Source organism: Brachypodium distachyon, chromosome 2 (genome assembly GCF_000005505.3).
Source record: "Brachypodium distachyon strain Bd21 chromosome 2, Brachypodium_distachyon_v3.0, whole genome shotgun sequence".
NCBI lineage: Eukaryota > Viridiplantae > Streptophyta > Magnoliopsida > Poales > Poaceae > Brachypodium > Brachypodium distachyon.
In genome coordinates, this window is record NC_016132.3 from 55,954,147 (window position 1) to 56,494,935 (window position 540,789).

The window sequence follows — 540,789 nt, forward strand, 5'->3', positions numbered from 1 at the left end:
AGGCCACCATGCACACTGCAGTGCATGCTCAAATCACGATAGCGAAACGAACCCGTAAATACGTACCGGCCGTCCGCACACTACAACAACACATACGTGTAGGGACGTTTTAGTACTGACGTTTTTATTTTCGTCTGTTCGTGATAGGCCATACGGTGCGTTGGGACGCTTCTTGAGACGTCTACGTAGTCGTCCCACGTCCACCCTGCTGCACCCACCTTTGCATTATCTCTATTGTTTAATACGTACTAAGAAAAAATCCATCTCTAATTTGGCAACTACCCGACCATCTTTCTCCTTGGGCAAAACCTAGCCGCGGCGCCGCCGTCTCTGGTATTCTGGTGGCCTCCCATGCCTTCAGATCTCCCCTGCTCCATCTCCTCATGCCGGCGCACCTCCCTTCCCGGCCGGCGCACCTCCTCGTTCCCTCTCCCATCCCATCCCCCACGGCGGCCTCTGCCCTGCCTCCGAGAACTATGACGGCCTACAACACTGATGCCACCACCTGCCTCCTCTCTCCCCCTGCGGGGATGGCTTCTCGTCTATGAGACCAACTTCGTGCTGGCCCTCTACAACGGCGAGCTTGCGTGCTTCCTACTGGAAGAAGAAAGACCTCGCCCCCACGCCCCCATCCGACCTTCAGCAGTACCTGGACAGATTCATGCGTGCAAGGTAATATGCTCTTTGTTTTTGTTTTGTTGTTTCAGTCACCCAAATAAATTACATCCGAGAACAGATATAACTTGCTCGCTTGATGTATAGCTAGTTGGATGGAATATCGAGATTCTCTCTGTTAACATAATAGTTGTCAATTACGCAACTTGTTAATTAGTACTGTACTAAGAAACACTTCTATGTAGTTTTCTGAACTCCCATCGCTCAATTGACCACTATGGACTCAATTTTAAATTGATCTTACAGGTTACTTTATCTGTTAATTTCTCCTAAATTATCAATCCTCTACAATTTGTTTGACAATATGCCCCGCGAGATTATCCTCATGAATCGAGATGGCAAGTGTTCTCCACCAACACTTCCTTTTTTTTTCATGAAGTGAACAATCTTGTGATGGTAATGTTACCTTGGTGAAGTGAACAATCTTGTGAAGGTACCTTGGTTTTTTCCCCTGTAATTAAAATTTAAAATAACTATGTTCACGTGTTCTTATAGGAAGTAAATTAGCAGATGTATTATCTCACCTACTGAAACTCTGCTCTTGTGGTGATATTTTTGCCAGCCGACTCTGATCAGTTATGTACAGCAATTGTATTGTACTGAAACTATGCTCTTGTGGCTTCTAGTTCTGTACTGGCAAAAGGTTACTCTGAGAGGTAAATACATCCTAAATTGTCTTGAATGATGTATCTTTGTCAACTGTTATTTACTTGCAATATTTTTATATGCCCAATGAATTTACTTATCATTCATTTGGTTTCCTTTCCAGAATTTTTTTCTGTGACGATTTTTCCAAGAATCACACTACAAGGCTACAAGGATATCAAGAGATGCGTAGAAGACAGGGGAGCTGATGTGGAGCTGATGTACTGTCATCTGTAGAAACTATGAAGTTTCAACTAGTTAGAATTTGTTTTTGAGTGACATATATGCAATTTTTTACATGGATGTTGTACAACTCAGCTAAAATTCTATCATGGCTATTCATAATATAATGTTATAGGCCTTGCAGTGTGATGCATTTTTTCTGCTCTTTTGTCATTTGTTTGGGCATACTGCTCCTTACATATCGACGATATTTTAATTACAACACTTGTATAATTAATCATTTTTGTATGAAAGAAACAAGACGTATCTCCGGCAGGCAATAAAGCAACTCAAGATAGATAGAGACGACATGCAAGTGCACCTACCATGAATCTACCAATGCGTTTCTATTGCCGTAGACACGCTTTAAAAACGTCTCATTTTAAAGTAGACATGCTATTGTAGACACATTTTTAAAACGTCTCATTTTTAATTAGACACGCTTCCAATGTGTCTCTATGGAGTTTGACACGGTGCGCAAGGAGACGCTTTACAAAATCGACTCTACAGTGCCATAGAGATGATTTATTGTGTCTTTAGCCCTTACATTGGACGTCTCTACATGGCTTTTTTGTTGTAGTGGCAAGGGCAAAATCGGTGTGCTAGCTGAACGGTCAAACCGCTCGAAAACTCGCAATCACCAAATTGAGAAAGCCGCGTTCATTTGGTTGCTCAATGGAACCGATCGATCAATCTTTCCGTGGCACTGACTTATCTATCTCAAGCGCCAGTGCCTTGACCGATAAGTCAAATCTTTCCCGAGGCTAGCTATGGTTTGGAATTGGAAGGCAACGGCTCTTGACCGACGTGAAGACGTACCTGGTGAACCATGCATTCTCACGCACTCGATCTGGCAAAAGTCTTATGGCTCGAGTAAAATGCGCACGGGAGAAAAGTATTAGCAGCAGGCGGCAGCAGCAGCAGCATAGAAAGCTGATCTTCTGAGACTTCGAAAGGACACCCAAAAAGAAAAGTGTTCAGAATCTTCGTCCCGAAAGCGCGCAAAAGTGCTGTTAACTACAGTTCGTGGCGTCCCTATCTCTTTGAGAAAAACTCGCAGTAAATTGCTTACAAAATCGACACACTTGACGCCAGTCGCACGGAGAGCAACAAAAATGCATGTTAACTATGGCACAGGTCAATTCGATGGCTGTATAAAACCGGCACACTTGAGGCTGCATCAAGTTGATGCTACTATATACGTAGGTACTCCTAGCGAGTGGTGCAAAGATTAAATTAAACAACGATTAAGAGATAACCCTGACCCTACGCGCCACGTCCTCCTCCGCCCATGCATGCATGCATGTGTGGCTCACTCAACACCCTCCCTAGCTAGCTAGGCCCCAACAACTAACAACTACTTAACCACTTGCTAATTAATTACTCCCTCCGTTTCATAATTCTTGTCTCAAATGTGCCTAAAACTGGATGTATGGAGTACTTACTACGTCTACAATCAACCCGACATGGTCCTTTAATCACTAAACTAATCGCGGCCACGTCGGACGGATTACGGTCCGGCCTGCTCCGGATAGCAACGAAAGAGTGCGGCGAAGACTCGGCTACGGCAGCTGGGCGACGGGAACTCCTAAATCCTTTGATGCATCAACAAAAAAACCCTTAATTTTGCATGATACTTACGTAGTAGGTACGTGCATGCATGCTTTGGGAACGAGAACGACAACGTCAACCAAGAACGCAGATAGTATTAATTTTCCTGATGTGTACCTATATATTGCTTAATAATGTATCTTACCTTTCAAAATAAGTACGTGAATTTGCATAAAAATATATACAAATCCAAGTCACTTATTTTGAGATGGGAGTAACAATTTTTCCTGATGATCGCGTACAATCTTTGTGAAAGTCACAAGCTTGAGTATGGATAAGAACGACTTGCAAGGACACGGAAAAGATTTAAAAAAATACGTGTATATGACCAACGTCTCTGGTGATCATGTGTACACGCGTAATTCAGGAGGACAGATGTTTCAGAGAGACCAAGCAATGATTTTTTAACTATATAACCATGAGGAGGTCGTGTGTCCATTCTTAAATAACAAGAGGGAAGAGCGCTTGTACTGCTCGTGTCCTCATCAAGCACCGGAGAGTAGGAATACAATTGTGTGATCCGGCATATGTCCCGCTTTTAGATCAAAACTTTCAAACCTTCAATTTAAGTTTGAGTGTTTTTTTAACTAACAACATATTTCTAATGGTCTAGAAGCGGGGCATAAGCTGGATCCCATTTGCATCGATCCTTACTGGTGATATGGTGATATATTGGAACACGACGGACCTAGAGCATTTTCACTCGTGTCCAAAATCCCATATGAGTTGCGAATTTCCCATGTGACAATTATGGATAGAACTAATTAGCACCAAAGATATATAAACATTTGTTCAGTTACTGTGTTACATCCATTATCAAGTCTCAAGAGGTGAGAACATTTGTCGTGCCATGTAATTCTCAAGTCTCAAGAGGTGAGAACACATCCAATCGCTTAGTTTGCGGTTATTGACGTGTATTTGGTCCAAACATAATTTACAACCAAGTTAAGTGTACGTTTTGTCTTTCAACTATTGCAAAAAGTTAACTCGTCTGTCAACTTGTTTTGTGCGAACTTGCTCACTCAACTATCGATACCTGGTAATTTTTTAGGCGGTCAAACACGGATCTTACTTGATAAATGGACCGTTGTTGGTTTTTTTTTTTTGCTATATCGATCGGCACATGATTTGATGATTCTTCATGATGTGAGACAGTAAGGTCCATGAAATGGGACGGTGGAGCACAGTGAGAGGCAGAGAGCTATGAGAAATGGGAATCACGTTGGCTCTCGTTCGTTGCCATGCATGCATGCTGCATGCTTAATCGCTCGACAGACCCTCATAAATATGCCGTCACGATTAAGCCGCGCCCTCTGGTGTCTGGTGCCAACCCGGCCGTACGTCAACGTCCTGAATTAGCAGCCACTAGCTGCAGCGTCTGCAATTAAGTAGGTAAGCTGGACTACTATTCTGGAAACGGTGCTCGCGTGCGTCAAGGGCCAGGATAGCTATTCAGAGGGGCAAATTTGGCGTGTTTGAAAGGAGTAGCTAGCTAAGCGTTACTAGTACTTAGTTTTAGCAAGTGGAGCTAGGAAGCCATCCCCATCTATCGGCTACGGTTTGGAGGCAACAGGCGAGACTCTTCAGCAGATCAACTAACGTGAGAACCCCACCGCCGTGAACCGGCACATGCTTCCTCCGTTTCATAATTCTTGTCGAAATCTTACGTGTATGTAGACATTTTTTAGAAATAGATACATCTATTTTTGAGCAAATTTGAAATAAAAATTATGAGACGGATAGAGTATATGCGATTTTGGATACTCGAGTAAAGTATGCAGTAATGCAGATCGATGAGATAAATGTAGTTAAAACTTATCTGCAGCTAGCTTAACACTCATCTGATACTACCAAAGGGCGGCAGAAAAAGGCGCTCAAAAGTGCTTGTTAACTATAGTTCATGTCGCTCTCTCCCGGAAATAGTTTTACTGTAAATGCTAATCCTATTGAAGTATAAAATTAACAAACCCCCCTCTCCCCCCCTAGTTTTTTTTTCCACACTAGATGATCGGCACTAGTGGCGCAACAAAATAAAAATCGTTACGTACTACTGTACAGCATTCGACGAGAACCCTGACCCCACAAACACGCCACGTCCTCCTCTGTCCTCATGCATGCATGTGGCTCGACCATCACCCCCAGGCCCCAACAACAAAACCATTTTCACTCACCACTGCCACGTCACCCTAATCAACTTGGTCACCAGTACAGTCTGGAGGCAACGATCGAGCGAGACTCTTCAGCGCGCAGTTGAACTCATGTGCCGAACCACTGTCCTGAACCGGCACGGCGGCACATATATATATATATATATATATGTATGCCGATCTTGGATAGTCGACTAAAGTATGCAGATGAGATAAATGCAGTTAGTCAGCAGCATAACACTCCTCTGATGCTACCAAAGGGCACCAGAAAAAGCACTATGTATACAGATTAATCCCGGACACAAGAAAAAGCGCTCAAAAAGTGCTCGTTAACAATAGTTCATGTCCCTCTCTCTCGGAAATACTGTAGTTTTTACTGTAAAAGTATAAAATTAATCTCCCCACCAGGCACTAGCTAGATCGATGCCAGTGGTGCAACAAATAAAAATCGTTAGAACATACGACGACAACCCTGACGTCCTCACATGTGGCTCAACCATTCCCCCCCCCCCCCCCCCCCAGGCCCCAACAACAACAAAGCCATTCACTGACCGCTGCCACGTCAGCCAAATCAACCAGGCTAACAGCGGCCACGTCGGACGGACGGAAGGATTAAGCTCCCCAGCCTGCCCCAGATAGCAACGCCGCCGCGTGAAGCGAAGACTCGGCCACGACAAGACCGAGCAGAGCAGCAGTGTAGCTGAGCTGTGACACGCACGGCTGTCGCGTTCCAAGCTTCCAAATACGGCGGGGCAGGCCACAGGCAGGCGGGGCCCATCCGTTGCGGATGAGGCCGAGGCGGCCGAGCCGGAGGCCACGTAGGCCGCTGCGGGGAAGGCCCATGTGGCGCTTCCTCCTCCCAAGGGCCGGTTTTGGCCTCGGCCTCTTGGTCGGCACGTACTGTGCGACCCCGGCCTCCCACGACCCCGCGTGATCGCGTCTGCTAATGCTCGCTTTGCGCCTTGCCCCCTGAAATATTCCTAGGAAGGTTTCTTTTGATTCCGATAGTATTTTTTTTCTTTCTCTTTCTGTGTCACTCAGCGGCCAAATTAAGGTTTCTTAGCCCCTTTTGGCGCGTGTCGGCCACTGAACCACTTCTATATCGTCACCGGATCTGCCGCTAATCATACTATCTACCTGCGCGTGATGATTATTTTCGGTTGGTATGTATGCGCCGAAGAGCTTTGATTTGTTTTTTTTGTCGTATCTTCCTTTCCATCTAATCCATCCTTCAGGACGGGAAAGAAACACGCACGCACTCGTTCGATTATTCTTATCCTCATATCGAGGTCCATGCGCTCGTATACTATGTTCGGTCAATTTTAATAGTAAGTTTGGGAAGAAATTGCGTTACCTGTAGTGGTTTCCATGTCAGTAGGGTCTCGTATACTGATGAGTTACGGTACAAAGAGATAAGTAAGAAAGAAATCCGATCAAATCCCTGACACGTGTAAACCCGATTGCATGCCCAAGACGTGGTAAAATATCACCGGATATCAGAGAGATATTCAGTTGCATACTTGCATAACATATTAAATTAACATGGGAACATAACACTAATACACAATCTATTTTTGCGAAAAATAAAACTGTGACACAATAATACACCTTGCATGCCATTTACTGGTTCTCCACAAACTAGTGATCAACACATGGTATTTTTAAGCAGACCGAAGATGCTTCTGAGAAACAAGCAACCCAACCCAAGACATGAGAATAAGATTTCTCTCGGGGGCAAATCACCGAAAACGTTATCAGTACTCGGCTACTCGCTGGCTGGCTGGCTGGCTTCTTCTATATAAAGCGATTTGCCTCCTTCGAAGCCCACCACACGAACACACGCAGCCAGCGGCGCCCCTCATCATAATTCCCAGATATTTCCCGTGCGCTTTTCTCCTCCTCCTCCTCCTTCTTCTAGCTTCCCTTTCTCTCCCGTGATTCAATTATCCCCCACACGCTCGAGATGCCCGAGGCACCACGAGCCGACGGCGCCGCCGCCGTCCCCGACGTCGATGTCGTCACCGCCGGCGGCCGCCGCAGGATCCCCGCGCATTCCTCTGTTCTTGTAAGCCCACATCGACCGAATGAATGCATTCTTGTTTGCTGATTTCAAACCCCTTTCTGAAGCTGAATTTCTCTCTTGTTGATTTTGGAAACAAATTAATCAGGGGTCGGCGTCGCCGGTGCTGGAGAGGATCCTGCAGCGGCGTATGCAGAAGATTAGGGACAGCGGCAAGCCCGGCAGAGCCGTCGTCCGGATCCGCGGCGTCACCGATGACGTCGCGGCGGCCTTCGTCCGCCTCCTCTACGCCGGCAGGTATTATACCTACCTTCCCTTGTGTGTCTGTCTTTCCTTCTCCCTGCTGTTACTTTTTACCAAGTCTTGCTAGTATTAATTTCCGTTTTTTATTTTGCCCAAGATTACTACTAGTCTCATACACATACGTTTCTTGCAAGCTGGGGTAAGCGCGAAAGTCATATGTTTTGCGGAGACAACTCATTAGTACCAGTAATGCTATTATTAAGTATTAACGCACGCGACTGTCAGAAAGCACGAGCAAGGACAAAGAAAGATAAACGAGGAAGGTCATTAGTAGCGCTATTAAATGTATTGACACACGAGGTAAGAACAAAGAGCATGTCACATGGACATGGGGTACCCACGTTGAACATTGACAGGCTGGACGATCTCGCTGGCCTGAAACATCAAACCTGCTCTGTTTTCTTGCAAAACCATGGTAGTATTAACCGCCAGCTAAATTTTGCACAGATAAAAACAGCAAACTTTCTGTCACAATCGTAGGTTTTAATTGGTGCATTCCTGCCTTCCTGGAATTTAGGGACCAATAAGTTTGACTCCACTTTACCGCTACGAGGATCAATAGGCCAAAAACCCACGAGCCATATAAACACCCCCGGCAATTTGCTTTGCGAGAGCCGTCAAATCGATCGAGCTCGAGCACCCACCGAAGACTTGCTTGCCCCTCGTGCAGTCCATTGGAGGAGAACTTACCCGGTTCCGGGAAAAAAAAAACAAAGGAAAACGAGTCAGTTTCCTCTCTTCTTCCCGAGTCGTTTGGTCTGGCTGGCTTGGTTGGTGCGGGAGTAGTACAGTAGCGCCTGCCCAGTTAGAACCTCCCTGCGCGGGTACGTCACGCATCTTCATCGTGTGACTGGCCCGGCTCCAGCCGACCAGATGCTGTCGCTGTCGCAGATGCAGACACAGCCTAAACGGCAATTTGCAAAGCTTCTTCAACAACAAGTCAAGAACAAAACAATAATAATCCAACCAGCACTTGTCCGTGTTGAAGAAGAAGCATTGGGGAGTATATATTGATCTGATCGATCGACTGAACAACAATGGCAGGGACGGCGGCAACGAGGAGTCGGAGATGGAGGAGGAACTGGAGAGTCACGCGGAGCAGGCGCTGGTGCTGGCGCACGCGTACGGCGTGCCGTGGCTGAAGCGGCGTTGCCAGGAAGCCATCGGGTCGAGGCTGACCCCGGCCACCGTGGTGGACGCGCTGCAGCTGGCGGCGCTCTGCGACGCTCCGGAGCTGCACCTCCGCTGCATGCGGCTGCTGGCCAAGGAGTTCCGCGCCGTGGAGCGCACCGAGGCATGGCGGTTCCTCCGCGACAACGATCCCTGGCAGGAGCTTGAAATCCTCCGCCACCTCCACGACGCCGACATGGTACGCCCATCAATCAATCAGCCGTCTTCGCATGTTTACTGCCAAGTCGGCCAGATATGTAGTAGTAAGATCGAATTTGTTTTAGTCAATTTGAGAGTAGAAATAGGCGCTCCTTGATTGGAATTTTTGCATTCATGTGGCTCGACCGGTGTGGGACACTCGTGTTGGCGCTTGTGGGCGGTGAGGCTGCCAAAGTGTAACGAGAGATCGATGGTCTGCCTCGACCCCGTAGTACGTCCTGCAGTAGCTGTTGGGGGACAATCATGGTGACTGGTGAGCATGCATGCCGGCCGGTCTGTCTTTTAGCTTTGGGTCTGGTAGATGCTGGGCATGTCCGGGCCGGCATGTCGTGTTCGTGCGCACTGAGAACTGAGAAATGACGCCAATGTTTGATCTTCTTGGCTGGCCTGCCGGTACATGAAGAGGTTTTTCTATCATGTTGTGTCCACGGGTCGTTTCTGTCGGTTCCGTCCACGGCCGTCCTAAGAGGCACGTCGATCGACTGGCCGGTGTGGTCGGCGGACGTTAACATCTCTGAAACAGCCTTTGCCAAACCGTTTCCAAATAGTATATGTAGAAACCAATCCCGGCCCGGTCACAGTTAATTACCCGTACATTGGCCGACCAAACTTTGCAATCAAAACAATTTAATCACCCTGCCTAAAGCACTAACTGGACTGTTAATTTCTACCAGCATGGACTGACATGCCGATGGTTTCTCCCGTGTTTGGTGCAGCGGCGGCGCAGGTGGCGGCGGAAGCGTGCGGAGCAAGGGACGTACATGGAGCTGAGCGACGCCATGGACTGCCTGCAGCACATCTGCACGGAGGGCTGCACGGAGGTGGGCCCCGTGGGCCAGGCCCCGGCCAAGTCGCCGTGCCCGGGCTACGCGACGACGTGCCGGGGCATCCAGCTGCTCATCCGCCACTTCTCCCGGTGCCACGCCCGCGCCACGTGCCCCAGGTGCCAGCGCATGTGGCAGCTGCTCCGCCTCCACGCCGCTCTCTGCGGCAGCCTCCCCGACGGCCACTGCAACACCCCCCTCTGCACGTAAGTGTGTATATACAGTCCGTATGTACCTGCCTGAATGTTTTAGTTAGTTCGTCAGTTGTGATATGGAGCTCGTTTCTGATGGTTCTTCGTGTGATCGATCGTGCAGGCAGTTCAAGCGGAAGGAGCAGCAGAAGGAGGCGGAGAAGGCCGGCGACGGCGATGGCGATGGCAGGTGGGGCTTGCTGGTGAAGAAGGTGAAGGCTGTCAGGGTCATGGCTTCTCTCGGCAAGAGGAGGAGCCCCACTCAGTGCTGATCGAGTGCTGTGCAATCGCAGCACCTTAGCCTGGCTCCTGAGGCCCTGAGGCAAGTTAGGGATAGCTAGATGTAGCGTATGATTGTACCGAAGTGGGCTGTTTCGTTGGCCTGTCGTTGAGGTGGTTTCATTTCATCTCTCTGTTGAGTAGTGTACATCAGTTCTATATCCCTGTAGTATTCTTTTGTGAGGTGAGAGGAAAAAGGAGGGAAATTTGATGTAAAAATCTGCCTGTGCTGTAATAGCAAAATACAGTATGTGATTAATCACCTTAGCAGGAAAGGCATGCATTCTTTTGTCAAAACGAACATCCATTCTTGTTTTCGTCAGAAATGACTAATGACAACAGCAAGATCATCTCACTGAATGGCTATCACCATGAATCAAGGGATGAAGTAATGGTCGTGCTTGCTACTAATAAACTTTTAAAATCAGGTTAGTGCTCAGATTTAATAATCAAGGAAAATGTCTATTTTAGCCATGCCATCGATGGTGGGAGGCGTACCATGTGCTCCGGCGGCATACGATACAAGCCTGCAGGCATCCGATAGAGGCGAGCTGGTGAAACCGGTGTGACCGTGTGAGCAGCAGCGGTGCAGCACCCAGAGGCCAGAGAGGACAAAACGGAGAAGGGAAGGCCGAAAGGGCGAAAGGGGCATCATCGCACAGAGGCGAACGGGCTGTGGGCGTGGAACAAAGAAAGAGCAGAATCCATGATAGGTTGCCAAAGGGGCAGCTCACAGCAATCAAACAAATGTCCGTGAGCTAGCGAACTTGCAAAATGATATGCTGCTTTGAATAGAAGAAAAGCTGCAGTTAGGCAATGTGCAGAATTGAACACACGAAGCCGAAATGCTTATCTGAAAAACAACCACTGTATGGAAATATCACTGTCTCGAAACACCATCAAGCATTTGCTTTTTCATAGAAGAAAAGCAACTTTGTTACAAAAATATTTATAAGCAGTAGAAAACAACACCTCAGAACCAGGCAATGGAGATGAGTTGTGCTGATTTACAAACTGAAGATGATTCAACATCAACATAGCCTCTTGCATTCAACAAAGTTATAGCATCTCTTAGTTTATTGGAGGCGTCACATACATCAACCAAGCATTATCACTTGGAAAGTGAAAAATAAGACCAAGCAACTATAGTTGAAACCATTGGCCAAATGATAATCACGATTCACTCTCTTTTGCTTGGGCCATTAGCTCTGCTTGCATTTTCTTTATCTCCAGCTCCCTTTCCATCCGTTCTTGCTGAAAGAGCAATACAACTTTTAGCCCCTTACAGAAAATAGTATTGTACATTTCTACAAACATTAATAATGCATGAATTTGTAGTTTTGGTGGTGTATATGTGAGTGGATACCAAAGAGGTGGTGACAGCATACAGAACACTCCTACTTGTTTGTGTTCGTCTAGCAGTAACAAGTATCTACCCAGCACCCAGGAAAACATTACTGCGACAAGTTTCAATCCCTTTAGTATTAACAATCCCATTTGTCCAAATATGACCTGGAGGTTGATATTGATACATTACCAGAACAGCAGATGGGAAATTATAGAAAATAACCATGTTTGATGTGTTCGCAAATAGATTAACTTCCCCTAAGAATTTATGCTTAACATAATCCCGGTAAAGTATAGCGACATAACCAAATGGGATGTGTTTAGATGTGCAACACTTAATATGAGCTACATGTAACAGACGAGCAAACCGTCAGCCAGTAAGCGAATAATAACGCACATGGTACCGAAATGCTTCGAGGCTACATCAATTCATTACCAAAGAACTCCAACAACAATCATGCAAATTTGTTGAGTCACTGCTCGGTACTAGGATATGTAATAACAAAGTAGAAACATGCTAGCTGGATAAAATTCAAGATGTACTCCTAGTCTCACCGAGGTTAGCAGTTGAATGATTAACAGCAGCAAGAAAAAGTCCAACACATGCTTCTAATTGTTTTTGGACGGACTGAATGGACACTCACAGTCATCTAACATTCCATGTGAAGAGTCAATGCAGTTCAATTGTATGACTAATTTTCAAAAGATTATTCTTGCATCTGCAAAAGGCTAGAAGGAACTATTGTGGCCGGATGGTGGAGGCTGCAAGGCGAATGACACTTGCACAGTTTCCAAGTTATGTGCCACAATTTCCGGTTCCTAAAGTGAACACCCAGAAGGTGATGGGCGTTGTCCCCTTCCTATTTTGCTGGCCTTTTAATTATAATGGAATACCTTGAAATGCCTATTGTGTACAGAGGTTCACGGCTCCTACTACAATGTGAATTTCCTAGTGCTTACATTGTCTTTGTGCTGGTTGTGATCATCATGCAGCAACTTCCATGACCCTTAGGTAATACCCAGCTGGTGATGAATGTTGTTTCCTTAGGTAATGTGCAGCTTGCCTTTTGTTTGGAATGGGATACCTTGAGAACGTTTTCTTTACATGTCTACAGCTTCTTCTCCATAGTGAATTTCCTAGTTCTTACATTGCCTCTGTGTGATGAGATGCAAGTCCAATGACCCATAAATTCCTTGTTGGTTTTAACTCTATTAAGAATCATTTCTCTCATTTTAGAATCCGGGCCTGTGTGCTATTCCAAAGACTAATCCCTAAACAAGTCAGCGATAACGTAGCAAAACCACCGACTGGAGAAACCCCCCGGCTTCAAATCTCGACATCATACCTGGACGAGCGAGCAATAGCCTATTCCCAGAATCTACAGTTCACCCGGTCAGGTCGGATCCAGCAACCCCTTTAACCCAATCCACGATTCGCGTGCATAGGATACAGATCCAGCGCGCCGAACTAACGAATTCAGAGGTGGACGGAGGGGAAACATTAGGACGAGCAAATTATTAGGTTACCTTCTCGTCCTGGTGGAGGGCGATCCAGACGTGGACCTTGTCCATGGATTCCCAGAAGAGGAACGCGCCGAAGGTCATCGCGAAGTAGGTCGCCACGCGCACCATCTTCTTCTCCCTCTCCGATCTCTCTCTCGCTTTCTCTCTCCCCGGCGGATTGGCGATTTGGCGACGGCTGCGTGTTTGGGTGGACCGGATACCTCCAGTGGACGGCCGGGGGATCTCAGCTTGTGGGCCGAGCGGACCGGTGTAGGAACAAGTTGATCTGGGCCTCGTTTCTTTTGGAGCGGGCCTAACATGGCCTGCCTTGTGAAACCTGTCAGAGGAGCTCAGTTCTCTTGCGAGTACAATTTTTCCATTTGTACGTATTTTAACCCCCCCTCAAAAAAAAATGTACGTATTTTTCGGAGCATGTGCCAATTTGCATTGGAGTATGTATTGCTCTACTAAAAAAAAATACAAGCATATGCATCAGTTCTATAGCGATGACCAACAAACCATCCGAGTAAAGTCAACAGCTGCACTCACACTGTCAGGCTGTCAGCTATAACATACAGAAGAATTCTCCCTCTGGAAGACAGGCTAGTGACATTATGTCGTCAATTATTTAACTCATTCACAACAGTTTACATTACATATACTCCCTCAGTCTCATATTAATTGAATCAAATTTATCCAAATATGGATTTATTCATGCCTAAATAGCGTCTTAATAGAAAGTCACTTAATATGGTACGGAGGGAGTACAACAACAGCAAAAACTTTTACAACAAGTGTACCAGCGATCTCCACCAAGTGGGATCAACGATTGCGCATCCAAGTGTAATAGCAAAGACTTGAGTTGCTATGACAGTATTGTTGGCAACACATTATGCAGCAATTGTCTTCCAGTAAAACTACCTATTTTCATACATAAAAAGAACTTACATCTTTCCCTTTTAATATTTTCCTGGGATAGGAACAGGTATGCATTTTCAGGCAGCAATATAGAATCGGGCTAGAAACTGCCGTCTGTTACAGAACTTTGTCCGGCAAGTCTTTTGTGGGAGCAGTTACCATGGGTTGCGCCATCACTGCAGTAGCCCACTTCTTTTCCCCAAAACCATGGCTACTATGTACAGAATCGCGCAGCTGGCAATGGTTCCACAGGCGGTTTCCCAAAACATCACATTTGCTGCTTGTTTCTCTTCTGGGGTTTCAGGATTGTAAAGCGATATACCAATGTTCATCCCAAAAAGACCAACGACGGCCACTCCAGCAGTAATGACAACTGTCGCAGTTGAGAGCATTACCCCCATCTGTAGAAGCTGATTTTGCTTGTCATCCAACATTATATTGATATAATCCTCAGTATCATCAACATACTCCCTCAGCTTCAAGCAAAGAAACAACAAGTATAAGCTTAAGAATTTGATTTACAATCCTTCTATATAGAAATCACTACACTAATGTCTAATGGTTAGAAAGAATATTGCTAACAGCAAATGGCACATCAGATAAATCATTCTAAAGAACATCCAATAAACATCAAATAAAGAATAAATGAACTCAACCAAAAACAAAACATTGTCTTCTGATATAACCATAAACTTCTAGAGTGCCCTACATCCAAAACAAATCTATCATGTTTAAAGGTATAACTTCAATGAGCCGACCAAAATGATTTCGGGGCTGTTTGGTTGGTGACCTGAGAGATATGCCTGAGAAAAATACTTGCCTGAGAGGAAACCGTGAATCTAGAGTTCTATGCCTGGCTAGGCTTGCCTGATGTTGTTTGGTTGGAGCCTGAGCTTTGGAGTGCATAAGAAAACTACCGATGGGACTAGTCTGAACCAGTTTTGATTTATTATTGTGCTTTAGTTGTCCGGCTTGAGTCAGGCGGCCGATTTTGGAGGCCTGAGCTCCGGCTAGTTACACGCTAGATTCTCAGGCCAGGCTAGCTTGTTCAGTTCACAGGCAGCAACCAAACAAGATTCGCACGGTACCCTGGCATCGCTCCAGCCAGGCGACTCAGCATCAGGATGCCAACCAAACAGCTACTTCTTCTGTTATAAAAAATTCAGGCATAACATTTTAAAACTTTTACGACAAATTTGTTTTCTGACATACGGTAACAGCACTTTATGTTTTCAACATACAACCTATAGCATTATAAAATTTGCATTCCTGATAAAATACTTCCTGTTAACAATAATAAGTGGGCAGGAGCTCAACAATAATACCAGAAACAGAAAAACTCTTACATGAGAAAGTTTATTAAGCGTGCCATCAATTTGCACAAAGTAAGCCTCTAAAAGCATCTCCAATTCTTCAATGTTCGGCTTGTAACCAATAAAGCTACCATTGCTTTCATCTAGCTCGCTTTTATAATCTTCATCCCTGCACATAAGTGAAATGATTTCATAGATTGAGCGTATCGATACATACATATAGTTGCATACAAACTAGTCAGGCAATTTATGGTCCATGGAAAAAACAGATAGGATTACATCTAAAAGAAGAGTAGAAATATCTCGCTTTGGTGACTTGCCTATCCTCCAACTTATCCTCCTCCAAATGAGCTGGACTATCAACCTCAACTCTAGAGGAAGCCTCACTGATATCTTGTCGAGTAAGTTTTTCTGTCAGGTACATTTCAGCCATATCCATTTCGTCATCCAGTAGATGCTCAAGCTCGTCCCTCACCTGAAAAAAAAATATCAACGTGGAATATGCTGTACAGAAGAGTGAAGTGAATAAGCATTTGCAAGGATAGAATAGATATAGAAGGAGCCGGTGAGATGTGTGTATGGTGAAGGTGGAGTGCAGGTTTGGGTGGTTTGGGGAAATTCACATAGTTATGGAGCTCAACCAAATATTGACATCAAAAGTAGCCAACAGAACGAAACAACAAATTATGTCTAACGACACCTTCCTATGATACAGAGGCAGAAGAAATTGACATGAAATAGATCGAATCCTCAAACAAGTTAAATTGCCTACCTTCTGCACGCGACCAGAGATTGCCACCAGCCGGCTCTTAATTTGCCTGACTCGCTCAAGATTTAGTGTACTGATCTTGGAAGTTAGCTCATCCAATGCTGGATATGCCTCTTTCTCCAGAGTCACGGTCTGAAAAAAGGAGGACAGTCACTGTCTACAACTACAAGTAGATCACTTTCTGTTTATTGTGAGAACTACTGATATCTCAAAAGGCAATTTGTAAACTACTGTATACTAGTATCTTAAATGCAATAATATTAAAGAAAACAGAGAACAGTCAAAAGACTATTCAGATAGATAGCTTAAGTTTAGTTTAAAACAAAAACAGATAGATAGCTTAAGGGCAGCTTCTACAAGAAGCACGGCTCCATCTATCTACAAGTACAATTTAAACCAGCACTTTCCCAGATTTTTTGAGAAGCCAGGATTTACAAGTAAAAATTGCTCCAACAAGGCCTCAAGTTCCTCTAATGAGCCCATGTCAAGAAATTATCCAACAACCTATGTGACAACAATGATTCAGGTATCAAACAAGCCATAATGTGAACCATAACAGGCTAGAACATGCTATCCTAAGATGGCAGATAAATTAATCCAGTTATATTCAAATATCTTGAACCAAAATTTACAGATATAAGATGAAACACGTACTTCTTCTTCCAGAGATCTACAGGATGACTCAAGGCAAACTTCAAGAGCACGGAATTCAAAAGGTAAAACCTTGGTGCTTCCATCTTTCACTGCAGCCAATGTGGGTACACTGCTGCTGTGAGTCATTTCAATTTCACCCAATGAAATAGGAGTCTTCTTAGTCATGTCCAGTTCATGATCTTTAGATGAATTAGGGGCAGGAAGTGGTGAAGCAACTGCAGACGAGCCAACCTCCATATCAGTAAACTCCGCAGCCTATTAAAAGAAGAAGAAGAAAAGTCACATATCAATACAACCCTTCTATCACAATTAAGTGAATTCACAATATTGCCTTTGCTAACATGCACATAAGCGTCTCATAAGCATCGGTGCCTAATCAAGCACTCATGCTTCAAAATAAGCACCAATGCCATCTTACGTGGCAAGAAAAATCTTTTCATTTTGGCAAGCACCTCTCTAAGCACTTCTAAAATGGGGTATATTTTTTAAAATTCTATTAAATGGGAGAAATTGTGTCAAAAAATATATTAAAAGGGGCTAAAAAAAGAAAATCACTCTTTAGATAAACAATGCCCAGCACAGTTCACTTGTCTAATCCACCCACAATTCAGATATTGTACCATGGTTACTGCTAAATCATGCTCCTAGAAGCAAGCAAATGATGATTCGACTGCAAGACAGCGTTGACCTGGTCCGAAGTGGCAGTGAGCACGCGGGCCTGGAGGTCGCGTACGAAGCGCGCGAAGTCGGGATCCTTGGAGTTGGGGAGCAGCACCTCGGCGGCGGTGATGACGGCCTTGATGCGCTCCAGGTTGACGACGATGGCGCGCTCGCGGCCCAGGATCGTGGACGGGTAGGACAGCAGCGGGTCGAGCACCCTCAGGTCGCGCGCCGGCAGCCCCGTCCGCGCCATCACCGCGTGCTTCCCGGCCTCTTCCACCCGCGCCCGCCCCGTCGCCGGCACCACCAGCCACTCCCGGCTCGCCGCCGCCGCCGCCGCGGCAGCCCCGGCCTTCCTCCTCCCCCCTCCGCCGCCGCCGCCGCCCGGCCCCGTCGCCGAGGGCCTCATCCTTTGTTGTTCCTCGAGTTACGGTTTCGACAGCGACCGTCGACGAGCGCGTGCAAGGTGGATTGGTCGAGTGGAGGTATGTCCGGTCGGCTGCGAGGGCAGCCAATTTCTGCAGCACTCGGAAAGAGAAGTGTCCACGGCCGCGTGCAATGCGCGGTTAGCTGCGGTCTTGGGACATGTACCTCACCAGGTTCAGCCCGGGCCGGGTATGTACCTCACCGGGTTCACCCTTGCAGCTTGTTTGGCTGGGGATAATTATTTACAGAGAATAGGAACTAAAAAAAATACTGGAAGACTTTAAATCTATTACTCCCTACTTGTCAAATTAACCGACATGGATTTGGATAAGAACCTATACAAATCTGTGTCAGTTAATTCGGAATGAAGGGAGTATATTTAGTTGCGGGTATTGGGAGTTTAGAAAGGAAGGAGAAATGGAATTAGACTACAAAACTTCCACACTTCTGTTATGTGGGGGACGTGGTAATTCATGGGTGGAAGGGGGATTGAAATTAAATTTCCATTCCCCTTATCTAAACTTGCCAAAACGCGCAGGCCAACGGTTAGGAACATGTTTTTACCGATTTACTCCCTTCATTTCAAAATATATCTCATATAGATTTGTGCATTTCGATCAACACAACTCTTGTTTCTAATGGCTGATCAATCCTATTTGATTAATATTTAATATTAAATGAATGTGAATAATTATTGTTCGGTGCGGATAACAAGAGAAAAAATAGAGCATTGTAAAACAAATGAAAAAAATCTACGGACTTTCTAAGCGGGGCACGTGCCCAGCCAGATCTTATGCAGCGGCGCGTGCCCACACCATCCGATCACTCTGATCTCTCCCTCGTATCTTTTTCCTCGCCACAACATTCTCCCTTCTTCGCGATCTCTCCCTCCCTCGATCTCCCAATCATTTGCGCCACCGTCTCTCTCGCCCTGTCCCTCTCCATCTTTCCTGCAGCCGCCGGCGACCGGCGTACCATCTGCCGCCTCCCGCAACCGCCGCCTCTCTCCATCCCTGAGTGGTTCACAGCGAGACACCGCAAAGCAGTCTTGTGGGAATCCAAATCGGGCTGGCGGTTAATCAAGGATTCGTGGTCACCGCATGCCCCATGGTCGTATTGGTCGTCTTCCTGGCCGTCGGGGACGTTCCCGGCCAGCCGCCTGCGGCGGTGCAGCAGGTCGCGGAGGCGGAGCAACATCAGGCGTGGCGGCGCAGAGAAACAACAGATCATGGCGGAGCAGCAGCAGGCGCGGTGGAGCGGGTGCGGGGAAGCGGCAGCAGCAGGCGGCAGAGGAGCAGCAAGGTACGGCGGCAGAGCACCAGCAGGCGCTACGGTGGTGGCAGAGCAGGAGCAAGTCGAAGCGGCGGGGGATTGATGTTGATTGGGCTCTGTCGATCAGCGTGCATCAGACGATGCTAAATGGTGATCATTGCTTCTTGCCATCGATTAATTTTGCTGCAAGTATGAAGCCTCCTGTTGCTATCTATCTTGAACAATGCTATGGACGTTGTGTCGTTGACGGAATGAATTTTGGTGAGTTTAGTAATGAACCATGTCTTCTATAAGAATCATGTCTCATTTCGTAATTGGTCGATGTCAGCAATCAAGCATATATGTTTGATGCACGGTATATCGTGATGCATTCAATACGCTGCTTTAACATACGCTTTAATATATGCATTGTATAAGATGGAACGATTTCATAATGTTGTCGCTGTCTGCATAGATAGTGAAATGTGTGTATTTTGTTTTGTTAGCATGCGTATAACCAACCATAATTTTAACTAAAAATCTCCAACTATTGCTAATTGATAAGTTTGTTTTCAACCGGAAAGCAAGCCACTTAACCTGGCAAGCAGCTAGGAATAAGCCCGGTAACTAGACGTGAATAATCTGACAACTAGGCGTAGTTAACCTGGCAAGTAACCTTAAGGACGTGTACAATGGAGTGATGTCAGCCTTCTCTTAGCGATACCACATAGGATAAAATCTGACGTGGAAGAGAGAGAAATGAAGAAAAGACACAAGCCTTCTCTTAATTAAGAGATGATCTCTTCACAAAAATGATAAGGCAAAGATAAGGCAAATTTCCCATTGTACTAGATTTTGCCTTTTCTTAGCATTTATTTAGTTAATTTTATTCATCTAAGAATTAATTTTAAGATATAACAATAAGAGATAACCCATTGTACAACATGTTTTGTTGTCTTTTCTAATTGACGTGTCACATCTAAGATAAGACAGTCTTATCAACCATTGTACATGCCCTTGTTAACCTGGCAAGTAGACATACTTAATCTGGCAAGCAGGTATGGATAAGTCCGATAAGTGGCATGCATAATCTGACAACTGACACTGTTAAACTGGCAAGTAGGATGAGTATACCTGGCAAGTAGGCACAGTTAACCCAGCAAGTGTGTGCGGATAATCCGGCAAGTACGCAGGCCTAACCTAGCAAGTATGCATGGCTAACTTGGCAATCAGTTACAGTTAACCCGGCAAGTATGTAGGCTAACCTGGCAAGTAGGCACCGATAACCTGGCAAACATGCATGCCTAACCTGGCAAGTATGCACTGCTAACCTGGCAATTTGGTATCATTAACCCGGCAAATGTGTGTTGATAATCTGACATGTAGGTCTAACCTGACAAGTAGGCACCCATAACATGGCAAGTATGCATGTCTAACCTGGTAATTAGGTACAGTTAACCCAGCAAGTGTGTGGATAATCGGACAAATATGTGGGGCTAACCTGGCAAGTAGAGACTGGAACCTGGCAAGTATATGCACGGCTAACCTGGCAATTATATACAGTTAACCTGGCAAGTGTGTGTGGATAATCCGACAAGTGTGTAGGGCTGACCTGACAAGTAGGCACCATAAACCTGGCAAGTATGCACCGCTAACCTGGAAATTAGGTACAGTTAACCCGGCAAGTGTGTGTGGAAAATCTGGCAAATATGTAGGACTAACCTGGCAAGTATGCAGCTCTAGCCTAGCAAGTAGGCGGCCCGGGTAACCTTTCAAGTATGGAGCACTAACCTCGCAAGTAGTTCCGGGTAACCTGTCAAGTATGCATCACTAACCTAACAAGTAGGCCCGGGTAACCTATCAAGTATGCGGCACTAACCTCGCAAGTAGTTCCAAGTAACCTATCAAGGATACAACACTAACCTGACAATTAGGTACTGTTAACCTGGCAAGTCGGTATGGATAAGCCGATAAGTAGGCGTCGATAAATGGACAAGCATACACAGTTAAATTTGCAGGTAGATATAATTAACTTTGCAAGTAGACGCAGTCCAACTGCAATTAGGTGTGGATAAGTCGAGAAGCAGGTGATTTTTGTGATACATTGCAAATAACTATGGATATGACGATAAATAGACATTGATAAACTTGCATGTAGCCAAGTGTAAGTGGGTATAGGTAAACCAGCTAACAATCACAATTAAACTGGCAAATGTGAGTTTGTGATACTCCTTCCGTCGCATAATTCTCGTTGAAATATTACATGTATCTAGACGTTTTTTAGAAATAAATACATTCATTTTTGGACAAATTTGAGACAAGAATTATGGGACGGAGGGAGTACATGTCATTTTGTGATTTTCCTCAGGTTCAAATTTGTACAAAATAGGCTTCTTCTATGATGTTATGACCTGCCATGATTAGTACTAAAGCTTAAAGCGTATTAATGCTTAGTTCATTCACGGCACAAGTGCTCAACCCAAAGGCCAAAGAGAAGGGCAACGGGGCTGGGCTGGCTGCTTGGCCGGACGAGAACATCCTCCCTGCCGCTTGCCATCGGACCTGCGGAAAGGCCCAACGTCTCTGGGCCAAGCTGTTTCCGCGTTTGGGCTGTGCTGTGGCGTTGCGGGGGGTTTGCTCGCGGGCGTACGCAGGGCCAGGCGAGCGGAGCATACGTACGCGGGCGCCGTTGCGGTGGGTTACGTGGGGAACTCCGTCGTGGAGTCCAGTCCAAAAATCTATACGATGTGTATATTTTGAAATGGAAGGACTCAAGCAAAAGTACATGATCGTGACGATGTCTGTAAGAACGGCCAGTAAACCACGTCTTTCCGGAGACCAACAAATCCTTCCACATTCCCAGTTTTCCCCCCTTCGCCGCCGCTGTCCCTGGACAATAATGCCGGCGCGGACGCGCGGTCCTGGCTGCGCACTTGCGCCCGAAGCCGAACTCCGTCGCCCTCCGGCCCAGGAATATAAGCAGCTTCCAGAGATCGAAGGTCCTCAGCCTGGTAGTGTAAACTCGCGTCGGCCTCTCGCGAGTCGTGGGAAATCGTCAACCATGGAGTAGGCCTGAGGCAGTTCCTAAGGTATGGTAGGAGTAGTATCAGCAAAGGTTTGTGCCAAGCTTAGTTCCATTTGGGTCATCCCTGAAAAAAAAGTTTCCCTTTGGCGCCTGAATTTTCGTTTAATAAGCTGTATTTTTTCTTCTCTTCAACAGGAGAGATGCAATTGTCTGTATAAACTTTTCGTCTACTCAGTATTGACGCAAACTCTCTCTCAGTTCAGAATAAGTAGCCATAAAAATACAAGCATTCGCAACTGTTCAATAGCGCTGACCAACTAAGTACAAACCAACAAATGCATTCACACTGTCAGCTGTAATAACATTGAGAAGAACTCTCCCTCTGGCAAGACATGCTAGTAACATTACGTCAATTATTTAACTCATTTACAACAGTTTACATATACAATAACAGTAAAAACTTTTACAACACATGCACCAGCGGTCTCCACCTAGTGGGGATCAACAATTGTGCACCCAAGTGTAATTGCAAAGACTGGGTTGCTATGACAGTATTGTGGCAACAAGTTATGCAGCGATTGTCTTCCAGTAAAACTACCTATTTTCTTACATAAAAAAACTTTCATCTTCCCCTTTTAATATTTTCCTGGATAGGCAACAGGTATGAATTTTCAGGCAGCGATACAGAATCAGGCTAGAAACTGCAGTCTGTTACAGAACTTTGTACAGCAAGATTTCTGCAGGAGCAGTTTACCATGGGTTGCGCCATCACTGCAGTAGCCCACTTCTCTTCCCCCAACCCATGGCTACTATGTACAGAATTGCACAGCCGACAACGGTTCCCCAAGTGGTTTCCCAAAACATCACATTTGCTGCTGCTTTCTCTTCTGGGGTTTCAGGATTGTAAAGCGATATACCAATGTTCATCCCGAAAAGACCAACAACGGCCACTCCAGCAGTAATGACAACTGTCGCAGTTGAGAGCATTACTCCCATCTGTAGAAGCTGATTTTGCTTGTCATCCAACATTATGTTAATATAATCCTCGGTATCATCAACATACTCCCTCAGCTTCAAGCAAAGATACAACAAGTATAAGCTTAAGAATTTGATTTACAATCCTTCTAGATACTTTACAGCAATGTCTAATGGTTAGAAAGAATATTGCTAACAGCAAAAGTCACATCAGATATATCATTCTAAAGAACATCCAATAAAAGAAAATAAGGAAAAAAATGAACTCAACCAAAACAAAACATTGTCTTATGATATAACCATAAACTTCTAGGGTGCCCTACATACAAAGAATATCATGTTTAAAGGCGTAACTTCAGTAAGCCGACCAAAATGATTTCTTCTGTTATTGAGAATTTAGGCATAACATTTTAAAACTTTTACCACAGATTTATTTTATGACATACGGTAACAGCACTTTATGCTCTCAACATACAACCTATATCATCACAAAATTTGCAATCCTGATCAAATACTTCCTGTTAACAATAATAAGTAGGCAGGAGCTCGACAATATTTGGAATGATGCAAGTAACACCAGAAACAGAAAAACTCTTACATGAGAAAGTTTATTAAGTGTGCCATCAATTTGCACAAAGTAGGCCTCTAAAAGCATCTCCAACTCTTCAATGTCCGGCTTGTAACCATTAAAGCTACCATTGCTTCCATCTGCCTCACTTTTATAATCTCCATCCCTGCACATAAATGAAATGATTGCATAGAATGAGCATACCGATACATACATATAGTTGCATACAAACTAGTCGGGGCTATTTATGGTCCATGGAAAACCCCGATTGGATTACATCTAAAAGAAGAGTAGAAATATCTTGCTTTGATGACTTGCCTATCCTCCTTCAACTTATCCTCCTCCAACTGAGATGGACTATCAACCTCAACTCTGGGTTCAACTCTGGGTGAAGCATCACTGATATCTTGTCCAGTAAGTTTTTCTGTCAGGTACATTTCAGCCATATCCATTTCGTCATCCAGTAGATGCTCAAGCTCATCCCTTACCTATCAAAAAGATTGTTTTTATCAAGGTCAAATATGTGAGAAGATAGTGCACAAAGTCTAGAGAGGAAATGTGTGCAGAAGGGTGAAGTGAAGGATAGAATAGATATAGAAGAGTGAAGCTGGGGTGAAGGTTTGGGTGGTTTGGGGAAATTCACATAGTTATGGAGCTCAACAAAACATTGATATCAAATGTAGCCAACAGAATGAAACAACAAATTATGTCTGACGGCACCTACCTATGATACAGAGGCAGACGAATTTGACAGCAAGATTGACATGAAATAGATTGAATCATCAAACAAGTTAAATTGCCTACCTTCTGCACACGACCAGAGATTGCCACCAGCCGGCTCTTAATTTGCCTGACTCGCTCAAGATTCAGTGTACTGATCTTTGAAGTTAGCTCATCCAATGCTGGATATGCCTCTTTTTCCAGAGTCACGGTCTGAAAAGAGGGGGCCAGTCACTGTCTACAAGTAGATCACTTTCTGTTTATTTGTGAGAACTACTGATATCTCAAAAGGTAATTCGTAAACTTTACTACTCAGATAGATCAGCTTAAGGGCAGCTTCTACAAGAAGCACGGCTCCATCTATCTATAAGTACAATTGAAACCAACAAGGTCAGTGACTCAAGTTCCTCTAATAAGGCCAGGATTATCGAACTTCTAAAAATTGCTCCAACAAGGCCTCAAGTTCCTCTAATAAGCCATGTGAAGAAATTACCCAACATCCTATGTGACAAGAATGATTTAGGTAGCAAACAAGCCATAATGTGAACCATAACTGGCTAGAACATGCTATCCTTTGATGGCAGATACATCAATCCAGTTGTATTCAAATATGTTGAACCAAAATTTCCAGATATAAGATGAGACACGTACTTCTTCTTCCAGAGATCTACAGGCTGACTCAAGGCACACTTCAAGCGCACGGAACTCAAAAGGTAAAACCTTGGTGCTTCCATCTTTCGCTGAAGCCAATGTTGGCACTCTGCTGCTGTGAGTCATTTCATTTTCACCCGATGAAATAGGAGTCTTCTTACTCATATCCAGTTCATATTCTTTAGATGAACTAGGAGCAGGAAGTGGTGAAGCAATTGCGGATGAGTCACCCTCCATATCAGTGAACTCCGAAGCCTATAAAAAGAAGAAGAAAAATCACATAGTAATACAGCCCTTTATCACAATTCAGTGAATTCACAATATTGCTTTAGCTAGAAAGCAGGAAATCCAAGTGGGATAGCCTAGAGTCAAAATTAACAGTTGACACAGAGAGAGGAACCCTCAGAAAAGAAAACTATTTGGCCAATCATATCCTCTTAGGGCATGTATAACGTGAGGAGCTTATATGTGAGTTCTTAAAGAGAGAGAATACAGCCACATCATCAAGCACCTATGTAGAATTTATGTACTCCAATGCAAATCTTTTTTTATAGGTGCTTAGTTAGCTTTTTATACGTCATAAATCCGCACTAGCTTTTTAGAAAAGACAGCTCGTTTATTCAAGTGAATGATTCACTGGATACAGGCATCCTGAATACATCCAGGAACACAACATCGGTAAACCAAACGAGCTGAAAACTCACTTGATCTAGCCAACAAGTGAGCTGCTTCATTTGCACTACGGCTAACATGAACACATACTCCCTCCGTTTTTCTATGTAAGGCGTGTAAAATTTTCACTCAAATTTCGAAATGTAAGGCGTGTGCTAACCCACGTGAGCCCACCACGGGTCGCATGCCAAGAGAACAGGCAGTTTCCTTCCGCGGTAGTTAATTGCATGCTCTCAGTTTCGCTAATTGCACGGAGCAGTATCTATCCATACGGTCCATTTTCTCTCTGATGGTTGCATGCACAGAGAAGCCAGCTTTGCCATGCGCGGCAGTTGAGATGCGGGTGATTATATACGTGCGCCTGATTGTTTTGCGTTAATATTCGTGCAAAATTATACACGCCTTACATTAAAAAACGGAGGGAGTAAGTGCCTCATAAGCATTGGTGCCTAATCAAGCATTCATGCTTCAAAATAAGCACCAATGCCATCTTACATGGCAAGAAAAATCTTTTCATTTTGGCAAGCGCCTCTCTAAGCACTTGCATGGCACATGCTCTTACATGCCTCCAATCACTAGAGTGCATTCACCCAGACATAAGAATTATTATGCGACCGTGTGAAGTTCTGATGTTATTTGGTAAAATGTGCAGTTCAGTTCACCATAAGCCACAATAGAATACAACAGAAAGTAACTTGTATCCTTGGAACCATTTGGCGTTTGGACATGTTTGAAAGCATAGATGCTCTAACAAATGTACTCGACGTCAAGAACAGCACCAGCGAAATTGGCCAGCTGCAATTGCGAGAAACCATGAAATATATCTGATCCCGCGTGATACAACACACCAAAGTATAATTCTTCCTAGCACAGGCAAAATTCAGGCACTAAACCAGTAATGTTATGTTTTCACATTTCCATGTCTTGTTTCAGATTTGGATAAACAATGCCAAGCATTGACACTACATATGAACTCGAATATAAAATAAAAGGGTTTCCACACACTTTTCTTATCCACCCACAATTCAGATATCTTGCCATGGTTACTACGAAATCATAAGCCTAGAAGCAAGCAAATGATGAATCGACAGCAAGACTGTTGTAAAGAAAAAAGACCTGGTCCGAAGAGGAAGTGAGCACGCGGGCCTGGAGGTCGCGGACGAAGCGCGCGAAGTCGGGGTCCTTGGAGTTGGGGAGGAGCACCTCGGCGGCGGTGATCACGGCCTTGACGCGCTCCAGGTTGACGACGATGGCGCGCTCGCGGCCCAGGATCGTGGACGGGTAGGACAGCAGCGGGTCGAGCACCCTCAGGTCGCGCGCCGGCAGCCCCGTCCGCGCCATCACCGCGTGCTTCCCGGCCTCTTCCACCCGCGCCCGCCCCGTCGCCGGCACCACCAGCCACTCCCGGCTCGCCGCCGCCGCGGCGGCAGCCCCGGCCTTCCGCCTCCCCCCTCCGCCGCCGCCGCCCGGCGGCGTCGTCGAGGGCCTCATCCTTTGTTCCTCGTGTTAGGGTTTCGACGGCGAACGTCGACGAGCGCGTGCAAGGATCCGTAGGTATGTGCGGTCGGCTGCGAGGGTATGTCGATCCCGAGCTAAAATTGGGGGTATTGCCCGCAAATGTTACAAGAACAAATTCGATTGGGTTACCATCAAACTCTCCCAATGCATTGTGTTTTTTAGAGTAATCCTATTGGGCTTGCATGCAGCTGTCCGCTCGAACGACCCAGCCTAATTTCTACGAAGACCGGAAGATGGCCAGGCCATGCAAACTACTCCATCAGCAGTATCAAAAGGCTCCAATGAAAGGCCCAATGGAGCTGGGCTAGTCAATTTCCTCTCATGTCTAAATACATCTAAATTTTGACAAACTTTGACAAACTTGTCTTTAGAGGCAGAAAGACGCGGCGAATAACAAATTTAGATAGGAGTACGAATCTGGGAGTCATGGATGAAGGAGTATCCACGATTGTACATGTTGCAGCGGGAACTGAAAATGTGGAATCTAATTATCCAAATGACGGAGGTAAAGTTACTACACTTCAATGGAAATAAAAAAAGAAAGGAAATATTATTTTCGATCATTTGAAAACTGCGGATTTGTACAAGCGCATCAAACAACAAAACAAATCTCGGGTGAAAAGAATTCTCTAAACCTGATGTCAAGTATCCTGATGAAAACAAATAGCCATATGTACACACCATGCAAGTACCACGCCGAGGCATACCGCATACACAATCTCGATCCATCAGCAGCTTTTTTCGCTTTTCGTTTTTTTTTCATCTTTTTTTTGGCATGGCAGAAGTCACTGAAGACTCCTGGAATCCATCTATTGCACTGCAGTTCGGAACATTCTTGGTTGGGCACAAATACTCGAGACATCCCTGCTCCACCTTGGAGCGGTGGACCACCAGACCTGCAAACCTCAACAGGGCGCAAGCCAATTCTCCTGCTCCATCTTGGAGCAGTGGATCACCGGACCTGCAAACCTCGATGACGCAAATCGATGCCTAGTGCAGCCTCTACAACCCGGTCAAAACTTCCAGGGATTACGCTTGGAGCTTGCTATCCATCATCCAGGGTGAAGCAGGGTGGTCTCCATTGTGCCATCCATTTGCGATGATCCAGACCACCACCTGCTAATAAAGCTTTATTCTTGTAGAGATGGGAGTGCGACAGATTGGGCATGACTGGAGGGTCTGTCCACAATCACAGCAGGTCTGCAAAGTAAATACTTTGTTAGAAAGGATGTTGATGCTGACGTTTCAACACACACCCAAAACAGAAAATGATTTCCAAGAAAGCAACGGCAATGTGCTGATCTATGGAGGAAGAGTGTGATGTGCGTCACCTGGTGTCCACAGCCAAAAGCCATGTCTTTCGGGTTCACCAGACAGATAGGGCAAACCTGTAGATGAATAACGTTAGTACAACATTCAAGGCTGTACATTCTGCTTACACAAATAGGAAATTAAGAGATCGAGCAACGTGCATTCATGACACATGCAAGTTTACCTGATTGTCATAAGCAGAAGACGGTGCAGCAGGGGTCGCAGTTTGTGCAGTTTCATAGGGAGGATACGAGGATGATGATGTACTACTCTGCGGGTAACTTGGTTTACTAAAGCTCTTAGATCCATAAGAATAAGCATCATGGCTTCCAGTAGGGGGAGGCAGAGGAACCCTTTCCGGAGCCTTCAAAGAGCGGCGACTGTTCGACACGTTAATAAAAGTCAGCACACACTTCTGAATGAATGAACAATTAATAGAGCAAGCATTTACTGTTCTTGAAGAGGGAGGGGGAACATACCCTAAAATTCCTAATTCCACAGTTGCTTTGTACTGTTGTGGTATCTCCATCAAGGCTGACAGAGCAAATGCAGCCTCTTTCCTTGATTGTGGCATGTTTTTGGACATTATCTCCGAAAAATTCACAAACTAGACAAGTATAATAGATCCAGTGTTACAATGGTATCAATCAGTTCATTCAAAGAAAATTATGACATCAATCATCTCGGTTCTTTATCACTATGTTCCTTAGTAACTTACTTGGAAATTGTCAAAAGCTCGGGCAGGAATGTTGTCATCGAATTCCTTCATCATGTCCCAGGGGCCATCACCAACTCCAACTAACACAATAGATAACGGCAACTCACTGCATATAAAACAAAAACTGATGCAATGAGCAACATCCAAGACACAGGGAAGCAGGTGAATTCTGCGGACATAATAATGCAAAGTAGGCAAGGTGCACATTAGTATGAACCTAACACTGTAACAACTAACAAGGAATTATGAATGACAAACCTGGCCCTCACAATGGCATCAACGGTCTTCTGCTCTTGGGAACTCAGCTGCCCGGATGCAGTATCTACACTCCTTGTAACCTATGTTTATGTATGAGGAGTTAATAGGAGAACATAAAAAATATCCAGTTGTGAGGTTTGTATTGCAGGTAGAAACTGAAAATAACACATCTGCAAATATGAATTGTTTGACCAAAAGTGAAGAGACCCCTTCAGACTACAGGGTCCGGATTTCTGACTGATTAAGTAAGGATACATATCCTGTGAAAAAGGTCTAGATGTTGCGAACGCATAAAAATCAAGTGTGTTCTTCAGAAGTTATATAACAACAGGGAATGATATTGATCTTGACATTATGCATCCTTCCATATATCTCATATTTTTAGAATCTTTGGAAAAGTTCAGCCGTTTTTCATAAAAATTTGAAGCATGTAAACCATTACCGATTTATAAGATGTTTGCCACAAAAGAAAGACAGAAAGTAAGGCATGCCACGAGTCATCGGTTGAATTCAACCATGTATGAACCATGGTCATAGGAAAAAATAATATAATTCTGTATCTCCATTTAAGCAGTATAAAGCTCCATCTAAGCACAGATTTATCTTGCTGCTCTATATACGAACACTCCAGATATGCATACCAAGTACCATCAAACAGTCATGCAGATTCTAATGAAAAGGGGAAAAGTTCTTGCAGAGAGAATTCAATAATCTACGTCAACCCTGTCTCACATACCCACTGCTCAGAATTACAAACTGCACAATTGCACTCCTCATAGAATTAAGTTAAAGTGCTAAATAGTACCTGCCCATCAGCAATTATCAACAGAACATGGTATTGCCCACCACTTTGCTCCACGATGGTCATAGCCATCTCAATAATTGGTGCAAAAGACGTCGGCCCTGTTGAGAATCAACATTAATAGTCATACTTAACACATGTACTGAACCTACTTGAAAGACAGAGGAGTAACTTAAGCTTACCAGCTAACCGCAAATGTGGAACAAGTTCCCGATATCGCTCTAGAGCTTCTGAGAAACCATTGCAAGGTCTCTCGTCAGGATAAAAACAGAAGACATCTTGGTCATGTGTTGATGCTAAAAAAAGGAAATAGTTGTGTTAGAATTTAGAAAATTAGAAGAGTGCAAGAAGTCATCAACTATTACACAATCATTACCATCTCCAAACCCAAAGCAGGGAATCAAGTTATCTTCATCAAATTTTGACATTGTTTGTCCAATAATCGAGATGGCTTGTTCATAAGGATTCGGTACACTGCTAATGTGATGTAGACTACGTCCATGGTACGAGAATTTGCCTGATTGAGGAAAAACAAGTCATAAGCATCAGGAGCCAATGCAGTGGAACAGATATGAATAAAGCTAAAGACTGGTGCATAAGCACTAACCTGTCCACTCATTACTCTTGGTGAAATCAATGCCAACAATAAGATTGGAAGACTCGAGTCCAGCTTGAGCTAGAGCATCAGTAACCTAAAAAAAATACCAATCTTAAATAAACCAGTTCAGGGGAATATCAGTAAATACTTCCTCCGTCCCATATTAAGACTCAAATTTGCCCTAATATGGATGAATCTATACCCAAAAGTGTCTAGATACATTTAATATTTCGTCACTTAATATGGCACGGAGGGAGTACCAATTACTGATGTTATCGAAGCCAGTATACAGAAAGAACGCCAGAACCTAAGGAAGTCAAGTCAACAATATGTTCATTGATAAACAACTATGCCATATAAGCAACCAGTCGTAGGCTCGTAGCAAGAAACTTACTAGGACTTGCTTAGAGAAACAGGTAAGAAAGTTTGGCATAAATATATTCATTTATTAATCAGACAAGGGAACAGTCAAAAACAGTGCCACTTTCTCCAATATAGGGGCATCAACTTGACACGTTTAGTGAGGAACATTCAGAATTTGAGACTCGTGGATTATTTCCACGCATAGCCATATCCAGATACCCTTTTTTGAGAGGACCAAGCAACACATACCAACTACAACCGAACATACGAGTACCAAGTTGCAACCACAATAAACCTTTCTAATTCTTCTAATGAGCTGTGAACACCAAGCCATTTATTTTTGTGTATGCGAATCTGTATCAACAGTAATCGACAGTTGACCATCAAATCAACTTGTGATCTCGTGCTGATTGAGCGTAACCTCCTCAAACTGGTTGACCAATTATACAGCATCCTGAACCCCCTAGAAATTTCGAGCGGCTGCAGGTTGACCGAATATGGAGCACAAATCGGTGATGCCATCAGATTCCCAGCAATCCTAGGATGAGCATATTCGAATGTAAAGGTGTATTCGAATCCGAATCCACCCAGTTCAATGCTTTGAAGCATAAGATCTAACATCCAAAGTAACACCGAAAAGCCGCAACAAATATTCCCATCTCGACTCGAAATTAAAGCAATCGCGGGGGTACCTGATCCACCGACTGGAAGTCGTCGGCGATGCGCGAGTAGCGCCTGTCCAGGCGCGGCTTGGAGGCGGCTCCTCCAGCCCGCGCCGGCGTGTGGGTCGCGGCGGGGGGCGGGTACGCCGGGTACGGCGCCGCGTACCCTCCCTGCTGTGGCGCGCCGTAGTAGCCCCCCTGCTGCGGGTCGCCGCCGTAGGGGTACCCTCCCGCTCCCCACTGCTGCTGCGGCGCAGGCTGCTGGAACGACCCGGAGTGGGCGTACCTCCCGTGGCTGCTCCCGTCCCGCGAGCTATTCCTCGATTGGCTCCCTCCCATGGCGACTCTCTCCCTCTTCCTCTCTCGGACCAGGCGATTCAGCGGGAGGAGAGAAGGGTATTTCTGCGGAACCAGAAGGACGGCAGTGGTGTGGCCGCGGCTTCCTGTAGAAACGGCGGCGGTTGCGGCGACGAGGACGACCGGGTGGGGATGAAGCAAGCGCGCGCCGCCTTGGAAATCTGTGGAGGTTCGAGGATGCTTCCGGTGGGCTTCCTTCGTCTCCTCGGTTGGCGTCGCGTGTCCTGTTGGAGTCTGCCGCTGCTACGGCGTGGCTGAGTTGGAAAGTGGCTAGAGTTTTGATTCAGGTTCTGACTTTTTGCGAGAGGGGTCTCTCAGTAGTGGTCAAGGGGGCAATCGAAGGCTGGATAGCGGGCCGATGCAAGTATATGTAGCAGAATATATATCCACCCACCGGCTCGCTCGGTCACGCGGTTCCCATCAAACTCCTCCTTCCACGTGCAGGAAATAGCGAAAACTTACCACAGGAGGAAATCACCCGGGGGCCGCGTCTTGACTGCGTGGAATCTTCATGGTTCCCTCCTTTTTTAACTTGGTCTTCAAAAGCAAGCAAGCTTTTTAACTCTAGACAAAAAAAACGGAAGGAAGGCTTCTATTTTTTGAGAAAAGGTACGGAGTACTCCATGTACCATTCTCACACCTAGAGGCAGTTTTTCCCTAAAATTGTTGGAAAGCCAAGGGAAAAGCAAATGAGCTTTTGGGACAACAGGCGTCAGGGCGCATGTGTACATGTGTGTTCCTTTTTGTTGCGCAGCCACTCAGCCAGCATGTTTTGTTCGTATTACATGCCGTGATGCCGATACTCCATCTAATCCTCCAAAAAAGGGGCACAATTAGCACGAAGTGAGTAGGACTAGTAAAATTGCCTTTCTCGTGTTATTTATTGGCGCATGTGCCGTGCCTTGTTGAAGGACAAAAGTTTGTTCACCTACGCGCGAGCGACATTCCCAGCAATTTCATGCACCCTCTTGTGATTCACAACCAAACCGTGCACGGTGCACCAGCGTGTCCGTTCTCCGTTGGGCGTAGTTATTTTTCCGTTAAATATATCCACGGTGGGTGCTACCGACTTTCGTTAAGGTTTGTTAATTTATTTTTCCCGGAAACAATTCGTGGAACAACCTCCAAATCGGTTGGTTTTCTCGTTTGATTTATCGGACCGGCCGTGTGTAGTTTGGTGGACCGCATCCAGACGCGCCCTCCTGGAGGTTTCTTTGGCACCACTTCCAACGCTCCCTCTTGACACACTCTCAGGTCATTCTCAGGCATTTTGTGAGTTGTGACAATTAGATCGGTCTTGTTTAACATCGTCATTCTGTTTGGTTAAATGTGTTCGCTGTCCTAGCTACCACTGTTGACCAGGTTAAATGCTCAGGTTTTCGGGTCGCCGCTATTTCCTCCTGAATTGACCCACCGTGTTCAAATAAAACACATAGTATCTCGGATGAACCAGTGACCGTGGTTTACTGTTATTCTTATAAGGATTGTTAGGCTGTTTCGCATAGTAATTACCCCGACAGTTACTGGCGTATGAATACATTCGGATTGACGGTACTAGTAGTAGTTAGTTGTACAACCTATACGACTACATGGCCTGCTGTCGTTCTTCTTTTTAAATTTGTGGTCGCTCATTGACGTCACGAAGCCTGTACGTGTTTGCATCATTGTGTGCATAAGCAATGCACACTAATAATATAAAAATTTCAATCAAAGAGAGAACCGTATAATTAAGACGACGTCGACTCACGACCCAAGGTGCAGTGGTCAGCGACGTGCTAGCCACATTGTCTCGAAAGAACACTACTGGTATTAGTATAGTTAGAGTAATATCTTAGTTTTAATTTGTATTCCAAGGTCCAAAAATACTAGAATTGATATACTATACATGTAGTGGATAAAGTATATCGGAGTATTTTTCAAGAAAAAAAGGTATAGAACGGGCAATGTCTACGCCACGCTGAATATGACAACGACGTGTATACTTAACTCAGAAGAAACCAAAGGGTGTGGTTTACCTGTTCCATATGGATTTAGGAAGGATATAGCATAGCAGCCAGGAAATGATCCACGACATGCATCCTTTTTTCCGAATCCGATCACCGGCCGGTCCTCATCTGCACCGTTCATCGTCGATCGGACCATCAGACTGGTGCAGCCGTCGCCCTGTCACAGATATTCCCCATCTTTTGTTGACGTCGAACCTTGGGTTACGTGGTGAAGCGGGTTAACATCCTATTAGCCCCTTCCAACGCCATTTTCTTAATCTGATCCATGCTTTCGGTAATAATCAAGGGTCCCGGTGATAATGATAATGCTCGGTTCTAGGAAGCTTAGAAGAAAGGCGATCGATCCGGCCAGTTTTGTTTATTCTTAGTCGAGTAAACCATTTGCTTGCTAAATCCATTGCATGGAGAGAAGAAAAAAAGGTGAGCAAGTAGCCGATTATCAAGCTAAAAGTCTCTCCTAATGTATCTAGTACCACCCATTGCTTTTGTATTCAAACATTCAAGTCTCTTCTCTCGGCTCCATGACAAAATCTTTGACTCCGCTCCTGCCGACTGATGAATGTCTCCTCTAGCTAAGAAGTACAGAGAAATCGACAGGCATGCATTCGCCTATTGCATGCCAGGAAAAAAAAAAAGGCTTTTGTAATTTGCCACTACGTTATGGATCCCTTACCCGATCGAGGTTGGCCACGGTAGCAAGTCACTCTGACGCGCGAAAGGCTTGATTACGTGCGGCCACTGCAGTGCAATTGTGCAGGAACACGCGCGCGCTCACTCGCATTCGATTTCGATCCAAAGTTATCGTCGCGCCTCCGTGTTGACCCAAGGAAATTCAAACACGCGCAGCGGCGCGCGCCACGGTCTGAAACCAGATGCCGGTTTTGCTGGCACAGCAGAGTAGCACATGAAGACGTTCTGGACGAAAATGCTTGTCTTGTATCTGTCCTTCTTCTGAAGTTCTGACCAGTAAGTTGCCGAGAAACTCTTCTCGAAATGTTTGGTTTTGTCCTTTTCTTTATCTTGGATGAATCAGTATGCGTTGACTCTGTTTCTCCCATCGTTCTATATTAAGTGACTCAAATTTGTTCAAAAATGGACGTATCTATGTTTAAAAAGCGTCTAGATACATGTATAAAAAGTCACTTGATATGAGACGGAGGGAGTATTTTTGAAAGTTCAAATTGTTCTTAGTCTTCATTTTTTGTACTCCTTCTGTCCAACAAAAGATGTCTCAATTTTGACTAAATTTAAATGCATCTATACATTAAGTCATGTCCAGATACATCCAAATTTCGACAAAGTTAAAACATTTTTTTTATTGGACGGAGAGAGTATTATACTACTGTACTGTTTTTTTCTTGGAGGATCTAATACTCCTGGGGTTTGCCGAAGACTGGCGAAGGAACGCGTAGACAGAGGGAGAACCGTGAGTACGTGAGGCGCAGGCGATGCGGCTGCGAGATCACTTGGATAGTTGGATGGGGGTGGGACTGGCTCTGTCTTATTTTATTTTATTTTGAGGGAGGGAATGGCTGAAACGCCAATACAGCCTGCTTTATTATGGGCCTTCTATCTGTTTGTCTGTCCAATGAGCCTATTTCCATCAAAATGCGTGTGCAGCGGCGGCCCATTGGAACTTCCGAACTAAACCGATCCCAGCGGGTTCGCGACGGCCCTCGGAGCGAGGAGGAGAACCTCCGGTTTCCGCGCCGCCGCTGCGCGTGGTCTCGCCGAGAGCAGAGCGCGGGGAGAAGGAAGGAGGTGCAGGAGCGTTGGGGACTTGGGGTTCCTCCATGCTCCAGCCACGATAGGCCAGCGAGGGAGGATAACACGAACACCCGGAGACCGCCCTCGGGGAGCCGCAGCCCCGTGGCGAGGGCGTGTGCTCCTCCTGCTTCGCCTCCCCTTCCTGCGCCCCAATCCGCCATGAAACTTGTAACCGCAAAGCTTTCTCTTTCGTCAAACCCTAAGCTAAGCTCCTGATGCTAACACTGTCGTATCCTAACAGACCTGTTTGGCCGCCGCCGGCAGGGGCGGAGGCTACCACTCGCCGGCGAGCTACTTACTGGAGCTGGAGGGACTCCGCTTCCTGCTCGATTGCCCCGTCGATCTATCGGTTCTCGCAGCATTCGCCCCGGTGCCCCTCGGCGTGCACAACGGTGATGTGGGAGACCTCATATCCGCGGTGCCCTACTACTGGTCGCCGGCGGCGGCGGCCGCCGCCAAAACTGGCGGCGTGGACGCTGTGCTCGTGTCGTCTGCCACGGGAATGCTTGGGCTCCCCTTCCTCACCCGATTGCCCTGCTTCGCAAACACCAAGGTGCGTTCTCTCATCCCCACTACTCTTAGCGCATAGCATCCTAGGTTGCTTGTTTAGGCTGCAGCTCGAGTTATGAATTTGAAGGATTATTGCGTTTCCATATTGAAGAGATGTCGCATGTTCGAAGTGTCAGTACATCATTTAACCAATAGCTATCTAATCAGGTCATCTGAAAGGAGAAGCCTGCTGTATGCAAAATAAAATAATATGGATGATAGAGGAGCTAGCTCATTGTTTATTCCTTCAGTTTGTTGATAGTTAACCTCTGCAAGTTGGCACTGAGGTGTAGAAAATTGGGGGAACAGATGCATAACAATTAGACTTGATGTTCTGTTTTGAAAAAGAGAACGGAAATAAATCAATGCTCATTAGTTTTTATTCCTGACTGCGTATCATCCTTAGGTCCCTTCAAAATGGAATTTAGCGTCCGTAATGTTTGGGCTTATGTGTTTTTTCTTAAAATAGTAATGGGAAAAGATTGTTCATATACTAATACCAAGGCATTGAAATATATGACGTTGGCAGTAAAATCTTCCATGAGATGAAACTTCACCTTCACAGGTAGACACTAATGCATTAAATGATAAAAAGCGCAGTTGTTGACTGTTCTCTATGGATAGGTTTATGTTACAGAGTTAGCAGCAAGGATTGGAAAGCTAATGATGAGGGAGCTGGTGGAAATGCACTCTGAGTTTGTACGGTACTATGGGCCAGATATCGATGGGCCACCCAAGTGGATGGAAGGGGAGAAACTTGATAAACTCATGTCCGTTTTGCAGAAGGTAGTAAATGAAGATGAGGTAAAGGATTTAGCTCCTTTCATGCCTCTCTACAGGTACATTCATTAATAAATCACATACCTGCCTGATTGCATCATATGTTGCCCTTTTACCGTGGAGAATATCTGAAACTGAAAGTTTAAAATGTGCGCAGTTTTCCACACTTATCGTTGACCTGATGACCATATAAATTGTTCACATTGATTAGTTAAAACTGGATGTGTGATAGCAGCGAATAGTGTCAAACCATCCAATCAGCTGAACAATATTTCCTGCATATTGTTCATATGAGAATTTGACTGTATTGAAACTAGGCCAATAAATAGAGAAATTACGTGAAACTGTTATATGTAAAATATTCAAAAGCAAACTTATAGTTTGTCTTAGTTTGTGATCTACACTCGCTATAATCAAATCCATGAGTAGACAATATAAGACTTGAAATGTAATTCCCATTGGTTTGGAACGTGGAACTTCTATTATTTTGCTAGGCAGGTAGCATTTGGCAAATTTAATCCATGACACCGAAGTTTATTGACTCTGAAATTTCAAGGACACATCTGTTAGACAATTTTTTAACTGATATATTTTATATCCTTATCAACTTAATCTCAGTGGTTTTGGTGACGACTAACATTGTCATTTGATTAAAAGAAGATCTACATGCTTCCATATGCTTAGTATCTCATTTACATGTCCTTGCAAGCAAATTTGTGACGTTAGAACATAAGGTTGCCATTAAATTATATGACTGGATACAAGATTCACTACTTGATAATGACATCAATACTTTAATGTCACTGCTCTGTCATCCTGGTTATCTTATCTAATTTGGATTACACCTCTTTGGCAGTGCGACAAGCATAGATGAATGCATGCAGAAAACGCAGCCTGTCAAATATAGTGAGGAGGTTTGCTTCAATGGCATGTTAATGCTGAAAGCCTCTAGCTCTGGCCTGGAACTTGGCAATTGTGTGTGGTCAATAAAAGGTCCGAGAGCAAGTATTACCTGCTTGTCAAGCACTGTGTTTGTGTCAGCCCATGCTTTAGATTTTGACTATAACTCTCTGAAGGAAAATGATATTATTTTGTTTTCCGATTTCTCATCATTGAATGCCATGGATGAGGATAATGAGAATCTGAATGTGAACGGAACGGATGAAAATGGCACTTTGCTTTGTGATGACTCCGTGTTGAGGTATGCTAGTGTGCTGGACCTGCACTTCTGTTTTGCTTGACTTGCATATATGTTGGTAACCTTCAACGCCTTTATTTTTTTGCATGAAATGTTACTTCAAATCTTCCAGGGAAAATGGTGTCAATGAGGATAAAAATTTCCAATGCCTGTCCATCAATGATGATATTGCAGACGAGATTGAGAGAATCGGCTTCATATGCTCATGTATAATGGATGCAATAAAATCTGGAGGCTCTGTTTTAATACCAATAGGACGACTTGGTGTTATTCTTTTAATTTTGGAGTATATATCAGAAACACTACATTTTTCCAACATGAAGGTAATTGTAGTCCTTGACACCTTATAATCATAGTGGAACCCGTTGTTTAAAACAATGTTAAAATGTGTTTGTATTGTATTTAATGTGCTTTGTGCATGTGGACCTCAACTCTAGAGGTTCTTGTAGTAATCGTTTGAAGACCAGCATACATTTTTTACTTAGATATGCATGGTTTGCCTAATGTTGAAATGTCAAGCTGACAATTCCCGGCTCACAGTCAAGTTTCAACTGACTGTAAGATGATTAGATTTAAAGAGGGTTTTAAGATGCATGTGCTACCAAGTGTATTTTAGTTGTACACTGTATTCATATTAAATATTAAGTTCCTTCTTTTGTTCTAAACTATGAAATATTAAGCTCATTCCAATTCGCTATATTATCTCTGTATCACTCATTTGTTTTCTCACAGGTTTTGCATCTGTTGTTTTTGGCTGACCATTAGTTCCTGTTTGAGCCAGGTACCCATATTTATGATTTCTGGAGCGGCAGAAAAAACAATTGCCTTTACCAATGCTGTGCCAGAATGGTTATGCAAGCCACGTCAAGAAAAGGTGATTCCCTTCTCACTATGGTAATTTTTTAAATATGAAATTAACATGATCTTACTGCAACGCTGTTTATCTGCAGTTATTCTCTGGCGAGGCATTATTTGGCCATGTGGAACTTTTGAAGGAAGGCAGATTATTTCTGTTTCCTCATCTATACTCAAAGGGCCTACTGTAAGAAGTTTAACAAATTATACTTGTTAGTTATTACTTCTAGAGTAAATTCCATTTTTTAATCCCTATTCCCTAGTTTGACTTTCGTGACACAATTTACTACTTTTAAGAGAATTTCTACAAAATTACCTCATTTAAGCAAACTTGTGACACAATCTACCCCATTTATTTTTTTCCCTTTTTCCATAGCTTATAAAGGGTCGGACCCATTTGTCAGCCTATGTTTTCTGCACCCTTCTTCCCACACTTGCTGACGGTACATTCATATGGCTAGCTGGCTGCATCTGCAATCCCGTACTAAGCTAACTGATGTTGATCAATCTATGTATATGTATGCAATTATGTACTACTTAAACTAACTGATGTTGATCGATCTACGTATATATGTGTATGACTGTATGTATCATGTATGTTGCCCGGCCCTGCCGTGCCTCCTCACGCTCCTCTAGGCAGAGGCCACCGGCGGCTTCATTCTCCTACTCAGAACCCAGCTCCATGCATAGGAAGACCACCCACAGTATAATCCAGCTCTGCGTCCAGTCGGACGATGCCTGCCGCCTCCTACTGGAGGATTGCTTCAGGCCGGTGGCCGTTTGCTCGTCCTCTGCCAGCATGTCGAGGCTGTCGAGCTGAGCGTCTGCGACATCTTCACCCCTCGTGATACCCGGCCTTCTCCCACCCATCACCATCCGCTAAGTGCACGCACACGTCTTGCTCAGTGTCTGCGCCGCCGCCGGGGCTCCTCCGAGCTGCTCGTCGCGGATGTCCGCATGTGGTTCCAGCAGGTGGTTATTTGCGGGTAGACATAGGCTGACGAGTGGATTTGATTGTCATAATTGTGGAAAACGGAAAAACTATTAAATGGGGTAATTTGTGTCACAAGTTTGCTTAAATGGGGCAATTTTGTAGAAATTCTGTTAAATGGGATAGATTGTGTCACGAAAGTGGAATTAGGGGGTAAAAAGTGGAATTTACTCTTACTTCTGTTTACAAGATAGCTAACCTTAACATCATTGAATTCGGGATTTTATCTTCTTTGTCACTCTCCTTATAGAAGCACATACTGGCTGTTTATTATATTAGTTTTGGTTGGTGTTAAGTTATGCAGATCCAACAATATTTGGTTGCTACCTTTATAGAACATGTTGTGTTTCGTATTCATATGAGCGCACTTGAACAGTCGGACTTCAGTTAATCTGATGTTTCTTCATATTCTGCTTTGTAACAACACTTGAATCCTGTCAGGTCAGCATGGAAGGAGCCTTGCATTGTATTTTGTCCACACTGGAGCCTTAGGCATGGCACAGCAGTCCATTTGCTTCGTCGGTGGCATGCAGATAAACGAAATCTTCTTGTTTTGGAGGTAAACATCCAATCTGTTTATCGGACCTCACATAATCTTCAATGATGTTAAATACATAGTTATTTTACATGCAGCAAGGATTTGATGCTGAGTTGGCTCTGAAGCCTTTTATGCCTGTGGCCATGCAAGTTCTTGAGTGTTCTTTCCTTTCTGGAATAAAGTATGTCGAAAATTCGAAACCTTATGTTTTACTATTTCAAAGCAGAATATGTTGAATAAAAATCTGACTTCCATGTTGATAGGGCGAGGAAAGTTAATCCATTACTGAGAATTCTCAAACCAAAGCTCATTCTGGTATGCTATCAATTATTTTTCTCGCACCATCAGGTGGACCTACTTTCCTTGTTATCATTTTTTTACCGCCTACTTCGCCGTGCAGTTTCCTGAATGTATGAAGTCGACATGCCCATTAAAGGAGGACTCTCCATGGTCATTCCTGCATTACTCCAAGGGAAAAACCATCGGGATCCCAAATATACGAGAAGAATTCAAGTTGCGACTTTCAACTGATGCCGCCTTTGGGTTGGACGAGAACATCACTATTGCGAGGCTGAGAGGAAAGCTTCATCTCAGCAACGGACAGTATGTGCTGGTTGCTCCAAAGGATCAATCTGATCGACCAAAGCAGCAGTTGATGCATTGGGGAGCTGTTGATTCAGATCGTGCGTTGTCGGCGTTGCAAGATAGGGGGATTGTTTGCTCTTTTAGTGCAGATTGTTATAGTTCCGTAGGCTGTGAACGCTCGATTTTAGTTACTAGTCCAGGAGAAGCTCTGGTTAAGGTGACATCTGAAAGGACTGTGATTTACTGTGATGATGAAAAAACAACCAAGCGCATTTACGATGCTTTTAGTAGTATTTGTAATGGAATATAAATATGCTACACGTGTAATGTTCCTGAAGAAAATGCTGGATGCCATGTGAATGAAAGAAAATGAGAAGATGGAAGTAGAATGATGCGAGTTCATTTTTGCTGGTTTCAGTTTGGTGGGATCTACATTTGGGAATCCACCGTTGAAATTTGGAATTTTCATTGTGAAATTCAAAATAAACTAAAGTTGAGAAATAAATAGTTAAACCTGAAATCTTCAAAGATAAATTGTACGGAGTAGTAAGATGGGAAAAAAGAACCCAATACTAAATTTGTGGGCTTCACCAGTGAGCGCCCGTAGCTTCAATTCCATTTCTGCTACTGGGCTAGCCCATCTCCACCACACTGACTCCGGTCACACACTCCTCCGGACTCCGTCGCCCTTCCCTTCCGCGGCCGGCGGATGGCCGCCTCCCGCCACCTTGCGCGGAAGCTCCCGTCCATCATCTCCAGGCACCAGCGCCTCATCTCGCCGGAGATCGAAACCCTGGACACCCTTGAAGATTCCACCTCACCCGCCTCCATCCCCCTCGACCCGACCCTGCCGCTCCTCCCGCTCGCCGTCTCCCACCTCTCGCCGCCGAGCCCCCTCCCGGCGCTCCCCTCCGCACACGCCTCCTCCCCGGCATCGCTCCTCCGCCTCCTCCACCGCGCGCGGCACCATCCGCGCCTGGCCGCGCTCGACCTCCACCTCCTCCTCGCGGCCGCCTCCGCGTCGTCAGCCTTCCGCCCCGACCACCGTCTGACGAGCCTCCTTGCCGCGCGCCTCGCGGCCTCCCGCCGCCTCCCCTCGCTGCAACGCCTCCTGCAGCTCGTCCTCTCTCGCCCCTGCCCCTGCGCCGACGACTCCATCTTCGCCTGCCCCGAGCTCCTCCCCACCTTCCGCAAGGCCATCCTCGCCTTCGCCACCTCCGGCGATATCCCTTTGGCGTCCGACGCCCTCGCGTCCCTCCGGCGCGCCGCGGACTCGCCCCTCCCAGCCGAGTTCTACAACATCCTCCTCCAAGCCCTCGCCCGTCTCCACCGCCACGACGACGCCATCCGCTTCTACGGCGAGATGACCAACACCCACCGCGTCGCGCCGGATGCCTACACCTTCAACATACTCATCAACACCTCGTGCCGTGTGGAAGGCGTTGATGCTGCCATGAGGTGGTTTGAGGAGATGCGGCGCCGGAGCTGTGCACCCAATGGTGTGAGCTTTAATACTCTTATGCGCGGGTTCTTCAGAGAAGTAAGGTACAGGGAGGGTATCAAGGTTGCTCACGAGATGCTGCAACTCGGGGTCGGCCTGTCGGTTGCTTCTATGGAGATTTTAATCGGTGGGTTGTGCCGTGGTGGTGAGGCTTTGAAGGCTGCAGAGGTGTTTGCCGAGTTTCTAGTGGATGTGGTGGTACCCGAAGGGTTTGATTGCTTAGGTCTGGTTGAGTCTCTGTGCCATGTTGGAAGGGTGGACAAAGCAGGGGAAGTGGTGGAGCTGGTATTGGAGAGGAACATGGCATATTGCTTAAGTGTACCTGCTGGCGTAACGGTTTTGGACTGCTTGCTGAAGGCAGGGAAACTGGATGAGGTATGTCGATTGATGGACAGGATGGTCGGGCAGGGGATTGTCCCGGATACCATTTCTTGTAACTGTATCTTTGAGGCACTTTGTGAAGATGGAAGGTCTTCTGATGCAAACAGGCTAAGGATGCTTGCTAAGGAGAAGGGTTTTCAGGCTGACAGTGTGACATATAGCATGCTGGTGCAGGGGCTCGGTAGGCAGGGGAGGATGAATGAAGGCAAGGCTGTTTTGGATGAAATGCTCGATTTAGGGTTTATACCAAACATAATGTCTTACAATAGGCTTCTTGATAGAGTTCATACCCGGAGATCTTTGCGATGACAAGCAAACTTTTCAAGGTACCTGTGTGCTCCAAGCTTTTCTGAGCCATGTGGAAGCATGTCACAGGGTTGGTGCTTAGAATTCATGTCTACTGATTTTGGAGAAACATACAACAAAACATGGCAGATGAGACCAGCGGTGTTCATAATTGCACTGACAGAAGTTGCATGGTCCCAAGGTGTCAAATGAGGTATTGTTTTGATTATGCCCTTTAATTCCAAGTTTAACTTTGATTATGTTGTCTTCATTTTGTTTAGGCTTTAATTTATTCATATATTGTTTAGCAGGTTTGAAGGCCTTGCTGTTTGAACGAAAGTTTTTACAACACTCAAAATCATATTGTTGTTACTAAGGTTTGTTGGATTGAGAATGCCTCATCCCATCTGGTGATTTAACATGCACATTTCGTGATCATAATTTCTGTATTAGTATTTCCAACATTCTAGACAAGGCATCTTGACATCTTTTCATAATTCCACTGGACTGATGAAAAATTGCAAATCTTTGATAAAAAAATTAACTATATGAAAATGCATGAATCGTTCAATTAAGCAATTGGTCAGCGACAATCCAGAGAAAACGATCGATCAGCAGTTCAGCAGTGCACCCGGAGCAACCTGTGGCCAGTTTGTGCACGAGTAGACCCAGTATCTGAATGGAAGCTGCCGTCCGAAGTTAAGCTGCGTGATGAACCGCCCAGCAAGCTGCAGCGTCATGGGGCCTCATTTCTTCATCGTGTTCCGCCACATCGCAGCATTCTCCTGCAACAACCTCGCCTCACTGACCCAATGAGCATGCTTCGAAGTACGTAACCTCCAGGACCCTGGCACGTCAGGGCTGGCCACACCGCCTGCGTCCCTATTGTTGCCCTCGAAGTAGAGGTCCAGCGACACCGAAGTTGCAAGGTTCCAAGGTGTCAAATGAGGTGCAGTGATCGATGCCCTTTAATTCCAACATTAGCTTTAATTATGTTGTCTTTACCGTGATATGTTCATCCTCGTAGAGGGATATACATCTGCATTGGTTATGACTTATTACTTTGGACTCCTAGTAAGCAAGATACAATAAGGTTAGGGCCTTCAAGGGTGTTTCTCCTATCTTAATCCTTGTAAACTAGGAATTGATGCCCTATTGGAGGAATGATATTACCATTTTAGTAACATCCATATGGAGTGACAGTACCGGCAAATTGTTTTTTTTTTTGGTTTCTTAAATGATAGTACTCACAGTCGCCCACTGTAGTGATTTTATTTGCTCTCTAGATTGGCTAATTAGAGAAAATCTATGGAGTAATATATAAACATGATAAAGTTCTTTTGGTGGAATACTGAGTAAAATTTGCTAGGCTGTACCTGACTATCTGTTGCTTCTGTCTTATTGCCACGATATAGTGCTTATTCATGTCAAGCCTGCACAACTTGTTTTCCCATGGGCGGCTGGCCTGGTGTCTGTATGCAGTTGGTGTGCTTGTTTGAATGGTAGCTTATTGTCTAGCATATTAAATATCGACAAATATGAGTGATATGTTCCAGTGTCAGGGTTGAACAGTTATTTAAAGTTTTTAGTAAAGTAAACATAGGTGTCCAGGGTCACCCTGATAATGACACATGCATACATCGTACCATCATAATTTCCAATTCTTATATGACCCCTCCATAAAAGAACTAGCATTTAAATTTTTTAAGAACAATCAGACAAGCTTAATTTATTGATCAATATTCAAAGGGATACAAACGAAATCTGGAGAGGGTGGACTTCTTCTCGGCGTTCATGGTAGAAAGAAACATCCAGGAGCACCTTCCTTTTCTCAACTATCTCCTTCAGAATCAGACCATAGGCACATGGAGTCTCTTCCTTCAAGTTATTCAGGACCTGCCTGCAGTCGGAAGCAACCTATATCATGCTCAGATTCAAAACGAAAGCCAGAGAAAGCACTTTGCTACAGGCCAATGCTTCCAAAGTTTGTGCCCAGGCGATCACGGCAGCACAAGCCTGGGGTATGTCCAGAGTCCATGTCGAGACATATGTGCAGCTGTTGGGGCATGCACTCACAAGTCATGATCAAGACCTCTGTTGTCTAATTCCAACAATCATCCTGTAACCAGAACAGACAGAAAAACGTCCGGATTCCTCATAATGCCATGCCCAACCATCTCTTTGTGTAATCCTGCTCGGTGGGTCCTTAATCTAATTAACAGTACCTCATTTACTAATGGGTCATTTGTAAACATGCGCTGATCCACCCGACCAGCACTGTGATGGCTGGCCGGCCGGCGGCTCATCCAGAGGTTTTATGCTCTCTGCAGCCAGGAAGGACCTCTGAAGTCATCATGAAGCCACCCCATCATGTAGCCCTCCTCCTATTCTTTTGCACTTCTCTTCTACTATGTGCCCTCACGCCGGTGAAGGCCATCATCTGGCGTGAAGCTGAAGCACTTGTGAATTGGAAGGCTAGTTTGGCCGATGCCGATGAGTCCCTTGGATCATGGTCGATCGCCAACTCCACCAGCCTTTGCAGGTGGACACACATCACTTGCAACTCGGCCAGGCACATCAGAGAGCTTGACCTTACTGATGCAACTCTGAACGGCACACTTGACGACTTCGACTTCTCGGCCTTCCCCCACCTGGACAAACTCACCCTGTGCAATAACAGTCTATATGGTACAATTCCAGCAGGGATTGGCAACCTGACGAGCTTAGTTGTGCTGCAGATCGTCAGCAACCCGTCTTTGAGGGGTGCCATTCCACGCAGCATTTGGCAGCTGAAGCACCTTACTGTACTAGAGCTGGTACACTTGGGGCTCGATGACACACTACCTGAAGAGGTCGGTAACTTGACGATCTTGGAGGAGCTCGATCTTGGCTCAGTTACTTTGACTGGATCAATCCCACTAACAATGGGGATGCTCATGAAGCTCCGCTTTCTGAGTCTGGAAGGCAACAATCTGACAGGAAGCATCCCACTAGAGATTGGAAACATGACAGAACTGCAGGAAATGCACTTCTCGGATAACTACTTAGAAGGTCAGCTACCAGGTACGACCACTCATTTGAGAAAACTCCAGGATTTGTTTCTGTCGGACAATCAGCTTGGAGGTCACATCGTCCCCAAACTTGGTAATAGCAGCCATCTGGATACAGTCGCCATTGCACATAACAACTTCACCGGGCCATTCCCGTCCTCCATTTGCATAGGAGGAGCATTGCGTATTATCATTGCTGGATACAATGGATTTACGAGCCTTCATCGCCACATCTTTCAAAACTGCACAGCCCTGCAGTCTGTTGACTTCACGGCAAACAACATTGTTGCGGACCTAAAGGACTGTTTTGGTGAGCATCTAGGATTGCCTCGGACAATGGTTTTCAGTCAAAACCATTTGTATGGCACACTTCTGACTGATCGAGGTGAGGCATTCTTTTGTAACTATACTAACTTAAACATCCTGGACCTATCAAACAATGCCTTATATGGAGGTCTCTCCAAGTGTTTCTGGGACTTGAAACGTTTGGCGTTGGTGGATCTGTCCAGCAACTCTTTCAGTGGTGTAGTTCCCTTCTCGAGGACATGTGAAGATAGGCTTTACTATCTACACCTAGCCAATAACCATTTCGAAGGAACCTTTCCTCTGGGTCTTGAGAAATGCAAAAACCTTATCACTCTAGATCTTGGAGGCAACAATTTCTCAGGTACAATACCTTCTTGGGTTAGCAAGAGCTTTCCTAGACTCAAATTCCTTCGATTGTCATCAAACATGTTTGACGGTACCATACCCCACCAGATATTACAGTTCCGTCATCTCCAGTTATTAGATTTGTCAAAAAACAAGTTCATCGGATCCATTCCAGATGATTTTACAAATTTTACTGGTATGGTACATGAACAGACAAACATCGACTTTATAGATGCTGACCACTACATGCATATAGAGCAGATTCAAATAGTTTGGAAGAATGCGGATCATGTTTACATTATAATGAGAGCAGGCATGGCGGGTATCGACTTATCTGGCAACTCTCTTTCGCAAGAGATCCCAAATGGTCTCACAACCCTTCTTGGACTCAGGTACCTGAACTTATCAGGAAATCACTTATCAGGTTCTGTTCCGAGGGACATTGGCAATCTGGTACTGCTGGAAGCCTTGGACCTTTCTCAGAACCAACTCTCAGGGGAAATTCCTCCAAGCTTTGTAGATTTGAAGAGCATGAGCACTCTGAACCTCTCCAGCAACGGGCTATCAGGGAGGATACCTATGGGCAGTCAGCTGCAGACGCTCGTGGATCCATCGATATATAGCAATAATCCAGGGCTATGCGGTTTTCCTTTGAAGGACTGTGAACTCATCAACGTCGATAGAAAATGGAACAACCCATGCCGAAGATAGAGAGGCATTTTGGTTGTGTTGCTTTGTGGCTGCTGGGTTCGTCTTTGGGTTGTGGCTGTACTGGGGCATCGAGTTCTTGTTTTGCAGCGAGACATGGAGATGCACATTCAATCGGTATGTGGACAACATGCAAGAGAAGGTAACCAAGAAGATATATGGCTGCATGTCGTGCTTCCAGGCCAAAGACCCCCCTCGGGAAAAAAATTAAGAACCCCTCGAAAAAAAGGAAGTGTGTCACGCCGTGCTAAAGGACGTGAGTGTGCACCCCAACATCGAGCATGTCTGTAATATTTTACTTCTTTATTGTAAAAGAATATGAGGATGTTCAGTGTATTCACTATTGCTTTGACATGAATGGGTTCGTTTAAGTTATCCTCCGCTGAAACCTACGGATTACAGATGAATTGTGCAACATTTTCTGTTTCGATTCTGTGGTAGCTAAGGCTTGGAAGAAAGTAAATGAGTTCTTTGGAACTAATTGTCATTTTTTCGAATCTATAGCTAGGTTCTGGGTTGGTTGTAAACTTGTAATAAACTTGCTGTTTGAATTCTGGTTGACTGCCTGTAAAGCAGTTTTGTGGGGGTTTCTATAGAATCATCATGATCTCGGTTAAGAAAACTGGTGATTAGGGAACTTGCAAGGTCTGAAGATGTCCAAAGGCCCTTAACTGGACAGAAACTGAGGTGGCCACCTCAGCTGAGAAGCTGGTTGTACGGTGGGGGTTGTTGAGTTGCTGACAAGCGAACTCGTCCTTGAGCTCGGCCTATCTGAAAGTCTGAAGAGTGGAAACGAGTCGAGGTCTCGAGGAAGGAAGGCATTTTTCTGGACAAGGACATGCAAGCCAGTCGTTGGGTGGCTAGTTTGGCTACTTTTTCCAACATGTATTCGTGATTCATGAGATCACATGTATGGTCACAATTGCTAGTTTTTACAGTGACAGCTCGGTTGGCAGTTATTTGGAGCTAGAATTGGCACGGAATTGGCTAGATGACTTCAATTTGCAATTTCATGAAATCACACTGCAAGTCTACAACTAACCTCAATTCCTCTCTAATAGCTCGTTTGGCACCCATTATTTGGGTATAGAATTGTAGAATTCATTTTGAATTCAAAAAACAACTTGTTTGGTTGGCACGGAATTAGCCACAGGAATTCAATCTCAAATTTCATGAAATCACACTATAATTAGGCTCAATTCCTCTCTAAAAATCATCATTTCTCTAGAATTGTCTCTCACTCTTCAATTCCATGTGATAGACAAACATGATTTTTCAACCCGGAATTCAAATTGAACCGAATGAAATCCTATCAAAAATAGGATTTCATTTCATTTTTGATCAAATGAAATGAATTCTTGGTAGCCAAACGATCTGTAAAAGTCATCAATTTTTTAAAATTGTCCCATACTCTTCAAATCCATGTGGTAGACAAACATGATTTTTGAACCCGGAACTCAAATTCAAGTATTCAACCAGATAAAATACTAACAAAAATTAGATTTCATTTCATTTCTACCAAATGAAAAATGAAAGGAGGGGTGCCAAACGAGCTGGAGTGATTATTATCTTGGGCTTCTCGTCGATATTTTGCCTTGTGGCTAGTATTGAACTGCATGTGCTAGCCATCTGAACCAAAAGCCTGGACTGATGAAAAGAGGCTAGACAATTTACTTCAACACTCTCCCTACGTCTTTGCTTTCTTTGGCTATTTTGACGTTTGTTTGAAGAGCCGCAAATATTTGTTTAAAATACTGCGTTGGCCAGGAGTCGAACCCGAGACTCATGCTCTGATCCCATGCTAATCGGGAATAGATAGATTGTCTGTTGTTCATTCAATAGAAGTTGGGTTACAGAGTATTTATAGATACATAACTATAACTGCATCACTTCACACGATTACAAGGAAACATGGAGGACGTCGACAGAGTGGACGACGGAGTCATTGGAGTCGTCTAACAGCCAGACTCTTCTTCTGTGACTGTACGTTGTGTAGACGACTTTGGACACATTCCCTTTGTGAAGAACAATTTCATGGCCGTGCGTATTTCGAGTGCTGTCAAAAAAAATGTGTATTTCGAGCGACCAGGTAGAGGTACCAAGTTGACGAGGATAGTAAAGTACTCTACCTGGTACAGAGTACTTGTAATTTTATTCCCCTCATCGATTTCTCCTTGCTCAAGTACAGTGCGGCGATGGCCTGGCAAGCCCAGCCGCCCCCCTGCAACTCTCGGCGAGCCCGTCGGTGCATTCCTGGTCGAATCGGCTCTCCGTTGCTTCTGCTGCTCGCGCCGTCGCACGAGGCTTGCTCCAACGAGGCAACGACGGTGAGCTCAAGTATGCCTCCCTCCGCTCCAACCCGCAGCAGCCCCTTTCTCCCCCTCCCCTCCATCCCGCAACGGCGCAGCGGACCCTCCCTCTCCTCTCCTCCATCCTGCAACGACCCCTCTGGCCCTCTCACTCTCTCCCTTTGTCTATCCTAGGGCTCGGGGCTCTCTGTGCCACCGGCTGCTAGTCCTTCTACAGTACGTCCTACAACAGGTACAATTTGTGTATACCCGTTTTGATTTGATTCACTTTAGTTCCTGCAGCGTGGAGGCACCGTGGCTTGCGTGGCAGGGAGCAAGGGACGGCAAGCAGATGGCCGGCTTGCGCCGGTGGAAGGAATCAGAGGTGTTGCCATCGCAGAGGGAACCCCAAGAGTCGTTTCATATTTTCAGGATGGATCTGAGGATAGGGCTGGATCCGGGAGAATAATGGCGAGGCTGAAATCTGTGGTACGTAAATGATCATCCTACCCCTACGCAGATCAACTATGGATACCACCGAGGTACCCGGTACCTTGTAGTTGTGGTAGTAGTAGTCTCGGTAGAATTGCTCATTCTATTTCTTATACGAGTATATCCAAATAGCTCTGATGTCAACTAATTAATCGGAGAATTACGATGTTTTGATACTAGACAAGGAAAGGATAACAAGATGAATAGCCTCGTTAGGGAGCTATCTTACCTGTGTGCATGAGGGTTATAATACCTGGAGTCCTGGACTTTCAAGTTTTTTTTTCTTCAAAAAGGGGAACCGGTCCTGGACTTCCAAATGCCACCCTGATAATGACAAATGCACACATCATACTATTTGTAATTTATAATTCTTATGGCGACCCCTCTATAAAGACAAATTAGCATGTAGCTTGTCCTTAACAGTAGGACATTGACTAGGAATTTGTAGTCCACCAGACGATGCTGTAATGAACAACCGGCCGGCGGCTCACCCAGACTCCAGAGGTTTTTATCTTCCCTGGTGCAATAAGCCTCCAACCATACCGAAGCCATCATGAAGGACCTCCATCCTGTAAGTCTCCTCATGCTCTCTTGCACTTGTCTCCTGCTATGTTCGGTCTCTCCGGCGATGGCGAGAGCCGGGATCCGGCCTGAAGCTGAAGCACTTGTGAACTGGAAGGCTAGCTTTGCCAGTACCGATGGGTCCCTTGGATCATGGTCGTTGGCCAACTCCACCGGCCTTTGCAACTGGGAGTACATCAACTGCAACTCGGCCAGGCACATCACAGAGCTTGACCTTTCTGCCGCAAGTTTGAATGGCACGCTTCACCAGTTGGACTTCTCAGCCTTTCCCCACCTGAAGAGACTCACCCTGTTCGAGGAAGGTCTATATGGTACAATTCCAGCAGGGATTGGCAACCTTACGAGCTTAGTCGTGTTGCAAATCACGTACAGCGAGTATTTGAGTGGCTCCATTCCACGCAGCATTGGGCAGCTGAAGCACCTCGTTGAACTGCGCCTCAAACATTTGGGGCTCGATAGCACGCTACCTGAAGAGATTGGTAACCTGACGAGCTTGGAGGAGCTCTTTCTCGACTCCCTTACTTTGACTGGATCAATCCCACCAACAATTGAGCGTGCCAAACAACAGGTTTTGCCTGAAAGCCAACATCTGAAGCTGTTGTGGATGCCACTCACCAAAACCAAGGTCAGATATCTGGATCTTGAAAACAACAACCTGACAGGGAGCATACCACTTGAAATCGGGAACATGACGGAACTACGGGGCATGTACTTTGATGTAACTATTTGGAAGGGCAGCTACAGGTACCATCTCCCGTTTGATAAACCTCCAATATTTGCTTCTGTCAGCAAATCAGCTGGAAGGCCCCATCATCCCAGAGTTTGGGAATAGCAGCCTCCTGGAAAGGGTCCAGATTCCAAACAACAACTTCTCTGGGTTGTTCCCATCATCCATTTGCGTAGGAGGAGCACTTGTTAGTGTCTACACAATGGATTTACGGGCATTCACCACCAGACGTTTCAAAAAACTGCACAACCCTGGAGTTTGTTGATTTCACAGCAAACAACATCGTTGCAGACCTAAAGGAATGTTTTGGTGAGCGGCATCCACGACAGCTTCAGATGTTGGCTTTCAGGCAAAACCTGTTGTTTGGCACGCTTCTCACAGATCAGCGCGAGGTATTTTTCTGCAATTATACTCGTTTATACTTCTTAGACCTATCAAACAATGCCTTCCATGGAGGTCTCTCCAAGTGTTTCTGGGACATGCCACATTTGAGTTTCGTGGATCTGACCAGCAACTCTTTCAGTGGGACAGTTCCGTTCTCGAGGATGTGTAGTCTTAGCTATCTACACCTAGCCAATAACCATTTCAAAGGAACATTTCCTTTGGTTCTTAAGGAATGCAAAGACCTAATCACTCTAGATCTTGGAGGCAATAGTTTCTCAGGTGCAATACCTTCTTGGGTAAGCAAGAGCTTGCCTGAACTCAAATTTCTTCGATTGTCATCAAACATGTTTGACGGCGCCATACCCCACGAGATAGTACAATTCCGGTTTCTCCAGCTATTGGACTTGTCAAAAAACAAGCTCGCTGGACCCCTTCCAAATGATTTTGCAAATTTTACTGCCATGACACGTGAACAGAAAACCACTGACTATGTGTATGCTAGCTACTACATGCATCCACAGCAGATTCAAATCGTTTGGAAGAATGTGGATCATGTATACACAATCATGATGATAGCTGAAGGCATGTAGGGTATTGACTTATCTGGCAACTCTCTTTCACAAGAGATACCAAATGGGCTCACGACCCTTCTTGGGCTCATGTACCTGAACTTGTCAGGAAATCATCTATCAGGTTGTATCCCCAAAGATATTGGCAATCTGGTACTGCTAGAAGCCTTGGACCTTTCCGAGAACCAACTCTCGGGGGAAATTCCTCTGAGCTTTGCAGATTTGAAAGGCATGAGTGCTCTGAACCTGTCCAGCAATGGATTATCAGGGAGGATACCAACAGGCAGTCAACTGCAGACGCTCGTAGACCCATCAATATACAGCAACAATCCAGGGCTATGTGGTTTCCCGTTGAAGGACTGTGTGAACTCATCGACATCAACGCAGAATGAAATGGGACAGGCTGAAGACAGAGAGACATTGTGGGTGTATTGCTTTGCGGCTGCTGGGTTCATCTCCGGGTTCTGGTTGTACTGGGGCGTGTTCTGTTTCCGCAGCGAGACATGGAGATGTGCATTCTACCAGTATGTGGACAACATGCAAGAGAAGGTAACCAAGAAGATTGCGGCATATCGTCTTTCCAGGTCAAGTCCCTGAACGAGGTTTGCATCGCGTGGTGCTGAAGTAATCAAGTAAAGTGTGAGCGTGTCTCTAATATTTCTATTCTCCCTGGGTTGTAAAAGAATTTCTATGTGGAAGTTCTGTGTATTCATTTGCTAGTACTTTGACATGTATGGGGTTTACTCAAAGTTTTCTGGCGCTGAAACCTACAGGTTACAAATGAATCTTTATTTTGATTGTGTGGCAGCAAAGGCTATTCAGAGGGAAGTAAATGAGTTTTTCTTGTCATATTTTTTGTATGTGTAGATAGGTTCTGGGTTGGTAATAAAGTAACATACATTCTGCTTTGAACTCTGCTTCTGCAGCAGTTCTGAAATGTGGCAGTAGTATTGTTTGTAACCCTACAACGGTTCAATATTAAACAGGTCTCTGACGGTCATCCTAAATTCGGCAAGAGGAAACTAGAGCCTGTAGTTCAAAGAGACACAGCTGCCTTCAGCAGATGGTTGAGTATGCTTTGGTCCTTCCCTGAAAGCCTCTGATGATTGTAATGGCTTGAGCGTGAGGTCGTCAGAGAACTAGAGAAGTTACAAATTATAGGCCCTGATCACTCTGGATAAACAAACAGTGGTGGAGTAGATTACTTGGGAGGACCGGCCGGAAAGGCATCTTTCTGCTCCTTGACAAGGACACGCAATCCAGACCAAGCTGGCTTTGGCCTTTGGGTGACTGCCCTCTTTGCCCCTCACCCAAATTCTTTTGGTCACATAAAACAACCATCCAAAAACTACATGTTATTCTTTCCTTGCACATTTTCTCGATATGTTCGATCAAAAAGGAAAAAAGGCTAGCAGACGAAGAAAAAAAAATGGACATACTAATCAAAGCAAATCGGTCATCAGGATCAACAGCAAACAATTCTTCATCAGCATCGCGCCCGTAGCAAGGCGCCGCTGGGCGGCGGGTCGAACCAGAGCGAGCACCGGGGGTAAATCCAGTACCGAAACGGCAGCCACTTCCCAAAATCCATCTCCGTGCGCAACCTTCCGGCAAGCTGCAACGCCACGGGCCCGCCCTTCAACGTGGCGTTCCTCCACGACAACGCATCCCCTCTGGACAGCCTCACCTCGCTGACCTCAATATGCACGCTCCGGAGCACGAACCCCTTGGGCGCCTGCCGCATGGGCGCCGGCCACACGGCCTGCGTCCCGACCAGGTTCCCCTCGAAGTAGAGGTCCAGCTGCATGTACCGCAGCACGATGTCGATCTTGGTGTTTGGGTTGTAGAAGGAGGCTAGCACGCTCACGTCGGCGTTCAGGGTGAGCGTCTGCCGGCCGGTCCGGGTCCGGAGCTCGTCGATGTAGCCGGAGTTTAGTGTCGCGTCGTTTACGCGGAGCTTCGGGGGTTGTGGGTGGTAGATGAGGTAGATGGCCAGGACGGCGCCCCCGATGCCGATGACGAGCAGCCAGAAGAAGATGCAGCAGAAGGTGAAGATGTATGCCGCCGGCCGCCGCTTCCCGCGCCTTGGGGGCAGGATGAGCGGCGACTTGCCGTGCTGGTTTTGGTGTTGTTGGTGCCCCGGCTGTGGGGGCGAGTAGTGAGGCTGGTATTGTTGTTGGCCTTGAGGAAAGTGTGGCTGCGTTGTCGTGGGCGAGTAATGCTGCCCCTGCGGCGGTGACCTGCCGTTGTGATCCGGCGGGATCGTGCTCACGCGCTCGATGGTCTTGGTGCTGCCCAAGCGCGCGCCGCCGCCTCGCCGGGCCCCGTTATTGTCGTCCGGCTCCGGCGGGATCGTGCTCACGCGCTCGATGGTCTTGGTGCTGCTGAAGCCGCGCGCGCCTCGCCGCGGCGGCGGCGGCGCACCGACGTGCCCCGGCATTGGCTCCCGCCTCCACTGCGACGGCGGCACGTACTTGGGCTGCCCACGCGGCGCCGGCGGTACGGCGTCGCCCGGCGGGTACTGCTGCTGCCCTTCGCCGGGATGATGCCACGGCGCGTCTTCTTCGGCGCCCCTTCCTGTTCCCGGCGGTTCCCGGAACGTGACGTATTCACGAGTGTCGCGCTTCGTGCGGGCCGCCATGGCGGCGCTGCTCTCCGGGCGCGACGGTGGGCTTTCTCTCTGCGGCTGCGCGCTCGCGCTGGGATGGCGGCCCGCCCGCGACGGCGGCGCACGGCCGCGGCTCGGCGGACGCTCCCCGCCAGCTGCGGCCGCTGCCGCTGCCGCTGCCGCCGCTTGTAATAATTTGCTCATGGATAGATCGGAAATGTTGTAATGTACCGAACGGTCGGCTATGTGCGAGGCGGGGATGGATAGCGGGGGAGCTGCAGTTGGAAGAAGAAGAAGCAGAAGATGATGAAGGGGTGAGCGAGAATTTTGGAGGGAACGGGAGGCAAGGAAGGTATCGTTTGGTTTGTGACCGGGGCAAGCAAACTTCCGGCGCCATGGACATTTATCCCAACACTTGTACTGCTACGTTACAGTACTTGTCTTGGAATTTCTCGTTGCCGTGCCACGACGGCTTCCTCGCCAGTTGCCACCCAGTATGTATGATGATGAGACTCCCTCCGGTCGTCTCGTAGCAGTTGTACAAGAAAGATGGCGTCGGAAATCTTTCTGAAAAAGTGTCTTCTGTCGATACTCACGTCTGCTGATGCTGGACATGGAGGAAAGCAAAACTTCTGCTGCACATGAATGCTTTCGTAGAATCTGCTGAGAAGTACGTACGTGCAAGCCATGGCAATGGAGATACCGTTTGATCAGATTAACATCAAGGCCGTGACTGACTGTGCGCTTTGGCCCGGATTCCATCAGGTTCTGCGATGCGACGATGAGTCTTGTGTCTGTTTTGGTGCCCCAAAGCCAACGCAAGGTATGGATGGGCCTGGAGATCTTCGGTCTTGGGATCCCTCTCCACGGCCGCGGCGTCCGTGTGACGATTTGCGTGCAGCTGCGATTGTACGGCGATATCTCAGGTTTCAGATCACTGTTTTCGGGCGCACTCCGTCAGTTTCGTAATTCGTGTCTCAAATTTGACCAAAATGAATGTATCTATTTCTAAAATGTGTCTAGATACATGTAATATGTCGACAAAAATTATGAAACAGAAGGAGTAGACACTTACGTACGAGCAACACATGTCTAAAAAAAACGCTAGAAGTTTTTGGTCATTTGAGAAATCATGCCTCGAGAGTCGTAGTTCTGCGGAAAAAAATTGAATGGTAACCGCGATTCGTATTTTTTTTTTAAAAAAAGAGGGGCTCTCCCATACAAGGTTTGAACATATGTTCAAAAACGGGCAAAAGGAGGCAGAAATTTAAAGCAGGAGTCTACACAAAACTCATGGAACCAATTAACACACAAGCAAAAGAACGCTAGCTAAAAGCACAGAGAGCCTCTAATCAGTGTGTTCGCCAACTGATGCCTGAGCCACACAACGGATAGCTCCTTGAAGCCACCTCTTTTTCCATCTCCTTCGTTGAAGCCACAGACAGTCTTCAGCCGTGTCCATCCCCAAGCCTTCCTACCCAGGACCTTCGAAATAGTAAGACGGTACAGAAAAGTATTCCATCCAGTCGCTGCATCAAAAACTTCCTTTGCAACTTGTTCGACCAGTCTTATTCCCCACAACAACAGATTTCGTAGTGTAGCATATTTATGTTGCTTCAATTCTTAAATTGAGCACCCATGTATCACACCTCTACGCGCTCATGCTTTTATTGGGAAAACGTGTGTACCAATGTTCATATGGTGTAGCTAAGCCTGAATTATGAGAAAATAATTGAAGCAAAAATGCCATTTGCCATGAAAAGAAACGAAAAGAAAACCGTGGGATCCAAGGATGGATTCATCGAGAGCTCATTTGCACGAGTTACATGCCCTTAGTATAAAGCATCGGATTTAGTTATTTCTGAATGGAACATGATGTATGTGGTGAACATTCAAATACACCAAAAAAAATGAGAACTCCACGAAAATTCAAAAATATGTTAAGATTTATTTCTGTTGGATACAGAAACGACTTAGAAATAAGATGATTTTTTAAACGTGCAACTGCTCAATTCTAAACCGTGCAGTATGCGCTCGCCTTGAAAATACCGACTAGGAAAAAAATCACGGTAACACGTGGACCCACCGTCATACACAGAAAATACGATACGGTCATGGGCCGCGGAGTTGAAACCAAACCCTTCGCTTCCTTGTTTTCCATCCCATAAACCCAAAGGAACCGACGGCTCTTCCTCTCCTCGCTTCCCCCATTCCTTCCGCCCCACTGCGCTCCTCCAAAACCCTAAGGAAATCGGCGGAGGAGAGAGCCGCATCGAAGGCCTGCCCCTCACCAGAGATGATGCAGGGTCTCCGCTTCTGGGGTGCGTATCGTCTTCCCGAACCCCCAATTTGTTCGCGATTTTACGGCATTCTCCTTTGGCACTCCGCGCTCTTTGTGCATCCGCGTCAAACCGCAAGGAGTGATTTCGGTAGGAAGAGAGTAGTGGTGATGGATTGTATGTACCTCAGTCCCGATCAACCTAGGGTTCATCGGTTGTTCCTGAATTTTTTTACGGTTAAAAGTAGCGGAATTCTGTGATTTCTGTTTGTTCTGTCCTTATTGGGGATGTGGGCAGACGAACCATAATTATTTCCTTACTTTGTTGGAGCGTCTTGATATAGAGAGAGTAACGTGGTGGTCTCCTGCCTCTGTTTGGTGATGTTCCTGGTTTTGGTTTGTGTGAACTACTACAGTATAATTTCAACAACTTAGGATTTGGTTAGCAGTGATTGATGGCAACACGGCCACCTTGTAACTTGTAAAGCTTTCCAGAAACACTAGGAAGTTTCTCTTAGGCGAAAGATGATTGGCTGTTATCTCTCGGTGTATGTGTTATTAAATTTGTCTTTGCAATGTATGCTGTCCTCAACTTCAATCTATGTTCTGTCGTGGTCTGTATTTATTTTCAAGATAAGCATGATGTGGTAATTGGCAGCTGGCGCTGCCAATAGCTTTTAGGCCATTTTCAATGGAAGAGGTGCTTATATATACGCTTGAAGATACCATGTCAAGAAGCGTCTACGTAAACGGCTCGATCTCCAGCACAGCCAATTATTTTACAGGAGGTTAGGTAAAATTTTAATACTCCCTCCGACCCATATTACTTGTCGTGGATTTAGTACAAAGTTGCACTAAATCAACGACAAGTAATATGGATCGGACGAAGTAGCAAAATTCTGTGTAAGTGCCTATTAGCTTCAACGCAAACTATACCATCTCAGAACATCAGCAAATCAGCTTCTGTTGTCTTGCTGGTTTAGCCGAAGTCTCCAGAGCTTTCATGCTCTTCCAGCTGTGTCATCGCCATCGCCATCCAGCAGTGCAAGGGACCAGCTGTTCTCCCCTCTACCACCTCGTTCCCTTCCATCAGCTCCTCATCCTGCAACTCCGAGTTGTTCGACTCCCTCTTCAACATCAAATCAGAGAGTGAGGTCATTGCCAATCGCCATGATGGCCGCGCACAAGCATGAGTGGAGCTGCTGCATCAATGCCTCCTTGCTGTTGCTGCGATGCCTCCTCTGGAGGCCCTTGCTGTGGCTCGCAACAAACAGTAAATAGGTTAACTTCTATATTGGTTGCTTTCTACTCCCTCCGTCTCATATTAAATGACTTTCTATTACATGTATCTAGACGCTTTTTAGGCATGGATACATCCATATTTGAGCAAATTTGAGTCACTTAATATGGGACGGAAGGAGTAGAAGATTTGCGCTCTTTGTTGGATGCTTCCTGGAAGATTTGCGCTCTATGTTTGATGCTGTTGAATCCTTTGCTTGCATGCAGCTGTATGGCACAAATTTAATGCAGCTGGCATGCAGGTGCACTCCTAGCAAGTTGTACTCGATCTGGTGCACGCGTAATCAATGAGCCATAACGATTAACCAAATTCGTTTAGTTTGAGATGGCACGTGGAAGTGCCTGTCGCTTGACTCTGGCATGCAGGTGTACTCCCAGCAAGTAGTACTCGATCTGGTGAATGCGTAATCAATGAGCCATAACGATGAACCAAATTCGTTTAGTTTGAGATGGCACGTGGAAGTGCCTGTCGCTTGACGGGAAAACAAATCTCTCCAAGAACCAGTGAGATGTGACTCTAATTAAATCAGTGATGCCATTCCTGAAGCTGGGAATAACGTCCACTCTGGTTTGGCTAGCATTATTTGCCCTAGCGTCTCTATTAGCGCCTGCATTGGACATGGCCTTATTCTGCAGAAGCTTTGCGTTTTCTCGAAAATATAATATAGCTTGATGTGTGTTGCTTGGGATGGCTTAAGAAAGCAACAAATATCTTTGTTTTCCAGTTTCTTGCATTTATTAAATGACTAATGATTACTCTGCATGAATACTAATATTTGCAGGAGTTGTTGTCAAACCTGGAGAGACAGTGAAATGTGACCCAGGAGAGTCACATTATCATATTTCACAGGTGCGATTCAAAGGTTTACTAATTAAGTAATTATTCATCTTTCAGCCCATTTAGATGTCGATCAAGTTTGTCTATTGTTCAGTTTTTGCTTTTTTGTTTACAATAGATAGCACTGGAGGCTGACAATATGAAAGAGAATGTGGAAGTTTTTGTCAACGTTGGTGGTAAAAGGATTATGCTTGGCACACTTTCAGTTGATAAGCATCCTCAGGTTGTAACTGATCAGGTGTTTGACAAGGAGTTTGAGCTGGTTCACTCCTCAATGACCAGCAACATCTGCTTTACTGGCTACCAATTCAAGATCGTGAAAAGATATCCTTCCATATTTCTTTCTTCAATGTTTGCTGAGTGGCTTGAATATGGATTTGTATTCTTTAACATCTTGCTTGTCTTTTTTCACTTCTAACTCGTCTTCTAAAGAAGGTAAACATGGTTGTTACTCTAGTTTTGAGTATATACGATGCATTTTTTGTACAGTAGCAACTTGGCATAACTTCCGTAGCATCTGATGTTTCAGGTGATGATTCTGACGAGGAGGTTCCATTGGCTATTCCACTAGACTCCAATACAGATGGTATATTCATTGATATGCATACCAATTGTTGTTTAAGAGGCTAGACTGATTCTTTTGACTTGAGGATATTAGGCAGATTTACATGTGTAGTTCTAAGATGTGTTTTGTCATGTATCCCCTTTGTGCTACGTTGACCTTTGAAGCATACATTTCTTTGACATTATTTACTTTCAGATTACAAAAACAATCAAGCTACACATGGTGTCAATAAGCTTACTGCATCAAGGCCTGCTGATGCTCCATGCTCTATATCAAAGGCTGCAGTTCAGGAAACAGATAGTCTTGAAGGGCCAGAGGGTGACCATAAGGTTTGCAACTTTGCTAACCTTATCAACCATGAGTTGTGATGAAACCGTTGTTTGCTGGATAATTTTTTTTCTCGCTCTAATGCTGAATTATGCATTGAAGATATTGATAATAAGTTCAGTGATCACCATCTTAACATAAGTCAGTTATCTTTTTGCTAAAAAATAGTTAATGTTGACCGAGCATGCATTTTGACAGTTTTTTATGTACTAGCTAAACGCACATGCGTTGCTACATATTTTAAATATTTATGCACTCATATTTTTCAATTTTACTTTAAATAAGAGAATTTTCTTAAAATATTTATTTGGGAAAAGAATCATCTGAATTCTCAAAAGTGTACGTCAAACCAATCAACTATAGTTAGACGATTACGATACATATATGTACCACATTGAATAGGTGGCAATCAAGTGATTGTGTAACAAGCTAGGGAGTGGTCTCGGGTGAACAGACAACCACTGACTCGAATCTTTAAAGTGTATATAAAGATATTAAAATATTCTCGGTGTTTTCCATCTGCACTCAATCCCTACTTTCATGCAACCTGCCATTTTATTCAATAGTTGGAATTGGATAACAGATCCGCAAATAGTAGTGCCAGTAGCCCAATTAGTGATCTAGGAAATTGATACTTTGCTGAGGGTGAAACCTGAGATGGATTTGTAGGTGTGCTAGCTAAGTTTCCTGATACTGAAAATGCAGGATAAGACTGCTGCACAGGATCCCAGTGATGACAATGATAGTAAGGGTTCTGATCAAGATATGGACCATACTCCAAAGGTGTGAGATTTCTGAAACAGACTGTTATTTTATGCTTTATTTCTGTAAAATTCTGAAACTTTTTACGTTCTCCTTTTTTGTTATTAATTAACATATGCAGAAAATGAAGGGCAACAAGAGGCCAGTGGAAACACCCCTGAAGACACCTTCAGCGAAGAAGACAAATATAGCATCACCAACTGTGGGCAAGAAAACTGGTGTGAAGTCTTCTTTTGATTTGAATCTGCAGAATGTCCTTCAAAATTTTAATCTGCAGAACTCATGTTTTCTGCATAACCCAGGAATCTCACTACTTGATGAACTCGCATGCAGGCAGCTGTGTTGGTAAGAAAAGTGCGCATGTCCACGTTGCGACCCCTTACCCAGCAAAACAGGCTCATAAGATAAGTGAGCATGTTCATGTTGCGACCCCTCATCCAGCAAAACATGCAAGGAAGACACCTGAAAACAGTGACAAGTCTAAGCAATCGGCCAGCTACTTCTGCAATTCATGCAACAGGCAAATCCTCGTTCCATTTGTTTGAATCTCTTGCCATCTAAATAAATGCTGGCATGCTGTTCTATTCTCATGCACACACTTCTCTTCTTCAGGACATTCAACTCCTCAATGGGTCTCGAAGATCATTCCAGGATGAAGCATGGTGCCGCCAAATGACCTCAATGATATTCATTTTGGCAAGACTGAGTGAGGTTCCAGCTATGGGTCAATGCTTGTTAGCTGAATTTTAATATCGCAGAGACAGAAATGATCTGTAAAGATGTCACCATTTCTAGCTCGGGTCAACAAGCACCATCAGGATGTTTAATCTTTGACACCCTTGTGCTACGTTGTTTTTTTCAGTTATATGTGCCAAGATTCTGAAATCCGTTGTAATTATGCTGGTTGGGTTCAGTTTGTCGGTTTCCTTGAGGATGAATTTTGCACTCATCTGTATTCTTGAGTTCACACTCGTAGCAAGTGGCATTTTGCTTTCTGATCGCTGTTCTGCCCGTGCAAAGATGATAAATATAAAGTTTGTTCAGTGCTAGTGAGCTATGGTTTGTCTTCTTGGGGAACGAACGTTCTATTCATGCTAGTTGGGTTATCACGCTAATCAGGCGTGTAACACTGTTTCGAAGTACTTTTAGCATCAATATCTGATTACCCGGCTCATCAGTTAAAATCCATGTGAGCTGCCATTCTATTTTTCTTGAAGAAGTGTTATTTGCTCAACGAGTACATAATAAAAATCACAGGTCAACAAGCACAGGTGGCTTCTTTGCAACTATTTCAGTAATTTGTAAGAAAATCTGTGAAATATTTTTATCCAAGCACCGCGTGCCCATGAGCGGTTTTTACAGGTAATAGGAACTGCAGAGTCTTCCACATAGTAATATCAGAATAGTCACAGACCGAACTAAAAATCTATATGAACAGTACGAAGTCAAATATGAACATAGCAATGCCCCAAAATTGTCTGCCTGCCATTTCAGTGATTTCACCCAAACCAACAAATCTCAAATATGAACAGTAGGAACTCTCAAATATGAACGATAGTAAAGAGCCAACCGCAGAGACGACTTTTCAGATGTTCCAGGTTAAAGGTCAAAAACACTATTCTAATGCTGATTGAATGATAGAAGTTGGAGACGTAGCACCAGGCAGCAGCAGCACAACTCATAATCCAGCTACATGTTGCCGCCACTAGCAGCTCACTCGTGCTTTGCCTTTTCATGAGATTTGAGTGCCGCATCACTGCCAAATGTCCTGAAAGAATCGGACAAGAATAACAGGTCAACATTTAAATAAACAGGGCAGTAGTTTGGAACACCAGAACACTAAATTGCCAAGCTGTATACATACTTGCTGCATGACTTGCAGGCAACGGTTCCGCCAGTGGATTTGGGGGACTTCTTGGGTTTGCTGTTTGCCGGCGTCTTGGCCTGCTTTGCTGGATGGGGAGTTGTCACATGGGTAGCCTTCTTGTCATCTGAAGCTAATATATATTTAGTAAAAGCCACTCATGGGTGCCGTGATAAGGTTGACGCAGGACCTCAGTGAGGCATCAAATCACCTGTTTTCTGGCCAGATGGTGTTGCAATCTTTGCCTTCTTGTCAGAAGCAGGAGCCTTCAAGGCAGTTGCTGCCACTCTCTTCTTGCTAATCTCAGGCTGTAGTGCACAGAAAAGTCAGATGAGGCTGTAGAAGCAAATGGAAAAGAGAATTAGATGCACACCTCCTTAAGAGTTTCTTCATCTTCCTCGTCACTTGAAGACTCTTCACTACTGATATCATCCTCTTCACTACTGGTATCATCCTCTTCACTAGTGGTATCATCCTCTTCACTACTGGAATCATCATCAGTCATTTCCTGGGGAAAAAAGAACATTTAAATAGAGGATATTAAGAGTGTAAATATTTCACAAAACTGTGAGGACTAATGCACTTGCATAATCATCAGAGAATGCACTTACATCATCACCAGAAGATAATAAGTCTAATAAATCATCATCAGAATCATCATCGCTGCCATTGCCATCTGTTCCCTTTTTGCCATCCTTTGCAGGAGCCGTTACCTCATGTATGCCTTAAAGATGGAACACAGAGAGGCACATGTGATCCGTTAGTTTAGACAGCTTAAAGAGAGAACACAAATTGTCATCAAGATTCAAGTAATAAAAGAAAAATTGCATACCACCAACATTATTGATGACTTGATTGTTTACAGCTTCCACTTCGTCTGAAATAATGATATATTTGTTAGTATCTGTTATGGCAGAGAAATATGAAATACTGCTGCAACATGTAACCAGGAAGGTACCTTCATCTTCGCTAGAATCAGGAGTGAAGAAAGCAACAAGCAGGTCAAGGAAACAATGGCTAAGAAGATAGATTTTAAATATCTCTGATCAAATTGAAAATAATGTAGAGCAGTAGCTCCAATGTTAAGGATATTCAAACTCATCAGGCATGAAAGACTGGTAACCGCACACAAAGACACTGGCAGTCTCTGAATTGTGTGATAGCTCAAATTTTTTCTGAAAGTTCAAATCACAGAGAATCTGAGGATGATTTTCAGCCGACAAAGTTCCTATGATCACCTTCTGATCATCGATTTTAGTAGATACAACTACATTCCCACTTCCTTTCTTTGTTTCAACAAGGGCAGCCTAAAAACAATAACCAGAACATGGGAGTAAATCCAATAGATTAAGAAGGGGCTGATGATAAAGCTTAAGAGAATACTGGGAAGCAAATAGGCACAAGATGGGTAAACCTGCGAGACGTGAATAATATGGTCATGACCGCCATCACAAGAAACAGTCTGTCCAGGCTTCACTTCCACGCCTGTACCAAGATAACAATAAGGCCATAACCACTTAATAAACATCCACAAGATTGTTATTTTACTCTTAAGATGGATAATTAATTTGGCATTAACAAAGGCTACATAAACTATATGACCAAATGAAAATTGCCCCTTCACAAAAATAGAGTTTATTTTTTACGAACACCAAAATAGAGATTCTAATGTTAGTGAAATAGACAAAGTTGTACAAAAAGACTACAGAGCCGCAATGCCATCCCACTGCACCATAAACCGTAATGTCTGATGACCAAAGAAAGCAGATGGTATCATCAGTGCATCACTATTAAATGGAAAAACAGCTTACCATTAAATAGCTGCCGTGAAGTACAAAGGTACCACCAGAGTATCGAATGAGTACATACAGCTATCAAATAACTAGCGCCGAAAAGGAGCACATTTCAACAGCAGTCGACACGGGCAAGACCAATATCCTAGCACAAATCTAGCCATCATGATAAGAGCACCCGACCCAATGGATTGCTTCTTTTCTCTCCAGTGAAGCATAAAACAGATAAGCCCCAAACTAACTTTCCATCCTTCATTAGGAATTCCCAACATCCAGATGAACTAATCTAGGCAACCTCAACTGATCAAATCCTCAACTCTAAACCAACATGTATTCCGTCAAAAAACAAACCAACATGTAACATGGCCAGTTGGCCACCATCCGGACGAAATACTTAAAATCGCGTACCAGCACAGTACCACCAGCATATACTACAGGTACAGGAAACGCAACAATTGATGACACGGTTGATTGCCAGGCACCAAAATTCGAACCGGAAGCTCTAAAAAACAAATCCGCAAATCGAATCGTGGAGCAGGAACAACCCCGCCATCTGAAAAAACGCAAATCGAATCCTGGAGTACGATGTAGGGGAAGGGATGGTTTACCCCAGAACTTGATCATGGTCATGCTGACTCGAGGAAGCGAAGGCGCGGCCGTGCAAAATCCAAGGGGATTGGAGAGGCGAGGGTTTAGGGTTTTGTTTGTGGAGGCGAATAAAAGGAGCGAAGGTAATCGTCCCCCAAATTTAAAGGGAGGCAGACGCTCCTGGGCCGTTTGTTTCTCACGGTGAGATCTGGCCGTTCGTTCTTTTGCTTTCCACGATTTCTGATTTTGGAATTGGGAAAGGGCAACCGTAAAACCTCAGGCTTTCCCTAGCATGCATCTGAAACCAGAAATTCGCAGCCAGTTTGCCTTGAAGGACATGATATACGCGGCACAAAATTACAGTTTTGCCATGAAGGGCATGGTATATATCTGGTTATCTGGTACGTTTGCAAATTGCAATCTGAAATTTTAGGATATACTAGCAAAAGAACCCGTGCGATGCTACGGAACAACGGAAAGTGTATCAAGCACGAGCCGGTGGAGGCGAAGTCTGGACATTGATTTTTCGATTGGATTGATTTTCATACTGAGATTGATACCGAGATTTTTTGTTTGGGTTCGGATTGATTTCCATACTGAGATGGATACGAAATTTTTTGGATTTCATGCTAAGGAGATTGATTTATTTTACGACTGTTCGTATTATGTTGTGACAAATTTGGACCGTACGATAACTTTCGGTAAATCTAAACCGTAAAATTTCTGCTACTGAAATCGTGAATAAGACGGGAGGGAAAGAAAATAAGGAGCAGTGACATATTGATTGTAATTTTAACGAAATTGACCGACCAACACCGACCAACGACGCCCACTCATCACCACCGATTCCAATTTAACATATTGTAATAGATAATAGATATATTGTAATAGATATGCGCATTGCAATCTGAATCTTTAGGATATGCGCGCTGCAAACTGGTGGAGAAGTTCGTATGCCTTCCCTTAATTCAGATTGCAAAAGTACTCGGAAACTTCCTTGGCTGGGGAACGAACTCTGCACCAGTTTGCAGTACAGTGCGCATATCCTAAAAATTCAGGCTGCACTTGGACCAGCCACACGTGCTTCGATGCCAATGAACTTCTGCATCCTCCCACTCACAAGTATCGTCACAAGCTGACATCCAGTTATTCCGATCATGCGACATATTTACGAGAAGCCAACGTAACTCTACAAACATGCCCAACACAATGGGGAATAATATTTACTACTAGTATCCCCGGTAAAAAAGAATGAACAATCACTACATCAGTGCTTTCACGGTGCTACTTCGATCATATCTCCTGGACTTGCAATCTACCTCGCCGCTGAAGCTCGTGGAGCATGAGCAGTGCAGCAGAGTCCTGCGAGCTCTTTTTATCCGCAAACCCGTCTCCTGTCAGGCTGATCACATCACTATTTGGCATATGCAATGTTATGGTTGAAGCGAAGAACTCTTGTGTCGGAGTAGCTTTCACCGAGGAACCACCGGATGGGGGACACGCACTGCTGTTGCAGAAAAATGAAGCGAAAGATCATCTGGTTAGTTTACACAAGCAAGCTACTTCAAGGGACACTCAGTTACCACATCCAGATCAGTTTGAGGCAAAAGTACCTTGGTAGTACTTTAACAGAATCAAACTTAGGCGCTGGCCATTGTAACTTTTTGCAGAACTCATACAGCGCTACGCGAGGTCCTCCTTTACTCGTCTTCACCGCCACGTGCACTGCAAAAATGAGATAAAATACTCATTTTCTGTTCAGGTGATACAATCGGTGTATAGATTGAGGTCCAGATATGAATGAAGAACTGGCACTCAGGAAAACGAACAAAACAAACTGCTGAGAAATGAGAACATACCTGGTTTATCAAGCACAGGACCAGCTGATTCGTTTCCCCAGAATGGTGTTAGAACCTGTGTATCCATGGCATCAAACATGTTGTAGCAACTGTTTTCACTACCACATTGCTTCTGAAATTGTTCCGTTCTGATGGCGTTCTTTGATATTATAAACCCTTTTTCCTGCAGAAAAGAAATTGAACATCGAGGCGTTGAACTAATGTACCTTAAAGGCTTAAACGATCATTATAACAATGCGATGTCAAAACAGTGAAGCATACAAAAGAAAAAGATACCTCGAGGTCCTTGAGTAACATGGAAGCTGCGTGGGCTTTAGCATCTTTTTTATTCTTGCCAAAACCTCGTCTGATAACGAGCACGTCCTCGAGTTGTACATCCAGAATAGCCTGTATTTTGTCTCCATCTGTACATTTAATTCCTAGAAAGTACCCATTTTTGTTGCACCATTCGAGAAGCTCTCTAAATGGAGGCAACTCCAGGTTCTCAGGTGTGACGATAGGGGAAAGAAGAGGTTTAAAAACACCCCGAACTACATCCAAATCAAGTTTGGTATCTATAAGAATTGCACCTGCAATACTTTCTACAATATCACCTAGAACCTGCATGACAAAGACAAGCAAACTATGACATATTCGTATAGATAGGAGGAAAAACATACTAGTTCAAAATAATATAATGGATGACTTATGGCAATTCATAAAAATAGCAATAAATCTATTTAAGCTATCTTGAGTAAATCACACAGATAAAAAACAAAGGAGCATAAACATACTTTAGGCCCCCTTAATGGAGCATCCGATGAAAGGTTGATTTCGTCCATGGATGAATTTTCCAGACTATTTGCATATTCAGTAATTTGGTCCAGTAAAATCCCAGAAGACTGCTGGAGAAAGTGATGGAGTTTGTGCTTTACTGCAACTTTTGCAAAGTTTTCATTGTTTACTGATGCAGACCTTAAATCTGTCAACTCCCCCTCATCGGTGTCTTTATGACTACTGAAGAGATGCCATGTTAAGAGAATATCCAAGGCAGCATCGCCAAGGAACTCCAGACGCTGGAATAGAAAAAATAGTGTAAGTTTTCCAATACAGTCATTGCATAAAGAATTAATTAAAGATAATCAATACGAATAAGCAGCTAAATGTTCAACATCAACCAATACCTCGTAGGAGTATCTTTCTTCTGATTCCTGATGTGATGGGTGGGTAAGAGCCTCTAACAGAAGACCTTTCACTGAAAATGCATAGCCTAGTTTTGCCTCGAGCGCTTCTACTAGATCAATTTTCGGAACATAAGTCTTCATAGATGCACTCAAGATGGTCTGCATAATCAATTCTTCCTCAATTTCAGCATCAACACCCAACCACCTGAGAACAGCCACAGCTGCTCTTAATCCACCTCCTACATAATATGCACCAATTATAGCTTCTACACAATCAGAAATTGTTTTGGAACACATCCATCTGTGTCCCTTATCACACGCCTGGCCTATTTTAATAGTAGGTTTTTCATCAATGACATGAATATCCTTAGTTACAACCTCATAATCTACTGGGCATTTGCAATGAAAAGGACGATTAGTGCGCTGTCCTGGTGCAAGCCATCGGCGAGGATCAAATGCAGCATCACGTATGTAACCCTACGGATCACATGCCACCAATTATGGGATTAGTCCATGGTAACAAATACAAATGTGTACAGATTGCCTACAATCAGATACATCTTACCTGTATTTTGTGTTTAATTCCAAGCCTATGAAGCGCCGCATTAGATATTATATCAATCCTACTGGATGACAATTGACCTTCATGCTTATCAGGAAATTTCAGGAAAAGATGACAACTCACTGCATACTTCAGCACAGAATCTCCCAATAGTTCTAGCCGCTCCATAGAGAAGTCCTCAGAGCATCGCAGTGTTGTAATAGCTTCCAGAATCTGAAGAACATGTGCAAATTGATTATGTCCATTTTAATAAAATAACAAATGCATGTATAGAAGTCAGCAAAAATACTAATCTCAATTTCTCACCAGAAAGCTCGATATATTAGAATCGTATGCAATTTCACTTCTTAGTTGACTGGCTAGCATTAGTGTCTCCATACGATACATCAAAGATGGGAACAAATAAAATGCTCTCAAAATGTCCTCAGGCAAATTAAGGGGAATTAGCAACTCCGGGGGCATGTGAACACGGTTGTTCACCTTAATTACATCTGTTGTGCCATCATTTTTGTTCTCACCATAACCTAGAAAAAAAACAAGAAAAGATGAATAATAGAAATAGGCTCCTAAAAAATAATCAATTAGACATGAACAATGAGAACACAATACATAAAGAATATACCCATATAATCAAATGAGCTTATTTTCAATCACGATTGGTGTATGAAAAATGAAGAAGCTTCAAGTAATAATGCTTCAAAGAACTACGAAGTTACTGAAATTAAAACTACCTACAAAGGGGAGGACAAGGACCTTCATCTCGGATCTTTGAGGAAAGAAGGTTGTGAGGATTATGACTGGGTTTCAGCACTAATAATGGCTGTGAGGGATGACGAAGAACTATGTCATACCTGCACATGAGATATATCAGCCCAAACTGACTCAAATATATTAACACTTAAGAAAGTACATGAATCTGCACAAAAATAAACATAAGAGAGTACATGAATATGCACAAAGATAAACATACTTCTTTTCAAAATATTCTGTAAATGTCTTGAACCCTGATTCTTTCTTACTGGATACACCATCAAATGTGCTATTGGCAGATAAATCAGTAACATGAAGAGCAGTATATATCTTCCCGGTGTGCACTGCCAGCACTGCTACATTTCGAAGGGTATGGACCTCACATGACGTGTTAGCAAGATGAATTAGATCTCCATAAATTTGATCGAAATCAAGTATTGCAAGTAAGTTCATTTTGCCATCAGAATGAATCTTTCTCATTAGTCTAACAGCTGTAGCAGCTTCATCAATCACTCTCCAGTTAATGCAAAAACTGTCATGAGACTCTAGGGTAGGATCCATAGGTAAAAGCAAATACATATTTGCATTATTCCAGATCAGGTTGTCGTCTTTGTTGAGAATAAACTCCCTCGAAGAGTTAGATGATTTTGATCCAGTGAACAACTTTCCAAACAAACCATTAAAGATAAGTGCTTGAAATAGCTTTACCTGCTCCATCTAAGAAGAAGAAGAAACAAAAAGTATCTTTCATATTAAACCGAAAGCAAAGAAGGAGCAACAAAGGTAGCAAAAGGAAAACACAAACTTGAGCAGACCTGTTGAACATCTAACTCAAGTAGGCCACATGGAGAGACTGAAGCTTTTACCATCTTGTCATGCAGATATAGATTAATATCCAGATTAGCAGCTTCATTTGCTATAGTTGTATCAATTAACAGAACAAACTCAGAGTATTTCTGACCAACTTGATCACAAGAAAAATTCAACTTGTAGCCTTGAAGCTTAATAACAGTTCTCTTGGATGCCCAGGTACCAGAGAAGGCACAGGCTCGGGTTGTACCATGTAGCTCCTTCCGTTTTTGTACCTTTGAGAAGCCAATAAAAGATTGCCATCAGACAGATAGGTTACTTTTTTTATCAAGATTATCTCAGGAATCAATATTGCAAAAAATGGGCTCTAATGTACATGACATGTTTTTAGAACTTAGCAATCACGTACCAACACCAGCATTAGATGTGAGAACACTTGCTTTGTTCACAATTTCCACCGGTGGCTCTTTAAGAGATGGACAAAGGCAGTCATCATGCACTCCTAGCAGGTCCAGCTGCTTACAGGCATCAAGACAAACGAGTTGTTTTGCTTTCTGCTTGCTTCTTGCTTTTGGACCCTCCAAAGGCGGTAGCACATCACTAGACGGTAATGTTAATGTACACACAAAACCATCATCGTGATGAGTAAACTCAAATGATGGTCTTGTGGTGTGATACCTGTGACATGAGCAGAAATTTAAGAAGATGAAATTTTGTGTGATGCCTGTACACACAAAACCATCACTAGACTGGTATTGCAGATTTCAAGTTATAATATGTGTTGCCAAGAAGAAACAAAATTGAGAATGTGATAACCATACTTGTCCTTCGGAAGCTTGTCACAGTACTCGGAGATAATACTAATGCTAGAATCAACAGTTGCTCCAGCTGTGCCTATATGACATCCATTTCTGTCTTTAACGGGAGACAAATGAGGGAGTAGATCCTTGGAATCTCTGTTGAAAGCAGTCTCCACCATTGACGTCTTGCTTCTCGAAATGGCAGATGCCAAATTATTTTGTTCCGCGTCCACCCTGTAAAAACATTGAAATTGTGGCGATTATGGCGCCTTGTTTTCCTTTTCGCAATCCCTTTCTGCAACCATTTTAATATCAGAAAGCACCATCACACGGACAGTACTCTGTTTTCCAGATCATACGAATACAGTAAATATGAAAACAAACAAAAAACAAAATGTGCCGAACCCTCTCGGAGTGAAGTCTTGACACTCTGTATTCTGCCGCTTCTGCCTGTCTGCTTCATCTTCTTCAACAGATGGCTCCGGTGACCTTTTCAAGGGATTCATGTTAACTGCCAATCCAACAACAGTTTATCAATAGGGGTCAATGGCCATACACCATTAGGAATTCCCACACCAAGTCGAATGTAATCAATAACTCATCAAGGGGGGAATCGAAATGAAGTGGCAGAGTTCTGACAAATGACAGGCTAATTCGGGTCACTTAAACCCCCCAAAACCCTCCCAACAAAACAGAGACCCGGAGCAGCAGAGATAACCGGAAACAAGGGGCCGGCATGTTCTGGGAGCTGATGGAGACTCCTATATCGCCCGATTGAGCGGCATAGCTTCGAAAAACAAATCGCAGCGCGCTCCAATCCGCCCACATTAACGCCAGCGAGTCAGAAATCAATCGGATCAAGCATGCATTGCCGAACACCGAGCCAACGACTCTCTAATCGGCGCAAAAACCGCAGCCCCTAAACCCGGGAACGAGAGAAACACAAAACCCCAGTGTGAGAAGAAAACCACACGCAATACGGCTGTTGGTTACCTTCGGAGACAACAGGAGCAGCCTCCGCCGCCGCGGAATCGGCAACGCCCATCACCGCCGCCTCTCCGCCCACCGGTTCCGCTTCCGCTCCGGCCATCAGCCAAACCACCTGCTTGGACTTGGCGGAGTATGGAGGTGAACGGCGGTCGGCTCGACTGTGGACGGCGGTCGGGTGGGAGGAGGGGGATCGCTGACACGGCCTGGCCTACCAACAGTCCTCGGAACCCTCGTGACGGCAGCAAGTATAGAAAAACCCGGGGTGGTTTCCGTATCAGGATACGGGACGCGGACGTGGGCGCGGAACCTGTTGCTTTTCTTGCCCAGGGAAGGGTAAACTCCCGCAGAGGAAACTGGCCCGCACGTCATTGGAAGTGCTGCTGCGACGAAAGCAAGCCCGTGGCGATACTGGCTCCTGGGGCCAACGTGGGCGGGTGGACCGTGGGACCTGATGCTCGGTGGGGTTGGGTGGGGCGGGTTGATTCTCCTTGATGGATGGATTTTCCCGATTTGGGCTAGGACTTGATGGATCAATGGGTTTGGAGCAAAAGACCCAAGTTCGACCAATTTTATTAAACGCTAGCTAACTCGTTCGTTAAGGCGATTTGTTAACTAGAGATCTTTTTCAGATCTTCACGCTTAATGATCTTAACGAGCAAGCTCGGCGAGTGCTCGTTAAGCTCGTTAGCGAGCTCGTCACTTGTGAGTGGCTACTAAAACTTATTTTGCTGTTGGAATTGTGCTATTATTTCTTTTTTGCTGTGTTATTTTCAATCTTTATAGTGTTGTTCGGCTTTTGATATATTTTATTTGCTACAAAAGTTCATCCCAAGAAAATAGGTAATGCCAGAAAATTTAGATCACCATATACCATCTATTTATCTTAACGAGTTTTTAACGAGCGCTCGCGAGCTCTTAACGAACCGAGCCTAACAATGGTCTCAGATCGTTAACGATAACGATCTCAACGATCCGAGCTCTTAACGAATCGAACTTAACGAACCGAGCTCTTAACAAACCGAACGTGCTCGTTAGGCAGCCCTGCTCACTAGCATTTAGGCCCACAGGACCAATGGCGGATTGCTAGCACCCGTCCGTGTCCTCGTGTCATGCACCATCTCGTCCCTGGCCTCGGCGCTACTTTATTTTGCCGGCCTCGTCGTGTTTACCTATACCCGAAGGCAGTGGCGGATGTAGGGTTAAGGTTGCGCATTGCGGTGGATTCTCATAATCCCTTTTTTTTCGCCCGCTTTTTACTATTTTCGTTTTTAGCTAACCAACTTTTCCCTACTTTTGTGTGTATATTTCCACAACAGATTATAAAATAAGTTCAGCGCATCATATTTCAGCAATGGCAAATTGAGCCTAAGCCACAGGGAAGCCAAACTAGATATTCATAATTTAAATTCCATGTACATGTATTTTTAACACATGTAATACATGTAGAATTAGATTAATTGTTACTCCCTTCGATCATAAATTCTTATCGTTGTTTTAGTTCAAATGTGCACTAAAACAACGACAAGAATTTAGAATCGTAGGTAGTACAAGGTTAAAAATCGGCATCTTTTAGGGGCTGCCATGGCACCCTACTGGATCCGCCCGGGCAACAAAGGTTTGATGGCTTAATTGACAAAATGACATGTGGTCACCATGTATTGGTGCAAATTTTAGTGGCATATTTGGAAGATGGCAATTTAAGTGTTGTACGAGTGTCCGAGCAAGTTTTAAGTGCATATGTGAAATTTTCTCATAAATTCATATAAGTATGATTTTTTTTAAGTGCATGTGAGATGAGTTTCACTGTATCCCACTACCAGCATTATCCTGACTTGATGGGAGTTGTTCGTGAGCACTCCGTTGATAACTTGTATTGTGCCGACCTGATGTTATTCAATCCGCCCTCAAAGAGTTCCGACTCGTCAAGCAAGTTGCATGCTAGATGGTCATATCCACGAATGTTTCCCTTTGAATTTGAGGTTGGCCAGCTGGCTCCCCAAACTGTAGAAATGTTACGATTTTGGCTGTAAAGGTCCATAATGTCCTATGTATAGTTTGAATTTGCATATATATTCAAGAACATAACTAAAATACGAACACACAAGTTATGTTGTAAATTACGATGTCTCAACTATTTAAATGTACTTACAGTTCATTGAGCCCTGCTTTGCTACTTGACTGAAGTTTCAGCAACATATCTACCTTGCTAGCTTCCAGTATTTTCTGAACTTTGTCAATCGAGTGTGTTTTTGCTTTATTCTGTATTTGTAGATTAACTTTGGAGTACAATTTTTGGGAGGTACAAACAATGCTTGTAAGGGAGAAACATATCCATGGACCGAAAGCTAATTTTGGGAGGTACAAACAATGCTTGTCAGAGAAAAACATATCCATGGATCCAAAGCTAAAAAAGAAAAAAATGCAAAAAGATTGGGGAGTCTGTCAGACAACCTCTGGGCCACCCTGCGTCAGCCGGAGATGGGCAGGAACGATCCTCTACAGCCGTCGGATGTACCCCTAGGGATTATCCTGGCCGTTAATCACGCTCTGGCCCAGAGGGCCGAATGCATCAACCAGACTTAAGTTCTTGCCTCCTTTTTGGTAAAGGATGTAGCGGTACGATCCTATAGAACAGATCCTGTTCAAGTAAGGTCGTGCTTATAACGGCAAGGAGCTGCGTTATAAGCTGGTCGACTGTCCACTAAATAGTCGAGGTGGGACTAAAACCCAGTTCGCAGAGCAGCTCAGCGCAGCGCGTCTGAAGGAGAACTCGTTGGTGATGGCCCATGAAATACCAAGCCCAGCAGCCCACCGCGGTCAGGTGCCTACCCGGGAGTGTCAACTGGGATAATCTGGGCCGCTCAACAAAAAGAAAAAAAAGCTGGGAAATCTGGGACCCCTAAAAAAAACTGGGATATCTGATAGGCTGACTTCTCAGGGGCCCAACAAATGTGATCTGACTTTGGTGATAAATCGATCCTCCTATAATTCCAAACGTGAGAAAATTGCCGGGAAACAGAAAGTTGGATGTTGTCTTGTTCGTTTTTCTTCTGATAAAATCGTGGTGCCTATCGTGAGTTTGGTGACACAAGCCATCACATTCCACCATGCATCGTATACATTTCGAAAGCTCGGGTCATGTACCATTTAATCAATCACGAGGCAATTTCGTTGTGCTTATATAAGCATCCTAACTTGCAAAAAGAACAGCCAAGGCAGGCAGGGCCAAGTGTCGCAGACCGTTTGTCTGTTCAGGAAGCTCCATCTGCAGCCAGCATATCACAGGCACAGCCAGCCGTGTGGCCCAAATAATAAAAAGCCCTCGGAATGATCACTCGCCGCTACGATACAAGCTGCCAGACACACCGGCCGGCCGGCCGGCGCCGGCCATTGATCGCTTCACGCGCTCTCAGCGCCAGTGCAAATCAAGCCGTTACTAGTCACAAATCAGATAATTAACCCCGCGAGCAAAAGAAGCAAGAACACAAATCAGATAATTCCCTGGTGAGTGGTGGCGAGTGCAAGGGAGGAAAGAAAAGGCAGCTGCCATGGAGGTGGACGGGGCGCCGGACCTGACGGACTTCATGAACGACTGGTTCTTCGGCACCGTCGGCGCGAAGCACAGCGGAGGCGGCAGTGGCGGCGGCGGCGGCGCGTACGACCTGACCGGCGAGAGCGGCGGCGGCAGCAGCAGCAAGAAGAAGCAAGCTGCCGCCTCGAAAGAGAAGAAGCAGCAGCAGCAGGGGAGAAGTAGCGGCGGGGGCAGCAGCAGCAGCGCGAGCAAGCAGACGCAGGAGTGGCTGGAGGAGGCGAAGAGGATGATGGTCGGGTCCGGGTCACCCGGCAGGATGGGGTCGCCGTCCAGGCAGGTGCCCAAGTTCGCCGGCGGCAACGGGACCGAGCCCTCGCCGATGCTCGACCGCCGCGACCCCATGTCGCGTTCCGCCAGAAGGTAAATTCAGATCTCGCTCCGTTCGTGCATACGTGTCATCTTTTCTCGTTTCGAGTACGCATCTCTTTATCAAACTTTTGAATTCTGTACTCTTCTTCGATCAATTCACGAATCACGACTCTGTTTGTTTTGTCATTTCTGTGAAAGAGAATTTGCACACAAAAAAGGAAGAAAAAAAGCTGAGCACCTTCAATGGGCCAAGCTCAGCACCTTCAGTAGGCTTTCAGCCTGCACTTATAAGGCCCATACGGCAATACAGTGCGGCATTAGTGGCCTAGTTACAATGAAATTACTGGCCCGGTTTCGTAACCACGTCGTCAAAGTTTCGCCGCCCACTGACGCCGTCGGCAGCAATACCGCCGCGCCCCGCGCCGCCAGTTCCACCGGAGACCGGACTAAGCTAACACTCTTCCTCCTGCGTGCGTGCAGGCACCGGCAGCTGAGCGGCATCGGGGACGAGATCCTGCAGCGCGCGTCCATCATCTCCTCGCCTCCGCGCTCCGAACCAGCCGCCCCCTCCGCTCCCCCGTCTCCTTCCCCGTCGCTGCCCCCGAACCCGCAGTCGTCCCGCCGCAAGTCCCGATTCCACGGCAACACCGACCCGGACTCCTTCTCCTCCTCTCTCCGCCGCACCAACTCATCCGCCTCCAACTCCCCCACCTCGGCCGCCCAATCCCGCCTCCTCAACCACCGCCGCCATGCGTCCGCCACCAGCTCCCCCGCCGCCGACGGGTTCGACGACGGTGTCGCCCGCCTCAACGCCTTCCTCGCCCGCCAGCGCGACGCCGTCTCCAGCCTAGACTCCGGGGGGCGCACCGGCTCGAGGTCGACGAAGATCGTGCTCTCCGACGCCTCGAAAAGTAAGATTAGTCTTCCGGTTTTTCATCGGTAAAGCCTTTTAATCCGCTGTTCTAATTGAACCTGACCAATGTGCTCGCTCACTTGCCATTTTGAGTAGGTGTGAGCTCGATTGTTGCGGCGATATGCTACGCATGGGTGCTTTCGAGCAAGGCGGATGGCCAGGCGGCGCCGGCGGTGCCTGTGGTGAACATGCGTCGGAGCAGGATGGGGAGGTGCAGGCAGGCGGCCTGGCTCCTCTACCACGTCGGGGTCGACGCATCGGCTCTGCTTTTCGCCGACGAGGTATATAATGTGATCTAATGTGGATAAAGAACAGGCTATGCTGGGAGAAGAGGGTGCTTGATGTAGACGGTTAGTTTCGGTTGGGGAGGCTTGGTTTCCGACAAATTGCACAACTGTCTAGGTCCGGTGTTACTGGGCGTTTATTTTGGGCATAGGTGATAAGGATGGGGCTATACAGCATCTCATTGCAGCTGTGTCATGTGGGTATTCTTAATTTTGATTGGCACCATGTGGCTTCCATTCGAGTGAGTATGACTGATAAATGCTTTGTGCAATTGTGAATTTGAGCTTGCTTGTACCATAATCCGCTGCCTTTGATATGGAGAGGGCTCCAGCAACATTTAAGGGACGACATAGATCTGACACATTTATCTCTGCATAAGCTATCAAGGATAACAGTGTGCATCAGCCGCTAATTCTTATCAACGGCTTGTTGCTACACATCCTGGACAAAGCAAATGAGTATGATGCTGACTTTTGAGAAGCTTAATTAGGTTGATATGGAAGGACTAATAATGGATCAGCGAGCCAGCTTGGTAGTGGTGGGGCAAGATGTTTTGAAATCAAATCGTGAGGTAATATCGTGCACTTGCATACTCTTAAGTGTCTTCTGAGGAATGTTTAAGATTCCAGCTTTTACTTAGTAATCATGCTCGATTTTGTTTGCTAGCTGGGCTCAGTTTGCACAATCCTCGCCAATGACCACCGTGAAGAAACTTCTGGCCTACTTCAGAGCCTGGACATAAAGAAACTTCTGGTCGGTACATTTGCTACCTGTAGTAGTGACCATCATGCGTAAATTACTGGCATTCCTGATTCTGTTCTGTGGGTTTGCCCTCAGCTTGCAGGTATCCTGTTAGATACAAACAACCTTTCCAAGATGTGCTCAGACAGAGATTCAGAGGCAGTTCAATTGCTCATGTTCGGCACCTCTGAGCATAAGAGGCATGAATTATTTCAACAATGTAACGTACAAATCTTCATATGACATTGATTTGTGAAAATATATAAGAAACAGTAAAAATCATATAGTAATAGCTATTGAAAACTTTTGCCTTGCTTTGGACCAGTGATGCTTGATCACAATGATCATTCATTCGTCGAATTCTTGAAGAACACCTACAGAAAGTCGTCCACGGATGGTGAGTTCTTTTTAATAATATCATTTTTCTCAAACACTTTTCAGAATATCTTCAAATGGATATTCTCCTTTTAGGTTTCGTTGACTTACTGTACTTATCTATGTCTAGTCAAAACAGCATTGGTGTGTTATTGCTGATGCTATTAGTGTATTGCTTATTGTTTGTAACTTCAGTTGAGCAAACATTTCATCTCTCGCAACATCTGTGACTGAGATGAAACTTCTGTAACGTTACTTTTCTCTGAAATGGTCTAACCCCATTTTATTCTCATGTTCAAATTAACAGGTGATGGGGACAGTCCTCCGGAGCAAAAGCATTCAATTTCAGGGCCATCCCAAGATGCTAAAAAGTCAAATTCAAGTAATTTTTCCAGTGCCTCCTTTATGATTACATACGGAGGGTGCCCGTAAATAGTTTCAAAATTCAACATCAGCAAGATCACCAAATTTTCCTGGTTTTACCTTCATTTAGAAAGGAAATCTAGCGATGCATCCAGAAGTTTGCTCAAAACAACACTCCTTTTGGATTGCATTTTTATAGCCATGCCAAGTTTATACTTTGAACACCATGATAACTGCTCTTCCACATCTACCATGCTACCAGCTAATAAGTAAAACTCTGAATTCAGTTCATATGCCAATGCAATTTTTTGTGTAGAGTAGTATAATTATGATTTGGTTGTTTTTGTTTCTATCACAGCTAACCAGAAGCCAGCACGTGCAAATGGCGGAAAGACTTCAGATGAAGCTCCTCGTGGGAAAAATAAATTTTCGTTGGCAAAATGGTTTGGTTTTGGCCCAAAATAAACTTTGTATAATTTTATTTTTCCATTCAACTGTGTGTCTTGAATTCGATAAGTATCATGTGTATGAAGTTTGAAATCTTTCTGCTCATAGTGTGTTCATGTGAAATTGAAATGACTAGAATTTATTTGATTCTATTGAGATTGACTTGTTTGGTCCAATAAACTTATTTTTCCATGTTTACATGTCTGACTGTGTGCTAATTAAGCACTTTCCCTGTTATTCTATTCAAGATTGGAATTGTGACAAGAGTGTACGATGCTTTTGATTACAAGCACTGACATAAAAATGATGCATACCAATTCTCTTGGTCTAGATTCTAGCATTCCTTGTTCAAACATTGGCTATCAACTAACAGGAAATGCATGGGCATTAAAAAAATATAAAACTTTGTCAACTTTTCAGTTGATGACAGGTATCTCCATGGTTGACCGGTCCTCCACGGCTCTACCTTCTTTTTCCTGCATCCTGTATAACTAATATCAGTTGTCCTACTAGTAGCCTTTTCCCAGCCATTTGTTAATGATTCATAAAATAACTCAACGGACATCCCTGAGATACCAACTTGGACTTGGGAATTACCGTAGCTACATGGTCCAAATGTGACCATTAGTCCATTACTGAAAACTTGGGCGAAAAACAGTGCAGTCCTTGACTACTTGCCATTAACAACAGTACAGTGTACATCTGAGTTAACTACAAGTATTAGCCAAACCTCTCGGTACCACCCCACCTATCTACACTCACCGTGTTGTCCACACACGTGTCCACTTTCACTTCTTAATCTCTCTACACTTTTGGTTAATCCCTGTCACCCACGTTCTTCCTCTCCCGTTTCTCTCTCGTCTCTCTCTGTTCTCAATTCTCTTTCCTCCCCTTCTTTCTTCATCCAGCAAGAGCCCAAGTGCCAAGGCAGGGGAGACCGACTCCGTTGCTGCGGCGCTCGCGGCCCCTCCTCCTCCTCCTCCATCCCGTCCCCGTCCGGCATAGGATGGGCTCCCGCCGAGCTGCTGCTCCGCGTAATGCTGCTTTATGTGTCGCGAGGTGCTGGTCCGCGAGCTTCTGCTCCCCATGCTGCGAGCTGCTGCTCCGCATGCCGGGACGCCGCAGCCGCTGCTACTCCCGGTGCTTGGCCACCACTTCGTGCTCTCCCTCGCCAGGCCCCGCGTCCTCCTCATCCCTTTTGGATTTTCTGGTGTGAATTTGATGTATGTGCTACTATTTGGGATGAGTACATGGGATGAGTACATGATGTACATAGCTGGTACTTGCATTTTTCTTGTTCACGTCTATTTGGTACATGGGATGAGTATTTGGTACTTGCTTTTGCCTGCTAGCTAGCTGAAAAGTTCGTAGTTTGCTGCGTATTTCTTTTTTTCTATGTATTTCTGTTGTGGATCGATGTACTCGCATCATAAATTGATAAGGTATTTATCATATTTGTGATGTAATTTTTGAGTACCATCGTGTATCCACGGATACATGACGAGGTACTAATTTTTTATGAATTTTGAGCTGTGATATTTTTCTGGTCCATGATGTACAATTATGAGTTGATGTACACACTATTTACACATGAGGTACTAAATTTTGATGAATCGTACATGACGAGATACTATGATTTGATGAATGTTTGTGTTTTTATTTCCCAATACATGACGTACAATTATGAGTTGATGTATTTTGATTTGAGTACCATCACGTACAACTAAGTATTGAAAAGGTGCTCGTCTTCTTTTGGTAGATGTTCATTGTGTGATTTGAGTACTGTCATGTACTCTCGTTAGTACCGATGGGTACATTAAGAAACGATCAATGTACCGTCATTTGTTGTACATGTACCGTGACTCACTAAAATATGTCACATGAGTAAAATATTTTGACTTTCAAAATTTGAGCAACAAAAGAAGAGAGGAGAAAGAGAAGCAAAGAAAATACAAAAAATTGGTAGTGGTCAAGTCTAAAAGGGAAAGAAAAGTCTGCCACAAAAGCATTAACAAGCCTGCCACAAATATTACCTTTTTGTTAATCATCTTTCTCTAATATTCTCTCTCCCCGAAATGTGTGGTTCCTACGGTGGGGATAGATGTCGTGGGTGGCACAACCACGGCTTTGCAAGTATTATGCTACCTGGGATTTGTGCCCCTATCTGCTCTCCCTGTTTTTGAACAGAGAAAATTAAGCAGAGGACAGTAAGGCCAGTCAAAATAAATGAGTAGAAGAAGATAAGAAGCAGAAGCTGTGTACTGGTACTGGATAGGAGTTAGGAGGGACCAGCTCTTAGCTGGAGTTTCCCTGTATATAAATCAGCATGAATGCATGATTGGGAAAGGCAATGGCATTCTGAATAATCCTACCTGTCATGTCATCTCACTCCATGTTTCTCTATCAGGACCAGGCTGTCCCTAATCCCCAGGACTATCCTGTGCCCCTCCACTCCGATCTTCCATGTGCCCAGCACGCCCCAATGCCTCAATGGGAATGAAACAGAAGATGGCCTCACTCAATCACTCACTCCTTTGATCACACTCTCATCTTGCAATCCATTACATGGTATGAATTATCACTTCATAACATGGTGAAATGTCCACTGTAATGTAGTAGCAGCAGCAGTAACAAATGTAGGATACCAATCTAGCTAGCTCACTCAACCTTCCACGCGTAGAGAAACAGGCAGAAATCGGAGAATTCGTCGCCGTCCCCCTTGCAGTCGGAGATCGACGGCGCCTCGGGCTTGAAGATGAAGAGCGCCTGCCTCATCCCGGTGCCGAAGAGCCAGTCGTGGGCGTCCCAGTAGACCTGCACCTTGAGCTTGTTGATGGAGATGCAGTCGTTGCCCCTGAACTTCCACTGCAGGTGCTTGACGAGGACGTTGACGCAGCCGTCAATCTTGATGACCATGTCGACGTCGGCTGCGCCCCCGGCCAAGTTGCCGCTGCTGCACTCGATGCTGATGTCGTGCAGCTTGCCCTTGTCGTGGAACTTGGCCCTGGTGAGGAACCGCTTCTTGCTGAAGACGTGCTCCTTCTTGCACACCAGCCTGGCCGCGTCCTGGAGCGACAGCGAGGGCCGGGACCCCGTGCGCCGGAACGCCTCCTTCTTCTGGTTCCCCAGCAGCAGCACCACTTCCTGGTCCGACACCACGGCCACGTAGTAGTCGGACACCGGCTCCGGCTCGTCCGAGGAGAACCGGGCCGACCGGAGGTCCCAGACCACGTCCACCACGGCGTTCGCCTTGCCGTCCACGTGGAACTGCTTGGCGCCGTACTTGCGCCAGAAGTGCCACGGCTGCATCTCCACCTTGCAGGCCGAGGCGCCGCTGCTGCAGCTCTTGCCGCCCGCCACGTCGCCGTTGCCGCCGCCGCTGCTCTTGTCCTTGCCGCCGCCGGCCGAGCCTTCGATGGAGACCTGCATGCCGTGGGCGAGAAGGTTGCGGCACCACGTCACGGTCACCAGGCGGCTGTGCCCGGCGATCTCGGCACGGTACACCAGCGTCACCGCGCTTTGCCCGGACCTTGTCGCCGGTGCCGCAGACGCCGGGTTGTCCGCCGGGAGCTTCTCGCCCGACGAGAAGCAGGAAGGGACCGAGAACAAGTCCTGCATCCTGCGGAAGTACTACGCTTTGATCAAGTTATCTGCTTTGAGGACTGAGATATGAAGAGGGCTGGACTAACGAAGGCTACTACTAGTATACATAGGCGCCATGGACCGCCATGGAGGAGGATCCATGCATGCAGAGGCTCGGGAGTTTGGCGAGGAGGAGGAGACCACTGGTTAGCGAACCGAGCTGGAAAGGAGGAGGGGGAGCTTAGGGGAGGCCAAGAAAGTGAGCTGTACAAGAAAGTGAGTTGGGGGGATACCTAGCCTAGCTGAGCTGAGCTCCGTGTTTAAAACCAACTAGGAACCTTCTCCTCCTCTTGCTCGGAATAAATGCCCCAGCCCCCAGCCCCAGGGACCAAATCTTGATTTCTCCGCAGCCCATTTCGCTATGTGGAGTATTTCCCTTTTCTTCTGCTGCCAACTTTCACCACGAGGGGTGTGTGTGTGTGTGTGTCGAGTGTTGCACTGTGAGCTCTGAGGTCTCGGTGATGGCGAGCAGGAGCATGTGGGTAACATGCTGCAGATCATGGCACCGCATGTGGAGACGCGGCACAGGATTTCTGGCCTCTGGGGCCACCTGGGAGAGTGTTATGAAGGACATTCAGTATCTGCGCCAAACAATTTGCAGGCAGGGGGATCAGTGCCTCTGCTGCCTTGTTGACCGGTTGAGCTGGAACTGTGCCAGCACAAGCACTACCGACCTCGCAAGCTCATCAAATTATGTGGCACATGACACCAGAGGTATACTCCAAGTCATCCGGCCGGCGACAAGAGAAGAATCTTCCTGTTTAGTTACCGGATTAGATGCCGTCAGGTTGGATTAGAGGCTCATTGCACAGGGCCCTGCAATCTGAATGCCGTAGTACAACGCTATTGATGTGCAGTTTATATATGAAACGTTCACTTCTACTAACTGCAGAGCCTGGCCGTTTCCACGATCTTGGGGGGCAGAAGGAAAGGAACACTTGGTCTAGAGACAAAAGAGTGGTCAATGGACACAAAAGGGGCTTTTGGACAGTAGCTCTGATTTCCTTTCGAGTGATCGATCGATGCCTCCTCTGCCCGCATAAAAACCTTAGAAAGAAGAGGTGACGCCTCCTGAAATTCACAGGGCGGATAAACCCTCTGGACTGCATGTCCTTCTCCTCGTGCTCGTCAGAAGGCATCTGATTGGATTGTTCAGCAAAAAGCAGGCAGTAGGCCTTGTCGTGCAAAGCTTCTGTCCTTTTGGGAACAGTGTACTGAACGGGTGATGGATGCATCAAGCCAGGTGATCGGTGAAGGCGACGCGTGGAATAGAGACGGCAGCACCAGTAGCTTCTAGGCGGGGAAAAGGAGGTTTCAGCCTGTGCTGGAGTTATAAGGTGGAAAAATGATGCAACTACTTGGTCAAGAAATTGGTAAACGCATGCTAAGCTACACTAGGTCCAACGTAAAGATCAGAGAAGGTCTCGTCATAATTGGCCTCCTTGACTATGCATGGCAGAGACCGGCCGTGCACTCGTAAGGCCGGCCGGCGGGCAACTACCGAATTCCCAATCAAGCTTTATCGAGATCTCTCCAGAGATTGATCGGTCGGCACGACGGAGGGATCGAGAGCCGAACTGCCGCGCGGGAACGCACATGCCGATCATGTTTTCATATGTGCCATCGCACAAACGCATGGCTATAGCTGCACGTACGTGCAAAGTGCGTCGGGCCTGCGACATGCATAACCGGACCCCTCTGGTACAGCATGCATTGCACGCAGTGCCAGCCCCCTGGCCGTCCGAGCGTGTGGCCGGCCGGATTGGGGTTTTGATTGTCCTGCCTGGAAGCTCGTAGTACGCAGATACACACGCACCCAGCCAGCGCCCCGGGTTGCAGGCTGCACGAGAACGAACAGCCACAAAATACTATTTCAATTTCATAATTCTTTGAAATCTTACGTGTATCTAGATATATTTTTTTAAATAGATACATTTATTTTTGAGCAAATTTGAGACAAGAACTATGAAAAGGAGTGAGCAATAAAAGCCGCGTACGTGTACAATCGTGTGGGACGTTGCTTTCAAGGTAAGGAGTGCTAAAAGTCGCGTTAGTGTACGATCCAACAACGGACCTTTCAAAGTATTGAAACGCGCGTACGTGTACAATCCAAAACGTTAGTTCCTGGACTCTCGCACCGCACGTGTACTCCGAACTCCTGCACTCTAAATTCTTGGATTGTCCTTCGATGAGGTTGTACGTACGCCGCCGACCATAGCGTTTAAACATTTTGGAATTTGGAGAGGAGACCACTAAAAACACAAGCAAACACAGAAATGGAAAAGGCATGATTCTGGTCAACCAATTACGTAACGTGTGGTCGCAGCGAATGATCATCTTTTATTAATGACGAAAATACAGCAAGTGGTTGGTAGTATCAATTTGGTGTAAATTAGCACAAAGACGATCGCACGCCGACCACGTACAAGTTCCATGGTTCGGCGGCACGACGCCACCTAAGGCCCTATGAAACACGCATTTTTTAAATGCAAGAAGAGAACAAAAATTTCTCTTGGAGTTGTACCATGAATTTGTACACATATAGCAAGAGAATTTCATGTACTCGTAACATTTTAAAAGAAAGAAGCTAAATACAAGATAGCATAATTTGTTTACTCTAATCTTGTATAAAAAATAATGATGTATATTAAATTACTACTAGTATGAAAATTCTTCAACCCTTTTACTCTTAATCCTGGATTAGTTTAAGGTCGTCCTAAATGATTGCCATGTGTAAGACAACCAGATACAGCTACAAGTATTCTATCACTGTCATGTCCCGCGAGAGCTTACAATACAAACCCAATTCCACCCCTGTCGTTGTAATATTCCACTGCTCTACTACGACTACAAGGGAGGGGGGGACTTGGTCACAGCGAAGAAGGGTTTGTCGGTCTTGCTGCGCCTCCTCGGCCACCGCGTCCACGACGGCCTGCCATCTCCTCCGCGGTTCGGCTCCTTCGCCGGCGTGTCTCACTCGCAACCCGCCCGCCGGCGAACCCGTGGTCGGCGACGCCCTTGCCGCACCCCGCGGAAGTGAACTCGCTCCGGGCCTGGTGAGCCCTGCTGGGCTGCTGCTGCTGCCGCCGCCGCCGGCACGGTCGTCCCGATCCGCGAATCGGCGTCCGCGAACTTGGTAAGCAACAGCCATGCGGCTGCACCCACACGCGCACACCGGGAAGAGACGAGAAAATTTCAAACTGGCCGTTCCCCAATTTGGGATCTGGTTGCCCCGAATTACCTTCGATTCATACTTCTCTGATTCTCCTTTGCCTCTGTTGATTTGTTTTGCGTCTGTTGTGATGTTGTAGTGATCTGTATGTATACCGGTGTTTGCTCCTCATGTAGATCTTGCTTCCAGGGTTCCACTCTAAGATTTCTCCAACCCCTGCCCAAATTTTGAGTTAGTATGTATAGCATCTGTATGTACTTATATGTATGTATGCTTGTCAGTAGTGTTCCTATCTTAGAATTCACTTGTGACACAGTAGGAAGCAATGCTAACTTCCCAGTGGTGAATTTGCTTGTGTTGGTTGTAGTTGAGTATTTGCTTTAATTTCATTCATTCATTACGAAATTCGTTCAAATTGGAATTGGGGATTGAGCACTTGAGACGTACCTAATGTTACGGAACCTACAGATTATTCATGCCACTTCTGATACATTATGGTGATTTCTGGCGGTGCAGTAGCACGCATGCAGTAGCTGTGTGCCACCCTTGAAACTCCCAAGAGAAAACACTCTTGCTGCTAGCTCTGTATACTAGTGTCAGCCACTTGTGTTGGTATTGGGTTTTCCGACATTATACTTCTACATTTCTTCGAAGCTGGAAGAGATTGGCCAACTGATAGATTAACTTACATATAGGGTACAAATGGAGTTATGGCGATATAGTAATAATTGCACAATAGTGGATTGGCAGCATTAATTCTATTAGGTGAAAGCCACCTGATATTTGCTGGTTAGCATCTTGTAATTCTGATGTGGGCATGGCTTTTTGATAACTCTTATCAAACACATGACTTTTAAGGAAGTTAGGAATCAGAACTATTATCATCTGCGAGTTTTTCGTGCTTGAATTTTTAAGAATGTCCAAATGAGGTATATATTCAATATACAATGTATAGTAAGTTAGTAACCATGTAGGCTAGTTTCCCCATGATGCGCTGATAAAAAGTATGTTAGGGTTCATGTGTTCATGTTTATGCAACAGAACCAGCTTAATCAGTACCCATTTTCTCTTCTCAATGAATTCTCCTTTCTCATGTTTACATCATTTCACCTTTTACAAAAAAACTGTAATTTGTCATTCTTTTCCCCTTCTTGTTGAGCAGCTACAAGTTCTTCCACATCCATTGCCACCAATAGATAACCCTTGCAGCTCCAATGGCAAAGCCTGGCATTCTAGGCCGGAGGTATGCTTGTTGCTTATAGTTTATGGGCTATACTAATGCCTAGTGACAATTTTTACGTGGTCCTCAATTGCTCATTTGCGTGCGTAATAGTTCTATTGTCAATCTTCATCAGCAGCAGTATGCCAAGATCAAATGAGGGCATGAGGCTCATATTCTCAGCAGTTATCGGCGTTATGCTAGGTTACTTGTTTGGGATTTCCTTTCCTACAGTTAATATAACCAAGGTAATCATTTGCATCTCTTATTTTCTTATGCCGCATACTCTGCTCAGAAAAATCTTGACTGTCTGAATTTCGCAGCTTCATTTCCCTTCCAGTATTGTGTCCTATATTGAAGATAGAAACTCTGGAATCACAACCCAAACATTGTTGAACCATGCATGGACATCTGCAAATAGTCACAAGAAGAACAATTCTGATTCGAAGTCTGATGAAATTCCTAAGGTATTTTGCCCAGTTATTGTGGTTGGTTATGTTAGCTTTGTGATTCATGTCCTGTATGTGTTAGACCCTGCATTTTTATTTTGTTGGTCAATGCAATCTGTGTTATCTTTCTTCTAACCTGTATAATTTTTTTGTAAGATTCTGCATCGTTATTTTGCGGTCAATGTATTCTGTGTCTTTTATATACTTGTGTTGCCCCTGTATTTATCATGTATGTCAAATTCTGAGATTACATGTGAGATATAGAACTGTATATCTAGGGAGGTTCTCCCTAATTCTTTGTGGAAATGTGGACGTTGTTGTCAAATTCTGGGTCATCAGTTATCAGTGGGATTCGATTGAAGTCACTCTCTTTATAAAAATTAGATCGGTAGTTCCTCCTACATATTCTCATCTTTTACTGGAATTTGATTAACCTCCTTTATCGAAGTATAAGGCACAGCTAACTGAATAGATGGCTGCTGCTCATTGATAAAGCTCGTTTTATTTCCACTTTATCATTTGTTTTATGCTAATGTTTCTTTTGTCAGATTTATGTTACCTCAAACCCTAAAGGTGCTGAAAGGCTTCCACCAGGCATTGTCGTGTCTGAAACAGACCTTTATCCGCGAAGATTATGGGGTGAACCTAGTGAGGTTAGCTGTTGTTTTGCTTTCTCTGTTGTCAAGTGATGCCTTTAAATCTCTAACTGACTTTTTTAAAATCTCTTTCTTTTGTGATCTACGATCTGAAACATACAATCAGGATCTTACTATCCAGCCAAGGTACCTTGTTACATTTACAGTTGGATATGCGCAAAAGGCAAATATTGATGCAGCAGTTAAAAAGGTGATTAATTAGACTTAGCGTGCATAACTGAATGCACTGGTTAAAATATATTCTTCAACTGATCTGGTAAAACTGATCATGCATCCCAGTGGTTTAGTCACTTTTTTTACATATGAAATGGTAATGATTGCTTTCATATTCATGCATGTCTTCTAATCTTCTATATAGTTCTCGGAGAATTTCACAATTATGTTGTTCCACTATGATGGCCGGACTACTGAATGGGATGAATTTGAGTGGTCAAAAAGGGCTATCCATGTCAGTGTTAGCAAGCAGACTAAATGGTAAGTTAGTACACTTGTTATAGCATGTATTTTGAATGTTTCTAATCTGTTATTTGTTTGTCTGGAAGTTTAATGAGTTACCTATTATTTACCCAAGGTGGTATGCCAAGCGATTTTTACATCCTGATGTTGTTGCGCGGTATGACTACATATTTATCTGGGATGAGGATCTAGGTGTTCAACATTTCAATGCAGAGGCGTAAGCTCTATACCCTTGTTTCCTTTGCCTGCCACCCTGGTGTTCCCTCCGAGTGAGTCTAAGGAAGATAATTTCAACACATATTTTTAGGTACATTGAGCTAGTTAAAAAGCATGGCCTAGAGATCTCTCAACCTGGCTTGGAACCTGATAGAGGTCTGACATGGCAAATGACCAAGCGACGAGGTGACCGAGAAGTTCACAAGTGAGTTACTGAACCTATATTGCTTTTGTTGATGCTTAACTATCACTTGCCTATATTAGTTCCGTCAGTGATATTTGCTTTATACAGAGTAACCGAAGAGAGGCCAGGCTGGTGTACCGATCCCCATCTGCCACCATGTGCAGCGTAGGGACCCACTCATTTGTTATAAATTATTTCATCCATCCAATATGTATTCACATTTTAATATTTAATTGAAATGCAGATTCGTCGAAATTATGGCGACTGTGTTCTCTAGGGATGCGTGGCGCTGCGTATGGCATATGATTCAGGTGGAGGTGTCATTTAGATTACTTAGCTACTTATGTTTGTTCGGAATTGTTTTCTTACACACTGGTTTCTGCAGAACGACTTGATCCATGGATGGGGTCTCGATTTTGCTCTTAGGAAATGTGTGGAGGTATTATTTTCACCATTATCATTTAGACATAATGACCTATTACTCTCTTGAAAGCGATCACTACACATGTGAATTTGCACTGGTAGTATCAACAGTTTAGGGGGTTGAATTTTTGTTGTTTAGGGGGTTGAATTTTTTGTTGTTTAGGGGATTAAGTATACACGCCATGAAAATTCCGCGGTATCATTGATTGCCATTTGAATTTTACAAGACACGAAACAAAATTCTTGCTAGGAATCTTATAGAATTGGGGCGTAGAGAATACATGATTTTTTTGTGGTCGCATTCCTTTTGATCCAAAGGGATCGGGTGGCAGTAGCACAGAATCAGGATGAGCTGATGCATAAACATTTGTTGGATTTTAGTTTTTGTATGCAGTGGGAAACTAAGTTTTGTGAACCTTAAGCGCATAGAAAACAAATCCTTAGCCCGATTTTAGGATATGCATGATTAACTATTTGATCAAGTTTTCATGGAAAGCCGGCAGCATCCACAATTATAACTTCTACAGCTATTTGTTTCATCACTTGTGTTTTTTTTTCCAAATATTCATGTTTTACTGAGCTTGAACTGTTCTACTTGATCTTAAAAACACAGCCAGCTCATGAGAAAATTGGAGTGGTTGATGCTCAGTGGATCGTTCACCAGGGTGTCCCGTCACTTGGTAACCAGGTATACTCACCGTTCATCTTACCTATCACTGTACACCGCCGCTTGTTTCCTGATTCGGCAGCATTCTTCCTTGCAGGGCAAGTCAGAGAATGGAAAGGCACCATGGGAAGGGGTAAGCAAATACGCAGTGATTCAATTTACTCTACTACACATTTCACAGGGCAAACTTTTCCAAACTCTGAATTCTAAACTCCACACCACGACAGCACCCATATGCATATGGATTTGCACTTACTGTTAGTTGTATTCTGCCACGCCGCAGGTAAGAGGACGTTGCAGAAAAGAATGGGGCATATTCCAGTCAAGGTTGGCCGACGCGGAGAAGAAATATTACTTGGATCAAGGGATCACGCTGCCGAATTCAACATCATCTTAGGCGAATTCGTGCGGCGGCACAAGGAGTAGCCGCGGTAAGGTTTCTGTTCTGGGAACCTGGCCCTTTTACGTGCTCAGTATGTTCACCAAAGCAGCTGCCGCAATATTAAGCTGAAGCTCCAGGGCCAGATCTGTACATTGGGATGTCGCGGGGGATCAAGAGCATATGTTGCACCAGAGGGGTGGCACGTGCGAATAACCAAACTTCTGTATCATATTATTGTACCGACGCGTTGCAGAGCATCAGTTTATTTAGTCACTTAGATTAACTTCCAAGGTTCTCCGAGTATTAGCATACATGGCTTATGTATCTATATGAGTATGCATACATAGGCACACGAGCATATCATCCTCGTAGTCGTAGGTGGGCAGGGCTGCAGTTCAGGAGCATCTATCCATATTATGCAGCTCAGAAGAGGCTGTGGTTCTTGCGCTGGGTCCAGCCGCCGTAGCCGCCACCTGAGTAACCTCCAGTGGTGGTAGAGCTGTGGTAGGATTCATACTGGCGCGTGGTGCTGCCAGCGAGCTTCCCCTGCTGCTTATACGCCTGGAAGCCATAAGCTCCACCGGCGCCCCCGTGCCCAGCATGAGCCAGGGCCAGCTCCTCATCGCAGTCGCTCTCTTCCTCGCTGCAGTCGCTCTCGTCCTCGCTCTCGCACTCCTGCTTGTACTGTGTCAGGGCGCCAGCACCGGCGACCTGGTGCTTGTATGCCTTCCCGTATGACTGCTGCACGCCACCGTGCTGGTACGACTGGCCCTTCTGTCCATAGGCGGCGCCGTGCTGCTTCTGCATCTCCCTGCTCTGGACGAGGGCGTCGTACCCCGCGATGCCGTCGTCGCAGACTTGCGGCTGCCGGTACGCCGCCTTGTGCGCGCCGCTGTAGCCGCGCTTCTGCTGCGCCTTCATGTCGAAGGCGTCGTACTCGTACCCTGCGATGCCGTCGGCATCGAACCCTTGCTGCTGCTGGTAGCAAGCATTCTGCCCGTCGGCGTAGCCGTACCCCTTGTGCCCGCCGCCGTGCCGCTTCTGCGTGCCGCCGTAGCCGTAGCCGTGCTGCTTCTGGACACCCGTGCTGCCGTGGAGCAGGCCAGCATCGACGTCGTACCCAGCGGCATCGTACGATTCGTACCCTCCAAAGCCCCCATGCTGCTGCTGCTGCTGGCCGTACGCCTTCTGCTCGTAGCCGCCGTGGTGCTTCTTCACCGTGTAGTTCTTGGCGGCGTCGTGCTGGACAGCAGCGTCGTCGACGTACCCAGCTCCGGCGAAGTTATCGCTGCTCCCGTGATGCTGGTACGACGACGTCTTGTGCCCGTCCACGAAGCCCCCGCCGTGCTTCTGCTCGTGCTGCTGCAGAGTGCTGTCGTACTCGTACCCTGATCCCACCACCTCGCTCCCGTGCTGCTGCCCGTAAGCCGCCTTCTGCTCGTAGCCGTGCTTCTGCACCGCGCTACCACCGTGGGAGTACACTCCGGCGCCGGCGTCCTCCTCACACACCTCCTCCAAGAAGGCGCCGTGCTTCAGCGCAGCGCCACCGCCGGCGCCGTAGCCCGGCTTCTCGGTGACGGTCATGCGGGTCATCTCCTTCACGACGGTGGTCACGGAGTCGCCGTTCTGGCTTGTGTGGTAGTTCACCAGGGGCTTCTTCTGGCCGTAGCCGTAGCCGCCGAAGCCATAGCTGCGCTTGGGCATCGACATTCTTGGTTCTTGCCTAGTTTTTTCTGGCCCTTCTTTTTTACGGTACTCTGCTTACTCTTACTACGTCTTGCCTTGTGTGCTCGTATCGATGGCCTTGCGAGGCAGGGTTATATAGGCGCCCGGGAGCCGTGGGCGCCATGGCATTTGTGCTCGATCGGTAGATAATGGAATGGGCCGGATTATATGCTCGGTGACTTTATATTGGGTCAAGAATCTAGTTAGTTACATATTCGAACCCAAGGTCTGTGTATATCTTACAATTCTATGTGGCCGGCCAAGGCATCTCGGAACGTGATGCATGTACTCTGATTTATTGGAGGATAAAGCCAATATCATATTCGCGGTGCCATGTTTCATGTTTGATGCCCTATATGCTTTCTTACTGCGCCTAGCGCTAATATGCTTATTTGGTTTATCGTATCTTACAGTGAAATTAGTTGCTAGCTCAAGCTCTTGCGTTGCGTCAACGTGATACCATCAAGGCGCGCGCATGATACTTGCATAGTTTTATGGGGTTTTTTTTCTTTTCGGAAAAAAGAGTGTTATCTTATTCCTTCTTGATCGCTGATTCACTGGTCCTTTCTCTGATTTTAAAAACATAAAGAAAGAAGCTCACCAGGGTATACATAAAAAGGGTGTGGTTTAAAGCCTGATTCTTAAGGCATCCATTGTTACGAGTCTTAAAACACAAATTAGATCCGATGGCTGAGCAATCGATTTATCTCTAACTAAAAATCAGACGACATAGATATAGCAAAGCCCATATAGAAATCAGACGACATAGATATAGCAAAGCCCATATAGAAAATATAAAATCACGAATCTATCTTTTTTTTTTAGAACAACGATCTGTTCAACGAAAGGATCCATGCAAGTCTGAGCCGAGCATAAACTTGAGTACTTTGGCTAAACATAAGTCGTAGAGCGGATGAAATTTAAGCAGGCCTGTTTGAGCCCGGCGCAGTTGTGCTGCTCGGCTAAAGCGAGGATGGTCACCGCATTGCTGCTGTCAATGCACTCGCAGAGCGTCTCTTCACAAATCAGCTTCAGCTTGTCCAAATCATATCTATCTGCCGCCACAAGCAAATGTTGAGTCATCGTCACGTCCTGCTCCTGCGGCGTCTTCTCCGACTCCGGCGACGTTAAGCACTCCGTGTACAGGAAGTAGAGCAGAGCCTCGAACACCTGCGGCGCCATGTCCTCGATACGCACGGCATCATCTCTGGCACCGGTGCTCTCCTTCATAGCACCGAAGAGCTGCGCCTTGAAGACCGGCGACCGAGCGGCGAGGATGCACCGGTGCGCCGCGAACGCCTCGTCGCCGACCATGAACGTCACGTCGGCGCCCTCTTTGCTCGAGAGGAGATCGCCGAGGTGCCGCTGAAGGCTGGCCGTGCAGGCCGCTGGCGGCACAAAAAGCGCAGACGGCGCCGTCAGTTTGGGGGGGGGCAATAAAGCTTGGGCGACGGCGATTTGCTCCATGCGTACTGGGAACTCGCCCTGGACGGCGATGTCGACCTTGATGGTGAAGCAGTCGTCCACGAGCAGCCTGGATTGTTCGAGGTCTTTGTTCTTGAAGAATCTCTCGTGACCGTTGCTGCTGCTCCAGAAGGAACTGTAGGTGCCCCTTGTAGAAACTCGTGACGTCCCGCTGCTGTCAACGATGCTGATGCCGTACTGCGCCTTCAGGTCGGAAGTATTCGAGCGGAGGAAGACGGACATGTAGCCGGCGTTGTCACGCCCTCTGCCGTTGGGGTACAAGTCGATAGACCAGCTTCTATGGCCGCCTAGGCTGAAATTGCGAGATGTGATGCAGTGGTTGTTGGGCATCCCTTTGGTGCGCGAGTAGCCGTCGATCTTGAGCAGGTGGAAGCCGCTGGTCGGGCAGAAGACGATGCTCGACGCGGAGGTGTCCTCGCTGGCGGCGGCGGATGCCGGAGTTGCCGCTTCCATGATGGCGCGCAAGTCGACGAACCTTGGTCGGTGTGATCGAGGAGATCGATGGGCGTAATTCCGTAGTTACAGTTCCAGCGACATTATATTAATCTAGACGATGTTTGCGGTTTGGTTCATGTCGAATGAACTGTTGGCGGCTACGGGAACGGACCGGCGGCGATGGGGAGGGACTCGGAGGAGACGGCGGGGATGGGAGAGGGGGCGGCGGATCTAGAACGGGATGGAAGGCGGAGGCGACGAGACGAGGTCGTGGATATAGAAACAGCTTACGGTTTGGTCCATGTTGGACGAGCCCACGCACTGGGCCTAAACACCACGTCTGCTGGGCCATTTAATCCTTGGGTTGGCTAAATACAAGTTTCAATACGGAATGGGCTCCTTGAAAAAAACAAGGTTGGTGGGCCTGATCGAGCGCACATGGTAACCTTTATTATGACTTGGGTTGGCTAAATTGACATCAAGAAAATAAAAAAAATGACATCAAGAAAATTGACATAGTGGCTCCCGCCACCGCCGTCGCCATGGACATGGTGCTCGATCGCGGTGCCCGAGGTGGCAAATATCAGAGCATGCAACGCAAGATGCTTAATCAGGTGCTTAAAAAATTAACCAGATGCTTAACCTAACTTGGCACATCTTCTATACAGATAAGTGTTAGTGTTTAAGAAGATTATTTTTTTTACCGAAAATTGTATGAAAGATTCCCGACAGTATTAGTGTTCAAGAAGATAATTGGTTTATTTTCGCCGTGGACGACTGCTTCACCGTCAAGGTCCCGTCCAAGGCGAGTTCCCTTCGCAAGGAGAATATCTTCGTCGCCCAAGCTTTGGCCCCCAAACCGACACCACCACCAGCAGCAGTTGTGCCGCCCGCGGCTGCCAGCCTTCAGCGGCACCTCGGCGATCTCCTCTCGAGCAAAGAGGGCGCCGACGTGACGTTCATGGTAGGCGACGAGGTGTTCGCGGCGCACCGTTACATTCTCGCCGCGCGGTCGCCGGTCCTCAAGGCGCAGCTCTTCGGTGCTATGAAGGAGAGCACCGGTACTACTAAAGATGATGCCGTGCGTGTCGAGGACATGGCGCCGCAGGTGTTCGAGGCTCTGCTCTACTTCTTGTACACGGACTGCTTACCGTCGACGGAATCGGAGACGCCGGCGCCGGAGCTGGACGTGATGACTCAATATTTACTTGTGGCGGCAGATAGATATGATCTGGAGAAGCTGAAGCTGATCTGCGAAGAGAGGCTTTGCGAGTGCATTGACGCCAGCAATGCGCGGTGACCATCCTCGCTTTAGCCGAGCAACTCAGCTGCACCGGCTCAAACAAGCGTCTTAGATTTCATCCGCTCTCCGAATTATGTTCAGCCAAATTAATTATTACTCTCTCCGTTTTTAAATACTTGTCGCTGTTTTAATGCGAAGGAAATACTCAAGTTTATGCTCTGCATATAGCACTGTTTCTCATAGTAATTCATCTGCTCCGGCCCCTTTGTTTGGGCCGCGTCACCTTGTTCATTCAAGAAAAATATCTTCTTTTTTACGAGGTTTGATTTTGTACTCGATCAGTCACCTTGATTTAATTTGTCTGTGGACGTACGTGCATCATCGATCGGAAGCAGCATGACCAGCATGTACGTAGTACAAGAAGATTTTATTCAGGTCACATATCACGTACATACACTAATAGCTGCGCATGCACATGCACATACTACCATGCATGTGCCATGACCGGGTGCATGCTGCATGCACTCCGTGTGGTCGGGGGCGTCCAGGGACGGGCAGGGGCGAGGTCGGGGCGGCCACAGGGACAAGGAAGGCGGGCAGGGGCGAGGTCGGGGGCGTCCAGGGACGAGGGAGGCAGGCAGGGGCGAGGTCGGAGGCGGCAACCAGGGGCAAGGGACCGATCGTTGGCGGCCAGGGTCGGGGACGGGCCGACTGCGGTGGCTCCAGCGGGCGGCGGCAGGAGAGGAGGAAGACGATGCGGGAAGGAATAACTGTCACCACCAACCGTTTTTTTTTTTGGAGTTCGGGTGGCTTCTTCGGGTTGTGTGGGACACCGATGATATCCAGGCTGGGGGGAGTGTTATTCGGTTGATACGATCTTTTTTTTATTCGGTTCATACGATCTTTTTTTAGATTCCGGAAATCTTCAGTATTTATTCGGGTCTTTTTTGACACCCAAACCTGAAAATTGGCGGTTATTTTTCGGATCGGAACTCTTTTCGGTATCTTCTAGAGTGGCTCTAAAGGGCGCTGCAGAGTTCTATGGTGTGTTTGGTTTGCTACCAAAACATACCAAACCAATTTTTTGGTCATTGACCAAAATTTGGTGTTTGTTTGAATGGTTACTAAATATTTGGCTAGCTGGCAACTTTGGACTCAAATCAAACATCCTCTTATATCCACGTTCTCAGTAAAAAAGACATCTGCGCGTTCGCGTGCTCGCACACATAGGATAGTTCTCTTTGCGTGACAAGTCCTAAATGCGAACATGGCTTTGCTGTACTCGATCGACACAACCAAAATCTAGCATAAAGGTGCATGGGTGATGATGATTCCGCACGGAACGTATAGAATTTCGTCCTGAAAAGTTTGAGCAACCCAAATCAAGAATAGATCCTTTCTTGAAGTTTGAGCAACCCAACATATAAATACGTAACTGGAGCCATCGCAATATACAACAACTTCAAATTACTGTAAACACCAGCAGTGAAGATGGCTTCCAGAAATACAGAGCAGTCCGCCGGCAGCATCTCTGCCTCGCCAAACGCAACCAGCAGCCAATGTCCACCCGCCATGCATCCCGAGCTGCTCATGGCGGCATGCCAAGGATACTACGGGCAACTGGACCTCCTTCTGAATAGGGAAGATACAGAGGTTAATTTGTTAATTATCCTCCTATTTTTTGGAAGAACAATTTTATTAGGGGCATTTGGAAGAATGATCACACTGACAATATTGCAGGTGATCGTCAATGTTGACGGTTCTACTGAGTACGCAGCATCATTGCTGCTGCAAGGGGCCACTCCAGACGGGGACTCTGCACTCCATATAGTAGCTTCCTCTGGAGATGGTGACAGGTACGTGAAGAGCGCCGAGGTAATCTACAGCAGGGCAAAACACTTGCTGGCTGCACGTAACGGCAGGGGCAGCACGCCATTGCACTGTGCCGCCAGGGCTGGTAACTTCGCCGTGCTCTCTCTTTTCATTGATCTGGCTAGAAGAGAGGAGGAAGCAGGTGCTGTGGACAGCCGGATCAGGACCAGGACACTCCTGAGAATGCAGAATAAGCCTGCAGGGGAGACGGCGTTGCACGAGGCGATCCGTGCCGCCCATATGCCCATGGTAGGCGAGCTCATGACAGCGGACGACTGCTTGGCCCGTGTCCCGTCGCACGACGGCACCTCGCCATTGTTCCTGGCTGTCTCGCTGCGCCACCACGCCATTGCGCGGGAGCTCTACAAAAGGGATAGTCAGTTGTCCTACTCTGGACCTCATGGACAAAATGCTTTGCACGCCGCAGTTCTTCGAAGCCAAGGTACCTAATTATTCTTTTAGAAACTCCCTTATTTGAACCGATCGACTTTTTTGTGTGTGTGTGTGTTGTTAACATGGAAGGGGCCTAATTGCAGTCATGAACGAATTACTGTTGGGGTGGAACAAAGATCTTATCAAACAACAAGACCAACAAGGAAATACACCTCTACACTTCGCGGTGTCAACCGAAAGTGATTATACTGGGTTTTTTCCTCGGTATATTATGCCAGTGGATAGTGGAACAAGTATCACACCATTTCTGAGTGTAAAGGAACAACCATTGGACCTTACCAAGCAATTGTTGGAAGCTGATGCACATTGCGCATATCAAGCAGACAAACAAGGTTCGTACCCCGTACATATCGCTGCATCCGCAGGTATGCTATCAGCCATCATCTTCTTAGTCACAAGATGTTCCGGCTGCGCTGGTTTGCGCGACAATCATGGTAGAACTTTTCTTCATATTGCCGTCAAGAAGAGGAGATATCATGTAGTTGCTTATGCCTGCCGGACACCATTGTTGGGGTCAATATTGAACTTACAAGACAATGAAGGGAACACTGCGTTACATCTAGCTGTGGAGGCTGGGGATTGGTGGACTTTTGCTTATCTATATGCGAACAAACATGTGGACTTAAATCTACCGAATATCAGTCGACATACCCCACGAGAACTTTCAGTTAGAACCATCCCCACAGGAGTGTACTGTATGCTGGTAACATACTTAATTCCAGCCTGTTTTGTTTTTAACCTGTTTCTTGAATTTAGATCAAGATTAGGAGATATATGTGTGTGTAATATTGTGCGCTCTGTCATTTGCAGAATTCACGGATTTTGATTCAGCAAGCACTGATATCTGCAAATGCTACTCGAGATATTTGTCGGCTAGATGGCATGGAAGTGGACCATAATCCCGAGCCAGATGCTGGTGTTGATGCGCAATTAACAAACTCGACGCAAGTTACTGGCATCGGCTTAGCGCTAGTTACAACGATGGCATTTGGTGCCACTTTCTCCCTGCCTGGGGGTTACAGGGCTGATGATCACCCCAATGGAGGAACACCTACTCTAGGTACATCAAATTTTTTTCAGGGCTTCCTGATGGCGAACTCGTTAGCAGTTGCGTGCTCATCGCTGGCCGTCCTAAGCATATGTTTTTATGGAATGCCTGGATATGATTATTCCATGCGCTGCCTGCACTTCAATTTGTCCTTGTGGCTAGGTGGGAATGCAGTAATATGCTTTAGCATATCCCTCGTACTTGCTGTATACATCATCCTCGCTTCGGTTTCTCTTGGAACTGCTATTGCCATCATTCTGGCGCTGGCTTCAGTAGCAATCTTCTATGCAAACTCACTATTAGAAAGATACATTATATTACTAATAGGGATACTGAATAGAGTAGGAATAGTGCCAATACTAAGATCTAATATCTTCAAGGCATTATTTCTTCTGGGTTGGCCAGTCTTAGTGATATTTTTCTGTCAAGAAATCTATGCATGGCGACACCATACATGGATTTGAAGAGTGGCATAACGAAATCAATAGGGTTTCTTGCCAACATTTTGTTACATTTTTTTGTTTAACAGTTGTTTTAAGCTTGTAACAATTTGAGCATTTGTTTACATATTGCCTAATTTTTGGGTTCATATACTAGCACTGTTTGGCTAATTTGAGCATCATTTCCGCAAGGAATGATGGAGAAACAGAGGGTGGATATGGACTTAGATATTAATCTGATGGTTATGATACGTCGACTGAGATTTTTAACCTTTCTTTATAAAAAATCAGGCAAATAAAATATAGCCGTACCTTTTTTTTCTAGAATACACGGGAAGATTTTATTCAGGTCACGGTCGTCTTATTCTCGTGCATACATATACATACAGCTGCATGCACATGCATAGATACCATGTAAAGGGCATCTCCAAGGGAACATGCCAAATCAATGCCATCCGTCCGTTTTTGTCTGCGGACAAGAAAAACCAATTCAATGAGCCATGCCAAACTATTGCTATCCGTCCGTTTGTCCGCGGACATGTCAAATGCTAGCCAAATTTGACATCAACTTGGCAGTCCGCGGACAAAGTCCACCTCAGCGTTTTCCCTATTCTCGCACCGATCGCGCCAACTCCCTGCCTCGCCCTGCCGACGCGCTGCATACTCCCTGCCTCGCCCCGCTCCCTCCCCGCCCCCAGCCTCGTCGCACCGACATCTCCCTGCGGCGTTGCCCTGCCGTCGCCCTGCCGCCGCACCATGGATGAGGTCTTCACCGCGCCTACTGGCCGCCAGCCGCCGACCGCAGCGAGCGTCCAACGGGCGCAACGACGCAGAGCCGCAGCCGCCCGGGCATCCCAGCAAGGCTCCGTGGCCAGAGCTACCGCCGCCGGAGCCTCCTCGGGCCAGGCCGCACCGCCCCGCCACCCTCCACCTCCGGCTGCTGCCAACGCGCGCCGTCCGTTGATGAGGAGATGGGGTACGACGGCATGGACGACTCTCCGGCCTTGCGTCGGCAGCCCAGTGCCATGTCGGAAGGCAGAGACCGTGGCGCCCGCAACCTGTTTGATGAAATGTCTGAACAGACACAGGTATTATTTTCCTCTATTTGTTGCTGTTTTCAGTTGTTGTGAGTGGCGGTTTTGAGTATATGGTGCTGTTAGGGAAGGTTTAGTTGGGAACATGTAAGAAATTTTTGGTTTTGTATTCCTAGGAGTATCAAGAGGAGTGTATGATGGATTTGATCAATGATGGGCAACAACCTCAAATATTTGATGTTGATGATCCAAACTCTCCAATTCCCAACCAACCCTTCCACCAAAAGAGAGGTCCGACAAAGAGAGGAAGCTCATATACAATCAAAGAAGATGAGTTGTTAGTGACGGCATGGTTGGAAGTGAGCCAAGACCAATCCAAGGTGCGGAGCAAAGGGGTTCAGCATATTGGAAGAGAATTCATGAGTACTTTCATGAATGGAAAAATTATCCACCATGGAAATTTGTAAGTGATCGCAATGAGTGTTCACTTCAATCACGTTGGGATGTCATTCAAGATTCTTGCAACAAGTTTTGTGGAGCATATGATCAAATTACCAATAGGAAGATAAGTGGCATGGGAATCAAAGAACATGTAAGAAATACATTCTTGCAATACCATTCACCCTTTTGCTATGTTGCTACATTTTGACATGTCTCTTGATTGCTAGATGGGAATGGCTATCACATTGTATAGCACAATGCATGAAGGGAAGCACTTTAGGTTGGTTCATTGTTGGACCATACTCAACAAGGCCCCAAAGTGGATGAATTTTGTAGCATCACTCAAGAATCCCAATGGAGCACACAAGAGGCCGGCAAGCCAAATGGATGAGAATGGGGAGGGTTTTGGGCCGACGTCAACCGCAACTAGGCTGAAGGGAAGGAAGTGGGAAAAGGAGAAGGCAAAGCGTGCTAATGCGAGTACGTTGAAAGATACTTGGACGGAGATTATGGCCAACAAAGGTAAACTAATTGAGAAGAGGGATGAAAAGAAGGAAGAAAAGAAGGATGAACACCACAAGTGGTTCATGGAGATGACAAATGAGAAGGTTGCGATTGAGAAGGACAAGGTTGCACTTGAGGCGAAGAGGCTTGAAATTGATGCAACGAGGTAGACCAAGAGGCTTGACATTGAAGCAAAGAGGGAGGAGAAGAGACTTGAAATTGAAGCAATGAGGGCGGCGACCGAGGCCGAACAAGTTGGGCTCACTAGATTCACCGAGGAGTCGAGGATCATGTTGGCCGACAAAAGCTTGATGGATGCCAAGACAAAATTGTGGCATGAAAATCTTCGTGACAAAATCTTGGCACGAAATGGCATTTGATCTTGTGATGGTGCATCGTATGATTTGTGCTTATTTTGGTACTATGTCATTGAGATATTTGAACATGGTCATTTGAGATATTTGAACTTTATCATTTGAGATATTTGGACCATGTCATTTTAATTAATTTGCACTCTACAATTGCATTGATATTGTTGAATACATAGTTGTATGGTAATAGAACTCATTGAAAAATAGGTGTGAACAATTTGAAAGGCGGACATTTTAGCTTGTATCCATTGGATGATGTGTTAAATGGACATGCCAAATTATCCGGACGGTGGACAAACGGACGGATGGCACGTCGTAGTCACCCTTGGAGATGCCCTGCTCACATGGTCGCGACATCACACACTCACATACATACATAGCTAGATAGCGGGCCGTCCTGTGAGCCGGGCAGCCCAAACATGACCGTGACGTCGTTCGATCTCCTCGTAGGTAGGCTCGATCGTACTGCGGACACGCGTGCTCAGCCGTAGTACTGGCCGGTGCACGACGAGTCGTACCTGCTCTCGCACGGGTCTACACAGTGGTGGCTCCCGCCGTGGCCGTGGCCATGGACATGGTGCTCGCGGTGCCCCAGGTGGCTGCCGCTGTGGCCAAGGTGCCCTCCACGGTGGCTGCCGCTGTGTCCAAGGTGGCCGCCGCGGGCACCGTGGTGGTGCAGGCTATCTCCATGGCCCAGGTGGCCGTGGCCGTGGCCCCTGCGGGCGAGCTCCACCTCGTCGATCTCCTCGTACGCCTCCTTCCTCACCACGTAGCTCTCGCCGCCGCCGTGGTGGCAGTGGCCGCGCACCGGCCTGCTCATCTCCTCCTCCGCGCAGTAGTCCGCCTCCGAGTAGTAGCGCGCCATGGCCGGCCGCCGGCAGGGTGTCAGATGGTTTCCTCTGAACGTACGCTTTGTTACTGTACTTAATTTGTGTTTGCAATGCTGCGAGACCTGATGCAGGATGCAATGTCAGCTGCCCTCCCTGCGGCTTTTATAGGGTGCCCAGCGCCTGCATGGGTGTGCTACTTGTCAGCTAACAATGCGCTACACGGGCTGTGCATGCATTATGGTCGTTGTTAGTGGAGTAGGGAATTTGTTCTGAAAGATGTCTGGGTGCGCGGTGCGTTGTGCTGAGAGCCGGAGACGTGACAGCTGCCCGTTTGGATCGAAGATAGGAGAGGCATCGCGAAAAAACATTTCTTCCCTTCGATCGATTGGTGCCCACGAATTTGTGATAACTAAAAGGTTTCTACCTCGGTAGACATATGTACCGACCGGCCGAATGTAAATGGAATGAGACAACAAAGAGTCTATTTCCTAATTAAACTCCTATTTCTATATATATCGACTTGTCACACATCGAAAATTTGTGTGCTTGTCCATACTATATGAGGCTTGATCAACTTATAAATAACTATTTTTAAGATAAAGATAAATTATGTTTTTTTTGGCTGGCCAAAAACGGCACGAAAACGTATATCCGAGGGTCACATCATCAGAAAATTGCCCGAAACAAAAAGTAAATTGCTTAGAACGGTGATTGTTTTACAAGCCGAAAACGACTCGAAATTGTGTTACCGGAAACGTATATCTGAGAAGCACGATATCGGAAAGTCGGTCAAAGACTAAAAAAACGTGGGGTATAAGGCATGTAAACTGTCTGAGCTGTGATTTTTCGACAGCCCGAAAACGTGTTACCCAGGGTCATTATATCGGAAAATGCCCCGAAAACCCTAAAACTACCTTAATGAATTTCCAGAGATAGTCAGCCAGATCTTCGCAACAACCAAGCCATATGGAACTTTCTTAAATTTTGTTGTGTGTACACTGTACGGTCGCATGGCTTCTCGTTATACCCTCTGAAATAGTAATACTGTATTGACTATATAATTACGGTTTTGCTATATCTAACTCCAGTGGCGGATCTACCTGGGCTATAGCCCTCACCCAAGGAGTATTGGTAACCCCATTAGTAAATTTCTATAAACAACTTGGATCAAGCCCCTCAGGGTCCTAGGCACATCAGGCGGGGTCTTTTTGTCCAATCGGCAGGGGCCAGTACTAACAGCCTGACCATCTACGTACTTCTGAGGCCATGCCAAAATTTTAATTTTGCTATTTTTCAGTGTGTTCAAGCACCAAATATACTTTCATATCAAAACAGACCTCATGTATTTGGGTATATACGGAGTATTGATTATGCCTTTTGGCCACTAAAATTTAGCCCTGGTTGTGTTCAAATCCTGGGTCCGCAACTGCATAATTCGTCTGATTTTTACATAGGAATAAGTTGATTCCTCAGCCGTTGAATGTGGATTGTTTGCTTTAATATTCAAGACGAACGATGAAGAGGTGGGAGTAGCCGAGTAGAAATGACGTCGAAATATTAATCTGATGATTTTTATAAGACTAAGATTTAAATCTTTTTCCTTAAAAATCAGGGGCTCGAAGCTACCGACCGGGCGCACACACGAATACACTGGAACTAGTGATCGATGATACACGCATGAAACAATACACGAATCAGACTGTATCAGAGTACTAAGAAAGCAGCTTTAATTTTATTAAGGTCACGACCTTATTTAACCGCTGCACGCGCAAAGTATACGCACGTAGTACGTACAACACACTTGCGCGGTACTGGGTGTGACCGTGGGTTTCATACAGCGATACACACATCTATTTGTACGGAGTACTTCCATGCATGTCCGAGTCCGTGTGTGACTTATTGCTAGCACAGGTTAATTAGTCGTCGGCCCTGACCACGAAGTTCTCCTTGCGCTCGTGGAACTCGCCGGTGCGGGTGTTGACGTCCTCCTCGACCTTGCTCTCGCGCACCTCGAAGTGTCCCGAGCCGCGCCCGTGGTGCCCGTGCCCGTGGTGTCCGCCGGTAGCCTCCTGCACGAACGTCTCCTTCGCCACGTGCTGCTGAATGCCGCCGCCGGAGCCGTGGCCGTGGCGGAAGCCGCCGGCCGGGTTGCCCATGGCCCTCACCTCCTCCGAGCAGTAGTCCACCTCCTGGAAGTGTGCCATGGCAATCGGTAGATTTGGTGTAAGTTGGCTCTGTGTATATATGTGTGTTGTGGAATGCGAAACCTGAGTGTAGTGCGGCAGGAGGGGACGAAACGTATGCCGTTTTATAGTGTGGGAGTGTGTTATGTATGAGTGGCCGAGTGGGGTAGGGAATTTCGGCGTGGAAGACACGAGTGCGCGCTGCTTGCTTTCTGCCTTCCCCCTTTCGCTTTTTAGCATTCCTACCAGAATTTCTTGCCAGGATTTGATACCCTGGGCCGGCGGTTTTGGCGCCTTTAAAGGTTCAAAATGGGCATTGCAAGAGGAACGACGTACCAGTACTACTCTATTCTTCTTTTTGCAAGAGGAGTAGCTATTAATTTGTTTCCCCTTGTGATGAGGATATTTGATGAAAGAGATTAATTTCATCTAAAAACGAGAGCTAATTTAAGAATAGCTGATCTCTACCTTCAGTGTTGGTTTCCGGTTGACTATCGAAGCATCGATCCATCTTATACACAGACCATTAAACATTAATTTGCCATCGATCTCTTTTCCTACCTAGGATTGTTCTAACTAGTATGCAGACTCTGTAAATCTAATCTCATTTAAAAAAAAAGATACGCCCATGATGATTAGTAACATGCAGAGGTGCCGATAGACGTACTCATCCCAATTAATGCCAAGTCGTGTAGATCACATTCGACTCTTCGAGAGAGGTTACCAGTCAGGGAAGAATAAACTTATCTCTTGTAAGTGGGAATATATACTTGCGTTTCTCCCTGCTCTACGTACGTTACCATTTCAATTGTTTATAGCTGGGAAAAAGAGGAATCAAAATTTGTACATTATGAACACATCCAAGGAAGAAAGTGGTAAACGATCACGTCATTCAAATTCAATCCCCTTCCGGGCCGCGCCGCCGTTGGTTTTACACCAATGCATATTCTGGAATCTGGTAAAAGAATGAAGTGGTTTTCATAACGTTAATTGGCAGTCAGAACTCACGATCGTGTTCCTTGTATACACCGATCACTCAATTGATCTGGTTGATCTGTTAGCATCAGAATTCGCGTTATGCATGAACGTACTGTTCCGCAGTATGCTACAATCCGAGAGCTCAACGCGTAGTAATTTCCACAACTGATTTTCTATGTCTAGAAAGAACGCTACATATCAGAATTAGAGGACAGTTTTGCCTGTAAAGTGTAAAACTTTTGGTCACTGGATAATCTACAGACCGATCTACATATTTTAACCTTGCAGAACACTCACAAATCTATGATGTTTTGCTACAAGAATGATTAATGTGACATAAAAAAGGAATTGGCCGGATTACATCATAGCTGTAAACGTTAAGGCAGGCAAACCATTTTTCCAAAGGTAAACTTACTCAAATACATATGATGAGTTGCTGATAAATGTTTGTCATTCATATGACATGGCTTCATAGCTCTGGTACAAGGTATTAAGAACAGACTTGGTTTCAATCTAGCAGTAGTGGGGATTTCAAAGGAACTCCCACCAAAAATGCATTTAATGCCTAATTGTATACAGATAAAACTTTGTCTCGTCTTTTGCACCATCAGGATGGTGTCATTCTCCTTTGCATCAGAATCTTCTCCGCACTGGGATAGAATTTGATCCAGAACGGTTACCAAACCCACCTCGCCCCCTTGACCGGAAATTGCTTCCTGGATAGAAAACAAACACAGATTAACAAGGGAGGTCAAAATAAGGACACGACATCTTTCCAAGATGAAATTTGCAAAGTACAGGCAGGTACCTCCTCCCATAGAATTAGCAGACTTGGACATAGCTTCAAGCGCTGGGTTCACAACCTGGCCAGCTTCACGCAAGATCTTCACAAGATTCCTTGAATATTTTGAATTGGAGTGTGTGAAGAAAGTAAATGCCATCCCAGTAGCACCAGCACGGCCAGTACGACCTATCCTGTGAATATAATCCTCGATAGTTGTTGGGAAATCAAAATTAATCACACATTTTATATCCTTCACATCTGCAAAATTCAGAAGAACATGATCAGTATTTAAGCAAACATATATGTGCCATCCTGATTCCTGAATACCACAGCAAACCACACTGAGGCATCAACATTGTCGATCTCCACAGAAGGCAGCGCATGGCTTAGACAAGATCCAAAGAACACTGCGCATGACTGGACTTTCAACTTCTACAGCTAACACAAGTCGAAGGGGCTGCAGAACTGAACTGGGTATCAATCACTGCTGGATGTGGAATTGATGGTGCTTAAATTCTCAGCCTTTTTTTTCCAAGTGCTGTCCATGTGCACCTGGCATGACAGAGCATGAACTTGTCCAATAATTCAGTGTCCATGTGAACCAGAACAAAATCTGTCATACATACCAATCCAACACAGGCTGCAATGCTTAAGGTGCTTCATCAGAGGTCAACATGAGGCTTTCACTGGTAACACTACAGACCATCTTTGGACCAATTGGCAGTGATACCCATAGATAAGGCACATATAAAATAGCAGCATATTGAACTCTTAAAGAACCATGCAAAGCAAGGGAAAGGGCGGAAGATCCATAAAATTATAACATATTCAGCAAATTTATCCTGCAGTGTGAACTATGTTATTGCTCTATACCAATAATTATTACTAGACATTTTGTTATATGTGCAGGCCAAACTTTATTACACAAGATCTCCAATGTTTCTCATTTAAAGGTAAATCAAAATTTAAAATATATAAAGGAAGGTACTTGCCAAAGAAGACAGATATGTTAGTAAACTTCCAAAGGAACTTGGCAACTAAGCAACTATGAGACTTAAATGCAGGGAGAGTTAGCAGGCAATAATGATGCATCATGCACAGTAAATGCTCAAAGATAAATGAAAATGCAAACAAAACAATTAAAAGGAGCAAAATATATCCTATTGCTCCCTCTTTAACCGAAGCTAAGGATCTGCATGAAAGGCAGAACAGACTCTACCAACTCCCGAAATTGTTGACATCCATGAAAAGGGATAGTCATCATGATAAATGAAAACAGAAGTGCCTGGTAACACTGCCAATTGCTTACGCTCAAGTGACGTAAACGGAGGGAAAAGATGATCTACCTCTGACATGATAGCACCTTGCATACACCACCAATCCACAAGTTCAGTTCAGTTCACTCTACCAAAAACAGCTGAACAGCCCTCCGACTTATCATCCCTGAGCACTTACTAACATAATCCTAATATTCAAACAAAGTCACCATACCAAGACCACGTGCCGCTACGTCAGTGGCAGCCATTATAGGACTCTTCCCACTCTTAAACTCTGACAGAACATAGTCCCTTTCAGACTGAGCTTTATCACCATGTATAGATAATGCTGGCCATCCATCCATTCTAAGTTGCCGAGTGACCTTATCACATTCCTTTTTTGTTTGAAAAAATATCAAGATTCGGCTCCCATCCATTAGATCAGATAAAAGCTTACTTAGCCTGTGAGGAATAAGTGGAAATGAATCCACACCATGTCAAGTTTTGTAAATAATAGAGTGAATTAGTAATAGTGAATAGAATTTGAGTATTACATACCTGGGATACTTTTCATGATCTGAGATAACTTCGACAATTTGTTGTATGGAATGGTTAGCTTTAAGTTCAGCTGTTCCAATCATTACCTGTATAGCATTGTAAGTGAAATGTTAAGACAGTCGGAACAATACGAACATAACTAAAGAGACACAAAAAGAATGAAACAAAATGACAACAGCAAAAATCATGTGCACCTTGTACGGGTTTTGCAGAAATTGTCTAGCCAAGGATTCAACTTCTCTCGGCCACGTGGCACTCCAGTACAAGGTTTGCCTGTCTGGACGGATCTATTGACGGCAAAAGTATGCAATACCATAAACAAACATGGAAACAAAGACTAAAATAAAGGATCTGTTTAAACAGATTCTAAAATATCATACTTGTGCCACTATCTTCCGAATCTGAGGCTCAAAACCCATATCTAGCATTCGGTCTGCCTCATCCAAGACAAGGTATGTAACCCTACGTAAGTTAGTGTGACCAGCTTCCAGCATATCGATCAACCGACCCGGTGTTGCAATGACAATTTCAACTCCTAAAAGTACAGAGTTAGCTTTGTGAAACATGATCCTAAAAAGGAAGTAGATGAAAGTACTAAATACCTCTCCTAAGGTCACGTATCTGTGGTCCCTTAGGTGCTCCACCATAGATACATGTGCTTCTAGTTCTTGAGTATGATCCGAACTTTGTAGACTCTTCCTGGATTTGAACAGCAAGTTCTCTTGTGGGAGCAAGGATCAAGACAATTGGGCCATCACCTTGTTCTACATCCATCAAGATGGTTATTAATCAATAGGATGGATCGCAATCATTTTGAATTTAACATACACAATAGAAGCGCAGGAACGAACCTAGGCGAGGCTGTGCACCAACATGAACCAACCCAGGGAGTATGTAAGATAGTGTTTTCCCTGAGCCTGTTTCCGCAATTCCTATCACGTCCCTGCCCTTCAAAGCCATTGGCCAACCCTGAGACTGAATAGGAGTGGGCTCCACAAATCCGGACTTCAGTATTGCTTGCATGCAGTAATCTGTTCAAACAGAGGAGAATGAGGCATATAAGTATGGACAACTTTCCAAAGCATGATGTAGAACTCATAAGTTTCAAGCAGCCGCGCGCACACAACTAGACTAAGACTGCTTCGTTCTTAACAAGCCAAACCTGGAAAGTTGGCTTCCTGGAAGTAGCGGATAGGCTTAGGGACCTCCCTGCCCTCGACTGTGATATCCCGGAGTTGACGGTACTGCGCCACTTCCATGTCCGACATAGCCTGCACGGCCGGGCACTCAACGTAGAAGCTCTTCTCAAACGGTATAAGATCCCTGAAGTCCGGCTTGGGCAGGGAGAGCGAGTCCAGGCCATCCCTCCCGTTGCTGCCTCCTCTGCCACCGCCTCGGAAGCCACCGGGTCCACCGCCAAAGCCGCCTCTGCCTCTACCCCCATAGGACATGCCTCCACCATACCCTCTGCCGCCGCCTTGCCCAAAACGCGAGAAGTCGCCGCCAGCAGGAGCGGGCATGGGCATGGGCGTGTAGGCGGCGTAGGGGTTCGCGGCCACGGGGACCGGCGGGGCGAGTATAGGGGCCGCAGCCAGGTCGCTGCACGGAACCAATTCACCAACCGTGTGAGCTCAGATCGGATCGCGGAGCTAGGCGTGAGAAGCACGCGAGCTAGGGTTAGGGTTAGTAGTACGTACCTGCGCCTGTCGCGGTAGGAGGAAGGGTCGGCGTAGCGGTTGTCCGCGTAGGGATTCATGGCGGCGGCCGGGCGTGAAGCTTGGCTTGGCCGGAGAGCGAGGGGTGGGTCTCCGGGTGGAGGAGGAGGACGCCGCGGCCGCGCGGAAGGATAGGTTTGGTGAGTGGATCTGTCGGGGTCGAGGCGGCGGGTGGAGGCGTGAGCGGGGAGCCTTTGATGAAGGATTGAAGGGTGCGGGGGAAGCGCGTGGGGACGGCAGGGGTCGTGCTAGGTTTTCGTGGCCGACGCACGAAAAAGATCGCGGGTTCGAGCACAATTTCTCTACGCAACTACGCACGTTGCGTGGACTGTGCCAAAGCTGTACATGGAAACGTTTTGGACTGCACGTACGGAGTATATAAGAGCAACAATTGCACTCGGACAAATTTTTGTACTCTCCGTGTGCAAAGAGCAACAAGCTCAGGGGATCGGTTCATCTCAAATCAACCCCGTGCGGGAGCCTGCTCAAAAACAAAACCGTGTGGGAGTGTAGTGTGTAAAGTGAAGATTAAATCTCAGTTCAAGACTTTTTTTTTCAGAGCATGGACGTGCGATTGTTTTCTCACTAATCGGCACGTTAAAGTAACCGCCTATGCTCGAGCGGGGGCTGCGGAGGACACCAAGCACATGATGTTCATGTGTGAAAGGCTAAGCAAGTATGAAAATCATTTACATTGGAGATGTTATTTTAGTGCTCTTTCAAAAGAGTTGAAGCGTCACGGGTGGAGGTCTTTCAAGCTCGATCTCGACAAGGACGTTGGTTTTAACTACGTCAAACTTTCTTCGGAACGATAAATGGGGTTCATAGTGGTTGCGAAAAAAATCTCTCGATCGTGTCGTTGATGCCTCGGCCGGAGCCTCTTGCAGTAGATCATGGTTTGCAACTTGCCTTTTTAAGCACGGTGCAAGCATCTCACAGTCTACTCGTATTGCATGGATGTCGTTGCGGCGATTGTAGTGATTCCCCTAACACGGTGACTGAATTCTCCAACGTGATATTTGAGCATTATCTGAGTGACAGATCTAGTTGCTCATTTCCAGGTAACTTATCAAAGCATGCCCTTTAGTGGTGCCTAGTTAGATGATGCTTATACCCCCCCCCCCCCCCCCCCGCTTTTGTTGATCAACAAAGCTTATGTTCCTGCAAGGCTGCAAAAAAAAACCTTGTAAAAAATACAGATGCAACATTGATGTATAAGGAAATTGATTTCAGAGTCATAAATGTAAATTAAGCATGAAAGTTCATAGGTAAAAGAACATACCATCCCCCTCCTATAACAAAGAAAAAGCTCATGTGGTTTAAAACACATGGTCGATGTACAATTTTTTGTCTAAAAACTTTGTATATGTCCTTTGATGGAAAAATTATCCACGTGGATTATTTTATTATCATCTCTAAATGTTACGAAGTCCTAAGATAAGACACCATTCTCAACCACATTCTTGCCATTGTTGGCTTTAGATGATGGCTCGGCGGTTCGTAGAAAAAGTGGGAGGGGGGTCCTATGAGATCTGGTCTAATTTCGCCTCGTTTGACCGGTATATGAACATCACACATGTCTCGTAAGGGTTTCTTTCATAGAACCTATCTTTTCCTCATCTAGTTAGAGTTCTTGAGCATTTAGAAACTATAAAAGCAAAATTAAATCGAGAATCTGAAAGGGCATTTCGAACCCTAATGAGTTTTAGTGTTAATGACAGCATGACATGTTGACTAACCGTGCACTAAGTGTTTTTGGAGTTTATATCAAATGGTGTGACACGGTTCGTAGCACTCAAAAAGGAAAGAAGCGTAGAAGGATTGACACCTTCTTATTTTATTGAGTCGTAAGAAAATCCGTACTATAAAGAAGGAGTCCACATGGGAAGGCTATGGTGATGTGGTTATGACTAACCACGTACTCGACTTGAGGATACCCGCCATGGCCCAGCTAGGGGCCTATGTAGAAGCCTATTACAAACTCCAGGAGTCCAAATGCATGCCTCATCTTGCGACTTAAGATAAGGAAGCTTAATTACAATATTTTGTTTTATGTAACCGGCTTGGATTCTATCCGAGACCTAGCCTCCTGAATATATAAAGGACTAGGAGGGGGAACCAAGGAGGACAAGCCGCCCTAGATGCACTCGCCAGATACAATCTGAGCCTTTACACCTCGACGGCAACTTTGTAATCTCTTCATCAATACAGATAAGAAAAGCAGCACGCAGGGTATTACCTTTCGAGGGCCCTGCACTTGAGTAAATCTTCGCTTCCCTTTGTTTGTCAACCGACGAATTCGCCAACACACAAAAGTTGCTTTCCTAGATACAAGTCCATCGTTATGGACATTGTCGAAGTTACAACTTTGTCATATGGTGCATCAACTTCATGTATACAAAACTCATTGGTGAATATTAGCGAAAACCGAATTTGAGCCGGGGTCTTTATCACTGCAATCTTCCAGGGTCGCAGTGCCGCTCTGTCCAGGATGGCAGTACCTGGGCCGGTCGTACCGCCTCGGGGCAGCAAAACGCTACCAACCTAGTGCGGCACCGGTGCGGTACCGCTCAGGCCAGGGCGGTAGTACGTACCGCCCGTGTTGAACCTGCACATGACGGACAAAAATCGGGGATCCCTGTAAAAGGGGGTCTTTGTCCCCGACGGCTCGTCCCCAACGAATCCCACTATTATTCACCTCCATAAGCTTCAAATCTTTGAGATCTCTCTCCCTAGTGCATCCCCCAAGTCAATACTTTGAGGAAGGGTTGAGAAGAGTTCGACCTAGCATTTCACCAAAGTAAAAAAGTTGATTCCCTTGTTTCTTTTGTGGATTTTGTTACTCTTAGGATTTTGGTATCCCTAGCCGCGCATAGTCTCCTCAAGGCCACTAGATTGGTGTGGTGGTGCTTGTGGATTCGAGAAGGAGCCTCCAGTTGAGTTGTGGAGACCTGCCCTTCTCCTTGTTTGTAAGCGTTGGCGTTCGCCCACAAGGAAGCCACTTAGTGGAGCTCAACTTACCTTTCTGATGTTGTGAGAGGAGAATAGAGTGAGTTTTTGTGGTGTTGTGAAAGGAGAATAGAGTGAGTCTTTGTGGCGTCTCTACTTTTGTGGTAGAGCACTTCTCCAAACAGAGACGTACACCTTCCCAAAAGGTGGAACTCGGGAGTCAAATCTTCATCTCTCGTGTGGTATCATTCTTGTCACTTTACTTACTTGATTAGTTAAATTGATTACCTTGTGCGTCGGCTATTGCACTTCATACTAGGGTTGCATTCACTTTAGAGAATTTGTCACTTTAGAAAATTTACTAAGACCTAGGATTAAGTGTTTGTATCTTTCAAGAAAAGAAAAGAAAAAAGTTAAATTGTTAGTTGCCTATTCACCCACGCCCCTTCTAGTCGACCATATCGATCTTTCAGAGTACCAAGGTTCGTGAACCTTGAATTGCCGCCAAACCACCACAAGAGCCTTGTCAACATCACCTTGTATTCCTCCGATCCGTACACTGTCTGAGGCATCACAAGAGGCATAGAAAAGAGGTAGAACATGGGATTGTTCTAATCCTAGTTTTGAAAACCAGAACCTGAGGCCTCACCGGTCTGTTAAGCACACTGGACCGGACAAGGAAGCGAACCGGATTTTTTCCGGTCGGACCGGCGGTTTTCGTTTAAACCAGTGAAAACCGGGGTCGGTCCGACTGCTCGGACTGCCGAATGAGCCTTTTTTAATGGGCTTCTTTAGGATTTGTAATGGGCCTCCTTATTTAATCCCAGGATCTCAGAGGAAGGGTCACACGGACCAGCGCGCTAGTCAGCCGAGCAATCAGCACATTGTGATTAGTAACGGAAGTTCTATTTCTTATAGTTTCAACCGCCGGTTGAACCGGCGAACCGCCGGTCGGACCAGTGGACTGGAGGCCTCGCTGGTTCGATGACCAGTCCGGTTTTCAAAACTAGGGTTTTAATGGGACCGGGTTCTATTGACATGTAGACTTTATTCGGTTGGGATGCAATCTGGAGTAATCATGCGACCTATTCCAATCTTCTGATGATGTCATGTTCCTTAATCATCTCTGGCTGGCTTCTAACGTCCTGCTTGGGCAGTGGTAGGGAGGGGGAATGGATGGAATGGAAACTGATCCGAACCTAGAGGTTTGTCCTTCCCCTGGTCACCACGACAGGATATGGTCCCTCTGATGGAGTCCGAATCCATGCAATTGGGCGAATCATACGTTAGCCTCGTGTGGTGACAATGTTATCGTTTGTCACTGCTAGAATTCAGTGTGGAGCCAAATGGTAATATAAAATAAAACAAATTTATTGCTATTTTATAGCTTATATCGTTTATTTTTTAGGAAAAAGTCTAGATTACTAGCTCAAAGTTTTGGCAACGAGCATACTTGGACATAAAAAAAAATTGCATCCTTTTCACTAGTGTTGAAACCTCTAGACACCCCCATCTGTTCGACTCTACCCCAAATTTAAATTTCATTTACCTTCATGTGTATAACAATTGAATACAACAAGAAAGGGCTAAATCTTGCGCCGATTGGATGGAGTAATACTTGCAGCAAGTGGTTGTGATCAAAATCACTTTATGAAAATACAATGAAAAATGTCTAAATTCTTTTGAATGGATCATCGAATTACCTCTAAGTTCATAATGATGAAATATAGAGAAAATAATGCACAATAGTGCACAATTCTTCTTGAATCTGTTTTGTTTTAAAGTATAGGCTATTTTCAGCACACCACGTACTTGCATCATAAACATCGCAGTAGTTCTACACATATTTGACAGTGTTACGAATTTGGACTTCAAGGGTATTTTTAGTTAAGTGAAATCTTATTTAAACAAAATATGCATGCATGACATTTTTCAGACCACCGCTACTTTTTTCTATCGGGTTAATCATCTCCCGACTAAAGAACAATTAAATAACTTATGTGACACGGTCCTTATGCTATGGAATGGATCATCATATGTATTGTATGCTTATCCCCAAGACTAATGTTGTTGGCCCATGTGATCCCTGCCCGGTTAAGTACCATCTTATCAGCGCACACACAAACTCACTATGTCTAGAGGGAGAAGAAGAGACAGCACACCACACTAGACAACTGAACTTCTTTTTCATTGCATTGGATGTAGTATATAACTGCATACAACTCTCGTATCAATCATAAGGTATAGAAGAGCATGGCTGAGTACAGCCCCAACTATATATAGGAAAAAAATCTTAAGGATTAGAATCTTCCAAAATACTATTTTAATGGCTATATGTATTACTAAACAACTATACTGATCAAGCATGACATCCACTTGTATTCTCATGGTGGTACTTTACACTCATTGGTGTGATGGTACACTTATGGCAGATAAGATTATACATATTTCTATGATTATACTCCCTCCGATCTAAATTAGTTGTCACAAATTTGTTAGATATGCAGGTATCTGCACATTGGTCTAGATACATACATATCTAGACAAATCTGTGACCATTATTTTGGATCGCATGGAGTAACATCGTTGGATTATTGCAAAATGACAACCACCAAAATCCCGAACCTATAAATATCTGTACTCTAGAATACTCCACACAAATATCTTAGTTTTAGATTTTTCCTAATTTACCATGAACAAATTGTTCTAGTGTCTTCCGTGGTAAATGTCTTACTCTTCGAGCACACTCCCAAGCATTCTAGAATGTTCCAATTTTCTTATCACAGAATACTTCAATTCTCTTAGAAGGTTCACGCCAAATATATTCTCTCGTATTCTCCAAAGTATTCTACTCTACTTGTCGAAATATTACTTGTCTCAAATATTTATTTTGTTAGAATTCTAACCCTTGTTTTTTTTCTTCTATAGAGGCTCTTTGGTTAAAAGGAATACTGGCTCAAAAATGTCATGGAAAGCTTTTATACACTCTAATCCTACAGGAATTCTAGCGAGATGTTAGATCTGTTGGAAATATTTTGCATACCCTAGTGTCAACGTGGAAAATCTTGCATTTTCCCCTTGGTGTAAGTGCAACCAATATGTTCTGACTTTCTATAAGATTCAACATGTTAGGGCATCTCCAAGAAAAACTCCCAAATCCTCCACATTTGTCCAAATCTGTCCATATGAGGGTCTAAGAGCAAAATATACAACCCAATGGGAACCCCCATTTGTCCAAAAGTGGTCCACACTCCTCATTTCTTCACCAAATTTGGGGAGAGTATGGGGACTTCCCATTTGTGCAAAACTCATCCAAATCTTGTCCAATTGTCTTTTTAGCCCACATGTCAAATACTCATGAAGAGATAAATGAGGGATTACCATTAAACAACTTGATATTTTCTACACTCCCATTTGTCCAAAGACACCTCAAATGGACAAATGGGGAGAACAAATGAGGGCTTCACCCTTGAAGATGCCCTTAGGACATCAAAAACATTCACTTTGACACGTTTCTTCGAGAAGTAATTCACACCGGATACATGTCGTGGGTTTAGAAGGGGCTAACAAGATAAACAAAAATTGATGAGGTCTCGTGGTATTTTTTTAAAAGAACAAGACCGTAAAAGAAATTTATTCCTTTCGATCCATAGTGTCTCAAATTTCGTACTGCCTTCCGTCCACATTTAAGTGTAGATCTAGTTTTGTCACGAATGGCTGAATTCTGGCTTGAAAGTTAAAAAGCAGCAACACGAATCTCAAAGCAGCTCACTCTCCGGAGTCCAGACGTCGAGGCGCCCTAGTCCCTGACCCCAGACCGGGTGAAATATTTCTAGTCGTCCCCTTCCCTCAACCTCAGGCAGATCTGGCCACTCCCACCCGCCCAGTCTCCTAAACCCTTCTCCTCTCCCCTCCCATCTCCGGCCGGCGCCACCCGCCGTCTCGGCCATGGCCCGGAGGCTTCCGCCCCTGGGCGCCCTCCTCATCTTCCTCGCCGCTGTCGTCGCTCCACTCTCATACGCCGTCCGCCCGGTCTCCGACGCGCACAGATCCGCCGCCGCCGAGCTCTTCGCCGCTTCCACCGACGGATCCCTCGGCGAGTAAGTTCCCCTCACCTGTCTCCAGCGTCACTTTATCTCCTGATCCCAGGGTTCGTCCCCTGGGGACGCAATTAAGGACCTAGCCTGGTCCAGATCGATCCGAGACGGAACCACCTGACTGTGTGTCTAAGTGTTGGATTTTCCTGTGCGCGCTGTGCAGTTTGGAGAGCACTTACGAGGCGGTCAGCACGTTCAAGATACTAGGGGTACAGAAGGATAAGAAACTTGCTGGTAAGGCCTGCAAGCTCGCTACCGATACGCTGTCTGCCTCCTCGTCACCAGCGAAGGATCTGTTCCACGCGGGTCGGATCGCGGCTGTCCTCGGATGCAGTGTTGATGCCGGCGTTTATGATGTGGGTTTTAGCTTTGGAGATCTTGCTGTTGCTACTTGGATTTGCTTGTTTGATTGTGTCCTGAGATCGTAATCTGTGGCAGGATGTCGCGTCGAGACTTAAGGCGGTTATCAAGGACACCAATTCGCTGCTGGAGTTCTACTATTCTGTAGGAGGGCTGCTCAGTCTCAAGGTTGCTTCCTCTTATGCACTTTCTGTTGGATACTTGTTTGCTTGTTTTGTTTAGTTTCTTCTTAGGCGGTCTTCTTAATTTAAATCGTTTTTTTTTCGCTTGTAGGAACAAGGCCACAGTGTCGTTTTATCTGATGCGGACAGCACATTTCATGCAATTAAGGTGACAGCAGAGCGCCATGCTATACAAATTTTACCATGTGTAGTTTGTGCAACCTCCAACCTGTTATGCTGTTCAAATTAGAGTTGTCTTATGTGTATGTTTCTTTGTGCAGGCACTTAGCCAAAGTGATGGGAGATGGCGTTATGACACCAACAGTGCTGAATCTAGCACATTTGCTGCTGGTAACATTCTGTTCTGTTGGACTACTACAATATAAGTTGTCAATCACACTATCACAGCCTTTCGATAAAATTCACGTTGAACCACACCTGCGCTTGGGATTTGCTGGTTGCTAATTTATCTTCTGTGTTTCTCTCTGGCTTGAGACACTCTTATTGCGATTTATGAGGGCTATATATTATGAACTAGTAGTAGACAGTGTCTGTGTCTTTGTGAAGCTTTTTTCCGCAAAAAAAAGTGAAGCTTGTTTGATTCAGCAAGGTGTTCTTTAGTCTTTACTGCAAATCAAATGCATAACCCCGGTGCTGATGTTTAGTGATAATGTACTGCAACAGGTATCGCACTAGAAGCATTGGCAGGAGTTGTTTCACTGTCAGATGCGGAGGTTGATCCATCCATGGTGAGCATATGCTCTCTCCTTGTGCTTTGAGTAACTTTGTTAACATGCTGTAGCTTTTATGTGATTATCTTCCTTGAACCTAAGTGATGAAGAAGTATGGAAAACTGCATACGGCACTTGCCAGATCACAAAGCCTTGGAATTGGGAAAGGCCCAGCTGGATGAAAGTGAAAAAAGTTATACATGAGCCTTTACTGTTTTCTTGTTATCTTCCACTAGTGCAAGTAATAAGGGCGTACCGGTAACAATACACTTAAGTACTATGTTATGAAATCTAGGAAAGAGTAGAATGCCCCAGCTTATGCAATTCAAATGTACGCACCACAGCTTACATTCATCTGAATTATAAATGCGCATTACATGATCGATGATCTTAAAAGAGATGCTCCCATGTTACTGTATGCACCACATCCTTCCTTGTAATGACCAGTATTTAAGGTGCTATCATTTCATGCTCGTGTCTCTGTATGGTATTTTGCTTTTCTGTGTGGTGCACACTATCTGCCGGTGAATGGTTTCCAAGTTTTAGTCCTGTGTGTTTGTTCTGGATTTTGGTATATGTGTCATTATTCATCAGTACATAATTTGACGACCATCACTAACGCCGCTCTTTATCCTTAATACAACCTATCAGATCGGAGTTGTCAAAAATGACATCGCGAAATTATTTGGCTCAATCAAGAGCTATGGTATGTTCTCCAACCCTCTTCGTTTAGCCTGCTAGAGATGCAAAAAATGGTAAATCAGCTTTAAGACAGATTGATTATGAATCAGATATAATAATTTTTATCAACTCAAACTTGGTGAGAATTCTCCAGGATTCTGGGTGACTGATTGACAACTCACAGGAACTTAGTTGCCAAATTACCAAATCTAAGGCATATTGTGAATTGCAGATTTATATAGTTACTAGTACATAAGTCATTTTCATTTCCAGATTGTGAGGTTATATGTAGGCGGAACTGAGACAATTTACTTGTTGCACTTTGATACTTCTGATTACGATTAATTTTATAATTGTATGTATATCCCAGATGATGGAACCTTCTACTTCGATGAGAAGCATGTTGATGCATCCGAATACAAGGGCCCTATAACAACTTCTGCTTCAGTAGTGCGGGGTGTCACCTCTTTTGCAAATGTTGTTTCTGGGAAATTGAATGTGAGTTTTCATTTCAGTATGGTGTTTGTTCATTAATTTTTTTGTGCAAGCACCTTCCTTGACCAGCAAACTTACAGGTCCCTGGTGAGAAAATACTGGGCTTGGCAAAGTTCTTTCTTGGTATAGGGCTCCCAGGCAGTGGAAAGGATTGTTTTAATCAAATTGAGTCCCTGTCACTCCTGGAGAACAATAGGCAAGTCTTCCTTTTTCTTGGCATTTCTGAAGAACTCGCATTCCCCAATATTTTTAGTCAGCGTCTCTGTTGCCCCGCGATGCTTATCTTTACTGCACTCTGCAGGGTCTTTGTTCCTTTGATCCTTTCACTTCCTTCCAATGTACTTTCGCTGACCTCCAAAGACCAGCTTAAGGTGATTCTCACATGCCAATCGCTTTGATTTTGCATAATGTAAAACTTTAATGTCGCTTTGTTTGTGCGTTAAATTATTCTTTGTTGTATTGCAAACTGTCATTTGGGTGTAACATTACACGTGTGACTGTTACTGTGAGGAATTCCTTATCTCTCTTGCAACCACTATATTCATTGAACTTTAGAAATCATGAATTTACAGGCACAATATTATCTCTAACCTTCATGCATCGTTTATGGTACTTCTGCAGTTGCAATTTAAAACAGTAACTGGTTGCTAGAAACTGTTCGCAGTGAGAATGAAATGTATCTACTTACCTGCAATATTGTAACTTATTGTTTTGAACTTCTGTTCAGTGTAGCTCATTGTAAGTTAACTCCAACTTGTGTTCTGCCAATATACTTCTCAGGTGGAAGTCACTACAGTGTTTGGATCTGCTGCACCTCCGCTCAGAGTGAATCTTGTGCAAGTATTGGGCTCTGACTCCAAGGTCGTCACCACTGACAGCAAGGTACAGAGTTAGGTTATTGTACCTTGTGAAGCTTCGTTTTCATAATAATAATTTATGATCCTCTTGTCTGTGTTTGAGCTCCATTCCCTAACACCTTCTCCTCATGGTATCAGGAACTTCAGTTTGATCTTCAGAACAGTTTGCATTACTTGGACATTGCTCCATTGAAAATAGATGTTGGCAAGTACTCGCTATTTTTTGAGGTACATGGAAACTCTTATTTATTTCTTTTTGTATGAAATAGTAATTGACATTCTTCTTGATGTTCGTGCAATTCTGTCTTCTAGATTTCGCTTCAGGATCAAGAACATGAGACTGTTTACACTACTGGGGGGAGAAATGCTGAGACTATCGTTGTCACAGGGCTGATCAAAGTCGACAAGGCAGAAATTGGAATTGCTGAAAATGATGCTGGGACTGTGGAGTCCGTCGAAAAGTAAACTTTTGAGTCACTTACTACATGATATTTTTATAGCAACATTAAATGATATGCTAATGCTGACACCAACATTGAAGTAATCACAACCACTACAATCATGGTCATTCTGAAAGAGTTCATTGTCATCTCATCTCAAATAGTACTTCCAAACTTGTTACTCCCTCCGATCCATATTAATTGTCGAAATATTACATGTATCTCCATATTTGGGCAAAGTTGAGACAATTAATATGGATCGGAGGGAGTACTATTTGGGTTTCTTCACATCTGATATTTGTGTGAACATATCCTTAAACGTTTAAGTATCGTTGCGATGTTGTGATGGTGGGTCATGTATAGTTAAGTTATATGAAACTTTTTGTGGAGTTTTATATGCTTATATTTCTTACAGCAAAACAGCTTATTTCGCTTGTGTCACTTTCAAACTGCTTCCTTGCAGGTTAGATCTACTGAAAGGTACACAAGTTTCTCTCTCTGCGAACCATCTGCAGAAGTTGCGTTTATCTTTTCAACTGGCTACACCACTTGGGCGCACATTCAAACCTCACCAGGTCGCTACGAACCTTTATTTTCTTTTCTGATGGTGCAATACTTGGTCTCTTCCTGACTTGATTTAGCAAATTTGTCAGGTGTTCTTGAAGTTAAAGCATGAAAGCAAGGTTGAACACCTATTTGTGGTGCCAGGTTCTGCGAGGCAATTCAAAATTGTTCTAGTTGAGTAACCCTATCCAGAGTTTGTTTTACCTAACATTCTGCTCTTGCTCTTCGTCCCTTCTGACATGTGTCCTTTGGTTTTTATGCTGCACATTATGTTATCCAGAAAATGCTTATGCAAGAACTGAAAAAAAAGTTCAGGACCTCCTCGATATGTTGGATCCCAAAATGCATGAATTGAAACAAAAGGGAGTGCAGTTGCATCCTTATGAAATCCTTCATGATTGGGAACCATAGGAATTGACACCAAAATGCTTTCGATTGCACCGTAGGAAAAGTATAGGATTTTCTCCTTTCGAATTTAGTATCAAGTGGTCCATAAGAAAAAATATCTAGGTTTTCAATCCTACCAATGGAACATCTATAGGAACTTTAGGAAGGAACCTTCTTGGCATCTTTACAACACAGTGAGGTTTGAAGAAAAGATCATCCAGTTGCAATAACATTTGAAATAAACTGACTCTAATATAGTAAAATAAAGATGGCCAATGCATCTGCCTGTTGTGCTTGAATTTGGGCATTCCTAGGATACCATGTAAAATGGTGCTAGTACCTATGATGTTACTGTGGTCAAATGTTGAGATGAAATACCCTCTACATATCTTAAATTTGCATGTTTCAATTTGCCTTGAGCTCTTGAGGTTCTGGAATAATTGTAAATTCTTGGAATTGCTTTACTAACAAGATTTCTTATGTTTATTTAATCTTTTGTAGGATTTTCTTGGTTTGGTGGAGAAATTTTACTACCTTTCTGGAAGATACGACCTCGAGCTTGCTGTTGGTGATGCTGCAATGGTATGTCATCACATTTGTAATCCTACAGTCTTGTTTGGTTAGCCTTGTTGACTTCTCTTTGTCCCCTTCAGGAAAATTCATTCATACTGGATCTTGGCCATCTGGAGTTGGACTTGCCGGAGGCCCCAGAAAAGGCTCCACGCCCCCCTGCACAAGCTGTTGACCCATTCTCAAAGTTTGGGCCAAAGAAGGAGATAAATCACATATTCCGTGTGCCGGAGAAGAGACCACCTAAGGAAGTTTCGCTTGCATTTACTGGTGTCACACTTCTGCCTTTTATTGGGTTCTTGATTGGGGTGAGTAAAGTTGGTCATGCTTGGTGTATTTCTTCAGTTGCTGTGACACATAAGTACTTGCTCTAAATCAGCAAATTGTTGTTGAGGCTTATTCAACATATTGATGTTTGATGTTGATAATATGCTTCTGGGATTCACTTGCAGCTTATGCGTCTGGGAGTGAACTTGAAGAACTTCCCGTCCTTGCCAGGACCAGCTGCATTCGCATCACTTTTCCATGCTGGAATCGGAGCCGTTCTGCTGCTCTACGTTCTCTTCTGGGTTAAGGTTAGCACCCTTTGTAGCAAACATAATTGCACTTCCAACTGGTTCGCTTATGTTCATCTTTCTGTTGGAACAGCTGGATCTTTTCACAACTCTGAAGTACCTTGGCTTCCTTGCTGTCTTCCTTGTGTTCGTTGGCCATAGGGCCCTATCTTATCTATCCTCGACATCGACGAAACAGAAGACTGCTTGAGGATGAAGTGAGTTCCGTGATCATCAATTTTCAAGCGGTAGCAGTTGCTTGGGTTCTGCGAGTTCCTTTGTTTGAGATTCTGACCAAGGTTTTCCTGAGCAACTTGAGTTTTGAGGGACAGCTCGGTTTTATTGTTAGTGGATGCCAAGAATCTTGGAACTAGAAAAGTAGTAGGACCTCACCTTCATGTATGATGCACTGATGTTTACTAAATAGGCTGGACTTTTGAACATAGACTTAATAAGATTGTATTCTTACAAAAGAATATTAACTTCTGTTAAAAAAATCCTTTTGGTTTTCAAACTCATGACGCTAAGATTGCAATATTACAGGACCAACATGCCATGAACGCAGCAAATCTTTATGGAAATCTTGAAGAGATTCCTTGAATATTATACATTCGCTCTGTTCCCATTTATAAGATGTTTTGGCAGGGATTAGTATATTCTGCATTCCAAACTGGATCTTCATACAGAATTTATACAAAGAACAAGAAACGGGCGATCTGCTCGTAGTCACTTGATTACATTAGAAGTTTTTGGCATCTTTTCAATACTTTTTTTTTGAACCGTTTTTTTCAATACTAGTGCAAGGACATCAATTTTGTATATCCGTATAATAGATTAACCGTTGGTCGTAGAAAACGTGTGCCCTGTGTTTTGAAAAGAGAGCGTCGTAGTCATTGCCACGTAGCACGTCCATTGCATCGTATAATCTTGGAAATAGTATTTGCATATACAAGAACATAGTCAGTACTAGTATATGAATGCTTAGGTACATGTCAAAATTGGAGTAAATTTTCTGACAGACCAGTTAATTACAGGGTCTAGATGGTCTGAGCTCCAGAATGCCTATATACGTAGTTACAGGTTGCATCTGACAATGTTTTGGTAAATGAATCATGTATGAACTACTCCATTTTGTGAATCCATATATTGCCGTCGCTTGCTCCTTTTAGAGCGTTTTAAATTTTAGTTCGGTTAGTTGGTATATGCGAATCATTAGAACCGGACACTTCGAGGTAACCTCAATTATTTGACCAACGGGCCATGGCCGGACGTAATGAATACTCCAATGACAGACGACTCTCTTGCCCGCCGTTCCACTTGAAAAAAACCTCGTGGACTGCTTGCTAAACCACCTTCTGTGATTTCAGGGCTATGGGAGAGTGTCATCTTGTCGCCGAGCTAGCCTTGAATACAAACCATCCTGCTTGATAAGCTCACTGTGTTTTCCGTCCTGCACAACAAAACAAAAGGAACTTAGGCTATATTTGTACATAGCTGCAGGTGCAAACCTGGATAAATATATTAAAAAAATAGCAATGACCATCTGAAAATGGTAAAGAAAGCGGTCAGTCTAGAAAGAGAAGTTATCGTACTAGTCTAACCGAGTAATTGTGACCTTGATGTTAACGCTCACAGAACCTAAAAAAAGGCTGCTGGCCTTGCTGTGATAAATTTCCAAAATACTACAGTACTACCTGCGTCCCTAAATTTTTGTCATGGTTTTAGTTCAAATTTGTACTAAAATCACGATAAGAATTTAGGAACGGAGGGAGTACATTTAAAAAAAATCTTTGGGTGCAATCTGTTCATGTGCTAGCCAATAAGAATTACAGCATATATCTCCAAAGATCACAATTCACAGTACATCTACAGGTTTGTACTCTGTACTGATGGAGCAACAGCAGTCAAAAACATACCTCCACGATACTACCATTTTCCATCACAATAATTCTATCAGCTGTTTGAATCGTAGATAGCCTGCAACAACCAACGGTGTTAGCTCAATTCTCTATGTTCAAAATAGCAAGTACTGGAGTCCAAGCATACATTACCTGTGAGCTATAATAATCACAGTTCTCCCAGCCTTATCAGCGCTAACTTCTGTAATGACGCTCTATACCAAGGCAGCGAATAAATTAACAAGCCACCTACAGGTGCATTTTTATCTACTAGGCGCAGAAGTTAATCATTCCTTCAAGAAGAGTTTACCTTCACATAATGTTCACTCTCAGCATCAAGCGCACTAGTGGCTTCATCAAGTACTAAGATGGCCGGATCTCTCAGAAGGGCCCTTGCAATAGCAACACGTTGCTTTTGGCCTCCACTAAGAAGAGCATCGTCAACAATGGTGTTGTAACCATCAGGAAGAGACATTATGAAATCGTGAGCGTAAGCCTGTTTTGCAGCCCACTCTACTTCTTCATGGCTAACTTCTCTTGGGCAGCCATACCTAATATTAGAACTAACATCCATTCGGAATAACTTAGGCTCCTGCATATAACAGCCATGTTTTGTTGTTAAATACAGCAAAGTTTCATGTGGTGCAACAATTTATGTTGGGTAAACTGGATCTGAACCTGCCCCACAAAACCAATTCTTTCCCTAAACCATCTGGTATCAAGCTCGTTCAATGGCACGCCATCTATTAAAATCTGCATCAGTCACAAACATTACTTTAGAACAGTAACTGGTTTGCTTTGAAGTGACTGCATATAGTCATGTTGACAATACTGGCTCCTGGAACGAAGGAAGAAAACAATAGAACGACATCGAAATAGCTTACTTGCCCATTTGTCGGTTCATATAGTTGAAGTAGTAGGTTCACAATAGTACTCTTGCCACTTCCACTAAGACCAACCTTTAGAGTTTCAAACAATATATGGTCAACATGATTATACATCAAAGGATGCATTTGCAGTATTTGTGAGAATTCACGTCAGTTTGTATATCTTACAATTGCAACTACTTCATTTGGATGCAGTGTTAGATTCAGTCTTCTCAAAATTGGTACCTGCAAATTAGGGAGAACACGGTCACACAAATACCCTCCATTTACATAGTAATCATAAAACATTGTCTTAGGATGAAAACTACTATACGTGCATGTGTGTGTGTTTGTTTGTGTGATGAACACTACTACGTGTGTGCTTATAACAGAAGAACAAACAAAAGGAATGGTGTAAACGTACTGAAGGCCTTGAAGGATATGAAAATGCTACATCTGCATACTGAATTCGCCCTTCCAACTTCTGTAACCTGAGGCCTGCAATAATGAAATGCTTTAGACTACCGAACAGGTGCACAGCCTCACAATTCAAATATCCAAGCATAGAGACTCTAAACTAGACATCAGGTTAAGTCCAGTATTGTAGCATCCACATGCACTCTATACTCTTGCCTTTAGAGGTAAGCTGCCTGCTAGGCAAGAGATCCATCAAGCGGAAGACCTTTTCACTTGCTCCAACAGACTGCATCAAGGAGGACCAGTTGTCTCCAATCCACCAGGTAGACAAAATCAGCCACTCGGCATACAGTGTGAATTTTGTCAGTTGCTCAGCAGTTAATTTCCCTGACATGATATATATTCCTCCAATCAAAACTGCAACGACCTACAGAAAGCTTATTTGGAAGAATACTTCATCAGTCGTGCAATGAGAAGTCCATACCAAAGCCTTATACTTTTAATATTAATAATATTATAACTGATGGCAAAATCAAATACCTGAGTAGAATGGTATAGATAGTTCAAGCTCAAACTCCAGCCTCCATAAGCCATTGTCTGCCGAAAGCTTACATCATACAGCTTATCCAGCCACTTTGCATACCTACAAATGGATACAACAGGCTTTATGACTTGGGCAGAGTGGGATATTTATGCTACATAAGAGAAACATAAAGGATGCAGAGTGATTGCCTCTTAAACTCTTGCTTTTCTGTCCCATAGACCCGCACTGTCCTAGCCAAAGTTATCGCCTCTTGAGCAACCTGATTTAGATTAATGTAAAGATGAAGTGAAGCACTGAGATATAATTTTGCCTGGTCAAACAGCTTTCCATTAGAGGACATAAACTTACATTATTGGCACTTGCTGTGAACTCTTGTGCGAACTTAGCTGCCTTTTTCTGGTACCTGTGAAACAAAGGTAACGTAATGATTCCTTTCAGATGAACTAAAGATGGAAAGCAACAAAATAACATAGAAACTTGGAGGGGGCAGTACATCATTAACTTGGAAACTCCACACTAGCAATATAATACGAAAATAGCAAGTTGAGAAAAGGGTAAACTACAGAACAAGTAAGAGCAATTCACCGTCCATGAACTAGCATAATTGTTGACAATGTCCCACAAGTAAGCATAGTGCAGAGTCCAAGAGGCCATGATAAAATTAGAAGATAGATCAATGCACCGACACCCTGTGAAAAAGTGATGACATTGTAAATGAACTTTTCAAGCTGCTGATCACTATTTTATTCACAGGTACTAAACAACCTTTTCACCTGAAGCAAATTGCGTGAAATCAAATTAAGATCATTGCCAATGACTCGAGACACTTGCTGGCAGTCAGAACCAAGCCTACTTGTCAAATCCCCGACAGTTTCTTCATCAAAAAAGGCAATATCCTAGCACAATGTACAATGCAATTAAGAAACTTCATGGCCATTCCAAGCAAAAATAAAATAAGAGAAAATTTTGAGGGCAATAGTCCCCCTTTTTCTATTTTCACCTGAGAAAGGATGGAGTCAAACAGCATTTCTCTCATACGCTTGACCTAAGAAAAAATGAAGTAATGACTGTAAGAGTCCAATCAAACCAAAGGTCATTGTGAAAGTAATAGCATTATTAAATTACATGAAATCTAGCATGGTTTTACCAATATCATGTTCGCAATACCAAAACAGCAGCTTCGCACACCACTGCAAAAGGCGGATACCAGCTAAATAAGCAACCTAAAAACAAAACATAAAACCATGCTGAAGGCAAACAATTTAGTTCTATGCAGAGTATCTCACAAAAATTCCTTGTTTTCATGTGTGCAAACCTGTTCATCCACGTGCATGGGCACTTGCCACAACATTCATAATGTACGATGCAAAAATTTAAGATTGTGTATCAGAGTGATCCTACCAATTCTACCATTTTTCCAACTGGAAACCACTTTCAAGCTCATGAAAGTCCAAAACATTTCCAAGTCCTAATCCTAGATTATAGACTACCAGCATATTTAAACTTTTGCACTCTAATCTACACCATCCACTGTAAAGTGCTCATATAAACCAAAACGTTCGTCAGCTATTTCACTCCAATGAGATCAAAACAGATAGTTGTATAGCAAAAAGCAGCGTTGCCTACTTTAGCCCTGTCTTATGATCCTATGGACGATTTATGAGCACGACTTGAACAAAGAAATAACTGACCTAAACACTCCGGAAATCAAACATAGAACAACCAGAAGCTTAGCGTTCCGGTAGAACACCGCCCCTCCATTCTGCGCCGAGAAGATGGACGCCGCAAGTAGATGTGGTATAGCGATCTCCGAGAGCTGCAACCACGACCACACAAGCGTCAACGCTACACGCACACCAACAGAAACTTATCCAACTCGACGAATGAACCCAGCCAACACATCGGCATTACCGCGGCGCAGACGAGGGACGCGAAGCCGATAAACACGACCCAGCGGTCGGCGGCGACGAGGGCCCACATCCGCTTGAGCGCGGACGCCGCCGTGGCCCCGCTGGCCTCGGCGCCTCCGCCGCCGCCCTCCTCGCTGTCCTCGAGGCGCCACCAGCTGCCCCCCGGGAGCACGTTCCGCAGCCGCTCGACGAACTCGCCAGCGTCGACGCGGCGCCTGCCGAGGCCGCCGAACTCGCCTCCAACAGCCGCCGCGGCACGGATCCTCGCAGGCCGGAGCCGGGGCGGCAGCAGCCGCCGCGGGGGGCGCAGGTGCGGCAGCCTGGGAGCTAGGCTCAGCGACAGCCCCGCGGAGCCGGAGGCCGAGGTGAGGAGCAGCGCGGCCGGAGGCGGCATTCTCCTCTCCCTCCGCACCTCACGCGCGAGATTCGGTTCGGGATACGGATTCCAATTCCACACTCGCTTCGTCAGCTACAGGGTCGTCGAGGCGAGGGGATTTAGATAGGAAGGGGGGGGAGGAGGAGCGGGGCGCGTCGTCGCCGGAGTCGGGGAATGTGTGTTGTTGGGCTGGCGTGCGCGCCTCTTTCCCCTCTCGCTTTATTTTGCGGCTGCTTCCTTTCTCTCCCTTGTGAATTTTATTTTATTTTCTCTCACTTTCCGTCGTGTTTTCTGCTTGTGTATGTCTTTCCTTTTTTCGCTTTTCAGTTTTCATTTAAAATGGAAAAATGAAATGACGCATGTGTAATGTGTTGATTGTGTCAGTGTGTGTACCTGAGCTAGGCCGCCTTGTGGTGTGGCCATGGAATATCGTAAGTTCTTTCAAAAAATTCTGGTCCAGAATAATCATGATGAGATTTTGGATTTGCCTTGGCAACAAACAACGCGGGGAAAGAGCAATGCAAGCACGTCTTGTGAATTTTGGCTGCTTCTTCTTCTGCTCCGTACAAATTTTGGGAAATGTATTTCTGCGTCCAAAGCAACTAAGCACTCCTAATTCCTCGCAAAAAAAAAACAATACAAATAATATCTCAAACACGAGCAACTAGACACTACAGATCAAGGGAGATTTTGCCATGCTTGGTAGACGGAGAGAGAGATGATTTGGGAAAACGTGTGGTAATGATCGATCGAACAACTTGAGCATGCCTACATGGCAAACCAGACGTTTTTTTTCCTTCAAAAAGTCAATAGCCAAACTTTATTTTACTTGGCCAGTAATTAGTAAAAACTGATTTAGTCTGGATAGATGTGCATAGTACAATTAGATTTGTCACTGAATTTTGTTTGACCAAATATTTTTTGTATGGAGTACTAAATTTTACTTATATGGAGTACTTATCTAAAATGAATAGCTAAATGTGGATATTAGAGAATGTACAACATCAATAAAGACATCATTCTTAAATCAGAGGGGGGTATTTCTCAAAGACCAAAAGACATGGCATGTCGGCCTACATGCTCAAAAGGAAGTTTTGAAAGTGGGTCGAAAGTCAATGTACATGATATAATCGGGACTTTCATGACAATGATAACTAGTTGTCCCGACAAATAAGGTGTGTTGGCTTCTTCTGCACAAATTTCAGACTTAAACGTGGGTTTAAATTTTTTACTATGCTTACAACACCTTGTCGGTTTGTGCTTTTGGTACACTATATATTACTCCCTCCGTCCCATATTAAGTGACTTAAAAATTTGTTCAAATATAGATGTATCTATGACTAAAAAGCGTCTAAATACATGTAATAGTCATTTAATATAAACGGAGGGAGTAGTATGCTGACGGAGGGAGTAGTATGCTGACACCTTATCGATTTGTGCTCTTGCTAAGCTAGGAGCATAACTTACAGCATATTATTCTAGAAAAAAAATAACTTCCGGCGTATCCACCACACAAAACGTATCTGACGGCTCTCCCCTGCTCAGTACTATGTTTTCGCTGCTGAACCAACCTATCATTCTATTTTACTGAAATAACAATTAATATTAAAATTTAGTGATATATCGATGAAATAATATATCTTAACGTAATTCCAACGATATATCAACAGAATTTTAATGAACATTGATATTTTGCTGATAATTCTTTATTAAACATATCTTATTTCATTAATATATCATTAAAAAATCAATGTCATTACTATTTTATTGAAATACGCATCTTTCCTCCAAAACTGAGCAGGAACGAGAAGTAGTAGTGAGCTGTGAGCGGAGGTAAGTTAGCAAGAGCAATGTTAGTGGATCTGGTTCCGGAGCAGACGTCCAGGAGACGCAGCGTGCCAACGAGAACGTGGATGAGACGGAGAAGGAAGGTGGAGTTCACTTTAACCCATTCCTTGGTATTTTATACAGAACCATCTGCTTACGGCGTATTAGTAATGGCATCCGTCCGTCTGTACACAGGCGGTTCTGAACCTTGTTGAGGGGCATCCGTCCGGTTACCTAAATCAGTACAGAACGAACAGATTGGGGCCGCCAGGATTTGGGTCGAACGGTTCTTGTTGCATTCTGCAAAGACAATGTGGCTCAAGTGCACGTACCACTGAGGAGGCAGTGGGAGCAAACGATATGGCGTACGTAAAGAAAAAGAGAAGTACAATTGCATAACAAAATAAATTTGCGTGACAGCACAGCATGTTTTGCTGCAGCTCTCATCGTAGCTGCGCGATCAACTATTTTGTTTGCGTCCTTACCTGAACGACACCCTGAAATTCACACCCCGCTGATTAACCTGAAAATATATGTCTTGGCGCATGTGCAACATCTTACCCAAATAGCAGGGTCCATCGTTTCTTTCCTTTTTCAGCGTTACCCTTTGCACACGTCGCCATGCAACTTCCTAATCTGGTGGTCTGCTTTGCTAACCTGAATGGTACACTGAATAGTTTACAAAAAAAAAATTGATACACTGAATTCTTTGGAGACTGGATCTCATAGTCTTTCACGATGTGTTTTCCTTTGTTGCCTACATGTAGTTATATCTACCCGTTCAGGATAAATCTACATTTCCCAAGATACGAGAAACGTACGAATGCACCTTTAAAAAAACAAACATCCTCCGTGTAAAAAAAAACACCACCATCCTCCGTGTCAGCTCGTAATTATAAATAACCTGATCTTGTTGCCGCATCTCATCATCCGGTCAGTTGGCGCAACGTACCGATCGACCGATCGGACGCCACCAAACAAACAAACACAGGAAGAGCTCGCTCATCAGCGGACCACGTACGCACGCATCGACCGCTCATGATTGCCTTATCGTCTACGAACAAGTACGGACACCTCATAAACCCTCTTTATTCTTTCCCCCAAGAAAAAACGAACTAAAGAACGCGAAAAGGAAACCATACAGCCCCACCCACATCTTGTCTCTCTGCGCTCCATCAGAGAAAGTTCAAAACAAAACCCCATCAGGCGGCCTGTCTCGCGAGATAGGGGACACGTTGGCGTAAGCCCGAACATGGCCAAGGGAGGCCCGAATAAACTAGCATATCGCGCCCCGACGGAACCGAGCCCGCCATAACGTCATGTCGCTCCACGTACCGCGACGCCGCACATGGCGACGAGAGAGCCCTGAGAGCCAGGCTGGGCGGCCGGGGCCAGGGTCCGTGGAGCATACTGCACTAGTAGTACGCACACAGGGATCTCGTTTCAAAGCGTGCGAATTCCGTGTCAGATGGAGGAATCTAGCGAGGGATCCACCGGGAATCAGCCAGCGGCCAGGGTGCGGGAGGGAGGGGTGCTCCGTTGTGTGTGTGTGGTGATCTGAATCATCTGGTGGTCGTAGGGCGAAGTTTTAGGGCGCCACAATGGCCAGTGGGTCGATCGATGGGGACGAGTTTAAATTAGATTATCCGGGGAACCCCATCTAGGTCAATGTTTTTGACAGGCGGCGCATGCAACGGACAAAATAATTGTAGTGTTCTGGTCAGTTAATTAGGTCTGTTATGATCGGTTAGACCCTGGCATGCATGTTTGGACCGTGGAAATTTCATTTGGTCCGTGAATAACTATCTCTGTTAAATGGTTTTCTTTTAAATCCCAGTCGCCCAAAAGTTCAAAAGCCTTAAATTACTCTCTTTAATTGTACTTTTGAAAATAGCTCACACTATTTCGCGATGGCACCCGAGACTTCTCGAGCTCTTGTTCGATTCATGACATCTCGATATAATTTGTCGTGGTGGGCTGCGAAGTAGAGTCAGATCCAATGGACACGAGAGACAATGACCTCCTCCAAGAGAAGGTTAGGGCATGCAAGATGAAGCTATAGTCGATCGGCTAGAAGTGCCAGTAAAATTAAAGACAGATACGATGTGACCTCATTGGAGAGGTTAATTAGGGATCGATGTCGGGGTTCTCAACGCCGTTGGAGAAGAAACATTCTCACTAGCACGGCATTGAGGGATGGCTGGTCAGGGGAGGAGTTAGGAGGCCAACAGGGGCTGAACACCCTGACAAATATGTTCCAAAGAATGAGCGGTATTATCGAGTTTTTTAAAATAAAAACGCTAATACTTGTATCTCATTTCATCCCCAATCCTAAATGCTCTTTCTTTTCCCCCTTTGACTAAATCCTAGATTTGCCCCTATGGATGGTAGGGATGGTCAAATTGGTGGCGGCAATGGATTATTAAGACGATCCGGTACTAGCTCCCGACGACCATGGTTATGCTTGGCAAAGATCAACAATGGACCACAATGTGTACACTATGAAACGGACCCCAATCTATGGTGTTTGACAAATCCAATACTTAACTATCAAGAGTGCCATTGTAAAATATCAGCACTTCTTTTTATTTCTCAAAGACTTACTAGGATGGCATAATGTGCATAGTTTGGAAATTTCAATCGTATTCCTAGTTTATTTTATACTTTGATAATATGTGCATCCTATGCCACCGATCATGGGGGGTCTGAATCCACTTGTCAGTGACATATATTGGGGTGTATAGCACATATAATTGTTGGCAAATCTTTAATCAAATATGACGTGGAACATATATAATTCCCTCTGGTGTCTTTTTGTTGAAATCAATAATTGTCATGGAAAACAATTTCATGCACTTGAGCGCATTTTCCGGCATTTGTACGTCCTCACGGCTCAACTTGAGCGCATCAATGTGGGACGTATTTTTACCCGACTTGTCACATGGTCTCAATTCGGCTCACTTCCCTCTCTCCGTCTCTCGGCTGTGTGCGCTTGGCCCTTTCCTTTTTTGGCACTTCCATGAGCCCTCTTTTCTTCCTCGCGTCACTGGCATTCAGAGCATGCACGAACCCATACCTTTTCTTGAGAAGCGGGCCTCACGAGAACCCCAGGGATTGACACGGTGGCCACCATGTTCCCGGAGGATGGATCACGACGTGTCAATTACTCAATTATAGGTAAAACCACTCCATGTCGATGGCAATACCGCTTTCTGTGAAAAGGGACCAAATTAGTCAATTTTGGTAATTAAAGGACGTGTCATTTTACTTAGACTTCGATTATTTGGCCTATTCTTGTCTCATGTACTCTCCATACGGATGGCCTCATACCTCACATTTAAGTGACAAGACATCGCAAATATTCAAAGTGCAAAGTAAAATATGAAAAAGGATAAATTTGTCATTAAATTAAGGACAAAATATCTAGACACCAAAAACTGTCCAATTTTGATATTTGAAGCACGAAATATCTAGAATAGGCCAATATTTTTCTCTCAGGTGACAGACACACCAAGCCAAGTACAGCTGGTTCTTGTTAGACGATCCGAGTGACACACGACAAATACGGTATGTTCATGCATGTACAAGGTTACAGCTAGCCTTACAGGGTTTAACAAACCAAGGCATGCATTCTTTAGCGTCACATCGATCTGCCTGACCGATAGCTACTTAGATATCTCGTAACCCCTAGCACTACAGTACAGATCATACAACGTACGGGAGATCGCTTTGATCATCACCAGGGCCGGGTGTACAACACGGAGCTAGCTAGCCTTCAATGGTGGATAGATTGGCCGGTCGAGGCTGTTCTTCAGATCCTCACCGCCATCATATTGGAGCCGGTGGCCTCCTGGCGAGACCGCTGCGCACCGTGCGGGGACTTCTCCTTGCATCCGCGGTCTTCAGGGCCCGTCTTCACGTCGGAGGCGCCTCCTTTATTTCCTGGAATGCCATACTTGTGTTTCCCAGCTTGATCCTGCACCGGTCTTACCTTCACACCTCGTATCAGCTGGTGGCATACAGATGTAGGTTGAGGTTAGCTACTGCATATGCAGAGACAATTAAAATACACAGCAAGAAGAAGGATCGATGCATGCTACTAAATGATAAATCATCCAAAAATAAAGAGTGTGGCTAGCTTGCAGATGAATTATGACTCATGGTAAGAAAATTAAGTGTCTTGAGTGAAGTTATGAACATTACATATCTTCCCTTGACATCAGAGTAAATCACGATGAAATCACCCTCCTGCAGCTCGTTGGAGCGGACAAAATCCCCTGCAAGTTTCATGTAAATTAAAGCTGGTTTGTGAACACGAAGAGAAGCTACTTGATATTGATCAGGATCGGGTGATCCTTCGATTCTCTTCCTCTCACCAGTGTTTTCCAGGAGATACATTCTGCTCTTGTTGTTAGGCCAAAACCTGCATTCATGGGAATCAATTCATTGCATCAGAAATCTGTTATCATTCCCGCAAAAAGAAAGCAATCAGTTATGATGCATGCATGTAGAGAAAAACTAGTACTGCACGCTTCGTATTATATAATAGAACAAAGATGGAAAATAAGTGTCACAAACATAGGTCACCAGATCATGTATAAGATAAATTAGTATGTGCATACTGTTAAATTAGTACGTAGCGCAAATTAACCAATACAGAGAAAATCCATCTTTCTGCATGCACTTGTTTTGCAGTCACGTAGATGGAGCACTATGAATGCATGCTACTATTTGGCTCCCAGATTCCCATCATATTCATATGACCCACTTGCCCAATTGGGAAAGGAACATGCGTGTCCCCCACAGCAATGCAGTACTCATGTCATTTACTATATCTGGCCCATTGGTATATATACTAACCCCGCTGCTAATTAACAAAGGGCAAATACACCGGAGTAGTACTTTTTTTTTTGCGAGGAACAAATACAATACTGCTGATATAAAAAACAGACACGATTATGTGTGCGGATTTATGAAGTTCCAAAAACAAAACGAGTGGGAGGATTTATGCATGCAGTTAATTTATCGATCCCAAATCGGCAGTAGCACTCTGCAGTAGCACAGCTTACCGGTACCGCATGTTCCAGACCCGAGAAGTCCCGATATCCTCCATGGGGATGGAGATGCCGTCCCTCGTCTTGAGCTCCGGCAGGTGAGTCTCCGCTTCCTTCTGAAACGGAAGAAGAAGACACTCTTTAGTACGAACAGATCAAGAGAAAGAGATTGAAAAGGATTGATTCATACAAAAATGCCAATTAATCAGCTGGCCCTCCCTTCTTTATTAATTTTGCGGAGAAAAAGGTCTTGTTAATTTAATCGGGGGGAATTAAACGATAGCAAAGTATTGCAAGTGGATCGACATGCGCATGCGCGCACGGCCGGATCGATCGATCGAGCTAGTTATACATTTACAAGTTGATTGCATGGATCATGGAACGACGGAGATCGAAGAAGGGGTTGCCTCACTTTGGGGAGCACGATGCGGCCGAGGCTCCCGACGTCGCTCTGCTTCAGCACCTTCTGCAGCAGGAACCGCAGGTTCTTGTCTGCTGCCGGCTTATTATTCGCGCCCTGCGAGCAATTTGCACGGAAAAACGAACGTCGTTGAGATGCAAATCATGCAACCCGTATACGAGTAGCTAGTACAGGCAAAACCCACACACGCAGTACGCCACGCGCGGATCCCTGTCGCCGGACAGCGATGTGCATGCCCTCGAGCGAGAAGAAATCGCGTGTGATTCTATGCGTGCGGGAGGGATGTCGATCTAGACATGTCAAGTGTTCGTGCATGCATGCACCTGCCGCTTCTCCGAGGCCGCCGGTGTCGCGCCGGCGTCCGGCGCCGAGGGTTTCTGCTGCTTGGGCTTCGAGGAAGAGCTGGGCTTCGACGGTGGGTTCTGGGCCTGGGCCTGGACGGGGACCTGCTGGCAGCCCGGTGGGGATGACCAGAGTCCCCATGCACCGGACGGCGGCGGCGTGAGCGTGACCGGCGCCGAGTGCTCTTGTGGTGGTTGTGGAACGATTTGGATCTGGCCCAGATTCAGCTGCTGGCTCCGCTGGTGCTGCAGGGAGGACGACAGGCGCCGCTGCCTCGCCATCCGCCTCTTCCGGGCCTCCTTGGTCGCCGATGGCTCCGTCCCGCCGGCCGCGCGCTGTGGGCACATCGGCATGGCGAATCCGGGGGCGAACGGCTGAAGCATCGGGTACGAATTGCCCGTGGGGGCGCCGCCAGGGAACGCGTACTGCTGCGGCCAGACCAAGGGCACGCTGTTGTTCCCCGATCCAGCCGATCCGCTCATCGGCGCCGTCTGCATGTCTGTCGCAGCCGCCGGCGGGGAGAACGGCTGGCTGCTCACGACCACGCTGCTCGTGCTGCAGCTCTGCTGGAAAGGGTACGGCCCGGTAGCAGCAGTAGTAGTACTAGTCGTGTTCGGGTAGATCGCCGTCTGCGTCTCGCCGCCGTAGGCAGATGGGGGCGTGAAGGCGGCTTGCTGGTAGGGCATCGTCCAGGATGTGCCTTCAGGAGCGGCGGCAGGGAACTCGTAGCCGGGGTTGGCGCCCGGGCTTGGGAGCTGGTGGTGGTGGTGGTGGCTGCCATGTGGGCCCGCCGGTGAGGCGTCCATCTCCATGGAGGCGTCGACGCGTAGCCGCTTCTTCTGGAGATGGTGGTTCTGGACCCAGGTGAGGATGAGCTTGAGCAGCTGCATGGTGCCCTGCCGCCCGCCGCCGAGCCGCGCCGCCGCGGCCTCGATGGTGGACCGCTTCAGCCGGATGCTGCGGAGGTCCTCGGCCGAGATGCAGTCCCGGTTGTTGGTCAGCCACTCCATGAAGAACCGCGGCAGGTCCTCCGCCGCCCCGCCGCCAGAAGCCACGAAGCCCTCTCCTCCACCAGAAGCCGCGGCCGCCGCTTTCCCGGCGGCCCTGCAGCCGGCGTCCGCGGCGTGGCGCGCGGGCGGCTTGTGGTCGTCGGACATGGCGTCCGCGTCCTCTAGCATCATGCCGACGTCGTCGGGGAACAGCGGCTCGTCCTCCCAGCTGGGCACGGAGAGCGACGCGAAGTCGAGCAGCTGGTCGAGGTCGGCGAGCGCATCGATCCCGTCCTCCGCCGCCGCGTGCTGCTCGCCGCCGCCCCTTGTCGCTGCGGCGGTGAAGGCGCTGGAGGAGTTGGAGGAGGAGGACGACGAGAAGGTGGAGCTCGAAGGGGAGGAGAGGCACGGGAAATCCGGTAGAGACGGGAAAGTGTCGTCGGCGAAGAGGAAGTCGTCCTCCCCCGGCGGGATCTCCCCCGCCGGGGCCTTCCCCGGCCAAGCCCCGCCTCCGTGCTTCTGCTGCGAGTGCGGCGGCGGCGGCGAGCCGGCGGAGGCGTCCATGCAAAGCGACAGAGATGGATTGGGAGAGAGAGGAGGGAGATGGGAGATGTGTTGTGTTTGTTGTTGTATGCCTTTGTGGTGGTATTGCGGCGTTTGTGTCTCTGTGTGTAGTTGTGGGGGTGGGTGCAGTTACTGAGACGATGAACAGTGGAAGCAGGAGGTGGAAGGGAGAGGGAAGAGCGAGATGCGGCAACGGGCCACACGTGGCGGCTGCTGGGGGCTGTGGGAAGCGCTCCACCGCCCACGCCAGCCTCTGCTCGGCGACCCTGCTTTACATCCCCTGCTCACGCTCCCCTTATCACGCTGTTCGTGGGTCCACCTGTTCCCTGCGCCCACAGTGTCAGCGATTAGGTGCATATTTCAGCAGGTGGGGCTTCTCTCTGAACGGTGCTGCTCGATGACAGCGGGGCCTTCTGACGCGAGCCCACAAGTCAGTTTCAAGTCCCGGAGGCGCCTAGTGGGGGGGAAGACTTCGGCGCGTGGTAATTTGACCCGCTCGCGCAACTCCGCGAAGAAACGGAAGGCGAGAGAGCGTGTGCAGTCCTCGGTGCATGACGTTGCCCAAACGCGTGTGGGAGCCCACTCGTCATCGAGCCCGTTTTGACGAACCCCGCGTGCGTCTAGCATTTCGTCCCCGCAGGATGTCCGTGTCGCCGGGGCGCCGACTGGGCGCGGCGTGCTGGGTCCCTTTCGCGCCGTCGGATCGTGCCTCCTTCGAGATCGGACGGACGGAAAGCTTCCGGTTCGAACCTCGGGGTTGTCTGGGTACAAGGAGGAGTCGCTAGTTCCTCTGCGCGCACGCTTGGAACCTACACGAACGGTGCTCTATCAGTGACGTGCATGTGGGCCGCATGCGGTCAGGGTGACGTGGTGGTCTGTGATTGGCTCTTGGAGGTGGCGTGTATGAACCCGTTGGCCCATGCAGCGGCCAGCTCAACCGTAGCCGGGAAATGCATCTACTCGGTGTGGGCGTTGCGTGTGGACGGAGCATTTGCCTTGTCTTATTCGTGGGAAGGTTGTTGCGGTGGTAGTAGAATAATCTTTTTTTATTATTCTGAGAATTCCTGAATTTTTGTTTAAATATATGTTGATTTAATGTTTTGTCACGTGAATGATAAGAGTGACGAAATGCTAGAACCGATATATAGGTATAGCTTGTGCTTTTGACGTTTTGTGCTAGCTTTTTCAGTTCGATGATATAGCCTTTCTTTATACTGAGATATAGTAGTGAGATATTGGCGTGGTCATCCTTGTTTGAAGTTAAGTTTTCACTTGCGCGAAAGTCCTAGGATGTCATATAGAATGGCTAGAATATGCAATGGAAGGGAGAGCAGAACTATATGTTTTTTTACATTACCATCGTATTAAATTTTAACTTTGTACTTTTTTTCCGGTGAAACTTTGGATCATATGAATTTGTTTATAAGTTATATCGTTTCTACATGTGAATTAGTTGTGTGTAAATCTCATTTACATTTATCATTGAATTAGTCGTGTGTTCAAAACATTTAACTCTACATACTACTTATTTAATTTCTTATGTATGTAATCTTGAAATGTAAATGAATCGCATTAATGAAATAGTAATGCAGAGTATACATTTAAGATGTAATTGATGTATTGATAAGAGAGAGACAAATGTTCCACGTGGAAGGTCTGTCTAGCGTCATGGACTCATTCAAATATGTAAAATCGCATAGACTTTCTATCATTCTTCTCTACATGCAATGTGCTAAGTTGTTGTGCATAGACTTGGGCATACCACATGCAACAAGTTGGGCTTCGCAAAGCTTGGTACTAAAATTTCCAAACTTTAGGCCCAACACGAGGCTTGAAAAAAATCAATTTTCAACATTCTTACATCTTTTTGTGATAAAAAAAAGGGGTATTGCACTATTTCTTTGAATAAAATACAATGTTGCAATTGTTATGTTTATGGGGCTTCCGGGCCGGGCCGCTCGTGCCAAAGTGTTGTTATGATCATGCTTGCAAGCAATAATTCAAGGGGTTCAGATGAGAATCACTGACAATCAATAATTGTGACTTCACAAGAGAGTACATAGTTAGTGTAATCCGTCAATGCAGAGTTTTGAAACTTTCCTACTCTCTCAATTTCACAAAGAATGGCACGCACGCATTTTAAGATTTTACTTTGACCAATAATTAGACTAATGGTTTGAGATTTATGTGTTATAAAAATTATATCATTGGATTCGTATTTCAAAAACATTTCCAACGATATAAAATTTATAACGTATAATCTACATGCAATTGGTCTAATCATTGGTCAAAGTTCGACCTCGAAAAGTGTGGGCGTCATTCTTTGTGAAAAGGAGGGAGCATGTCGTTGTGCCATCACCATCTAGAATACATTGAAGATATGCTTCAAGTTAGATACACAACTTCCATAATTATAGGATTATCTAATAAATATATTTTCATTGAAGAAAAATCTTATCACATGGTGTCTTAGTTGCTTCACGTGTTATAATTTGCAATGGACAAATCTACAATTTTTATGTATCTTTATATTAAAACCGCACCACATTTTATGGCACGTCATAATACAAAACTACAAAGAGCAACAAATGTAGTGACGTGAAGACAGGTACGATGGTCCGACCTCTTTACCTGCCAACAACTTATGTTAGGACGTGCATCAATGCTACTCCATCCGTTTCAAAATATAAGACGTATTTAATTTTTTTTGACCAAGAATTTCTCCATCAACATTTGACTTACGTGATACAAATCATAATCGCAAGTTAGTATTTTCTTCAACATAAATACAAATGATATCAATTTTATTTTTAAAAATATGCATATTACTGTAATAGACTAACAGTTGGAGGCTCAGTAAAAAAAATGAAATACGTCTTATATTTTGGAATGTGACATGCAAAGAGTCTTGGCCCTTGTAATCCATGTGGCAAACCTAAACTCTCCGGTCAAACTTTCAATATGGTCACAACTTTACTTCAGGGTCTTTGTTGTTCGCAAACAAATCCACAGTACAAAATGCATTTGACAGTTTCAATACTCAACAACAGACCATTCAAGTAAGCATATGTTGGCAAATATTCTTTCAGAGATGGCAGAAATCTAGCAATGGTTGTGTGCGTCCAACAATGCATAGATCGGCAGGCTCGTCCTTCCCCTCGGGAAAAAGAAATGTCTAGCTAAGCACGTGGTGGCCAGCTGAGCCGTTGGATCAGCCGAAACGAAACTGGCAAAGCAGGCCGATGAGCAGTAGTCGCCGGGAAGCCGAAGGCAGCACCACCGAGCGACCGCGACGACGCAACAGCACAACAGCAGAACCTTGGAAAATAAGAAAAAAGAGTTAATGGTCGGACTAGAGAGAGACCGGCCACGAGGGCAGCAGCAGCAGGCACCAAAAAAAGGCTAGGAAGAAGAGGTAGGCGAATCGAGGCCCAAAAACATTTGGGGGCCGAGCGGAAGCGCGAATCCCCCCGAATCCCCTCCCCCGATCCCAATTCCGAATCGCCAGATCTCGCCCCTCCTCCGGGCTCGGTCGAATCGGCGGCCGGCCGGCGGTTCGAGGAGATCTCGCCGAGATTTGGGTTGGGTTGGGTTGGTGGGAGTAGTAGCCGGGTGGCCCATGGCGTCGGCGCCGGCGCCTTCGTCATCCTCCACCGCCGTCGCGTCGTCGCGCGAGGCGAGCCGCCAGGCCGGGAAGAAAGCGGTAGGTTTATTGCTGCCCGTTGGCTTGGGGAAAATATAACGTAGCTTGTCGGTTACCCTCGATGACTACTCAACACCATTTTGGCCTGAACATGCCTGATGCCATAGGAAAATTCGAGGTGTCCCATTGCTTAGCAAGTTATCATTGCACCAGTACTTCAATCAATCGTTTTAGCTCAATGTATACAGAAGCCAAATGGCACATCAATTTGAAATTATTGAAATTTAGCTATGCTAGTTAGATCCATCAACTTATTTTGAATGCTAATTCAGCACAATCTCAAGTAGAGGTTGGCTCTAGAATGATATTGTTCAGTTTTCTGACCCAGCTGGAGGAGTTCCGTAAGAAGAAGAAGAAGGCGGCGAAGAAGGCTGCCCCCGTTGCTGACCAGGCAACACCGGCTGTTTCCACTGTAGTGGATACCCCCCTGCCAAATGCCAATAATTTAAGCGCAGGAGCGGGGCTGGTGTCTGATGTAGACTCAAGCATAGCAAGCACATCATCTGTGCCATCTGCTTCCTATGATAATGGTCCAATAAGTTCTTCGAGAGGCACGGAATATCCGTCAAATACTCCTGTTGTTGTGAATGCATCAGCTAGTGTTAGTAACGTTGGTCTGCCGCAAGATGCTTTTGGCGATGGAGGGAGTAAGTTCTATGGGAACTTGAGCTTCTCTGATCTAGTTAATGGGCATCATGAGGATTGGAGAGGCAATGCTACCCGTAATAGGGTAGAGTTCAGTCCTGACAAGGATGCCCCTTTAACATCTAAACCAAGTGCATTTGGAAACACTAACAGTGGTTCCCATCCAGCCGAGGTCTTGTCGAATTGGGGAAGAAATTCTTCACTGAGTCAAGTACACGGTACTGAACAATCTAGTTTATATTCATCCAGCAGCCTTTTTGGGAAGTCTGAAAGAACTTACTCTCAGGATTACTCCCCAGAAAATGATATCTTTGGCCGGTTACGAGGTAAATTGGAGGCTTTATTTTTCATATGCGTTGGTTGCAGTGTCTGATGACTACCATAACTATGCATATATCTTGTTTTTACCGTCTTGCAGCTACCTCTAAAGATTCTTTCCAAGTAGACCACTCTGCATATGCCAGCAACCGGGAGTATGGCAGTTCCTTTGATAGTTCTAAAACCGCCGTTGGTGCAGACCATGATACAAATATTGGAATGCTTGGGAATGCATCAGGTTCCACACCTGCTAATTTTGATAAAGAGGATCCTTTTCTGTCTACTGCTTATCCAACTACACACAGTCGATCTCGGCCATCTTTTCTTGATTCTATTGGAGTACAAAGAGCTCCTCCATCACAAGTCCCGTATGCGGAACCTTCAAAAGCTAACAATACGCTCTTCAGCAATTCAAACTCTGAGAGTTCTTCCTTTCAGCAGCCAAATCAACAATCCACACAAAGCAATGGTGTAGATAATTCTGTTAGACCAGGGAGACAAGAATATCATAACGAAAAGGAGCCATACGACACTTCCAAAGATGAACAAAGTCTGCAGCATGGTAATCACATGTTCCAAAATTTCACAACTCATGATAAAGACGACGGTTTTGCAACACTAGAGCAGGTGATTCATGCTTATCTGTTTTGTTATCTGCTCTTTCCTCTTCTTTTTGTGAGGATTATTGCTTTCCTTTGGATATGAAATATTCATATATGGATAGAGTTGTCCTAGCAAAATTGTAGAATGGACACTATATAAAGAACTTTGTTTGTATATACAGAACATCAGTTTTACTTAATGTTTGATTTTATGCCAGCCACACAAGAAGCAGTATGATAACTAAATAAAGTGTTGGTATAGTTGCTGTTTGTAAGGAACCCAAAAGTTGCACAACATATTATCTTCCCATTGATGTTTTGTCCAGAAGGTTATCTTAACACATATGCTTTGCTCCTTAGATGCTATCACTTCTTTGTTTGTGTCCTGTTGTATCATCACTGTTTCTCGTTGTATTTCCTTAGTCCAGAATTATGGGTAATGCTCATGTGCTGTGATAGGATACCCAAATTTTGTCACGAGACGTGCTAGATTCAATGGAATTAACAACCTCAATCTTGGATACTTTTTGGCACATATGTTGTTTAGTGTAAAAGTTTTTGCTGTGCATATCATTGTGAGCATAGTCACTTGATGATTGTCCACTACATAGAGTCCTTTGCAATTAGCATGCATTTTTATTTATTTATGCCCATCAACCTAGGGCTCATAGCTGTTTTGGTTTGACTGCCAGCTCATCGAGGATTTGACAACAGAGAAGTTCTCCTTACAAAGGACTTTAGAGAAATCTCAAGAACTAGCGCAAACTTTGGCCACAGATAACTCTGCTTTAACAGACAAGTTCAACCAACAGGTATGTATGTTCTCAAAAGTTCACGAAGATGTCATTTATGATTGCACCATAACAGTGAAATGTTTTCACACCATAATAGTAACAGAAAAATGGAAATGTTATCATAATTTAGCTATCTGATAGGACACTAAACTTAATGTCAGAATTTGAGTTTTGCAGTCCCCATTGCTCTGCCTCGTTCAAATATTTAAAATTAAAATAGCACACCATGCCAGCAAAGTGATTGCCTACTAATTTACATCTACTATATAACGGATTGCAAATGTAGTTTGATTCACATTCTTTTAGTATAGAGTATTTTTACAAAACCTAGCTGTAAAAATATGGGAGATGTACTGATACTAATCGTTTATTTTCATTTTTAATTGTGGATTGATGCATTATTATTTTCAATTTCCAAACATCAGGCACATGTTATCAGCCAGTTGACATCCGACATAGAGAGGTTGCAGGATGAAATTCAAGCTCAACTGGTCAGGATTCATCCGTCATTCCTAGCATTTGATATCTGTGAATACTTAAAATCATGCCCATGTTTAAGATTTTGTAGTCTAACTTCCTGGCATGCCGGTGTTTTGGTGTTCTGTGTTTTTAGTAGTCGAGTATGTACTTATGGCCTAGTATTTGAACAACTGATTTGTTTAAAAGAGAAATTTGGTTCCATCAAGAGTGGAAAGACAGATCTCAACTAAAATTGTGACGAATGTACGGATGTGGTCCTGAGGATCTAGGTGAATGATTGAAAGTTTTCAACATTTGAAACATTGATACATGAATCTAGTTCATAAGAGCACACATTAATCAATAGTTTCCACACATGATGCACGATATGCTTGGATTTTGGTGTCTAGCAGGGAGAGATGCTTCAGTATGCTGATGAACCATTATGATATTAGGATCACAATTGCTAGCTTCGAATGTCTTGTCACTAGACATATGAGGTTGTGTTTGCTTTATTTGACTGTTTGACGAGGTCTCTGGTCGTGCAAGTGTCATCTATGTGCTGAATGCTTGTAATCTGTCAATATGAAGTCAGTTATGCATTTATGATATTGTCTTCTCTTCCCCTTCGAATTTTGAAAGTTTCACTTACTACATTGTAAGAATCCTTTATTATTTTCTTTCTAATTCTATTTGTACACCAGCTGGCGCTTGAGTCTATCAGAACAGAATATGGTAACGCCCAACTAGAATGCAATGCTGCGGATGAGAGGGGGAAAGTACTTGCAGCAGAAGTCATTCTGTTGGAAGATAAGGTGCCTTGTTATGTCCTTGATTTCCTGCACATCAGCAAATTAATCTGCAAATCAACCTCTCTTCTAAGGAAGATACTAAGGTTGATGCTGTTTGAGAACAGCTGTCTAGAGTATGCTATTCCCCTACCAGATATATTGTGGGAGCGAATTCCAGTATATCTAATATTGTATCAAATATCCATCCACCTGCAGCGCATGGCATAAACCTGTAATCTGCAAGTCTTGGGATTTGAATAGCTAGGTTCATCGCATCTTATTAACGGGTACACAGCATTGTCTGCTAGCTGTGGAAATGTTTGCTAGTATGGCAGGCATATGCTTTGTTGTCTCATTATACTTGCTTAATCTTATTTTCATGAAGTTTTGTTCTAGCCCCTGAAATCACTGCTTGTCAGTTTAATATATATGTCTCTTTTTGTAGGCTCTTAAACTGAGGTCAAATGAATTAAAACTTGAAAAGGAAGTGCAGGGTTTAAATTCAGAGATTTCTTCATACAGGTGAGGTTGTGAGCTAACTTTGCTAATCCGCATGCTGCAATTTTATGAATGCACCTTCTTTCAAGGATACAGACTGGTGGATTTCTCCTGTTTTTCATCGTGACCTAAAGAATATAACATGGCTGCTTGAATGTTCATGGTGTTATCTAAGTTCTTGAAATTGCTATGAGAATAAAGATGAGAATCATATGTTAACTTACCAAAGCATGGCATTAGTTGACTGACCATTGAGCTGCCTCTTTTCCTTCTCGTTTTTCTTTTACTATACACAGGCGCAAAGTTTCTAGTCTAGAGAAGGAGCGTCAGCATCTTCAATCTACTGTGGAGGCTCTTCAAGAAGGTATATTGATGTTTGCAGTAATTTAACACATACAAGCGCGCGCACACACGCACACATTTCCACTGAACTTTTCCGTTTTGGTCAATCCTAGTAGATCACCAAATATTTTGTGTATTTTAGTCTCATACACCCTTGTGTTACTTTATTTCAATCTCTTATAATGAAAACTAAAACTAGGTATGTATGTGCTCGAAAGAAGAAATGTCCGATGCATGCAATTGTCTCAACATCATTTGACTTTACTGTGCATACATTTGGACAGAAAAGAAGCTCCTATATTCTAAGTTGAGGAACATTCCTATGACTGAGAAGGTAGATGTCATCCAGAAACCTCCAGATGACAAAAAAGATGCATCAACCGCGACAGAGGATTTAGGTGTGATACTATACTCCACATCTTTGTTTCTCCATCTCATCTATGTTGACTTATTTTCTGCTTGACGGCAAATATGTTTTTTTATTCAGATACAGGAGAAAGCAGCTCTTCAGAAACAATGACTACCATTGACACACTACAAGAAGCAGAAACTTCTGTTTTGCAAGCCAATAATATGTACGATTTTCCTTCCTTTGGAGAGGTGTCTTCTAGCATTCCAGTCGACCAGCTTAGAATGATAGACAACATCAACTCCTTGATGTCGGAGGTAATCTCTTTGATGTCCCAGAATCTCAAGTGTTTAGTGCTAAGTTCTCGCATCAATCAATTGTTACTCAACAACCTTGAGTAACTTGGTTTTGGTCCAAATTGTTTACCTTTCTTATGATAACATCTTTCACATTGCAGTTAGCGGTGGAGAGAGAAGAGCTGATGCGAGCTCTGAGAATTGAGTCATCAAATTGCTCCAAGCTAAAGGTATTGTTCATATCTTACATGCACATTTTGTTTCCTTCTGTCCGAAGTTCTTCCTACCAATATTGATGAGATGCCTGTACTTTATGAGATAATTATGCCCTAACCTGTATAGTTAAGCTCGATATACTTGTGCACCAGCCTTGCGGTTGGAAATCTTTTTTGTTTTATTTTTGTTATGGTGTGAACTAATGCAAGTTATTTGTTTTATCTTGCAGGAGTTGAACAAGGATCTAACACACAAGCTGGAGATTCAGACACAGAGGCTTGAGCTATTGACTTCTCAAAGGATGGCTAATGAGAATGGCCTTGCAAGACAAATCGACACGCGCTCCATCGATGATGCAACATTGTATGCTGATGAAGGAGATGAGGTAAAGCATCTAACAGCAGAGCTGATAGTGGATCCTACAGAAGAAAATCTTTAAAGCTTTCTTTTGTGCTTTGACCTTGACCATTTAGTAGAAAGAAGGTCACAGTGTCAATCTAATAACATGCATTATAGGTGTTTGATTAACTTTATCAACTCATCATTAGCTTCTATGAAGTGCATTTTCATGTTACATCAGAATCACCTGAACAGTTTTGACACATGATACCTATCCAGGTTGTTGATCGTGTGCTTGGCTGGATAATGAAGCTCTTCCCTGGAGGGCCAAAGCGTCGCACCAGTAAACTCCTCTAGTGGAACTGAAGTTTTAGTATACCACAATGTTTCTTCATTTATATATTTTTGTTTTGCCCGGTTTTGGTGATAGCATTATGAGAAGTTGTATATTGGAGCCATTGGATGTAACCATTCTTTTTTACAGAAAATGAAAGGAAAATGTTGGAGCTACACCATTGTATCGACAGTAAACCGAATAGCCTCCAAGAATCATTTGCACCCCCTATCTTATATTTTGTCTTCATGGGTTGGGGGGTGGATATGTAAAAGCTGTAATGCAGTAATTGTTCAAATTTCTTTTATTTCATGTCTTTTTTTCTGTTTTACTTCGTTCATCTTTGCATCTGATATGCCCTCAAGGATCTGGGTACACACGGAAGTTTTAACAATGGCAAGAGAGCTGCAGATATTCATTGCCAGACAAAAGAAGCTGAACATATGTCTGAAACCGTATCCTGAAAAGGCCGGTTACAGAAGCATAGAACGGTTATCCAAATCGAGAAACTAATACCACTGCAAAAATATTTGATCATAAGCAAATTGGATTTCTGCATAATCATATATTAGTAACATTCGTACCATCCAGCCTAACAAGTGACAAAAGGCTACCAAAAATTATTGAAACAAACTGACCAACGGTCGTCTTTATAGTTTCGATGTAATCACCCAAAATCTCGACCAACCTAAGACTAACCAATCTGCTGCAAAAACAGGCTTCGGTTATATATTCAACAAATTGATTGCTGATGGGTGATTACATATTCAATATTCACTTGTATCTAATGTAGTGCTTCAATGAGCAAACAGAAAAGGACAGAAAAAGCAACACAAGCTGACTACTTCCTGTTGTGGGTAGGAACGCTGAGATAGAACTTTGTGTTCCTGAAATCATCAAGAAGTGGATTGTATCCATCTTTTGTCTTTGTCTTCAGTGGCAACCCAAACTCCTCCATGAAGGCAGCAGAATCAAGCTGAATGATAAATGTCAAATAACAACATAAATGCCAGATAACAACATTTTCCCTCCATTTCTTTTTACGAGATGTTCTAGCTTTGTCGTAAGTCAAACTTTTTAAAGTGTGACAACGTGTATAGAGGAAATCTACCAACATCTACAATTCTAATTAGTTATACTAAATCCGCCATGATATACACAAAATTGCACTTATAAAAAGGAACGGATGGAGTACTTTTCAGTACCAAAGTTAGTCAGAGATGTTCACAAAATTGTAATTCATCACAAAATGAACTGTGCCGCTTTGGGTGTTAAACTTACTATGATTGTTCTCCTACTCTTCACTGGTTTAAATGCACCACGATTCTTCTGCTCTTTTGAAAAACCAGAGCAGTGATGGTCGATCTGCTCCAAAAGCCAGAAATCTGTTGGGAAGAAGATATCTGCATCCCCCTGGCAGAGTGGAAAATGACATAATCAAGTTTACTGGGTCATATGCAACACAAAATATTTGTCACTAAAAACACCAAATTACCTCAGACTGGTTTGCTATTTTCAATTCTTTAAATCTTTTTTTTTTCAAGAAGGCTTGCACAGCTAAGATGAATAGATTGTCTGCCTATGACATAATAGCTCATGATCTAATGCACGAATAGAACGAAAATGGTAGCCCTGCAAACCTGCGCATCAAGATAGTTGCGATGATCCAAAGTTTTCCCATCCTTCTACAAGAAGAAAACAAGATCAATGAGACATCTGGAAGCGAGCCTGTGATCTTCATATCAACATAAGCTGGTGATTGCATATTTGCATGATCAACACAGAAGGAAACCAACATTCAAGAACTAAAAAAACATGGTTTGTCCCATTCTCAGGAAATATTATCAACACCACAGCCTTGTTGGAGAAATGCACCAAATAGTCAGAAAAGCTAAAGCATTTACACACTTGATAGAGTAATAAACTAATAATCATAATAAATCAGGGTCACCTTTGAAGAAACCAATGGAGCTCTATCACCAGGTATGCTAACATCAGGAAGATAGCTGAAGTCCGAAGCAATAAGGGACATGCTTGGCAAAGCTTGGTGTAAAGTATCCAGTAGTTTCTGCATATAGGAAGAAAGATGTACCCTCAATTGTACAACAGTAATTTATCATCTAACTAAGCGGGAGTGTATCCGAAATACATACCAAGCATCCAGTTGGTAACCAAGCTCTCCGAGGCTTCGGGAATACTTTTGAGAAGATCCCTTTTGCAGCAAATGATAGTTTTTCTCTCAAAGATGGGTTCTGTTCATTCATGTTGACAATCTCGACGCAGCGGGAAACTAATGGGTCTTGTAATGGTTTGTAAACCTCAGAGACTTGTGAACTTTCTTAAGGAAAATGCAAGAAAAACTTATTAAAGCAAGAGATGAAGAGATGGATTAGCTAGATAGTTTCCTATAGGAACACAAAAGAGGTTCATTCTTGATAAGAGTGAGCATACAATATTAATTAGTAAAAATAACTAGCCAGAAGCACAAGGACGATGCTGAATTGCTGATGTTCTAGAAGGAAAAAGGAGGCAACCTTCAACGTCAACCAAAATTATAATCAAAATAAATCAAGTAAAAATCACGGTGCCATGAGAGCAGTGTAAAAGAATACGGAACCTTCTATAAAAGAATTTTTTCCCCAGTTCCTTCTGAAAACGAGAAATACCTTAGCATACAACTATATTTTTCACCTACATGAACAATGATCACTGTATATTACACTGAATTAATGAGTAGCTAAATAATTAAGCTTAGTGAACGAGAATTCAGTAAAATAAAATGGTTTGGTAAGAGAATTGTTTAAAATATGTAAAACAGAAGGCATCATAATTCATAATTTTCATAAGTTCATTATTTTATCATGTTTTCCCGAGTCTATGGATCTGACTGAACTCACTCCCGACATAAACGGTGGATCGAAGAGCCTAACAAAGCGAGAGAGAAAAATACTTTGGATCATGTTTCCCAAGTGTAGGGATCCACACCAATGAATATATGAGTAAAATAAAAGGTGCTTCAAAGCTAAATCTGCAAGCCATCTGAACGTTGAAACACATAAAATTACAAACCTGCCGTTTACTTTTTCAATCCACACTTCCATCCATGGAGAGACCTGATCTGGTGAATAGACAAGGTCATGAGGTAGATTGTCAAGTACCTGACATTCCACCAAAAGAAAGTTACTAGTGGAAGCGTGGAACTGCTGCAGGGATATCTCCCTTAAAGTATGATTGCAAGACTAAATGTCTATATGATTAGCTTAGATTTGTTAGAACCAGGATATATTAGCAATGCAAATAATATATAAGTCAATTACCATCAGTCAGTAGTTCCAAGTATGGTAATAATACAATGGCCTGTCCGACATGGCTTGTAAAATTAGTACAGAGGACCCTATTTTCGACTGTTAACTTCTTTTTTGCGATATCATGTCCAAATAGATATATAGTGATGGTACATGAATTGAGAGAAGAATATGTTTGTCTCAATGCGATGATGTGCAAAACGTTTGTGAATTCTTGGAAAAAGTAGTTTATGTCTGCTGCAATCTTGGAAAACATCTCACACATTAAAAAGTTCATTACAGTTACAATCACCACAGCTATAGAGCATGTAAACATAAATGTCGCTATGAATGCTGCTGACTCTGCTGTATCATACTGGTGATGCCATTATTGCAATTGATATTTTGTTTCTTGGACTAAGCAAATCCAAAAAATACATACCTCAAGCATCAACACCCAACATGGTTGGGGATCCTTGAGACCTGCAAAGGAAAACAGGAAGATTGAAATGCAAATCCAAATCCAATCATTTCAAAGGTATTAGTAATTAATAGATATTGAAACCTGAGACTAAATGGTGGATATGTGAAATTGGGATGAAGGTATTAGGTATAAGTAAAAAGTCAGTTATCCCACAATTATTGTATTGGAGCAATCAGTGTAGCATCAACATATGTCTAGGTACTATATATAGTAGAATATGAGCTATTCGTGGCTGGAAACAGTGCAAGATGGCCAATCAAAACTCAGGTAATTGATTTGAGACAATAATTATTGTAGGAAGTTCCAACAACAATAGCTTGGCACAAGAAGCCAGCTTACCCCATCCAGCTCTGTCAGTTGCATCACGATGCTCCACCGTAAACTTTGACAAATGGCTCTGTACTTCACCGACAGTTTCCAACTGCTTTTCAGCAAGTGAGGAGCTAATTTCTACTGAGCTAGCAAATGAAGATAAAAGGAAGATCAAAAGCATATTCGATCACATAAAAGAAAAATGATTTGATGGTGAACACAAGGCAGCATGATTGCATGAAGAGTAATCAGTATTATGAACGTTACTATGACATACGCACACACCACCTTGTTCTGCCTTACCAAACAAATAGGAATTATGAACAACTTTAAGTAGGCCAAATAACATGAAAACAGAGCTGCTTACATGTATTTCATATTATTGTAGACTTTTGGCGGGGCATTTAACATCATGTAATCAAGTACACACTTTGCACATGTCCCAGATCCACCACCGATTTCATATATCTGGCCGGTACAGAAATCCGTTTCATATATGGTAGGGTGAAAAATCAAATCAATATGATAATGTGCCATGATAGGACGAAGCCCACAAGTGAGTTTGGAGCTTCGTCAACCAGAGTGCGCAGCTATACGGCAAGAAAATAAATATTACGAGCGCACCTTCAATGGGGTTGAAAGATTAGCTGTACGCAGGATTGATGCAGCTATTGCATAGGCATACCATGGCTGCACCAGAGAAGCAAAACATGCTTCAACAGCTAAACTGGAAAGGAACATGAAACATTTTCTTTAACAGCCCAAGCATAAGAATGTACCTTAAAAAGCTCCACTGGAGTAAACCAAGCGATATCATGCTTCTTGTACAGCTTATCAAGATGCTTCATGTATGCACTCCTCCCTGCGTGATACAACACCAAGTTATTTGCGTCTACAAATAAATGTCCTAGATATTAACACAGCACCGCAGAGAGTCAGCGTCGAGCAAACATCGTGCAGTTTAGCATCAGGAAAGAACAACCAAGACCCAAATGGTTCGACAAGTTTGAGTAAAAACAACTATCCCAGTCGGATCACACACGCCTACAACGTATTCGTGGAAATGCCTCCACGAAAAACAACTGAAGAACCGGCGTTATCTGATTCGCACAATGCCGGAACACCACAAGACCAAACTCGGCACACCACATTAAATCTACTCCGAGAAGCTGAATACAGAAAAGGGGCAGGAGGAGAGACAGCACAGGCAGTCCGAGAATCCGAGAGTACCCTCGAGCTGGTGGAAGCGGATGCTGGAGTCGAGCACGCCCACGGGCCCCGACCGCTTGGAGAAGTAGCCGTGGCTGGGGTCGTACAACGCGGACCTCACGAAATCGCGCACCTGCGAGTGAAGCTCCCCTGTGGTTTACTTCCATCAAAGTAGCCGGTACAGAGGGATCTCAGAGTGATCAGAAATGCCTCGGTGTTTACCAGAACGGGCTTGTCGCCGGCGACGATGCCCGACGAGAACAGCGCAGCGGGGGCCCACCGCGATATCAGCGCCGCACGCCGGAGCGCCGGGACTACCAGGTACGCCGGCGACATGGCGGAGTGTGTCACGTTGCGGCGGCGGCGGCGGCACGAGGTTCTGGACCTCAACAAAAAAAAAAATGAGAGGTGGACCTCAACAAATAGAAACAGAATACTTTCTGGGCCTAGAACCAGAGTGCGGCTCGGGTGTTTCGGGCTTTTGGCAGAGCCCGACCGAGTCGGCCCCGTCATGCCCCGTCTCCCATGCTCCCAGCGTGTTTAGCAAGTTTTGGGGAAGAGAGAGTTTAGTGTGGGAATTGAAAAGAAAAGTTGATTTTCAGAAGAGGATTATCACCTTCATACACCTAGAAAGGTCTAAACATGTCAGGTGCATTTTTTGAATGGATAACAAGATGATTTATTCACAAGGAAATGGTTTCCCTAACTTTGGATAATGCATCTGCAGATGAAGTAGTTGTAACTGATGTTCTTGCTGATATATAAAAAAAAACCTTAGTATGTGATGGCTTGTTCTTTCCTGTTAGATGTGCTTGTCAAATGCTAAATCTGGTTGCTAGAGATGGTTTGAAAGAAATTTCCGCCGCTGTTTGGAGTATGCGAACATTTGTAATGATCGTTAAGTGCTCTCCCCCGCAGTGGAAGGATTTTATTAAATATGCAGCTCAATGTGGGTTGGATACGAAGCGTGGTATTGCACCTGATGTTCGCACGAGTGGCATTCAACCTAGCTAATGCTGAAAGGTGTCATTTATCATTAAAAAAAAAGCTTTTGAAAGGCCTCACAATCTTGACAAGAAAAGGTATGCATGATTATTACCATCGGAGGATAACTGGAACATGGCGGAAACACTTTGTAAATGCTTTAAGAGGTCCAATGATGTTACAGAATTGTTGTCGGGTACTTCATATCCAACTGCCTACTCATTTTACCAAAGCTTTGCATAAGTTAAGGCTTTAATCACTGAGAAGTGTAGTAGTGAAAATGAGACCATTATCAAAATGGCACACTCTATGTATATAAAGTTTAAGACGTACTCCCTCTGTTCCTAATTAATTGGCGCCAGGAATTTCGCAAAAAAATCTTGCTATTTTCCGAAATTGACCTGCAGTCCACGTTCTACCAGAACTCTTGCAAAAAAAGAACGCTGTAGTTTTTCGAAATCAACGCGCAGTCCACGTTCAATTGAAGATGTGTACTGCAGTTTGATTTCGTAAATTAATAGTTTTTTTTTGCAAAATGACCGGCGCCAATTAATTGAAAACGGAGGGAGTATTAGAAGAAGTCAAATGTTGCTCTAGCCGTAGCTTACTTTCTGGACCCTACTTATAGGAAGAGGGCAGTAGGATATTTAAAAAAGGTTTATGGGACAGCGCTATATCATGCTAAAGTGGAATTGAAGAGTTCACCATTGTTGTCAAGCAAATATATGCGGAACATGCTGCCGCCTCACCAAAAGACGAAAAACCCAACTCTAGTGTCAACTTGAAGCAAGTGCAGATGCATGTCGAAACGGAAGAAGAGTTTGATTTTCAAAAATATTTGTATGAATCAAACAACATGGTCGGTGATGGTGATACAACTGACTTGGATAAATACATGTCGAAGTATATTTAGTTCTATGTTGGATAATTTCGACTTCTTATCTTCATGGAGAACTAATGCAAGAAGATATCCTGTCCTTTCTCTACTTGCTCATGATGACTTCGCAATACAAGCATCAACAGTTGCTTTTAGTGCTGATGGTCGTGTTATTGATTCATTAGGTAGTCGTGGAAGCAGTAATATGTAGGAGTACCAAAGATCGGGCTGCTGCATCTCGAAAAGGTAGTTTCTCAATAGTTTTCTTGCTATGTTAGTATGTGTTTGATTAAGGTCATGTGAACTTTTATTAGCATGTGTGGTTGTAGCTGCTGTAGCAGTATGTCATGTTTTCGTTACGTTGTTTATTAAGGTGTGGTGTTTATTTTTCTTGTATTAAACATTTATTTTTGTCCGCATCCGGTCCGCCGCCGTTCCGTTTCCGGAATTATTGGCCATATTCCATATTTGTTTCCGCATCCGTATCGAGTTCGCACCGCTTTTGAAAGCGACAAAAAGTATGAATGATATGGTATAACCATTATCCGTCCGAATCCGATTCGGTTTCACCCCTAGGCGAAATTTTGAAACTGGTCTTTGAGAAAAAAGTACCAATTCTCCTCTCCTCCAACAAATTACCGGCTCCCCTAAGGAAGAGACATGCGGGAGTTTCACCTCTTAATTTCCCTTTTCCTTCGCCTCTAAACTCACAAGACCCCCAATAAAACAATAGACAAGTTTAAGGCATCTCCGGATGTTCATACGTGGGATTGTCTCTTAAGATTCCATGTCAATATTTTTCATATGCGGTACGTAATTAATGAGGAGACCGTCTCTTATGCTATCAATGGTCATTTTTCATGCAAAACAATACAAAGACATTATATTTCTCCATAAAATCATTTAATAGGTATTATTTTAGATACAACAGTAAAGGACAATGCATTGGAAAGATGAATTTTTAGCATTTATTTATTGAGGGCTAAGGGACAGCTAGCTCAGAAATTATGCAGTGAGAGGGTATATCCTTTTAAATTCAAATTCTTCTCTCTAATTACCTCCAACCAAACAACAGCTCTAATCCGCAGGGTGTCATTGGCCCCCGTTGGCCCGTTGTCTCTTAAGACGCTCTCGCTCGAAGACGTGCAGTCTATATAAGTAAGGAAACCCGTAGGCTTCCTGCACCGAAAGATCAAGAGCAAAAAGCTGCGAGGACAGCAGAGACAGACAAAAAGAGAGAGAGAGAGAGGGGAATGGCTAGCCCCGTCACCGACCTCCAGAAGCGTAGACAGTCGTTCGCGGCTCGCAAGGTGGGGGTGATAGAGAAGGCGCAGGAGATGGGGGCGAAGACCAACGCGCCCACGGCTGTGGTCGTCTCGGGCGGCGGCGGCCAGCTGGGCCCCGACGTGGGGTACTGGCCGTCGAAGGAGGCGGCGACGGCGGCGGCCAAGCAGGTCCGCGCGCTCCCGGACCAGGCCCGGACCAAGTCCACGCACGGCCACACCAGCCACCTCGCGGCCCTACGGGACGCGCGGAGGGCCCATCGGGCGGCGGCGCAGGAGGGCGGCGGCGGCGGCATCTCCGGCTCGCGCGCGCTCGAGCGTATGCCCGGCGCCGCAATCCTCAAGCTGCGCTCGCGCGTTGGCGCGTCCCGGGAGGCCACGGATGGGAAGATCTGGGCGCTGCAGCAGCCTCAGAACGACGAGGGCGTGGCGGAGAACTTCGTGGCGGGCGACGCGTGGATGAGGCAGCTGCTGGAGGATCTCAAGGAGAAACCCTGGCGCGCCGACGCGCCGTACAACGCCGAGATCGAGTACATCAACGTGTGCGGGTTCGTGATGGAGCGTGATGCCTACGACTTCATCCGCTTCGACCTCGGGATGCCTCTGCCCGACCTCTACCCCGAGTCGACGGACTACGACGCGGATATGCGGTTGTGATCGTGGGATGACTCTTCCTTCCCGGAGAGCGCGCCGCCGCCGCCGTACCCCAAGTAAGATGCGTGCTGGTCGGAGAACGGGTGACAAGGCGATTTCGCCCAAATTGTGTCTCCTGTTTTTGTATTTTGGAAGACGATAGCTTCGTGGGGTCCTTCCGTCCTTATCGCCGCAGCCGTCATGCTGAGCTCCGCGCTACTGGGCAAGCGACGGTACTTGCCATGAATGAAGGCTACAAATGTACTTGTGGAATGGATATTGTAGACCAATGAGATGCACTGCTATGAACCCCAAACTTATTGTGTTCTGTCTGTCCTATTGGAGTTTAGGTCGAATATATCTACAGGTTGGATTACAATTGGACTTGGAGTTAACAGTAGGTTAAGTGTTGTAGTCGAATATGTGTAATCGTAGATGAAGTTTATATGGTTAGAAACGAGATTGTGAATGACAGTCTAACCTCGTGCATAAGGATAAGAGATCTCAATTTGGTGGGTGCGGCATCATGGAGCTGTGTTGAACGTGTAATTAGAGCCCAAAGGAGGATTTCACTCGGTGTTGGTGGAGGGGCTATGGCGTAGATGCACAAATAGCCGAAGCGTATCTTGACGAGCGAAAAGCGAGAAGGATGTATCCGAACTGGTACTTGGTTTGTCTAGGGCATGCGTGGGAGTTGTCATCGGTCAAAAGCGATTGATGGTTTCCACTAACAAAGAGATTAAGTCGAGACACCACATGCTTGTCGTGGTAATGGTGGAGTGTGGTGCGCAAACATGGGAAGAGGACAAGAAAGGTCAGACTGGTGTGGTTAGACATGTGTGCATGAGGGCGCTGAAAGTAGTGTCGTCGAATATCAAGTCTAAGTTGGTGAACTGGTCCGTCGGGATGGTGCCACATGATGGACACGAATCGGTCATTGGAAATCTCGGTAAATGTTGAAAACTCATGGTCATGTCAGAGGTTTGCAGAGTGCATGGTTGTGTACTCTAAGGTGTTTAGTGCACATTCATAGTGCAGGAGCTGGCACGATGCTATCCCATGGTGCATGTGGAAACACTACCTAGATAAAGGATGAGGAAACCATAAATTTGTCGCGAGGTGACTAGAGTGTGACAACTACTTCGAGTTTTCAGACAAACAATCAATAAGAGTGTTGATGTTGAGTTCAAACGACTCTTACAAGTGACATCTAATAAGCGAATCGTCCGCTTGCATAAAGACTATGATCAATGTGTGATGGCATTGAATGATTGAATGGCTACTGAGCTCACAAGAAGAGTAGAGAATGACTTGATTTCGCGGGAGCTTTAATTTCACAGCAAGAGTAGAGAATGACTTGGTTACGCGGGAGCTTTAATTTCACAGCAAGAGTAGAGAATGACTTGGTTACGCGGGAGCTTTGATTTCACAGCAAGAGTAGAGAATGACTTGGTTACGCGGGAGTTTTAATTTCACAGCAAGAGTAGAGATTGACTTGATTTCGCGGGAGCTTTAGAGTTTCATATAAAATTGTTTCGCGACATGTTAAAAAAATAGCTGAGTTTTCTTAAATAAGGTCGCCTTTTTAATACCATTTCCTTTGTTTTTCCATGTTTCCTCTCAATTGTTTGTGGCATTTCACCTGTCGCTTGCATGGTACCGTGGCCATGTCGCCATTAGAACCGATTTGAGTGGGGCAATTGACCAAGACTAAACGGTTACAATTATAAATGATACCAAGTTGAGATACCAAGTTAAGGGGTATTTTCTCATGTTTACAATATCTATCAAAATAATTTTCATAAATTGCTATCTTTTTTACAAAAAAATCACCTTATTTTCTCGATTTTAATTTTCATTTTACTTCTATTGTCTTTTGTATTTTCTTTCTTTCTTTGGATACTGTAATGCCACTTTGAAAAAGAAGAAGGATGCTGAACTAATGGATTTTTTTCCATTCAAGAAAGCTCATGCACATTTGAATTTTACCATGGTTGCTTGTGGAATACTTTCATGAGTCCGGCTGAAATAAACGAGCATGTTTCATGAAAGTGTATTCTTCCTTGCAGAACATTCCTATCCTTCGGTATAATTTTGAGGATTTGTGTGATTTTTTTATATACTTAAGCATCTTCCATACATAGCGGGCCATTTGTATTATAAAACATTGTATCAAATATCCATTTGACAAGCATTAACATTTTGCATTGAAAATTGAAAATGTTTTCAAATCGGTCAAATTAAAAAAAAACGGTCATAACAAAGGACGATTTTTTGGAAAATAATGAACACAATAAATATCTATTTATTAGGCATGATCTGGAAATTATTCCACCGCCCATTCTAATTTGTTTTAATTCCCACAGTTTTTTTTAGGGGAATTCCCACAGTTGTAATTTCATATAAAAAAACAAAAGAAATAAATAAGTAGGTCGGACGGCCCACTTACCTTCTCTGCTGCTTGCATGGCCAATCTCACGGCCCAGCTTCAAGGGGAAACTAGGAAATCATTAGAGCAGTACAAACGTGGGCTTTTGTCGTGCTCACCCCCACCGTATTGGCGCCGGAACCCAGTGGGGAAGAGAGAAGCATCCGCGGCGATGGCGGCGGCTGGAGAGGTACCGGAGAGCTCCACCGTCGGCGAGCGGTCGCGCGTGCCCTTCGCTCGGGGCGGCCCTGTGTTCGTCCCCTTCATGGTGGGCCCTGTCTCCACCGTCCCCGAGTTCATGTCCTCCACGCTCCGGGAGGTTCAGGTGCCAACCCCCCTGCGCAACTTCCCCCAAACCCTAGCTCTTCGATTCGGCCTAGAGATTCAGTATAACGAAATCGTGTTTTCGTTTGCATCCAGTCTTTGCAAGACGAATTGGGCGACCCAGGGGACGAGTTCGAGGAGGAGCTCTCGTAAGCCCATGATTTCGTTCTGTTGTGTATAAAAAAAACTCCATTCCCTGTCTGTCGTGTACTCATGTGCGCTTACATCTTGATGATTTGGTTTGTAATATGTGTTTTTTTTTCACAGCGTCGATGAGCTGAGGGTGCTCTCTGAGGAGGAGATTGTGGAGCGCGCTCTCAGGGAGGCTATGGAGGTGACCTCTCTACTGCTAAACCACCTGTTCTTATCCATGTGCCTGGTCGGTGTCTTCATGCGAGTTTATTTTGTTGGTATTTGTAGGAGGAGCGGCGGGACTCTGGTACTCCATCACAACCAGGGGATCAAAGGTTTGAAGGAGGGTAAGCAGTCTGGTTTCGCTGTTGCTTGGTTAGTTCATTGTTAGTGAGGTTGATCGGTTATCTTGTTATGGTCTTAGGCAAGTTGGTTAGACACAACACGACCAGAGGATTTTTGGATAATGTTGGCATGATGGTTACTAGTTAACTTCCATGCCAAACATAAAATTAGCAAGGAAGGCTTTCCTAAGGTGTGTGCTGTAGTAAAATTAACATGCTGTGATATGAAAGTTGGAACTCAGAGAAAGTATCATAGCGACTCTTTTGTGAACTTCATTACTCATAGCTGCATTCTGAATATTTGGTATGTTACTATGTTATGGCTTATGTGTTTGATTGGATCTGATAATGTCCTTTTGTTGTACCACATGTAGAATCTCAGTGAATTCCACTCCTGTAAATGGGATTTCCCCCTCAAGGGCATCAGTTGTAAGACAGAGTTCTGGATCAGCCATCGAGGATATGGCAATTGAACTGCCTGAACCGCAAGGTAGCAATAGAAAAACAAGAGGTGGAAAGAAAAAAACCAGAGCCAAGAAGGCAAAAAACAGTCTTCCCGTCTCAGATTCAACAGCTGAAAGAGAGACAGCTAGATCACCTGCTGAGGCAATTGTACCATTTGAATCACAAGGGAGCAAGGGTGAAAATGGAACCACCACTTCAAATTCATCAATTGAAAGTGAAACACCTGTGCCACCAAGGGAGGATATGGTAGTTGTTCCACATGACCCAGAAGGCACAGATGGGCAAACAAAATGCAGAAAGGGCAAAAAGAGAGGCAGGCATTTTGACCGGGAAGTTCGAGCACATATTTTACAGGTATGTTTGTCACTCCATTTGTTGCCTTTGTGCTTCTCTGAATGCAGTTTTTGATGAATTTTGTGTTGTGCAGTAGTGTAGCTCCCCTGTGCATTTGTTGTATCAATTCAGTTTGGTTATATTCATCTAAAATTGTTGTTTCGGACTAAGAACTGAGACATGTAGGGTTAGGCTATTTGGATAATACCGTCAGCAGGTTAAGAAAAAGGAGCTTTGCAGGTGCTGCTAGTTGGTATGTTTAAAACTAGTTTGTGATAGTTGGAAATTTTTCAGTTTTATTGTTATTGCAACAGTGTTTGCCTTTAACATGTACCAGTTATATTTGAATAGATGGAATATCTGCAAATATCTTGTAGAATTAGGCTTTAATACGTGTTAGGCCTATTTTTCAGTGATACCTGTATCTTATAGTAAGACATTTTCTGAATCTAGTAAGTACTACTAAGGGCCAGTTCAGTTGTGCCCACCCCGGCAGGGATCAACGGGGAACGATGCAAGTTTAGTTTAACTTCCCTCAAATCCCTCTCAATCCCTGCAGGGAATCTTGCAAACGAACAGGGCCTAAGTGGTAACCTGTGATTTCTCTCATCATTGAAGTGCATCCACTTTTAGTGTCTACAAATTCTGATCGTGGTTTTGTATCATATTTATTTTCATGGTATGACCATAATTAGGGGAGATATCTTACTAAAGCAGAGAAGATGGCAGAAATCAAGGTTAAGCAAGAAGAAGACAAATATGCAGCGAGGTTGCACTCATTCAGGTAACACAGTTACAACTTGTTTATCTTTATTTAGGCGTCCATACTTTATGCCGTACCTTTATAATTTATTTATATTGATTTTTATCCGATATCGGTGGGATGCTATTATTGAAGCCATCACCGTAATTCTGTGTGTGCAATGTTAGATCAGTATTAACTTGATACTACCTTAACATTTTGGCATCTATAATATCTGCACTTCAATTATCAGCTGGATCCGGCCAGGCTAGTTCATGTTTTTATGGAAGATCTTTCTGGCTGACAGCCTGAAACTTTTTTTTTGAGGGGGGCTGAAACTATTAAGAACATTGAAGCTTGCCCTGGTCTTTTTTGGTAGAATGGGCCTAGCTCCCTTTAGAAAATCTAAGTACAAAGTACAAACTATACATGATTATCAGTATGTTGTACAGTTAAGACCATATGGTTTTGTTTTTTCTGTTCTTTTCCTAATCATAACCTTTTAGCTTGTTCTGTTGTTTTGCTAAGCATAACCTTTTATAAAATCGTATTATTCTTTGAATGCAGTGGTGATTCTGTGATGTCCAAAGGTCCGAAGGCATTAGCCGAGAAAACTGATATGGCAAAATCTCTTACATACATGAGTGCCGCTTGGAAGGTTTGCATTGAAACTTATGGTTTATTCCATTTGCGACACTTCTCTCCACAAGCTCTTCTTTGGTCTTCAGAATTTTACTACTCTTAACAACATTTTCTGTTTTCAGAACAAAGCTTTGAGATCTGGGGAACACAGATCTATAGTCTATCCAGAAGTAATTCTTTGTGTTGAATTTTATGAGAAGAGACATAGCTCTGTGAAAGTAATATGTTGAACTTTAGTTAAACATGCTTGTTTTTAAAGTGAAATGTGTGTGGATTAAGCTTTTTGGTTATCTCTTTGTCTTGCAGAGCCAGGAATTTCTTGTGTTGGGAAGTCAGTTCCTTACAGATCTAAAGGACAATCTGTACTGTTTAACTAATAAGTTGATGGAGGTGAACAAGCAACATGATCGTTCTGGCTATTTTCTTATTGAGGTATGCTTTTTTTCTTTCTATTTTTGTAAATCCATGACGCGTTCTTCCAGAAGTCTTGAAGTTTTGCTAATCTCTGATTTCTTTTATCAGGACACGTTCTACAATGACACGAGACATTGTTCTGCTGTTGATTACAGCAAGCCTATACTTGACTGGCTTAACAATTCCAGTGATGAGGTGGCAGAGAAGTGGGATGCCATAACCTCTGGCGTGTTGAAGAGACATCAAAAGAACTTGCTGAGGGGTTTGAATATTTCAAATGTGCCCGAGTTTAAATCTGCAAAAATGCAAAGGACACGCTTTTCAGACCTGCAATTCCAGCTTGGTGCTGGGTACCTCTACTGCCACCAGGTTCTCTCACCTTATTCTCTTTATGTCTACTCCATAATTCCCTCCATTCTTCTGATATATTTGTTGCCTTGTGTGTGAATAAATGTTCATTGTTCTAATGGCATTTTCAGGGGAACTGCAAGCACATGTTTGTGATTAGAGACATGAGGTTGATCCACCCAGAAGACACGCAGAACCAAGCGGAATACCCGCTCCTGACATTCCAGTTGCAGAGGCGTCTCCAGAAGTGTTCGGTGTGCCAAATCTACGTTGCAACGAAGATGACAGTGGACGATAAATGGGCTCCAAGTAATCCTTGTTATTTCTGCAAGCAATGCTACTACCTCCTTCACTACAAGGAGGACGACTCGCTGTTATATCATCATACCGTATATGATTACCCGCAAGACTAAAAATTGTTTTTTCACTAGAAGGCCTGGCATTTACTTCTAGTCTCCTTCTGTGTATATTCTGTTTTTAAGGTTAAAATGTATATTCTTTTCTGCAAGGAAATACAGATGCCGACATGTATTGTATCGATGGATCTCTTTTTAAATATTACACCCTATGTTTCGAAATATAAGATGTTCTACCTTTGTCACAACAAAGTCAAGACCGTAGAAAAATCTATTAACATCTACTTACTCCGTTCCTAAAAACTTGTCAATTTGCACTAAAACCACGACAAGTATTTAGAAATGGAGGAGGGAGTACACTGCAACGTGTCTTGGAGGCTTGGATTTAAGTCATGGCTTGAATGTGAAATTATACTCCACTTGCGACTTCCAAACCGAATACATTTCAAAAACACAAAGAAAAATGCAAAGAGGGAAAGGAAATTATGCGTTTCGAAAAAGGGAGGGGAAATTAATTGTGGGCCAGGCGAAGCTGCGTCCCGGCGAGGGAGGCCACAGGAGACAGGACGGAACGAGAGGCCCTGGAGCGCCGGGGCCTTATCCGCACCCGCAAGCCCTTCACGTCCCGCCACGATGACCGCCCCATGGACCACCAATGGCCACCACCGCCGCCGCTCTCTCTTGCTCCTGCTCCCACTCGCCATCCCCTTCCTCCACCCTCCTCCGACGAACAGTACCCGGTTTCCACCGGACACCCGATGCTCCCCGCCGCCTCCGCCTCGCCCCCTTGCACGGTGAGACCCTGAGACCTCGTCTTCCTATTTCGAATTTCCGATACGGCAGCTTCTGACGATGTGTGAGTTCATCACGCGGGCAGTCGTGGATGACTCCAAGGAGGTTGAGACGGCGGCCGGGGCCAGCGGCGACGAGAGGTCGGAGGCGGACAGGCTGATCGACGGCATGGACTTCGGGGAGCTCTGCGACGATTTCGAGTGCATAAGCAGCCCCTACGTGGAGTCCACGGCCAGGCAGATCGTGCGGGACATCCTGGAGATCCGAGAAGGCAACCGCGCCCTCAGCTGCTACGCGGTCGCCGTCAAATACAAGGTGCGTAGATGCAGCTCCCTATCAGTTGATCGATTCTACTTGTCTGATCATCAGTTAGCATAGTAGATACGTCTATATTTGGACAAATTTGAGACAAGTAATATGGATCGGAGTGAGTACGTAAAAGTGCAGTGCTTAAGGTCATAAGATATTAAGATCCTATATAAACAATGACCTTCCTGTGGTTTTGCAAAAACACCACTTGTAACTTGGAGTATATACTCAATGAATGTTATGGTGTTGTTCGGAACACGTAGACTTCGGAATTTTAGATTCCCTTCGGAACTGAACTGTTTCAATTAAAATTTCTGCGAAAATTTCCTCAGTTGCCCAAACATGCCGCCATAAGTACGTAACATAGCTTGACCCCCATGGAAATCATGGTGCGGTGGTTCTCTTGGCCATGCCTCAATTTTTTTTAAGAACCATGCATGACTCATTTTTTCAGAAGCCTAAACTGCTAAGTACTGGCAGGTTCTGAGGTTCTCGTCCCCTAGTTGTGTGCCGATTGTGGGCACTGACAGCGGGTTTCCTGCCAGCTCCTCAAACTCTCTACTCTCTTTCCCTCTTGGGCTAGCTGGGTTTTACAGATGACTAGATTTTCAGATGTGCCTCCAATTGCACAGTTCGAGTGACACACGTATCATATCATCAGAGTGACACCGTGTTGTCTTCTTTCAGGACCCGCTCCGGTCATTTGTTGGGCGTGAGAAATACAAGAGGCCGTTGTGGATCACCGAGGCTCTGGAAAACCCTACGGTGGTATGGATTGGTCGACCTGGATGTGCTTATTTCAGCTACATATGTTCACACCCCACAGTTTTTCAGTTTATCCATGTTAACACAAAAATTGTTACCTCAAATTTCATGAGCGTTACATCTTTAAATTTTACATCATCTAAACCAAAGTTTGCATATCATTCTGGTTTACCTGTTTCAAGCATGATGCTATTGTAATCACCACTCTTGTTACTGCGTCAGACAGTCCAGGAAATGTCAATGCAGTCGACAAGCACATTGACCATTAAATGGACGCTGAGGGGGAAACCCAGTAACCAAATCTTCTCGGCCATCAGCGGAGAGCTCATCATCCGCGTCGATTCACAGTTTGTCTTGAACCAGATCAGTGGCCAAGTGCTCGAACACGTCGAATCGTGGGACCTCTCCGGCTCGTCCCCTCCTGCCCAGGCCTACTTCTGGCTGTCCAGGAGGGTTTACTCCACTGTCGAGGCCGGCAAGGATACAGTTGAAGCTGCCAAGGACTTGGCGTCTCGGCTGTCAGAGAACAAAGATCAGAATTTGGAGGTTTATCCGGACCCCTCGGGGGATCCTACAAAGGTACAATAGTCTTTTGCACATTGCACATTGATTAGATCAGTGGTAAAGTTCGGTTTTGTTTTACCGGTTAACTGACAACTTCTTGGGCGTCGGCGCATGATGCAGTTCTTCACCAGGCCGGATGATTTGAACCAAGACGTGTATCAGATCGCGCTCTTCCTGGCCGTCCTCTACTTCATTGTACAGTTCCTGAAATTGACTATATGACTGTACAAGTTCGCTCCAGCTCAGATCTGGAACCCTCTTGCCCTGACCAATTCTCAGAACGAGCTTGTGTGCATGTACACACATGCGCATGTATCTATGTCTAACAGAAATCATATCACAGGCATGCCCAGTCAGATGATGCTCTGTCATCTGGCAGACAGCCATGAGTTTTGAGACCCAAAAATGTGCTTGAATGGTCAGTACGTGCATTATCTAGCATTCATCATTTCGTGGTGTCACTTGTCAACAACAACGACTAGTACTCCGTTTTCTCTATAGGATGTCATAATTTTTGTCTTAATAAGTCCAGTATTTATAATTTCAAATATGTATGCTGACGGATTTAGTACAAACTAATTTAGAGTTATAGATGTTGGTAGAATTTTTTATAAATTTGGTCAAACTTTAAACTTAGGACAAAGTTAGAACATATGATAAAGAGGAACAGAGGGAGTAGTAGATTGGCAGTTGATCTTGTGCCAGAGAAAGAAAGAAAGATGAATGTACTGCATGGTGCATTGGTCAATTGGTGCATGCTGCTTCAGATCCCCTCCCTGTGTCAGGTTCGGAGACCATCGAGAACGCCTGGTATTTGTGATTTCAGTGGGCAGGATCACGCACAGCTGAAGACTTTGCACCAGCTGACGCAAACGGAGCATCACCTTCTCGCTCACCCGACCACACTTGCTAGCCAGCTAACCAGGATCTCTGGCGTTTCCCGATAATATCCGCAGAAGTACAAATTTTTTGTCCGCAGAAGTACGGAGTAGTCGACTGCTTCTCATGTGGTACTGATTTTCTCCCCAGATGTTGATCTTTTGTTCACTGAAAAAGGGCAGACGAATTCACGGCATCATGAACGTGCTTGAAGGCTGTGGCAGTAATTTTCTCCCCAGAACATGGCTTCAACTCCTAATAGATGCAGTAATTTTTTGTTCATTTCAAAAAAAAAAATGGAAGGAAAGTCATCTAAAGATGCTGATTCCATGTCATATTCACCGTGATACCGCAAGGTCTTATTGAAGAGTAACAGTACTGGCACACGAGTACATGACACACGTCTGGCGACGACCTGTGGGCTCATACAGTCCGTAGCTCACTAGTCGCTGGCTCAAGCGTCGTATACAAGTGTCACACACAAACTCATGGAATCTACCCAGCATTTGCATGTCACCACACGATCAGATCTTGTGTCTACCCAAAATGCCCTCACGACATAAACGTACGGGAGGCAGCAATCACCACAAAACTGAACAAACTGCAGGAGGTAGCCATGTCATTTCTCACAAGAAGCCATCTCTGCCCGATAGCCGATAAATACCACCAAAGCCAACCAGGATTTCCCTTCAAGCTCACCCACTCATCCGCTGCTGGTGCTGCTGCTGAAGAAAAACATCGGTCTGTGCCACCAACACACACCACCCGTTAGGGCAGCATTACCTTCCAAAACTCCACCAGCCATCCAAATGGCGTTGCGCGTCTCCGTTTCCTCACCTCACGGGCCGGCAGCCTCCTCGCCGGCCATCTCCTCATGCCGCCCCGCTGCCTGCGGTCGCTTCCTGGCCTGCGCCACAGCTTCTCAGAAGAGGAGCCTGATGGTGATGTCCGGCTCTGACGGGAGGGGAGGAGTGACCCCGGTGAAGTCAGGCAGCTTGGAAACAGCCACGGGTGAGGAGGTGGAAACGGCCACGACGGGAGCTGATGCGGTGGCCGTGACCGGACAGGTCACCGAGGTGTGCAAGGACACTTTCTGGCCAATTGTCAAGGCAGCACCACCCAAGCTCGTCGTCCTCGACATGTACACCCAATGGTACGGGGCAAACTCCATTAGTTTCTGTATTTCAGCTCCTCTTCATTGATGAACTAGAGTAGCTCTCACATCATCCTGTCATGCAAGCTAGGTTAGATTAGAGGAGAGTGAATAATCTTATAGAACAGATGTCATCCCACAGCACAGTGACGCAATAACCTCCTTTGCAGGTGCGGCCCTTGCAAAATTATGGCACCAAAATTCCAGGAAATGTCTGAGAAGGACCATGATGTTCTGTTCCTCAAGCTCGATTGCAATCAAGACAACAGGGTATGCTAGATACTGGAACTATCTTGCTGTCTCTTGTGTGTCTTGTATTATGTTTAAATAGATCTTTGGTAAGCTTCTTAGTGCTTGTTACTTGCAGCCTCTTGCGAAGGAGCTTGGCATAAGGGTTGTTCCAACATTCAAGATTTTCAAGGATGGAAAGGTGGCCAAGGAGGTCACTGGTGCCAAAATTGATGAATTAGCCCGTGCGATTGAGGAAGTGAAGTCAAGCTGAGCAACACCCTGAAAAAATGCAGCAATTAGCAAGCTATCACTAGTGTACACTATGGGATGAATGATCTTTTGTGGAAGTGGACAACCACCATGGAGAAAAACAGTTGTTATAGTTCTTCTGCTTATGATGATTTACCAGTCGTTCTTGACTATATACACCCATCCAAGAGGACTGGATAATGTAAATAACCATTTCAATCTTCATGAGAATATTGTTGCTTTCCAATCCACGAATTTGCAAATGACCTGGTTTCGCATATTGGGGATGTTTTTGCAAAACAAATACTATATAAAAAAAATCTCTAGCTGCATCCTTGCAGTTGTGCACTAAGATGCGGGGTTCAATTGCTTTAGTTACTTCCTTCCCTACTATACCACCTTAAATTTAAATATCTTACCAAAACACTTATCTAGAATGAAGAGGTTAAATTGCAATGCTATCAGTTCCATTGGAGATTACAAACTTACTATGGAAAGAAACTCGATGAATACCCACCAAATCAAAATAATTTACACGGTGAGTTCCAGATATAAAGTGAGCCGTGAAGAAGTCAAGGTACCTTGATTTCATTCTGATCCAAAGCTGCATTTGTGGCAGTTCAATTAGCCCCGTGTTATGCCTGGGTAGCACAAGAGTTCTAGCAAAGATAGATGTTTATGTTGCTTTTCAGCTCCTCACAAAGAAATTTTGCCACGCTCCCTCTGTCGATCCTCAACCCAAGTAGACCCTGGCTGTTTGAAGGGCAATTTTGTTCTCATAAGCGACCTAATTCTTTCTGCCTCCTCCCACTGTTCTTTCCCAGCATATATGTTCGACAACAGTATATAGTTCCCAGTATTTCGAGGTTCCAACTCAAAAAGCTTATTTGCAACAATTTCTGCAATCTCGACATTGTCGTGTGTTTTGCACGCACTCAGCAGAGCACCAAGAGCACCTGGATGGGGCCCCATTGGCATTGTTTGAACCATATCAAAAGCCTCCACAATCCTTCCTGCACGACCAAGCATATCAACAACACATGCATAGTGATCTGCCCGACGGTCCATCCCATAATCCTGCACCATTGCTTCCCAGTAGTCCAACCCCATGTCAACAAGTCCTGCATGGCTGCACGCAGTGAGCACACCCACAAAAGTGATTGGATCAGGTCTGACTGCCTGAGCTCGCATCCTTTCAAACACTTGAAGTGCCAGCGTCGAATGCCCATGAGTCGCCAGCCCACTAATTAGTGCAGTGTAAGGGTATGCATCAGGCTGTTCAATCTCCCTAAAACAATTGAGAGCCTGCTCAACATTCCCACATTTGGCATGCATATCTACCAGTGCTGTGAGCACCTTCTCGTTCCTTTCAATCCTCTTCCTGTCGACGTAATTTCCAACCCACCCAGCTAACGCCGTGCTGCCTATCTGCGAAGCAGAAGAGATAACTCCGACCATGGTGGCTGCATCTGGCTCAATCCCAACAGCCTCCAGTTCCCTAAACAATGAAATCGACTCCTTGGGCCGCCCACACTGAGCATACCCGTTTATCATCGCCGTCCACGTCACAAGATTCTTCCCGGGCATTTTATCAAACAGCTCTCGCGCACTCTGCATGGACCCGCGCTTGCAGTATCCAACAATCAACACCGACCAAGACGACGAATCCCTGGTAGGCATTTCATCGAACACGAGGCGAGCAGAAGCGAAGTCACCGGCATTGACGTAGACGACCACCATGGCGTTCCAGGAGACCTGGGTTCTGGAGGGCATGGAGGTGAAGAGGGACTCCGCGGCGGGCACAGAGGCGAGGCGGGCATGCGCGCAGAGGAGAGAGTTGAAGGAGACGGCGTCAGGCGCCGGGATGCTGGCGAGCGCGGCGTGCGCCGCGGGGAGGGCGTCGCACTTGGCGTAGAGGTCGACGAGGGCGTTGGCGACGGGGAGGCGGGCGGGGACGAGAGCGAGGCGGAACGCGAGCGCGTGCAGGGACGCGCCGAACCGGAAGAGGCCTAGGGACGCGGCGGCGTTGAGCGCGAACGGGAGGGAGAAGTGGTCGGGGGAGACCGGCAGGCGCGGCATGAGGAGGAGCAGGCGGAGCGCGGCGTGGGGGCGTCGCTTCGAGAGGCGGCGGATGGCGTGGTTGAGGAGAGAGCGGATGACCGGGGGAGGGGCCTCGGCGTGCGCGCGGATGAGGTGCCCGTGGACCGCGGCCGCCGGCGGGGGCGGATGGTCGGAGGCGAGGACGCGGGAGAGGTGGTCGAGGCGCGCGTCGCGGTTTGCTTGGGCCGCCATGTTGAAAGAACTACGGTGCCGAATTGTTCGAGTCAACTTTATTCCCTCCAGCCTCCAGGTTGGGCTTTGTTAGCACACTGGGCTGAGTTTTGTGGCCGAAGTAGCGAATCAAACTTATCCAAAAATGGGCTGGCACTTTTTTTTCTTTTTTTTCAAAGTAATCTACCGCTCGCCTAAAAAGTGTTTGGGAACCGATCGTTGGGGTGGGAGGTCCACCGAAGCGTGCGCCCCCCTCCACCCTCTGAGGAATCGTTCCCCACTAACTTTAAGTTTTGGGCCTTATCCTTTTGACCCAGTTGGGCCATCTTGTCTACCCCTTGTACATACTGTTGAGATCAGAAATTAATAATGAGCTCATGTTTCTTTCTGCTCCCAGGTGTTCATCTACTTTACCGTGCTTCGTGATTGTGTGTGTGATCGACTACTTCAACTACGATCTTGGTGTGCAATCTCGGGACCGGCCAGCTGGCAGGAGTTGCACAACACGTTATCAGCACGAGCCTCTGCCCCGAGCCTTCATCCATCCTCCTCCAAGTAGGCTCTCGACATAAATCACGGAGGTATTGGATCCGAAATTTTATTACAAAAATGGATTCCTCTTTGTGTTACGATTTCGTTTTTGCGATTAGATTATTTTTCGGATATTTCTACCCACGGTATGGATTTTCCTCGCGAGATGTTGCCGACCAAGTCGCCGGCCAATGCCGATCATCGTCGTTGCACGAGGGACTTGTTGACCCTCACCATGGGGAGACGGTGTCGCACTCCCGTGCTTCACCGCCAGCCACCGCAGGCTTCAAGCCGCGAGCCACCCCAAGCCACTGTCGTGCCGCCGCCACCTCAGGAGCGCGCGGGCACGGGCTGCCGCTGACATCGCTGCCGTGCCAGCGAGCCGCCCTGGACGCATGAGCGCGCACCGCCGCTGTAGGGCAGGCCGCCGCCGCGTGCGCGCACGCCATCGTCTTGTGCGCGCCGCGGGTGCCGCCGCTGTCCCCTGCAGGGCGCGAGGGTGCCGCCGCCGCCGGCCGCCCCTGGCTGCCGTGGTCCCAGGCGCGGCGCGCGCGGGCAGCCGCGGTCGCCTGCTGCGAGGGGCGTCGCCTTGCAGTGCGCGTGGGCGCCGCCGCCGCCTGCTGCCCCTGCCGCCAACAGCCGCCGCCCAGAGGGGAAACCCTAGGGGCTGGCGCGGCGGGCCCCACTGGGCCGCGAGGGATGGGCCGGCAAGCCGGCTTCTGGGCTGAAAAAAGAGAGGGGGAAATGGGCTGGCAACCCGAAATGCATTTTGGGCCAGGAATTTTGCGTTTTAGCCCTTGGATTTTACCGTAATTACGCAAAAATGTTTGATGTGCTGCGTTTTTGCGCGTAAGTCCCTAGAAGTGTCAGTTTTTGCTGAAACTGCACATTTATGCTCAAAATGACTTCAGGAATGTGTTTTTGGGGCTAATTTTCACGTTTAGGAAACGTTTATCTTGCCATCTCTATACACATGCTTGTATTACCATGTTTTACCGTTGTTGATTAATTGTAAATATGCTTTATTGCTTTTAATCGTTAAGTAAGACATGAAATCGCATGTTTTAAATATTGAACGTTGTTATGAACGACTATATCATTTTATCACATTTATGTGATGGGTTACATGAGGTTACCTCGAGATTATATGTTGAAATCTCGTAAAAATTCGCATTAATGATATGAATCACGAACCTGCAGTTCGAGGAGCCGACCAAAAATGGTTGGACTTGATTTTTGGATGTGGATTTGTTCTCGGAGCTTCGTAGCTTTTGAGGAGGTTGATCGGCTTGGTGTCTTGTTGACTACCGCCACCACCCTGCGAGGAGAACATTTAGGCATTGCACCATCCCTCTGTACTTTTGGACAAGTACGTACATGTTGGGAAAGTGTTATGCTTTACCAGATGGTCCTGGTTGCACATGTGTTGTTCATCCTCGCATGTCATAAGTATTTTCAGGCTATGTAATAGTGCGAGGTTTTACCTCGCTATAACTCAGAGGGGGAGGCGCAAAATGAAAGCACTAACTGATTCTTTAATCTTGGCCAACCCCCGTTGAGTTTGTGCTATGTGTGCTTTCACACACGTCTCTCCGGACTATCGCTACCGTGATAGCTGATAATGGGATGAGACCATGCCGAACTGTGACATATGCGGAGGATGAGAACACCATCGTCAAGTGCATTTGGCCCCTTAATGATTCATTTGTCAATTGATTTTGATGATTCTATGATATAAAATCACCTGAGGTGGTTGTATATGCTCTGAGCAAGCGAAACATTGTTCTTTCAACGCTTGGATGATTTGTGAGTTCATCCATTAATTCCTTCATTGATGGCTTGTTATGTTCTGAAATATGTAATGCATTTATTTAATTATGTTGCTACTTCCTCGCTTCATTAATTAATTAGATGCTATATTTTAGAACACGTGGCGATCGAATGGAGGAAACGTGCCTTGTGAATAGTTGTACCACAAACACCATCTTGAGAGAAACTCGTTATTTCGAGTCCATTAAAAAGACTCCGGGAAGTATCATGACTATCGCAGGGGGCGAGTCAAAAATAGTAGGCTCTGGACGAGCTACTATCATACTACCCATGTGAACAACTTTGCTCATTGAGGAAAAATTATTGTACTCAGAGTAAACTTGAACTCTCTTGAGTTTTAAGGACATCCGTGCAAACGGCCTCCATGTGATGATAATGGCAAAGAGTGTCTGCTTATCACAAAGCGTGATGCCCATGGTAAGCATGTTGTTGAAAAATTCCCTTCATTCGACACGGGGCTTTACTACACTAAGATTGTAGCGCCGTCCATGTACACTACCTTAAAGACTATATTTAGAAGTTCTGGAGTATTTTGCTTATGGCATGATAGATTAGGCCACCCGGGTATTAGAATGATGAGAAATATAATTAACAACTCAAATGGGCATGGGGTGAATGTTAAAAATTTCCCGAATCATGATGATTTCGTGTGCTCGGCATGCGCGACGGGGAAATTAATCCTTTGACCATCACCATTGAAAGTGAGGGATGAAATCCCTGCGTTTTTGGAATGCATCCAAGGGGATATATGTGGTCCGATTTAGCCCCTTTCGGGGCCGTTTCGATACTTCATGGTGCTCATAGACGCTTCATCTAAATGGTCCTGTGTCAACTTGTTGTCTACACGGAACCATGCCTTTGCCAAGTTGATGTCGCAAATCATAAAAATGAGGAATAATTTCCCAGATCATCATATAAAGTCTATTCGAATGGACAACACTGGAGAATTTTCTTCAAAAGCGTTCGATGATTATTATATGGCACTTGGCATTAAGGTTGAGCAGTCTGTACCGCATGTCCATACGCAAAATGGACTAGCGGAGGCATTGATTAAGAGGATTAAATTCATTGCCAGACCACTCCTTCGGGGTTGTAATTTACCAACCACGTGTTGGGGGCATGAAGTGTTGCACACCGCAAATCTCATCAACTATAGACCCACGGCCTACAACATCCATTCACCTGTCCAACTAGCGCAAGGGTCGGCACCGAAAATTTCCCACCTTCGTAGGTTTGGTTGCCAGGTATATGTACCGATACCACCCCCTCAGCGATCAGCAATGGGACCGCTCCGTAAGTCGGGGATATACGTTGGTTATGAGACTGTGTCCATAATTAGCTATCTGGACCCCATGACAGGAGACTGTCATACGGCCCGCTTTGCTGACTGCATTTTTGACGAGGATCTCTTCCCGACTTTAGGGGGAGGAAATCAACCTCTTGATGAGAAAAGTCGAGAATTGACGTGGCAAGCCACGGGAATCCACGCAAATGACCCGCGCACAAGTGAGACACATAGAGAAGTCCAAAAGATAATAGATTTGCATGCTTTAGCGAATAAACTGCCTGATCACTTTAGTGACTTGAGAAGTGTGACAAAATCACATGTGTCTGCACGCAATGTACCGGAAAGGGTAGAGATACCCAAGGATCCTGTGGGTCTACCCGCTCGAGTCCAAAGGCCTAAAAGGATGAGAAACCCGGTTCCTCAAATCCCAAGTACTCGGGGATGCCCGACGAAAAAGGACAAGGGAGATTTATCACACTCGGTTACTAAAAAGCCTCGAGAGAGTGAGGGGAGCCAATTGAGACCTGGCACAAGTACGGAATCTCCAGCGCAAGGAATTCCGGACTTTAACCTTCCAACAGTGGAAGCACCCAGCGGGGAATGGGAAATCCTGTGGAGACAGAGGATGCGCATGATGCGCCCCTTGACGAAATAGCCATAGATTATGTTAACACGGGAGAATCAATAAACCGAGCGACTGCTAATGTCGACATAAACTTTGCTAAGAAAATTGCCGCAATCATCGATCTTGACCCCGAGCCTAACTCGCTCGCTGATTGTAAGAAGAGGTCGGATTGGAAAGATTGGCAGAAGGCAATAGCTACCGAATTATTATCTCTGCACAAAAGAGAGGCTTTTGGACCTGTGTGTTGAACCACTCCCCACATACGGACCGGCGGCTATAAGTGGGTATTTGTCCGCAAGAGAAATGAAAATAATGAGGTAGTACGGTACAAAGCAAGGCTAGTTGCTCAGGGGTTTACTCTACGACCTGGGGTCGATTATGAGGAAACCTACTCCCCGGTCATGGATGGAATTACCTTTAGATATTTGATCTCAATGGCAGTCAATATGGACTTAAAAATGAAATTGATGGATGTTGTTACTGCCTACCTGTATGGTAACTTGGATTCGGACATTTATATGAGGATACCTGATGGTCTCCCAGTTCCGAACAAAGACAGAGCAAACAGAGGTCTATACAGTGTTCAACTCAAGAAGTCATTGTACAGACTTAAACAGTCGGGTTGAATGTGGTATAATCGCCTAAGCGATTTTCTACATGAAAAGGGCTACACGAGCAATGAAGATTGCCCATGTGTATTTATACGGCGATCCCAAGATGGATTCTGTATAATCTCGGTATACGTAGATGATTTGAATATCATCGGTACACCTGAAGATATTGAGGAAGCAAGTTTCTACTTGAAGTCAGAATTTGAGATGAAGGATTTGGGTAAAACCAAGTTCTGTCTAGGTTTGCAACTGGAACATTCCCATGATGGGATTCTAGTGCACCAGTCTACCTACACTCAAAAGGTGTTGGAAAGATTTGGATTTGACAAGGCATATCCTTCAAATACTCCCATGATTGGGCGGTCATTACAACAAGACAAGGACCCTTTCAGGCTGAAAGAAGAGGGGGAGGAAGTTATGGGTTCAGAATTTCCTTACCTGAGTGCTATTGACTCATGTACCTCACGAATTGTACACGGCCGAACATTGCGTTCACCGTCAATTTGCTGGCTAGGTACAGCTCTGAACCTACCAAAAGGCATTGGAAAGGTGTTAAGGATGTTTTTCGGTACCTGCAAGGGACCAAAGATCATGGGCTATTTTATAAAAGGAATGAAGACCTATCTTTGATAGGCTATGCTGATGCTGGGTTTTTGTCGGACCCGCATACATCCAAGTCTCAGACTGGATATGTTTTTCTATGTGGTGGAACTGCTGTTTCATGGAAATCGTCAAAGCAAAGTCTTGTATCGACTTCGACGAACCACTCGGAAGCATCACGTGAGTGTGTATGGCTTCGACGGATGGTTCGTCACATTCAGCAGACCTGTGGGCTGAACACCGTCCAGACCCCCACCATTATCTATGAAGATAATGCAGCTTGTGTTGCACAAGTACAAACGGGTTATGTGAAGAGTAATCTCACCAAGCATATAAATCCTAAGTTTTTTTATGCACATGAGTTGCAAAAGATGAACGAGGTAAATGTCTTGCATACTAAGTCGTGTGAAAATCTTGCTGATTTGTTCACCAAGTCACTACCGGCATCCACCTTTGAGAGGTGTGTGCGTGGAATCGGTATGTTGAGACTTAGGGAGATGCAAGGTTCAGGAGGAGATACTTCACATACTCATCGATAAATCTTGATCATGGCGATCAAGTATTCATCTTGGAGATTGAGTAGGTTGTACTCTTTTTCCCTCAGCGAGTTTTCTTGTGTTTCTCGCATGAGGTTTTAACGAGGCAATCTGTGCAACATACCAACGTATCATATGCGTTCTTTCTCCATGTGTTTTTCCCATTGGGTTTTTTCGGAGTTTTTGAGGCATATGGTATGCGGGTATCAGCCCAAGGGGGAGTGTTGGGGAACCGATCGTTGGGGTGGGAGGGCCACCGAAGCGTGCGTCCCCCTCCACCCCCTGAGGAATCGTTCCCCTACTAACGTTAAGTTTTGAGCCTTATCCCTTTGACCCAGTTGGGCCATCTAGTTTATATAAAAGAGAAGAGATTACCCCTTGTACGTACTGTTAAGATCAGAAATTAATAAAGAGCTCATGTTTCTCTCTACTCCCTGGTGTTCATCTACTTTACTGTACTTCGTGATTGTGTGTGTGATCGACTCCTTCGACTACGATCTTGGTGTGCAACCTCGGGACCGGCCAGCCGGCAGGAGTTGCATGACAAAAAGAACCTAGGCCGCCACAAGCAAAGCCACTTGATTCATCCCTTTCGTCTCTGCCGGTCTCTTCGTCTTCCTGAGCCAATTCAGCATGGGGACGGATGAACATTTGCTGAGTTAAAAGAAAAACAGAACAACAATTCGGTTTTATTGATCCTTCACATGAAGTACAATAGATCGATACAATAAAAGCGAACAAAGACAACGAAGATTCTCGATAAAACTAAAAAGTTTCATCATAATAATTTGAAGTCAACTTCTCTAAATTCATCCTTCACATCTTGATATTTCTCCACGACCGAGCGATGAAATTGCATAATGTAATGCTTGCACAAGTTGGACTAACATCGTAGGTTTTGAAATGCCACATTAAACATTCTTTCAAAAGATGCTATGTTAGTGAGTCGACAAGAAAAAAGACCAAACGTGGAAAAAAAACTTTCAATAGTTTTTTATGAGATTTGTGTATGGTTTGTCGGACATATAAACTAAAGGTCACATAGTGACCGTATAGTTATCTACTCTATGGAGTTAGTGATCACATGGCTTGTGCTTTTGCTCTTCTTTCTTGTTCGTTCCGCGATGGAACAGTTGTTTGACAACTTGCCATGGAGGTGTGTTTTCTGACCACGGTGCATTCAATGATTGCAAGGTTCACGTCCACCCCTGATGTGTGACTCGTCAAAATCCAGTCTACTCATGCTTTGGTTCTTTACATTTTATTATCATCACAAAAATGAGACAAGGTCAAGATATGACCCAAGTTGCTAGGCATGTTGACTTCCAAGAAATCTGATGATGCCATTCATTTTTAGTTGGAATTTTTGTATTGATGTTCACTTCATTTTCAAAGATCTTCACTCTAAAAAATTACTGCTACCCAAGTAAACTAACCCACTACTTGTCAAATCCACAACTCCTGTGCATCATCGAAAAATGCCGTGACAAATACGGAGTTTCCTTTGACTCGCGTAACACAGGGTGTTCTGATTAAGGAATCATCCATATCATCCCACATGTAGGTTATTTTTTCCATAGACCGACAAAACTTACAAGTACAGAGACCACCCTAAATTATTCAAGGATCAACCCAGCCGAACAAGCCAGCCAACCGCCCGGCACTCCATTGATCCGTAAGTTACCAACTCTGACAAAAAAACCTGAACTAAAACCAGTGGTTCAGAACCACCACAAAAGTCCAACGTTCACCGACGACGTCCGTCACCACCCCCACATGTCACCCATCTAAAGTTCTAACCACATATATACGCGCCGGCCGGCCGGATTTACTCGTCCAAGACTCAACCCCTGCAACAACTGCATGCATGCACGCGCCCAATCCTGCAACAACCTTTATCCCTTATCTCGGCCACCTAATTCGCTTATCCAGAACCAACAAACCCAAGAACTCCGGTGATAAGAAAAACAAACCCCGAGATCGAGGAAGAAGAAGAACGGCTCGACGTCACGTCACCGGCTGACGGCGGCTCCTCTCGGGACAAACGAGCCCGGCGCCTGGCGGCTCCTGCTGACAGCTCCCAGGTGGTGTGCGTCCTCTTTTACCGGATTTGATCCCCACCTACTGCAGCACCACCAACCCGGCAGCGGCAGCTGCAGCGCTGCAGTTGATACACTTGTCTCTTTCCCATCATTCGCTCCCGCGCGCACATGCCCCTGCCCTGCCTGCTTCCCCCTAATAATCGCACATTTCCCATCAGCCATCAAAGGAAGGCATCAACGGATCGATCATCAACCCACTGTGTGCACTGGCACCGTGGCACGTCCTCACCCCTCGGAGTGCAGCCAGCTGATGACCCACATGTCATCAGGGTATGTACCCAAAGGGAGCCCGGAGCAGTTTCAGCTGGAGCGTGACAGCCATAAAACAGTACTTCTAAATCCTAGTACTACAACAAATACGCCCTTCCAGGGGAAGAAGAACGATGTGCATTGGTTGCCATTTCCCGGAGTGTCGATCCAGACGTCTTCGTCGTCGTCCCTCGTCGAGCTGTTTACCGGCTAGCTGGTGGTTTCGTTTCCAGGGCGATAATAATTCCAAAACATCTACGGTCCGCTCGTGGGAGCAGCCATACCAGATCCATTTAACAAATCCCAGCACGTACGGGAGCCGATTGGACTATTTCCTTGCCCACATGGCTCCAGCCTCCAGGGCCTTTTCATATAGCAACCCGCGAGGATCAAGGATCCAAAGTGCGGCTACTACCGGTAGTGGATCTGGTCGAACGATGCTTTGGGGTAACATTTGGCAACCCGAGAAGGCGTCTTTTTGTGGCAGAACGAGTCACCGGTCAAACAACGCTACTCACGCTACACTGACAGACTGACAGATTGGTGGTGTGGTTCTGTGTGCCTGTCCCAGTGACCCAAAGAGAAGCCGCTTTCGGAGAGACATGCGAGAGGGGATCAATATTCAATCAGAAGTGGCAAGCAGAGCAGCTAGTGAAGCGTTCGATCCCGCTGGACTGGATCCAATGCTCGGATGGCAGAGGCGGCCCTGGCAAAACGAAGAGAAATTACTACAGCGAGCCAAGGCGTTGCCGATGACAAGTAAATTCGCCAGTTGGATTGGACGGGGGGACAGGATGAAGCAAAGAAACGAAAATGAAAATCTGGACTGCAGATCACGCTGGATTCGAGTAGAGAACCCAGAGAGATACGATACGACTCGATCCATCCAGATCGAGCCCCCGAGAAAGACTAATTTAATTATGGCGACGCATCACTCACAGATTTTTTTGACATGTACACGCACCATCCATTACCAGCGAAAAATATGGCCACGGGGAGGCGCAAGCAGCAGGATCGGCGGCAAGCTTCCGGTCTCCCCTGCCGCCCGTGCGTGTGGCTCCGGCTTTCGGCCGCACCGGACACGGACAAGAACGACGACAAACAAAGAAGAACAGATTGAGATGAGGGTGGCGAGGAATGGTTTTACTAGCTAGTAGTAGGAGCAAGCAAACAAAAGGAATGAATGACCACTCTGTCTATCTGCACAAGAGCCGGCCGCCGCCGGCCGATCCATCACTTGTCTCAAAACTGCTTCTGGTTCCGTTGTCGACGATGAGGACGAGAACACCCCGATCAAATCCGGCCCCATTATTTTCGCAACGCCGCGCCTCCGTCCACTAATCCGTCTTCCCTCCTCTGTCGACGCCACCAGATGAAAAGACGAATTCAGAAACAGTTAATACTACTTGTAGTTTGCAAATTAACGTAATACTACTCCGGTAATGGATTGCCGACAGGGGGAAACAGAGAGAGATCCGAACCTGAACCTGTTGTATGATGATGAGCGGGTCGGGCGTGCAGGGCGGCGGGGCCTCGAAGAAGGAGAGCGGGAAGTGCTTGAAGACGACGCCGACGTCGAAGTAGATGACGCCCGAGGACGGCACGTCGACGCTGATGCTCCGGACGTCGAACCAGAGGAAGAGGTCCTTGGCGGCCACCCCGGAGAGCGCGGCGATCCGGCCGTAGGTGATCTCCCCGGCAACCGTCGCGTTGTACCGCAGCCCGACCTCGGACCGCGCCGTGCAGGGCGCCTCCAGCGCCGCCTCGAACTTCCCCGTGGCCTCGTCGTGCCGGAACGCCGAGATCCCCGTCGGCAGCAGGCCCCGCGGCAGCCCGTGCGTCTGCAGCACCTCGTGCGCCGCCTCCGCCGCCGCCGTCGGCCCCGCCTTCTCCGCCGCCGCCTCGCCGCAACCCGCCGCCACCGCCAAAACAATCATCACCCACGAGGCCATGGCCATTCCGGCAGCAGCAGAAGAGGGGATGGAGTGGAGGGAGAGATGGAGAGGAAGGACGAGAGCGGAGGAGGAAGAGAAGGGGGGAGAAGAGGAAGAAAGAACCGAAGGGGGCAATAATTGAGGAGGGTGAATAGAAGCAGAGAACGGAACGCGGAGGGGGGAGGACTGGATGGGGATGGGGTGGTGGTGGGGCCGACCTGGCTGTGACCGGCAAAGCCGTTTGTTTAATCCAGCGTCCGCCGTTAATTGCATCCCTCCCCTCCCCGGCCCGCGTTTTAATTATGGTTTTGCACGTAACAGCACGCGCCTGAGCTGGGTTTGATGCTGGGGGGTTTTGTTTGGTTTGTGGGTGCCGCGATCTTCGCCGCGTGTTTCCTGCCTGCCCCGTTTTTACTTACTTGGCTGTGTGTGCGACTGTGCGTGGCTGTTCCTTCCGCTTAATGCACGTTGGTACTTGGTGCCCGACTGTTTTGAGGAGCAGCAGCGGCAGTATATGGGCTGTGTCTGAGCTGGTACAGATGTATACAGCGGCGGGCACGTAAAAGATGGTTGGATTATTGTCAGGTAGAGACAATGCTGGCGCGCGTGCATGACAGGTGTGATCAGTGAGATTAAGATCAGTTTAATGTGGTTTGCCGACGCGGTGACGGCCTTTGCACAGCGAGGTTGCGAAGACGGAGCATGAATCCCTTGGTTGAGAACGATTTTGCTCGGCAAGTTTAAGGAATGGAATCCTTTCCAGCAGAAAAATGGCCATGAATGCAGCCCAGGACTGTTATGGCAATGGGAGGTCGTGACGCGGGCGCAGCACGCACAGGGATTTGGCACTGCTCGCGCTCGGTCAGTCAAAATAAGACGAGGAGCGCGTTGGCGCTGCTGCCATGCCATGCAACTGCAAGGCCCCGTAGTACGGCTGTACGACGTTGCATAGTCCTACATACAGGGAAACCCGATCCTGGTGAATTAGCAGGCGCGCGGCCCAGAAATTCCGCGACGGTACCACCGAACCGATCGAGGAAATGACTGGTACCGACTACAACACTTGCAAACTTGCAATGTAGGCAGAAACGGTCCGGTAAATGAACTAATGTACGGAGTATTACGCAATTTCCGCTTGGAGAATGCATGCGTTTTTATTCTTTTCTAGGAGATGGAGTGACTGCGTTGTGTGCATTTGGTTTTTTTAGGCGGCGGCCTCCATCTTATCTCCCATCCTACAGCACATGTGCGCCCGTTCTGTTCATTCTGACATACCGTGTGCGTGCGTGCGTACGTACGTACCTCACCAACGATAAATTGTCGTCCAACTCAAACCAAATGCATGCATGCCCGGGGGTCCATTATGGGATGAAAGAAACTACACGGCACACAGAGTAGACCAGTGGTAATATCTACACACTCTCTCACTCTCTCTCTCCTTTCGTTCCATGAAATCTACAACCCCTCCTCGTCCACATCAAATGCGAAAAGAAAATGCAGTTTAACTGAAAAAACACTAGCTACGACAATACAACGATGTGATACATTTGAAGTGCATTGTCACATACTCCTAGGAGTAGTACATGTCACTGAGACATGGCTCCAGCCGGCCTGGCGTTTTGCAAAGTTCCGACCGATCGGCAGGCCCCTGATGGCCACACGCTGTCGGGGGATCGCCATGATACCGGCAGGGATCCGTCCGAGCGAAAAACGTAGTACCACTCCTCGTAGCATACGGGATTCACACGCCACCGGATCGATCGGCTGGCAAAAGTATCTGGGATCTGCTGGGCTGCTGGCCATGGTGGCCGTACGTACGTACAGAGCCTATATATGTGTACATTGCATACGCTTCAAAGTAGAAAGAACGCCTCGGAAATCAAAAGGAGATATCTAGGTGTCTTTAATTCTAGCTTGTTTGGTACTCGCTCCCTGCTGATGGCTGCTGCCTTTCTCTTCACCTAGTAGTACTCGCTAGCTAACTCTGCATGCATGGAGGGCGTGAATGATTTTTGGAGAAAGGAGGAATGATTGTGCGAGCGACCTAAGCCGCTCCTTCAGTAACCCCCTCACTGACTGGCCCCATCATGCACAACACGTACAACCTGGATGCCCCTGTAGCTCGTGCAGGAAATCAATCATGTAAAAAAGAAAAGGGAAAAAATTTAACAGCCTGATCTTTTTTTAGGATCACCACTCACCAGCGCACAAATAACAAATTTCAGCTACTTTGTGCTTAATTAGTGGCCATCGAGTATTCGGAGGATATATCGATCGATCGATGGAGTGAACGACTTGGCCGGTCAGGCAGGCATCATGCAGGTACGTACGGCTCGGTTGGTAAAGAGCCACCAAACCGTGACGCCCAAGGACGACGGGACGTACGCCCGGAGTGTTCTCGGTTCTCCGCCAGCAATGATCCTGTCGCGTCCCACAAACACACGTACAGCGGACACTTATAGAATGGCTCAAGTTAATGATGCATGCCCCTGGCGATCCATGGCCTACGCTTCCTGCATGCACGGATCGACCGGCGATTTGGATCGCCCGCTCCGGCCGGACGGCAGATAGGGTCACTTTTCTTTTTCTTTCGGGAAAGATAATCACGGTCACTTTCCGTCAAAAATATAAAATAATCACGGTCACTTGGGTCCAGATATGGTCATGTCTCACCTGCCGATTTTTCCTTAAAAAATCACCCGATCTTTTTTTTTTCCTTGCAGCGAAGGCGATCTTTATTAAGCCGATTCGATGGTACAACAAAATCTAAAATCTAGGGATCTTCAGTCCCACATACACTATCCAAACCCCGAATCTTACATTTCCTATAGCAAATCAAGATGGATCGACGATTAGGATCGCGGCCGGCCGGCCGCGTCCCGCGCTCCGGCACATCATCAGGGTGACAGGGTCACTTTTTTTTCTCTCGGGAAATATCCGCAACCGTCAATGAATGTAAAGTCTATTGGGGATTTTCAGTCCCATATACACCATCCAAAGGCTGAATCTTATACTCCGTACTACTGTTTTTTTTTCCGGATATATCTTATACTGTGTTGCTTAGCTAATTTCACGTGCTACGGAATTTACCTCCCGATGTCAATGCACGGATCGTCCAATCGAGCGTCATCAGAAGTCTAATGTTTTTAGAAACACCAAGTTAACTCGTATACGAATACAAAACATCCCTACCATTGCACGCACGTATTCACAATGCGACTAGCTACTGTAGACTGAAGATGCAGAAATTCAGTTATATCACGCTGTCGGCACCTCGTCTACCAACGGATTTTAATCTCGCTTAGCATCGAATTTAGTTTTATTCTCTATCCATAGGTATACTTATCCGACTAACAACGTACTCCCTCGTATCCATAAAAGTGTCGCCCACTTAATACAAAAATTGTACTTAGTATAAATTGGACGACATTTTTTATGGATACGAGGGAGTAGCTTATGCATCTTAGAGCCTTGATTTTGTTTTTTTTTGTTTTTTTGAACAACGATCTGACTTTATTTCATAAAAGAAAGTACACTAGATTGATACAATTGAGGAAAACAAAAGTAACAAAAAATCTTCGAAAGAAAAATGATTGCTTCGGAAAATCGAAATGGCTTTATTTTGTCTTTTTTAATGGGAATCTTTATTTTGTCGATCTTCGTCCAAATGATTGCTTCGGAAAATCGAAAGTTTCGGCCTACGGAGTATGATTCAGCAGAAAAATGTACTAGTAGCAGATTTTGGGCCAACTTTCGGCCTAGAACAGGTTTATTTTACATACGGCCTTGATAGACGGGCCTTTGAAATTCGGTCGTCAGCACATGGGCCTCAACGAGCTTTTTACTAGCTTGGACGTTGAACGAGTGAGCACTTTTCTAGCCCAGGCATGAGTGGAGCCACCTTTAAATGTATGGAAGCGACAACTGTGTGATACGAGGCAATACGAACACACGCAAGCTGGGTCAAATATAAGATTTAATGAGACAAGACACAAAGCAAGGCCAGAGATATCAGTCACAGGGCGCTAGACGCAAGCCATGACAAAATGACGGTAAAAAACTTTCACCGACGATATCAAGATGGCAAACACATAACTGTGGAAATGAATCAGATTATGGAGTTCGAATCAAATGTAACTACGTTCTACCGTAATACTCCTCCGTCTCATGTCAAGTGACTTTCTATTATATGTATCTATACGTTTTTAGACATAACTAGTACAATGTCCGTGCGTTGCCACGGTCTCTTAAACACATACACGTAAAAATTCATATTTATGGAAATGACAACAACAGAACTTTTTGAAATGAACAGAACAAATGAGTGATAATCAAAGCGTCATTTACTTCCTAATTCAAGTCAAGTGTGGCATGTGCGATGTCTGCACGGACGGTGTCATGACCCCCATTTGTATTTAATTAAAAGTTCTTATTGTATTTAATTAAAGGCTCTTACAGATCTAACATTGGAACACATGAACAACAAATGACACAATTGAAAGAAACCATTCTAGGTTCTAGCCCAAAACAAATACTTTGTTCGTCCATGATACTGATACTGGTATCAAAATCCTTTCTACTAATTGTGTAGTAACGTATGAACCTGAAATAGGTTGAAAAAAATAAAAACATCGTCTCATTGTTAATGTGCTGTCTTGAGCTGTGTTTTGTAATCTTCTATTGTTTGGACCCGTGAAACAACTGAAGCTACTTACTCTTCTATTGTTTGGACATGTGAAATAACTGAAGCTATTATTTGTTAACTCAAGTGAAGACATTGCAATCTGCATTATCCGCTATCCGCTGAACAAAAAAATTTCTCAATCCGCGACGGCCATGTTGCATTCGTAGCTCACAGAAAACATAGATTGGATTAGAAAAGGTCAGAAGTGAAGTTCTTGAATTGCTTGATTGTCATTTCCTTATCTGGTTGAACATAAATCTGAACCAAACCACACATGAAAAATTTCGAATTCAATCAACACAACGGATATCTTACACCATCTTCGCTATGCTTAATCAACTGAGCTCAATAGGGAAGCCAATAAATACCCAAATCTAGTACAGCACATGAATCTTGCAACACCTGTGTGTATGTATGTATATGATATATGCATAAAAAATCCTAGTAAAATTTTGCAATTTTTTTCCAGCTAATCCCCTCGTGGAGGAGGATGAGGGACATCATGGTGGCCACATTGATCATCCTCTTCACCATGATAAACAGGGCGGATTCCATGCAAGCCCTTTCACGCGTTCTCACAAACACCTTCCGCCCACAGCTGCAGGACTGGGGATGGTGGTAGGACGAGGCACAGGCAGAGAGTAGGGAGACCTGAGGAGGAAGAGATGAAAAATCTGCAATAAGATGATGCATATGCCTAGTAGCCGAAGCTGGAAAACAACACCAGAGGCTCATCCCCAATCCGTTTCCCTGCTTCGGCTGCAACTTCACGGCCACCGCAGTATTGGCCTTGTCCACCCTCCTTCACCAGCCAAGGTCCTACAGGATCCACCAATGGCGGACAGGGGCAGAACTCGACGACGACCCTCCAACCTCCAAGGAACCAACCCCTTTTCATCGCTCCACCGTTGGCCTCATCTTCCTCCGCGTGATCGCGTAAGCCGCCGGTCGCCGCCAGCCTCGTCTGCTCCATGTCGCCCTCCGCACGACCCTGCCGCCATCCTCATCTCCTCCGTGAGGCCCGCCAAACCACCCCGCCGCCGGTCTCGTCTCCTCCGCATGGCCCTCCGCCCTTCCTCTGCGCCAGGTTAGCGCCACCCGCTCTGGAAATCGAGGCCGCCATCCCTTTTTAGATAGATCGTGTTTTCCTTTTTTCCTAGCGTGAGTACGTGACGCAGGTGGATTTTCTTTCGACGCGGACAACGGACAAAGCGAAACAGACGACGACGAAGGAAGCTTTACTCCCTTTATTAGTTGGGTAGAATACATCAATATTTGAGCAAATTTGAGTCACTTAATATGAGACGGAAAGAGTATCTTTCCGGTTTAGGTATATACACCCTGGCGTGGACATATATGCCTCTGCCCGCTTGAGGAGGATCGCACGTGGGGCTGCACCGCCAGACTTTCCGCATGTGCGATCGATCTATCTGAGAGGAGTTTCTAGTGAGATTGGGATAGGTCTTACGTAGGTGGACTGAAGTAATGACACACGTAGCACTAGACCTCGACGTACGTACATATATCCAGCAAAAGAACAAGGAACCTATATATAGCTCGATGTATCCCCAAGATGAAAAGCTGACGGCATTGCTCTCTCTCAACATGTCGATGGCGCCTACATAGCCAAAGGCCGGAGACCACGGACACCACGAGTCCATGACTGCACCGCGCACCGTTCTACTCCTGCCCATATATACTTTACGTACGTGCGTCCAAAACCAGCTGCGCCACGCTCACAACACGTTACTGGTGGACCGACGCGTGATAACGGGCCCTTGCGCTCCGTGCAGAGATATATCCCATCCATGCACCGCAGCGGGGGACTGCGGGCATGCAGGCGCGTGCGCGCGTGACGAAACAGAAGTCGCCTTCTCGGCTGACTGCAATTCCTGAATAGCTGTCTTCATTCCTGGCTATCTGCCGCCGCGTATATATGCGCGCGGGGTGGCACGCACACAGGAGCGCTAGTCAGGACGACGACGGACGCCTTCGTTCGACGTCCGGTGAGCCTTCTGCTTACTTCCAGAGAGATAATGGCTGGCCGTGCTGCCGTCCCGGAGGCGTCGGAGAGCGGCGGCGGAAGATCGAGGAGGAGGAGGAGGCCGCTGGGGTGGAAGTGCATGCCCTTCATCATAGGTGCGCGGTTTCGATCACAAGAGAAAAAGGGGGATTCCGCTTTAAATTTCCTTCCCGTTTCTCCGTATCCCAACCTGTTGCTTTGGCTTGTTTTCTTTTGTTCGCAGTGCAAGAGGATTCTTGGATTTTGCTATAGCTGTGTGTGTGATCTTCGTGTTCGGGTGCCGCTTGTTCGTTCGTTTCGTCCTCCGTGATCCGTCGATGCATCAGGAACAGTTCAAGCTATGACGAGCTAGCACAGCATCGCGTTTCAGTTTTATGCAGGGGATGTTCTTTTTTAGATGATCCCAGGGGATGTTCTTTAATGTTTGGTAGAGGGAAACGCTAAGGATTTGTAGCTCGGGATCGGGGCAATAGGTTGATGTTAGGGGAGAGAAGACTAGTAGGTCAACTCAATTGGATTTTTTTTTGTAAAGGACAGCATTAATTATTTTTTTGGTTCTCTTTTTGAGAGAGAGACCGGAATGGTACTATAGCAGAAATGTTTGTCACTGATGCATCATCAGGTCAAGCCCGATCTCGTAAGCATGTGCAGTCCCACACGGCCCAACATCGCCACAATCAGCACAAGCCTTGGGCTGTGCTTATATCAGTAGTAACACCATTGAGTTTATTATTTATGGAAGCCACTATTAAATCTATGGAACAGACAAGAGAGCGTGTCGTCCTCCAAGCGTTGTACAGTACACAGTTTAGAAGGTGTTTATTTTGTTGTTGTTATTTTTCTACGTTTTAATTAAACAAAATAGGAATCGGCCGGCTAACATCGTACCAGAACGCCTTTCAGCATCACCGAAGGGAGGGATCGGAACCACGTTCGCTTTGTTTGGAGGGATGTGCTTCTTCTTACTGGCCCTTGAGAAAAAAAAAGATAGATTTGAACAGAACGTCCAAATCGTTGGTCGTTATTAGCGTGGCGTTTCTTCTGGTGAGATCTTCAAAATTAGATTCTGTTTTTTTTTTTTTTTTTTTTTTTTGCGGGGAGATTCCCTGGGGACCGTCGATTTTGGCTACCTTGTACATGCATTACTCAAATTGCACGGTATGTAGCAAGCCAACACAATGCATGCCAAATTCATAAGGTGGGACAAAGACAACATTTATGTTGGCACAATCATGAGACAACGACAATACAAAACAAAAAAAAAAGCAAAAAAAGGACATTTAAGGCAGTACATTTATTTATGATACAACGACAATGCAAACACGTAAGGCATGACAAATGCACAACAATACAGTTATGTGATATAAGGCAAAAACAAATACGCAAGATTGGGTCAAATATAGCATATAAAGCAGTACAAATATGGGAGAAACAATACAAAGGTTTCAATAAAGGCAATACACATAGCAGCTAAGACACCACAACTCCGAGACACATGGCTTGAGCTGTGGCCGCACCAAGTCCGTGCGCGACACAAGCAGATAGAGGTTCCCGCAGTGATCTCTCTGAGAGGGGTTTCCTCATTTTAGGAGATCAGAAAATCTACTGTCGATGCCTCTAGCGAGAGTGTGATAGGTGAACTCGAGAGTGCATAGCTGACCTGGCATCGACGTACATATCCCGCAGAACAAAGCACCTAGCTCGATTGTATCCCCAAGATCAGAAAAGCTGACGGCATTGCTCTCTCAACGTCAGTGGCCATCTAGCCAAAGGCCGGAGGAAGGAGACCACAGCCACAATGACTTCACCGCCCCCGCCGCTCTACTGACTACTCAGCATCCAGTCCTCGGGTTAAGTTTGCAACCTCAAAGACACAAACCAGCCGCGCCACGCACGTTACAAGCGGTTCGACGCGTGGCGGCCCGTCCCCTTGTGCTCTCCTGCTCACGCGTCCCGCGTGACGGCTGGGCCATGTTATATATCGGCCCCATGCTCCGCATCCGGAGCCGCGGGCAGGGCCAGCAGGCAGGCGCGTGCGTGACGGAACCGAAGTCAGTCGCCTTCTCGGCTGCCTGTGCTGTGTGCTCTGCTCTGGCCTTTCTTTCTGCCTGCCTGCCGACTCACCGCTCACGGGAGCTATAGTCACTCGGACGACCCACGACGACCGACGTCTCTTCCTTGGTGACTCTTGTTTTACTTCCGGAGAGATGGCTGACGCTGGTGCTGGGACTGATGCTGATGCCGGGGCTGCTGTTCCGGAGGTGTTGGAGAGCGGCGGCAGGAGGAGGAGGAGGCCGCGGGGGTGGAAGTGCATGCCCTTCATCATAGGTACGTACGGCGTTCCTTCCCGTCCCTCCATCCCCCAACCTGCTTTGGTTTTGTGTTTTCTCGTGTGTGTTTTTTTCTCTCTCTCTCTGGGAGATGATGCATGGATTTTACTAGCTCTATAACCAGGACGCGTGGATTTTACTAGCTCTACAACAGTATTCTAGCTCTACAACCTTGGCTCTCAGGGCCGCTCGTTCATTCCGTCTTCCCTTTTTTTTTTGAGAGGATTTCGTCTTCCGTTGATGCACCGGGAACAGTTCAGCTCAAGATATGGCGAGCAAAAGCATTGCGTTGAAATTACGGGGGATGTTTGGGATAGAGAAACAAAAGATAGATTTGTAGCTCGGGGTAGGGGCGACCGGGGATGAGGTTGATGTTTTTTTAGATGAGAGGTTTGTTAAGTGAGAGAAGACTAGTGAGTGAAACCAATTGGACTTTTTCTTAGGTAGCGGCATGTTTTTGTAGAGAGAGACCGGAATTGGATTCTAGCAGATTTTTTTCTGCAACTACTTGGTAGAAATGACTATGCAAAGGGTGGCATAGTAACAAACGAACATTTATGAGCATAAATCTTCAATATTTTCTCTATGACATGTATACAAACGATGACGTTAATCATCGAAAGAAAAACTGAAACGGATCGCCTGGTGTACGTCTCCTGCCGTGGTGGTGACCATCACGTGAGTCCAGCCACCACCACCGCAGCAGAGGAGCTGCGTCCAAGAAGCAAGAAAGATGATTTTAGTTCGGTTGGGTTTTATCATGCACCGTTGCATACAGCAGTAACCTTTAATTGCAACTTTGTGCATCTCTTTTTTTTTCCACACGAATCAACACAAACTAACCCCATATAGAGTACAGAAATGAGTGTCTGCGATTTTCTGTCCATGCAGGAACTGAGACATGTGAGAAGGTTGGGTCAATTGGTGTGGCAGCAAATCTGACGGTCTATCTTGTGACACGTTTCAACATTGGGCAGCTACAGGCAACGAACATCACCAATATTTTCTATGGTACGCTTAACTTCTCGCCGTTGCTAGGCGCTTTCATCTCCGACGCCTACTTGGGAAGGTTCAGAACCCTGGCCTATGGATCATTCGCTAGCCTCCTGGTATGTCCATGCACGACCAGTGTTCCTCTCTCAGTTTCATTTCACCTGCTCGTTGACAGAAAAATAAATGTAAGATCAATTGTCGTTGTCAAAGTCAGGCATCAAAAATTGAATAGAATAACCAGCAATGCTGATTAATAGATGAAATTTGCCTGTGCAGGAACCACAGATAATGATCAACACTTCAATTTGTTTATTTACCCCAACAAACTCTGATGTCTCAGCAAATGATATTTTTACTGGTTTAAGCTGTTCTAAGGATTCTACTGGTAGTACCACTGCATCCTGCTATCCGGCTGCATCCTGCTGCTACACACTACTGCTTCATGTTGCTTCAAGTACAAAAGCACATGAAAGACACAATGCACTTTAGTTAGCTCGAGATGCATATTCTAGTAGACTGCACTTGCTTGACGGATACAACTTTACACAAGCTAAAAAGACGTGAACGCAACTGCACTAAGTTTCTCACAATATGCTGGCGACCATCAGCAACTGATAAATTGGGTACTGTTCAGAGTCTAATCTGTGTATATATTTGCTTTAAAAACAGGGGATGCTGGGATTGACCTTATCTGCATCACTTCCAGCTCTCAAAGTATCAAGCTGCAATCAAACAACCCAATTGGGTGAACACTGCAATAGTCCATCAACACTCCAGCTGAGTGTGTTATACCTTTCTCTAGGGTTTCTAATCATCGGTGGTGGAGCGATACGGCCATGCAGCTTGCCCTTTGGAGTAGACCAATTCGACATGACTGATGAAAAAAGCCGAAAGGGCCTGAACAGCTATTATAACTGGTACTATGGCACAACTAGTGCCGCCTTGGTGTTCTCCATGACTATTATCATCTACATCCAGACTAAAATAAGCTGGCCAATAGGATTTGGCATACCAACATTCTTTATGTTGATGGCAATTATCATCTTATTTATGGGTACCAGACTTTATGTCCATGTACCACCAGAGGGAAGCATCTTCACTGGAATTGCCCATGTTTTAGTGGCATCATTTAAAAAGAGAAGACTCAAGATTCCATGTCCTGGCGATACAAATCAACAAGAGCTACTGCTCTACAACCCTCCCACAAGGGGCAACCGCATTTTCAGATTGCCACTTACCTCCCAGTTCAGGTAAAATAAAGAACTAGACACTGTTATTGTCACAGTACATACACAAAATTGCCATTTGATGCGATCCCATTCTCAAAAGGATCATGTTTCCCAAGCAAAAACAATTTCCCGTAGTTAATCCAATTTTTTTGTTTAACATTTGTTCATTACATAACCAGTTGAACGACTCATACAGCTAGGTGTTAAAATCTCCTAAGAGTATTGTGTACGCTTAACAACACCGGCATATAACTATTTACCAAGTAGCTGCACCCATGCACTTGCTACCAACATGCAGATTTTTTTTGACGAAAAGGCAGCAGCGCTGCTTTTCATTAATTAAGACGAAAGAACAATTTAACATGCAGAAATTCATCTGGCCAATTCTGCAGATAAAGTGAGTAGAATGTCCTGCATGCCTGAATGCAGTTAAATAGGAACATTAAGAAGATGCTGGCCATGTCAAACAATAATAACAATAATTTCAAATAATTATATGCTACATGCTATGCATATAAACTTTTAATTGGTACTCATTCTCAGGTTTCTGAACAAAGGCACAATTGTAAGGGAAGGTGACATAAATAGTGACGGTTCTGCAAGAAACCCATGGGAGCTTTGCAGTATCCAGCAGATAGAGGAGGTCAAGTGTTTGATAAGAATTGTGCCTATTTGTATTTCTGGCATCATGTGCTTCGTTGCATTGGCTCAACAATACACCTATATAATCTTGCAAATATTAACAATGGACTGTCACCTTGGGCCACACTTTGAAATTCCTGCAGCCTCTGTAATAACCATATCCTTCATCGCCCTGACTGTATTCATGCCCATTTATGACCGAATTTTAGTACCTATGGCTAGAAGATTCACCGGAGTGGAAAGTGGGATCACACTTCTTCAGAGACAGGGTATAGGGTTGGTGATTTCTCCCATTTCAATGGTGGTAGCAGGGCTTGTTGAATGTAAAAGAAGGAACTCAGCTTTGTCTAATGGAGGAAAATCACCTCTGTCAGTCTTTTGGCTTGCCCCCCAATTGGTTTTAATGGGTATTGCTGAGGCCTTCAATGCAGTTGGACAAATAGAATTTTACAATAAGCAGTTTCCAGAGCACATGCTAACCCTAGCAGGATCCCTATTTTTCGTTACTTTAGCTGGAGCGAACTACTTGAGTACTGCTTTGGCAAGCATCACAGGAAAGGTGACTAGCAGAGATGGTCACACAAGCTGGTTGACAGACAACATTAATCTCGGCAAACTCGACTATTACTTCTATTTCATTGCCCTCATGGGAGTACTGAACCTTTTCTACTTCCTTATATGCTCGCACTACTATCAATATAAATCCATGTCACTCTATGCTGAAGAGTCCATCGAAGAGGCAGATAAAGAGATTGAGATCAACACAGATGTACGTAACAAGTAAGTCTCGTAAGGGAATTTGTCCTGCAGAGAGTATATTACTTTGGACATATTCAAGAGGTCTTCATGTTTTGTAACATGTCAGACCAACTTTCTTGTTATCTTAAGATCTTTTGAATGTGACATAGTTTAGCCAGGGCAGATTAAGATTATCCCAAAGAGCATCAATAAAGAGATAAAAGCTGCCTTGTATTCGAATTAAATGAATTCGAGTTTCCGGAACTTAATGAATTCAGCCGTATTTTTTCAGAACTTAATTGACTCTGTAGTATTTCTGCAGCAAGTACGCAAAGGCCGTCCTTTCTAAGTTGCTAGTGACAACATTTCATGTGTACACCAGTTATTTTTATTTTTGAAATGCATGCACATAATGTTTAGATTAACTACCAAGTTAAATAAGCTTTCAATAATAATGTCAGGCGAGTTCATACGGTATGGTTATCAGGTGATCCTTCATATACTTGAGCGAACTTTCAAAAGCAGTTCGAAAATATAAAAAAATCCACAATTTATCTAGCTTGGTTTTGACATATTTACTTTGAATAGGATGTAAAGGATATGCACAATTGCACATTCCAAGAAGTATAATAGAAATCACTAGCAATGTTGACCTACCGTGGAAAGTCGTGGAACAATAACTGGACCACCACGAACTTTTCCAAGAGCATAACTTATCTTCAACGACCGTCCTAGCATTACCTGTATAATTAACAAAAAAAAAATCTCCAAGTTATTTGTTTGATCATTTTATGAATAGTTAATAGAAATTTGTAAGGTGACTCTCTCCAGATAGCACCTTTCCATCCATAGCATCCTTGGCGCACTTAGCTTCATAATCATTTGAGAACTGAACAAAACCAAAGCCTCTTGACCTTCCAGAGTTTTTGTCGTACATTATTCTCACTGCAACAAGAAATAGTCTCCATAAAACTTCACTAATAAGATTTGTCTAGCAAATGTAAAAACATATATTTAAGCATTATGTTTTGGGGGGTGGATAGAATAAATGATACTACAGTCCATTGTGGCCACACAATCTTATACCAGGCAAAAATTGATATCACCCAGTCAGTGGCTCCAGAGTATTATGTAGACATGCCATCACTCAGAGTAATCCCCTCTGTTAAAGAACTAACAACCACATGCCACATATGAACTTATGCTAAACAGAAATGATGGCCATACAGAAACCCATGTGCATGAACCAGTCTGCATGCAGGTGTGCACTGTGCAGTAATGTAAAGTTGAGAGGGCGGCTAGCTACCTACAACATAAAACTAATAGAGTACATGACTCCCACTTAGTATCAACACCTGAGAAGTATACAATCACCTTAAGGAAGAAAGACGGCCAACCGCTAGATTCATGAACAAACACCAAATTAAAAGTTCATACTTAAAATCAGCTGATACAGGGACTACCAAAAAATTGCAAGTTGCAGCAGAAATACTTGGATGCACTTAACCTGATCCATTGATGCAGATATAAGAAATATATATTATGAAATACTTCAAGCAAATCCTACCCGTATTTTTGTTCAGTTGTCTAAGGTGCTGATTTTTTGTCCCTCGAATTACATGATGAAGTGCACCCAATCGTATTGCTCAAGAATTATGTACTGAAAAGCGCACACAGTGACGGCAGCTTCTACAAAAATAGTATATACATTACTGTGAACTGTATGTTGTTGCTACAATTCAGCACATGCATGTATCCAGCACCAGTTGAAACAGGTCCGGATCAGGTCAATCGGAGGCTAGTACGATTGGGCTTCCAAGTTCTAACCAGATATATTCCAAGGCAAATGCTACAAAGGGGCATGAAAAAGATAAAGTAATGAAAAACGAAGGTGTACTTAACAAGTTCTCCAAGTGGGTCAGAATACCGTCTGAAAAACTCCAGTCACACGTCAAAAGGCTCCTGAAGTGACCGAGATGAATTTTTAGTAACGACGCGGTGACTCACGAGACTCAAGATCCAAATATCCAATGGCCGAGGGTCTGAGCCAATCTGCTAATGCGTATGAGCCTTTTGAAACCTGTGTTGATGCTTATCCATTTTTCACAATTTCTCACCCCTTCCCAGGGAAGGAACATTCTTCCATCCCGTGCTGGATGTCATGGCCTAGATAGAACTAAGCCCCAGAGTTTTCTTTGCAACCTGTTTTGTATGACAGGATCTGACAGATTCGGCAGCACTATATTTCCCAAGTGATGCATAACTGTTAGAAAGTAACACCACATGTCCATAATCAAATGATTCCATCGTAAGCACCTTCTGTGCAGCAATTTTAGTGAATTTTATATCATTATGCAAATGACCCCCTCCCATTAAGGCCTTCCAAGCATTTGGTCCCAATTTATTGTCAGTCAAGCTAGCCACTCCTGCTGCTTCATCCAAGCGGCCAGCTCTTGCCAACATATCTACGATGCATCCAATGTGCTCCTGATGTGGATTTATGCCTTTCTCATTAATCATTCTTCTAAAGATGACTAACCCATCATCCACCAGTCCAGAATGGCTGCATGCTAGCAATGTGTTCAAGTATGTTACACTGTCTTGGTCCTCGCTAGATTTCTCCATCTCGCTAAAAAGTGTTATTGCTTCCTCTCCTTGGCCATTTATACCATAGGATAATATCATAGTATTCCATGAGACAGTGTCTCGAGAAATCATCTCGTCAAACACTTTTTGGGCTAAAGCCACATATCCACACTTGCCATAAACTGCCATGAGGGTATTAAGAACAGGTCTGTGCAGATACAAACCTGACTTATAGCTATACCCATGAAGTTGAACAGATAGGTCAAACTTAGCAATCACATAGCAGGCAAGCAATAAGGTGACTAATGTTACAGAATCAATCACAAACAGACCTTCATGCCTCATCTTAGCAAAGAGATGCAACCCTTCTAGCGCATTTCCATTTTCTACACAACCTGCCACCATTGCAGTCCATGACACCAAACTCTTATCCCTTGTGCCAACAAACAACTTTCTTGCAGAACTTAAATCCTCACATTTGGAATACATTGTGATTAAGGAATTAACAGCAGGAAGCTCTCTACTGAATCCACGGATTACAATCTGGTTATGAACCAACTTTCCTCTCCTTTTATCACCCATAAGTGCACAGGCTTGCACCAAACAAACCATAGCTACCCTGTCAGGCACTATGCCATTTAACCTCATCTTAACAAACATATGTATAACTTCACCAGCATGCCCTTTCTCGAGAAGGGAACCCATCATCATCGTCCAACTAACAACATTGCTAACTGGAATCTTCCTGAAAATCACTTTTCCAGTCTCAAGACTAGCAAAACTCAGGTACATGCCCAGTATTGAGTTTGTCACCGATACATCCAGATCAAGCCCGATCTTGACCGTGTAAGCATGTGCAGTCCCACACAGTCCAACATCACCACAACCAGCACATGCTTGAGCTGTGCTTATCATAGTAACAACATTATGAATTGGCCCAAACGATCGAAGAGACCTTTTAAACACCAACAACGCCTCCTCGAACAAACCATTGTGCACTAAACCGGAGATCATTGAATTCCAGGTAACTATACCTGGATCCCTCATTTCACTAAACAAAGCCAACGCCTTAATGGGGCAACCACATTTCGCATATGAATCAAGCAATGCAGTTCGAACAAAAGGATTGGAATCCAACCGACTCTTGACAGCCCACCCATGGATGCACTCAGTGAGCACGGAGTCACCTAGCCCAGCCGCTGCAAGCGATGCACCAACCAAGGTGAAAGAATTTGGGCACACCCTTGCCCTCATCATACCGACAAACAGCCCAACGGCCTCATCAAAGGACCCGCTCCTCGCGTTTCGGTAGATTGCCGACGAGCACGCGACCACGTCCCTAACAGGCATTCTCTCAAACAGTTCGTGAGGCTGGATGGAATGGGAACGCCCATGGCCTCGGAGCCATTTCGTCGAACACCTAGCGTGCGCATCATCTGAACCGCCCATCACCCACCACTCGAGAGGTTACATTGCTACCGACTAAATGAAGCAAGCTTGGAGCGAAAATGGTTGTAGTCTGTGCGTTGTTGTTTACCTTCGGTGACGGTGCCGAACGAGGAGAAGGCGTCCATCAGCGACCGCTCGTCTGCGGACCACGACAGCCCTGAAGATGCTCGCAAATAATCGATACAAACTTTGATGAGAGCCATTAAATAGTTGGCGGAATAAGCAGTCGGGGGCAGGAGAGGAGAGCAGGGTGGTACCGGCAACGAAGAGCTTGGGGTTGGAGGGCGGCGCCGGCGAGGGAGGATGGGAAGGGGGCGACTCGTCTGGTGGTGGGGTGGCAGCGGAGATAGAGCGGCGCAGGTGGTGGTGGAGAGGTGCGAGGCGCAAGCGGGAGAGCAGCGCCGGAGGGGCCATGCCGGCGGCGGCGGTAAACGGCTGGCAAACTGAGCCGCGAGTACGTGAGGAATCCTACAAGAGACTGCACATGGAGCCGGACGCCGGGAGGTCCGGGCGGTTCCCCGGTTGGGTTTAATTTGCTACAGCACAGTATTCAAGTGACATTAATGTTGTTCGATTTTGTTAAAAAAAAAGGAAAACTGATGTTGGTTTTATTTTTATTTATAAATACTAAATTATGATTGTAGTTTTATTTATTTTATAGATAATGTAACAATACATTCTTGGCTGGTAACTCGGTATAAAAAAAAGGAGGCTGCTAGTGGGCGGCCGTTGGCTCGTTAAGCCCAGCCAGCCAACGGCCGGATTAGAAAATTTGCGTATTGCCATAATTGCTTTGTATCTCAATATAGAAATATTCTAAACGGACGACTACCAAACCTCCACGATCCCATGCTGCCAGGCTGTCACGAGTTCGTATTGGCGCAAAGCCACGTGCATGCAAACTGAGATATGTTCGGATTGTTTAGCTAAATGCATTTTTTTACTTTCAAAACGCTATAACTTTCAAACCGAGTGTCAAAATTATGATCTGTTTGCACCATTGGCTCTATCGCAGTGAGATCTTCAAAATTAGATCCCACTTTGGTATATTTTGACAAATATTTTTTGAAAATCAACTTTTATGTTATAAAATACAATTTTTTCTACTTTTTTGCAACTTTCTTGTACCCTATACTGAAATATTTGACTCTCATACTGACAAGTTCGGCTACATACTAGCAAATTTGGCTCTCATACTGTTAGCACGTTTTACTCCATTGCAGATACCTTTAGTGTGTTCGGTTGCAACTTTCATTATTTAGTTACAACTTTGTATTTTATACGGCAACTTTGACTCTCATATTAGCAACTTTGCTCATATACTTTCAACATTCACGCCCATAGTACCAATTTTGGCTCATATACTGGCAACTTCGACTCTTATACTAGCAGCTTTGACTTTTGTGCTGATAATTAATTTTTGGATCTTATATGAACATATATGTCAACTATTTGGCACATTTTAGCAACTAGCTGCGGAGTTTTAGCAAATTTGTATTCAAGCACGATCCTACTTCGTGTGGGTGCAACAAGTTTGGATCAACATTAAGCAAACTATTTGACACCTTTTGCAAATAAATACAAAATTTAACAACTTTATATTCGGGTGTGATCATATCTTTGAGGGGTTGCAGCAACTTGGATCAACATTAAGCAACTATTAGGCCTATTATTCCAATTAACTACATATTTTAACAACTTTTCATTCAGGCACGATCATACCTAGCTAGTGTGGGGTGCAATAATATTGGATCAACATTAAGCAACTAATATCCTATTTTTGCAACTAACTACAAATTTTAACAACTTTCATTCAGGCACGATCATACCTAGCTAGTGTGGGGTGCAATAATATTGGATCAACATTAAGCAACTAATATCCTATTTTTGCAACTAACTACAAATTTTAACAACTTTTCATCCTGTCATAATCCTACCCGTGTGAGGTGCAGTTTTGGATCAACATTAAGCAACTATTTGTCATATTTTAGCAACTAACTACATTTTTTATAGCAAATTTGTATTTCAGCACGATCCTACTTTGTGTGAGGTGCAGCAACTTTGGTCAGCATTAAGCACCAATTTGGCATATTTTTGCAACTAATTACAATATTAGCAACTTTGTAGTAAGGCACAATCATACTTTGGGTGGGGGTGCCATAACTTTAGATCAGCATTAAGCAACTATTTAGCATATTTTTGCCACTAATTACGAATTTTAGCAACTGCTATTAAGGCACGAACGTACCTTTGGGTGGGGTGTAGTAACTTGAGATCAACAATAAGCAACTGTTTGGCATATTTTTGTGACTAATTACAAAATTTAGCAACTTCGTATTAAGACACGATCATACATTTGGGTGGGATGCAGTAACTTTAGATCAACATTAAGCGACCGTTGGTCATATTTTTGCGACTAATTACAAATTTTAGCAACTTTGTATTAAGACACGATCGTACCTTTGGGTGGGGTGCAGTAACTTTACATCAACATTAAGCAAGTATTGGGCATATTTTTGCGACTAATTACAAAATATAGCAATTTTGTCTTAAGGCACGATCATACCTTTGGTTGTGATACAGTACATTAAGCAACTATTGGGCATATTTTTGCGACTAATTACAAATTTTAGCAACTTTCTATTAAGGCACGATCATACTCTTGGGTGGGGTGCAGTAACTTTAGATCAGCATTAAGCAACTATTTGGCATATTTTTGCCACTAATTATGAATTTTAGCAACTTTCTATTAAGACACGATCGTACCTTTGGGTGGGGTGTAGTAACTTGAGATCAACAATAAGCAACTATTTGGCATATTTTTGCGACTAATTACAAATTTTAGCAACTTTGTATTAAGACATGATCATACCTTTGGGTGGGATGCAGTAACTTTAGATCAACATTAAGCAACTCTTGGTCATATTTTTGTGACTAAATACAAATTTTAGCAATTTGGTATTAAGACACGATCGTACCTTTGGGTGGGGTGCAATAACTGTACATCAACATTAAGCAAGTATTGGGCATATTTTTGCGACTAATTACAAAATATAGCAACTTTGTCTTAACGCACGATCATACCTTTGGGTGTGGTACAGTACATTAAGCAACTATTGGGCATATTTTTGCGTCTCATTACAAATTTTAGCAACTTTCTATTAAGGCACGATCATACCCTTGGGTGGGGTGCAGTAACTTTAGATCAAAATTAAGCAACTATTTGGCATATTTTTGCGACTAATTACAAAATTTAGCAACTTTGTATTAAAGCACAATCATACATTTGGGTGTGATGCAGTAACTTTAGATCAACATTAAACAATTACTGGACATATTTTTGCGACTAATTAAAGCAACATTGTATTAAGGCACGATCAAACCTTTGGGTGTGCTAGTAACTTTAGATCAACGTTAAGCAACTATTTGACCTATTTCTACAACTAACTACAAATTTTAGCAACTTTCTATTCAGGTACGATCAGACCGTTGTGTGGTGATGCAGTAACCTTGGATCAATATTAAAGAATTGTTTTAACCTATTTCTACAACGAACTATAAATTTTCTATAAATTTTAGCAACTTTTTATTCAGGTACGACCAGATCGTTTGTGGGGGTGAAGCAACTCGGGATCAATATTAAGGACCTATTTAACCTATTTTTGCAACCAACTACATGTTTTAATCCAGGCATGATACTACCTTGGTGTGGGGTGTGTCAACTTTGGGATCAATATTAAGCAACTATTTAGCCTATTTTTGAAACTACAAATTTTAGCACCTTTTTCTTCAGGCACGATCATTTCTTTTCGTTGGGTGCAGCAACTTTGGATCAGTATTAAGCAACTATTTGGCTTATTTTTGCAACTAACTACAGATTTTAGCAACTTTGTATTCAAAGATAATACTACCTTTAGGTGCGGTACAATAAATTTGGATCAACATCAAATTTCTCCCACATCAAATTCAAAAGAGTGGCAAAAAAATAGGAAGACCCAGTATAATGTGGCATTGTTGTACCTACCACAGAGGCACATACAAATTCTTTGAGAAACAATGCTAGAGGGCCAATAATATGAATTTTCAGTTGATGATAGTGCTCAACAACAAATAGTACTACACACAAGAAGATGATTCAGCGTTAACAGCACAACAACCTTGCCTGGAATATCGAGTCCAGTACCTATTACGCAATGATACGGCCCTTCTCAAACCTGACCAAAATCTGAGCCAAGGCCCCAAATAAGAGCATCAGACGCACGACCTCACCAGTGCAAAATCACACTGACACAGCTAGCAGCAACAGCACATGGATACTAATCTCCGATCCAAGAAGGCAAATAAGAGCAAGCGATTACAACCCAGGCGCGGCTTCCACGACCAAGCCCAACAGCAGTTCCCAACTCTCGCTCACGCACGAACGGAAGGAACCAGCCTGAGAGAGCGCATGCGAGGGAGATGGGAGGGAGCAGCTACGAGCACAGGGGCTCACGGGCGAGACCGCCAAGAGGCTGGTCATACGCCAGAACATGTTGGCGCCTCCATAGAGGTGGCCGACAGCAGGCGGTAGACGCGGGCTTTCTTGGACGAGCGCCGCGGCCGGCATCACCGTCTGGCGAGGAGGAGGAAGAGGGGTAGGCTGGTCTATGGGGAGGAGGCGGAGGACGAGAGGAGGAGGCGGCACGGGCGCGGCAGATCCGGAGCCAGATCGGGGCGGCTGGGGCGTCGCTGTTTCCCGATGAGGAGGAGGATAGGCGGGTCTGCGTGGGAGGCGGGCGGAGGACGATGGGCTCGGGGCCACCGCGGCTGGTCAAGGCATGCGCAGGCGTGGCGGATCAGCCATGGCTAACCGCAATTGGGGCAAGTGAATTGGTGCAGGGAGAGATAAGAAATGAGGAAGAGATGGGATTATGTACGGGTCAGTGGAGAAAGAGAAGGAGGATTAGGACAGAGGTTCAGAGAAACGAGATGTTGGACCAACGCATCGGACGATCGGCGAGCGCGTGCGCCAAGACGACGCAAATAGTGCAGCTGCACGTCTTAGCGTTTAGGTAAAAAAAATTATATGGCAAACTTGGCTCTATAAGAGTAACATGACACCCTCAGAATATAAATAAGGCATAGGAAAATCTTTATAACTAACAGTCAATATCTTTCTCGAGGAGCAAACGATTGCCTTCAGATTCATGCTAGAGGAGGGGGAAAGGAGAAAATCAACTACTGACATGTGACAACAATGACCTACTTTGGGGACTCACCGGCACAATTCCCACCCCTCGGGTTTAGATAGAAGTTAGGGCATCTCTAACAAGGCACGGGTACATAGGTCCATGTAATCACTTTTCTCTCACCCCTAATCTCATCTATGCTTTATTATATAATTGATGTTTTATTTTATATTTTTCTCTTTCCTGGCAGGCCCACTATCATTCTATTTTCTTGTCTTGGTACCCGTGTAGTAGTAGTATCTTGTACAAGAAACCATCTCTTACTTTTACCTCAACATCTCTCTTCCACATCACCTTAAAGTAAGAGAGAGAAGTTATAGTACCTGCTGACTGTACCTCGTTGGAGATGCCTATGCCTATGCTCCACCTTGACATCGGCTAAGGTGCAGGTTTGGGGATGGAAAAGGACATGAGTTGCGGTGGTAAAATGGATTACAGCTCTAGAGAGAAGGATGGCGGTGTGTACGTGTCGTTGGGGTTGTGGAGAAGGAAGGACATGGTTTTGGTTACTGAGCGGTAACCGTGTTTACTGTCCACCCATGTAAAACCAAGCGAAAGAATTGTACCAAATTGCTTTGATGTTATTTTTTAAATTTCCGTAACCTATCCAATAACTTTTATCGAAAACAAAACACGTGAGATCCTGTTTGGTTGCTACCCTGGATCCATCACGGCAAAATGTGCTGCCTGGCGGTAGCCTTAAAATTTGATATTTTTCTGCTTGACCAGGTAAGCCTGGGGACTTGTTCGGTTGCTGCCTGTGACTGAAGATGTTTTGTTTTGTTGTTCCGGGTCAGAATTGCACACGTAATTGCTCCTCTCTAATTAATACAGCATGAAATTAGTGCCCATTGCCCAAGCAGTTGCTACCACAGAGACCCAGGTGCTCGACTTTGGATACCTGGGCCACGCTAGCAATTTTTTCTTCAGGCCATCAACCAAACAACTTGACCTCCGGGCTAGGCACACCATGCGTCCATGACACAAACCAAACAGGCTCTCATTGTGTGCGGTGTATGAGTCGGTGAAGCACCGACATTAGCTGTGTAACAAAGCATTTAGCTGCAATGCCACTTTTCTTCCATCAACCTCAAAGAAAATGGCATTGCAGCGACCACAACTCTAGCGCGATAATTACCCTTCGGCGGCAGCGGCAAGTGAGAGCAACAACAAGTGCATCCGTGCAGGGAACGACTTGAAACACACGCCAGATCTTGACACATCAGATGCGGCCATAATCATCATTGTCAGATTGTGGAAAAGGTAATTGAGCTATCACTGCACTTCAACTGCCAAGCCAAATTTCATGGTACCGGAAGAAAGGAATGAAGCTCTGGAATTAACTGTCTAACAGACGAAAGAGTTACACCATAAAGACACAGAGCAAAGCATGTGTGTTTCAGACAATCAACATGTCGTTCGGGTACAATAAATATCAGAGTATCTCCAGGGAGAGCCGATTATATAACGAGTTGAATGAACATTATGCGAAGAAAGAAAGAGAAAAGAGAGTGGAAATTAAGCTCGAAACAAATTTTTAAAAGGCGGTTAATGGCGATGGCGACGTGATAGCGAATGGTTTCTAGAAGCAACAGCACAAATCTGCCTTGGCGTAGCTATGAGCTAACATGAAGCCTTGTTCCACATCATTGGACGGCTGGCCAGTCCTTTCTAATCTCGAAGTAGTAACTCATCTCCAAGTAGCACTTGCCATCATCATCAATAAACTGGCAAAAAAAACACCAAACATTTTAATTGCAGAACGAATTACTAGAGCAATTGCATTGTCACCTTTAATTTAGCACAAACTGAACAACAAACATGTCGAGCAGAGAAAGTGATTAATAGCACAAAATTGGACTTAATCTTGGCAAGTGTATGTATTACCTTCAATTTGGCAGAATAGGATCCTCTTGCAAACATGCCAGCAGGTGTGGTCTCTTCTTCACCCTCATATGTGTAGGGTTCTGCCTGGGGACTGAAAGTCCCCAGCATCATCTTCTGGTTCTCCACTGCAATCAGGGAACAACGAATTCAACTACTTCAAAGGAATACATGTATAAAAAACCTCAGATCACACGAAATTAAGCCTACTCATGTACCAGAGATCTTGATCAAAATCAAACAGACCACACATATATGATCACTTGATCAGTGAAAGAAATTTCATCAGCATTTTGTGTGACATAAATTTCGTCAGCTTTTATCTTGTTATTAACTGCGGCAATTACAACATCTTTTATACTGGAATCCAAGGGGAAATATAGTCTTTTTGTATCTGGTGCAAATAGTACACTCCATCTTGAAACGAAATCGATCAGGAAGCTATTACGTTATCTAAAATGTCCTAAACATTGATCTAAGTATACGCTCCTAAAAAAGAAGTATGCGAAGTTCGGAATCTTTGGTACTGAAGAACACCACAAGCAATTAATAGAATCATTTACCCTGGCATTCTAAAAGAATAATCCATGTCACCTGTCACTTTCAAATAGAGGTATAATTCAAACCATCATTTTCACGTCACTTTTTAAGGAAGATCGATGGGAGACTTGAAGAAGAATCAATGGATATAGAGCAGATCTGGTAGAGTTGAAAGGAGTTGATCATGTTTGTGCGCATATATGTGGTGTCACCTCTTAATCCAGACTTCCAGACGGTGTTGGTGTACTTGAGCCCTGACACGATGTTGTTGGAGACGATGAATGAGAAGCGGAAGCTGTAGGCGCTGCCGTCCTTGAGCGCGAAGGCGTAACCCTTCTCGTCCGCCACGAAGGGGATCGGCAGGACGAGGTCAGGCCGGTCCGGCGACAGGATAGTCAGGTTCAGCACCTTCACCTCCGGTTCCGCAGTCTCTGCATCCATCAAAGAAATCGAAAAAATAGTAATTCAGAACCGATCGGTAGTACTACATCGTATTTGTTCATGTGTTGTTGCGAGGCAAGAAAAAATAATTTCAGGATCGATACGAAGTTGATATCGAGTAGGTGAAGAGGGTGTTGTGATGTTAACCTCCAAGCTGTTCTGTGTCAACCTGCCCAAGGAGTTGCTCCTTCCACCTCCTCAGGCTCTCATCATCCTACATTGATCAGTGGTAGAAATCAGAAGAAGAAGATCACAGGAAGGAAGGAAGGGATCCATCGATTAATTGATGCTAGATAGGAGGCATTATTTTCTCCGAAACGAACCAAATTAGAAGTCCCGATTGGACGATTGATTGGCACCTACCTTGTCGAGCTCGAGTTGCTCCTTGAGGGGCACCTGGGGGCCGAGCACGACGGCGCGCTTGGCCTCCTCGTCCTCCTCCTCCTCCTCTGGCGGCGCGTGGTCGTTGTTCACGTGCTCCTTGTCCTTATTGTCCATGGCGGCCGGCAAGGCTGCAGACGCTACGGCGCACGCACCGTTTCCCGCTGCGAGGCTCCCTTCCTCGCACCACCCTCTTACGCGGCTAGGCAAGGCAAGGCAGGGGAAGGAACGGGACGGAGGATCTGCGGGGGTAGTTAACTACCACGGCGGCGATCGGAGTAGAGGGGAGGAAGGAAGCGGGCGCCCTGCGCTGCGCTCTGTATCCTTTATCTTTTCCGCCTTTACTATTTTAACAGGGGCGGAATCGGTGGTGGCAAGGGCGATGGGGGCAATGGCAGCGCGAGAAGAATGCGCGGCGCCAACCAAATTCCCAGCCCTCCGAGACTAATCGCGACAGTTGCGCCGATCCAGGGCGGGCTCTTCGCGGGCCGCGGATGACCAGGCACACCTGGCCAGCCCCCGTATGGGCCTCCATCTCGCAGGTCGAATGGAGACCGTTAGTCTTGGGCTGGGCTCACTGGAGAACTGGTCGCGCTCGCAGGTCGCAGCAGGGGGCAGTGGCCATGGGGGGAGGAGCAACGCCGGTGAGGTGGCCGCGGGTGCTGGCGCCGGCGCACCTGGCCGGAGCTATACGCCGGCAGAAGAACCCGCTCGAGGCCGCGCGCCTGTACGACGACGCGCCCCGCTGGTACGCGCGCTCCTCCTACCGCCATAGCGACACCGTCCACGCATCCCTCCTCGGTGCCGCTTCCGCGTCCCCTTCGCTCCTCCCGTCTCTCCTCCGCCGCATCCTGCGCTCCTCCCCCTCCGCCGACGCCCTGCTCGCCTCGTCCATCCCGCACCTCCCTCCCGAGGACGCCGTCACCATATTCCGCTCCTCACTCCCTTCCTCCCCCGCCCCGTCCTGGTCCCTCTCCTTCTCCGCCCTCCTCCGCCGCCTCCTCTCCCGCGGTCTCCTCCCCGAAGCTGCCAGGCTCCTTGCCGACTTCCAGGGGCGCCCTGAAGTGTCTGTATCATCCGAAGACATCAGCCTGCTTATCTCGGAGATGTGCCGCGTGCGGCGGCCTGACCTCGCGCTTCAGGTGCTCGAAGAAATGCCTGGTCAGTGTCTTGCGCCTGACAGAGGCGCGTACCACACGATCGTTCCTGCGCTCTGCAATGCCGGCATGCTCGAGGAGGCTACGCATGTCGTCTACTCCATGCTGTGGCGCGTGTCGCAGCGGGGCTGTGACGTGGATGTCGTGGTGTACCGGGCGTTGCTGGTCGCACTCTGCGCAGCTGGCCAGGGTGAACAGGCAGAGATAGTGCTGGATAAGATTATCAGGAAGGGGTTGAGGACTCCAGGCAGTAGGCGCTCTCTTCGTGTGCCAATGCTTGGAGGGCTTAGCATCGATGACGCCCGGGAAGCCATTGATCGGGCATTGGTTGTGCGAGGTGGGCGGACTGTTGCAAGCTTTGAATCCATGGTTCTTGATCTCTATGACGAAGGATGCTTGAATGAGGCAGATAATTTGTGTAAGGACATGGGCAAGAAGGGGTTCAAACCAACAATATGCATGTATGAAGCCAAAATCATTGCTTTATGCAGGGAACAGAGGGTAGATGATGCAATCAAGGTGTTGGAGGAGGAGTTGGCCAAGAGTGGTCTAGTTCCGACTGTGACAACATATAACTTGTTAATGAAGGGTCTTTGCGATATTATGCAATCAATGAAGGCCCTAGGATTCCTGAAAAGAATGGATAAGCAGCTTGGCTGTGTTGCTCGAAAGGAGACTTTCTCTATCTTGATCAAGGGCTTGTGTTCGGAAAGTCAGTTTGTTGAGGCGGCAAGGGTTATGGAGAGGATGGTGAAGGGCCACCGTCGCCCTGAAAGAACTGAATTCAGCAATGTCATTGAAGGATTGTGTTATCTTGGCAGAACATACGATGCATTGTTATGGCTAGAGGAGATGATCGACCATGGAGAAACACCTGATGTCCGTGTTTGGTCTTCTTTGGTTTCGTCGGCTTTAGGATTAGGAGAAAGTGTTGTGGTTGCAGCTGCATGCGAATTGGTTATTCAATAGAGGACTTCCTTATATTTAACGCTGAAGTTAAGAAGGAAGTGTCCCTATGGAGATTGGCACTTAAGCACTGAACACTTTGCCAGTTTTGATAAATATCAACAGCTGAGGAATTGAGCTGACACCCTGCGTTCACTAGCTTGAGGTTTGTTGGGTGCTGATTATCGGTGTTTTCGGCCCAACACCTGTTTGGTGAATTGTTAGCTGCATCCTGCCATCATGTTGAAAACCTTGGTGCTGTCACATCAACGCTGAAGGCAAAGAAGACCGACGGGTGTGTCCACTAGCATGAGGAGGTCTGTGGGGTGCTGATTATCGCTGTTCCGGCCCAACACCTGTTTGATGAATTGTTAGCTGCATCCTGCCATTATGATGAAAACCTTGGTGCTGTCACATCAACGCTGAAGGAAAAGAAGACCGACGGGAGAGGTATCTTTCTGTAGACACCGCTAAATGTCTGAATTTCAACCTGTGGAGCAGCCAAGCAGCTCGCAGGTATTAATTCTGAGGGCATGGGGCTGTTGACGTATTTGTTCTTGAAAGGGAAAATTGGGTGTACTGGCTGGGGTGTTGTTCCTCATGATGAACACGGCACTGGTGTTCGATTGGCAGCCAACGGTGACTCTTTTTGACGGCTGCGACATGTGTTCAGTGCACGGGCTGAGGCCTTTTTCTGCTCTACTGATACTATCTCTTCCCTGTGGATGGGCCAAGTGAGATTAGAGATGGATGCAATGCAATCAACTTGGTGAGTGCCCTGCAATTTAGGGAGCGTGATAAAGCTGATGCTGGATAAAGGACCTTAAGTCTGCTTGATGTGTTTTTTTGGCGTTGAGATTAAACTGGTGTGTTGCGTGTGACTAGGGGTTGTGGCAAGTTCACCCAGTGTCTGGTGAAGCATGGTGTCCATTGTAGAACCGTCGATTTCTATCTTGTAGACAGACCAAGTCCCAGACATGTTTTGGGTGTACATGCCACATCTTAATAAAAGAGCAAATCCTGTTGACAAAAGTATTGTCTACTTAAGTGAACTCACATTTTCTATCATCATTTCCTAATTATGGTGAGGAACCCAATATAGCTTTGCCTTGAGAGATTAACCTGCCATTCTGATGTACAACTAAAACTAATCCATTGATATTGACTACATTACTGGCACAAGATATAAAAGAGTTGATGACTCAATGAGTATATTTATATCATTGTATTTACACAGCTGGCATGATAATCTCCAAGCATAGTAGGTACAAATTACCAGATCTTGTCCTGGCTACAATTCTAAGACCATACAAGCATAGCTACAAAATTGCTGGATATTTTCTAGGCTAGTAAAATTGCTGGATCATCCTAACATAGCTACAAAATTGCTGGATCATCCTATTGCCGGATTTTATCCTGGCCGCGTCATCCAAGCAGAGGTGTACAAAATTGCTGGATATTCTCCAAGCTGAGCTGCCGGATGAGGACATTGCCGGATCTTCTCCGAGTTGCCGGGTCTTCTTTTCCACAAACCAGTGACCTAACAGTATAGCCCATGTCCCTTTTGCTCTTCGGCCGGGAAATTTTGCTCAGGAACCATGGGCGGAGGGGTGGCAAACATCAGCTCATTCCGGCGGCCGTCCACCATCCAAAATTGCCGGAATGATCATGATGTCGCTCATCTGACTACGACTACTCTAGTAGTTACACCAAGTGCTATGTGTGTTAAAAAAAAGAGTGCTATGCGTGTTAAAGCAATGCAAGGGTTCAGTACTCATCGTCGCGCACCATCTCTGAGGTAGGGCAGGTCCTCGATGTTTGAAGAGTTCTGGCTGGTGGTACCGGAGCCGGAGCACTGGAAGTCGTTGGACGAGCAGTACAGCGTGTCGTTGCAGCTCACGTAGTTCATGGCGTCGCCACCACCGTTGCCCATGCCGAGGTAGCCGGGCGCCGTCGTGTACAAGTTGTTGTCGGTGAACAGATCTGGGCACCAACCTGCTGGCACGATGGCGTTGCAGGCCGGCTCCGCGGTGCGCCACATGGTCAGATCATCGTTGGCGTTGCTCGGCATCTGCATCTGTGATGAGCTGCCCATGGGCGCCGCGTAGCCCGTGTTGCCGCCAGTGTATTGGAAGCCACCGTACGCTGGATGGGAGATGGCATTCTGTTGTTGCTGCTGCTGAGAGTAGAAGGAACCCTGTGCTAGCTGCCCGTGGTAGTTGCCGCCATTAATGCCAGGCGCCATGTCCAGCAGGAAGCCGCGGGCGTCGCACGCAGGCTGCGCGACGTTCATGTTGGGAAAGCCGTAGTACCCAGGGCCAGGCTGCATCATGTTCATGGCATTGGCGTCCCATATGGCCTGACGGTCGAGGCGGCCGTCGACGGGCTCCTCCATCTCGTAGTAACCGCCATCCAAACCCACGAAGCTTCCACCGATGCACGGATCAACGGCGTCGTCGTCGTCATGTTCCGGCAAGCCGAGCGCCTTCTTCCTCTCGGCGGTGGCCAACAGCGCGGCGTCGACGGACTCGAGAACCGCGCGCAGCTCGTCGAGGCTCATCCCGTTGAGCTCCGCGTCGGGCGGCGCGAGCGCGGCGGGGCCCTTGTGGAGCACCCTGGCGAGCTTGGCTTCCTCCTTGCCCAGGTTCCCCTCCAGGTACCTCAGATGCGTGTGCTCCGCGCGCTTCTCGGCGGGGAGCGCGCGGTACCTCTCGAGGACGCCCTCCTCCGTCTCCCACACCTCCGGAGGAGGCGCGGCGCCGTTGGGTCCTCCGGCGGCGGGGGCGGGGGCGCCGAGGACGACCGCGACGGGCACGCTGCAGAGCGTGGAGAGCTCCGACGCCATCTTCAGCAGCCCCTTCTTCCGGGTCGCGAAGGCCGCGGACCGCTTCCGCCTGTCGCTGATGAGCCTCATCGAGGTCTTGCCGCGCCCCATTGCTGGCTGCCCGTGCTTTGCTTTGCTCGATCGTTCTTCTCGGGTCGGGTTCGCTCGCGTATCCGGTGGCTGAAATCTATGGCTGCGCGGCGGTTGTACTGTAGCCTACCGGTTGCCGGATCGGCATATAAATAGACGCTCGAGCACCCCCACCCCCCCGCGGCCTGTTTGCACCGGACGCGGATCTGTACGTATCTCCGGCAATTAATGCTAGATCTCCCCTTTCCTTGTTTCCCCCCAAAGTTAGAAGTTAGAACACAGGAAGCGATTTCTGAGAAGGAGAGTCGAGCAGCAAACGGATTTCATTATAGACGACGATGTACATACACAACACAACACAGCGCAACACAGGACGATCGGTAATTTTCAAGTAATAACACCATAGCTCTCTCGATGGGAAGTCTCTGACGGTGGAGTATTGTTTCAGCTTTCAGGCGATGCAGTTCAGGCCCAGGCACCCTCCCAGCAGATTCCTCAGCAGCTTCTTCTGCAACACGAACAAAGAGATAAATCAGCATTAGGATCGATCGATCTTGCCGCAATTTACAGTTCAATCTCATGTTTTGGCAAAGTAGCTAGAGCCTTTGCATTATCCAAAGTAAAGACACTTGCAAAAAGCTCAGAGTATCTTCTTAAAGAAAAGGTTCAGATTATCTTTCCAGAAAGGAAAAGAAGTCCAGATTATCCTCAAGAAAAAGGCTTATGTCAATCACATGACAGGAAACTAGCTATAGCTAATCAAAAGTAAATCCACTTGCCTACAAAAAGGCTCAAGCAAAGCAAAGTAAACAGAAATTTCCAGTAATCGCGGAACAAGATTAGATTAGCTAGAATCACACGGTTAATGATGGACTTGCCTTCTGCACCTTGCAGATCACGTTGGGGGAGATCTTGTACAGGTCCTCGTCCACCGCCGCCGCCACCTTCGGCTTCCGCCTCTGCTGCTGCTCGTTCGCGCGCTGCTGCTGCTGTTGCTTCTTTCTGCCTCCTCCCTTCTTCTTCCTCGCTGGCGCAGCAGCCAAGTCGGCCTTCTCCTCCCCCTTAACTCGAATGACGCACTGCATTTTCAATTCATCACATGTACAGTCAACAGTGAGTTCTCAGTTGGGACTTCAGTGAGCTAAACTGATCTGGAATTAGTAAATGATGTTCTTGCGATTAAAGAAAGATGGTGATTTTGTCAGACCTTGCTGTAGCTGTATGGCGTGGCGGCGAAGTGGGGCACCTTGAAGAGGTCGACGTCGTCCTCCCCAGCTTGCGCCGTGAAGAAGAAGGTGCCAGGCTCGAAGTACTGGGCGACAGGCAGGTCGTCGTCCCACAGGTTCCAGTCGCCGAACGCCGGGATCTGTCTCCACTTGTTGCAGCAGTCGTCTTGCGCCTGTCGTCAGAAACAAAACAAAATGGAACGAACGAACTTAGTCGCTGCATGTTTCTCTTTTCTTCCTAACTATAAAACAAATGTACTGTAAAAAAAAGTTTGGTTGAAAGAAACAGAGGAGCTAAGGACATCGAGGAGAAGAAGATAAGAATCATCTGAACAGTACTATGAAGAATCTGTAAAGGTTGTTATAGTGTTATGAAACTTTGATCTAACTGGATACGTCAAATTTTCAGGTGATCGAAACAGTACTATTTTCAATGTAGGCAGGACATACTCTTGTTGAAGAAGAAAAAGAGCATAGCATAGTACTACAATAGAAGAACACGCACAATGGCAAGATCTACGAAGCGTCTGCTAATTCTGCCCAGTGCAGAACGACAATGGCAAGATCTACGAAGTATCTAGAACCGATGCATAAATCGTAACTCCATTGCTCACCTCCATCTCGCAGCTAATCTCAACCTGAAGACGAAGAGGCAGATGCGAGGAGAAGAGCAGCAGCAGGGAGGGACAGACAAAGCTCTAGTGGAACTGAGGGTGATGCAGTAAACACACGGCAGAAGAAGCCCCTATACATAGGCGGCCGAAAGAGGCTCGGGTAAAGGGAATGTGGGGGCACGCACGTACATTAACTTTACGAAAAGCCGGCGAGAAAGCGAGCGCCCCCAGTTTATTACCCCTACTGATACGAGGCAATGAGTACTGTGCTGCTGCTTCATTTGACTCATCATACAGGCAGTCACGCACGACACACCCTCCCCTCGCTTTCCGAGCTAGTGTCCCTAGTGCTTGCACTGATGATGCTCTTCTTTCCTGTGGCCAGCTATTTTACTGTCCTCCTCTCAAATGTTCAGCCAAAAGAAGTGTCTCTCTCTCCTTCTCTTTCAGTTAAAAGAAACTGTGGCCTAGTGTATTACTGTTAGCTTCTCTCTCTCTCATTGTCTCACTCTGGGTGTGGCAGTAAAGGTGTTGGCTTTTGGCAACAAGTCTTGCGACGGTAATGATAAACGATGAGTGAGTGTCGCGTGCTTTTGTCACCAGGGGAGAGAAAGGCAGGTCGTTCCGCCAGGGCTCTCCTCCCGGCAGGAGCTGCTGCGGCCCGCGGCTGCGCGCATGTTTGAGCGAGAAACAAAAGCGGCAAAAAAGTGGGCGCTTTTCCTTTGGAACCATGCCCAAAATCACAATCATGCTTCGGGCTCCGCAGATGCACGCTTCGGCCCTTTCCACGCACACCGCCGGGCGTCGTCTCACGGTTATTACAGACCAGGGCAGGCCATGAAAGGAGGGCTAAGCTAGCTTAGGAGCGTGCCTGACTAATTAACTAGCAACCGTGTTCTTTTTAGGCTGAAATAACTAATGGTGCACTTGTTGTCGTGTCTTACACTCTGACGGATATGTGGAGTGACCCGTAATTGATCAGGGAATGAATACAGAGTGGCGTAGAGGCAGCTTTTGCCGTGGGTTCTCTAAACCGGTTTCCAAACAAACTTGTGTTATAAGAAAAAGTTTCTAAAGATTCATTGTGGCCCTCGGCTCGTACAACTCTCACTCTGGGAATCTCTCTTTTCCTTTGAAGCTCTTTAGGGAATCTCTCACGAGTCATTTCTTCTTTGTCAAGGAAAACGGAAGTTCTTTGCTAATGTAAAGGCATAAGCAGTGTAGGCCATTTCTCTTAGAACAGCTCTAGCAGGCCTTGTGGATATCTCCATGGGCTTTTCCCGTTGGGCCAGGTAAGGGCCTTTTGGAATCTACTTTGACAAAGACAGGACGTTTAGGAACCTGCCGGTTAACAAAAATCACGGCCCACGTAGCGAGCTTCTTTTCTGTTTTCACTCCTTTATCTTTTCCAGGTTTTAAACCTCCTTTTGATTGAAAGCTAGTACTCCTGCCTGTGTGTTTAGGCTTTCAATGTGTGTCTGCCTTAGGGACAGGGACAGCGCAGTTGTCCTAAAGCGACATTCAGATCTGCTTTTCATGCTGTTGCGAAGTGCAGCTCCTTCTGGTTCTTATCCTTTTTGTGTGCAAATAAACTAGTCAACCTGACTTTTGTATTACTGTATGTATGCCCATGGCAGAACACTTTAGTAGTGTTAACATGGGACATTGGGGCATATGGGGCCACCGGCTTTTGATCTTTAACTTCCAAAGTTTGAACCAAAGATGCAGACACAGGTGCCGAGCAGCAACTATGCAAGCATGTAGCAAGATAAAAAGAGTAGCACAAACCGAACAATTTTACCCAATTAATTCAGTTTCTAACTCGATCACTACTGCAGTGACAGTACATGGTTTTATGAATCGAAGCTGTGTTTTAGGTGAAATGGAAGCTGTTAACCCCAGCGGTGGAGCCAGCATGTCATGACGACCAGGGCCGATATTCATAGGAGTCTGAAAAGCCCCAGGCCAAATTAAAATTCCTTTAAAATTTACCAAAGAAATATTCTTCACGCCCCAGGCCACAGCCCCTGGTTTACCCCATGGACCATGGTGTTGTGGATCCGCTATCCGCTCTTCCTCCTCTTTCATTACTCAACATCCAAAAAACAGGGAGAGCGAACGTTAATCCATAGATTCCAAGTTTTCAACATGGTCATGTCTTAGTGGCCAGATATGTCACCTGTGTTTAACCCTCATAATTGACTCCCACTACATGAGGTTTTTTTCTCATTTATTTCACCTACCAAGATTTAAATTATATACCCCCTCTGTCACATATTAAGTGATTCAAATTTGCCCAAATATGAATTTAGCTATACCCAAAAAACGTCTAGATACAATAATATTTCGTCACTTAATATGAAACGGAGGGAGTAACTCATATTTAAAGCCCATGTTGGTGGCAAGACGCCGGAATAAGTCAAATTCGATCCCAAAATTTTGATTGTTTTATGCGTCGGTTGATGCGGACCCTAGAGAAAATTATATGTATGATTCACTTTTGGGGTCGCACATCGACCAGAGGAGAGAAAAGAACAGGCAATGAGGATGGTTTTTTTAATGTCCATTGAGCATTTCAAATCCCGTTTATGTTTTGGTTAAAAAACAAGATCGAGAAAAACCTCAATGAAGCATGATAAATTTAAAATATTTAAGTTGCACTACATTTACTCTTGTTTTATTAAATTTCAGTGAATTTGGGTAGGGACCTGCATGTACCATAGATCTTCTCTTCCCATCATGCAAGATTTAGAGGAACCATCGTTCGATCCATCTCAGATGAACTAGAAACCGGCCCCCGCGGGCAGCATGTGCATGTAGGCAGGAGCTAGCGCACCCAGGCATGTGCACGTACGTGCTGCGTCGGTGCCTGGGCAATGGCGAACAATGGCTTTCGGCTCGCCCGGCAGGCAGACGCACCACCGAGCACATATTCGATTTCACCCGTGAGTCCGTGACCGCGGTAGCGCCAACGGAGGCAACGCCGCGAGCACATGCGCCGCGTCACGGGCGGGCGATGCGATCCCGAGTTCCCCACAGTTCCCCGTGCTATATAAAGTCCGGCATTGGCCACGACGAGACCAGATCACACGGACACTCACACTACTACGACACACACACATCAAGCTATTAGCTCTCAAACCGATCAAATTCGATTTTGCTGGGATGGCCGGGATCAGGAAGGCGAGCAGCAGCGCGGCGGCCATGGCCATGGCGCTGCTGGTGGTGGCGGCGCTGTTGCTGCTCGTCGCCGTGGCGGGAGCCGCCGGGCGGCACACGGCGTGCCACGTGGACCTGGAGCGCATGGAGGACAAGTGCGGGTCCTACTGCGCGGCGGGCAGCAGGGAGGGCAGCCCGAGCGGCGAGTGCTGCGACGCGGTGCGCGGGGCCGACTTCCCGTGCCTCTGCCGCTACAAGCCCCTGCTCCGCTCCGTGGCGCCCGGCATGGACGCCAACCGCGCCATGCAGATCCCGGCCAAGTGCGGCATCCCCAACGTGCCCGCGTGCTAGATCGAGGCATGCAATGCAAATGCCCGCGCGCGCGGCTACTTAATAATTGATCCGGAACGATCGATCGATTGTGTTATGGATTTATTTTATTGTGTTGTTTCGCTTCGTTGCGTTATTTTTCTGTTCTGGAACTAGATCGATTGAACGAGAAGTTTTTTCCTACTAGCTTTGCCTTGTCTTTGGTGCTTGTATTGAGCTAGTCGTCAATCTCATGCATTGCGTGCGTGCATGCATGCGTATGTATCCTCCTGTGGATTAGCTTATTATCGTGGATTTTTATTGATCTGTACCGCGAGTGTTGCATTATAATCCAGCCACAGAGCTCTTTTTTCAGCCCCAGTGTACACTATGTTCGCAAACCCATGTGTACTCGTAGACTTCTTCTTTTTGATATCCGAGACGATTCAACCAAAACCGTCGTGGCGGACCGAGACTTATTTGAGACGGGGTTTTGATCAAACATTAATTAATTTGACTTAAAAAAACATATAAGATGACAATGACAAAGCAGACATATACCTGCAAATCTTGGTGTTTGTTCTTGGATGTCGTACTTTTTCCTGGAGTTATTGATCGCCTTGGTCCTTCGAAATATACTCCCACGGTTTCAAAATTTAGCTCGTATAACTTTTGTTCAATGTCAAACTTTTTGAAGTTTGTCCAACCGTATAATGAAAGTTATGAACATCGTGCCAAATAAAGATCATTAGATCCACTGTGAAATAATATCTTGGTTTGAAAGTGTATATTTAAGTTTTGTCAAAGTTTGACAGTCAACAAAAGTTATCCACACTATATTTTGGGACGGAAGGACAACTATGTTAGGCTAACACGGATTTTTATGTGATGCACAATTGATACCATTGGGCTCGTTGACTTTTTCTAATGTTATAACTTTTATTTTGAAGAGGCCAAAATGAACGAGCTGGCTAAGAGGAACCGGTCAACCAAGTAAGTGGGGACGAAGTATGGCAAAAGAGAGAAAAATCATGAGTATTGCATCATGGATTACGATGTAGTAGTTGTCGAAGTATAAGAGGATTGTCCTTTTTCCTCCATCAGATTGAGATTTTGGGTGAACCGGTTCTATGCATGAAATTTTTCATAATAATATCAAAGCCAAGAGGTTTCGAGTTCGAGACCAAACGGATGCACTTTTGGTCTGTCCTTATTTCCCCATCACCGTAATTTGTTAATTTCATGGGTTCAAGCATGCATAGAGAGAACTACAAAGAGCAACACCAAAGCAGCATGCTAGTGGTAGAGATCTCAGGTGTTTCTGGTGATATAAATTTTATAAAAGTCGCTTCTCTAATAAATATCAGCTGAAAGTGTAGCATAGAAGTTCAAAAAAGATTGGCCGGTAGATGAGAAAAGCACCAATTAAAGATTGCAGAGCCGTCCAGGGTGAAGTTATATTGAAGCCCAAGCTGCAGAGCGTGTCGCGGCCTAGCTTGCCGAAGTCATGCGGCCCAGTTGCAAGTACGGGCCGATATATATGGCGTGCACAGCGCGAGAATGCATATGCTTGACCACCGTGGCGATATGCATCATGGCAGGCATGCCCCTGAACCAGAACCATGATCAGCTGCTACTCCAGCTAGCAGCACACATATATGTCCCATTCGCCGACCATGCACGCATATGCACTAATTTCGTGTGAACGCCGCGTGCTCTGGACTGATCGTCAGCTGGGTCAGCTGGACTTGGATTAAGAACCCAACTTGACACAAAACGGCGCCGGCCACTCCAGCATACGTCCAATTCCAGCCAGTGCCATTAACCCATTACCATTTGCGCATGCCCATTGGTTCGGCCTGCACATTACCCGTACTATACATACCGGCTGCATGCATGCAGTTGGCCTCTGGCGTATACCTACGTGGATATATACGTTCATGTCCAATGGCTCCGCGGTCGGCCCCACGATCTGCTCTGGCTGGCTAGCTAAAAGCTTTACCCGTGAGGCCGTGACTGGCCAATGCAGGTGCAGCCAAGCCCGCGACCACATGCACCTCGTCACGGGCGCAAATCAATCGGCGCTCGTATCCCCCGCACGCGCTATATATATATAGCCGGATATGGATCGTCCAAAACACATGACACTCCTGCATCCACACGAACACATCAAGACAAGCTAGCAGCTTAGCTGATCCAGCAAAACCCAAGATAATGGCCGGGAGCAGGAAGGGCGCCGCGCTGCTGGTGGTGGCGATGATGATATTGGCGTTGCTGGCGCTGGTGGCGTCGCCGGCGGCGGGGCTGAAGGTGTGCAACGTGGACAGGGACAGCGTGGTCAAGTGCTGCCGGCCGTACTGCGCGGTGGGGAGCACGGAGGAGAAGCCCAGTGAGCCGTGCTGCGCGGCGGTGCGGGGCGCCAACTTCAAGTGCCTCTGCCGCTACAAGGACTTGCTCTCCGCCGACATCGACGGCGACCGCGCCGTCCAGATCCCGTCCCAGTGCGGCATCCCCGGGGCGCCAACCTCCTGCTCTTAAATTAAAGCTTCACAGTTGCTGAATTAGCTGGCATGCGTGGGTTTGAGATTGTTGGTAATTAATTAAGCTAGCCCGGCCGGCTGAATAAAAAGATCTGGTCTTTTGCTGTTCCTTCAGGTACCACCGGCTGGTTCTAGTGCGTTCAGCTGGCTGCATGCTGATCGTGCATTATTCATATATCATGTGCATGCCTTGTGTAGTTTGTGTGTGCCTATGTGGGCTATGTATGGTCTTGATTTATTGTACTGTGTGTTGGTGTGTTCGTCTGCTTCGACTTTGTTGCAGTAGCAAAACATGCGTGGTATTTTCGTTACGGTTTGTTAACCCCTGGCGAATTTTTTATGGGCTTCAGATTACTTATCGATTTTCTTCAGATGTTTGTGCAGCCGATTCTGGATCGTGCGGCTAGAGACAGTCAGACACTTAGTTCGATCGATAGATTACTTGCTCCTCAATTATATCGATCGAGAAGCATTAGTTGTATGTTGCCGCTAGACCGTTACGCGCTTTCGGAGTGATTTTTGAAATATGTGCAAGAATTGCTAGATGACATATGAAACCCGTACTCGCTCCGTTGTTCTAACTCAAACTTCTTCAAGTTTCACCAAATTTAAGGAAAAAATCTACAAGATCTATAACAATATCAAATAAGTATATTGTGGAAATATATTTAATGATGGATAAGACTAACCTGGAGTTGTAGATGCTGGTAGATCTTTCTATAATTTGATCGAACTTAAAAAGTTCCATTAGTGTTTTTTAAATGACCTTTGGATAATTATATATTTGAATAAGATTTTATAGATAATCTTATATGGTCTAAAGGTTTTGGAAAGAAAACAAGTTAACTATATTGGTTGGAACTTGGAAGCTCCATGGTTTTATTATTGTCAAATTTTTGCAATGCATACTCATGTTAGTACATTGAGTTTGCATGCTGCAATGCATATTGCTATTAGCATTATCTTATTCAGAAATGTAAAGGTAAAACTATGTGTGGTTGGTCTATGGTCCAATATTTATATGATGCATAGTCACACTATAACAAATATCATGGTTACCAGAAAACAATAGGATCCATGAAAAAAAATAGAGAATAGAGATGTAGTAATAAAGAGATATAACACATGCATTCAATTCATTGCTGAGTGCTCACCATTATCCTCCTCTTTTGGAAACTACATGCGCGTAGAGCAACCGACAAATATGGAGTTATAAGAATAATGGTCACGGTATTTGAAGATCCGTATCGCCGAAGCAGAACGGCGAGACAACACAACGTCATGTGACCACACAACTTCCCGTGCAACGATGCTGATTTCCCATTTGACCGACTTGAGTGCATCGGGACTCAAGACCCTACCAATGTCTCAATGTTACCCGTGCACCGCAGTGGGAGCCGTGGCAATACAATGTTAAGAATGAAAAACACGTTTATATAGTTTAGTAACGAGCCTGCGAACACGGCCTTCTCAACAAGACATTATATATCCAAACGTAACGAACCAATATGCAAGATATAGTGTGGAACAAGATTTTGTCACATGATATTAGGGACACCAGATCGTAAAATACAGTACGTAAAAGAGTTACCAACACGGTAAGCATTAGTTGCATAAAAAGGACTTGTAGATCCGTACGCAGATCAAGTATCAAGTGGAGAGCAAGATGCCTTGTGAATTACTTGGACAAGGTAACCAACATGCACATATGCAGATGAAGTGATGAGAGTGCGATGCCTTAAAGTATTTGGCCAACGTCAAACCTATGTTGCTCATCTTTGTGAGGTGTGTAACTTTGATAAAAACCTTCATCTCAGGTGAAAAGTTGCTTCTGGAAATAAATTTAAGTTGATTATTAATTCTTTCAAGATAACAACATAGTTTTATTATTCTTATTAACTACAGAGGAAAGATCTCAAAACTATGTGTAGAGAGGATCAAATATAAAAAGTAAGTCCTTCCAAAATCTGACCATATTACCTAGGACAACTTTTCACATAAAAACCAAACCAACTAGTTTTTTGGAAGAAGGAGCCAGGCCCCGATTTCATTAATGAAATCAGCTAGTACAGAGTTCAAAAAAATAAAAGGCAGGTTTAGGTTTCCCACGAAGGGTTCACAGAACCCAGAACTAACCAACTCCTCGAACACATTGTCTACTGTTAAAGAAAAAATCTCAATCAGCAGTCAATTCTCCTCCGAAAAAGACTCCAACCATGCCGTGGGTGTAGCATCTCTGACGCCACAAGTTGCACCAGCTGCACACCCAGCTCCAGAATCTCCCTCGCCTCAGTTCTCTGCAAAATCGTCCAGTACTTCAACCAATAACAGAAAATAAAGACCAGATTAGCAGGGTCTCTAGGATAAGTAAACTTAAAACAAGCATCATTCCGCGTTCTCAAAATAGTCCAGCATAAAGCACTCACACCAACAGAAATTAAGTTTCTAAGCTTTAAAAGGAAGCTACAAATCCAACCATAAATCTGTTCCATGGAATCAGGAATGTTATTAAGCCCCGAAAGCACAACTAATCACTCCCCATAAAAATTTGTCTACCGAACATTTCAGAAAAAGATGATCAATGGTTTCATCTAAGCTACAGAAGACACAGTTCTTTGGTCCTTTCCAGCCTCGATGCAAAAGAGTGTCTCTAGTTAAAATGCTCTTCTTAATAACCAGCCACATAAATTTTTTAATTTTCAGAGCAACTTTAATTTTTCAGAACTTCCTATAAGGGAAGTCTACTTGTTTAGAAATAAGAACAGCATAAAGGGACTTGACAGAGAAAACACCTTTTTTTTATCTAAGATCCAGTAGCATTTATTAGGAGTATCAGAAACAGGTGTTGCATCACATAATTTGATCATATGTACAAGCATATCCCTACCTCCCCCCCCCCCCCCCCCCACACACACAAATATGACTTCTAAATTCAAAACAACCCCATCCTTCCTCTCTTACCATTGCAATAGTAATGAATTTCCTAGTGGACAAATTATATAATCTACTGAATTTATATTTGAGAGCAGTCTTACAAGCCCATACATCTTCCCAGAAAAGAGTTCTCCTACTATTTTTCTGCAGTACTTACAGAAAATGTCCTTAACTTCAAGTAAACCTAACCAGGATTGAGATTTCGAAGTTTTCGGATTGAACTCATGTATGGATTGTGTTCTAAGGTATTTATTCCTAATAAGGTTCTGCCAAAACCCCTCACTAGTCTCCAACCTCCATAACTATTTGCAAAGTAAACATATATTTTTACAATTCAGATCTACCACACCAAGTCCATCCTGATCCACCAAGTCCACCCTGATCTCTAGGTTGACAATCACAGGCCAAGCAACCAAATGATATCTTTTGACATTCTCCACCTCTTGCCACAGTAAACGTGCTCTAAAAAAATATATTCTCTTCAACACACTTTTGGGAATTCTAAAACATAGATAACATGTAGGAGGGAACATTCCTTAAACAAGAAGATAAAATATCAGTCTTCCTCCTAGAGAGAGAAATCTACCCTTCCAACTACTAAGTTTACTTTCCACCTTTTCCTCAGTGTTTTTCCAATCAGAGTTACTTAGAGATTTAAAATGTGAAGGCATTCCTAAGTATTTAAAAGGTATCTCCCCAATTTTACAAGTAAAGATCTCAGCATAGTCCAATTATCTTTCAATAGTTTGACCAAAACAAAAAATTTCACTTTTGTGGAAATTGATCTTTAAACCAGTGAGGTGTTCAAACATGCATAATAAAAATTTCAGATTTTTACCTCTTTGTAAGTCTCCATCAAAGAGAAAAATCGTATCGTCTGCATATTGTAACATATTAAGACCTCCTTCTATCAAATTAGTAATAACACCATTAATCAAGCCTTGTTCCTGTGCCCTGTTCACTAGGGCATTTAAAGCATCTTAACAATGTTAAAAAACATTGGGGAGAGAGGATCCCCCTGTCTCAAACCTTTCTTAGTTCTAAAGAAAAGGCCTAACGTATCATTAATTATTATGCCACACTACCACTAGTAACAAAACGAACTAGTTTAGCTGCCACATATATCCTTTTCAAAAATAGGAAGTATTAAAATCAACACAACAAATATTTAAGATGTTTACTCATGCAGATAATTAGATTGCTCGTTCGTGTCACCGATTTATGCACACAATCGGCATGACATCAAATCCTCTTTTTTTCTAAGATTTCTACTAAAAAATCCAGGTTCATATTATCATGCCTTTTCATAATCTAATTTAAGAATTAAACCAGGTTTTTTAGATCTACAGACTGAGTGGAGAACGTCATGAGCAATAATTACTCTATAGTATATGTACATGCCTTTAATAATCGCAAATTGATCGAGATAAATTAATATATCTAAAATAACCGAGACCCTAATAGTAAGAACTTTAGTAAAGATCTTAAAAATATCTAAAACACTAGAGCATCCGGTCAGTCTGGCCGACTCAAGATGATATTTGGTTGGTTATACGTACGCAAGATATTTGGGTGGTTCTACATACTCGTCAGATGCTGACCTCACGGACTAGACGCAAGAACTCTCCATTCGGTCGCGTTCACTTTAAACCACACAAGGTGATGTTGTACAATTCCCCACCACTTCATTGATACGATCGCACCAAAAAGATTATATATTACGCTGTTCCCGCTCACCCGTTGTGGTACGTACTCACTCCGTTCCATAAAGATTGGCACGGTTTTAAACTAGACCATCCGTTCCATAAAGATTGGTACGGTTTTGAATTAGCTACATATATGCCCATGAACACATCACATGTATATTTCCCTGATGACGATCGATCAGCTGACGATGGGCCGACGACGACGGCATGACGAGATCCCAGCCGCCGCCGCCACACAAATCTTGCATGCCCGGTCCGTGACTACTGTTCACTGCTCTCCTCTCAAGTCCTTTTAACGCAGAGGCAGACACTCAAGCACGCGACCACATGTACGTCGTCGTCACGGCCGCCGCGCAGGCTACTACTACGTACCGACGTACGTACATTCACCCACCACGCTATATGAAGACCGTGGCTATAGCTAGCTCGCCGTCGTTCAAACGTGACACACCTAGCTTGCAGACACACCTCCACGATAAATACAAGTGCCTTAAAATTATCTTAGCAACCTGATCCCCCGGCTTCGATCTCTAGGTATGGCCGGGAGCAGCAGGAAGGCGGCGGTGGCGTTGGCGGCGGGCCCGAAGATCTGCAACGTGGACAAGGGACGTGGTGACGTCGTGCCGGTCGTACTGCGCGGTGGGCGGCACGGAGGATAAGCCCAGCGAGCCGTGCTGCGCGGCGATGCGCGGCGTGGATTTCAGGTGCCTCTGCGCCATGAAAAGCTCGCTGGCCGCGCAGATCGATGCCGACCGCGCCGTGCAGGTCCCGTCCAAGTGCAGCGTCCGCGGTGCCCCCACCCCGTGTTAGCTAGCGCGCTCTAGCTCAGGAGTAATTCGAGTCAGCTGTGGTACGTTTCGCTAGTATTTCCGGCCGGTGTTCCGTTCTAGCTCGTGCGTCGTTCTGAAGTCTGAAACTTCTCTGATCCGGTCGATTTCTGCATGCATGCGTCTCTGTGGTTTTTGTACGTCGGCTTTGATGTACGTGTAATAGTTAGGTCTCTCTGCCTCGACTTCGTTCGTTGCAGTAATAAAACCTGTGCAATTGTGTTTACCCCTATGATTAAGGATTTTTCTGGGCTTTCACATTGCTGCATTTCTTATGATGTGTTGTGCGGCTGACTTGATAGGTCGGTTACGAATACCTGCTTGTCAAACATGTCGACTGCTTGATCTAACGCGATCCATGCGGGAGGAGCCAGATAGGAGAAGAAGGGGCCGGATGTGGAGAGCCGACTGCCGGGAAGGTGGGGAAACGTGGGAATGAGGGGGGGGCGATGGAATAGAAACAAAGACAAAAATGGAGCTTGCTTAGACCAAGAGCAACGTGGGAATGAGGAAAAGAAACAGCCAAAGTTTTTTCCATTTCCCGTGGCCGATTCTTTAGAAAGGCCAAACCTCATTAAGCAATGGGGCCATGCGAAGAAATTACATCCCATTAAGCAATGGGGCCGTGGGAAGAAATTACTCGCAGATGCACCCAAAGCATGGGCACCGACTCCCGGGCCCATGAGGGAACATGCAGCCCGAGAAGCAAAAGACCGATTTAAAGATGGAGTAAATTACAGAAAACCACCACGTTAGTGGCTCGACTTACAACGTGGTACCAGTTTTCGTTTTGGTTACTAAAAACCATCGGTTTCAGTTAACCCCTCCGTCGCTAGCGACTAAGCATGTTTCTGACCGTTCGGGAGCACATGTCGGGCCACCGTGTCCTCCAGCGCGGCGTCCAGCGTGGCACAGACCGACCGGGCCATATGGGTCGGTATCGTAACCCTAACCCGACCGGCTTGCCATTCATCTCCTCCATCTCTCCCCCCCCCCCCCTAGCTAATGGCGGAGGCGGCGGGCGCCCGATGGGTGGCATGACGGCGGGAACCAGGTCGTCCCCGATTGCAATGAGGCAGTACCCTCGACGGCGGCGGATGGGTGGTACGGTGGCGGCGACGACACAGTGAAGCGCACCCGCGAGGTCGCGGAGGCCCAACAATGGCGATTGGCGCGGGGAGAGCCCAATCCTCGGCAGTTTCAATGTCCTTTACGCAAGCAATGCACTGGACGGACACCCTCTTCGTCTCCGGGTAAGAAATTTATCCAATTTTATCCCCTTGAGCCATTAGGGTTTTGAGAGTAATCTGGCAGTCGCAATGGCGCTTAGTGTTGGCAGCTTTATGTGGGATTTGTAGGCATAATTCTTTGTCTCGTCGATTTGTAGAATTGATGATGAAGTTTGGACCGTCAGTATGCATTTTAGTTGCGGCCAGAATTTGAAAAGAGATTTGGGCATTTCAGATGTGACTTTTATGAATCTAGTAGGACTGATGGAGAGCTGTGGTTATGGTCGAAATGACTTCATGTATTATGAGAAAAAAGTAGGGAAGAGATTGGCAGGTTTAGAGCTTATTGACAACAATTGTAAGGTGCAGAACATGTTGAGTCTTTATAAAGAAAAGAAGAGGGTTGCATTGACTGTTATGAAGGGGAAGAATGGGGAATCTCCAATTGGCAAAGCCATATCATTTTACTCTTCCATGTCCATTAATGGAAGAAGGACTCCAAAGGCTAAGAAGAAGCTCATTGTAGATAAGCATGAGCCGGTGCACATAGACTTGGAAAGGGAAGAAGGACAGAAGGAAGAACAAAATTCAGAACCAGTACACATAGACTTGGAAGAGGAAGGATTGCAAAATGCAGACCATAATTCAGAACCAGTGCACATAGACTTGGAAGATGAAGCAGGCCATAATGCAGAAACAAATGAAGGAGCAGTGAAACTTAATGAGGCTGACTGGAGTATGTTTGATGAGCCAATGCAGACAGTATATCCTACCCAAGAGAGTGTGAACTATGTTCTGGTACCTGACCCAATGCAGACAGTATATTCCCAACAGGTTGAAGATACTGAAGATGATTTATGTTATGCTGATACCCATGTAGAAGAAGACCATTTTGAAGTAGAGAGTGACCAAGAAGGTGATGTCAATATGGAGGAAGAGAATGAAGGTGATGCTTCTAGTGATGAGTCAACTGACAGTGAATACAATCCAGAGAATGAAGAATTAGAACAGACCCAAGAAGACCTGGAATTGAAAGAGTTAATTGCTGAAATGAATAGAGAGAAAGATGACCCCTTGCTGCACTGTGAAGGGGACACAGATGTTGAAGACATATTTGAGCCTGATCCAGAAGAAGAGATAGAGCATGAAGAGCCCAAACAGAAGAAGGCCAAGAGAAAAGAACCTACAAGGAGGGCACACTCTGAACCAGAAGTCATAATTGAGCCAGATTTCCTCCCATCAAGAGATGAAGAGAATAATGATGAGCCTGTAGATGTGAAAGATGAAGATGGTGCAGAGGGGTTGAGTTTTGTACTGCCAGAGGGTAGAAAAAGTAGGGGTAAGAAGCTAACCAACAAGATGTGGTACAATGAGAAGAGAAAAAACCCACAAGATCAGTTATGTTTGAAAATGTGTTTTGTTGATGTCTACCAGTTTAGAGATGCCTTAAAGTTGTGGAGAGGTACAGCTCCTCCTACAGCAACAGGAAGAGGTGCAGCTCCATCTCCAATGGGGAGAGGTGCAGCTCCTCCTCCAGCAACAGGAAGAGGTGCAGCTCCATCTCCAATGGGGAGAGGTGCAGTTCCTCCTTCAATGGGGAGAGGTGCAGCTCCAATGGCAAGAGGTGTAGCTCCAGTCGGAAGAAGGTCATTTAATGCACCAAGGTATTCTGCTGCTCAAAATCTTGTATCAAAGCTTCTACCAACTAGAGGCAGAGGGAGGATGTGGAGTTATTTGACTGCCAGTGGGAGGGTTTACAACAAAGATGTCAACAGTGAAGATGGAACTTCTGGTGCTGCTCCGGGGACAAGTTCAGGCCAAGAATGATCAATGAAGATGGAAGTTCAGTATCATTTTGTTTCTTAACCTGTATGCGGATCTGTATGGAACTATGCTTCTGTAATTTTGTGTTAGCAACTGTGATGGGAACTATGTGTTTGTAACTATGTGCTGGGAAGAGTACTCTGCTGGGCACTATGTGCTGGGAAGTTTAATTGATGCACTATGTTTGGAATTGTGCTGTCAAACTTTGCTGTCAAACTGTGCTGTTCAAACTGTGTTGTAACCATGTGCTGGGAAGTTTAATTGATGCACAACATGATGTGTTAGATGACAAATTTGACAATGAAATTTAAATATCATAGGGAATTCAAATTAAAATAGTGCATACTCCATTGCAGAACCATATCATAGGGAATTCAAATTCAAATAGTGCATTACATGACCATATCATAGGAAATTCAAATAGTGCATTACAAATACTAAGGAATTACAAAGCATACAACAACTCTAACATTAGCAGTTCTACAGCAACTGAAGTCTTAGCACTTCATCAATACTACTTGCTGCCATTTCTTCATTCAACAAGGGTTCATGCCTGCTGAATATGGGACTGATCCATCGACAACACCAACATAGCAATCAAACTCATGTAGGCGAGTGATATCTGGAGATCCATGTGCTCCACCATAGTCAGTATAATCTTCATCTGAATCTTCGTCTGAGTGATCCACAGGAAAGATTGTTGTACCATCAGTAATCAAAGGAGCCCTATCTATAACCTCATGCACATGAACAATCACATCGAAAGTCACTGTGCGACGTCTATCCGGCTGCTCCCAACCATTATTGAAATACTCTAGCGAGGCCAGGGTCTCTTCGTCATCTGCTCCATCGTCAATTGGCAGTTGCATAGGCTCAGGAATTTCTACCTTCAACTTCTTGGGAATTTTTGAGGGATTCTTCATCCATGCACTCAACTTGACGCATCTCAGGTCAATCGGCGTCATCATCTCCACGAACTCGCCCCCGATTGAGTTAACTACTCTACTCATGAAAGTAGGCTCTGCCGCATCCTCCGGCAGCCCATCAAAACTAAGCACAGTTTTGAAGCAGAGGTCAGATTGCTCGCCACCAAAAGCCCGGCACCACCGACGGAATCGCAAAGTGCATCCGCAACAGCGCAACAACCTTGATTGGTACAACACATTCGTGCAGTCTTCCTCTGAATCGAATCGAAGCAAGAAATGGCCGGCAGGATGACTCACCTTCCCACAGACGCCCCCCACGATTCCGCCACCTTTCACCACGGCCTGCACTATATCGCTCAGCTTCACTGTCGTTGGCGTCGGGTTCCCTGGTCCACGATGGATGCTCGCCACCAGAGCTCGGCCTCGGAGCCAAGCTTCGTTAGCTTCCATGGTGAGAGTACGGGCAACAACAATGTGCCCCGTCTCCGGCCTCAGCTCGGGCTCCCCATGCCGGTACAGCTCGTGGAAGCGTCGGCTGCTCGGGATGTGGCCCGACATTGCCCAACCCGCGCAGATCTAGGGTTCCGCCTGCAACTTCCGCCTGAGAGTTCGTGAAGTGGACGGAGGTGGAAGAAGACGAGAGTGAAAGAGAGAAGGACATGGTCCGGCTCGACCATCTGCGAATATAGCCGGTCGGTATGTGCCATGCTGGACGGCGCGCTGGAGGACACGGTGGCCCGACATGCGGGCCCGAACGGTCAGAAACATGCTTAGTCGCTAGCAACGGAGGGGTTAACTGAAACCGGTGGTTTTTTGTAACCAAACGAATACTGGTACCAAGTTGAAACCCTAGTCAGTAATGTGGTGATTTTCTGTAATTTACTCTTTAAAGATGCTATGGGACGCACTTGTCTTTCTTCGTCGGGTCATGGTGCGCCATGGGTGCCATTGGAGGTTCTCATGGCTCGAAAGAATGCTGCCGAGGAGAGCCTACACGTGCTCTGGATGCAGGTATGGTATCCAGTGACCCAATGGGTCTTCTCGGCCCATTCCCATCCATCTCCCATTGGGTCGACTGGACCACTTTGTAGTTTGTACATGCCATCTCTCCATACCGCATGACCTGGTCGACTGGCCGAGCCTTGGCCCAATACAAAAACCAAAATACGTGCATGCTTTAGCGCTGTGGGAGCTTGCCTGAAGGGAGATGCTTGATAGAGCCTTGGTCAGTTGGTTGGACCAAATGCAGCCAACAAACAACTCCCCACGCGCGCACTGTAAGAACGTGATCTCGTAACCAGAGAAACGAAGATTACGCATTTCTTCTTAGTTTGTTTTTTGACGTTTTGCATATGTTTCTAGTCGAGTGTATTCTTGCATATGTCTTTAGCTGATGTCCTTAGCTCGGTGTACCAGTACATCCTTGGGATCCGTGGGGCTCAAACACAAGTCCCCCTCAGCACGACAATGTGCTGACTAGTGAAATATATTCGGTAGATCCTGGCAGGGCAATGATTTTTACACGCTGAATGCTTTTCGGCCAACAGCATGTCCTGACTTGGAGAACCAGCAGCATGCAGTGCCCCTTTGATTATCGATCAGATTGGACCAAATCTTGAGCCGATTGGAGTCTCGTGACTACCAGCATCTCCCGGTGGTACTGGCAAGTTGGCAACTGGTTAACTGCTCGGAGACTGAAAGCAACAAGCGCCGAACACAATCCAGATGGCCGTATCCAAGGCCAACTAGTACTACATCTTCAAGGGAAAGAGATGAGAAGACGAACATACACATAAACAATGTGACCAACGCACCGCAGGGCGCAGGCCCAGAGCTTCCGAGAATTTGCTCTCTGCAGGAAATCGCCAGACTGCGCACGGTACGGCTCTGGATGTTATCCCAAAATCCAGATGCAGCCCACGCCGTCGGGTTGGAGGAGGAGTGGCATTCATGAACAGAGCAAGAACTAGGGAAAGAGAAATGCAGAATCCAGGCACCTCCGCCACACCACTTTCTCACCCGAAATGCAGAGTCCAAAGCTACTTTCCCAGTGCCCACCCTCTGGAAACATACCCCTTACATGCTCATTGCTCAGAGATGACACGCCGTACCTGTATGGCTGTGCCTGTGCTTCTCCTTGTCTTTCATCACCATGACCATCCCAAGCACAGGCTGCACAGCAAGTTCCTTGAAGCATGTTCTTTCACTCAATATAAGTTTACTATTGACGCCTAGGTAAGCGTGCTCTTTCACTGAATAAGTTTCCCGCTCAGATTTCGCGCACTGTATTTGATTGGCACAAATAATTGCCCCCTCATTCTACATGCCATGGCTCTGCAGAACAAAAGGAACAAAAAGGGGGTGAGCTAATTTAATAGGGGGCTAATGAATCATAGTATTTGACTTCTTACGTTCAAAATAAGACGCAGAGAAGCACATGTGTAAGAGCAGACAAGGTGATGCGATGTAAAACAATATAAGGACGGCCCCGCCTTGCTAAGTTTCAGACGCCTCTGCTATCCCGTGTGCGCGTGCATACGAGAGAGCTGAGCCACCTGGTGGTCACGCAGTCCCCACTGCTCCCCTCTCCATATCATTGTCTGCATGGTATGGCACAGGGATGTGCATACATATGCTAGGCAAGAGCAGAGCCACGGGGGCAGGTACGCACTCACAACTACACAAGAGCTCTTGCAGAATTGCACCAGTCTTCCAAATCTGCAATCTATATAGCCTCTAGCATTTGCTACCTTAAGCTGTTTCTCTAATCCAAGCAGACTACCATCCTCCCATTTCCTATCCGTCTACCCATTTGAAGAAGGGTTATGGCCAGTGGTTGCCCCACAACTACCTCAAGCTCCCTTCTCTTCTTCTTCCTCCTCTCTTGCATGCTTATCAGCCATGCTCTTTGCAACCAAGGTTACCATGGCAGCACCTCAGGTTTCACTTCTTTGTTATGAATACTGAGTGGTTTGTGTCTATTCTTTCTTTAGTCTGCATACCTGAACTATTTATTCACTTGTTTCACTTCAATGTGTTGTACAGATGCAGATTATGAGGAACAACATTACCAGGGACTGCCTGAAGAACATATAGACTTGCAAGAGAACATGAAGGTACATATCCCATCTAGTTAGCACCAAGTGTTTTTCTTATGACTGCTAGCACTTTATAAATAATAACATTACTTATTCTTCACCAATCTATATGTCTGTGAAAAACGTTCTTTGTAAATGTCAACTTGCTTCAAATGCTATACATGTATATGGAGTTTTTGACAGGAGAAAAATGATTCCAGCTAGCAACTCCACCATGTAAAACAAACTGGTACGAGGATATCGTAGCCACTAGCACTACTATTGCTCCTACAGTAGTAGTGAAATCTAAGAACAAGAGCAAAGTAATACGAATACCCAAGTTAATTAGGAAAATAGGGCCCCATGACATCAACATCTGAAAGCAACAATAACTAATATGATGTTCACATGCTTCACATCAGGGTCCAAACAAGGAGAAACTGCCCAAGTATGCAAGGAGAATGCTGATTGGTTCAATAGCTCCAATATGCACGTACAACGAGTGCAGGGGTTGTAGATTCAAGTGTACGGCGGAGCAAGTTCCGGTGGACGCAAATGACCCTATGAATAGTGCCTACCATTACAAGTGTGTCTGCCACAGGTGATCACTAATAATTATTAGGAGTTTCTATGTTATGATATTTCTTGGTAGAGAGTAGTAGTTCTTCATTTTTCCTCTTTTTTTCCTTCTATTCTCTTTCTCTGTTAAAAGGGCTTCACTTTTTCCTTCTTCTTTCTTACAAGAGGTTAGCTAGTAGCAAACTGGAGGGGCATTTTGTACTTTAAGATGTTTGGCTCAGTTTGTGAACTAGTAATTTTGGGAGAAAAATGGACTGAAATTTTGAAATCCGAAGAGCAGCTTAGTTGTGCAGATGAACAGTTACTTCTTAACCTACGGCAAAAGCATCGTGTCTATAAACAGACCTGCATGAACCATGAAGTCTTCTGCTTGAACAGCCTTAGAGCTGCAGACTGGAAATGTGTATAAATGCTGTAAATATTCTTCTGTTCGACCTGAAGTTGACAGTATCTTCTCTCCACCCTGGGCATCTTCAGTTTTCATGGGATTTCGTGCCATTTCTCTTTCCATGGTAACAAGTTAACAACCACCTATACAAGGGAGCAGTAGATTCGTCCAGACAAATCATGGAAGAAAGTTCATGATGACTAAGGGCAAGCAAAAAAGAAGACTTCTGTGTAGAACTGCAGACTGCACTCCTTAAGCAGAGCAGCCTTCTTTTTTTACGTCAACCGAACATATATTTCTGAGTATAAACATATGCTCATTCACATCTCTAAATTAAGAACTCTAATTGCGTAAGTGCACTATATTTTCTGACACAAAACTTGTACCGTGGGTAATAAAGACTCCAGTACGAAACAGAGCATTTATTTTGCAACACAGAGCCTGCAGGGTGCCTCATATGCATTCAACAACAGAACAGTGGAAGATTTGTCTCGATAGGAAATATTGGTTAGCTACTCTTTTACTGGAAGTGTAAGGACACTTATACACAACGGGACACCCTAGACCTAGAGCAGCTCATTCATATCAAAGGGCACTGTATGCTGTGATGTTCAGGCATCGCTTTCCGTTGGCAAAAATTGCTCTCCTTAAACCTTTTTCCGGTCAAATTGATTACTAATAGGGATGAAACGGATCCTGCAAATGTCCCGCTTCTAATCCAACCTCCAAATCAATTAGCAAATCAGTTAAGCGGAACAAGCAGGATCCCACTTGCATCCCTAATTACAATGCCTGAACCACTGCTCATCCTACATTCAGGTTCTACTTTTGTGTGGACATAGTTAGCTACAGAGCTGGCGTGAATTACTAACAAGATGACTGTCACACAGTTACCTGCAGAACCATGTTTTACTTTGGCAAGTCCATTTGACCCATGGGCAACAAAAGATTGTTCTCTGCTAGTGCAAGGTACTGCATCAAGCAGAGCTCATCAGAATCTAGTGTTTTACCCAATACCAAGAGGTTAAGACATGAACTTCTAAAAAGTAAGCATGCAAAAAAACTCTTGTAAGTCTTCCGAAATTGAAGGCATGTAGCTTAATCATGCCTTTTTGAACAGTATTCAGTTAATCGTATCTAAAGACAGTGGCAGACTCATATCATGTAAATGCTGTCCCACACATTAAAAAGGGCAATTTATGAGTAACATGTTTGAACTTCATGATTTCGAAACCAACAAAAACAAAGAATTACCGTGAAGAGCTGAAGATAGCAAGTTTACCATTTGCTTTAGTGCAGCTTCAAATAGCTTTGGCACCAGCACGTAGATGTCCTCAAAAGACAAAGAGAAAAAGAAAGATCAATCCAGTGGCATTATGAGAGACATACGGTGAGAGGAATAAAAAGCTGCCATTCAGCGGCCCTAGTGCTACCTTTTGGCGGTAGAAGTTGGTCACCATTTTCTTAAGAAAACAAGAAGTGGTCATAGTTGCTCCCTGTGAGGTGGTCCTGCATGCAAGGAACAAGGCATTCACATGGAACTAAGCAGGAGAATCCATCTCGAGCTATTTTCTTTTGCATGGCACAAGATGCCTGCCTTGGACCCAACATAGTACTCCCTCCGTCCCAAAATAAGTGACATGGAATTGTATAGATTCTTGCCCTTCTTGAGTGAGGAAGGAACTGATTTCCGGTTTTCGGGAATTGAATCCGGTGCTACTTTTTGGTACAAATCCACGTCACTTATTTTGGGACGGAGGGAGTATGATATACGGGTCATGCACAAAAGGTCAAGTGACTACAGTAGTGAACAACATGGCCCTGCAGGCTGCTGCTCCTTCAAATCTCCATAGTGCAAACCATTCCTAACGTCATTATATTCTAATCTAAACTAGAGCATGCTTCTAGATCGGGAGCATACATGACACCAAAAACAGGGCCAGCCATGGTCATCCAAGAAAATGTCTACTGTCAGGACATCAGATATTCAGAACACTTTTATAATGTGGAAAACAGTGAATTTGAAATAAACCCAAAGAGAACCTTGGTTCAGTCTTTGCAGTTTTTATGCTTAGATGGGAACTTCCTGCATTATCAAGATCAAATTCCATTTCTGGTTCAACAATAGTTACTAACAAAATATAGAAAGTAGATGGGAATAAGTGGCTACATACTATCTCGAAGATTCGATTTATTGCATACTATCTGGATGATTTCAGCTTTCAATATGAGCTTGGTTTGTCTTCATTCTGACCAACGCTACGATGATTCAAAGACTTCTTGATCAGGACCAAACTTGTGGTTAAGCCTGAAATAATATTGGAAACCTCGTAAGAATCAACTGGTAGCCTGAAACTTTTTGTTATCCACTAAAACTGGATGAGAGAAGGAGCAAATCAGGAAGCTCAAATAGAGCTTCTTTGTCACCAATCATGCTTATCATAGGTGAACTATGAAAACTGATATTATTTACACCAGCAAGTAAGGCAATCAAAATGAAAAGAATGGACACTCCAGGGATCTGAGATCTGTCTTTGCAATGCAACCAACTCAAGCAGAATGAATACAAAGAATTGAATGGACTACTCTGCAACTAACTAGGCACCTGTTTAACTGGTAAACTGATAGCACTTCGGATGTAGCTCGCTTCCATCTACCAGGTGTGATTTTTTATCATGTTGCTATCGCCAAAGTCCTTTAGGAAATAAGCCAGAGAGTTCCAAGCAAACACTTCATGTTCCTGAAAGGCTGAAACCGAGGAGCCTGAGAAATATTCAGGATAATTTGCTTAAATTTAACCCCAAAAAAAGGCAATAAAGTCAATACCTGTTTTTCTTATAAGGAAACTCACGTTTGCAAATGTTCATCATGCCAAGCAGCTTCAGAAAGAGAGGTTTGGGCACAGCAGAGTTTTCCAGAGCTCCTTGTCCACCAGCATCGCAGTACTGCATGCCTCGATTGTTAAAGCAACAGGCATCATGCCGAAGGATTCAACTCATTTGGTGCACAAGAAAGCAATCAAATAGATGCTACCATGTTCGATAAATTCTGCAGCATCAAGTGAACTTCATCCTTACAAGAATGTGAACTGCCTCCATTCACAAACTCATGCGTTTGTCCATCCACCTCAATAACACTCCGTCCAATATCTTTCTTCATCCCTTCAGCACTCATCAATCTCCTAATCCTAAAGACACCATCCCACATTCCTTCATCAGCATAGATATTGGACAGAAGAACATAGACTCCAAAGTCATCTGCTCCAAGACTCGCTAGACGTTCAACCGACAACTCAGCTAGCTCAACACACCTATGGCTTCGGCAAGCGGCCAGGAGAGATCCCCATAATTCCGGAGTTGGTTCCATGGGCATTGTCTCTATGGCATGCCTAGCATGATCCAGATGTCCAGCACGGCCAAGAAGATCAACCAATGCACCATAGTGTTCAACCTTAGGATCCATCCCAAAATCCTTCCTCATTCGATGGAATATCCCCAAACCCTCTGAGATCAACCCAGCATGTGTGCAAGCAGTCAACACAGCTAGTACACTAAGATCATCAATTGGTGCTCCTTCAGCCTCCATCTGGTAGAAAAGCTTGACAGCATGAAGTCCGCAACTATGAGTTCCAAGCCCAATAATCATCACATTCCAAGTAACTACGCTCTTGTCAGGCATGCTTTCAAAGATCAACTTTCCAAGATCCAAGCGGCCACATTTCATGTACATATCTATCAATGCTGTCTGCACCACAACATCAAACAAAACCTTCTTCTTCTCCAAGTAAGAGTGTAGCCACCTGCCTTGTTCCAGAGCTCCCAGCTGCGCACAAGCCGTGAAAGCCCCAACCGCAGCGACCCTATCAGGCTTGATACCGCACCTCAGCATCCTTTGAAAAAGTTCCAAAGCCTCCGAAGGCTCCCCACACCTGACATACCCATCAACAACGATGCTCCATGAGATCACATTCCTCTCAGGCATCTCCTCGAACAGCGCCCTCGCCTCATCCATCCTCCCCTGCCTAGCATATCCATCGATCATCGAGCACCAGCACACTAAATCCCTGTTGGGCGTTTCATCAAACAACTCCCGCGCACGGTCTACACCTCCAGACCGCTTCCCATAGGCATCAATCATGGTGGCCCAGGAGAACGCATCCCTAAGAGGCATTCCGTCGAACAGCTCCTGCGCAAGCTCCAACTCCCCACAGGCAACGTACCCCGCCACCATGGAGTTCCACGAAACGAGGTCCCGCGCGCCGTGATCGAACACCTTCCGCCCAGACCGGCAGTCCCCGATCCTGCAGTAGAAGCTGACGAGCGCGTTCCTCGTGAACAGGTCACCATCCATCCCCGTCCTGACGGCCTCGGCGTGCACCGGTAGCCCGAGGACCCCGCAGGCGCACGCCTTGAGGACGGCGGGGAAGGTGTAGGCGTCGGGTTCCACCGCGGCACGGCGCATGCAAGCGAAGTAGGCGAGGGCATTGCGGGGGCTGGCGGGGGCGTGGAGGCGGATGAGGGTGTTCCAGGGGAAGGCGTCGCGGGAGGCGGGACCCGGGAGGAGGCGGGCGAAGACGGCGTCGGCGTGGGAAACTGCGGAGGCCGAGGCGAGGGCGAGGAGGAGGAGGTTGGAGAGGCGGAGCGGGGAGGCGGCGAGGTGGCCGGAGGTGAGGAGGAGGGCGTGGCATTGGAGCGCGTGGGAGGCGGAGGTGCAGGCGCGGAGGCGGGAGAGGAGGAACGACAGCGCGAGGGGAGGCGAAGGAGACATGCTTGGCCTGGAAATTTTGAAACGACATGCATGACTCTCTGTCTCGTTCAGTTCAGTGGCACGATCAAGTAACGTCGTTCCGCCGCGTACGTGTCTCGTGTCCTTGTCAAAGGCGTCGGCGTCTCGCGTATGTGCACAGGGATCCCGCCAAACCAAACAGGTCGTAGACTGGAAACAACAGCACTTGCCAATTTGCCATGCTCGTGCATTCAAAACTCGCACGAAATTACCCGGGAACACCGGGCTCGGACGTACGGCAGCGGCGCACCCGGCCCCTGGTTCCAGAGCAATCACCTGGGGCTCGCATGTATACCCTGGAAATAGCACACGCGCAGCGCAACGCGCGCACTGCACGGCGCGTGCATGCAGGTTATCGATCGCTCGCCAGCCAGCCAAGGGACGACGACGACGTACGCACGCACGCCCCTCCGTCTCCGATCGGTCTTCCTCGCGCGCGCGCGTGCGGCCGGCGCCGGTCAACCCACGTCCAGAGCCCAGCCATGGCATCCTCCCCTCGCCGCGGCCATGCCGTCGTCGTCCTCCTCCTCCTGCTCGCGTGCCATGCGCCGTCCGCGGCCGCCGACGACAGAGATTTCGACGACGACAAGCCGGCCAAGTTCCCCGACTGCGACAACCACTTCCAGAAGGTGCATAAATCGAGGAAAACAAACCAATCTCGATCGAGTTCAGCTGATTACCGATCCATGGCATGGGTGGGTGCAGGTGAAGGTGAAGTACTGGGTGGGCGGCGAAGAGCAGAGCGCGCTCACGGGGGTCACGGCGCGGTTCGGCCGGTTGCTGCCGGACACGACGGCCGCGGCCCAGAAGCTCCCGGCCGTCGTCCCGACCCCCAAGAACGGCTGCGCCAAGTCGTCCGCCTCGCTGGCCGGCTCCGTCGCCCTGGCGGAGCGCGGGGTCTGCACCTTCTTCGAGAAGGCCAAGACGATCGAGTCCAGCGGCGCCGCCGCCATGATCGTCGTCAACGACATGAACGGTCCGTCAGCCACGGCTTGCAGCATCGATTATTAGAGAATTTGAACCGACTGGCTGACTGACTTATCAGTGGAGCTGCATATGTTGCGTGTTGTTGGTTGTTGTTGGCAGACTTGTCGAAGATGGCGTGCACCCCGGAGGACAAGATCTCCCGCATCGACATCCCGGTCGTCATGGTGTCCAAGGCTGCTGGAGCCAAGTTCACCTCGGCCATGGAAGGAGGGGCAAAGGGTGAGAGACCGGCCTCATCATTTGATCCGGTTTATCTGTCTGTTTCATGTGGATTCTTCTGATCATCAATTTCTCCGGGCAACTAATCGTTTGTGTATATAGTGGCCATTCTGTTGTACTCGCCGACCAAGGGGCCGTTCGACGGCGCCATACCTTTCCTCTGGCTCATGGCCGTCAGCATCACCGCCTGCGCCGCCGTTTGGACCGTCGTCGTGGTCGGCGAAGAGGTAAACAAAAAGGAAAAAACAGAGTATATCCATAGTCATGTCGATTGCATTTCTAGATTTCTATTGAATCAATCACGCTACTCTCTTATGTGTTTGACTGTTGGTGTGTGTGTGTGTGTCTAGCCTAAGAAGCCTCCCACTACAGAGGTTGTAGATCAAGAAGCTGCCGAGCCCGACGTCGTGGAGCTGCAGACCAAGACCGCGCTGGTGTTCGTCGTCACGTCGTCCTGCGTCCTGCTCTTCCTCTTCTTCTTCAGCTCCATCTGGTCCGCCTGGTTAATGGTCGTGCTCTTCTGTATCGGTGGCCTTCAGGTAGTACAAATTACTCTTAACTTTGTCCGCTTGATTAATTGATTACGTCAATGGTTTCGTCTCTTTCCTCTGATGGCTGCTGTGCAAATATCCTTCAGGGCTTGCACTTTGTCACGGCGACTCTCATTATGAGGTATGTGTGGCCATGCATTGAAACTTAAATGTCTCGCTCGCTCTCCCCCTCTTCTCAGCTGATGCTTGAACTGATCTGGACAGAGTATGCTCCGGGTGCCGGGATTCGAAGGTGAAGCTTCCGGTCGTCGGGAACGTGACGGTCGTGACGCTCGTCGTCTTGCCGATAGCCCTGTTCATCGTCGTCATGTGGGCTGTTCATCAGAGCTCGCCCTTCGCTTGGGCTGGTCAGAACCTCCTGGTACATATGTGATGTGTTTTATGTTCCTAGAAGTGCTTGTCCAGAGTTTTTCAGCGGAAGAAACGTGGGCTGAAATTCAGAGTTTGCCTTTTACATGCTTATCAACTAGAAGGTTCTTCTCTGTTTCTCTGCAGGGCATCTGTATGATGATCCTCGTGTTGCAAGTCGTGCAAATGCCGAACATAAAAGTAAGATAATCGACCGCTGTCATGGACATTTTACTTTGGATTAAAAGTTCAGCCGATGTTGGTCATTGTCAGAAACTTTGGTACTACAGACCTTTCTGATGTGCTAATTGTGACCATTTTCAATCAGGTCGCGTCGGCGCTTCTTATCAGCGCGTTCCTGTACGACATATTCTGGGTGTTCATATCGCCCTTAATATTCAAGAAGAGCGTCATGATCACGGTAAAAAACCTATCCCCTGATTGCCAAATCCCGGTGAAGATCCAACAGTAATGAATGCGTGCGTGTTGTAGGTTGCCAAGGGTAACGAGGATGGGCCGAGCCTCCCCATGGTTCTCAAGATGCCCAAGTATTTCGACCCGTGGAATGGCTACGACATGATCGGATTCGGGGACATCCTTTTCCCAGGACTCCTCGTGGCCTTCAGTTTCAGGTAAAAACCCAGAAACGGCCAGCCGGTCTCTGAATCCAACTTACTCCATGACTCCTCTATTTTTTATGCGATTTACAGTACCAACTGCTGTTCTCGAGCTTGCAGATATGATAGGACACACGGGAAGGATCTGACCGGCGGTTACTTCCTGTACCTGATGATCGGCTACGCCTTCGGTACGTAAACACGAACGCAACCTCTCTCCGTTCTCTGAAGTAAGAACTCGACATTTGTCGTTGTTGAATTGCAGGCTTGACATGCACGTACGTTGGGCTGCACCTGATGGGCAGCGGCCAGCCAGCGTTGCTCTACCTTGTCCCTTCAACGCTAGGTAGAGTACACCCCAACTTCAGTGTACTGCTGGCATCGCATCCTTGCAGAAGCCCTCGAGCTCTTGAAACTGGGTTAACATAACTCATTTCTTGTTGTGAAATCGTGCAGGAACCATCGTGGCGCTGGGCGCCCAGAGAGGGGAGCTCAGCCAGCTCTGGAACGCCAAGGCTTAGCTTGTGAAGTGCTCCTCGTTGACAGAGCCTTGGTTGGTTTGCAAATTGCAAGCCCTTGTCTGAGTAGAGATTGTTAATTGTTTGATCTGATGGCTGTTGGTAGCACGTGCCAGGCCATCAGCATGAACCATGTGCCAGGCCAGCGACCATCCAGCGTTGAAAATGCTACACGTGGTCGCTCTGTGAGGCTAGAGATTTCCATGTTAATTTATAGAAGAAAATGTGAAGATCTAGGACGATTATTTTCGTGGGTCCATGCGGATTAATCATGTATACGGTGTTATTATATAGCTGCTGCTGTTGTATAAGTTTTGTCCACTGATAATAAGCAGTGGAATTGTATATAACTTTTTTAGATAATTGGAAATTTTATTTGAAACAGTTTTTAGGGAATGTCATCATGGTTGATTTTATTATAGCAAACCGAGTTACATCATCCCTGATTACACTCATCAAGAAGTCGGAGGGTCCGACTGCCACACACCAAGGGCCATCGGTCTTACTAGCTAAAACATGTGCTACCATATTAGACTCTCTAGGACAGTAAAGTAGCAGGGAAACACGGGTGTCTCTTTAAATGTAGAGCGTGTATTGATTTTCTTTAAGTGACTTAGAACCGACGATAAATTAACTTATACAATGGGTTGTCATTTGATTTATGTATAATGGTTACAAGATCAACTCTTAGCCGAATCTTTATCCCTAAGAGTCAATCTATCCTCTTTATCCCCTTCATGTCAGCGATTTTTAAACCCGGTAGCCGCATCGGACTGGCTGCTAGCGTGGCGGTGAGACGGTGCTACTATGAGGTGCCCATATTTTTGGTCCTGAAAATTAAAAATGAGTTTAGAATTTAAAAAGTCAAATCATCACATGGCAAAGAAAAGTGAGACAAAAGATCAAAGCCAAATCTGACTATCTGAGGCATATGATCAAGCACCCAAGTAAAAAAAAAAGAGTAATGTGGGGAAAATTGTTAAATCTCTTTTTTTTTTTGACGGGACTAGAGGGTGTCCGTGCACTTTGGTCCTATTGAGAGTGCACAGTCTAAATTGAAAAAACCAACATGCACATTCCATTCAAGGAAACCTTTGGTCCCCCACGGCCGGACGGTCCTCTCCCGCGCGCACGCCTCGATGGCTGACGCTGGCAAACCCTGACGCGCACCGTGGGGGCAAGACAGGACAACAACTCCAAAAAAATCCTTCATATCTGAAAAAAAAAAGCAAGGGCGTCGTCTCCTCCCAAGAAGTTGCCGGTGCTTGCTTGCTACCAACGCAGTCGCCATGGATCTGCAGCACAAGAAGAGGAGAAAAATTGCCCCCGCCCACAATCCCATCCCACAACTCCATCCTTCTTCTCCCCCAGATAAACAAAGTCGCTACAAGCTTGATTTCCCTAAGAACAGACTAGGAAATATATTAGGAGGAATTTTTTATCTGACCCAGGGGAAAAAGTAGGTTCAGGGGCAGGTAGGCAAGAAAATTAAATCTCATGCTGCTGTTGTTGTAGATTAGGTCAATTTTACACAGGTTAGTCTGCAAGGGGTTTGCACAGGTTGCCTGCTAAGTCAGTTTTGGGCAGTTTTACACAGGTTACTTCAGTAGGGGGTCACAAAAAACAGTAGGCACGCACATATTCAGACCAGAAAAAATAGGACATAATTTTGCATGTTTTGCAGTCCTGGAACAAACCAGAATTGAAAAATCTGGCCAGGGTATTACATGGGCATGCTATAGATAGACACATTTGGTTTCCTCTAATTATTACATGTAACAGCACAAAAGGGGCAACATGTCAGGATTCATGATTAAGGCACAATCTCCACAGCAACAGAATCCTTTGAAAATGCTTCTGCATTCCCAGGTGACTTGCCGACAAGCGTTCTTGCACGGTTTTGTGTTTGTGGAACTCATGTCTTCTCTGACATGCACCAACAAAAATTGCTTCACTATTATCAGCCATCCGAAAAGATACTTCACCTTATCAGCCTTCACTATTTACTTCACTGTACATGCTTGATTCCACATAGTTGCTGATGTTTGTCAATAAAACATAGAAACTTGCCAGGTACCTGTTCATAGCAGAGAATTTTTAAAAAAATTCGAAAAAAGAGAGGGTAAAGACCAGTTTGAGAACAGTAAGTTGGGCAGCTAAAAATGGTCATGAAGCCAAAATGTAGGGGCCATTCGTAAGCAAAGAAACACAATAGAAGCAATTTATAAGACAGGGGAGCGAGAACCTAAAAAAATCCGACCATTACGGTAAGCAACTATTTAGGAGGGGGATTCTCTGATGCATTCCCTGATGAAGCAACTAAATGATCACAAAAGCAAAATTGGTTCTATAAGGAAAAGCAAATATATAAGGGAAGTGGTGAGTCAGCAATAGCCTGAAGAACTAGACAATATAGTCAAGCAACTAATTAGAGAGGGGGGGGGGGGGTGTCTGAAAACCATAAAGTTGCACAAATACATATGTGAAAACCCTCATTATGAAGCAACTAATTGATCATTAAAAACGACTAATTGCGTGTATGCACCCATGTTCAGGCAAAAGAAAAGCAGAGGCAACTTACAAAGCAGTGTGTGAGAACATTAAGTTGGGCAGCTAAAAATGGCCATGAAACAAAAAAAGGAAAAAACAACTATATCAACCGTTGCAGCTATGTCAAGCAACTATTTAGGAAAGACTAATACATCGGAAAAAGGCATATACTAAGGTGTTATGGGCACATTGTCATTATTAGAAAAAGAAAAAAACCACTATATCGACTGCCATGTAGCTATGTCAAGCAACTATTATGCTATTAGTAAAAGCAAAAAACATGAGAAAAAGGCAAACACTATGGGTGTTGTGGACAAAAAAACAACTAAATCGACTACTATGCATCTATATCAAGCAACTATATGTGGAAAAAGCTACTATATCTATCACGGGAATATATTTAGGCAACTATATTGAGACTATAGGGCAAAAAGCAACTATACCTAGGTTGTTGTACACACATGTAGATTCAAGCGCCTATATCGAGACAACAAAATGAAAAAAGCGGGCGATTACCCATTGGCCTGTGCGTCTAGTACGTTTACCATTAGCTGGAGCAATCTCATTGTTCTCTGGGTAGGCTGCACACAATGAATCCCATGTGAACCAAAAAAAGTAAAAAATATAGTGGTAGTTAATAGAGGGCTTAAAAAGCGACTTTGGGGGAACAAAAACCACACCTGCACTATGTATTCCCCTCCGGATCAATTTCTCCCACATTATCAAGCGGGCTGGGTTTGAACCCATGAGATTTCCATCAAGTACAGCGACTATGATGAATTAAATCTCCAGATTTGTCTTCTTCAGACACTCCCCCTCTGCCTCATCATCTAATGAATTTATGATGTTTGCTGAAAAAAAACATGAGACAAAAACACACAGGGAGCGAAAAATGTAAAGCCGACATAATTAACCAAAAATTTTTAGCATCCAATGGAATTGCTGTGTAAAGAAAATTTTGAAACAGCACAGCAGCTCTACCCATAGTTGGCAATTGCAGAAAGCGTTACTCGAGAATAACATGGTTGTGCTCCGAATTCCAAAACATAGTTGAGCTCCAAAATTACTGGTTCTAATTTGCTTCGGCTGCATTTTCCCATGTTACTCGGGCCCAAAAAAGCAACACCTAGATGTGCCCTTAGGGGGAGAGAGGATTAACCGAAGAAGCAACATCTAATCGTCTCACCCGTGCAAGCTATTAAGGGGGATGAACTAGTTCTGAAGCCATGGTTTAGATCGCCCATAAAAATCCAGCTAAAACGACACAAAAGATTCACTGCAGCTGCTTCTTTCCCAGTATAAATAATCATCTGATTGTTAAATAAACTTGTTTACTTACACACAGAAAGGTTTAAATTGATAGATTGATCAGAAATAAGATACACTCGAATCATTGGCGGATTTAGCGGGCAGCACCAGCATGGTGACCGCTGGCCGATGCGTACCTGCATCATCCGGGAGGCGGCAAGCAAGAACGCCCGGGAATCTGCAGGTGCGGCCATGCATGCGTGAATTGTGTCTGCGATCTAATTTAATTGGTAGGCAGGTTAGGTGATGGCAAATGTAGCAATCAACAACTCGGCTTTATGGGTCTTTTCTTACTTCTTAAGCTTTGTTCTTCGCTACTCGTCAGAGAGGCTCAAGAAACGTACATAGCATATGCACACGTTACTGCTAGGCCTGGCTAATTAGTCTAAGCTAATTAATTATCTATGGCCATTAGCAATTATGGGCAGCTTATTACTACGTACTACTAATACCTACTGAACTTTCATAGGGAGGGCGAACCATTGGAGGGAGACCCTGCTCGGCGCTCCGTGGCTCTGCCCCTGCGAATTGGCACATGGCAATGTTAGCTATAACATAGAACCGAATTGGCGCATGGCAAATCGAATTGAGGTCTTGCAAGCTATTTCTCATGCCAAAATTGCTTATCCCCCATCAAGTTACCTGACCTTAAACTAGATGGACACTAGATTGATTTGAAACTTAGGGGAAACTTGATCTAAACTGTACGCTTGACCCAATTTGCATTTTCGGCTGGATACATAGCATAGACGAAATCAAATTGGGGCAAACCTAGAACCGCCCCACAAAAAATCGATACAAAGATAGGACGTGAGGGGGATCTAACCTTAATGCAAATCGAATCTCTCGGCCTGCTCGATGGCCGATGCGCTCGCCAAGCTCGATGCAGCCCCCTGCTGCGATTCAACGCGAGAACCCTGCGGGCGCAGCATCCACCAGGCCACCACCTCGCCAGGCATGCTCGATGCAGCCCCCTGCCGCGATTCAACGCGCGAACTCCGCCCGCGAAGCCCCCACGACCTCGCCAGGAGACATGCAGAAGCCCCCGCCCCCCTTATCAACTCTTGCCTCGTGACTGCGCTGAGCCCTCCACGGAGATCTCCACACCTCCTCCCCGTCGCCCCTACCTCCACCACCCCACGCAGCCGCTCCGCGCAACACCTCTCTCCCCCACGACGCTTCAACGCCGGAAGAGCCGCCAGAAATTAATCCCCCACCGCGAGAGGGCTCAACGACGAGCTCTCCCCCGGAGAAAAAGGCAGAGAATGGGAAAAAGGCGCTGACGGATGGGTCCGTTCATGTACGCGTGGAAAGAGAGGTCAGAAGCTGTCCGAACTCCATCGCACCATGCGCCTCGCCCAGGGTGAATCGGACGGCACGGAAGTGTGCGCACCCGACGATCACAATAAGGCTGGTCACACTAATGTTAACCTAAAGCAGTAACATTTAGTTACTATTTTCATAGCCAGTAACATATATGTGGTGTCATGCATTGTATCATTTATTAGGTTGTAGACTCATCTTGCTTTGGTTTGTGTGATGTTATGATAACATATCTAGTTACCACAAACCTCGCTCCTCACTAATAAAATGTCACATCATCAAATTTGTTTAGTTGGCACCTATGTTACCAACTTTGTTATTCCACTGTGACTCGCCAAGTGCACAGGCACTTTTAAGCATTTATGTTTTTTTTTCTCTCTCAAGAAGAACACCCCTTTTCAACCTGGCGTCCCCTCCCCTCGTTTGCCGCTCCGCTTTCCTCCCCCTGCTGCCTCGCTCGCCGCCGCCTCCCTCCTCTTCTCGCCACCGCCGCCGCCGCCGCCTCCCTCCCCTGCTCGCCGCCGCCTCCTTACCTTGCTTCCCATGGACGAGATCCGCACCCCTCCCCCGCTCTGCACCTCCCTCCCTGCTACCTTTGAAAGCAGATGAGATCCCCGACAGGGCACAAGAGCACGCACATGAACTCGGATTATGATATTGCCTCAGTCTCCGGAGTGTGCGCCATGAACTCGGATCTGCTACACATGCCCAGAATGTTCGTGCTCTCCATCGTCTCCTGCCATTCTTTCCTCTTCCCCAAAGCCCCAAGCCTCCAACCGTGCCTCGCCCTAGTGCTGCCGCCGTGCCGTAGCCTAGCGTCATCGCCGACGCCTCTCACGCGCTTCGCCGCCGTCACCATTCCCGATCTATCTCATCCCGTCCCTGCTGTGTGTCTGCGTCCCTTCCGCAGTTTGGGACATTGCTTGTTGACTTTTAAGCTCGGCCATGTGTTTGCCGGACATGAAGACTCCGGCTGGGGCTGGCGGAATCCGGTGGTGGCTCTCCACCGTAGTGGTGTTGACGCTGGCGCTGGTGATGGCTCTAGTGGTGATATCTCTGTCAGTGGACTCGTCTTTGCCTGGGGCATCCTTACATGAATGTCTCACTTTCAGAGCTAAACACCCAATGGGGAATGATAGTGCCATTGGCGTTCCATTACCAGGGGAAGATTTGCAGAGTGGCAAGCAATCCTTGGCTGAGCACTGTGCTCAAAGTGGTACCCTGAATTCAAGTGTGGCATCTTTGAATACTAGAGAAGTTGATCACATAGTACCGGATCCAGCCGATGTTGGTAACAAAGTACCGGATCCAGTTAGTACTGATAGTACTATGCGCAAACTCGATGAGGCAACCACCCCTGACTTCTTGGATTCATCAAATGAGTTTCAAAGGGCCGATCAAGGTGAGCTTCTAGTCCATTTTTTCCTCTGTTTGGGTTCTGCGCAACATCTTACAAACATCAATGAAATGTTATCTATCGCTGCACTGTATTGATTTATTCATGATAAATACATGTCCCTGCATTATTGTACAGGTACCTGTGATCTGAACCGTGGGGGGTGGGTTTTTGATTCTTCTGGGCCATTGTACACAAACAACTCTTGCCCCTTGATCACAAAGACGCAAAATTGCCAGGGCAACGGGAGACCGGACAGGGGTTATGAGAGTTGGAGATGGAAGCCTGAACAGTGCATCCTCCCACGCTTTGATGCAAAAAAGTTCCTGGAGTTGATGAGAGGCAAGACACTTGCCTTTGTCGGGGATTCAGTTGCTCGAAATCAGATGGAGTCCCTTCTTTGCATTCTGTGGCAGGTGAGCTACTTAACTGATGTAAAGATTTTACGTTGGTATGTTAATTAGTCTAAGTATTCTGTAACTTGCTAATTGCTGCTCAGGAACAACTTTATTCACATAGATTATTTCCCTTAAACTTATAACTTCAGTACAGACTCCAATAAACTTTTGTGAATGATTTAGTCTGAGTTAAAGGGTTACCTTGAGCTGGCAGGGCATGGCGCGTTATCTCGAAATAGTATCTTTCCACTTTCTAGGACATGTAAAAAAGCATGCTGGTCTCCTGTTGTCCGCGATCAAACAGATAGGCACCAATTACGAAAGCTGCCATCTTGTATGTCTGTTACCATGTCAGTTTTAGCATCAAAGGAAACCTTCTTTAAAGTTTTTATACATTGCTAGGTACTTCTTATTTTCTCATACAGCATGGAGGAATTGGGATAAAATTGCAATATCTGCTTATGTGAAATGCCCGTCAAAGCAGCACAACAGCTGCTGGTAATCAGAAGAAAGTGATGTAATGTCCTGTGGAAGACAACCTTTGCAAGTTCGCAATGTGGATTAATTTTTAACAATTGAGAATGAATCCTTACATAGTTCTGTCGAGAGGGAGCTTTTGTGAGTTATAATTGCTTCAAAGTGTGCACTGTCAAGTTATGAGTTTCCTCACATTTCTGGGAGATCTTCTCCTAAGAAGACTATCGCTAAGATTAAAACTGAATTGTGAACTCCTATGTTGAGTGTATTTGTAGCTTGTGTCATGGAGTAACACAATATGTGATTTATTATCTTGAAAGTAATGCGATGTTCTCCTTTCGACAGGTAGAAACCCCACTAAACCAGGGCAACCTTAAGATGAGCAGGTGGGTCTTTGGGTCAACCTCAACGACTATCATTCGCATCTGGTCGTCTTGGTTGGTACACACATCAAGTGAAGCTGTAGGGTTTGCTCCTAAGGGTCTTGATAAGATTTTCCTGGATATAGCAGACGAGACATTCATGGAATTCGTCCCAACTTTTGATGTGCTTGTCCTCTCCTCTGGACACTGGTTTACCAAACGATCAGCTTATATCCTGGATGGCAAAGTTGTTGGAGGGCAGAGCTGGTGGCCTCGTCAAGCTGGAAAAATGCAGATCAACAACATTGACGCTTTTGGTGTCTCTGTTGAGACTTGCCTGACTGCTGTGGCAACTAACCCAAATTTCACAGGTATAGCTGTTCTACGCACATACTCACCAGATCATTATGAAACCAGGTCATGGAACACTGGTGGATCATGCACCGGGAAGGTTAAGCCCTTGGATCAGGTGGTGAGGAATAGCTTCACGGATAAAATGTATGGAGAGCAAATTACAGGCTTCAGAAAGGCAGTGCGGAATTCTGGGAAACATAGTTCCAAATTGAGACTGATGGACATCACTGAACCCTTTTCTTTGAGAGTTGATGGGCATCCTGGCCCATACACAACTCCTGACCTACACAAGAATACTCAAAGAGGGCCAGATGGGAAGCCTCCACCTCAGGATTGTCTACATTGGTGCATGCCTGGACCTGTAGATACATGGAACGAGATGTTGTTTGAGACTATACAAAGCGACCTCAAGCGAGATAGAAGCTGAAGAAAAGGCACACTATGTTCTGCAATGCTGGTAAAGTGGTAAGCATCGGTGTATATTAGAGTGCTTACGAGTTATGATTTTCATGCTTCCTCGTCCCTTCAACACCGCCGGCGTTTGCGCCGCCACTGTTTGTCACCTCTTTAAAATCCTCGATCTCTTGACATGGTCAAATTAATTTTTGCTCTGAAATCATGCAGGTACCATCGTCCTGCTGGCGTGTGACGGCACTGAGGGACCAGCTGTGGAACGCCAAGGTCAAGCACTTGTTTAAGTAGATTAGCATGAGCATTTTTCTTGCTCTTTGGGGTACCCTGTTATTAAAATGGTGTCGAATGGAGGCTCCACACACATGGCTGCTCTGAGAGTCTAGAAATTCCCATATTAATTGAAAAATACATATGAGAAAACTAGAGCGATTATTTTAGTGGTGCAGATTAATCATGCATACCATGTTATGAGTTACTCTGTTACTGTTATATAAGACATGTAATTATCAAATGATAACTTCATATACACCTTTCTAGAAGAGAAAAAAAAAAGAGAGAGCTGTATATGTACCTTCGAATATGTACATGTACTATCCAGCAGCAACGGCTACTTGCGAAAAATCCTGTTGTTAATTAGTTGGCACCAAGCGGACGTGTTAAGTGTATAAAATTTCCATGGATATGTCAACTGTGATTTTTAGATGAACTGTGATGTAAATATAGGCAAGATTAGCTTATCTTTTGTGTTAATGCCATTCAAAATTTAGGATGCTGCTCGGTTTTTAACCTTTCAGTGATCATTTTATATAGTGTACCCGTCTTGTTATCATTTTCGATAGAGCGCCTCAAACAGCAGACAATTCTCTAGTTAAGCTTAGGGAGGGGTGCTTCTTCTTTCTGACCATAGATCTTTCTCGTCCCGCTCCTCTCTTTCCCTCCCTCGCGCTCCACCACTAGCTTTGCATCATCGATCCACTTCAGTAGCGCCACTCATCAGCATTCTGTTGTGGTGCAATCTCTTTCGCCTCGCTTCTCCTCCCTCCTTTCGTGGCGTGGCGCCTCCAGATTTTCTAGTTGTGTTTGGATGCTAGCCAAAATTAATTTTTGGCCATGGTCAAAATTTTGATTTTGATTTAGATGGTAACCAATAATTTAGCAAGCTTTCACGGATCACAAATCAAATATTTCTTCACGAAAATGCATAGACACCTACGGATTAAAAAAATGCCTACATATACTTACAAGAATTTTTTCGAAGTTTTAAAATATGATTTCCCTTTTTTTAATGATATAGGCATGTAAAAGAATCTAGATGGCGTGGCCCTAAAGTTTCGAACCAAAACGCTGCATTCATATTCCACTTTCAGAAGCAAAATAGACACGTATAGATAGATTAACAATGCCAGTATTGACTCAAACTCTCAGTTGGTATTATTATGAACTGGAATGTGGCGCATGAATAAAGCTCGGATCTACCTGCCGAGAATGTCCGGTAGACTTCTCTCCACCGCCGCGTACATTCCTTCCCTCTTGCTCTCGCCCACCCAAAAGCTCCAACAGAACTTCGCCGCGTCCTAGCGTCGCCCGCCGACGCCTCTTCTCTCCAGCCCCTGGGCCCTGGCGCGGCTCCGCCTCATCGCCGCCATCGCCATTCCCGATCTGCCCCCGTTGCGTCCTTGCTGTCTGTTTCCGGCCCGCCCGCGATTTTGGTTTCGAGGTACGAGTTCTTCGTCATCCAGCGATTAGGGCAAACACATCCCACTGCGCTCCACAAATTTCAAGATCCGCCCCCCATAATCATAGGGGCTACGGCCGAGGCTGGCGGAATCCGGCTGTGGGGAGTCAGCTGAGGTTGTGGGGGTTTGCATGCGGCCATGAGTTTGCCGGGGAGGAAGGCTTCGGCCGGGGCTAGCGGAATCCGGCGGTGGCTCTCCACCGTCGTCGTGTCGGCGCTGGCGCTGGTTTTGATTTTGGTGGTCATATCGCTGTCGGTGGGCTCGTCTCTGCATGGGTCATCCTTACATGAATACCTTACTATCAGAGCCAAGGACCCGAAGGGGAATGATACTGCAATTGGTGTTCCATTACCAGGGGAAGAGTTGCAGGGTGGAAAGGAACCCTTGGTCGAGCACAGTGCTAAAAGTGGTACCCTGAATTCAAGTGAGGCGTCGTTGAATACAACAGAAGCTGATGAAATGGTGCCAGATCCAGTTGCCGTTGATAACAAAGTAGATCCAGTTGATGCTGAGAACGAAGTACAGGATCCAGTTGCTACTGATGATACCATGCCGAAACTCGACGAGGGAACCGTCCCTGACTTGTCAGATTCATCCAATGAGTTTCAAAGGGCTGATCAAGGTGATTTTTTCGTTCATTCCTTGTTTCATTTCTGCAACTGCTTGCACACATGAAACATGAATGGAATGCTATTTTTCATTGCACTATGTTGATTTTTTTTCATGATAAATGCACGTCTAGGATACATTGCATTGATCTGATTTAATTCTGCAGGTACCTGTGATCTATATCGTGGGGAATGGGTCTTTGATTCTTCTGGGCCATTGTACACAAACAATTCTTGCCCCTTGATCACACAGATGCAAAATTGCCAGGGAAATGGGCGACCCGACAAGGACTATGAGAGTTGGAGATGGAAGCCTGAACAGTGCATCCTCCCACGCCTTGATGCAAAGAAGTTCTTGGAGTTGATGAGAGGCAAGACAGTTGCCTTTGTTGGGGATTCAGTAGCTCGAAATCAGATGGAGTCCCTCCTTTGCATTCTGTGGCAGGTGAGCTACTTAACTGATACGGAGTACTAATAAAGATTTTATGTCGGCACTTTAATTATTCTAAGTAGGCTGTAACTTGCCAATTGTTGCTCGTGAATAACTTTATTGACATGGGTCATTTTCCCTGAATACTCCAAACTCCTGCACAAAATCTAGGGACTCTTTGCAAATGATTTAGTCTTAGTTAAGGGAATTGATTCCTTTCATCATTCCTCTTATTGAAATATAATGCTTGCAACTTCAAGGTGCTAATTTTTGTCTTGAGCAGTTGAGAATGAATCCTTACATAGTTTGTGGAACCTTTGTAAGTTAAAGTTGCTTGTAACTTGTAGGTGTGTAGTTTTGTCAAGTTATGAGGTCCCTCACATTTTGGGAGATCTCTTAGGAAGACTATCACAAGGATTAAAGCTGAATCCTTACACTTTATTGCTTCCCTTTTCTTATTCATTAAGTACGGCATATTGGCCTTTATAAAATGGAGCATATCTGAGTGGGTTTCCTTCCCTATACTAGCTGAAAAGAAAAATGAACTTACTCAACTCCTATCTGTAGTGTATTGGTAGTTTGTTTCATCATGAGGATTAAAGCAATGTGATTTTCTCCTTTTCACAGGTAGAAACCCCAGTAAACCGTGGCAGCCGCAAGATGAGCAGGTGGGTCTTCAGGTCAACCTCAACAACTATCTTGCGCATCTGGTCTTCTTGGTTAGTACACAGATCAATTGAAGCTGTGGGGTTTGCTCCTAAGGGTCTTGATAAGGTTTTCCTGGATATAGCAGACGAGACGTTCATGGAATCTGTCCCAACTTTTGATGTGCTTGTCATCTCCTCTGGACACTGGTTTGCCAAACGATCGGCCTATATCCTAGATGGCAATGTTGTTGGAGGGCAGCTCTGGTGGCCTCGTCAAGCTGGAAAGATGCAGATCAACAACATTGATGCTTTTGGTGTCTCTGTTGAGACTTGCCTGACTGCTGTGGCGACTAACCCAAATTTCACTGGTATAGCTGTTCTGCGCACATACTCACCAGATCATTATGAAGGTGGGGCATGGAACACTGGCGGTTCTTGCACTGGGAAAGTTAAGCCCTTGGATCAGGTTGTGAGGAATGGGTACACGGATACTATGTATGGAAAACAAATTGCAGGCTTCAGAAAGGCAGTGCAGAATTCTGGGGTACATAGTTCCAAGTTGAAATTGATGGACATCACTGAACCCTTTGCCTTGAGAGCTGATGGGCATCCTGGTCCATACAGAAGTCCTGACCCAAACAAGAAGACTCAAAGAGGCCCAGATGGAAAGCCTCCACCTCAGGATTGTCTGCATTGGTGTATGCCTGGACCTGTAGATACATGGAACGAGATGCTGTTCGAGACTATTAGAAGAGAATTCGGGGGAGATGGAAGCTGAAGAAAAATGATTGCTGGTTACTTGCCATTAAGTCGTATGTTCTGCAATGCTGCTAAACATCGGTGTACATCAGATAGTTTATGATGTTGTTGTTTTACCAGGGATAGGGAGAAGTGGAGAACTATATCTTTGGATGGGGAAAAAAACATGTAGGCATGTTTGACAGCAACTGGGGTATATAGGAGACATTTTTTGCTGTGATGGGGGATTAGGTTTTTTAGTCTCAAACTCCCAATCAAGAGGGAATGAGAACTATGAGCAATTGATCTGTTATCTGGGATCTGGATACGTTCATTGTGTTTTTACCCGACATGTTTGGACAAACAATTTTTCATGCCATTTTTTTGGAAATGAAAACCTCATGGTTTGAAACTGATGTTAAGTGCTCTGGGAGTATTTGGAATATACCTGGATGGAACTGCTGTAACTGCTCTGCGCCATATACTGTATTTTTCTTGCCACTGTGATGTGATTATATGCAGACATTGATTTTAGAAAGTATTGGACATGCACAAGTACATATGTGACCTTGCTCTGTTTCACCAAGAAAGAAAGAAAAAAGAAACTGCTTAATAAGCTGTAATCCTCTTCATTTTTTAGAATCATTTTCTTACCACTTGTCAGCCTGGTGGAGGTTTCTTTTGTTCAGGGTGCAAGTCTGAAGCACTGCCATTGGTTTACTGCTAGCGACGAGTTGGTGTCAAATTACCCGGAGAACCTGGCATCAAATGCCTTATTACCGAATGGAGGTGAATATTTTCTTAACAAGTGCAATAAATATCTCTTCCAAAGATTAATTGGCAGGGTTGCACAATGCTGTGGTTAGTATTCCATCGGAGCTCTATATGTGTAGTCATCTAGAACGTTTCAAGGTTATTATCTTTTCGTTCGTCAGGAAAGAAAGAAAAGAGTATACCGCAAGGAAAGTACGGCTCCAACCAAATTGTATTCCCATCAACACCGAATCGATTAAACAAAAGTCTTGTGACCCTTCTCTAGTGAGTAATCAGTAACGTCAACTACTCCCGGGAGGAAGATAATATTGTTATCTCCATCCTCATCTGAGCTTTGATCTCATCTTATTCGGTTATGCGCCTGGAATATGCCACTTGGCCCTTTACCTCCGTGTTCTCTGCTTCTCAAATATTTTTCCGAAAGATTACATTTGACAGTAGAATAATTGGTACTACTCCACTATACAAAATCATACACCTTTCATCATGTCATTACCTGTCGTTTTCTTTTCTTTTTTCTCTTTTCTTTTACATTGGGAGCGTCGCTGCTTCATTTTTTAAGGATTAATTTGTGCCCTAGCACACAATCACGGATGCTGTTTGCTCTTCTTTGTGGCAATCATGCCAGTAGCGCGTTAATAATCTAGGACCTAAGCATATCTAATACAGGGAGGCTAAGTTGTTGGAATTTCATGTAGGATGGCTACTTGGAATGAGATCAATATTATTCAATATGCATAGTGTATCAGTAGCCAGGACTCAGCCTTCTCCAAATAACAGCACATCGAAATGTAAGATAAATATTACAAACAAACACGTGCCCCAGAAAGCATAATGCAACCCATGGGAATAGATTAGAGCAATCAATTCATTCTTATGCAGACAACAAATCTTCAGCAAACCTCAATCGGAAAATGTCCAGAGCTCAAGTGGGCCACTTGAAGCAACAATTCTATCATTACAAGTGCGCTATATCTGAAACACACGCGTTGGGTGTCGAGGAGGGATAACTTAGAAAACAAAGACGGAAAAAAATCAACACGGTTAAACTTGAAGACTGTAAAATCTAATCAACAATTCCACTAGATGAACAACGACCAGCCAAAAAAAGGAGAAGCTTTTAGGCGAAGGTTTGTTTTGATTTTGACCTGCCATTTTTTCTTCCCTGGCCTGCTGGCCAGCTTGACTACTGAGTACTAGCAACTCTAACCATTCTGTCACATCAAAGGTGGCACCTATCATCATTTTCTTTTTACCATCGTCGCAAGACGTGCTAGATCCTCGTGTGAGCGAGTCTGGCCTGTCGAAACGCGTGATACGTGCTCCTCGAATATGATATCCTTTTTCTTGTAGCGATATCCCCTCAGAACGATCGACACCGAGAACGTGCGGTGCGAGACCCAACTTGTGTTCCAGACTTCCAGCGCACAGAGGACTCAGAAAATCTACGGGCAGGGCACACACACTGCTCAATCAGGCAAGAGGTCAGTTTCCTTTTGGAGCACGTACTACACCACGTTTCACTCTGTATTTTTCGTACTCGTACCAATAATTTAGCGGGGGACAGGAACCGCAATGAGGACTTGATTGCGAAATCAGAGGAACACAGGGAAGATAGTACATGCGTCTATGTATGCCCGCCAAGTGGCCCTGACCTGCGAGACAGCTCTATTAGAGTGGAGACGATTCGCAACACACGTGGCCGCTTCACCGACACGTGGGGCCATGCGGCAGCGAGGTGATCGCTAGGTCGGTTATCCAAGTACTGCTACCTCCGTTCTAATATAACAGTAATATAACAGGCACGCACGCATTCCAAGATTAAATTTAACTAGCAAAATACAAACTATATTTCACAAAAATATATCAATAAATTCGTAATCAAATGAACTTGCTAATGATATATTTTTTACGTCATATAATTTATTTTTTGATAGTTAAATTGATGATCTTGAAACACGAGGGTGCCTCGTATATTGAGACGCATGGAGTACTGCTCCAAGATGCATATGCACGGGACCATTGCCATTACGAGTACACAGGTCCTTGCCAGGCCTCTCAGGAATTGTATCGCTAGATGATCTAGGTCGGAGCCTCGTCAGCTCACCGAGATGGCGACGCTCGATCAAAGGATCGACGACGGAGAGAGAGAGAGAGATGCCACACGTGGCAGCAAGACGACGCACCCTTCCTCGAGTGGACAGGTCTCGTCGTTGCTGGCCCCACCACCTCGTTATCCATCTAACGCTCGTGGGTCCGCCCGGGGTGGACCACCACTGACAATTATTTCCTCCGTCTCCAATCTCCATCACCTTTTCCTTATCCTCTCCAATGCCAGCCCCAATCCAAGTACGGCATCATCAGTAATCAGTAATAGCAACGCTCATGCTCGTGTCGAAATTGTTTTAGCCCCTTGTTCCGTTGACGGTATGGGCGCAGCGCGTGTAGGATCTTAAACCAGATGTAGATAAGCTTGTATATTTATGTACAGTGGTGCTGGTACTATTCTTCAGAAAGAAAATAAAAAAGAAATGTACTACGTAGTACTGAGAGGATCAGGAGAATATTTCGTGAACGCTGGACGAACGCCGATCGAGCATGTGGTTATGAAGAATTCAAGATCCTGCTGTTGGCGAGGCTACTATGATCGCCCTGGGAATTGTAGTTATTGCTTACAGCCGCTTGATGGCATTATTATAATTAATCTCGTCGATATTTAGCAATCGTGTAAACAAACAAAGGCATCGATCATTCGACGCATGGCCATCTTTCAGCACACCTGCCCGCCGCGTCGCACGATTATTTCTTCCTTTCTTTTCTTCTCCGTCTCTTTAATCTTTATGCTTTTGGTTTCACGAGTATACTTCCGACATAATTAAAGATCAGAGTTCTGAGCATGTGTGCGCTGCTTGATGATCTGTCATCAATCTTTGAAACCATTCGTAAATTGCGAGAACAATTTGCTCCTTTCATAATCCCGACCAAAAATTCCTGTACAAAAAAACGAATTCCCCACCAGAGCAGAGCAACCCGGAGCTCGAAGGAACGGGACCTGATCGGTGGACCGACCGATCTCTCTACAACGGTACACATCTTTTCCCGGTGACTGGGAAGAAGCGAAAATGGTACTCCTACCTGATCCTGGCCGCGGCGGCGGCCGGTGGGAAGAACCCGACGGCGCGGCACTTGACGCCCTCCACCATCATCCCGGCGGGCGCCGCCGTAAGCACCGCCATCGCGGGCGCCGAGGCCGTCGACGCGGGCGACCTCTTGTAAGGCCCGAGCCACTTGGCGAGCATGTACCGGCTCTTGCGCCACGGCGGCACGTGAAGCCCCTGCGCACGCAGCGACCGGCGCGCGGCGTCGGCCGCCACGCGCACGGCGCGCCCGAGGGACTCCTCCCGCGCGACCACGGCGGGGGACGGCACGGCGGCCACCACGGCCGCGTACTCCGCCGTCGCGCGCGCCACCTCCATCCCCGCCCTGAACTCCGGGTCCACAATGTACCTCGTGCTTGGGGCCGCGGACGGCGAGAAGACCACGTCCACGTACTCGTGCGCGCCCGCGGTTAGCCCGCCGCCGGACGCCTCCCAGCGGGACTTGCACACGCCCGCGTCGTACCCGGCGGCCCGCAGCCGCCGCACCATGGCCCGCCTGAGCGCCGCGCCGTGGACGTGGCCGTGGCTTCCCTCTGCCTCGAGCGCGGCAGACACGGCGGCTGCGAGCCTGATCCGGAACGGGTCCTCGGCAGCAGGCGGGTCGAGGAGCTCTCGCATGGCAGCTGCCGCTGCCGCTGCCGCGGCAGAAGCCGAGGAGCCATCGTCGTCCGCGGCTCCGGATCCCTTGGGCGCGGGATGATCCTCCTCCAGGGCGGCGGAGTTCTCCGTCTCGAGGAAGGCCTGGACGAGGCCGGAGAGGCAGGCGGAGGCGTCGTGCTCGCTGCCGCTGCTCGTCGTGCTGCCGGTGGACCCTGACGCGGCCCCGCGGAGGCGCGCGCGGACGGCGTCGTCGAGCCGGATGTACACGGCCATGGCGCCGGCGAGCGGCTCACGACTCTCTCTTTTCTACCCCCGAGGCGGTGGTGTTCGGTGCGAAGCTGCGATGCGATGCCGGGTAAGAGGTTGACACTCGGAGACCCGGATTTTATAGGGCGGCTTTGGCCGTGATGGCACCCCCGAAGTGATGAAGGGTTTATTCCATTGGGCTAATTGGCACATCCTTAGCACATTGCGCTTGCGCGCCGCGATTAATTAGTGCCCCGGTGACCCGTCCGGATTTTAGAGGCGAACCCTCGAATATGCTCTCCCTGAGCTAGCTTTTGGGGGGCAGGTTAGGTGTCGAAAAATAGCCGGGGTTAAAGTAATCGTGCCACGTCCCCGTGCATTGGATTAGTGGTTCCATGTGTGTTTTGGGCTGATTGATTGTTGGCTTCCCTACCTGGGTATTATCCTGCACGTACGGCTGCAAGCTGCTAGCTTCCAGTTCCATCCATGGGTTTGCGACAGGTTTGCAGTTGCTAACACTGCATTTCGGTAATGCCGAAGCGGTGGTTTACATACAACGGAACAATGTCGGTAGCAGTAATTTCTGGTCATTTGGCGTCGCATGTACTAGTATGAGACAGCAGTACAGGCACAGCACACGTTCTTCCAGTAGAGTGTTTTAAAAGTTGGTGACCGGCCCTTGGACCAACCAAGAACGGTTTCAAGGACGAGGAAGAAGCTATAGCATATTCGCTCGGGGTCCCGTCCTTTTGAAGGGTCGACTCGAAGCGGGGGTTCATGCATGCATTGTCTGGAACAAGTGCTGTTTAGTAGTCAGGCAAAACAGAGTCAGCCATATATTAGCGTAATCAGCAGGTCTTAAACTTTGGGCGGAAGCTGTTGAGGGTCCTTTGATTTGTGCATTGGGTCAAGTCAGAACTCAGAAAGGGACCAAGGGTGCCTGCCTGCCCCCCTAGTTTGGTTCTGGTTCTGGACTTCTGGTTCGGCTTCGGCCGCTACGACCTACGAGGCGTGCCCTGGAACGGGATATGCCGCGGCATCTCGCGGGGGTCTCTGCAAGTCTATCCGCTTTTCTCTAGACTGGCGCTGGCCCTACGGCTACGGACGGGCGGATTGATTGGGCCATGTCAGCACGTGCGGCTGCGTGCCAGGTGCGTGGGGGCGCGAGGCTTTGGCTCTTGGCGGTGCCGTGGGGACGTACGTACTGTACGCGGCCGCGGGCCATCGCTCGCCCACACGTACCCTGGTCGCTGGCTGGCTGGCCTTCGCCGCTGTTTGCCGTGGGACGTACGAGACGGGGAAAAGGACTCGTTGCCCTTTGGGGTTTGGTCATGTCTCATCGCAGTCTTTTCGATCGATCCCGAAGGCTCCCGCACGGGCCGGATCTCTCGCCTGCTCCGGATCCCACATCATTAGCTGTTCGTACCTGTACATGCTCTCTGGAGTCTGGACAGAGTACTTGTAGACATGTGGGCGTATTTTGAAGGAATACATTTCTTGCGAGGGCTTCGAAATCAAACGGCCACGTTCCTCAAAGAAAAAGGACGGCCACGACTACGGAAACAAATCTCTCCTTCTCTTCTCCTCCCGCTATTATACCACGACGCGTTACAAAGGTCCACGTCCATCCATCGTATCAACAAGGGAATAAATTGTTTGCCCACTGTTTCGTAGCTCTGGCCGCTACATCGCCACTGGTTTGCTGCCCTCCCGTGGTTTGCCATGCCTCCGCCCCCGTCCGGCCCATCGACAACCCTACAGGTATCGAGAGCACCGAAAGGCCAACCCCGCCCGTTCGTTCCGAGCATGCTCGATCCCGGCGCCGCCCAGCTAGCTAGCGCGTGCAAGTGCATGCATAATGCATGCGCGCGACCGAATATGGGCACGTTCGTCGTACGTGTCGGCGGTGTCGCGAGTGTCCTGCCGAGTTTCTTCGGATCGTTTCTATCAATCGTCAACTACCCTTTACGTACCTTGAAAGAAAAAAACTTCTGCAAAGTACTCCGTACCGCCGGTACCGGTAACTTGTTGCCCGTTCGGGAAAGGTGTCCACGGGAGCCAGCCAAGGGCGCAGGCGGCAGGCGCGTAGCAAGCCTGGCTTAATGGAGTATTACTTGAGTATGGACCTTTTTGCAAAAAAGTTTTGTTACTAGCATGTGTGTGCATGTGTGTGTGTTTGGAGTATATTACTCGGTACTTCCTCCGCCTTCATAATTCCTGTCGTTATTTTAGTACAAATTTAAACTAAAACGGTAAGAATTTGACGGAAGGAGTAGTTTTTTAGTTTTAGTCTACGTGCGCCCGTGAATATCTTGCCATACATCTTGCCAATATCAACGTGGTCTTCTTCCCGGGGTTGGGGCATGGAGATTTTCTTTTTTTCGAGGGAAACTACGCGGGCTGTAAGCCTTTAAGGGCCAGCCTACACCATTTTAATTAAACTAAATGAGGATACAACTATTACAACATCTGCAATTGTCAGAAGAAACACAAGAAGACCTAGGTCTTGATACATGCCAACGTCAAAACAAGTGCACAACAAGAAGAACTGACAATGCAGTCGAAAGGCAACGATTTGATGAATCCATCCATGACCTTATGTCGTCGCCGGAGCCAAAGGACAGCACTACACGATGTACGCCAAGGGGCATGAAGATTTTGATCAGCTTGCATGTAAGTTTCAGTTCATGAGATTTTGATTGTGGAATTTTGAGTCCCGTTTCCATCCATCTGATAGTGTACATACGCTTAGTGATGTAGCTCAAGCCAAAGATCATGTTTTTTCGATTTCTATAACCCGCTTCTTCAGGAAGCTGTCCTCACCCAACTTCCTAAAGAAATCAACTACCAAATTTGAGAGACGGTTTTTCATGAAAGCTGAGAGATGACAGCTTTCTCACTCAAAAGAACTGGGCCAGAGCAGAGCATAGCTGACATCTCGAGTTGAAGCTGTGTCTACACAAACTATTACGCTATCATATATACATATGCCGTCTCCGTTGATATGTCTACTACACTCTTGCATGCCACTGACGCTAACGTACCTGCCGTGGACTTCAGTTTGATGGAAGGTGTCCAGGTACATCAAATCTTTACGGCAACTGGCCCACCGTTCCGGTCGTCTTAGCCGGAGCGAAATGGCTGTGCGTACGACTACTTTGCTCCGATGTTTGTGTACGATGCTTGCTCCGGTGTCTGGGCTGCTGCTATGGTTGATGTGGCCCACAAAATGAGCGAGCATCGTTTGCCTCGATTTCGCCTCGCTAAATGAGCAATGTGCGTGGTCCATCTGGACGGATGTTTGGGCAAGCGCGGGACTCGCGAACGCTGACCGCAATCACATTCAGCACATGTACGTATGACGTGAGCCTTCTCTTAACGAGGCTATATAGAATAAAATCTGATGCGAAAGAAAGAGAAACGAAAAAAACACAAGACTTCTCTTAATTAAGAGATGATCTCTTCATCAGAATGATAAGGTAAAAATAAGACAAATTTACCATTGTACTAGATTTCACCTTTTTTTAGCATTTATTTAGTTAATTTTATTCATCTAAACATTAATTTTAAGATAGAACACTAAGAGATAACCCATTTTACAACATGTTTTGTTGTCTTTTCTAATGACGTGGAATGTCTAAGATAAGACAATCTTATCAACCATTATACATGCCCTCAGTAGTATGCGTATGATTGTGACGGTAACGGTCCCTGGACATGTAGGCTACCACCTGAACAAAAATGTGTGCGATGCTCTGACGTCGAATGCTAGCTACGTACGGGCGACCCACGTGCGCGACCGTCGAGATTGCGGAAAGTGGAGCGCAGTTCCGGCGGGTGAGCTGAGAAGCTCAAGGACCCGAAGCGGATCGACCCCTCCGTGATTGATGCGTTGTGGATTGAGAACAACATGGTCAAGAAGATTGTAGATCTGATGCACTTCTTCCGCAGGGTCGGCACCAATGACGAGGAGCTACCTCGGTAATAACCTGATTCGAGGGTTTTCGACTGAAGGAGAGCACGGGGTGCACCAGCGATCTCGTCGACTAACAAAGACTAGGGGAGTCACAAAGTTTACGTAGGTTCAGGGCCCTCGGAAGGTAAAACCCTTACGTCCTGCTTTTGGTGTATTGTTTGATCGAGATTACAGAGTAGCTATGAAACTATGATGCGCAGATGGATCTGGCGCGTGTGTGTAGAATTCTTCCTTCCCGACCCCCCCTCCTAGGCTTATATACCGGCGGCTAGGTCTCGGGCGTGATATTCAGGAAGGTTACAATCAAATCCGTTTATTCTGGTACGAAATGATCATGTTTTTTGAGTTGAACCGCACTTTGAGTGATTCGACCTGCATATACTTGTTAGACTTTCGAGTGGACTCCCTGATGGACTGTATCAGGTATATGAACGTCGAGCCCTCGAAGAGTATTCCCTCGTCACTTTGTCTGCGTGTGTGCGCTGTGCCTCTGCCATGAGTTACACGTTCGGGACTACTTCCTGTACAATTCGTGTCAAAAAAATATCTGGGAGAGTACGTACGACTTCATCGATCGGTACGTGCATGCTTTGATTTTACGGACAAGGAAAATAATCGCGTTCTATGGCTAGGCTACGCTATATATCACGTGATCGTTGTGCCTAGGGTGCAGAAAATCAGCACCGATCGTTAAGCATCCTTTGCCCCACGCGCTTGCGAAGAGGCCATATCGGCCTATATATATGGACCCCCCTCGTGGCATCTTGACGTGACTTTGATCGGTCGATGCTCCCCTGACACGTTAACATTGTGTGGCCGGCCTTATCCACATGCACGAGGAAGCTGTCCGCGTATACGTGGACCACCATGCACGTCGATCGATTTGAACCGGAGCACTCGCCGGATCCAACTCGTGCAGTTAGAATCCTTCTCTCTGCATGCGTAGTAATGCTAATCCAGGTCAAACTCCCCTGATAAAAAAATTTTGTAATAGTGTGCTCTGTTCGAAAGTCGACTTAGAAATTCTAATGTTTATTAGGTCGATGACCCTAATTAAGCTCTAGCTAGTAGTTCCCTAAAAATATTTTGATTTGTCGATCTAAAAAACATATTTTGATCTTCAAATTTAGACGATATAACCTTTTCTGAAACAGAGAAAGTGTTAGCAATGCTCGTAGTAGCAAGTCCCCATAAAACCTTGCCCTTCTCGTTGCTACTACTCTGATTAAGTACCCGTGGACCTCCTTTGATTAGGTCCGCCGCACCGCAACAAAGTAAAATTAAGTTCAAATAATGGCGCTGGAGTGGGGACATGATAACGATCAGGACAGGAAGATCGTAATGATATTGTCCCCCCCAGGAAGAATTGCTTGCTCCTTTCCGGATTCGTTCAGATATGTATATGGACGGGATCATAAGCATTGGGGAAGGAACAATATAATAGAGTGAACAACGGCACCACTATTGTTAGCTAGGAGTAGTGACATAGTGTCACACGTGGAAAGTGGACCTTATCTGGATCAATGTGGCAACCTGTTTAGCATTGACAGGTCAACTAAAACGACGGTTTTTTACACTGTTGCTTAATAAATGGTTGCCGTGCAATGGTTCGTTTGTTTAGTAATTTCATTTATTTATTTTGAGAGGAGGTTTAGTAATTTCAGTTTTTTTTTAGCGGGTTTAGTAATTTCAGTTGTCACCCGATCATAAAATCTGCTGTTAATGTTAGCAGGCCAAGGCGCCAAGCTGCGCGGAGATCGGGCTTTACAGCTTCCCGTTCTAGCGGGCCAACTGCTCCTTGTCAGGCGGATTGGGCCGTTTTTTACTGAGGCCAATGTCGTCGCAAGGTTGTCTGGCCCGCTAACTAAGGGCTCCTGGGTTGCAGCAGGCTAGGCCGGCCGCAGACATCCGATGCGGCCTCGGGTTGCCAAAAGTGGGCCAGAAAACAGACGCTTAATTAGGCCGAAAAAGTCTGCTAAAAAAAGGCCGAAAGAGTTTCTAAAAAACATATTAGGCCCAAAGATCGATGATTTGAGCACATGTCACGCTTTCGCGAGTCAACAGCGGATGACCATGAGTTCTAATTTTGAAGTCAGGTTTTGCGGCCTGCGGGGAGCTGGCCAGCTAGCAGGCCGATTTCAGCTCGCCGACGTGGCTTGAATAATGCGGGTCGCTGCTTTCCTTTCCTGTGGCTGAATTAGTTACAAGCACTAGCTTGTAAATACTGTTCCGATGCCACACAAACGATAAAACGGGAACTGCCAGCAACAGCCAGTGAACAAGACCATTTTGGCCGGACGCCCGACGTTAATTTTGCCGTGCCTAGTGAATCGATCGGACGACACACTGTTTGGTGCATGCATACTGTAACATCGCCACCACCACCGCTACTGGGTACTGGAGTAGTATCATATCGATCCACAGGTGACAGGCACGAGTTCCAAGTTTCCAACCAAACCAGCCTGCAGGCAGCTGAGAACGTACGTATGGCGCTTCCCCTATTGTTCATTCCCGCCCGCAAACCACGAACCGCGACAAACGCCGTGGTTTACGCGGGAGCAAGCAGAATCGCAAAAGAGAGAAACAAAACCAGCCCCCGCGTCACGTCACCAGCGGCCCGTACGTCTACGCGGCAGCCCGTCCGGGCGCACCCGACGCCATTACCCTGATACTCATGAAGCTATTTTCCAGAGCCCTGTGACGATTCATGGATTCGTTGCCAAGCTGCTAGTTGAGGTGCAGGCCAGTCAGGAGCGTCCACCGGCAAGTGTGAGGCCGAGGCCGTCGCCGCCGACACGGTACTGGATCCCGCCTCCAGCGGGGATGATGACGATCGACGTCCACGGCGGCGTCTCAAAGAGCAAAAACACGGGCACTTGGCGGCTATGAATCGCGATGAGACGGGCACCTATGTGGGATCTTCGGCCAGAATCTTTGATCACCTGACTGATCCTCCAACACTGGAAGTTATGGCATGCCGTGAGGCGCTAGCGTTAGCGAAGGATCTAAATCTCCAGAGAATATGCATTGCCTCATATGCACAAGTGGTGATCAATGGTTTACTGGAAGGTAACCGGTGCAGTTACAGCACTATCCTCCGAGAGATTGCAGCTCGTAGTTAAGATTTTCTTGATTTCGTTTTTGTTTATGAGAATAAAAGGTCTAATAGAGATGCTCATAATAATCTAGTTAAAAGCGTTGTGTCGCTTCAGCACGGTCGATACACCAGCCTTGGGTAGATTCGGGTGTAACACTTTCGGCCTACGGCGGCCAGCGTTCCGGCGTGGCGTGAATAATGCAGGTCGCTGCTTTCCTGTGGCTGAAATTAGTTACCACTACGTGCTAGTACTTCAGTACTAATAACTCGTAAATACTGCTCCGATGCCACACAGACGATAAACAGGCTCTGCCAGCGGTGAAGAACAAGACCATTGGCTGCTTTCTTATTGCTTATGCTGGCCTGAGTGCCAAATGCGTTTGTGACTCTGACATATTGGCGACACTCACTTTGGTCTCATTTTGTAATAAAATGGGGCTGGGGCTCTCCCGTATTTTTTCTAAAAAAAAAAGTAAAAATAACAAGAACATTGGCTGGAACTTATCTCATCGATCTCCTCTCACCTTCCTCCTCCGCTTCCCGGAAGAGGGGGACGGAGAGAGGCTTGTGATGTCTTCGGCTCGTCGCCTGCCTCCCGCGCATGGATCGTTGACGACCGATTTACAGTCGGAGTCCCAAAATAAAAGACAAAACCGGAGTGAAGGATCAAAAACTCACTCAACGCGCATAGTTAATTAACAACCCTATCTACGTATATACAGTATGTGCATCTCTTCGATGCAGAGGCCGAGAAGCTTCCCTTTTCAAAGAAAATGTATAAACAAAGATATATGAATTACTAGAGCGAACCTGGACCTAGTTAATTAAAGAAAACTGCAGCACAATCGGCATCCCCTGCGACCTCGCCGGAGACGTACGCCACCGGCCGAAGAAGGGTTGCGGGAACAAAGCTATGGGAACAAAGGTAGGAGTGTTTTTTCTTTTCCATCGGCCGGCAAAAATAAAGAAGATAAAACTTTGGGTGAAGAGATAGGAAATAAATGGCAGCGGGAGAGAGATCGATGGTACGCCTGTTAAATAGCTCCGTGCATGCTTGGTGTTACTCCTGGTAAGAGTTTTATCTGGAATACAACTGTTGGCCTCGAGCCGTTGCCTGCGCGTAGGGTTGATGTACGAGGCAGTACGGCTCTGACGCCAGAGTCAATAGATGACCCGCATGACTGCAGGGGTAGCGGTGGGAGGTGGCGCCGGTGCAGTCTCAAGCCACTTTATGGCAGGCCGCTCATAGAACAACAGACTCCATCAACATTAATCTAATTGAAACTAGCCCACTGGGAGGTTGGGAGTGGCTATGAGAGCGGAAGCGGAGCGCAACATGCTGGGCATGGTCCTTTATGACGTTTTTTTACATTTGTACTTCATTGAGATTTACCGTTTTGGCTTATATACCGACACATTAATATATTTTTTATATTTGTTAAAATGCATTTAATCTATTTGGTTTTAATGTTTTTAATAAATCTTATAATGTGTTTTTACATTTAATATTTCCTTATGTGGATTAGGTTTGCTTTTTGGATCAAATTTGATATTTGGAACGCTCGTAAGTATGATATATTATTTAGGTTTCATGCAAATAACATTCTCGCATGATATAAAAGTACAAAATGACAAATGTGACATGTGAAGTTCTCTGGGTGCAAAAAACTCAATTAAAAAAATGGTAGTGTCTCAACAAAAAGTTGCAAGCATGTTTGTGGTGAAATAATCTTATTGCTAAATATTTTGCAGCAATCCAATGTTTTACGCAAGCATAAAACATATCATCTCAGGTTTATAAGAGTAAATATATAGTTATATGTTTTTTTGCAGAAACATCTTCATACTTACATATCAAAGAGATCAAATAGATATTTGGGTTTGCTATATCTAAATCGTTTGATTTTTAGCTCGGAGTAGTGACATAGTGTCGCTCGTGGGAAGTCAACGTTCTCTATATAAGAGCATCTCCAGCAGGTTCCTAAAACCCGTTTCCCAAAACCAGCTTTTGGGATAGGAGAGAAAATCCTTTTTAGGGAAAAAAAGACTCTTCTCTAGCGGTTCCCAATAACCAAAGGACCAAAGGACCCCACCTGTCATTGACTATCATCTTCTCCCCATGCCTTCTTCTTCCTCAGCTCACCGTCTTCCTCCTCTGCTTGCCGTCCCATCTCCCTCCTCTGCGGCCGCTCGCTTCCTGCCGCTCGCGAACCCTCGCGCCGCCGCATGCCTCCTGCCGCTCGCGTCGTCGCCTTCTTCTCGCTTCCTGCCGCTGCCGAGCCCGCTCGGCCGCCCGCGAACTAGCCGAGCCGTGCGCCCACGTGCTCCAAGCCCGCCGCGCCCGCACGTCGCAGGGCCGCCGTCGCGGGCCTCCGCATCCCGTGGATCCGATGAGGTGGAGGAGATGGCCGTCGGGACGTCGCCGGGGACCGATTCAAGCCACCAGGAGGTCCAGGAGGGAGAGGATGGAGCTCTGGAGGGTGCGTCCGAGCTTTTCGGCAGCCACGCCGGCCGAATCGACGGCGCCGGGTGGCTTTGGGGCCGCGGCAGGCGGCGTCACAGGCCAATCTCAGCAGGGGAATGGGCTCGGGGGGCCCTCCCGAGGCGCGGAGTGGTGTTTCCAGCAGCCGGCCATGGCCGGCGGCGAGTCTCGGCAACAGCTTGGTGAGAGCAGTGAAGACAGCAGTTATTTTCCCACCGGAGCTTTTCTCAGTCTAAGGAATGGACATGTGGTTACCTATATTTGGGGAAGAGGAAATAGAAAATAGGGTAGACCCTAAAATATTTAGGTATAGGGAACCATTTAGAAAAACTGCTCTTTTTTTTAACTTCCAAGGAATGATGGTTGATGAGCATGGGAGATGGAATGATGAATTACTTCGTGACCATTTCCTTCCTGCGGACGTTGAGGTGATCATGAATATTGTCACCTCTCGCTGGCAGGAGGATGATTTTTTGGCCTGGTACCCGGAGAAGTCAGGATGTTTTTCTGTAAAAAGTGCTTATCACTTGGCTGTGGAGCTGGAGTATGGTTGCCCGGCGGGTGCTTCTAGCTCCCACCCCTTCGGGGATAGACCGGACTGGAAGTTGATTTGGCAGGCTAAAGTTCCGCAAAACATGAAAATCTGTGCATGGCGGCTGCTTGTCAATAGCTTGGCGACGAAGGACAATACGAAGAGGAGACATCTTGAAAAAGGTGATCTTTGCCCTCTCCGTGCTATGTGTTCTGAGGATTCGTTTCACATGGCCATAGTTTGCCCTAGTTCCTTTTCTTTGTGGCAAGCTATGGGCGAAGCATGGGAGTTGCCTGCAGTAGAAGACATTGTCTACACGGGTCCTGAGTGCCTTTTTGATCTGTTGCGGACTGCTCTTTGCGAGACGCGTAATCGCATAATCATGCTTATCTGGCACTTATGGTAGCTCCGTAATGATGCCACGCATGGTAAACTGTTGGCTCCTGTTGAGACCTCACGGAAGTTCCTCTGTAGCTATGCAAGCTCCTTGTTTGCTATTGATCACAGTCAGGGGAAGGATATTTTGAAGGGCAAGCAAATTGTGGCGAAGGAAGGTTGGAAGTTGAAGCTGCCGCGTCAGGTGAAGCCGCTGGCCTTCTCACCATGGCCTAGACCTGCCGAAGGATGGCTGGCAATGTCTGTGGATGGTTCATTTAAAGATAGTATGGCCGGTCTGGGTGCTATTCTGTGATCCTGACGGGCATGTATTACTGTCGGCGAGGGAATTTGTGGCGCACTGCTCCGAGGTTTTAGTAGCAGAGGCGATGTCGTTGTTGTTTGGTGTTTCCCTAGCACTCCAGCATACTACACTCCCCCTCATCGTTCACTCAGATTGTGATGTCCTTGTACAGGCAGTTCACAGCAACAAGATGGAGAGATCCAGCATCGGTTTTTTGCTTCGGGAGATAGTCCAGTTGATCCGTGGAGATCGTGAGCTTATACTCAAGAAAATTGATCGTCATCACAACAAGGTTGCAGATTTACTAGCAATTTCTTCTAGGGACATTCGGGTGTCTGATGTTCTGTTTAATCAGCCCCATCCGTGTATCGTAACAAGTTTAGCTACCGATTGTAACCTTGTTCTTTGAGTAATAAAGCTCCATTTTCCCCGGAAAAAAAGAAAGAAATGATGGTTTTTCGAGAACCTAAAACGTGGCAATCTGTTTAGCATCGACAGGTCAACTAAAACGACAGTTTTTTACACGGTTACTTGTTGCCGTGCAATGAAATTCGTTTGTTTAGTAATTTCAGTTGTCACCCGATCATAATACATGCATGCTGTTAATGTTAGCAGGCCAAGGCGCCAAGCTGCGCGGGGATCGGGCTTTATAGCTTCCCGTTCTAGCGGGCCAACTGCTGCTTGTCAGGCGGATTGGGCCGTTTCTTACTGAGGGCTCTTGGTCTGGTGCAGAAAAAAATAACATCGTCGCAAGGTTGTCTGGCCCGCTAACTAAGGCTCCTGCTTGCAGACTAGGCCGTTCGCGAACGCCCGATGATTTGAGCCCATGTGACGTTTTCGCGAGTCAACAGCGGATGACCATGAGTTCTAATTTTGAAGTCAGGTTTTGCGGCCTGCGGGGAGCTGGCCAGCTAGCAGGCCGATTTCAGCTCGCCGACGTGGCTTGAATAATGCGGGTCGTGGTTTCCCGTGGCTGAATTAGTTACTACTCCAGTACGTACTAGCACTAACTTGTAAATACTGTTCCGATGCCACAGAAACGATAAACGGGCACTGCCAGCCACAGCCAGTGAACGAGACCATTTTGGCTGGACCCCCGACGTTAATTTTGCCGTGCCTATACTGTAACATCACCACCACCGCTACTGGGTACTGGAGTAGTATCATATCGATCCACAGGTGACAGGCACGAGTTCCAAGTTTCCAACCAAACCAGCCTGGCAGCTGAGAACGCACGTATGGCGCTTCCCCTATTTGTTCATTCCCGCCCGCAAACCACGAACCGCGACAAACGCCGTGGTTTACGTGGGAGCAAGCAGAAATGCAGAATCGCAAAAGGGAGAAACAAAACCAGCCCCCACGTCACGTCACAGGCGGCCCGCACGGTCTACGCGGCAGCCCGTCCGGGCGCACCCGACGCCATTACCCTGATACGTGTCCACTGTCCTCACTCCCCATCCCCTCCTGAGATCATCGGCTCCATCCTCCTGATCTTCTTGCCCTCTCGTCCCTATCCTTTCCTTTCCTCGCCGCGCCGCTACCTGCTGCTGCGTGCCTCGGAACGCGCACCGCGCGGTGCATGCATGCCCGCCGCGCCGCATCCCTCCAAACCCTTCCCGTTCGAACCACCCCCCTTCCCCTCCCTATATATGCAGCCCCCGACACCACAAACACTCACTCAATCAATCACTCACTCACAGAAACACTCATCAGCACAGGCCAAGCAACCAGTAGCACTGTAGTAGTGATCTCTTCTAGCCAGTCTCGAACCGTCAGAATCGCAGATGGCTCGACTGAGCGGCTCTTCGGGCGCACACGCGCTGCTGCTGCTGTTGGTAGTCCTGCTCGCGACCTGCGCGGCGCCGTCTGCGTCTGCCGCGCGCGCCGAACCGAGCGGCCAATATCTCTGGGGCGACGGCGGCGGCAGGGAGAGGAAGGTGGGGGCGAGGACGGAGGTGAGGGACGTGGAGGGGAACCGGGAGGTGCAGGAGCTGGGGCGGTACTCCGTGGACGAGCACAACCGGCGCCGGGAGGACGACGGGCGGCTGGAGTTCGGCAGGGTCGTGTCCGCGCAGCGCCAGGTCGTGTCCGGGCTCAAGTACTACCTCCGCGTCGCCGCCGCCGAGCTCCCCCAGCAGCAGCAGGAGGAGGGAATCAACAACAACAACAAAGCCGTTGAAGGGGAGCGCGTGTTCGACGCCGTCGTCGTCGTCAAGCCCTGGCTCGACTCGCGCGCGCTGCTCAGGTTCGCGCCGGCGCACGCCGAGTGAACGGTGCTCCAAAATCCAAATGGGTATGGCGAATGAATAAAGAGTGTTACTCGGTAGTAGCAGTCTAGCAGAGATCGCCCGGGGGAGGCTGCAGTGCAGTCTGTTGCGGCGATCGATCGGCGTTTTTGAAGGCTTTTTCTTTTTCTGGTATAAGGAGGTCTCGATGAGACGATGAGTGTGTCAGAGTAAATGTACTGCTGCTGTTCTTCTTCAATGAACGAAAAATATACTGTCCTACTACTGTTCTGCTTCGTCTTGATGGGCGCGTAGCTTGGTCTGTCCTTGAGCAGATGAGCTCCAGTTTTCTTTGAATCGATCTTCGTGAGTTGATCTACGAGAATTGTTTCGAACGAGTGAACTGACGCAACACGTGAGCCAGCCTACATGGACCCAGAAAATTAAGCGTCGGCATCACGTTTCCTTTCATTTGCCATTCCACTTTCCACCTCGCTTTTCCTGCCGACACGTCTTTACTTGCACCGTTGCACGTAGTACTCCTACACGCCATGCATGGCCCGTGAGCTCGTCGTCGGTTGACTGAAGGGTTTGGATGCAACCGAAAAGATGAAACTTTTTCTACAGCCACTTATTTATAGCAGACGAAAAGGTACTAGCAGCCCTCACCGTAGCGCGGGAAGCTTTGCGCATGATTGTCGGCGGGAGGACACTCGTCGAGAACGTGCAGGCCGAAACAGGGATGGGATGTGCAACGTGCACCAGCTCGGGCTCTTCTGCGCGCGGCTTCGGCCAGCACTAGGCACTACCGCCCCAGCCGGCAGCCGGTCTCCGGAGTCCATCTGGCATGTGCATGTGATCCTTCAGGGTGTGTCACAGTCAATTTAAATGCCCTCCGTGCCGTATCCAAGTGCTGTAAGTTCTCAACGTGTCGATCAACTTGCTTCTGTTGTAAAATCTAAACTTTAACATGCGCCTTTACCTTTCGGTTTTACAAGTTCAGTAAAACTTACGAGCTTGACGTTTATTTAATTAGTTGTTTCAATCCATAGGCATAACTCAACCTCTACCTCTTAGTTTAGGGGCCTGTATTTATGTGAGGAAAGCTCACTAATGACCAAAGAATAAGGTTAGCGAAGATGGTCCCGTTAGTTCCGTAGATCATGACCCTAAAGAGCACAATTGCTCAAACTGTCATTGGCCTCGATAGTTATCTTTTTTAGGGAAGGCCTCGATAGTTAGAAACAGCATCTATGAAGATTCATTGATGTATTCTGCTGCCGCGGGTTTTTGGCATGAGGATTGATGGTTCAGTTATTCCAGCACTTACTAATTATATTAGGTTCCTTTGTGATACTCATGACGGGTAGAAGTGAACACCACCGTTCTTCGTCCTATCGGAAGCACTGCATCCCACTTTGCCACGGCGCCCTTCTGCCTGGCTGCATGTCCATATATCTTCGAAACGGCAAAGACACTCAAAATCCTACTAGTAGCGGAGACACTCAAAATCCGAAACTGGCAAAAACCAGTTTCGGACAACTGAGAATGAACAACCTGCAAACAAGTTAGAGCCTGCAGAAGAGGGAGAGTTTCAAGGGCAGAGGCAGAAGAGCCACGCGGCTACCATCCAATGCTGAACAAAACAAATTCCCACAGAAAGCTGATGCACGCTGACAAGCATCAGGACGTCCTCGGTGCTCCAGCTCGAGCAACGAGAAATCTGCATATCTAGTTCAAAAGTTAGTAGCCGAATAAGAGAAATCAACAGCAGCGAAAATTGCACCCGATTTCAGGGCCCAGAATCCACGATAGCAGACCAGATCACACGTCTCCACACAGGCTGCATAAGAGAAGACACACGATTCTGCATGCTGTTTGACTGTAGATAATGTCTAGAAACGTCCAACGCTCAGCTCAAAACATTATTCCGAACTCAGGAAGTCACACTTTGGTTCACAAAAGGCTAGGATCCACTAGGAGTGCAGCCAGCTGGTGCATGTTTGTTTTGTAAAAAACACTACCAGTATTGTTTGATCTCCAAGATTTTTCACATGGACATGTTTTGTCAGTTTACTCCTTAAGAAGGTGAATAGATGCAGGTGTTACCTCTTGCAGGTCCAGTTCCTTTTAACCAGTCCTTTTACTCCAGTTTAACTTATGTTGACATACTTACCTCATGTAATATTAACATCGCCTGCTAACTCCTGCTAAGGGGAATTGACTATTTGAGTATTATCTTCAAGCACTTTGAAGTGTTGAGGATGCCTACCCAAGCAATACAGGTGCCACATTTTCAGATATGCCCTATCCAGATTCTTTACCTGCCATTTTTGCATACAAAAGTAAAAAGGCTGACCTTGAGAGCAGATAGAGATAGGGAGTTCAAACAAGATCGACAAAGTTACCCATCGAGATGTATCAAACAAAGGACAGGTCATTCGAACAGCCTTGAGCTTGTTAGTAAGAGCTTGAAGTTTTGATGGATTTTTGGCTAGAAAGACCGCCCTTTCCTCGTATTCTTTCAGGCTGGAATAGTAGCACATCTAATTAAAAAAGGAGTTTGACCGTAAGGGAAAAACAGTGGAGCTTGGTTGAGAAGATTAACCTGCTGACTATCATCTCTTCCCCAATTCCAGTAGCTCGACAGAGCGAGCCCGCCACCCTGGTCGCCATTTTCTCTAGTGGAAGAGTAATCATTGGGAGGCCAGCCCATAATATGTCTGTACCAGTAGTGTGGCCATTACACAGAGGGCTGCTCATTTAACATAATTGAAAAGGTAAGAGCATTGCAGAGAACAGAAAACCAAGAATAATAATGGAGGGTGCAAGATTACGTGTCAAGAAATAGATCTGCCAAAGCACTCCGTCTGATATGCTCACTTTTGGCAGCAACATCCGTGAATATGATTTGGTCTGCTCTTACTCCTTTTGAGATTGCATCTGCCAAAAGATATGTAAGTTAGAAAACACACAGAATGAAAGACAGGAAAGAAAGGAAATGAGATTTACATGCACGCAATCTCATCTCTCCAGCTGGTGGAAATCTCAATAGCCACAATGCACTGTTTGGTACACGCTTGACAATATTGCACCTAATAAAAAAAAAGTAAAAACAGTCAGCTATTTATACTTCTAATAATCTTGTTCGGCATTTTAGTTACACAAGCATGTACATAGTCATATATTTCAGCTCCAAAAAAGTCCAACTAGCAACATCAAGACAGTAATGCATGTACCAGGTGCCGAATATATCTGGGTCCATCTTGTATAACTGATTGAAGCATGCAAAAATAAATTTGTCCTCTGGCAGACCATAGTCAGCTCGCTTGTGTGGGCAAACTTGATCAAGAGCGTCTTGATTTTTCTAGGACAAAGAATGATTAGACATTATGAGTACAGACACGAATAAAGAAACATCTTACTCCTAAATATAATTAATTATTTTTTTACGGTTCGATTCTCCAAATGTATAAAGCTCTAGTCAAATGAACAATTTTGCTCAAATTTATTCCTTGGTCCAAAACAAAGCCTTATATATTTAATTAATAGGTGAACCAAAAGGACCCCACATGTCAACGAGCGTCACGGGACCATAAAAATTTAGTCAGAAGTGTCAAAATGGGGTTAAAACTGAAAGTCGAACAACAGAGATAGACACACAGAAATCGCAAAACGAATTCGAGAGTAAAGTTCATGATAACATATTTGTGCATACCTTCTTGTAGTCATTCACAAAGTAACAGTGGGGAAGGTGCACAAGCTTTTCTGAGTATATATGCGAAAACTTCAGTGGAGAGACAAACTGTCACAACAATAAGTGACTAATTAATGTGAAGTTGGAGCAAGGAACTATTGAATAACACAGGGCCAGAAACTTAAATATTTCACCTCATCAGTAACCAAATAATCAATATAACTCGCACCAGTGGTCCCAGGAAATCCCATGTAAGAAACCTGGATTGGGGCTGGTTGCATAGCGAAAATTTCATTTCGTGCACCCTGAAGCAACATGCAATTTCATTGTAACAACAGAAGCAGCATTCAAGAAAATAAAAAAAATTGGCACATAACTTGAGAGTTGAGACAACATTGCACAACCATATTACACAGCTTTAATCTTGCGTGGGTGAAAATATGTTAACACACCAAATTAACAGCAAAAATCCCAAAACATTCAGATTAAGGTTTATAGTTGTAATCTTTTTCCTACGGTAAAACAATTGCAGGATTGTGGACATGTGGCTTGGGGTCAGAAACTAAAGTAAATACAACAGCCAGGACGTCATTCACAGTAAAATTGTGTAGAACACAATTCCGCAGACAAGCAGAGAATATTTAAAGAGAAATACAGAAGAAAAGAAGTATTGTATTGTTATTACCTTAAAATACAGATTAAATAGAGAGAAAAAAAGAAAGGGGGATGGGCATGGGGGTGCAAAATTACATGACTTCAAGTAAATGCATGGAAAAGTAACCAGTGATTATACAGAATACCTTCGTGTAGCCATTAAGATTTATAAGGATCTGTATCTTATCTTCATTGATAACTTTAGCAATCATATCAGACGACATCGTTGACACATCAATGAAATGCTCTGCTTCAGATTGAATACGCTGCCTCCATTCTGTACCATCATCTTTGCTCAAGGCATAACAGAAAACCTGCAGGAAGATTTACGGAAAAAAAATTGCCCTCTTCAACATAATTATGTGCTTTTCACATGTATAAAAATAAATACCACTATAAATTACAGGACAGCGAATGAACTAACCTCTATAGTGTCTTGGTCGTGCATTCCAAATACAGAGCCCATAAGGTGAGACAGAGGATGATTGCCAAAGTCGCTACTAACATATCTAAAACCAAATGGACAATCCAAATTTGGTGAGAATACAAAATTCAGGACAATGTGTAGAAATAAACCATATCACATACCCAATTCGAAGTCGTGAAGTTCTATCGCCTGTGTTAACAGGAACACCAGAGGGGTGCATGAACTTAGGAAGCCCAAAACGTGATGCAACCATGGAGTAATGAGCTGCATACTTTTTACTGAAAGGAAAACACATTAACACCATGGTATCGATAATATCGTCTACCTAGTAAACACACAGCACTATAAGTCATGAAAAGAAGGCTTCACCTGATTTCTAGTGCAAGAGTTGGATCAAGCGGGTAAGCTATAGCATGGAACGGTTGTACACTTGGGAGAAGGGAGTTCTAGAACAATAGCAAAAATAAGAGCAATGCTTATTAAAAAAAAAACCCTTTAAGAACAGGTAAAACAACAGGTGCATGAAAGACTCATGCCTTTATATGCCGTCTGATGATCCCCTCTACCTCTATGAACTTCTCCTCCCGATCATCCCAGTCACAAACACACTGCAAGCAAGTGAGTCAAACAAAGCAATGTACCTGAACTAAGCTTTGGTGTGAATAAGTTGGTCAAACAAAAAGAAAACATATGAGCTTTATAATCTCCACACACCTGTCGAGTGTGCAAGAGATTACAAGTAGCTTCTGGAAAATCTCCACGACATTGCAAGGCATGCCTGTAACTGACAATTGCTGCCTCCAATAGCCCCCTGCAAATAATGAGATAAAATGTTAACATACATGCATCTATACTCAGCTGTCCTACTAGAAGCACATTTATGTTGCCATAAAATTTGGTAGTTACGTGTCTTTATAAGCAGATGCCAAATTTGCATGAGCTTCAGCCATTGCTGGTCTGATTGCGATAGCCCGGAAATAGTCTTGAATTGCTTCACTAACTCTGCCTGTTTCTTTCAACGTGTTGCCTCTATTGACAAGGCAGTCAGCGGCCGTAGGATCAATGCGGAGCACTTCATTATAACATGTTAAGGCACGGTCATACTCTCCCTATTTCAGTAATGAGGAAACATATTTGTCATTTCTAGCAAAAAGGTATATATGGTTAACAATGAAGGTTAAAACAATATATCCAAAAAAAAGTTGATTGGCAGGATCAAGCCTGTCCTTTGTTACAAGTACCTGCTGTTTGTAAATTATTGCTAAATTGTTGTACGGTGCAGACAGTCCAGTTGTAACTGTAAGTGTTGCCATGTAAAGTGAAGCCGCTACGTCCATCATGTTCCTGCAAGTACTTCAGAATTACAACTCTTGCACAATCTAAACAAGTAATAAACACATCCTAATAATACTAACCTCTCCATATAAACATTTCCAAGGTTTGTCAAAGCTTGAGGGTGACTAGGTTGAAGAGCAAGGCATTTCTGCAAACATCAAAAGGCAAATAAAAACAATGTTTATACTAGGATTACAAAAAATATTTGGAATTTCAGTGACAATATTAAGCAGGTCGGTCATAACCTCATAGCAACCAATCGCCTCATCACTCTTTCCAGCATCTTTTAGAGCATTTCCCTTCCAGTCGAAAATATACCATCTCAGATATCTTATTTTATTAGCAAAAGGAACCAAGATTTACCAGCACAGAAGAATGCAACACCAACCAGATTATTGTATGCTTCAACATAAGATGAATTGCAATTGATGGCTTGTCTATAACTTCGGATGGCAAGATCCAATTGGCCTTGTTCATAGTAGGTGTTAGCAAGAGTGCCTGAAAATAAACAACCAATCCACATGTTTATGAGACAACCATGACTCAATCTTTAAATAATATATCCACTTTTTACAAGTATACTTTTAATGCAGCAAGAAATATACCTAAACTAACTAATTCAACAGCCATACGTGCTCAATGGAAATAAATTATCATCAAACACATGATTGTGCTTCTCCCAGGAGTCAGCTTTCTGATGGTCATCACGGTTTCACCCATTTTTCCATATTCTACATAAACATAAATCTACACTCACCATAAGCTATATCATTGTCTGGACTTGCCCGAACTGCATTCTGATAGCAGACAATTGCATCCTGGTGCATCCCAACCGCCTTAAAAGCAACAATTCCTCCAAAGATATCAGAAAGATATTTCTAGAATAAAACCAGCATTTCTGATCAACTGAAAATACCTTGTAAAGATTGCCTAAGTTTAGGTGTGCATCATAAAATGATGGCTTGTATTTGATTGCTTCCTGATGATGTAGCAAATACTAAAGAATTAGAATGTAGTGCACCGATAGTTTGTACCCACAATTATATAAGAATATACAACAAATGAGCATTAGTGAAAAATGAAGTATGGTAGAATGGTGAAGAAACCCTGATATATAAATGCGTTACAAGCTTTCCTTAATGTAGTTATAAATTATACTCATGACTAATAAGCTCTAGAGACAAGCTATGCTCATGGTGTAGTTATGGCAGGAAGCAGTATCAAGTCAATGCATATAACACAGACCTTATAGTAGAGAACTGCCTTACTGGGATCCCCCCATTGCATGAAAAGTCCAGCAATGTAGTACCATGCATTTGCAGAACTAGGTTCTACACTTAGAGCATTCACATAGCAGTTGTATGCCTGCACAAATCATAAGTTTACTATCAACATCCAAATAAGGCATGCCACTGCCACCGATAAATAAACTGTCTCAATGGTGCTTGTCACTCATCAGGCATCATATGAACGAATCAAAGCCCTTAATTCAACATAACATGCATGAATTTTTCATTTAAAGCTAAATTTGAGGAGATGATCAGCAATTTCAGGGCTCTATCTACGTCAGTTCAACTAAAGTCTGATTAGTTAACAGTTTGACACTGTGAAGGGGTGGATCGCCTAGCCTTCCGTTGCCTTACCGCTTTGAAAGCCATGGTTGACAGTCACAAGTGGTGCAGATACCATGTCATTTTAAATGACCGCTTAACAAAATGAAAGGATATATTGAATATATATCAAAATAATTGCCATTTAATGAGAAAATTGTCGCGGCAACTTTGAGCCCCATAAGGCCCTGTTGCAAGAGGGGGGGGGGGGTCAGTATTTAAATCATTTTTTATAAGAACAAACCTGATAGATCGCTCTTCATGAAGACAGATTGCTGAACAATATCAGGGACGAAAAGTAAAGCAAATCAATTTTGTTGGATAGCTACTACTTACATCACTATACAATCCTTGCGCCTTCAACACGTCACCGAGGTTGCAATATGCGTCAACCTAAATTTGATACGGAATCGATTAAGAGTTATACAATACATGGACAACACTCGAAACAAAGTAAATGTCAATTACCAGACGAGGATTCAGTGCAATAGCCTGATGGTAGCACCCTACTGCCTTGCTGAGATTCCCTTTTCGAGTATAAGCGTTCGCCAAGTTTGCCCATGCATCAGCGAAGGTGGGTCGGAGCTGTAAAGTTGGAATAAACTTATCCTAATGCGAAAAAGGGGGAAACAGATTCTGTGCATGCCTTTAGGTAAAAACAGACAGAATGAAAATCTAAACTAGAAAGTATTTGCATCTTCCTATTTTGAACCAAAAGATGAATCCTGAGTAGCTTGTTCGTCGAGAATAGTTAACTAACACAATGTTTGGAATGTGCATGAAACAATTTAACATCTCAAGAGTTGTGTCACAGAGCACAATACACAAGACGGACATAATCACAACAAGAATAGCAAAGATTGCCACTCATTGGTAAGGTAGGGCCATTTGTATTACGTAATCAAAAGGGATGCGCTAGCACATATGGAAACAAGGGGGTCAGACTTTTTCAGTTTGTTCACATATCACAAAGCTTAATAACACACACATACACGGTCAGCCACACCAGCTTGATCCACTAACCAGGCTCTGCTAGCTACACACACACATTCTGCACGAGCACAACTTCTCAATGGACACACAACTCGGCAGCACGGATGCATGCATTCATCAGTTGTGTTAGCATCATTTGACAGCCACTCTCAAGGATTATAACTCAGCTCTCCTGCATGTATGCCTTAACTAACTCCAAATATGTAGAGCTAGCCTCTGCGGTGGCAGGGATCTCGATGGCGAACTCGGTGTACCACAGCAGGGGGAGCATGGCAGAGACGCCGGCCATGGCGTTGGAGATCTACTGGGTGCAGCTTAGTAGGGCGAGTCAGGGGCATGGCACACTGCCGTTGCCAGGTCCTGACATGTGAGATTGGCTTTCAAAACACGCGCAAATGTTATATGGGGTAAAATGTGAAAAGTTTTGCGCTAAATGGGATAAGCTAGAGGAAAACCCACTAAATAGAGTAATTGCTGTTCACTTTGTAAAAGTAAGGGGTAAAAAAAGAAATTACTAAAAAGGAGAAAAAAAGGAAGCTCAATTGAGCTTGGAATGGGAATGGGAGAGGGATCATACTCCCTCCGTCCCATAATAAGGGATTCAAAATTGTCCAAATATTGATGTATCTATGCTTATAAATTGTTGTCGAAATATTACATGTATCTAGATGCTTTTTAAGAATAGATACATCCATATTTTGGCAAACTTGAGACAAGAATTTAGGATCGGAGGGAGTAGTTGATATGAGAACGCAAGCCCAAAATAGTGACTGTTCACATATCAGCTTAGAGCGAGCATTTTATTTATCTGTGTATGCTGTTTGTGCTCTTGTTTCCTAAACGAGACTGGACATGTTTTACTTCCATAGTTTCACCGGTCAACTCCTTGGGCACCAAATATAGTGATGCCAAATTGCTAATCCTTACATGTGAATCATTATTCATTCCTAGTCTCCTAGACAGTGCGCAAGACTCGTGTGCTTGGAGAAGAGGCTGGATTGCCAAGCCTGACGTTATCCGCCTCTGATTCACATAATAACCCTTCTGGTCATCAGATTGCCTTAGCCACATGGATGGATTAAAGCTGTGTCACTTTGGAGTAGTCGGGAGTGACTACCGCAGTGTAGTCTTTAGCCTCACATTAGATTAAATATTCATGCATTTTCAGCAGAAAGCGTCAAATCGCTTCTCTATAAACCCATCCAACACATCTAAGATTCACATATTTGAATTTTCAAAGCAGGAACACTGCACCCCATGTCATATTCAGCCCTCAGATGGTGAATTTACCTTAGTTGCATGGTCATATAACTGGATGGCACAATCAATATCGCCTTTCTCCTGCACGAGACAGTAGAATTCAAATCACATTAAACCAGGCAGACAACAACTCCACCAAATACAACCAACAACTCTCGACAGAAAACCGTCTCACCCTCCATGCATTCGCCATGTTATTGACGCATTCGGGGAAATTTGGTTGGATTTGAACGGCCTCGCTATTCCTCACGATGCACATGTCGAACTCTCGCAGCTGAATTAAACCCAGAAAAACATCAACACAGCACCCATCAGGCCATCACACATAATAACTTGAGGCTGGATTTCGCGGCGAACCTGGTAATAGACAGCCCCGAGCAGCAGGAGATTCTCCAACCGCCTAGGATTCACCATGTACACGGCATTACAGTGCTCCAGCGCCGCCCTGTAATCCCCTGCGTTGTAACTCTGCTGCGCGATCCCGAGGTGCGCGTCCTCGTCAACTGAACCAGACCCCCCAAAAAAAATCGAAACAATTCACAACTCTGCAACAAAACTCTAGGTATTATTGAATTACGTATCAGAGAGACAATGGAGATGGGTTTGGGAGCAACCTGAACCTTCCAGGGGATTCTGGGGCAGGGAGTTGATCGCCGCACCGAGGTGTTGCCGCAGCCACGGAGTGGGATGATCAGGGTGCGGGTGTATCCCACGCTGTTCGGCCCCGGCGGCGGCGACGCCCCCGCCGCGAACGGAGAGCATCGCGTGAGGACGGGGGGTTCTACGAAGGCCAAACCCTAACCCCAGCAGCGCCGCGCGGATTCGAGCTCTCGCGTATGAGTGTTCGGCGACGGAGCGGCGCGTTTCGTTTGGTTTCTGAAAGTGGAAGCGTGTTAACGCGTCGCGTCCGAGGTGACAAATAGTCATCGACCCTGCGCGCAGCTGGTTCTACGGAGTACGGACGCCCAGTGGGCGATTTCAAGCCGTCGGATTAGATTTCGGGTCGACCACCGATGTCACCCGTCACCGTATATGTGTTGGGCCATGGTGTCCAAAATTTAGCCATATGCTACATGTAGTATGATCGGCCTCCAATCCTCCAATAATAATACTCCGTTGGTTTCAAATTTCTTCGTATGTAATCATTTCCACACAAAATACAGTAGGTTACGAGAAAAAAAGAAGTTATTTGGCTTTTTTTTACAACAGTCGTTCAATCCCCCATCGCCTCCACCTAATTTGACTCAGCAGTAGGGTGGAGGCATTAAAATTGTTTCTCTAGAGTGAACTGAACCTAGTTCAGATGGTTTGGTTCTTTGTGTGGAACCTGCGCATCTAGGTTCAAGTATTAGACTTGACATGGGTGTCACATTTCTCTGGATTATTCCAGAATTTAACCGGCGATATTCTTTCAGTGTTAGGTGATGTACCCGTCAACAGCAAGACGCCTGTCAAGAGCTGCCGACCCAGTCTTTCGGAGGTGCTCATAGGGGTAGAGTGTGCGTATGTGTGTTCATACAGGTGAGTGTACGCGCGTGTTGTGAGCATCTGCATTTGTACCGTGTTTATAAAAAAAATTGCTTCTCTAGAGAAAATAAAACAACTGTGAATTATGCTTCAGAAGTCGAAATGTGAAGTATGGATGTCTTGAAAAAAAACTTGTATGTGCAACATGTACAGACAGTACTACGACAACCTGTGGTTGTCGTATAACCCATTTTGACTTGACTTGGCTTTTCCCTTGTGCCCTACACTAGCCAAGAGCGACTAATGTACAAACTACTTCCCTTAATCTCTTTTGACCTAATTATAGTAGACGGGTAACAAAGAGGTGTACTTAAATTAGAAAAAATAAGCAATTGACATTATATTTCACAAAAGGCATGTTGCGAGGGCCGTGGAAGGTTTACATGGCATGTTGTGATGAATTTTAGCTTCATCATTTTTGCCATCCTGCCCACCCCCACATCGAAACCTATCATAATCTCGTTATTAAGTCTCTGTCTCCCTTAACATTCATTACTGACAAACTTCATGAGTGTCATGATATCCGTCCCCAATCTTCTTGTTAATTTTGAACCAGAGGCAAAAACCTTTTTATCCATTAATTGAGAGAAGAGAGAAACTCGGTTGTTAACCCACGCAAAAGATAACCGCCAACCTGTGGCGAGTCTTTCGCTCCGACTGTAACTCGGACTCGTAGTGCTTCCGAAATAATCCTGGATGCTACGGATCCCTTCCTTTGAGTCAATATAAATAGTGACAACATGCCTATAAACTATCGTTCGGAACATAACAGCACATGTATATGACAATACTGGCTGACGTAGCTACGAACACATACGAGGAAATAAAAAGTGGGAAAGAATCAAAACCATCTGGATTTGTTTGGTATAATTATGTTACTTCATTAGATAAGGAATAGCATGTTGTGAACCTTAAATGCCAACTATATGCTGTTCAAATTTGTTAACGGCTGCATGCAACGTCAACAAACCTATATCTATGTACACCCTGGCAAAAAAAACCTATCTATATCCATCGGAAAAAAAGAACTACTCTCTCCATTCCTAAACATAAGAAGTCATAAATTTGTTCAAAGTCAATATATTCCAAGTTTGAGCAAGTTTATAGAAAAATCTATTAAAAGCTACAATGTACTGATCTGGCTAATAGATTTTTCTCTACATTTGGTCAAATTTGAAGAAATTTGACTTTAGACAAAATTTGAACTTCTTATTTTTAGAAATAGATGTAGTATATGGCAAACTGTTTGTCTCATGTTCAATTTTGTTACATTCGGGATGCCGGATGAATTAGTGTTCAGAAGCGTAGGCACCCGCTCAAGTTGCTTGACAAAACAAAGAGATCACTCTGCGTGGCAGAGATCAATGCCGGATACATGTCACTGAAGAGCAAAATAAAGTTCACTAAAATTATTCCAATCACATCTGTTTTGTCTAAGAGTGTGTTTGAGACGGCTCTAGCTCCGCGGATTTGGTGGAGGTGGTCATTCATAACTTCACATTTTTGTGGAGTTAGAGCTGTGATTAATTTAGAAATGCAACGAGATAGGACTACAAAATATTTCTCAATTATCTACAGCTGCAGTTAGCATCGTTTTTGTGAACAAATGGATCCAGTTTTAATGTTTCATTCAAAAAGAGAAGAAACAAGACTCGTAGAGAGAGAGAGGAGAAACAAGAATCCATCCATTCGGTTCACCCGAGAATCCCTCGATCGATCTGGTCTTGGCGCCGCGTACACGGACAGATCATGGATCGATTCACAAGACTACGCATCGTCCCCTATATATTCGGCAACTCGTAGCCCGGCATCCAATCTGTAGCCGCCATAATACCATGTATCGGAGGCGGCCCCGGCGGTGGTCGGACCTCCCCCCGGACCTTGTCCGCGAGATCTCCCTCCGCCTGCACGACGCCGGCGACTTCGTCCGCTTCCACGCCGTCTGCACGCCATGGCGGGAGTACTTATTACTCGACCCGCTGCCTCGAACCCAGCAGCAGCAGCAGCAATTCCTTCCCTGGCTCCTCGCCCCGGACAAGAAGCGCGCCGACTCCCTGAATCTCAGATGCGTCTTCTCCAAGGCGACTTTCCGCGCGCCGCCGCCCGCGCACCGGGGCTGCAACTGGGTGGCCGCCGCCGACGGCACGGCCGTCCGGTACTTCAGCGATTGCCCCAGTGGCCTGCCTGGGCTCCACGACCCTCTCACCGGAGCCGTCACCCGCCGCCTGCCTTTCTTCCCGAAGAAGAAGCTCCACTGGCTCTGGGAGGAGAACCTCGGCGGCATCGTCTACGGCGACGGCGCCGTCCTTCTGTACAACGACCCGCACGAGGACGACGATGACTGGTTCAGGGTGGCGCTCCTGCGTCCCGGGGGCACGGACGGGGATCATCAGTGGACGGTCGTCGAGAGGACCTTCGAGGAGGCCTACTACGGCGAGTGCCGCGCCGCGTACCACGGCGGCAGGATCCTCCTGACCGTCGAGGCCAGCCTCTGGCACGTCGTGAGTGTTCCCCCGGACGGCGCCACGGCCACGAGCGCCAGCGACGACGTGCTGGTGCCGAGGTCGTGGCTACCGGGCGAGGACGAGGACTACGACTACCACTACAGCTACGTCCTGGAGTCCCGCGGCGAGCTTCTGTGGGTGTCGCTCCAGCTCCTGGCGGACTGCTGCCGCCTGCTGCTGGCTCGTGCGCTCAAGGTGTCCGTGCACGTGCTGGAAGAGGGGGAGGACGGGGCGCCGCAATGGGTGAGGAAGGAGGACTACGGCGGCCGGAGCCTGGCCGACCGTGTGCTGTTCCTGGGCTGGCCCAACAGCTTCGCCGTCGACGCGTCGCGGCTGGGCGTCGACGGCGGCTGCGCCTACTTCGTGTTCGAAGACGAGGACGGCCCGCCTCATCAGCGGTTCGGCGTGTTCAGGTACGACCTCGTCCACGACGAGGCTGTGCTCCTCGAGTGGCTGCCTAAAGGATGGGACGACGTCATGTGTACCTGGCTCGTTCCCCGGCCCCATTGCCCCGATCCAGGTACCTAATGCTCCTCAACCATAAATAAGTACTTTTGATAACGGATGCAACCGTATCAATTTTAGCTAGCCTAATTCTGGCTCGATCGAAGAAAACAATATACGTCCTAATTTAAGGAACGAAGGAAGTCTAACGTTTGAAATTTCTAACGATATAATTTTTGATATAAAACTCAAGTCGTATTCGTTAAATCATCGACATAGCGATATGCGTAGACCTTGTATATACTAAAACAGAGGGAGTAAGTACTGTGCACGAAATTCGCGTACCAAACAAATGGCAGTCAACTGGAATTTTATTAGTGAATCCTATTTTTTAACCCTCTATTTTGATTTTTGGGACAAAAATTACCTCATTTAACGAAAATTTCTCCCCCAAACTTGTGCCAGTGGGTCTGTTAGTTTTTCCCATTTAGTGAAACTCTGGTATCAGGAAAATCGATGAGGCTCGCGACGAGCTTTGAGATGGCCAACATGGATGTGGCAGCCGACTGGCTGCTCGTCAAGTCTTGTGAGCAGCACAGAAACATCGTTCGCAAGGTCGCTACTACGACTGCACAATGCGAGGTTCATGAGCACAACCAGAGCACCACTTACAGGAACACGCGAGCGTTGTTGATTTCTCCAATACAAAAGTTTCACTAAATTGGGTAAAATATGGCACAAGTTCCACTAAATGGGGAAAGCGGGAAAAAGTTCCATTAAATGGAACAATCACCGTCATAAATGACGAAGTTGGTGCTAAATATGGAATTCACTCTTTATTAACAAATTACATTCATTCAAGCAGCCATTTGATCTACGTTGAGGTTCATCTTTTTTTTTCTTTATGACGGGAAGTAGTTAGGTCTAAAGAGTTAGTCTAGGGAGAATTTTAGATTGGAAGTCTGATTTTATCATGAACATGACATGCTAGTTGTGTTTAGTTATACACTTCCCGAGAAATAAACACTTGGGCTCACTGAAAGAAACAAACGATCACAATATGAATTCCCTTCTTTTCCTGACGCCCTAAAATCTCTAGAGAGGACTCTAATTCAAAATTATTTCTGAGTTCCACAAGTCGGAGCGTCGTCACTACAAGTGGAGGAAAGCTTGGATTGAGGAACCGACATGGAAAGGTTAGCTGTAGGGTCTCTGATGGTCTAGACCTCTTTGGTTCGCATGATTGGAGAAACGAAAGGATAGGAAAAATCCAGGATTGTGCTGCCATGTCCACTCGAATCATACAAGATTGTGTTGCAGCAGAGTTTGCTAATTTGATTGAAAAAGAGAAAAACAAAGAAACCTTAAAGAGGTTTGAGCGGATGGATAAAAAATCCAATGAAATGTAGTAAAAGTGATCCTTATGAGAAAATTCCTGTGGGGTCTATTTTTAAAATCAAAAGACTCACACCCGCAAAAAAAAATCAAACGACTCACGTAGGATAAAAGAATTCCTGAATTCCAATCCGCCAAAATTTTGAATCAGGAGTCTTGATGATGGGAATGTCTCGGAGACGGGGAAGAGGCTATGAAAAATTCTAGCTGCCTAGCTATGCAATAAGGCCTCTCAAAACTTTGATATATTTTGCTCGCTCAGGAAATCTACAAGAGATCGCAGGGTGGACAGCACCAAAGACAGCCGCAGACACCTCCAACTCCAACGAGCAATATTACTCGGATCGCTAAGCAATACGAGTCTTGTTTCCGGGTGATAGTACGCAACCTGCCACTCAAGGTGAACAACACACGCCTGCAACACTTCTTCAACGACTACGGCAAAGTGTCCCACGCTGAGGTGATCTACTACCGGAAGACCAAGACCTCACAGGGTATCGGGCTCGTCACCATGGCGACGATGCATGCCAAGCAGGAAGATGCTCTCGCTTCTCTCAACGGACTGGTCAGTTAACCCTGATAGAGTTTGCGTTCGTTCGTGTTTTAATTTTTAGACGTACTGAATTAATTAATGATCGATCAAATCCATTCTCCTTCTTTCATGTGGAGTCATGCAGATATTGGACGGATGTAGACTGGAGGTGAGCTTGATAGAGAAGGGCGGCCGCCGGCGGCGGCAGCGGCGGCGGCGTAAGTCTTCCCCTACAGCAGCGTAGATGGTCGGATCCTTTGGCTGCCATGTATATTGCGATTTATTTCTCATACTACCATTTTTTTTGTTGAAATCAACGTTAATTTCGTTGACGAGCGAAGGCTAGTTATTGTGAAGAAATTATTCATTCTTGACTCAGACTTCTATATACACCCGGCCTTCTTTTACATGACGGTAGTACTGTCGTGTCGCGCTTCAAGTACTGTATTATTAATTGTTACGCAGTAGCCAGTACGGAACTTGAGCATTGCTCAACTTGGGGAGTCAGGGAGCAAAAGGCACCGAGTCATCTTTTTCTACTCGAGAGGCGACTAAAACGAAACTAAAAGATGACGATACGCTGGCGTCCATGCATGGATCATTTAACGCAGAGCTAATCAGAATACTCAGCCCAGACTGGTTTCTCTTGGGCTAGCTCAGCCCAGACTGGCCTGCACTAAACTGAGATAGCAGCTGCCATGGGCTTTGGAATTGAGCGGATCATATCGTTAGAGTGTGCCCTGGTGAAGCCTGTTCAGCCGGATTCAAATTTTAGGTTCAGCCGCAATGTGTCACTTCTTCGTCCGTTTCAGTGTTAATAAAAAAAAACCAGGGTTATAAAGCTGTCAAACAAAAACAGGGTTATACACAGTGTGTGGTCATATCTCAGGTGTCTGGCTTAAAATTTTGTCGATGGTATTAAAGTTCTTAAGCTCACTTCTTCGTCGAAAAAAAAAAAGAGAGACAGTATTAAAGTTGTAAGATTAGTATCTGGACCAACACTCTCTCCTTCATTGTTCGTTCTGAATCTTAATACATGATGCCGATGAAGGAAAGCACCTTGTGGATCGAATATCACTTTCAGTGGCTAGGAATTAACTTGCGGTCTATTCGGCCCTCCTGCGGCAGAGCAATCCACGTGATAATTAACCCCGTACCGGTACATCTACAGCTCGATCGAACCGAGGCGACCGCATCAATCACGTACTACGTTTTACTCCTCCTAGTCCTTCCTAGGCAGCTAGCACACCAGCTGCACCGCGGAAGCGCGCACGGCCACGGCCCACGCGACACATGCATGCACCGCATGACGGGCTCCGCTCCAGGCAGACGTTTCCTCAAATCAAAGCAAATCAAACGATCAATCGACGCGATGCATCATATACGTGTGTCCGTAGATCCGCGTGCAGCAAGCCGGCTGTTGGTGCATGAGGGCGATCAATTCAAAAGAGCATCCAACGCCGCGGGTCGATCGAGTATTTGACGGCTGCGTGTGTGCATGCATGCATGCACGGGATCGAGGAAGAGAGGACCGCGCGCGCGCGCGCACAGTCGCGCAGTACGTCGCTCTCGGTCGATCGGCACCCCGGCCGGGCCCTTGATTTGATGGTTTCCCACCATCATCACTGTCATCAGGGGCAGCGGCAGCGGCGCGGAACACGTAGCCTAGCTAGGCCGCGCCCGCGCGCGCGGTTACACGCACACACGCAGAGACGGATCGGAGACGGGCACGTCCCAACGAACCCAACGCACTGTGTGCTCTCACAAACCGCGCTGGGCACACAGTAGTAAGTACGGTACCCAAACGCAGGGGTTTGTGGCCCTCTTGCCGCTGCCCGGCCCCGTACTCCCCCTTGGAACATCCACGGGGCACCTGTCGAGCTCTCTCCACCCCTGCGCCGCGTACAAAATCCCACGAGAGGTGCGTATGCATGCATATGATCATCGATGAAACGCGCGCGATGCGACCGACCAATAATGCATGCGCTGCAGTGTCGACCGCTCACCTGCACGCTGGCTGCAGCTTAATCAGCGCGGGGGGCAACTAGATTTGTTCGCGCTCAGGTCTGCGCGATTCGCTTTGCTTCTGTCGGGAGAGAATCAAGAGAGAGGGGAGGACTGGGGGAGATCGATCGATCGATCAATTAGACGGCGCTTTAGGAGGGGGATCGACCTCATGCCAGCCAAAACCACACGAATCGATCCATCCAGCGGTGTGGTGGTGGCGGCGTCAGGCCGGGTACGTACACGACGACTTTATTGGCCAGACGAGGGTCGTCGATCGTCGTCGTTCTGTTAACTTTATTAGCTCTCCATGTGCATGATCAGTTCTGATCTAGCAAAAGGAACATTTTTTGTATGAGGGTGCAGGGTCAGCATTTTTTTGTTTGACTCCATCTTGGCTTGTGATGTGTTGCAGATGAGTGACTGACTGACTGACTGTTGCAGAAGATCAGATAAGTGTAGCCGGCCAGTTCAACCTCTTCTCCATGTAAGCTAGCAGATTGTTCGTTCCAGAGAGCTGAAGATTCTAAGCAAGTCTTTGGATGTCTCTCGTGCATCGTACGGTAGCATATATAGCTCTTGACCTCCAAGGGAAAAGCAAAGGGAAACCTGTCAGCAGGCAATAGCCGCAAGGGTCATATATAGCCGTAGCATATGATTACCTGCTTTTGCCCCCACAAGGCGTCTCCTATTTTCACAAACTCCCCTTGGATGTTGAATTCATCTTCCTTGCTTAATTGAATTTGCATACCAGTAGAGCTCACAGGGAATACATACGGAGTAATTAAACTCAACCTGTGCTTTGCTTGGGTACACACGCTTCTTCATATTCCCCCTGATAGATTCCAGGCATGATACACATGTGTGTGCAGCCAGCAGATCTACCTCGAGCTAGCTAGCTGGCGATCATCGACGGCTCACTTATGTCACGTACGTTACGTATCTCTCGCAACAAAAGCCAAGCCTTTGACTTGTTGCCATTTGTGGCTGTCATTCTGTAAGTGTAACCCCACAGCTTTCTCTGACGGCGATGCACACGAGTCTCTGCCCCGACGAAGATGATACGGCATCATTACAAGCATCTCTCACTCCCCCCTCCAATCCCTATCGATCGCCCCCTGGAAGATGGACTCAAGGACGACGAATAATTAAGCCATATATGTATGTTTTTCCCCACTAACTCACCAAATTGCTCTGACGGAGCACCACCAAATTACTCTGACGACCGTGTAAAATTAAGCATCGGGTGTTCGCCCATGACGGCCTTGGTGTCCGAATCACGGTCGATCTCTGTGCACACAGGGCACATCATGTTGTTTTCGTCTCGCCTGTGCTTCTCAAGTAATTAAGGTTTTTTGAAAAGGGGAGTACAGTGATGGCGGAGCAGTGTGTGGATTAATTAGCGAGCAGTGAACACTGAACAGAGAACACTGCTGCATGCTATAGCTGCTAAGATCCCGCGTCCTGATTAGCCATGATTCGGAGCTACAGCGTCTACATGATTGCTTCAGAAAACGAGTGACCGGAACAGATCGCTCCGCTGATCCCGTTCCGGGGCGAGCGTGATCACAGCCTGGATGATTTGGACTCCTCTCTGACGGCGACATTTTTAACAACAAAATATATATATACTAGTCAAGAAAATACTATACTACTCCGCAGTACAGTAGTACGACATCTCTGGAGATCACAAAGAGGGCACTGTTACTTGCTTCTGCGAAGTAATTCAAAGGAGCACAGCACAGGAGCAGTGCAGCAAACAGCGTCATCTCATGGCTGGCTGGCTGGCCAGGCCAGGGCAGTGAGTGAATGAATGAATGCCGCTGCGCTGCCTGTCTGATGTAGCGTCGTAGTTGTAGTAGCAAGGCCGGCGTCTCTGCTCGATCTGCGGCCTGGCGTAGAAATCATCAATCTCACAATAATGTGGGGGGATCGATCGATCCTCCGCCTCCTCAGCACGCAGCAGCTAGCACTGTCCCAGTGCTGTCCCTGTCTCCGGCCGGGTACTTATCATACAGCTAAAAAGCACCCACAAAACCCCCCATCCAGCAGCCAGCCCCATTCAACAGCTTTGCTTGTTCCTTCTGTCCATGTCCTTTCACAAAGCATCCCCTCCCTCGATCCATCCCTTCTCCATCCAAGTGGGAATTAACCTCGATGTCTTTCGATAGCCAATTGTGTATGGATCATCCAAAGAAATACGTGTGTGGTTGAGGAGGTCAAGAGGGTGATCAAATGATCGATGGACGACAGGCATAATGTCTGAAGGATCTTAATGGTATTTATCGGCTAAAAATTATGTAGTGCCATATTACACATCTTCAATATTCCCCCCTTCGCTTGGAGGGAGGACATATAATCAAAGGTTCTGACTGACGATTGAAATGAGCGTGCATAATGTACCGCGGGGGGAACTATGTACCGGAACTTAATTGTTTTGCAGCTTAGCTAAAACATGGAAGGAGGAGACAGACTATTATGTGGCCGATCGAGCTAGCTAAGCTACCGTAGGCGGCGGCGAGTTCCGTGTCTGTTTGTTCAAAAGAATCATTACACCGGGATCATTGGGAATTAGAAGCTAAGACACTACTAGCTAGGGGCCCAACATTGTTAGGTTGAATTTCAGCAGACTCGTCGAGAGTGCTTCCATGGATGATGGCAAGCTGACTGGCTGGCTGGCTGGCTTCTCTCTTATGTACAGCGGGCGGCTTTTCGAGCTTTCCCCCCAACGATGTCAAAGCTCCATTTTCATGTGGACTGTTTGCAATGAACCTGATCCGGCGTGAATTTTAACATCAGAATTGGTTGAAAAAAGATGCAAGAAATTCAGACACCAGCTTGAAAGGGAACTGAAAATTGGCTTTTTACCGTCGTAGCTGTTGGAAGAAGTGGCGATCTCCTGACTCTGCCCCATGTCCATTTGAACAACGCTTTGCAGATCTTGCCAGAAAGCTCCAACCTGCGAAAGCAGCACCGGATTACTCACCGTCAGTATCGGTTCCACAAACATTGTGCAAGCTCAAGCAAAATCAGGCATGGTTGCGCAAAATTGTTATGTTACCTGAGAGGCGGCGTCGCTGACTCCGTTGAGGAAATGGTGGTGTGAGCCCATCGGCCTGCAGAACGCCGGGTCTAGCTGGTGGTGCATGGAGCCCTGATCGTCCATGCCGTCGGTCATGCCGCAGTCGAGAGGGTTACTCCCCTGGTGAGGCTGGCTCATGTAAGGGAGCGGCGCACCTGATGCCTCCAGCGGGAAATGCGAGCTCTGCAACTGGCCACATGACTGCTGCATCTGATCATCACAAGCCAAATTGGAAAAGAAAAAAAATGAGATAAGTTAAGCCAGTCAGTTGCCCCAACAAGAGAGGAACCAAATGTAGCAACGGGGATCATGAATGCTTGTCCTCACATCTTTAGCGAGGAGGTTGGGCAAATTGTTGAAGTCCAGCTGGGGGTTCACCGTGGCCAGCTTCATGGACAGAAACTGCAAAATGGGCATTGAAAGGCAGAGGTTATTTTTTTTTAGAGTTTAGACTGCAGCCATCTGCGTTTTGCTCGGTTCTAAAACGGCAAGTGCCGCGGTTTTTTTTAATCATTCTGCGTATGTGAGTCGACAATGGCCAAAAGTAATAATTATACCTCGACTTGCCGTTGCAGCGATTGCACATAGTTTATGATCTCATCGAGCATGACAGCCTTGCCAACTACCTGAAACAGGTAAACATTTCCTCATTTCCGATCTGAGCACACCAAGCTAAGTTGTACAGCGAATGCAACGATGGGTGCTTTTGTTTTTTGTTTGCAGTTACCTTGTTGCAGCCAGGCACGAGATCCTGCAGCAGCTTCATCCTTTGGCTGATCTTCTCTCTTCTGACCTGAATTATTGTTCGCCAAGGGATTACGAGAAAGCAAAAACATAAATCTACAGCGAAGATGATCACAGCAGCAAGCAATGTGCAATGCAAGAGAGGCCCCAAAAAGAATGATGCGTACCCTCTCGGCGAGGCTGTGGCTGTCCGTGGCCTCTCCGCGCCGCGCCCGGACATGGATGTAGTCCTTGGGCGGCTCCGGGAGCTTCGAAGCGCCAGCGTCCTTCCCCTGCTTCTTGCCGCCGCCGTTCTCGCTGCTGCTCTGCGCGGCCTTCCCCTTGGCGCAATTCTCCTCCGCGCCATTGCTCTCCTCCATGGATTTGCAACGCTTCGCGGCCGAGTCCTCCTGCAAATTAAGCACCGTACAGTAAAATCTTTCGCTCCCGTCGGGGTACATCATGCTGCTACAGACGTAGCTGAGCGGAATTCTGCGCGTACGGCGTACCTTGGCGAGGAGATCCTTGGCGGAGGTGGACATGGAGCTGTCCTTGCCTTTCCCCTTGCTGCCGGCCTTCCGCTTCCTCGCATTGCCGTCGGGAGCGCCCTTGAGCGCCATCTCGGACGCCGGATCGGACACCGAAGACTCGTCCCGGGCGTTCCCGAGCTCCAGCTCCTTCAATGCGCCGATCGGGCCGTCGTCCGGGAGGCCGAATTGCCCCGGGCCTGGGCCACCGAAGCCGGAGAGCCTGGCGGCCCGCTCGGCGAAGCCTGGGTCGGCGAGGAACTGGTCCAGGGAGCCCATGGGCATCAGGTTCTCCAGGGTCGGCAAGCCACCGCCGGAGCCACCACCGGCCTGCGGCGGCGGGTAGTGGTGGTGGAACTGCCCCATCATGGAGAGGTCGAGCTTGGGCGGCGGCGTGCCACCGTAGTGCGGCGAGATCCCGTGGAGAGCGAGGCCCTCGGTCGCCGTCGAGTTGGACGCCGCCGGGGAGGAGACCATCGAGCCGAGCGCCGGGTCGAGGTGCGCCCCGGCGCCACGATGCGCGGGCGCGTCCATGGACTGGTCCCAGTTGAGGTTCAGGAAGCACGACGGCGCCGTCGCTTGCGGCGGCGGCAGCTGGTCCGGCGGCCCGCAGTTCATCCCGTCGCCGGCCGGAATCGCGCCAAGATCTGTGCAGCAAGCCCCGCAATTGCCCAGATGAATCCCGAGCACACTGGAGAAGAAGAACCCTCCTGGCGCTGACGACGAGGCGAGACGCGAGACAGCCCCCAATCAAGCAAAGAAACGCGGGAGGCAAGTAGCGCAGCTGCCACCAAATCCCACTACGGGGCCGGAGATAAGGTCCGTCCGGGAAGGTAAAGGCAGGAGCTTTTCGTGTGCGTGACAACGCAGGAGGGGGGGGGGGGGAAAGTGGGACGGCGAACAGTAAAGGAGTGGGAAAGAAGCACCTAAAACAAAGCAAAAGCTTGCGCAGGCAAAAGCAGAGAGAGAGAGAGAGAGAGAGAGAGAGAGAGAGAGGAGCCTCAGCCTCTCAGCTCGACTCAACAACAAGCAAGCGGGGCTGGTACTACTACTGGTAGCAGTAGAAGTAGAGGGAATTCCGAAGTAGAGGATGCAAGAGGGGCGGTATGTATATAGGTCCAGGATGGCATGGGTCAAACTTGGATGGGGCTACGTGCATCATTCAGCTCAGCCTTTCCTGCCATGAAACAAGGAAGGAAGCTGGAGAGAAAAGCGCTGGGGAGATGCAGAGCTCATCTCATCTCTACTGGGGGAGCAGAGGTGGGGGAAAGGAAGGAAGGAAACAGAGAGTGTGGAGCGAAGAACCAAAGGGGATGATGATGATGCATTGCATTTTGCTTTGGCCCGGAGCTTCCTTCATCTCATCATCTGTGCTGTGCAAGCATTAAAAAAAGGGTCTGGAATTAACTATGGCAAGATTGGAGATGATTTATTTTACATTTGTTCATGTTTTGTTTTCGATCCAAAGGGTATATTTAAAAATGGGAAGGGGAGGATGTGAAGGTGATGGTCCCTAAGCAGGGTTGCTGTTGCTTTGCTTGCCCATGGAATTGAGAGGATGAACCAATCATTAAATTTGTGAACAGGGGAAGGCCACAAGGGGACAGAGGATGCTTGGTAGTTTGGGTTGGATCCTACTACTGCTAGTTCCTAGCCAACGGAATAAAAACGTTTTTAATCATTATCTAATTTTTTTAGAATTCTCAGCATGGAGCAGTACGCAGCCCATTGGATGGAACTACCCGGCGTGATTTGTTCTTGTGCGCCGCGAGAACTGTTCGAGGTTGATTGGGGTTTTTATCCCCTTCTGTTGGATGATATTTAGGGCCTTTGGAGCACTCCGTTTGGGTCTCTCCTCGCCATACTTTTCTCCGAATTTTTTGCTCCAATCCCCCCCCCCCCCCCCCCCTCTTTTTGCTATGCTGAATTGCTATCAATTAAAGCTTCCATTGTGTAATAAAATCTTTTGCATGGAGACAAATGTCGATGGTACTTGTGAAACAGAGGCATGCGATTTAAGGGAAAGAAGAAGAAGGTGTACGAGCATGCAAATGGCATGGAATACGAAGGCCGGTCGAGCGTGAGAGGTATTATGATTGGCCTTGCGAGATTTGTTCAACACATGTGCTCATGAGACGTGAATACTCGTACTGTACGACACATCCACACTAATGACAGCATTGAAGCCACAGTATAGTGTGGACGCCTCACACCACACCCCCACTTGCTGTTGCCGCTATATCGTACTATAACACAAATCATCTGCAGATGTGAAAATTGCGTCGAATTTAGAATTTACAAATGGACGATCAAGACAGGATCAACACCCTTAATTAGAAACAGATCAATTATTAGTTTAACTCCATTTATCAACTCAATGATGATGTGAAGCAGCAGCGAAGTAGTACTCCAATTTTTTCTGTCACGCTCAGTGTACGTTCCATATATAGCCACGGGAATCCCGTACGAAAAGCAAATTTTCCATTCACGTCCTAAGACAATGTATATCTGCTGACACAGGAGCTTGCTAATTCAAGCTTCGAGGAATGCGATTAGAGACAGTTCGTCGATGATCAGTAGTACGTACACAGCCAAGCACTCAACTCAACAGACAAGTGCTAGTGGAGATTTTTTTTTTCTTCAGGTGCCCCAGACATCTGATCGATCGATCTACCTCGAGCGCAATGCAAAGTTGCAAACGCTATAAAAAATAATCAGATGCTGCTAATGACTGATCAGGACCATCCGTTTCTGCGTGGGATGGGGTCATTGGCCGGATTTGCCCAGGCAGCGCCCCAAAGGACGCAAAATGTCTTGGAATCGCCTAGTACAGCGGATGTACGTATGCAAAGTGTGGTAGGGTAAACCCAACAGTGAACCCCCCATCCTCCTTGTCTGGAAATGATAAAATCTTTACGGGCAAGTCACCCGGGAGGGGAAAGGCGAGGCCATTCGTGTTCGCTTCCGCTGCACTCCTCTTTGCTCTTTTTTTTTGTTGCTTTTCACGGATCGATTAGCCCTGCTATATGGTACAGAAAAATGCTTTCTTAGCTTTGGGGGTTTAGGAACTGATGGGAATATGGGATAGAAGGCAGTGTACACGCCTAGCGCACGGCTGAGATTTCATTTCACCGAGGTTTTTAGTAGTAGGAGCCAGTCCATCATTTTCCACGCGGAAAAACCTCCCACGCTGCAAAAAGGGCATAGGATTTTTTTTTGGTTTTTTTTTCGGGAACGGGGAAGACCCCGGTCTCTGCATCTTGCTAATGAACTGATGGAGCTGGTCCACGTTAGCAGATTTGGTAGCCAGCAATTGTTTGTTAATTTTGTTGAGTTTCAGTGCGTTGAAAATGCTTATCTCCAATGTTATAGAAGTTCAATTTTAGGTATATGCAGTATAAATTCGTACGCACATTTATATTTGTTTCTCTGAGCTTAAAGAGAAAAATATAATCAAAATCCTACTGTTGATTTCCTTAAATTAAGCTTTTGAGTCGGCTGACTAGAGTTCTGTTAAATTTCAATCATGTGTGTTCCCGAAACGTCCTGAATTGAAGTCACGGGAATGGTCCTGAACATTGGCACCACATTTTCCGCAACGACGAAGAAAAAACGTCCGAAGCCGACTTGCTGGGGCTTGACTCGTACGTCCTCCCTCCTCCTAAAATTCTGAGGCATGAAGGCCGTCGAGGCAGTTGTTAATTAAAGATCTCGTGTCAATTTTCTACTAGCTGCTAGGAAGGAGAGGGATGAACTGGAGAAAGCCGATTTCTTCTCCGGCTTAATGAATTTTAAAATGTCCCTGATAGAAATGGAACTGATCCACCGTCTCAAAACCAATGGGATGGATCGGACAAAACCGTGGACTGACGTGCTTGCCTTTTTCCTTGGCGCTGATGGGACGGCTCGGAGGGTTCATAGCCTGAGCTGGCAAAGCCCGCATACACAACATTGCTGCTAGCGGTGATTTTTAATTTTCTACACTTGCACTTCAGTTCTCTTTGCTGTTCTTCCAGTTCTGTTTGTGTAGCCTGCAAACACGCGCAGATGCAGATGGGAATTTGAAACTGGCGCATGCAGAACGGCCTGCCTAGGCCTGAACTGAAGTGCGCTCTGTCAGCTCTCGTACTAAAATTAAGTGTCGCCGGCCGGTTAAATGGTTTAATTATGCTCCAAATGCAAACACTAGCTTGCACCTAACAGTTTGGCAGCTAATTGTGTTCTTCAGAGATGCGCGGCTTACTCTAATCGCCGGCCTCGGGATCGCTGCTGACAGTCACATGCTTGCTGTTGAGGCCAGCACAAAATAATATACAGGGAAAGGGATTTACAGAGAAAGAGAGGACACTAGACAATCAGACATACTGTATCTCCCTGAAATGGAAGGAAGTGACTGCAACCAATGAACCCATCGATCTCCTAAAGCTACTGCCAATTAGTCCTTCATTAATTAACTAACCCAGCTCTGATTTTAACTCCCCCTCTCTCTTCCAGTGGACTTTTACTAGTAGTATAATTTTAACTTCTGATTTGGAGTCGGGAGACGATCGAGGCCACGATACAGAAATCCTCTGGTACGACAACACTGCCGGGTAGAGTAGGTGTTTCAGTGTGGAGGGTAAGCGAGGACCATTAATTTAGCAAGCATGCTTGCAGCCCCCCTTGATGCATATGACTCCCACGAAGTTCCATCCTCTGAAAAAGCCGACACAAAGAAACGCTTAATCGCACCAAACAAAACGTGCTACGGGAGCATAAGAATGTGTTGGATCGATCCATGCCATGGCTGCCGGGCATATAACCGGGACCATATATACATGGCCCTAGCTCCTTTATGAGTTGCTGCTGGTGCTGGTGTAAACCGTGTAGTACTACTACTGATCATATAGTTTGCTCCGGCCTTTGGTTGCAAGCAAAGGAAGAGCGATCCTTATCGCCTTATCGGAGGAGCAGGCCGGGACGGAGGGTGGTTAACTGGTTAGTTGTTGGTTAACATCTCCGTGGCAATCATTTGGACCCGGAAAGGCCAGCAGGAAAAATAATTAGATAGGATTGAATTGAGTCGAGTTGAGCGACAGAGTGAGAGGTGAATGCGGCTCGCCGACGCCGGAGTGAGCCACAAGCAAGGCAAGGCCGCAACGAGTGCTGGGCTCCAAGGAGAACAGGGGAGGTAGTAGTAGGACTTTAGTGGTAGCCGCTTGATATAAAATTGGGTTTGCTTTTTTAATCAGACATGGTAGTTTTCTTGGAGTTGATGCCAGCTTATACTCCTATATAGGGAGTGGAGTACAATTCGTTTAGTTTGTGATTAGTTTAAGCGTAGATACTACATCCATGGGTGCACTAGTATATTGTACCCCACGAGAGTGTTAATTTATCATGCATGTATATGGGGTTTAAACTTGGGGAATCGATCTGACCCCCCGTCGATCGTGCTTCTAACACACCGGGAGGAAACCGTTGCCGATTTGTTTTATCGATCAAAGGCGTTTGTGGTATAAAACTAGTACGACGACGTCTTGATGATCCCACATTTCTTTGCCGAAAACTTGGCTTCGGTCTCCATCCTTGGCTGGTCAAGGCTGGTTTCTCTCGCCTTTGCCGGCAAATTAACCATCAATCCCTCCCTCGTTGCGACCCAGCTGTTCCGCTGATGCTTACGTCCAGTACATGGACTTTCTTGGGCTTGTGCTCTCAGAACTGCGAGACTCTATACTCGTGACACTCGATAATAAAAATGACTGTGTGTATCAATTGAAAAATGGCTGTGATGCGAGGCCGATGTTTTCTTCTTTTTCGAAAAAAGCATGCGTGAAGCTCGGTTTGGATTATCTTTGCAACTTGCAAGGGCGCACGAAGGCGACTGAGGAGCAAGCTTAATCATCATCATCATAGCCTATTATATCCTTGCCTGCGTATAATTGGGCTTGGATCTGGGTTTTATTCGTGGTACGTGGCACTTCCACAACAGGCCAGGCCAGGCATGCAACAACAGAGCATCTGAACTCAGCACATAAAGGTTCGCCCTAGACGTAGGAGGGGATTAGGGAGGGGGTCTGCAGTAGTAGCAGTAGAGTGCATTAGACAAGACTCGCATAGTACCACCACCTTTGTAGCATCGCATAGCTCTTAGTCTTAAACCTAGCTGCTACAACAATTTTTTTCAATAAAAAAGCTAGTACAACAATCAATCCTAGGTACTACGCACAGTAAAAAAGTATTCACGGAGATTCTCACTTTTATTTTCTTTCTCTCTTTCTCTGGTGCTCTGCAAAAAGTCGAGCTACGTACGTCTTCATCAAAGTAAAAAAAAAACTCAAGCTACATGCTTACATGCATGTTATCCTCACGTACTCGTAGTAAAAAAAACGTATTTATGCGCTACGTACTCATCAAGTACACAGCTACGAGCTACCGCCTACTACCAGGCTACCACGGACCACCACCCGGCGTCCCGGCCACGTTGATTCGGGCCCACACGGCAGCGAAAGCAACTGTACATCCATACGTAGTACAGCCGGGTCAAGATACAGTAGATTCCCTCTCTGCTTGGCAGGAAACTGAGTGAGTGACTACTGAATTGCGTGCATGGATGCAGTCTTTGCAGAGAGTAGAGGAGGAGGGGTACTCCGTCCCCGGCTTTTGGGTCTGAAATTAACCCAGCAATCTGAAAAGGGACCTTGGATCGTAGCTCGATCCGAGCCAGCCAAATTGATTTGACTCCACCAACCGCCCCCCCGGCCGCCGCTTGTCGTCCTGTCACTGTGCCACGCTCACGTGTGTCTTGGAAAATTTGGGGGAGCATTTTGAGACCTCCGTCGTCGGCCGGAGTTTTAATTTTACCGCCTGCTGTGAAACTGCACCTACCGACAGATAGTAAAAACAAACATTTGCCAATGAGCTTATGAGCTGTGTTTGTTGACATTGTGGAAAAGACAGAGAGAAAAGGGAAAGGGAGAAATTCGCAGCGCCATCCGCGAGAGAATTTTTATTTGGCAAAACATTTGGTGCTCTGCAAAGCTTCTGTCTGAAACTCTGAATAGCCAGGCCACCGGCGTTTGATCCACCCGTCTTCTCTCCCTTTAGCAATACGGAAATAAATCCTCGGCTGGAAAAAAGGAAGGGGGCATTCTTCACTGTAGTGTCAGGCAGGCAGGATCGACGCTGCAACCTCCCGATCCCTGCCATTGTCGATTCGCCATAAATCACGTCATCCCAATATCAATCGAGCTACACCGCCTGATTTGTTTGCGTAGCGAAAGCCGAAAGGAAAACAACACTGTTTGATGTGATCCTTTCTTGTTTTGGGACGGGATCAGATCGATCATTCTGGCTATTCGGATCTGAGTTTGTCTTTCATGGCCGCATATTAATTTCAGGGAGAAAAAATAAAATAAAATAAAAGAGTCGGTTGATTGGAATTACATAAATAAATTCAGCTGAGCTTGCTTCCACTTGTTGGTGTGTCATGGACGAGAGAACAGATCGAAATCGATCGACGTTGAAGCCACATTATACTCATAGTTAATGATCTCCCTCTGCCAAGGGACGCCGACATGCCAGGTACGCAGAGGCCAATTTCTAATCAATTCCCTGGCATACTTTAGAGTAGAGTTCAGAGACGAAAAGCAGACGAATTTTTGTAATGGGGATGTCGCCCTTGCTCCAACACCTGTCCATCGGCATCTTTCTGCGTACGCCTTTGACAAACTCTCCTTGCCAATTGGTTACAGCTGCTCCGTTCTGAATCCCAGATCTGGAATGGAACCTTTCGTTCCTGTAAATAATGTGTAGAATGGTACTAGTACTGTCTTGTTTCAACCATTCCCTGCTCCTAATTTAAAAGAACACTGTGCCATGGGGTTGTGAGCTGCTAGCTTAATGAGTTGTGTTGGATGCATGCATGCATGCAACTCGTTACTGAAACCTGTTATGTCTGTCTTGTGTTGGTCAACATTATCAACACTGATTGCAGGGTAATCTATTTATCTACTGTTTATATCATGAAGCCATCACGACCGTCAACACGGGTAAAAAAAATTGAATAGACCTTTCATCCCGCGTGAATAAGTTTGTAACAAACACAACTCTTACTCTCATCACTGTATAGCTGCGCATACCTTGGGCCAGCCCGGGTTTCCGGTCGGGCTTCGTAAAGCTGGCAACAAATGCAAATCCCTGAACGTAGGTAACACTTTTTTGGCATTAAAGTGTATTAAGTAATCATTTTTGAGGTATAAAATGATTTATTATAACTATTTTGTCTAAAAAACTAATTTTAATATTTCAACTCTTTTTAGTACCGGGCTTTGGACCGACTAGAGCCCAAGCCCGGCCCTGGGTGTTAGGCCAAGCAGCCCATCGTCAGGCCTAGGATACTGAATACAACTCTATATTACATATGAATTTGATTTGCTAAAAAAAGAATTTGAAATAAAAAAGAAAACATATAGTGGGTTTCCCAAGGACAAATCTAGGAAGGTGTAGATCAACAAAATCCTCATATTCTAAAAATTTAGCACAAAAAAGATCCTACCGTAAAACTTTAACTAAATCTTATCCCCTTGCTTCATGCCAATCATTTTGGTGTTGAACTGACTAGGTTAACTCCATATAGTTCGGCGTTTAAAAAACTTAGCAATTTCATGAGCAATTGACGTTTTAAAAAACCATCGATTTCACCTCTGAAGATGTTGATTGCTATTGCTAAGTTTTTTCTTTTTTCAATGCGAAGTCATATGGTGTTAACCTTGTCATGATGGCATTGAGCAAATGGCTCATATGTGGTTAAAGTGTCCCGCTAAAGATATTTTTGTTGAACCTTTAGAAGAAAGTTATCTTCATCGATGCACACTCAAAGAAAACTAACAATAGACGTTGTATTGGCAACATATGGCAATGCTAGTGTGAGGGTGAAAAAAGGAAATGCCAAGCTGTATGGACGTAATAACTGACTGAAGAACAATGCCAAATAGGACTACATTTTAGCACAGCGAATTTGCCCACAAAATTTGAGTTTTGCATTTAATCCCCTACATGTCTTGAAGCTAGCATAAGAAAAAAAAAGTGCAAACACAAAATTTTCGTTAAAGTTACTTAGAAAATCTAACCGCTCCAATGCATGGGCCACGCCACAAGTTCTTTCTGAATAAACAACAGATGGAACCCTCAGCCAACAAGATTTTTTTTAACACGACAACAGTTTAACAATTTCCCTCCACTTGTCAATGATTGCCTCGGGTTCCGCAGAGAGCTGATGATCTTATCAGCAACTCAGCGTGATCAGAAACCAACAAATATCTGTAATATCTCATCTCCCGTGCCATGTGGGATTATGCCGCGCTGGTCGATCGATCGATCGGGTCAGGGCAGGGAGTGCGACTGACTAACCCCAAAAATTGATAATCGAGTTCTAGTGTGCAGACGCGCCGCCGGGTCAAGATCTAACCACCGCCATGCATCGAGCGCCACCTTCCAGTTCCAGATTGCATCTCCAGCCAGGGCTCTCGACACCGGCTAGATGGATCGTTTATTCGTATCACTCTAGATATTACATTTGGGGATCGATCAACACCTCGTTGATCTGCCTTCCGTGTGGCATTGTTTGGCACTAGTAAGGCCAAAACAGTTTTGTTTCCAACTTCAAATTTCCCGTAGGAGTCGAATTGCTTCTCCTCGCTGATCTCGTGTTGGAACAGTGGATTTTAAACTGCCAAGAGAGTTGCTGATTAATCAAGAAAAAGTACTACTGACAGAGGATTTCCGTGTAGTGTAGTACTTACTCCTATATAGTCTTCTCCCGACACCGTTGCTGGATCTAATCCTGTATTCCTGTCCCGTCCAGTCCACCCAGGAGCCTGTGCTTTTACAACTCATCACAGCTTTGCTTAGCTAGCTAGGCACACATCAAACACAGTGACTCAAGATTCAAATTAAACAATCAATGGGGCTTTGTTGGTGTTATACTATCTTAGCAGCTTTTAGTTAAGTTGGTGAAAGGAGCATCCATGCAGCACGCACCAGTACACCACTGCTGATGATGTGGAAGGCAAAAAGGCGAGGATGCTTTTTACCGGTGTCTTTCACTGACACCTCCACACTGATCCCCCGGTAACATGGGTTCCAATCATTGAGATAACAGGGGAGAGAGATAAAAATTAGTAGTACCTCAGTAGAAAGTGTCAGTACTAGTGCTGATGCTGATGCTGTATAATTATTGGGTAAGCAAGGGGGGTAGGCTGCTGGTAGGTGCATGGGGTTAAATAGGGGAGAATCGCAGTACACATCCATCTGACTATAGTGCAGAGCTGAGGAGGAGGAGGAGGACAAGTGACATGGAATTGGACAGAGATATCATTGGGACTTGTTTCACTGCAGGAGGCAATGGTGTTGTAGACGGTAGGTCCTCCTTTCCTCGGTGGCCAGGGAAGGCATGTATGTATGCAAGACAGGGCAGGGCATCATCACCAATCAATCAGGGCTGGTAGAGTAGAGTGAGAAACCCCAGTAGCCCAGCAGTAGTAGTATCTATGCCCAGCTCAGCTCAGCTCAGCAGCTCTGATCCTATCGGTAAGAGAACACAACTCAGCGATACTGTGACCCCACGAGTACGTACTACTACGTACGCAGGCAGAAGAGAACATGCAAATGCAGGGATGGAGGCCAGTAGTACAGTCCAGTCAACACTCAAACACAGCCGCTTCGTTTCACTGTCCTTTCAGAGATGCTGTCAGCGAATGGCTCTCTCTTCAAGCAAAACCTCGCCAGAAAATACAGTATCGAGGCATTCCTGGATTGAACTATTGAGTTAACTAAATATAAATTAAATAATTATATCATTAGAAAGTTATTTTGATAACGTATCTAATATCTAATGGTGTATTTTTTGTTTAGAAACATACATATTTAATTAATCAAATTGAGAATTTAGGAATGCATGCGTGTCTCATACTCCCTCCATTTCACAAAGAATGGCACCCACGCTTTTCGAGGTGAAAGTTTGATCAACGATTAGACCAATTGTATGTAAATTATATGTTACAAATTTTATATCGTTGGAAAGGTTTTTGAAATACGAATCCAATGATATAATTTTTGTAACACATAAGCCTCAAATCATTAGTCTAATTGTTGGTCAAAACAAAATCTTAAAATGCGTGCGTGCCATTCTTTGTGAAATGGAGGGAGTATTATGAGACGGAGGGAGTAGTTTTCCTTCCTCGCAGGAAGCCAGGAAGGAAGAACACATGTCCAAAGTCATTGTTTTCTCCCGTTTGCACTTGAGCAAGCAACCTCCTCGCCTGAAAACCCTGCCAGAAAATGCAGCTGACACAGTAGTACTATCACTACTCAAAAGTATTCTCCGTCCAGCTTTGCTCTTTCACCAGCTAATTCTCATTTTCCTTGCAGCAATAGAATCATGTCCAAGATTCATTTCCTTTCTTTTTGTGTGTGCCCGTTACAGTTTAAGCGAAATTGCTGATGCCGACGCGTAGTACAGTTGCAGTACAGGGAGCGGCGGTGCACGGTTGACGGCCGGACACGGGGGAGACCGGGGGAGTGAAAAGGAAAGCAAACGGCATGTTTTGTCCCTTCTCCACGACGAGACGTGACGTGCGTCTCCCGGAAGAGAGACACAGCGCCGCGAGATTTTCGTCGATTGATCCGATTACCAGATCCCCAGCCGCTAGCAGATTTTCGGTCCAGAGATCTAAGCGACGCAAAACCCTGCACGGGCCTCGGACGATGTGCGTGCAGTACTTTGCTCGCTGCTAGTCGTCGAGACGTCGTCGTCACAAGGGTGCGGAGCGAACAGCATATGTGCAATGCCGCAGGAATGAACAAGTGAAAAGTTCACAGTGTAACAAACAAACAGAGAACTACAGATGTTATTGCTTGACGGCGCTGCTGTAGCCTGGGTACCGCCGCTGCTGCCGTGGATGCACAATTGCACAGGGCCCGGCCGGCTGCTGTGTTTATATTCCTGTTGCGGCGATGACAAAACGAATGGGTTCAGATTTCAGACAGGCACTCTGCCCGGTGTGTTTGTGTGTACACTGTGGCTTCTTCAGGAGGGCTTGATCCATGATTGAAAGAAAAGCTCGTGTTGATGGTCTGGTACGCAGGCCGCGTGACATCATGGTTACGTCCTATGAGGTCCACAAAAATTGCTGCAACAACAGTTACTGTACTACCTCGAACCAGTATCAACCAGTATTCATTCTTCAGCAATCATTACACGTTCGAGTTATACGGAAGAAGACGCTGTTTGTTAACAGCTGGAGACTGATCCAACAAGGGCGCCTCTGTGTTATTACCATCAAGAGAGATAAAAGTGCTGTGTGCGGCGGAGTACATGAACAGTAAGCTAGTCAGTGGGATCATCCCTTGGTATACAATCTAAAAACAAGCCTGTAAACTTCTAACTGACGGACACGCAATGCAGCACGGTTTGTGAAGCAGCGACAGAAGTCCAACTTGTTCCATGTATTAAAGATCGCTGTTGCTATTGGAGGTGGCACCATCGGATGTCCTCCCATTGACGGCAATGAGCTCCGTGTCGAAAACTAGAGTTGCTCCACCTATATTGGTGGCAAAGCCGCAGGTTAGAATCGAGGGTCAATGGAAAAAAGCAGGCAGCACACATCACATGCCAGTCCTCGTATCGTGATGCAGATAAGGAACTTGATAAAATGGTAATATCAAAGTTGGTAATCTACACAGTACGCACATGATCTCTACACGAGAAACCATATCGGGCAAACAAACAAATAATAAGCCATACCTGGAATCTTCGGTGGGGAGCCTCGCTCCCCATAACCCATCTTTGCAGGTATCCTTAGCTTCCGCTTTTCGCCGACACACATGCCTAGTAACCCTTGGTCCCAACCTACATATGATGAAAACAATAATGTAGGTTGGTGGCTTTGTGAAGGTGTCTAATGTGAATTTTCTAGCTTGTTTCCACGCTTTTTATGAGATATCCTTGTTTGTTCAATCACTGCAGTATGGACCGCAGAGAAACAATTGGAAGTATTGAGTTCCAGGGAAAACAGAATAACCTTTTATCACCTGACCATTCCCAAGAGTAAATTCAAAGGGGTCGCCTCTGTCATAGCTAGAATCAAATACAGATCCGTCAGTGAGTGTCCCCTGCAGCATGATCAAGTTTTAGCTGATTAACAGTGGCAGAAAGAAACGGATACATGAAACTCATCAAAGAGTCCCTGAATGGAACCAACCTTATGAAACAAACTAGGTAAAACACACAATAAAGGACAAAAAATACTAGGGCCATCCTGGCATGCTGTTTCTCACTTTCTCTGAATGGAATCTCAATTAGTTCATGGTAAATAGCTATCACGGTAAAGATGCAAAACATGAGTATGTCTGTATGTGTGGTACATTTGGATTATATGTCCTCCGAATATTATTGCAAGGAACCTTGTGAACGCTACACGGTAATGGAAACTCAATGACATTTGTTCCCGAACCTTGGAACTGTAGGCTGGGCATAACTAGCTACAGCCATTCTTTCTTTTGCACAGATGTTTAAGTACTAACAGAATCGAATAGGACAGCTTACTTTAGATACAAGTATTGGTGAAATACTTACACGATAATGCACTTTAATTTTGTCGCCTTTGTGAGCTTGTAGGGTACACGACTCTGGCTTGTACTGAAAGGAGGACGAATCAACGAAAATATGTCATGCGAAAATCACAGAGATACTATGATTTGGAATTTAATAAGCATGACAGCATAACCTGTAAATGACTGTCTCAGAACTGCATAAAAAATGTCCTACAAAATCATTGCTCAAGAACTAATGGATGGCTAAGATCTAGATATATAGAAGTACAGAGAATCTTCACCCTCCACATTTGTGATTTGTAATTGGATATCCATTTCTTAAATAAGGCATGATACTTAGCAATGACTTTGAAATCTTTCTGTTTCCGCACTCACAATAAAAGTATCACAGATGCTACTTCTGGGAGGTATTCACCATAGCTTCTGGTTAGAACAGATCAAATCAATCTAGAAGCACACACTAGGTGGTCAAACAAAACTCGCCAGAGTTTGCCCATTGAGTACACGAGTGGAACTACATACTACTTCCTCTGTCCCATAAAGATTGGCACGGTTTTGAATTAGCTCTAGTCTAAAGCCGTGCCAATCTTTATGGAACGGAGGGAGTAGCAATGAACAATACCACGGTCACATTTCCAAATTTCATCTTCGTAAATGGAATAGAAACAAGAGCCTATCTGCTACACTCGCAGATCTGGAAACCTCCCTAACCTAGCTCCACAGTTTTCGTCCAAACCAATGGAACCGAAGAATCTCAGATCCGCCCCAGAAGCCAGAAAGCACAAAAGGTGAAACGGGCTAGAGACTGCAGCTAAGTTATAGTTCAACAGAATAGATACGGACCTTCACGCCGATCTGAAGCTGCGTGACATCCGCGGACTTCTTCGCCGAAGCTGCAGGCGAATCGAGCAAACAAAACACATCAAATCCTAATTCACGAGCAGAGCAGATTAGTAGAGAGTGGCGGAGATGGCGATCGGCCGTTACCGGTGAGAAGGATGGCTGCAGCGGCGACGGCGGCGGCGAGGCAGAGGAGGCGCATCTTCGTCCCCATCGCTCCCTTCTCCCTCTGCACTTGCTCGTCCGATGCGATTTCTTCGGGTCGTCTACTGTTTACCGTACATGGTGTATACGCTTTTTTTTTCCCGGCGTATGCAATGCAAAGCGCTTCTTCTTTTTTTTGAGGGGAATGCAAAGCGCTTCTCTTTCCGTCTCTCGGTTCGATCCAACATTCTCTTTTCGGCCTGGCCCAATTACCCCAGCCGGGCCGCAGAAAGGAGCAGCAGTTTGGGCCTTGAAGCTGCAGGGCCATTATTGGAGAACCCGGGCCGGTCTCCCGTCGTCCATCGACGGGATCACGGGACGTTACTGCTTGATTTTTCCATGTCTGCTTTTGCCATCTCGGCGATTTGAAATCATTGTTCACCAAGACCGTCAAATCATGGATACGAAAGAGAGAGGGCATTATTATCGGATGGATAAGATCGTATTGTACAGCACGTACGTACGTACGTAAGGGTATACGCACGCAGGCACGCTCGGTCAACCGTCAACGTACGGTAGTGGATGGAGCTGCTCCCGACGGCCATGCGTGTATGCCAGCAGGTGTACACGTGTATTTGACCATGCATCTCGAGCTAATTTTAATTACTCCCTCCGATCCTAAATTGTTGTCGAAATATTATGTATCTAGATATTTTTTAAGAATAGATACATATATATTTGGACAAATTTGAGTCAAGAATTTAGAACCAGAGGGAGTAGTTAGCTACATGCATGGTGCTGATTTAAAATAGGACCATCTACCAACGGTGCAAAATTTAATATTTATTTAAAATATTTTTTTTGTGAATGTTGACTTGTATATACCTGCAGGCCACTTCCTTCTGGCTGGATGAACTGACCCTTCAAAGAAACACCCCCAAATCTTTCGAGCAGGGTCGTTGAAGCTGTCAGTCAAGGAGGCGCTAACTGTTGCATTAAGCCAAACCCCCTACTACAGGGCACAGGCCCCGCTGGAATATATTTAGGAATTCAGCTCAACGAGAACGAGCAGCCGGATATTATTGTAGTTTGGAAGTGGACTACTGATGGTGCCTACATCGCTACATGAGCTTCAAACTTCAGAAACATGAGCTTCAAGAGTAAAGACACAAGGCAAACAGGGTTGATCCACCTTAGTTTCTCTAGGCTAGCTAGGCTTAATTAGGTGTTTACCTGGACATATACATTTCTTTCCTTGTTTTATTTCCTTCATCTTCAATAGTAAAGACACAAAGGCAGCCGGCTGTTCTTCATAAAAAAGTATATACCTCACCCATGATCTAATGAAATTTTTGCTCATAATTTTAACATTCTAATTAAGCGCGAGCCGTATGGTCTTCTGGGTTATGATAGTTTAGGAGGTTGATCAGTAACCCAAAACAAACTCAAAAGAGATGAAAATGTGAGTCAAGTCAATGGCTTATAGTTTAAGCACACCGCACCAAAACAGGCACAAATATATACAACATCTGCATTAAACAATGCATAGCAGATACAGATCAAGTTATCATATGATAGGAGTAGTATTCAGTATACAAACCAACGTCCACAGTACACAATATCACTGCAGAATGGAAACACGTATTACTGGCACGAGTACACCTGGAACGAGCACACACACGCCGGCCGGCCCGTACTACAACAAAGTTCAGCAGCAGCAGGACCCAATTACTCGATCCATCGATCGACCCAACGCGAGCACCAAGCAATTAAACTGATCAAATCGCACGTCGTCTATACTTATACACGCACGTATATATGCACTGTCACAGACACATGCATAAATGCATGCATCCATATGAGCGGCCGGCCGGATTAATTGTCGTTGAGGCCGAATTTGCGGTCCACGAAATTACCGACAGCGCCCAAGGCCGGCCCGAAGAACCCTGATGATCCTCCTCCGCCGCCGCCTCGCCGCCTCTGTTCGCCGTCGTGCTCCCCGTCGTTCTGCGGCCCGCCATAGAAGTGGACCTCCCTGGTACTTATGTACATCGGGGTCCGACCGCCTTGATGATCCACGGGAGCCGCCCAGCTAGCCGGACTGTTGTTGTTGTACCCGTCGCCGCCGCCGTAAGAAGAGTTGTTGTTGTAGCCGTCCCTGTCGCCGTTGCCGCCGTAGGAAGAGTTGCTGCTGTTGTTGTAGCCGCCTCCGTTGCCGTAGTAGGGCGTCATGCCACCGTTGCCGTTGTTGTAGCCGTTGTTGTAGTTGTTATTGTTGTTGTCGCCGTAGCCGGCGCTGTAACCGCCGTTGTAGTTGTTGTTGTTGTCGTGGTTGGCGCCGTAGGACGTCTTGTAGTCGGCGTCGTCGGAGGAGGACTTCTTGTTGCCGGCCGGCAGCTGCTTCTTATTCGGGGAGCGGCTCTTGGCGGTGCCTTCGTGCTGGCTGACCGTGTACTGGCCCTGGCCCTGGCCCTGGGTGTCGCTGAAGTGCGACCTGTTGTTGCCCCACCACGACATCACTAGCTCGATTCTAGCTGAACGAAAAACAGAGAGAATTCAGTATCTCTGCTCTCGAGTTCAATCAATGAACTGGCCAGCTGACTATTCATGCATGCAGATAGATATTTAGCAGCAGCAGTACAGCTGCACAAGAGTACAGTGAAAAGCGAAGAGAAAGTGAGAAATAAATAAGAGGAGATGAGAGGCTTTTTGGAGCATACCGTGGAGACGCAGATAATTTTCGCCTTATCGGGGATCTCTCGGTGCCTTTGTCTGCCTGCCTTCGACTCAGTATATGTAGCCTTGAGCCTGCAGGGCATCGTCGTTCACACAGCTTGCGCAGGTCAGCGTCTAACCAACAAAGGTCATCTTTGTATAATGTACTGTATTTTCAGAACCAACCTTTCAAGATCGTCCGTCAGTGAACGAAACGGAGTAAGTAATGACGTATACAGAGCTTACGTAGGAAGCTAAATTAAAGCAGCAGATTGCACATGCAGGAAGGTGGAAGCATGCACGAAGCTTCGTGTGCTGTATTATCAATTAATTAGAAAGATCCACTCTCCGTATTTCGAATCCTGACATATGAGATCATTGGTCTGATTTGAATACTGAAATTTTTAACACCGTTTAAACTGAACTGCTAAATCACCATAACTGACCTGGTTACCAAAGATTTGTAGGGTGGTTTAGCCTACCAATGGTCTTGAAAAAAATAATGTGGCACAGTTCGTGAATGGGTATAGGAGATTAAATAAAGTGACAACCAACAAAAAAAATTCACAGACTAATATGTATAATTGTTTCAGCCCCACACAAAGATACAACAGCTAAATAAAATTATCATCACTAGAGAAGTATATTTTCCTCAATTGACAGCAAAGTGTACAAATGGTCCCCTCAACTCAAAATCGTATACATTTGATCACCCAATTAACAAAACCTGATGCTTTTAATTAGTCCTTCTACTGGTTTTGGAAGGTTTTGACCCCAGGCAGCGCGGTTTTTCCTAAGAATTTTTCACATCAGATGTCACGATGCATAGTTGAGGGATCAAATGTATACAATTTTGAGTTTGCGAACCATTTCTAGAAGGAACCTAAGGCCATCAAGTAACCTGCCATGGAAAATTCAGGAAAAAACCCGCTCCACGTGGAGTCAAACAGTTAAATCCAGGAGAGGAGCCAAAAGCATCCGATTTTGCCAATTTAGGGCCCAAATGCATACGATTTCGAGTCGAGGGACCATTTCCTAGACTTTGATGCCAATTAAGGGACAAAAATATACTTTTCTCTATCATTTTTATGAAGGCTGTTAGATGGCTCTTTTTAAATTATCATTTCACAAAATTACCAATGTAAAATACACTCACGACAATAGGGTCATTTTTTACCATAAATTTCAAAGGCGAATACGTGATTTTTTTTCTCCAGCAAATGGCGATTTAGACCAAATGGAGTATAAACCAGTCTAGGGACCAAAATAGTCAGTTTTGAAGTTTAAAGACCAAAGTGTCCATAAGCACTGCCTGACCGCTGACAATTTGAAGTAAAAAGTTAGCGCCTCAAAGAGCTACTCCCTCCTATTCTAATTTCCTGTCGTTATTTTAGTTAAAAAAAATTTGATTGCATTTTTAATTGCTAACCACATTTGCCATGTGGTATTTTAGTTCAAATTTAGCATCAGAGGGAGTACAATACATCCGGAGTATCTGTTATCTGTAGCATGTCCGGAGTTTACAAAGAATTTTTCTAGCTTAGGATCTAAGTTGAGCAAACCACCATATAGTTTATAAAGATCAGTACTAGCTAGAACGCAGCGCTAACAAAAAGAATCGATCGATATCCATCTTGACCAGGTCTGAAATAGAAAATCACCTCTCTAATTTAAAAATAAGATAAAATTAAGAAGACATGTGACCTGCCATTTACTTGGCAGCATAGATACGCGAACGACTAACATTATTAACACAGGCACTTGCACTTGCACAGACATGAAAATTGTTACCCAATCGGCTGGTAGACGGCATTGATCACGAAGACAGGTACACAACTGCACATTAATGTTAGTTATCATTCTTAATCCAGTAGTTCAGGTCATCATATGTCTCCATAATCAAATTTTACTTGATTGTATACGTTTCTTTGGGCCCATGATGTACAGGCATGATGTATATGGGCATGGCGGCATATCGCGACATGCAAATCCACGTTCATTGACCGCTGCTACACTAGTCATCGATCCTTATCCCATTAGTAAGGCCACTAATTACCTGCCGGCCTGCATGCTATTAATTTATCCAACCAAGTAAAAAACACTCTAATGATGTAGAGCGAGAACTTACTAAGAACTGGTACGTGATATTGACAAGGCAAGCATATGCATAGAAAATCTGTGCGTGGTGTTTGTATGTATGTACGTGTTTCCATCTCGTACATTTTGTAATTACAAATAATTAACTGTGTGAAACCAGACCGAATACAATATTATCGCTCGAGACTTGACCTCGTCCCAGGTGATTTCGGAAATTTCAGTTTCTGTGTCCCCAATCTATACGTGCGTGTCGGTCAGAAAGATGGATCAGAAGCGAATGGCCCAGATTTATATCCCACACAAGTTGGTATAATACGTACGTACGCCCGTAAGCAAATACGTCTCCCCAACCAATCCCTGCTCACTCACATCATCAGCTCATGACCAGAGAGAAGACCAGGAAATTAAAGCTGTCCCGGAAATTTCGCCAACTGTGTTAGGTGTGAGAGAAAACTGAAAGAGAGCCATCATCCGACTCAGCCTGATCTGTCCATTTTTCAGTCACATGTGCATGCCCGGATAGATCTACCCAGGCTAGTGGCTGCACCTATTGTGGCGTCAGTAACTCTCTACGGAGTATATGTGGCGTCACTGATGTTAATGCAGTTGCATGAATTATAGTGATACTGCAATATCAACATCAGTAGTAACTCTCTACAGAGCACATGACTTTCTCAAGCCGACGTGGCACCCTAAACTGGAAAGAAGACAAAATTTACCAGGTATTGAAAGCTGAGGGACATATTGGCACCACAAAATAGTTAGGGGCAAATTTACGTTTTCGCAAGGTCGAGGGGCAAAAAATATAGTTATCTCCTTTTTCTTTTAACATTCTGACAAACCAATGGGTGGATAACAACGATCCATAATAAGTGTCTTGGAGGTTAGAGTAAGTATCCATAATAAGTGTCTTGGAGGTTAGAGTAAGTGAGACACTTGTTATGGATCGAAAGGAGCACGAGAGATAGGTACAGAAACCATCAATGTTGGCTGGAAGCTGGGACACTTTATGCGTAACAAAAGCTAGCTTGGCCCTTACTCCTCAACGACGTGTAACCAAAGGGGTTAACTGATTACAGGCATATAGCCTTTCTCAATTATTCCGAGTTGACTACAGATCTAAATCAAGAACCAAATTTCCAGAGTGTAGATAGGGTGACAGACCAGACAGAATCCGTAACGTAGTAGTGACATTTGGAATTAGTTAAGATGCACTTGCACATTCAATTTAGTATACACGAGAAGTTATGGATGAGCAGGATTTTCCAAACCAACATGAGTCCAATTACGAGACGTGAAGTACCCAACAGGATCTCACTGGATCAAGATATTAGTGGCAAAGTTGGAGCGGAAGATAGTGAAGAACGATTGGACAGTTCCAATATTTTCGATGCCTACGCCTATGCACGTGCCAAACTGCCACCCGACAGCAAGCAAACTTCAAAAGGAAAATAGACATGGCATTTCTGCCTGTACGTCTTCACAGCTTACAAGATAAAAAAAGGGTTCTAGATGGCTTGGATATCACAAATATAAAGATTTGAATCATACACAGTCCTATTTCATTGGTTCTGACCGGATTTAATCCAATTATTGTAAGGATGAAAAACAATGAGCCAATGACAGTGCTTTGGCATGAACCCACTTGAAGAAGAAAATCTATTGCATAAATAAGGCAAGAACCATTGACAGACTTGCATTTTTATTTCATCCAGTTCAAAAAGGAATCGATGACACAGTATTTTAGTTCCAAATGTCCAGCTACTGTATATCCAATATGGGTAAATCTTGAACATCGACGTGACAGGCCCCCATCCAACTGAACAAAAGAGCACAGGCACACGCCTTCTGGACCCAGCCTCATCATGCATGTACAAATTACACATCATGTAACAAACACATGTACACTAGTCTCAACAAGAAATTGTCATGCGAAAAATGCGAGGAAATTTACCCGCAAACGTCCATCTCTCAACCACACAAACCCCTCCCAGTCAAGAGGGGGAAAGGTCGTGCCTTGTGACTCAAAACCAAATATACCTCTTGTTCCTGTGCTGATCAAACAGCGTGATCATCACCGGTTCACCGATCGGAATGTCTTGGGGGCAAACTTCTCTTACCCAACTTGTGTGCACTCAACATCTGATGTATATTCTAGCCTAGCAAGTCCTTGAAAAGATTAGGATTGTTCCCTGTCGGAGTCACACCAACTTGGCGTGCAGTGGCGTCCTTCTGCAAGGCATCTTGAAGGCTATGGCCCTTTTTTGCAGCAACCGAAGTTGCTCCTTTCTGGGAGTTTTTCAAATGAACATCACCTACTGTGGCATCTGTGGATCCACTGGTGGATCCAGTTTGTACATCATCCGAGAAGATTGACATAAGATCTGGTGTACTGGAAGCGCTGGGAGCAGAGGTTCCAGAAAGCACGGGAGAGGCTGATGCTGGACCAAGGAGTCCATCTAACTGCGAGAAGGGGTCAGCTGATGGGGCACTTGATGAAACCGGCTCACCAAGATCCAACAGATCGGGCGGTGGGACAGCAGGGATTACTTGGTCCTTGGCGGGCTGAGGTGCTGCATGAGCAACATTTACCTTGTCAGTTGAGTGACTCTCTTTTGCTGCCTTCCGACCAGCATGTCCCTTCCGATCGGCTTTAGCAGCCGAGGAACCAAAAAGTGAAGCAGCCAACCGTTGTTTTTCTGCTGAAACTTCTGTTCCCTGCTGTCTCTTAGAACCATAAGAGGATTCTCGTGCCTGTGAACTTACCACCAACCCTCCCCCATCAGAGTTAGTGCTCCCATTGGCTGCTTGTTGGCTAGAGGTTGAGCTTGAAGGGGTAGAAGAGGAGGAATAGGATTCCCTTCCCCATTTCTTCTGAACCCCATCAAGACGAAGCTTGGTACCAAATTCACCAGAAAGTGCATTGCCAGACGGCTGGGGCCTTGACATTTGATGATCGTCCTTATAGTAGCTTTGTTCTGGAACTGGAACAAGGTCTGTTGTTGGTAGGGAAATGCTGGTTTGTGAGGTTGCTGTTGGTAGTGAAGGTTTAGGTAGCTCATAGGCCTCGAATCTAAGAGTGTGCGCAGATGTCTCATGTTGATCATGGGTTCTGTAGTTACCAACACTCGCAACACCTGAGCGTTCACTTTCAGGAATGTAGGGTGCCGCACCCTTGTCCAAGGCTTGCTGCACATAACTGTTAAGAAATGACAGGTTTCGGTCGACCTGCAACATAAATTAATATTTTTTATAAGTGTGGACATATTAGAAAATTTCAGAACATCTTGCAGAGAACTAAATCTGAATAACTGCATCTACTTGCAATATTAGACTTTCACATTGAGACTATAAGTAAACATATTCACAAAAAATATGTTGGTATGGATGACGCCCAGGTCAATTATAATAGATCACATTGGCTTCATCGCATTTGGTTGCAGCTATGTACTCTTTGAATGCTATATGCCCTGCTTCATCTTTTAACTTAATCTTCTAATGGCATTATCGTTGGATTTTGACAATGTTGCCTCGTTGAACCATGCTTAGATATTTGTCAGTTTGGCTAGCTGAAAAATTTCTTATTTAAGTTGCAAATGAAGCTGCTACTGTATTCCAAAAGGATAAAAAAACTCAACCCATGGGGGCTAGCACCCAGGACATTTTTTAACAAGAAGCGAGCACCCCTGCCGAGGCTGGGCGTCAAACGCAGGTGGGCGAGCACGCAGACACACGCTCTAGCCAACCAAGATTGCTCGGTTCTCAAAGGACGAGTTAAATGTGAGTGGAAAACCACTGATTAACGTAATTTGTCTACCTTTAATTTGAATTAATCAACTTGGTAGACTTTTCAGGACTTCTTTACATAGCTTTTGAAAGCTTTGTTTAATATTTTTAGGCTGCTTGTGTACAAATGATGCAATATATGCCACAACATAACAAATTATGCTGGAGATTGTCCTTGGGTCGCCACAAATAACCTCCAACCAGACTTTTGGGTTGCAGTAAAAATTGTGTTCAGAACGGAGAAATCTATATCAAGGTAGCATTTTGTATGATAAAACATGCACATTTACTAATTAAGCAAACTAAACAAATTGGAGTACCACGCCCAGTCAAGAAAAGGCATAACAGTACCTCGATATCTTCACAGCTTGCATCTGAGGGCATTACACTTTCAACAGCCTGTTTGTGCAAGCCTAGTAAAGCCTGCACCTCATATGCACGCTGCTGCAAATCTGTTGAATGTGAAGCTGATAGTTCATCTACCAATGACTGAAACTGCAAAGAACAGAGCAATATTAGATGTGCAGACAAGAAAAAGGAACCAACCTACAAATAAGTGTTTTCAACTTATTGAAGCATTACTGTCCGAACCGAAGTTGTCAAGTTCTTTATTGCACCCTCACCACCAGGTGGACAATACTTACATGGTTACACCACATACATTCGATTGTTTTCCTCTCATATGAAATGCTTTATTTTACATCATTCAGTGCTGAATCATGTACCAGATCGAACAGTGATTTTCTTATTTACAAATTACAAGCATGCTATCATCACAGTGAATAGTTTTACAGAAAAGGTTTTGCACAGTTTAAGCAATACACACATGAAAACATGATAGTATGATAGGGTAGATGACAAATGACCCTTGACCATACTTGGGTTTCTTTGTTTGGTGGTGTTCCAAAGTCGCACTGCAACATGATTTTGCAAGTCTTTGTAATCCTAAATGCTCAATTTGCTAAATAAAAAGAAATATAGGTGACTGCCCACAAAGGCAAATGCACAAAACACGCAACTTGGGTAGTGATACCCATGTCAATACACTTTCAGTTATTCTAACTTCCCAAATGCTAGAATTGTGAAAAAAAAATACATTCCCTTTCGTGAATCATATTTTGGGTCGAAAACATATGACACCTAACTATGAGAAATGAGACTCGGAAAAGGTGCATATTTTCATTTACCTCCGGCAACATATCAGTCTTCCTTCCAACAGCAATTTCAAATGCAAATATCTTCAAAATTGCTGATACTGCATAACCCTTGAAGAAACCAAAAAACCAAATGTCAATTAATACAAAAGAATACATATATCAGCAGCACAACATAGACGTGTACAATAATGAAAGTGGAACAAATAAGCTAGAACATAATGCATGCTATACATATGGTCCAGCATCTCTTGTGCAAAGACTAGACGAATATGAGGATGGAGCACCATCAATCATGGAGTAAAAATCACAGTCATGCCCACACTAAACTTCCACACGGGAAAACCAGGACGTTTGCATGAATGTCTTACTAATATTGAACAGCTATGCCATAAATACATCGATTAATGAACAACCCACGAAGGTTACAGGTTATCAAACAATTATGTACAATGTGAAGTTCTTTGTAAATCACAGAACAGTTCCTAAGTGGTAAATTGACACGATAAGTCTATAACGAAAAATACAGTACAATATCAGCTTGACCAAAGCAACTCCACGTGCCTTAATGTTCCCCAAATTGAAGAGTACTGCCTCAACGAGGATATATCTTCTCATAGTCCACATAGAGTACGAAAAATAAAAAAAAAGGTCCGGGCAACTGAATGAAACATAAGCTAGCTAACAGAGCATACCCGGACGGTGTCATCAGTTGGGTGGGCCTCTGCCACATCACACAACTTCCCAATAATATAAGAAGCAGGATGCTTCCCATCTGCAGTTCCATATTCCCCCAAAACCCAGCATATGATCTGAAAGTATGATGAAAAATATGTTACCTCAAAAAACTCGTCCTGAGATAGGAAGGAAATACGAAACACATAACTACCTGCAAAAATGAGGAGGGAAGCTTTGGCTCCCCCAGAATCCGGAGGTAGGAATCTACCTGTTTACAAAAAAGAAAAGAATTACATAACAGATTAAGTACAGAGAATTTTTTTTAAACGAAGAATCATCCAGTTGAGGAGTCTGAGAAAGTTATGTTAACAGACTCCAATCTGTCAAGCTGAACAATATAACAGCAATTAAAGCATGAATGATCTGGAAATTTCCTTCCAGCGTCCACTACCAAGTTGAAAAAAACAAGGGGTATGGCCAGTTCACGAGCATCCTTTTTTCCTTATTTCAATTTATATACCCACTGGAAGAAGAATCACAAAAAAGCTTGCCTATTCACAGCAACCATGTTTAGCATTACAAAAACTAAACTCAGCAGCAAGGAATCATAAGAAGTTCAGAGTACATACAGCTGATGATCTCAATTGGCTATCAGCACCTTCATCCTCCTCTCCAAATCCTTCGGCAATGAGCCTCATTAAATTGTGTGCCACTCTAATGTTGACCAGGTCACCAGCATGCTCAAAGACTTTGTTCATGGTCTGGAGAATAATTGAAGGAGTCAGATGATTTAATGCTAAAACCAATACATGAAAATTACATCACGCGCTTGATGAGATAGGCAAATACACATGGATTACCTGGATGAACCACTGATTGCTGGGTGCAAATTGTTCTGCTAGCTCAACACAACGGGATGCAATTTCTGCCTTGTAATGGTGATCGGTTATGCTGATCATATACTCAATCATCCGATCAACAATCACTTCAACGTTAGTTGATTTTGTCATCTTATAAAGAAGCTCAAAGGTCTTACGCTTCAAAGTGTCATCGGGGTCCTAATCATAAGAACTAACAAGTGAGAGATGAACAATACTAACAGGAAAATACAACAATGGAGGTGCTGATACAATTTTACATGCATCAACCAAGGTCACAGGTAATAACCATGAAAATGGACATGGCATTGTGGCAAACAAACAACTAGGTAGTGGTATATAATATCGTAGCTCACTACAATTACATCTTCAGCTAACCTAATTTGTTACAAGGAAACATGAAAATGAACAGCTTATCACCATTTCCAACAAAATTAGTTATACAACTGGAACATGATTTAAATAAAAGGGCATAGCTTCATTTTCATGCAGCATGCGAAAAGAATACACAAAATGAATGGCAGCATGAGGGCATATAAGTCTTGTCCTAAATGAAGTTTGACCATGTTTGTTCACAAAAATGTTGACACCTAAAGTATTAAATAATAAACTAGAAAACATATTGCATGGTGAATCTATTGGTATTGTAGATATTAATATTTTTCTATAAACTTGGTAGGAAAAAACCAATATGCTTTCTTCTAGGGAATGGAGGAATTATTTGACATGGATTCCAAAGATTTAACTTGTCACAGCACTCACCTCTAAGCAGTCGATAACAGACAATTGGTGCTCTTCTGCAATATCAGGATTTATTTTTATTAGTCTTCCAAGAGCATCAATACCCATGTACTTAAGATTATGGCTATCACTCTGCAAACAGCAAAAAGGCAATCAAGCATTAGCTTCCAGTGAACACACCATCACGAAAGTCATTTATTTAGCCCTACACAAGTTTATGCCAAAACCTTCAAAAACTTCGATGTTGTTTCAGCTGCAGCATCCATGATCTTAGAGTTGGGATAAATGGATGAGATACAACATATGCATTCATACAATATTGCATTGCCAATATTGCTGGCAGTGTCACCCTTCCTGAATATGTCGCCCAAGACAGTGTACATATGGCCACTTGCTTGCTTGTCACCACTACCCAGCACAGCAAGTATTTTCAATAGTTTTATCTGCAAATAGCAACAGAAAAAGATTGTGCCAATTAAAGAACTCCAAACTGCTGGCAAAAGAACACCACATAGCATCCTTGAACACTTAAAATTAAGTTCAAAATAAAACTCACAGACCTGAATAAATGGTGCGGGCATTTGGTGGTAATCGTAGGAAGTCGGAAGCCTCCTCTCCGCAACTTGTTTGAGGATGTTAACAAAACTAACGACTAAATCCTTGTAGGAACTTGGATCTTCCAAAATCAGGTCATAGAGTGGGCACAGAGTTGCACCCATTACCCCAGGATCATTATCACAGAGTCTCTGCAGAAGAATAAGCAGCACTACTCAGAACCTCAGCCAGAAATAATAATGCATTTAACCCAAGAATTCCTAAAAATCCCAACGAGGCACTGAGTATAGAACTCCCTCTATGTCATAGCCTCCCAACAAGGTAAAATGCATCTAATAGAGAAAAAAGTGCATCTTTAGTGTTAACTAATGAAACCCAAATCTTTGAGGCAAAATGTAACATAAGATAGGCAAGAGATGTACTCCCTCCATTTCTAAATATCTAAACATGCAGCCTTATAAGGAAGAGAGACAAATTGTTGTTTGGCCTTCTCCTCGCATTCCACATGCTAATTGGATCATTCATTCAATCCTCCGCTACTCTCTCTTCATCTCCACGTTGCCTCACCCAATAGGATGACAACATTAAAATCGTTTGGCTAGGAAAATTAAGTATGCTTTGGAGTCCAAATGTACAGATAATTTGAGAAAATCTGTTGGGGCTGCATATATAGATATAAAGAAAAGGATGGAATACTAAACATCTAATATCACACGGTTCAAGCCAAGTAACCACGATTAGAGACAGTAGCTAGTCGATGTAACTCAAAATACACATTGACAGACAGATATGCATTGAGCACAAACAAAGTACTATCAAGCTTTAGTAGGATTAACAGTAAAACATGCATCTTTGAGTAAGAAAAATTAACAGTAGCGCATGCACCTTTGAGACAAATTTCAGTAGTGCATGCGCATTTGAGATAAAATTTGAAGGTTGAGAAGCTAAGGCATGACAAATACAGGCTATTATACTTATATTGCAGCTAGGGAAAGGTCGAATTAGAGCAGAGAGAAGGAGAGGTGAAATGTTTGGACCTTGCGGAAGTTGGAGACGAGGTGGGAGACGGATGAGGGGGATCGCTGGTAGAATCGGTGGAGCGCCATGACAGCCTTCTTCCGCACGGCCTCCTTGGGGTGCGCGAGAAGATCGACGACCTGGGGCAGCACGGCAGGGATGGCCTCCTCGCCGATAAGCCGGCTCGCGGCGGTGAGCGCGGCGCAGACGACGAGGTAGTTGTCGGACCTGAGGTCCTTCTGGATGGTGTTTACGACGAGGATGACGAGGTCGTGGCGCTCGTCGATGAAGAGCGCGACGGCGAGGTACCCCGTGCGCTTGAGCGGGAGGGACTCGTCGTGGGTCATCTTGACGGCGTGGATGTGGCCGAAGGAGGCGTCGTGGCCGAGCATCTCGGCGTAGACGAGGCGGAGGAGGAGCTCCTTCATCTTGCGGCGGGGCACGTCCGGGTCGGCGAGGCGGCGCTTGAGGTGCTCGAGCTCGCGGGAGATGATGCGGTCCTCCTCCGCCTTGGAGCGCGCCTCGCCGATGGACTTGACGAGGTCCAGGAACTCCTTCGACTGCCCCCACCCGCCCTGCGACCCCATCGCCAGCTCCCGCCCGATCGTCCGGAGCTGCTCCATTGGCGTTCGGCTGGAGGCTCGGAGTGGATGATGGCTGGCTGGTCGCCGCCGGCGACGGCGACGGCGGCGGCGGAAGCGTCCGGTTGGGGGCGGGGAAGTGAGGAGGCGGAGATCTGGATCGGCCGAGAGTGGGAAGGTGGGTTTCGTCGGGGTAGACCAGGGAGATCGGGATCGGCCTAGTTTTTTTTCTTTCTCTTTTGTTTTTCCTTCACACTTTTACTCGAGTTGTTTTGCATTCCAAGGAAGTCTCTTGTCATTGTGCCTCGGTTTTGCTTTTCTTTTCTTCTTTTTGATGTAACATTTTGTATTGAGTAATAAGGATTTTCTAAAATGTTCTTTACACTACCTTAAGGCATTCTCAGTTCTACTAACTTTTCGCGAGAAGATCAAGCTCATATACTAATGATCATTTAAAATAAAAATAAAATTACACATAAGTTGTTGAAAACAGATTGGTGTTTCTCTTGCACTTGCTGGTGATGCGTTGTGACCAAATCTCAATGTTGCCTCCGAACCTTGAAACACATTAAAACGAGAAAACATTGTTTACATAACACCTGAGAAGTCACGAATTGAAACCAAAAAACATGACAAAGGTGATCTAAGAAACATACTGATGCCCCGAGAAGAAGGCGGCTAAAAGGTTTGGATAACCACTCCAGAACCGGCCAGATGGATCTAGTGAGACTTAACCTCACTAGTTCTGTGACGAAACTGAACCTAGCAGCCAAACAATCCCCATTCGTCCTTTGTGCCGCCGATGAGGTGGATCAAGAGTCAAGAAAAACTTACTTTTATACTGCACGCTGCCACCATATCCACCGTAGAGCCAAATCTGAGGAACCGAAGTTTAACTCTAAGAGACCTAAGTACTGCTCCACAACACAAATTGTCGCCGAAGCGGCAACCACGGTTTCAGCGGGGAGTGGTGGTACAGAGGCCCGTTTTCGAGAGAGGTGTGACTGTTTTTTTTCGTTGGGACCAGTGGGTTTTGTACTAATTTTGAGGAAAATAAACTTACCTTAGATTCCTCAGGAAGTAAACTAAAATAAAACATTTTCCTTCTTGATTGATAATTAAAGCGCTCACAACATTTTATCTAGTAGGCATGTTTTAAATATACACAGGCTAACATCTTTATTTGAGACTGCCCCGGCAAGCATGAAATAATTCGCGTAAGTTGAAGTCAATGGAAAGTCATTTCTAGCGCCTCGGCTATGTAGGGGTGCGCGGAGAGGCTTACACGTGGTATCCACCTGAAGGAATATCATATACCATATACCAATAAATATATCATTCACATACCACATACCATTGATGAAAGCATATATCATTGAATTTCAATACCATATACCACCGATGATATCATATACCAACCTAATATATTTAATTAGGTGGGCCGGCGCAACGTCACGTGGCAGTTTCTGCACGCACCGCCAATCGCCGCTTACATGAAGTCAACCCAAGTCAATATACAACCCAAGAAACTTATAAATACCAATAACGGAGAATGTGGATGTTTGGCTCCGCTCACCCTGCCTCTTTATTTTGAAAATACAAAAATGTCTCTGTATACTTTTGGAATTTCCAAAGAAATCTCACGTGTAGATATTAGACTTTACTCCTGTATCTGCTTGTTTTCATGAGAAACTTATAAAGAACTTCACTTATAAATACCAATAGTATTGATGATTTGTGTGCACAAAAATGACATTAATGGCGAGCTAAAAAATATATTAAGTTGCTTTTTCTTTGTTTTTTATCCTCTTTGTATGCACGTAACACTCAGTCAACAGAAAAAAAAAACATATGGACAATATTTTTTGGATACGGGAGCATGTGCAGCCAGGATCAGTTCATGGTTTTCGCCGAAGTGTAGAGTCAACAGAAGGCAGACGCATCTGGTCACTGTGTTATCAGCAAATGAACACCTGACTCAACAAGATAATTCAGCAAATGTACAAACATGAAATGTCATACATCAGTAAGTCTGACCTTGTCAACCTAGATAAAGAATTGTTCATACCCACATTACATAAGCTGAATTGTTCACCTTACAGAGTACCACCACTTTCCAGTATAAATAAACACACATATTTCAGGTATGTCATGCCAAGGCCACAATGTGTTAGGTAATACGCTGAGCTGATAAGGCAAGAATAAACTCAGTGAACTCAGACAGCACTAGCCTCTCCTGCACTGGACTTGTTCCTGGTAAATTTTCCAGCTGCTAGGTTGCTTCTTTGTAGTCGCCCATATGTCGATGTTTCAGCAAATTCCAATATCAAAACCACTAGATTTACTGGCTGCAAAGGAAGTTCACTGAGAAGCTTAATCTGCCTCCCCAAGCCCGTCACTGCCATCCCCTCTTTTACTGATTGCAGCCATGCCACCACGCTTCTTGCCATTGGATGCTACCTCCGCATTTTTCCTCAGCACGGCACCAGGTGAGGGATATGGTCTTTGTTGGAACAAAGGCCCCTGTTAATAAACCATGAAAAGAGGACTCCTTATTCTCAGTAGTTATTCTCAGTAGAGGATAAGTATTAAGGTTTGATCTATATCTGGAATCACAGGTACCGTAGTTTTTTTTTTTGGGAGATCCCATATGTTACTACTTCCATATAATCCTTAGTTCCACGTGACAGATAAAGAAACATGGGAATTTATCAGAGACAGTAACTAACAGGCGCTTGCCCAGTTCTCAAGGCTCAAATAACCATGATATATGGAAGCCTGTCAACAGATTCTAACAGGTCATATGGTATGCTTTCAGTGGGTGTATAGGCACCTAGATATATTACTTATCATCTGAACGGAAGCCGGAGGGTAGGCAAATTTATTCCTAGATCACATAAAGGGAAGTTGCAAATCAGATAACATACAGATGCAGTTGTATCCGCTGCTCGTGGTTGTACACCCTTCAAGCCGACAACCCTGAAAAAAAAGGAGCAACTTGTTACAACTGCATTCTATATTGATTATCCTAGCTAAACTGAAGCACATCGTAACTACAACAGCCAAGATTATCAGTTTTAATGAATCGTAATAAGCCTTCAGGAAGAGTGAGATCATTTACCAGCCACCCCGTGGAGCATCTGAGTAAGAGCTTGGATCCATTGGGTCAAGCTCATCATCCTCGGCGTGATTTCTTTTGCGGTTATCCTTTTTGTTTGCCTTTCCAGAAGGAGGTTTTGTGCTTGATCTGCATGTATATGACAAACTAAATAAATAATATGATGCAACATTTTAGCAGGATAAACTAGAAGAAGCATAACCGATTAAGCAACAATAGCTGACGCCCTGAATACAAATCCCATTTACCTGTCCTTAGTTGCAACATTTCCTTGAATTTTGGGAGCATTGGTGCCACTTGACTGCACGATATTGTTCGAGTAAGATGGATACTGTTGAAAAGGCAGATTTTGAACCCTGCAAACGGGCATAATAACCCAACATTAGCTATATGCCTATATTCCTAAAATTATTTTATTTGTTGCATTTGGTATGGATATTGCTTGCTACTAAAAGTACATCTGCAACGATAGACAACATAGATAGATCATAAAGTAGGTATGGTTTGAGACAAGATCACAGCGATTGAGATAAATCCCCCAAAAACTTCATAACATTTACTAGTTTACAAGATTAGATTATCAATAGAGTACCTTGTGCAGTGATTGCAATATCCCCATGGCTGGACAAGACCAATTCCCCATCCACCACAGCCTGAACATCTTTGCATGTGAGGGTTGCAAAGATCAGCATTTTGGGCAGTCGGCTGAACTGCAACATCGGTGGATGCATGTGGCACAACACCTGGTTGTACAGAAGTAGGTGGTTCCCACTGTGTTGCATGTGTCTTTGTATTATAGTAGTATTTCTGGCCTAAAATAATGAACAAACCATAGATGTGTCACTAAGAGTTCCTTTAAGAAATACATGGTGTTCTAGAAAGCGTGTAGACAAACTTCTCTTTGACTACTAATACATATGTAAAAATATATTTACGTTGGTCATGTTGGTACAGTGGTACCAATAGATTTGTCACGAAATTATTTTCATGATATCACAATTTTATAATACCATACTACGCATTCATATCAAAAGCAAAACTCATTTAAAAACACAATATATCTTTGATTAGCATGATTTATGGTAAAACTGTTTCTCCTTCCTGATAACTGTTGAATTTCAACAAAAATTAATGTTTGACTTGTTTTCAGCTTTGGAATAGCACAAGATTGTTTTCGAATGTTACAGAAGTTCAGTGATAAAACAGTGGCATTTTTCGCTCTGACAAATATTGTGCGGTTGATACAGAAAAATTCAACACCTGTTGATTTGTCAAGTGCCTCCTCCCAATTCTCTGGCAATGATGGAGCAGCTTGATGCTGCACAGGATTCACAGCACCACCAGGGCGATCCCATTGGGTCACTCCAGTGCTTTGGTTATAGAAATAAGAAGCACCAGTAGTTGGATCTTTCGCCTCGACCTAAAATAAAATAAGTTAATGGAGGAGAACGGACTGTTGTAACTTGTAACTACTATAAGCTCATAATCAATAGATATGGCAAATACACAGCAAATAGTAGCTGTTGAAGGATGCCACATATACTAGCGTGTCCAAGTTAGCAAATGAAAACTTGAAAATTAATAAACTGATGTCTCCAGATACAAGTTTGTTAAAGACACACATATATTAGAGTGTCCAGGATACACTGCAAAGTGACCAAGAAAATCAAGACACAGTTGGCTATGCATATCAGCTAGAAAATTTATTAAACACTTCGGAAAAACAGTATGAGAAAATATTAGCATATACTTACCCAACCAGGAGGTAACTCTTGGGCAGATATGTTGTGGCCTTCCTGAGAATCTGCCTGGAATCCAGTGGCACAAGCACAAATTGAATGTGTAAAGAGAAAGATCAACCGTGCATTTAGGTTCTCAAAGAGATGTTGATACTTAATACTAGTTAATACCAATGCAGAAGGGATATTTTTTTCATTTTCAGTACACCAATCGGTGCAAAATATTATATCACCTGGTATAAAATAACCATTTCCATTTATACAGATTCCATGGCAGGGACCAGCATATTCAGATTTAAAAAAAAAATTTACCATACAGCTTTGATAAGTTTATTTCACAACATCTTCTGATTCTTCTCTTCATCTAAGTCACTCATACACACATGATCCTACATGATATCAAATATCTTATGTAGTTATGTGTCTACAATAGCAAGATGGTGCTAGCACTGATTCAAGGTTACCCTATCTACCACAATCCAGTTTCTACTTCCTGCTAACAGAAAGAATGGAGAGTAAATGTAAGGGAAAAAATAGTTAAATAATTATAAATTACCTTTTGTTTAGCTGCGCTATTATCATTTGCTGCCTTGTCTTTAAGAATTCCCCTTGCTTTTAACCTCTGCTTCAAAAACTCGGGAAGATCATCAGCACCATCTTTTGGTTTATCTGTAGGAAAAAAAAAGTTAGTTTAGTTGAAAGCAGCAAGTAATTTAGAGAGAAGTGGCATGTAAATATGTAATACCCCAAAGCAGTAAGTGACTTAGAGAGAGGTGGCATACTCATTTGAGCACTTGAAAAGCTTCCAGCGTGATAAGCACCACCTCCTGGTACACCATAGCCATTGCCAATTTCAACATTGCCTGGTGAGCATGCTTAATCATCAGGTTTAATTGGCAAAGAGTTGCCTCACTTTAACGATGGAACCAACTATGTATATAATTCAACACGTATGTAACATAAGAACATGACAACCAAAATGTTAGCAGCAAGAAAACACAAGTTGAAGGATTTAATTCATTTCCCCTGGAAATATCCTTCTACTGATATTAATTAGTATTTCATAGTGTCAAATCATAATCATCATAAATGAGAAGTTTACACACTTTGGAGGTGTGAAACAGAAAATAGTAGGGAAATGGAAATAGACAAGTAGAGTATTATTTGTGGAAATATAATGACCGTTATCATGCTGAAGTGACTTTCCCCTTTTGTTTGCCATCTCCGCACGATGGTCAACCGTCATCTTTAGCAAGTGTTCCTAAAAAATGAAGGTAACGAAACTGAATTAACTAATCGAGTTCAATTTTCACAGAGAAACAAATGAAGGAGGAAATGACAGAAAATAATAAGAATGATAGATTATCACCTTCAGTGCATTAGGATCACGCCGGCTCAAAAGCATGTCTTCCCCATATTCTGCAGGCTCGCTTGTTGCATTTGCTTGTCTGAATGAAAAAATGAACAGGACACCGATACATCAAGCAACTGCAGACAGCTGTGGACCATCAGCACAAAAGGAAATGGGGGGAACGAACCTTTGATTTTGTATGACTTGCTGCGTCTCAATGTCCTAGTTATCATATAGACAACCGATTAAGAAACATAAACATAACACAAGTATAATCTAGATCCTCTGGAGAATATGAATACCTGTTCATGGAGAACAGCCTCTTGGACAGCAGATTCGATGTTTGCTGCACTACCATTATGGTTGGCAACCTCATGAGCAGTCTGATGGGCCTGCCAATTCCCAGGATCTGTGGGTGCATTAGGGGTACTCTGAGCAGGAAGTAAAGGCGTGTTAGGCTGTGTAGCATAGAAGAGGTTTGATGTATCTTGATTGCTGCCATTATTGGGTCTGGTGTCGTATGGTGCTGGATAAGCATGTGGATGTGGACTAGGATGAAAAGGTTGTGTTGCATAGAAGACATTTGCTGTATTCTGATTGTTGCCACCATTGGGTCTGGTGTCATATGGTGTTGGGTAAGCATGTGGACGTGGACTAGGCTGAAATTGTGAAGGATGGTTTGAAGGTGGAGGTTGCCAGGTTCCAACACCAGGAGGTAATGGCTGACCGTGAGAGTTGTTCATCACTAAGCAGACGCTAAATATGACACGTGACTAGGCAAATTTCCACCAGCTTAAGCTCACTAAACAAATCTGCAACACAAGGCAAACAGTGGAGCAACATTAGCACACATTAGCTTTGCAGTTATTACTATTTGGTCTTGAAAAATCAAACTTACATGTTTCCATGATATCCTAATGTAAATGCAGGAATATAAAATTTGAGTGTGTCATTAATCCAGTTCATCTCCTACCCATTGTCAGGACTCAGGCCTATTCATCAAGCTTGACTAGCTTCACAATTTCCTTTTTCATTGTTTTCAATATACCTTTTTTTTTAAAGAGGCAAAAGCTTTGCCGTTATACTAATAAAGGACTTCAATACAGCCAAATTCATACACACTGAAATCTATGAAGAGAAATGCACACCCGTACGGTATCGCCACTTGCGTGTAAGTCATTTGCACCGCAGCATGCGGAGACTTAAACCCTAACATTAGCACCCAATTCACAACCACACAGGTAGCCGCATCATGACGGCTATTAGGCATTTAGGCTCCACCCAAAACCTGACCATATGACGGTAGTACGATACTATACATAACAATCATCAATTAGAGCCCCTAATCGCATCTAGCGGATCCAGAGTCCGCGCGTCTTGCCCGCCGCGAACTAATAGCTAAAGAGAAACTAAATACCTATACGAATCCTATGGTCAAATTCTTTATGGTTCGAGAAGACATGGGGATTGAGCGGGAACGAGGGAGCGCACCTTTCCTCCGGCGGACGGTGCGGCGGTGGTGTGCCTCCGGGGACGAGCAGGGGGCGGCAGAGGGATTAGACGGGGACACGAATCGGTGTTGTTTCGTTCCAGGGGCCGATCTCTTCCTATTCCGATGCCGTCGGATCTCGGCCGCTGATGCATTCAACGGTCCAGATGTGCCATTCTATCTTAAATACGTCTCTACTGTCCGTTAACGGAAAAACAAAAACCCGCGACCACTCCGGCTTCGTGGCGCGCCATCGTACGTCCTCCTTGCCCCCTTTTCTCTCTCAAAGACAGATTCCATGGCCATTTCATTCGTCCCTTCTGCACCGGCAGCGAGGGGCTTCGACTCGAGTTTCCTCTCGTGGGAGCGCCTGCGTGTGATTGATGCGGATGCCCATGAGGTGTTTGTTTGGTGGACTGCTTGGTGCTTTGGTGTGAAGACTGGAGTTTGCGTGGACAGTTCACAGTGGTCAGCCGGAACGGAAGCACGCGCGGCCATGGCATGGCCGGCATATGCGCACAAGCCTGCGTCAGTGTGAACCTCTCCAGACTTGAAAAAAAGAAAGTGTGAACCTCTTCAGAACATCGCTGGGCCACCGGCGCGGCGAACTTAACAAAATGTGCATGGTTCATAGTTCACCCATGTCGATCACATCAACTAAATTAACCCCGATCTGCTGCATTTCAGTGATGCGCTCCGGACGCAGTTGCCCGAAAGATTTTACACGAGGCAGTGTGTAGAGTGTAGGTACAAACACTCGATCCTCTCCATGAGAATCGTCATCGCCACGCTTTGCAAGGTTGGAGGCTGTGCTCCTGTAGAGTTTTGTCTGTTGCTTGGATAAGGCAGAGAAAACATTTTTGGGGGAAGAACTTTTAGTGGCGCTGCTGTGTGCTGACTAATCGAGCAGTCTGGATAGATGGCTAGCTTGTGAAGGCCAGCTTATCCCTTACTTGGCAGAAGGCTTGTCTGCTTGTGCTTAATTTGCGGCTATCTCACTTTGGGTTGTGGCTGACCTAAGTGCACGTAATAAGTAATGGGTCTGTCTAGAGCCCAGTCGACTGAGAAATTGCTCTTTCTCAGTCGACGAGCCTCTCTACGTCTGACACGATCGATCCTCCTCATCAGCCAGCGCGTACGTTCAGGACTTGAGGCCCCCATCGAGACCCCCTAAGCCGGTGTGTGGGTTAGGAATAGTTAGATTAACACCTTTGAGCTAGCCTCACGGATGCTTAGCTTTACTATGGGCCGGCTTTTTTTGAACAAGCTATGGGCCTTTTGTTTGTATGCTTCCAGATGTCTGCCAATGATTTTTTTTATCATAATTGCAACTGAAATTACTCTAAAAAATTGCAGCTGAAATTTTTCTCGGTAGCATGAAGCTGCGACTATAATTTTTTCGGTCGCACCCATATATTTTCTCTTGGGGTTGCGGCTATAATTTTTTCAATTGCACCCTTAGTTTCCCGTTGCATAGGGTTGCGACTGTTGCAACCGTAATTTTTCTCGTTGCATAGGGATGCGGCTGTAAATTTTCAGTGCGGCCGTAATTTTTCGCTTTGCATAGGGTTGCGGCTGTAATTTTTCTAGTTGCACACCCATGACTTTTCCTATTGCGGCTATAATTTTTCTTGTTGCACCCTAATTTTCCGCATTGCTCGGTGTATGTTGTCCCTATAATTTTTCGGTTGCAGTTATAATTTTCTCCGTTGCATTGGGTTGCAGAATACAACACCAAACTCCAACACGAAAACAAAGATATAATGCAAAACAAAAATACACATTAGAGTCCGACGCTAATTGGATGGCTACTGTAGACCCCTATGTATCGACAAAGAACTGAATTAGGCGGTCCCAACAGAAATCCTAGTCTTGCACATAATGTATATATAACCCAAAAAAATCTACCTAGAAATAAAAAGAGAAGAGGTCAAATGTAGCCACGCAAAGACAAAAATGTATACTCGTACACGGTTTCACAACCCATTGGTTTCCACACTATACAAAAAAAATAATCATAATCATACATAGTACAAAAAGGACTGAAACCAGCCGCAGGCCCATCCACCTCAGGTGGCCTGTTCGGCCAAACAGACCGGCAGCAAATATACGCAAGGAATTTGCTCAAGAAAAAATGTACGCAAGCAAATCACGTGTTAGATCTCAGACAGAACTCACGCCCAAATCTCAGGTAAACAGAATCGACTGAGAAAAGCTTTGTCCCAGGCGACTGAGCGTTAGCAAAACCCATAAGTAATTGCATACATGGTTATGTAATTACTTACTCTCGGTTTGAGATTGTTAAAGTGTGTGTGCTGATGTAACAAATTGCCCACATAGGTAAGAAACGAAAGTTAGTTAAACAACGAACAGAAATAAAGAGCCGATCGAACAAACATGACTATCATATATAGTCCACCATGATGCTAAATAGAATCTTAATCTTGCAACGCCATTCTAGGTTGACATGGAATAACAGCTAGTCCGAAACTTCGTACGTGCGCCAGATTCTTGGATCTATCAGATGGCTCCTTTCCTCACTCCGCTGCTCAGATCAGATCTGGCAATTCAACAACTTCCAATATTCCAAACCTGCAGCAGATGACCCCCGATTATATATTCTGCTTTCTTACTATCGTGGCAAGCAAGATAATGGCGTCGCGGGTTATTACTCCGCATGCGCGCACCGGATGCGTGGTGATAAAATAGCATATCCGGGATGATCCGCGCCATCGTGACAGCTCAAGTCAAATGCACAATTCGATCCTAAAAGAAAGAAAGGTCAGATGCATGGACTGGCACCGTTACTTGGTTTTGCTACCTTCCTAGCTCCCGTTCTCGTCGTGGATTAATCGTTGTTTCGTGTTTTGTACTTTGGGCGGGCGTTGTTCAGGGCAGGCATCCTTATCAGCCTTGGGATTTGTATGTCACCGGTGAGTCAGCGACACGGCAAAAGGTGGCCAAGAGAAGTGATCCGGCACGGCAGAGCATCCATGCATCATGCATGCACCGAGCTTCGCACGCTTGGTTGGTGAGAGTCTAGCGTGGCTTTCTGTACCGTGTATGTGCTCGTAATTTCTCTCTTTTTTTTCTACCGTGTGTTTGGTGTGGACCGCAAATTGGAAAATACGGAGTAGATTTCCCAATTTAACCACGGTCCGTTCTATGCGAGTCCGTGCGTGAGGTGAGAGGGTACGTACTCCTACGTACGTGGACGTGGTGGCAACCGCGAGGCCGTTCGCTTCTTCCGTTCTTCGTCGCCTTCCCTGTGAGTCCAAATTTTGGCTTCGTCCCAGGTCCCAGCAGCGTTCCGGGACGGGAAATCCCATTCCTTCGTCCCGTGCCCCGCATTATCGTCCAGATACGACGCCACGCCTCGCCTCCCCCCGCCCCCGCCCGGGGGCCCGGTTAAAACTGACGCTTTCGGCTATCCCTGCCAATCATGCTCCGCACGGATCGCAAAGCGCGGCCCGCGGGCGCATCCCGCTCGCCGCGTGGCGGCCGGACCCTCCCCTGTATAATTACCACCCCTGTTCCGCCGTTCCTCCCATCTCTGCTCGCGCGCTCGCTCTCACAGAAGAAGAAAAAACAGAGACAACTCACTCTTCCCTCTCCCTCCTCCTGCTTCCGTCTCTACGGTGAGTCAGCGCTCGGCTTTGGTTTTCTCCGATTCTCTCCTCCGTCTCCTGCTGCTTCTGCGGTGGCCTCGCGCGGGGCTCACACCCGGGTGATTGGGTTTTTCTGCAGGGGGGACGACCTGAGAGCACGGGCGACGATGGCCGGGACGGCGAACGGCGGCGCGAAGGCGGGGTGCTGCGGGGCGGCGAAGGGGCCCGGGTACGCCACGCCCTTGGAGGCCATGGAGAAGGGCCCGCGCGAGGGGCTCCTCTACGTCACCTGTGTCTACAATGGTACGCTCAAATTCACCAGCCCCTACAGAATTCCCCCCTCCCCCAGAATCCATGCCATATCCATCGGTTTCGGTCCCACTGGCCAAGGCGACGGAGAGCCGGAGAGGCCCGTACACGCGATGAACACGCACTCGCCTGCGTTAATCGCGTAGATCTCTGGCCAGTGAGTACTAGGGGGTACTGGTAGTGTGCTCAAGACCTGTCCTGGACTGCGACGGACAGAGTGCTTAATTATTCTAATCCTGGAAGTTTTTTAATACTACTAGTATACTTACGGTGGAAGGGAGCAATCATTCATAAATTAGCGTCAAATTAACGAGGACAGCAAAGGATAAGAAATTCGGAGTGCTACCTTTGGTCAGATCTCCGACTCTTTTGCAACTGCATTAAGTATGAATTTTTTTTGTTCTATATCTTCAGTTAATTAGCCTGCGTCGAGCTTAGCAGGTAATCAGATCAGCCAGCTTTAATTCACATAGGCATGCATCATGCATGTACCTTCAACGGCAGAAACTGACACTATCTGTCACACAAGAGGCCGAACTGGCTAAGTTGCGGTTCAGAATCATCTAGTCAGTCCCTGTCGGTAGCACATGGTTTCTTTCATAAGAGTTTCTGAACACAGAAGCAACCATCTGAACATGAGAAAGATATGTAGGGGTCTTTGGTCAGCCTTGTGTATAGGTGTTAGGAAATTATGTGTTGACCGTGTGAAATTTTGCAGGTACTGGAATTGACAAGCCGGATTACCTGGCTACGGTAGACGTGGATCCAAATTCTGCTACATACTCCCAGGTGATCCACAGGCTCCCGGCCACCCACATTGGTGATGAACTGCATCATTCAGGCTGGAACGCTTGCAGCTCTTGCCATGGCGATGCGTCCACCAGCCGGCGATTCTTGATTCTTCCGTCCTTGCTGTGAGTATAAAGCGATGATGATCAGATGGATGAACAGTTAAATTAGTTGATGTCGATCGGGTGCAGAGCAGAGTTTGTAACTAATTCTGCTCCCATGGTTGTTTCACAGGTCAGGTCGCGTGTATGTAGTTGACACTGCAAAGGATCCGAGGGCACCTGCCTTGCATAAGGTTGTCCAGGCTGAGGACATTGCTGAGAAGACTGGGCTTGGTTTCCCTCACACATCTCATTGCCTTGCATCTGGTGATATTATGATTTCTTGCCTGGGGGACAAGGAGGGGAATGCTGCTGGCAATGGCTTTCTCCTGTTGGATTCAGAATTTAATGTCAAAGGACGGTTAGTTCATTTATTTCACAAAATTTAGGCAGCATTCGCATTGAAACATAACATATAGCTAGGGCTAAAATTACAGGTTGTAACCCACTACCATTCATCATGAAACCACCTCATGCTGATGCATATCAGAATCATTAGACCACCCAATGTTGATTTACATCTTACCAAATGAGCAGTATTATTAGAGTAACATTACTTCTGATCAGTTGACCAGTTATTGCGGATGTTGAGGTTAAAATGATGTGCTCAGGAATGATTATTCATGTATGACAAGTTGTTGCTTGACTTTTGGAGAACAGGCGGGGTTTTCAATGTTACAAGTGTATTGATTAAATAATTTCTACTTGCAGATGGGAAAAGCCAGGCCACAGCCCCTTGTTTGGCTATGATTTCTGGTACCAGCCTCGTCACAAAACGATGATTAGTTCATCGTGGGGAGCCCCTGCGGCGTTCAGGACAGGTTTTGATCTTCAGCATGTCCAGGATGGTCTATATGGAAGGCACCTGCATGTATACGACTGGCCTGGTGGTGAGCTCAAGCAGACACTGGATTTAGGCAGTACAGGTCTTCTTCCACTGGAGGTTTGTATCAAATACTAAGATTCGGAGTATTGCTTCACCTGTATGTCATATAACCATTGTTCTCTGGTTGTCTCCTCTGCAGGTGAGATTTTTACATGACCCATCAAAGGACACTGGCTATGTTGGCTGTGCTTTAACTAGCAACATGGTGAGATTCTTCAAAACTGCAGATGGATCATGGAGCCATGAGGTCTGTTCACAATACATGATAATGCCTACTTCGTTTAAACATAATGAAGTTTATTTTCCATCTTGTTTACACTTTTTATGCTTGCATCTGTAGGTAGCTATATCCATAGAACCATTGAAGGTGCGCAACTGGATTCTGCCTGAAATGCCAGGACTGATAACTGATTTCGTCATCTCTCTCGATGACCGCTATCTCTACTTGGTCAATTGGCTTCATGGGGATATCAGGCAATACAACATTGAGGACCCTGCAAAGCCTGTGCTGGCTGGACAAGTGTGGGTGGGTGGGCTTCTTCAAAAGGGCAGCGATGTCGTCTATGTGACTGAGGATGATACAGAACAGCAGTACGCTGTGCCCCAGGTCAAGGTAAATTCAGCTGTTCTCCGGTTAATGGCTCTGTTGTTCATAAGAAAGATTCATTTGAAATGTGATTTTGCTACCAAACTGCAACACATCCACCTTGCAGTGCTGCTATACAGTTACAGTCATATTGCGTGCATTTCATCTGCATTGGAACCATAAACACTTGTTCTGAACTATTAGCAATGAGGCAATATTTGAGGAACACATTGATGTCTAGTAACCTGAATATTACTGACACTGCATTGCTTCTTACATCAGGGGCATCGACTTAGAGGTGGTCCACAGATGATTCAGCTGAGCTTGGATGGCAAGAGGGTTTATGTGACCAATTCTCTCTTCAGCCGGTGGGATGAGCAGTTCTACGGCCCTGATCTTCTAAAGAAGGGCTCTCACATGTTGCAGATCGATGTTGACACTGAGAAAGGAGGACTGACTGTCAACCCCAACTTCTTTGTGGATTTCGGTACCGAACCGGAGGGTCCCTCCTTGGCGCATGAGATGAGATATCCGGGTGGGGACTGCACCTCTGACATATGGATCTGATTAAGATAATGGATTTGGGACACAGGCAGGTGGAGATCCATGACACCGAGTTCACTGTAGTTAAGATGGTTTCTCCCTGCGGCGTTGTATGTGATTGTGATGTGGTATTAGTTGGAATAAGTTCTAGATGGAACCTCGAACATTGGCTTCATGTGAACCTGAGCCTTAATAAGAGATGTCTCAAAGAAAAATACTTAGAATCCTTTTCCCCCCACCCCACGACTCCCCGTGCTGCTCCCAGGCGGCACCAGGAGAAACCCTATCGCCGCCCCAGTTTTTCCCCGTGCTACCTTCTGCCGCCGCTGCCGCTGGCCTCGGAGCCACGGTGGCGGTGGGCCTCCGCTGCCAAAAGGGGCAGGGGGGACCTCCTCTCTGCGTGTGGCGCTGGCGCCCATTGGCCTTGACTGGGATGAAGATGGTGGGCTCACCGGCGCGGGGAAGCCGGGGCGGTGGCCCCGGGGCGAGATGGCGGCGTTTGCTTGAGCCCTCGGCGAGGAGTCGTGCGGGTGCGGCGTCGTGGCCGGGCGTCTGTTGGTCTTGAGCCTGGCGCCCAGATCTGACGGTGGCGGCGCCTCGGTGAGCTGCTGCGGCGTGGTGCAGGGAGTTCGAGGTGTTGTGTCGCCACGGGGACTCCGGTCCCGGTGGAGCCCCGACTGCTGATCTACGGTGGTGGCGGTGTGTCGTAGGTTTGGGACGGCGGCGCGGCGGCGTCGCGACGGTGGACCCGGCGGCCGTCCCTGGCGCCGGGTCTGGCTTGCATCGCGGTTGGGGTGCTGCGGTGGTTGCTGGGCATGGTGGTGAGGTGTTGGTGATGACAACTGCAATATTTGCGTGGCATGCTTGGTCTTGTGCCTTGGTTGGCTGCAGCCTTCTTGGCTGTTAATTTTGGTGGATGGGGTGTGCTTCTAGGCGAAAGCCTTGCTTCGATGTGCTCAGAGCCGACGGCGGCAGCACTCTTTGGCGTCGTTTCCCTCCTTGGAGGCGTCGTTGTAGATTTTCCCCGCCCTCCGAAAGCGGGTGCTTGGCTTTCCGGGTCAAAACCCAAGCTCTGGTTTGTCTGGAACGGGCGATGGCGGCGGACACGTCGCTTCCTCCTTGGAGGCATCGTCTTGGTGGCCAAGACCGTTGACGGGTACAAGCTTAGGCTTCTATGTGGTTTTGCTTTGTCATCGTGTGTGGCGGACGCCGGGGCAGCGGCCTCAGGTTTGGTTACAGTGTACGTCGGTGTGGGGCTGCGGTTTGCCACGACTAGGGTGTGGATCTTGTGCTGTTGGGGCAGGGAGATTGTCGGCCCGGTCAACGCGATCTCTTTGGGGATCGGTTGTCTTGGATGTTAGGGTGGCGGCCCCGGGTTCGGTGCGGCGGTTGAGGTCTACGAGCGGTTGCCTTGCGCGGCTAGGGCTACGAAGAGCCCGTCTCGTGCGGCATTGCAGCTCTTATGTAAGCGGAGATGTCAGGGCGGCGGCCCTGGAAGGTGGTGCAGGTGGTTGGACGCCGGGGCAGCGGGCCCGGATATGTGTGTTGTTACGCGAGCATTACTGTTCTTGTGTTGTGTGTGCGACAGAACAGTATTATGTTGTGGCTGTGTCGGGTTTCGGGTCTAGTTGAGCTAGGCAAGGTGAGCCTTTCTTGTATGGTTTTCGGCCTAGTTTTCCTCATAAACCGGGCCATTCTATTCTTTTTAAATGAATCGCGGCAGTTTCCTGCCCTCTGACGAGGTTAGTAAAAAAAAAAGATGTCTCTCATTCTGAATGTTGTGATACTGTTGAAGACTTCACATATTTCTTTCTTTGTTTTTTGACATTTGAAGACTTCACGTCTTCTGCTTGTGTCCATGCATTTTGGCCCAAAACCGTAGCCAAACCAATGCAATATCTGTCTTTTCCTAAAAAAAAAAATACTGCTCCCTGTTTCACTAATCTTGCTTGAAGAAGCTCCAACAAATTGAGCCGTCTTTGTGTGCACGATGAGAATAGTGGGTTGGGTTATTTTGATCGGGCCATCTGGATATGCGCCAATTTTCTCCGGCCCCTAAAGAAAGCTTTGTGTGTTTCTCAGTGCAATTGGCCACATGAACACAAAGCTAGCAACTAAGAAACAAGATCCGTACGAGAGGATCACCGTTTTTTGTTTTATTTTCATTTTCTTGTAGTAATCGTCTTCGCTCTGAGATGAGCAAAACATCATCAACATTTTAACAGCATAAAGATCACCCGAGATACGAGAGTATCTTGCACCACCGTGTATAATCTTCCTATGGCCCGCACATATACATTATGATTTTACTTTCCATCTGTAACTACATAGCAATCATTTTGATTCATATCTCAAACAAAACATGGTTAGTACAAGCTCAAAATTTCATCTGTCACATAGCTGTTGTGGCAAAAAAAAGCCCACCGGCCGTTCATTTCAAAACTAGTGGATGAAAGGCCCTTGCTTTTTCTTCCCATGAACAAACGAGCTTGAATTACATGCTCGATATCACAAAAAAGCAACTATTACTGCGTGTGTGATGCATCGGTGCTGGAATCTGGTAATCTGCTACCCTGATTTTTTTTTGAGATATAAGTCCGGGTAATGGGAGAGAGATAAAGTGTTTTCTTGGAGGACAGGTCATGGAGAGTTCTCGGGGGTACAAATCGTCATCCCCGTAGCGTAATTAGGAGCTCCTTCTTATCCAGCCCACCAGAAGCCCACCAGATATTTTCCGTTGATGCCTCTAGAGTCCAAACCGAGGCGAGATATTTTGGAAGCCTGGTGCGCTCGGTACCAGTACATAGCGAGAGGCCAAGCCGCACCGCAAAGCACCACAAAACCCTAGCCGCCTCCGCCCCTCTCCTCTTAAACCCCAGCCCCCACTTTCCCATCTCCATTCCCCTCCCCGCCGTCTCGACTCTTCTCGTCTCATACCCCACTCAGGTACGGCCCCGTTCCTCTCCGCCCGATCTATTGTTCGTCATGGCGCGACGGATCCGGTGATCCGTGGCTCTCTCTTGCTGCTAGATCGGTCCTTATTTGTTGTTATTTGTCTCGGTATGAAGGGGGAAATGAGATTTTTGGCCGAGGAGATAGTATGATTTCGCGTCCGTGTTGTTTAATCGCCGATTCGTTCGAGGGGCGAGGGAATACGATTTATTTCTGTTTTGTTGGATTATTTTCGGGTGTTGGCGTCGTATTAGTACGAGGGTAAGGTTCGGGGTGGAGTTCATGTTTTTGACATGGAATTTGGCTGGGATCTTTGGCTGAAATAGGCTAGGCACTCTGATCTTTTGATGTTGTGTCTGGGTATTCTTGTTTTGTTTCGATTAATCTTGTTCCCTGGCGAGCCTGTCTGCCCTTCCCCTCTATGGAAGCCGTAAGAGCGTGGCCTGAGGTGACCCTTGGGAAGATTAGACGTGTTTCTGTAGAAACTTGCACCATAAACTCTTAAAAGTTGGGCTATGCTGTTTACGGTTCATGCCAATCATTACGGGTGTTTGCCTGTGTTCGTACCTTTGGATCCTCCTATCGCTGATGATTGAAATATGTTGTTGCAGGTCTAGTCTTCCTCCATGGCGGCGTTTAACAAGCTCGGAAGCCTTCTTAGGCAGAGTGCTTTCGCGAGCAGTGTCTCAGCTGGCTCAGCACCTGCCATGTTCAATGCTGCTCGGTTCATGTCCAACAAGCTTTTTGTGGGCGGTGGGTTTTTTTACCTTACTTTTGGTGTCTATCGGCACAAGCATGTCATAGATCAATAGAACTTAGCATGTTTTTTTTATCAGGTCTTTCCTGGGGTACTAATGACGGTTCTTTGAAAGAGGCGTTTTCCAGCTTTGGGGAGGTCTATGAAGGTCAGTATATATCTTGGAATAATTTGCCCAAGTCGATTGTTTGTTCCCATGTTATTCATGCTCTGTTATTATCCTCACTGCTTCAGTGATTTGTTGAATAATATTGATAAGTTAGCTGTTTGTTCAGACGTTGTTCATGTTATCCTGTCTATTATTTGAACATGTAAACGTTTTGCAATACGCTATCAAATTTTTTGGTGGCAGTTCATCGCTATTATTGTTGCATGATCTAAACACTTTGCATGTTGCAGCACGTGTGATCACTGACAGAGAAACTGGAAGGTCCAGGGGGTTTGGGTTTGTGGAATTCTCCAATGAAGAGGATGCAAAGAAGGCTGCGTCTAGCATGGATGGTCAGGTGAGTCAAAACAGACATGCCCTGTTCTGCTTTGCAGTAGAGTTGATAAATTTTTAAGTGTTTGTAGTTTCTGAATGAAACAACTGCATGGTGGACCATTTCCAGGAATTCAATTTCTCTTATCATTTGGATGTTGCTAAGTTGCAGATTAAGGCTCCAAATATTTTCCATCTTCATTATTATGTTGTTTATTTTATTCTATATGCCTGCTTTACTGAGTTATTGATGAATGTTTAATGTACTGTGCCTGCCTTTAGCCAATTGCGCATGTTTGATATGCATGCTGTGCTCTTCGCCACAAGGCTTCAGCATCTAATGTCATGCCATTACTTGCAGGAACTTGATGGGCGTAGTGTCCGTGTGAACTTTGCCAATGAGAGACCGGCAGGAGGGAGCCGTGGTGGCTTTGGCGGAGGCGGCGGCGGTGGCTTTGGTGGTGGCGGCGGCTATGGCGGCGGCGGTGGTGGCAGAAGCTATGGTGGCGGCCAGGATGACGCCTACTAAGGACTACCTAAATTTATAATAATGAGCTTTAGGACCCTATTTTGATTATGCGGAACCTTCATGTTTTACTACCTGTTTTATGTCGTATGTTTGGGCAGATCCTGTTCTGTTAGCGTTTTTTGTTTGTTTCCGAGTAATTCGTATGCCATGCCATGCGACAAGCTCTGCCTGAATGCAGTTTGTAGAGAATGATTGCATATGTTAGTGATCATAAGGTCTACCAATATTGTCTTAGAATCAAATATTGAGATCTATGCTACAAAATTGCAAATTTGTTAGGTTTGAATGTTCTATTCTTATGGTTGCCTGGATGAGGCGTGTAGAGAATGACTGCGTATGTCAGTAATCTTAGTTCATATGTTTTCGGGACACTTGGCTTTGTTTGGTAAAGTGATTTCGACACTGAACAAGGATTATGTTGACCGTTAAGCCAGCTCCAATGCGCTTCGGTAGACAAAGAGGAAATTCAATTTGGCTTCGGGGAGCACCCTTCGAACAAAAGAAAAACAATTTTCTCGTGGATCCGCCGCACCCTTCGAACCACCACCGCATCCGCCTCTGGGTTCCACCCCTGCGGCCCTGACAACCGAATGCGGCGGCTTGGCACCCGCAAGGAAGAGCAGCCACTCCAACCGGAGCAAGATGAGAGGAGGAGCCGGTGTTCGTTCTCACGGACGAGTGGGCGGAGTTCTTCGCCAGGAGGAAGCTGCGTAAACCATCGATCGTGTCTCACTAATTTCCCTTATCTGCCACGCTTTTCTTCTTTCTCCCCTGCTTTTTTTGTGCGTGTGTCTGCGACTGCAGCTCTCTTTGTTCGGCAGCCAAGCAGCAGCAGAAAAGAAGAATTGAAAGAATTAAGAGCATCTACATTCCACATAGTCAAATTTGGGGGTGTTAGCTAAAAGAAGCCAGCTGGATAGTTTCATGTCAGAACAATATGACATTCTATAGTTGCCCTGATCGACAGTCTAAATACATAGTTAATGACATGCTTATACACTGAAAATTAATCATATACGAACATAGGATGAGCTATACCAACAGCTAGGAACATCCATTTAGTTCTATCTGTACAATCCCCGCAAAATAATAATATATGTGTACAAAAATGATAATAGATCTAAAGGAGATGCGCAAACCAGCGCCAGTTATTCAGAGAGCCCTGAAAAAAAAAACTGAACTTTTGTTCGCTTCCATGCCACCACCCTAACTATTCTGCTGTCCCAGAAATTGAACTTTCGCTGATCTCATACTGCATATATTGCCAATGCCAACATCACAATTCTTCGTCACATAACATAAACCTGGGTGACATTGGATAACAATTAACAAAACAGAGTGCATAATGACTACAAACATGCAAAAACAAGGCATCCGAATAGGTAAACAACATGACAGGCTGACGACGACCTATGCAATTTCACTAACAAAGTTAAACCTGTGGCTAAATCACTAATATAGAAGAGAATTCCCTATTTGCCATCCAATTTTTTCCAGATGTCCAAATGCCACTTAGAATTCCCCTGTTTCAAATCTGCCACTCAAATTTTGCATGAGAGAATTCCATATTTGCCACTGAGAATTTGTCCATATGCCTAAATGCCACTGAAAATTTGCCTGTTCCAAATATACCAATCAAATTTTGTATGTGGTACAAATATGTCACTGCCGTTAGTTGACCGCTAGTTGACCGTTAAGTCAATTGTCAGTTATTTCATATTGATCTAAATACCCTAGGTCAGAAAAAAAACAAAGTTGTACTAAATTAGAGACAAGTAATTCCGGCCGGAAGGAGTATATTATTCTGCTGAATCTACTATGAATTTGGTGATGTTAAGTAAAATCAAGGAAAATGCTGCTGAAATTTTCAATTTTTCATGCCAAAATCGTTATTGCTGAAACTTACTCCAAAAGGGTGTCTTACTAACATCTTAAAAATCTGGAATTATAAGTTCTTTAAAATGAGTACTTTGTTGTAGATGGAAAATCAACATACTATCAGGGCAAAATTGTGTTTTCATCTCTTACTTAACGGTCAATTAACGGTAGGGGCATATTTGTACTCCATGCAAAATTTGAGTGGCATATTTGGAACAGACAAATTTTCAGTGGCATTTGGGCATATGGGCAAATTCTCAGTGGCAAATATGGAATTATCTCATTTTGCATCGGGTACAAATACCACCATACTGAGTTCTCAGATCTCAAAAGTTGCCACTTAAATTTTGCATCAGGGCCGGTACAAATATACCTGTTTGCAATTCATGTTTTTCAAAAAATGCTGCCAGCCACTGCTAAGGTGTTGGTGATTTTGGTACGAATTAATCGTGCCAATGCATGGAAATATGAAAATATGTACGCCCTACCGTTTGGTATCTACTCCCTCCGTTTCTAAATACTTGTCGCTGTTTTGCACAGTGCAAAACAGCGACAAGTATTTAGGAACGGAGGGAGTACACATGAACGTGTGTGAACACCAATCTTTAAATTTTTTTTCATTTATAATTAGCTGTGGCCGCCTGGCCGGTGACATTTTCGAAAGGATTTGAAAGCAAATTTAATTAGAACGTCGAGAACAGCTAGCTCTCTTCCTGTTCATGCATCACTGTGTTTCTCTCCAAAAATGAACAGAGAAAAGACTGGCCGGTATTCACACATACGTGTCATGTACCATAAGCTATATTGTCCCCAGATGTCCATGCGTTGGCACGATTAATTCGTACTCCTGCCAAAATCACCAACACCTTAGCAGAGTGGCCAGCGAATTTGCATTGGGTCTGGTACGGTAGTGGTGTGGCTCTTTGTTCCCCAACAGCTAGAATTTCCATGTACTCCCTCCATTCAGGTATATAGGTTCTCTCTTACAAAACGTTGTAACCAACACAGGAAGCCAATCGAGCGCAACAGTCCGTTTCAACTCACCACAATCAGGAAGCCAATCGAGCGCAACAGTCCGTTTCAACTCACTACAATTACTCCAACTAATTTGCATGGCGGAGATACGCCATGAAAGAGTATGAGTAATTTTCATTTCCTCTGGTCACTGTGATTAATGACATATTGTTTCCAATTCCCACGCAATCAAATCTCGAGCTGGCGTGCGGGGCCTAAATATCCGAACTTTTTTTAGAGCGGCACTACAGGGGTGGAGCTAGCTCGGTTGCCGGGTGCATTGGGCATGCCCCCACCCTAACAATTTGGTCTTATGTATATATGTTATTCATAATAAAGGGGGTTCACATAAAAGCATATCTCCTATCGATGATAAATAAGGGGGGAGAGAGAGAGAGACCCATAGAGGCCCAATTGCCCTACCCTAAACAAAAAATCCTAACCCCACCACTGCAGCATATATGTCTAGTAATATCAAAAGAAAAAGGATAGCCAAAAATGGAAAAAGACCGGGCATTTAAGTAGCCAATTACTGCGACTTCTTCTCTCTTCATTTGGATTGCTATCCCTACTTTTCACTTAATGTTGTCTAAAATTTTGTGCAGCATACATGGGAGAGCAGGAATCCTCACCACGGGATCCCCCGACGTCATAAGCTCCAAAGAAGGCACTGGATTCGACTGGTGATGATGAAAGTCCGCCTTGAGCTCCTTCCTAGGGCAAATTTCTGGTGACCTCGGAATGAGGTTTCAGTGAGCTCCTCTATAGGCCATGTTTCCTTGGTTGTATGGATGTAGGATGCCTGAGTGAGGGATACTGATGAGAAGAGGCTAGGACGATGTGGATGCAGTTTTATTAATGATCAACACTCAGGTTACAATCACTGGCTCGTAGCTCAGAAAAAACATGGAGTGGCTCAGGCCGCACAACCGCAACCTCTACACCCCTATTAGCTATATGATCAAGCTTATGAACTACACGGACGCCCTCCCTACTCAATGGTTTCTTTCCTTTGCCATTATCAGGCTTGTGTCGGATGTTACCTAGGGTTTCAGGTAATTAACGAGGAACTTTGCACTTTCATCCACCCGACGACTTCCCATCACCAAAAACAATATTATTCCGGAGATGCCACGCGTGCCAGAACAACATCATAAGTCGAGCTCGCATATCCTTGCTCGATCTGTGGAGTAGGATCTGGAACCACTCGTGGCCTCTCCCAAGCTTGCATTCTGGAGGAAGATCCCAGGTTTTGCGAAGTTCCTCCCGCAATGCTCTTGCCTTTGTGCAGCCAAGCACAGCATGGTGCTCATCCTCTTCCTCCCAACCGCAAATATTGCAGGTCGCAAGTGTCGCCATTCCTCTGTGCTGCCTATTCTTCTGGATAGCTAAAGCGTTGCGGGCCAAACGCCAGGCAACAACTCTCACCTTCTGCGGAACACCTGCAGTCCACAGATGATTCATGGATGCATATTGGAAGGATACTGATGAGAATATGCAAGGTGATTCATGGCAAATTGAGAAACTTGAAACTGATGGTAGTATTGGTTATTTGGGTTCTCAGTCTTTGCACTTGTCATTGGAAAGTTGAACGTGATAGTGAAATTTGGTGGACAAGAGTGCGTTTTATCTTTGAATGTATGAAAAGTGTGTTTTTCTCTGAATGTTGTATATGTGAGCTGAACATGTAACGGCCAGTGTGAAATGAAAATGGCCCAACCCAACTACTACCTCCGTCCAACAATATGAGGCATATTAGGATATGGTTGACCAAGCTTTTGACCACAAATTACTTCATGAATGTGTGACTAATGTGATCAAAATCATAACCATAAGCAAATATCCTTGAGTAGGAACATAATGGATATGAATCTATGTCATATAATTATATATTAATAGAACAATTTGTGATCAAAACATTGGTCAAAGAAAAGCTAATACACTCCCATATTGTTGGACGGAGGGAGTACCTGACAGCCTGGAACACTTCTGCTACTTTTTCCTTAGCACCTGCGTGCTTTAATGATAAAAAAAGGTGCTAAGTTTCTTAGCACTTGGATTTTTTACTATGCTTCACATAGCCCGGAATCACTAGGTACAACACAGAATACTCTCAGGTCTTGTTTGGCACTAGTGTTTTTTTAGTGTTTTCTATCGTTATCCACTCCAAATTGAAAACAGTAGAAAACCCAAATGATTGTTTGGTAGGGAGACATAAAAGGAGATTATCCATAGTTTTCCAAAAGAAACACCCTTTTCTTACCAATCAAAAGCACTTCTAATAGTAGTGTTTAAAACAAAAACTAGTGTTTTGAGGTGAAGAGTTTTTTGATAGTTTTGGATGAAGGGTGAACACCCAAACTCCACAAGTACCAGTTACTTTTTTTTGCGGGGAAGTACCAATTACTTCTTTTAAGAGGAGTAGTGACTAACAAATACACTAGCGGCAAACAGGTCCTCAGGAGTAATTTCGTTGTGAAGAACTTCAGAGTTTTTCAAATTACGCGGAAGGGAGGGCTGCGGCTGTCAGGTCATTTAAACCCTACAAGTCCTCGGCGGCGGCGGCGGCGGCGTTGCCTTCAGCCCTTCACAGGCAAGCGGACGCCATGGATCCGCCGCACCCTTCACACCACCACCACCGCCTCCATCTCCACCTGCACCTCGATCCCGGCCACCACCACCGCATCCACATCCACCTCTGCCACCACAGCACCCACCTCCTCCTCCCCGCCGCTCCTTCCGCCCACCACCACCAGCAGCAACAGCAGCAGGGGGCGTTGGTTCCTCCCCAATCGTTCCCCACCGCTCACCCCTACCCGCCAAACGCGGCGGCTTGGCACCCGCAAGGCCCAGTCGCCGGACTGCAGGGGGAGGCCGAGGCGGCGAATGGCTTTTGGGAGGAACCGGCGCTGCAAGCGGAGCAAGGGGAGGAGGTTTATCTCGAGGAGGAGGATGAGGAGGAGGAGCCGGTGTTCGTTCTCACGGACGAGTGGGCGGAGTTCTTCGCCAGAGCCGACGCCAAGAGGAAACTGGGTAAATCATCGATCGCGTCTCACTAATTTCCCCTATCTGCGACGCTTCTCATCTTCTGATGGATGCAACTAATCTTTGTTCGGCAGCCAAGCAGCAGCAGAGGAAGAATCGGAAGAAATAGCGTCCGTCCGGAAGGCTCGCGGCTGGAATAATGCAGGACAGGGATGGTTTACCGGGGATTATGATACTTCAAACTTCTCATCATGAGGGAGACGTATATGATAGGATACGTTTTCTGAAAGTGTAATCAGCTCTGAGAGCGAGATTTTGTACTTCACAAGTTTTTCTTTTCCCATTGAAAGTGTCTATGCTAGGTAGTTACACATATTTCGCTGATACTTTGCTAAAGAACCTGGGGAGCAAACTGGCTCCAGCCTCCAGGTTCCGCCATTCGATTTGAACTGTTCTGCAACAAAATAAAGCAAGTGTCCGTAGGACGCACATGACAATCCACAATGACCAAAACAAAACCACATCGTTTGGCAATGCATGAATTGCAACGATCTCCGTGCAAACTAGAATACACGGGTTAATGCAACTACTGTAACTATGATTTGTACAACCATTATTCCTAGACAGTGCAAAAAAGGGAAACCCAAATGCTCCCTACAACGAACATATCTGCAGTTAGTATCGAACCAAATTACACAACATCTGAAAGACTATCTGCTCACCATTGTTTACAGTACAAAATTTCTCAAAGTTAATGCACCGCCCACAGCTTTGTTTCTCGCACTCCACAGGATTCATAGCAGTTTGTATTACGGACACATGTCCCAGATGTTTGTTTCTTGCACCCCACATTGTTTATAACAATTTTGCATCTGGACTGACACAGCATCGATGAAGTATGGGTGAAGGACTGAACCTGTGTCCCCTTTAAGCCCCAGCACACCTTTCAAAACCATGCCCTGAGACATACACCCTGAATGATTCCAGAATGCCCAAATTGATCATTCCGATACAAGAAAACATCATCTCGTTCGCTGTTGGTCATGCACGTTCTCAAGTGAGATCATGTTATGGGGAAGGACCAACGTTCTTGCGAAAACCTACTTCCGATGCTTTCTTTTTGGTTCAGTTCTAGGCCTCTTTTCCTCTTCCCATTCTCTCTCGTGGATTCTGCAATTTAACAAAGGCTGTTAGATAAATGGAATTTTACCAAAATTGTGGCTCCATTAGATGTTACTCCCTCCGATCCTAAATTATTGTCTTAAATTTGTCCAAATATGGATGTATCTATTCTTAAAAAGCGTCTAGATACATGTAATATTTCGACAACAATTTAGGATCGGAGGGAGTACCTTATAGCACCTGTTGCACAAACTAGAAAGAAAATCATACTAGCAATCACATTTCTGCAGACTTCTAATATACTTTATGACTGCAACATATTTAAGGTAAGATGTGAGTCTAACTACTCATTTCCATGTGATTATGATGTTTTGTTATGTAGCTCACCAATTTATTACGAAAAGCTCAAACTACATGCACCAATATGAGGATCAACACAATTAGCACATAACTAAGAACCCACAGGATGATGCTGATGCTGTTAAAATAAGCTCCAAGATAAGCACCTGAATAATCACAGAGGCAAGCCTCGAACGCACGCAGGCTGGGTGGTCTTGAGACCACCTTGCCAACTGAGCATCCTCTTTTGTAAGTTTTCAATGCTTACTACTTTTAAGATAACTCTTACAGAAGGAAAAGAGAGAGCATAATCAATTGTGGATACACCATTCCACTGACGTAACATGGCGTCTAGTATATAACATGGCATCATCCATGATGATTAAATGGATCATAAATCTCAATCTTCTCCAACAATGGAAGCGACGAATTTGAACGACTGTCAATTCTTGGCAACGGTGCAAGACATGCCCCATTTAGCTGTTTGTGCATGGGGGCATTTGTACATTTTCACAAAAACGACAATTATATAGTTGCGCATTTCTCACTAACTCATACTGCACATGAGTATTTATCCTTTACACTTTTCAGTTGTTAAACCATGATGTGAGACTCACAGAGTAGTCTCGCGAATAGTCGTGACTAGCCTAGCGACTCTTAAGGCTTGAGGCAAACTTGCGCAATAGCAATAGCTTGGAATAAGTGGTTTGTTGCCAGCATTACCAGTGCCACGTTAAGTGTGTGGCGCCACGCGGTTTACAAGAATGATGGATTTTTCAACAATATTTACCTGCCTAACAAACAAGGGACCAAATTTCTTTTCTTGACTAAATATTGACATCAACTAAGGAAGCGGCTGGTGCATGCTAAAAGAGGTAAAAGAAAATGACACTTTGTAGTTTTGTATGTGCCAGACATAGGAAGAATTTTAAAATGATGAATTTGCGACTTTTCACTGTGTCAATACAAAATTGATCCGTCATTGTGTGGCTCACAACACATCTAAGATACAAAGAACACACTGCAAGTGAAATGTAAAATATAGAAAGGTGTGCAATACTAATTTCATAAGACTAATATTTGCTAAACTTACTGGTCAGCCTCTCTACGACTTGTCTTGCTTGTTGAATCCTTTGCGTGTGTCCTAGGAAGGTCATCAGCATGTGATGGCCGATGCTGTGAGATAACACCCTTTCTTTCTCTCTCTCGGATTTCAAGTTGCGAGCCACCAGCTCCAAGGCTGGGAGGCTGTGGAGCAGAAGGTGCATATTCCCCAGCTTCTAAAGCAGACTGCTCTCTCTTAATCTTTCGCCGTTTGGAAGCACCGTTAGGGTCACTGTCTTCCTTCATAGTACTAACTTTGTCCCTATCCCTGTCATCTACCTATAAAAATATCAAAGCATTAAAGGTCAAGCAAGAATGTTCAGTTACAGAATGCAAGCTCATAAGAGGAATGATTGCATGTCAAGGCACATTATTAAAGCCATAGAGCTGTCAAGTGCAAGATGAACAAGTACCAAGCACAAGACATATCAACTTCTGATATAACTAAACTAGTGAGCAAATTGATCACAAATAGCAAGAGTAATGATGGGTAAAGATATATTTACCTTGCTTGATGAAACATCCCTATCTTCACGCTTTCTATCTCGGAGATCTTCCTCTCTCCTGTGTTTCCCATCATCCTGCAACGACGAAGCATTCTCCTCCAAATGCCACCTTTCTTTCTCATCGCGTCTGGGAGACAACCGTTGAGTATGCCTGGTGCTGCCACCTCTTCGGTCACTATCTTCATCTCTTCGGTTAGAACCGACTGATTGGGGTACAAAACTTGCTGGAAGAGGTGGAGGCGGTGGTAAGCTTTGCCCTCGGAATCGTTCATCAGAACTATGTGCTCGATCTACGGAGGGTTCAGCATGCTTAGCTTTGTTTCTATCCTCCTTATTCCTGTCTTCTCTTCCTTTTTCAGGAGCCCTGTCTGTCACTCTGTCTTGCATCCTGTCAATAGAACGCTCTCTCCTATCCGATGCTCTGTCCATTGATCTCTCAACCACGTCTTCCCCACGGCGCCTCTCAATTCGCTCTGCTTTTTCTCTGGGATCTCTGTCATGTTTATCATCAAACTTTTCTTTTAATTTGTCTGTCCTAATTATGTTCTGTTCCTCACTAGCACCCTTCTCATGATCCGCGGAGCGAAATCTATCTGCTGATCGTGAATCCAATTTTTTTTCTTTGTCTGTGTGGTGTTCTGTCAACTCACCATCACGGCTTTCAATCTCTCCTTTCCTCCGTTTACTTATTCTCTCTTGTTCTTCAGCTGGAACAGATCTTTTTTGCTGTTTCACGGTAGAGTCAATCAAGTCAGTAGATTCACCTTCACCGGTGGGATTAGCTGTTCCACCACTATGTGCAGCCAACACCGTTGATCTTTGAGAAGGTGCCGATACCTTTCGCGGCGCCGGATGTACGTTACCATTGGTGCCAACCAACGAATTAGTAGGATTAGTATCCAGCACACCATCAGCTGCCTGAGACGATACTTCTCTATCGATAGGAACAGCAGAGGCTTGTTGATTAAGACCCCTGCTAGTAGATTTCCCAGATTTTGCATCTTCCTTCACCGCATCATGCTTAGATACCTTTGCAGCATTGTGTGTGGCACGTTTTTGTGGTACTCTCGTCTGTTGTAGTAAAAACAATTAGAAATAATTTCCAGCATGAAATTGCTCACCAGTCACTTCTACGCATCAGAATGTAACAGAGGGCTTATTTTTCAAAAAATGGGGTCTAAAAGTTAAGAAATTCACAAATATTTCACACCTGGGGAATACACTATCTACTTGCAAAATTACGTGAAAAAGTAAAAACTATATTCATTTGTGGTCATCAGAAGAACATAAGGATGAAGGGCTAAGATTGAAACTATTTGCTTGCCATTTTTTGGGTGCAAGCCTTTTTTTGTTCTTTTTGCAATGACAGAAACTTTTTTGGAACCAATGCCACTTTGAAATGTGTGTGCAAATTATTCTAATGTTAGTTTTTGATATGATAAACTGAGAGGTACCTCAAATTCTGTAGTAGGCTTCAAAACCTTAACTCCCTCGTCAGAGAGAAGTTTTGGAGGTTCATCTGCACCACGTGCAACCCCTGAAACTTTTCCTTGTGCAGAGGAAGATGGTATTTGACTATCAGATCCATTTGCAGGCAAGGGATTCTTCTTGTGTTGAGCATCAGACTTCATGGCATTTTCTGTTCTCTCATGCCTGACCTCTGTAGATTTTGCACGAACACTCCGATCTTTTGCTGTCGAGGGATCTGACGACTGATTTCCTACATGAAATGCAAAGATTAATTATGCTCCAGCTAATCATAATGGATAGACAAAATAAACACTTTCTGTATCTTCTATTTACCAGGAATAGGTTTCGCAGGCACTGGCTTTGTATCAAGGTGACCCATACCAAACTCTTCTTCAGATAGCCATGAACTCTGCATAATAAATAGGCATTCCACACATACATCTCATAATCATACAGGTATCTCCTGATACGGACAAAATGCACTAATTACGGAAGATGTAACACTTACCTTCCGAGCTGCCAAAGCAGCAGCTACACCAGTGGCCAGTACTTTCAGATCTTCCCTCTCATCTCCCTTTAGCTTCGCAACCTGGTTAAACTATTTGTGAGAAATAGCCCAGAAGCATATCAAGAATGCTGACTAGCAATGTATTTACCCTTTTCTCGATATTGACACCGCTTTTTCGAATCACGGGAAAAATACTAGTAATCTTTGTGAGCACAATAAGGGCATTTCGAATTTCCATGTATTCTTTTGATTCCATACATTGGTTAAGCACCTTCGTAATTCTTCCACTCCATTTCCAATGAACCTTTCAAAAGTACAGGAAAAATACTTAAAAATACATATGTAAAAAAATAATAAATAAAAAGACTCCATAAAATTAAGATATTATGCATCACTTTTTTTATACATTTCAGGTGGCATGACCAAAATATATGGCAAAATCAGCACAGGTCAATAATAAATATCTGTTCATGGAATCATGCTCAATTGACATGGATTGAAGCAAAAAAGAGTTTTCGCCAAGAAAAATGGGTTATCAACAAAAAATGCGTTACAGAGGATCATTTACATATACATTTACACATTCGGCCTTGTTTGATGTTAGTGTATTTTCTTTAGTCAATAATCCCTCCGATTGGGTTTATAAGGCCCACGCGGAATTTTATGCCAAACTTTGACCAAAAATTACGTTGGTAATACGAGATTATTGCGGCACAAAAGATATATTGTTGGATTCGTATTGAAAAACTCTTTCTAGTGATATACCTTTTATATACATATTTCAAAGTGTGGCACAAACTTCAATAGGAGGCTTATAAACCCAAACAGAGGAAGTAGTGTTTTGGTATTTTAGGGTTTCGGGTGTTCACCCAAAACTCTCCAAACCCAAAACACTAGTATGAGAAGTGTTTAAATTTGGTACAAAAATGGAGTGTTTTGTGGGGGCAAACTAGGGATAATCCCCGCTAATCCTTTCCTACCAAACAACCATATGGGGTTTCTAGTGTTTTTCAGTTTAGAGTGGATAATACCCTAGAAAACACCACAAAAACACTAGTGCCAAACAAGGCCTTATGGAAAGCTTCCAGGTTTTAACATATTAATAGAGGGTTGCCACTGCACTTCTGTCGCACAGCTCACACATGGCATCACTAATAGTGTACAGCTAACTAAGTTCAACATGTCGAGCACATGATAACCGATTCCATTTTTTGAAAATCTGAATGACAGCATTACAATTCACAAACAACAGAGCCTCCAATACATTTGGCATAAGAAACAACAGACAGGGCCTGCAAGCTATAAGGAGTATTCACTATATTGCAACATTTTCGCAAATGTAATCATACTACAAGGAGTAGAACGATTTTGTCCTTAATGAATGGAATTAAGAGGAAGAATTCATGTCCGAGTGCTAGCATGTTAACACGATATGTCGCATTGCCGCATTTCATGAATATAAGATGCACCCAATTTAGGTTGAACGAGGAGACCATGTTAACATAGTTCCTCCATTTGTGAGCGAGTTCATTCGTAAATTGTAAACTCATGAACTCAAGTCAATCAAAATCTGGTGAGACAAAGGCTTACACTAATGAGAAACTGTTGACACCTAAACATGGTTTTGTGTATTTCCTCCTGGGGTTTATTCAAGGACTGACAGAAAGAATGGAATTTTTGTACGTGTACATCCATGAAGGTTCTCTTTTGTTCTTCATACATGCTTTGTGTTTGAAGTTATTTTAATGGGTGATACAACATGCCATTAAATATATCATGCCACTCGAGTACAGCTTGGTCTTAAAATTTCAGAAAAATGATGATGCAAGCTCAAAATAGGCTCTAAATGGTCACTAAACCCAATGGAAATGACAAACATACAGAAAATTCTTAATTATGCGACACACATAACTTCAAGGAGTGTGTAAAGCATACTTTAACAAACTGAGTATAAGACACACGTTGACTATTTGGAAATCTGAAGTACACAGCAAATCCCGGCTTATTTCCACATTCACGCTCATATACTGATTCATCACTCTGCAAAAAGTTGTATATGCAAACTCAGAAGCACTAGAAAATGTAATAACCATCAGGAAAGCTATGCGATAATGTGTCTAGCACACTTGAATCAATAAAATACCTTCCAATGGTAGGCCATCTTCAGTGTCTCGTGAAGAAACCTTCCAAGCCTGCCAGCCTCATATTCTGTACAACAACAGATCATTGGCTGCAGTGTCTTGCAGATGAAAACATCAATGTGATTCACTGTGTTGAAAAATGGAGTCCCAAGTGAATGCATCATCTGGACAAACGTAGCACAATAAACAGCATCCTGCATGCTGAGAACACAGCGTGGGTATATGCAACGCTGGAGAAATTCCATGTTAATCTTCAGTGCGTCTGGACTAGAACTCAGCCACTTGTCCTTTTCACGGGCTAGCCTTTGGAACACTGATGTGACATGTTGTTGGTGCTTCTCAGATTCATTGTTCAATTTGTCAAGTAAATCTTGGATTCTCTCCTTATCTTTCTTACGTCGTGATATTGCTATGCTAGAATTATCTGAGTTATCTTCCAGTTGTTTGAGATTGTCATGCAGCTTCTTGATTTCTGCATCATAACGATCTTTTGGAAAATGAAGGTCATATAGTGTTAACCCCCAGAAAGTAGCGTATAATTCAGGTGAAAGAGCATTCCAGGCTTTTGCTGGCAAAATTGTCCGGATTGTGTTAAGAAGATCTGACCACCTGTAGCAAAACAGAATGCAAACAATTGCAATTGAGAACCTAAAATACCATGGGCATGTAAAAGAAGTGCTATTTCTGACTTCTGAGTTAGCAAATAGAAAATATTTGAAGCAATGCTAACCTCAGGGAGGATTCAACAGTCAAATTACAGGTTTCTGAAAGCAATAATTATTAAGGTATAGTAGCTACTACCTCCGTTCCTAATATAAGATGTTCTAGCTTTGTCCTAAGTCAAACCTGCAACAAGTTTGACCTGAGTTTATAAAAAATATACTAATATCTACAATATTAAACAAGTACTATGAAAATACATATCATGATGGATTTAATAGAACTAATTTAGATTTTTAGATGTTGGTAGAATTTTCTATAAACTTGGTCAAAATTTAATAAGTTCGACTTAGGACAAAGCTATAACATCTTATATTTAGGAACAGAAGGAGTAGTTCCCAACCAGGTTCCAGGGATCTCAAATCTCAAGATCTTCCCTGATCTCTTTAGTAGCAAACAGGTGGGGATCAAGTTCTCACAACACTGAAGGGACTTTCTCATAACTAACCTTCTTTGTAATTTAACTTTCAAGTTTATTGCAAGATGAATCAAAAGGAGAAAATGGAATAACTAAGATGTGATATTCCAGGCAGGGATTTTCATGTTTTTTGTACGAATTTCACAAATAATACTGTAACTAATGGTGATGATCCATATCATTGAATAGATCCTTAAAATGCACAAATGAAATACGAATTTTGTGAACTAGGTACATGTTACAAAACGAATTATATAATTAATGCAGGTTCTATGGTATTTAGGGATATGCTCGATGGAATAATACAAATAGCATAGCGGACAGACTTACATGATTAACTTCTGAGATGAATCACCATACAAGATCATATCATCACAAGACACAGACTCCCCTTCTTCATTGTCATCCAGAGGCCAACAGGTGTCGCCACCATTTGCGCTTTTGAAAAGCCTCATCACCGGGCGGTATATAAGGAAAGCAACCTAGAATAAAGGGGAAGTGCTACAATGTTTACTCAAGTCGAGGCGTAATAAAGTAATGGAATAAGCTCAAGTACATTACAAAATACAGAGATTGCACAAGATAGGAATGTATTACATCTGGCTCAATATGATATTTATAAACCAAATCTTCCAGCGGAGGTATTAGTTGAACATAGGTCACTGGAGTTACAGCACTTGAAAGAAACTCAGCATACTGAAGCAGTATTCCATGACATCTATCAAACTGCTCGCTGACCATTTTGATATATGTGGCATCTGCATTTATTATAATGCTGAGAACAATAACAACATCATTGAGTTAAAAAGAGTGGTGTGAAAAGTCAAAACTGAATACGGCGGGTATTTATGGCCATGACATGAACCCCGAAATGTAGAGATAATAAACCTTTAGCTAATGTGTTGCTTCAGGATAATTTCTACTTGCATCTATTTTCTAGCATAAATACTGCAAGTTTCCGGAAATATAGTCAGCATTTCGATTCAATTAGGATGCATCAATAATACGTTAGTATGTCATTGCAAACACCATGTTACAAAGAGTGTGAGGAAATGATTTGTCAGCTTACTTAGATCGATGCTGAGCAATAAGCAGTAATAGAGGAATAGCAAGTTTTGGTTCATCTTTCGGAAGCAAAGAATCCCGCAACTTATTCGTAGACTTATTCAAGACCTACAAAATAAAATGATGATTTTAATCTGCTTATTTTCTGAATTTGCCCTTGTCATGGAGAAGAGAAAGGATCTCGGTTTCTTGGGTAAAACCTTATACCTTATAATTCCTTGTTGATCCAAATAGTGAAGATTGAAGCCGCAATGTTTCACTCCCTGCCATAGCATCAACCTGTTCATCTGTCATGTTCTCAGTATACTGTACATTTGCCATTTGCTGAATCAGTTCCTGCATGGTTTATCATTTTTAAAGATCAGAATCATGCAATCCTTAGGCACCAAGGTAGTTTCGAAGTAGCCAACAAACCTCCAGTACAACAAGCTCAGTGCCCAATCCTTTCTTCAGTTGATTAACAATGTATTGGAAAAGGCATTTTAGCTCCATGGAAAGATGCTTCTTGCAGCTGTTAAAGTCTACTGGTTCAGAATAGGAGCATAGAGAAAGGTGTATAGCACTAGAAGAAATTACTTCCATTAAACATAGTTGGGATTTATTCAAAGAGTCGACTGACTACAGTAATTATCGGTCTATCAAAGTTCAGGTTCAACTGTGATAAACAAAACAGCAACAAAATATTGGAGTATTGGCAAATCTGTAATATCTTTGTTATAGGATTTTTTTTCTCGGATGCCATGTCAATATGAACAAACAAAAATTAAACCTTCAAATATTTAGGTTATACTGTAAATCAGTTGTAGTGTAATGCATTAGCATATCTAATATCATCGGCATCCATGTTTGACATAATCTACGGTGCGCCTAGCTTACAATACAAGAATATGAGCACAGAAACATATCCTTGTGATATTTATTAAAAGTAGCTGCATCTTACACAAGATATTCATTTCATTGGGTTAGTGTGCTAACCACTACAAAAGACAGCAAAAAAAATCAACAGTCTACGACTTAATTTGAATAAATTGTGTATCATTTTCGAGCCATGTAACAAAAGCACTTAGACGTGCCAAATAAGCAAGAACATGCAAGATCAAATATGACAAATATCACTAGATCAACAGGTTTAACTAAAAACTAGTAGTATGTATCATGTGTTGTGTAAATAATTTAATCACAGACAGGAGTAAAAAGAACATACAGGTGTCCCCAAAATGATGCAAGACACTGAAGCCAGTCTGACAGATTAAGACCGTCATCTTTTACTTTCTCACGACCACCTTGAGCCAACCGTTCAATTACAATATATTGCAAGATATCATACTCCAGCTGTAAACGAAGAACATTTAGACAATGTTGCAAATTTAACTTGTAAAATAATTCAATGAGATGTGCAGAAAAAATTGCAATAAAAAACTACAAAAGGCGTATGAGCATCTCCATAAAACATGCATCACATACACAGCTAATACCTGGGTCAAGTATTTAAAAGCATCCACAACAGGATTTATCATGTCCCTGTATGCTTCAACCTGAAAATTGTGACAGCACATTGCAGAGATAAGACACATGAAAGAACTGAAGATAAAGCAAGATGAAACCAGGCAATGGAGGATTATATAGTTATAAAGGTTAACTTCCCTAATCAATGATTATCATAGTTAACGCGTTAGAAAGAAGATCTTAGGAAAATCATTGGCCAAAATCCCTCCCTTTCATTGTTTCATTAAGTGCCTTTGTAGCCCTAAAGGGCATGTTTGCTCTCCACATGTACATATTCCACTTTATTACTGATGTACGGTGCAGTAGGAGCCTCTCTATGTCCGTTCTGCATAACTTACCACAACTGAAGCCTAAAAGGCGTGAAGTCAGAGAATGTAGCAACGGCAGACCAGCATTCTTGGGTCTGCTGCAAGCTAATAGTACAAAGCTAGAGTAGATCTGCAGACGTCGTCATCAATGAAATGAAGGACACCATGGATCATACCCATTGGCAGATCAAGTGCACAAAGAGCTGATGTAGCCCGGTCAAACAAGCACAGTGTGCACTCGGTAAGTTCAGCATCTAGGCTAGGAAAGAAACATATATGGATTTGGATACGCTAGGTTGGTGCAAACAAATTCGGTGAGGATAAAAGAGCCAAATACGGTGGAGATGGAGTTTTCAGCTGATGTAACAATGGTTGGCCATCTCCAACATCAAAGAATTGAAACAGAACGAGGGGGATAGGTCATTTGCATAAGGCCACAAAAACAAACAGCCCCTAGTCACATGTTTAAAATATAAATGAAGTATCTATTATCGCTCTGAAAAAATTATACGTGCATAACACTGGTTCGAAATACCTGTGTGACAATTGTCCGAAGCACGGTCATTGGATTTGCATGAGCGAGTTTAGCCACCATGCGGCCAAGCTGCTTAAGATTTTCCTTGGCCAGCCTTTTTAAGAGCCTTCTGGTGTCGAGCTAATTAAATATAAGAATACCAGTGAATTTAAAGCTCAAGATAAAATGATATGTGAAAGAAAGAAAACCCCAGTATGGAGTAAGTAGGCAACCTTTGCTGTTTGCCTTGCAGCAAGGACAATTGGATTTTGTTCAGTGTCCTTCTCCCACTCACCATACAACCGATAGCGTGCCTGAACATGTATGGTACCAGATTGCTTAAAAAGCTGGTGTGATATAACAAGTAACAACCATGAGGCAACATGACAAACCTCGTAAGGAAGAAGGGAAAGAACTCCCCATATCTCCATATCAACAGCAGGATTGGCAGGTATAAGCTGCAATGAAGGAAGCAAGCATGACCCAAGTGCTTCCTCGACACGAGATTCTGTTGACATTACACCAGCTGTACGTGCTGAGTCTTTTGATGAGACGTGGTACACTTTTAGCACTCTGCAAACCTGAAAAGTAAACATACCAAATGGGCCATTAAGTAAACAACACCCAACAATATTTGCCATCAACAGGCTCCATGTGAAACTGCATAATTGCAAGCAAAGGTATCCAGTCATTGGACCTGACCAAATGGATTCTAAACAAATGTACTCCCTCCGACCCATATTACTTCTCTTAAATTTGCTCAAATATGAATGTATCTATGTTTAAAAAGGGTCTAGATACATGTAATGTTTCGATAAGTAAATCCGGCCGGAGGGAGTAATAAATCTTTTTTGCTATAAGCTGGAAATATATTCTTTATGTAACAAGCACACCAAGTCTTGATGGAAGAGATGCCCACATTCACTGGCTATCTGCTGCCATTGAGTTTCAGCATCATGTGGTCAGTATATACATGTCAGAGCATTGGACAACACCGCTGCCCCCTTGCCCACGCTATGATGCATGCTCAGCAGATATAGTCAGTGCATGTGAGCACCAGTTCCAAAACGCTGCATTATATCATGGATGGCATTTTTGCCTCTTGCATGTGAGCACCAGTTCCAAAATGCTGAATTGTACCATGGATGGCATTTTTGGCTTCTTAATTTATTACGGCAACACAAGAGAGGAAGCAAAATCCTGGTCATCATAATTCAAAACGACTGATGAAACAGAAGATCCTTGGTCATGGTATTCTTCGTAGTTTATACAGAATGTCTAAAACAAATCAACAATAAATGACCTAGATGCACTGGAGAAAATCTCCAGGGATAAAAATTAGGACAGCAGGATAGTGAGCAGGTACTAATACAAGAAGAATTCAACAGTAAAATATTTTACGTTACCTTCTGAAATAATTGTGTGTCACGATGAAGGTACGGTCCACAAGCAGCAAGCATTTGGAAAAACTCTTTCGGCAGATCAACCAAATAACTTGGTGAAGAGACGGATGATGCTTCTATCATGTGAGTGTCGATGTTACGAGGGATTTTATGATGTGTTTGACAATATATAGTGTAGGCTGATGAAATAGTCTTTTCAATAACTCTGCACAAATGAAAAGTAGAAATGAACAACCAAAATAAGGGAACTCAACTATTTCATGGCAGGAAACATACTCGAGCATAAAATAGCATGCCCTATTTGCGCAGCAGTACAGGCAGCAGTAAATAGATGCTGGGGCTGCTAATAAATGATGCACAGGAAGTTGACAAACCTAAATAATCCATCACAAATTTCAATGTGCTCGACAGGATTTAGCTGTGCGAGACGCTCAAAGAGTATCTGTGCGTGATCCCTGGCGAATAACAGCAGAAATCGATCAGCAGCATTTATAACACGGCAAAGAAGAGAAACATATTTACCACAGAAGTGGAACTGTACCAATTGAGTACCCCAGTGGACATGTTGTAAGAAACTAATAGTATCACAATACACCAACTAAGATAAATGGCACGTGTTATTACCAATCATGAACTGAGAGGAAACCAAGAAGAAGTCCAAGCTTCTGGTTCTTTTCTATCTCAGGGGCTCGCTCCTCAATTATATCATTCTCCATCTCCAATGCTGTGTACAAATCAATAGTTATTTCTTGCTTCTCATCATCCATAAGGTCTTTCCCAGTAGCAGCAAGATTTATTTTGCCGATTTTAGTAGCCTGGAATCATGTAAGAGAGGAGTAAACTCCATAAGTGAAAATTCCAATTTCCAACAAATTCATAATTATCGAAGTACATTGAAGATCAATGCAGATATAGCATAAACGTAAGACCAAATACACATGAGCATCTTGAAATCATTCCAGTTACTAAAACACAGTTATGCCATCTTCCAACCAGCGGTACAACTATAGCAGCGTATCTATCTTACTGTTTAAGGAGAGGTTCTTATATTTAGAGGTAACTGTACTCCTTCAGAGCCTAAAACTACAAGATGCCAATAAAAAAGAACAGCTGTTATAAATTTCACTTTGGCTGTAGTTTAGAATGGCATTATTGAAATATTTGTGGTAACATTTTATTATTTGAGTGCATTGTAGCGACATGCATACAATTCTCCTTTAAAACCCTGTGAAAAAACATCAAATCTTTTTTTAGAACAGATGAAATCAACAGGTTTACTAACCTCATCAATTCTCCTTGAAACAAAGGACCCAAAATGCTCAAATGCCTCATCATCATTTGGAAGTAAATGGGCGTAGCTGAAACAAAAGTCCTAGACATGTCATGAAACATCTGAGGTGCTGTTGTAAATGCTATTTCCACAAAAATAGATCTGGCAGGAACACCAATTTATACTGATACAACATGTAATTTGTAATTTTTAAGACCATAAAACAAAAAATAAACAAGGACTTGAGACTGTGGTTATGGTCAGTCAGTTAGTAAAATCATTAGTAACAGCACTCAATGTACATTAACACATTCTGGGGGAAATAGACTAACAGAAGTGAGAAGTCTATTATTGTATCACATAATTAAAGGAAATGGCCATAAAAATAAGAGCTATAGTTGAAGAGAACTTTGCAAAAGGAATTGAATATTAAAATACCAAACTACATGTACATAAATCTTAAAACACCGATCCTGAAATTATTTTAAATGGTAGATATTTTCGTCCAGGAAAAAATATTGTAGGGATATTTTTAAGGAGGATGTCTGAAATAACAGCTTGCAGTCAAGAACTATAGAGAAACACAAGGAAAATAAGAAAACTTACAGATTATCAAGGTCAATAAGACCAGATTTCACCAACAAGGCTGCTATTCGGAAAAGACCAGATGGAACAGGGCTGTTGACATCCAATTGTTGATAGTATTGGAATTTGAACCCTAAAATTTGAGCAGCATGGGACTGTAACAAAGAGAAGTGGTAAGATGGGCTGAAAATACTACGTGAAGTACGGTAATAACCTTTAGAGGCTGTCTAAAGTATCTAACAATGAATACCTTAGGAAAAAGAGGTATAAGCTGATAAAAGGTACTGTTATCTGGATAGAGTTCAAAACATTCCAACACCTAGCAAGCAAACAAGAAAAACAGAATTATATTATTAGAAATAACATACTTATACAATATTAGATAATAATACCGGGATAGAAAGAAAAAACTCACTATGTCAAATACGCGATTCGGGTCCAGGTCAAAGTGCCCAATTAATGACTGTCAAAAAATATCACGTTATAACATATTACCATTACCTGCTTGAATCCAAACATAGGAGAGACAAAGAAAATTCTAACACCGAACCTTTATAATGCTGATAGTAGCTGAAGAAGCATTTTGGCAAGCCAAATCTGAACCGACTTGACAAAGTAGGGTGACCTGAATTCCAGACAAAGGAAGATAACTAGGTTAAAAAAAAATGCTTCAGTATGCCACTTTAGATGCATCATCCAGAAACTAGCAGTAAATCCCACATGATCGTGACTTATTCTCCTATAATTTTTAAAGTGAAATTATAAGAACACAGGTGTAAATATACAACAGTAATCTAAAAGCATAAATTGTTTGTTAAAGTATCCAAGATCAGAGTTTACCCTCTAGATTTGGTAGAATGTTTGTTAAAAAAAGGAAGACAAAATTGGCTGCAGGAAACTGCACTTCGACATTTCCCAATTGTGTCACACCCAGACACGTCATAATGTAGTGTTCATTTGCTCTTAGACAACACAAATGAGCACGGTTTTCTAGAGTTTTTAGGCAGCAGGAGGTGTCCATTGGCTAATATGTGGCAATAACATGATTTTTTGTAGTGCAGTGTTCTATAGCAATTTTTGTTCCAAGAAATACTTCGAGAAACAAAGATTATTAGTTTTCCACTATTTTGCAAATCAACTCTGTAATTTAACATCAGTCATACATCGATGATTGGAATTAACTGATTGATTTACAGACTCTACTTGACTACAAGCGTGTCCAGTCAGTAATTTGGATCAAATACTTTGCGAAAAATTTAAGACAGTAATGCTGAGCAAAGTATCAGTGTAGAAACTAGAAGAACGGCAAGGACAAATTTTTATGTTATGCTACTCATTTCATATAGCACAAAGAAATAACTATGATTGCATAATAACTTAATAAGTATCAGAAGAAAATATAATGTACAACCATCACAAGAGCAAAGAAGACAAGGTTCTGCAGGTAGATATACATACCAACTTGGCGTAGCCCTCGCTTTCCTCTCTTAAAAGGTTGAATTTAGTTTGCTGATAAAGAAGCCGCGTGTTGACTCTGACCTATAAGCATTTTTTTCAAGTAACCATCAAACAGTGATGCAGTAAACAGGTAAAAAATGAACCTATGCAAACTAGCTATTAAGTAACAAAATAAGGAGAAGGGCGTTGCACAGGAACCATGTCTAAAAGATAAGAGCACTATTATGATACCGCATATTGTAATTCACGTGAATACACAGAAAATATCAGCAATAGATAACAGTATTATGATATCCTAAGCTATATGTATGGTATTAGTACGATACCTCTTTGGCTTTTAAATCCTGGCCCTTTGACTTACTCTGCTCAACCTCCCATAGGAACTCTTCCTTCAAGTGTACACATATAGGAAACAAAGACAGCATGTGTCAGCTTCAATTATCAATAGGCAGTGTTGACAGAGATGTGGTGCCCTAGTATGGGTTAAAACAAATACTCACTTCACATCGCTCTTGAAGAAGCCTAGGCACAATCAACGAAGACTCCACAAATGACTTAGTCTGCAACCGAGTATTCAGCTGGCGGTTAGTGATCACTAAAATCTCCACCAAAAGGAAGTAGGGACTGGGATTATAGCATATTTGTATTACTAAATTTATAAATACGTGTGGAAGTATCAAAAAGAGTTGCTACCATTTTGACAAGACGGTTGCGATACTCGCCAGAAATTGTAATCTGCACATTAACATAAGTCAGATCAACTACTAAAGCAGCACTGGATTGTTGTGAGGAAATAGCAATACGAAATGGAGTGGCTATTCAAGTTACATGATTCTGGAAATATGCATCTTGAACTTGAGTATTAATCACTGATTGAAAGCATAACACACAAAGAAGTCACGAAAGGTCATACGCTTGTAGGTTGGGAATAGAAGGGTCTAGGTCGAAACTCTATGAGAAACAAGGCAGTGACAAGAAAAAAATTGCAGGATATGGAGTCACATTGAACGAAAAGTCGAAAAGGATGACATTACATATCTGTTGACCCTCTGCTGTGGGAAGAACAACTGAACAACAATAACACCTCTTAGCAGTTAGCAACATCAAGTCAAGGTTGTCATGACACCTCAACAAGTCACGGCAACACCAGGGGCATGGCACGTGCCACTGACATGGCGATAGGAGAACATACATTGGTCTACTCAGCACTTATAGCTAAATATATATTCCTATCGCCGACCCCACCGCCACTCGATCACTAAACCACAAATCCCTGGGGACACTCCCCTGCGCCTGCCTCTAGTTGATGGGATGCCAAGTCGACGACTAGGTGACGCCTTGACAACGATGATCACTGTAACCTTTTTCTGGTATAGACCCCGAGCGGTTCAATTTTAGAATGATTGCACTGAGCAAGAGATTAAAGCGACACAGGGTGAACACTGAACACTTGAATTGTTTAAAGAGAAACTGGAAAGAAACAGTGCGAGATTTTCTACATTAGCCTATCTGGGTGAGTGTGTTGCACTTCCCACAGAAGCTCATCAAATATCATCTACACTCCATCACTGCAGATAGATAGCTACTAGCTACAATGCATGTCCATGTGTACAAGTATGCAACACTAAACACTTCTGATCTATAATTCAAGTAGTAATAATGAATAGGTTTTAGACGTTGTATCCCCTGTGAACATGCTTAAGCATATCCATGACTCGCAGCATAAGAGCATAATTTCGCCTTTTATTCTGCCGCGACTTCAGCGGAATACTTTTCCAAACATAGCCCTGGACTTGTCCGTGACTATCCTATCCTATAAATTCTAGCGAAAGATTATTAATCGTGGAGACACCTTACAACTAAACAAAATTGTCACTTCAGCTAGCACAACAAGTAACACACCCTAAAAATTGACCAATTCAGTGCATCCTGCTACTGCATACGATCCTACCTATAGAAAATTGACTAATCAGACGAACTCTATCCACCCACTAGAAACGCACTAAGCACCACACAGCAGCGAAGGGGGTACTCGTGAATACTCACATCCTGCCCTAGGTGAGCGACGATGTCCGCGAGCACAGAACCGGACTCCTCGTGCCATGCCTCCTCCACGAACACCACCGAATCCAGCGCCACCCGGCACTTCTGCGGCGGCAGGTCGCCCAGCACCTGCGCACCCCAACCAACGAAATCAGCACAGAAAAACAGGACCAGCCCAACCAGCTGCGCAGAACCTAATCACACAGTTAGTAGAAACTGGCAGGAGCTCACAATCGCCCAGCACAGCTCGTAGAGGAAGCGCGCCATGGGGAGCGGATCGGGGAGGCGGAAGCCGGCGGCGGACTGGCTCTTCCATTCGCGGAGGCACTCCTCCGTGACGTACTTGTAGTCCGGCGCCTGGAGAGGAGGCGACATGGCAGCGGACGCGGGTGTTGGAGTCAGGGTTTGGGGGGGATTTAGGGTTTCATGGGAGGTAGAGCGAGGCCTGAGGAGGAGGGAGGAGACGGTGGCGGTGCTAGATGGGGAAGAGAGACGGCGAGGGAGGCGGAGGTGTGCGCGAATGTGATACGGTCACGGTGCCTCGATTTACTTCGTGTTATGCTTTTGGCTTTTGAAAACGGAAACTAAAGCAAATACGTATTCGTAACCAAGATACGGGATTCCTGATTTGGCTCTGCTGCCTGATCTCCTCTATTTGGTTTCACTGCAGCCGTCGTCCGGCACGGCACGGGGGGTACGGCATCAGCAGTGCAGGCATCCACGATTCTTTGGAGTTGTGCTGTGTATTTTTTACACGGGAGTGCACTTTTTTTTTCCTACTACTCCCTCCGTTCCTAAATATTTATCGTGTAAAATCACGACAAGTATTTAGGAACGGAGGAAGTACTTCCTTTGTTCGTAATTAATCGACACCGGAAATTTCGCGGAAAAAACCATTTCAATTTTTCGAAATCGACCTACAGTTCACGTTTTACTAAAACTTTTGCAAAATCAACATGCAGTCCATGTTCAATTGAAGATGTGTACTACAAGTTGATTTCGTAAATAAATAGGTGTTTTTTGTAAAATGGCCGGCGCCAATTGGGAACGAAGGGAGTACAGGTAAGCAATTGAGTTGTGTTGTCTATTTCTTTCATGATTCTTTGGAGTCGAAGTTTCTTGATCTTCGCATCTTGACATTCTGCTCTTCGTAGCTTGACATTCTTTCATGTATTTGATTATGAAACCATAGAATACCAAGCATGCACAAGTTAGACTAATCTTGGCGGTTTTGGGAATTCGCATGAGTCGTCCGTTTCAAACGGTGAAAATCTAAAGTCGCTGCCGGAGACACGTCTCTTGCAACCCATGTTGCAAAACCAATTCCCCAAAATTGAGTAATGTTGAAGAAGACCAAAAGAATACGAAGACCCGCACACGTGGGTTGACCTATAGGATTCAGATGATGCTTTTTGTTTATTAGTATTGGTTAGTTAGTTTACTGGATACATGAGCCTGTGACCGTGGAGCGGAGGATTCGAACGTACTCCGTATCAGATTCGAGTTCGACACTTCAAGATAGTTTCAACAAATATAAATGCTACAACTACTCTGACGTACCGTATCAGCTTCGAGTTCGAGTACCTTCGTGGTGTATCAAACTAGCAAAGCGCCAAAGCATGCAGCAAAAGCTATCACTATCTACGTGTCCCGCCGAGCACTCGACGAAACGAATGTCTGAAACTTGCCCCTCATACAATTAAATTCAGAATACATAAAATTTAATTTTGTTTTGGACATGAATTTTGGACAGGCAGGAATCATCTTCCGCTAGAGCTAGTTGCGTTTTTATACCGACAAAAAGGCAATCTCTAAAAAAACACCAACAAAAAGGTTATTAAATAAAAACAATTCATATACTACTAGATCGGAAAGAGTAACTACATCGTATCATACTTATATTTTTCGTTTGGGATATAACATAAAAACATTTCTGTAAGTCGGTACGTACTACCACAAATATGCAGATCGTCGATCACTGTGCGACCGCACATTTTACTGCACCAAAAGTACCAGTACCCGAACGAATTAATCATGCAGCAACGATAACGATCTTGTGATGAATCAGCATTAAACTCCTGTGCTAACTATAAATACGCCAACGTACGGGTGCATGAATGACTGCATCAAGCAGGGGCATGTGGCATGTGCGGCCCCTATCGGACGGATCACGACACGCCAGCCGGCCCTCTGGTTAAAGCGATCCTGGCAATCAAAGTTCACACATGCTGACATGCATGCATGTAGAGATCGACAATGTTTTGAGCGCAGATACTACGTACAAGGTTGTCAGCCGCATGCCAAAGACAAGCAGAAACAACAGCAAGTAGAGTGCCAAGCCCGAGGCAGCTACACAATTAATATTGGAATCAAGTGGTGGTGTTATGTTTGCCGCTAGAGATCATAGGCATAAAGTTTTGACAGAAGGCACCCTGTTGAGTTGTTTGCTCAAGGACGGGCCGGCCGGCCGTGGAAACGATACGAATTTATGTTTTTTTCTCGTCCACTTGGGTTTATTAACAAGGACGATACGATGTATCATGTTCAATCTGTGTACTGTACAGACTATGTAATATTCATGTCCTTCAAAATATGGTGATCGGTCTTTTAGAACTTCCACAAAATACCTAGAGCTTCGGAGTAACATTTAGCACGCTAGTTAGTGTCCTTCCTATATTGATTCCATTCATCAGTGTAGATATCGTCCTTTTCATTTGGAACTAACTAAACGCACTCAGGCCGAAACGAACTAGGAATTACACACCTCTTATCTTCAGCACAGGTGGTTAATACGCATTGCATAAGTCATATACCAACCCACTTAATACCCCTTCGCTGAGCCATGTGGGGAAGACTTGATCATTTAGTTGGCCATGTACGTACCACAGTACTACTACCCTTTGAGTTGGTTTTGAGTTGGTTATGACAGACGGAATTCTTTCCTGTGATGTGTTGCAAATTCTAGTTCTAGTCCCTCAACTAAAAAAATAGGAAAGCTTAGTCTTTCAACTCTGGGGTCATACTCCCTCCATTCTTTAGAGGAGGACAAATGTATATAGTATGGTAGAGGTTGGTATCTTTTTCTATAAATTTCGTCAAGCTTCAAAAGAGTTGACTTAATTAGGACAGAACTAATATGCGTGCAGCATGCTCTCCTTTAGGGAGCAAAAGTAGTTTGTTTTTCGTCCATCGCTCCGACTTAAGGCAGTTTCATAGATATATGATGTTTTAAACCTAAAATATGACACCCCAGCAAAATGTTACCTGTGGCATGTCCTCTTCCTAGTTAGCCCCCCAAACTTCAAAAACCCTTTGTCATCCCAAACAGGTTCCATACAAAGGTATTTTAAAAGATTAAGAAAGCAAGCAATTAAGACTAAAGATTCGAATCCAAGATATAGGCTTTGGCGAGATAAAATCTCAGATGGAGAGCCCTGGCCCTGTGAACAAGGAACACATGAAGGGCTCTGTGCAAGAGCATCAAATTCCGTTTCGTATACGGCCAGTGTCCTTCATGTCATGTCGATGATTGATGAACAGATCGGTATCATTATCCATGGTCCACGACCTTTATTCTGCCACGACCACATCCCGGCCTGGTGGGTTGTCCTACCTCTGCACTTGTGCAGCCATCAGTGCTATGCTGTAGCTGATCCTATCCGGCCGCTGATGGACGTCCGTCGACATTTTCAGCAGCTTGATCCCTGGGTGTGTACCGCCGTTTAATTTCCATATATAGCACAGCCCCCGCTGCATGCATGCATGCGTCAAAATTAACCAGCGGTGTAGCAGTACATTTAACAAGCTCGATCGGATGCAGCAGAGCAAGCAACAGTGTCAGTAGATATATGTGGCCCGGTGATTAATTGTACGACCGGTGATCGATCAGGAATTCAGGAGCCGGCTGCGCGTCGCTGTCCTGTAGATTCGGGGGCAGAGGGTTAACTCTGAACAGTGCCCTGTACGTATGTTACGTACGTACGGCCTTTTGAGGTTTCACATATAACTACTCCACTGAGATCTTACCGGGATTTTGGCCTGTCGGGGGTAACCCCCACTGCACTCTCTGGATCACGACCGTAAAGCTAGCTAGGAGTCTAGCTAGGAGCATAGCCGGTTATTCGTCCACACGGCATGCGGCAGCCCAGGTACCGTGCCTAGCTAGCTCGCAAAATCGATCTTGAGATACACTTATACAGATCGTGTAGTGTACGTGCGTAATTAACCACGTACACCCCGCGTGTGGCAGAGCACCATTGGTTGCTACTCCTGCACCTCATCCATGCATGGCCCCTGCATGCCGCCGCCGGCCGTGCATGTGCGTGCAACGTGCGAAGCGTTGCGAGCATGCATAAATCTGCTGCTAGCCGGCCGGCAGCCCGGCATTGCAGTCGTGCGCGCTTTTGCCCCTGCCCGCCTCCAGTTAATTGTGCGATTTCAATCGATAGATCAGCTACGTGCGTGTGACTAGCTCGTCGCCTGGCATGCGGATCAGCGGCGGCGGGCACGCCGCGCCTGCGCTGGGGGAGGAGGCGGCGGGGGTGGTGATGCGGGCGGCGAGCCTGGCGGCGCGGCGAGGGCACGCGCAGGTCACGCCGCTCCACGTCGCCAGCGCCGTGCTCTCGGCCTCGCCAGCGCTCCTCCTCCGCTCATCGAACCCGAGCTCCTCCCTTCCGTTACAGTACTGCAGCGCGCTCGGGGTCTGCCTGGGCGTGGCGCTCGACCGTCTCGCCGTCGTGCCTTACCCCCACCACTGCTACACGCACGTCCCGGCGCCGTCGAACGCGCTCGTGGCCGCGCTCAAGCGAGCGCAGCAGGCGCGGCGCCGCCGCCGGCCGTGCCGGCGGGGAGACAGCGGCGGCGGCGAGCTCGAGCGGCTCGTGGCCTCCGTGCTCGACGACCCCAGCGTCGACCGCGTCGTGCGCGCCGCGGCAAGCTTCGCGGAGTCCCTGCACGTTGCCGACGCGCACGCGGCCGGCTCGTTGGAGCAGTCAAATCGGGGCGCGGACTATGATGATCGAACTAATAATTCTCCGACTCCGGCCTTCTTTGACGACACCGAGGTACTCGCGACGCCGGCGGCGACCCTTCCTCCGTGGTTCCGCCGCTACCAAGATACACTGCTCGCCGGGTCAACACACGTTACACACGCCGCCGCCAGCCTGCAGGCAGATGTACGTATCTATAACGCACGTTGATCGATGATGGTGGATGCTCAATAATATATTAACGACACTCACCCTGAATATATATATGCGTCGATCCACAGGCACAGGCAGATCACCATCACCGCGGCCAGTGGAAGTTCACAGAGATGACCGCGGAGAACCTCAAGACCCTGTGCGGCACGCTCGAGCTCCGCGTCCCGCGGCAGCACCGGGGCATCATTCCCGGCATATCGAGCGTCGTGCTCCGGTGCCGGTCCGGCATGGCGAGGAACAAGCCGAGTGCTACTATCAACTCGTCCTCGTCGTCGACCTGGCTGCTCTTTCGAGGAACCGACAACGGCGGCGGTAAGAGGGCGGTCGCTCGGGAGCTCGCCAGGCTCGTGTTTGGCTCCTACTATGAGTTCACAGTCCTCGAGGGTAACCCCGCGAGCAGCGGCAAATTCGGCCTCAGGAGGCAGAGATCATGGGACTTCGATGGCGGCAGCGGCTACGTGGGGGAAAGGCTATTCGAGGCGATCCGAGAAAACCCTCATCGCGTTATATTGATCAATGGTGTTGACTGGATGGATTGTGATTCGGAGACCCTCGTCAAGAACGCGGCGAAGGAAGGAATGGTGAAGGGCAGGAATGGTGAGGTTGTCAGCTTGGATGATGCGATCATGGTGCTAGCGAGCACTGGAGCGGCCGTCGACTTGAGGTCGTCCGCGGCTTGCTCCCCGCAGGTGAAGAAGCGAAGATTAATCGGTACACGGGACGAGGAGGATGAAGGAGGAGACTTGGTGGAGATGGGAGTGAGATCAGGCAGGTTTAGTTTTGATCTGAATGCTTGCGCGGAGGAGGATGGGAAAGAAGAGGAGGAAGACTATTTGGCGGATGAGGAAGCAGGGATCGTGGATGTTGTGGACGGTGTTTTCTGTTTCGATTAGCTGAGAATTTCATTTGAAACCACCCCACAATCAACTCGTTTAGATCAGTTTTGGAATTTCATTTGAAACCACCCCTCTCTTCTTTGGCGTCAAATTCTGGTCGACTCACCTCATGTCAACCTAGCTCGCACGTATGATTTTTCAGCAATCTAGTTTGTTCACCTAGTACTTATGCTTGCGTTTAACCATACTGTTTTATCTTATTCGAGAAAGATTCTGACTAAATCTATTAAGATGTGATATTTGCGATTTCAATCCATAACCATGCACAAGTGTGCTTTTGAAAACAAATATAATGACAACAATTTTATGTCACATAAAGTGTGTATTGATAAAAATAATTTTAGCTAAAGCCTTATTAACTTGATCAAAGGAAAACAAATGTTTTATGTCTTGAAAGGGAGGCATATCAACAACACGCACAAATTTTTTTTAGAATGCTCAACACGCACGATGTACTTACGTATGCAACTATCGATTATTCACTCTGGGCCAACAAAGACGTGGTAGCAGAACGAGTGAGCAGAATGGAGACACGCAGCGTGCGTGCCGGCGTGGGTTGCGTGACAGACCAAAGCCCAAAGCAAAGGCCCATGGACGGAGCTATCTTGGTGTGATGGCCCGACGAGCGACGATGGCAACGGGCGGGTCCATGACAATAATTCCGACGTGACCCAGCCTGTAGGCCGGCTCGCCACGGGATGGATCGATCTGTGAACGGCGAAAAGAGCGTCGCCCGATCGTGTTGCCCGCCGGAGCCCACGTCGACGGTACAGTACGGCCACGTGCCTTTTTCCTCTGGTTGGTTGGTTAATTCTGCTGCAGGTGCAGCCAACGTTGTTGCCCGCTATCGACGGCGACCCGCAGCGGTGGCGGCCCCTCGATCCCCTGCTGTCGCTGCTCGATTCGCTTGCTACCAACCAAATTTTAGCAACATTGCAGGCACATGTTGTATATATACATGCGATAGATTTTCTCAGCTGCTACCTTTTTTTTTTTATCTTGTTATCGCTCAGAGCATAATATAAGCATCGTACGATCCATTCCAGCTTCAAGGCTTGAACCAACAACCACTAATTAGTTCTGTCTCTCGTACGTGTGTCATGTAAATGGAGGCGAACGGCCGGGAGCAGGGTGAGATGCTCAACCTGGAGCTCGCGCTCCAGTTCCCCTCGGCGTCGTCGGAGCCGGAGGAGCCTCCAGGCTTCTTCCTCTGCGTCTACTGCGGCCGCAAGTTCTACAACTCGCAGGCGCTCGGCGGCCACCAGAACGCGCACAAGGAAGAGCGCGGCCTCGCCAGGCGCCGCCGGGAGGACATCGCCGCCGCCACGCACGCCCACGCGGCGCCGTCATCATCGTCCTCCGCGCCGCCTTCGAAGGACGCCGCGAGGATTATTATCAGAGGCCGCGCCGGCGGCGGTTTCTTTGATCAAGGGGATAAGAAGAAGGCCAGGATGGACACGCAGGAAGCTGCAGGTGCTGCGGATGATGAAGATGATGTGCCGCACGCGGCCAGGAGCTTCCCGGAGTACGGCGGCGATGGGTTGAAGCTGGACTTGTCTCTCAGGCTGTGAGCCTGTGGCTGTGATCGACAACTAGCTAGAGCTAGATCAGTCAGTTGGTCGAGGGCCCGTTGGTCGGTGCTCTGCTCGCTCGCCTATCATTAATTTGGTCACCGGCTAGCTGCATCTGCATGCATACATCTGTATATCTGATTAATTATTTGGTGCGGTTACATGTGAACAAAACAAATAAAAATGCCGAATGTATATATCTGTATGTATTAGTAACAGATTTACGTCTGTGTACGTACTGTCAATTTATTGAAAACGAACATTCTTTTGCTTCGTTTCAAAACTAAGCCATCTGAAGTACATATATGTTATGAAATTCAAATTTCCATAGTTCTTAAACCATACGTTGAAGAAATTATAGGTCTTGGTCGTTGTGTCCTCTGCAGTGTCATCTTGAATTGATATGTGCAATATTCATTTATCTCAATCTACCTAGCTTCGAAAAACTTATTCTGTTGACAACAACAAAAATCAAAATATATTTTTCCAAAAACCAAATTCAAAATCAATGGAGTAGTAAAAGTTTACAATGATGTCATGCGACCTCTATGTTATTTGATCTCCAATAAAAGTTGACCAAGATCAAGCAGATTTTTTTTCTGCCCGTGGGATCAGCCCAGTCAGGTATTGATTCCGGCCCACCCTAAACTTAGTGTATTAATTCCGTTGTACCCCCGCCTGGATCTCAGACCGGCCCAACAAAATTCGAGGCCCAGCCAACACATCCGCGACGGCTAATAGGCCCATATCTGCCCATGCATGTTTTTTATAGAGGAATAAAACATTGTCAACCCATGCATGTGTGCGGCTGCATCTCCAATTCTCCATCAACCTTTCCATAGGCGACTGTGCATGCATATTGCCGGCGACGTGCAGGAGGCGTGTCTTTCCGGCCGAGCGGACAACGAGGAGTCAAGTCCTCCAGCTAGCACCAGTGCACTGCAGTAAAATAACTCTCGATGCTGAAAATTGTTGGGAATCTTATCTCCTGGCAAAGCCTAGCTAGTAAGGAAAGGATGCAGAGAGCTCTGCCAGATTAAATTAAAATGAAAAAAGGGCACCCCATGTCGTCCAAGACAGGTCCGGCCAGGATTGTACGTATTGATTTATCTCCGTTGGTAAAGGCAATAAGGTACTCCGGCCGGCCGTAACCTGTTTCCTAGCCTTGACTAGCTAGAAACGGGACGTAATTGACATTGTTTTATTCCCCTTGTTTGGAACTAATTAAGGAAGCATGTACAATTAGTGGAGCGAGACAAAAGACGGATTGGGAGTTAATTTGGGACTCTTATCTTTTAGCAGAGAGGCGACGCACAGTACAATACCTAGCTCCTCCCTTCGATCCTAAATTGTTGTCGAAATATTAAATGTATCTAGACGCATTTTAAGAATAAATATATTCATATTTAGACAAATTTGATTCAAAAATTTAGAATCTAGCAAGCAACCTCTGCCCTGGTACGCGTACTACTGCCCATTGAGCCATGCATGCCGGATATAGCTAGCTGGGCATGTACTGTGTTTACCATATATACAGGCCTTGATCAGCTCTAGCTACTTTAACAGGCGTAGGCTTGGAGTTTAGTTAAGACACACTGTGACGCGCGCATAGTACGTGCGGACACATCAATTTCCATCTGTACATACACAGCTAGCTAGCCTGTGTCCTTGATGCAACAGTGTGGATGATCGAGCTAGGAACACATGAATCTATGGCCCCCGCGTGCCATTCTGCCACGAGTCAGGCATGGTCACACGTACCTAGCTAGCTAGCTGTCCTTCCTCCATATATATGCAGGCAGGCAGCAGCTATAGCCGGCCTATAGCCATGGGGGAGGCCGGCCAGATCAGTTATCAGTACGTACGTATCGTATCGTACGTACCTGCTGATCTCGACGTACGTACGTACGTGCTTCGACGTTCTTTGCATTGCATGCATGCGTCTCGATCAAATCATCCCGCGTTCTGCGCTAGCTGCTGCATGCTGGCCGCTTTATTTCCATACACAGGACGTAGCTAGTACGGCCCAAGCATGCATGAAATGAAACCGGCCGATGTTGCAGGCTTGCCAGGAAACTTAAATCCCGCGATCGTCCGATTGATCGCGCGCCGGCATGCATGCAGGCAAGCAGCTAGCAGTGTCAGGAGATGACGCACCGGGGATTAATCGTTAAGCACCGGCGACCAGGAGGCTGTCAGGTAGATGTTTGTGTCCTGTAGATTTGGGGTGCGGAGGGTTGTGCAGTGAGATATATCGACCTCGATCCTTAGAGAAGAGGTTTCGAGGTTTCGAGCTGTGTCCGCGAGATCTTGTTGCCGGCCGGACTGTGCCAGTCGACCTGGGGTAAATTAATGAGCCGCGCCCTTCTCTCGCGACCGTAAGTAAAGCTAGCCACTGTGCGTACGGACGGATGCACGTCGTGAAGAACAGAAGGGGTCATGGATATAGGATAGTGGATTTGAGACCACGCCGATCTCTTATCCCGTACGGTTATTTAGAACCGTACGTCACCTTGTGGAGCTCTGGCTATCATATCGCACGAGGTTTCATCACAAATTACTGTCCATCGATTGGTGTCGGTGGTGGATGTGAGACCACGTCGTCCCGGCCGGTCCGTACGGGTGGAATTTAGACCATATGGAAAATACATTAATTCGGCCAATTTACACACCGTCCTGCTGTATGTACTACTTATGGCGCCTCACAACACTCAAATCCTGTAGCCACTTATTCTCTCCTACTCGTACTACACAGCGGGCACGCCTAGCTTCTCGGGTCATTTGAGACCACTTTTGAGTTTCGACATATATATCTCTCTTGCCCAAGTGCCGATCTCTTTCTATAAGTCTTGATCGACCCGACCGAGTCCATCCAACGACAAAAATCACGTACTCTCGCGCGCCCAAAGGCACACGCATTTTATTACTTCTTGAAAATCACAAAGGTCCTAAGTTAATTGTACGGTTCTCTTTGGAAAACCGTGTGGGATAGGCATCGATCGCACACGATCCTACACCCGGCCGTGCGTACTATGCATGGGTGGCCAGCTCGATAGATCATGGTGATGGTTATGAAAATCGTGAATCGTACGTCTGCTCTGCGATTTGATATCTTGAGTTCTTGACTGTATATATATGTCCAGATATATACGTGTGATGACTGATGACTTTTCTCGGTCCGAGGTTTTGCATGCATGCTTTAATTTTCTTTTCCGAGAAAAAGATCGAAGAAATGAAGTGAGATCATCACTGTTCCCGTACTCGTGCTCGCATAATCCTCCCGACATACAGTAGTAAAGATCATGTACATACATAGCCTGGCCGGTGTAGCCATGCATGTACCCGTGTGAACCTGCATGGCATGCAGCACACACTTAACTTCTCCTGCCTGCGGCCTGCATGCATGCTTGGATCTCTGCATGCCAGCATGCAGCCGGCCGGCCGGTGCGCAACATCACGTACCGCAACGTACGTACGTATAGGTATAGCTGCGCGCCCGCATAAATCCTGCTGCTAGCCCTGCCGGCCGTTGCAGCTGCGCCCTGCCCTGCCTTCCCCCGGCTAATAGCTAGCTAGCTGCCCAGATAGACCTAGCTAATAGCTACAGCCAGCATGCGGATCATCAGCGGCGGAATGAAGGCGTCGGAGCTGGGGGAGCTGGAGGATCAGACGGCGGCGGGGCTGGTGGCGCAGGCTAGGAGCCTGGCGGCGCGGCGAGGGCACGCGCAGGTCACGCCGCTCCACATCGCCAGCGCCGTCCTCTCCGCCTCCCCCGCCCTCCTCCTCCTCCCAGGGCGCCACCAATGCTCCCGCCAGTACTACTCCATTGACGCGCTAGCGCTCTGTCTGGGCGCCTCGCTCGACCGCCTCGCCGTTGTGAGTACGACGAGTGCCCCGGCGCCGTCGAACGCGTTCCTGGCCGCGCTGAAGCGGGCGCAGCGGAAGACGAAGCCGCAGGGGACGCGCCGCCGGACTGCTGCAGCAGGCAGCAGCGAGGTGGAGCGGCTCGTCGCCTCCGTCCTCGTCGACCCCGGCGTGGGCCGCGTCTTGCGCGACGCCGCGGAGGCCCCCAGCTCGCGGCAGGCCGATCCTCCGAATCCGGCTGTCAAGGAGATTAGGGTTGGAGGAGCACGACAACCGTCGACTCTTGGGAGCGCATACTGGGAACTCAAGCCAATCCCGAATGGAAGGTACACTGCTTAATTACTGCTCTAACTCTCGCGTCCGCGGTTCTGATCGACCTTTTTACCCAAAGGGGTCTCTGCTCCATAGCATGCATGCATAATACTGCTCCATAGTATTTTATATTTTTTCTTCATAGATACTAGTAGCTGTACTATTTTTATTATTCTTTTATTAAAATCGAAGAGATCGATCGATGCATCAAGTAGCCTGATCAAGTGATCATGCATGCATGCCTAGCCGGTAAATGTAGGTGCATGCAGCATGCATGCATATGCAACTTCATGCTTAACTACTAAGTCGAGTATTGCGACTTGCGTGCAGTGTGCTAATTATGTATATATGCATGTTTCTCTGTTTTCTTCTTGCAGTGATAGTCAAGGTAGCCAAGCAAAATCAGGAACAAAGGGGCGGACCATCTTCGCCGCGGAGGTAGTCGCAGGGCCAACCACGGCAACCCTTCCTCCGTGGCTCCGCCGCTACCACGCAACACTCCGCAGCAGATCAACACACCGGGGCAGCACCGACAACCTTCAGGTATAGAACACGTGGATCGATAGATACGCGGCCAAAAAAGTCAAGCGAATCAACATCATATCATATCAAACCAGTCCAATTGACGTTGATATTTCGTCTCTGGCTCATCATCTGAACGTCTTGAGCAACATTTGATGCAGGCTGCTCGCCGCCAGCCGAAATTCACGGAGCTCACCGCGCAGAACCTCAAGATCCTGTGCGGCAAGCTCGAGCTGCGGGTGCCGTGGCACGGGTCCATCGTCCCCGGCATATCGAGCGTCGTGCTCCGGTGCCGATCAGGCATGACGACAAGGGCGAGGAAGAAGCCAATCAGCTCGTTGTCGAGTAGAACTGCGACTTGGCTGCTCTTCCAAGGAAGCGACGACGTCGGTGGTAACTTGGTTGCTCGGGAACTCGCGAGGCTCGTGTTCGGCTCCTACTCGGAGTTCACCGCCTTGCAAGGTAACTCCGATATTATTATCCCCACATGCAGCAGCAATCAGCTCGCCACCATCAAGAGGCAGAGATCGCTGGGAAAATATGGCGGTGGCAGCTACCTTGGGGAAAGGTTGTTTGAGGCGATCCGGGAAAACCCACATCGCGTTATATTGATCCATGGCGTCGACCGTTTGGACCGTGATTCGGAGACCCACTTAAAGAACGCGGTCAAGGAAGGAACAATGAGGGGCTGCAATGGCGAGGTTATCAGCTTGGAGGATGCCATCGTGGTGCTGATGAGCTCTAAAGTGGTCAACTCGGGATGTGTGGTTTCGTCCCCCAGGGTGAAACGTTCTCGAATCGGCAGGCAGAGCCGCGAGGAGGGAAATGTCATGGAGACGGAGGTGAGATCTCGTCGGTTTAGCTTTGATCTGAATGCCGCCGCAGAGGATGTGAAAGAGGAGGAAGATGATCTAGCTGATGAGGAGGAAGCGGGGATCGCAGATATCGTGGACGGTGTTTTCCTTTTCAATTAGTAATAGTTCGCATTTCAAATGACCTAGGCCGGGAGCTTAGTTTTTCTTTGAGAGCACTAATGTAGATTTATTATTAGAGTCAATTCAATAAAGAGAGCGGGAGTTTTGGCTATTGGATCTCGTATTGTTTTTCTCGGGGCGCCGAGCTCTGCAGTGACCATGACAACCAAAATATCCCAGCCATTTATCGTATGAGATTTTTAAATCAAATCTTGAATTGGCTTTTTAATTTTGAAATAAATTATTTATTGCACATATGTAATATGCAAATTCAACCATCATAGTGTAATAGTGGAAGTATCTATATCTCTCCTAAATCTATGGCCACGAGTTCATTTGTGGCTTAAATTAAAGGTAGAGAATTCAAAACAAGCCGTATTTTGGCGCGGTCAACCCATTTCCTGGTGGACTTGGAAATGCAGTTACCACACGGTAGTCAAAAATACCGATCTTAACCAAAATGCGAGGCGTTATTCGATACACCCCTCCCCAAACTCAGAAGGGTAAGACGGTCTTTTCATGTTTTTCATTCTTCTTCCTTCCTCCTGCCTCCTTTCTCTCTCGCAAGCTATCCGCTACCTCAAGTATTATTTCGGTGATCCCTCCGGTTAGATTGTGCGGAATTGCATCCACTACGACTCTGTGAAATTTCATCCTTATCCAATGGTAAAATCTACGGCCAAATCCAAAATACCGAGTGTTGTTTGGATTTTTCGCAGCCGTGTGTGACAACACGAATGTCAGACTTGTTCATATGTTACCCATCGATTGAAGCATTGATTCGAGGATCCATCCCGTGGGATTGTGCGGATTTTTGTCTACTACCACAGGTTGAATTTCATCACGATCTAACGGTGGAATCTCCGGAAAACTACACTGAGTGTTGTTCAGATCAGCCAGGTACAAAGGAGAGAAAAAATATATTATTTAATGCCCATCTTGCCCTTTCTTATGAAGGGGTAGGGAGTGATCTTGTGTTTTAGTAAGAGGAAGGAGCCGGGGTGTATTGAATCAGAAGTCAACCTTTGTAATATAGCCGACAAATATCATTGATGAAGCAGAAAGTGTTACGTCAAGGTTTTTCAGTGCAAATAGTATATCTAACTATATTAGTTCCTCCGACCCATATTACTTGTCACAGATTTAGTACAAAGTTACTAGTCAACGACAAGTAACAAGTAATATGGGAGAGACAGATAGCAATATATTTTCTGTGCAGCCTGCACCACAAGCCGGTATAATTAACCTCAAATTTTTGCTGGGATCGATGCACCATTTTGTTCAGTTTTAGTGGTTCAGAGAGTCTAATATTAGATGGGCGGCTATGAGTTAGTCAAAGTGTCAAACCAAGAAGCTGATATAGATGATACGAGTCATGTCTGCGAGAACCTGGATCCGAACTCATGCATCATGCCATCATTGCATGCGGCCTTTTCAAGTTTTTTTTATGTACACCTGCAAAATTTGTCTAAAAACATGACTTTTAGTAGTCTACACAACAAGCAATATAAGTATTTTTTTTTGACAGCAACAAGTAATATGTGGAGTAAGTATTTTTTTGAGAGCAACAAGCAATATAAGTATTCATGACACAACAAGCAATATAACTCGATCCTGGCCTTGAACGGACGCACCTGCAGGGCAGCATCCTGCATGCAGAGCTGGAGTGCGCCTGGGTCGGCAGGCTGTCCAGCCCGGCCAAGCCCATGCCTGGAGCCTGGAGGTATCTTACTGACGGGGGCACGGCCGGGCCATATAATACGAGTTAATATTGCCGAGCCCATGTCCAAGCGCGGTACGGGCCACAGGCTTTTTCTGTTGCGCAGTGCTGCTGGGCCTTCATTGCCCCGATGGTTTTCGCTCTTTTGGTTGGTGCTTACTCCTGCCCTTCGGCACGTACGTACGGATTTCGGTGTTTTTTGTTCCTTCGGAGGCTCTGAATACTGCCGCTGTAAATGTATGGATCTTCTTGTTTTGGCAATATTTGGTCTTGATCTTCTCCATCTCTGAGTAATATTAACTGTTATTTCTGACCCTGCAGTGGCATCGCTGCGCCGCCCCGCGCAGCAGCTTCCTCGATTGGCCGAGAGTTAATTTTCGTCAGCTGGTTATCTAAAGAATACATATTTTCAAAGATATGTCGAAAAATCAACGGGCAAAACGGGACATTCGGTGGGCTGACCAAGGGACCAGCAGAGGCACTACGGGATGGGACGTTAGATCAACGGGCCGGCCTTTGGGTACGGCTAGGTATATATGGTTGTTACCGGGCTGCTGGTATCATTGCCCTCCGGCCCAGGAATGCATCACATGGGCTGATTACTACCACCAATTTAATTTCTCCACTCCCTTAAAAAAAACTACAGTAGGAGTACCAATTTTCTCCCTCAGGTTTGCTGCGATATCTAAATAAAATCCACTTCACATAAAAGAAATCTAAACAAAATCCACTCTCAAGAAAATGCTATCTTCCTTTTTTTTACAGTGAGAAAATGCTATCTCCCTCTCGGAACAATTTTAATAAAATGCTATATAAGCGGAATAAGACTGCTCCAATCGCAAAATAAAAGGAATAAAACTGTTTGGGCTGATGGTACATGTATACCTATGCGCAAACAGTAACATGTACTCCAATCATGCTTCAACTGGAAGAATGCGATGGAGAATATTAATATCCACCTGGCAATATGATCGTGGTTTGTCATGCATGCCGGTCGATAATTTTTGCACATACCAAACGTTCTCATGGTACAGAAAACATTCAAAATCCCACATACATGTTCATTAAAACTATGGTCGAGGTGGATGAGATCCACCAAGACGATCATGCATGCATTTGAAAATGTAGAATCTATATATAGATCCCATCATGTTAAAAGTTTGCAACAATGAATCCGGACACCATAGCCAAGGCAACAACGGCTCGAACATTAAAAGTAAAACAGTCGAAACTAGAAAATAGAACCATTACGTCTCCACGTCCTCGAATAGGCATTGTTGCGTCTCGCAAATTTTTTTATAAAAATACATCGTTCCGGACCATCCAGAAGCCAGCCATTTTGCAAGCGAGATCCCGCTTATGTCCCGCTTCACCGTGGAGCCGCCGGCTGGGAGTGAACCGCGACGACCCAAGCACGTCACAAGCTGCACCTCGTCGTCCTGGTCGTACATGTGCAAGGAATTGGACCGGGAATGACTACACGGAGCGCTTCTTCGTCTTCTCCGACTCTAGCCGCAGGAGCTTCTCCTCAACGCCGACCCACTGCTTCTTCTTCTACGTGAGTTTATCTTGTTGGGGCTTCTTTCCGCGCTCGATTTGGTTAACCGTAGCTCTCTGTCCACGGTTGCTGCCGCCAGTGTCCTGTTTGCGCCGGAAATTTTCGGTTTCGTGAGGACTCGGGCAGAACAGATACCGCAAACTCATTTTCGGTTTAGTTTTCGGTTTCCATTCTGCCCGCATTTTTTCAAAACCGAAAAAACTGATTCAGTACACCCGTTTTTTCAAAACCGAAAAAACTGATTCGGTACACCGAGTACTCGTTTTTTCGCAGGTTATTCTGTAGCTGGAGTAGTCTGTGCAATGGGTACATTCTCTTCATAAAGCAGCTGATGATGTAAACGCGTGACGGCGAAACAAAACTTCAAAGCGATGCAAAACTACAAGATCACCAACACCTCATTCCTTTGGTTTCAGTCTCCCCCAAGATTTTACCTACCTGGGACGTTTTGGTAGGCCATTTCCTGGTTTATTTTATTTCCAGAGGTGCCACAACCAGTAGTGAACTTCGAAGTCTCTCACAGGCGTAGCTGGCCTCGTTCTCAAACCACAAGGTGAATCTCATAAGCAATACAAAAACAAATATGTCCAACACCAATACATGGTCACATGTAATTCTGATGAAGCGAGCTGGGTAAACATCAAACATAAAACTGAACTTCTCACATCATTTAACTAGGCACATGTCTCGCCAGGATTGCCACGGTGGAAATCATTTGTTACTGTTGAAATATAACATGCGCAAGACAACAGTTTATTGGGGCTCTGAGCAAGTAAAACTGTGGGTCGGGTATGCATGCGGAGCTGTGTCAAACAAGAGTAACAGAAGAAACAGAGGGCTTGCAGAAAAGACACATGCCCTCAGGACTGTTTACGCTGTCTCCACATCAGGCACAGCATCGTTGACAATGTCTTCTGGCCTGGCCTCCTGCTCCACGAATTCATACCCATTTTCCTCCTCAGAAGCATCCTCCTCCACGCTTCTGCCAAAGATGAATGGTCTCTTACCCATCGTCGTGAAAGGCATAAGACCCAGTGCACGCGAGGTTTTTATCTCTCTCGCAACCTTGCGCTGAGCTTTCGCACTTATCTTAGTCTGAGAAGCGGATCAATAAGTTAGAAACCATGGCCAATCAAATGCACCAGTACAGAGTCATGAATACACTTGTGAAACCGACCATCAGGGAAACAGGTAGGTATACCAATATAACACTGCACTGAGTTAAAAATGAAGCTGATACTCTGTATGTAGCACCTTAATAATAGAGTTGGGTTACTCAGCATCATCAACTAACACGAACATTCAAAACGAAGCAACTTCTCCATGTTGTGAGTGAGAGTAGCATTTAGAACATTGCAAACTGGACGTGGGGATGAGGTCATGTGTTGAAGGGTAGTTGCTATGTGAACTCTTGACACCCTTTATTCAAGAAATGTCATTCAGCTCTGAATAAGTGAATATGAATTATTGGCAACCATCTAAGAAACCATGATCCCAATTTATATTATATTCAGGAATGTGTTCACCCCCCAAAAATTTGTGATCTTATATAAAAGCCGGGAAAAGTATCTTGTTACCTGACTCCTCTTGATGACAATGCCAGCTTCTGTAAGGAAGTTGGAGAGGAATCTAACATTCTGCAAGGAATTCCATGTGGTCAGAGACTGCAACCGGAAGATAATTGTAATGGAGCATGATATTGGAATGCATCAAGCAGATAAGAGTTGTGGTCTCTCAGTAAATTGTTATATATCCATGCATTGATGTGTCTAACTATAGATGGCTATTCAAAAAAATTGATTACAAACCACCCAGAGATAAGACGTTTAGCCCACTTAAGCAAACTGGCACACTTTCCACAAACACATTGTCTCGCTTACAATTTTACACACTTTGGTCATCTTTGGCTTCAAGCCTCAATGCCATTGTTCGTTTAAGTTTGCCACATGCCACTTTCCCTGAGATCCCTCAGCCTGAGATAAAATTTCCTCTTCTCAAACTGTCTGACAGGGATTGAACTTCTAACTATTTTTGTATTAATTTCTGCCTGTCAATGTCAGTGCAGGAGTGTTTATAACTTTTCCATGGGGTACATTTGGATGGTCCCGATTGCAAAGCACATGACGTAAGGCCTGACGATCCATTGTCTCTGTTCTTGAAGAAGCTTTTAGCCAGATGAATTTTGGGATTGGGAGATTGATGAGGGAATAAGCCTGACGATCCAAGCTATACGCAACATAGAGTGAACAAGCACATTAATTTGTTTGGCAGAAACAAGTTCACTGTTGTGCATGGGAAGATTGGTGGTGTGGTTATGGGCACTGCAGTTTTCCTTTTTCTGATTGGGTTCCTACCTAGCAGAAATCGCCAAGTGGTCTTGGTCTTGACATTTTTCTACTTTCTTTATGATGATTGGTGCTATGATTATATTAGTTTTCATCTAGTTATGTAACGCAGAACAGGTCTATGTGGTATAACATATGTGGTTTCTGGAAACAAAAACAAGGAAAAGAGTAACAGAAATGGATGGAGTGGTATGTTTCAGTGTTATTAAAGTATCCAGTTTATTTCAGCGGCATAATAACTAAAGTGTTCATCTTCCAGTGGTATGTAACTATTTTTTTCCTGAGTTGCAGCATAATTTTATATATCAAACGATCGTTTAGAACTTTAGGTTTTCAAAATGTTCATGCACGTTGTAGATGTTCAAATCTTATTACATGCCTACATAACATCACCACAATTTCTAGTTTTGATACATATTGTGCTTCGATATTTGCATCCAAACACTGTCTTAAAAGAATGTCATGCAATAACCCCAATCAATAAGATAACAAGAAACATGTCAGCTCAGTATAATGAAGAAGTTAATATTACTAAATTTCTTCTTTTTTTGCGAAGAAAAATTACTAAATTTCAATAGATAGGACACATCAAGAGAAAATATCAGAATCTCACAAGGTATTTGGGCAAATCAGAACAGGCAAAATACTATAATCATCTAGATACTACCATTGTCATTGCATTCTCTATCCCTGAACTTCATATATATATATTGGTTAAAAGCTCCAGAATTTACAAGCTACAAATTACTGCAAATTCTACAATTCAGTTTAAAACAAAAACTATTGCTAGTTTACATCGGTTATCGAGCAGATTTACTTACCCTAAAATCGGCTTTTCTTAAAACCTCCTTTGTCGATGTTTCAAACTGAGGTCTAGGAGGATTCCTTGGGGCTGCTGGCCTTGTAAGGTCAAGATCCTGTATGCAAGAGAGTTGAATAAAATCTGGTGTTAGAAGAGTCATTACAGTACATAACAGTCCTTGATAATAATAATAAGAAATGTAATTTAGTTTACAAAGCTAATGCTAGAACACCATCTTCTGGTGGTTTTCAATTGCTAAGGGAAATGGAGGGACAGGAATCAATTTCAATTTGTTTTGACAAACATCTATCCACAAAAGAAATTCCAAACAGAGTTCACATATTTAGCCATATTTACTGAATGTTTATATAGGAGAAATACACCTAAAGACCGCAAGAGATATGTGATATCTTGAATGCATGAACCAATAAAGTGATGAACTGTCAATCTGGGAGATTTCCGTTATCCTTGGATAGTGGAACCCTCATCAAATGATCATATGGAAAATCGAAATAAAGTGATGAACTGATTTCCCTCTTACCCGGACATTGTACGTTGAGCCTCGCCTGCAATCCACATCGGGCCTGAAATCATAGTCCTCATCGTCAACCTCCTCCGTCATCTGAAAGGTGCGGGCTGCGTCATCCAATTTCTCGTTCATGCCATCGTTCAAGGAATCGAAACCATCGATGAACCCAGAACTACTCCTGCCTCCAAACCCAAAGTTACCCCTGTCACTGTTCTGACCAAAGCTGCCCATCCCAGGTCTTCTAAAGGAGTTCCCAACCCCATCGAGCTTCCGGAAGAATGGGCTATCATTTGATCCTGTCTGCTCTCCAAACAGCCGTTCTTCAAATTGGCTCGCGCTCTCAACCTCGCCCTCCCCTGCGAAGCAAATCGGCATGTAAGAAAGCAGCATGGCTGAAACATTCAGACGTCCGTCCCCAAGGGCGGAGGTCGCCCTACCTTGATTTTTGCCTCAGTTACGAATTGGCGAATATTAAGGAGATGAAACGGGGAGCTAAAGGGCGGGATCTGTTCGTGGGGTGACGGGAGCGAGAGAAACGAGGGGAGATAGATACCTGCGGTGGTGGAGGCGCTCGCACGAGGAGGAAGACGAGAGACGGAGCGGCGGGATGTGAAGGGAGGGGTGGCGGCGCTCGCTCGAAGACGAAGACAAGCGACGCGGTTCATGTTTCCAAGTCTGTCTGACCTCGTCCCAAGGACACATTTCTAAGGGTTTAGGGTCCCAAGGGCAAATTGCCAAGTTCGTAGATTTAAGCTAATGTAGGTAAATTGATGCCTTTTATGTCTGATGATGATGAAGTTTTACACCGTTCCTCCTTATCGTCTTTGTTTTACTGTTCCGTATCGATGGAAGGACAGATTGCCGACTCGATTGATAGATGACTCTACTACAATTCCAAATTCCAAGTCCTAGTCAACGCACAACTGGGTTGTAACAATTTCATGTGTAAGCCCGTGCGTATGCCAAACCTTCTTGTACCTTTGGTGTGGTCAACCTTCCATGCTTACCGTTAATCCGCTTTGAGTATTGAGTTCTGTCTATTGATTGAACTGTTCTCCCCCTGTCTTCATTATCTTTCTACCCCACTTCTCATAACCACATCACTTCTCTTTTTTTTGAAAAGTTTAAACAATAGTGTTTGAATTACAATCAAGCATAACTTGACGCATCACGCAGGATGGCACAGAATCATGCAAAACACCACCACTCGACACACTAATAGACCAGCGAGCTAAAAACATTAGCAACTTCGTTACTACGACGGTCAATCTTACGAATCTGGATGCCTGGATCAAAAGCCATGAACTCCTGTATGAGAGCAATGACACTGCAGTAGGGAGAGGTGTTAGGTGTCTTGCTTACGATAGCATGCACAACCGCCGCACAGTCACTCTCTAAAATGAGAGGTAAAGTCGAGAAGGTCTGAGCCATGCGGAGACCTTCCAAGCAGGCAGCGGCTTCCGCAGTCTCCGCATCCCGGCAATGCACTATTTTGTTCCAAGCAGATCCAAGAACCAAACCACAATGGTTGCGGAGAACCGCACCCCAACCGGCAGAATTGTCAGTCACAAAGAAGCTAGCATCGACATTGAGTTTCAAAATGTTGGTCTCAGGCGCCTCCCACCTGCTAAAGACTTTGGGCCTGGGATTGGCTTGATGAGCCAGAGAAGAAGCTAGGATTGATTTGTCTTTACTGTCAAAAGTCGGAGAAAGAAGGTTGCTTCCTTGCATGGAGTGCACATAATTCACCAAGAAATGAGCAAAAGCCTCGACTGGCTGTTCTCCTTTGTCAAAAATGAGATCATTTCTTAAGTGCCATGCTCGCCACCACAGGAAAAGAAGTTTGGTGCGAGTATCTTCAGTAGCCTTGTCCAAGAGGATGAGGACCCAATCCCTGTCACTTAATTGAAGTTCAGAGTCTGGCGGAAGATCCCAATGTTTTCTGACGCTCTCTCGCAAAGCTTTTGCTTTCGTGCATCTCATACCGGCATGGTAACCATCTTCTGGCTCCATACCACAGATATCACATGTAGGGAAGTGAACCATTTTCCGATGATGTCTATTCACCTGGAGTGCTAAAGAGTTAGTGGCCAAACGCCAGGCGAAAACACGAACCTTAGGTGGCACGGTTGCTTTCCAGATGCAATCCCAAATACTCATGCTTCCATCAGGCCGGGCGCTACCACCAGTAGCAGATAGCTGAAGCTTCATATTCAGAACCAGATGATAAGCGCTACGAATCGAGAAGCGGCCCGATTTCTCTTCCTGCCAAGCAAGGAAGTCCTCCATGCCACCGGGGAGCAATCTGATCTTCTGAATTTCGTCTGCATCAAAGGAGAAAATAAATAAAAATTACATCTCTTCTCTCTTTGCCTCCCTCATCACAGCCAATGAGATCACAGGAAAATAAATAAAATTTAAGCGTGTCCGAGGACAAGCAGAAGATGGCATGAGGCTGCCATCTTGGTTTCATTTTGGTATTACGATGTGAAAATCGTTGGCAAGAGCAGGGTTTTGTGATTCCTTTCTTATCTTAAAATCTGGTGGGTTTTCTATTTTGATCAAGACAACACACAAAATCCACAAGGGGGAGGCCGGCCATGCAATGTTGGATTGAGGAGGAGGCCGGCCATGCCTCACTAGTCGCAATAGAAGAGTTTGTTTTTGATTCACCATGGTGTACCAAAGTTCCTTGTTGTTGTACCTTAATGTAACAAAATTCATATTTAATGTATTTGCATATACCACGGCAATATGGCATGGAACCTTTATGTAACTTGTTAACTTATCGTATTCTTATAAATATTTATTGATCAAATCATGGTGATCATGTATTTTGATATATCATATATCGTATCCTGAAATCCTCCTATTAGTTTAGGAAGGAAGATTTTTATAAGCTGTTGATTCCCATGTACATGAGAACACGCTTTAGGCATCCCATAATTTTTTTTAATCATCTACGGCAATGCTTTCGTGTATTTCGTTTTTTTTTTACCGAAGATAATGTATTGCAGATTACTCATGTTGGTAGTGGTGAGTATTACAATGTACTACTCCAAACTGTGCCAAATTCAACCTAAAAAGATCTCCAGACAATAAGTGCCCTTCTAGGCTGCGTTTATTAACCTAAAAGGTTTCCTTCCATACAAGCAATTTATACGATTTTACCCTTCTAATACCAAATTTTGATTCTCATATGTCGCAATGTACTCAGATGGGACGTCGATTTGCACAGACATACTTTTTTGGTCACAATGGTAATTATGGTATGAAACAACCAGGGTAGTACCTGTTGTCAAGAGTGACAAATCACAAGCTGCAACTAAGAAATGCATCTTGTGAATTTTGTATATGAAAATTTTGATGGTTTTCATTAGGCCGAGTTTCCTTTTTGTTCTGTCTAGGATATTATCTTAATAATGCAATGAAAAAAAAACACTGAAGGCCTATACCAATTGCCAAATGTTGCTCTGCTAACTAAAATCCCAAAGGGCTAATGAAAAGGATGAATGTCAAACTAAAATAAAATTGTCGTCCCATATTCCATCACGACATCTCAAATCTTCAATCAATTTGAACTCTCAAAGAGACATGCTTTTTGTAAATCCCTGACAAGTACAAAAATCAGTTCAAACAGACAGTTTCGGCTTGTATTTGCCATCAAAACTACAAAATTGGTCTTCATTTTCCTGAAGATATGTGCAGGTCAGTATGTGATCATCTCCGTATCGTTTGAGCAATTCCAAAGCTAACTTTGGACCATTAATTCTTCATAGGCTAGCAGGTCATTGATGATACAAGAATACAGTAGAATCAACTGAGAAGACCAAATGTACTGATATTCGATATCTGCATGGCAGCTGATCAGAATATAGATACCTCACAAATGCATTTTGCTAGGGTATGTAAAAACAATAGCTTATGACCAAAGCTTCTTTGTTTTTACCGCATTGTGACCACAAAGCTAACAACATAGCTGTGCCTTTTCATTGCAAAGGAAACCATAGACCTGTCTCAAGTTTCCCCTAGATGGGCGCGCATTGATAGCATATTTGCAAATGAATACTAGCCTCTTCCTCATCTCCAACTTTGTGATGTTTCTTTTCACAAAAGAATCGCCATCGTCAAAGCATCCTTGAGATAAATAAGGACCCATTAATGCTTGAAAAATAGACTCAACATATTCAAATATAGATAGTTTGACAGAGCACCTATCTAGTCTTCATGAAAATTTGGTAGACATCATTATGCTTTTCATGGTTTATAAAATGAATACGTATAAAGGAATTACTATATCATGCCATGACGCAGATTAATAGACTAGAATCCCTTTTAAAACTAGGAATAAATATAATTATCATTACATTTATGATTATGCTTACCACTGTCATTGAATAATCGTGTAATTATTGCCAAGGCGACACAAATGCTTATATCTTCTCCTGAAAGGGAAAGTAAGAAGAGAGCTAAGTAAACAGAACAAAAAAAAGACACACAAAAAACTTTTAGTAAACAACCCTTTTTAAACAAATGTTTTAAAAATATAACTCCCACCCTAACCTCCCAAAAATGACATGTAGATGCCACACTATTTTTGGTGACGTGGCATGAACTCACCCCACCATGCATGGGTGTCTAAACTTAATTCATTTGTGCCGTATGACCATCCGTGGTGTGGCCACCGAACACGGGCATAGTAGCATGCCACCATTTAATGCAGTATCCTCTGCTATGCCATTGACAGTGCCAGAACCAGAACTGTGTTTTTCTTATACAAGTTTGGACGCAGGCATTTTCAAAACATAGTTCTATATGCGTTTATTTCATAACAAAATAATGGTATTATTTTCCACGATGCAAGGAAAATGAATACAAGCTTTTCTTGAGCACGTGAACTTTTTTAACTTACCAGTTTGACAGCATAGTAGTATTTTTCTTCTTGCTATGAGATTTCTCTGTGCAAAATTAATTGCTTTTGGAAGATTTTTCAACAAAGAAAACCGGTCGTTCTTGGAACCCTGCCAGAATTGAAGTATTAAAGTTGGTAATGCTTACATCAAGAGATAACACAAGGGGATATAAAAGATAGTACATACCACAATAGCTATCTCAAGGTAAGAATTTTCTGATGAACTCGAAGGTAATCTTGATGTGCTGTCACAGTTCAGTATGCAGTCAACATCAGCCAGGTCGACGGCAACTACATAAAGGGATATACAAAAAAAATCATCAAGTCCTGTGTGAACTAAACTTTATTTACTAAAGTAACAGCATTGCAAAAAAAGATAGTGTCCAGCCAATCAGTATACCTTGGATAGTAGATGACACTGCAAGGTTTGATCTCCCAATCCAGAAGACTACTAGATGACTATTATTGGAACATGGTGTATCTATTGGAGTGATAATAGAAGGGTCCGAGTTCATAGGCTTCGTAATGATTGTATGTTCTTCGTAAAAGTAAGGACCATCATCACCTGAACACTTTAGATGGTTAACAGTAATTTGGGGCGAACGTTCACCTCTCTGTGCACGATAAACCCTATCCTTTTCAACAATATCAGCAACTAACTGATTACAAAGATCTGGTCCACCATCTAGTAGATCGTATGAATGCTTCCAGAATAACGCAGGAGTTAGACCACGCGCCCAGCTCTCTTCATCATCTCCTGCACCAGGAATATAGTGCCAGCTGAACTCCGAAGACATCCTTTGTGTAGCTACTGCACCAGATGCAGATGCTGAAACTAATATTATGGGGGTGAATTCCCATAACTCATGCTCTGGAACTTCATTTAACCATATACATGTATTTTGTGATATCCACAGCGGACGTAGTGGTTTGTGCAAACCTAATGCAAGAGAATGAATGTCTGCACCACACGATTCGAATCTGTCCGTCCATTCTTCAACACGCCCCTCTATAGCATTTTTCTCAGTATCTAAAACCCACACAGGAAGATGCACTGAGCTATCCCAGTTTGATGAACCGGAATACTTTTCACCATTCCCGTTTGGTGCAGCCGCTGACTAACAGACAAAATCAGAAAATATTATGAGAACAAGTGAACACAGAATTATTACTCTTATAAAGAGTAATGAGCAACAGAAAGATATATTCTAACCCAACCTATAGAAGGGGCTGCCACTTACCATCCAAAATAGTAATCTTGGTATTTGGTAATAATAAAGTGAATGGCATGTTAAATCATGACATAAGCTATGTTATTCTTTGCCAGTGTAGCTTTCTCGAGCAATGACATACTCCCAGACTTTAAATTAATATATAAGGATACTACCAAAACAGGCATGTTGTAACTTGTGATTTACTGTACAAACTTCAAGAATAGCAAAGGGAAGACTTAACATAAAGGAGAATGCACACAATTGAAATTAGTAGGACATAAAGGTATTTCGTATTTCCAAAACTCCAGCAACCAATATACCAACCATTTCAGAATTCGTTCTGCTACCTTGGTTGCTAGCCCGCAGCCGATGCCTCTGAATAGCTCGGTTCAGGACAGAGCACCAAATGGGTATGGTCTTTGACATGCTATCAGGAAATCTTTTCCCTTTCCTTGTTGAATCAACTATTATGCACCCTCCTCGTTCCCCTGCTCGAACAACACCAACAAAACAAATTAACGTCAATTTATGATAATCCTCAAAAGGTATTCGATTGCTTTGGTGGATGAATGAGGGCCTCGACAGTCAAACTGCGTGTCTTGCTTACTTTTTGTTTGCTTGTTCTGTTTGATGTCTTATAGGGCATCTCCAATAGTTGTAAGATGATTGTTGGTAAATTTTGTACGGACGATGTTTTGATGATGTGGCAAATAACAAACAAGGAGAGAGCAAGGTGGAGATATTTATAGTCTCCAAATCTCCAATGTAGAATGAGAGCAAATATTTATATTCTCTCACCTCCTATTGGGTAACTTGCATACACTCCATTGGAGTGGTTGAATGATGCATTGTTGATAGATGACATGAACAATTTTTCTCACAATTTAACATACATATTGTTGGAGATGCCCTAAGCTGATTCTTCGGCATCTTAACCTCTAGCAATTTGCAATTGTAGACCCTAATCCTAATTCTGGATACCTAACACAAACTTTTAGCATAGCTTAGTTCAGAATGGCCCCAAATTACAAATCAATCAAGTTAGAAGAGAACATCTTGACCAATCCGTGCAGCAATTTTAATACTCATACATGCGTATCTAGACATAGCTGTGACAAAAAATATGTATAGGAGGAAGTAACAAATCATTACACGTCCGTGCCAGACAGGAACGTCAAGAAGCTACAAGCGGTGCAAGGAACAGAGGGAGCATGACGCATATTTACCTGCGAGGAGAGCAAGGTGGAGATTGAGGCGGGCGGTAGAGAAGGACCAGTTGCCGGCGTGGCCATCTGTGGACTTAAAGTAGCAGGTAGCGGCAAGGGTGCGGGGCTGCGTGTACCAGAGGCCACAGCGGAGGTTGGCGACCAGCGGCAGCGCCGGCCACAGCGCCGCGATCTCGGCCACGAACGCCGCGTCCTCTGCCACGCTCCGCAGAGCGTTGTACAGGGTGCTCCCCCGCCGCTTGATTCGCCGAGCTGCCTTGTAGATGCTGAGCGTCCCCTCTTCGGTCGCGGGCTCCGCCTCCGCCGCCGCCGCTGCCATGGGATTTACCGACTGGCGGTTAGGACAGTGCCGCTGTACCGGTCGGACTTTATATCACTACTTCATCTGGGCTGGGCTTTGTTACATCTGGCCCAGCTAGCTCGGTCACCGCCACGTTAGAAGACAGGGTTTCACATAACAGTTTTTTTAGTTAAAAAACCACCGGATTAATGTAACACCTTCCGTCGCCGCCGGAGAGCCGCGCGACGAGCAGCTCGGTGCAAGCGGAGCAGCAACGCGTCGCAGCAGGGGCGATCCGCGGCGCGACAGAGCGGCGGAGCAGCAGCGAGAGAGAGCGGCGGTGCGGGGCGAGCGGCGGCGGCGGCGCACAGGGAGCAGAGGAGGAGGAGGCGTTGTAGAGGCGGCTCGAGTTTGTCATCCTTGCCGGAGAAGAGCAGGGACGGCTCAATGGGAAGATGTAAATAATAGAGGGCTCGAGGGCGAGCTGGCACGACACGCTGGCCCGACAGTGAGCCATGCCTGTCAGAAACGAGTTTAGACACTAGGGAGTATTGGGTTACGCTAATGTGGTGGTTTTTTGCTAATGTGGTGGTTTTCTTAATTTACTCGTCTGAAGTGATATCACTTTTCTGTAGTACATTACAGCAGCCCACGAGATGGTGTGGGAAAAGGGAAAACGACGGTCCGGCCTGGGCTACGTTCGTCCGCGGCCCGGCGGCCCCTTGGCACAACAAGAGAGGGAGTTGCTGGGCTGCACTGACTGATCCTCTGTAACATCAGTTAACATACATATCCTTCAGCCGGCCCAGCAATGTGACTATATGCTAAAAAAAAACTGCACGGTCGCGTCCTCTCTAAAAAAAACTGCACGGTCGCGTGTACGCGTACCAGCTGCCGGTACGTGCGTACGACCTAACGATCTTTCGTTTTAAAAGCAGAAAATGTATGATCCATGGTCGATGTAAATACGTACGTATCGTACTTCGTACGTGCACACGTAGGTACGTGTACACACGATTGAAATTGCTGGAGTGTAATTAATTAGGACGTATACCACAAGCTAGATAACCGGCTACCATGGAGATCTGGGGCACCGTACGTGTACTACTAGACACGTTATCAAAATGAGACTTAATCTCAGATCACCGTGTATCAAGAGCCGTAGGATCCCGCTCTGTCTCCATGCTTTCTTATTTTTCGAAAAGGAAATGAAATTAGATATATAGGGGGGAGAGTTGTAAACTCAAAATCTCCCTAAACATATCTTCGCAAGGTATCTTTGTCACGGGATGATACTAACAAAGGGCAATATCACAGAAAACAACACTAACATGCAAGGATTCAAACCCAGGATTTTGTGTTTGAACCCCAACACTGCATGTTTTAACCATCCTCTAACAAAGTTGCTTCGGTTTCGAAAGGAGCTGGAGTATTTGATTAGGAAAATAAGAAAGGACCAATTGATCATATCACATGCCTTTTAAAAGTCTATTTTGAAAATAACATCTTTTTTTTTCTTTCCCGAAAGGCCATGAATTGCCTCACGGGGTATCACCGCTCCCTTACTCGGGACGTGTCGTATGAAAGCCGATTTAGAAGGGTCTCCTCGTGCAATCTATAAGTCGGCACCCGAAAAAGAAGACGTCGCTAAACGAGAGAGCCTGGAGGAGGGGATCACCTGCTGCGGGTATATGGATCCATCCTCTGCATGACTTTGCTGGCGTAGTTTCCGTGGATCTCACAGCTTTGGCTCGCAAGTGTTCTTCTTCCCCAAGACTGCAACCGGATCGATTTGCCATTTCAGGCCTGTTTGGTACTAGAGTTTTTGAAGTGTTTTCTAGGATATAAACCATTTCAAATTGAAAAATACTACAAATCTCAAATTGTTGTTTGGTAAGAAGAGTTTGGAGGGAATTATCCTTAGTTTCTCCAACAAAACACTCCATTTTTGTACCAAATTAAAATACTTCTCAAGCTAGTGTTTTTTTAGAAAATACTAGTGTTTTGGGTTTTTAAGTGTTTTGGGTGAACACCCAAAACTCTCAAATACCAAAACACTGGTGATTAAAAAAGACGCTGACACCAAACAATGCCTCGGTGGTCCGGCCACACGGCACCCTAGCCTCGTCCACGCGGATATATCCATCAGTGGCCTTGCCATTTCTTCCGATTTTCTCTGTGTTCGTAACACTATGGACATGTTTTCCTTATATCGTCAAACCAAGACACCAAGTAGTACCTGTTTACTGGTCAAACCCAAAAACAATCACCCCAAGTACGTAGTCCGCTAGCTACAGCATAGTACTACTACACACTACTGGTCAAACTATCCTAGCTGCGGCCAAGATTTTGAACCACGGTAAGTTTGGTACCAGCGCCCTAGTGCAGTGGGTCACCAAAGCGCCATAACAAAATCTCTACCCATTCTCTGCCAAAGAAATCTGGTTGTGTCTGAGCCATGAACCACCTTATATGCCACCCTTGCAAGCAATCAAAACGAAGGGATCGAGAAACGACGCTATATATCCAGCAGCAGCAGCAGCTCGGCCCATCCATGTGCTTCGCAATAGCAGCAATGTCCCTCTGGGGCTCGTCAGAACGCACGGAGATTCTTTCTTCCCAATTCCCATGGTTCGATTTCAGATCCGGTGAACGAATTCCCTCGTCGGCAGGTATGCAAGACACGCAGCTCCAGTGTGGCTCGCCGACGGCCCCACCGGACAGCGGAACGTGGCTGCGGCGGCGAGGCCCCACCTGTCAATGTCACGGGGCCGTTAAGCGTGTCGGTGCGCGCAGCAAAGGGATGCACTACTAATTTTAGGGACACGATTTTTTCTTGACAGGAATTAGGGACACAATTAGTTTACCTTTCCCCTACCCGCCCACCGGGGCTCTGCCTCCCGGAGTAAGTCGCTTACCTGTGGGCCTACGTGGTAAGGGACCCCACTTGTCATGGGAGATGGCTGGCTGTGTTTCTGGGGAGGTGTGAGATGGAGAGGTCGACCTGGGCGCAGAAGATGGCAGTGTGGTCAGCTTTAATACGAAGTAGCCCACCTCACTTCCCGGGGTCTCTTTGCTGTCTCGAGCTGAGCGAGAGAGGAATCCCCAACCCCAAGAGAGAAAAAAACAAAACGGAGCAGCTGGTGGAAGAAGAAGAAGGCGGCGTGCAGGTGGAGAGAAGGAGGGGAAAAGACAGACCAGCGCAGGCCGCCGGGGGAATGCGGCTCAGAACTGGAACTGTGCGAGAGTCAGCAGCTTGATTAGCTGCCGGGATCAGAGGGGAGTGTGTTGATAGATACAAATGGGGGTGTGGAGGGAAGGGGCCGGGTGGTGCTTCTGCTCGGGCGGCGGCGGGGGGCGGTCGGAGCGGGTGAAGGCGGCCATCTTCTCCGCCAAGGCCGCCGCGCTGGCCGCCGTCGTCGGCTCCGGGGGCCACGGCACGGGCCTCCTGCTCCACCGGAACCTGCTGCTCACCACGCACGGCAACCTGCCCTCTGCCGCCGCCGCCGAGGACGCCGACGCGCTGCTCGGACACGCCCGCCTCCCCGCTCGCCTCGTGCCCCACAGGTAACCCCACCCCCTTCTTCTTCCTCCTCCTACTAGGCCCTAGCTAGCCGCCGCACCTCTAAACTAAACCAATGCCTCTCTTTTCTTTCCCTTGCTTGCGTCTGCGTCTCCTTCCCTGTGGATTTGTTCGGTCCTGCAAGTAACTATTGCGGAGTCATTAGGGCTAAGATCTGCGCCGAAGAGCGGGGCCCGCCGCCCACCCACGCGGCGGCGCTGGGCGGATTCGTCGGTGGTGGTGGTGGGGAAGCTGTTGCTGCCGGTGATGATTAGCCATAATGCGGCTGATTAGCAGATCGAAATTCAACTGTAGTGGGGTTTCTGTTTGGTAGTTGGGAGTATGTGCAATCTTGCTTGTAATGATGACCATCACAAGGTAGTTAGTAGTACAACAACAAGGTGGTGCTTTGTGGAGTTGGAAAGTTTAAGCTTCGTAGTGTACTGTTCTACCGGCAGTTGGAAGAAGTGCCATTGCTATTAGGCAAGACAAGGACATATAATTAATGTAATTTTGGGCAGCTGTAAGAGTTAGTTGAATTTCCGGTTCTTTTCATATCTGGAAAAGTTTTTGAAGGACATGACACCCATGAAAAGTTGTGGCACAGGCAGGCAATAAGTGGTTCATCATAAAAAGCAGCAAACTTGGGGTCATGAAAAGTTCAAAGTGTTAATTTTTTATTTTGTGTCAGGTCAGATGAACTTTGCTGTGCAGTGAAAAACGGATTTTCTGCACACTACTTCATGAATTTATTTTTCCAAATGTCTGCTTGTTTATTTCATTTTGCTGTTCCTAACTTTTCCCTACTTGCATTGTTTCTGAAATGCCTGCAGGTTCTTCATTACGAGCTCGATTCTGGACCTTACCATAGTCGGTGTTGAACCTACTGAGAATGAGTCGACGTTGCAAGGTCAGCAGCCTCACTATTTGAAAACATGCTGCAAACCAAGCCTAGATCATGGGAGTGCCGTTTACCTGCTGGGGCATACTGGGAAGAATGAACTGGTGATTGGTGAGGGGAAAGTAGTCATTGGCACGGACAACCTCATAAAGCTCTCGACAGATGGGGTGACATGGTGCCCGGGCTCTGCCGGTTTTGATGCTCAAGGCAACTTAGCTTTTATGATCTGTGATCCAATGAAGCTGGCCTCCTCCTCCCCCACTGCAAGGTCATCTTCAGCATCCTCGTCCTCATCACATTCGTCGAAGAAGGACCAGCCAATGCAATTCGGGATCCCCATATCTGTGGTCTGTGATTGGCTGTATCAGCACTGGCAGGGCAATTTGGATGAGGTTAGCAAGCCAAAGTTACCTCTTGTTCGACTGATGTCCAGCAGGAGCGATCACTCAAGCACCTCCTTCAATCGTCGCCATGTGTTCAAGCCTGCAGATGATGAGAATGACGATGCATCGGTTTCTTCTTCACAAGTGACTTCAAAGCCCAAATATCAGCAGGCATCAGGTAGTCCAGCCAATGCAAGGATTTCACATGATGCGAATCTGCTGGTTGATCTGCGCATGAACAATGAGCAAGGGATTTCAACTCCAGAAATATACGAATCACCAAGGGGTAGTTCTTGTCAGAGTCAGAAGGATCCTGCACCAATTCAACTCTTGGACATAAACTTCGTGCCTAGGGCCCCGAAGACTATCTTTCTCCCACTGCCCTTGAAGCAAATGCTTTCTGATGAGAACAATGCAGAGACGTCAAAACCTAGGAATCAATCTAGAGAGAATTGCTTTCCATCAGGGTTCATATGGCACCGTAATTGTGAGGCTGATTCTAGGGAGCCTACAGTTGCTCCTCTGCAGGAGGATTGCAGCAGTGAGGGACAGTCGAGCTCGTCTCCTGCTGAGCAGCTGGGGTACAGAAATCAGGACCAGTTCAGCAGTGAGGAGGAAACAATGTACTCGGCTGAAACCATGGAAAGCAGGAATATTCCAAGCCCCAGGGAGAAGCATGTCGGGCGGAGTCAGAGTTGTGTCAACTACAGCAGGTGGAGCTCTCCAAGGAAACTGTCAGTGCAAAACGGAACCTTGAGGAAACAGCACACATTGATCCCTGTGCGGAAGACGCACTCGCAGAGCACGTCTCTGCCACAGAGGAGTCATGACTATCTGAGCCCGACGGTCTCCTCGGCGATGAAGAAGAGGAACTCCATGGAACAGCAACAGCCCCCAAAGCCCCGTCGGATCATTGTCCAATCTTCTCCTAAATGGATGTTTTGATTGTTTTCCCTTTCCAGTTTTCCAGAGAAACTTATGGTGCCGCATCGGCAAAGCCATTTCGATTCGGCTGGAAATCAGCTCTTGCTCTCTAGAATTGTGTGAGTGTGCAGAATGACTTGGATAAATAAAAGGAAAAAAACATAAAAGTTCGACAGAAAAGATTACAGATCAAATACGTTGAAGGCATCAAGCATGAGCTGTTTGAAGAAAGGATGTGTTTCCGCCGCAGACTGTCTGGATATGAACTGCTAGAGCATGGGTAGCTTGACTCTTCTTTGTACCCATTTTGAACGATCACTTCCATAGTTATCAATTCTTATTTGTTTTTGGCCAAAATGTGCTGCCTCGGCACTTCTTTGTTGCCTCCCCTGGGATTAATGCCTACTACCATTTTGTTTTTTTCAACCTGAAATAGTTCCAAGGTAACATGCTTATGGAGATTTGAACAATGTTCCTGAGGCGTAAGACTATGCTTTCTGTGCTGTTGTCTGAATACAAAATCAGATATAGTAATACTCTCTGTGTTTGTTACTCTCTGATTCACAGCATCTGTCGACTGTCATTCGCCCATACCTTGAAGGCTAAAGTGTTAACTCATACAGTATTTGATGTTTGCTACAATTATATAAACATACTAATCTATCTAGTGAAAAGAAATATAGTCCACTTCTGTGAAAATTGAAACCCATTTTGTGTCTTGTAGGTGTGTCCGCGCGTAGCATCTCAGTGTTTTGGTCCAAGTTTCTGCAGGATCCCCCGGGCTCAGAAACACACCACTAGCAGGCAACGCTTCCATACCAGACGTTTTTTCTCTTGTTATTCGCCTATAGCCTTTGTTTTGTCTTCTTAGAAAGGAAGATGGCTCAACTACTGCTCCTCCAGAAAAATAATACGATTACGACCGTCTAAACTAACCCAACACTGAAACCAGAATCTCAGCAACGACGAACGGCTCTAGCTAACACGAGCCCTGGATTGAAGTCAAACTTGGCCGATGAATCCAAGCAGGCATATGCATCAGCATTGCCATGCAATGGTGCTTTTCTGCACATGGAGAGGTTACTGCCACTCTGTCACGCAAGCTGGAACGTCTACCAGCATTGCTTAATAATTTGCAGGATGGACCATCATTTACCAACTTATATATGTGCCCAGGCTGTCAAGCGGAGGAATTTTCCCACGTTCATTTCTCAAGCTACATATTGTATACTCTCCCCTTTCATTTCACTCAAAGAGAACTGGGTAAACCTGCACAGGTTTACTTAACAAAGGCGGGCTTCTGTCACGAGCAATGTTTAGTTACATCAGGCTAAGTGTGGACGAATTGAGAAGATAGTTTTATGTTTGTTTCCAAGCAAGGAGGGATCCCTTTGCATGCTGCTTTTGGGTCCAAAGTCAGCTTCACAATCATGGCCACTCTCTTTAGGACAAGTGATGGTCTGATGTTATGATGGATGTACTAATAAGATGCGATTACACTCAACAGTCACACGTGGGTTGACAAAGCAGTGTGTCATAATTATCCCCTCTGTCCAAAATTGTAAGGCATGCGATTTAACTTTGACGAAGAATTACTCTAACTACATATCGATTATTTGATTCTAAATCAACACCATTACATAGTGTTTCTAATACAAACACAATGAAATTATAATTTTATATCATGTGAACCACATATCGTTTCTGGACGGGAACAGAGAGTACTGAAACACTGGCACAAGAGCTGGTGCTATTTTATAGTATAATGAGATCACCTACGTAGAGTGCTCCTTGCATTTCTGGCAGCAAAGAAGTGTTTATTGGCATGTTCCTAACCTGCTTTTTTTTGTCACATGAATCAAATGTCCAGCACATACTCAAAACCAACACAAAAATGTAGAAAGAGGCAAACTAGTAAGCACAACGATTTTTTAACAACACAGAACAAGTGTTGGCTCTACAAGTATCGTCAGAACACAGCTGAATGTCTCAAAACATTAACAATGAAAAAAAAAGCAACTACGCAAGTTTTGATATGCTAACATAATTTGCCTATAATGCCTGTATATATTTATTTCAGTTTATTTAAAAGTTGAATTTACATGTCCACTTGTCCAGCTATGAAGCAACATAGGTAAGAGAAAAACTATAAACAAGCCAATCAAACATGTGAAGCGAAATGAGTGCCTGATGGTAAATAAACTTTGCTCGGACTGAAAAGTTATATTCAATCATTCCATTCAAATCAGTGCAGTGCTATTTTGAGAGCCCATCAGATGATGTTTATTGAATTCAGTGTATGGACCCAAACTAAGAGATAAAGAAGCTTCATAAAGGTTAAAGTGGTCTATATGTTAAGTCGCAGAAAAGAGGTAAACTGCTAAATTGGCAGCAAAATAGAATCCAAAAGTAAATCTAGGTACCAGTGACAAAAGGACAGGCCATATGGCATCAATGACACTTTTCTGAACAAAAATGCGAAATAATAAATTTATAAGCTGGTAAAAGTCAAAATAGCACTGGATCAATCCAACATAAAAACACACTAATAATATCTGCATTTATGTATAAAAGCACACAACCTCCTGAATGCCCTATGCAGCTTAATTTTACTGAATTGTGAAATGAGCCTGATTTCCAGAGCAGAACATACTATTGGTGTAAATTTCATACGCTGTAATTGCCGGACACATGTGCTTCTGCTTTACTGATCTAAACAAGCAAAGATAATCAAAATATGCACATACAAATGGGTGTAGGAGCTGACAATTTTCCAAGAAAAAACATTATTTTCCAAACCGACAACAAAGAAAGCATAGACAAACAACAATTCTACGGTCAATCTAATGACACTGAAAGCCACTTGGCCTGATTTGACCCGATTTCACATTGCACGACAACGATTGAGGTGTCGCAAAAGATACCAATTCACTAAAAAGCACAGAATATCTGCACTAAAAGCTAGACTATTAAAGAAAAAAAGCATCCTAATCACACATACATGTGAGAAAAGACAGCAAGCCCCTAGAAGCAATCTCCAAATAAAACCCCTCTTTTCCTTAACCAATTCAATTGTAGCAGCTACACAATATAATAACAAGAGATCCGCAGCAAAATAGCTAGAAACAATCACAGTCGCCACGCCACGCCACTTAGCTAAAGCATCGGCGGGGAAACTCATATACTCTGTCCTAACCCCCCGCCCACACACTCACTCTACTCTCGGTATTACTCTCTAATACTCAGAAGCAAACCAGCAAACAAGGACTGACAGGCAGCGGCGGCGGCGGCGGCTCAGGGGTGGCAGCCGAGGCAGTCGCAGGACTTGGGCGTGAAGGAGCAGAACCCGAAGGGGCGGTTGGGGATGTTGCAGTTGATGGCGTAGCAGCACGGGCAGGGCACGCAGACGCCCCTGGCGCCGCCGCAGCAGGTGCAGGGAGCGCAGAGCTGGAAGCTGCCCAGGCGCCGCCGCGTCTCGTTCAGGACCACGGCGCTGTACCCCGTCCCGGCCGCCGGGGACATCGGCACCATCATCCTAACCGCCGACGCATCAGGGACCTGCGCGCGGAGGGCACATGTCAGGATCTGCGCCCCGAGATTCGCGGAATTGGGTGGCGGAGGAGGCGGCAGCTTACCTGGGACTGGGGCTGGGAGCTGCTGGAGGTCGCCGCCAAGAAGAGGAGCAGGAGGAAGAGGAGATTGGGCGTGAGGGCAGGCATCATCCTCGCCTGGCGTCCGCTGCTAGCTCGCGGTGGCCGCGGTATTGGGGATTTGGACTGGTCAGTGGGTGATAGGGAGAGTGGTGGACTGGTGGGGGGGAAGCTGGGGAAGCAAGTGAAGTGTGGGGGTGAAAGGAACAGAGGCTCTTTTTGGGAGAAAGGGAAGACCGGAGACGAGATTTCGAGGAAAGGCTACAAGCAGCTGTCGTCATGTCCATCGTCATGTGGTGGCATTTTTAACACAAAAGGGGATGGATAAAAATACTCTCCAAGAACAAGAGGATCTGCTCTCTGTTCATCAGGAAATCGGACTTGAAATCGCCCGTCGACTTGGTGCGATCCTGCCATCGGATTCCTAGGATTCCGATCTTGTCAATTCCAGCGCTTGGTTTAGAACCAAAGGCAAAGCCGACTTAATTTTTTTTTTACTGTAATAAGGGTAAAGCCGACTTGTAATATTGTTTGGTTGTTCAAGATGGGGGTCCTTGATAGTAAATGAGTTTCCATGTTTAATCCTGACAAATTATTCTGCTGGACGAATCCCGTTACGGGAAGATCTTGCAAGGATTCAGGGTGGATGCCTGCCACTCTGGCAGTCCTCACCAGATTGCCGACTTGTACTGCACGGAACAAGACTGCATGTACAAAATTATCCCTCGATATACAGATTATTGTCTGGAAATGATCAAGTTGTGAATGGCTGGATCTGGACGGGAGAGAATGTGGGTGAGATGCGCACACCACCAAAGGATGGAGTACTCTGCAGTTCTTCACGGAAATCAGTCGCCATCAAGAGGAACTTGATTTACCACGAGAGCATTTATGCCTACTTAGCCACTAGAAAGAAATGTGGTTGGACCAGGTTCGGCACCTTATCATGGCCTCATTAAATTTTGGGTTGTTGGACGGAAGCCGGTTGCCTCAAAAAACTTTATGTGCCGAAACAGTGATGGTGATGCTGCAACCGAAAATTCAGGTGCACTTTACCTTAGCTCCGCCATGTGGTTGAGGTCGTGTGCGTGTGGATGGCTGGCTGCAGGTTGTGCAGTGAAAATCTAGGAGAAATGTTCCATTGCAGGAGCTAAAATCACCCTTCCAAGCAAAAGCTGAATGCAGGTTACAACTTACAGCTAGTTACTGCGATGAGGCAACAGGGATTGCTGATTCACCTGCGGTTCTTCAACCAACCAGCCTTTCATACCCCCGTCACCTTTTTCAGGGACCTTGGATGCAGCAATGACAATAGTGCATGAAGCTCTGAAAATTGGATATCTGCATTCAAACATTATTTTGGTTGCAAATGGGGTCTCGAAAGATCTGCATTAATTAACAAAAAAAAGTAACTGTACATCTCTGGTAGCAACTCAATTTACAGAACTTGATCCCGGGGAGTTAGGGGAAACATTCACAACACCTCAGAGGGCTGCGATGGATTTATACATCAAGGTAGGTCAAATGCGAAGGAAACCCCTAGGGTGTGTATGCAGATCCAGAGGGCGATTCCAGGAGACACCGAGCCATAGGTGCATTAGTTGAAGCAGAGGCAGAGAAGCCGTATGCGTACACTCCCATTGGAGAAGCCATTGGATGGTCAAATTTGCAATTGATGCCGAACTTGCAGATGCCATAACGAGAATAGAATTTGCAGAGTTCTTCCCCCTGAAAATTTCAATACAGATTTGTCATGATCCAACAGGTGTGCTAGGAACAGGCAAAGATGAAGAGTTCTAGTCAGGGCAGCAAAATATTAGCTAAGCATAATGCTCCTTCTCTTAATGTAGAAAGAGTACCCCTTTTTGCCTGGACTTCAAGCAGTTTAGCTTTAACCGTGTTAATAGTCTCACATTAATTGGTTTATAGAGAATCAAAGTTGATTTACCAACGAGTCGCGAAATGCTATGGTTCTTCCATATGATTTCTGAATTTATTCAGAAGTAATTCGTCGAGATTGCGCACCCTTATTTATCCGAAAAATACTACGAAATATTCTAAAGTGCAGTCGGATAGATCCAACCTATTCTTGAAATAGACAACTCGCACACACTCCCTTTCCAAAAAAAATCAAAACACCAACCACTACAGTTAGATTTAGCAGACCCAGGCACTATTCATTCACCAGCTAAATAAGTATCGTGTGTTAACCAAATAAGTAATAACTAAACATAGGTACTTCATGGCTTAGCTTCCTTGTTAAATTGGCATGTTACAACAACGTTCTGGTTGATAATACTACCATACTGAAATCAGCAAGTAGCTTTGTCCGGTATAGTGGATTTTCGGCTGTGAACGTGACTAGACTTATACGTTCAATTTCATGATAAAATAGTACATGTAACCAACACAAGTATTGTTCAACAATGGTTCTTGAAGAATTGACCACGATTTGTACCATTGAAGAATCAATCACGTAATCAAGAAAATATAGTATGGAACATGTTTGGTTCTATAACTCATCTCAAGCTAAACTTTGTGAAGATTCATCTCAAACTAAACTCGGTGAAGGATTGCAAATCAAAAGCTTAAACATGTTTGGTTATACTCTGAGCCCTCCCACATGGGGGTGATGAAGGTGGTACAGTGTTCAACAAAACAATAAAATATGGAATAAAACTATCATAGGCAATGGTAGAAGGATCAACAAAACAGCAGTTGAGAAGGACTTCCATATAACTTACTGGGCGTAGTGGAAGACCCATTGGGCTCAAGACACAGTCTGGAGGAGGCAGTGATCGCACCCGGGGGTGATGGAATTTGCAAACTGCGCCAAATTTACAATCTCCGGTCTTTATGTAGTATATGCATTCTGGTTGATCAGGTCTCTCAGGAAACACATTCTCTCTCTGCAACGCGTACTGAGGCACAGGAAACGAACTAGGCCTGTAGGGTGATAGCATTCCTTGATTGCCTGAACTGGCTTCGCCTTGTCGATAAGTTCCGTAGTTTTGCTGAGCCCCTGGTGACTGCAGTCGACTCTCAGAAGATGATACAGGTAGCATTTGGCCCTTGATAGAAAAGAAAAATAACAAATATCAACCTAAATATAGACTCAAAACCATTGACCTAAGCTGCATACCCAGAGCTTTCCAAGATGCATATAAAATAGACTCGTTCTTGACTGAACTTTAGGAAGAAAAAAAACATTAAGAAAATCATCATTATCAGATCGACAGATTTATCTATAAGGAAACATCATTAACATGACAGGAATTCAAATGGCAACATAGTGCAAGTAAGGAGAGGCCATAAAAACAGGCCCATTACACAGAAAATGGAATTCAAAGGTTAGACTTGCAAAGATCCAAATACTTGCAAAAGATATCTTAAAGTTGATGCTGATGTATTTACAATAGTTTTTATTTTTCCCTGTTGATCTAGGAAATGAACATAGAACCAAGATTAAAAAAATCATGAGTGGGAGAAATTCGTTTGCTGCAAGACTATGAAACGAGATGATCTTACAGGATATGAGTTCCAGCTTGGTACTTGAACAAGACCCTGTTGTACAATCATCGGTGCATAATTTGAAGGACTTTGCCATCTAGGGCTTGGAATAAAAGAACCTCTCGGATAAGTCCAGTTTGATATAGTTCCAGCATAAGAATGTGGACCAGCGCTTGCAGAGGTATGAAGAGAAGGATAAATAGGGGAACCACGCGAAGAAGCCACCGCATTGAAAAGTTCTGGATGGTTAAATTTACATGTATTCCCATATTTACACTGTCCCGTTTTTAAGTAATATGCACACTCCTTTTCATTCTACAACAGTAAAATATATTTCAGTCCAGTAAATCAAACTGTAAAGGAAATAAAAGCATGATATACTGCTCACAGTCGACTACGAACCAGTCGGAGGGGGTATCCTAATGTGTTTAGCTGCACCATCCCTGCGATTCCAGCCTTTTCTCTGGGATGATGGAATTTGCAAGTAGGCCCAAATTTGCATGTCCCGGTCTTCAGATAGTACTGAATTATAATGTTGAGAAATTCTTTCAGTTCAACATGTCCAACATGACATAAAGTTACATTATACCGCTGCTAGATTGCAACATATACTCTAGACAAAATGAGAAGAAAACTAATAATAACATGTACTTCTACGAAAAAAGAGCAACCTGAAAGTGGGTGATTATCATTCTGACAAAAACTTAAGCTAACCAACCATCTTGGTGTCAAATGATAACCAGTTCTTACAAAGAAACACAGAAGCAAAAAGAAAGAGAATTACTAAGTCCGCAAAGGAACCTCTTTTTCTTAACCTATACGGCACACCGCACTAACAGAATTTAAGACCCCCTCTTCTCCAGATGTTCTCTAAGCATATGTTAAGCCTCCAAAGCATCATATTAGCAGAAAACATGTTAATTATTATGGAGTACAAGTTTAAATATTGCTAAAGATTCTGAAAGAAAGAAGATTTTGTTGAGATCATGATTACCTGACATTCTGGTTGTCCCACCCTCTCAGGATATTCTCCTTTCATTCTGGCAGAGGCAATAGCCTAACAATAAACAGATCAACTGAGAACAAAATAAAAGATAAAGTAACAACAACCAATATGTCAAGAAATAACTTCAGAAAAATAAGAAATAGTTTTGCAGAAGGTTCTGTGGTCAGTGCTGTAACGACTCACAAGATAACAGGAACGATATGCAGTCCACCAGTGGGAATTATGAATTATGAATTATGCAAAAGAAAGACAAACATGCTGGTGAAAATTATAGGACAGGAAGGATGCATCTATCTAGTGTGGCACTTGAGTAACAAATAGCAGCTAGCCAATGCAAACAGAGAAGAATAGAAGCATGGCATTCCTGGAGAAAAGAGCCACATTTGACAGTCACCGAGCTAAAAAAAACTTTTATCAGCAAACTGATTATAGGATCTTTAGATGCCTCTAAATGAGAGAGTAATCAAATCTCTAAAGGCGGTCATGTAAACAAATCAAGATATGGGGCATTTTATACATTAATTCTCGCATTTATTTCGATGGTTCAATGAGAACAAACCAACACAATATGTTTCTGTTCCAATTGCACATTCAGTTTAATAATGCTGCTTTATGTACATGAGAAGAATATATAAGAAAATATGCAAATTGTAACCCTGATGTGCCTGCTTCCTGAATGACAGCCCTGTCAAGCAGCATGAGTGTGATACAGAGCAATATGGTAACATAACAGCAGCTGAGAGAAGAAGGTATTCACCAAATTCCTATCCGGGGGATGATTGAACCTGCAGCTTATGCCGAACCTACACAGTCCAGTCCTGAGGTAGTAGGTGCAGTCCGGCTCGCCCGGGCGCTCAGGATACGGCCCAGGTTGCATAGGAGCACCGCTGCTCATGGTCATCTCCTGCCACATCCCCTCTGCAACCAACATTTGCGCACACAGTAAGAACATTGCCGAAAACCCCTACAACTAACAAAAATCGAGATCAACAATTGCGCAACAGTAAAATTTTACTGCCAACTGGTTTGAGCCATACAACCATCCACATTCTACAAGTAACCGCAAATAAAATATGGAAATCAGCAACACGCAGTTTAGCACAACCCAGCGCCCGCAAAAACCCCAATTCCACGCCCACACGAAGAGTGCCGCACTATCCGATTCCACCGAATCTGTCGTGATTAATACTCCATGACCCATAGTTGAATACTATTAGAGAATCCACTAATCCTCCGTGAAACGGCAGAAAAAAAGTGAGCAAAACCAAGCATCGGAGCTTAACCTACGGAGCAGAATTAAGCGTGAATTCCCCTAAACGCGGCTCGAGCGCTCATGCGAGAAAGGGGAAGAGCAGGCGGAACCCTAACCGTCATAGAGAGCGTCCGGGTCCGGCGAGGGTGCGTCGGTGTCGGCGGCGGCGTTGGCGGTGGCGGGAGCTGGGGGAGGAGGAGGCGAGGGGTCACTAGCGTTGGCGGCGGAGGATGAGGCCGTCACCGTCACAGCCGCGGCGGGAGCGGGGGCCCTTCCGGCTTCGTCCATCGGCGGCGAGCGGCAGCGCCGTCCATCACGCGATCGCGCGGGCGGCGGCTGCCATTCGGAGCTCCGGCGAGGGCGCGGGGAGGTAGAGGGGGGGCGAGTGATCGGTGCGCTGTGGAACAGAGAGAGGAGAGGGGGCGCCCTGGCTCTGCCTCCTGCCCCCCGCCCCTTGTATTTATTTCTCTCCCCTCTTCTCTTTCCGGTGCGCGGCTTTGCTACGTGCACCCGCGCGTACCACGCGCTCTGCTTAAGCAGGGGATCAAAATATTTTCGGGGTTTTGCGCCTGGAAAATAGCGTCCGGTCTTTTAAGTTTTAACAACTCGGGGGGTCATGGCAAGGCCATGGGAGCAGCGGTGTGTTTTTGCATTGCAAGCATACTTGAGTGGTAGTATGGAGTTAGAAGATGATTGGCAGATGCAATGTGTTTTTGCTTGGCACTGGCAGGCATACTTGGGTGATATCGAGTTAAGGATGATTGGGTTGCTTCATTGCAGCCTTCACAAAATCGATGATGGGTTTTCGAAAAAGTTTTTTTTCTATAAAAAAATTGTTATGGCAATGATGTCATGTGATATTTTAAGCAAAAAACAATTCTTGAATTATTATTGAGTTGGAGAAACAGAGCGAATGTCATACTTCTCTTGGTGAAGGAGACTATCTTGTTACGACTAAAATAGGTTTCCCTTTCTCTGTAAATATTGCATGCATTATATTTTCCCATGTGTTTTAAATTATTCGACTTTAGTCATCATATGAAGCTATATTTATGAGCATTAATTGTCAAAGGTGGGGTTGAAAGTAAAATGATGTGCATTGTTCATGGTTGTCTGTAAACAATGCAAAGTGTGAAAGAGAAGTTGGCCCTCTTTATTATTAACCCGATTGAAAGTTATCTTTAGTCGCATTATTGCACTATGAGTAGATAGTGTGGATGCACTGTTAAAAACGCCGTATTAATTGCTAAAAATAGAAGGCATAATGTTGGAACAAACATGTATATTGATCACTAATTCACGATCGTTTTTCTTCCAGCTTTAAGTATGCTATGTATCTTTTCTTCGTCGATTGCACCATTGAACCATGGGATAGCGACTCACTAAGATGGGTTTACCTCATTTCTCAATTCTCATGGTCTAGTGATTGAAGGATTCGAGAAAGTGGTGGTTGACATAAGGTAGGGATGGACTGATGTGCTACATTATTGATCGGCGAAACAAGGAGCCGAGAATGCTATGTCAAGTGGGAAATACCTGAGTGCTAATTACTGAAAGGGACAGTGGTCAGGGGACATGTAGCAAGAAGAGGAAGACGGGAAAAAAAAACTGTCACGGTGCACGATTTTGTTTATAAAACATAAGCACTTAAAAAGAGCATAAGCTAACAATCAGGTTTTTGGCAGTGCTAATAGCATAGACGAATTTTTAAGCTATCCTTAGTTTTCATACAAGTCATCTACCTTCGCTTTACAATATATTTTTCTTGACCGCAAACTGTCTTTACTCATGGTTACGTAGTTTTAAGCTATCCTTAGTTTTCATACAAGACATCACCCTCGGTTATCTAAAGAGGCAATAATAAAAACAGTACTCATGAAAGGATGGCATATTTGCTCTCGGTAAAAAAAAAACATATACAAGAGCATCCATGATTATGTCCCTGTTAATTTATTTTCTATTTTTTCCGGGGCTGTTAATTTAATTTCCCTCAAGCCAAACCAGCACTGCACCAAGGGGTGGTGCACCTAACAATTCCCGCTTGTACTGTGCGTGCCAGTGTACCTGGGAGCTGCTCGCAGCTGCTTTGCTGGGCGTCCGCTCCTGTTTTTTTTTCTTCTCCTTTTTTCTCTATAACGCTCGCCTTTTACGCATTCCAGGAAGGCCTTTTTGTTCGGGTGTGAATTGTGAGGAGAGGAGCGAGACAGTGGGAGTGGAGTGACCTCATCCAGTCGTTCCGGCTACCCTTTTTTCTTTTCTTTTCCACCCCATTAATCTTCCTTTTTTGTTTTTTCCTCTCTCTTTTCTATATTATACTTTCCCGAGCCCCTCCCTCCGACGCGTCACGCTCGCATCCCTTTTGTTATCTCGTTGCCCCCGTTTGATGCGCATCCTTCTTTCGTTTCTGAGATTTCTCGTGCCCACCGTCACCGACCACTTGTTTTTTTCTTCTGTCCCTTCACTTTCATTCGACGTAAAATTGTAAAAAACGTAAGTACGGTTCGGCAACTTTGGGCTCTTCGTTCCCTTTCTTCCCCGGCGGCTGGACTGTCGAAGAGAGGGCGGGCGGCGGCGCCCGGAGATCCAGATGATGCATCGGCGGTGCCTTGCGTGCGTGGTGGGATGCCAAGGATCGATGGGCCTAGATAGTTGTTGATGGGATGCCATGCCATGCCAATTGGGAATTTCTGTAGTGGGGCGCGCGTATCTCGTCGATCGGCATGTGTGGTTTGTTTGTGTTGTATTATCCCATCCCGTTACGTGTATATATCTCTGTTCGTGGCCATACGTGTTCGCAAAGTACCTGCGTTCGTCGTTACATGTAATTCAGATTGCACCCACGCTCAAGTCATAGCTAGAACAATCACCATCGTAAAATTTGACTAGTCATGCATCGATAACCAAGGACGACGATTGTCTTTGCGTTTTGTGTTTGTAATCAGTAAGGTTCAGTTGACAGGCAAAGAAGGTGGAGTATATGTGAAATAAATACACTTTTCTCGATATGAGAAAGGTGTTCGTTATCATTAGCGTCGTTGGCAGATATTGGCTTTGACTTTTGCAAAAATATACTCCTGGCTGGCAGGACCAGGCATCTTTGGTAGAGCCAGCACACAAATATAAAGAGAAACTCCAGGGAGATTCGGCCCATTGTAATGCGTTCTGGCCCACTACATACATGCTTCCTCTCAAAAAAAAAAAACTACATGCATGTTGGGCTACTCTTCTTGTCTGAGAATAAGATGGGCTCGTGGATATTAAAAGCCTTTTAGGTAAGGCCCAGTTACGCTCATTTTTCTCCCCCTGAAATCTAGGGATGCATTCATAACTGGCATGCTTCCCTAAAAAAAAATCATAACTGGCATGCGTGATTTGAATCCTTGTGCAATTTGTGGTGTCGAAGTTTTTTTTTGCATCAATTCATTTTGAATTACTCGAGTTGAAGCTAAGCATCCAATATATAAGAACTTCTAAGAGCTCAAGCTTTTGGGTGAATTAGACAGTGCGTCAGTTCAATTTAAATTTCTCGAGTTGACACCAGCCATCCAATATATGCATCTGGGCCTAGACGTGAGAGGGAATGCTAGTTCAAATTTTAGGTACATGTTAAGTGCATCAATTCACTTTGAATTTATTTTTCTCGGATCGAGGTGCAGCAGTTTGACCTTGTCGTTGACAACTGAGACGTCCTCATGCATCAATACACCTATCAAAGCCTCTGAACGAGGAAAAACTACAACTCCCACGGAGGATCTTACACACCCTCGCCCGATGGAGCTACCGACGAAGGACGGGTGACCACAAAGGTGGAACCCTAGATGGCGACAAGATATTCCAGGAATTTCCTTCACACCTTCTATCAAGTATCAATCATGTTCCTTGGGATTGCAATGGAGTAGCGCATGACCTTACTAGGCATGCTAGACGTTCTATAAACTATTTTTGAGCCTCCTTTGCTTGTATTAATTGTACCCAGAGAGCATATCGATCCTTCCCGGATCTCAATCTTCAAGATTTCAAACTTCTGTACTTTTGCTTCTGATGGAATAAAGTTGTATGTCTTCCAAAAAGATATATGGGAAGAAGAGAGGCGGCCAGAGTTTTCGCCACTAGCTCCAGTATGATAGCGGCCGGTGATCCGTGTGGATGTAAACTGAAGAGCTTCATGCGTTAGCCAACACAACCAAAAGACCGATCTGATGGAAAGAGCTAGTCAATTCGCTTATACACTTTGACTTGAAGAGAAGTCAACACATGGGTGAAGATAAGTCAACACATGTAAACTTACAGGTATAGTGGCTCAAGAGGCCAATACATGGACGGATGGGGTAACAGCAATTTACATAATAGCAAAACTTGAACTCGAAACTTTTGACTCTGATACCATGTCAAGCTTCATGCACTAGCCAACGCAACCAAAAGACCAATCCGATGAAAAGAGATAGTCAATTTACTTATACACTTTAACATAAACTTTGACAAACAAATATTCAGCCGCGCGCTAGAACTTGTTGACGTTTGGCAGAAAAGAAAAGGAAGGTGCAATCAGTTACCAGCGGGCAATTGCCATGCGAAAATCGGCTTGAAATTCGTTGCCTCGTCGGGTGCCGAATTTTGGCAAAGCAATATCTCGACTACCAGGGATGCAACTCGAGTCAGGAACGAAATCACCCGTGCGTTTCAAGCAGCGGCGGTACGAATTTTTGACGGGGAATCCTGCTTTCACCGCGAGGCCGCCCGTGATTCACCGTGGCTAGAAAGCTCTGGCGAAGGCAGAAGCGACACCGCACCAGATTCGATTCGGCCACGGCCTAGTCTCTGGCTCTCTGCTTCCTTTCCCGTGATCCCGGCTGCGAGCCAGAAGGGCGGCCCCCCCACGTCGCTCGTTCGGTCGCAGTGAGCCCATCAGTTTACCCACTGCAGGCAGCCAGCTCCGTCTGCATTTCTGCACCAAACCACGAACCCAAAATTTCCTTTTCTCGTCTTCTTTCCGACCCATGCAACTGCAAAGCCTGCACCAGCGCAGGTTTTCAAAATCCCAGCGTGAAAGAGATTAGTCTCTGGCCATTGTCCAGTAGACCAGTGCTGATCGATCCGGCGATTCATCAGCTATGGTAATCACTTACCCAGAAGTGAATCATTCAGCAGCGTAATGCTGTGGGTTAACGAAGATGTTTTGTGTTTTAACACTCAAAAAAAGATTGTCTATGTTTGGAGTAGCAGTCCAGATTTGAAGCGGCCAAGCTCAAGTGTCCAGATCGGCTTTGCCTGCACAGCGTCTCCAGTTGCCCATGCATCGCCCTACGCCTACGGGTGTGTAGCTAAATACAGCTCATTAGCTCTGCCTGCTGCTGCATAAAGGAAGGACGGGGCGTGCACCCAAGCAGGCACGTAAAGTCGATACTTGAACGCTCCAGATGTCCAATGGTATGTCTCCCTCCGGACGTGTCGTGTGGGGTTCGATCGCATTGGTCTGTGGGTTAAATCCCAGCCGATCGATATTGTGAGTCATTGTCAAGTCTAGTGTCCGTCAACGTTAATAATCACCACCATCATGCTTGTTGAGGGAGAGAAGGTACCCAGGTACCCAGCAATCATGGCACAAGGTAAAGCACGTGATCCATCCATTGCTGGTCAAAGAAACAAAAGGTTTCTGGCTAGCTAGTCCCGTTCAAAAAAAGTGCTTACAAAAAGTGGGCGCATTTTTCTTCTCCTTTTTTGCCCGTATGATTTGCGGCCGTCATGTTTGCCATCATGAGATGCGAAAGGTCAGGAGATCAACCACTGACTGCGTGCTAGTACTGTAAAACGTACTGAGTTGTGGACCAATCGGTTCGTGATGGTACTTGGAGTTGGGCTGGACCACGACCCATCCCATAAAACCCGGCCTATCCCTACTCCTCGACGACGAGATCACGAGACCGACCGACCAGAAGTCCGGAGTCCGACTTGACCCGACCTGGTGTGCGCTGGCACACGAGCCCGCCCGTCCGTTGGAACGACGGAAGAACCAAAAACCGTTGGACCCTTTTTCTGTGTGGCGATCGGTCTCGCGCGGGCACGTCGTTGTTACACTGCAGGGATCAAGATTCAAGGGGCCGTTCTGGAGAGGTTTCAATGGGTGTGGCAGCCAGCCTCGTCTGCATCGGCTACTTCTTTCGTTTCCCTTCTCGTGAGCCTCTCAGTTTGCTCGTGTTCCAGTTGACTTGGGGCTTGTGTACCTGTATGGCAACCACCGTTGTCAGACGACGAGGATGGGAAGTTGGCCATGCCTGCCTTTCACGATCGTACACGGAGTATATAAAAAGCAAACAAACTTCTGGCATAAAAACACGGAATGAATTAGTTTACGCAAACAACGCGTGCCAAACTGCCAACCCAACCCCACTGGCAGTGGCAGTAAGTGCGCTGCTTAATTAAGCATCCCAGTGCAAGGTTAACACTTTGATGTACGACATTGTGCTACGTGGAAATGGCAATGCGAGACGACGACAGGAAGACCGACGTACGCCGCCCTTAAAACCCGGCGTTCTTTCTTGCGAAAGGGGAATCAATTAATCAGGACGAAAACGCAGCAGGCAACTCTCATCATAATCGTAACCGAACCGAGGCCGCCGGAGTCAGCACTCAGCAGAGGGCAGAAGCCAACAAGAGAGCAGAGCGAAGCAAAGGCCAAAAGGCCCAGGCGAGACGAGGCGAGAGAACAGAGAGGCACGCCACCTTTTTTCTCTCTCTCTCCCCAAAACCGCCTCCTCTCCTCGGCTCCTTCCTTCCTTCCTCTCCCAACTCCAAGGCTAGGCTCCAACCCAACCCACACGCAGCACGCAAGCTCTCCTCCTACTCGCCGCTCGCTCTCTCCACGCCTCCCTCGTGCCTGCCCGCCCTCCTCCTCCGATCCTCCACCCAGCCCCCGGGCAGACCCCCGATCGCACGCCGCCGCCGTCGCCGCGCCATTGCGGGAGAGGCCCAGGTGCGTAAGGCGAACGAGTCGATCGACCTCGCCTCTGTTCTCCGCTTTCGCCCGCTCCTTACGCGTTGGCTCCCCCGCTGTCCTTGCAGGAGCACGGCGCAGCCCCGTCGCCGTTCGTCCGAGAGGTTCCGGTTCAGCACCGGGTGGAACGGCGGGCGCTCGCTCGCTCGCTCGCGCTGACGGGCGCGCGGGCCGGGGAGCAGGCCGCGGTTGCCCTACGCGGGTCAGGTAATTCCATCGCCGCACTTGCAAGCTCTCTAAGTATTTTGACTGCAACGAGGGAGCGTTAGCTGCATTTCGATTTGCTCCTCGTACGTGTGTATGTCCGCGGCGGGGTTTAGCAGGAATCTCTTCCAAACCTGAGGTTTCAGTTTCTGTGATGGGACCGAGTCTTTGGTGGTGATGATGGATTCCTAGTTACTCCATATGAAAGTCTCCGTTTTCCCTTCCATTTTGGATGTCTTACAAGGAGAAATTGTTTGTTCGTCTTGTTCTCACTTGACCTGTCCTGGTTTTTGCTTTCTCAAAATTCGCCCTCGGCCCTCACTCTTCCCATGTTCAATTCTGTTCGTGTTGCCCTTCCTGAATTGGTTTTTCCTGTCCCAAAATTCTCCATCGCTCAATCTCCTCGTGTAATATCCTGCAATGTCGCCCTTTTCTCTTGGATAAGTGTTTCATTTCTGCTCCTTCTAATTCCGGCCCCGGTTTCGCCGTCCTGGGTTCAATTCGATTCAACCCCCTCGTGCTGTCTCGGGCTACGTGCTACACTCCACTACTGTAGCAAGCGCCTCATTTGCTGCAGCGGTGGACTTAAATTTAGCTGTACTTGTGTGCGCACCGTTAAATGCAGTCCTGGCAGTACTACTACTGCTCCTACATTTAATATACTGGTAATCGTCCTTGGTTGGTTTAGTCTCCACAGGGTCACATAAACAAATCACTTCCCAAATGATGGCCCAAACCCCAAGGAGGAACAGGAACATCCCCAGTTTCTCCCGCTATGGTCACTGGAGCAAAACATACTCTAGTTCGTCGTATTAGCATTCGCACGAGGACCAAATCGCGCAGTTAGGTCTCCTGAACCTGAAGTTTTTCCTTGCCAGTATTGTACCATGCCATTATTAGCCTTCTTGGATTGGTCCGGTCCAATCTCTGACCCTGGTTGTGTTGTGTGGGGGTCAATGAACTGAGAGATCAGAAAGCGGTGACAGTCTGACGGAGGCTCCAGAGATTGGGGTGGGGGCATGATTTGACGTGCTTGTTTTCATTTAATCTGCAGCGGTGTAGGTAGCACTATTGTTATGTTCAGCTTGCGTATGTGGTGCCACTTGCTGTATCTTGTGGGGAAGGGGATGTGTGCGGGAGTAGGCTTTCTTGTGCCCTGGGGGTCCGTTGTTGCTTCTCCTTCCTTCCTGGGCAGGAGGTGGCCTCTCCCTGCCTGCATTTATGATGCTGCGTGGTTAGTTTTGTATCATCTGATTTGATGTAAAGCTGCACCTCTAGCGTCTACTGGTGGCCTCTTTAATTTTAGAAAACAATGGGTTGACTTGTGGATTTTGTGATGGATGAATGCTTCTTCATGGCCTTCTTGTGTCGGCCCGACTCCGCCTGCTTCTTTGGCTTTAGCGTCTGCTGGGGTTACTGCTTTCTCCTTTGCATTTCCATATTTTTCCTGGGTTTGTTAGGATAGTGTTCCTTTCGTAGACTAAGATAACACATCAGAATCTGCATTGGCTTGAAATTTCCTGGAGGCGACTGCTGGGGTGGAGGAAGAAGGCAGCGCAGCGTGGAGGTGATCCCTGCCTCCGGTCTGCGGTGGCGCGTGGAGGACCCCGGTGATGGCCGCATCGCCCACTTCAGGCATGTCGGGTGGGCGCGCCTTCAGTCTCCTTGTTTGTCTGAGCAGTGGGCAGTGAGGTCCTACTTTTCACACTCATCCACGAAATTGGGCTGCAATGCAATTTGGTTCTTTATCTAGATTTATTGGGCTGAAGTATCCCCTGCCGTATCCCAACTTTTTTAGAAGTTGAAAAAATGGATAATGTGGGATGTGGGATACGAGATACGGCTGTTTCCCTACATATCCATACAACTGTATCAACAAGTCTAATTTTATCTCCTTTCATGTAGGCACTTGCTACTTTCATTTTGATCATTTCCATCCAGCTATTGGTATTGAACTTTACAAAGTTCTATAGTAACACTGGATTGACTTTTATACAGGGTACTGAGTAATGAGTATACACAGAACTACAGAAGCTTTGGTTCTTGGTCATCTATATTCTTCTTGAAGGCAGAAGAAGGCTCTTACTCATAAGGTACCGACATGAAGTTTTCTATTTTTTTGAATTTAGTATCAACATGAAGTTTTTTTTATTTTTTTAGTATATAGGTATCGACTAGGACATAAAGTTACTGCTTCTTTTTGCGTGTAAAATGCATCCAGCTAGTGTATGGCCTTTCATCCCTGACAACCTCAACTTACTATGTCTATAAATTCTGAAACCAGAGAATTAGGGAGATAAGCTCATAAAACAAGCAGGGATGATGGATAGTGATTTTACTGTTTCCCCTCCTTGTGTTCTGTTAGAAGCAGTTTGAATGTCTGCACTAGTGACACCTTGAATCTGCTGTTGAGCATAAACAAGCCGTTTCGGCTTCAAGCCTTGGAGATCTAGCCTGGTTCAAACGAATGAAACCCTGACTGTAACTCAAACTGTCTTTTCTCATCATAGGCTAAGAAAGTTGGATTTCCCTTTGTAACGCAACGTATATGATACCACATTTTGGAGTAGTAAAAATATAACAAACTTTTGATTTGCTGTATGTTATGTGGTTCTTTTGCAGCTACTGACATGCTTAATTATGTCATGCAGATGAAACTTTATTCAAGTCCAAAGAGCATAATTACAATGGGATCTCGAAGTTTCTGCCTTCTCATCCTACTTTTGTTACTCATCCCCAGCTCTGTGTTGTCTGAATCAAGTGATATAAATACTTTATTCACTCTGAGGCACTCAATTGCTGAAGAAAAAGGCTTCCTCCGCAGCTGGTTTGATTCAGAAACTCCTCCATGCAGCTGGTCAGGTATAACTTGTTTGGGACATATTGTTGTGGCCATAGACTTATCCTCTGTGCCACTCTATGTCCCTTTCCCCTCGTGCATCGGGGCATTCGAGTCACTTCTTCAGCTCAACTTCAGTGGATGTGGGTTTACCGGTGAGCTTCCAGATGCCTTCGGGAATTTGCAGCATCTTCGGTTACTTGATTTGAGCAATAACCAGCTTACCGGGCCTGTCCCTGGATCTTTATATAATTTGAAGATGCTGAAAGAAATGGTGCTTGACAATAACCTGTTGTATGGACAATTGAGCCCTGCAATTTCACAGCTGCAGCACCTCACAAAGCTGTCTATATCCATGAATTCCATCACTGGTGGGCTTCCAGCAGGGCTGGGCAGCCTGCAGAACCTGGAGTTCCTGGACCTTCACATGAACACACTGAATGGGTCGGTACCAGCAGCTTTTCAAAATCTGTCTCAGCTCTTGCATCTTGATTTAAGCCAGAATAACCTCAGTGGATTAATATTTTCTGGAATAAGCTCGTTGGTGAACCTGTTGACACTTGATCTGTCGTCAAACAAGTTTGTGGGGCCAATACCTCTCGAAATCGGTCAATTGGAAAATCTGCAACTGCTAATTTTGGGACAAAACGATTTCTCTGGAAGCATTCCAGAAGAGATTCGTAACCTGAAGTGGCTAGAAGTACTTCAACTCCCTGAATGCAAGTTTGCAGGAACAATTCCTTGGTCAATCGGTGGTCTCGTAAGCCTGAAGGAACTTGACATATCAGAGAACAACTTCAATGCTGAACTCCCAACATCTATTGGTCAGCTTGGCAATTTGACGCAGCTGATTGCAAAGAATGCAGGGCTGAGGGGGAGCATACCGAAAGAGCTAAGTAACTGCAAGAAGCTTACTCTCATAAATCTGTCACTCAATGCCTTCACTGGCTCTATCCCTGAAGAACTTGCAGAACTGGAAGCTGTTATCACATTTTCGGTGGAAGGAAACAAACTATCAGGCCATATACCAGAGTGGATACAGAACTGGGCAAATGTAAGATCCATATCGCTGGCTCAAAACTTGTTCAGTGGACCTTTGCCATTGCTGCCATTGCAGCATCTGGTTAGTTTCTCTGCAGAAACCAACCTTCTCTCAGGTTCTGTTCCTGCTAAGATATGTCAAGGCAACTCGCTGCGTTCAATCATACTGCATGATAACAATCTAACTGGTACTATTGAGGAAACTTTTAAAGGGTGCAAAAACCTCACTGAGCTGAACTTGCTGGGTAACCATCTTCATGGTGAGATACCAGGATACCTGGCTGAGCTACCTTTAGTTAATCTGGAGTTGTCCCTGAACAATTTCACGGGAGTGCTGCCTGACAAACTGTGGGAGTCATCAACCCTTTTGCAGATCTCTCTCAGCAATAATCAGATTATGGGCCAGATCCCCCATAGCATCGGTAGGCTATCCAGCTTGCAGAGGTTGCAGGTAGACAATAACTATTTGGAAGGACCCATCCCACAATCTGTCGGCACTCTGCGGAATCTGACTATTCTGTCTCTACGTGGCAATAGGTTATCTGGGAACATTCCACTAGAGCTCTTCAACTGCAGGAACCTTGTGACGCTGGACCTGAGTTCAAATAATCTGACAGGGCACATCCCGAGGGCCATATCTAACTTGAAGTTGCTCAATAGCTTGATTTTGTCTTCTAACCAGCTCTCTGGTGCTATCCCTGCTGAGATTTGTATGGGATTTGAGAATGAGGCTCACCCTGACTCGGAGTTTGTCCAGCACAATGGCCTTCTTGATCTGTCATACAACCGGTTGACTGGTCAGATTCCGAGTGAGATAAACAAGTGTTCTATGATGATGGTGCTAAACCTGCAAGGAAATTTGCTGAATGGCACCATTCCTGCACAGCTTTGTGAGCTGACAAATCTTACAACGATTAATCTATCTTCTAATGGATTAACTGGATCGATGCTTCCATGGTCTGCACCATTGGTACAACTGCAAGGCCTTATTCTGTCCAATAACCACCTGGATGGTATCATTCCTGATGAGATAGGCCGAATTCTTCCCAAAATTTCTATGCTAGATCTGTCCAGAAATTTGCTTACTGGAACTCTACCACAGTCTTTGCTCTGCAACAAATACCTAAATCATCTAGATGTCAGTAACAACAACCTCTCTGGACAAATTCCATTCTCCTGCCCCATGGACGGAGAATCCTCGAGCTCACTGTTGTTCTTCAATTCAAGCAGTAACCATTTCTCAGGAACCCTAGACGAGTCTATCTCGAACTTCACACAACTGTCTTCTCTTGATATCCACAACAATTGCCTCACTGGAAATTTACCATCAGCACTCTCTGGTCTCAGCCTTTTGAACTATCTTGACCTCTCAAGCAATGATTTCTATGGTACCATCCCTTGTGGTATCTGCAGTATATTTGGCCTCACATTTGCGAACTTCTCTGGTAATCACATCGGCATGTACAGCCCAGCAGATTGTGCTGGAGGAGGCGTTTGTTTTAGTAATGGCACTGGTCATAAGGCGGTTCAGCCATCTCATCAAGTTGTAAGATTAGCGACCATTGGTGTCATTTCACTTGCTTGCATCATTGTTCTAGTTCTTCTGGTGGTTTATCTTAGATGGAAGCTATTGAGAAACAGGTCATTGGTTTTTCTACCTGCCAACAAGGCCAAGGCTACCGTTGAGCCAACCTCAAGTGATGAGCTCTTGGGGAAAAAGTCCCGGGAACCTCTGAGTATCAATCTCGCAACATTTCAGCATTCACTGCTGAGGGTCACCACCGATGATATACTGAAAGCCACAAAGAATTTCAGTAAGGAGCACATCATAGGCGATGGTGGCTTTGGGACTGTTTATAGGGCAGCACTCCCTGAAGGCCGGAGAGTAGCGATCAAGAGGCTTCATGGTGGCCATCAGTTCCAAGGTGACCGTGAATTCCTGGCTGAGATGGAAACCATTGGGAAGGTGAAGCATCCAAACCTTGTTCCCCTGCTTGGCTACTGTGTTTGTGGGGATGAACGGTTCCTGATCTACGAGTACATGGAGAATGGGAGCCTTGAGATATGGCTGAGGAACCGAGCAGATACATTTGAAGCACTTGGATGGCCAGACCGTCTCAAGATCTGCCTCGGTTCTGCCCGTGGGCTTGCTTTCCTCCATGAAGGATTTGTGCCCCACATCATCCACCGGGACATGAAGTCAAGTAACATTTTGTTGGATGAAAATTTCGAGCCGAGGGTCTCTGACTTTGGCCTCGCAAGGATAATCAGCGCGTGCGAGACTCATGTCAGCACGGACATTGCTGGTACGTTTGGATACATTCCCCCAGAGTATGGCCTGACAATGAAGTCCAGCACAAAAGGCGATGTGTACAGCTTCGGTGTTGTCATGCTGGAGCTGCTCACGGGACGGCCACCTACTGGGCAAGAAGATATGGAAGGTGGTGGAAACCTTGTCGGCTGGGTGCGGTGGATGATCGCACACAGCAAGGGGAACGAGCTGTTTGATCCTTGCCTGCCAGTCTCAGGCGTGTGGCTGGAGCAGATGGTGCGTGTGCTCAGCATTGCCCTGGACTGCACTGCCGAGGAGCCGTGGAAGAGACCGAGCATGCTGGAGGTTGTGAAGGGCCTCAAGATAACCCAGACAATGGATTGCGGACCTCTGGTGGTGACAGTGTCCAGGGGCACCTAGTGCTCGCCTCGGAGCACTGTTCTTGAAAATGTTTCGATGCAATAATGGAGGCTAATTGTAGGTAATTTGTAGCTGTAGAGTAAGCTAGGTTTCGAAATGGTAGCTGTAGAGTAAGCACCCTGGAGATTGTGGCAGTGAGCGAACCATGTTAAGGCTGTAGCTGGAACACATGTTATTGTAGCCTTTCTCTTTTTAGTCTTGATCCATGTATTGTCTTTGACTCTTTGTCAGGTAGTTATTGTAGCATTTGCATTTCTAAAAAAACGCAGTTATTGTGGCAGCATGAGTATTTTGCAAGCTCAGAAGATGCTTTTGCTGAAAGGTTACCTTTTCTTTCTGTATTTAGAGTATTTCATAATCTCTTACCAGATTCAGCTCTACTGAAATCTGGTCCCCCGTCGTTCTCTGGTTTACCTGCTGCTTTGATTGAACATTGGTATTTACTTCTTATGTGGCAGAGTACTTCATATTACTGTGTCATTGTTTTTGCCAGATTTTGCCTTCATACCCATATGTTAATTTCCTAAACGTTGCCCTTAATTCCTGATTTTGTATAGGCATTTGCTGTTCTCATTTCATACTGTAACATTTATCATCGTATCTGTACGGACTCCTTTCTGGTTTGCTGCTGACTTTGTATCTGCTGATAATATGCAGGCAATGAGCTTTCAAGAATCAATTGACATGTCTGCATTTACAGGCGACAGATTGGCCAGTGGTAGAGTGGCTTTACCTTGTAAGGCTAAATAATTGTTGCGCAGGAAATGTAGCATTCACGGCTAAGCTAGTTTGCTCTCGTCAGGGTTTAGAATTGTTGTTCTCTTCCAATTTTTACCCTCATTTATGGTTACTCAGGTAGATGCTCGTCAGCTGTAAGCCTGTAACTCATGCGTGCGTAAGGAGCAATGGTGATGCTTCCTCTGTTTACCCGTTCACTGCTACAGTACCTTTCTTCTCTTTTTGCCGGAGGTTGTACAAGAGTATATCAGTTTTTTTGGTTAGGCATCTACAAAATTGGGACGGTGGTGCCAAACTGGATATCATACAAGCGTCGTTCTGCTCTGCACTAGTCCTGCATAGTATTTTCTGAAAATAAGCATGCAGTTGCAGGAAGAGCAAGGAACAGTGTGTGCTAGGTGTTCCATGCTCTGTTCAAACTTCAGGGAACATGTCATACAAGTCAAACAGAATTAAGAGAAGCCTAGAATCCACCACTACCGAACCCAACATTAATCTCGCAAGATGAAATCGAATGTCAACAAGAAAAAATCAGAAATAAACGTGAAACTTAGACTTACTTAGTCGTAGTACCATCCTGGTCCTTCCTGCGTCCTGAGGACGGCCCACAAATTTCCACTCATCTTTATTTGTCCAAGGATCAGACAAGCATCGACGAACTTCTGGATGAACTACATGACGCATGCACGAAATCATGATAATATGGAGCCAAGCATCTGGTCATCCAGTGAAGAGAGGATGACATCGTTCGACAATGGGAGGGTATGGCGTCAGACAGAAAATGGGTAGTAGCAAACAGACGCCCGTGCCGAAAACAAAATAGCTTGAACAGGAACCGATGCAACGGCTCCAGCAAGAGACAAAGAGCGGAGCTTGCATGCATGTAGCTGCGCGTGTCTCAGTCGATCGATCGCAGGTCGAGAAACTAGCTAGCGTCTCAGATTTACCGGCCCAAGCCCAACCCGGTGACGACTGTTCTGAATTCCAGAGTCAAGTTTACCGGGAAACACACAGTTTAGTAGGCGTGAAGGGCGAATTCGTGAAGGGCGACACCGCGCATCGCAAGCTCGACAGCTCGTCTGATTACTAGTACTAGTACTCGCCTTTCACGGCCCCGCTAAGCTTAGCTTAATTAGCTTCTACTAAGTGCTAACCAAGCAATCTCCTGCGAAATTTAATCGGATTAACACACACACGTCCGGGGCAAGTACAGTCATAAACCGTACCTGCACCCGACGTGATTAGCTAATACTACAACCAGGACTACTATTTGCCCAAGGACCCACCGGGCGGTGACTGTTTACCGATGCGAAGGCCGGCACCAGTGTTAACTGGTGGGGTGGGGTCACGTATATAGGCTGCTTGCGGGCCCCGCTCGAGTCCGGTCAGGGAGGCTGCCGCTGCAGGGACTGGAGAAAGGACGAGAAAAGGGTTTGGTTGGTTAATTAGTCGGGCCGTCCAAATCACGTGAACCCGAAGACGGCCGGAGAAAAGGAAAGGACACACGCACCGCGCGCCCGGCCGGCGGCCACGGCGTGCCATCCTTAAACTCGCCCCGGTCACTCGCTCGACAGCGTGACAAGGAGTAATTTCAATTTCAAGCACTCTCTCTTTGTAGTATATCATCTCTCCGTCCAGTCCAACTCACGGAACGTGCATGCTTAATTTGAGGAACCACCGGTACGGCTAACAAGAGCTTAATTTGAGGAGCCACCTTTTGCTTTTTTTATAAGTATACTTTAGACTGGTTTTCTTTCTTACTGATAAAAATCGTGGACTCCTGATTCTTACTCGATCCACTACTCTCCCAAACGTGGACCTGCTATTTCTAAGTCGTTGTAGTGTAGGAATTGAATTGGTTGACGTTCTCTGAGCTGCAAAGCCGACTTTAGAAGGACTCGAAAGGTATGCGTGCATTTCTACAGTTGACGTTGTTTTCTGTCCATGTAACTGCTCCGTGTTTGACATTGAGATAGATTTATATATCTTCGCGGGTTATCCAATCCGTCCAAATTTCAACGCAACACGCAGCTTCAGCAGCTGAGCATTTGATAGTGACAGTACAACAAATAACACGGAGAAACAAGATTGAAATCGTTGACCGAGAAACGGAAACCAGAATTTCCTCGTCGTGTACGTTCTGGTTACTTTTCTCTTGTAAACCCCCACGCCACATATTAATCTCTGGCATGCCTATCTTTTTTAGGCTGCTGCTTCCTCCGTCCCATAATATGAGACATGCACGCATACCTAAATTCTCAATTTAATTAATTAAATATGTATGGTCTAACAAAAAATACATCATTAGTTTCGTTATCGAAAAAACTTTCTAATAATATAATTTTTAAATTATTTAATTTATATTTAGTTAGCTAAATTAACGATCTAGAGGTACGTGACTGCCTCGTATTATGGGACGGAGGGCTAGGAGAGTGGGAGTGGGTAGGGGGAGCAGTTGAGAAAAAGATTTGCCCACGTCGTTACAAGCAAGAATAATAGAGCGTTCTCAGTCGGCTACGAGGTTTCCATGTCATCAGAAATCATGCGTGAAAGAAAAAAGAAGGGAGGAAAGAGAAGTAATCATGCGTGGAAGAGAAAAAAAGGGAGGAAAGAGAAGGAGCTAGCGCTTCAATAATCGCTCGCTGTAGCACAGGTTCCAAAGAAAGAAGAGCCGGCATGCAGCCTGCTGCTAGCTCTAGGTGGGTGGTTATTTTTTTCCTCTTAATATTTTATTGCTTGTTTCTTTTTTCATTGATCAAAGAACATGCGTACATTAAATGTTTAAATACTCATAGAGCCAACTTAACAGCCAGATGGTTTTACGTGAAATGGCGTTGGCTTACAGGTAACAGCTAGCTCATCTGCTCATCTATTATTCATGCTCTACGTCAGTGGTCGTACGACCAATAACCTCGCGGACGGAGTCGTGGGGCTCGCTAGTTTGCCTGTCCGGGAAAAAAAAAAGAAATAGGTCACGTCGGCAGAGGATTTTCCATTGCCCCGTGACGGATCGGATCGTGCCAGCTGCACCACTCGAGCACAGAGTCCACCGTACCGTACCGCGTATCGCTGCTAGCAGCCGAAACAGACAGGCAGATACTGAGATACAGTACATACTAGGACAGGCTGAGCCAGAGCCATGGACGACCCATCGTGTGGGACCAATTCGACGAGAGTTATCAAGACGCCTTGCCGGTCTGCCGGTCACGGCGACCCATGGCGCGCCGCGCGCGGCGGGTTCACGTGCGCGCGCGCGCGCCCCGGCGCGGCCACCGAGATCAGACAGCCGCCGAGGAAGGGTGACGACGAGAGGTGACAGCCAAGTGAAAAGAGTAAATTAAAGAAAAGGAACGGTAGTAGTATCATCTGTAAACGAGCAAGAAGAAGCGAACAAAAATCCCCGGTAAAATGGCTACGTACACGAGACCAAGGACGGCACGCGGGTCGGACCAAACTGACCCAGCACCGGCTCCAGCTCTTTCTGACGGGAGAAGGATTAATCAAAGCGAGCCGTGAGCAAGAGACAAGGGCCCGTGACGATAACGACCCCCACCGCCCAAGCTTAGCTTAGCAGCTTAATCATCCCCCGTCCGTCCTGACACGCGCGCGCCCTGGCTTTAGCTGTGCCGATGTCGACCGGCACCGCTGCTTGTGCCGGCCGTGGCGCTGGTGGCGGCGGCGGCAGAGGCCTGAGCCGCCATGGCCACCTCGAACTGCCGCACGGACACCGGCTCCGGCGGTGGAGTGACCGTGGCGGCGGAGGAGGAAGATGTCGAAGCGGCGGCGGCGGCGGAGGAGGACGGAGGAGGAGGAGGGGCGCGGTTCCAGGAGCGGACGCTGGTGGTGGTGCTGGTGCTGCCGTCCCAGCCGATGTGCGCCACGTGCTTCACGTCCGTCGGCAGCCCGATCACCATCTCTTGTTCGTCCTCATCTTCTTCCTCGTCGTCCTCGTCGTAGACGGCGAAGATCTGGGACAGGTTCTTGAAGCCCCTCAGCAGCCTCGCCACCAGCGACAGCGGCTGCTCCCCCTGCTGCTTGCCCGCCGCCTTCCCCGCCGCGCCGCCTGACGACACCCCCTCGCCGCCTACATATATAGTTAGTTAGCCGTCAGTCAGCGCCAAAAGAACTCAAGACCGGCCAAATCGCCGTCAGACATACAAGAAGAAGAAGGAGAATACAGATGATATGTAGTGCTGCTCACCTTGGGCTTGTTGGGGTTGCTTGTTTGCGTGGCGCGAGGCTTGTTGTTGGGCGACGACGACGTCGACGCTGGAGGCGGAGCGGCAGTTGGAGGAGAAGGGGATGACGATGAACCGGTCCACCATCCGCCCTCGCTGCTGCTCCTTGCCACTCATGGCAGCCACCCAAATCAACCAACCAACCAACAAAAACCAATCAATCCTCAGCCGGCCAGAGGAGTTGGTTATTCCTCTGTTCGAATCTGTTGAACCAAATCAAGCCTTAACTCGAGCAGGGCCAGAGGAAGGCAGTCAGTGGTAGCAGCACTGTCCAAGTCTGGTATAGCGGCCGCGAGGGAGGGAGGGATGGAGATTGGAGAGGGAGCTAGCTAGTATACGAGCTGGAGTAAGTTCGCAGGCGGGCGGCGACCGGCACTGCAGCTGGTGGCTATACTATACTTGTACTAGCAGCCGGTAGCTATCCTAGCTAGCTGTGGAGTAGGAGTCTAGCTACTCCTATATTGATACTCCGGTGCAGTGGGGATAGGCCGGAGACGGGGAAAAGAGGAGCTGGGAGTGGGTTGGGTTTGGTAATTTGGTACCCACCCCCACCCAGTACTACTACTACTATAGTTTCTGTATACTCGTACGTGACAGCGTGGGATATTCCTGCCTGCTGGCTTGCGATATCTGCTGCATCCATATACGGATGGGGTTTGGTTTTCCCCTGCCTGGATGCCCAACTGCTTCCCTCCTCTCTGCCAGTGACTCGTCGCCCACCATCCATCTCTGTCTGCGCCTCGGTACTCTACAGTACTACTACTGGTATACTACTACGTACCATGCATGTATTGTCCGCCCCCCGTCTCGTGATCTCGTCTCATTTCGAGGTTCGTTTTCTTCTTGCGTGCCAGCAATTGGGGCATGCATGGGCGCGGGCCGGGAGATTGAATTTGGCGGTTGCCGTGAATTAATGATTTTATTGGGGCGGGGGCGTTACCGTGAAGAGCTAGCCATGGACGTGCGCGCGTGGGTGGGCACGTACGTACGTACGTACGTACTCGACGTGTATTCATATCCTGTCACCCGCTCGCGCCCGTATTCCACCGTATATCCATGTTGTCAAGCTGCACATATCTGTAATATCTGTAGTAGCGGCTCTTTATAATTTTTCCCGGACAGGAGTTCAGGGGACTGAGAAAAATGGGCGCATCTCAAGTTTAGTGATCCTTGCGCATTGCGTTACGGAAAAAAGGGCATTGGCCAACGGAAACGGGTACTACATTGAGCGGCATTATGCTTGTTTAAGAATGTTCAAATGAAATCATTGTTCTCGCTTTTTTTTTTTGAGCAACGCTTTTTTTTAAGCCGAGCAATATGATCTCTCTCTCTCAAAGAGGGCTGCGAAAGCGCAAATGTTTGGAAGCCCAAAGTTGGGTGGGCTTCGCAAGATTGAAACAAACACATCTGGGTATGGAGTACTCCAAATTTGTGAGCATAACATATTGTACTAACTATGCAGATTCCAAACTCAGATTTGAATGGAGAAAGTATGTATAAACATAGTCCTGATGAGCAAGGGAAGCAAAAAATCAACGAGAGTGTTTGCTTAATACTGTGCTGGACTGCCAGTGTTGACTCCACTTGCCTGGTTAGGTTGTGGGCAGTCAACAATGAATCCAACCAAACAACGAATATCATCAGAAGCCATAGTAGAAGAAGAAGCTGCCCCTATCAACAGTTCAATAACAACCAAAAGCTCATTAACAAGAGCATTCACTTTCTCTATAGGTCTCTCAGTTCCAGCAAATGTGAAAGTATCTACTGAATCTCCTTCACGAGTTACCCAGTAACACCTTCTGCATCCATCAAGAAGCATTTGCAACGCATTTGTCTCATACATGCAAGCAGACTCTGCAAAAACCATGTCTGCGAGTGAAGAGAGAAGCTTTTTCTGCAAAACATAGTTGCATGAGCTCCACATCTTCAGGTCCAACAGCAAAGTGCTAAAAAGCTGCACTTTTAGACCAGGATCATTTCTTTGCGACTGACACAAAGATACAATTGCAGCAACAAGCTCCTCGTCACTCAGTATCTCTTTCTTCCCACTTTCCAGTCTTGACAGTGTTTCCAATAAATAATGTAAAACTAATGATAGAAGCTCTGGTCCATGTGTACGGCATAGCTCCTCCTTGTTTCCAGGATGTTGAATAGCCAGGGAAATTATCCTGAAAATGGGAACAGAAAGAGAAGCGGTAGCAAGAGACAGTGACAAATCACCAAGTATAGGTTCCAGATTATCCATCTCAACATTGCTCACGGTCAATGGTAGTAAAGCCATTGGACCTCCACAAGCTAATGCCCACAAAGATTCTGCAGGTCGCACGCGGTAAGATACATGAACCATCCTAACAACTTCTGCAGGTCTTCGCTGAGTACCTAGGATTCAACATAAGATAACATCAGCAGTTATCCTTCTGAACCTGCCCAAGCCACCTTCTTTTAGGTATACACATTTATTGTACGATATAAGTTTTGCTAGCAATTAGAACCCTGGTCCGTAGACCGTAGTTATGGTTAACAGCATGTCAGGAGTCAGGACAACAATTGCTTTCAATCAATAAAAGGAATGGTTGATACGAAATTGGTTAACAATATACTCATAATATTGTGCCCCCTCCGTCTAAAAATACAAGGCTTACTTTGTTTCGCTAGGAAAAGCTTTTGATCGACAATTACTCTTTCAGTTGTGTAAAAAAAAGAAGAATTACTCTATCAATATAAAATTTATGTGACACAAAATTAATGTCATTAGATCCATATTCAAACATCAGATACTGATGGAGTAATTATTGGTCAAAAGCTTGTCCTAACAAAATGAAAATAAGCCTTTATATTTTTGGACGGAGGGTGTATGACACAAATTTTTACAGCCACTAGAGACACCCTTGTCCCTGGTAATGGTTAATGGCATGTGAGGATAACAATTTCTATCAGTCAATACAAGAAAGATTCATGCAGAATTGGGGAAAAATGAAGACTGCAGTATGCCATAATAGCCTGAAGGGCGTATAGGAAGTGCAGAAAGATTCATGCAGCCTTCATCGGGATCATAACTAGACCATGGTTCAACTAAGACCAAAAGAGAGTAGAAGCAAGGCCATTCTGCTTGTGTCATTGTGTGTTTTTGTGCTTTTCTTGGTTGGCCCTTCGGCCTTTTGTGTTCTATGTTAGGGTTCTTCTAAAAATTAACAGGCTTGCTGTTTTGTAAAATAAAATTATGCAAGGCAAGTTGGATTGACAGTTCAACTGTTAAACAAACCTGTCGAACCAGAAGGTGAAGCATCCGGACAAAATCGGCCGTTGAGTAGGCTAGGGTGATACAGAAGATGTAAGCTTGCTGCAGTCTCAATGTCAAGCGCATAACTATCTTCAGCTACTTCCCTAATGTGATCACTGGTAGCTTTCCAAGGCAAACCAGCGGCATTGCTGAAGCTGGGAAGTGCATCTCCTTCCCTAGAAGCAAGTCGAGTCATTCTCTCTGGCCCAATCGGCTCCATGAAAATATATATAGGCCCCATTTCCACAAACAGTGCGCATTGCCGCCGCCGGCGCTGCAGGCCAGAAATAGTTGGTGGTGGGTTTGTTCCAATGCAGCAGAAGGCCAGCGGTTTCAAGATGCGTGGGAACTCAAACGGACAGCTCTCGTGAAGTTTGTCATCCACATAGAACCGCAGTTCACTCTCGACCATTCCAAGCAAACCCTGTTTGCTTGCGTACTCCAAACCAACAAAGTACCAGCACTGTGGTTTGAATTCATAGGTGAAATGGAGAGAAGCCTTTTTCCCCTTTCCAGTCCCACTCTCAACGACTAGAAACTGGCCATGAAAATAAGCCTCCACACCATCGTTATCAGCAGTGAGGAAACTGAAAAGTCGGGGCATGTGCTTCGTCCCTTCTCCAGCAAGTGTGCAAGCAGCCGCAGCTGCCGCCCATGCTGATGATTTCCCAGACGTTGATGCTGCAGCGGCTGCAATGGCTGCTGTGGCCGTAGCTGTGTTGCGTGAGTCTGAGAATGACTCTACATATATCCACGTGGCAAACCCAAATCCATTCGAGAATGGCCACCTGCTCTCCCCAGGGGCAAGCAAGCCAGAGCTCTCGCCATCGAACTCAAACGTCACTGCAGGGCCCTTTGCCTCATTGCAGCCAACAGAATTTTCCAATGCAAGTGTCAGCTGCGTCGCCCAGAGCGTCCCAAGAGCCTTCTTAACCAAAAGGAGCCAGGAATGCAAGCCCTTGACACTAACCGAGTGTCCGCCCAGCACCTGAATGCAATGCACAAGTGGTGTCCCGTCCCACTCCCTGCTCTGACCCATTCCTACGAACAGCTTCTCTGCGACCTCGAGGAGAATAGCGAGAAGACCCGAAGCGGAGCACATGGTGCGGTTGCGAGTGCAGGCGCTGAGGGTGGCGAGGAGACCACGGGCCATACGAGTGCGCGGCGACGGCTCGGTGCCACAGGGGAGGTAGGGCAACAGCTCGGCCGCGATGGCGGCCGCGCGCGAGCTGGACATGATGCTGGGCGTCGTGCTGCTGCTGGTGCCGTCGCCTGTGCCTTCGTCGATGCCATCCACGCCGCCCATCGTGATCATCAGTACGTCCACGATGAAATGCGAGACCTCGCCGTTTTCCTCGGAGACCATCTCGCGGAGGCGGTCGACCCCGCCGCCCATGATCACTGCGTCGACCGCCCGCACCACCGCCTCTGGGACTTCGGACGACACGACCGGCGCTAGGCGTCTCCGCAGCGGTGGGGGAGGCTGCGTGGAAGGCTCTGGAGGGACCACCGGCGAATCCGCGGTCGTCTCGACGTCCGACATCTCCTCGTCCTCGATGATGTACCCCTCGCCGCGGGGCGACTCATCGTCGAAGTGCTCGACGACACCGTCCTCCCACGGCGAGGTGGGCGAGGCGTCGGACACATCGCGCGAGTCCTCCTCCATTACATCGGCTCACTTCATGGAAAAATCCACAAAAATGTGCGGAATCGATTAGCGACCGGAGCAAGGGGGAGAGGATCAAGCGCAATGTGGGTGAAATTGATGGAAAAAATTTGGGGAAAAAATTTGCGATTGGGGTGTGAGGCCAGGGAGAAACTGGAGTTTTTTGGGAAAATGCTCGCGAGAGATTAGCGGTGGTAGCTGGCGCGGTGCATGGCGTGGCCCGAGAGGCGGAAGGAAGAGAGAGAGGGGGGAAGCGGCCAAGCGGGGAAGGCGAAGAAATGGCGCCGTGGCAGATTGCTTGTTACCGGGCCCGGTATGGCAGAGTACGTGGCGGCTACGAGTTTAGACCTAGAAGCGCCGTGCCCTGTTTTCCCCGTGTGATCGTGTATCAACGTAACTTCTGTGGATAGACGCTGTGGGTCGTCGGACCAAGAAATAGCTGTCGTTGGATCAAATCGTCTGACCAGTTGTGCCTACCTCCATGGCTCTGTACATTAAGGGCGTGTTTGGATGGGCTCACGGCCGCAGCCTGCAGCGCAGCAGCTGGGATGCAATCCCGTCGCCGCAGACGGGTGTTTGGTTGGGCTTGCATCCGGAGGAGGAACGGCGGAGAAGAAACGGAAGCCGCGGGAGATGAAAGAGAGCGACAGAGGAGGAAAGGGAGCGGCGGAGAAGAAATACGAGCAGAGGTGGCGGAACGGCGGCGGCGGCAGAGGAACGACGGCGGGATATTGAAAGAAACGGCCGGAGGTGGCGGGATATTGGGTGTTTCTCGTGTGCAAGCCTGGAGGCCGTTTTTTTCACCTCGGGTGCAAGGCCCACCTACGATGCAGGATACCAAACCGATGAATTTTTGCAGCTCGGGTGCGGGCCAACGCTCGTGCAGACATCCAAACACGCCCTAAAGAAACCAGCATTCGGTTACAGTTCACACTCATATCCTACAGACATACCGAGTTTTTAGTTATTTGTTGCCCTAGTTATTATTTTGTTTCGACTAAGCAACCAGACAAAAACATATACAATACTTTAGATGGAATTTTTAGAATCCACATGACAAGTACATGGACAGGAATAAGTCCTCTGAGGTTAGAAATATTGTGGCATGGTTTTCATTTTCAGATATTTTAAGTGTCGTGGATTTAGTACAGTACAACTTTGTACTCCCTCTGATTCTAAATTCTTGACTCAAATTTGTCCAAATATGGATGTATCTATTCTTAAAAAACGTCTAGATACATGTAATATTTCGACAACAACTTATGATCGAAGGGAGTAGTAAATTTCAGACACTTATTATGTATCGGAGGAGTACCACATTCCAAAACTTGTTTTTACATTCTACTGCTGCCACTTACCTAATATGCCGGGTTCATGGCATAAAGCTATGGACTAACTTACAACCGAACCTCCTTAGTCCTTTGGTTGGCAATGCTCCCAAGATGGCAAATGTAGGGCCATTTTCCCAATCAGTATTTTCTTCCAAAATAGTCTACTCCCAAGATGATCTAATATGTTTTCTTCAACACCAACAAAAATATGAAAAAAAAATTCAAAAAAGAGGATGTACGCAACAAAAACATGATCTAACATGCTAACTATAACTATAGGAATCTTGGAAAAAGCATCATGTAAATTAGGAATGCAGAGATATACACCACACTTTATACACCATGCTAAAACTATGAGCAAATGGGTAAAAGAGTCTTCTCTAGAACATCTAGAGATATACACCACACTCATCACATCACAAACCAGTAATCACACCAACAACCATAAGAGGTATAACAACGGCAAAATAGAGTTAACATAGTTTATGTCTCTTTCAGTATTATGTGAACTATTCTTAAACTTAAGTTTCAAATTTTGCCCATCCCAAACATCAGCAATTGTGGCATTACATTCATTGCAGATAATATAAAGAGGCCAAAATTGAACTACAAGAGAAGAGGTACCAAACCAAGTATCTTCCCAGAACTTGATTTTGGTACCATCTCCCACAATCCACCTATAGCCAAATCTGGCAGCCTTGGCAGCCCACATCACTCCTTTCCAGAAGTATTAAATAGATATATGTCTAAACAATCAGATATGCAGCAATGCCAGGTTGCCACTTACATTGGACCATCACATTAAACAATCAGAAAAGCTTAAAGGTTAGACTGACGCTAGAAGTTGAATGCTTGCCAAAAAATTAATGACAAACCATAAGGAAACCATCCATACGAAGCTTTTACGAGGTTTCAAGATTCTTGTTATATCAAGACACGTGACATACAGACAAGAGAGGAACATGATCTAAACTAGTCAGCGGCCAAACAAGCTGAGAAAGAAACCTGTAAACACCAGTCAAGATCCACTACAAACAGCCTAACCAAGCACCCTATCTGTCGTCACCATCCCAACAAAACACCAGTCAAGAGCTAGCCACTACCGGAACCAAGCACTGGACTATCTCATCACTTCAGCCAGCAAAACGTCAACAGACAAGACAGCTCAAACACTACCTCCTTGAAGTCACTGCAACTAGCATAATCACCAATCCAATAGGAATCCAGTCAAGAACCAAGCATGTATGTATCTCATCACTTCAGCCAATCAGCTCGAACACTACCTCATTGACCAATGTCCCCCAAGAAGAGAATTCAGTTTTTGTCTTTTGTCTACAAGATTTTTCCACAGATTAGATAGTTCCACAGATTAAGCCAGTACCATAACGAAAAATAGAGTACCCCATCAACCAACGGACAAACTAGCATGCATGGATCATGTACTAGAAAACTTAAGAATCATCATGGGATTTCATCAACAAGGTTTTGTTCACATTCGATGGATCATTCATTACACATAAGCATCTAGCATTCTTCCCACATAATCAATCAGAATTTAGTAAATCCATGAAAATCAATGAGACCAGCATCCATTCTTACACTATGATTTATTTCTAAGTCCTAGTCATTACTACAACCAAAGCCTTGCTTTGTACACACATCGAGACAGGAACATGCACTTGATCGAGACCTACCACACAAACAAAACGACCAAAACTGACAAATGTACAGCACCATAACACAATTAATTGCGATGCCTACTCAGGGTCAGCTGAGAGAACAGCAAAACAGAGGGAGAAACTTACGGAAAACAGAAAGGAGGAGCTAGTGCAGACAAAGCTTGACAACGATGTGTGCATGTACATAATGAATACTTGCTCTTGTGTTTAAATCAATAATGCAAGAAAGTCAAATTAATGTATTCCCTCCGTCCCATATTAAGTGCAGAAATATTACATGTATCTACACGCTTTTTAGATATAGATACATTCTTATTTGGACAAATTTGAGTCACTTAATATGGGACGGAGGGAGTACTTCTTTATTTTGCACATGATATTTTAGGCCTCGTAAAAAAATGACCAATATCATCAAACATTCAACAAATATACATTCATCTTCATATAAAAACACATAACAAATGCACTAACCAATGAAATCACTGCAAAGTTAGTATACAAGCTCAGGATGTAGTGTCTACCTATGGGGTTGGGGTCTGGATCAGTCCAGTACGTGTATGGTGGTCTTTCCTTCTTGCCAACCTCCAGCTCCTTCCAAATATCCAAATAAATGAATAACTCTTCCAATGTAAGGCCATATAAGGGGAAAATGGCATTGATTAGCTTCTCTACTTCCAGAAGGGTGTAAGCATAGTTCACAACTGATTGATGGTCATAGGATGGACCAAAAGGGTGCTCAAATGGATCACGGCAAAGAGCCACAAGAATCCTGCCGAGAGCACGTTTTGTTTCATGTTCTTTGAGCGGTCCTCCAGTTTCAGAGCAAGGCCAACTGACTGGGCTAGCAGATGCCAATCCTCCTCGCATGCCTTGGGCCTTACGTGCCCAGTAGTCAATCATGGGGTGCAGACCTTTCCGCTCGCAAAACTCCATTGGGAAGAGTTCTCCTAACTTCTCCAAGACAGCTAGTCCGGAAGCTCTTCTAAGGTTACCACCATCATGATAAACTCCCTACGGAGCACATGATTGGCTCTACAATTGCGTTGTATCCTTTCTGAAGGAGTTCTTGTTACAGAGTGATTGGTTATCCATTTCTTGTCAACCCATTCCTCTTGAGAGATCAAACGAAGATAGTCATCCAAACATGCCGGAAAAACGACGTCACTTGGGTCAATACCTGTGGATAACTTCACTGCACGGCCAAACATAGCATGCAGCGCAAGAAATGGAGATGTGGGACGTTCCTGGTCATTTATATCAGTCTCCTTGAACATCACTGCATTGTGTTCAGGTGACCAAAGCATGTTGTCAATCCTGAATAAGGAGCTTACATTGAGTCCCCTCATTAAGTTGACGGCTGCAAGGTCAGCACCGTGTCTTAGTAGAGAAAATCCCAAAGGTCCCAGCTCAATTAGACTTCTCCTTGAAAATGGACTCTCATTCAATAGATCAACAATTCTGATGAGGCCTGTTACGCTAGTGAACTGAAGGATACCTCCACGAGTTAGGCAGTCTTCAAAATGCTTCAGTTTCCTGTTATCAAGTTCATAGTCTGCATTGCCTCTACAATACAAAAACAAACTTGTCAAACAAACCTATTGTGAAAATATTAACACATTTGGCAAGACAAAAAGAAAATGTGATTTTACTAACATCACTTGACGAATTACTGGAGGTCTTTGTCCAAAAGTGCTAAAACCTCGACCCCTATTGGTTCTGAAAACAGAGGAATTTGAAGGTGCCATCAATTTCATTTTGGAATTGCTTAGAACAGTATGGTACCCATTCCCGACAAGATGACCTGACTGTGCGCCACCACAAATGAGAGCCTGGCTCTTGATGAATGAAGCAGTGATACTACACTAATTTAAGTAGATGTGCTTTGTAAAAAAAGTATCAATACTTGGGATTGTCTTACATACCTAAGAACTAATAAAGTGACAAAATCATAGATTATACTAGATGCATCCGTAAAACGAAATCAGGGTCAATGTACCCCCAGCACACATGATCTTAATACATGGTGTATTCATTTCAACAAGGTTTTGACCATGCACTAGATTGTTAATTGGTGGTTTATATGACATCAAATTGGTACTAGTAAAGTTTTCAAAAACATAAACTATGTAATGCTAAAACAGGGTCCACTTAGCCATACATGACAAGTGCCATTTTGCAAATGGCAGTGGCACAACTGATGTCCTGTCAGATTAATGTAAAACCATGGTGCATGATGACCATGGTACCATTCATTGTCTCATTTCAACACACAAGATTCTAATCTTATTGGCAGGTAGAATCAATCACTCAGACCACTAGCTGCAACCTCGGGAATGCCTCAACCCCAGGAATCAAGCAACAAATCAGCTACTACACCATACTACAGCGGTTTCAGTCGGAAACTCCATGGTGGGAACAGTGCGGTCAGCCCAGATCGAACGGAAAAAGGCAGTGGAAACGCCCCGGTGGAACAATGCGATCAGCCCAGGTCGAGCGGAAAAGTCAGGGATGCGAACCTACGTTAGGGTTTAGAGGTTCCAGTCAGGGAACAGTGCGATCAGCCCAGATCGAGCGGATTAGGCAGGGGATGCGAACCTAGGTAGGGTTTGGCGCTTCCAGTCAGGAAGGCCGCGGCGGGAACAGTACGATCAAGCCAGATCGAGCGATGCGAACCTAGCGTAGGGTTTAGGGCTACGGCGACTGAGCTGGAGGGAACGAAGGCCGACGGCAATGGAAAACATGGTCGACGGAGTAGTCGCCGCTGTCATCACGGAGAGGCGGAGCGCCGACGGAGTAATCGCCGCTGTCATCGCGGAGAGGCGGAGCGCCAACGGAGTAGTTGCCGTTGTCATCGCGGAGAGGCGGAGCGCCGACGAGAGGACTCCGCGAGACAAGACCGTGTGTTAGGATTTAGGAAGCTCTAGAGAATACTGCGATGGAAATGGTGGGGGATTTCCAAGATGGCTTTACCTTGCCATTTCGCGGCCTAGTACCAGTTTTTTTTTCTTTAGAACTTCGGCCAATTATTAGTTTTTTTTTATTTAGAAAGGCCTAGTATTAGTAGGCACCGTCCATTTAGTGGCGTTGGGCATGGGCCATCACGAAGCGTCACCAGGACCATGTGCCCGATAGATGGCCATCGGGCCAGGCTTTGTGCTTGGCCCAGCACATATTTAATCGGGCTGGCCCGAGGCTCCCCTTTGACACACCTGGGCCTCAACCCCAGGCCCATCAGGGGAAAATAATTTTAAGAGACCAGACCCTCTGCATGTTAAAAAATCTAGCCGGCACCTCCCACAAAAATCTAGCCTGCACCTCCCATACTGCCGAAAAAAGTGGCAGGCCGGATGCGAAATGGGAGGGACGGCTGGAGTTGCTCTAAGCCCAGCCACTAAATGTTTGGGGTGCTCTTAAGTGCTCTGATCAGATGCAGACTTACAAGCATACCATCCTTCCTGTCGAAAGAAGAGGCTAAAAAGGTTCTCAGGTGATTTGCTATGCTGTTTTGTACAAAAAGAATGTCGAAGCCCGAATGTAAATAGTTGAAGAATAGATGACTGAGCTGGGCGTGTGTGCTTTATCGTTTTGCATCCTTTTTTTTTGGTTAATTGAACTTCATACATTTACCTTGAGAGATTAGCAGTAATACAAATCCTTGATCTCCTCTTGTAATTGACTTGATTTCCTCTAGACAGACCCATGTCAAGAAACAATGAAGCGGGGGAAGCATCATTAGCTAAATAAAGAAAGAAGAAGCTAGATGAGAAGCTAAAAAGGCTGAATGAATTGGTTCTCTCAGAGATCTTGGTTGCCGGGTTCTCCTCTGGCGTTATTTACATTTCTACAGTGGGGGATGCAGCGATAAAAAAGGAAGCAAGGGCAGGACACACGACTCGGCATAGGGTCTGTCTATTGAGTAGACGCCTGGTTTTGATTCAGAAACCAGTCGCCTGGTTTTTGATAAAAAATCAGGCGCCTACTTTGTGTGTTAGTTTCAGTCGCCTGTTTTCTGCATTTTTTCAGTCGTCTGGTTTTTTGGCCAAAACCAGTCAAATATCAAAAAGGCCAGCCGGTTGGGCAAACAAGCAAAATCTGCTAGTTTAGGCGCCAAAAGAAAACACAGATGCAAACTACTAGCTTTGATTTTGGCCAAAAACTGTTCTATTCTGGCCAGAGATATTCAGATTATAATCCTTCTGCCCGAAGACGGAAGAGCTAAAGCAGCAAATACAGTGCTAAAAAAATCAGAGCAAATGCATAGATGCTCACTGCAATTACAATACTAAAAAAAATCCGAAGACATAAGAGCTAAAGAAGCATCCATAAACACACATGATTAGCAAAACAGACCATTCAATGTTATGCTACATGACCAAAAGCTAAGATGCTCAGTGAATCTGGAATCCTAGGTTACAGGACCAAAAGCTTTAGATGCTCAGTGCATTTAGAATCCTAGGTTACAGGACCAAAAGCTAAGATGATAGGTGCATTTAGACTAGTAAGTTTTACTACAGCAAATAGCCATGACCATGACAACTGGATATCCACATGAACAAATGGCTACTACTTGCAAAGGTCATTCAGAACCTCTTGATGCAGACTGCTAAACGAGATATCACTTGATTTTGTAGTGCAAACCTGTTTAAAAATTATGTGTTCTTTTGTGCACGGAGATGTCCAGAGAGATTCAGACTCGAAGCTTCCTTCCACTACAGTATTTATGACTGCAAAAAAATTACACATAGGGCAAAGAAACTGAAATTGACTGCAAATTACAGTAATAAAGTTCCCAAATTTAGATAGGAGCTAGAGGAGCTGCAAACCGGTTCTCTTCAATGCAGATACATTCAGAATCCAAAAATCCTTCCAAGGCAACATTCATCACTCGAAAAATGAAAATACATGCAAAAGATTAGATCCAAAGTGCATTTACAGTAGTTAGTTCCCAAAATATAGATAGGAGCTAAAGCAACTGCAAACCTGATCTCTTCTATGCAGAACCAAAATTATCAAAAACAAAGGCAAGCAATAAACAACATTCATCAGTTCAAAATGTACACATAGGCAAATCTTAGATGCTGGCTGCATTTACAGTAGTGAGTTCCCAAGACAGAAAAGATAGAGCAGCATCCATTTACACACATGATAGAAACCAACTTGCAAAACACAACATTCGTTACAGGACCAAAAGATTGCATGCTCATTGCATTTACAGTGCTAAGTTCTACTACAGCAAATAAGCATGACCTATAACCATTGGGTATCCATATGAACGAAGAGACACAAACTCCAACTGACAAAATATCATTCAGATCCCCCCGCCCCCACCCCTTTTTAAAAATCTGCATAAAAAAACAATCAAAATTTTCAAACCTGTTATAAATTCTGTTATAAACCTGTTATAGCTCTTGTCTCAACACACACAAAATGTTCAAATCATCTGGGCATAAAAAAGAGCTCAAAAATTCATAAAATGCAAACATTTAAAAAAGAAGCACTTGCTTCAATCACTCGAGCTATTCTGTAGCAACTATTGTAATGTATTATTCAAGAAATCTCAATAGAATAATAGGACGTAGAGAAGTACACAGAAAGCAAACCATGCCCACGTACTGCCACCAAAAATTCATACACCAAATACAGATTCAAAAAATTGAGCATCACCCAAGCAAAAAGAGCGAACCTGTTTTATTTATGCAGCCACCGACATGGGGGACTTCATTTTCCTTCAGGGAAATCCCACACCAATCCACACAGCATACATATGTTCAACTTATCTTGGCAGAAAAAGGGAACCAAAATTCATAACAATGAATATTTAAAAGACATGAGAACTGTAATTATAAACAGGGGACAAAACTGCACCCGGCCAATCAGCATGCTGTCGGCTATAATATCTTAGAAAAGTACAGAGCAAAAAGAAATAGACCTTGCAAATAATACAAAGCTGCTTGCACCTAGATGAAAAGCAAAATTTTAAAGAGGAAGTAAAGCAAAATGTTGCTTGAACCTAGATGAAAGAATACAGATAATACAAAGCTGCATATTGACGAAGACATGTACAAAATGTTAAAATTAGATGCTGCAAAATTAGTAACAGAGGAGATAATGCGATTATTGAAGATGAAGAGTGCAATTGCACTTAGAAATGCGATTATTCAACAATTAGCTGAGAACGAACTGCACACGCACTATATATATGTTACAAAATGTCTGTTTTAGTGCAAACTTGCACTAAAACAGCGACAGTATTTAGGAACGGAGGGAGTACTTGATAAAATACATAAGTTAACCATAGATGGTAAGTTATCCTATAGGTAATAAGTTCAACAAGCATAACCGAAGAGGAGGTCAGAGAAGAGAAAGTTTACAACCCCTTGCAAAAGGTATTGAGCTCAGTTTCCAAATGTGCCTAGTTTCTATTATGGGACAGACATTTTGTAGTGGGCTCTGCATATTCTCTCTGCTCTCATCTTACTTAAGACTATATGACTACCAGATTTGGATATGGAAGACAAGACACAAATACCAAAATATGCAATCCTAGAACTGAGACCTGGTAGAATCCAACAATTGCAATTTCCAACTTTCTAAATGGACTGCAATTCCAGCACTTCAGAAATGCAATTGCAAAAGTTCACATAGAGAATATGATAAAAACCCACCCTAGAATCAGAAAATAACCATGAAATTAAAATGGATCATATATCTAGATTAGATTCAATCAAAATGCACATAAGCAAACAAAAATGTATTGAGTACGGTACAAATTACACTTGATCCCTAGTCCCTAGTCCTTGTAGTCAACTACCGTCCCTAGAATTAGTTTCAGAATCAACCCTACAGCAGCAGGAGCTTGGGTATGACTAACTTAATGCTACAAATAGCGGCCCATCAAATATGAAATCAAGCGCTCAAATCAGCCAAAAAATCCAACACACCACAAGGGAAATGTAAACCTAAAAGCAGCAGAGCTAACCCACTAAAACAACATAACGAACAGATGTTTCTCTGGGGGTTTCGTCGGGCACAGAGGGGACGAAGATGAGAACTCACCATTCGATGCGAACAGAATGCGCCGCCAAAGACACAAGTTACTGAGAACTCACGTCGCTTGCTGCCATCAACTCGCGAAAATCCCCCCGAATAAGAGGAAGCAAAAATTAGCCGCAAGTAACTGAAACAGAACACCAATTTGACAGGAGACAGAGAAGCAAAGCCAAGAGCAACTCACTGGAGCGTCGGCGACGCAGATCGAAACCCCGTACCTCTGATGTCTTTGCCTTGAAACAACGGAGAGAACAACGAACAAATCAGAACAAAAAATGGGTGAGGAATCGCTAATCGAAACAACGGAAACGCCGGCGAACTCACCAGCCGTAGGAAGAGAAGAAGCCTTCACCATCGCCAGCGAGCAGAGATGCAAATCGCTTTCGTCCCTGTACCTCACCCCCTCCTTGGAACTCTTTGACGCAAACACCTCACGAAAGCAAAAGGCGACAAAATAAGGGGCTCACATTAAATAGAGAGCGGTCTCGATAGAAAAGAAAAAAGACAGCATGGCAAAACAGTGGACAAAAATCACTAAAGACAAATAGCAGTAAAAATCAAAGGCATTTGTAGAAATAAATAGTTAGCAAGTCACTTAAGGTATAATAATTTGTCTATCAGTATATGTTTTCTAATATAGTACAAGATATAGTACTCAACATCAATGACAAAATTAAAGGGAACTACAAACGAACACACAATGACACTTTTATGAACTGCAATTTGCTTAAGCTAAAGGTGCAAAATCATTAAACTCACCGCAATTGCACTTGTATGGACTGCAATTTACTTACGTTGCAGGTGCAAAAACAATATAAAGTAGATGCAACTGCAATTAAAGTCGCTGTGATTGCACTTGTATGGACTGCAATTTGCTTAACGTACAGGTGAAAAATAAATATGGATGCAATCCCAATTAAATTCGTTGCAATTGCACTTGTAAAAACCGCACTTTGCTAAAACTACAGGTGCAAAAACCATATACCCAGATGCAATTGCAAATAATTGTATACAAGTATAACTGCCACAGAATATGGGTTTGCATACAAAATCGAACATGCAAGACCTAACTGAAATTCTGATATTTGAATTATAAAGGCATGGCAAAAAATGGGTTGCAAAATATTCATGCTACATTGCCCCTGCTTGAGAGGAGCAGCACATAAAGGAACAACAAAAAAAATGCCAGATATTCAAATAGGAAAAACGCAAGGTGAGATACTTATGATTGTGTATGAAAATAGAGTGACCGAGAGAGATGACACTTATACTAGCTAGCACCATAGAACCTGGAATTTGGAAGAAATTTTTCTAGTTCTAAAATTACTTTCAGTGGGCATATCCATGGGGATGGGGTGACCTATCCATGAACCATAATCACACAACACATCACCATAAATACACAAGGTAACCTAAGCGTTTGACGGCTTATTGTTCTGAACCTAGTCTGAATCGCTACTAAAAGCTAGCCGGAGATTCAGAACAGATCAAAAAAAGGGTTCAACCCTACATCACAAAACGACAACACAACCCACGCACAAGGGTAGTACAACCGTACCCCAGCAAAGTCAAGCATCTCGCTAGCCCAAATCTTCTCCGAAAATAATTAGCATGTGCTCCCAAAACCAAAATCCTCCACAACCTCCCTGCAAGAAAATGAAACAGAATCACTATTGTCGAGAAGTGGAATTACAGGTGATGCCATTGAGCATACCACTATTGATGAGATCCCTGTAGTTGAAAAGAACCAGAAGTGGCATTACAGAGGTGTTGATTTTAGCAAAGTAAAAGATCCATGTAGTTACTTTCGGCAGCCTAAATATCTAAAGCTAAATTTCACTTACTACAAGCTAGAACTACAGCGAAAATATGGAGATTGCACTTAGTATGTACTAGAATTGCAGCTTTGAAACACGTGCAAATATATTTGCGAGGGGCTGCAAAAAACATATACTTGGAGCAGTCACAAAAACGGTGGGAAAATTACAATTGAGATAGATTGCATAAGTTAGAATACGAAAATTGAAACATAGTTTGAAATTATACAGAAGGCTGAATTGCATCAGTGCAATTATCGGTGCATTTGGAACATATATAGAGTGCAATGTGAATGAAAAAAAGTAGAGGAGGCAATGCAATTGCAACTTCGCAACATTATGATTGCAGTGATAGCATAGTGCAAAACATGCACGAGAGAATGCAATTCAAAAAATAGACAAAGAATTCTATTAAGAATGACAAAGAAGACTAGAATTTCAACAAAGTTAAAGGTTGCAGAAACAAGCACTCCGTTTAGGACATATTTCATAATGGCTAATGAATATCAAGCAATTAAAATGCAGAACCATGGTAGGAGCTTCATGCATGGTTGAGTGCAAGCAAAATGACAAGATAAACATATTTCTTTTGCATGAGTCGCCCTAAGCAACTGACGAATAGGCAATATTTGAATCAGAAAACATGATGTTGCCTCAAGTGTGTTTAACATTGCAAATAAGCAGTAATAAATCAAATACAACTTGCAAGCATGCCTTATTTCAAATGGAGGTAGAGAAAAGAACTGTAGTCCGGAGAATCTTGCTGCTCTAAAGGAGTGGCAGCATCACCATTTGCTTTACTTCTCGACATGCTGCTTCCACCCATCTCCTTGAACTGTAGTCCAAACAATCTAATTATCATCCTTTCGCACAAACAACTAACTGAAGGAAGAACAGAATGTGTCATTTATGCAAATTCTGACCTGCACGGTCGCAGCTGTCACAGTGTCCAGAATGGTGATGGTTGTATAGCTGTTTGACTTCAGCCTTATCATTCTTGCTTCAAGATCAACTGAACTCTTGTTTGGCCCTGAAATTTGGATTAAAATGTTGCTATATTAGTTCTAAAATAAATTACTTTCAGCTGGCATAGCCAAAAAATATTCAGGAACAGAAACAACAAACAAATCATAAAGCCACAATGCTCGAACTGAACTACCCATTAGTCTGAATCGCTACTACAGCTAGCCGGAGTTTCAGATTCAGAAAAGGTAACCCTACATCACAAACGGCGGTGCAACCAGCAGCACAAACCCACCGAATCAAACACCCCGCCAGCCAAAAAATCTCCCTCAAAAATAGACACTATCATGTGCGCGCAAATCCGCCACAAAACCTCAGGAAGTAAACTGTGGGAACAGCCATTTCGCCCGGACAGAGGCTACCTTGACAGGCCGTGAGCAGACGTCGCCACCGACGAGCACGAAATCAAACCTGCCCTTGCCTCTACTACCTTTGCATCTTCATATCCACCCGAATAAAATGGGAGAACTCCACCACCAAAAATGGAACGGAACGACCAAACTCACCGGATGACCCCTCTAGTTGGCATCACCGCCGACAAGCACAAAACGAAACCCCCTCGAACAGGCGCTAGCCTATGCTGTCTTCGCCTCGCCACACAGAGAGACGGAGCCAACGAGAGAACGCAAGCAAAAAAAAAAATCAGAGACCAAACACAAGCGCGAGCAAACGAGCCTTCACCTCTACACATCGCGGCCACGGTGATGTACGAGCCCAGCGTCGGCCCGCACGGCAGCACTTGGTCCTCTCCTCCTCGTCCGACGAAGCCGATATGGTCCCTGCGAGAGTCTACGGGTCAGAGCAGACGCACGCCCGGGCGCGGCGACCTTGCGGGGCGGGAAGAACTTGAGAGGCGACGGAGGACCGCGCCAGCACGCCCCGCACCCCGCGCGGTCGCCGTCGAGGTGGAGCAGACACGCCGACGCCGAACCCGCGTGGGACGCGCAGAGGAGGGAGGACAGGGACACCATAAAAATGAAGAGGAAACTCAAATCCCCATCCCTTTCCCCCGCGGGAAGGCAGCTCGCGGCGGGGAGGCAGCCTCCGACGAGCAGAACGGCCTCCTCCCCTTCCCCCGCATCCTCATCCCGTCGCTCCGAGCTCAGTCGGCAGAAGGAAGAAGAAGTCTCAGAGGCAGAAAAAAGAAACAGCGGTCAGAGCCACCAAAAAGAAAAAAGACACAAAGAAAATGCACGAATCATCAAGCATGATCGGACGGCCACGACGGTCGCCTGCTTTTCAACAAAAAAGCAGGCGCCTGTGCTATAGCAAATCGGTTTGTTTTTTTGTTTTTTGAGGGGAACCCGGCAACCCCTAGTAGTCCTACCTACGCGCACGCCCCCTTGAAAGAGCCTCCATTTATCTTGTTCACCTCCGTCTGGCAATCAGAAGCGAAGAAACAGAAAAGTGGGCCGGGATCTGCTGTGTGAATGGTTGATGGGCCGTGGGACCGTGGCCCAAGTAGGTGGGATCTCCTTATAAGAGCGACGAGCCGCCGCCCCAATCGCTGAACAACCTTTCTTCCACCCCACCCGCCGATCTTTCTCCCAATCTCAAACAGAGACGTAGCGTTGAAGGCTTGTTGATCATCAAATTCAGGTATTATTCATCTAAAGTCTCCATCTGGTCGATTTGTTTATTTTCTGTCCTTTTTATCAGAGAGGCTGAGATGGTCCAAAGTTTTTGCAGAAACGAATATGAACCGGCGGTTTGTGAATCTGGTGATGAAGAACTACGCCGATTGCTTTTATTCTTTGCGCCGCATCGATCCTTACAACATTTTCTTCTACGGGTCAGCAAAAGCAGCACTTGAAGCCGCAGATGAAGCTGTCAAGAAGAAGGAATATTTTCCAGCGATGCAGACCCTGCAGCTGCCGAGCCCATGCATGAACTTCGCTGCAGCCACCCCCGGCGGCAACCTGACTATGTTCGCGCTCTTGAGCCACCGCGGCACCAGCGAAGGCAGAATAGTCTACGGAAAATCAGATGGCGAGGCCGAGCTGTATGACGCCGACAAGAATATCCACAACTCGCTGGGCCGCCTCAACGACCCCAAGGGGATAGACCCTGTGTGCCTGCCCGTCGTGCACCCCGACGACCCGGACCAAAGCATCATGTACGTCTTGGACAGGTACCCCGAAGAGAGGGAGGTCGGGAGGGCCGTTAATCGGTGCTTCGAGGTCCTCGAGTCCGTGCCCAAAGAGGCTGCTGCACTGGTTCGCAACAACACGACCTGGTAGCGTTGGCGGCGTCTTCCACCGCCTCCATTCGTTCTCGAAGATGGGTACGTATCCTCCACCATTTCCTCCTACGCCACCAAGGTCGACGGCAATGGCTATTCCACCATCTACATATCAGCCAGTTCCGGCATCGGCACCTACAGCTTCGAGACGGCACGCCGTGACTGCAGTCAACGTCTAGGATGGAGGCGCACGGAGGAATGGAGTCGTGTTGGGCCATGGCAGCTGCCATTTGTTGGCAGTGCTCAGTACGTTCCTGATTTCAATCGATGGTTTGGTTTCACCCTCCAAGCCCCACCACCTGTGTGCTGTGGACCTCTCCACGATGGACCATGAACGACCACCCATTGTACAGCAAGTTTGGCCAGATGTGATCCCACCTCAGGGAAAGGAGTGGCTTGTAGTATATATCAAGCTTCTCGACCTGGGCAATGGCAAGTTTCTCATCGCCAAGACTTTTGAGGAAGGACCATACAGTCGGGAGTTTACTGTGCTCACCGGCATAGAGATGATGAAGGCTGGTGGTCAGAGCCTTCAGATGGTCAAGCACAAGTGCGCCCGTTTTGACTTTGACCACGAAAGCATCGACTGGGTGCTCTGAATGAATAACAGCATTGAGTTGGTGCTCTGAATGAACAATAATCTTGCATCCGCATTTGTAATGCGGTCACCGATTACGTTGCTAGTAGGTGATCCATTTGCATAATTAAGGGTATGTGTGTTCAGTTCAGGCGGGGCATGAGATGGTTTGCGAAGAAAACAATGTATCATGTTCAATTATATAATGTATGGTTGGCTGGTTATTTTCTCTGGTTGGCCGATATTATGTTCATAGCATATTCGTTGGGCTTACCTGTCAAAGGGTTTGCGGGTTGCAAACAGAAGTCCAAACTTATTTGTTTCTGGGTTTGTTGCTCGATACTTAAGTTGTATTAATAGACACATGGTTTTCTTTAATGAAACCGGAGGGAGTGCCCTTTGTTTGTCAAAAAAAAAGGGTTCGCATGGGCTAAGTGTGATATTTACATGGTCCATGGAGGCCGTTTTGATATATTTGTCCATGGTCTTTAACTGGGCTCTGGACACCATATTTGGGTCTGTGTTATTTTCAGGGATATGTGTGCTTGTTCCTGCGTTATTTTGGGTGTGGTTATTTTTCGACCATCTGACTTTAAATAAAAGCTCTTAGATCGCAGTTGACATATTGAATCCGTTGTATTAAGATCTGAGAGTCATCCCCAACGTTCCATCTCTCGTATGCTATCGTTGATTAATGTCCGACGGTCAAGTGGGTCGGCTGATCTCTAACTAAAAAATTGTATACTTTGGATAATGCTTACTCAAGTGTCAAGATGCACGGTTACTCAAGAAATAACGTGAATAATTCAAGAAGGCTCCTAGGGTCCCTGCACCGACCGAAGACAGCAGCCGCCGCGCAACCTTTAGGGCTGCAGTTACTGTTTCTACTCTCAGTACAAAATCTCTCTCACTCGTCAGAACTTAAATTCTCGATTATCCGTATAAGTTTCTAGTAACAGTCCAGTAAAAATAAATTCACAGCGGAAGATAGCGAAAAAGACACCTAAGCAGTTGTTAGCAATTCCAATATAGAAGTACAGTACTATACATTTGGCCATCTCTATCTCTCGTTGACTGAGAAGTGAGAAGTAGTTGCAGTAAACTACATACCATCAGCCTACTGTCGTCGCAACTGACACTGACAGGACCATGTATAGCATTGCTGCAGTTCGACCTACCAAACGTGATAACCTACTGTATGAAAGTCTTCTGTCTAAGGAATTAAAGTAAGAATTACGAGCATTCAGTTCCTCCTACCCAGCGCAGGACAGCTGGGTCAGAGGATCCAAATCTGCACCGATCGCTGTTAGTTCTGAACATGTAACACAAGTACACCGGAACAAGTACTACAACCAACCAATCACACGGTTTCTCTCCGAATAATTACAAGTTACTCCTCCGTTCCATAATTTTTGTCTCAGATCTGATAAAAAATAAATGTACAAGTTACAAGTTACAACCATGGACCACATCGCAGAATGCAAGGCAGAGTACTCCGGTTCAGAACCAGTTAAACCTTGGACGAAAGATTGGTTTAGAAGATGTGGAGGATGTCGTGGATGAAGGCGTTGCAGAGCGGGCAGGTGGCGCGGGCGAGCCGGAGGTCGCGGGAGCAGAGGCGGCAGAAGGTGTGGCCGCAGGGGACGAACGCCGCGCCCTTGTGCCGCACCATGCACACGCAGCAGCACGCCCCCACCATCTCCTCTTCCTCCTCCTCGTCTTCTTCGTCTCCGGCGTCGGCGCGGGCGTCTTCGTCATCATCGTCTCTGGCGCCGGCGCCTTCTTCTTCTTCTTGGTCGTCGTCTTCCCACTGGCTGTCCGCCTGGTCCAGCAGCGCCATGAGCGACACCGCGGCCGCCGCCTCGCCGTCCTTGTCTCCTGATTCCTCCTGGTCGTTGCGGGGCCGGCTGCCGATGTTGGTGGCCGCGGCGGGCGGCGGCATGGTCGTCGTCCATGAGGCGCTCCGGCGCCGGAGCGACCTCCAGCTGATCATCATGCCACGGCTGATGGCGTCCGAGAACGACGGCCCTGCAGCTGGCTGATCACCGCCATCGTCGTCGTCGTCGTCGTGTGGGAGCTTGAGGATGTCGCGGACGATGGCCTGGTCCGGCGTGGACAGCTGCTCCGAGAGCGTCATCGCCCGCCGCCGATCCATACTGCTTGGTGCTAGTGCTGGTGAGCAGTGAGCTGAAGGTGATAGGGGGCGGTGGTTGAGGAGGAGCTAGAGCGTAGAGGTGGCGTGCGCGCGAGTGGGGAACTGGGAATCAAGTGCAACTGGGAAGGAACGACAGGAGGTTGGACTTGGGGTGTCTCGCGGGCTTTTTAAACTCTGCTTTGCCGTTACCGCTTGGGGTTCACCGTGATTCCTGGCCTGCGGTACCTATTACGGAGTGGAGTAGAACTCTACTCTGACCAGATCGTCAAAGGTACAGTACCTTGAACAGTACGCACGGCACGTACGTAACGAATGCGTGCAAGCGACGGCGATGGGGCTTCGTCTCTTTTTTTAAGCTGTCGCGCACGCGCGTGAGAGTTCGTGTCATACGGAGATCCACCTCTCGCTCGGTTTTAACAAATTTAAGTCGCTTGATATAGGACAGATGAAACAGTACTACTCACTCGTGGAACCCAACCTCTCGTCTCGTGTTTCGCCTGGCCCGTAGCAATGTGTCGGGGTCAGGCCGCGACAGACTCGATCGAAGCCATTGATTTGATTGTATGTACACCCCGTACCGTACCGTGTACCGAAACGTAGCCGCGTATTCGGTGCCATGAAGAAGGCTAATTAATCGCTCAGCTAACTCACTGTATATACATAACCACTACGGTGCGTATGCTTGTTGGCATTTTCTGGCATCGTCTACGTACTTAACTACGCGCGCGCACACACACAGAGACAGAGGTCAGAGACAGTATATATATAACCTTAAAAAAAGATGTCAGAGAGACTGAAGAGAGAGTACATGAGCAGGAAATAAAAATAAAAATCGGGTGAGATGGCACCGTCACTCAAACAAATGAATACTACCACCAGCTGCATTATATTCTCCTTTAATTAGTCCTGTCCATTTCTCACGTACGTAGCTACTAATCCTGAAGCTAATTGCCGTGGGGTCAGGAGGAGCAGCATCTGGCGCAGTCGGGAACGTACGACACGAACGCGACGTGCATGCCTTGCCTGTCCCCCGCTCTCCCCGTGATTAAGGCGCGCAATAATCGGGCACCTCAAGAAGAACAAGACACAATTCCCGGATCGGGCAACGCCTTCCTCCCCTCCCAAGCTGCCAGAGCGGACGGCCAGCCTGTGTAAATGGCGCCTTTTGTTTTGCTAGCTTTGCTACAGACTACAGCCCTTCACCTACGCTCGCGTTCGTGTTCGTGTACGTGACGGCGTTCGTGGGGTCTGATAATTTGTTTGTGTTATTACTACGTGTATACCGGCCCGGCTGAGCTGGGGTTTTGAACGCCACGATAAGTTTACCCTCGTGCAACGGAAGCGAGAGTTCTAGCGTCAGGCGAGGCAATTTTTATTGCCGAGTAAAGTGTTTTTCCGGCCAGATACGATTCATTCGCTCACAGGAAGTCAGGAACCAAAGGGACTTGAGATTTTTTTTTATTTTTTTTTGAGGGCTGGAGATTTTTTTTCTGAGCGAGATATCGGAGGAAGAAGCAGAGCCGAGTCCTTTTCTCGTTTTCGATTAGCCCGTTTGCTTTTTTTTTTAGCAAAATTAGCCCGTTTGCTTCGCCTGCCAAACGGCGTCGGCCCAATGGGCCGCAGAATCTATCTGTCACGGTCGGACCCCAGTTGAGTGGTCACGCCCGACGGCCCGGGACAAAAAAACACATCCATCCATATCGATCCAGCAGCAGTGTTTCGTCCTACGCTTGCTCCTGCCGTCTCGCGCCTCGCGGGATCGAGTGGTCCTGCACCCCGGCGTACGTCGTGTCCCCAGCGGCAGGGAGTTAAATCGCTTTTGGAGCCTGCCTTCAAAACACCCCTAGTACAGAATTTCCGCGAGATCCGTGTGTTTCGCAATCCAAACAGGGCCACTTGCTATACAAGGATCTACCGGACGGAGTAAATGGCCAGGCAACAGGGATCGATCGATCGGCAGCGCGCGGTTAAAGGCCCTTTGTGCGGGAACAGTCTCTTTTGCATGCATGGATCACGAGCCAAGGACATCTTAATTCTTCTTCTTCTGAACTTCTCCCACTGTGTGCAGGATTCACAAGATCCGGGGGGAAACCCTGGATGGTTTTGCCCTCTGTGCACATGATGCTCAAGGATTGGTTCGTCAGCTGCGCGCGGCGTGTTTCTGAACGAATTTTGCAGCCCCTGGATTCAGAGTTTCGGATATGTGGACTAAACAGAGGCAGGCTAAAGCAACAGGGAGCCAAGCAGCCATGGATGGAGCTGGGTTGTCACAAAATATAATCTCACCAAACTAATATGTCCATACATATACTAACAAGATGTCATCAACTTTCCCCCTAGTCAACCAAAAAGAAAGGGAAAAAAAAGCACTCCTGCTGCCTACTACACAGAAACACACTACCACCCCTAGCAACAATCCAGCAGAGGTTAAATCTTCCAGCAAGGACTAACTAACAACCCGAGTGCGCACAACAAGCATCTGTTTTCGCCACGAAAATCAACCCATACACCCCTGGGTGGTATGCCAGGAGGGTCACACGGCGAGGCGAGAGGAGGAACTAGCCCATTGTCCTTGTGATCGTTATGGTACCCTTTCTCCCTTCAGTGTGGATCTTCGTCTTGTGAACCACAGGCTTCCCGGAGATGGCCGAGGCCTGGTACGAGGCTGGCCCCTCGTCGCTCTTGTGGCGTATCTTGTGCGGAGGCGGGGCGTGAATTTTCTGGTTTATCTCCCTCAGAGTGATGCCGCCGTGGAAACCGCATGGCTTGATGAGCTCGAATGGGTAAGCCACAGATGTTTTTACCTTTCTTGCTCTGATGATGTTTTTTCCAGCTGTGGATAAGAGAGCAAATACATGAGCAGAAAACACAAAGACTGCAAAGAGAACGATGCATGAAAAATAGTCGAGTCAATTGTGCTTCGGCCAAACTACCAGTAGAATCGGACAAACCTTTCAGAGGTGTAGATCGACCTTGCAGAGGTTTCTTCTCAATTCCGTTAGACTGCTCCTGTGCTAAAGAATCCCTAAGAGCTGAAAATTAAACAGAAAACAAGTGTCGGTAGCATCAGTAGCTTCATAATGACGATAAAGACCAATAATTTGTATCCTGGGAACACTATAGTACTATACTAACCAGAGATGTTGGCTTTTACCAGAGCAGTAGTACTAGTAGGACTATTCCTGTTTAAAAGGATCACAAACCATGAGAAAAACATCAGTTTAATGAAATACTGCGCAAGGTGGATATCAAACAAACTTACGCTTCTTCTTCTGGCAGGCAACGAGGGTCACTATCTTGAGAGAAATCAACTAGCCATTGTTCTGGTAGTTCGTCTGTCCCTTCACAGTTTAACAAAACCTCATCACCTGGAATCACCTCTAGAATTAGGATAAATGGAGATGAATCAACTCGGTCAAACAACTAGCAGAGATGATGGAAGACCTACTAGAGAAATCCAAATTCACTTGCAGATTTTCCGAGAGACCATCTGCCAAAGGGCACTCCATCTACACATAACGGAACATCATATATACATATTGATGGAACTAAAACACTGTGGTAGTGCATTTAACCATTATTCAGACACAGTTTACAAGCAAAAAGTACTAATGCATACAACCTTCATTTTTTAGACGGGTGACTTAAAAATCCATCTAGAGCATGTACCTGAACACTTTCTGGACAGAACTGTAGCATGCGTCTTCTTTTAGCTTGTAAGGTTTCTTTTCCTTCATCAAAATCCTTGGTAATAACATCTGCATTGCATCTACATGAGGTCACTAAACTGGAAGCGTCTTTTGGGTATGCACCAAAAAGGTGAGATATGATATAATGGATCTTAATTGTTTCAGCAAGAGGCGTCAGATATTACAAGTGAAACTCATAGTTCTGACCTTAGGTGCATCCTGCACAATTCAAATCAAACCTATATGCGTGCACGAAGCCAGATTATTACTAGGCAAGACATGGGTTTCACTCAGCATTATCAACCATCATGTTTGTATAATAAAATGCAACCAGAGATGCTTGTACAGATAAGTTACTAAAACTATCACGAAGCAGAAAGTTATAAATCAACTACAGTACTACACGGCACAGGTACAAACAGAGAACATATCAAGAAAGGAGGAAATGATTGTATGCGGACCGTTCAATTCAGAATATGGATATTACAGACAGACACTAGATGCTAGGCATCCTCCTCTGTTAGTGGGTGGTGAAAGGTAATCAGCATATACACTGGAAAAAAAATCCATTACCTCCTATATCACAGAACTGAAAATCTATGTCTGTACACTGTCTTATTGGAGTTTGCTCATCGAACATGCTCCAATCATCATCCACACCAGAGTTTGCTTCAGCCCACAAGGAGCTAGATGGAGCTGCGAAAGGAGAAGTAAAAAAAGCTCAGCATTTTAGTATTTGCAGTTTTAGAACAGGACTGATGAAAAAGGATGTTGCATACCAGGCAACAGATCTTTCTGAAGATCAAACTCCTGACTCTGCCATCCCCACATCTCACTGCACGAAAGTTCCACAATTTAGAGCAAAGTTAGGGATGATTATTCATGCAAAAAAGTCTTGTTGCTAACTTCACAAAAATGAGTGAGAGTGAAAATGCAGAGCATATATCTTCCCACATGCTTATATCATACAACAAGAGCTGCAACCTGAACAGTAAAATTGCATTTCCGCCTGAACGAAAATGATGTATCTAAGGTTTAAAAAATTCATATTTGTTTATAGAAAAAAGGTAAAAAATTCATCTTGGTATTTCTAGTAACATTTCAGTGTTTTTCATCTTGTGCGGAATACCAGAATGTTCAATAACCCCAGGCACCGTAGACAGGCAAAAGTTTGCAAAACAGTCTAAACAGCGCAATGGCAACTAACAGCAAAAAAGAAACCTTCGATGATTAAGAAAGGTGAGGCAGCCTCACCAAACAAACAAAATGGCCAAACACGGACTAGTCAAACAGCAGGAGAAATCAGAGCACGCCACGAACAAAGGCAGCAACTAGGGTTTAACAGCGAAAGGTAACACCAACGCGGGCAACCTAACCCCTTAACCAACCGAGGCACACAGTACGCCACAAAAGGAGCAAAAGGAGAAACAAAAACCGCAAAGCTTCCGCCAAAAGAAGCCATGACCTTTTACTCCCAGAATTGGAAGTCCTTTCCAATCCTCATCCCAACACCGTACGGCGAGGCGACGCCATAGTAAGGATCACGAAGAAGAAGAAGAGGAAAGAACAGGAGAAGAAGAATAAGAAGAAAAAAGGCGGTGGCAGTTGCTAGTACCGCACCAAAACCGAACCTATCCGCCGTACTACGGAGGAAACGAAATTGGGGGTGAATCGACAAGGACGGACGGAACTAAAGCTGCGACGATTAAAACAAATCGCGATCTCGCGCCATCAGAAAACCCCCTCGCCGTACGACGGTTGAAGATGAGAAAGAAACCCGAGTTGGGGGACGGGAGGGGGTTTCGCCCTCACCTCTGGTCGTCAATGCCGCCGCCGAAATCCATCGCCCGCACAACACCCGCACGGCCGCGAAACGCAGAACGGGGGAACTGGATGGATCCAAGATGCGCTCCGCTACTCCTCCATGGGACGAAACAAAAGGCCGAGAAAGAAAGAAAGGAAAGGAAAGGAACCGGAGTCGGGGGAAGGCGAAGTGGGGAGCGGGTGGAAGGAAGAAGCGGGGGGAGGGGAAGTGGGGCGCACTGGCGTTTGGGGGCAGTTTAATCTCACTTCTCACCCCCTCCACAGCACCGCTCTTCTCCTCCTTCTGCTGTCCCTTTCTCTCTCTCTCCAAACCAGACAAAGCTTGCGCTTTTATTTACTGCTGCTGATGCTGCGTCTTCTGCTTCGCTCGCTCCTGCTGCAGCGCAAGGGGGGGCGCGGAGCCCGAGGAAGACAGCACCGGAGGTTGAGTGAGAGTGACGACCGAGGATTATCCTATGACTAATTGGGCAAGCTTGGGTGACCGCGACCCATCATTAGTTAACTAATCGGGCAGCAGTGAGTGAGCGAGGGATTAGGGAAGGGGAAGAAGACCAACCAACCCACCTGGTGCAAAGACAAAACGAACCCCAAGCTCGTCCAAAGAGGCTTCTACGAGAAGGAAGCAAAGTAACAGTACATGGATCGGAATTCTTTGGGCGGCAGTAGAATTCGTGCGAATTAATGTAAAACCCGGATTTGCATGTTTTCTTACGTGGCTGGATAGTAGTAATCCGATAAGATAATGCGACGCGTGAACTGATTAATGGTTTCATTCTAAAATAAATAAATAATTGATTAACCTTAATGGTTTCCTTTTTTCTGCGTGATTGCAGTGTCGTCGTCTTCATCTGCTGGGGACGTGATTCAAGGAGCAGAGGAAATAAACATGAGCAGCAATGAATGCATTATTAACCGGGGGGGGGGGGGGGGGGGGGGACGGGATCAAGGTCATGGGAGGAGTAGATCGAGCGAGTCCAAAATGAATACGGGGGTGTTGCTTCATGTGACTCGTGGCATTGATTTTGATTGGATCGAATTGAAAACTCCCAAGCGAAAATCTCGTACTTTATCTTTCTAGACTGACATGTGGCCCGCTTGTCAACTGAAAATCTGGTCCCACTGACGTGTGGGGGCGAGGCAAGAGGGCCCGCTTGTCATGCGAAATCTCGTACTTTCTCTATCCACCCTGGACTCCTGGAGGCACATGGGGGCATTATGGTCAGAAATGAAAAGAAAATGGGGGAATGTCAGCCTCCTGATTGGTCGGACGAACGATGGAGAATTGGAGATATGTTTTTCTATACGACTCAGACGAGACGGGGGTTAAAATAGTGGATTTTTAAAGATTAGCACGAGATGGGGGTGCCATATTTACGTGGCGCCTGATTCGTCGTCGTCTCTGGGTCGTGATGAAAAATAAATGGAGAAGTCAACAAAATGGGAGTGAGATTTGGATCTTGATCTACCCGCTAAGTACAGATCTGCTTCGGTGCGACGCGGTTAAAGTTTTTTTGGACTGGCGTGTTCGTCGCACCGTCCTGCGGTAGCACACTCGAGATTGACAGATCAGCCCGTGTTAAGACTAGTCCGTATATAAAATGCACTAGAAAAGGCTAAATTACATGTGAAGAAAAAGCAGCATAATCACTTCGTACTTATAAAATTTAACTACAGGGAGGGCTGTTAAACTTACTACTCCGATTCTAAATTATTGTCGAAATATTACATGTATGTAAATTTTTTTAAAAATAGATACATTTAGACAAATGTACCAGCCGGGAGACGCAGCAACTCAGATAACGAGAATTTGGCGTTGTCCAAACGAACCACTCTGCCAACTGAGACCAAAGGGATTCTGACGACTACAGATTTACGGCAAAACAGGGATCTAAAACAGACATGACGACAAGGTGGAAATATTCCAATAGCTTGTTCTGTCTAACGACAACTGACCTGCTATTATCATAGGAAATCTCAACAGTAAAACACACTAATATCGATGCAGCGGCAATCCAAAACTAATCTCCTCCATCTCCGTGTGCACAACGTACACGGGACAGAACGGACGGTCAGCAAAGCAAAAAACCAAACAAAGCAGATCAGGCTTCGAGGAACTAAAACAACCTTCAGAACAGTGCGAGTACCAAGAGGATAGATGCATAGATTATATTAGGGGATGGATAAACAAGTCACCACACAGGCCAAAGTACCCAAATCATACTAAACAAAGATCCCCTAATGACCTTCAGCTATGGCACAGAACCAAAGCTTCACAAGTTCTTTTCAGACTTCTTGCATGTACTCTCAACGATAGATTAAAAGGCTTTTCTAGGCAGCAAACAATTAAGCTGCAACAGCTTCTAAGCATTCGGAGGCAGCAGGAAGCCTCCAGTCTGGTGAAGCATGGCGTCGATCTCATCGCCATCTTCCATCTCGAGCTGAAACAGTTCCCACACAAGAAAGGTCAGTGACTTGTAATATGAGTTTGCCTTTGATGAATTAACAGAAGAAAAACCAGACGCACCTCGTCAGGAGTCTGCTCTGCACGGAGCCTGCGACCATCAAACAGGAAGGCAATGGCAGTCATGTCCACAGACTGGCGGTCGCAGTAGGCATTCATCAGCTTCTTCAGCTGGGTAGACCTCTTAATGCGGAAGAACACCTCATTGCCGTCCTACAACAAACGAGTGCAGATAGATAAGACTAGGCACTGAGAACTAGAATTCCAAAAACAAGTATTCAGATAGATAAATATCCCAGTTCAATGCCAAGTATCATCAATGGCTCAACGATTTCATCTATTAACATAATTGATGAGCAAATACATGAAGTGCCCAAATGGACAGAAAAATCTAGTCCTCGAATATAACTGACTACTATTTTTTTCTACTACGATGTGCTTCTACAGCACGACAGCAGAAGAAGGCATTCTGAACTATGCTACTCCCTCTGATCCTAAATTCTTGACTAAAATTTGCCTAAATATGGATGTATCTATTCTTAAAAAGCGTCTAGATACATGTAATATTTCGACAACAATTTAGGAACGGAGGGAGTACTACGAGGTACAAACATGCATACATTCTAGCAGTCCAGCCCCTAACAAATTTCCTGTCTACAAACAGACAACAGCTCGTGTGTATACTGTCAGTAGAACATGATTTTTTTTCATGAAACTATTGCCTTGCTAATTGTATTGAAAATGGATTCCTTCCTGGCAGATACAGTACTTCACAAGTTCACAGTTGGCACAAAACAAACAGTGACCAGTGCCCTATCAAATTCTTTCTTTATTACTGAAAGATAACAGTGTGCATTGTGAAAGTTGTTTAAGTGACAACTTTGCCTCCTTTAGCGGGTTCAATCATATAAGGGAATTGATGATGGAATTATATTTCACTCAGAAATGCTCCACAACATGGAACAACGTGTAGTTCTACAAAAAAAGACTGACAGTACAGCAATTGGTTCTACCATATAAGCACCAAACAGACATAAACGAAGACTAGTTCCAACAAATTCTGGCAAAGTACAAAGTAGGATTCAGAGAAGTACACATGAACCTCATATTTACCAACCAAATTTCAATATGCTGACAATATTAATTGAAGAACTGGGACTTCGAAGGTCAGACTACACCACATCAACTACAAGCAGTATATGCAGATTATGACCAGAATCCAAGACTGCAAGTTTGCTTGCAGTTGCAGCACTGTCGAACAGACCCAATCACAGCACAATAGGCACATCATACGGCCAAGTAATCCCAAAGAATAAGAGTACCGGCCATATGGTTGGATTACAGTGTTTCAACTCGCCACTGTTCCCATTGTCTAGTACTGCTCTGCCAGATATTCAGCATCCAGTGACTAACCTAGGGTATATTGATCAATCGAGGGAGGGCATCTTAAGAATACCTATTCCCCACGGTTCAATCTAAAATCTGGCGGGCGTACATCTATCTAAGACCTACAGATCACGCAGCACAGAGGCGAAACCACGGACGCAAACTACCGAACCGCAAAGGAAACCTAGCACAGAGGAACAGACGACATGACACCGACGGGGCATGGGGATCCGGCTAAAATCGACGCGATTCAACCTACACACGGCGACGATCACGGCTAGCGCAATCTGAGGAGGGTAGCGGGGGGGATAAGAAGGAGCGGGCGCTGACCTGACCCTTGACCTTGAGGTTGATGTGGGCGCCGCCGCCCTCGCCTCCCGCCGGCTTCTTGTCCTCCTCGCCTCCCGCAGCCGACATCTCCGACGGTCCGCCTCGCCGAGCTCGCCTGGTGTCAGATTGATCTGCCGCCGCGAAGCAGGATGTGAGCCCTGGTGTTTGTGGATGTCTCGCCGGAGGAGGCGGACCCGGCGGAACTTATAGGACGGCTGCTCAGAACTGGATTTGATAACGGGGCCTGGAGTCCGCGGCGCGATCCCCTCTGCTGCGGGCCAAGTGGTTCCGCGCGTCCTATTGGCGGGCCCTGCTGCGGGCTGTTCGGGTTCCGGATTCCCGACTCCTCGTGGGCCGTGCGTGGTTTTCACGCGGAAACGGACGGCCGACCTCCTGGGCCCCACCCGACCCCGCCTGCCTTTTCGCTACTTCCGTTCGCACGTTTCCGCTTTCCGCCTTTTCCTTTCTCCCGTTCTCAAAATAAAAAAAATGCCTTTTCCTCTCTCCTTGCTCGTTGTAGAAAAGCAAAGGATATATGCTTCCCGCTCCAAATTTGACACGTTCCTCCGAAATTTGATGATGGATTTCGCGACAGATTCAAAAGCCTCCTATCAAAAGGGCGTCCGTTGAAGATTTTATAGAGCCTGGAGATATGCAAATGGATTATCTTTAGGATGCCCTCTAATTCTATTTGGTTTAATGCAATGAATGAGGATTTCAAAGTCACGTAACTTTTTAAGAAACTAACTCAGTTATTTTTAAATAAAAATTGTTAGAGATACCCTAATGGACAATTTGCATCTAGTAACAAGGAAAGAAAAGTTCATCGCAAAATTGGGCCTGACAATCTGACCTCAAAGTTTCCCCGCTCCGCATTGCTCTTAATTCCTCCGATAAAAACACATCGGTAACACGCCATTCTAGTTATCTTGGGTGTTTCTCTTTTCATTTCTCACCACCTAACCATGTCCATCTTCCAGGCTCGGATGCTAATGTCTGGTCCTATTTTGAAGTCACTACTATAGAACATTGCGTTACTAACGTCTCATCTTTGATGGGCCTAGAGGTCCCGGCTTGGAGCAATTCTTTTAAAAAGATTCCTTGATGCGCCGAGATAATAAAGGCAACAACGAAAAAACAAATAGAAAAAACCTTCTTAATTTTCAAAGGCTTTAGAAGTGGAGCCCTTATGAAGAGCCACATATTCAGTTTTCCTTCCATTGCAATAAACCCACAGGCTCAGATGCATCGTGGCTACTTTGTGCACGCACACAAGGACGACATTGTCCATCACTTCAACTCCTCCGGAACTGGAAAAGGAAATGGAGACCGATCAAATTGTTGTCCTGGACGGACAAGATCGATTATCGAAAAGACCAACACCACATCAGACTAGCAACATATCAGAGATGATGGCTGATTTCATGAACGATGTCGTGGTGGTGTCACGGCAGATGTCATAGGATGACTTATGTTAGGGCCAATGGACGAAGGAGGATCCGGAGGAGGGAGGACGTGATGAGAACCACGCACAAACACTAGAACACGCACACGGTTTACCCAGGTTCGGAGCCCTCTTGTTGAGGTAAAACTCATACTCCTACTTGGTTGTATTTGCCGAGATACCAAGATCTACAATGGTGCTCCTTGAGCAGTTTTCTTGAGGAAGAAGAAGAAGAAGGGAAAAACCCTAGATGACTAAGTGAAGCCCCTTTCCTAGGAGGGGTAGTGCCCCTATTTATGGACCGCCCATGTCACACTGACATGTGGACCAAAGGTTAACGTTATCTTCTACAGGCCCCGCCGAGCACGTCCTTCGGTTCCCTCGGGAGCGCACGGCAGGGGACAAAGCAGCTTTACTTTTCCTGGCACCCGGCAACACGTACAGTGACCACCCGCCGGCTTCCGTCACTGATTCTCTTTCGGTGCTTCTTTGCGCAGTCGCCTGACACCGAGACGTAAGCAACGGCTACTTTCCTGTGATAAAGAGGACGCTGCTTTACATTGCGCCATGTGATAAGGATAAGACCGTTGGCACATCTCGGCGCCGGCCGAGATCGGAGTACTTGTGCTTATCCTGCAATCACATAAGACAAGATAGAGGTGCCGGCATGTACGTGGTATGTCGGCCTGGTATTAGTTTGGCTTAAGGATGCCGGCGCACATGCTTGTGCCGGCTTTGCCTTCGTCATCTCGGCTAATATGTGCCATCTCGACCCTATCCGGGGTCATCCCCCCAACACTAGTCCCCAAAGCTGTTGCGGTCCGACAGGAAATTATGTCAGGCCACGACAGTTTCCCACAACTCAAGCCACCAACACCTAGTAGGGTTTAGCCCAGGAAATTGCCGAGACAACCCCTAGTTTTCTTAGCCGAGATCAATTGTCACGTGCTTGGGGAATTTGGAAATTAAAGGAAGATCGCAGGAAGTAAGGGTGCTCTACGGGAGGACGAGGCTTGTAACCTCGTCGCCCCGTGGCAGGGAATTGGAGAGCCCAAGGCGCAGGGGAAGATAGGGTTTTTTTTTTGGTACAACTAGATTGATTTATTCTTGCTTGCCTCATAACGATTACAGGGGGCCCTTTATACAGGGAAGACTCGACTTGACATCCAAGAAACTAATCTCTACTTTCCTAACAAACCATATATCAATATTCCTATCTTATCTCGTGCCTAACTAATTTAGGAGATGCTAATGGGATATTGTCCCTTATTTGGATACCTAGGGCTGTGCCCCTATAGGGATGTACGCCCATGACATTACACCCCCCTTTTTGAGCAGCTCGTCCTCGAGCTGCGGTGGTGGCCACGGCTGAAGTCCGAGGAGGCCCCAAGCTGATGGCCGGCCATGGCTGTCATGGTTGTGCAGCAACTTTGACTTTGGATGATGAAGCACCCATGTCCCTGCCACCTTTGGAAGAAGTGGCCTCTCCCTTGCGCCCGCGCCTGAGGGCAGGAGCCACCATATTGTTGCAGCACGTCTCACCAACTTTTCCTACGCCCGCCCCGAGAGGCGCTTCTTCCCTGTTGCTGGACAGCCAAGGCGCTTGTTGCTGCTCCTCGCAAGCTTGGCAGATTGCATTACCACCAGGGCTGGCTTTAGTTGTGTCACCCATAGGTGCGGTGATGATGAAACCAGCAGCGCCGGTGAAGGCAATGGTGATGGCGATGAGATCAGCGGTGCCGCAGCTGTTGGGGATATGGTTCTTGGCGTGGCTGCTTTCTGTTGATCCACCCACGCGCGGACCTTGGTGCAAATTGCATGCACCTTGTCGAGCGCAGCTCTAGCCTTTGCGATCGGGGCTTGTAGTTCGTCGAACGCAGCTTTAATTCTGTCGCATGTAGCTTCAAACTTGGCGGAAGGAGATAACTCTGTGGCATCAGGCGTGATGGAGATCGACTGCTCTGATACCAAATTGTCATGAACCAGGTTCACGACATGGGGGATAATGGCTTTAGGGCCTGTACGAGGTGACCATGGACCCAAGAGGCGCGACGGCGCCATGAAAGGCAGCCGCACCTCAAGGGCAAGGAGGAGGTACAACTAGATTGATTTATTCTTGCTTGCCTCATAACGATTACAGGGGGCCCTTTATATAGGGAAGACTCGACTTGACATCCAAGAAACTAATCTCTACTTTCCTAACAAACCATACCTCTACTTTCCTAACAGACCATATCTCAATATTCCTATCTTATCTCGTGCCTAACTAATTTAGGAGATGCTAATGGTATATTGTCCCTTATTTGGATACCTAGAGCTCTGCCCCTATAGGGATGTACGCCCATGACATCAGGCCACTTCGACATATCTTATCGGCATACTTACTCAACCCTGAGCCGAGATTCTTTTCTTCCTTGTTGCTGGCAGTAAAAAACTTGTTTCTGCCGACATTAGCGCCACCTGTCTCCTGTACTCTGCGCTCTGCTTAAATAACGGGAAGATAGGACCGGGAATACAGTCGGCGTGCCTTTTGAGGCGAGCGTACCGTCCCATCGGACCGTACATCCGGCAGCCATTAATTGGGGAATATCGGTTCCCACGCGGATCCTTATCCCCCCGGATTCGACGGGATTAACTGCGCCACGAGCGCAGTAACCGAGCGCACGCACCGTTAATGGGGTTGATTGCCCCCATGATCGTGCGTGGTCTTTCCGTTGGCCACGGAGATCGTGGGCGCGGAAGATATGTGCCCCATTAGTGCGTTGCGGGTATAAATAAGGGGAGGGGGCGAGGGTGAAAACTCTTCGCTTTCCCCCAACGCCCTCACTCTTCTCTGCTCTCCTCTGCTCTGTGAGCTCCGAGCTTCCCTGCTACCGCACTTCCTAGCTCCCAGCAACCAAGCTCGCCGCCGCATCCTCGCACGCGCTCGATTAGCTCTCCGCCGCCGCTTTCTTGCCCGCACGCGCCTTGCGCCACCGTCTCCTCTCCGGAAACCCTAAACCTAGATCTATTCTCCAAGCAATGGCTTCTTCGTCTCGCGATGCCGCTGCCGTCGACCCCGCTGCTCAGCACACCGAGGAGGAGACGGGCTCGGAGCGAGCCGGCTGGGAAGGGTCCGACGTTTCGTCGGCGGACATCGAGTGGCTCCGCCGCACCCGTCGGATCCCGGAGGAGGTGGAGTGCCGGATCCCCGGCGACGAGGTCGTGCCGACGCCCGAACTCGGTGAGCATGTCGTCTTTCTTGCTCACGTTGAACCAGGATTCGCTCTGCCGGCTAGCGATTTCACTAGGAAGTTCCTAGATTTCTTTGGCCTTCTACCGCACCACCTTCCGGCAAATGCCATCCTTACTCTTTCGGCATTTGTCACTTGTTGTGAAGCTTATCTCAGCCTCTGGCCTTCCATTGACTTGTGGGCCATGTACCTCATGTTCCGGCCCCAAGTCCTTCCCGACAAAGACAATCCCGACGGCGCTAAGCCCATGACTCAGTGCGGCGCCGCCACCGTCATACCCCGCCGAGGTTCAGCCTTCTCTCGGATCCAAGGTCTTGAGTCCTGCAAGAAATGGCTCAAGACTTTCTTCTACGTCAAGAACTCCTCCGACACCGAAAAGATCAATTTGCCTGGATTTGCAGTTGGCCCTCCGGAGGAGAAGAAAAACTGGAAGTACGATCCCAAGGATAGTCTTCCCGAGATCAACGAGATTCATGCCGGCATCCTCGAGCTCAATGCGAACGGGATGACGGCCGATGATCTGCTGGCGACCTTCGTGTACCGGCGGTTATGCCTGCTCCAGCGCCGGACACATAAGATGTGTTTCTATAGCGGCTAGTTTGACCATAACCGGGTATCAACTGTCCGGCTAGACAAGCTTGAAGTCCGGCGCCGAGTTAAGGCGACCGCGAAGAGGAGCTTGTCCGAGCACTGGTCCTGGGGTATGCCGACATTCAGCCGGAAGCACCGTCCGCCCCCGGTAAGTTTTTGTTTGCATGTGTCTTCTATTCTTATCCGACGTGATGATTATGACAGCTTTCATCTGATAACGACTTATCTCAACGCAACTTGATTCCTTTGTGCAGAGGTTTACCCTTCAGCGCAATGAAGATGGGAATTTCCCGGACAAACGCTTTGGGAAGGAGCGCTTGACCATCGACTAGGAAGATCCGGACTCAGAGGATCACATGCCGATTGCTCATGCCGGCCCCCGTCGCACCGAAGGTAAAGGCATTCGACATTTAGAAACACTTATCATCAAAATGCTCACGCCCGCATCAATCTGGGAACAGTTGACTCGGATGATCCCGCCGATGCCATGGCATCGGGTCCGGCGGCTGCTGCGGCGCCGGCCCGTGAAAAGTGCATCGCTGAGAAGGACCTTCCGAGGACCGTGAAGTGGAAGAAAACCGCCGGGCGGCAACCAAAGCCGAAGCCCCTGGTCGTTGGGTAAGTTTTACTGCATTTCTATCCTTGATGTCGGTTTTCTTCTTAACCATCAAGAACGTAACAAATTTTCATTCCTGCAGGGAGGCTCTGACGGCCACTCAGTCTCAGACGTGCATTGCGTCTGGGATCCCGGCAGCCCCGTCTCCGCGGGCCAAGCCAGCAACTCAGGCCACGGGAGAGACCGAGACCGCTGCAGATCCGACATCTCCCATCCGGGATGTCGGCCCGAGCATCGACACTTCGAGTGTCGCCCAAGCCGGGATGTCTGCGGCCGAGACTTCGGCAGCCGGGGCTGCTCCTTCATCGGTAGCAGCTAAGACGCAAACACAGCCGCAAGCCACGGAGGTTCCTCAACAGCTGGCGACACAGGCCCAAGGACCCCCAAGGACAGCAAACGACGTCCACACCGCCATCGCTGCCACCGCAGCCGCAAGCTACCCAACTAGTGGCTACGCAAGCTAGGAGGACTAGGAGCTCCGTCATCCCGACGGGACAAGCGCCTCCGAGTTCCTCCAGCTCGCAGTCCGTCCGGGGTAACCAGGGGGTTCCCCTTAGGACAAGCGGGCATAGCTGGGAGTTGCTCGGCCAGTTCGTGATGGACTGGAACAGCGCCGATAGCTATGAGGTGAACTCCTGCACTATGCAGACGGCACGGCAGAGCCCTCTGGTAGGGCCGGCACCTGCGGGGGCGACTCCGGAGTCCGTGTCGGCCCGGATGTTCCAGGCAAGGGTCGCCTTGTTTGAGTCCAGCCGCGCTGCTGAGGTACGAAGAATTCCTTTGAAGTTTTTTACTCTAATTCTAGTATCCATACTGCTAGTCCCTGAGGTTTAGGGTGAGTAAGAATTAGTCTGCCTGAAGCTTATCTTAGAAAACTTCAAACACTAATTCCCCGAGATTTAGGCCGGGTTTAGAATAATTGGCCTAAAGCTTAAAGACTTCAAACACTTTTTTCCCGAGATTCGGGCCGGTTTAGAATAGTTGGCCTAAAGCTTAAAAACTTCAAACACTTATTCCCCGAGATTCAGGCCGGATTTAGAATAGTCGGCCTAAAGCTGACAGGTGCTGACCTCCCACTGTAATAGGATTAACTGTGGATTACCGTTTTTTCAGTCTTGCATGAATAAGCGCACCGCCACCTTCAAGATCCTGCTGGCGAAGCATAAGAAGCTGGCGGCGGAGCACAAGGCTTTGGTAGCTGAGCACTAGAATAAGGGTAAATACATTTCCGCCGACATAGAAATTATGTCTGAGAATTAATGTACTGTGAAAACTGATACGTGATTTTGTTCACAACCGGGGACGACGCTCAAGTGTCGGAGCTCTTGAAGCGCGTCGCAGAAGTGCAAGGTATAATCTCATTCTTATCTCGGCTCCCATCCATTTTAAACTTGAGCTCTTGTAACGCACGTCTTCCAAACAGATGAGAAGGCCCGGCTGGTGGAACAGCACCGGGATGAGGTGCCCGGCTGAGGTGTAACATCCCAAAATTTTCCCATTTTGGAATGTTAAATAAAATATTTATTTTATTTTAAATATTGGTTATGGAAATATTTTGGTTGTGAAATTCCGAAGGATTTTGAATTTTTACGACTTATTTAAAATTTTTCACACCATGTTTGAATATTCAACAAATTATACAACATGGTTGAGAGATTTATGTAAGTTCAAAGTATTGTATTTGGACCCATTTGCATCTTATCAGTTTATATGGAATTTTTTTATCTTAGTAAATCCTATTTTCTTTTTGAAGGATTTATTAACATCCCAAGTTTCCAAATTTGGATGCAATGACCAACTGAGAGCATCGTTGGAATTTGTGAATCGATTATAAATGCTTCCAACATTTATTTAAATGTTAAAGAGAGGGAATAATTTGACTTTCCTGGTTATAAGACTGGAAACATATTCAATGTTCACCCATGTTTTCTTGATTTTTATTTTGTCATGTTCGTTTTGTTTTCGAGAACAAGTTATCAAATATTCGAGAAGAGGATAACGCGACATTCTCATGTGCAAATGTTATACCAACATTTATTCCATCGTTGAGAGTGGGATAACGTGACTTTCCAAATATATATAGTTGGAGCATTTGCAATGGTCTACGAAATGTGTGATTTGGTGTTATAAATCTATTTGGGAATCTATTTAACCATATAAATATTATAAGATTTTATTTGGAGTCCAACCCAATCGAGTATTTAGCTAAGGAAGGGTTTTAGTGGAAAGTATGCCAACCCAATATTTTATTGGAGTTTAAACTAGTTTATGAAACAAAGGTTTCATAATAGATTTCAAAATCTATTTTATTTATTATTTATAAAGCCCTAATGGCATTTATATAAGCAAAAGTATTTTTACTTATTTTATTTTGAAAGGATTCAAGTCCCAAAAGCTCACACTTTGGAGGATTTGAATTTACATAACAGCATTGACTTCCTCTCCCGCCTGCGCTGACTTTGCTTATCAGTCGGCTCCGTGATAAAGATCATGTAGCTCTGGTGGTGCTCCTTGTACTCATTTCTTCTGGCATATTCGGGTACCTTGGTCTTCCACCTGGTTGACAGCATTGTTCGTCGGAGGGGGTCCCTGGATCTGGGCGTTAGCGCCTGTGAGCGGCGGGGGAGGGGGCAGCCGACTTGCCTCGCCCTTCTCAGCCCGTTGCATCCAGCTGCATTGCCGAGTTGTGTGATTCGCCGGTTTGCTGGGGTTAGTCGTGTGAAAACGACAAGGCTGATCCAGCATCATCTCGAACGTGTACTTCTACTTATCTTGCCAGGGCTTCTTTTGCTCTCCCTTCTTGGCCCACTGCTGATTCCCAGTCTTTCGACGCTGGCTAAAGCCGGCATCAAGTTGATCTTGAATTGCAGCGACATGGGCTGGCCCGTACCGGTAATCCGGCCTGTCGTCCCTTCTCTTATTGCGGTGATCTTGATGATCATTCCTCCGGAATGCCCCAGCAGGATTGTATGTCGGCTGCTCTCTTTGCGGTTCTGCCGGCATCAGTGATGGCTGAGTCGGGTCACCGAGCGCATACATGTCGGCGATCTTGATCATTTCGGACAGAGTGGCCGCCATTTCTCTTTGCAGCTTCTGCCATAACATGTTGTCATGTCGGCATTCTTGAGCAAACCACGCTATGGCCTGCGATTTCACTATCCCTTCACAGAAGTTGCGGAGGTTGTTCCATCTCGTCAGATAATCCCGGTCAGTCTCGTTGTCCCTTTGCTTGCACATGGACAGCTGCTGAGGGCGATTAGGCCTCTTGTAACTGCTGGTGAAATTGCTGACAAAAGCTTCTTCAAAGTCTATCCAGCAATTGATGCTGCCTTTCGGCAAATTGTTCAGCCAGACCCTGGCCGGCCCTACCAGCATCTGGGGTACATAGCGTACCGCCCATCTGCGATTGCCGCCTGCCACATGCACCGCAGTGACTTAGTCTTCCAACCAATCTTCCGGCTTAGTACGGCCATCATATGTTCTCGTACCCCTGGGCAACTGAAAACCCTAGGCTGGTGTCTCCCTCATGATCCGGTGTGCGAAACAACGCGGTCCCGGAGGGCCTTGTTCTTCGAAAAGCTCCGACAGATAGATTCTGTTGAGCCGATGCCGGGCATCCAGCGGCGACACTTACCTGTTCCCTACCTGGGCTCCGAGCGGGCCGATATTATCACGTTCTAGCCTGAGATAACCTTCATCACCGATGGCCGAGTACCCGTCATCGTAACGGTCTGGCCGGCGATCTTCACCTCGATACAGGGGGTGGCGCCCGACACACTGCTGTCTGCAGCAGTATTGGGTGCCGGACCCCGAGGTTGGTGTCCATGACCGGCCGAGCGACGCTCTTGCTGGTCTCGGCGATTGTTGCCGAGACGCAGACCACTTTCGATGTCATCAACTCTCCTGACCATTTCTTTCTCGGCCAAGGCCAGATCATAGCGCTCTAATCGCTTATCTCGGCCTGAGTTGACACTCTTGTCTCTCTTGCCACAAGGCGAGGAGGCTTGTTTGTCAACCCGACCATCAGCGCCCGCGGCCGAGTGAATGACTTGAGATGCACCAGGCTTGCCGTGCACCCTCATCTATGCCTCATTCTGCTCGTTAGCTGTGCGGAGCAACTCCTTTACGCGCAACTGCTACAATCGGAGCGCCTCTCCCGTGAGATTTGGCAACTCTTCTGCTGCAGCCTCGGCGGCCCTGAGATTTTTAACAGGGGTGTTGTATTTCGGCTTCAGTGCCAAGGCAAAACTTGCCGACACCGCGATCATCCCCCTTCCATCTCTAGCTATCTCGGCGTTCAGGTTCCTGCCACGGTTACGCACTTTCCAAACTCGACAAGGGTTAGTCAATGCGGTAGAATTGAGACCATGTGCTTTGTTATACTCACGAAGCGAAATATCAAGCTCTTGCTGAGCACGAGCCACGTCGACAGCTTCTTGCAGCAGTTTCTGGCGCACCAACTCCAACTCAGCCTGCAGCTGGGCCGGGTTAGCGTTTGACACCACCGACGCGGTCAGCCGTTTGATGGCGGCCTAGAGCTGAGCCGGCTTTGGCGGCAGAGCTGACGTGCCGGCTTGAGCAACTATGTTCTCCGGCTTCTCCATGGGAAACTTTGCCGTTCTGCCGGATTTGCTTGGGACCGTGCCACTCTCGGCAGCGCCCTTGCCAGCATCACCGCCATGAGCCGTCACCATGACCTCCTCACGGTCAGCGGGGCAGTCGACATGCCGGCCGCGAACCGTGCAGACGGTGGGGGGATCTTCGGCCACCACCATATGCTCGGGGTACCTGCAAGTACTGTCAGTGGCGACATAAACCTCATGCATGGCAAAGTTGATGAAACGGCCTGCGCGGGGAAACGGTGCGTTGTTGAAGCAGCCGGCGTTGTTGTCGATGAAGCCCAGAGAGCCGAATCTCTGGACCAAACCGGAGACCACGCGCTCTCCGGTGATGAGGAAGCTTCCCGTCCAGATGAAAATTCCAGCCAGCGCCGTTGCTGGCCCCACGGTGGACGCCAACTGTCATGGTGGTGTCACGGCAGATGCCATATGATGGCTTATGTTGAGGCCGATGGACGAAGGAGGATCCGGAGGAGGGATGACGTGATGAGAAACACGCACAAACACTAGAACACACACACGGTTTACCCAGGTTCGGAGCCCTCTTGTTGAGGTAAAACTCATACTCCTGCTTGCTTGTATTTGCCGAGATACCAAGATCGACAATGGTGCTCCTTGAGCAGTTTTCTTGAGGAGGAAGAAGAAGAAGAAGAAGGGGAAAACCCTAGATGACTAAGTGAAGCCCCTCTCCTGGGAGGGGTAGTGCCCCTATTTATGGACCGCCCACGTGACACTGACATGTGGACCAAAGCTTAATGTTATCTTCTACGGGCCCCGCCGAGCACGTCCTTCGGTTCCCTCTGGAGCGCACGGCAGGGGACAAAGCAGCTTTACTTTTCCTGGCGCCCGGCAACACGTACAGTGACCACGCGCCGGCTTCCGTCACTGATTCTCTTTCGGTGCTTCTTTGCGCAGTCGCCTGATACCGAGACGTAAGCAACGACTGCTTTCCTGTGATAAAGAGGACGCTGCTTTACATTGCGCCATGTGATAAGGATGAGACCGTTTGCACATCTCGGCACCGGCCGAGATCGGAGTACTTGTGCTTATCCTGCAATCACATAAGACAAGATAGAGGTGCCGGCATGTACGTGGTATGCCATCCTGATATTAGTTTGGCTTAAGGATGCCGGCGCACATGCTTGTGCCGGCTTTGCCTTCGTCATCTCGGCTAATATGTGCCGTCTCGTCCCTATCCGGGGTCATCCCCCGACAAACGATGATGTGTTCTCGTATTAGATATGCAAGAAAATTGTGTTATAGTTGAATGCATGAACTACTAGAGTATATGCATGAATTTTTTGTGCAAGTCGGTTTAAAGAGGCAGGCATGTATGGAGTATATCGTATGCAACTATGCAAGAGATGTATGCATCGAGCAATTTTCGGAAAAATTACAATGTATGTTTTGTACTGAGGATTTTAACACTTTATTTTGTTTGAAATTCATGCTATTACTCAGGTCTGCGGTTGAAGCGATAAATATATTTCGTTCTAAAGTAAGTTTTTTTTAGGGAAGTTCTCTAAAGTAAGTACCATGAAAACCCTAATAAATACCCGGGCTAGAAGAGGAGTTCTTGACGAGCACGGTTCGGCCCACGCTACAGCGAGAGAGGATCCAAAACCCCGACCGGCGAGACTTACAGAAAGGTTCCAGAAAGCCCCTCCAGAGCGTTCGCCGTTCTTCTTCCGCCCTTCGTCTGATTGTCTCGCTCGCTCTCTGTGTCAGATGTCTCCGATGTCCAATCGAAGCAGAGGCGCGATTGCCGAGGCAGGGGCACCGCCGGCGATGCCTCCGCCGCTCCGGACCGTGCACCTGCGCCGGTCGGAGCCGGAGTCGGGGACGGAGACGGCGGCGGCGGCGATCACGGTGGAGGGAGGCGAAGGGGTGGACCTCGCGCGGGTGGGCCGCGCGCTGGGGCTGGACCCGGCCACCGTCCGCCTCAACGGCTACTACCTCAGCCGCGTCTACGGCGGGTACGTCTCCTTGGCGGTCAAGTGGCGCGCGCTCATCGACTTTTTCGACGCGCGCGGCCTGCCCGCGGGCGCCCACCCCGCCGCGGCCGTCGCCGTCCAGGGCACGCCTTTGCCCCCGAGCCCAGGTGCGCCTTCTCTCCTATGCTTCTGCTCTGTGATTACTAGGAGTACTATTTTTCATCGCGCTCGTCTCGTGCTGCCGTGCTCTGGAGGAGCCGCGAGTTCTCGATTATGCTGGCACTAGACAGCAACAGAAGCGCAGATTGCATGTCTGATCTGTGACATTTGCGGATATGCAAGCTACATTGTGCAATGCAGATGTCAAGCAGCGACCTTTGGTCTCTGATTCTCTGATACTTGATTTTTTTAGTCAAGTTTCAAATCAATATCAGTAGACAATAGTAGCAACCGATTTGAGCAAACCGGAGGCAGTTAGATTAGGAATGAGTAGGGTATATCAATTATCACCAAAGGGTATTCAGATTTTTAACTGCTCAGTTCCTTGCCAATATTTTTGTGGTCATATGAATCAGTACCTAGGAGTATATATTTAGTGCTACAAATGTGCTGTTGTGTCAATAGGAGTACTACACTGCAAGAAACTTATTACAAAGGAATATTTTTTTAAATGGTCTGAATCTTCAAATGATATTTCTGTTAGAGCCTAGAGATCGCCGGTCCGCAAAGCGGAAGTCCGGATTGGAGACTGGAAATTGCTCCAAGAGGCTCCAAGACAACAGTTCGACTCTGTCAAAATCTGGCTTAGACCTACTCAGCGATGATATCACCCTTGGATTGAAGAGAAGACTCAGATTAGACGAGACTACTCCATCTAAGAAGATTAAACAACATGAGTGCAGCTCAGGTGAGTTACAACTCACAGATCTCTCCGAATCTTAACTAATGATTAGTATTCATAAATACACTGTAACATACTCTGTAATCTGAACGCTGTTTGGTTATTCCTGCATTGCATGATCGATCGATGGAGCAGAAACACAGCAGCCAGTCAAATTTTCTTGCAGCTTCATCAACGGGCACAGGAAGCGACCACGGGATGAGGAGATAGCTACCTCACTCTCATGCAAGAGAGTCAGGTGATGCTGATCTATCTGGCAAATCGGGACTTTAGTTTCACAAGTCATGGTTACTTGAAACAATTGTTAGAGCTATGCTGAAGTAGTGATTCACCATTATGGCCTTGGCCTTGTAGTTTGGTCTGGAACCTTAGTTCCAGGTTTGGATATAATGCTAGCTGTAACAGTTGTTAGATGGTGTATTTCTTATTTACATATGTGTTCCATATGATGCAAAAACTGCAAATGTACTTTGTGTGAACATAATAATAATGGTTGGTGGATGGTGTAAATTTTGCTTGCAAATTGTACTGCCGGTGAATGCCAATCAGTGCATTTGCTGCATGGTACTAACACCTAAAAATATTTTTTTGTTTAGAAGAAATATACTTATCAATTAGTACAACAACTGCTGCATTTTTATGTGATCTATGCTTGTATGTTCAGCCAGGGGTAACTTGATACTACCAGCAGCCAAGTATGACTATACCCATGTAAATTCTTCAGGAATATCAGCCAGCAGCACTGATGAAGAATTACAAATTGGAGTACATGATAGTTACACAAGACAAAAGAAGAGGCAATACAAGATATCAGCCAGAAATTATAATTGTGCATGTGCATACTTTTGAGCTTTGCATGTAAATAGCTGAGGAGCACATATAAAACTGAACAAAAGCAAGTTAAGTTTTTAGGAGCAAAGCATTGAACAGAAGACAAACTACATCTCTTGATAATTACAGTTAACAGAGAATTTACACAACACATGAGGCAAGAAAAGCCTCATTCTAGGAAATAAGATTACAAGAGCAGAGCTACAACCAAGGTGCCGGTTAATCGGTCTGCACTCTTAAGACTATTATGACCTTGCATCTTCAAACAAAATACACACGGCAAAACACAGCAATTGATACCTGATGTCTGACTGCAAGTTCACAGCAACCAAGAATGTAACTCCATTTGAAGCTTTCACGTGGAAGTGTGAAGGATGGAACCAGCAGAGTAAGATAGAGACGCCAGTTACCACTGGAGAAGTTCAACTATTCTTCCCTTGTGATTCAACAATGCCATCAACTCCCGTCCAACATTTTCTTTCCTTCGTGTACCACCAGGGTAAACTTCCAATGCAATTTCCGATTCAGCATATCTTATTTTCCCCAAACTCCAAAAGATTTAGTGGAACACGTGGCTGGCACAAATAGAACAGCATTGTGCCACTCATTGCATCTAGGATATTTCATTCTTCAAGTTCCTTAGCGACAAAAGACTTATCTCTTGAGAAAAATGGTCCTTCCAGTCGGAGAGAGAAGCAAATGGAAGTAAGCCAGTGAAGGATGGAATAATAAGCAGCAGCACAGCATAAAATATGCACCGGCGAACCCAGTATGGGAACAAAACAACCTCCTTGCTGCCTGTTATTGAAATAGGACCATGAAGAATGCGATACAAAACAGACGGATAACAATTTCCGAGTAAATGGATGAAACAAAGGACCTCCCAGCATATGACCCAGGTGTTCCCGTCGCCACCTAGAGTGTTGGTGCAAAACCTTCCGGCAAAGCCACAAATAACTCCCAATAAAATGAAATTGAAAGTTATAGGCATACTTGATCCAGTCACTGCAGAACGCTGGAATGCTAACCAAGCTATTGCCACAATCATTACTATGCCAAAGCACATACGTGTTGCTGCTATTAGATGACATCTGATAAACAGCCACCCAGATTTGAAGTTTGACACTGAACTTGGCACCCACCACGATTTAGATCCCTGCACGAGAGGGGAGAAAAGAGTGGGATAAGTTTTTTGTTACTAAAGAGACTTGACATCGTATATATTCATCAATGAAGTAGATGAACATACTCTTGACGCGACCGAACAAGCTGCTGTAACATCAGTTATCCGTTGATATGAATAGGTGTAAGTCCCATAAGCAAAACATGCTGACATAATTACCACTGCACTAACAAGAAAATCGATAAGTGTCCTGAGGATCTGTGCATCCCTTGTGTCCTGCATCTGAGTCTTGAATTTCTCCCCTTGGAAGGAAGCTTTCTGAAATCCGAAAGATAATTTAATCTTCTCTAACATGTGTGTGTAGGAGCTGAGAGCTAATTGAGATTGTTTCAGTTGCAGCTTTCTCATGTTAAGTCCAATCTCGTACTCCTTGAGCTCGTTCGAGCGAGCTTGCTCCTTCACCGATCTCTCAAATGTATTAAGAATGCACTGATCAGCTTCACGAGAGGAGCTGCTAGAAGCAAGATCAGCCAGCTGCTGGTTGTCTCTGGTGCAAACAACAAGCTGCCTTTGTACTGAATTTGTAATGTCCTGATTGACTTCATTTATATGGTTTCTTGAATGAGGAGTGCTCAAGTTGCCTACAGCTGCAGAGCATTCATGCTTAAATGAACATTCGGTGATAGGAGTTCTCTCGTGGACAGGTATCTCATTAATACGATGAAGCGTCCTCAATGTGCTGCTAAATGAATTCTCAAAATTTCTTATGAAACTGTCAAACCTGTCACCATAGGTCTATAAAGATGATAAGGAAAAATATATAATGAATGTTAATAGAAAATGAGCTCCAACAATAAAGACAGCCAGGCTTACATTTGTCAAAGATTCTTTCACTGCTGAGGTACAGATCTGCATTTTGAATTCGAGCCAATTTCAGAAAACTTCTTATTGGCGGGGTTTACAGAGCTTATCATCAAACAGAAAGCATACCTCGGAAAGGATGACTGGATGTAATGTTTGTCCTGAACCATCGTTTGTATTCATAACCTGCGACCAAGGAACATAACTCCTTATCACCCTGACTAATAGAGTTAACCGTTGTACAAAATGAGAAAAAAATGTGCAGATTTATACTGGTGAATACAAGATATCCTTTACGAGAGCCAGGGATGAAGAGACAACGAACTGTGAGAAAGCATACAAAATTTTGATGTATTGGAAAGGAGGGGAATAGGAGGAAGGGTTCCAGATCTGAGTATATGAAAGATATGGAAAATTGGAAATGAGTAATAATGTTAATTTTGTAGCAAGTACTCCCTCCGTCCCAAAATCAGTGACATGGATTTGTATACGAATTCCACGTTCCACGTCACTTATTTTGGGACGGAGGGAGTAGAAGATGTTTTACTGAATGGGCAAGGCCTATTCAGTGTGGACAAGCACTAGACTTGCATAAGAAAGTTAAGCTCAACCCTCTCGCCAGTCTTATTCATAATCAACTACTTCCTCTGTCCAACAAAGGATGTCTCAACTTTGACTAAATTTGAATGCATCTATACACTAAGTCATGTCTAGATACATCCAAATTTTGACCAACTTGAGACATCTTTTGTTGGATGGAGGGAGTATGATTCTCAGCATTATACCCTTATTCTATTTTGCAGTTATTTGCAAAAAAAAAGTTTCCAATTATCCTTCAAATGGCTACGCCAAAAGTCCACCACTATTTTGCTCCATGATCTACACTTAACAGTGCAAACATTTGTAAAATTATATCGTTGAAGAGGAGGTTTTCCAGTACAAGTACAAATGTGCATACTTCGCCAACAAAAAGATCATGGTACTATATACTGACTGAACAGAAGGGCGTTCCATCACATGAAGCACGGAATCAAGAATTCATCCATGGTGTAAAAGAAGCACGGAACCGGAAACTAGAATGCTAACACAGATGCTAGGCCCCACGCAATCACGCACCGACGAAAAAATCGGTACTTCTTGTCTTCTGTGTCACAAGACGAGTATGAGGGAAAAAAGCAAAGCACCGGGCAGCACCTACCCGCGCGATGACGGCCGCGAACGACATCCCCAGGGGCAGCGCGAGGTCGTCCTGTGTGCCTCCATTGCCTCCGCCGTCGCCGTCGCCGCCCCGCGAAGCCAGGGAAGGCGCCGGACCCGGTCGCCGGCGCCGAAGCAGGCGGAGCCGGACCCCCTTGCGCGGGCGGGAGCCGGACGAGGAGGCCGAAGACGAGGACGCGGCGGCGAGGTGGGGCCCGTCCATCTCGGAGGGGAAGAATGGTGGGTCCCGCAGAGCAGAGAGTATTAAATGGGGGTCGTTCTTGTTCGGCGATCTGGCCACGACGGATTGGGATGGGGAAGATGGAGACGATGAGGCGTGGGAACGAACAAATATATATAGAGTATTTTTTTTTTGAGCGGAGGGAACGAACAAATATAAAACGGCTCTGTGGATTGGGCTGCCGTTGCAGTCTTGGGCCGGAGAAATGGGCCTACGGGAGCGGTTCGAACGTGCAACAAGAACAAAATAAAATTTGGAGATGCGGGGTATCGATCCCCGTACCTCTCGCATGCTAAGCGAGCGCTCTACCATCTGAGCTACATCCCCTCTTAACAACAACTGAGAGCTTTATATTATAAATTATCAAATTATGCTGAATTCTGTAGCAAGCACACAACCACTTGTGAAACAACCGTAAAAGGGACAGGCAGATCAGACCATGCGTCAAGGGATGCTCGTAGGTATGGTGTGCAGCCTGCAATTAGGGTTTCGTGATGTGTGTGGAGTTTGTAAGTTGTTCGTGGCTCTGTCCGTTCCTTCTTAATGAAAAATGGTGTGTGCTCTTGCATGATTCTTGAAAAAAAAAAGGATCTGGCCATGCATTCAAGCCACATGTCCACGTTCTCTAGAAAGACTCACTTCTTTGTAGGGTAACTAGGCCAAGCTAGCCTGAACCAATTTATTGAAAAATCAAGGAGTTATTTACAAGAATAAAAGCAAAGGAATATACAAGCAAAAAAAATGACAACCTAGAAGCTAGCTAGGTGAGAAAGCATAATCCCAAGTCCGCAAAAATAGTTTTGGGAGGCAATCATGAACAACGGTGCCGTGACCTTATCAAAAGATCGTCGGAACTACAATGTCTTAGAGATATTGTCCGCAAAGACGTTTGATTGTATCACAAGATGATGGAAGATCCGAAGTACTTCCATTGCGTCCCAAACTGAGCAGACCGAGGAACAACGGAGGAGTATATCTGGCATTGATTCCGTGAGAGGACAAAAAGGGTAAGCATCGGAGTTGGCAATGCGACTCTTACACTAACATCCATTTGTAAGCAACATTTGCTGTTTTGTAAGCCCCAAAATAATGCAACGGTGATCGGGAGAGTAATTTTTCCAAACCACAGCGAAGACTCACTTCTACCCCCCCCCCCTCATGTATACTCCCTCCGTCCCATATTAAGTGACTTTTCTATTACATATATCTAGACGCTTTTAGGCATAGATACATCCATATTTAGGCAAATTTGAGTCACTTAATATGGGACGGATTTAGTATAAGTTATAGACTTTATTGTTTATCTTTTTTCGTACACATGCAAAAGGCAACTCCCCTACCATCAAATCCAATGAACGTGAGACAGAATTGCTTCAAATTCATTTTGTTTGAGAAACAATGAGAAATTGTCGGCTTTGTTTCCACCTCTAACCTCATGTAATTTTGGTGTTATTATAAACTTATGAACAAATTTATGGGGTTATCGATATTATCAAAAGTGGGGCTTCCATTGCGCACATCAGCGGTTTTAGTAATTATACTCATCATAGATCAATTTTCATGTCCTTGATTTTGTGCTCATTGCACCCTGACAAAAATCTTTCCACATGCCATCATTATTAATGGGATTCGAATTTTCACTTTTGTCCACGGAGTCTTAATACGTACGCTAGGATTACTGTGTCATAGCCATCTGATTTCAATTGAAATAAATTTGTACCAGAGGCAGTTTGATATATACTTTGATCATTATTTGTGGATTTAGTTGCTTCAAAACATGTCCAAATCACACACACACAAAATCAGGGGAGTGCTAAAATAGACAAGTCCGTAGATTAATAATCATAATGAGGCCCTTGCAAGGGTCGCGCCGTTTACAGAATCGGAAGAACAACAAGAAGAAAAATCACACCGAAGAACACAATGGATCGATCGACGCGGCCACACGCGCATGCAGCACATACGAGGCGATCGAGGCTTAATTAATCAACGCAGAGCAGCATATATACGCACGCACGCGCATGCGCCGGCTAATTACGTGCGTAGCGCTCTTCGACGATCGACCGGGAACGATTGATCGGGAATGAATGAAGGAAGGAATGGATCAGATGCCGCCGGCCGCGCCGCTGCCGCGGCTGCCGCCTTTGCGCTCCGAGTCGGCGCTGTTCATGCTGAAGCTGTTGAGCGAGCGGCCCCCGGCGTAGTTCATGCTGAAGCTCTTCTTGCGGGCGCCGGCGTAGCCATCGGCGGCCTCCACGGGCGCCGCGCTGTAGCTCAGCAGAAGAAGCCCGAGAAGGGCCAGGCCCAGCAGGGTCACGCGCAGCTCGCTGCCGTTGTTGCTGTTCCTCGCGCCCGCCATTGCTGCCGATCTCACGATATGCTCCTCCTCCTCCTGCGAAGCTAGCAAGAACGTACCTGTCCAAGGCCGGTCGATCGATGGACGGCTGCGGATTGCGTGCGCGGATCGGAGGGTGGTGGTTTATTGTTTATTGCGGTCGATCGATCGAGCGAGCGAGCGAGCGAGCTCGGTGGGGTGGAGGAAGGAGGGAGGCCGTTCGTGGGGATTTATAGTGGGCGAGAGAGAGGGGGGCTGGTGGGGAGAGGATTCAGGGGAAGCGTTCATGTTCTTGCGGTGTTGCATGACTGTAGGCTGTAGCAGCCGAATTAGTTAAGCACAAGATCTTCCACACGCAAGCTGCATGATATATCTATGGTAAATTTCGGAAAACCACGCTTTTTGAGGCATGCGTTTTGCCGAACCACAATTAGCGCAGAAACGTCCGCAGTACCACACATTTTGAGTCAGTTTGCATCAATCCGCCCGAAACCGGGTGATTTGGCGGTTTGACTTGATTTCTTATAGGTGGGGCCCACCTGTCGGATGCCACAACGGTATTGACCCGACATGCTAGCCCTGCTAATATATAACAGCCGAATATACATCTCTTGAGAAAACATGATTCGTTCTATTTTTATACTTCCTACGATTCATATTAATTATCTCAAATTTGTCCAAATATGGATGTATCTATGTCTAAAAGGTGTCTAGATACATGTAATAATTTGACAAGTAATATGGATCGGAGGGAGTATATATTAACAAAGCATGATAAATCGAAACAGAAAACAAAGCCAACAACAAAGGTTCCCCGTAAAACTAAAAGCTACATCAAGGTTCTTGAGAGTAGAGCACATATCATCTCTGACTCTTTAGTCTTCTTCGTGATATTAGTCTACCTTTCTGAATAGGAGACCGTAGAAGGCCAAACCCCCACAAGTCGAACTAACTGCATAGACTTTGGAGAGCCACATGAGCCGCTCAACCCAACGAGATTCGAACCTAATTTCAATATATTGTGATCGCGACACACCACACACGAGACATGCTTCCAAAACATTATCTCATAGGCAAACTGACGAGAAACAAGATCAAACCCCCCCATATACGAGTCGTGAGATTCACAAATTCCATAAAGTAGATAGGGATAAATATGTGTACTTCGATCAAATGACCTTTATTAAATTTCTATTTTTACGAGAGAGATCTATGGTTAGTTTCAATATCAACCTATTTTTACTTTATTTATTATTGAACCAATAGAACATGTTCTCTTTTTTTCATTCTGAATTTTGGAAATAAAATCTTCTCTTCTGTCGCTGTTTCTCTGACATGATGAATGCGAGTACTGGGGATCGACTCTCTGTTCTAAAACACTACTACAGTTCGGCGTGGCGAATTTCAGCGGGAAGCAATAACAGCTTCAGAACCCAGCATGCTGGGAAGTGGGAAGTTTCAATTGCTGCTGCCTCATGATATGATCTTGGTCAGAACAAGTGTTAATTGTCAGTCAACCAAAATGTGCGATGCAGCATGATTCCTTTGGCAAAATTCACAAAATAAAGTTTATTTGAATAACTACTAGGGAGAATATTTCAGATAACTGCAATGCTGAACAAGTACCAATCACACTGGTTACAGATTCTCCTTATGCCTTGCTATGTATATACACTTACAAAGCACAAGCTCTTGATAAAAACGTAGTATATATTGCTGAATTAGTTCATAAACACTTAAAGCCAACAGTGGCATCATCAGCAGTGTTCCCAATTATTCCTCACTGCAAGATGTAGTAGTGGTAGTGTTCATAGGATTATATAGGTAGCAAACAAAAGAGAGACGTGGGTTCCTTCCGCCTTTCGGTTATGAACAAAGCAGAAGATAGTAAAAATCATCAGTGAAGATGTTAGATATCATGATCAGGCTTGCCAGCAGCCGGTTTTACATGCCGCTGGAAGTCTTGGTGACCTCCTTGAGAGCCCGCATGATCTCGTCGGCCTTCAGCTCGCCGCGTGTGGAAGCAGTGAGGGGGCTTACGGCCGGGACGACATCCTCCTTGTGGTAGCTCCCAGAGCTCCTCAGCAGCTGCTCCGAGCCCTTCTCGGTGACGCCTTGGACGATCACCGTCTTGTGTAGCCCCGAGAGCATCTCCTCCCGGTCAGAGTCACCGTGTTCCCCGACGATCAGAAACATGTTGCCCACGGGCAGGCCCCAGCGCACGAACAGATACCTGAGATTTAGATCCAACAATTAGTATGGTTGTCGGAAATGCTACAGTTGTCAGGTTGGAATGTGTAATACAGCAGTACTGACCTGAGTGCTTGTGATCTGGATGCCATGAGAGGGACAACCTGCAGCCTTGTCGAGTTCCGGCAGTACATGAGGTGGCACCGGAGGCCGCGCATCCTCAGCCTCTCCCTAAGCTCATCGATCGTTTTCACCTAACAAATGAAGCAAATTGAGACAGGAATTCGACGTAAGGTGTCATCTAGGTGAAACTATGTACTAGTAGGGGGCTTACCTTCTTGGGGTCTCTGACGAAGAAGGAGACGCAGTGCGCGTTGCAGGATTCAACATCCGGCTCGACGGCGTCGCTGGAGCCGTCGTGAGCCATGAGCTTCCCGATGGTCTGCCTGGCGCCGTCGTGGGACCACCTGTGGTTGATGTGCAGCAGGTAGTCCTGGTCCGGGCGCAGCCTGCCCTGGGCGTCGACGCACTGCGCCGTGCCGGGGTAGTACACCTCGCTGCCGCTGCCGCAGATGAGCGCGTCGAAGTCGGTGGGTGGGACCTTGCCGAGCTGCAGGAGCTGGAGCGTCTCGGACAGCGGCATGGCCGTGGAGAGCGCGAAGCCGGAGATCTTGGACATCTGGGAGTCTGACCTCACCGCCCTGAACACCTCCTGGATCACCTGCAGCATCTTCTTGGTGGCGCGGCCGTCGTCGCCGTAGCAGTCCACGGCCACGATGAACAGACGCCGGCGGCGGCGGAGGAGCGGGTACTTGTTCACGCCGCCGGACGCAAGCTCGGAGTGGCTCTTGACGTCGCCTTCGCCGGCGCCGCTGCCGTCCGGGATCCCTGAGGGGTGAGCATGAGACGACGATTGCTTAATCTTGTTCATGATCTTCTGCACTTGGTCCTGCGGGTCCGATGAGGCGGGCTCGTTGAGGGAAGCACCCCGCTCGCCGTCGATGGAGAGGCGCAGCGACAGGTCCTGGAAGTCTATGAGCGAGTCCTCCAGGGCGTCCTCCTCGTCGGCGCCCGTGTCCGCCGGGGTGTCTGTGAGCCAGCGCGGGTTCCTGATCCGGCACCCGGCCACCCGGGTGAGGTACTGCCGGCAGTGCTCCGGCCACGAGTAGAGGTGGATGTTGCGCAGCCCATTCTTCCGGCACTCCTGCCACAGGTTCTTGTCCGCCACCAACTTCAGCAGCGCGTCGGCAATGGCGTTCTTGTCGTGTGGATCCACCAGCAGCCCGTTGTTCAGTGCCTACACCAGCGCCATGACGCACACACAGTTACATCACATCAGACGGCTCATTGCAAATTTACGGTTGTTTCAGTAACGGGATGCCAAGAAACATGGCACACTTACAGTAGTAATGTCGACCGGACCGCCGTTCTTGGTGGCGACGATCGGCAGCCCGTGTGCTGCCGCCTAAAGGCCATAAAAGTAATTCGTCAGAAGTTAACTCTGTTTTTCTTTACTCGATGAAAAAAAATTCTGTTTTATTTATAGCAATAGGAAAGAATGAGGTGATTGTAAGGGAACTGAAGCTGACCTCGATAAGGGTGAGACCGAAAGGCTCCACGAGAGCAGGATTGATGAAGACACCCTGCAGGGGATAGCCGATGTTAGAGTGAGTTGCCAAAGCTGAAATATGTTGGATATGAGATGCAGCAGACCTTCATCTTCGCCGCGAGGCGATAGATCTCCGGGACATCGGCCTGGTTGTGATGCTTGGGGAACGCCACACTTCCGTAGAGATCATACTTGTCGACCAGCTTCAGGACTGTGGTGAGAACATTCGCGTTGCCCGCAGGCATCTCGTCGATATCATCTCTGTTCCCCATGATCAGAGTCTGGAAAATGTAAGCAGTTACTTGTCAACATGTGCAGATATATGCCAAAGGGATGTTCAGAAATATGATTTTGGCAGTACTCCTTTTTACTTGGTAATCATGATGGGTGCCGGCGGATATTACTTGCTACTTGGTAACAATGATAGACACTGGAAATATGTTACTAAAGTTGAACTTAAGATGTACTTATGCAGGTAAACTGGTATAAATGAAGTATACTTATTCAGGTAAGCTGTTGCTTACTAAGTTTGCAAGCTCCCTCAGTGGGCGGCACTCTCCAAATGCTCTGACAAGGGTAGTGATGTTCTTCTTCGCATCGGGCCTTGACAGGGCCAGGATCATCGGCTTGTGAGGATTGGTCAGGAACCGCATCACCTGTAACAGGCAGTTTCGTTCAGTGATATTAAGATCCTCATAGGGGAAATTGGTGTGCGTCGGTATGGGAAATTTGGGATCAGACACCAACCTCAGCCCAAATCGGGGGTAGTGACCTTGGTGAAGCACCATCCAGCATGTCATCTTTGCCATCACCATCTCCATCGACATCTTCAGCCACAACATTGCTGAAATCCATCCCAGGTGGAATTACCTGCCACGCCAAATTACCACAATTGTAGATCAAGAGTGTGAAAAAAATCAGCTTCGCCACATATGACACGTGAAATACCTAACATGCTACTAGAATTTTGCCAGATATGATATGATACAGTACTATGATACAAGGGTCCCTATGGTATATGTTTAGTAATCAAACACTTACCACCATCCTAGGCATGAAACGGCCATGGCAGCTAACCCCGCGCCTCGTCCGTGCCCTTAACACTTTCTCGAGCTTCACATCAAAGCCATCATACAGTCCCCACTGTTCATCGATCTCCTGCCTTGTGCTCGTTATCACAAGCTCTGCTGCGTCCAAGGCCAGCTCCTCGCCCTCGATACGCCTCATGATTTTGTAGGTTGAGTCAATCTCCTCCTTGGACATGCGCCCTTGCTTCATGATCTGCTCCAGCTTGTTCCTCCCGAGCGAGTGACCGGTGAGCACCATCGGCACGTTCAGCGCGCCGGAGAGAAGAGAGGCGACATCGCCTGCATCAGCATAGTGGCCATGGATCACATAGGGCAGGACCGGCTTCCCACGGCCAACCTGCTCGCCCAGAGCCCTGGACATGTTTAGAATATGCGCGAGGGCTCCGTCGACGAACTCCTGGAGGTAGGGCCACAGGGCCTCCTTCTTTATGTACTTGTCCCTCGGCCCGCAAGGTATGCGCACAATGTATGCCCCGGCGCTCTCGCCCCCTTCAGCATCGGTGGAGCCTGAGCACAGCATCTCGGTAGGCTCCCCGTAGCTCCAATCCACGTCGGGGGATGACACTTGGCGTGTGAACAGGTCCACTCTGTACACTCCGGGCATCAATGAAAGCGCTCTGGCGAGTTCGACAACATATTTCACCTGCAAACACAGGGAGAACCAGTCCCAGTAAATCATGCAAGTCACAATCAATCTTGATTATAATTGTAAGAAACATTTCTGTAAGTAAATGATCAGTTTTGTTTACCTGCCCTCCAGTATCTGAATCACTACCCAATTCCATGTTCTCGCCGCGGACAAGACCGTGTACACTAGAAAGGAGATGAAAGAAATTGTAGAACTCTCAGGCCATCATCAACATGATCATGCAGCATGACAGAACATGAGGTGCACAGATCATACGACATCTGAAGAAAGTTTCAGTATATAAGACCTGATGAGCACAATGTAGAGCTTCTTCTCCTTGTTATCGTCGGACCAGACGGTGAGGTCGGAGAAGTTCCTCTGGAACTTCTTCTTGGGCGTTCCGTAGGACGCCAGCTCGCCGACGGTGTCCCCCTTCTCGCCTTCCGACAGATCCTCGGCCAGGTCCTCCGTGGCCTCACGGCGCACCTGCTCCTGTTCCTTCTGCCGCGCCGACATCCTCTGGATGCCCTCCAGCTCCAGCTGCTCGTCATGAAACAATGCATAGCCAAACAAAACATATAATCAGAAGCATCACAAGAATGGAGAATGGAAACATATATTACCAGTCATCATGTATAATTCTCTGTTCTCGCAGACGAAACCACAGCAAAAGCGTGGTTTGGCAGATTCAGTTTGGAAATGGGACAGCAAACTTTTTTGGGCCGTTATGTCTGACAGCACTAGGAGACCATGATTTTTCTTCCGCCCTTTTCATAAACACGAAAGAATCTCCGAATAATAAACAAACAAATACTTAAGAGGAAAACATGCGTTGTTCGTATCTGACATTCTGACATCATTCCTACTTCCTGGGGTCCTGAATGTTCGAAATCGCGGCACGATCGTGCATGATCCAGTTTTAAACGACAAAATGATCGATCTAACATCATGATTAAACATGAATGAATGAATGAAAAAAAAACATGTTACGTCAAGAAAGAAAAACAGTGTCGGATCGGCAGAATATTCGTCCGGGAAGAATTCTTCATGGAACTGCACTTACGACGTTACAGTGAGCATCTCACCGAGCGAGAGAGAGAGAGAGAGAGAGGAAAGAAAACAAATAAAGCCACCGGACGACGGGACGAAACCATGAATGAAATTAACCAAACCAACCAAAGACAAGTCGAAATCAACAACAAGGGGAGGGAAATGAAGGAAGACGAGAGAAGAAGAGAGATGAGGAATTGACAGGCCGCTTAATAATCACCTGCTTCTTCTTGCGGGCGAGGTGCCAGATGCGCCAGCACATGTTCTCGAGTCGGGTGCTGCGCTCGCGGGCGTTGCGGGTGGCGACGACCTTGATCCACGTCCGGTGGAGGTCGCTCTCGTCCACGCCCTTCACCACCTCCTCCACGAAGTAGTGCGTCGGGCTGAAGTTCATGTGCGGCCCGCGGGGGCTCGCCGACGACGCCCCCGCCCCCGCCACCGCCGACTTCGGGTCCCCGCCCCCGGCGCCTCCTCCCGCGGCGGCGCCGCCGCTGTCGAGAATCGCCTCCAGGTAGCCATTGATCCACTCGTTCCCCGCCATGGCACCCGATCCGCGTGCGCTCGCGTTCCGTTGGGCGATGGAACTGACAAGAGAGAGAGAGAGGGAGGAGGAAGAAGAATAATGGGGGGAGGTTTCTTTCCCGTTCGTTGGTTGGGTTGTGTGGCCCGTACCGCCGTAGTTGTAGGCTTCTGTTGAGAAATATTTAGAGGAGGGAGGAGGGACAAAAATTCTCTGGAGCAGGGGTGAGGATCCAGAGAGAAGGGAGGCGCGCCTGCCACGTGGCCAACGATTTTCTATTTTCTATTTATTTTGGAATAATAATGATGAAAGCGGTAATATAACACTAGCGGGACCGTTTTACGTGTGACGACGATGGAGCTCGCCTCGCCGGAGAAGACGTTGGGCCGTGCGCGTGTGGCGGTTTTGGCCGTCGGTTGGGTTCTTCCGTGTGCCAAGCTGTTTGATCACCCCTGCATTGGCGCTGTACGGTTGCATGCATGTGTATCGGGGGTTTGGGACAGGGAATTTCGGAAGCCAGCCTTTGTTGTCCCGCTCGACCGATGGTAGACTTCGGCTGTGACGACGGTTTGTGTAACGCCGTGGCCATTTCCGAGCGTAGGAACGAGGACAAAATGCGTTGGATAGTCCTGACTCTAGAGATAGGCATGTAATAGATGTTTATTGGGTGGTTCATGTAATAGATGTTTATTGGGTGGTTCCTGGTAATCGAGGCATATATATGAGGAGAATCATTAATTGCATGACATTTTGAGTGACCTGTCCATATACTTCTTCCCCTTGAGGGAGCTATTACAACGCAACTTTGCATTGCCACCTTATGGCGGCCCGAGCTTCTCTTCTTAATTGCTCCCGCACGATGCCTTCGACTACGTGTATTATCTCATCCCTCCTTCCCGTACCCTTCCATTGTCCAGCCCAATTTTTTCCTGCTTCGGTCATCGAGTGCCTATCACCAAATATTGTCAACCTACCATTGCCCATATCCAACCGGTGCCAGCGGTACCATGGCGGGGCACCGTCGCACCTCAATTGGACCTTTGGCCGACATTAAGCCCCACCTCTTAGCCGACTTCATTTTGTTAGTCACTATCACTCCTTCCTTCACGTTTCTTGAAATTTGTTAAAACCCTAGGTGTTTCATTGTACTTTGCGTCCAACCCCACACGTTGGATCGTGTAGATACACTTAAAATCTAGGCGAGGGCGGGACTAAGATTATCTTTATATGTTAATGTTCATATGGGAACACCATGCGGGAGGAATTGGTCAACAAGTTATGATTTTTTTTGTTATATTCTCCCGCGACTAGGGTCTAAAGCTCAAATCGAGTTCAGAATAAGGTTTCAAAAATTCGGACAGAGATTTGTGAATTTCACCGAATTACGTTCATTTCCGTCGGGTCCTTCATCCCGAAAATGAAGTTTGAAACCCATTTCAAAGGCACAACTAATCACACCACTCTTAATTTTTTTATAAACGTGGTACCCGTTCATGCCTTAATAATCTACTAGACGGCCCAAAACAAAGTTTCCTTCTTTATCAGCAGCAGATTCTCAGGTGGGACATAAGGGCATCTCCAACAAGGTACCAGCTAGTAGCGGTACTAAAAAATTTCTTTCCATTTTTCAGTGTGTTTCATTTTTTTCTTATTCATTTTTTTTCTTGATGGATCCACATGTCATCTTCTTTGTTGTTTTGGTATCCGTATAGTACATGTTACTTCTTCAAGTAACCATTACTTAGTTGTGACATTTTTCTCTCTTCCACATTGACCACTAATTTCTTGGTACCCCTGTGGTACTTCTTGTTGAGGATGATCCTAAATAGGTAGGGTCGTCTGCTGCCAACCCTGTCGCCATAGGCATGTCATGGATGGGTAAGAAACGGAGGAGGAGGAGCCGATGCGCACGTATGTGGCAGCGCAGGCAGGACGGCCCTCAACCCCAGTCCTCCTCCGTATGGCTAGCTCGTAGCGCCCGAATGCATATCCTTTGCCGTGCCCCCGTGACGCACTAGCCCTTGTCCAGTACGAAAAGGAAAACAAAGGATATACAGAAAGGAAGAATATGTAGTACTCCCTAGGAAGTTGTTAGCCGGATTTGACTCCGCCGCAGCTGCAGGGAGAAACGAAAGGGAGGACGCGGTATGGACGGAAATGGCTAGTTGCGCTAGAGCTTAGCGGCACGTACTACGTCCGATGGATGGATGGATGAAGTTGGATCATCGATCGCCCGCCGCCACCCGCGCGGCGATGCAACTTGTTGCGTGGCCCGTTGCGGGAATAGACGGGGCGACAACAAACACCCCGCCGCCTTTCGCCCTCGGGCTCGCGACCGGACCGCCCGCGTCGCCCTCTCTCCGTCTCCTTCTCCCCCCGAGCACTCCCGATCGACCAACGACGCACAGGTACGTACGCAGTACTCCATGATATAGACGCGCCGCCGGAACGCCCACGGTGCCTGAATATTCGCTAGCTGCTCGATTGCTCCTGCTCCGGCCTGCATAAAGCCGGTTTAGTCCCGTTCACGATTTGCCACGAGAGGCATTTAAATTGGCTGACGATTCAGTCTGCAAACACATCGACCTGGTTTGAGTTTACAAAAGTGAGTGTGTTATCACAACACGCTTTTTGATGTACTGTCCACTGTAAGGCCGTTGTCGCTAAGTCTGAAAATGTCGTTTTTCTTCAGTTAAGTTCAGTAGCAAATAAGCTGGGCATGCAGCACGAGGTTGTTCGTGACTTGTCCTATTCTTCAGGTAGCTAGCTTAGTGCGCCGCCTTGACTGCGTCGTGGGATGGCACGAGCAAAACATCAAAAGCGGCATGATCTGGGCACGAGCGACGCCGTGGGATGGCGCGGCTGTAGGACTCGTTCTGCCCTGATTTTTCTCCTTTTAGTTAGATCGTACAACTCGTTTTGAGAGTTGGTATAAGAAGCAATAAAAGTCGGATCAGAAAAGCGGCAACCGTTACGCAGCACCAAACCTGTGTTTGTCTCTTGTTGATTCTACTCTCGCGTGTGTGTGTTCTGCAGCGTCCGGCAACGTCAATTGGTATCAGAGCCCTGATCAGGTTCTGGTGATCTACGATGCCAAATTCCAAAGGTGATCGGTCGGTTTCCCGGTCCGTGACTCCGCCGCGTTCACGAACTCTGAGTCGTGGCTGGAGCCGCGGGAGACGACACGATGGCCAGGTCGTGGTGCAGCAGGAGGTGGTGCGCGAGGTGAGTGGCAGCGGCGCCGTCACGTACCCCATGCTGACGCGCACGAACTACTTGGACTGGGCGATTCGCATGCGAGTCCAGTTGCAAGGCGCAGGCCTCTGGGAGGCTGTAGAAGGTGAAGAGACGTCGGCGCGGCAGGAGCGGCAGGCGTTCGGCGCCATCCTGCATTCGGTGCCGCTCGAGATGATGCGCGTGATCACGGCCAAGGACAACGCCCAGGACGCCTGGGACGCGGTTAAGGTGATGCGCGCCGGCGTAGAGCGCGTCCGCGAGGCGAAGGCCCAGAAGCTGTGCAAGGAGTACGAGAACCTCGCGTTCAAGAGCGGTGAGTTCGTCGAGGACTTTGCACTGCGGCTGTCTGGCCTTGTCACCGATCTGCAGCAGGTTGGCGACGACATCACGGAAGAGAAGGCCGTGAAGAAGCTCCTTCGCGTGGTGCCACCGAGAATCAAACCGGTGGCCGTCGCAATGGAGTCGTGTCTCGATCTGAAGCACATGTCGATCGAGGAGCTCTCGAGCCGTCTCTCTGCCGCTGAGGATGGGCTCGATCCAGAGCCGGAAGTGGGCAGCAAACTACTGCTCACCGAGGAGGAATGGTCTGCGCGGCAACAGTCACGCGGACAGGGCTCCAGCAGCGTCGGTGGCAAGGGCGGCAAGCCGGCTACAAAGCCGATGCCGCAATCACCGGACAAGCCTGCACGCTCCGGCGAGCGCCGTAAGGGCAAATGTCAGTACTGCCACATCGAGGGCCACTGGGCCAAGGAGTGCAGGAAGAAGAAGCACGATCAAGCGCGCCAGGAGAACCAAGCGTACGTCGCGCAGGTGGAGGAGCAGGCCCCCGGGCTTCTCCTTGCCATGGCCGGCGACGGCGACGACACCATCGACTTGCAGCTAGCACCTGCGGTGTACGCTGGAGCCAAGCCGGTACCTGCTCCTATACAACCTGTTCCTGGCGACCTACTCGTCCGCAACTCGAACCTCGACCTGCGGACAGGGGAGCAGTGCGTGTTCCTCAACGAGAAGCGCTTTGTTTCGGTGCCCACCGACAACGAGCGCTGGTACTTCGACTCCGGTGCAAGCAACCATATGACCGGGTGCCACGGGATGCTGACCAAGATCGACGAATCTGTGCGAGGTACGGTGAAATTCAGTGATGGCTCACTCGTTCAGATACATGGACGCGGTGTTGTTCTATTACCTGCAAGAACGGAGAACACCGTGCGCTGACAGAGGTTTATTACATACCTCGTCTGCGCACAAGCATCGTGAGCCTGGGTCAGCTAGATGAAGGGGGTTGCAAATCAGTGATTTGTGATGGTGAGTTGCGCCTGTATGATCGTGATCGAGCTATACTACCTCGTGTGCCAAGGGCCAAGAACCGGTTGTACCCAGTCACTCTGACCATGGCAACACCTATCTGTCTGCTTGCCGGACGGACTGACAAAGCATGGCGTTGGCATGCCAGGTTTGGTCACTTGCACTTCAGAGCACTCCATGATCTGGGAGCCAAGGGTATGGTCAGAGGTATGCCTCGGTTCAGCGTATTGAGCAATTCTGCGAGGGGTGTTCACTTGGGAAGATGCACAGGACCCCTTTCCCGCGCGTGTCAGCCTACAGACCAGAACAGGTGCTTGAGCTGGTGCATGGAGACTTGTGTGGGCCGATATCCCCACCCACAGCAGGTACGAACAGCAAGTACTTCCTGTTAGTAGTTGATGATTGCAGCAGATATATGTGGTTGGAAGTGCTGAGGAGCAAAGATGAGGCTTTCAATTTTTTTCGCAAGATCAGGGCAACTGCAGAGAGTGAAAGTGCAGTGAAGCTCAGGGCATTCCGAACAGATCGTGGTGGTGAGTTTAACTCCATTGAATTCACCGAGTTCTGCAATGATCAGGGGATAAGGAGAAACACCACAGCTCCCTATTCTCCGGAGCAAAATGGTGTAGTTGAGAGGCGTAATCAGTCGGTGGTAGAGATGGCTCGCAGCTTGATGAAGAGCATGTGTGTACCAGCAGAGTTTTGGGGGGAGGCAGTGAGGACTGCCGTGCATATTCTGAATCGCTCACCCACTCGTAGCCTGAATGGGATCACACCCTATGAGGCTTGGAGGAAGAAGAAACCATCAGTGGACTACTTCCGCACTTTTGGCTGTGTAGCACACATGAAGATCATTGGCCTTGGTCTGACAAAGTTGTCTGACAGAGCACGAGCATGTGTATTTGTCGGATATGAGTCTGGCTCAAAAGCATACCGGGTGTATGATCCGGTTCAGCGTCGTCTACATGTGACGAGAGATGTGATTTTTAAGGAGGATCGCAAGTGGGATTGGGGAACTGACAACTGCACACATGGCAAGTCGTGTGAATTTACTGTGGTTTATTCGGATGTGTTAGTACGAGTGTCAGTTTCAGCTTCACCTTCTGAATCTGTTCACTCCAGACAACAGTCCCCTCAAATTGATGCAGCCTCGTCAGAGGAACAACCACCAGACGAGCCCGTGACAGTGGAAGACGAGCAACTTCAGCCTCCTATCCAACCGTCTCACCCCATGCAAACCCGAGCACAACATGGGATTTTCATGCCAAATAGAAAGTATGAAGATCATTTGGAATTGGCAGAGTACTGTCTGACAGCTGCAGAGGAACCCGACAGTGTGGATGCAGCACTGGGTGAAACCGCATGGCGCAAGGCAATGGAAGCTGAAATGGCTTCGATCAATGAGAACAACACATGGGTCCTAACTGAACTCCCTGCAGGTCACAAAGCTATCTGACTCAAGTGGGTGTTCAAGATTAAGAAAGACGCTGAGGGCAATGTTGTCAAGCACAAAGCCCGGTAGGTTGCAAAAGGCTATGCTCAAAAACAAGGAGTGGATTTTGATGAGGTATTTGCTCCTGTGGCCAGGATGGACACTGTTCGTCTGATGCTTGCTTTGGCAGCAAGTAGAAAGTGGCAGGTGCATCACATGGATATTAAGTCTGCATTTCTGAATGGCAATTTGATGGAAGAGGTGTATGTTCATCTGCCGGCAGGATTTGTTGTTAGTGACAGTGTACACAAGGTGCTGAAACTGAACAAGGCCCTGTATGGTCTGCGTCAGGCTCCGCCTAGAATTTCAAGCTTGATGAATCTCTTGCATCACTCGGTTTTGAGAGATGCCCGATTGAGCATGCTCTATACCGAAGGGGAAATACTGACAGCTTCTTGTTGGTAGGAGTATATGTGGATGATCTTATCATCACACACACGAGTGCAACTGAAATTAAAGTCTTCAAGGATCAGATGCATGAATTGTTCCAAATGAGTGATTTGGGACTTCTGAGCTACTACCTGAGAATCGAGGTGAGTCAGAAGGAAGGAGAAATCACTTTATGCCAGTCGAGCTATGTTGCAAAACTGCTAGAAAATGCAGGTATGGCAGCCTGTAATCCATGCTGTACTCCAATGGAAGGGAGACTGAAATTGGGGAGAGTGGAGACAGGAAAGGCAGTGGATGAAACCAAATATCGAAGTGTAATTGGCAGCTTCGGTACTTGGTGAATACTCGACCTGACATTGCATACGTAGTTGGGCTTGCAAGCCGATTCATGGAGTGTCCCGGGGCACAACATTGGGCCGCTGTAAAGCAAATACTTCGCTATGTGCGGGGAACTCAGGGATACGGCTGTAGATATACTTGCAGCGAAGTATCGCCTAATCTGATCGGTTACAGCGACAGTGATCTTTCGGGCGATGTGGATGATCGCAAGAGCACGTCAGGCATTGTGTTCTTCTTGGGGGGGAGCACAGTTTCTTGGTGCTCGCAGAAGCAAAAAGTGGTGGCACTGTCATCTTGCGAGGCCGAGTACATTGCTGCATCTACAGCTGCTTGTCAGGCAACATGGTTGAGTAAGCTGCTGGGAGAACTGCAGGGTATTCCGCCTTCGGTTGTGAAGCTGTTCGTGGACAACAAGTCAGCCATAGCGCTGTCCAAAAATCCTGTGCATCATGACCGGAGTAAGCACATGGACACTCGCTATCATTTTATTCGAGAGTGCATTGCAGAAGGGAAGATTGATGTGGATCATGTTGGGACGGAGGGGCAGCTGGCTGATATCCTTACCAAGGCGCTAGGTCGCATAAAGTTCATTGAGCTAAGGCGCAGACTGGGCGTAATCGAAGTCAAGCAGAGACAACAGCATTAGGGGGGAGATTTGGTGTACTGTCCACTGTAAGGCCGTTGTCGCTAAGTCTGAAACTGTCGTTTTTCTTCAGTTAAGTTCAGTAGCAAATAAGCTGGGCATGCAGCATGAGGTTGTTCGTGACTTGCCCTATTCTTCCGGTAGCTAGCTTAGTGCGCCGTCTTGACTGCGTCGTGGGATGGCACGAGCAAAGCGTCAAAGGCGGCATGATCTGGGCACGAGCGACGCCGTGGGATGGCGCGGCTGTAGGACTCGTTCTGCCCTGATTTTTCTCCTTTCAGTTAGATCGTACAGCTCGTTTTGAGAGTTGGTATAAGAAGCAATAAAAGTCGGATCAGAAAAGCGGCAACCGTTACGCAACACCAAACCTGTGTTTGTCTCTTGTTGATTCTACTCTCGCGCGTGTGTGTTCTGCAGCTCCGGCAACGTCACTTTTTTTTATGACGCTAAAGGGCAACTCCCACGATCGAGCACGAGGAAGAAGCAGCGGCGCCGAAAGTAGAGGCGATGGAGATCGAGGAGGCAGCAGCGGCGCCGCACCCCCTGGATCTCTTGTTCTTCGCGCGCAAGGCCTCCGAGGAGCACAACGCCAAGGACAAAGCTCGCCGGAAGGCATTGGATGACGAGGAGCTCACGCGGGGGTTCGTGACGGAACGGAAGTTCGAGATGAAGAGACGGGAGTGGCTATGGGAGGTTCGGCTGGCATCGTTCCTCCGGTACTCCCTCGTCGAGCCGCCGGAGGTCCTTCCCTGCATCCACAAGGACAATCAGTAGCAAAAACTGATCGAAATCTTCTTTCCACGAACACCATCATGTCTATCAATGAAATGTTGCAAGTTTCAATCATTTTGTGTTCAAAGTTATATCTAATTCATCATGTTTATCACCAATTTGTGTCGTCCTGTCGGACGCACTATCCAACCAAACGGTGTTTTCTGTTCGGCCCGCGACCCAAACGGACTGAGACGGACGCAAAATGCGTCCGTATTGGATCGTGTGGCTGAAGTTGCCCTCATGGACTGAACCCCCTCTGGAGGGTGGGGCGGGGAATTTTTTTTTTCTGAGAGGAAGTTGGAGCCCACGCTCGCTGCATTTCCCTCCTGGGCTCAACAGAGATGGCTCCACATATTCGCTACGACCTGGTGGGCTGCACATTCGTGGGCCTAGTTTCGGTGGCCGTGGCCGTGGCCGTAGCTGAACAGTGCGCGTGAAGTGAACTGGTTGGTTGCGTGGACCGATCCATATTAACGCGTGGACCGAATTTGAGATGGGCCTAGCCGCTCCGGCCGCCCCAAAATCACCCGAGCCGCTCCGCCTGGCGAAGAGCTGGCCGAGACGAGACGTCTCTCGCCGGTCCGGTCCACTAGTACATAAATCCCCGTCACCGGCGGGCGAGGGGCGACGCGGTCGACGAGGAAGAAAACCCAACGGAGTTCCCACCCACCCTCCACAAACCCTAGTCGCTGCCTTCCCCCCAGCAACCGCAGACGACCCGCCGGAGTTTCCCCTGGTAATTCTCCGCCCCCTACCAACCATCCCTGCATCCCCTGCGCGTCGTGGCGTTTTTTTCTGATTTTTTTGTGGGTGTAGTTGGAGCTCGGGCTCGGATCGAGGCGGGGGACCGCCGAAATGTTGAAATCGGGCCTGGATTTACCGGGTTTCGAAGGATTTCTGGGCGGAGGATGGGGTTTTGAGTAGGAATTTTGGGGATTTTGGTTGCCCGGCCGCCCGTATGGCTAGGGGCTCTGGGGCAGTTGGGGAAAGCGGCGGAAAGGTTCCATTGTTTGGTCGTCTTTTCGTTGGAAGCGGTGCCCGGCGCTTTAGGGGAGGTTGATTGGGCTTAAAAGACGCCTTTTGGCAAGGTTTGATCGAGTTCTTAGGGTTTGCTTGTTGGTTGGAGTCGATTCGATGGGAGGGAGAGGATGAACATATTAGATTCCAGAGGTTCTGCATCTCCATGTGCTGTATTTTGTTCAATTGTATCTGTCGTGTATATTTGTGCCATTTCTGATGAAAAGGGTGTTGGGGGGATGGTGCTGGGGTGGGAAAGTTTGCCCCTTTTGGTCGTCTACAATCTAATCTTTTTGCTGCTTTGAACTGCGTTACATCATGGTAGATTGGTCGAGCTGTGGCTTCTCAAGAATAATATTGCATTTGCTTACCTATTCGTTCAAAACAGTTGGAGTTGCGGCTGTATTTGATGCCAGAGTTTGTAATTCTGCTTGCAGGGGGTTCTATTGACTTTGCTCAAGCCTGCAACTTTCATTGAAGCAGCATGAGCTCCCTTGGATTTGCAAGGATTATTCCCAAGAGGCGGCGGACTAAACAGGTTCCGTCCGAGCTTGTGAACCGCCAGCTTCTGGACCTGAACTTGCTTCCAGCTGCTGAAGGAACTGGTAATGGGAGTTCACCTTCCACCAATGAGCATGTCTCACACAGCCGGGCCTCTGGTACGGTAGTCGCTGGGACTTCACAGCTCTTGGTGCCACCTGGTGCTGCAGAGTCAAACATTCGCATGAATAGTTTTCCCATCGACGTAGAAGTGATCGATGATGATGTTGTGATTTATGCTTCAAGAAGCTCGCTCCCTCGAGTATGTTCCATATGCTTGGTTCTAATATGTGTTTGTATTGTTGCTGATTTCAGTCACCTTACGGTTGTTTGACAAGAAGGGACACTCAGTTGCTAATGATATCATTGTTCACTTTATGTCTCAGGCAAGGCAACAGTCGACCAGGGCGGTACCTGTCACTGTGATAATAGATGATGATTCAGAAACTACTGCGGGACCAGCAGGTACCCCCCAATTTTTTGACCCAATCTGGTACAGTTGGGTGTACATTTATTTTTTTATATGAAATGGATTCATAACTTTGTTTCAATTTTTAATACTGAACACTTTGTCGTAAGTAGACAATATCACCATGTAGCTTTCGTTTATCTCCGATTAGATTAGTATGATAGATTTGCAAGGCACCAGCAGTTGTCCACCTTCTCTAGTAGGAATATAAAGGAACTCCTGTTCTTTCTACAATGTGTCTGTTAATGGCTATTTTGAATATCAGATAACACAGAGATATTGGGGATGCAGGATGCTGCAGTATGCCTAGTGTAGTTTTACACTCGTTTCCATGAATTTTACCTATAAATTCAAATTCATCTAAAATGTAGAGTACTTGGCAGATCCAAACACTTTGTTGGTATATGGAGATTTTTCTGGATTTGATTTCCCTGATTGACATGCTGTGCACGCTGGTTGGTGTCTGTCAGATCATACATGGTGTTCATTAGAATTCAGTGGTTGGTGCATACAAGGTGTACTTAAAAACATACCTTTATTATCTAGTCTACCCAATGCTAAAAGCCAGACAGTTGATGAACTGGGTGTGCTCATGTTCAGTGCCCGAGCATTCTTACTTGTTGACTGGGCGACAGTTCAAACTTGCCTCATTGAGGTGATTGTATCTCTGTACAAAAACGCAAAATGGTGACCAAGTGATTTTCCTAACCAAGCAAGCGGCAACTTTACCAGTTAGCGGTGTTCGGCCCTGTTGCTTAATCAAGGTTTCAAACAAGCTTAAGTTTAATCCTTATTCAGCTTGTAATTGAACTTTCCGTATGTCCGTTGCCTTAAGCCCTTTTCACATCAACATTGGGTTGAGATCAATGTGAGAAGAGCATGACAGAAAATTCTTCTATTTTTACGTGGCCTGCACTGCCTTAAATTGACATAGCAAATAGGAATGATGCATTTAATACATTCCATTTACACTTTTCCTGGTTTAGATATATCCTCGTAATTTTGGGTACAACCTGGTGCTGGTGGTAGCAACTCAACTGCTAATCTTCATCATGGGCGACTGTGCTCTAGAATCATCTGAATGGAATACCATAAAAGAGCTCTGTGTAGTATGTTGCCTGAAATTCTATTATCAATTTATCATAGATTATCCTTAAGTATCTTCCTTCAGGTTGACTTAATTTTCTGTTTGTTTGGCATGGTTTATCAATTAGAGATTGGATTTGATGATGCTCTCTCACAGTATTTGCTAATAGTACATTTTGTAAGTTATGATAGATACTATCCTGTCTCAGAACTTTATGCTGTAGACAAAGTATCTTTTCTTTCTTTTTCCTAGTTTGCCTTCTTGACTGCTTTTAACATTGTCTGTGCTGCTTTTGTTCCAGGGGAAGCTCTTGATGAGCATGTGAACACACTACTTTCTCTCGGGACGAACCCAAGGCACCATCACTCGGGAGCATCCGTTGACAACCTTGTAATAAACATAGCGGACACACCAGAAACCAACCGTGTCTTGGTAAGACCCATAACGTATTTGTGTATTTCACAGATACCATTGTATTAACGATCATGTCAGCTCTCTAAGGCTTTGCTTTCCGCAGCCCAAGGTGATGCAAGCTGTCCCTGAACCTGTGAAGGAGGTTCCAAAGGAACCAAAGTTCAGCTGCCCTGTCTGCATGAACGAGCTGGTCGACCCGTCATCGACCATCTGTGGCCACATCTTCTGCCAGAAGTGCATCAAGCTCTCCATCCAGACTCAGAAGAAGTGCCCCACCTGCCGGAAGAAGCTGACTGTCAACAACTATCACCGTGTCTACCTCCCAACGACAGATCATTAAACAGACCCAGCTATTCTGGGAGTGCACTAGAGCCGCAGCACCTGACCCTTTTGGCACTGGCATTGTGGTGATTGTATCTGAACCATCATTCGTCACCGGGTCATCATTAGCATTCAGTTTTTCCCAACAATTTAACAAGTGATACTGCTTTTGGCGCTCGACTAGACGTGGTTACCAGTAGTGGTAAAGGATACCGTAGTCTTTTGAAGTCGAAACCTGTGCTTATATTGTGAGCTCTGGCTGTGAAGAAATATCTGATGTTATCTGTCTGGTAGGGTATATGATGTTGTTTGTACCATGTCTAATGCGGCTTTGTGCTTTGTGCATTTCACCACCCTTCGATGATCTGGGCTTTGCGTATTCATTTAATTCAAGGCCAATTCGTTTGACCTAGATCCTGTCGGGCTTTGGTCATTCATCAGAGGAAGCTAAGCGTATCCTAATGACCGATCAAAATGGGATTTTGAGGCAATAGGAACCTGGTCCTGCACAAACGGAAGGTCAGAAAGGGAGGTTTGCCTCGAGCCCTTGAGATGTTGTGCGCCCGTCCTTGTCCTCTTCACCCCCCAACCCCCATCGTCTGCGGCGCGCAACAGCAAGCGGGCACCCCCCACGCCCTTACCCTCCCATGGAGCGGCGGCTCGCCGATGGAGAACAACTCCGGGCCGCCCGTCCCGTTGTCGACGCCCACATCGCGCCTCTCCTCGGCGCCGTCCTCCCGCCTCCCCTCGGGGTCCCCCTTCGCCGGCAGGGACGACGAGGACCTTCTATTCCCCGGCGTGTTCAAGGCGAAGGGCACTGGCCCTAGGAAGATTCCTAGGTTAGCCTTCGGATTTGATGGTTTCTTGATTTTTCCTCCCTGGCGAATTCCTCTGTTTCTTCATTCTTGATCGGCAATCTTTTGCTTCTCTGGATGCGAAAAGATTTTTAGATAAAAAGTAGAATTATTCCCAGGCGCAAAATCTCTTTCAAAAAATTCTCAGGACTCAGGCACAAAAGGTCAGATTTTGAAGTCTCTGTACTGAACATACTCCATCTTTCGGGAAATTTCCTGCTGTTGCTTTCTAGGTGCTGGATGCGCGGGCATTGCAAGACGATTTCTACCTGAACCTCGTGGATTGGTCTTTGCATAATGCCCTCACCGTTGGATTAGGGAACTGCATGTACTTGTGGAATGAATGCAGCAGCAAGGTGAGCGACCAATTTTACTGTTTTTGTGTAGGTAAGAAGTGGAAAAGTATGATAGGGACTGATGGCTTGTGTTTATATTTGGACCTGATGCGAGATCCTTGTTTGTTATCATGCTCCTCATGATTGCTCCAGCATCAATCTTCTGTGTGTTCGTTGCAAGAGAATTGATGAATAACTCTCCTACGGTCTGGGGTTACTTACTTGTGATGGTTGCAGCGGTTGTATTCACAGCATACGTGAGTGCCATTCCTACCCCTTCCAAATGACCTCTTCGTTTGAGTATTATATTTGTGTTGCACTCATTACATTCTATTTTTTGGGACAGTAGGTGAAAGTGGAACCTTAATTAGCTGCAGCCTGCAATTTTTTTCAACTTCAAATTATATACATCATGTGAATCTATGCTACCCTTCTATTTTTGTGATTATATTTCCATTCAATCGAATGTTAGAAACATAAAATCGAAACCAGAAGGAAAAAAGAAAAACTCTTGAGGTTACGCTCCGCACGCATATACAAATCTGTTGCCGCTTCATATTTTTTTAATGGGTGAAATGAGATAGTGGAGAGAACTAAAAAGAGTCAAGCCATTCAGTCCCAATATTTTTTTGACTGGGTGATGCTATAAAATTTTCAGAAGAAAATGTATCGTTGTCTTCTGAGAGAGTAGAGTATAGAGACAAAATATTGGGAAGAAACATTTTTTAAAGGAACGTTTGGTGGTCGTCAAAGAAGACCAAAGAGAGAAAGTTTTGATGCATGTCTTCCAAGTGCATCATTTTATTTTGTTGTTCCGTTGCAACACAAGGGCACTTCGGCTAGTTATCTCTAAAAATCATAAAATTTTGAGGGCAAGCTCAAATCTTTATGGGAAAAGGTTTTTCGCTTTAAGATTCGGAGACCTGGACAGGAGCAGATGAGCTTGGCTGGATTCTTTTTATCTTCTATTTTCATATCTATTGGTAAATGTCATATCTGCTTGGCTGGAAAGCGTTGTAGAGCACCACCCCCTCCCCCACCCACAATCGCCGTGCTACTACAATATCCAGCTTGGGAAGATGCCATGGCATACCGCCACCGCCCCGCTGCTGCTATCATTGGGTTCCCCGGCCGCCACATTCCACTCGTCAGAGCCGTCACTCTTTCGTAGATAATAATTTTGCAACATTATTTTTATATTTCTGCACTGATCTCTATGACACGATTGCGCTATGATACTTACAAGGAACTACATCTAGCTTTTGTCCTTTTCTCATTAGTTCAGCAGGCTATCAAACTTCTATATAGTGTCACACCCCTGGCCCATGCGACCGCGGGGGTCCGTTACAAGGGAAAAGTCTCCTTTACTCCCCTCCCCTCCCCTCCCTTCCTTCATTCAGTCCACATTCTTTCTTTCCTTGCAGGGCCTTCCTCGTTTCCGGCCGCCGTCCACTCACCGCAGTACGTCTTACGCATCCGCTTCGAGAGTCCCAGGTAGGCCCTCCTCCCCTCCTACAACAGCACTAGCCCCCACGGGTAGGGATGGCAGTGGGGTTTTTCCTCTATTAGGGCTGTTTGGTTGCGTTGTTCCCTGCGGGGATTTGGGGGATCGGAGGGGATTTGAATTAAGATCCCAGGATTCCCTGCCGATCCCCACCAGTAATGGTGGAACTGAACTAGGCCTTAGGGGCTGGTTGTGATACATAATTAACCCCCATGGGGAACGATGTGCTCCCCGTTGGGTAGAGCGGGGGGTGCCGGGGGGGAGGGTTGGCTCATGTAATCCCTAGATCCGAACCCCACGGATCCACAAATTGTGTAAACCCTGCGTCAAATCCTGGTAATTTTTACTTCTTTTTGTTGCTTTCCTTGATTGCTGGTCTTGGTGTTACTTTTCTATAGAGCCTTCATATGCAATCCATGTAATTTTTACTTCCTTTTGTTGTTTTGCTCTTCAATGTACTTGCTTTGGCAAGATGTAGTGCCCATCGCACATCGGCCAAGGTTGGCCGATTAAAAGGTAGCCGCCGATTCTTGGCGTGTCTATCTTTCTACCCCGTAACTTTCTCGTTTTGAGTAATATTATTCAGGTGGGGAGACTCTCCCCCCCCCCGCGTTGATTCCTCAAAAAAAAATCCTGGTAAAAATAAGACGGCAATCCAGTTTTCCTTCTATAAATGCTAACTCGGTCAAATCTGCGTTCTTACGCATGATGCCATTTATTTTGTAATATGTTTTCCATAGCCTCCACCGACCGGCAGACCCCCATCTCGTATTCTTTTCTCGTTTACTGGCAGGAGCACCTCACCCGCCACTACAATCTACTCAATGTAGCATCAATCTACCACGTAGTACTATACTGCCTCTGTTCCGAAATGTAAGTCGTAGCTTTGTCCTAAGTCAAACTTCTTCATGTTTGACCAAGATTATAATTTTTTTACCAGCATATACAATTCTAAATTAGTTTTATTAAATCCATCATGATATATAATTTCATGGTATACTTATTTGATATTGTAGATGTTAGAAGATTTTTTTTTATAAACTTGGTCAAACTTGAAGAAGTTTGACTTAAGACAAAGCTAGGACTTTTTATATTCAGGAACGGAGGGAGTAGTTTCCAGCCGCTTCTACTGAAATCTGCTAGGTGCTATAGCTATTCGCATGCTGCATGCATGTGACCATGTCTGCAGTGATTTTCTTCCTGGCATGTATCATTCATGGAATAGGGAACCCATGAGACTGCTGTACCCGGTGGGTAACGGGGACAGAAAAAATCAGTTCCCATGTCGGGGGTTGGGGACGGGGAGATTTTGGTTGCACAGGGACGGAGCAGGAAAGGTATTACCCTAGCAGGGTAGACCCGTTGACATCCCTACCCACGGGCCACGGGTTCTGATCGCTCGTGCGCTTGCCGCCTAACACGCTTCGCTTCTTGCCATGAAAGGTCCCCACCACGTGCGCTTGCTTGCGTCTGCAACGTTCAGTTTGCACAGGGGTTGATAGGGGAAGGCGTGAGAGGCTCGGCTGACAGCGAACATGGACATGAGGCAGACTGTGCAGGCGAACCAGGTCGGTGGCAGTGGCGTTGGCAGCGCCGCCAATGAGCCGCTGCAGGATCAACAGATGCTCGATGTGACGGACCTCGATGCGGAAGAACCCCAGCTTGAGACGTTGCGCGACAATACCCGGCAGAAGATGTAAGAGCCTATCACTTTTATTTACTCTAATAGAAATTTACTACTAGTAGTGTACTTTATTCACTATGTAAGTCGTGTTTTGACTATACAGTAACCAATCCAATAACATGTAGATTATGTTACAGAAAAATTGACACCGTTAGATTCATCTTCAGACACACTTTCTTATGAATGCTGTTTTGTAGCCATGCATTAACAAATCATTGTGCATGAAATTCATGGTTAAGTTCATATTTTGAGAGTAAAAAATACGCCCTGCATTTGGAGATGGAGAGAGTCGAATCAACTTTTATGACTACATTGTTTCACTGCAAAATTACAAAGGTGGTCAATGGTACATTGTCAAAGTGACCCGCACCTTCAAGTTTACAAGAGATTGTGCATTAAACTTTGGAACCTTGGGGGTGCAGTCAATCCCCTTCTCATGTAATAAAATTTATATAGTTCTTCCGTGATTTTTGATGGTCTGAATCTGATAGCTAGTGAGGGAATACTTGTTGTTATTTGATATTTGTTCTGGAATTGGCAGACTCAAGCATGTAGAAGAGATGCAACGTTTGGCTACCCAAACAAGGTGTGCTGTAGCTTTGGTTTTCAGGCAATGCAATCCGATTAGTCCATCTCAGAGCAGAAGTAGATCATTCATTTTCTGGTTGTTTTGGGCAGATGGACTACTACAATTCAGCCACATGTGCAGTCTGCTATGATTGAGCTGAACCGAATGTGGGCATTTTCCACTATCAATGGGACGACGGTTCCGACACTTGGCATCACAAGAGGTCCTTTGTCATCTGCTGCCATGGATCCACTGAACGCCTACATGGGTACCTCCCTGCCAGGTGTGCAGATAGTTTTAGAATGAAAAAAAGAACACCTTACGGCTGCAAATATCCTTAAGGCCGTGTGCCTTAACTTTACCTTTTTTTGTTTCCTGTAGCCATGCTAGGGCATTTATTATTGAAATCCAAGAGCAGTATATTTGGAGGGGGAAAAATCAACTTATATATGTGCTAGAAACAAACGCCACCTTTTTTGTAGTCTAGCTTGTATGTTTGAAAAAAGGCCTTCCGCTAAACTACTGGGGTAAAAGAGCTCTAAATAAAATGCTATAACCTGAAAGGTCCATTATCAGAAATTAGCATTCAGTATCTTCCTTCAGACTCTTACTTTCCTTTTTGTTTGGAATTAGCTTTTCTTCAGAGACTTGTTAAATAGAAATGGGATATGACACTGTTCAGTTTCACAGTGTTTGCCATAATAGTACTCCTATTCAATCTCCAAGCCATATTGCTCTAGGCACAGGTGTATGTAGACGACCATGTTTCACAATGTTCAGTTTCTTCTGTTTTTCCTAGTGTGCCTTGCATATAGACCATGTTTCCCATTTATTAACTTTGTTTGTGGTACTTTCTTTCCAGAGGAAGCTCCTGGTGAGCATGTGAACACAGAGCTATCTCTGGGTCTCAATTGTAAGCGGCAGCGCTCGGCAGCTTCAAACAACAACAACCTTGTGGCAAATATGGTGAACACACCTGGAACCAACAGCATCATGGTAAGAACTCTACACTACGCGTTCTCAATACCATGGCATAGTAGTTACCATATCCCCCTCAAAGGTTCGCTTATACGGACACTGCAGCCCAAGCCAAACGTTGGCACCCCTTGCGCCTGTGGATGAAGCAAAGTTCAGCTGCCCAATCTGCCATGGCGAGCTGGTTATCGCGTCATCCACCCTCTGCGGCCACATCTTCTGCCTGGAGTGCGTCAAGACTGCCGTGAAGCTTCAGAGGAAGTGCCCTACCTGCCGGACTAGTCTGCCCATGGACGGTTACCACCGGATCTACCTCCCGGACTAGAACTAGTCTAGCCTTTCTGGGCGCCGTGGAGCCGTGACCACATTGGCACTTATGGTGGTTCCATCTGAATTACTCCAGACAGGGTTTGTCATTACCATCAGTTTCCTCCTGACAATTTAGCATGCGATGCTGCGATTGCCAATCGAGACGTTGTTGCCATTCAGTTGTAGACAGTGTTTTCGCTGTGGAAGCTTGTGCTCTGCTATTGCGGGATTCATGTGCGAAGAAATATCCAGTGTTTTCATGTTGTAAGAGTCTCTGTGGGATTCGTGTGTGAATAAATATCCAACAATTTCATGGTGATAGAGTTTCTATATCATGTTTGAGCCATCCGGCCAGTTTCTTTTTTTTTTCTTGTTCTTTGTTTTTAAGGAAAAGTTTGAGCCAAGCGGTAAAGACCCCCTTGGTAACTTTGTGCTTACGAATACAGGACCAGTTAATAGAGCCTAGATACCCCTTGGGCCGGAAAAACAGTCGTGACTTCAGGGAAGGCCCAGTAGGTCGATACCATAGCTGCTTAGGGTCTCCTCTCCAGTTCGGCCCATGATCAGCCAAGTCTGCACGCTTGGCCCAATCAGAAAGAGTGTGTAATTGTGTATGCAAGTAAATACGTATGTCGTTCTGTGAAATGCAAACGTCCAAAAACAAAATACTCCGTATAACTTTCAGCATTCAAAATATGTTGTTATGTCTTTCCACTCGAAGTTTTTTTCAAAAGAAAGTCGCTTGTGATTACAAATTCAAGGCGACGCAACACAAATCTGGAGGTCTGATCGATACACTGGAAGTCTGTCGCTTGACATGCCGCTACGGCGCTACTAACTGTAATTGCATGACACCAGTGTTTCTCTCTGCCGTCTGCCCTGGTAGGCTAGCCAGCACGCAGCAGCATCATAGATAGCCCAAAACCCCAAAACCGATTGCTATCAGAAACGTCGAACGGATTGCTAAAGACAATCTTTGACATCCCTCTGCCTCAGGGCAGATCCAACAACCATATATACTCCTACCAGCTCAAATGATGATTTAGCCTAGGCTGCTTACGCACCTGAACTCAAGAAACACAAGGTTGACTAGGACCTGAAGAGGTCGTGGTCAGAGTGTCAGACAAGTGCTTGTCAGTTGGTCCAAAGCAAGGGGCACCATGGATGATGGACCCGGCCGTTGACGTCGACGCATGGGGATAGAAGCGAAGAGAAGAGAAGAGGTCGGCGTGCGTATTGGTTATGGATGGATGGACGTTGACACGACCACATTATTATCCTCGGTCGATCGCCGCCTCCTCCTCTCGTGTCAACATCCCCCCTGTGGGCTGTGGGCTGTGGGTGCCTCTGCAACCAGGTAACACCTCCCCTGCCTCGTATTATATGGCTAAAGCTGTAAAGCAACTAGGAATCGATCGAGTTGCAGGACTTTTCATGGGGCTGAGATTCTCTGGAAAGTATGCCTACAGAAAGGAAATGGGGGAAATGGGCCAGAGAGCTGTGACATATACTCGCTGCGTCATCCGGCCTGATGGGTTTGGCTCGTAGGACTTGGGGCGGCGACACGGCACGGCGGACCTTTTGGTTTCCGGCTGTGGTGCAGAATGCAGGTACTAAAAAAATACGTATAAGCCGGATTTTTTTTTAAGGAAACACCGTCAGTATTACTGAAAGCACAACGCCGGTCTGAAGTAAATCCAAAAAACACGATCACAATGTCACCTAGATGGGCTGTTTCCGAAAAAAAAAACCACCTGAGCGCATATACACCAGATTTGATTGGGATTCTGGGAAGGGATTAGTCATTGAAGAGTTTGTTAAGAGACACGAGCGCCGATAACAAATGAATTTCATTTTTATCAATCTTTACTGTACATGCCGATTGGTGGTCTGGACTTTGGAGTTTGGACTGTAGGTCTGTCAAGTGTCAACGTGTGCGGGTTCTGTCAAAGCAAGTATACTTGAACTTTTTGTTGTCAAAAAAGTTGGGGTGATTTACCTTGGTAGTATCGTGTTATGTCTGCAGATTTGAATCCGTCGGTCAAAAGTGTTTCTTTTGTCGATGACCAAAAAAAGCCTCCTTGGTCTATCTGCAGGAATCTCTTGGTACGTTTTTCGTGATACGCAACATCACTCCCGTGGAAATTAGCAAACAATTGTAGGCTGTTTTCAGGTAGTATACTGCTATCGATGACGACGTGAATACAGCTTTGTTGGCGGATGCAATGGCACGTACGTTTCTTTGGTACTCCACTGGTATTTTCTTTCTCCACGTATTCGGATCCCCTAGTTATATACTTATATTATTATTCTCTTTCTCTCCACTGTCGACAGGCATATCCTTATTTTCTGGCAACGTCTTCCCAGTGGTGAAGAGAGCTTTCAGCTGGTCCACTATGATGTGCATAATATCCTTTTGCGCATTTGTATATAGAGTTCTAATTTGTTTTTGGGAATTCTCCTAACTGAAAAGATCACAAACTTTGTGAGTGCTCCCTTCAGTTTCCTAAAGCACAAAGTTTTTGGATATAGACAAAGTCAGCTAAACCTTGGCGCGTACCAATATCTTCAAAAGAGTAAATGGCACAATACCACCGCATTGTGGCAATCTTCGTAATAAGCTACCACTTTTGATTATTATTATTTTGCAAAAAAAAATCAGGTAATAATTCACACAGAGCACAATGGCCAGTTCAATGTGGTTAATCACATGGTGGCCCACCCATCCGAACACAACGCCATTTTTTTAACATATAAGGTGAAAATTTCTATTTGGTGAAAATTTGAAAACTTTTAACCATTAGATCCTAAATAAATGGGTAAGATGAAAAGTAGAACATCTACTCACTTAAGCACATTTTATGAAAAACCACCTAGAGCTCTAATCACGTGGGGTGGTTTTTATATAACGTGTTTAAGTGATCAGAGGTTCCACCTAATCCATCCATTTGAGATCTAATGGTTAGAATTGAAGTTTTTAAGTTTTCACTGAACGAAGATTTTCACCTGATATGATGCGTCTCCAGAATTTTTTTACGGTTACAACAGGATTTAAAAGGCAATTTATTGCTTAGCTGGCAAGTGGAAGCTGAAAAGGAGAGCCTCCAATTCGGATCGTAGACTCGATCATCTCTCTTGACCTGATCAACAAATACACACGCCTCCTTCGTATATAGTATGGCTAAGCAGCTAGCCCGGAATCGAAGGAGTGGAGAGGAGCTATAGCCTATAGCAACGAGTTTGTTTTCTGTTGCAGGACTTAATTCCACGGGACACTACAAATTAAGTATGGCTATAGCTAGATAGGCAGATGCTATAAAAGAATTGGGCGGCCGAAATGCCTTTGCTTGCTTTAAGAGCATCGTTGCAGCCAGGTTAGCTGCTAGCTTAATTAGGCAGCCCGATCAAACTTGGGGTGCGGCTGATCCTGGGTGGACGTTCCTCAACGTTTCGAGTTAGGTGCGACGTCGTTGGCGCACGCACACGTCTCGGTGCCGGGCGATCAAGGGAAAACGCCAAAGCAAAAAGAGGAAAAGAAAAACGGTCACGAACTGTGTCCTGCCATATCGAGCTCGTCAACGGCCTCCGTTTGGCTGACGTCGATCGGATTAGCTAGACAGAGCCAAGGCTATGGAGTTAGTCCCCAAATTTTCCTTTTCTCCGGACGATCATTGAACCATCTTAGCCTTTTCATTTTGTGCCCATCAAATTGGTGGACCGATGCGCTACTACCTTACCTAGTGTTACTTCATCCGTCTCATATTAAGTGATTTTTTCTCAAATATGAATGTATCTGTGACAAAAATATATCTAGATACATGTAATAAAAAATCATTTAATATAGTATATGTCTGTCACCGGCCACCAGGGGACGTACGGGTACTCCTGAATTAACTCTGAACTGATGATGCCTTTGGAAGGAAGACAGTTTCAGCTTAAGGTAACGTACGTACGAGGGTACGTGCAACATGACATGACATGCATGAGCGGAGATGCTAGCTTCAAAGTTTGCATCGATATCGATATCATGACCTGCCTTGCCACCTAACCAACTCTTTGTCTCCTGACCTGACCCAGCTCGATCAGACCCTGATTAATTAGGCAGGGTTGCCACTGGGATTTTTTTTCTTTTGATGGAGACAGGGCTTAAATTTCTTCGAAATGACCAAGACGTGTCCTGGTTTTAGTTTTATGAAGGAGAAGAAAATTAGACGAAGAAGAAGATAAATCGGTCACGCGGAGCCTTGCATGCGGCTGTTTTCTGGTCCTCGATGACGACGTGGATACGGCTTTGGTTGGCGGATGCAACGGCACGATTCTTTGGCACGATTTTCCCCACACACTAATAATCCCCGTGCCTGTATATATATTTTCTTTGTTTTTATTGTCCGGAGGCATCTAAATCCTTGTTTTTCTAGTGGCGTCTGGTCTCGGTGGTGGACGGAGCTTTCAGCTATAGCTGGTCCAGTATGCATGATATCAGTTCGAATATCATATATATGCATCGCTTTTTTCTCGTTTCTAGCTTATACTCATTCTAGGCTCAACTGGAACAGATCACAAACTTTAAGAATGATGGACGGATTATGTTTCTAATACTCCCCTTAGTTAAAAATACTCCCCTTAGTTTCCTGAAACGAGCTCCTCGTTCTGAATATAGGCAAACCCAACCTTAGTAATTTTGGCTACCAATATTTTTATAAATATGCGCAGATTAGATATTTAAATCACATGTTTAAGCTTATCTACATAAAAAAAATCATCATATATAATTTTGTTGGTTTTATTAACTACACTGTGTGATTTTATTATAGAAATCAGCGGCCCCGGTTACGTTTTGGAGACTACTAGCGTATCGTTCTCTAAAAACAACTTTTCAAGCGCTGCTTTTTTTCTAGCGTTCAGTCTATATTGCAATGATTAAAGCACTACTGTTTGCAATAAGAATTCTGAAGTTATTTCACTTGACGCCACACATGTTATTTTTTTCATTTTATGTCTATAACCCCAGGCCGCATGCAGAAGATAATGGCAAGATACAATTAGCACTTCCTGCATTGCGTGCGGATTAGAGAGGATGGCCCGTGGGCCATGGGCCCCACTCTTTGGAAAGCCTCTTTGTGGGGCTCGGCTGCCTCAGAAAATCTTTTCCAACCGTCATGCAGTGGGCCCCACAGACTATTGACTAGTGGCAGTTTATGTGCATGCCCCTCTTAGCAGGTCATCTCGTAAAGCTTTCTCATGCTAAATCATTCAAATCAAGTTTTCCATTTAGTTAATGGGACGCCTAGTTAACGAGTACTCCCTCCGTTCCATAATTCTTGTCTCAAATTAGTCCAAATATGAATGTATCTGTTTAAAAAAACGTCTAGATACATGTAATATTTCGACAAGAATTGTGAAACGGAGGGAATAAGATACTTGGGTCTTTTATAGTCATTAAAAACCATGAGAAATAGATATGGACGGATAATATGTGATTTTTGGTGGAGGGGAAGAATGAAAAGGTCGAATCCTCAATGTGGAACGTTAGTCATCTCACCTGATCTCTCTCTTGACTTCCACGAATGTAATCTGGCATCTTCCATCACAGACTATACGTTTTCATTGATTTATATTGACGCCATCTTGTACTTACCCAATCGTATTCTTTATCACGTTTTTAGTCAACTTCTAAGAAAATGAGCAAGTCCTTATTAATTACTCTCCAAACTATAAATCATGATAAAGCTTAAACCCCATCAGCACCATATCTTGTAAATCAATGAATCCTAGTGGGTATACGCGTAAAACGGCAACACTCCACTACCGTCCAGAAACGGAAGCAAACGCTATGATTCATGAGGGGCGCAAGCATTAAAATACGTCCCTCCATTCAACCATTACTCCTCCCTCGCCTTCCCAACTCCTCCTGTTCATCTTCGTCTCCAGCACCGAGTTCGGTTCTTTTTCTTCTTCGGAGGTCGGAGCCGCCAATTAATTCCGATCACTCGTTTAAAGGCTAGTTCCCGATTAATGGTCTCCGGCGCGCGGTTGCCGTAAAGGACTCTCGTGAGTCGTGAGAACATCGCCTCAGCCGGCCTCGCCATGGTATGCTGTTAAATTTTTCTCTCTTGATGATCCCCTCTGTTTTCCTTTTCTCGGCGGCCGTAATTAAAAATTCGAGCTCGTATGGATAGAGTTTCGTTTTAATACGTAGCGTTTCCTCCCCCTGAATTCACGTCACGCCTAGCTGCTCTGCTCTCCTGATTTCGTCACGAGTTCGTTCAGTTTCTGAATTGTTTGTTGTATGGCGGCGAACAAGACAGTAGCAGTTCAGAGACTGACAGCTTTCCAAGCTCTATGTAATTCGCGTTTGCGAGAATCCGCGTGTCGAATTGGTTCGGTTTTTTCGCGACGAGAAGGTTTGCAGAACTGTTCTGTTCGTCTTGCTGAATTGCCTCCAAAGATTGGATTTTTTTTATAAAAAAATTGCAATTCTCTGAAGAGACTTTTCCTTAATAACCTTTCTCGTGAGTAAACAAATTTCTCCGTTGCTGTAGCTACGGCAGGTGTTCTGCTTGCCAGACTCGAGTGAATCAGAATTTACTGACATCTGCTGTTATTCTACAATAAAAGGTTCCATTTGATTAACTAAATACGTAGACGTTAACGGAGGCAAATACGTGGGTTCAAACCATTTCTCCACCTACGGATCACAAGTCTGCGCACGGGACGTTTCCTTTCCACGGTGGCATATTCCCATTGGTCCTACGTATGACGACTCCTCTTCCTCTCCTCCACTGCCGCCCCTTTCCGTTCTTTCTTCCATTCGAGGCGGCGCAAGACAATTGAGCTCCGCCGCGTCGCTTACTTCCTCACCAGCGAACGCCTGCTCCTGCAAGCTAGAGCTGATAAGGCCACCGTTCCGTCCTCTCGGTATCTCTGTTGGAGAAGGTTGGACTTGGATGGAAAGAAACGGGGGAGAATTGGAGTTCGTGCTTTGAATGATTCTAATTTCGGGGGCCGCCTCTTGATGACTGGGTTATTACCGTTGTTGATTTCGTATTGCTCTGTTTGGGCGCCTCCCTCTTCGTCTCCGACTCTTCCGATTCCGGCTGGCTTCGGGTTGCCAATTCCATCCTGTCGATGATCACCGGCGGTTGCTGTGTTTCCCGACGAATCTCCATGGTGAGCCGCTCTTCTATTGATCTCCTCTGTTTTTGTTTTTATTTTCTGTCATAATTCTGCGCTCGATTTCTCCTCTGTTTTTGTTTTTCGCGCATAATTTTCCGCCGGATTGCTCCGGAGTTCGAGCTTATCCTTTTGAACTTTTCCCCCCCTTGAATTCGCACTGCTCACTCACTGACTGCCGTTCCTCGTTGCGGTTTTCTTTACGGGTTATTCGTCCCCTTCGGTTGATGCGGCGCACAAAGTAGAATAGTTCAGAAATCGAATATCCCCAACCTTGATAATGCCTATGGTGCTAATATTCCTCCGGTTTTATAGCCATGACAGATTGAAAGGTGCTGATGCGCTCTGCTTCAGATACTCGAGCAAATAAAAAAAATTACCATCCATCCCGCTTTAATTCTAGTACAACCGAAGGTTCCATTTGGTTAACCCCGATACATGTGCTTAGTATTAGCCTGATAGAGCTTGAGCTGCAGGTTTGGGTTTGCTGTTGCCACCGAAGCGAAAGGTTTCTTTGCTTCGGGGTAACACTTGCAGACATAGATGGAGTAAATTTCAGAGCCGAGCCTTAGCATAGCTTAACCTTGCTCCCTTGGGTTTCCCCTCTCCGCGCGCCAAAGCCAACACCCCTCTTTGCTTCCAATCCAGACAAATCAAGGGTTGGATTAATTTACTTTCAGATTGCTGCGGTTTGTTAGTTTCTGACTCTCTGTACGTGTCCGGCCTCTGTGGGGCGTACAGCAAAATGCATGTGGTGTTCAGGTGCTCTGTTGTACCAACCTCCTCTTCTGTAGGGCTGAGGACCTATTCTTTAGCACCACTAGTAGTACTGAGCAATGGAACGCGATTTGGTCTGTGGCAAATCAGATTATTCTGACATTCCACACTCTCTCTGAAATCTCGATCGACAATACATGTAATGTATGATCTCGCCGTTGGTTCTTCTGACGGCTCGTCGTCGTCGTCGTGGCAGGGTCCCGCGCCCGGCGATCCGTCGACGCAGAAGCGGTTCTCGTCCGGCGTGGTGCCGCCGGCTGCGCTCATCTTCCTCGTGCTGGTCTTCGTCGCCGGCGCCATCGTCACGCTCGATCACAAGGAGGTCCGTGCTCTACTCTGTACCTTTACTGAACTGTACTGTAGATAACAGAGCATATGTGTCAGTTGATGATAATCACAGATCAGTAGATCACACATGCTCCAATTTATCGTTTCTGCAGAACCTGTCGATATTGCAGCTCCAGCAAAGAGAAGCTCCTGTGGCCGCCGCCGAGGAGGAGCCCCAGCCCCGGCCCGCCGTGCGCGTCGTCGAGGCGTCGCCCACGGAAGAGCCCGCCGACATCTGCGAGGTCAGTCAGTTAGCCTGAAATTTCTCCCATTCACTCCATTGAGCAGAACACTGACTGAAGAACAAACTGTGTTGTAGAACCAATGCAGGCCATGGGGCAGCGATGCGCTGCCTCGGGGCATCGTGCAGGGCAAGTCCAACTTCGAGATGGAGTCCCTGGGCGGCAACCCGGAAGAACAGCAGCGGCGTAGGAACGCGAAGCGCTCGCCAGCCAAGAGCCTCCTGGCGATCCCCGTGGGGATCAAGCAGAAGACCGTGGTCGACAGGCTCGTCTCCAAGTTCGCCCGTTCCGGATTATTCACGGTGATGCTGTTCCACTACGACGGGTCCTTGGACGCGTGGCGGGACCTGGCGTGGTCGGCGCGCGCCGTGCACGTGGCGGCTGAGGGCCAGACCAAGTGGTGGTTCGCCAAGCGGTTCCTGCACCCGGACCTTGTGGCCGAGTATGAATATGTGTTCCTCTGGGACGAGGACATCGAGGTTGGTGGGTTTGATTCTGTGAGGTATCTCGACATTGTCAGGAAGGAAGGGCTCGAGATCTCGCAGCCGGCGCTCGATCACCGGTCGCACATCCACCACCGGCTCACCGCCCGTGCCCGCGGCAGGGCTGCGGTGCACCGGAGGTTCTATAAGACCACCGGCAAGGGGTCCCGCTGCTACGGCAACAGCACCGGCCCTCCTTGCACAGGGTAAGTATATATGCAATGACTGATCATTGATCACTGATCCGTTACGAACTTGATTGGCAATTTGATGGGGGGACATGCTGGATGCAGGTGGGTGGAGATGATGGTGCCGGTGTTCTCGAGAGCGGCGTGGAGGTGCGCGTGGCACATGATCCAGAACGACCTCATCTATGCTTGGGGGCTGGACTTCAAGCTCGGGTACTGCGCGCAGGGGGACCGGAGGATGAACGTCGGGATCGTCGACAGCGAGTACGTGCTCCACAGAGGGATCCCCACGCTCGGCGATGATGGCGGCGGAAAGAAGGCGACGAAGCGATCTTCTTCGTTGTCATCGTCGACGGACCGGTACGCGGTGCGGCAGCGGTCGTACACGGAGCTCCAGATATTCAACAGGAGGTGGAAGGAGGCGGTGGCCGGGGACCAGTGCTGGACTGATCCTTACCCGCAGCCCGCGCCGACCAAGGAATGACAATGACCATGGCCGGCCGGCGATCGATGGCGTCGGCATGCACAAACAGTGGGGTATGTGTAGTCAGTTACCTGCAGCTAGCTGCGGCACAGGCCTTGGCTTAGATGATACAGACAGATAACACAGCAAAACTTACAGGTCTAGCCTAGAGAGTTTCAGATTAAAAATCAGATATAATGTACAGATCTCTCTCCCTACCTTCCTCTCCGGGGAATAAGCAGAGCTACTTTCAAAGATGATGTAAGTATTACAATTTTAAAGTCGATCAATGAAGTTTTGGCATATCAGTTTAGACAAGGATTTGGCTGCAGGCAGCAGTTATTATCCTAGAAAGAGCGACGAGGTCATCAGATCGATCGTGAGAGGAAAGACTGAAGAAAAAACAGTTCGGCTTATTCATGGCTACCTGAAATTTTCAAAAAAATCAGACAGTTGCTATTGCATATTTCTGATGACCCTAATTGGTAGTTCTAATAATGTAAGTATCACAGTTCACAGAACAACTGGTACATTGGGAATTTGGGACATGGAGTACTCCCTCCGTTCCATAATTCTTGTCTCAAATTTATCCAAAAATGGATGTATCTATTTCTAAAAAGCGTCTAGATACATGTAAAATTTCGACAAGAATTATGGAAATGGCTGGATGTCTATGGTTTTTTTGGGCACTTGCAGTAACTCATCTTTTGATGTCAATTCCTTCTGCATGTATGTGGTGATTTTTGTACTTTGTCAAAATTTCAAAAGATGATGTGTCTAACTTTATCCTGAGTCAAACTTTTAAAAGTATACTACGATATCAAATACATCTATTATGAAAACATACAGGTGAATTTAGAGAAACTAATTTAGTGTCGGTTAGTAGATTTTTTATAAACTTGGTCAAAGATTTTTGTATATACGATATGAATGTTTTTTAATGGAGAAAAGGTAGATTTAAATAGTTATGGAAGTAGTTTTGAACCACCACTTACCCTTTGTCACCGCCTAAGGCCTTGTTTGTTCAATCCCATCCCTGTCTTTGATCCAAGGGTAATTAAAAGGAATTAATGGAAGAGATTGTAGTTTATCCGCCCCCCCTCCTCTAGTCACTGTCAATACCTGCAAATCTCCCTGGATTTGCCTGCTCCCAAACGAGACCTATGGGTGTTTAAAATGGTTTGAACTGAAACCATCTCTTTTTTTCCTAGTACTCCCTCCATTTGCCAAATCTGGATGATTTATATTTAAAAAACGTCTAGAGTCTAAATACATGTAATATTTCGACAAACAATATGGGTCCCTCCATTTGCCAAATCTGGATGATCTATGTTTAAAAAACGTCTAGAATCTAAATACATGTAATATTTCGACAAATAATATGGATCAGAAGGAGTAGTACAAATTTTGCCAGGAGCCAGCGATTGGAGCTTATACTACGAAGGAAAATGAAGTGAGCAAGCCAGCAGCCCCGAACGGCTTCAACTGAAAGTCTGAAAACCGAATTTGAACACCTCGCCCCCAATATCTGACCCCCTTCAATTGCATTAATCACATACATACACATCCCTGCTGTATACCAGGCTAAAGACTTTCCAAAACAATTGCTGATTACCCGCAAATTATGCACTGCCGTTCTTTCTCATTTCCTCCCTGCTGGACCTGGTCACCTGGACAGCTAAGTCCGCGAGAGTTCTCTTCTCTGTGCTGTACCCGTATCTACCTACCGCTGTACAAACTTTCTTTAACTAGCCACACTCCATTGGCCCCGTTTATGTTCTGGCTGCTGCTGTACTCGTTGTCTCGTAGTGTCGATTCGGGGAAGCAATCCATGACGTTCTCGCTCTCGCTGTTGGTCCCGCCGACGGCTCGCCGCCGTCGCCCTGCAGGCCGCAGAATCGGCGGCGGCGGCGGTTCTCCCACGTGGCACTGCCGCCCCATCGCCGTCCTCCTCGTGCTGCTCTTCTTCGTCGCCGCAGCCGCCACCATCGTCACGACGCTCGATCGCAATGAGGACGAGGTGCGATCCCCTGTTCAGCTGTTCTGCACTCAATCGTAGACGGATAACAGAGTATATCTGTATGTGTATCAATATTGTTTCTGCAGAATCTGTACTCGTCGATGCTGATGCTGCTGCTGCTCCGCCGCCCGAGATCACAAGCCGTGCTACCGTCAGCCGCCAACGAGACGGCGCCGCCGGCCGGGGAACGCCGCGGCAGCAGCTGCGAGGTCAGTCTAGCTCTGCCGGCTCCTGCTTCTGCAATTCTGCAATGCAAATAACTAATTCGAACACTGAATTTGCTGCGAATGCACTGCAGAATAACCGCCAGCAGAGCAGCAGGCCTCCGGGGAGCGAAATGCTGCCAAGGGGCATCGTGCGGGACAAGTCCAGCTTCGAGATGAAGCCGCTGCTGGGCGGCAACGCCACTGAACAAGAACAACGGCCGGCCAAGAGCCTCCTGGCGATCCCCGTTGGGGTCAAGCAGAAGGCGACCGTCCACAAGCTCGTCTCCAAGGTACGTGCCATTCATGACCGATCATCCCATCTCCATTTCGAGAGTTTGCTTACTTTCGTAAAAAAGATGAACCCGGCCTGTTCTTTGGATAAAATTGATTTTTAGATGAAAATTGGATACGATTAATGAGCTCTTTTAAGACAATTTATTTAGAAGAAAAAAGCTCGTTTAAAATGATGAGTGCTCATATATACCTCCTGCGGGTAATTCATGAGTAGTATTTAATCCTGGCCGCGCAATAATTGCTCAACGGCATTTTAGGACAATTTCACTTATGGTAGGTTATCGGCTTGTTAAAAGTTGAAGGTTTTGTTTTTTAAAAACGTAGAAGGTTTTAATTGTATAATTAATAATTTCTAATATTCAACATATGCTTTGTAGAGTTTGACCAAGCTTATGGGAAAAAAAAATCAACATATATAGTGTCAAATCAAAATATTATGAAAATATATTTCAGATGTGTATAAGATTGGTCAAACTTTAGAAAGTTTGATAGTCAACAAAATTATGCGTCATGTATTTTGGAATGGAGTATATATGTAGTAGTACTATCTTTGTTCCTAAGTATCAAATGTTCTAACTTTGTTCTGAGTCAAACTTCCTACTCTTTCAGTTTCTAAAGATAAGGTGTATTTTGTTAACTTTGACAGAGTCTTTGACCAACAATTCTCTTCTTTCATGCCACGCGTGAGTTGTATGTGGATTAAATCATGCATATTACTAGACTATACATGTTCTGATATACGGAGTAGCTTCCAAATTGATTTTTTTTCTTTCAAACTATTGTGGTAAAGTGAATAATTTAGTATCGATTTTGCTATAAACTAAGTCTGAGATTAGTGTAATTGTAAAAGAGACTAGAAATTTTTGGTAACTGTAGATAGCAAGCGCTCTATCCCCGAGGTGGGGACGGGATGATTTCTACTATATGTGGATGGAGATGAAATAGCAATACTCGAGTGGGTGCAGATCCGATCCGTTGCCACCCCTATCCGTACTCAGGATTGCAAACCTATGTTTCTTTTAACTGACTAAATGTTTCTAGAAGTGTTACCGATGACACAATATATATAAGAAACAAATTACACGTATTAATCAACATGTTACTAATGACATGCAAATCTGTTTTACGAAGGCTACATACCGCACGGAGGATTATCTACAATATAATCTTTGGAAGGGAACAAATACCATTAATTAATTAGCATAATAATCATATTGTTTTGTTTCCTTATGTGTCACCATGCTTTAATGATCTATTATATCTTTCCTTAATTATCTGTAAGATGCAAAGACCATATTAACCTCATGCAGCCATTTACAATGCCATGAGGTAATGGTAGATTTTAGCCATTGAATAACATAGAATAAATTGTCCATAAAATTTCTAAATCTGTTTACATATATGCCATGCAAATCTGTTTTAGGAGTACCTTAAATTTCAATAAAAGTAGCCTATTTCTAAATCAACTTCTCATCCGGCCACGCGCCCACGCCTCTTGATTCAGGCACCGAATGAGTAATCCTGTTGTGATGATGACATTACACTTACTATTTCACCTCTGTCATCCAATCCTCATGGTGTGTGTCTATGACAGTTCCCGGCGGCCAACTTCACAGTGATGTTGTTCCACTACGATGGCATGGTGGAAGCGTGGGGTGACCTGCCGTGGTCGGCGCGAGCGGTGCACGTCGCGGCGGCGAACCAGACCAAGTGGTGGTTCGCGAAGCGGTTCCTGCACCCGGACCTGACAACAGAGTATAACTACATCTTCCTCTGGGACGAGGACATCGAGGTGGACAACTTCGACCCTATGAGGTATCTCGACATTGTCAGGATTGAAGGTCTCGAGATCTCGCAGCCGGCGCTCGACAACCGGTCAAATATCCACCACCGCCTCACCGCTCGCGTGCCGGAAGGAGGAACGGTCCACCGACGCTTGACAGGGAAGGGGAGGTGCAGCTACGGCAACATCACGGGCCCTCCCTGCGCAGGGTGGGTGGAGATGATGGTGCCGGTGTTCTCGCGCACGGCATGGCGGTGCGTGTGGTACATGATCCAGAATGACCTCATCTACGGGTGGGGGCTCGACTTCAAGCTCGGATACTGCACGAAGGGAGACCGGAGGGTGAACGTCGGGGTAGTCGATAGCGAGTATGTCCTCCACCGAGGCATCCCCGCGCTCGGCGCTGGTGACGGTGACATGACTACAACTACAACTTCTTCGCCGGTAGAGGGATCACCGTCGACGACTGGGAGGCAAGCGGTGATGGAGCAGTCGTACGCAGAGATGAGGATTTTCAGCATGAGGTGGAAGGAGGCGGTGGCGGAGGACGAGTGTTGGACCAATCCTTACCACTAGTTCTTGGCGACCGAGGGCTGATCGACGGTGACCGGCAGGATTGTCACAGGCGATGGTGGCATGACAGAGGAAGCACAACACTGGACAGTTAGCTAATTCTGCATTGACGTTCAGCCTTCTCTAGATCGTGCTACGTGGAGAGTAGAGGACCATATATGTCATCAACGTACCATGGAATGGATAAGCGCACATTTTTGGTTCTGTCAATTAATAAAATAGCGAGCATGTAATTTGTAGTGATACTAATTCTGGTGACAAAGCTCTCCATCCAAGCGCACATTTTTTTTTGGAGAAGTCTTACATAGGTTCTGTTTGAAGAACAAATCAACAAACATTTGATTCAGATTGGGTTTTTGAATTTTTGAATCAAATTTCTTCGATGTTATTCACGAATGGTCTCATCCAAGATAACCACCCCCATTAAGATATTTATCATTCGTTCATTTGATTTGAGTAGGGTGCACCCACATGGTCAACCACTCAACCACACCGATGTTTCGATTATTAGCAACTACGGTGTACTATATTTTAAAGCCGACATTTAACATAGAAATGCACTGATACTGTCACCGAAGTTGATGCTAAACGACAGCAAAATGATAAGGGGTCAATATGGAGCTGTCTGCATGCATATCTTGTCCAGTCCATCCAAACATCCAGAGTTAAAATTCTCAGGGAAAATCTTGTAGACAACATGGAAAATTTGTAGCGAGCAAAAGAAGCACATGGTCAGAAAAAAACTGTGTATTTGGCATCTCTGACTTTGTATAGTTAATCTATCTTCTGATTAGGAAGCTCCCTGGAAGTCCCCCCACACAAGAAAACAAGAGCTCTGCTGCATCGCCTCCTTGGCGACTGGCAGGCGATGGCCTCCTCCCCGGTGGTTGCCGCCTCCTCGGCGGCCCCTGTCTCGCTGGTGACCTCCCCTCGGGCGTCCCCTACCTCCCCTCGTGGCCCCTCCTTCTTGGAGGCGGTGCTTTCTCCGCCGCGTCCTCAGGCTTTGATGGCGGATGGGGCGCGTGCTGCTCCTTCGCTGGTCCCATCGATGGGGACCGGGATTTCGGGTCCGCGTTTAAGGTCAGTTATTGTTGCTCCTGCGACTGCGGCTGCGCATGGGAGAGCTGCTGCGCGCATTGATGAGGATGGTTGGACACGAATTGGTGGAAGGAGTTATCACTCGGAGGCTAGGTTGGGCCGGCATGGGCGTCTGGCTTTGCCTTCAAAATTCCGTGAGCTCCTTCTTAAGAAGGCGGCCGGCAGATGGTTCCACTGCCTTTCCTCCGACCATCGCATCGCTTCTTGCCGTAACCCTACTGTGTGCTTGCTCTGCAGCAACCTCGGTCACAAGGCGAGGTGGTGCAAGAGCGCTAAATCTCCGCGTGCTAAAGGTGTCTGGAGGCACTCCGCTGTTGCTCCGATTGCTCCGACTGCTACTGTTCCGGTGACGCCCACGACTCCAGCTTTTTCGGCTCCGGCGGCAGCGGCCCCTGCTCCGATTCCGACTTCTTCGACACCTGCCGCCCCGACCCACTCCCCTAAGTGGTCTGGGCCGATGGAGGCCCCGGGGGGCGATGCGTCTCTGCGGAGGGCTTTTGTCTTGGCGGCGGCTCCAAGGACGGCAAAGGTGGTGGCGGCAGATCGTGACTTCGAGCGTAACGCGGTGGTGGCTGTCCTGACTGGCTCCTCTCCACAGCCGGGGACAGTGGAGGTGAAACGGGCTTTTGCTCTTAACTTTGCGGTGCCAGAGGAGGTGATGGAGGTGTCCATTTTCGGTCCGGGTGAATTTCTGATCTACTTCCATGACCGGGAGGTGCGGGCGCTAGTGTTGGGGGCTCAGAGCCCTCTCGTCATTGGGAGGGTCTCCTTCCTCCTCTCGCCCTGGACTTGTTTCAGGCATGCGGAGGTGGCGAAGATGAGGTTCAAGTTACGCGTCTGCCTGGAGGGGGGGCCGAAGCAAGCATGGGATCTGGAATCGGTTGCGCAGCTTTTTGGGGAAGGTATGTTGATCGACTCTCAAGACTTCGAGGTGTGCGCTGAGCAAGAATCTGGTTGTATGAGGCTTTGGGTGTGGTCGAACTCCGTGGAGTTGCTGGCTCGTAGTGGTAAGCTGCAGCTTGAAGAACCTGTCGAGATCCCGTCACCGGACATGCATCTCCCGGAGCTTGGAATTTTTGAAGAACCAGCGGGGCGCTCCGGTCCTCTCAAGATGCTTGCTTATCCCGTGCTGCTGCATTTGGACCGTGTGTATGATTACTACGAGAGACCAGTGAGCGGGATGCTGGATTCGCCGGACCACCTCAATTGGCCTCATTGCTGGTACTACAAATGGACCTATGGCTTCGAGGACGAGACCTTTCCGCCGCCTCCACCTCCGAGGGCGTCAGTGCACGATCGTCTGCTTTTCCCGGATGGCCGCCGCGACGGTGGCGGGCGGGGCGGCAACGGCGGCTCGGCGGGCGGCGCGGGGGCCCACTCCCATGATGTGATGGGGTCCACTCCTGCCAACCAGTACCGCTCTGACAATGGTAGGAGGGGGGACTGCGAACCATGTGAAGCAAGGAACGGCTTCAAAAGGCAGATCGACGCCAGCAATGGCGTCTCAGAGCGCTTGGATCTTATTGATCTAAGGTCCCCTCCCCCTGCCATGCATCTGCCTCCCCAGCAACTTTTGGGATGCATGGGCCCGTTGGAAGAGTTGACGGTCCGGTCCGAGGTTGCCTGCCTCCGGCTTGTCGAATCGGACAGAGCGACAGATTGCCTGTTTGGTGAAAGTGATGCACAGGTGGGCCTCCCTGTCTCCGATGGCTGGGATCCTATGCGGGAGGAGATGATGGTGGCTTGTGTGGAGGACCTGACCTAGCAGGTTGGGACTCCGCCTCGGGAGCAAATGGAGACTTATTCAACTGCGGACGGTTTCATCGTTGGGTCTGCTCAGCCGTTGCCCCTGGGCCCCCAAGTGGCCCAGGCTGTTGACAATTCTGAAGTGGCGGTCATCTTGGACCCGATGAATATCGAGGTGGGGTTGGGCTCTCAAATGCTGGTGAATGATGATGCTGATATCCAACCCTCTGAAGAGTTTGCAGCGCCGGCGGCTGATGGGCCGGATGTCTTCGACGCCCTTATGGAGGCCCCGCTGGCGGCGTTCATCTCCGGTATCGCCTCCCCTGTTGCTCCACCGCTCCTTCCGTTTCCCCCACTGGCTACTAAGAAGATTTCCTCATCTTCGGCTCCGATCTCAACACTGAGGAAGAGCGAAAGGCTTGCGGCACAGGCTACTCGTGGCCTGTCCTCTTTGGACAAGGCGTGCATTGTGCTGATGAAGAAGGGCGGCATCCCTACTAAAGCTGACGGCCCCTCCGCTGATGACTTGCTCCAGTACCGGCAGCTGTTCTCCAAGCCACTCCCCACTGGATTCGTTGCAGCGATCTCTGCGCTCGTGGGCGGCAGCAATGCGAAGGCCACTATTGCTCTTGGGGCAGGCGGGCCTCCGGAGTCGCTGGCAGCGGCTTAGCCTGTGGGCTGCCTCCGTTGCTTCAGTGTCTCAAGGTTTTCTCCATGTATCGTCTCTTTCTCTCAGTGCAGTGTGCTGTGTTGTGGTGGAGTTGTGCAGTGATGGATGAGCAGTTGGGTTGCCTCAGCAAGCGTCTTGTGCTGCATTTTATGTTCAGTTCGTTCAGTTTCCTGAGGTTGCTGTCGGTGTTTAGTTTCGTCAGAGTGTTGCTGTCTGTTTTCAGTCTTAGAAGGGTGCTGCTTCTTGTGTTTATTGGGTTCAGAGTTGTCTGTAGATTCTCTTTGCTTATGTTGGAGAGCAATTTGGTTTTCGAGTGTGATCCTATTTTTTTATGGATCTAGCCATCTTATCTTGGAATGTGAGGGGGCTGAACAACCCGGGAAAGAGAAGAGCTGTTCATAACTTTGTGCAAGAGCTCAAATGCAATATTGTCTGTGTCGTAGCCCGGGGCTTAAACTCCGGAGATGCGAGGCATCCCCTTTTTGGTTCGGCAGTGGGCGTTGCGGATCGCTCCGGCGATCGCCAGCAAGGCCAATGACGTGCGTACAATGCACAAGCTCGTTTACCCATGTTTGGGCCATCCGGGGGTGTAAAACCCTACGTCCTGTTTCTGAGTTTATATTAGTCAATGAACAAGTGTTTACAGGTTGTGGGGGATCCCCCGGGTGTTCTCTTCCCTTTTCCACTAAGTGGCTACTTGCTACTTCTGGGCTAAAGACTTTCCCTCAAACTCCACTGGAGTGTAACCTAGAAAAGAACCCCCCCGACCGATGGCACTGGTCCTCCTATTATATTCAAGGGGATACCGCAGGTGCCTCGGTGCATGGGGGACAAGTGTCGAGCAAAGACCCTAGGCAGCTTGCCCTCGCTGCGCTGGCATGCATGCATGGTGCAAAGTGCTGTAACTGGGGCGGTACGTGCCTTAGATTCACTGCGAGCCACTCACTGTGGGCTGATTAGACAGGGAACCACCCTTCTGTTGGAGCATTTAATGCTTGCTTGTGCCATACTCCACGCCCTGACCAGCCCTACACAAGAGGAGCCTGCCGGGCAGCCACGTGGCGCCAATACTCTGCTTGCATTGGGCGCCGGTCCTGTTGTAAGCGCCTGCGCCAGGGAACACCTTCCCCGGCAAGTGACCTTCCTGGAGGGCACCCTGACGGGAACCTCCACGCTGCCACCTGGAGCAACCCCCGCAGCCTGGCTAGTCTTGCTGAGGCGACATCTGCTGGCAATTACTCTCTCACTGGGACAATCAGAGACAGATCCAATAACGATGAATGGTCCATCACCAGTGTCTGCGGGCCTCAAGAAGATGGGAAAAAAAATCCTTTTCCTCCAGGAGCTGAGGCACCTGCAGCTGTCCGTCCTCCCCAAGTGGATGATCATCGGCGATTTCAACCTCATATGTCGGTTCAATGAAAAGAGCTCCAACAATGTCAATCTGAGAATGATGGGAAGATTTAGGAGCGTCATTGATGATCTTGAGCTTCTGGAAATACCTCTGCATGGGAGGCGTTTCACCTGGTCTAACGAGAAGAGGAACTCGATGCACACAAAAATTGACAGAATTCTGGTCACAAAAGATTGGAAAACCTGCTTCCCACAATATCAGCTTGGCCCTGCCTCAACTTCTGTTTCAGATCATTGCCCTATAGTCCTTAAGAAGATGCAAATTCAGCACTTCAAAAGTTTCAGTTTCGAGCAGTTCTGGCTCAAAGTGGGGGGGGGGGGGGGTTCCAGGAGGTGGACAACAATGCTTGGAGCCAAGAGGTTATCTCTGAAGATGCAATTAGGCGCATCCATATAAAGCTATTGAGATCTGCTAAAGCTTTGATGAAGTGGAGCAAAGACCGAAGAAAAAAGAAGCATGCCATTGAGAGTATTGCGAATGAAACAATCTTTCAATTGGACTTGGCACAAGATGAAAGGGAGCTTACTGTTGAGGAAAGAGAGCTAAGAAAATTATTGAAGAGCAAGCTGTTGGGGCTGGCCGCCATCGATCGAATTCAATGGAGACAGAGGTCTCGGATAACTTGGATCAAGCAGGGAGATGCTAACACAAGATTTTTCCATCTTAGGGCCAATGTTCACAGGCGAAAAAACCACATCCCTGTTCTAAAGGGCCACAATGGTCAGGTCTCCGATTTTCCTTCGAAGGCCCAACTTCTTCATGATCATTTCATTGGGCTGCTTGGATCTTGTCCGCACAGAGATGTCTCGTTCAACTGGCATGAGTTGGGGGTGAGCTCGACTAGTCTGGTCCACCTTGATATTCCTTTTTCGTTGGATGAGTTAAAAAGGGCTATCCATGATATGCATGCCGAGAAAGCCCCTGGCTCGGACGGTTTCACGCGTAGTTTTTTCAAGTGCTGCTGGGAGCTGATTAAGGATGATCTTCTTGCAGCCTGCAACCAGCTGTATGATTTGAGAGCTTGGCATTGGAACTTTCTCAACACGGCCAACATTGCACTGCTGCCGAAGAAGGAGGCGACTGAATCCCCTGGGGACTACAGACCTGTCAGCTTGATGCATATCATTTCAAAAATCATTTGTAAGATGTTGGCTTCTAGACTTGCGCCTGAACTCCCTCATCTAATTTCCCCGTGTCAAAGTGCTTTCATCAAAGGGAGAAGTATCCAAGATAATTTCCTCTACGTTCAAAGTGTCATTAAAGAAGCTCATGCGAAAAAGAAGCCAACTGTTTTTCTGAAACTTGACATTGCTAAGGCGTTTGATTCTGTCAGCTGGGGTTACTTATTTGAGGTTATGGAGCATATGGGCTTCGGTCAGAGATGGAGGGACATGATTTCTTTGCTTTGGGCCTCCTCTTCCTCTCGGATCCTCCTTAATGGGCTCCCTGGGAAGCCTTTTTCTCATCTTCGGGGTTTGAGGCAAGGGGACCCCCTGTCACCGTTACTTTTCATTTTGGCAATGGAACCGCCGCACCAGCTGTTGGAGAAGGCCACTGAAGCCAACATCCTGTCACCTCTTCCACTTCGTTTTGCTAGAATGAGAGCTAGCTTTTATGCCGATGCTGCTGCTCTGTTCTTAAACCCTGTTAAACATGAATTTTCAGCAACTCAACATCTGCTCGCTGTGTTTGGCGACATCTCTGGTCTCAAAACTAGCTTCGGTAAATGTGTTGCTTACTCTATTCGTTGTGAGGGGCTGGGCATGGCGGATATTCTTGAGGATTTTGCCGGCATCAGAGGAGCCCTTCCATGCAAATACTTGGGGCTGCCTCTTGGGATAAGGAAACCAAGGCGAATTGATGTTCAACCTCTGATCGACAAAATCGCTAGCAAGCTGAAGAATTGAAAAGGTCGTCTATTATCCAGAACCGACAGATTGGTTTTGGTCAATTCAGTGCTCACCTCCACTGCAACTTATTACCTTGCCGCTTTCCCAGCTAATAAATGGGCAATAAAGAGAACTGACAAGCTTCGAAGAAATTTTCTGTGGAATGGTGATGAAGAGGCTCACGGGGGCAAATGTATGGTCAATTGGAAGGCTGTTTGTGCGCCTAAAAAATTTGGAGGGCTGGGAATTAAGGATATTGAATGCTCCAGTCGGGCTTTGAGGCTGAAATGGTTGTGGTTGAGCTGGATGACTGACGACAGACCATGGAAAGGGGTTGAGCTGCCATGCGATGCGACTGACAAAGCTGTATTTCAAACCTGCACCTCCATCAATGTGCTAAATGGCAGTTTTGCCTCCTTTTGGCCTGATCGCTGGCTGGGCGGAGAAGCTCTTAGTGAATCTGCTCCCACACCTTTTTCAGCTTGCAAGGAAGAAGAAGGTTACTGTGGAGCAAGGACTTGACAGAGAAATTTGGATGAAGGGACTTCAAAGAATGAACACCATGGAGCAAGTCGAAGCCTTTGTGGGCATTTGGCAGAGGATTCAGCACTTTCAATTGACGGTGGGCAATGACCAAATTACCTGGAATCAGTCCAAGATGGGAGATATTCTGTTAAGACTGCGTATGATTTTCAGTTCATCTCTCGAATTCCGCAACCCCTTCTCGAGCAGGCATGGAGGATCAATACCGAAGGAAAAGTCAAGTTTTTTATCTGGCTCCTGCTCCAGAATAGGCTTTGGACAGCTGATCGTCTACGAGCTAGAGGTTGGCCGCACGTAGATGCCTGCTTGTTATGCGATCAGGTCATGGAATCTGCGCGCCACCTTGTGCTTCACTGCCCTTTTGCTAAAGAGATCTGGCAGCTGGCTGGTCAAGGAAATAACAGGATTAGGCGTGCGGCGACTGCCCCGAATATCAAAGAATGGTGGATCATGGTAAAAGGGGGGCCTGTGAAGGATGCTGCCATCAAAAAAGCCATCGCTCGCGCTGCATACATTGCCTGGAATATATGGAAAGAACGCAATAGAAGAACCTTTGAGGGAAAGAAGTTGACTGCGAGCCTGGTAGCTGGGCTGATCAATGATGAGATTGATGAATTCGAAAGAGTTATAGGGAGCTAACCTCACTTCATGTATAGCCGAGCTGCTGTTGCAGCATCGAGTTCTCTGTTTCCTTTTAGCTTCGTATTTTCGTTTTGATCTTTCTTTTGTAATCTGTACTTTGTGGGTTCCCTCTTCTTAATGCAAAGGCAGAGCAACTGCCATTCCATTTAAAAAAAAAGGAAGCTCCCCGGAGTCCAAGTTACGACAAAGCGAATGAGGCGCTCTTGTTCATTTCTTCTTTAGTCAATGCAGTATGAGGCACACATACTCATGAGTAGTTCAGAAATCGAATGTCTCCAAGCTTGATGGTCCCTCTGTCTCTAATTCTCTAGTCATAAAATACAAGCAGCCCCTCCTGCGTGGTTCGAAAACAAAGGCCGAATACTCCAAGCACATTTCATACTGCTGTTTAGACAGCTAAATGCATGTGAGAGCTAGTACTGTTCTCCAGTACTCTTTAGCCACTCCGTTGGCATTAGGTAGCTTCAAGTCTATTTAAGCACCCACATGAGTAACGAAATACAATATGGTGATGTGCTCGCTCGCCGTTGGTTCTGACGCCGGCGCCCAGCAATCCGACATCGTCGACGCAGAAGCGCCGGTTCTTCTCTGGCGTGGTGCTCGTCTTTGTCGTGCTGGTGCTCGTCGCTGGCTCCATCGTCAGGCTCGATCACAATGAGGTGCGTGAACTCAGAACTCTACTGCACGTTTTGGAGAAATTCAGGTGGTCACACCTGATCGATCCATCGTTTCTGCAGAATCTGTCATCCGTGCTGCAGCTGAAGCCAAGAGCTCAGGTGGCTGCTAACGATGAGCCTGCTGCAATTGCTTCTCCGTCGAGCGATCTGGGAGAACACGGTGACATCTGCGAGGTGAGTCACCGGTGTTCAAGAAATTCTTTTGTTTTGCATAAGAGCAGAAGTGCAGAACACTGAAGCTGTACGTGTGCGCAGCAGAATCAGTGCAGGCCTTCAGGCAGCGAGGCGCTGCCGAGGGGCATCGTGCAAGACAAGTCAAACTTCGAGATGGAGCCTCTGCTGGGCGGCGACCCTCAAGAGCGGAAGGGGGAGAACGCCGGCGGCCGGCCGGCGGCCAAGAGCCTCCTGGCAATCGCCGTTGGGATCAAGCAGAAGGCCGTCGTCAACAAGCTCATCTCCAAGGTGCTTTCCTCCAGGATTTGAACTTTCCTTTTATTTTCGTTGCTACTCCCACTTAATTGGTTCAGATAGATGCCGGGGGACAGAAATTCAAGTTTTCGTTTTGTTAGCTGAACATCTGCTGGGTCTATCTTTAAGTCGTCTTCCCGCTTATCCTTGATTCTGGATTCAGATGGCAATGGAGCAATCTTGTCGTGACGATGACCTTAAACTTACTATTTACATCTTCGCCGTATGCATGTCATGTTTATGGCAGTTCCTGGCGGCGAATTTTACAGTGATGTTGTTCCACTATGACGGTGTGGTGGATGTGTGGGGTGACCTGGAGTGGACAACGCGTGTGGTGCACGTGGCGGTGGCGGACCAAACCAAGTGGTGGTTCGCCAAGCGGTTCCTGCACCCAGACCTGGTGGCGGAGTATGAATATGTGTTCCTCTGGGACGAGGACGTCGAGGTGGACAACTTCAACCCAACGAGGTATCTAGAGATCGTCAAAATGGAGGGGCTCGAGATCTCGCAACCGGCGCTTGACCGTCGGTCAAAGATCCACCACCGCCTCACCATTCGCGGTCGGCAGGGAGGAGCGGTGGTCCATCGGCATTCAATAGGGAAAGGACAATGCTATGGCCCTCCCTGCACGGGGTACATAATTATTTTACAGTTTTATTGATAAAGACACAAATATAATTTTTCATGTGTTTTGGCAAGGTTTTTCCGGGCCTACATTGATCAGTTGGATGATGCAGGTGGGTGGAGATGGTGGTGCCAGTGTTCACGTGTGTAGCTTGGCGGTGTGCATGGCACATGATCTAGAATGACCTCATCTACGCATGGGGTCTTGACTTCAAGCCGGATATTGTGCGCAGGGGGACCGAAGGATGAATGTTGGGATTGTCGATGACGAGTACGTCCTCCATAGGGGCATCCCCACGCTTGGTGACGATGATGATGCCATGTCACCTTCTTCTCCAATGGATGGATCATCCTCTGCGACCGACAGGCAAGCACTGCGACAATAGGCGAACAAGGAGATGAAGATATTCAACAGGAGGTGGAAGAAGGCGGTGGCGAATGACCAGTGCTGGACGGATCCTTACCCGCAGCCCGTGGCAACCAAGGGATGAGTGAAGGCCGTTACTATCTGGCTCGTCATTGGCAATGGCGTCGACATATAAAAAGCGGAACCGATAGAGAATTGCGACGATATAGAGAAAGCATGATGGATAGGCAGTTGCCCTTGCATTAATTTTAGCCTTCTTCAGTATCAGGATGCATGAGAGGATTGTACGTATTATCAACATAGTGTAGAAATAATAGTCTTAACAACAAGATGTGGCACCACCTTACTAATGACTAATTTGACAATTTGTTTTGTATTTATCAAAAGAAAATGATGAACATGTCTGCAGCAATATTGAACAATATTGGAGATAATGGATCCTATTGACGCAAGCCCTTTTTCATCCACATCATTGTTCACTTCGAAGATATATGACACTTTATACCTAAGCATGATAATTTGCTAGAAGCCTTTCAAACTTTGGGGACAAAACCCTGGATCGAGAATGCCATCTCTATAGGCTTTGTCGATGCAATTCATGGATGGCCTCATTCAAGATAACCACCCCTCTGTCTTCTCGATCACTAAGGAAATACAAGGCCTCGAACCTTGTCCATCTTAACGTCCCAAGTTTTAAAAACTGCAGAGCAATCTTATGGACAAAATGAGTATTTTGATGCACAAAATAAGCGTTTATGCATAGACGAACTGACGAGAGGGACCCACACAGGTTTATTGTCTCCGGATCAGGGGAGTTCAAACTGTGGCGGGAGGAGCAGCAGGCCACCAACCAACCAAACCCTATCCAATCCCCTCCTGCCCGACCCCCCCCCCCTCCCCCCCCTCCAAAACCCCGGCGGAATCCGATCTCCCATGGCACCCGCCCACTCCCAATGGCGCCGCCGCTCGCCGCCCCGCCCTTCCACGCCGCGCTCCCCCGCCGCCTCCTCCTCCTCCGCCGCCAGAGACCCCTCCCCTCCTGGCGCCGTGCCGCTCGCCCCGACGACCAGGTCTCTGCCAGCATGCGCGCCCTCACCCCGCATTTGTGGTTTGTGGGTTGGTATGGGGGTTTGATTTCGGTGTGATTTTTCTACCAGGATTACCTCTACGTCGACGACTCCATCGGAGATGGCTTCTCGTTCAGCGGAGGTGAGTTAGGGTTTGTTTGATCGGGCAATGGCCAATGGGGGATTTGATGTTTAAGTTTCGGGCCATATTGAACCGCGCCCTTGCGGGCTTGATGTTTGCTGACTTTTTTGGTTGTTGCGTGGGGATTGGTGCAGGGAAATATGCGGAGGCGGAAGAGCTGAGTAAGTCGGACGAGTGGTTTGCGCAGGGGCGAATGGTACGATTAGCCCACTCTTTCACTCTGTTCTAGTCTGTTCTAGTTTGTAATTTGGAGACTGGAGTTTGGGAAATGGTTGGGATGTTTTGCTGCCCTTTCAGTTGGTAGTGTGCCAATTGCCATGCAGCCATAGTGCCAAAATCTCATAATTTTTTTTATCTGACTAGGTAATCTGAGCTAGTGATGGTACTGAGGAATTTTTGTGGTGTGCTACCAGTGAGCTGCACTTTATGCTAGATTGTGTTTTCATGGTCTATCAAAATTATTGCAGGTAAAAGCTCATGCATTGTATGGGAGCAAAGAGAAGGCAAAGGATCCCTTCTTTGGGCTCACTATGGGTAAAGAGTCTCAATCTTCTGATGATGTTTTCAGGTGAGCTGAACTCTATGTTAGAAGGGTGTCAGGTAGGAGTGCACATCATTCAGTTTGACACTGTTAGACCACGGGTCTGTTAAAATAATAAAATATCAAAGAAGATTATAATTCTTGTGTGTTTCAGCTGGTTTTGTGTGGAAGCGGGAAGTTCTTCTAATCACACGGTTCTTCTAGTTCATGGCTTTCCATCTCAGGTGACATTTTAGATTGCTATTTGATTCTGTTTTTCCCGCTATAAGAAAACAACTAACACTGACAATGGCTGAGCTAAGACTTTCTTGGTTACAGGCATACTCTTACCGGAATGTGCTGCCTGTACTATCAGACAAATATCACCCCATTGCTTTTGATTGGCTTGGTGAGTTATTCATTCACATCTTTTGGTCCTTGATAAATGCAAAATAATCAATTGAGTTGGCAGAGAACTTCTATATCAGGCATATGTCACTAAATTATGCTCAAAGAGTTTACAGAACAACATAGGAAGACATCACTTGTATCAGTTATCAGTGAACCCATCAGCTTCTGTTGATAACTTGGCATCAGAACTCAAGCACATAAAAGACGGATTTGATTTTTCTTACAACTAAACAAAATGCATTTTTCTTTTCTCAGACTTTTGTTTTTATATACTGTAGTAAGCAACTGTGGGTTTTCTGTTTAAGTTGGTGACACCTAGGTGTTTATTTATCTTGAAAAGAAAGAACTTTCTACCTGCAGGTTTTGGATTCTCAGATAAGCCTCAGCCGAAATATGGTTTTGACTATACTCTTGATGGTAAGTGATCTACATACTACATAGTAGTCCTTTTGTTCCAAACACTTGTGTTAAACTGTGCGAACTCCTACTTTCCAGAATTTACTTCATCCCTGGAATCACTAATCAATGCTGTTGCTCCTGATAAGGTCTCCATTGTTGTCCAGGTGCTTCTTATCTTTCTTTTTTGTTTCTAGAGTACAGGAGTTTCTCATCATAAGGGTCTGGATTGACGTATCTATTCGGTCCTCCTTTTATATGACAATCTCTCTTTTATTGAATTACTCCTGTTTCTCCTGCGAGTTCCAAAATCCCACCGATTTAAATGCTGTCTGATTGCTTGTTATGCTAAATTTGCAGGGCTACTTTGCTCCAATTGTAGTCAAATATGCTAGCAAACATCAGGACAAGTTGAACCATCTTATACTAGTTAATCCACCAGTGAGTATTTCACCATATATTTTTCATATGGCATTTTGACGGGATACATCATTTTGCCATCTGGAGCTTCAGTATGTATTAAGAGTTACAGGCTTCATTTAAATTTTATATTTCAATAACTGTAGGATTCACTGTTTGAGAATTATTGCCTGATCACAGGGTATCTCATATTATAGATAACTGACAAACATGCAAAGCTTCCGTCCACCCTTGCATGCTTCAGCAACTTTTTGTTGGGCGAGGTATTTTCCCAGGTTAGCAGCTATGGTGCCAACTCAGCTTAGAACTTCTGGTTTGTTGTTTATTGAAATATAAAATCCTTTCTTTGAACTCTTTCAGGATCCTCTCAGGGCTAGTGATAAGGCCTTGACTAGTAGTGGCCCATACATGATGAAGGAGGAAGATGCTACTGTATATAGAAGGCCATACCTTGTCTCAGGTTCATCTGGTTTTGCACTGAATGCAATGACAAGAGCTATGGGAAAGGACCTTAAGGTAGTTTGCTGGTCTATCTCCTTGCTATCACTTTGTTGAAATCTATATATGTTCTAAACTGATTGTTTCCGTACAGGTTTACATTGAATCCATGAGGAGCATATTAGTGAGTGATTCATGGAATACAAAGACAACAATATGTTGGGGCTTGAGAGATCGTTGGCTCAGTTATGATGGGGTGGAAGATTTTTGTGATGGTGTCAAACACAAGTTTGTAGAGCTGCCAATGGTTTGTTTCTATACTCACCTCCCAAAGTGAAAATTTCCGTTCAAAACACTTTAAAATAAACTTACCAACAGCTCAGATTATTTTCATGGTTGATGTATTAGGTGTAGGTGGCTTTGTTTATGTGGGTGACATGGACATGTACTTTCGGTTGAGCAACTAATGTGATGCCTAGATCTTTTTTCTTCACCTTGCATGGTATTAGTTTTGATTATCTCCTATCATGACTTGTCATGCAGGCAGGGCACCATGTTCAGGAGGATCGTGGTGAAGAGCTTGGCAATATAATCAAACGTATACTGAGGTAACAGCGTCAAAACTACTTTTTCACAGTTTACCTCCTACATTACCGAGCTTGGAAATTGTTTGATATGATCTTTCATAATTACTGTCTTAACCTGTTACCACTGCTTAAGTAACTGGGTTAGATATATCAGATTCAAAATCGAGTATTGTTGTAACACACTCCTGTTACATAATGTGCCAAAAGTTTCTATAGCACTCAAATAATTCCCGCTGCAGTTGTATAGCATGAGGAATGTAGACATGAGATCTCTCTCAACATCTGTTGTCAACGTTTGGCTAGCTTCGAGGGAAAACTATATTGTCCTGATGTGTCCAACGGGCTGCGGCTATCTTATTATCTCCAATACTATATAAAATCCGACTAGCAATGGCAGGGAGAAAAGCATCCCAAAAATCACGCTGCAAAGTTGAACAACAAAATACTGTAAGACCAGAAAGTGTTGCACGCACAAAAAAATGTCCTTCGACTACTTGTAATTTGCAGTTAGGTCGAATACTTACGCAGTACTAAGGACGTCGGCATGCAGCCCATATTCTTTTGCAAATATGAATGATGTGATGGATTGAGGTAGTGCAGCCTGCAGAATTTTCAAATAAAGCTTAGTCAGACAAATACAAAATTGTAATGTACCTCCTGTTGATTTTTTATAACATGCCAATACATCACAAATTAAAACCCTGAAAACTCCAGATTCATATTTGAAAGTTATTTGAACTGATCATGACTTTTGGGGGTGGAGACCAATTTCCCCCTCTTTTAGACCACAAATTCTTGGAGATCAGAATTGAGTTCATATTTGTTCCATCCCAAGGACAACTTTCAGAATTAAATCCCCCTAGTTACCTCCTTACTAATGATCTGAAACAGTGTACCTTAAATTTGATAAGCGTCTGTCACACCAGAGCAAAACAACACCACTTTGCTTCTTTTGATTATGTTGTATATAGGGATGTTAGTGGCAACATGGGTATTGGGAAGGGATGACAAGGATATCAGTCAAGCATCAAAGAGGCTAAATTAGACAAGGCTAACCTATGTCCGGACAAATGCGCATTAGCTGACATGATGACGAGTAGGAGTGTAGAACTCCACCTGGTGCATTTTCTAAGTGCCAACTCCACATTCGCAACTACTGGTTTAAAAAATCACAGATATGATTGTGTTGTAGAACTTTCCATATTACTATATAGGCGCTAGTATTTAACTAACAGTGAGTCTGGTTCATGCTTATGCGATAAGCATCTGATGAATGGTTGCTAATGACTCGCTGTTTTTACATGGCCTTTTGTTTAGTGGATGACTACAATCACGCTGGGTTTGTGAGTCTCTAGAACATGCCAAAAACAGGTGCTGTGCCCTTGCTTGCACTTTATATGAAAATTTTATTTTAAGCATGCTTTTGATTCCCAGCCGATTTCAACGTTCTGTTCTTTGGCAGGGGTCAAAATGTGGCACATCAGTACCTAATAGGGACATGCAACTCTTCTTTGTATGAAAAGAAAGTCCTGCACCGCCCCATTTTAGGCCAGTCCAGTCCGTGTTCATGGATGATACACTGGCCTACAGCGATGCTGAATGCAACGGCAAATACTGGTCGGTGTTCCATATTCTTGGATAGGATTCATCAGTTCATACTCCATCCGTCTAACAAAAGATGTATCAAGTTTGTCAAATTTTGAATGTATCTAAACATGACTTAGTGTATAGATGCATTCAAATTTAGTCAAAGTTGAGACATCCTTTGCTGGACGGAGGAAGTAATGTTTTTAATGCTTGTGCTTGACCTCTTAAAACAAGATCAAGATAGCCAATATGATTGTGCATGAACCAAAACTCACAACCCGACCATTTTGAATGAGCACTTGCACCGAAATTACGGACCATAAGAAACGATAATTCATCTGTCTCTTTGGTGCATGCTTAGTTTTTAAGCAGTAGGGTCCGTGTTTGTGCTCTGCAAGCAGGGTTGGCCGTAAAGCCCAAAGTGGCCAGGTTAGTGCTGACAAACTAAGATTCGAATCTGACGTAGAGGTTGTGCATTTGTGTGGTCTCGAGACGTTCTTACCTAGCCTAGCTATGCTTTTGTTTTGTGTGATGACATACTTCGCTGTGCGTGCGATCTAATATCAGCGAAACGTAATTATGGGTGCATGACTTGCTAAATTGTCTGTTTAAAGCGCGATGCAATAAGGACTGAAAAGGTTCTGATTAAGCTGGAGACAGTTTTATAATGTCAAAAGTGAAGTCCCGAGACATTGTTTCCTTGCATGCCTATGAAACGCAGATGCCGGATGGATTGACATCATCGTATCATCAATTCTACGTTGTAGTACTATTGAGTATTGAGGCTATTGACCAAGTGATTTTTTCAAGCAAATACTCCCTCCGTTCAATATTAAAATCTATACAAATCAACATTTAATTCGGGACGGAGTGTGTACGTCCTTCGTCCAAAATTACAATAGAGTTAGTGAAGTGATTGGTCGGTACGTGCCTGTATGATGGCGACGCGGAGGACGTCGCCGCGGAGGCCAACGGCGATGGAGCCGACGGCCATGGCGGCTGGGCCAAGGGCGAACTTGAGGGCCAGGCCCAGCGCCGCAAGGCTCGGCCCGCACGCCAGGATCTTCTCCTGCTGCGCCATGAACAGCCCTGCATAGCAAAAAACGACTTAGTACAAAAGTTAGTTCGACGCGGGACACTCCACAATACTCATGCTGAATAGCAATCATTTTCTTCTCAACGGTAAATGTTTACTTGTTCTTTTGTTTGCTTTTCACTGTTTGTTTTGAGTTATGTCCGCCACACAGCATGCATGCAACGTACGCATAGAACATGTCCCCTTCTGATCTGATGAGTCGATTCCTCTGTACATATTCTGTTGGTTTTTTATTTAGGATTCTCTGTATTTCTTTTGGCCTTTTGGGTAACTATTATCAGACGGAACGAATTTGTATTAGTACAACTAGATGGGGTATTAGATACGGACTGGAACAAGTAGTAGTAGTCATGGAAAGGGAAGAGATAACTATGCGATACCTCGATGATTAATATTAATAACAGGAGTGTTAGACATGCAAACTTGGAGCTGATGTATAAAATGAGTCACAGGTTTGCGTAACTAGTGGACCAACTCAACTCACCCATGCTGAACATGGCCATCCCTGTGCCTGACTTGGACATGATGAGCACCGAGCCCTCCAAGACACTTGGCAACTCGATGTGTAGCCTGTTAATTAATTCCAGGAACAAAGCGCAAACATTAGTTGCTGGTTCTAGAAAATGGATAGTAACAACTCATTAGGAGTTGCATATCTAGCACGAATGCATTTGGAGAACAGAAAAGAAACGAAAACGAAACATAAGCGGATTGCATGCATGCAGTGCATGGTGAACGACACGTCGGAGTGCACGTACTACGTGGCATATAATACCTGTTTGCGACGCAAGCCCACGTAATACCCACGAAGCTGGCATAGGTGTTTGGATTGAGCGCCAGCTTGTGCGCCACCGTCTTAAACAGCCTCCACACCGTCGGCCTCCCCACGCCGACCACTGCCGCCGCCGCCTCACCGTTCGCCGCCTCGACATCGACGCCACCGCCCTTGATCACCGCCTCCGGCGACGAAGCCGACTCGGCAGGCACTATATACATGCCGATGGCGGCCTTCCTGACCTCGAGCACGAAGAGCAGCAAGGTGAGCCAAACAATGGCCTGGAACACGGAGAGCTGCACGACGAGCTGCTGCGCCCACTCGCCGTACATGGCCCTGGCCATGGGCACCCCCACCACCAGCGAGTTGGTCAGCGTGGACAGCGAGAAGCTGGTGATGGCCCACGCGCCTGCGCCGTCGACGCCTCTGTGGAACCTGGCCCAGACGGCGATGGCGGCGACGATGACGGCCTTGGAGACGACGTCGGCGGCGACGGCGCGGTAGTTGACCTGGAACGGGTCCGTGTGGAGCGTGAACTCGAAGGTGAAGAAGGGCAGCGCGAAGAAGGCGACGAGCCGGTTCACGGCGTCGCACTGCTCCCGGGTGAAGATCCGCCACCACCGGACGGACCCGTAGCCCAGGAGCAGCGCGAAGTAGAGCGGCGCCGTCGCCGCCACCACCTTGTACACGTCCCCCCACCCGATCATCTTATATTGATCGACTGTATATATATATATATCTTGACTTCCTTCTTCTTACTTTCTCTTCTCCGGCGCCGGCAACTGCTCGATTTGAACTAGGTAGCAAACTGATCGATCGAGAGAGAGCTTGCACACAATCACAAGCTAGGGTGTGATTGAATAATTAACGCTGTAGATGGATGGATGGGGTGTAGTTTGAGGGGCTGGGCCGTGTGGAGTTTTATAGCGCGGCCGGGGAGAGGGATCGATCGATCTCGAGCCGGTGTAAATGTGGCCACGTCGGTTTCTCAAAAAAGAAGAAGAATGTGGCCACGTCATGAATGGAGCTAGCTAGTGGGATTGAACTCTGAAGTTGAAGGGCAAGGGACGGTTGGGTTTAAGGGAGGGGGGGTCGATCTCGTTCCTTTTCGTTGGCGCGCTTTTGGATTGGAATTCGATCGGATCGATGATGTTGCATGCGTGCGCGCGTGCAGCGAGAGGGACGTACTATACGTCGATTAACTTGGTTTTGCTTTGCTTATCTTTGACGAGAAGAGGAGAAGAAAATAGATCAGAGGACGGCTGACATGGACGTGCATGTACACAAGCGCTTGGCATATCATGCATGCATGCATTCAGGTGCGTGCAACAATATTCGTACGCGCGTGTGACCGAAAGCCAACCCAAGTCCGTGTGGAGGAGACTGAAATGGACATAGACACGCATGCTTTCGGTCGCTAGCAGCTCGCTCGCTCCGGACTCCGGTTGATCCACTGGTATTCTTTTCTTTTTTAGAAAAAAAAAGACATGTACACCGCCACACCCGTGTTTCGATCGTTTTTATTGCTTCCTTCATTTTTAATTTTGAGTTTTGTTACGGTATCCCAGTACTCCAAAAACAAATGTTGCAGTTCCAAACACATATGTCTGGCCACGGATTCTGGATACTGATCGGTATTTCTAATAATCGGTCCTAGCTGGTTAAGCATGTTACGGTCAAAGAATATTCGTGTATGAATACATAACAAATTCTAGCAAATTTCAAATTTTATGGGGAAGCTTTTGAGCGATAAATAACCAATGTCCTTGGTAATTTGTTTACCTCGTAAAAATGTAACTTGCTCCGCCCTTGCCCCTCTCCACTTCTTCCTCCGTCTCTCCACACCTCCATCTGCCTATATCCACCTTTTCCCCGTCCTTAGCTCCCACCCTTTTCTTTGTGTTCTTCTCCTCCCAACTCTTTGTCGAGGCCTCCTTCCTCCCGCCATGATCTATCCGCCGCGTCTAGTGCCCAACAACAATGATAACTTGATAAGGCAATCCCTCTATGCCTGGGAGGTGCTGGCATTATCCACCCAACACGTCGATGAGCCTTCGGGGTTTTGACCTCCCTCATTTCTCTTCGTTCTTTTCCTCCCAACCTATTATTTCCAATTGCTTTCCCTCCAGTCATCCTT

The 540,789-nt window shown here is 45.8% G+C and overlaps 85 protein-coding genes, 3 long non-coding RNA genes, 2 other non-coding genes and 2 pseudogenes across 149 annotated transcripts; 45 read left to right on the forward strand and 47 right to left on the reverse strand.

Annotated features, from left to right (window-relative positions):
* Positions 1-209: 209 nt before the first annotated feature.
* Positions 210-1,703, forward strand: LOC100828476. Of its 3 annotated transcripts, none has more exons than XR_002964133.1 (3): positions 210-672; positions 922-1,331; positions 1,445-1,703. XR_002964133.1 is itself a non-coding variant. In XM_003564832.4 (3 exons), the coding sequence occupies exons 1-3, from the start codon at positions 496-498 to the stop codon at positions 1,555-1,557; spliced, it is 384 nt and encodes a 127-aa protein (XP_003564880.1). In that variant the 5' UTR covers positions 219-495; the 3' UTR covers positions 1,558-1,703. The 3 variants fall into 3 exon arrangements, 1 of the variants encoding a protein (XP_003564880.1); XR_001405967.2 differs by having other exon boundaries at positions 219-1,108; positions 1,238-1,331; XM_003564832.4 differs by having other exon boundaries at positions 219-672; positions 1,238-1,331.
* A 5,404-nt stretch (positions 1,704-7,107) lies between these two features.
* Positions 7,108-10,603, forward strand: LOC100828777 (BTB/POZ and TAZ domain-containing protein 1). The gene is made up of 5 exons (XM_003564833.4): positions 7,108-7,365; positions 7,469-7,617; positions 8,668-8,992; positions 9,729-10,042; positions 10,152-10,603. The coding sequence occupies exons 1-5, from the start codon at positions 7,264-7,266 to the stop codon at positions 10,297-10,299; spliced, it is 1,038 nt and encodes a 345-aa protein (XP_003564881.1). The 5' UTR covers positions 7,108-7,263; the 3' UTR covers positions 10,300-10,603.
* Positions 10,604-11,155: 552 nt separating this feature from the next.
* Positions 11,156-13,373, reverse strand: LOC100829080. Its single transcript, XM_003564834.4, has 2 exons — positions 13,181-13,373; positions 11,156-11,560 (listed from the first exon to the last, which is right to left on the reverse strand). Exons 1-2 carry the CDS (start codon positions 13,283-13,285, stop codon positions 11,480-11,482), a joined length of 186 nt encoding a protein of 61 aa, XP_003564882.1. The 5' UTR covers positions 13,286-13,373; the 3' UTR covers positions 11,156-11,479.
* Positions 13,374-13,760: 387 nt separating this feature from the next.
* LOC100829379 (magnesium transporter MRS2-F) lies at positions 13,761-18,051 on the reverse strand. The gene is made up of 6 exons (XM_010234411.3): positions 17,499-18,051; positions 16,811-17,065; positions 16,160-16,288; positions 15,708-15,862; positions 15,421-15,556; positions 13,761-14,550 (listed from the first exon to the last, which is right to left on the reverse strand). The coding sequence occupies exons 1-6, from the start codon at positions 17,877-17,879 to the stop codon at positions 14,248-14,250; spliced, it is 1,359 nt and encodes a 452-aa protein (XP_010232713.1). The 5' UTR covers positions 17,880-18,051; the 3' UTR covers positions 13,761-14,247.
* A 4,502-nt stretch (positions 18,052-22,553) lies between these two features.
* LOC100829890 (magnesium transporter MRS2-F) lies at positions 22,554-27,476 on the reverse strand. 2 transcript variants are annotated; one of them, XM_010234410.3, is made up of 6 exons: positions 26,875-27,470; positions 25,087-25,341; positions 24,520-24,648; positions 24,034-24,203; positions 23,746-23,881; positions 22,554-23,243 (listed from the first exon to the last, which is right to left on the reverse strand). In XM_010234410.3, exons 1-6 carry the CDS (start codon positions 27,247-27,249, stop codon positions 22,941-22,943), a joined length of 1,368 nt encoding a protein of 455 aa, XP_010232712.1. In that variant the 5' UTR covers positions 27,250-27,470; the 3' UTR covers positions 22,554-22,940. The 2 variants fall into 2 exon arrangements, with proteins under 2 accessions (XP_010232712.1, XP_014754704.1); XM_014899218.2 differs by lacking the exon at positions 24,520-24,648 and having other exon boundaries at positions 26,875-27,476.
* A 325-nt stretch (positions 27,477-27,801) lies between these two features.
* LOC100830193 (E3 ubiquitin-protein ligase RGLG2) lies at positions 27,802-32,705 on the reverse strand. Its single transcript, XM_003564838.4, has 11 exons — positions 32,019-32,705; positions 30,973-31,057; positions 30,742-30,882; positions 30,548-30,661; positions 30,369-30,466; positions 29,564-29,643; positions 29,306-29,411; positions 29,067-29,194; positions 28,772-28,967; positions 28,608-28,664; positions 27,802-28,476 (listed from the first exon to the last, which is right to left on the reverse strand). Exons 1-11 carry the CDS (start codon positions 32,325-32,327, stop codon positions 28,396-28,398), a joined length of 1,395 nt encoding a protein of 464 aa, XP_003564886.1. The 5' UTR covers positions 32,328-32,705; the 3' UTR covers positions 27,802-28,395.
* A 3,284-nt stretch (positions 32,706-35,989) lies between these two features.
* LOC100830500 (integrator complex subunit 9 homolog) lies at positions 35,990-42,003 on the forward strand. The gene is made up of 11 exons (XM_010235273.3): positions 35,990-36,286; positions 36,360-36,671; positions 37,292-37,506; positions 38,304-38,648; positions 38,758-38,968; positions 39,427-39,519; positions 39,596-39,687; positions 40,933-41,050; positions 41,125-41,210; positions 41,293-41,344; positions 41,430-42,003. Exons 1-11 carry the CDS (start codon positions 36,278-36,280, stop codon positions 41,922-41,924), a joined length of 2,028 nt encoding a protein of 675 aa, XP_010233575.1. The 5' UTR covers positions 35,990-36,277; the 3' UTR covers positions 41,925-42,003.
* Positions 42,004-42,114: 111 nt separating this feature from the next.
* LOC100830807 (pentatricopeptide repeat-containing protein At2g36240) lies at positions 42,115-44,967 on the forward strand. Its single transcript, XM_014899422.2, has 2 exons — positions 42,115-43,995; positions 44,093-44,967. Exon 1 carries the CDS (start codon positions 42,324-42,326, stop codon positions 43,803-43,805), a length of 1,482 nt encoding a protein of 493 aa, XP_014754908.1. The 5' UTR covers positions 42,115-42,323; the 3' UTR covers positions 43,806-43,995; positions 44,093-44,967.
* A 1,096-nt stretch (positions 44,968-46,063) lies between these two features.
* LOC100836551 (MDIS1-interacting receptor like kinase 2) lies at positions 46,064-48,193 on the forward strand. The gene is made up of 2 exons (XM_014898660.1): positions 46,064-47,141; positions 47,796-48,193. Exons 1-2 carry the CDS (start codon positions 46,064-46,066, stop codon positions 48,191-48,193), a joined length of 1,476 nt encoding a protein of 491 aa, XP_014754146.1.
* A 2,156-nt stretch (positions 48,194-50,349) lies between these two features.
* Positions 50,350-54,365, forward strand: LOC112270644. The gene is made up of 3 exons (XM_024458508.1): positions 50,350-50,517; positions 50,782-50,967; positions 54,219-54,365. Exons 1-3 carry the CDS (start codon positions 50,386-50,388, stop codon positions 54,333-54,335), a joined length of 435 nt encoding a protein of 144 aa, XP_024314276.1. The 5' UTR covers positions 50,350-50,385; the 3' UTR covers positions 54,336-54,365.
* LOC100836863 lies at positions 50,964-54,039 on the forward strand (annotated as a pseudogene).
* On the reverse strand, positions 53,864-56,367 carry LOC100837172. Its single transcript, XM_003567329.3, has one exon. The coding sequence runs from the start codon at positions 56,042-56,044 to the stop codon at positions 54,719-54,721; it is 1,326 nt and encodes a 441-aa protein (XP_003567377.2). The 5' UTR covers positions 56,045-56,367; the 3' UTR covers positions 53,864-54,718.
* Positions 56,368-57,978: 1,611 nt separating this feature from the next.
* On the forward strand, positions 57,979-62,958 carry LOC100837477 (histone deacetylase HDT2). 3 transcript variants are annotated; one of them, XM_024460102.1, is made up of 10 exons: positions 57,979-58,161; positions 60,200-60,267; positions 60,374-60,579; positions 60,668-60,690; positions 60,770-60,841; positions 61,016-61,149; positions 61,853-61,930; positions 62,040-62,127; positions 62,243-62,429; positions 62,522-62,958. In XM_024460102.1, the coding sequence occupies exons 1-10, from the start codon at positions 58,137-58,139 to the stop codon at positions 62,583-62,585; spliced, it is 945 nt and encodes a 314-aa protein (XP_024315870.1). In that variant the 5' UTR covers positions 57,979-58,136; the 3' UTR covers positions 62,586-62,958. The 3 variants fall into 3 exon arrangements, with proteins under 3 accessions (XP_024315870.1, XP_024315869.1, XP_003567378.1); XM_024460101.1 differs by having other exon boundaries at positions 57,980-58,161; positions 62,031-62,127; XM_003567330.4 differs by having other exon boundaries at positions 57,982-58,161; positions 60,785-60,841; positions 62,031-62,127.
* A 249-nt stretch (positions 62,959-63,207) lies between these two features.
* Positions 63,208-66,402, reverse strand: LOC100837781 (histone deacetylase HDT2). 2 transcript variants are annotated; one of them, XM_010234414.3, is made up of 10 exons: positions 66,175-66,402; positions 65,188-65,258; positions 64,866-65,080; positions 64,732-64,754; positions 64,606-64,650; positions 64,385-64,497; positions 64,147-64,281; positions 63,985-64,081; positions 63,774-63,906; positions 63,208-63,677 (listed from the first exon to the last, which is right to left on the reverse strand). In XM_010234414.3, the coding sequence occupies exons 1-10, from the start codon at positions 66,194-66,196 to the stop codon at positions 63,623-63,625; spliced, it is 909 nt and encodes a 302-aa protein (XP_010232716.1). In that variant the 5' UTR covers positions 66,197-66,402; the 3' UTR covers positions 63,208-63,622. The 2 variants fall into 2 exon arrangements, with proteins under 2 accessions (XP_010232716.1, XP_010232717.1); XM_010234415.3 differs by having other exon boundaries at positions 63,774-63,900; positions 66,175-66,392.
* Positions 66,403-67,241: 839 nt separating this feature from the next.
* On the reverse strand, positions 67,242-73,360 carry LOC100838087 (endoribonuclease Dicer homolog 3a). Of its 4 annotated transcripts, XM_024459911.1 has the most exons (15): positions 73,092-73,360; positions 72,504-72,609; positions 72,120-72,332; positions 71,704-71,976; positions 71,304-71,571; positions 70,709-71,205; positions 70,474-70,589; positions 70,045-70,262; positions 69,742-69,951; positions 69,177-69,653; positions 68,787-69,068; positions 68,290-68,613; positions 68,014-68,176; positions 67,768-67,879; positions 67,242-67,658 (listed from the first exon to the last, which is right to left on the reverse strand). In XM_024459911.1, exons 1-15 carry the CDS (start codon positions 73,186-73,188, stop codon positions 67,448-67,450), a joined length of 3,567 nt encoding a protein of 1,188 aa, XP_024315679.1. In that variant the 5' UTR covers positions 73,189-73,360; the 3' UTR covers positions 67,242-67,447. The 4 variants fall into 4 exon arrangements, with proteins under 4 accessions (XP_024315679.1, XP_024315678.1, XP_024315677.1 ...); XM_024459910.1 differs by lacking the exons at positions 72,120-72,332; positions 72,504-72,609; positions 73,092-73,360 and having other exon boundaries at positions 67,242-67,661; positions 70,492-70,589; positions 71,304-71,573; positions 71,708-71,863; XM_024459909.1 differs by lacking the exons at positions 72,120-72,332; positions 72,504-72,609; positions 73,092-73,360 and having other exon boundaries at positions 71,304-71,573; positions 71,708-71,863.
* A 2,164-nt stretch (positions 73,361-75,524) lies between these two features.
* LOC112271222 lies at positions 75,525-75,744 on the reverse strand. The gene has a single exon (XR_002964216.1). It is a non-coding gene; the product is annotated as a small nucleolar RNA U3 (small nucleolar RNA).
* Positions 75,745-76,494: 750 nt separating this feature from the next.
* On the forward strand, positions 76,495-80,297 carry LOC100838382. Its single transcript, XM_024459912.1, has 9 exons — positions 76,495-77,040; positions 77,470-77,900; positions 77,999-78,183; positions 78,678-78,758; positions 78,854-78,940; positions 79,025-79,148; positions 79,254-79,325; positions 79,611-79,685; positions 80,025-80,297. Exons 1-9 carry the CDS (start codon positions 76,637-76,639, stop codon positions 80,129-80,131), a joined length of 1,566 nt encoding a protein of 521 aa, XP_024315680.1. The 5' UTR covers positions 76,495-76,636; the 3' UTR covers positions 80,132-80,297.
* Positions 80,298-82,451: 2,154 nt separating this feature from the next.
* Positions 82,452-84,166, reverse strand: LOC100831420. Its single transcript, XM_003564842.4, has one exon. It carries the CDS (start codon positions 83,729-83,731, stop codon positions 82,772-82,774), a length of 960 nt encoding a protein of 319 aa, XP_003564890.1. The 5' UTR covers positions 83,732-84,166; the 3' UTR covers positions 82,452-82,771.
* A 2,414-nt stretch (positions 84,167-86,580) lies between these two features.
* Positions 86,581-91,869, forward strand: LOC100831721. 2 transcript variants are annotated; one of them, XM_010234417.2, is made up of 15 exons: positions 86,581-86,891; positions 88,090-88,170; positions 88,283-88,394; positions 88,470-88,613; positions 89,144-89,248; positions 89,358-89,441; positions 89,610-89,725; positions 89,823-89,924; positions 90,015-90,128; positions 90,216-90,272; positions 90,352-90,418; positions 90,493-90,546; positions 91,144-91,218; positions 91,295-91,330; positions 91,481-91,869. In XM_010234417.2, the coding sequence occupies exons 2-15, from the start codon at positions 88,142-88,144 to the stop codon at positions 91,592-91,594; spliced, it is 1,209 nt and encodes a 402-aa protein (XP_010232719.1). In that variant the 5' UTR covers positions 86,581-86,891; positions 88,090-88,141; the 3' UTR covers positions 91,595-91,869. The 2 variants fall into 2 exon arrangements, with proteins under 2 accessions (XP_010232719.1, XP_003564891.1); XM_003564843.3 differs by having other exon boundaries at positions 88,286-88,394.
* LOC104582924 (glycine-rich cell wall structural protein 1.8) lies at positions 91,790-93,393 on the reverse strand. Its single transcript, XM_010234416.3, has one exon. The coding sequence runs from the start codon at positions 93,287-93,289 to the stop codon at positions 92,003-92,005; it is 1,287 nt and encodes a 428-aa protein (XP_010232718.1). The 5' UTR covers positions 93,290-93,393; the 3' UTR covers positions 91,790-92,002.
* Positions 93,394-94,182: 789 nt separating this feature from the next.
* On the reverse strand, positions 94,183-95,433 carry LOC100838686 (BTB/POZ and MATH domain-containing protein 3). Its single transcript, XM_003567334.2, has one exon. The coding sequence runs from the start codon at positions 95,240-95,242 to the stop codon at positions 94,196-94,198; it is 1,047 nt and encodes a 348-aa protein (XP_003567382.1). The 5' UTR covers positions 95,243-95,433; the 3' UTR covers positions 94,183-94,195.
* Positions 95,434-95,766: 333 nt separating this feature from the next.
* LOC104583362 (BTB/POZ and MATH domain-containing protein 3-like) lies at positions 95,767-96,524 on the forward strand. The gene is made up of 2 exons (XM_014898661.1): positions 95,767-95,838; positions 95,946-96,524. The coding sequence occupies exons 1-2, from the start codon at positions 95,767-95,769 to the stop codon at positions 96,522-96,524; spliced, it is 651 nt and encodes a 216-aa protein (XP_014754147.1).
* Positions 96,525-97,926: 1,402 nt separating this feature from the next.
* Positions 97,927-102,733, forward strand: LOC100838989 (ankyrin repeat-containing protein At5g02620). The gene is made up of 6 exons (XM_010235276.3): positions 97,927-98,120; positions 98,208-98,781; positions 98,876-99,495; positions 99,603-101,368; positions 101,491-101,906; positions 101,983-102,733. The coding sequence occupies exons 1-4, from the start codon at positions 97,959-97,961 to the stop codon at positions 100,302-100,304; spliced, it is 2,058 nt and encodes a 685-aa protein (XP_010233578.1). The 5' UTR covers positions 97,927-97,958; the 3' UTR covers positions 100,305-101,368; positions 101,491-101,906; positions 101,983-102,733.
* A 2,433-nt stretch (positions 102,734-105,166) lies between these two features.
* Positions 105,167-105,759, reverse strand: LOC100832320. Its single transcript, XM_003564845.4, has one exon. The coding sequence runs from the start codon at positions 105,662-105,664 to the stop codon at positions 105,377-105,379; it is 288 nt and encodes a 95-aa protein (XP_003564893.1). The 5' UTR covers positions 105,665-105,759; the 3' UTR covers positions 105,167-105,376.
* Positions 105,760-106,986: 1,227 nt separating this feature from the next.
* LOC100832027 (DEAD-box ATP-dependent RNA helicase 30) lies at positions 106,987-111,158 on the reverse strand. The gene is made up of 10 exons (XM_003564844.3): positions 110,917-111,158; positions 110,382-110,818; positions 110,071-110,250; positions 109,822-109,983; positions 109,600-109,754; positions 109,414-109,506; positions 109,220-109,305; positions 108,897-109,123; positions 107,430-107,663; positions 106,987-107,337 (listed from the first exon to the last, which is right to left on the reverse strand). The coding sequence occupies exons 1-10, from the start codon at positions 110,973-110,975 to the stop codon at positions 107,255-107,257; spliced, it is 1,716 nt and encodes a 571-aa protein (XP_003564892.1). The 5' UTR covers positions 110,976-111,158; the 3' UTR covers positions 106,987-107,254.
* Positions 111,159-117,728: 6,570 nt separating this feature from the next.
* LOC100840112 (dolichyl-diphosphooligosaccharide--protein glycosyltransferase subunit 2) lies at positions 117,729-124,322 on the forward strand. The gene is made up of 19 exons (XM_010234419.3): positions 117,729-117,983; positions 118,144-118,336; positions 118,419-118,508; positions 118,614-118,670; positions 118,783-118,852; positions 119,186-119,250; positions 119,884-119,938; positions 120,284-120,411; positions 120,489-120,604; positions 120,710-120,779; positions 121,189-121,290; positions 121,404-121,493; positions 121,578-121,726; positions 122,169-122,280; positions 122,359-122,442; positions 123,158-123,238; positions 123,310-123,534; positions 123,679-123,801; positions 123,875-124,322. The coding sequence occupies exons 1-19, from the start codon at positions 117,832-117,834 to the stop codon at positions 123,989-123,991; spliced, it is 2,079 nt and encodes a 692-aa protein (XP_010232721.1). The 5' UTR covers positions 117,729-117,831; the 3' UTR covers positions 123,992-124,322.
* Positions 124,323-124,673: 351 nt separating this feature from the next.
* On the reverse strand, positions 124,674-130,013 carry LOC100832631 (ABC transporter B family member 26, chloroplastic). The gene is made up of 18 exons (XM_003564846.4): positions 129,417-130,013; positions 129,197-129,321; positions 128,653-128,695; positions 128,506-128,550; positions 128,279-128,401; positions 128,091-128,194; positions 127,854-127,908; positions 127,694-127,764; positions 127,502-127,604; positions 127,178-127,388; positions 126,969-127,042; positions 126,734-126,790; positions 126,563-126,637; positions 126,357-126,431; positions 125,989-126,270; positions 125,832-125,893; positions 125,697-125,757; positions 124,674-125,230 (listed from the first exon to the last, which is right to left on the reverse strand). The coding sequence occupies exons 1-18, from the start codon at positions 129,807-129,809 to the stop codon at positions 125,150-125,152; spliced, it is 2,040 nt and encodes a 679-aa protein (XP_003564894.1). The 5' UTR covers positions 129,810-130,013; the 3' UTR covers positions 124,674-125,149.
* Positions 130,014-135,313: 5,300 nt separating this feature from the next.
* Positions 135,314-138,988, reverse strand: LOC100840416 (B3 domain-containing protein VP1). Its single transcript, XM_010234420.2, has 6 exons — positions 137,417-138,988; positions 137,085-137,189; positions 136,688-136,785; positions 135,995-136,041; positions 135,822-135,895; positions 135,314-135,627 (listed from the first exon to the last, which is right to left on the reverse strand). Exons 1-6 carry the CDS (start codon positions 138,986-138,988, stop codon positions 135,430-135,432), a joined length of 2,094 nt encoding a protein of 697 aa, XP_010232722.1. The 3' UTR covers positions 135,314-135,429.
* Positions 138,989-142,289: 3,301 nt separating this feature from the next.
* On the forward strand, positions 142,290-148,990 carry LOC100833159 (protein BLISTER). 2 transcript variants are annotated; one of them, XM_003564848.4, is made up of 13 exons: positions 142,608-142,691; positions 143,020-143,662; positions 143,755-144,281; positions 144,949-145,068; positions 145,476-145,541; positions 146,214-146,324; positions 146,746-146,822; positions 147,095-147,162; positions 147,425-147,538; positions 147,628-147,806; positions 147,947-148,015; positions 148,231-148,386; positions 148,620-148,990. In XM_003564848.4, the coding sequence occupies exons 1-13, from the start codon at positions 142,608-142,610 to the stop codon at positions 148,695-148,697; spliced, it is 2,292 nt and encodes a 763-aa protein (XP_003564896.1). In that variant the 3' UTR covers positions 148,698-148,990. The 2 variants fall into 2 exon arrangements, with proteins under 2 accessions (XP_024314925.1, XP_003564896.1); XM_024459157.1 differs by lacking the exon at positions 146,214-146,324 and having other exon boundaries at positions 142,290-142,691; positions 148,620-148,849.
* Positions 148,991-149,203: 213 nt separating this feature from the next.
* On the reverse strand, positions 149,204-154,372 carry LOC100833473. The gene is made up of 13 exons (XM_003564849.4): positions 154,186-154,372; positions 153,985-154,096; positions 153,534-153,616; positions 153,379-153,444; positions 153,122-153,222; positions 152,782-152,900; positions 152,401-152,441; positions 151,744-151,832; positions 150,828-151,008; positions 150,626-150,742; positions 150,315-150,359; positions 149,956-150,087; positions 149,204-149,650 (listed from the first exon to the last, which is right to left on the reverse strand). The coding sequence occupies exons 1-13, from the start codon at positions 154,297-154,299 to the stop codon at positions 149,516-149,518; spliced, it is 1,335 nt and encodes a 444-aa protein (XP_003564897.1). The 5' UTR covers positions 154,300-154,372; the 3' UTR covers positions 149,204-149,515.
* Positions 154,373-160,279: 5,907 nt separating this feature from the next.
* Positions 160,280-164,492, forward strand: LOC100840721 (snRNA-activating protein complex subunit). 2 transcript variants are annotated; one of them, XM_010234422.3, is made up of 11 exons: positions 160,280-160,493; positions 160,589-160,641; positions 160,760-160,826; positions 160,913-160,971; positions 161,343-161,787; positions 162,462-162,550; positions 163,076-163,166; positions 163,273-163,368; positions 163,457-163,582; positions 163,673-163,933; positions 164,044-164,492. In XM_010234422.3, the coding sequence occupies exons 1-11, from the start codon at positions 160,341-160,343 to the stop codon at positions 164,323-164,325; spliced, it is 1,722 nt and encodes a 573-aa protein (XP_010232724.1). In that variant the 5' UTR covers positions 160,280-160,340; the 3' UTR covers positions 164,326-164,492. The 2 variants fall into 2 exon arrangements, with proteins under 2 accessions (XP_010232724.1, XP_010232725.1); XM_010234423.3 differs by lacking the exons at positions 160,280-160,493; positions 160,589-160,641; positions 160,760-160,826 and adding an exon at positions 161,049-161,159 and having other exon boundaries at positions 160,937-160,971.
* Positions 164,493-164,877: 385 nt separating this feature from the next.
* LOC100833780 lies at positions 164,878-167,146 on the forward strand. The gene is made up of 5 exons (XM_003564850.4): positions 164,878-165,062; positions 165,146-165,375; positions 166,057-166,137; positions 166,357-166,713; positions 166,819-167,146. The coding sequence occupies exons 1-5, from the start codon at positions 164,924-164,926 to the stop codon at positions 166,918-166,920; spliced, it is 909 nt and encodes a 302-aa protein (XP_003564898.1). The 5' UTR covers positions 164,878-164,923; the 3' UTR covers positions 166,921-167,146.
* Positions 167,147-168,255: 1,109 nt separating this feature from the next.
* LOC100834089 (thioredoxin F, chloroplastic) lies at positions 168,256-169,461 on the forward strand. The gene is made up of 3 exons (XM_003564851.4): positions 168,256-168,730; positions 168,901-169,000; positions 169,098-169,461. Exons 1-3 carry the CDS (start codon positions 168,387-168,389, stop codon positions 169,230-169,232), a joined length of 579 nt encoding a protein of 192 aa, XP_003564899.1. The 5' UTR covers positions 168,256-168,386; the 3' UTR covers positions 169,233-169,461.
* On the reverse strand, positions 169,299-171,502 carry LOC100841023 (pentatricopeptide repeat-containing protein At3g29230). Its single transcript, XM_003567342.3, has one exon. The coding sequence runs from the start codon at positions 171,500-171,502 to the stop codon at positions 169,907-169,909; it is 1,596 nt and encodes a 531-aa protein (XP_003567390.1). The 3' UTR covers positions 169,299-169,906.
* Positions 171,503-180,719: 9,217 nt separating this feature from the next.
* On the reverse strand, positions 180,720-181,931 carry LOC100834391. Of its 2 annotated transcripts, none has more exons than XM_010234424.3 (2): positions 181,341-181,931; positions 180,720-181,209 (listed from the first exon to the last, which is right to left on the reverse strand). In XM_010234424.3, exons 1-2 carry the CDS (start codon positions 181,809-181,811, stop codon positions 181,162-181,164), a joined length of 519 nt encoding a protein of 172 aa, XP_010232726.1. In that variant the 5' UTR covers positions 181,812-181,931; the 3' UTR covers positions 180,720-181,161. The 2 variants fall into 2 exon arrangements, with proteins under 2 accessions (XP_010232726.1, XP_003564900.1); XM_003564852.4 differs by having other exon boundaries at positions 181,335-181,922.
* Positions 181,932-190,488: 8,557 nt separating this feature from the next.
* On the forward strand, positions 190,489-194,720 carry LOC104582926 (protein NRT1/ PTR FAMILY 2.12). Its single transcript, XM_010234425.3, has 4 exons — positions 190,489-190,822; positions 191,716-191,933; positions 192,487-193,067; positions 193,590-194,720. The coding sequence occupies exons 1-4, from the start codon at positions 190,702-190,704 to the stop codon at positions 194,470-194,472; spliced, it is 1,803 nt and encodes a 600-aa protein (XP_010232727.1). The 5' UTR covers positions 190,489-190,701; the 3' UTR covers positions 194,473-194,720.
* LOC100841323 (glycine-rich RNA-binding protein 4, mitochondrial) lies at positions 191,365-199,019 on the reverse strand. 2 transcript variants are annotated; one of them, XM_003567343.4, is made up of 5 exons: positions 198,719-199,007; positions 198,550-198,618; positions 195,265-195,371; positions 195,084-195,167; positions 191,365-191,978 (listed from the first exon to the last, which is right to left on the reverse strand). In XM_003567343.4, the coding sequence occupies exons 1-5, from the start codon at positions 198,873-198,875 to the stop codon at positions 191,970-191,972; spliced, it is 426 nt and encodes a 141-aa protein (XP_003567391.1). In that variant the 5' UTR covers positions 198,876-199,007; the 3' UTR covers positions 191,365-191,969. The 2 variants fall into 2 exon arrangements, 1 of the variants encoding a protein (XP_003567391.1); XR_002963721.1 differs by lacking the exon at positions 191,365-191,978 and adding an exon at positions 196,354-198,448 and having other exon boundaries at positions 195,133-195,167; positions 198,719-199,019.
* Positions 199,020-205,011: 5,992 nt separating this feature from the next.
* LOC100834696 (rho GDP-dissociation inhibitor 1) lies at positions 205,012-207,286 on the reverse strand. Its single transcript, XM_003564853.4, has 5 exons — positions 206,918-207,286; positions 206,702-206,768; positions 206,326-206,544; positions 205,577-205,701; positions 205,012-205,416 (listed from the first exon to the last, which is right to left on the reverse strand). The coding sequence occupies exons 1-5, from the start codon at positions 207,050-207,052 to the stop codon at positions 205,336-205,338; spliced, it is 627 nt and encodes a 208-aa protein (XP_003564901.1). The 5' UTR covers positions 207,053-207,286; the 3' UTR covers positions 205,012-205,335.
* A 26-nt stretch (positions 207,287-207,312) lies between these two features.
* LOC100841629 (pentatricopeptide repeat-containing protein At1g05600) lies at positions 207,313-210,105 on the forward strand. Its single transcript, XM_003567344.4, has one exon. It carries the CDS (start codon positions 207,430-207,432, stop codon positions 209,059-209,061), a length of 1,632 nt encoding a protein of 543 aa, XP_003567392.3. The 5' UTR covers positions 207,313-207,429; the 3' UTR covers positions 209,062-210,105.
* Positions 210,106-210,223: 118 nt separating this feature from the next.
* LOC104583363 lies at positions 210,224-212,140 on the reverse strand. Its single transcript, XM_014899554.2, has one exon. It carries the CDS (start codon positions 211,970-211,972, stop codon positions 210,812-210,814), a length of 1,161 nt encoding a protein of 386 aa, XP_014755040.1. The 5' UTR covers positions 211,973-212,140; the 3' UTR covers positions 210,224-210,811.
* A 116-nt stretch (positions 212,141-212,256) lies between these two features.
* On the reverse strand, positions 212,257-213,943 carry LOC100835004. The gene is made up of 4 exons (XM_003564854.4): positions 213,792-213,943; positions 213,159-213,350; positions 212,830-213,030; positions 212,257-212,459 (listed from the first exon to the last, which is right to left on the reverse strand). Exons 1-4 carry the CDS (start codon positions 213,795-213,797, stop codon positions 212,403-212,405), a joined length of 456 nt encoding a protein of 151 aa, XP_003564902.1. The 5' UTR covers positions 213,798-213,943; the 3' UTR covers positions 212,257-212,402.
* Positions 213,944-216,878: 2,935 nt separating this feature from the next.
* Positions 216,879-217,634, forward strand: LOC100835313 (putative lipid-transfer protein DIR1). Its single transcript, XM_003564855.3, has one exon. It carries the CDS (start codon positions 216,957-216,959, stop codon positions 217,299-217,301), a length of 345 nt encoding a protein of 114 aa, XP_003564903.1. The 5' UTR covers positions 216,879-216,956; the 3' UTR covers positions 217,302-217,634.
* Positions 217,635-219,383: 1,749 nt separating this feature from the next.
* Positions 219,384-220,121, forward strand: LOC100835620 (putative lipid-transfer protein DIR1). Its single transcript, XM_003564856.4, has one exon. It carries the CDS (start codon positions 219,474-219,476, stop codon positions 219,795-219,797), a length of 324 nt encoding a protein of 107 aa, XP_003564904.1. The 5' UTR covers positions 219,384-219,473; the 3' UTR covers positions 219,798-220,121.
* A 10,477-nt stretch (positions 220,122-230,598) lies between these two features.
* On the reverse strand, positions 230,599-238,081 carry LOC100836234 (pentatricopeptide repeat-containing protein At3g29230). 16 transcript variants are annotated; one of them, XM_024460194.1, is made up of 7 exons: positions 236,116-238,081; positions 235,895-236,037; positions 235,464-235,597; positions 234,723-234,798; positions 234,544-234,622; positions 233,247-233,432; positions 230,599-231,579 (listed from the first exon to the last, which is right to left on the reverse strand). In XM_024460194.1, exon 1 carries the CDS (start codon positions 238,054-238,056, stop codon positions 236,308-236,310), a length of 1,749 nt encoding a protein of 582 aa, XP_024315962.1. In that variant the 5' UTR covers positions 238,057-238,081; the 3' UTR covers positions 230,599-231,579; positions 233,247-233,432; positions 234,544-234,622; positions 234,723-234,798; positions 235,464-235,597; positions 235,895-236,037; positions 236,116-236,307. The 16 variants fall into 16 exon arrangements, with proteins under 16 accessions (XP_024315962.1, XP_024315964.1, XP_014753627.1 ...); XM_024460196.1 differs by adding an exon at positions 234,184-234,261 and having other exon boundaries at positions 234,723-235,597; XM_014898141.2 differs by having other exon boundaries at positions 234,544-234,798.
* LOC100835926 lies at positions 231,764-233,193 on the forward strand. 2 transcript variants are annotated; one of them, XM_010234429.3, is made up of 4 exons: positions 231,764-231,908; positions 232,023-232,185; positions 232,291-232,361; positions 232,745-233,193. In XM_010234429.3, the coding sequence occupies exons 2-4, from the start codon at positions 232,071-232,073 to the stop codon at positions 232,925-232,927; spliced, it is 369 nt and encodes a 122-aa protein (XP_010232731.1). In that variant the 5' UTR covers positions 231,764-231,908; positions 232,023-232,070; the 3' UTR covers positions 232,928-233,193. The 2 variants fall into 2 exon arrangements, with proteins under 2 accessions (XP_010232731.1, XP_024315966.1); XM_024460198.1 differs by having other exon boundaries at positions 231,787-232,185.
* A 380-nt stretch (positions 238,082-238,461) lies between the features above and the next one.
* Positions 238,462-241,733, forward strand: LOC100836850 (signal peptide peptidase-like 3). The gene is made up of 13 exons (XM_003564860.3): positions 238,462-238,703; positions 238,780-239,050; positions 239,161-239,280; positions 239,383-239,507; positions 239,631-239,819; positions 239,918-239,952; positions 240,036-240,192; positions 240,327-240,380; positions 240,508-240,600; positions 240,672-240,811; positions 240,917-240,987; positions 241,062-241,142; positions 241,253-241,733. Exons 1-13 carry the CDS (start codon positions 238,557-238,559, stop codon positions 241,315-241,317), a joined length of 1,548 nt encoding a protein of 515 aa, XP_003564908.1. The 5' UTR covers positions 238,462-238,556; the 3' UTR covers positions 241,318-241,733.
* Positions 241,734-242,933: 1,200 nt separating this feature from the next.
* Positions 242,934-246,453, reverse strand: LOC100842230. 5 transcript variants are annotated; one of them, XR_002963034.1, is made up of 5 exons: positions 245,999-246,443; positions 245,625-245,693; positions 244,545-244,715; positions 244,381-244,445; positions 242,934-243,391 (listed from the first exon to the last, which is right to left on the reverse strand). It is a non-coding gene; the product is annotated as an uncharacterized LOC100842230 (long non-coding RNA). The 5 variants fall into 5 exon arrangements; XR_002963035.1 differs by having other exon boundaries at positions 245,653-245,693; positions 245,999-246,441; XR_731022.3 differs by having other exon boundaries at positions 244,545-245,693; positions 245,999-246,453.
* A 441-nt stretch (positions 246,454-246,894) lies between these two features.
* Positions 246,895-250,633, forward strand: LOC100837464 (protein YLS7). The gene is made up of 4 exons (XM_003564862.3): positions 246,895-247,897; positions 248,030-248,307; positions 249,112-249,947; positions 250,107-250,633. Exons 1-3 carry the CDS (start codon positions 247,441-247,443, stop codon positions 249,907-249,909), a joined length of 1,533 nt encoding a protein of 510 aa, XP_003564910.1. The 5' UTR covers positions 246,895-247,440; the 3' UTR covers positions 249,910-249,947; positions 250,107-250,633.
* A 684-nt stretch (positions 250,634-251,317) lies between these two features.
* On the forward strand, positions 251,318-254,596 carry LOC100837767 (protein YLS7). The gene is made up of 3 exons (XM_003564863.4): positions 251,318-252,254; positions 252,408-252,685; positions 253,298-254,596. Exons 1-3 carry the CDS (start codon positions 251,771-251,773, stop codon positions 254,093-254,095), a joined length of 1,560 nt encoding a protein of 519 aa, XP_003564911.1. The 5' UTR covers positions 251,318-251,770; the 3' UTR covers positions 254,096-254,596.
* A 3,151-nt stretch (positions 254,597-257,747) lies between these two features.
* LOC100838073 lies at positions 257,748-259,109 on the reverse strand. Its single transcript, XM_003564864.4, has one exon. The coding sequence runs from the start codon at positions 258,858-258,860 to the stop codon at positions 257,961-257,963; it is 900 nt and encodes a 299-aa protein (XP_003564912.1). The 5' UTR covers positions 258,861-259,109; the 3' UTR covers positions 257,748-257,960.
* Positions 259,110-271,066: 11,957 nt separating this feature from the next.
* Positions 271,067-272,110, forward strand: LOC100838370 (cysteine proteinase inhibitor 4). Its single transcript, XM_003564865.4, has one exon. The coding sequence runs from the start codon at positions 271,384-271,386 to the stop codon at positions 271,867-271,869; it is 486 nt and encodes a 161-aa protein (XP_003564913.1). The 5' UTR covers positions 271,067-271,383; the 3' UTR covers positions 271,870-272,110.
* A 949-nt stretch (positions 272,111-273,059) lies between these two features.
* LOC100842542 (probable UDP-N-acetylglucosamine--peptide N-acetylglucosaminyltransferase SEC) lies at positions 273,060-282,677 on the reverse strand. Of its 3 annotated transcripts, none has more exons than XM_014898215.2 (28): positions 282,421-282,677; positions 282,158-282,303; positions 281,976-282,074; positions 281,831-281,881; positions 280,016-280,132; positions 279,884-279,940; positions 279,183-279,302; positions 278,854-278,916; positions 278,695-278,773; positions 278,326-278,435; positions 278,183-278,236; positions 278,018-278,085; positions 277,844-277,946; positions 277,509-277,711; positions 277,317-277,413; positions 277,139-277,210; positions 276,972-277,048; positions 276,764-276,880; positions 276,600-276,684; positions 276,322-276,489; positions 275,716-275,826; positions 275,543-275,629; positions 275,064-275,191; positions 274,837-274,919; positions 274,662-274,767; positions 274,433-274,579; positions 274,233-274,353; positions 273,060-274,148 (listed from the first exon to the last, which is right to left on the reverse strand). In XM_014898215.2, the coding sequence occupies exons 1-28, from the start codon at positions 282,560-282,562 to the stop codon at positions 274,035-274,037; spliced, it is 2,925 nt and encodes a 974-aa protein (XP_014753701.1). In that variant the 5' UTR covers positions 282,563-282,677; the 3' UTR covers positions 273,060-274,034. The 3 variants fall into 3 exon arrangements, with proteins under 3 accessions (XP_014753701.1, XP_010233580.1, XP_014753702.1); XM_010235278.3 differs by having other exon boundaries at positions 282,415-282,677; XM_014898216.2 differs by having other exon boundaries at positions 282,158-282,345; positions 282,415-282,528.
* Positions 282,678-285,162: 2,485 nt separating this feature from the next.
* LOC112270771 lies at positions 285,163-288,466 on the forward strand. Its single transcript, XM_024458875.1, has 3 exons — positions 285,163-286,351; positions 287,933-288,235; positions 288,348-288,466. Exons 1-2 carry the CDS (start codon positions 285,163-285,165, stop codon positions 288,019-288,021), a joined length of 1,278 nt encoding a protein of 425 aa, XP_024314643.1. The 3' UTR covers positions 288,022-288,235; positions 288,348-288,466.
* A 3,998-nt stretch (positions 288,467-292,464) lies between these two features.
* LOC100838672 (transcription factor bHLH77) lies at positions 292,465-295,943 on the reverse strand. 2 transcript variants are annotated; one of them, XM_003564866.4, is made up of 8 exons: positions 294,521-295,921; positions 294,200-294,421; positions 294,016-294,081; positions 293,846-293,914; positions 293,616-293,690; positions 293,268-293,498; positions 293,075-293,165; positions 292,465-292,978 (listed from the first exon to the last, which is right to left on the reverse strand). In XM_003564866.4, exons 1-8 carry the CDS (start codon positions 295,154-295,156, stop codon positions 292,941-292,943), a joined length of 1,428 nt encoding a protein of 475 aa, XP_003564914.1. In that variant the 5' UTR covers positions 295,157-295,921; the 3' UTR covers positions 292,465-292,940. The 2 variants fall into 2 exon arrangements, with proteins under 2 accessions (XP_003564914.1, XP_010232732.1); XM_010234430.3 differs by having other exon boundaries at positions 294,200-295,943.
* Positions 295,944-306,728: 10,785 nt separating this feature from the next.
* Positions 306,729-309,282, reverse strand: LOC100839589 (peptidyl-prolyl cis-trans isomerase FKBP15-1). Its single transcript, XM_003564869.4, has 6 exons — positions 309,119-309,282; positions 308,975-309,024; positions 308,154-308,216; positions 307,600-307,690; positions 307,323-307,427; positions 306,729-307,119 (listed from the first exon to the last, which is right to left on the reverse strand). Exons 1-6 carry the CDS (start codon positions 309,183-309,185, stop codon positions 307,028-307,030), a joined length of 468 nt encoding a protein of 155 aa, XP_003564917.1. The 5' UTR covers positions 309,186-309,282; the 3' UTR covers positions 306,729-307,027.
* A 1,319-nt stretch (positions 309,283-310,601) lies between these two features.
* Positions 310,602-311,933, reverse strand: LOC100839897 (stress protein DDR48). Its single transcript, XM_010234431.3, has 2 exons — positions 311,836-311,933; positions 310,602-311,645 (listed from the first exon to the last, which is right to left on the reverse strand). The coding sequence occupies exon 2, from the start codon at positions 311,630-311,632 to the stop codon at positions 310,991-310,993; it is 642 nt and encodes a 213-aa protein (XP_010232733.1). The 5' UTR covers positions 311,633-311,645; positions 311,836-311,933; the 3' UTR covers positions 310,602-310,990.
* Positions 311,934-315,572: 3,639 nt separating this feature from the next.
* On the reverse strand, positions 315,573-323,560 carry LOC100839284 (AP-4 complex subunit epsilon). The gene is made up of 11 exons (XM_003564868.4): positions 322,757-323,560; positions 321,725-321,910; positions 321,392-321,607; positions 321,186-321,296; positions 320,406-320,603; positions 320,175-320,306; positions 319,757-319,813; positions 319,563-319,679; positions 318,901-318,978; positions 318,065-318,208; positions 315,573-317,155 (listed from the first exon to the last, which is right to left on the reverse strand). Exons 1-11 carry the CDS (start codon positions 323,357-323,359, stop codon positions 316,082-316,084), a joined length of 2,916 nt encoding a protein of 971 aa, XP_003564916.1. The 5' UTR covers positions 323,360-323,560; the 3' UTR covers positions 315,573-316,081.
* A 1,712-nt stretch (positions 323,561-325,272) lies between these two features.
* On the reverse strand, positions 325,273-331,174 carry LOC100840198. The gene is made up of 14 exons (XM_003564871.4): positions 331,017-331,174; positions 329,828-330,337; positions 329,713-329,747; positions 329,544-329,622; positions 329,357-329,435; positions 328,957-329,037; positions 328,731-328,843; positions 328,190-328,243; positions 327,696-327,855; positions 327,028-327,247; positions 326,684-326,791; positions 326,439-326,564; positions 326,245-326,296; positions 325,273-325,840 (listed from the first exon to the last, which is right to left on the reverse strand). Exons 2-14 carry the CDS (start codon positions 330,266-330,268, stop codon positions 325,691-325,693), a joined length of 1,698 nt encoding a protein of 565 aa, XP_003564919.1. The 5' UTR covers positions 330,269-330,337; positions 331,017-331,174; the 3' UTR covers positions 325,273-325,690.
* Positions 331,175-334,512: 3,338 nt separating this feature from the next.
* Positions 334,513-338,060, forward strand: LOC100840507 (selenium-binding protein 1). Its single transcript, XM_003564872.4, has 8 exons — positions 334,513-334,652; positions 334,762-334,925; positions 335,650-335,845; positions 335,955-336,182; positions 336,533-336,764; positions 336,847-336,954; positions 337,048-337,320; positions 337,576-338,060. Exons 2-8 carry the CDS (start codon positions 334,790-334,792, stop codon positions 337,858-337,860), a joined length of 1,458 nt encoding a protein of 485 aa, XP_003564920.1. The 5' UTR covers positions 334,513-334,652; positions 334,762-334,789; the 3' UTR covers positions 337,861-338,060.
* Positions 338,061-340,623: 2,563 nt separating this feature from the next.
* On the forward strand, positions 340,624-342,848 carry LOC100840808 (glycine-rich RNA-binding protein 4, mitochondrial). The gene is made up of 5 exons (XM_003564873.4): positions 340,624-340,782; positions 341,400-341,541; positions 341,625-341,693; positions 341,945-342,051; positions 342,388-342,848. Exons 2-5 carry the CDS (start codon positions 341,415-341,417, stop codon positions 342,553-342,555), a joined length of 471 nt encoding a protein of 156 aa, XP_003564921.1. The 5' UTR covers positions 340,624-340,782; positions 341,400-341,414; the 3' UTR covers positions 342,556-342,848.
* Positions 342,849-347,889: 5,041 nt separating this feature from the next.
* On the forward strand, positions 347,890-348,805 carry LOC100841114 (forkhead box protein B2). The gene is made up of 2 exons (XM_003564874.4): positions 347,890-348,480; positions 348,567-348,805. The coding sequence occupies exons 1-2, from the start codon at positions 348,054-348,056 to the stop codon at positions 348,599-348,601; spliced, it is 462 nt and encodes a 153-aa protein (XP_003564922.1). The 5' UTR covers positions 347,890-348,053; the 3' UTR covers positions 348,602-348,805.
* Positions 348,806-348,936: 131 nt separating this feature from the next.
* LOC100843152 (THO complex subunit 2) lies at positions 348,937-367,441 on the reverse strand. 3 transcript variants are annotated; one of them, XM_010234434.3, is made up of 34 exons: positions 367,144-367,441; positions 366,916-367,041; positions 365,563-365,604; positions 365,370-365,429; positions 365,196-365,258; positions 364,870-364,950; positions 363,962-364,036; positions 363,827-363,874; positions 363,662-363,730; positions 363,433-363,566; positions 362,839-362,914; positions 362,181-362,371; positions 361,931-362,011; positions 361,560-361,761; positions 360,546-360,734; positions 360,387-360,467; positions 360,175-360,294; positions 359,301-359,360; positions 359,030-359,157; positions 358,240-358,336; positions 358,033-358,161; positions 357,830-357,933; positions 357,358-357,535; positions 357,091-357,242; positions 355,625-356,231; positions 355,417-355,521; positions 353,630-353,785; positions 353,482-353,562; positions 353,307-353,382; positions 352,958-353,223; positions 352,341-352,574; positions 351,504-352,229; positions 350,987-351,276; positions 348,937-349,602 (listed from the first exon to the last, which is right to left on the reverse strand). In XM_010234434.3, the coding sequence occupies exons 1-34, from the start codon at positions 367,285-367,287 to the stop codon at positions 349,533-349,535; spliced, it is 5,241 nt and encodes a 1,746-aa protein (XP_010232736.1). In that variant the 5' UTR covers positions 367,288-367,441; the 3' UTR covers positions 348,937-349,532. The 3 variants fall into 3 exon arrangements, with proteins under 3 accessions (XP_010232736.1, XP_010232734.1, XP_010232735.1); XM_010234432.3 differs by having other exon boundaries at positions 351,504-352,574; XM_010234433.3 differs by lacking the exon at positions 355,417-355,521 and having other exon boundaries at positions 351,504-352,574.
* A 3,955-nt stretch (positions 367,442-371,396) lies between these two features.
* LOC112270772 (protein SMAX1-LIKE 3-like) lies at positions 371,397-373,131 on the forward strand. Its single transcript, XM_024458876.1, has 3 exons — positions 371,397-371,716; positions 371,819-372,086; positions 372,182-373,131. Exons 1-3 carry the CDS (start codon positions 371,397-371,399, stop codon positions 373,004-373,006), a joined length of 1,413 nt encoding a protein of 470 aa, XP_024314644.1. The 3' UTR covers positions 373,007-373,131.
* Positions 373,132-373,973: 842 nt separating this feature from the next.
* LOC100843765 (zinc finger protein 2) lies at positions 373,974-374,867 on the forward strand. The gene has a single exon (XM_003567350.4). It carries the CDS (start codon positions 374,116-374,118, stop codon positions 374,578-374,580), a length of 465 nt encoding a protein of 154 aa, XP_003567398.1. The 5' UTR covers positions 373,974-374,115; the 3' UTR covers positions 374,581-374,867.
* Positions 374,868-378,192: 3,325 nt separating this feature from the next.
* Positions 378,193-380,346, forward strand: LOC112270773 (protein SMAX1-LIKE 3-like). Its single transcript, XM_024458877.1, has 3 exons — positions 378,193-378,770; positions 379,134-379,299; positions 379,440-380,346. The coding sequence occupies exons 1-3, from the start codon at positions 378,193-378,195 to the stop codon at positions 380,250-380,252; spliced, it is 1,557 nt and encodes a 518-aa protein (XP_024314645.1). The 3' UTR covers positions 380,253-380,346.
* Positions 380,347-384,068: 3,722 nt separating this feature from the next.
* Positions 384,069-387,916, reverse strand: LOC100841415. The gene is made up of 5 exons (XM_003564875.4): positions 387,760-387,916; positions 387,219-387,562; positions 386,697-386,792; positions 385,108-385,167; positions 384,069-384,625 (listed from the first exon to the last, which is right to left on the reverse strand). The coding sequence occupies exons 1-5, from the start codon at positions 387,869-387,871 to the stop codon at positions 384,401-384,403; spliced, it is 837 nt and encodes a 278-aa protein (XP_003564923.1). The 5' UTR covers positions 387,872-387,916; the 3' UTR covers positions 384,069-384,400.
* A 2,790-nt stretch (positions 387,917-390,706) lies between these two features.
* Positions 390,707-394,905, reverse strand: LOC100844067 (tRNA A64-2'-O-ribosylphosphate transferase). 2 transcript variants are annotated; one of them, XM_010234436.2, is made up of 7 exons: positions 394,559-394,905; positions 393,680-393,820; positions 392,519-393,232; positions 392,306-392,409; positions 392,119-392,227; positions 391,592-391,651; positions 390,707-391,343 (listed from the first exon to the last, which is right to left on the reverse strand). In XM_010234436.2, exons 1-7 carry the CDS (start codon positions 394,875-394,877, stop codon positions 391,174-391,176), a joined length of 1,617 nt encoding a protein of 538 aa, XP_010232738.1. In that variant the 5' UTR covers positions 394,878-394,905; the 3' UTR covers positions 390,707-391,173. The 2 variants fall into 2 exon arrangements, with proteins under 2 accessions (XP_010232738.1, XP_014753677.1); XM_014898191.2 differs by having other exon boundaries at positions 392,519-393,236; positions 393,657-393,820.
* A 3,008-nt stretch (positions 394,906-397,913) lies between these two features.
* LOC100841718 lies at positions 397,914-401,094 on the forward strand. Its single transcript, XM_003564876.4, has 2 exons — positions 397,914-398,405; positions 399,234-401,094. Exons 1-2 carry the CDS (start codon positions 398,140-398,142, stop codon positions 400,627-400,629), a joined length of 1,662 nt encoding a protein of 553 aa, XP_003564924.1. The 5' UTR covers positions 397,914-398,139; the 3' UTR covers positions 400,630-401,094.
* Positions 401,095-403,633: 2,539 nt separating this feature from the next.
* Positions 403,634-404,480, reverse strand: LOC100844366. The gene is made up of 2 exons (XM_003567352.4): positions 404,244-404,480; positions 403,634-404,166 (listed from the first exon to the last, which is right to left on the reverse strand). The coding sequence occupies exons 1-2, from the start codon at positions 404,328-404,330 to the stop codon at positions 403,903-403,905; spliced, it is 351 nt and encodes a 116-aa protein (XP_003567400.1). The 5' UTR covers positions 404,331-404,480; the 3' UTR covers positions 403,634-403,902.
* Positions 404,481-405,625: 1,145 nt separating this feature from the next.
* Positions 405,626-410,463, reverse strand: LOC100842022 (zinc finger CCCH domain-containing protein 12). The gene is made up of 7 exons (XM_003564877.4): positions 410,143-410,463; positions 409,532-409,692; positions 408,763-408,825; positions 408,171-408,290; positions 407,787-408,083; positions 407,003-407,329; positions 405,626-405,986 (listed from the first exon to the last, which is right to left on the reverse strand). Exons 1-7 carry the CDS (start codon positions 410,312-410,314, stop codon positions 405,798-405,800), a joined length of 1,329 nt encoding a protein of 442 aa, XP_003564925.1. The 5' UTR covers positions 410,315-410,463; the 3' UTR covers positions 405,626-405,797.
* Positions 410,464-416,645: 6,182 nt separating this feature from the next.
* On the forward strand, positions 416,646-424,114 carry LOC100842531 (leucine-rich repeat receptor protein kinase MSP1). Its single transcript, XM_003564879.4, has 4 exons — positions 416,646-416,996; positions 417,086-417,224; positions 419,220-419,314; positions 419,873-424,114. The coding sequence occupies exon 4, from the start codon at positions 419,873-419,875 to the stop codon at positions 423,791-423,793; it is 3,921 nt and encodes a 1,306-aa protein (XP_003564927.2). The 5' UTR covers positions 416,646-416,996; positions 417,086-417,224; positions 419,220-419,314; the 3' UTR covers positions 423,794-424,114.
* Positions 424,115-427,844: 3,730 nt separating this feature from the next.
* On the reverse strand, positions 427,845-429,515 carry LOC100844670 (CRIB domain-containing protein RIC4). The gene is made up of 2 exons (XM_003567353.4): positions 428,733-429,515; positions 427,845-428,615 (listed from the first exon to the last, which is right to left on the reverse strand). Exons 1-2 carry the CDS (start codon positions 428,884-428,886, stop codon positions 428,149-428,151), a joined length of 621 nt encoding a protein of 206 aa, XP_003567401.1. The 5' UTR covers positions 428,887-429,515; the 3' UTR covers positions 427,845-428,148.
* A 715-nt stretch (positions 429,516-430,230) lies between these two features.
* LOC100844977 (BEACH domain-containing protein C2) lies at positions 430,231-434,001 on the reverse strand. The gene is made up of 2 exons (XM_003567354.4): positions 432,032-434,001; positions 430,231-431,148 (listed from the first exon to the last, which is right to left on the reverse strand). The coding sequence occupies exons 1-2, from the start codon at positions 433,713-433,715 to the stop codon at positions 430,319-430,321; spliced, it is 2,514 nt and encodes an 837-aa protein (XP_003567402.1). The 5' UTR covers positions 433,716-434,001; the 3' UTR covers positions 430,231-430,318.
* Positions 434,002-435,890: 1,889 nt separating this feature from the next.
* On the reverse strand, positions 435,891-445,423 carry LOC104582927. Of its 12 annotated transcripts, XM_024459028.1 has the most exons (10): positions 445,334-445,423; positions 444,100-444,205; positions 443,960-444,008; positions 443,782-443,842; positions 442,409-442,502; positions 441,549-442,067; positions 441,364-441,449; positions 440,353-440,461; positions 438,379-438,526; positions 437,105-438,288 (listed from the first exon to the last, which is right to left on the reverse strand). In XM_024459028.1, the coding sequence occupies exons 6-10, from the start codon at positions 441,601-441,603 to the stop codon at positions 437,691-437,693; spliced, it is 996 nt and encodes a 331-aa protein (XP_024314796.1). In that variant the 5' UTR covers positions 441,604-442,067; positions 442,409-442,502; positions 443,782-443,842; positions 443,960-444,008; positions 444,100-444,205; positions 445,334-445,423; the 3' UTR covers positions 437,105-437,690. The 12 variants fall into 12 exon arrangements, 1 of the variants encoding a protein (XP_024314796.1); XR_002963157.1 differs by having other exon boundaries at positions 438,379-438,441; positions 440,353-440,412; positions 441,549-442,502; XR_002963158.1 differs by having other exon boundaries at positions 440,353-440,412; positions 441,549-442,502.
* Positions 445,424-446,300: 877 nt separating this feature from the next.
* On the reverse strand, positions 446,301-447,930 carry LOC106866272. Of its 2 annotated transcripts, XR_002963166.1 has the most exons (4): positions 447,547-447,930; positions 447,297-447,394; positions 446,516-446,622; positions 446,301-446,427 (listed from the first exon to the last, which is right to left on the reverse strand). It is a non-coding gene; the product is annotated as an uncharacterized LOC106866272 (long non-coding RNA). The 2 variants fall into 2 exon arrangements; XR_001406476.2 differs by having other exon boundaries at positions 447,297-447,921.
* A 194-nt stretch (positions 447,931-448,124) lies between these two features.
* LOC104582928 lies at positions 448,125-449,666 on the forward strand. Of its 2 annotated transcripts, none has more exons than XM_010234437.3 (2): positions 448,125-448,214; positions 448,305-449,666. In XM_010234437.3, exon 2 carries the CDS (start codon positions 448,313-448,315, stop codon positions 448,853-448,855), a length of 543 nt encoding a protein of 180 aa, XP_010232739.1. In that variant the 5' UTR covers positions 448,125-448,214; positions 448,305-448,312; the 3' UTR covers positions 448,856-449,666. The 2 variants fall into 2 exon arrangements, with proteins under 2 accessions (XP_010232739.1, XP_014754348.1); XM_014898862.2 differs by having other exon boundaries at positions 448,132-448,214; positions 448,296-449,666.
* A 4,177-nt stretch (positions 449,667-453,843) lies between these two features.
* On the reverse strand, positions 453,844-457,315 carry LOC100843140 (protein XRI1). Its single transcript, XM_003564881.4, has 9 exons — positions 457,091-457,315; positions 456,058-456,113; positions 455,852-455,974; positions 455,259-455,347; positions 455,038-455,098; positions 454,852-454,957; positions 454,725-454,771; positions 454,541-454,621; positions 453,844-454,422 (listed from the first exon to the last, which is right to left on the reverse strand). Exons 1-9 carry the CDS (start codon positions 457,120-457,122, stop codon positions 454,148-454,150), a joined length of 870 nt encoding a protein of 289 aa, XP_003564929.1. The 5' UTR covers positions 457,123-457,315; the 3' UTR covers positions 453,844-454,147.
* A 1,925-nt stretch (positions 457,316-459,240) lies between these two features.
* On the reverse strand, positions 459,241-461,546 carry LOC100843641 (small ubiquitin-related modifier 1). The gene is made up of 3 exons (XM_003564883.3): positions 461,280-461,546; positions 459,627-459,776; positions 459,241-459,540 (listed from the first exon to the last, which is right to left on the reverse strand). Exons 1-3 carry the CDS (start codon positions 461,364-461,366, stop codon positions 459,463-459,465), a joined length of 315 nt encoding a protein of 104 aa, XP_003564931.1. The 5' UTR covers positions 461,367-461,546; the 3' UTR covers positions 459,241-459,462.
* Positions 461,547-467,034: 5,488 nt separating this feature from the next.
* On the forward strand, positions 467,035-467,627 carry LOC104583365 (translation initiation factor IF-2-like). The gene is made up of 2 exons (XM_010235280.1): positions 467,035-467,165; positions 467,246-467,627. Exons 1-2 carry the CDS (start codon positions 467,035-467,037, stop codon positions 467,625-467,627), a joined length of 513 nt encoding a protein of 170 aa, XP_010233582.1.
* A 5,648-nt stretch (positions 467,628-473,275) lies between these two features.
* On the forward strand, positions 473,276-475,127 carry LOC100844251. 2 transcript variants are annotated; one of them, XM_014898822.2, is made up of 4 exons: positions 473,353-473,431; positions 473,511-473,883; positions 474,420-474,623; positions 474,753-475,127. In XM_014898822.2, the coding sequence occupies exons 2-4, from the start codon at positions 473,511-473,513 to the stop codon at positions 474,857-474,859; spliced, it is 684 nt and encodes a 227-aa protein (XP_014754308.1). In that variant the 5' UTR covers positions 473,353-473,431; the 3' UTR covers positions 474,860-475,127. The 2 variants fall into 2 exon arrangements, with proteins under 2 accessions (XP_024315837.1, XP_014754308.1); XM_024460069.1 differs by having other exon boundaries at positions 473,276-473,883.
* Positions 475,128-475,497: 370 nt separating this feature from the next.
* LOC100844551 (protein CPR-5) lies at positions 475,498-478,971 on the reverse strand. Of its 2 annotated transcripts, XM_024460068.1 has the most exons (6): positions 478,772-478,971; positions 478,631-478,740; positions 477,562-477,618; positions 477,445-477,480; positions 476,698-477,366; positions 475,498-476,604 (listed from the first exon to the last, which is right to left on the reverse strand). In XM_024460068.1, exons 2-6 carry the CDS (start codon positions 478,655-478,657, stop codon positions 476,062-476,064), a joined length of 1,332 nt encoding a protein of 443 aa, XP_024315836.1. In that variant the 5' UTR covers positions 478,658-478,740; positions 478,772-478,971; the 3' UTR covers positions 475,498-476,061. The 2 variants fall into 2 exon arrangements, with proteins under 2 accessions (XP_024315836.1, XP_003564934.1); XM_003564886.4 differs by having other exon boundaries at positions 478,631-478,971.
* Positions 478,972-479,124: 153 nt separating this feature from the next.
* Positions 479,125-479,197, reverse strand: TRNAA-AGC. Its single transcript has one exon. It is a non-coding gene; the product is annotated as a tRNA-Ala (tRNA).
* Positions 479,198-480,672: 1,475 nt separating this feature from the next.
* LOC100845587 lies at positions 480,673-481,395 on the reverse strand. The gene has a single exon (XM_003567356.3). It carries the CDS (start codon positions 481,227-481,229, stop codon positions 480,975-480,977), a length of 255 nt encoding a protein of 84 aa, XP_003567404.1. The 5' UTR covers positions 481,230-481,395; the 3' UTR covers positions 480,673-480,974.
* Positions 481,396-482,801: 1,406 nt separating this feature from the next.
* LOC100844859 (sucrose-phosphate synthase) lies at positions 482,802-488,462 on the reverse strand. Its single transcript, XM_003564887.4, has 12 exons — positions 487,991-488,462; positions 487,028-487,260; positions 486,842-486,905; positions 486,046-486,735; positions 485,752-485,874; positions 485,529-485,660; positions 485,109-485,285; positions 484,985-485,038; positions 484,798-484,860; positions 483,730-484,692; positions 483,522-483,649; positions 482,802-483,438 (listed from the first exon to the last, which is right to left on the reverse strand). The coding sequence occupies exons 1-12, from the start codon at positions 488,309-488,311 to the stop codon at positions 483,150-483,152; spliced, it is 3,237 nt and encodes a 1,078-aa protein (XP_003564935.1). The 5' UTR covers positions 488,312-488,462; the 3' UTR covers positions 482,802-483,149.
* Positions 488,463-497,021: 8,559 nt separating this feature from the next.
* On the forward strand, positions 497,022-500,663 carry LOC100845167 (E3 ubiquitin-protein ligase complex slx8-rfp subunit slx8). Its single transcript, XM_003564888.4, has 5 exons — positions 497,022-497,206; positions 497,925-498,289; positions 498,414-498,492; positions 499,885-500,015; positions 500,101-500,663. The coding sequence occupies exons 2-5, from the start codon at positions 497,972-497,974 to the stop codon at positions 500,335-500,337; spliced, it is 765 nt and encodes a 254-aa protein (XP_003564936.1). The 5' UTR covers positions 497,022-497,206; positions 497,925-497,971; the 3' UTR covers positions 500,338-500,663.
* Positions 500,664-500,878: 215 nt separating this feature from the next.
* On the forward strand, positions 500,879-506,893 carry LOC100846198. 3 transcript variants are annotated; one of them, XM_010234442.3, is made up of 9 exons: positions 500,879-501,157; positions 501,406-501,528; positions 501,661-501,764; positions 502,932-503,001; positions 504,455-504,707; positions 505,237-505,281; positions 505,374-505,546; positions 506,126-506,259; positions 506,347-506,893. In XM_010234442.3, exons 5-9 carry the CDS (start codon positions 504,547-504,549, stop codon positions 506,383-506,385), a joined length of 552 nt encoding a protein of 183 aa, XP_010232744.1. In that variant the 5' UTR covers positions 500,879-501,157; positions 501,406-501,528; positions 501,661-501,764; positions 502,932-503,001; positions 504,455-504,546; the 3' UTR covers positions 506,386-506,893. The 3 variants fall into 3 exon arrangements, with proteins under 3 accessions (XP_010232744.1, XP_024314751.1, XP_010232746.1); XM_024458983.1 differs by having other exon boundaries at positions 502,932-504,707; XM_010234444.3 differs by lacking the exon at positions 502,932-503,001.
* A 719-nt stretch (positions 506,894-507,612) lies between these two features.
* Positions 507,613-509,220, forward strand: LOC112271057. 2 transcript variants are annotated; one of them, XR_002963845.1, is made up of 4 exons: positions 507,613-507,904; positions 508,017-508,157; positions 508,644-508,779; positions 508,882-509,220. It is a non-coding gene; the product is annotated as an uncharacterized LOC112271057 (long non-coding RNA). The 2 variants fall into 2 exon arrangements; XR_002963844.1 differs by having other exon boundaries at positions 507,613-508,157.
* A 3,152-nt stretch (positions 509,221-512,372) lies between these two features.
* On the forward strand, positions 512,373-516,517 carry LOC100845471. 2 transcript variants are annotated; one of them, XM_024459188.1, is made up of 6 exons: positions 512,373-512,637; positions 513,166-513,717; positions 514,694-514,819; positions 514,938-515,066; positions 515,144-515,754; positions 515,842-516,517. In XM_024459188.1, exons 2-6 carry the CDS (start codon positions 513,676-513,678, stop codon positions 516,218-516,220), a joined length of 1,287 nt encoding a protein of 428 aa, XP_024314956.1. In that variant the 5' UTR covers positions 512,373-512,637; positions 513,166-513,675; the 3' UTR covers positions 516,221-516,517. The 2 variants fall into 2 exon arrangements, with proteins under 2 accessions (XP_024314956.1, XP_003564937.1); XM_003564889.4 differs by lacking the exon at positions 513,166-513,717 and having other exon boundaries at positions 512,374-512,637.
* A 988-nt stretch (positions 516,518-517,505) lies between these two features.
* LOC100846500 lies at positions 517,506-521,463 on the forward strand. The gene is made up of 4 exons (XM_003567358.4): positions 517,506-518,219; positions 518,306-518,428; positions 518,518-518,715; positions 520,314-521,463. The coding sequence occupies exons 1-4, from the start codon at positions 517,824-517,826 to the stop codon at positions 521,076-521,078; spliced, it is 1,482 nt and encodes a 493-aa protein (XP_003567406.2). The 5' UTR covers positions 517,506-517,823; the 3' UTR covers positions 521,079-521,463.
* Positions 521,464-525,865: 4,402 nt separating this feature from the next.
* Positions 525,866-531,555, forward strand: LOC100846808 (annotated as a pseudogene).
* A 596-nt stretch (positions 531,556-532,151) lies between these two features.
* On the forward strand, positions 532,152-537,114 carry LOC100846080 (haloalkane dehalogenase 2). The gene is made up of 15 exons (XM_003564891.4): positions 532,152-532,283; positions 532,371-532,422; positions 532,557-532,618; positions 532,890-532,990; positions 533,118-533,187; positions 533,282-533,351; positions 533,714-533,770; positions 533,849-533,916; positions 534,110-534,190; positions 534,367-534,444; positions 534,530-534,685; positions 534,762-534,914; positions 535,151-535,215; positions 536,512-536,565; positions 536,657-537,114. The coding sequence occupies exons 1-14, from the start codon at positions 532,167-532,169 to the stop codon at positions 536,516-536,518; spliced, it is 1,137 nt and encodes a 378-aa protein (XP_003564939.1). The 5' UTR covers positions 532,152-532,166; the 3' UTR covers positions 536,519-536,565; positions 536,657-537,114.
* LOC100846385 (probable auxin efflux carrier component 5a) lies at positions 535,277-539,604 on the reverse strand. The gene is made up of 5 exons (XM_003564892.4): positions 538,653-539,604; positions 538,362-538,447; positions 537,713-537,870; positions 535,719-535,795; positions 535,277-535,616 (listed from the first exon to the last, which is right to left on the reverse strand). Exons 1-5 carry the CDS (start codon positions 539,357-539,359, stop codon positions 535,544-535,546), a joined length of 1,101 nt encoding a protein of 366 aa, XP_003564940.1. The 5' UTR covers positions 539,360-539,604; the 3' UTR covers positions 535,277-535,543.
* Positions 539,605-540,789: the final 1,185 nt, after the last annotated feature.

Bases quoted from the DNA above. Each gene is read 5' to 3' on its own strand.
- LOC100828476 (XM_003564832.4), top strand. From the start codon at position 496: ATGCCACCACCTGCCTCCTCTCTCCCCCTGCGGGGATGGCTTCTCGTC. The intron at 673-1,237 runs GTAATATGCTCT...TATTTTTGCCAG, and splicing joins GACAGATTCATGCGTGCAAG to CCGACTCTGATCAGTTATGT. The intron at 1,332-1,444 runs GTAAATACATCC...TTTCCTTTCCAG, and splicing joins GCAAAAGGTTACTCTGAGAG to AATTTTTTTCTGTGACGATT.
- LOC100828777 (XM_003564833.4), top strand. From the start codon at position 7,264: ATGCCCGAGGCACCACGAGCCGACGGCGCCGCCGCCGTCCCCGACGTC. The intron at 7,366-7,468 runs GTAAGCCCACAT...CAAATTAATCAG, and splicing joins CCGCGCATTCCTCTGTTCTT to GGGTCGGCGTCGCCGGTGCT. The intron at 8,993-9,728 runs GTACGCCCATCA...TGTTTGGTGCAG, and splicing joins ACCTCCACGACGCCGACATG to CGGCGGCGCAGGTGGCGGCG.
- LOC100829080 (XM_003564834.4), bottom strand. From the start codon at position 13,285: ATGGTGCGCGTGGCGACCTACTTCGCGATGACCTTCGGCGCGTTCCTC. The intron at 11,561-13,180 runs GTAACCTAATAA...TTGCTCTTTCAG, and splicing joins CCCTCCACCAGGACGAGAAG to CAAGAACGGATGGAAAGGGA.
- LOC100829379 (XM_010234411.3), bottom strand. From the start codon at position 17,879: ATGAGGCCCTCGGCGACGGGGCCGGGCGGCGGCGGCGGCGGAGGGGGG. The intron at 17,066-17,498 runs GTCAACGCTGTC...TTCTTTTAATAG, and splicing joins TCACTGCCACTTCGGACCAG to GCTGCGGAGTTTACTGATAT. The intron at 15,557-15,707 runs GCAAGTCACCAA...ACTTATGTGCAG, and splicing joins GAGGATAAGTTGGAGGATAG to GGATGAAGATTATAAAAGCG.
- LOC100829890 (XM_010234410.3), bottom strand. From the start codon at position 27,249: ATGAGGCCCTCGACGACGCCGCCGGGCGGCGGCGGCGGAGGGGGGAGG. The intron at 25,342-26,874 runs GTCTTTTTTCTT...TTCTTTTTATAG, and splicing joins TCACTTCCTCTTCGGACCAG to GCTTCGGAGTTCACTGATAT. The intron at 23,244-23,745 runs GTAAGAGTTTTT...CTTTGCTTGAAG, and splicing joins CACTTAATAAACTTTCTCAT to CTGAGGGAGTATGTTGATGA.
- LOC100830193 (XM_003564838.4), bottom strand. From the start codon at position 32,327: ATGGGAGGGAGCCAATCGAGGAATAGCTCGCGGGACGGGAGCAGCCAC. The intron at 31,058-32,018 runs GTACCCCCGCGA...TATTTTTTTTAG, and splicing joins ACTTCCAGTCGGTGGATCAG to GTTACTGATGCTCTAGCTCA. The intron at 30,467-30,547 runs GTAAGCTTAAGT...GATTCTCAACAG, and splicing joins TCCACATTTGCGGTTAGCTG to GGCCGACGTCTTTTGCACCA.
- LOC100830500 (XM_010235273.3), top strand. The intron at 37,507-38,303 runs GTACATTCATTA...CCTCTTTGGCAG, and splicing joins CCTTTCATGCCTCTCTACAG to TGCGACAAGCATAGATGAAT. The intron at 41,211-41,292 runs GTATGTCGAAAA...CCATGTTGATAG, and splicing joins TCTTTCCTTTCTGGAATAAA to GGCGAGGAAAGTTAATCCAT.
- LOC100830807 (XM_014899422.2), top strand. From the start codon at position 42,324: ATGGCCGCCTCCCGCCACCTTGCGCGGAAGCTCCCGTCCATCATCTCC.
- LOC100836551 (XM_014898660.1), top strand. From the start codon at position 46,064: ATGGCTGGCCGGCCGGCGGCTCATCCAGAGGTTTTATGCTCTCTGCAG. The intron at 47,142-47,795 runs GTGAGCATCTAG...TAATGAGAGCAG, and splicing joins GGACCTAAAGGACTGTTTTG to GCATGGCGGGTATCGACTTA.
- LOC112270644 (XM_024458508.1), top strand. From the start codon at position 50,386: ATGGCCTGGCAAGCCCAGCCGCCCCCCTGCAACTCTCGGCGAGCCCGT. The intron at 50,518-50,781 runs GTGAGCTCAAGT...TAGTTCCTGCAG, and splicing joins GCTCCAACGAGGCAACGACG to CGTGGAGGCACCGTGGCTTG. The intron at 50,968-54,218 runs GTACGTAAATGA...AATATTAAACAG, and splicing joins TGGCGAGGCTGAAATCTGTG to GTCTCTGACGGTCATCCTAA.
- LOC100837172 (XM_003567329.3), bottom strand. From the start codon at position 56,044: ATGAGCAAATTATTACAAGCGGCGGCAGCGGCAGCGGCAGCGGCCGCA.
- LOC100837477 (XM_024460101.1), top strand. From the start codon at position 58,137: ATGATGCAGGGTCTCCGCTTCTGGG. The intron at 58,162-60,199 runs GTGCGTATCGTC...TAATATTTGCAG, and splicing joins GCAGGGTCTCCGCTTCTGGG to GAGTTGTTGTCAAACCTGGA. The intron at 61,150-61,852 runs GTTTGCAACTTT...CTGAAAATGCAG, and splicing joins GGCCAGAGGGTGACCATAAG to GATAAGACTGCTGCACAGGA.
- LOC100837781 (XM_010234414.3), bottom strand. From the start codon at position 66,196: ATGACCATGATCAAGTTCTGGG. The intron at 64,498-64,605 runs GTATGCAATTTT...TCCATCTTTAAG, and splicing joins AGTCATCAATAATGTTGGTG to GCATACATGAGGTAACGGCT. The intron at 63,678-63,773 runs GTATGTATACAG...CGATTCTTTCAG, and splicing joins GCCTGCAAGTCATGCAGCAA to GACATTTGGCAGTGATGCGG.
- LOC100838087 (XM_024459911.1), bottom strand. From the start codon at position 73,188: ATGGCCGGAGCGGAAGCGGAACCGGTGGGCGGAGAGGCGGCGGTGATG. The intron at 71,572-71,703 runs GTGATTGCTAAG...CTTCTCAAAGGT, and splicing joins TCTAATGCTGGTGTTGGTAC to ACAAAAACGGAAGGAGCTAC. The intron at 67,659-67,767 runs GTACTTTTGCCT...CTGCAACAGCAG, and splicing joins TCTGTTAAAGTACTACCAAG to TGCGTGTCCCCCATCCGGTG.
- LOC100838382 (XM_024459912.1), top strand. From the start codon at position 76,637: ATGGAGGTGGACGGGGCGCCGGACCTGACGGACTTCATGAACGACTGG. The intron at 77,041-77,469 runs GTAAATTCAGAT...GCGTGCGTGCAG, and splicing joins ATGTCGCGTTCCGCCAGAAG to GCACCGGCAGCTGAGCGGCA. The intron at 78,941-79,024 runs GTCGGTACATTT...GTTTGCCCTCAG, and splicing joins TGGACATAAAGAAACTTCTG to CTTGCAGGTATCCTGTTAGA.
- LOC100831420 (XM_003564842.4), bottom strand. From the start codon at position 83,731: ATGCAGGACTTGTTCTCGGTCCCTTCCTGCTTCTCGTCGGGCGAGAAG.
- LOC100831721 (XM_010234417.2), top strand. From the start codon at position 88,142: ATGGCAAAGCCTGGCATTCTAGGCCGGAG. The intron at 89,249-89,357 runs GTTAGCTGTTGT...ACATACAATCAG, and splicing joins TATGGGGTGAACCTAGTGAG to GATCTTACTATCCAGCCAAG. The intron at 90,547-91,143 runs GTATTATTTTCA...TTAAAAACACAG, and splicing joins CTCTTAGGAAATGTGTGGAG to CCAGCTCATGAGAAAATTGG.
- LOC104582924 (XM_010234416.3), bottom strand. From the start codon at position 93,289: ATGTCGATGCCCAAGCGCAGCTATGGCTTCGGCGGCTACGGCTACGGC.
- LOC100838686 (XM_003567334.2), bottom strand. From the start codon at position 95,242: ATGGAAGCGGCAACTCCGGCATCCGCCGCCGCCAGCGAGGACACCTCC.
- LOC104583362 (XM_014898661.1), top strand. From the start codon at position 95,767: ATGGACATGGTGCTCGATCGCGGTGCCCGAGGTGGCAAATATCAGAGC. The intron at 95,839-95,945 runs GTGCTTAAAAAA...ATTGTATGAAAG, and splicing joins AACGCAAGATGCTTAATCAG to ATTCCCGACAGTATTAGTGT.
- LOC100838989 (XM_010235276.3), top strand. From the start codon at position 97,959: ATGGCTTCCAGAAATACAGAGCAGTCCGCCGGCAGCATCTCTGCCTCG. The intron at 98,121-98,207 runs GTTAATTTGTTA...ACAATATTGCAG, and splicing joins TGAATAGGGAAGATACAGAG to GTGATCGTCAATGTTGACGG. The intron at 99,496-99,602 runs GTAACATACTTA...TGTCATTTGCAG, and splicing joins CAGGAGTGTACTGTATGCTG to AATTCACGGATTTTGATTCA.
- LOC100832320 (XM_003564845.4), bottom strand. From the start codon at position 105,664: ATGGCACACTTCCAGGAGGTGGACTACTGCTCGGAGGAGGTGAGGGCC.
- LOC100832027 (XM_003564844.3), bottom strand. From the start codon at position 110,975: ATGAATCCCTACGCGGACAACCGCTACGCCGACCCTTCCTCCTACCGC. The intron at 109,984-110,070 runs GTTCGTTCCTGC...TGATGGATGTAG, and splicing joins TGGTGCACAGCCTCGCCTAG to AACAAGGTGATGGCCCAATT. The intron at 109,507-109,599 runs GTATGATATTTT...TGCCGTCAATAG, and splicing joins TTCGGAAGATAGTGGCACAA to ATCCGTCCAGACAGGCAAAC.
- LOC100840112 (XM_010234419.3), top strand. From the start codon at position 117,832: ATGGCCCGGAGGCTTCCGCCCCTGGGCGCCCTCCTCATCTTCCTCGCC. The intron at 119,939-120,283 runs GTATGTTCTCCA...TGTATATCCCAG, and splicing joins TGGCTCAATCAAGAGCTATG to ATGATGGAACCTTCTACTTC. The intron at 120,605-120,709 runs GCAAGTCTTCCT...TGCACTCTGCAG, and splicing joins TCACTCCTGGAGAACAATAG to GGTCTTTGTTCCTTTGATCC.
- LOC100832631 (XM_003564846.4), bottom strand. From the start codon at position 129,809: ATGCCGCCTCCGGCCGCGCTGCTCCTCACCTCGGCCTCCGGCTCCGCG. The intron at 129,322-129,416 runs GTAATGCCGATG...TCGTGGTTGCAG, and splicing joins CGTCCCTCGTCTGCGCCGCG to CTCTCGGAGATCGCTATACC. The intron at 127,605-127,693 runs GCAATCACTCTG...ATCCATTTGTAG, and splicing joins GAAAAGCAAGAGTTTAAGAG to GTATGCAAAGTGGCTGGATA.
- LOC100840416 (XM_010234420.2), bottom strand. From the start codon at position 138,988: ATGGACGCCTCCGCCGGCTCGCCGCCGCCGCCGCACTCGCAGCAGAAG. The intron at 136,786-137,084 runs GTGAGGCAACCC...CCGTTTCAGAAG, and splicing joins GCCGCATCGTGCTCCCCAAA to GAAGCGGAGACTCACCTGCC. The intron at 136,042-136,687 runs GTAAGCTGTGCT...CCATGAATGCAG, and splicing joins GTCTGGAACATGCGGTACCG to GTTTTGGCCTAACAACAAGA.
- LOC100833159 (XM_003564848.4), top strand. From the start codon at position 142,608: ATGGCGTCGGCGCCGGCGCCTTCGTCATCCTCCACCGCCGTCGCGTCG. The intron at 146,325-146,745 runs GTGCCTTGTTAT...CTCTTTTTGTAG, and splicing joins TCATTCTGTTGGAAGATAAG to GCTCTTAAACTGAGGTCAAA. The intron at 146,823-147,094 runs GTGAGGTTGTGA...TACTATACACAG, and splicing joins TCAGAGATTTCTTCATACAG to GCGCAAAGTTTCTAGTCTAG.
- LOC100833473 (XM_003564849.4), bottom strand. From the start codon at position 154,299: ATGTCGCCGGCGTACCTGGTAGTCCCGGCGCTCCGGCGTGCGGCGCTG. The intron at 154,097-154,185 runs GTAAACACCGAG...CTTCACTCGCAG, and splicing joins CCGGCGACAAGCCCGTTCTG to GTGCGCGATTTCGTGAGGTC. The intron at 150,743-150,827 runs GTATGTATTTCG...TCCTATATGCAG, and splicing joins GGTTACCAACTGGATGCTTG to AAACTACTGGATACTTTACA.
- LOC100840721 (XM_010234422.3), top strand. From the start codon at position 160,341: ATGGCGGCGGCTGGAGAGGTACCGGAGAGCTCCACCGTCGGCGAGCGG. The intron at 160,642-160,759 runs GTAAGCCCATGA...TTTTTTTCACAG, and splicing joins GAGTTCGAGGAGGAGCTCTC to CGTCGATGAGCTGAGGGTGC. The intron at 160,827-160,912 runs GTGACCTCTCTA...TGGTATTTGTAG, and splicing joins CTCTCAGGGAGGCTATGGAG to GAGGAGCGGCGGGACTCTGG.
- LOC100833780 (XM_003564850.4), top strand. From the start codon at position 164,924: ATGGCCACCACCGCCGCCGCTCTCTCTTGCTCCTGCTCCCACTCGCCA. The intron at 165,063-165,145 runs GTGAGACCCTGA...TCACGCGGGCAG, and splicing joins CCGCCTCGCCCCCTTGCACG to TCGTGGATGACTCCAAGGAG. The intron at 165,376-166,056 runs GTGCGTAGATGC...GTCTTCTTTCAG, and splicing joins CGGTCGCCGTCAAATACAAG to GACCCGCTCCGGTCATTTGT.
- LOC100834089 (XM_003564851.4), top strand. From the start codon at position 168,387: ATGGCGTTGCGCGTCTCCGTTTCCTCACCTCACGGGCCGGCAGCCTCC. The intron at 168,731-168,900 runs GTACGGGGCAAA...CCTCCTTTGCAG, and splicing joins CTCGACATGTACACCCAATG to GTGCGGCCCTTGCAAAATTA. The intron at 169,001-169,097 runs GTATGCTAGATA...TGTTACTTGCAG, and splicing joins ATTGCAATCAAGACAACAGG to CCTCTTGCGAAGGAGCTTGG.
- LOC100841023 (XM_003567342.3), bottom strand. From the start codon at position 171,502: ATGGCGGCCCAAGCAAACCGCGACGCGCGCCTCGACCACCTCTCCCGC.
- LOC100834391 (XM_003564852.4), bottom strand. From the start codon at position 181,811: ATGGCCATGGCCTCGTGGGTGATGATTGTTTTGGCGGTGGCGGCGGGT. The intron at 181,210-181,334 runs GTTCGGATCTCT...TGGCGTCGACAG, and splicing joins TCATCATACAACAGGTTCAG to AGGAGGGAAGACGGATTAGT.
- LOC104582926 (XM_010234425.3), top strand. From the start codon at position 190,702: ATGGCTGACGCTGGTGCTGGGACTGATGCTGATGCCGGGGCTGCTGTT. The intron at 190,823-191,715 runs GTACGTACGGCG...CTGTCCATGCAG, and splicing joins GTGCATGCCCTTCATCATAG to GAACTGAGACATGTGAGAAG. The intron at 193,068-193,589 runs GTAAAATAAAGA...ACTCATTCTCAG, and splicing joins CCACTTACCTCCCAGTTCAG to GTTTCTGAACAAAGGCACAA.
- LOC100841323 (XM_003567343.4), bottom strand. From the start codon at position 198,875: ATGGCCCCTCCGGCGCTGCTCTCCCGCTTGCGCCTCGCACCTCTCCAC. The intron at 198,619-198,718 runs GTACCACCCTGC...GAGCATCTTCAG, and splicing joins CCCCAAGCTCTTCGTTGCCG to GGCTGTCGTGGTCCGCAGAC. The intron at 195,372-198,549 runs GTAAACAACAAC...TTCTTGTTGCAG, and splicing joins GTTCGGCACCGTCACCGAAG to TGAGAATAATGTACGACAAA.
- LOC100834696 (XM_003564853.4), bottom strand. From the start codon at position 207,052: ATGGACAATAAGGACAAGGAGCACGTGAACAACGACCACGCGCCGCCA. The intron at 206,545-206,701 runs GTTAACATCACA...TGATGGATGCAG, and splicing joins TGACACAGAACAGCTTGGAG to AGACTGCGGAACCGGAGGTG. The intron at 205,702-206,325 runs GTGACACCACAT...CCCTGATTGCAG, and splicing joins CTGGAAGTCTGGATTAAGAG to TGGAGAACCAGAAGATGATG.
- LOC100841629 (XM_003567344.4), top strand. From the start codon at position 207,430: ATGACCAGGCACACCTGGCCAGCCCCCGTATGGGCCTCCATCTCGCAG.
- LOC104583363 (XM_014899554.2), bottom strand. From the start codon at position 211,972: ATGGGGCGCGGCAAGACCTCGATGAGGCTCATCAGCGACAGGCGGAAG.
- LOC100835004 (XM_003564854.4), bottom strand. The intron at 213,031-213,158 runs GTCTGACAAAAT...TTGAAAATGCAG, and splicing joins CGCCATACAGCTACAGCAAG to TGCGTCATTCGAGTTAAGGG. The intron at 212,460-212,829 runs GCAAGTCCATCA...TTCGTGTTGCAG, and splicing joins TGATCTGCAAGGTGCAGAAG to AAGAAGCTGCTGAGGAATCT.
- LOC100835313 (XM_003564855.3), top strand. From the start codon at position 216,957: ATGGCCGGGATCAGGAAGGCGAGCAGCAGCGCGGCGGCCATGGCCATG.
- LOC100835620 (XM_003564856.4), top strand. From the start codon at position 219,474: ATGGCCGGGAGCAGGAAGGGCGCCGCGCTGCTGGTGGTGGCGATGATG.
- LOC100835926 (XM_010234429.3), top strand. From the start codon at position 232,071: ATGGCCAGTGGTTGCCCCACAACTACCTCAAGCTCCCTTCTCTTCTTC. The intron at 232,186-232,290 runs GTTTCACTTCTT...TGTGTTGTACAG, and splicing joins TTACCATGGCAGCACCTCAG to ATGCAGATTATGAGGAACAA. The intron at 232,362-232,744 runs GTACATATCCCA...GCTTCACATCAG, and splicing joins ACTTGCAAGAGAACATGAAG to GGTCCAAACAAGGAGAAACT.
- LOC100836234 (XM_024460197.1), bottom strand. From the start codon at position 238,056: ATGTCTCCTTCGCCTCCCCTCGCGCTGTCGTTCCTCCTCTCCCGCCTC.
- LOC100836850 (XM_003564860.3), top strand. From the start codon at position 238,557: ATGGCATCCTCCCCTCGCCGCGGCCATGCCGTCGTCGTCCTCCTCCTC. The intron at 240,381-240,507 runs GTAAGATAATCG...ATTTTCAATCAG, and splicing joins TGCAAATGCCGAACATAAAA to GTCGCGTCGGCGCTTCTTAT. The intron at 240,812-240,916 runs GTAAAAACCCAG...TCGAGCTTGCAG, and splicing joins CTCGTGGCCTTCAGTTTCAG to ATATGATAGGACACACGGGA.
- LOC100837464 (XM_003564862.3), top strand. From the start codon at position 247,441: ATGTGTTTGCCGGACATGAAGACTCCGGCTGGGGCTGGCGGAATCCGG. The intron at 247,898-248,029 runs GTGAGCTTCTAG...ATTATTGTACAG, and splicing joins GTTTCAAAGGGCCGATCAAG to GTACCTGTGATCTGAACCGT. The intron at 248,308-249,111 runs GTGAGCTACTTA...TCCTTTCGACAG, and splicing joins TTCTTTGCATTCTGTGGCAG to GTAGAAACCCCACTAAACCA.
- LOC100837767 (XM_003564863.4), top strand. From the start codon at position 251,771: ATGAGTTTGCCGGGGAGGAAGGCTTCGGCCGGGGCTAGCGGAATCCGG. The intron at 252,255-252,407 runs GTGATTTTTTCG...TTAATTCTGCAG, and splicing joins GTTTCAAAGGGCTGATCAAG to GTACCTGTGATCTATATCGT. The intron at 252,686-253,297 runs GTGAGCTACTTA...TCCTTTTCACAG, and splicing joins TCCTTTGCATTCTGTGGCAG to GTAGAAACCCCAGTAAACCG.
- LOC100838073 (XM_003564864.4), bottom strand. From the start codon at position 258,860: ATGGCCGTGTACATCCGGCTCGACGACGCCGTCCGCGCGCGCCTCCGC.
- LOC100838370 (XM_003564865.4), top strand. From the start codon at position 271,384: ATGGCTCGACTGAGCGGCTCTTCGGGCGCACACGCGCTGCTGCTGCTG.
- LOC100842542 (XM_010235278.3), bottom strand. From the start codon at position 282,562: ATGCTCTCCGTTCGCGGCGGGGGCGTCGCCGCCGCCGGGGCCGAACAG. The intron at 281,882-281,975 runs GTGAGACGGTTT...TGTCTCGTGCAG, and splicing joins ACATGGCGAATGCATGGAGG to GAGAAAGGCGATATTGATTG. The intron at 275,630-275,715 runs GTGAAATATTTA...TTGTTGTGACAG, and splicing joins ATTATTTGGTTACTGATGAG to TTTGTCTCTCCACTGAAGTT.
- LOC112270771 (XM_024458875.1), top strand. From the start codon at position 285,163: ATGTATCGGAGGCGGCCCCGGCGGTGGTCGGACCTCCCCCCGGACCTT. The intron at 286,352-287,932 runs GTACCTAATGCT...TTGCTCGCTCAG, and splicing joins GCCCCATTGCCCCGATCCAG to GAAATCTACAAGAGATCGCA.
- LOC100838672 (XM_010234430.3), bottom strand. From the start codon at position 295,156: ATGAACTGCGGGCCGCCGGACCAGCTGCCGCCGCCGCAAGCGACGGCG. The intron at 293,915-294,015 runs GTAACTGCAAAC...TACCTGTTTCAG, and splicing joins TCGTGCCTGGCTGCAACAAG to GTAGTTGGCAAGGCTGTCAT. The intron at 293,691-293,845 runs GTATAATTATTA...CCCATTTTGCAG, and splicing joins CGCTGCAACGGCAAGTCGAG to TTTCTGTCCATGAAGCTGGC.
- LOC100839589 (XM_003564869.4), bottom strand. From the start codon at position 309,185: ATGGGGACGAAGATGCGCCTCCTCTGCCTCGCCGCCGCCGTCGCCGCT. The intron at 308,217-308,974 runs GTCCGTATCTAT...TCCTCCTTTCAG, and splicing joins AGCTTCAGATCGGCGTGAAG to TACAAGCCAGAGTCGTGTAC. The intron at 307,120-307,322 runs GTATGGCTTATT...CCACCAATATAG, and splicing joins CTCCCCACCGAAGATTCCAG to GTGGAGCAACTCTAGTTTTC.
- LOC100839897 (XM_010234431.3), bottom strand. From the start codon at position 311,632: ATGTCGTGGTGGGGCAACAACAGGTCGCACTTCAGCGACACCCAGGGC.
- LOC100839284 (XM_003564868.4), bottom strand. From the start codon at position 323,359: ATGGAGCAGCTCCGGACGATCGGGCGGGAGCTGGCGATGGGGTCGCAG. The intron at 320,604-321,185 runs GTGAGTGCTGTG...TCTTATGATTAG, and splicing joins CTGTTATCGACTGCTTAGAG to GACCCCGATGACACTTTGAA. The intron at 317,156-318,064 runs GTACTGTTATGC...TTTATGTTGCAG, and splicing joins CAAGCTGTGAAGATATCGAG to GTCGACCGAAACCTGTCATT.
- LOC100840198 (XM_003564871.4), bottom strand. From the start codon at position 330,268: ATGAACAACTCTCACGGTCAGCCATTACCTCCTGGTGTTGGAACCTGG. The intron at 329,436-329,543 runs GTGATAATCTAT...TTCATTTTTTAG, and splicing joins GTGATCCTAATGCACTGAAG to GAACACTTGCTAAAGATGAC. The intron at 326,565-326,683 runs GTAAATGGGATT...ATATACATGCAG, and splicing joins AATGTTGCAACTAAGGACAG to ATCAAGCACAAAACCTCCTT.
- LOC100840507 (XM_003564872.4), top strand. From the start codon at position 334,790: ATGGCCGGGACGGCGAACGGCGGCGCGAAGGCGGGGTGCTGCGGGGCG. The intron at 335,846-335,954 runs GTGAGTATAAAG...GTTGTTTCACAG, and splicing joins TTGATTCTTCCGTCCTTGCT to GTCAGGTCGCGTGTATGTAG. The intron at 336,955-337,047 runs GTCTGTTCACAA...TTGCATCTGTAG, and splicing joins ATGGATCATGGAGCCATGAG to GTAGCTATATCCATAGAACC.
- LOC100840808 (XM_003564873.4), top strand. From the start codon at position 341,415: ATGGCGGCGTTTAACAAGCTCGGAAGCCTTCTTAGGCAGAGTGCTTTC. The intron at 341,542-341,624 runs GTGGGTTTTTTT...TTTTTTTATCAG, and splicing joins CAACAAGCTTTTTGTGGGCG to GTCTTTCCTGGGGTACTAAT. The intron at 341,694-341,944 runs GTCAGTATATAT...TGCATGTTGCAG, and splicing joins CTTTGGGGAGGTCTATGAAG to CACGTGTGATCACTGACAGA.
- LOC100841114 (XM_003564874.4), top strand. From the start codon at position 348,054: ATGGATCCGCCGCACCCTTCACACCACCACCACCGCCTCCATCTCCAC. The intron at 348,481-348,566 runs GTAAATCATCGA...TTTGTTCGGCAG, and splicing joins CGACGCCAAGAGGAAACTGG to CCAAGCAGCAGCAGAGGAAG.
- LOC100843152 (XM_010234432.3), bottom strand. From the start codon at position 367,287: ATGTCGCCTCCTCTCCAGGCGCCGGACTACAAGTACGTCACGGAGGAG. The intron at 365,430-365,562 runs GTAGCAACTCTT...ACTCGGTTGCAG, and splicing joins GCAACCGTCTTGTCAAAATG to ACTAAGTCATTTGTGGAGTC. The intron at 362,915-363,432 runs GTAAGTTTTCTT...CTTTTGTTTCAG, and splicing joins CTTATTGACCTTGATAATCT to CTACGCCCATTTACTTCCAA.
- LOC112270772 (XM_024458876.1), top strand. From the start codon at position 371,397: ATGCGGATCAGCGGCGGCGGGCACGCCGCGCCTGCGCTGGGGGAGGAG. The intron at 371,717-371,818 runs GCGAGCGCAGCA...CGACGACCCCAG, and splicing joins GCGCTCGTGGCCGCGCTCAA to CGTCGACCGCGTCGTGCGCG. The intron at 372,087-372,181 runs GTACGTATCTAT...GTCGATCCACAG, and splicing joins CCGCCAGCCTGCAGGCAGAT to GCACAGGCAGATCACCATCA.
- LOC100843765 (XM_003567350.4), top strand. From the start codon at position 374,116: ATGGAGGCGAACGGCCGGGAGCAGGGTGAGATGCTCAACCTGGAGCTC.
- LOC112270773 (XM_024458877.1), top strand. From the start codon at position 378,193: ATGCGGATCATCAGCGGCGGAATGAAGGCGTCGGAGCTGGGGGAGCTG. The intron at 378,771-379,133 runs GTACACTGCTTA...TTCTTCTTGCAG, and splicing joins AAGCCAATCCCGAATGGAAG to TGATAGTCAAGGTAGCCAAG. The intron at 379,300-379,439 runs GTATAGAACACG...CATTTGATGCAG, and splicing joins GCAGCACCGACAACCTTCAG to GCTGCTCGCCGCCAGCCGAA.
- LOC100841415 (XM_003564875.4), bottom strand. From the start codon at position 387,871: ATGAACCGCGTCGCTTGTCTTCGTCTTCGAGCGAGCGCCGCCACCCCT. The intron at 386,793-387,218 runs GTAAGAGGGAAA...TCTTGCATACAG, and splicing joins GCTCAACGTACAATGTCCGG to GATCTTGACCTTACAAGGCC. The intron at 384,626-385,107 runs GTAACAAGATAC...TCCGCTTCTCAG, and splicing joins TTGTCATCAAGAGGAGTCAG to ACTAAGATAAGTGCGAAAGC.
- LOC100844067 (XM_014898191.2), bottom strand. From the start codon at position 394,877: ATGGCAGCGGCGGCGGCGGAGGCGGAGCCCGCGACCGAAGAGGGGACG. The intron at 393,237-393,656 runs GTTGGTATATTG...TTTGTCTGTTAG, and splicing joins GCAGAACGAATTCTGAAATG to TCAGCGGCTGCACCAAACGG. The intron at 391,652-392,118 runs GTAAGTTAAAAA...TTTCCCTTTCAG, and splicing joins ACTACTATGCTGTCAAACTG to GAGAAGATATAAGCATTTGT.
- LOC100841718 (XM_003564876.4), top strand. From the start codon at position 398,140: ATGGGGGTGTGGAGGGAAGGGGCCGGGTGGTGCTTCTGCTCGGGCGGC. The intron at 398,406-399,233 runs GTAACCCCACCC...AAATGCCTGCAG, and splicing joins GCTCGCCTCGTGCCCCACAG to GTTCTTCATTACGAGCTCGA.
- LOC100844366 (XM_003567352.4), bottom strand. From the start codon at position 404,330: ATGATGCCTGCCCTCACGCCCAATCTCCTCTTCCTCCTGCTCCTCTTC. The intron at 404,167-404,243 runs GTAAGCTGCCGC...CTCCGCGCGCAG, and splicing joins GCTCCCAGCCCCAGTCCCAG to GTCCCTGATGCGTCGGCGGT.
- LOC100842022 (XM_003564877.4), bottom strand. From the start codon at position 410,314: ATGGACGAAGCCGGAAGGGCCCCCGCTCCCGCCGCGGCTGTGACGGTG. The intron at 408,826-409,531 runs GTGAATACCTTC...GTTTATTGTTAG, and splicing joins ATCCCCCGGATAGGAATTTG to GCTATTGCCTCTGCCAGAAT. The intron at 408,084-408,170 runs GTTCGTAGTCGA...TTACTGTTGTAG, and splicing joins TAGGATACCCCCTCCGACTG to AATGAAAAGGAGTGTGCATA.
- LOC100842531 (XM_003564879.4), top strand. From the start codon at position 419,873: ATGAAACTTTATTCAAGTCCAAAGAGCATAATTACAATGGGATCTCGA.
- LOC100844670 (XM_003567353.4), bottom strand. From the start codon at position 428,886: ATGAGTGGCAAGGAGCAGCAGCGAGGGCGGATGGTGGACCGGTTCATC. The intron at 428,616-428,732 runs GTGAGCAGCACT...CTATATATGTAG, and splicing joins GCAACCCCAACAAGCCCAAG to GCGGCGAGGGGGTGTCGTCA.
- LOC100844977 (XM_003567354.4), bottom strand. From the start codon at position 433,715: ATGGAGGAGGACTCGCGCGATGTGTCCGACGCCTCGCCCACCTCGCCG. The intron at 431,149-432,031 runs GTTTGTTTAACA...GTTGAATCCTAG, and splicing joins TTCACCTTCTGGTTCGACAG to GTACTCAGCGAAGACCTGCA.
- LOC104582927 (XM_024459028.1), bottom strand. From the start codon at position 441,603: ATGTTGCCTTGGAAGGATTTTTGGATTCTGAATGTATCTGCATTGAAG. The intron at 438,527-440,352 runs GTAAATGTATGA...GCGCACAGTCAG, and splicing joins ATTACTGCTAATCTCTCAAG to GTCATCTTGTCGGGAATGGG. The intron at 438,289-438,378 runs GTTAGTAAAATC...TTTGTATTGTAG, and splicing joins CCAGTAATTCGTCAAGTGAT to AGGCAATGCAGACTATGAAC.
- LOC104582928 (XM_010234437.3), top strand. From the start codon at position 448,313: ATGAACCGGCGGTTTGTGAATCTGGTGATGAAGAACTACGCCGATTGC.
- LOC100843140 (XM_003564881.4), bottom strand. From the start codon at position 457,122: ATGGATTTCGGCGGCGGCATTGACGACCAGAG. The intron at 455,348-455,851 runs GTAATGGATTTT...GATGCAATGCAG, and splicing joins TCAGTTCTGTGATATAGGAG to ATGTTATTACCAAGGATTTT. The intron at 455,099-455,258 runs GTACATGCTCTA...CGTTATGTGTAG, and splicing joins TCTGTCCAGAAAGTGTTCAG to ATGGAGTGCCCTTTGGCAGA.
- LOC100843641 (XM_003564883.3), bottom strand. From the start codon at position 461,366: ATGTCGGCTGCGGGAGGCGAGGAGGACAAGAAGCCGGCGGGAGGCGAG. The intron at 459,777-461,279 runs GTCAGCGCCCGC...CGTTTGTTGTAG, and splicing joins ACCTCAAGGTCAAGGGTCAG to GACGGCAATGAGGTGTTCTT. The intron at 459,541-459,626 runs GTGCGTCTGGTT...GAACTGTTTCAG, and splicing joins CAGAGCAGACTCCTGACGAG to CTCGAGATGGAAGATGGCGA.
- LOC104583365 (XM_010235280.1), top strand. From the start codon at position 467,035: ATGGCATCGGGTCCGGCGGCTGCTGCGGCGCCGGCCCGTGAAAAGTGC. The intron at 467,166-467,245 runs GTAAGTTTTACT...TCATTCCTGCAG, and splicing joins CCGAAGCCCCTGGTCGTTGG to GGAGGCTCTGACGGCCACTC.
- LOC100844251 (XM_024460069.1), top strand. From the start codon at position 473,319: ATGAAAACCCTAATAAATACCCGGGCTAGAAGAGGAGTTCTTGACGAG. The intron at 473,884-474,419 runs GTGCGCCTTCTC...TATTTCTGTTAG, and splicing joins GCCTTTGCCCCCGAGCCCAG to AGCCTAGAGATCGCCGGTCC. The intron at 474,624-474,752 runs GTGAGTTACAAC...TCGATGGAGCAG, and splicing joins ACAACATGAGTGCAGCTCAG to AAACACAGCAGCCAGTCAAA.
- LOC100844551 (XM_003564886.4), bottom strand. From the start codon at position 478,852: ATGGACGGGCCCCACCTCGCCGCCGCGTCCTCGTCTTCGGCCTCCTCG. The intron at 477,481-477,561 runs GTATGCTTTCTG...TTCAAAATGCAG, and splicing joins ATCCAGTCATCCTTTCCGAG to ATCTGTACCTCAGCAGTGAA. The intron at 476,605-476,697 runs GTATGTTCATCT...CCTCTCGTGCAG, and splicing joins CTTGTTCGGTCGCGTCAAGA to GGATCTAAATCGTGGTGGGT.
- LOC100845587 (XM_003567356.3), bottom strand. From the start codon at position 481,229: ATGGCGGGCGCGAGGAACAGCAACAACGGCAGCGAGCTGCGCGTGACC.
- LOC100844859 (XM_003564887.4), bottom strand. From the start codon at position 488,311: ATGGCGGGGAACGAGTGGATCAATGGCTACCTGGAGGCGATTCTCGAC. The intron at 486,906-487,027 runs GTCTTATATACT...TCTCCTTTCTAG, and splicing joins CTCTACATTGTGCTCATCAG to TGTACACGGTCTTGTCCGCG. The intron at 483,439-483,521 runs GTCAGTACTGCT...TCTAAATCTCAG, and splicing joins TCCAGATCACAAGCACTCAG to GTATCTGTTCGTGCGCTGGG.
- LOC100845167 (XM_003564888.4), top strand. From the start codon at position 497,972: ATGAGCTCCCTTGGATTTGCAAGGATTATTCCCAAGAGGCGGCGGACT. The intron at 498,290-498,413 runs GTATGTTCCATA...TTTATGTCTCAG, and splicing joins CAAGAAGCTCGCTCCCTCGA to GCAAGGCAACAGTCGACCAG. The intron at 498,493-499,884 runs GTACCCCCCAAT...CTTTTGTTCCAG, and splicing joins AACTACTGCGGGACCAGCAG to GGGAAGCTCTTGATGAGCAT.
- LOC100846198 (XM_024458983.1), top strand. From the start codon at position 504,547: ATGGACATGAGGCAGACTGTGCAGGCGAACCAGGTCGGTGGCAGTGGC. The intron at 504,708-505,236 runs GTAAGAGCCTAT...TGGAATTGGCAG, and splicing joins GACAATACCCGGCAGAAGAT to ACTCAAGCATGTAGAAGAGA. The intron at 505,547-506,125 runs GTGTGCAGATAG...CTTTCTTTCCAG, and splicing joins CATGGGTACCTCCCTGCCAG to AGGAAGCTCCTGGTGAGCAT.
- LOC100845471 (XM_024459188.1), top strand. From the start codon at position 513,676: ATGATCACCGGCGGTTGCTGTGTTTCCCGACGAATCTCCATG. The intron at 513,718-514,693 runs GTGAGCCGCTCT...TCGTCGTGGCAG, and splicing joins TTTCCCGACGAATCTCCATG to GGTCCCGCGCCCGGCGATCC. The intron at 514,820-514,937 runs GTCCGTGCTCTA...TCGTTTCTGCAG, and splicing joins TCACGCTCGATCACAAGGAG to AACCTGTCGATATTGCAGCT.
- LOC100846500 (XM_003567358.4), top strand. From the start codon at position 517,824: ATGCACTGCCGTTCTTTCTCATTTCCTCCCTGCTGGACCTGGTCACCT. The intron at 518,220-518,305 runs GTGCGATCCCCT...TTGTTTCTGCAG, and splicing joins TCGATCGCAATGAGGACGAG to AATCTGTACTCGTCGATGCT. The intron at 518,429-518,517 runs GTCAGTCTAGCT...AATGCACTGCAG, and splicing joins GCCGCGGCAGCAGCTGCGAG to AATAACCGCCAGCAGAGCAG.
- LOC100846080 (XM_003564891.4), top strand. From the start codon at position 532,167: ATGGCGCCGCCGCTCGCCGCCCCGCCCTTCCACGCCGCGCTCCCCCGC. The intron at 533,771-533,848 runs GTAAGTGATCTA...CCTACTTTCCAG, and splicing joins TTTTGACTATACTCTTGATG to AATTTACTTCATCCCTGGAA. The intron at 534,686-534,761 runs GTAGTTTGCTGG...GTTTCCGTACAG, and splicing joins CTATGGGAAAGGACCTTAAG to GTTTACATTGAATCCATGAG.
- LOC100846385 (XM_003564892.4), bottom strand. From the start codon at position 539,359: ATGATCGGGTGGGGGGACGTGTACAAGGTGGTGGCGGCGACGGCGCCG. The intron at 537,871-538,361 runs GTGAGTTGAGTT...TTTGCTATGCAG, and splicing joins GATGGCCATGTTCAGCATGG to GGCTGTTCATGGCGCAGCAG. The intron at 535,617-535,718 runs GTAAGTATTCGA...TCAACTTTGCAG, and splicing joins GCCGACGTCCTTAGTACTGC to CGTGATTTTTGGGATGCTTT.